Source organism: Podarcis muralis, chromosome 2 (genome assembly GCF_964188315.1).
Source record: "Podarcis muralis chromosome 2, rPodMur119.hap1.1, whole genome shotgun sequence".
Taxonomy (NCBI): domain Eukaryota; kingdom Metazoa; phylum Chordata; class Lepidosauria; order Squamata; family Lacertidae; genus Podarcis; species Podarcis muralis.
This window is the reverse complement of record NC_135656.1, coordinates 61,177,106-61,753,821: the sequence shown is the minus strand read 5'-3', so window position 1 is coordinate 61,753,821 and position 576,716 is coordinate 61,177,106. Positions and strand designations below refer to the sequence as shown.

General features: G+C 42.7%; 14 protein-coding genes and 3 long non-coding RNA genes across 39 annotated transcripts in view; 10 read left to right on the top strand and 7 right to left on the bottom strand.

Moving 5' to 3' along the window:
* Positions 1–1,825: 1,825 nt before the first annotated feature.
* Positions 1,826–96,006, top strand: FLT4 (fms related receptor tyrosine kinase 4). 3 transcript variants are annotated; one of them, XM_028718256.2, is made up of 30 exons: positions 1,828–2,242; positions 32,723–32,819; positions 36,848–37,122; positions 43,978–44,090; positions 45,434–45,596; positions 46,834–46,973; positions 48,853–49,024; positions 49,939–50,056; positions 51,510–51,664; positions 54,231–54,393; positions 60,538–60,679; positions 65,439–65,547; positions 67,476–67,835; positions 68,513–68,659; positions 70,559–70,690; positions 71,003–71,109; positions 72,044–72,179; positions 72,781–72,885; positions 74,743–74,856; positions 76,014–76,102; positions 77,136–77,292; positions 79,966–80,060; positions 81,372–81,494; positions 82,295–82,406; positions 83,163–83,262; positions 83,959–84,064; positions 84,807–84,946; positions 85,865–85,985; positions 86,885–86,970; positions 93,798–96,006. In XM_028718256.2, the coding sequence occupies exons 1-30, from the start codon at positions 2,185–2,187 to the stop codon at positions 94,012–94,014; spliced, it is 4,152 nt and encodes a 1,383-aa protein (XP_028574089.2). In that variant the 5' UTR covers positions 1,828–2,184; the 3' UTR covers positions 94,015–96,006. The 3 variants fall into 3 exon arrangements, with proteins under 3 accessions (XP_077780734.1, XP_028574089.2, XP_028574088.2); XM_028718255.2 differs by having other exon boundaries at positions 1,832–2,242; positions 93,795–96,006; XM_077924608.1 differs by lacking the exon at positions 70,559–70,690 and having other exon boundaries at positions 1,826–2,242; positions 93,795–96,006.
* A 16,772-nt stretch (positions 96,007–112,778) lies between these two features.
* On the top strand, positions 112,779–157,100 carry RNF130 (ring finger protein 130). Of its 3 annotated transcripts, XM_028718259.2 has the most exons (9): positions 112,784–114,181; positions 123,784–123,975; positions 126,189–126,439; positions 135,178–135,249; positions 136,008–136,090; positions 137,539–137,635; positions 138,248–138,452; positions 140,926–141,019; positions 143,170–143,353. In XM_028718259.2, the coding sequence occupies exons 1-9, from the start codon at positions 113,923–113,925 to the stop codon at positions 143,183–143,185; spliced, it is 1,269 nt and encodes a 422-aa protein (XP_028574092.2). In that variant the 5' UTR covers positions 112,784–113,922; the 3' UTR covers positions 143,186–143,353. The 3 variants fall into 3 exon arrangements, with proteins under 3 accessions (XP_028574093.2, XP_077780736.1, XP_028574092.2); XM_028718260.2 differs by lacking the exons at positions 140,926–141,019; positions 143,170–143,353 and adding an exon at positions 147,712–157,100 and having other exon boundaries at positions 112,779–114,181; XM_077924610.1 differs by lacking the exons at positions 140,926–141,019; positions 143,170–143,353 and adding an exon at positions 140,779–140,905 and having other exon boundaries at positions 112,779–114,181.
* A 3,542-nt stretch (positions 157,101–160,642) lies between these two features.
* Positions 160,643–192,919, top strand: TBC1D9B (TBC1 domain family member 9B). 2 transcript variants are annotated; one of them, XM_028718252.2, is made up of 22 exons: positions 160,643–160,863; positions 165,433–165,543; positions 166,705–166,823; positions 167,900–168,128; positions 168,559–168,817; positions 169,918–170,125; positions 170,765–170,977; positions 174,349–174,510; positions 175,435–175,585; positions 176,064–176,278; positions 177,511–177,628; positions 179,541–179,826; positions 181,590–181,719; positions 182,478–182,576; positions 183,527–183,595; positions 184,478–184,715; positions 185,317–185,382; positions 186,368–186,439; positions 186,799–186,849; positions 189,128–189,181; positions 189,549–189,655; positions 190,450–192,919. In XM_028718252.2, the coding sequence occupies exons 1-22, from the start codon at positions 160,746–160,748 to the stop codon at positions 191,140–191,142; spliced, it is 3,768 nt and encodes a 1,255-aa protein (XP_028574085.2). In that variant the 5' UTR covers positions 160,643–160,745; the 3' UTR covers positions 191,143–192,919. The 2 variants fall into 2 exon arrangements, with proteins under 2 accessions (XP_028574085.2, XP_028574086.2); XM_028718253.2 differs by lacking the exon at positions 186,799–186,849 and having other exon boundaries at positions 160,644–160,863.
* A 1,125-nt stretch (positions 192,920–194,044) lies between these two features.
* On the top strand, positions 194,045–287,339 carry MRNIP (MRN complex interacting protein). 3 transcript variants are annotated; one of them, XR_013391918.1, is made up of 9 exons: positions 194,050–194,287; positions 196,500–196,559; positions 203,951–204,048; positions 205,837–205,909; positions 206,581–206,714; positions 206,887–206,974; positions 208,157–208,316; positions 230,572–230,655; positions 287,322–287,339. XR_013391918.1 is itself a non-coding variant. In XM_028718249.2 (8 exons), the coding sequence occupies exons 1-8, from the start codon at positions 194,228–194,230 to the stop codon at positions 218,359–218,361; spliced, it is 732 nt and encodes a 243-aa protein (XP_028574082.2). In that variant the 5' UTR covers positions 194,048–194,227; the 3' UTR covers positions 218,362–218,890. The 3 variants fall into 3 exon arrangements, 2 of the variants coding, with proteins under 2 accessions (XP_028574081.2, XP_028574082.2); XM_028718249.2 differs by lacking the exons at positions 230,572–230,655; positions 287,322–287,339 and adding an exon at positions 218,303–218,890 and having other exon boundaries at positions 194,048–194,287; XM_028718248.2 differs by lacking the exons at positions 230,572–230,655; positions 287,322–287,339 and having other exon boundaries at positions 194,045–194,287; positions 208,157–208,820.
* SQSTM1 (sequestosome 1) lies at positions 210,126–219,287 on the bottom strand. Its single transcript, XM_028718246.2, has 8 exons — positions 218,932–219,287; positions 216,038–216,133; positions 214,040–214,275; positions 213,762–213,915; positions 213,432–213,515; positions 212,345–212,568; positions 211,117–211,324; positions 210,126–210,445 (listed from the first exon to the last, which is right to left on the bottom strand). Exons 1-8 carry the CDS (start codon positions 219,113–219,115, stop codon positions 210,285–210,287), a joined length of 1,347 nt encoding a protein of 448 aa, XP_028574079.2. The 5' UTR covers positions 219,116–219,287; the 3' UTR covers positions 210,126–210,284.
* Positions 244,820–318,546, top strand: MGAT4B (alpha-1,3-mannosyl-glycoprotein 4-beta-N-acetylglucosaminyltransferase B). The gene is made up of 15 exons (XM_077924602.1): positions 244,820–245,264; positions 288,818–288,997; positions 290,352–290,492; positions 291,996–292,129; positions 295,443–295,489; positions 298,332–298,445; positions 299,474–299,549; positions 300,498–300,612; positions 302,499–302,629; positions 307,055–307,162; positions 308,658–308,851; positions 310,258–310,336; positions 310,834–310,921; positions 316,730–316,842; positions 317,633–318,546. Exons 1-15 carry the CDS (start codon positions 245,168–245,170, stop codon positions 317,654–317,656), a joined length of 1,641 nt encoding a protein of 546 aa, XP_077780728.1. The 5' UTR covers positions 244,820–245,167; the 3' UTR covers positions 317,657–318,546.
* A 1,141-nt stretch (positions 318,547–319,687) lies between these two features.
* On the bottom strand, positions 319,688–336,340 carry LTC4S (leukotriene C4 synthase). Its single transcript, XM_077924607.1, is given in 7 exon segments — positions 319,688–319,837; positions 319,839–319,917; positions 320,899–320,980; positions 322,456–322,526; positions 326,333–326,432; positions 332,161–332,232; positions 334,077–336,340. Coding segments are annotated over 6 exon segments (459 nt in total). The 5' UTR covers positions 332,219–332,232; positions 334,077–336,340; the 3' UTR covers positions 319,688–319,768.
* A 4,918-nt stretch (positions 336,341–341,258) lies between these two features.
* Positions 341,259–363,155, bottom strand: MAML1 (mastermind like transcriptional coactivator 1). 2 transcript variants are annotated; one of them, XM_028718243.2, is made up of 5 exons: positions 362,374–363,155; positions 350,644–352,041; positions 348,185–348,448; positions 346,374–346,485; positions 341,259–344,990 (listed from the first exon to the last, which is right to left on the bottom strand). In XM_028718243.2, exons 1-5 carry the CDS (start codon positions 362,797–362,799, stop codon positions 344,011–344,013), a joined length of 3,180 nt encoding a protein of 1,059 aa, XP_028574076.2. In that variant the 5' UTR covers positions 362,800–363,155; the 3' UTR covers positions 341,259–344,010. The 2 variants fall into 2 exon arrangements, with proteins under 2 accessions (XP_028574076.2, XP_028574077.2); XM_028718244.2 differs by having other exon boundaries at positions 350,644–352,038.
* Positions 363,156–365,242: 2,087 nt separating this feature from the next.
* CANX (calnexin) lies at positions 365,243–391,209 on the bottom strand. Of its 2 annotated transcripts, none has more exons than XM_028718232.2 (15): positions 391,064–391,209; positions 383,218–383,409; positions 381,372–381,445; positions 380,524–380,582; positions 379,346–379,487; positions 378,654–378,735; positions 377,471–377,663; positions 377,002–377,191; positions 375,381–375,494; positions 372,765–372,921; positions 371,677–371,892; positions 370,125–370,244; positions 369,890–370,016; positions 369,618–369,724; positions 365,243–368,195 (listed from the first exon to the last, which is right to left on the bottom strand). In XM_028718232.2, exons 2-15 carry the CDS (start codon positions 383,404–383,406, stop codon positions 368,142–368,144), a joined length of 1,824 nt encoding a protein of 607 aa, XP_028574065.2. In that variant the 5' UTR covers positions 383,407–383,409; positions 391,064–391,209; the 3' UTR covers positions 365,243–368,141. The 2 variants fall into 2 exon arrangements, with proteins under 2 accessions (XP_028574065.2, XP_028574064.2); XM_028718231.2 differs by lacking the exon at positions 391,064–391,209 and adding an exon at positions 390,532–390,554.
* A 195-nt stretch (positions 391,210–391,404) lies between these two features.
* On the top strand, positions 391,405–401,975 carry CBY3 (chibby family member 3). Of its 2 annotated transcripts, XM_028718241.2 has the most exons (3): positions 391,405–391,451; positions 398,227–398,301; positions 401,337–401,975. In XM_028718241.2, the coding sequence occupies exon 3, from the start codon at positions 401,391–401,393 to the stop codon at positions 401,880–401,882; it is 492 nt and encodes a 163-aa protein (XP_028574074.1). In that variant the 5' UTR covers positions 391,405–391,451; positions 398,227–398,301; positions 401,337–401,390; the 3' UTR covers positions 401,883–401,975. The 2 variants fall into 2 exon arrangements, with proteins under 2 accessions (XP_028574074.1, XP_077780732.1); XM_077924606.1 differs by lacking the exon at positions 391,405–391,451 and having other exon boundaries at positions 398,184–398,301.
* Positions 398,301–408,016, bottom strand: LOC114591330 (uncharacterized). The gene is made up of 3 exons (XR_003705241.2): positions 406,492–408,016; positions 403,149–403,211; positions 398,301–398,587 (listed from the first exon to the last, which is right to left on the bottom strand). It is a non-coding gene; the product is annotated as an uncharacterized LOC114591330 (long non-coding RNA).
* On the top strand, positions 404,039–406,304 carry LOC144326974 (uncharacterized). Its single transcript, XR_013391919.1, has 2 exons — positions 404,039–404,230; positions 406,096–406,304. It is a non-coding gene; the product is annotated as an uncharacterized LOC144326974 (long non-coding RNA).
* A 154-nt stretch (positions 408,017–408,170) lies between the features above and the next one.
* HNRNPH1 (heterogeneous nuclear ribonucleoprotein H1) lies at positions 408,171–424,044 on the top strand. 8 transcript variants are annotated; one of them, XM_077924603.1, is made up of 14 exons: positions 408,171–408,308; positions 408,522–408,686; positions 416,660–416,794; positions 417,531–417,686; positions 417,864–418,007; positions 419,207–419,345; positions 420,234–420,412; positions 420,496–420,567; positions 420,625–420,755; positions 420,851–420,986; positions 421,553–421,636; positions 421,760–421,810; positions 422,842–422,934; positions 423,297–424,044. In XM_077924603.1, the coding sequence occupies exons 2-14, from the start codon at positions 408,638–408,640 to the stop codon at positions 423,413–423,415; spliced, it is 1,488 nt and encodes a 495-aa protein (XP_077780729.1). In that variant the 5' UTR covers positions 408,171–408,308; positions 408,522–408,637; the 3' UTR covers positions 423,416–424,044. The 8 variants fall into 8 exon arrangements, with proteins under 8 accessions (XP_077780729.1, XP_028574067.1, XP_028574068.1 ...); XM_028718234.2 differs by having other exon boundaries at positions 408,264–408,392; positions 416,666–416,794; XM_028718235.2 differs by having other exon boundaries at positions 408,264–408,392; positions 420,643–420,755.
* Positions 410,247–415,065, bottom strand: LOC114591328 (deoxycytidine kinase 2-like). Its single transcript, XM_028718240.2, has 7 exons — positions 414,911–415,065; positions 413,982–414,097; positions 413,592–413,785; positions 413,248–413,395; positions 411,766–411,881; positions 411,260–411,359; positions 410,247–410,670 (listed from the first exon to the last, which is right to left on the bottom strand). The coding sequence occupies exons 1-7, from the start codon at positions 415,005–415,007 to the stop codon at positions 410,647–410,649; spliced, it is 795 nt and encodes a 264-aa protein (XP_028574073.1). The 5' UTR covers positions 415,008–415,065; the 3' UTR covers positions 410,247–410,646.
* Positions 424,045–424,775: 731 nt separating the features above from the next.
* RUFY1 (RUN and FYVE domain containing 1) lies at positions 424,776–453,023 on the bottom strand. 6 transcript variants are annotated; one of them, XM_028718224.2, is made up of 18 exons: positions 452,732–453,023; positions 443,136–443,309; positions 442,041–442,158; positions 440,477–440,578; positions 438,166–438,289; positions 437,580–437,641; positions 436,237–436,302; positions 435,522–435,591; positions 434,801–434,902; positions 434,255–434,371; positions 433,793–433,960; positions 431,790–431,887; positions 430,495–430,614; positions 428,833–428,962; positions 428,200–428,294; positions 427,031–427,079; positions 426,452–426,529; positions 424,776–425,493 (listed from the first exon to the last, which is right to left on the bottom strand). In XM_028718224.2, exons 1-18 carry the CDS (start codon positions 453,021–453,023, stop codon positions 425,353–425,355), a joined length of 2,106 nt encoding a protein of 701 aa, XP_028574057.2. In that variant the 3' UTR covers positions 424,776–425,352. The 6 variants fall into 6 exon arrangements, with proteins under 6 accessions (XP_028574057.2, XP_028574058.2, XP_028574061.1 ...); XM_028718225.2 differs by having other exon boundaries at positions 443,136–443,306; XM_028718228.2 differs by having other exon boundaries at positions 452,781–452,915.
* A 264-nt stretch (positions 453,024–453,287) lies between these two features.
* LOC144326975 (uncharacterized) lies at positions 453,288–505,658 on the top strand. Its single transcript, XR_013391920.1, has 3 exons — positions 453,288–453,427; positions 454,085–454,169; positions 505,459–505,658. It is a non-coding gene; the product is annotated as an uncharacterized LOC144326975 (long non-coding RNA).
* A 53,586-nt stretch (positions 505,659–559,244) lies between these two features.
* The window catches only part of ADAMTS2 (ADAM metallopeptidase with thrombospondin type 1 motif 2), a 209,139-nt gene continuing 191,667 nt past the window's right edge, over positions 559,245–576,716 (top strand). Inside the window, exons 1-2 of the mRNA XM_028718223.2 lie at positions 559,245–559,836; positions 560,985–561,346. Of these exons, the coding sequence (XP_028574056.2) occupies positions 559,722–559,836; positions 560,985–561,346 (477 nt within the window). The 5' untranslated portion in view covers positions 559,245–559,721. The remainder of the gene's footprint in view (positions 559,837–560,984; positions 561,347–576,716) is intronic.

The following is a 576,716-nucleotide window of genomic DNA, read 5'->3' as shown; positions in this document are numbered from 1 at the left end:
ATTGGTAATAAGCTCCGCTTTTAGAATAAGTTGGTTGTATTCTCCGCCAACTAGAGCAAGAGGCTACTGGACTCATTGTTTTCTAGCATAACTGCTCTTAAGTAATCACAGCAAAAGAGCAGCTTGGCTGCAGATGCCAAGAAGTGGTCCTGATCCTTGGCACAGCTTGGCTGCCTTTGTCCTTACTGTGCTTTGAAAGGTTAGTGATGCACTTATTAAAGCAGACTTCTCTAAATGGGGGGGGGGGCGGGGGGAGAGGAAAGGAAACAAAACAACAAACAGCTGGAGGAGGAAATAGCAGGTCAGGTCCCCGAGGCGCGGGTTTCTGCAGATGGAGAGAGATCTTTCAATGACTCCCATGTGTTTAAAATGCTCTTTTACATGGTGAGAGCTACAGTGTGTGCTTATCTCTGTGTGTTTCAGACACACATATGAATCCATGTGTATGTACCTGGACATGTAGTGGCGAAGTGATACACATATTTATGTCAAGCATTCCATCAGTTTGTCCTGATTTGCACATTTGTATGGCTGGGTGACACACACACCCCTCTACTCATCTATTTCTGCAGCTGGCAATATGCATGGCAAGTGTGTTTGTTAGCATGGAACCAAAGTCAGCTAGTATGGTTTTATAGGATCCCTTAGTGCACCTGTCCACATGTCTATGCATTCCTGTCTGTGCACTTGCTCTGTGTTACTGGGATTGTTGCACTGCATTTTCATGCTTCCCTTTCTCCAAGGAACGAAGGGTAGTGTAGGGTTGATTTTATCTTCACAGTAACCCAGAAAGGCAGGTTAGGCTGAGGGATCATGACTTGCCCAAGGGTCACCCACTAAGATAAAAGGCTGGGCAGAGCTCCACCCACTATTTTTGTTATCTATATGTCTTATGTTGCCTTTGCGTTATCATCACTACTTTTTATATAGCAGGGATGGTGGACCTCAGTCCTCTTCAGGCCTCTCTTCACCATCTACCTGTTGGACATGCCTGCTCTACGGCATAGGCTGCATTGCTTATCCACGTGGAATCACAAGCAGGTGGTGGAGCCCACCCCTCTTCCCACGGTCCCATGGAAGAGACTATTTCTGGTGCTTCTGGCTTTGCACAGAAAGCACAGCAGGAACTGGAAGAGCATGTTCCAGGAGTGAAAAGGGATATAAGCAAGGAAGCACATTATACTATGGATGCCACTGCTTTTCTGGCAGAGCTCCTGCTTCTCTAACACTGGCAGCGTCGGCAATCAAAATAAAATCCAACAGGTGAAGCTTTCCCCTCATCGAATGTCAGTGTCAGGAAATTGCTCATTTATTGTATTGTCCCTCTGTTGTTGTTGTTGATGATGATGATGGTGATGTTGTGGAGCGCACACAGAACGGGCGTCCTCAAAAGAGAAGACTCCAGACGCGCCCCTTTGCCCGAGGAAACCATTTGCCTTTATAAGAATAGCAAGGCGGTGGTGGAGCCTCTCACCTGCTCCTTGCCGCGTTTCCCCCGTCCCACAACGCTGCGTCTGCCCATCGCCTTTCCCAGCAAATTTCTCGGCCCCCCACGCGGAGCCCATCATTCAATCTGACTCGCGACGTGATTCCTTCCGCCGTCCAGTCCCCCCCCCCCCGGACCAATTTTGCTCTAATTGCGCGCGCTCCCCTCACACACCTTAACGCTCCTGCCCACCCCGTCGTCGACGAGCTTTTCTCTCTCCCCACGCCCACCCCCGTCTCCCGCCGCTATCCCTTGGCGGGTGAGGGAGAAACTCCGCTTTCCGACCCAGCAAGCCCCACCCCACACTCGGTGCCCTTCTGGTCGTCGCCCCCCTTCTTCACACTTTCCCCCCTTTGCCCACCAGCCCGCCCGCCACCTTCGCTCCCCGCCCCCGCCGCGCGTTTCCCGCCTTCCTTCCGCCCCTCACACCGGCTCGGCTGCCTCGCGCAAAGACGGAGCAGCCCCCGGCCGAGCTGCTGCGCCGGGGCAAACTTGGCCAAGCCGCTCCAGCGGGATTTGCTCCCGGCAGCGGGAGGAAAAGGAAAGGGAAGCGCGCCCGAGGCATCGAGAGAGCGCGTCCGCCCTGCTTGAGGCGGACGGAGGAGGCACAGCCTTGCGCCGGCCCTCGAGTAGAAGCAACCGCGGAACCCCCGTTGCCAGACGTGGCTTCGCCTGCTGCCGCAGCCCCTTCGCTGGAAATGAAGAGAGTGTGCACGCTCTCCCTCTGGCTCTGGATCGGCATCGTCTCGGAAGCAGGTGAGTGAGCGCAGGCGCGCCTTCGACGGAGCGCACGCCGGCGGCGCCGCGCAGCTGCCGTGGGCTGGCAAGGGATGGGACGGGACGGGGCGGGGGGCGGCGGGCATCGCCTTGCTGCGGGAGACGGAGCGGTCTGCGCCCGGGATGAACCGGAGCGGAAAGCTCCAGCCCAGCAACTCCGCGCTCCCTCCGCCCGCGTGCGCGGAGTTGCCCCAGCGGCTCCCGACCGCCTGGCACCGGCGGGGACGGGCATCCCCTGGCTCCTCTCACCCTTTCGCTGCTCCTTGCACGCTCTCCGTGGCCTCGGCCCCCAACCTTGCCTTTTGCCTCCCTTTCTTCTCTAGATAATATTTGCCACTTTTCAGCTCCCCCCGCTTTTATTGCTTCTTTGGATTCTGAGACCCCCAGCTGCGCGCTCTTCCTCTGTCCCTTCATTCCCTTTCTCATCCCTTTCCCTCTTTTGTTCAACTCCGCCGCTCTCCGGGCAAAGCATATGCCAACTTAGTAGTGCTGTACCCGCTTCCTTCGACTACTTGTTCCATCTTTTTCGACTTCAGCTGGATGACCGAGCGCCATTCAACCACCAGAGGGCACTCTTGGGTGACTAATCTTTTCCTCCAGCTGCAGGCAAAGTTCGGGCAGGAAAGGGGACTTTAGACATCCCTTTGGTTTAACCCCGCAACAGGGATCAAACCTGCGCTGGTTCCTCAGGAAGTGCCTTCTGGTGTGATCCTGCACAGTTTATCCTGCCTTTGTGTTGGTTTTTTTCTTTCTTTTCCTTTTTAATGCATTGCCCGTTGTTTGTGTGCTATGCAGACTGAGACACATAAGTTGGTTCAAGTTACTGCATTTATTGCCAAAACACATTGACTGGCCCAACACTAGGGCTGCAGTCACAAAGTGAACAAAGTGGGACCATAGGAGCCAAGTCCTAGGGGCTGAGGTCCCTTCACCCTCCCCCAATAAAATATCGGAGCCGCCCCCCCCCATTGATCGACATTGCCATTCAAATGGTATGTGCGCGCTGCATCTTGCTATTGATTACGTGGGGTGGGGCTTACCTCCCCCCACCAATATTTTATTCAAGTTAGCACCCCTGAGTGGGACTTTCCTTCTGAGTAGATCTATACTGGCTGAGACTGCATGAGATGCCTGTCAGACTTGGGAGTAGGGAAGTGGTCTGCATGTCAGAGGGCCTGCATGTCAGTGCTACTAATAAAATAAAGCTGTAGGCAACATTTGCTGAGATGCAGAAAATGTTTCTGTGGAGGAGGACTATGACACATGATTTGCTAGCGTTCAGGTGGGAGGCTATAAGGAACCAGAGAGACCACAGCAAAAGTCATAGTGCAGGAAGCTTTGCATGCGGTAAGATCAATTTTTGCAGCATAAGACCATTTTCTATCATCACAGCTCCATGATTCATCACTGTTGTGGTGTATTGTTTATTCCACAAAAAAAGTGATTTAAAAGCAGGGTCTTGAGCATCTGAGAGGTATAGAGTGCAGCACCATGCGCATTGCAAGTCCAGACAGCTGCTGCTCAGCAAAGGTGCTTTTAAGGCATAGTGCTTTGCAGCTGGAATTGGACACTGTGATGAATTATTTGTGGGTGATGTTACCTTTCTCCTACTAACCTAATGGGTCTGAACAAGGCTAATACACACTGGGTTGCTGCCTCTGGGGTGGAGTGCACACAAGCAGCGCACATGCTTGGTTTTTCATGTCCTGATACAAAGAGAACTGAGTTGATATAATGCTTCCTTCATAAGGATCAGAGTTTCTGTGAGGCAGGAGGGCAGTGTGGATTGAGAACACCACCTTTCCTAAACGAATAGCTAGAAAGGAATGAAGAATAAATAGGTGTGAGATAAATCTGGCATAGGGGCTTGAATGTGTTCTGAAAGCTGATGGTGGTGATGTTCAGACCCATGTTCAGCTGTGAAGCTCACCTGGTGACTTTAGAGTACATTAGTTTCAATGGCACACAATTTTTTATAGTAGCTTTAACACTCTTTATCTGTCTCTTATGCCAACATGAATGTCTGATGATCAGGTGCCACTATTGGCATACTTAACTTTGATTTGTAAATATTTCCTTTTACATCCAGACAGTATTGCACCATAGTTCAGGGGTGGGGTAGGTGATTTTAGCCGGTCGCTTTGTCAGCCTGTCCTATCTCCCTGAGTTATTGAGAGGCTAAAGCAGGAGAGATGAGGAGATCCATACATATTCCCTGGAAGAATTGTGTGTGGCGGGGTAATCATCACACATAATGTTAAGAAATGTTAAGTCTTGTGGTTTGGGTGAGGAGGTTTACAGACTCCTGTATTTGGGCTCTTTATAATAGGGATGTCTAAACTGTGGGCTTTCAGATGTTGTTGGACTATACAGATCTCATCAGCCCCTGGCAATAGTGGTGTGTGGGGGCGGAATCACAGGGGTGGTTGCCCCGGGTGCAAAATTCTTAGGGGTGCAACATTTCAACACCCGGTGCTGCCTCAATACAGTGCATGCTTCCATTGCTGAGTTCTGTTGAAAATGGCTTCTCCATGCAAACCAGAAAGTGTCCTCTCCAGGCAGCGGAGTTATTTCTCCTTTCTTAATCTTTGCGGCTGTGATCTCCTGGGTGCCATGGGTGCCATTAGGAATGTGCATGCGTACTCTGTCCTTTTCCCTCCCTCCTTCCCTCCCTTGTCAGCCCCTGGGCACTGGCAACCCACGCCGCGCCAATGCCTACCAGCACGGGACAAGGCCCATTCTTTGTTGCCTCCTTATTTTGTATGATAAGTTGTAAATAAACATGCACAGTCGGTTCTCCTCAGGCCCACCCAGCCACTTGGTTAAGGGTGCACCAATTTCTTTGGCCTGCAGTACATAGCTGGACTGCAGATCATACTGACTCGCCTGGCTTCATGGATCAAGTCTCCATTTACAGTGAGAGTGCTAAAAGCATCCTTTTGGCACGAGGCCAAGTAAAACTCAAACCTACCGCTTCCAGGAATGTAGCTGAGGGAGGCAGACAAATCCTTGTAGCAGACGTAGTGGAGCATGCTGACATGATTGCAGAGGGCATATGGAATATATTATTGCCGCACTTTTCCCCGATAGATCCCCAATTGCCGCAGCACCTGCTGCAAGGACGCTTGACACAATGTGTTAAACAGATACCCCCTGCTCCTTGTAGCCTGGGACTTGGTGCTAGGCATTCCGATGGATTGCAGCACGACCATAATTTCTCCTCTGTGGGCATAGAAATACTTCTGCAGCTGCTCTGATATCCAGTGACTGTTTAAATTAATCCCAGGATTTTTATTGCCTCTGGCTATCTTAAAGCTTTGTTTCTTATTTCAAGCTGCTAATGAGGTGGGTTGTGTTAGTCCCATTGGTGGATTTCTCCTAAGGTCAAAACTGTAATGGTGCTTAATGAATTGCAGTGGTATCATTGCTCCTCCAAAGTGCCTCGTCATTAAAAGGACACAGCCAGGCTCAGTGCCTAGGCTGGCTCTGTGTTTTAAGCCTGGTTCTACCCAGCGGCACAGGAAGCCTTTCGGGCACCTGGGGTGGTGCGCCCAAAGGGGCGGGGCAAACTGCCCATAGGGACGGCATGGGGAGTGCGGCACCCATAGGGACGGGCAGGGCGCACGGCACCCATGGGGGGGACGGGGCGGGGAGTGCAGTGCAGTGCCCTTAGGGAGGGATGGGATGGGGCACACAGCACCCACAGGGACAGGATGGGGCGCGAAGTGCCCTTAGGGAGGGACAGGACGGGCGCCCGGCACCCATAGGGATGGGGCGCACCACAGGGGCCAGGGCCTCAGCCACCCTACAGCTGGGGGGGGAGGCAGTGGGCAAACATCGTGGAGCCTGTGGGTGCCTGAGATGCGTGGCTCAGGCACGCTGCAGGCCCTACAGTGAGTGCCACCCGCCATTTTGTCACCCCCTTCAGTGGGGACACCTGTGGTGGACCACACCTACTGCACCCCCTTGCTACGCCCTGATTTCTACCCCCTCTCAAAAATAGGTCTAGACTCTACATATACTCACATGCTTTGCATCCCACACTTTACCAGTAGGGCTGGTAAAAGTCAGAAAAAGTCAGAAACTCTGGAGAGCCATTATTAGTCAGTGTAGACAATACAGTGTAGGCTGTAATGGTCTGACTCGGTATAAGGCAGGTTCCTATGCTCCCATTGTGAGTACAGACAGCTTACAAAGGGAGATTTCCAGTCCACTGTCCCACCTTATAATTCCTCAGTCCTTTTAGTTTTCTTCTTCTTCTTGCAATAGCCTTCTCATGTTACACTTGACTAAGACATTCAAAGCCAGCTCAGCACAGTTGTGGCTACTTGGCAGTGAGGCCAAACCAAGAGATGATGGAAAATCCAAAACAAGCTAGCAAGTGTCCAAATGGAATTCCAGTTATTGTGCTACAGTCCATTGATGCCCTTCATAAAAAAGAGACAAAGATAATATTGCTGCAAAATCACAAGGATATCATGAATCACCAGTCACTGGAGAGACAAGAAAGAATGCAAAGTTGTGTAATGCAATAAGGGCAGAACCTGGCGAACTAACTTATTGAATCTGCCCCCCTCACATTCTGCAACTGCAGTCATCCACTTGCCCTTCTGACTATTTCCAATATTTTAAACAGTATTGCTTTTCCACAGTTACTCCTCCTATATAAATAATGCCTCTTCACTTCTCTCCATCTGTGTTATGAATTTACAGCAAAGATTTATCCCCCTTTCCTCCATAAAAAAACCCCAAGTTATCTGATCAGACAGGAAAAAGTAATAACCCAATATGTTATTCACAGAAAAGAGAGTGGACCTTCTGGAATTTATCTTTAAACATTAGGAAGTTTCTAAAGGATACAGGGATTACCTTTTCATTGTAGTAAACCTAGAGTTCGCCAGATGTCAGTTTATTCCGTTAATGGTTTCATAATAGGAAATAACCTGTTCAGCATACTGGAAGTGTGTAAGTATAGCTGTCACATAGACAAGCAACTGTAAACCTGTCTATAAGGAGATAAAATAATCACTGAATGCTTTCAAGACATGCATATGCTTAACTTCCTGGCATAAACTTAATAGAGGTACATAGTCAACTGTTTGCTATTACAAATGGGTTAAATTTATACACTGCTGAGACAGGCATGCCCTGAACTGAAGTTGGGTGATACATTATAGAGATCAAACTGTGCCAATATTACACTCTCTGAACTTTATGTAAAACTGAGTCACGCACTATGATTAATCCAGGTATCTGCAGGTCCCTGCCTTTTAACAGGTAGCCTGCAAAGAGTTAAGTGAAGATGCTTAGCTATGATGCCAGGCATGATGTCCAAGCCTCTGCTGGCGGAGGTCAGCAGTGGTTCATGGGAAAGGAAAAATTGGCAGCTGGGCCGGATGTCCTGCGTTTCCCCTCTTCCTGCAGCCGCCTGAACTGCGGTCCTTATTTAGCTTTCCTGATGGGCAGGAGGAATCCGATGGCGGAAACTGTCATAGCCTGATAACAGTTCAGGGACCCCTTTATGATGGGTGTCTAGGTAGGCAATGGGTCAGTTTTCATTTTGGTGAGGATGGGGGAGGAGAACAGCATGCCCGGCCAACTCAGGCATGATTGACACTGGCCATTTAATATACATTTTCCAGGGGGAGAAAGTATCTGCACTTCAGTGTGTTGATCTGCTCACTTACTTGTAAACAAATCACGCTGCATTTCTAGTCTGAAAATAATCCAACTATGAAATAATGACGTCTTTGAAGGAGGTGTTTTTCCCCCCTTTCTGTGGGCGGTTGAGCCAGCTGACTCAGGGAGGAGTTCATGGGGAGAGGGGAAAGGGGGATCCTGGAGTAGAGCCTTCTGGCTGGAGTCCAGGCCCGGGCAGAGTTTTCCACTGACTTATGGTGACAATGTGTCAGCAAGGCCAGCAATAACAATGGCATGGTACATGGTGACGCAGGGCTTGTCAGAAGTGAGAGGCAGTCAAGAAGGAATCTCTGTACAAGCAGCATGAACAAAACATTCGGACGTGTATTTTCATCATACATGGTGCTTTGATATGATCTGTGTACTAGAGTCTACGTTTACAGTTACATACAAAACAAACCCGTATTAGAACTGCTGAAGTAAATATATTTCCAATAAAAGCAACTCCACTATATTTGTATTGACTTCTGCCATTTTTTCATGGAGCAACATGCTCCATGAGAATGGTCATCATATGCACACTTAGCTATTCCTTTACCCCATGTATCAATCTCCATTTGGAGAATGAAACCTCAGCACAGAACAGCTTAAACTGCAGGTCAGAGCTAGGCAAGCACTGATGATTTGGGGGGTAGCTATGGTGAAATTCATTGTGGACATCCTAATGATCACCAGTGTTTGCCCAACTTTGACTTGAAGCTTAAGCATTTCTGTATCCGTGGTTTAATTTTCCATGTGGTGACTGATACATTAAAAATAATAATCCAAGAAAGGCTGCTTGAAATAAGAGATAGGAAACGTGCTCCAATTTCCACTTCACTGAAGAGGGCAAAGTTACTCTGGATTTAAAACAAGACAAGATGGGGCATGCAATTTTGCAAACATATCCAATTAGCATAACTCATGTTGTTCACCAAATGTTGGTTTTTCTGGCTGCAGAATTGTAAACTGCACATTACTAGGCAAACACAGGTTCCCAGTTTGCCTAATACTGTTAATGAATGGATAGGCAGGGCATTAGCAAGGGGGTGTTACTGGGCAAGAGTGAGTGCTTAAACATTTTCAGCACACCAATGTCCCCCATAACCCTTCTCTCCCACCAGTTCCCCACCCCTCTCTTTCTCTCCCAGCTCCCTGCTTTGCCTAGGTGGCTCCAAGGCCATGCATTAGCCCATCAGTCAAGCAACAAGTCCAGGAGAATGGTTGTAGGGAAAGGCTAAGCACTTCCAGCCTCTGATTCTCCTCTGTAAATACCCGCTGCTGCATCACTGTTGACTTTTTTCTTGCTGAGTTAAATTGTACATATACCCCGGGACTTTATGTATTAACAGTGCACAGGATTGAGTTGCTTCAATAAACCTCTAAAAGGGAACATGGAAATAAGGGACTGTTATGTCCAACAATGGCTGCGCGCACATTACCCTGGCTCCAGTGTGCTCTCATTCTGGAGGTACACCTGACATTAGCCACAATCCATATCTATCATGTAGTTCTTGATGCTTGATGTGTTTTCCCTCAAACCAGTTGCCATATGATTTGAAAACATAAGCCACATTCACTTCCCAGTTAAGCTGAGGTGTGTACCTTTGAGACAACCATTGTGCATGTGCAGATGACAGCTTCATGGGGGAATTGCAGGCAAGGGGAAATGTTCATTGGATGAAGATATCCTTGCCAGGCAAATGCAACTTGAAATGCAGCAGGCGGGCATCTCATTGTGTTTTAAGTCACTAATATGTACATAGCCTACGTATTTTGGAAGAGCCTACTGCCTATTCCAAAGAGTAGCCATATTTGCTCCAGCTTGCTGGTTGTTCTGTTTTCCTTGCAGTTTTAAATCTTACCTCATTTCCACCCTAGCAGCATCTGCAGGAAGGAATAAGGGTGATCAACCAGAATAGTCTCAAGAGTTGTAGACAGAGCAGAAAGGAACATAGCAATGCCCTGCAGAGTGTTCCACAGAAAGAAGGAAGGAAGTTTTTATTACTAGGCGAAATCCTAAATTTCTTGTTCTGCACTCAATGACGTCCGAGGGACTGTTGGCTGATTGAAATTGAGAATAAAAATTCCAGGAATCACTGCAAGGGCATGGGGTATGTAAAACGTTTGGCAAACCAGAAGTTTTCAGAAATTGAACTTTAGTAAGTTGAAATTGCACTGTTTCCACAGGTAAAACTGAGATGATGTGGACAGCCAAGGCTCTTATGGAATATAGGCCCTAAATCTAGAGGAGGAAATAGTTGTACTTTAGTCTTGTTGAAATAAGTGGGTCAAGTTTAGTCATGGCTAAGCCTAATAAGCCTGACTGTATTAGGGCCAAAGTATACAAGGATTTAGTTGTCCTTCCTCCACATGTCTATACTGCAAATTATAAAATGTACAATTCAAGTACATATGCGATTTGAGAACCAAATGTTTCAGCCTTGTAATTTGATTTTCTGATCAATCCATCATTTTATTTGCATGCCATCTTTCCATAGTTAAAACTATGCTCAAAGTGGATTACAACATATAAAAAATGCATAACTACAAACATAAGAAAAGTAGTTATAAACAATAAACAAAACATCAAAAAGTACACAACCAAACTGAACAATTTCCACATAAATCATAAGATCCAGTATAAAGATATAAAAAACTAACAGCAGCAACCCCCCACGACAAATTCCCCTAAACAGTTCCCCAGCCTCTGATAATAAAATGATATTTATTTTATAGGTTGGATCATCCTTTATATTTTTATTTATACAGGCAACAACAGATTTATGTGTGCCCGAATGACATGTACACACGCACAGCACCAAACCTGGAAATACCCCAAAATGTCATAAAGACACCACAAAAAGGGGCGGAATGGGGTACGGAGCAGGCTTATGTGTGCTCTGCCGACACATGGGAGGATCTGGGATGTAATCCCCCGCTCAAAAACGAGGATTGCCTGTATACTGGGGACTGCACCACTGTTTAGGTTGCTCACCAACCCCTGCCTGACCACTTCCCCTTTTCAACCCTTCTCACCTTTCACCTGGCACTAAACCCATCCCCATCCCTTTACACCTAACCCAAACCTGCCTTCGCTGTTTGTTATTCTATTTTTACTGCCAGGAAAGGGGAGGCTTGCTTTTGAGATTTTCTGCCTCAGATACCCAATAACTTGTTGGCTTTGGATACTATGCCTCTTGATGTGTGTGTGTGTGTGTGTGTGTGTGTGTGTGTGTGTGTGTGTGTGTGTCCCCATTTATTGCTCCACTTTTGGGCAGCAAAATGTCCTGAGTTGGCTCTGTTTCTGCATAATGTATTAATATTTCAGGTAAAATATCATTGAGATAAGAATACAAATGAAGGAAGCAGGGTAAGATTTACCAAAAGGAGTGAGAGTAGAGATGGTACAGTATTTGAAAGAGGTGCTTTGCCCAAAGTATTGTCCAAAATGTATTTGGGAGGAAACATAGGCGCCGACTCCATGGGGCTTGAGGGGGCCCGAGCCCCCTCAAAAATTTGTTTGGGGGGGCTCCGCCCCCCCAATAATCTCCGGCGCCCCTCCAGCAGAGCGCCATCGCCGCCCCTCCCCCAGCCCAAAATGCACAGGGAGGGGCGGGCTGCATGCCTCCTGCCCTCCCTCCCGAGCAAAAGCTCCACCCAATTTCCTTTGGAGCTGATTAATAGGCGCAGCATGCTCTCCCCTATTCGCTCACGAGGAGGCGGCGCCACTTTATTTGCATATTCATGAGCTTATTTATTATTCATGAGCTTTCCCGGGCCCCCCCAATATTTTTTATAAGTCCGCGTCCCTGGGAGGAAAATGTGTGTGTGTGTGTGTTTTAAAGTTAGTACCTCTCCTTGTGCCTTCCTCATTCTCGAAGAATGAGCATCCGCTGCCTCATGCTGATATGTAGCTTTGGCATTCTGCTTGCTCCTGACTTTGCAGTCCAGTGGCAGAGTCAGACAAGGACTGCGCTCCCAGGGCTTGGCATTTCTCAGTATTTACAGCCCCCTCCCCACCCCTAGCTGGTTAGACAAATAAAATCTAATGCCGACTGAATCCCCAGCTCTCTGTCCTCAACAGCAATAACAAGACCTGGGTGGCATTTCAAAGAATTTATCCGTAGGAGATGGCTTGAAATTAGCTAGCATTGGAATATATTCTTTTAATTTTGGGGGCTGGAAGAGAAATGTAATACTTTCTTTGTAATAGACTGGAGACTCTGGCTTAGCTGCTGTTTAGCTAGTATTGCTATGAATTGGAAAGATTGCTTAGAGCATTGACCTCTCACTAACCCCTTCCCCAATCCCAATGAAAACATGTTTTATTGCAAGAGTAGATAAAAGGAATCATAAATAAATGTGGTCTTGCGCAAGCTCTATGCTACCTGCCCAAGTGCAAAAATATGTGTTAGCACTGACAAGTTTGATTAAAAATCGATGGCTAAAGTTCCTGCTTGCACTAAATTTACAGTTTTATAATGTTTTAAGAGAAGAGAGACTGTATCATCCACTTTAGAATACAAACCACCAAGCTTTGAGAAAAAGATTCAGATCCATCGCTGATACAACAGATTGGTAGAAATGAAAGTTTCTGAATTCCTTTCAGCTGCAGTAGGGGGTACATGGGCCCAGGGGGAGACTAGGCCCATTTTTATAACACTAAACTGTGGTTTAGTGTTATATCCAAACCAGGTGTCCAATTAATTCATCAAGACAACAGAGTTTTTGGAGACCACACTGTTGTGGATTTCGCTATACCTTTCTGCTACATCTTGAATGAATGAGACCAGCTAGTTCATCTGATTTTCAACCCCTTTCAAGCACACTCAGTTATTAAGTACAACATCTTTGTTAGTAATTACCATCCTTAATTGAGTCATTAGCATATATAAACATTTCCCTGCTATTGTATCCTGCTTGTGAGTACCTCTGGGGTTTGAGTTATTGTGTATGGAAACAATTTTAAATAGGAAAACAACAATCAGTAGAATTAGAATTTAAAAAAAAAAAAATTGGCGATTTATGATGGCCTGCAAACCATTTATTAAAAAAAAAATATTTTCAACTTGAAGTTCTAACTATGAAAATATGATTGATTTGAACACAAGTAGCCTGTTGAGAAAGCCACAGCATGGCATTTCAATGGACATCTTTTTTGTTTGACGAAAAAAATGAATTTCATGCCTGCCTGTGATTATTAGTAGTTCTAAGATGCCTGAGTTATCTGTGCAGATTCATTGACTGTCTCTTTGAACTTGTAATCATCAGGATTTGTACTCCGCAAAGGTTGCACTATTTGATTGTTTTATTAAAGGGGGAGGTAACTGAAGTTCTTCAATCCTGGGAGGCTGCAAAATAAAATATTAGATATGCATTCCTTTAAGAATTAATTATATGATCAAAGCATTTTCCATCCATTTCCTGCTCTCTATGCTGCTATGATTATAGCTCATCTCTCCACCAGAGAATTCAAGAAAACTGTAATGCATTTATAAACCTAAATAGGGAATGTTTGCACATTGGGGGGAAATGGTCTGTTTCAAAGGCTATAAATTTAGCCAGTAACTCCAAAGTAATGAAAGTAATCAAGGACCAAACCAGGGATGGCACCTCCTCACCTCTCTGTAAGTGCTCAAGCATTTTTCACACCTTTGTGATGTGAACAAATTCAACAGATGAAGTGTTTCCCAATATGGAGATGATATGAAGTATCTCCTGTTAGGTTTCTCTGTCAGGCAACTGTTAAAAGAAGTCACAGGAACACTGATAGAAAAAGGCCACACCTACATTTAAAGTACTTATTCAGCTTTAATGCTAATCGTTTTCCACAAAGAATCCTGGGAACTGTAGTTTGGTAAAGGCACTGAGCTCACAGACCAAAAGTTCCCAGCACCAGCTCCCAGGATTCTCCATGTGTGGTGCAAAGAGTGCTTTGAAAGTATGGGGTGAATGTAACTAAAGAGAACTGGCAGTCCTAGAGAAAGAGATGGCTAGCCCCCTTGCCATCAGTTGTTGGCAGGCCAGATCCAAAAGGAAACACGTGCTGTCAGATGTGCGACGCGCACCCTGCCCCTCTAACTTAAAAGCAGCACATATTGAGCTCAGCAGAGGGATGGAAAGGCTGCTGACAGCCCAGATCCGAGAGGAGGTCTGCAGGGTGGCCCCAGCTGACCTGGTAGCTCTAGGCCGGACATGTGGCTACCTGACAGGCTAACTTTGGCCCAGGACATCTCCTCTCTGAGAGGATGGAGCCGGGGAGGGAAAGGGCACTGCGGTGGGGCAGGGGGGAGAGAAAGGGAAGCTGACAGGGAGAGAAATACAAACACGGCCTGGCAGTTATGGTGCGGGGGAGGTGTGGAGGAAGATGAAGGGTAAACCTGGCAAGAGAACTCAGGAAGTCAAGCTGAAGCAAAGTAAGGGGAATGATGAGATAGAGTTTCCTGGAGAGGGCTGGAGAGAAAGGCAGACAGATAAACAGCCAGGAGGACCCAAGGAACAGATGCTGTTCCCTGAGCAAAGGCCTAGAGGGCGCTACGCAGCTGGCAACTTGCCAAGGCCTGGTTTCTGTTCTCTCTCTCTTGTCTCCTTATGCCTTTTGATTTTACTTCAAGGACTTCCACATATGGCAAACATATTAGAAAGAAGAGGTGTCACAGCACCCCCCTCCCCACTACTGTTTTCTAAACACTAAATATTGTTCATAACATCTAGCAATGTGCCGGTAATGCTGCATATTTCAAGGGAAGGCCAAGCGTTAGAAAGGTCAGGTTATATTCCTCGGCCACACAGCCATCAGGCTTCCTAAAGGCTACAGCTTGTAGTGCTGCCTCTTATGATATCAGTGCTATATTGTTCTGTCACATCTTGGTTGCCTGTGTACACATTACTGTAGGGCTGCCCCAAGACATTCTGGAACCTGAGGCAAACCACAAAATGGCACCCCCTCTCCCTGCCAGGTGATAAGGGGTAAGTTATAATTACTGTTACGTTATTTTTATGAAGAATGCATAGGTTATATAATAGGCCTGCATGGGGAAGTTTGATGTTTTTATTGTAAATTGAAAATAACAATGGTGGTGGGTTTTTTTTAAAAAGGTACATAAAACTTTTGACAAAATTATACTGACCTATAGTTACACAGCAAATTATCCAGTACAATTATACTTATAGATCTACCTCACGGCGATATTGTGAACATGGGGTTGCCATTTCTCATCTAACCTAGCATTCCTGCCAAAAGGTTTGCTGCAAGGAAGGATATCCAGGATATGTGTTGCCTGTTCTAATGCTGTAGGGCTCAGGATGCAACCTTTTTCTGGGTGTGGTATTGCTGGGTTCAGCTCCATTCTACAGGAAATGAGCAACCAGGAAAGGCAACAAAAACTCTATAGCACTTGGAGCAAGCAAGAAATGCAGGACTACCCATCTCCTTCTTGCAATGTAGTCTTTATAAATGATGAGAAATTTGGTGTATAAATGGGACCTACAACAAAACGTTGCAATATATTTTCTCACACACACATCTAACAGTAGCATTCCTGTTGAGGGAGGGGACCAGCCAGCCAGTTAACCATGTCTTCCTCCAGCTTCCTAAAATCTGCTAAGGGCTCAAGCAAGCCAATTCTTTTCTCACTCTTCCATTCTTGGTTTTCCATTTTTCTTTTCCAATTGACAGTCAACATTCCATGGCTCCTGATGATCATGGAACATGCTTAGTCTGCATTGAGCTGTTTGGGGGCATGTGGTTGCCCCATTTTGGTATTTGTGGACTTTTAAATACTTTGGCAAACTTTGGGGTTGCCCTGAGCATTCTGATACCTCCCTTAGATTTCTTAGTAGCTGCATTTTCTATTGGCATGAGAGCACATAAGTTCACCAGCCAAATTCAGGCTATGAATTTTAATCCTTGTTTTAATTCTGCCTGAGTTTTATAAGAATAAATGAACTGCCTGTGGTGGTGTGTTGGACTGTAACAATTTCCAGAGGAGTAGGGATGTTAGTTTTCTTTAGCAAAAACAGCAAAGTCTTGTGACAACTTTATTATAGCAAAAGCTTTTGAGTTCAGGTGCATGAAGTGTTATCCTGTCAATGCATATGATGAAGTGGACTGTAGTCCACAAAAACTTATGCTATAATAAATTTGTTGTCCTTTAAGGTGCTGTACTGCTTTTTGTTCTTTTTGCACTATTGGCTCTGAATAAAGGGCCTCAGACTCCCCCCCCCCCCCTGGAAATTTGGCATTTGTAAGGTTTTTTCATTCTGTTTATCTCCCAGGAGGGGTGGGTTTTTTGTTGCTGTAGTTTTGAGGAACCTAAACAGGCAAACTGATTCTGGTCTCTTTCTCCAACTATAATAATGTTGTCTCAAGGAACAATTAGAGTTGCCAGATTTCCCGTATTATTATATCATATTTCAAAATATCCCAACTCCATAAAACAGGCACTCCTAGATTCTTGGCATGACCCATTTTGATCTAGTGGTTTCATGACAGTTTCATGTACAGCATTAAAATATCTGCCTCCCCTCCCCATACTCTTGCCCTAAAGTATTAAGAGCTGAAACCAAATTTCACCATGTTGTTCTAGGTAAAAGGTAAAGGTACCCCTGCCCGTACGGGCCAGTCTTGACAGACTCTGGGGTTGTGCGCCCATCTCACTCAAGAGGCCGGGGGCCAGCGCTGTCCGAAGACACTTCCGGGTCACGTGGCCAGCGTGACAAAGCTGCATCTGGCGAGCCAGCGCAGCACACGGAAACGCCGTTTACCTTCCCGCCAGTAAGCGGTCCCTATTTATCTACTTGCACCTGGGGGTGCTTTCGAACTGCTAGGTTGGCAGGCTCTGGGACCGAGCAACGGGAGCGCATCCCGCTGCGGGGATTCGAACCGCCGACCTTTCGATCGGCAAGCCCTAGGCGCTGAGGCTTTTACCCACAGCGCCACCCGCGTCCCAGGTAGCTATATTTAACCAATAGTTTCACAGTTCACATGGGAGATAGGCCTCCCAGGGAATATATGGGGGTAGGTTTGACAAATATGACATCTGCTCACTCAGCCCAGTAACCAATTGCTTTCAGTTGTGTGTTTCATCTTGCCCAGCATGATGTATTGTCATATACAGTATAACTTGGGTGTCTATGCAGTAGTCAGGTGCTGCTTGTGTTTATTGTTAATCTGAAAGGTCAAAGGAGCTGCCATCTCTGCCAGTTATTGATGTGGACTTCTAGCTTCCACAAACCTCATTCTTTGAGACATTAAAGCACTGATACCCAACTGACACCTTCCATTTCCCTTCCTTTATCTGCCCATGCATCCCCAAACTACAGTGACAATTCCAGCTCTGAAGTTGACTGCCATCTGCATCCACCCTTTGTTATTTTAAGGAGGGTCCTTTATGACAAACTTTGAGGAGCCCAGGTTTAGGGTGCTGCATCTGCTCTGTAAGGCCTACATTGCCACAGGAAGCAGCTCTCAAATTTGTTTGGGCTCTCATTTAGGCCACCTAGTTAGTCGCTCCATACACCAAAACAAAGGATAAGTACATGTCCTTGAATTAGGTGAATGGCCTATTCTGGGAGGGGTTGCACTCCACGAAAAGTTTAGGACTCTGGGAGTACTTCTGGATTTCAGTTTGTCACTGCAGTCCCAAGTGGTTTCTGTGACTAGGCCTGCTTATGTCAACCTTACGCTAGTACATCAGCTGTAGTCATTCCTAGGCTGAGAATGTCCTCACTTCTCCATGCTGTAGTGACTTTCTGCTTGGACTCCTGCAATGTGCTATATGGGGAGCTGCCCTTCAAGATGGCTTAGAAGCTGAAGCTAATGCAGAAAGTGAGATGATTAAAACCTGCCCTCTATGCTTTCTGAGCAGGGAAAGTTGTGAATATTGCTGCTTACAACACTGGATGTTCTGAAGTTCCACCTAGAGGTTTTGTGCTTTTCTTTATTTGTATAAATACAGTTTTATTTTTTTTCAGACCACAAATTATTTCTAAGTGTCATTTAGCTTGGAAAAGCTCTAATCTTCATTCCATATCTTCAAAGCATCACTTATATTGAGATCCTTATTTAATTAGTTAACGAGTAGACTTTACAACATTTCAGTGGGGTTTTTTCCCCAGAATTTTAATTTAATGGTGGCCGTTTATCTTAAAACTTCTCTATATTGTCACTGTGGAGTAGATTCCACTTTGGAAAGGAACCGGACATTGCCCGTGTTAGCAACTATCTTAGGATAGGTCTGGGAGCTCACAGTTTAATTAATACCATGTGGAGCAGGTTGGAGGACATTAACTAATCCTTTGCTTATTTTGTTTATCATCACTTGGGATAAACAAAGACTCTGGACTAACTTTCGGCATGATTAACTCTGAATGGGTGGGCAGACTTGACCTTGTTATAATCAACACCTTGTAAATTATGGCAAAAGTGTGACTATTAGCTATACATTAGCTATACATTTCTAAAAGCAAGAGTGTTAGCAATTAATCTTGTATGGGACGGGGGCAAGACAGTGATGGAAGACTTAAAATTAACCCCATGTGGAGCACACGTGGGATACTGTCAGATGCCCTCATGTGAGAAACAAAAAAAAGGATATTGGCACTGATCCTATAAAAATAGTACACAATATAAATTGATTGTGTGCCTCTGGTGTGGATTTATTTTATTTGTTTACATGCGTATTTAGTATACTTGAAAATTTCCCTCGCTTGCTACGACAGTTCACTGTATATCTCCGTATCTATACTTTAAAATAAACTAAAAATGTATGAGTAACATGGTTAGAATAAACCTATCTTCATTCTTATCTGTATTTGTTGAAACTTACAGCACCCCAGAAACATTTTTGTGTGTGGAAGCAAGCTTCAGAGTTGGGGAGTCAACATAGGGTACATCAGACTAGTAGCCCTAAGGGTATCCATCCGACACATGGAGGGCACCATCAAGAAGTCAGCTAGCTTGGCTGACCAATCAAACTGCAGAGAAAAGAGTTGCTCTGGAGTCAGACAAGCATATCAACAAACTGAGCTCTGGTCCAAGCCTGCCAGCCTTGCCTCTTCCCTCTCACTACCATGCCTTCTCCCACTGCCTCTTCCTCCTGATTGCTACAGAAAGCATTGGTATCTGGGTTACTGAAATGGAATGCTGGCTGCAGGATGCTTTGTTAATGGTCTCTAGGTGGAGGCAGTGGTGGACAGGTGAAGGAAGCAACACAGGAGAGGGGAAACAAGAGTGATGGGCTTGAATTAGTACTTGCTGGTGTTGATTGCCTGACAGGAGTTGTGGAAGCAGGCATAGTGAATGGAGCCCTGTTTGTCTTTTATTTCTGCTTAAGGCATTTACAGCCCAAACAATGTACAGTAGATCTTTATAGGTTCACAATGGTATCTAGAACTGTAGCTTGATAGCTATATTTCCTGAAATTGTGATACAATACTGTTTTAGCAAATGTACCTATCAAGTAGCGTCACTATTGCGCTGCTGGTTTTACCTCTTTTTTGCCCCCTAATTATAAATGTAACTCTATTTTGTGAGACCACTTTGGGGCAGCTGTGGCTGTTAAAGCCTGAAATAAATCCTTGGAAGGTGTTTGTCTGTGTGGACCAACTTTGTGTTTATAGAAAAATGATTTGGTGCAAGACAGGGTGGAGGTACAATTCCTGCCACTACATCTGCAAAGGAGAAGCGGAAGAACGCACACACTTTGAACCAGGAAGGCAAAATCTGTGGCCTCGTCCTGACACTTCTGGTGCTGACATCACTAGTCAGCAGTAACCTCTACTCTTGTTGACACAAGGAACAAACCCCAAAGGCCGTCTAGACATTGAGTTGGCTGCCAACTTATTCACTAATATCTGGAAATGCTCAGAGATCCACTTGGAGGCAAACCAGGGGGAGAAGGAGGCTTGAGAAGGGAAATGCCATTTCCCGTGTTATTTTTTAAAAATGGATTCCATTCCCTAGGCCAAAGCTGATTCTTGCACCTCCCATTTCCCCACCATCTGCTGACTGTGAGGTTAGAACAAATGCCAGTTTTAAAACTGTGTTCTCACATCATAGTTGCTGCTGGTCTCTTCTCTATGCCAGAACTTCTCCAAGTTATGCAGTTCCTTCTGCTGATTCTCTTGCCTAATGAAGTGGGGTGGGTGGTCATGAGGAAAAGGGCCTTTTTCAATGATGGCCCCCCAGCTGTTTGTTTTTTTTTAAGTATTTTTATTAAATATTTTTCTTGTTTACAAAAGCACATGCATTGTCTCTTTCTTCAGGTTGTGTTTTCTACAGATCAGTTAGATTTGTTGTGAGACATTGGTGTTACATGCAGTATAGGGTTGGGAAGAAAAGAAGTGGGGGGTGGGAGAGAGGGGGTGGTGTGGTGTTGAATGCCCTCCTCAGAGAGGCTCAGTTGGTACTTGGTAGCATCTTTTGGCACCAGGTGAAGATCTTTTTATTCTCCCAGGCCTTTCAATTAAATGCTCTGGTGGGTTTCTGAATTATTAAACCTGGTTTTATAGTGATGTTATACTACTCTGTGTTGGTTTTATGCTGAATTTTGTAAAATAGCATAGACATTATTAGTTTTAGCTTATTTTTTTATTACATTTTGTTTTGGGGTTTTTTAAAAAAATTATTAAGTTTTGTAAACTTCCCAGAGGATTTGGTCGATGGCAAGTATAGAACTAATGTCTAACTAAAAAAAATAAAAAAAAAATAAATCTTCTGCGGATCATTGGCAGCTTCTAATTCTGCTGGGATTGGCTGCATTCATGAATTCCTAAGTGCTGCTGATCCCTGTTGAAAATCAGGTTTGTATCCAGTGCAGATCAGCTGATGGGCAGTGCCTGCAAGCCCTGTTTTCATTCTGGATCTTCCTTTGCAGCTTGACTTGACTTCAATACCAGACTGCAAAAGAAGAAAGGAAAGAATTGAGATCACACGTAGAGCACTTGCCCAATTCTTTCCTTTGAAGCTGGGTAAGGTGATTGACAAGTGGGAGCTGAAGATGTGGCTGACCAGATCCTGTTCCCTAATGCCGCCTGTGTTATTTCAATCAGAAGGGCCAAGTGGACTTGAAGAATAATTAGGGCTTGCTCTTCTAACCCTGTCACAAAACTAGCCCATGGTTTCAGTTATTATCAGACTGGAAAGGGAGTCAGCACAAAGGGCATAGTGTGGACTAAATACTTCACTGAGAGGAAACTCTGTGAATCAGCAGATCTGCCAAATCCTCCAAGAGGGAGGCAAAGGGAAGTGCAAAAAATGCTGAAGCATTTTGAGACGTAGGGGTGAGGATGCAGGAGAGGATTTCCTGCTGGCAGGAAGGGAAGCTTTTAAAAATGGCTCTGAAAGGTCTTGAGTATTTCATCCTCAGCTTTGAAATTCTACACAGCTCCCATTTGCTTCTGTGATCTTCCCACTTAGCAAAACAAAGAGTCCGTATCCCTCTGGCTCTGACCAAACACCTGTTTTCGAAACTGCAGAGTGCATAAATGGAATTAAGTGTGAAAGTTTCTTAGACTGAGCTGTCATGAGCTGTGACAGCTGAGTGATGATAGGTATGTGGAGCTGGGGACACAGTCATGCAGCCAAGGGTTGACTTTACGGAAATGCCCCCTCCCTGAATAACATGCACATGCAACAACCAGGAGAGCAGTGGGAGCAAACTGGGAACCGGCACATATCATCTGCTGCTCATGGGTAGGAACGTAGTGTTTAGAAGATAAGCACAGAAAGGCAGAAATTGATCATAAAAAAGAAAACCCAAAGGCTCCTATAAGAAAGGGCAGGGGATAACCAGGAAGGACAAAGGAAGAATTCTGTGTAAGCCACTCACACAATATTGCCAACATCCTTGGACCAGTAAGGAACAATTGTTTGACTCACCTGTCAGTTTGCCAAAGGGTGTTTCTGATATGTACTAGTCACTGGCCAATGTTATGCTGTGGGGTAAGGGTTCATAGTCCAGGGGTGCCAACTTGAATAAAATATTGGGAAGTGTGTGTCAGATAAACCCCGCCCCACATAATCAATCACAAGTCATGGCATGCACACACAATTTGAATGGCAATGTCCATCAACTTGGGGGGGCAGCCCCCTCAAATCTTTTATTGGGGGCGAAGGGCTCCTCTGGTTCATACACATAACTAGGTTGCAAAGGGCAAATAGTCACAGATCGTAAAGCGCTATGCAAACTCTTTAAAGTGTTTGCATGAATTTCTGTAGCAGATTCTGCATTACGATGCCAGTGTGGGCACAGCCCTACAATCCATGGCAAATGTATATCAGTTTTTGCTTGCTTATGCATCAAGTGAGACTACCAGAACAATGGCACAGAATAATTGCAAAGAATCTGTGCTGTCACTGAGCAATCTGAATGTTCCACAGTAAGTCCAAGGAATCAAATTAATGGAAAAATGGGTACCACCTAGGGAGGGCAGGAGGAGGCATCCCCCTTCTCTACATAATCATTTATCATGATTATGACTACATAATCATTTATCATCAATATCTCTGTGAAAGTCCAATGCTTCTTTGTAACTTGGTGTTGAATATATTCAATAGCAGGACTTGGAAGTTTGCTATGAACTTTATCCCCACTTCTACCACCAAAATTTGAAATGGTGCCCTTGAGGAAAAACATGATGATCCTCTTCAAAACTTCCAACTACAGCACTAGTAAAAATTTGGCCCCGTTGGAGGATTTCAGATTGATATTCATGGATTTCTCTGCCACCCACATGAAAATTAAAAAATTATATTTGCTTATCATAATAAATATTGCAGCTGTTACATTTTCAGGTGGTTTCTTAAGATCTTCATTTACAACATACAAAAATATTTTTGCGTTCCCTTATGTAGGTTAGAGTAGTAAGGGTTACATGAGGAGCTTGTGAAAAAGTAACTGCATGTTTTAAAAGAGACAGAACCCCAACCACAAGATTGATTCCAGAAAAAAACAAAAAAGTATTGTGGCACCTCAAAGATAGGAATACCGTATTTTTCTCCCTATAGGACACACTTTTCCCCCTCCAAAAATGAAGGGGAAATCTGGGTGCGTCCTATGGGGCGAATGCAGGCTTTCGCTGAAGCTTGGAGAGCGAGAGGGGTCGGTGCGCACCGACCCCTCTCGCTCTCCAGGCTTCAGGAAGACATCCGCAGCCTAGGCAGCCCTGCGGGAGGTCTGTCTAGGCTGTGGATAGCAGCCTGCTTCCCGGAGTGTTGGGCGCCCTGAAAGCAGAGCGCCTGGCGCTTTGGGAACACATCCGCAGCCTAGGCAGCCCTGCGGGAGGTCCCGCAGGGCTGTCTAGGCTGCGGATAGCAGCCTGCTTCCCGGAGCGTCGGGCGCCCTGAAAGCAGAGCGCCCGGCGCTTCGGGAACACATCCGCGGCCTAGGCAGCCCTGCGGGAGGTCCCGCAGGGATGTCTAGGCTGCGGATAGCAGCCTGCCGCCCAGCGGGCGGGGCACCCTGAAGCAGAGCGCCCCTCGCGCCGGGTATACATCCGCAGCGTGGGGAGCCCTGCAGGAGTTCCCCGCAGGGCTCCCCACGCTGTGGATAGCAGCCTGCCGCCTGGCGGGCGGGGCACCCTGAAGCAGAGTGCCCCTCACGCCGGGCAGACATCGGCCAGCCCCACAAGCTCGGGGGACAGCAGGGAGGCGCAGCGCCGCCATCCCGCTGTTTCTCGACCTGGTTCGGTTTCCCCGACCTGCTTTTGGGGGGGAAATAAAGGGATTTTTTCCCCCCTTTATTTCCCCCCCAAAAAACTAGGTGCGTCCTATGGGGCGGAGCATCCTATGGGATGAAAAATACGGTAAATGTGTCATGGCTTAAGCTTTCATGAACTTATGAAGTGATGTGTGGGCCATGAAAGCTTTTGCTAATACTGTAGTTAAAAGTGCTACAAGATTTTTTGCTTTTGATGCACAAACTTAACACAACTACAGGTACCCCCGAAAGAACTCAACTGTGCATTTTCTCTCTCTCTCTCTTTACAACTCATGACCTGTGCATATCTTGGTATTGTTTAGTTCTCAGGAGTGTTTTCTGTAATGTTAAAAATCAACTAAAAACATAGGTGGGGTGTTCAGTCCCCCCTTTACTTTGTTTTAGTAAAAACAAATTTCAGTGAACAAAAAAAAAGTAACTGGACCACTAAATCTTGTTGCTAACCTGTCAGTACACCAAGGACTCTTTCTGATTATGCATGTTGCAGTCATTAACAAATGCTGTTTTAGGGAAATTATCCCCCCTTTCCCAGCAATGAGCTATCCATATCAAGAATAAAGAGGAATGGAAACATGCCAATAATGATATGGTTATGCACAAGATATCTTGAGTCAACAATCTCAATTAATAGAAGACGTTTGGTGACAAGTACATTTAAGCAATGGCAGACAATCAGTCCACTTTGGATAAAGATCCTTGTCTGCAGTTTGCCCCTTTAAAAACCATAAACTGAAAGATCAAGGATAGGAATAGGAAACCCAGTTTTCCAGAAATAGACAAGGTGTCAGCGGCTGCAGAATCCTGCTTCCTTTTTCAATGTCCCATCAATCCAGTTGTGTTTATTTTACTATCCTGCTGCCAGCTCTCTTGGAAACCATCTTGAGAAAACAAATATTACTGGAGTTGCTGCATGCCTTTTTAATTACACTAATTCTTTCTCCATGTTAATAGTATGTGAATATTAGAATAATATATGCACATATGAGACACAATGACTCATACTTTTTACAGCTGCATGGATGCTATATGTTAACTCGTCATCATGTATGCGTGTGAGCTCACTTTGTTTCCTCCATGAGGCTCTGGAGAAAAAACCCAAAGGATGAAGGTCACAGCATATAAATCTTGGAGAGGAAGGGCATTATAGTCTAGCAGGAGTATCTCCTTCACACCTTGGGGTTTTACTTGAGACACAAACCATCTGCATGTCAGTCAGCTGCCATTTCATAGCAGACCTCCCTGCGAAAATCAACTGTCTGGAGGGGCTGGTTGCAGGCACCAGTGAGAATTTCAACCTGGTGGGATCAACTATACAAAGTTTCTATACAAAGTGGTGATTTTGGATTAGAGGGAATAGAGTTGCAAATGAATCTGGAAGAAGGGATTTTTAAATTTGAGGATCAGATCCTGCCTTTGTGTTTACTTCCACAGCTGTGAATGTAACAGCAAAATGACTACCCAAAGATTGCGGTCAACCCTCTGAAATGCGCTCAAGCATCCAGTTGTTGCCAGACAACCATCATTTTAAGGGGCTTCTTGTTTTAGAGCAGAGATGGTCACCTTTTTTTGCCTGAGGGGCACCCTTGGTCAACTCTCGCAGTCCCCTCTCTTGAGCTCATCCAAGTAGCTCAGCTGAGTAGGATGCTGTCTCCCCAGTTATCAAATGATTAATCTGATAACTAGGAAGGGGTGAAAGATCCATCCCATCAGGGTCATGGGATTCTAGTGCAGTGTCAACTTTAGCATTTTTCTTCTTCTCTTTTTGCTGCTGTTGCAACAAAAATGGGTGGGGGGGGGGGAACAACAGAGAAAGTTTGTTTGGAGGGGTGTCATGTGGCTCCTAGGCCCGGTATTAGCCACCCTGGTTTTAAAGAGTTGCTTCTCACTTAAGCAGGGAATTAGCATGGTCCAGTAGATAAAATGTTTGATTGCAGAAGTCATGAGTTCAACTAGAGATCGCCTAAGGGAATCTCTTGAGCCTTCTTTGGCTTTCTATTGTAACTTTTGAATAATTGTTGTGAATATGTATAGGATAAATATTTAAAAGCATCTTCTTCCTTTTTAAGAAAATGCAATGTAACTGATGAATAATTATTATTTCCAAACTATAGGAGTACAAAATACCATACAATGGATATCCCACCACTCACCATTATTTTTTTCACACTTTAGCACACTTTAGACCACAGCATAGCAACCTGTGTTGTTGGTGTGATGAACTGGCAATGTCACACCCTGTCATTGACAGACTTTAGAGAAGAGGTGGAGACACTTGCCCATGAAGTTGGAAATGATAATTAGAACCAATTAAGCATAAACAACAACAGCTGTTAATGTACTAATCATTTACTATTCCTATTTTAACTCTCACACTTCTCTCTTAATGAACTTTACTCACTGCCCCTCAGCTGAATTTAACACAGGCTTCCTCAACCTCGGCCCTCCAGATGTTTTGAAACTACAATTCCCATCATCCCTGACCACTGGTCCTGCTAACTAGGGACCATGGGAGTTGTAGGCCAAAAACTTCTGGAGGGCCGAGGTTGAGGAAGCCTGATTTAACAGATGTTTTAACTCCCTAGAATGCTGCCACCTTAATTCTCAGTATCACAAACACTTTGAATACCTATTGCTCTTGGGACTAAGCCGGATGTACATGTGATTATTGAACATGGGTTTGCCAGGGTAAGGGTTAATTTCTGAGTCTTAAAGAAGCAGTAATTGTTGTTGTTGTTGTTGTTGTTGTTGTTGATAATACCCTGCCCTTCTGGCTGGGTTGGCCCAGCTACTCTGGGCAGCTTCCAACATATATAAAAACATAATAAAACATCAAATAGTAACAATCTGATCTAATATAAAAAGTCACAATAAATTTAAAATAACGTATATCAAATACGTAAAGCAATATTCAGTCATCCTTTAGAATCTAATAGTAAACAGTAAGCACATGGTTGACAGGAACAAAACCTGCCTCTCCTTTACTCCACATGCTTTGCTGCTTTAATGTTCTTTCCCCTCCGGCCGGCTTACTTCTGGTATCAGAACTAGGCTGAAGGTAAAAAAGTTTTAAAGCAGCAGAGCATAGAGAATAAGGCAAGAACAGGCTTGATTCTTATAGGGTTTATCACTTTAGAGCCAAACTGGCAAGCATGAATGCTATAAACACACATGCATCTGGTTTGGTCCTTCCTCCAAGGCAACATTACATCTTTAGTTGCTACTGGTTCAATTTAAAATGTTATATTTACAGCCCAAGAAACCATGATTCACTGATGCAGGAATGAGTGAAAAGCTCCACCACTCCCTGCTCTGAAACCTTCCCTCTTCTTCTTGTATGTTTAGCTGCAGAAGAACTTTCCTGGTTTGTTAAGACATAGTTTCCTGTGATGTCTGAATTCAGAAACTTATCCTGATCTGAAGGGAGCACTTAAATCAGTTTCCCAGGCTGACATCACAGTAAACCATGGCTTAACAAACCAGGAAGTCTTATTTGAAGCCAAGCATGGGAGAGGGGAGAAGATAAAACACGCAAGCTCATTACTTAAGAATGAGATGCCAGGATGCTGAAGAACATGGCCAACCATCCAGATGTGGAATCAGAATAACAAGCCTTACTTATAACATGTGCTTTTCCAGATTATTTCAAAGGCAACGTACCTAGAGCAGCAATTATGATTGTCACTAACTTATTTTGAAAGCTCCTTTTTACTACGGCAAGAGACAGCAGTTAAAAGGGAACAAAAGATGAATCAAGGAACGTAGGACACATTGATAGGAGGGGTGGTTCCAAGATGACTGGTCAATACTACTGTCATCCTATGTTTCCCGCATTCCACCCCCACCCCCCCAGTACAATAAATGCAGTTTATGGTGTATTCCAAAGGATAGTTTGTTCCTTTTCCTGTTGTACTTGTGGAGAGCCTCAGACAGGATACATCTGCAGGAATCCCAGAACCTAAACCTGCACAGACCGTACATTTTCTTTCTCTCCCCCCTCCCACCCCCTGCAACCCTAGTATAGTGCTGTTGCCTAACAGGTCATAAAGCTAAGAGAGGTGTCTTCAGTTTTTGTTATTTTGCATCCTTCCTTGTATCCTCCACCCAGTTCCACGGGACAATATTTGTGCCCAGCCCTCTGATCAGTTCTCATGAGCAGAACAGAGGAGCACCTATCTCTGCCCCAACCATTGTTTGCATGTTTTGCCTTTACCTAAAGGAAGCAACATGGGTTAGTTGCTGGCAGGGACATTGTTTCTAACAATGTGTTAGATAAATAAATAAATCCCAGCATTCGTAAGGAGGAGAGCTGTTTCACAAGAGACCCATGAGTGACACAGTTACATCTGCAGTTTCCCCATCTTCCTGCTGATGTAGCTCCGCTCTTTGAGAGCACCAACAAACAATCCCCAGCAGCAAAATTTGTGGAAGCATAGAGAAGGGTTTAGTGTGCAAAGCAAGGTGGTGTTGTGCCTTAAATATGAGAAAGCAAGACATTTCACATAGGTTTCTAGAGGGTACTTAACCCACGACACTTAGAGCTGTCATCCTTCAGAACCAATTACCTTCCTAATACACAAACACATTGAATGCAATCCTATGCATGTTTACCCAGAAGTAATGAGGCTTGTATCTCAGTAATTTTGTTTAAGATGCAGCTGCAGTGACCCATGTTTTAGAGGCAAGGAGTTCTCTCATTATATAGTGATAATGTCCTGCTTCAATGGGGGGGGGGGTCCTTAAGCCCTTAGTACACTGATTTCAATGCCTGTTATGATTCTCCTCAGGACACCTCTAAACATGTACTGAGAGACAGTGAAATTGTTCCTGTGTCAATAGTGTCTAGCCATCTGGAGCCCAGAATTTATACTGGAGGCAGATATGTCCAGCAGTAAATTGGATATAAAGATTTGTATTCAGGACGGATCGGAATTATTTTTGTTTCAAAATGGTTATATTTTCATGGGATTTCACAAAAATGCTTTCATTTATTTTCATTAACACAGAACACATTTTTTGCACAACATCCAAAAGTTTTCCCCACCCCTTCTGTCTTTTCAGTCTAACTGTTTTGTTAAGTGATAGCTTCAGGGAGAAAAAGGATGCTTAACCCTTTCTAACTGTACCTCTTCCCTTACTCCCACTCAGTCATTCTGTTTTCTTTCATCCTGCACTGCAAGTTTAGAACAGGTTTCCATTGTCCATTTGCAGTTCCATCTTGAACTAGGAATCTTCATGTCCAGGGAAAGGATCTTGTTTTGTGAGCAGCCAAGCATGGATTACATGTGCTCAAGCCACATAGACTTGTTCATGTTCATAAAGATGTTTTGCATGAGCACCCCAGGCTTTCCTATGGAGGGAATTATTTATTTATGTTCACAAGAACTGAATCCCCATTCTGCACCTCAAAATGTACCCTTGGCTGAGAAGAGACTGGGGAGGTGTTTCATGTACACTGCATCATAGCCAACTTCCCACTCCAGCTACTTCTAGATAGATGCATATGTTATTAATATTTATTTTTCATTTCATTTCTATACTGCTTTATATTTTTACAGAAAAATCTCAAAGCGGTTTACAACACATTAAAACATCAAATAAAACCATCCAGAATAAACATTACCAAAGAAAGTCAAATATAAAGTATACATTAAAAGTGACATAATTAACAGGAAACAAAAATATTATTTTAAAGATTTCAAAATAAAACATTGTGAGGGAGGTCAACTACAGAAAACACATTTAGCACAGCAAAGTTCACACAAAAAAACTTAACCATTTCAAAAGAAAACATTACTAAAGGAAGTCAAATATAAAATGTACATTTAAAACATCATAATTAACAAGAGAATAAAATATTATCATAAACATAGAACATATCTTCTGCTGTTGCTGCCAAGTCCTGCCCATAGTAATTCATGGCAGGTGGTGGCTGCAGAAACTCAGGCTCAATGACCTGGGTCTGCACTAAGTTTCTGATGTACGCGGTGTTCTGCATGCACTTCTGTAAGAGAGGGGTAATATTCCATGTACATCCTCATTGCACATGGCCATAATCATCTTCACATTGAAATGAGGTGGGAAATGTGAATGCAGGAGTTGCGTGCACATGTCAGATTGCTCACAAAGCTCAAAGACCTACAATACTGAAAATTAGATGTGTAGCTTGGCAAACAGAACAAAGCCTCCAGATACTAGGAGCCAAGACTACGCTTGCTCAACTGAGCAGTGCGTTCCTCTTGCTTTTAGCTTCAGGGCCTAACAGTTCAGGCCAATAACTCCATTGGAGTGTCAGGGGCTGGATTTGGGTGTGGCTTTAATTGAGGAATGATATGAGGAATGAAAGACAAGTTAACCATTAAAAAAAAATTAAAGTCCTTCCTCTTGACTAACATGGTGAAAATGAAAGCCAGAAGGACTTCAAAAAGCAGAAGGCAATAAAAATTAGTAACCGTGACCCTGAGTCCTTTTAAAGTTAGTGGTGGAAAAATGCATGTATATAGGGACAGACCTCTCAGCCCAGTGCCTTCTACATCTACATTATCTTTCATCTCTCCACCTCACACACTCACATGCAGCCTTGTGCGTGATGTACATGGATGCTCAGTCTTGCTCTGGTTCTCCATCTCATTCTTCTCTTATTACAGTTCATTGGTTGTTGCTGAGTGGCTACGTGCTAAGTGCACCACTGAGGGTCTATTCTTGCTTTACTTTACATGTTTTGCTTTTTCGGAAGCCACCATGAAGGATGCTACCTCGATAGTTTTGCACAGTGAAAGTTTTCCATAGGAGAAAGAACCTCTGAAAACTAGAAGTCAGAAACTCATCCACCTATGACAAGTATTGGCTCCTGCTGCTTAAGGACACTTCCTGAGCTGAATGCACTGACCAAAGCTTTCTCTACTATTTTGACCTCTAAGTAGTCAAATGTTCACCACCTAAGACTAGGCCTCTGTAGTAGCTATGTTACCAGCACAACTGTGTATCTGACAAGTGTCCAGGTACTTGTACGCCAAGGCCAATGGTTGACCTATCAGAGCGCTGACCATGTGCTTTCAGATCATTCATTGGCCCCTCTGGACCTACCTATGCCCACTGTGGGAAATGAACAGTGGAGGTGCTATAATTTCCACTTGTTGCATCTGGGTTCTTGTCAACTGTTGTAAAGTTTTCTAAATGGAAGGAATCTGAGCATGCCCTAAAATTTGTCTAAAATATAGCCCAAGAGTTTTGGACCATAGCAATAAGGTGATACGTGTTCCCTCCACCGCCACCCTTCCTTCTAGAAGTTTCTTCACACTTTAGAAATCATGATTCTAAATTTTGTCAGCAAAGTGGGGCAAGGGGGAAGCCACAATAAGAAACTTGAGAGTGGGATGTGAGGGATCCACCCCCATCCTGCCATTCTGTATTTCTGCTGTGGCTCCTGTCGCTCCCATTATTACTCCTGTTACTCCGGCCGCTACTACAGGAAAAGCATGGTTGGGAGACAAGCATGTCCGGCAGAGATAGAAGCTCGAGACTGCTGATGCAAGCCCAGTTTCTAAAGATATACCTAGTCAAATGACCACAGTCTGTGTGGCTTCTTGGCAGGAAGGAAGTGTAAAACAATTAAAAGGAGCAAGGATGTCTACACAAAACTAGGTTTTGGACAGGTCATTCTTATGACCTGGGTGCTGCCCTGCACGTTTCTCAGCCGCCTGTGGGAAATTGCTCCCCAAATGCCTTCTCTTTTCTGATTCCTTGGTATTCCTCTTACCTGCTTCCCCAGATTCTAATTTAGCCTGGGGGAACATGCCCTTTCTCTTCCTGATTGCCCTCCCCCTCAGCCTCCCACTGTAGTTGTAAGCATATAGGATGCAGCAGCCAAGGAATGCAAATATTTTAAGTTCCTCTGGCCATGGTGTATCTGAAAAAACAAATACTGTTTTACTTATAAAGCACCATGTACATAGATGTTCGAAGTGTAATTTATTTCTTACCATTTATTAATACTGTAAGGGGATACTGCACTGCTTAACTCGTTCATTAAAGTAGCAGTCAACAGTGTTACTGGGATATGAATCAACATAAGTTCAAGTGCTTACAGATATTTTCTCCTTTTGTAAAAGAGAATGTGTGAATTTAAGGTGACAGCTCTTTCCTGCTTTTGCAGGATGCCCATAACCAGTAGACTGAAACTCGTGAAGCAAATCTTGATATACTACTACTAAGTGTTTCCTCCAATGTTAATTTATTTTCTATTTATAAAACACTTTTTAAAAAACCACCTCTTTAAGTTTTGTGCAGCCTAAGGGCTTATCCACACTTACCTTTCCGCTGCTCTTTCCAAACACAATCTGCACTTTAAAGCTCCGTGGGTTTTTTTTTGCTCTGCAGTTTCCCCCTCCAGCTCTTAAAAGCTCAGTCAGAGCAAATGGCAATCCAAATGGACATTTGCTCCAGTTGAGCACTAAAGAATAGGTTTGGGGTAGAGATGGAAAGGCCTGGGGGGGGAGAAAAATGGGGGGGGAGGGGACCAGTCCCCCCCCCTTTTCCCCCCAAAGCCGTTTTTTTCAGTTTGGAAAAAAACAGGGGGGAAACCTGGTTTTCCAGGTTTTTTCCAGGCCATCCCTTCTCTAGTTTGGGGCAAAAAACAAAAACAAAACACGCAGACACTGAGCTTTTAAGTGTGGACCTGTGTCTGGAAATAGCAGGGCCAAAGGTAAGTGTGTTGTTGTTGTTTAGTCATTTAGTCATGTCCGACTCTTCGTGACCCCATGGACCAGAGCATGCCAGGCACTCCTGTCTTCCACTGCCTCCCGCAGTTTGGCCAAAGGTAAGTGTGGATAAGCCCTAAAAAATAACAATGTATAATTACAACACTGAAACAAAAACCCAACCTAAAACCTATAAAACAACAATATAAAAACACATATAAAAGTGAATAAAAAAAATTAGACAAACCTGAAATATCAAACGTAGTTAGCTCATGATGGATGATTGATAGAACTACTAGAGTAGATAATAATGAGTGACTGTTGTTCTTTACTATGAACTTGTTTCTTTTTCTCCCTAGATCTAGTGAGTGGCTATTCTATGACCCCACCCACACTCAGCATCACAGAAGAAGAATACGTGATCAACGCTAAGGACACACTGAATATTACTTGCAGGTAAGATTAAAAGAACAGTGCTTTTCACAGTTGCCAGCTGTTGTGCCAAAGATTCTGAAAGACCTTTCAAAGACACTCAGTGGGAAACCTCTTACTGGTTTCTGGACTGGTGGAAAAGCTGGACTTAAGTTGACTGGTTATGAATACTTGGGATAGAATTGTGGCTCTCCATTTACGATGGGGGAATACTGGGTCAGTGCAGCCAAGAACTGTCAATCATAGCCTATTATAAAATCAGGGGGAACACTATACATTATGATCACAACCTCCACATTTACTGATTACAGACACTTGAGGGCTTATAGTAATATTTGACCAATGGATTTTAGTACGCTTTCAAGAAAATGCATGGAAGTAGTATTATTTTCACCTGAGCTCCAAAATTCAAAAAAGCAACAATAAAAGCAAGTTCAAGGGCATATATTATCAATGGCTGAGTGCCAGAGAACATTGCAACTCACTCTGCATGCTGAAAGAGTCTTGAACAGCCCACATAGCAATTCACTTTGGAAATGAAAAGGGCTTTCAAAAGCGTGTAATCATGACAAAGAGCAATCCCATCTTAGTACTGCATGCTTTCCACCGGTTTACTTGGAAGGAACAGGAATTAGGTTTGTAGGTCTTTGCTGTGGCAGGCAACCATGCAGCCAGGACCTAAAAATTAGTGCCCATTCCAGCATGCACAGGCAATTTGGTCATGTAGCTGCACTTTCCACAGATTCCTTCTACCTAAAGCCTGTGTTGCCTGTTCTTTTCTTCCCCAGCAAACCCTGATCTGCACCTTGAAAAATGTAGCATAGTTTAGTATGGTTGAGTGCACATCTCCAACCTGCTATGTACCCACTTACCTTTTTGCACATATGCCCTTATCCTAAGCCTGTTGGATAAAACCCTTCCTTCATTGTCTCCTCCCAAGGACAGAGCAGCAACTATGCTAATGTTATATCTCTATTTATCTGACAGAGGCTTACAGGGAGCAGGAAAGTGTCTTATTTCCAGTCTGAGCACTTATGTGCAAAGCTGCCCTTGCCAAAGCAAAGAGGCTGATCTGTTCTTTGAGTTATCCAAGGGAATCTTCCCAAATAGCAGTTAACTCTGTTTTGAGCCAGCTCATCTTTAAATCTCAAGGGGGATATGACCAGAAACCCGCCTCATGCTAGGATGAAAACAGCAGGAAGGAAGTATTCCTATCTCCTGCTTCCAGACCACATATTCAGTGCAACTTAAAGTTGGTCAAAGATCACTGGAAAAGAATGGGGCCCATATCCTTCATCAGTAGCATGGCTATCCTCCCCACCAACACTTACCTCCCCCAAAGTTCGGCTCCCACATTTTTCATTAACTTTTAGTGATGTGGAAGAGCCATAGCTCAGTGGTAGAGCTCATGCATTGCATGTAGAAGTTCAGTCTCTGGTGCCTCAACCCCACAGACCAAGATCCCTGCAAACCCTGCTTGTTCTGTCTGGGTGATTTGAAAGCAAACAGCGAGGACAATGGCTCAGGGGTGTGTGGACACAGTTGACCAGTGCTGCCTGCAAACAGTGCTTTCAGTAGGGAGCTGCATCTCTTTACTTGCTCCACATCTAAATGTTGTCTATGATGTCAAGCTGTAGGGCACATGGGGAGAATAGCCTTGTGGGCGAAATGCTTGCACCAAGAAGGAGATTTACCATATCATTCTTACTTACCTAGTACCATCATCTCCACTACCTTCTTCCTGCAACAGCTGCTTAATTTGAATCAAATTCCTACTTGTTCAGACGTCTTTAATCTTGCCCAGCTGTGCCTCAGAGTCTCTCCTCTGGAGAAGAGACCATCCTGAATGGACATGGTTCACATTAGTGAGAGCCGGGGGAGTTGAAATGCAGAAATATGCAACATCTCGGCCGTGGGGGGAAACATGGTTGGGAGGATGCTCGGAGGAGATTTCTGAAATAAAACATAATTATTTCAAATGAGTATGAAGCAAACGCTCTCCTCAGATTTCACTGGAGAATTGGAGATAGATTTGTTTGTCCATGTTGTAACTCAAAGAAGAATGTTCTGGCTGCTGCTTGTGAGCAGCATTTAAATTTACCTTAACCATCCCAACTTTCTCTGCAAACATCTGAAGTTTTTGCCTGTTTGCACGTGTAATATGATACTGGTTTTCGTTTGCTAAGTAGCAGTAGAATATGCACAGTGCACCAACTGCTTGTTCCTGTCCAAACGTTGAATCCAGAATGACTGGATATTCCCCATTCTATTTTGTTATCATCCTGACCTTGATTCCACTCCACATGCCTCACACTTTTACTTGGAGAATTTATACAAATTAGTTTCATAACTTGAGCATGTTCAGTTTTCTGTGATCTTTGGGGTACCGTATATCTCCAACCTGTCCTGTGCTAGTTATTGATGTGAAGAAACTTACATGTGCATTGATTACACTACAGCACGAAAAGGAGTCTTGATGCGATTGTATACTTGCATCAGGCTTTTTGTTCTGAAGTTTCAACTATGAATATATAGGCACATGAGCATTGATAAAACCACAGTGCAAAAAGGAATCTGGATGTGTTCAAGTAGTCACATCAGGATTCCTTTTTGTGGTATGATTTCATCAGTGTCTGCACATTGGCAACTAATAAATGGGGCAGGGGGTTATGTTGAAGTGAAAACTGTAACAATGCCCAGCTATTGAAAGTCCAGGGGAAAAACCCAGGAAATTAATCACTAACTCATCAGTGCAGCTCTGCCAACATGATTAGGTAATTTGGAACCCTGGAGAAAAATCTCTGGAGAAATTCATATGAGGATAACTTCACAAGCATCCCTAGATTAAACAAAAAGATTTAAAACAAATTCCTACATAAACATGCCTTGGGCAGCTTCATTATAGAGAGGATATAAAAGATGCATGCAATTCTTATTCAAGAACTGAGAAGTAGAGCATATGGAAACTGACAGCTGAGCTCCAATAAGAGATGCATAAGAAGCTGGTACTACCAGGCCTTACTTTGTACAACATGGATAAAGCAAGTACCTAATCAGTCAGCATTCAGACAGAAGTGTGAACTTCTGCTATCTGCAGTTTGATAATGTGACTGTACAGTGGAGTCTTGTAATTGCCACAATAGAAAAGAGGGAATATGAACACACACACAGAGAGAGTCCAGCAAAGATAAGCAGTAGCCAAATATAATTAGTGGCATGAAATAACAGGATGGGCCTGCCTTGCAAAAGTGCCTGGAGGAATTTTGCTGTTGTGGATTGTCAGTTTTCCAAACTATCAGCATCTCTAGAAGCTGGGAGCCTTTAACTGGGATACTTCTGTGAATTGGATGACAGTCAGCCTTCGTAATCAGACGAATGTAGTGACCACCACTTTCCCTCTTCCTCTCAGATGATGAGTGAGCCTTGCCTGTGACATCTCACTGTACTTTGGGAATGCTCACCCACCTTCAGGGTCCAGTACAGCTGCAGGGGCAGGCCCATTCTCCTTCTCCAGCTCTAAGTTGGGAGACAGGCTTAACCCTGGAAGTGCTGGACTGTGGAGAAGCTTGCAAAGCAATGAGACATCTTGCAGCTCTGCAATTCTCTCCATGGTGGCATTACATTTGTGACACTTTTTGGAAAAAACAACAACCATATATGCTGTTTTTATAGTAATAAATAATAATTAATGCTGAGAATCATACACTAAATATTTCTCACTTCTACATGCTTAGTGTGCTAGATAGAAAGGGTCAAGCTTTCTTCACAGGTGAGAAGTTAGGCTGCGTACACACTCCCATTTACTCTTCATCCACTGTGTTCCTACTGCTGATTTGGAAAGCAGGGTATATACGACATGTTAGCCACAATCCACATCTATCTTGTGGATTCTATGATTCTGTATTAGAGGAGGAATGCAGCTGAATCCCTAAATTTGCAATGCGGACATTAGAAATGGAGTAGTAAATGAATTTTAGAATTCCATACCTATTATAGAAGGCCATAGTAACACATCTAATTCTGCTTCTGTTATTCCTTTTGTTCTGGTGAAGAGGGCAGCACCCCCTGGAGTGGTCGTGGCCTGGAGGCCAAGAGGACACCGTCCAGATTGGGAAGGAGAGCGATTCAGTGGTGTTGGTGAGTCTCGACGGTGTCCAAACAGTCAAGGAAGAGGATTGTGAGGGCACTGACACAAAGCCCTACTGCAAGGTCTTGACACTGACAGGGACTCAGGCTAACGACACGGGCTACTACCGCTGTTACTACAAGTACATCAATGCCAAAATCGAGGGCACCACTGCAGTCAGCACCTATGTATTTGTGAGAGGTAAGAGGGTAAAAGACCTGCACAGCCAAAACAGATTGAACTCCAGGTGGAAGAACGTATTGGCCAAACTGCATTACAGCCTTTAAAATAATATTATTTTTTTAAAATTGAAACTCTGTATTACATAGCAGGTTGCTTAAGGAAAAGCTACTTGGAGTTAAAATCATTGTGAAGAGACAGAGGTTACACTGTCCTCTGAAAGGGGAAAGTTATTGCAGTTTCAAATGATGTAAGATTGAAGTGCCCATGTGCAATTTTGCCTGCCTGCCTCTATCCTAACTTAGTCTATCATGGCATGGCAGTCAATTTGCAGTGTTGATACTGAGTTCCTACATCATGCTGTTAAGGCTTCTCTGTTATCTAGGTCAGTAGTTTCAGACCCAGGGAGCCCACTTTTAACCTAAACATGCATTTGGAGACCAATTCTTTCCCCCCCCCTTTTTTTTTCTTGTGCCATATATTTGCATGGCGGTATTGCTGCTGTTTCAGCCCACATTGGATCAGGCCACAACCCAGTCGTGGTCCCCAACCACCAATTGAAACCAAGGATTTAGGTGGCTTGGAATTCCATTAAATATACATAGTTGCATATGTTGTTCTGGAAGGGCACCACCTGTACCTTTGTGCATCAGATAGAAGGGCAGTGTTAAGAGAGGCTGCAATTGCAGCTATCCAACCTATTTGCAGCAAAACTGTGTGTATGTTTACCTGAAAACTGTGTGTATGTGTATGTTTACCTGAAAGAGCAGGAATTCTACATCATGACTGAAACTCCATGCTGCCTATGCAGACACACCATGTTTATTGGTTTATTGTGTAGAAGACACTGAGAGGGCACCCGGTTGGGGAAGACTGCTCTAGACTACTCAGATGTTGCTTGTGCCCTGGGCATAAGGAATGGTGGGGGTGCACAGCACAAAGTGATAGAGGCTGAGGACATACATGAAATAGTTTTTGTTGTTTAGGTTTCTATGGTGAAATCGCTTTTGAGTTGTTCTAGTGATTCATAAATGGAATGAAATAAATAATTGAATAATAAGAAGGGGGAACCCCAGAGTATATAGAGGAATCTGTAAGAGAAATTTGATGTTTCCCCATCCCCACCAGTTCTGAGGTGGCAAAGGTTCCTCCCGCCGCCTATCTCTAGCACCTGGTCATCCTTCACGTCTGCAAATGCTTCTCTGTATTCTGGTTTCCTCTCTCATCTGCATAACGATGATTAAATCCAGGGGAGTTGAAGAGGGGTGTCAAGTCTTCTGCTGAGAACAAATCAGTATTCATCCTCTTGTGTGGGATTTCTGATTATAGGCTCTGACTAGGGGATTCAATTACACTGGTGCCTGGGGTGAATGTTTCTGTCAGGCTGGAATGCAGGAATTTTTAGTTCAATGGCACCCTAGAACCACAGCAGTGGCCTTGTCTAGGTTTTTTTGGTTGTTGTTTTTTTTAAAGAGAGAAATTAAATCAATTGTTTGGAAGGGAAGGGTGAAATGCAGGAGCTGTTTTGAATAAAACTGAAGCAGAGAAGGATGAAAAACTGTAGTGCTGGAGTCAGAGAGGGTGTAGGAGGCAGAGATTCTCTTTTCCCCAATCGCATATTGTTTTGCCTCTGGCACCTGAATCATAATTTGTGTGTGATATAGCTGCATCTTCCAAACTTCCTAGATTTTTGCCAGTTAATGAAGTCATGATGTGATACATTTTCTGCTTTTAAAAGCCTTAAAATTACCCGATGTGTATGTCCTAGCTGTCAGTCAAGCATAATTTTAGATTAAAATTAGGAAAGATTGTGCACTAGGGGTAAAAAATCTAGACTCTCTTGTTCCTATAGAGCTCACTGGTGCTTTGTGATTTTTGTGACTGTGAGGACATATTAATTATCTAGATTTCTTTAAAACACAGATGCCGTAGGATTCTAAGAACACTTTCTAAAGCGTGTTTTCCACTTATCCAAAAAACAAATCCTAACCTTTCGGCCCCATTTACCAACTCTGTGTGTATGATCAAAAGTAATGTAACTTGAAGGAGCAATCCTAATAACCAGATGGGTTTTGTTGTGCTAGCTCTTGACTGGTTCAGCAGAGAGGTCCAGATTAGACCCCTCACCCCTTCCCCACACAGGAATATCCCTTTCTAAGGGTTTACACTGACTACCACCCACTGCTTTTAGTGAGTGCAGTGGGGAACCAGTGGGTGGACTAGAGTTTCCTCTTCCCATAACCCACGCCAAACGAAGAGGCACATCTTCCACTCTAGGGCAGTGGATTGCATGTTTGGATTGTTCTGCCATCTACCTAGTAAACTTGGGATGAGTTACAAAATGAGATATAATAATTCTAAAGCACAAAAATGCAGTCATCTGGTTTGTGGTGGCTAAGTGAAGAGCAAGCATGTGCTGTGCAGAGTGCTGTGGTGAGCCGGTCATATCTATCTGTTTTAACACAGATTGGCAAGCACCAGAAAAAAAATGACAATGCAGTATTACGATTACATCTCGGTGCCAAAAATCTGCCTGTACAAGCAGTAATGAGAAATTAAAGGCCACTTCTAGTTCTATAGTTGTGGTGGTTACAGTTATCAACAAGAAGATGCACGTCATCTGTGATGTCACTAGGCAGGGTGGGGGAACTTGTTGGACTCCAACTCCCATCAGATTCAGCCAGCGTGGCTAGTGATTTTGGGAGTTGTGGTCCAACAACATTCAGAGGACCAGCAGTTTGCCCAGCTTTGTTATAAGGGGAACCTGTGCATTCTCTGTCACTTCTCTACTCCAAATCATTCTCCTAACTTCTTTCCCCCTGCACACTTCCAATTGCCTGTTCCTCCTGGCAAACTTGCATTTGGAACGGCAAAGGGAAGGAGACAGAAAGTGCCTGCATGGGCAATTTGGAACAAAGAAGGAACGAGCGAGAAGGAAAAAAAACCCTAAGCCTTGCCTGGTCTCTTCTCCAAATTCCCCACCCTCAATGCTGCTTTTCTTTATAAAGTAAACAACAGTATATTAATACAGCTTATTGACACTTGTTTGGTTTTACTTTTGCACAACAATCCATTCATGGGTGGTCTTAATTTTTGCTATAGTTTGGGATCAGAATATCTGACCAAAATGTGCTGGGAATCACAACCACATGGTAGGCTCCCATGCTGCTCAGACCAACTTTCCTGGCCAGCGTCACTGACCTCAGAGGAAGGCAATGGTGTTGGTACCCAGGTGACCCCCTCTGTATGAATGTTAAAACATGGAGTACCACGGGAACCAGGAATGCAGAAGTGGTCCTGATGCCATTCCAGCAGTAGGTGAATTGGCCCTCAGATGTTTGAAATTATAAGATGCGATAAGCTGATGGACAGGGTCTTCATGCTGCACTGGCCCCCAGTCCTTGCCCCACACCTCAGCCCCCAAACTCAAAGCCACACTTTAGCTTTCTCCTCCATAATAACGTTCATCATTGCTTCTTCTCACGTGCATAAATGCATGCATACATCATTTCTTTCTCCTAAGCACAAAGTTACATGTGTCCCGTCCCCCCATAACTGTCCACCCTTCAAATACTTAGAAAACAGGGAGTCAGTGTTCAAAGAGAAATTGCAATTGCTTTTGGGTTATGTGGATATTAGTGTAGATTATGGACTTTGGCTATTCAGAATCCAGTCTAAATATAATATGGGCAATTAATAGTGAGCCCCTGTGGTTTGCCAGCTGAGCAACTGTTGCTGGTATTTTAAAATAAATCATTCTCCGATAACAAACTCAAAATAACAATAGCCAGAGGCATTAGAAGTTTGGCAGGAATTTCCCCTCATGAATGTTAGTTCTCTCTTAATCTAATCTGCCCTTGGTCTTTGCTATGAACATCTGTGGCTGCTCTTCAAATACATCCTGGAGGAATATTTATATAAAAACACAGAGATGGAATAAAATCCAAAACCTCTAGTCAGGAGCACTTAGCAGCAAAGAAGCTGATGTACAACACTGCCCATGAAAATATGTCTCAATCATGACCTCGTGCTGCAATTGTAGGATGGTGAAATTGGTTTCTTCTCTCAGTTTAGAGCTAACTTGCTCTTTGCTAGCATAACGGGGGCCTAGTTGGAGATTTGTGTATACGTTACAAACTTCTGAAGAACAGCAGGAGGCAGCGTGGTTAGAATGTCAGACTAGGATCAGGAAGACCTGAGTTCAAAACCTTATTCATTATACTTGGATCAGCTGCTATCTCTCAACCTAACCTTCCTCACAGGGTTGTTGTGAGGATAAGAAGCAGGGCAGGAAGACCAGCGTGTGCTGGCCTGAGCTTCTTAGTTGAAGGTTATAAATGTAATAAGTACATAAACTGTGGTCTGATATCTGAGTTGTCAAAGGGATGGGGAATGGTGCATTTATTGTCACTGACCTCCTAGGATAGCTTCCGCAATTTGCATCATGTCTCTAACCCTAACCCTAACCTTAAATTTCCCTTCCTTTCTCCAACTTCTCAAGGATGTCATTGTTACAAAGGCAAGAAGTGCCTTCCTCCAAGTGCTTGCTACCAAGTTTATACTTGTTTTATCTCTGCATTTAAGGGTTGTGGCTCAGGGGGCAGAAGATCAGCTTATTGAGCTAGGTAGACCAATGGTCTGACTTGTTATATAAGGCAGTTTCCTATGTTCCTACATACTGAACAGCCATTTAAAAAATATTCAGACAAATGACAATTTTTCCTGTGTTTGTGTTTTTGTGTGTGTGTGTGTGTGTGTGTGTATGAGAGAGAGAGAGAGGATGTAATCAACCACTACAGCAAGTTTTATTATACTATGACAGACTCAGTACAATCGAATTAAAACACCAAAATCATACAGTTTCTAATATTCACTGATTTAAAATACTGTATATGGTACAATGAAAACAAATCAAGATACCAATTAAACTGAAACAATCCCTTTATGGTTCTCTGCAGCAGAAAAGAGAGATCTTCCATTCCAAATTGTTCCATTACATTATTTTGTTTGTGTTAGCCAATAAATAGGTAGCCCAAATACCATTCACAGGTACTTCCTGGGTATTTTAGTAGGATGGGAGTAGATAATTAATTCTCCTCATCTCTGTGAGAATATAATGATGATAGCAGCTAGGACCTTAAAAGAGTCTGAGGCCTGAGTTCAGCACTCTCTCTGCCTTTAGGGGCAATGCTAGAGCACCTCATGGGCACCCACACAATTGTCATGCATAGGTGGGGAGCTTCACTGTAGCCCGTGAGTGACAGACATTTTTTAAAAAACCACCGTCCATTTTTTCTTCTGCCTTTTAAAGCCAGAGTTTGAATCTGGAGTCCACATTGACACTGGGTATGACTGTGTGGGTTAAAGAAGATTGCCAGCCTCTCCACGCATGTGGAGAAGCTTCTCTGAAGCTTTCTTTGTGTCTTCGTTTTAGCATTTGAATTTGTGGTTTTTTAAATTGGAATTTGGGGAATAGGGGTTTTGTTGTTTCTACTTATGCTAAGCTCATGGCCACAACAAAGCCACTTCCGGGCCTGCCCAGGAGGTGGGGTTGCGGGCTTCACGCCCACCCCACATGAGCGGGGGCTGGTCCCAGCCCCCGCGAGAGCAGGGGAATCCCGGTTGGGTCTGCCCCCCCCCCAGCCAGCCAATCAGCTGGCTGGCTGGGGGGCGTGGGCTGCCCTATTTAGGGCCGGCACAGAGGGGGCTTGCCCTCTTTTCGCCGGCTCATCCCCACGTTTTGAACTCGCCACGCAATGGATTTGTATAGATCAGCCTTAACTACAGGAATTCTGAAAGGAAATCTGGCCGCATGAAATCCAAGTTGCCATTGAGCTATCATATGGCTTGCTCCCCCCGCCCCCTTATTTGCTTTTCTAAAATTCTACACTGCAGGATAATCTATTAATTCCAAATATGCTGAAAAAGAAAGGAGCAATAAAAATTTCTTGAATGGTTCTGTGGGGAAAACAGTTTTCTCTTAATGTCAAGAAAGACAATAAGCAGGAGCATTCTAAGCTTGGCTGCTGATAAATTGGATTGACAAAACAGACATGAAAGGCAGTTGGCCTACTTTCCTGACTCATGTTATTGTTCTGCAAGTCAGGGCATGAAAATTGCTGAGTTATGAAGCTAAAAAGATTGGGGAAAGGCATTATTCATGCTAAAGAGATTAGCAGTAGTATCCATATTCAGACTTGTGCTTAACTAATTTCCATCCCGTCCTTTATCTGAGGGGCTCAGAAAGGTATATATGGGGCTGTCCTATTCTGTCCTCTCAAAAACCCTATATAGGTTATTCTGTGACAGACACTTCGGTTGAGCAGAGGTTTGAATCCAGATCTCCCCCTTTCAAATCAAGCACTCTGTCCATTATAACTCACATCTGAAGTGATTACTAGAACATACTAGCACAGAGCACTGAATTCAAAATAAGAATTAAGCAGACAACCTAAATTAACAAAAACAGCTAAACATATTATAGCTATACACAGGTTTGCTGCCTGAGTTAATGGAAACATAGGCAGTTTCCTAAAGTTTACTATGATTCCCTTTGCTTTCTGGGTGCCCTTTTGTTGTTGTTGTTGATGGTGGTGGTGGTGGTTAAATGAACTGGTAACCTAAGGTTGTAATCCTATACCCTTTTTGCCTGGGAGTAACTACCACTGAAGTAAGTGGTACTTATTTTTGAGTAGGCATGTATAGATTTGCACAATAAGACTGTTCATACATTTCCCATCTCATATTTGTACCCGACTCAGTACAATGTCCTGCAGAGTTTAGCTAACTTTATTTTTAAAAAAAAAGCAGCAAGGGGGGGGAATAACTATATTTTCCTTGTTTTCTCCAATTCTGCGGCTCTTCTTTCATTCTCAGATTATGAGCGGCCATTTATCAATAAACCAGAGGCTCTTCTTATCTACAAGAAGGAGAATATCTGGGTCCCATGCCTGGTATCTATTCCAGACCTTAACATCACTTTGCTCTCGGTAAGAAATCTCCCTGTGGGATGACTCAGGAATCTGCCTTATTTCAGTCTGAAGGGGAACAGAGAAAATACCTGGGGGGGGGGGTGTATGTGTGAAAGAAAAACAGAAAAGAAAGAAACCCACTAAAGGTGTTGTCCTTGCAAATCTGGATGAAATCCCTGGATGTAACCCCTGTGGATGTTTCCCAGTAACAGTTGTGGTTCCCCCATTTTGGACTCCCTTGCACAGTTGATTTCAGAGTCCCTTCAGATTGCTCTGAAACAGGGATGGGAAACCTGCCGCCCTCCAACTCTCATCAGCTCCAGCCAGTATGGCGAATGGTCAGGGGGAGGATGGGAACTGCAGTCCCAACAACATTACAGATTACCCATTCCCACTCTGCAGTGTTATTGATCTTCTCTGAAGAGATACTCCAGCATTATAATATATTATAATCTGGAGAAGGAAGTGGAACTCCTAGGGAGGGGAGGAAAACGTTTCATATACATATTCAGTTCTCTCTAAGGCTTCATTTTCTGGCACACCAGCATCAATTTATGCAGTTCCCCTTTTCTGGGGGTCGTACTCCACTTTCTGCAGGCTGTGAGAACCATTTCACATGCCTTGTTCCACCAAGTATATACTTTTCTGGGAGATGCATCCAATCATAGCCCCTCATGTTTGTACCTGTATGGTGCATGTTTTTGAAAATACATCTTTGCTTACATTTTATAGTTTTAAAACCTATCTGGTGCACACCCAAATATAGTATGTGAAGCAGCCCTTTGCTAAAATGCATAAGCTGCAATCTTTTAAAGGGTTTCCCAGTTCTTAACAATGCTTGAAATCCTACAGGAGTCCTGGGAAACTATGGAAAGGACCACCACACTGTTTCATTTGCTGCTGTATTTGCACCTCTCATGAAATGCAAAAAGAAACGTTAGTCCTGGAAGGCCAGAACCAATTTCCATTACCTGAGGGAAATGGCAGCCTGTGCACAATGTAACCTCACCAGTGTCGTAAATTCACTCTTTGGTTCACTCCTTCACTCTTTGGGCAAGCTGTCCTCTCAGCCATTTTTCTTGCCTCTTCCTCTCCTGGAATCACAATAGTCTCATGACCAAAGCTTCATTGGAAGTGCATTTGGATTTATGTTGGGGGTGTCAGTAGACACCCCCCCCTCAAAATAACCCACAGGGTCACATACTGTAACAGAAAGCTGTCTATAAGTTTGGAGGGATTTCCCCACCCCGTCAGGTGTGAAATATTGGAACTGGTCTTGAATAGCTCTTCAAAGAAATGGAGGATGCAGCAGTAATGATATCACCCTGCACGTCTCTTAAAAACATTTTATCTGTTTCTAGACAACCTCTCCCATATATCCAGACGGGAAGAACATTCTTTGGGACAACAAAAAAGGAATGCTGGTCCCCACTCACCTGATCAAGGACTCCTTGTTTGTTGAGTGTGAAACTTTCATTGATATGAAGCCCCGCAAATCAAGTTTCTTCCTTGTCCACATTGCAGGTGAATTTTGGAACAGAGTCAGTCACTGTGACAATCGACCTCTTAAAAGTGCTCAGGCAGTACGACAGCCATTATTCACACATGAGACTTCCAGCCATTCTTGCTGCAGTCCCTTTGTAACGTGGTTATGAAACCTGCTATGACCAGAAGGCTTGTTTTGTATTATAAATGCCTCTGGTTTGCCTGCTACATCATCAATAAACAGCTTCAATTGTCATGCCCATGGCTTCAAGCCATGATTGAGGGATTGATTCAGAAGGTGAGGAAGGCTCCAGGCACTGGTTCTGGACCTAATCACCCAGACAATCGCCTCCAGTTCCCTCTGAGCCATAGGACCCAATGGCAGCACAACTGCCCTTACTCTTAAGGGCTTATTAGTCTCCATGCCTGGTCAAGATGCCACTAGATGCGGATAGGGATTGGCTGAGTAGTGTATCACTCCAGGCACAGGGACTGCCCCTTTAAACTTCTCCATCCATCTCAGTGAGGGCAGAAGCTGGCAACCAAGCCAAAGGTAGGAGACTTGGATGGGTTTCAGGCATCATCAGAACAAGTAGTCACTGCGGAGCTGTCTGAGGTGCTGCCACTCCAACATGACCTCGCCCTGCCCCTAATTCTGATAGATGCATGTTTGTGCCTAAGTACAATGGTGAAAATGCTAAATCTTACATATTAAAAACCAAAACACACATGCATTCACAATCATGGGAACAGGCAGCTGGTGGCATCAGAGAACATTTCAGAATAAGGTAGGATGACGTGAAATGAAATTAAAGTTTAAAAATAAGGAAGCAAAATAAGCAATGTCTGGGTGCAAATAAACCCTCACATTCTATCTGTTCTGTCTACAATGGCAGTCATCGTTACCCCTTCAAATGGGCACGTATTCCTTGTTCAAAATGCACTTTTTGATATGGCACACCCTCATTCCTATTCCCTGCATATATCTTGCTATATTCTGTAGGATGTCAATTGACAGTTGAATAAGGAAGTAATCAACAAAATTTAAGGTAGGGGGTTTGACCATCCAGAACCACAGTAGTTTGATAACACAGGCAAATGGCTACAGAATTAAGCAAATATATGGTGGGGGGCATCTTAGACCAATGAGTCTGTGTTGTGTAGTTTGATTTTATTTTTTTATAAATTTGTTACAATTTTGTAGCAAGAGTTCCGTCCCCCCCCCCCCCAAGGAAAAACTGTATTTGTTTAAGTAGTTGCCTTACTTTTACACCAGGGAATGAACTTTATGACATCCAGTTGTTTCCAAGGAAGGCCATGGAACTTCTAGTGGGAGAAAAACTATATCTCAACTGTACAGTATGGGCTGAGTTTAATTCGGGAGTTGATTTCCAGTGGGATTACCCTGCGAAACAGGTAGGAGTTGACATTATCTTATTCAGTTTTGGCTTCTATGGGTGGTTTGTGTGCACTACTTTTAATTTTGGATCCATGGAGTGGAAGCGGAACACCCCCCCCCCCCCAATTCATGCATACTTGACAAACCTAATTACGCTTGTATAGTCACATCTGATGTTCCTTGTACTCTCTGCCTTGTTACTTGCAGCCTTCCTTTCCCCCTAAATTTACTCCCTGCAGAGAAAAAATGAAATAGCAATGCCTTCCCGAGTACATGCCAATTCAATCCAGTTTGGGGCATGTTTGCATTCACAGTATATCTGACACCTCCATCACTGCTGGGATGGGCTGCAGCTCTCTGGCACAGCATCTGCTGTGCATGCAGAAGATCCATGGCATCTCTAGGTAGGGCTGTGAATTGCCCCCTGCCTGAAACCCTGGAGAGATGCTGTCCGTCACTGTAGACAGTACTGAGCTGGAGGAAGCAATGGTTCTAACTCGGTGAAAGGCAGCTTTCTGTGTCACCACAGCCCTATTCATATATGTTTAATAGAATGGGCGTAGAGAAAGACGTGTATGCCAGCCCTGCCCCAAAGGTCGCTGTCCCTGTAGGCTCCATCCCCAACATTTCTGGGACATTTTGCTGAGCAGGCTAAATGAGATCAAAGGTTTACCAAGGAAGATGTAGAGGGAGGCTCCCGTGCAGGAGTTTCTTTGGGGAAGCAAGCTAGGGTGATAGAAAAAAGAGACTTGCCTTCTCCAAGTCACAGTGAGAGTCTTTGCTCCCGTATTGACCCACCCTGTAGACTTGCCTATGCTCGTCTTCATCGCTCCTTTTTCTTCTTGACTCCTTATCTGGGAGTAATAATAATAATAATAATAATAATAATAATAATAATAATAATAATAATTTATTTGTACCCCGCCCATCTGGCTGGATTTCCCCAGCCACTCTGGGCAGCTTCCAACAAAGACCAAAAATAAAATAAAATGTCACACATTAAAAACTTCCCTAAACAAGTCTGCCTTCAGATGTCTTCTGAATGTCAGGTAGTTGTTTATCTCTTTGACATCTGATGGCAGGGTGTTCCACAGGGCAGGCGCCACTACCAAGAAGGCCCTCTGCCTGGTTCCCTGTAACTTGGCTTCTCGCAGCGAGGGAACTGCCAGAAGGCCCTCGGCGCTGGACCTCAGTGTCCGGGCAGAATGATGGGGGTGGAGACGCTCCTTCAGGTCTACTGGGCCGAGGCCGTTTAGGGCTTTAAAGGTCAACACCAACACTTTGAATTGTGCTTGGAAACGTACTGGGAGCCAATGTAGGTCTTTCAAGACCGTTGTTATGTGGTCTCGGTGGCCGCCCCCAGTCACCATATGTGTTTGCAGAGGTGTTCGCACTTCACATCCACACAGTTGTGCAACACCTCATATGTCTGGAAGTTCTTCTATGCATGCACAAAATATCCCTCCACACAGCAAGCTAACATGTCAGGGAAAAACTTTTTAGCTTAAAACTCTCCTTGAAATGGTGGTTTTCCTATACACAAAGAATTCTCTTGTATGAAGGAACATCCAGTCATCTGAGCTCCGCCTGCAAGCTGATGTGGTTTAGCCCAGATACAAGTTTACTTTACCAGCTGGGATTAGGCTTTTGACTACTCTGTCATTCCCCTTTTAAATCAGCCTTCTCCAACATGGTGCCCTCTGGGTATTGTTTGACTACAATTTCCAACATCCCTGGCTGTTTGTCTTCCAGCTGGGGTTGATGTGAGTAGTCCAAAGTACCAGGAGGGCACCAGGTTGGGGAAGCCTGCTGCGGTGGGGAGGGCGTCCTCCAAGCTTTATATTTACTCATATCTTATATGTTTATTTGTTTCCTTCTGTTGCCTTCTTCTGGCAGATGAACCGGAAGGTCACAGAACTGCCTGAGAGGCGCTCCCAACAGACACACACTGAACTTTCCAGCATCTTGATCATCCAAAATGTGAGCCTACAAGACCTGGGAAAATATACATGCAAGGCTAGCAATGGGGAGCAAGACTTGAAGGAGAGCATAGATGTCATCGTACATGGTAAAAACCATTAACTCAGGATAAGAAAACCTTGTAGGTGCTTCTGGTGTGTTAGCATGGTGGCAAACAGTTTAAAGGCAGCTGATGTCTTTGTGAAACAGTGGAGAAGATCAGATAAGATAAAGGAAGCAGTGGAGAACTTCCTGTGAAGACTGACCTTTTGTCCTCTGTTCCCTGCCATATGAAAACACGTGTGTGTGTGTGTGTAAGTGTGTGTGTAAGTGTGTAAGAAAGAGAGAGATTATTATGTGACACACCATGTTCTCTAGGATTATGGCATGGCAGAGCAAAGATCCAATGCTCCTGCTAGACAACAGCAAAGGATATGTTCCCAGGATGACATGATTCTGAGTTAAGTCATGGTGGTAACCAGTACGGATACCAAACTCCATATTATTACTGAGATGTCAGAACAGATGTTCCCTTTCTCTCTCTCTAAGGACTGCCGTTTTTATAGCAGCTGAAACTGTCCACTTGCCCTCCCTATGCCTATGTCATTCTATAGGTAGTAACTATAAACTAACCACCACCCATACAAAGAAAACTTTTACTTGAGCTGAAAAGTTCTGGCAAAAGTAGTGGTAAGTGTTAGTTAAAATCTCCATCCAATGCAAGGTTATTTGCAGGATAAGGCATGGTAGCATTGTCAACGTTTCAGAAAGACAGGTCCCTGTGCCTTCACGGAGCAAACTGTGAATCAGTGTGAACAACTGTTCTCATGTCTGCACAAATGCATGGATACACAGATTCAGTATCTAATGGCCATCTGTGCATACGTGATGTTTATTTCCAAGCAGTGCATACTTCTACTATGTGTATGGATTAATGCTATCTAATCTCTGCTGTAGCTCCAGCATGTTCCTCTCACAGCTTTCACCCTGCTTTCTTCTCTCTTATCTGTCTGGTTTTCACAGAGAAACCCTTCATCAATGTGGAGTGGAGGAAGGGTCCAGTGATTGAAGCAACAGCAGGAGATGAAATGGCGAAGCTGCCGGTGAAAGTGGTTGCCTACCCCCAGCCTGAGTTCCAGTGGTAATGCACTCCCCCTCTTTGCATATGGGCTTAGCAGGCTTCAGGGCTGACCTTTGTAGAGAAGGGAAAAAGAGGAGGAGAAAGGCCCCTGTCTTACTGAAATCGATTTTGTGAGAGGAGTGACACTGCCCTCCCACATGGCTTGAGGGTTCTGATTTGGAGCCATTCTTCTTGACTTCTGTGATCCTTAAGCGTGATTCATTACCCAGCATTTTAACATTGTATAGCAAAGCAGGCTATTCTTTTCACCGGAGACATAAAAATTCTTCCTCGTCTTGTCTCCAGAGTTCTGGCAGACGTTAGAGGCAGGGAGAAACAATCTTTCTCATCATTCGCTTTGTTGGCAAATGCACGCCACACAAACACACAAATGTTCTCCACCCACACACAAGTGCTGTCTCACATTCCCTGTGGCTATGTAAACACCTGTTAACACTTTCAGAAAGCTGAGGCCCTCCTGACTAAGGGAAAGTCTCGGAATCTGGTACTGAGGTGGCAAGTGTTTGGGTCTAAACTTGCACCTCAGTCCCAGTCACAGGGGATAATAGCTGAGCTCCCTGGGGGTGCCACATATATCCTGATCTCATTCTGATCAGCCAGCTGGTGACACCATAGCAAGGGAAGTGGAGTTCGGGAAGTGGATTCCATCTCTCACAAACTCTCTTCATTCTGTCATATCAGCTTGTGCTGTGTGTAAAATTATAAGTAGTATAAGCCCTTCAGCCCCTTGCTCAGCAGTGTAGCAATGACTTGCCATAAATGGCACTTTTGCAAGATACCACAAGGCAGTGAAGAGTCATTTCATAAGGGCAGGACACACCTGTCATTTTAAATTTCTCTCCCCCCCCCCCCTTTTTCCAATCTCACAGTCAGTTCTCCATACTTCCATTTCAGTTTACAATTAAAAAAAAAATCTCATGAAAATTTATCAGAATTTTAGTACCCACTTCTCATATGTACATTTTTTGTATGCAATTTTACCTATTAAACATGATTTTGCAAGTGATTTTCTGTAACATTTTTGGATGTTATCTTCACTAACGTATGTATTTTTAAATGCACATATTTACCCTTGCATATACATTTTTTAAAAACATTCTTTGGTTTGATAATGTATTGCAAAATTTAGAGAAGTGTGGATTTTGAGGAAAAGCTGTGTTTTGGGATCTTGTATTGTTTTGAGAAATGCAAATTAAGTAATTTGACATTACATTGCAAACCTAATTTCCCCTGCATTTTATACATCTGAATTTTGCCTTAGGTGGTTGTCAGTGTTTTCCCTTTGGCCAGAAAATGCAGCAAGCTTTTCCTGGAAGGGGAGAAATTTGTGAGAGGTCTCCCTTTGAGGAAGTGCCTCCTGCCATGGACTGAAGCCCTGTGACTGCCTTTTGGGAGGAACGTGCTAATCCACATACGCATACACCTCTCTCTTTCTCTCTCTTCTTCTGCCCAGGTTTAAGGATGGAAGGTTAATTTCCAACAGGCAGTCTCAATATTCCCTGCAGATCAAGGATGTGGCAGAGCAGAACTCTGGCTCCTACACGTTGGTTCTGAAGAACGGGCCGGCTGGACTGGAGAAGAGCATTAGTCTCCAGCTGGTGGTCAATGGTAAGGAGGTTGGACTAATGGGAGAGGAATGTCCTGAAACCCTTTGCAGTTCGACAGATGTTTGTACCTGATGTCATCTGGCCTTGTGTGGTTGTTTATTTTAGCAAGTCCGTGCTATAGAGGATGAAGGCCATAGTCCTTTGCCCCTCCCCCCCTGGCCCCAGTCCAAATTGGCCCCATGTGCATCCTACTCACAATGGGAGGGGAGCTGAGACTTCTCTGTCCTTTCAGATCAGAAAGTTATAAAATGAATGCCACTGGGTCAATTTTTTAAAATAAAAAAATATAATATGATGAGTAGGGCAAGGAAAGAGTGTCAGGTTTGGAATGGGGGGACCCTCTGTTCAAATACCATTTCCGACTGCACATAATGGCAGCAGATCCATGTATCAGGATTTGATTGTCATCAAAGTCCCTATATAAAAAGGTTTGGTGCAGGCAGGTGGGAGAAACTGAAATCTTCTCCCACCCCCATGTTCCCACCCCCACTGACACTGCATTCTAAACAAAGTTCTCTTTCATTGGGGCTTTGTTACCATTGCCAAAGCTAAAAGATAATTTGGAGGTGGGGAAAACAATTTCACTCCCCCCCCCCATCCTGCACATTAAATCCCCCCTCCCTGCCCTTCTCTGCTTTGTAGGGATTCAGCACCACCAGTCTGGGGCACATTGTATTTGGCCAGGGGTAGGCAACCTAAGGCCTGGGGGCCGAATGCGGCACAATTGCCTTCTCAATCCAGCCCGCGGATGGACTGGGAATCAGCGTGTTTTTACATGAGTAGAATGTGTCCTTTTATTTAAAATGTATCTCTGGGTTATTTGTGGGGCATGGGAATTTGTTCATTTTTTAAAATCAAAATATAGTCCGGCCCACCACATGGTCTGAGGGACGGTGGACCAGCCCATGGCTGAAAAAGGTTGCTGACCCCTGTATTTGGCCCTCAATAGCAGCAGACAGAAGAGTGAAATGTGGGAGGGGTATGAGGAGTAAAATTGGGGGGGGGGGTGTCTCATTCAGGCTACCAAAGGATCTGCAGTCTTCTGACTCCATGATGTCAATGCAGAAGAAATAATTGCAATAAGTGAGTTTTCCTGGAGCTAGTCCAGCATCCCTAACACGCCTGGCAGTCACATCACTGTAGTGTTTATAGAGGAAGAAAATAACTTCCCAGTGTTTTAAATTAGGATTGGGCAGAAAGTAGATTGGGATCTAATGGCAGACCTTTGGGTGATTTTGCAGTAGATCAGCAAGGGCTTCTGATTCCCAGCTGTCTAACAATAGCAACAGTTTAAACTCTGCACACCCTCACCCCCATGCACCAAATTAAGTGAAAAAGAACACCAGGAGCAGGATTCTCCTAACAATCCCTGTCAGCAGAAGCCCTGAACAAGGACTTTTGCCTGTGCAATGGGACTTCCCCACCTCTCCTCCCACCCTCCCATGAACTTGGTTCAGAGGGGGCTGGAGAACTCCAAGAACAGCACATTAAGGGAGAAGAGGGGGTCATTCGGCAAGCTGAAATGCTTGCACATTTGGAAGTCTATAATAGTGCAGTATTGAGTTCCACCCAATGAATGGGTGTTTTGTGTGAAGGACTTGTGAGCTTGGTTATGGGAACTGCTCATGCATTCCTAGACTGAGCATGTGCTCAGAGGCTCCTTGTTCCTTAATTCTGAACTTACACCCACCTACCTGATCCACTAATTTGCACCTGGTTCTGGTTGGTGGTCCTTGAAGTTGTAGTAGAAAACAAAGTACCGTAGATCTCGCAAGCCTGACGCCCACCCAGCCATACTCTAAATGCACCCATAACTTAAGCTCAGGTTATTTTATCCATTGCATTTAGTAGATAATTTCTTAAATGAGAGGTGTGCCAGGTAATTGTACATTACCTGCTGGTAGTTCAGCATTTGCTTGCTGTCCTGTAACAGTTGCCCTCAAGCAATGATGTGTCTTTCTATTCTTCAAAACAATGACTTCCAACAGGGGCAGGGAAAGACCAATGTACACTGCCTCCATAGTGCTATCCTGCTTAATAGAAGGCAGCACCAACATTGGCCTGTGGGGTGGAGCCACAGATCCACCCTCACAATGCCAGCATCACTTACATTGCACCTTACCTGTATGGAACCTCCCCACCCCTTCCCCACTCTCACCTGGTAAGCAGCAACAACCTTGCTGCTGGGAAGCTAGTGTTGCAGCTCCACGCCACTGGGTGAGGCATTTTTGGACAGAACATGGCACTGGTGAGGTTGAGGCTGTACAGGAGCACCAGCTGAGCCAATCAGGTGATTCCCACCCTGACATTGCTGCCCCACTCCAGCCCTGCCCAGGTAAGCTGCAGTGACATCAGTGCTGCTGGGACCTAGAGCAATTCTAAGGGAGAGGAAGGAGTATAACTACTACTACTACACAGCAGCAGCAACGTGAGGTTGGGAGGGGAGGGAGACAATTGAGGGAGATAGTGTGGGTGATTAGAGGATTGGCAGAGAGAGCAGCAGAGGCAACCATCCCAGAACAGTTATTATTTACAAGGCTGATACATCAACGTTCTTCTTATTTCAGTTCCTCCACAAATCCATGAGAAAGAAGCAACTTCACCCAACATCTATTCCCGTAAAAGCCGACAGGTGCTCACCTGCACTGTGTATGGCATCCCAGCACCAGAGAAGATCCAGTGGCAGTGGAGGCCTTGGACACCCTGCCCAATGTTCTCCCGTCACAATCTGTAAGTGACTGGCCTCCTTTGATCTTTGTCGTGTTCTTAATGCTGCAGCAAGGGAGGAAGACCTTGGCATGCTTCTTCATGCAAATGCATTTGAGATGGTCACCGCAAGAGGGTCACTGGGGATGTGCATTGGATGAATGCCAAAGCAGGCTACTTTGGACAGATTCCAGGCGTCTCCGAGCTAAAGTAGTATCTCTTCAGTATGCCCCAAACCAAAGTGGGATTTGGGGCACTTCAGATATTTGGATATTTAAAATGTTGCTGGTTATGTTGTAGAGGTGTCGCTAGGAAAGTATGCCATTTTCATAATAAAATAGTTGCCCACAAAACCAGAGGGAGAGAAGCAAATCCCTTTTAGTTCTCCCCATCCTCAAAAAGCACCCAGCACAAAAAACATTTTGTATTTTGGCAGGTTTCTTACAAAGAGGGTGCTGTCTGGTGTATGCTATTTGCATACAGATTGCATACAAAATAAGAGGGGAGCTTAAGTGATTTCTTTTTTGACCATCCTAAAATGGAAAAGCCTGCCCTTGCAGGAAAACCACTATGGCTAGATAAAAAGTGCCAGAGTGCATCCTCTCAGAAAAGGCAAACAAGAGAGCAAATTTCATACACTTCTGCCAAAAGGTAAAAGAATTGTGGACAATTCTGTTTTTGTTTTTAAAGGTGCCTAGTACAAAAACTAATGGAACTATTTCTCTGTAATTTGGCAGGCTTTATCCACTAAGCCTTGAAATTCAATGCAAGTCCATTAAAAATGAAACTGTTTTTTGTTTTCCTATTTGTTCCTTGCAAATTTGGATTTGGACCCAAACCAAAATGGGTAGCCTCCGTGTTGGTGTTGCTAACTGTTGCTGTTGCTGTTGCTGCTGCTGCTGCTGTTGCTGTTGCTGTTGCTGTTGCTGTTGCTGCTGCTGCTGCTGCTGTTACTTGCCTGCCCTTCACTTTAAGGTGCCAGGACAGGCTACAACAATTAAAACACAATGTTAAAAATGGATTAAAACAACTTACAGTAACAGAAACGAAGCCATTTGTGTGCAGTGGCTTCTTGCACTTACAGGACAATATTTCTCCACACTGCCTTTTGGAGAACATTTGTAGTGGCATGGAGAGTGGTGTGAGTACCTGTCCATTTGAAGGAAATGCCATAATGTTGGCCAGGAGCTAAATGCAGACTGTTCCTTCACTTTAAAACCTATGACTAAGACCTAATTCAAATGTCATAATAAGCTGGTATTATCACCTTGATCTCAGAGAGGTAGTGTTGTCCAACATCTGTAGGTAAAAGTATAAATGGTGGTCCTTGTGCAAGAGCATCAGTTTTTTATTCATATGAGTGGAGTAGACAATGAGGTTTACCCTCCTGCCTGCATCTTCTATTCCCAAGAGAGGGGGCTATTCATTTGGCCCACAAAATGCTCCCTCCTTATGGGTATGACTGGAGTGGCATGAAACCTCACTACTGGAAAAGAGATGCCATGCTTCTCTAGCAACTAATTGTGCCATGGGCTGCATTTTAGATTTCTCATGGAGCAACACAAAGGAGCAGGGTTAAGAGCAGGGGTTTAGACAGGTTTTTCAGCTGGTGTTGAATATGTAAAAATGTTGCTGATTACTCCTGCATAGAAGTATCCTGCTAGTGCTTTTTCTTTGATTTCTTTGGCCACTGAGGACTGAACTATTGGCTTAGGTCCAAACTAGGCATGCCATGGGAGATTCAAAAACTGGATGTCTCATTTTTCCAAAGAAAGACAAGCAGCTACAGAGGGCTCATATTTGGATTGAAACTGCTGTGTTTGGGAAGGGAGAACATAGCAATGGGTAGATGTACATTTTTGCCCTCAGAGTTGATTTAAATCAGGGAAATGTAATGCAGGCATAGGGGTGTTAAAAAGCAAAACAAATAATTCCCCCACAACATGGCAGTGACAATCTGAATGAGGGACCCTGTGGCTACTTTTAAATATTTTTAAAAGCTGGGGAACCTGATCCCATAACTCCTGCATCAATTTCAAGTTTGGCCCTTGGTGTCTGAAAACTGGTTAGGATCTAGGCCCAGTTTAAAGTGGAGCTGAGAAGCAATCATTCACAAACATGAACAGGCCAGCAGCTGCATGAAAAGGCAATTTGTAAAGTGGACTCAACTCAGCCATTTGACAGAAAAAGAACAAGAAATGCAGTGGTCTAACATGAAGAATCGCCTATAAATAAGTGGCTCTTCAGTCTTCACAGACATCTATCAAACCAAATGCTGCTTTGCCTGGTTTGCACCATCTTAGGAAGCTGTAGAGATTTGTTACCCTCTTCAAGAGATTTGTTTCTGAGCATGCTAGTGGCAGAACTCAAAACTTGCCTGCTGCTTGTCTGCAGGGACAATGGAGGCAGAAATTATTACAATGGCAGAGTTGTGAGGTTTTCAATGTGTGTGGGTTTTTCCTGCAGAAAATTTATGTAGCTGCCAGAAAATGTCTAGGTAGGAAGTGGCATCTAAGGCGTTTAATACTCTATTTAACAGAAACAGACTTAGAAAGATCGATGGGAGTCTGATACAAAGTTTTACAAAGATGTGTTTCAATGCCCTTGTTGCTTACCAGAACAATATCTCATAAAAACAAATCTATATGAGTACCGCTGTATAATTCTTGCACCTCAGAAGGTTCTAGCAGTGCTAATAAATAAAGGGGGTTTTTTAATAGCCAGAATGCAGAGTGAGATGATCCAGTGGTTGTTGAAAATAAAACTAGATAAGAATATGTTTGGACCCCAAAGTGTTGGTGCAATGAAAAAATGGGTAGACTGTATAAAGAATTCCCTAGATGCCAAAATCCAGGTTTGGGCCAAGTACAGAAAAAGTTGCACAGGCAGTAAAACCTGGATTAGTTACAGTAGTGAAAGTTCCCAAATTATTGGTATAGGAACTCAAGAGTGGCTTGTTAGAGCCATGTGGCTAAGTTGGAGCAACCAGCTTAGCCTCTTCACATGCTGAGCTTCTCCCACAGACTAGGAAGAAACAATAGGCTTGATTACCTAGTTCCTCCCAAGGTGAGGGGAAGTGGGCATAACTAAGCCTGGCAAAACAGCTTACTCTGTGGTATTAACCCCTTCATGTCTTAATTAGACTTAAGCAAGTTGGTTAGATGAGGCTGGTTATCCCACACAAAGAACTTATGTTACTTCAGTAAATTCACAAAGACCTTGGCAGAAGCTTGAAATAGCAAATCTGTGAAAGCCTGCAAAAGTGACTGAACAGTATGTTACCCCAGCAGTGGAACGTATGCTCATGCCACCTAAATTGGGTGGGTGCATAGGGCATGCCCTAAGGGGGCAGGGGTGGAGGTAGCCTGCTGTGCCCAGCCAGGCACAAGAATGCTGCCTTGGCGGCACCCTCACACAGCACTGCCCAGCCAAGGAGAGGAGCAGCAACACTGCTGCTGTGACTATCCTCCTCCTCTCTGCCTCCCAGGTCAGACCTGGCCCAGGAGTCGGAACCAGGCCCAATGAGGGAGTCTGGGAGGGGCGCCTAGTCATGCCCCTCTCAAAACTGTGCCCATGGCCATGCTCCCCACACACTACACCTCTGTGTGACCCCAAGATCATATTTGAGTCAAAGTGACAGCGAAGCTTTAGTAAAAGCTGAGTGAATGTAGAAGTAGCAGATACAAGCAAGTTAAAGTCATAAGGCAGAATGTATGGAGCTGTTGTAATACATAGTGATAGGAAGACTCATAAAAGGTTTTGGACTCCAAGATGCCTGTGACTACATCAAGAAGCAGAGAGATAAAAAGAGCCCATTAGATTGGGAGAAGAAGAATGTGTGAGAGAAAGAGAGAACAAGAATACGAAACAAAGTGGTCCACTTTGTTTCCACTGTGTGGAGGGAAACAGTTTTTGGAAACATTAACACAGAATTGAAACATAGGGGGGCAGCCATTTAAAAAATGAGAATTTTACTGGCCTTCAGCATTTTAACTCCAAAACAAATCCCTTAGTGCAACGGTTCTGAGAATGTGAAGTAGGCCTGTCTCCAAGGAAGCTTGGGCAGCTTGCTAAGAAAGGCTTGAACTGCTTGTTTTCTCCCAGACTGTTTAGTATCTGTGCTTCAACTGGGTGATAAGCAGGGTGCTTATTTTCCCTGTCCCAAGCAATGTAGCTCAAAGAGCTGTGGAGGCTGCTAAAAAGGTAAAGGACCCCTGACAGTTAAGTCCAGTTGCGAACGATTCTGGGGTTGCGGCGCTCATCTCGCTTTACTGGCCAAGGGAGCCGACGTTTGTCCACAGACAGTTTTTCTGGGTCATGTGGCCAGAGCAGCACATGGAAACGCCATTTACCTTCCCACTGGAGCGGTACCTATTTATCTACTTGCACTTTGACACGCTTTTGAACTGCTAGGTTGGCAGGAGCTGGGACTGAGCAACAGGTGCTCACCCCGTCACGGGGATTTGAACCGCCGACCTTCCAATCAGCAAGCCCTAGGCTCTGTGGTTTAGACCACAGCGCCACCTGCATCCCTTGTGGGTGCCCCATAATTTTCCTTTTTCTCTTGCTGGTTGACTGGAGAAGCTTATGGCGATTTGCAGTGGCATTCAGTATGCACCAGTTTGGAAGAGGCAGTAGTGCTAGAGGTTCTTTTCCTCATGGAGGCCCTGTTTGACCAGGTGTGACAGGCTCTGGATGTGGTGAAAGTAGTTGTGGAACTGCCCTTAGAAACAAGGACAATTTATATGACCTCTGTCTCTGTCTGAATGGTTATTGTGCAGGAGACAAGCTGCCTCCTGTTCCTTTGGGTTCTGCTGGCAGGACATTTTACAGCAAAGGTCTATTATTATTGAGAAAGAAAGATAGAAAGAGGCCTCTAAGATAGACAGGAATTTGACAGGGAAGCATTATTGACCCAGGAGGAAGTGGGGCATCTATAAAAATACTGATGCCGTAAATGTACTGTTTGACTGTCTGAGGAAACAAGGGCATTTCCAGTCCCATCAGAATGCTTTGTGGCCTTGTCAGGAAGGAGAGGAGTTGTTGAATTATTAGCACTGTCTCCCAAGGCCACAGTCTTTATGCTTATCCCAGCTTCAGAGGATGCATCATGATTTCCTGTTGTTTAAACAGATTCTCACTCTTGTTATGGTACACTAAGTGTGCTAAACATCTGTCCCCTCATCTTCTCTAATGAAGGCATGTTGTTTGGGCGGAGGAGCACACTATCTGCCAGATGAATTTGGGCGCCAGAACTGTCCAACACTCTCAGAAATGTTTTGGGCCACCAGTTGTCCATACTTGGTCTACTGCATACACAGCAGTGCAGACACTTTATCCAGGTACCCACATTGCATTACATTTGAACCCGACTTTCCAGCAGACACCTTCTGACACATGTTGCAGGATACCACACCCTGTAGCATACTCTCTCTCAACTCTCAGTCAACGTCCCTTAGATGCATATCAATCCCCTGACCTCCCACATTAAAAACTCTTTCAGGTTGTGTGCACACCATATATTTAACACGCACATCCACACAGCACGGCATGAAGGCTATATTCTTCTCCTGCTTTTGCTCCCCAGACACTGGCACCCCATATGGTCAGGGTTCCAGGCAGAGGGAGGGGCAAGGTGCAGGGAGTTTAACTGTGCAGGCATGGCAAAGGAGCTCTTGCCACACCATCACCCTGCCTGCACCACCTTGAGCTTTCGGCACCTTACCACCCCACCAACTGCTGCTGGCTCCATATAACAATCTGATAGTTGTGGGTATATGAAATATCCTTGCATTTTTTACCCCTTTTTAAAGCAATCTAAGCTAGTGGTTATCACCACATGAAATGGAGCGAATTGTTTACTACATGAAGAGAAGTGCTTATAATATTCCATCTCTTCTGACTCTCTTGCTATCACTGGCGATCCTTGATTTCTCATACTGTAGGAGAGGGAGAACATTTTCTCTTTATCCGTTTTCTCTGTACCATGCAAAGTTTTATAAGGCCATCTCGTGCTCCCCCTTAGCCATTTTCCCTCTCCTCCTAATTATATTATAGGCAGCATTGTATGTTAATGCCCTCTAATCTTCCCAATAACTTCTTTTATTGGCTAACCAAATCTCCTGTTTCTCTCTGTCTCTTCTTCTTTCATGGCTTCTGGATAAATAGGAGCAGGAGGAGGACTGTCCGGCGCCATCAGCGAGACCGGATGCCCGAGTGTAAGGACTGGAAGGATGTGTCGCAGCTGGATGCTGTGAATGCCATTGAAAGCATTGACACCTGGACAGAGTTTGTGGAAGGAAGGAACAAGGTGAGGCCACATGTTTCTCTTTATCCTTTCTGCGTTGGAAAGAGGTAGAAGCACCTCGAGCTCATGAGACGGAGCCTTCTCAGGCAAAACTGTTTTAGCTGATTTTGCAACATGAAGCCAAACTGTGAGTTGACTTCCATCATGTGGTCAGTTAGTTATGCAGCTAAATGATTACACATTTAGTAATCAGTTTTTGTCTTATCTATACGTTTGTATGAAAAACCAAAGCCAATTTTGGATAACCCGTTAAGATCCTTACTACCAATTATGATACTAGAGAGAAAAATGAGGTATAAAATGTGAAGACTGACATTTCTGAAGACATTCACATGAAATAAAAAATAGTTCACAATCTGGGGGCGGGGGGGGGGGGGGGAGGACTCTGAAGAAATGAAGGCTGCAGTGTGTGAAACTTCCATAGCTGTCATGTACTCCTAATATAGCTGACATTACTCAAAGGTTAAGAATGCACCAGATTTATGTGAATGGCACTGGCAAATTTGGGGACAAACGTTGTATGAGTGTGCAAAGGAAGGAATACTAGAGACAATGATAATATTGATCTAAATTTGCATTGCTTTCAGTGAATTCAGTACTGAATGTATGCTTATTCAATAGAGTGATTTAAAAGGTGAACATTAAATTAGAAGGTATTGTCCACTGTGAGCCAGAGCATGGCTTTCTTCATAGAGGAATGAGATCATCTATGAGCAAGCTGAATGGAAGGCAGAGTGCAGTGGAATATTCTAATGCAATGAATATATATGTATATGTATATGTAAAATATTTCTAACCTGAACTTAAATACTGAACATAAATACATCAGATTGCAAACTACCATAAAAACAAGCAGGAACCATGTTTATTTGGTGTTAGTGATATAGTAAATAACAGCAATCTTCATTCTTCAAAATAAATTCACTGCTGACATCCTATAAATGGCTAAGGAAATACATGAATTTTGAGTTAGTGCCAAAAAGACAAAAGACATTCTATAGCTGGGGTGCCACCACAAAAGATGCCCTACACTATTCATTCCCAACTCCATTCCATAAGAATATATATCACAACTGTTTTTAAGACTCAGGTCAGCATTCTGATTATTAAACTACACTTTGTCCTACGTTAAGCTATATTCAGTGAAACTGCTGGAAATTTAATTTGATGTCGCGGTGGAAGAACCACCTTGGTACTGCTAAATATAAGGGGTGGGTGGGAATTGGAATTGAGAACTTGAGGTGGAATGGCAGGGAGAACCCTTTTCCTATCCTTATTTTTTGCCCCCAAACTACTGTGCTTCAGCCATTTTTCTCCTGGTGGGAATTTCATAATGCCATTCTGATATGGTGGGACAGTTGAGGTAGGACATTTAAGGGGTAAAAAACATAGGCAACAAGAGTCCAACTCTTCCCTCTTGCTCATGCTGTGCTTTTAGTTGCCCCACTCACCTGCCCCCTACTTTCTCGCGATTCAGCTACCAGACTCAATGGGCCATTATGAACAGTTTGGCCCTGTACACTATTCCAGTACAAATGTGTGAATCCAAGTGTACGAAGTGTTGCTTTGAAGTGTGAGAGATTCCATTGGATATTACACTATATTTCCTTTCTGGAATGATTTTTTTTCTTTCTCTCCAGTCCTGATGCATGACTAGCAGGCATTTAAAGGCTGTTTCTTTCCATCCCCCCCTGTATAAATGCCAGAGTCATGTGTGCTTTTCTATGACTAGTTTCCTGTTCTAGGTGACAATGTCAGTTACCAAACACGCGTGCATAATAGTGATGCAGGCTAAAGAACAAACAAATGGTTCCCAGTTTCCTGAAGTCACTTCCTGTTTTCATACACCCCTCCAAAATCACTTCCTGTTCCAATTTCAGTCAGGAGTTGGAAAGCAACAGAAAGGATGATGGGAAGGAGAGAGGCATGTTTTGTGCTCTGATTCAGGCTGTGTTAATGACTTATACCAAGAGACAGTCTGTTTTCTGAACCTATCCAAATAATAGACAAGTCATATTTGGTGATATTATTTGGGATAGTAATTTAACATATATTACATTCACTTCTTTTACTTTCCTTTCTCTCCTTCAACCCATTTCCCCCCTGCTTTGTCCTATATAGGATCCATTGCCGTATATATTTCTTTATTTCCCCTCCCCCCCCCAAGTTACTAGTAGGGAAAGAAGCATGAATAGAAAACATTTGTAAATAACTTGCAATTCTGACTCATCCAGTCAGCCCCTTAAATGGTTGGGTTCTGGAAAAGAGAGCCGTAACGCTCCTGGAGTGGTGTCTCTAAAAGCTGTCTCGTATTTCCATTATGTGATGGCTTTTTGCGTTTGTTTATTTTATTGTTGTTAGCTACCTGAATCATATTCGGTGGAAAGGTGGGCTATATGTTTCATAATATGAGTATGCCATTATAGGAAAATAGCTAGTCTTTTGGCCTTCAAAACTTTTGCTAATGGAATTAATATAATTTCCCAGAACATTAGGAAAGTCTCCTGTCTATGAAGAGGTCACTAGATGCAGCTCTAGGTCCCACTATTTAAATTTCTTTGTTTCACTTGATACCAGTTCAAGTAGAGGAAGAACCAAAAGTTGCTGGTTTTTCCACTGAGCGACAGAGTGGCTCTGCTTCCTTTCTTCTTCCTCTGTGACAGTCTGATGGAATGGCTGCTACTAAATGACCGCTGATGCGGGGAGAAACCTGGTGGAGCTGGTTTCTCAGCAGAGCTCATGGAATGGCCCTGCTTCCCTCCTTCATTGCAACCTGATGGAATGTCTGTTACAAGACAACAAACGAGGAATAAACTTCCCAGGGTTAATTGATTTCATTTGATGAATGAATTTCTAACCAGCCTTTCAGTTTACAAAAAGGATTCCCTAGAGCACAGACTGAAAGCCACTGCTATGTAGTTTCTGAAATAGAAGAAAGCAGGACTATGTGAATAGGTGGAATAGGCTTATAGCACCAGACTAGTTAATTTCCGATCATAGGTTAGAAGACCAATTGAAGGCAATAGAAATTAAATCTAGATGATGGACGTTGTGCATACCCTGCATGGTTTTGTACTGCAGAATTTGTTAAATATTATATTGGTTTAATTGCACTAGCCAGCAGCTGTGTTGACATTTTGTGGACCACTGCATATATCATTAAAGGAACTGGAGCTACCCTTCCACAGATGATCTGCAAAGGTCAGCAGAACAGATCCATATTAGAGTGGGCTTGTCCATGTTGGAGCATTACTTAGCTCTTAATCCACCCCCCACCAATTCAAATTAGACTGGAGTAGTCTTTCCCATTCATACTAGCAGGCATTCTCTTTTGCATTTGTTGTAGCCTTCTAATTTCTTGATTCTATTATGCCAGTTAAGCACTGACAGGACACGCATGCAGGTAGCTATATGTGCACCTTGTTGTTGTTTTTTGTTTCTTAACATCTTTGCCCAAGAAGTGTGCAAAAACACACTGTCAGGCAATCATAAATTTGCTTGGGCAATTTTCTAGTTCTGTGCAAATCTGAGGGATCAAAAGAATATCAAAAGAATAAAATATCAAAAGAATATATATATATATGCACACACACACACACATATACATATACATATACATATACATATACATATACATATACATATACATGTGAATGACTAGGCTCCTGACTCACTACTACTAGGATGCTGGAAAAGAAATGAAATCAATTGTAAAATTTCAGCACCCGCTTTTCAGACGGCTGCCCAATTTAATTGGTGTAGAAATTTTTCATGAGCTTTCTTTGTGCAATTTTCTGGTTTAGTGCAAATCTGTGGGATCAAAGGCTGGGGGTGGGGTGGGGTGGGGAATCCTGCATTCAGGAGTGCACCAAAAACAGTTACGGGCACAGCTGGAAAAGCAATGAAAGCACCGAGGAAGTAGCAGGCATGGAAAGGGCAGTGGCAGAAAGTGAAAATTGATTTACCCATCCAAAACACACCAAAACAAATGATCTGAAACCCTGAGTGAAGTGGTTTGCAGCCAAATTTTCCCCAGTTTATCAAAGTATCCCCGTATTGCATAAACCTAAATTTACAGGGGGAAAGCACTGAGATTGGTGTTGTTTGAGGGTGACATCATGTGGACTAAGCAGATTAAATGGGAATGCAAACAGCTGCAAACACACTGAACTGTAGTGTGGACAAGCCTAGTGGTCCCACCCATACATTTCTCATCTGTTGCTTTTCCTATAGTTTGCACTACATCTGCAATCCTCTCTTTAAACCGGGACAAAAGATGGCATTTGTCTGGTGTACACCTCTTTGTTCCTGTCCTTGGCTTCCCCAAAATTCTGTGTCAGGTCATTATGCACCATCTGTTTGTGTATGGCTACTAACCCCCTTTCAACCTACTTCCCTGTAAGCAGAATGGCAGCACATAAATAAAGTTAGCTGCCCCTGATTTAACCCTTTTTATTGAGGGGAGTGTCTCAGTGCAACAGCAACATTTCAGTAGGGGGAGTGGTGAATGGAGATCACAGGACAATGCTGAATGATAAAGCAAACTATCAGTGGAAACAAAATGAAGAGATAGGAGAAACTGGACAAAAATTGAATGGATGGTGGAAACATACCCTTAAATATTTCATCATGCAATTCCCCAGAGCATAAGAATGAAGCTAGAGCATCTTCTTCCTTCCTGGAAGGTTGGTAAGAAGCTGAGAAGTCTTGCGTTTCCACATTTTAAATGTCATTCATGTTGCCCATTCTGTTTCTTTACCAGACGGTCAGCAAACTTATCATCCAAGAAGCCAACGTTTCTGTCATGTACAAGTGTGCAGCCTCTAACAAAGTTGGCCGTGATGAACGGCTCATCTATTTCTATGTAACTAGTGAGTATCATAAAGCATGTATGTGTGTGTGGGGGGGGTGTCAGTCCTTTGTCTTTGCATCTGACCTTCACTCACAGACCCTTTGAATGGTTCATGAGTGTTTTTAAAAGCATTACTGCCATGATTTGCTGACAATCAGACAGCACTCTGTGTGTGCCTGCGTGTGTGTGTGTGTGTGTGTGTGTGTGTGTGTTTCTATGGCCTCCTCAGGGACCGAAGATACAGATCACTGGAAGACATGGACCTTTTAATAAGGGCTAGTGGAGAATTTTTTTCTCAGATTACAAAATCTGTACAGTTTCAGATTATCAGATTCTTAATAATATAGGAGTTCCCTCAAACTTTGTCAAAACATTGAGTTTGAGGGTAAATCTCTAACTTTGGTTCTTATAGTTTAGTCAGCAGAGCCACACATTTGCCACCTCAATTTGTCTTTCATTATCGTGATCAAAATTTGAGCTTTGTAGCTGAAAGATGAGTTTTCAAATTGGGATTTCACAGAATCATAGAATTGTAGAGTTGGAAGGGACTTCAGGGGTCATCTAGTCCAACCCCCTGCAGTGCAGGAATCTCAACTAAAGCATCCATCACAGCTAGCCATCCAACCTCTGCTTAAAAACCACCAAGGAAGGAGAATCCACCGTCTGTAGAAGGAGACTGTTCCACTGTCAAGCAGCTCTTACTGTCATAAAGTTCTTCCAGACGCTTAGTTGGAATCTCCTTTCTTGTAACGTGAAGCCATTGCTTTGGGTCCTAACCTGGAGCAGGGTAAAACAATCTTGCTCCATCTTCCAAGTGACAGCCCTTTAGATGTTTGAAGATGGCTATCATATCTCCTCTCACTGTCATCTTTTCAAAGCTAAGCATACCCAACTCCCTCAACTGTTCCTCATAAGGCTTGGTTTCCAGGCCCTTTTGAAAAATTCACTTTGCAGATGTTTATATTTGAGCATTCATCGTTTGATTTGCGATTTCATTTTTTCAAACTGGCTTCATCTTTAACAAAAACATGGGCCTCCACCTCCTTAGTAAAGTCTGCATCCAGAATAAAACATATCCACTATGAGATGTTAAAAAGCCAGGCTGGTTTCCACTGCAAATAAGAGTATGCAAGAGATGTCCTGGAGCTAGAAAAGAGAAAATACAAACTCAGTTCCTCTCTCATGCTTCCTGTGAGCAGATATTTGCTAGTGATGAGATCAAAGCTCTCTTCCACGAAAATGCTGCAGCATGCATTTCCCAAGTGTTCCTGGTGCAGTAGCACCCCCTAGTGCCCTGTCGCTGAATAGACTCTCTGTGGTGTCCCAATTTCATTACATATTTAGAAAGTTGGGTTTTTGTCTCTAACAGATTTCTTCAACCAAGTTTGGGACTACAGCTCCCAAGTTTGGGACTACAACTCCCAGAAGCACCCGGTGGACTGTGCTATGGAGTCAGCCTCCTGACACTGGTGTCACTTTCACTTACCAGAGTAGAGCAGCACAGTGGCAAGGTTGGGGCTGCATGATTGCACCGCTGGGAGCTCCAGAGTGGCTCTGCTGGTGTGCCAACACACAGCCCTGACCTTGCCACTCATAGTATAATAGTAAATCATAGTATAATAGTAAATTATAAATCATATTATACTAAGTCATAGTATAATAGTAGTGATTTCCTCTTATCAGTGTTTGGATTGTAGCTTTATTCATTGGTGGCTTTTTTTCATTCTTCTCTGTGTGTGGACAAAGCCAAACCTTTCATTCAGCATATTTGAAGCGACCATTGTGCATGCATTTAAATAAACACATCCAAGTAAGTGGTTTCTCCCATTCCTTAACCATACAGCCTTGAGCACATAGAATAGAATTCCATAAGCATAGCCTGAGACTGGTATTTCAGCTTTTGCAATTCCCTCACACATCTGTTTCCTTGTCTTGTTTTCCTGGCAGCCATCCCAAATGGGTTTGAAATTGAATCGCAGCCTTCAGAAGAGCCCATTGAGGGGCAAGACCTGAGGCTAAGCTGCAATGCTGACAATTACACCTATGAGAACCTGCAGTGGTACCGACTCAACCTTTCGACACTGCATGATGAAGAGGGCAACCCGCTGGTCCTGGACTGCAAGAATGTCCACCACTATGCGACAAAGATGCAAGGAGAGCTGCATTTCAAACCCAACTCCAATTATGCTGCTTTGACACTCACCATTCCAAGTATCTCACTAGAGGACGAAGGGGACTATGTGTGCGAAGTGCAAAACAGGGAGAACAGCGAAAAGCACTGCCACAAAAGATACATCTCTGTGCATGGTAAGGACCACTCGGAAAGTACTCATCAGGTTAGTTGGCAGGACTTCATGATGCTGAAAGATGTCTGGAAAAGAGAATGTTTGGCCATGACAAAGCAGTGGTAGCACTGGCTATAGGGAATTGCAGCCCCTAGGCTGCAGCCTAGATTGAGATATAATCTTTGGGCCACAGATTGATCCAGAAGGCACTTCTTTTTTGGATCATATATTCTTGTTAGAATCCTGAGACAACATAGTTTGCACCAAAAGAAATAACAAGGGTAGGTGCTAGCCCTAATAGCTGGAGAAACATCAAGAAAAGGAGAAACTTAGACTAGGCGAAAGTAATAATTCCAATGCCAAATAAAATTATGTCCATTCATATGTCTGGTTTATTATTTCTGTATTTTTATGAGGCTGACTCATGGTTTAAAATACCCAGTTTTACAATAATAAGGTTCATAGTGGTCCTGAACACGCCAGGAGTCTCATACTGGCAACAGCAGGAATCTTGTTAAACTTCTTACTAAAATTTCAAGTATTGTTTCATGATTAACAAAATGCCCCCTGTCACAGCTGTAGTCCAGCTATATCAGAAGGACCAAATGTTTCCCACTCCTGCTATAGAGTGTTTCTTCTTTACTGTTCTGCCAAATTGTTGGTTGATCACCTTCATTTACCATAACGTCCCTCTTTTAGCTCTAGAGGTCCCCAGGTTGAAGCAGAACCTGTCAAACATCTTGGTGAACGTGAGTGATTCCATAGAGATGCGCTGTAAAGTGGACGGCACACACATTCCAAACATCAGCTGGTATAAGGATGAGAAGCTTGTAGAAGAGGTCTCAGGTATGGCTGGTTGAAGATATTCATGGGGGAGGGAATGAGTGGCACATGAATTTTCCTGCTTCCTAGTGGAGCCTTGCAAGGCTCTGGGTTGGGATATTCAAATTCAAATTCAGGCTGGGTTGTATGCCCAGGCAACGGTGTGTTGGTGCATCCAGTTCAATAACATTCCAGGTGCCATACCAACACAAGTACATTGGCGTAGCCAATGTGATGTTGTGAACAGAGTGTTAGATTTGTACAAGGAAATCCCACCCAGCTATCAAGCTCTTAGGAAGATTTTGGATCAGTTGCTTTCTCTCATCTTACCCTTCCTCACAGGGTTGTTTTGATGATAAAATGAGAGTGGAGAACAACTCATGTGTGCCTGCACAAGCCTACTAGAGCAAGGGTGTAATTAATTAATAAAGACTTTCCATACTTCTTGCTTTGCTTCCTCTGTGTACATATATCTGCAAACCTATACCAAGAGGCATTATCAGTTAGCTGTAATTAATGCACAGGAGCAGAGCAATTATAAAAGTTTATGCTACTGTAAAGATTGTGAAGATGCTTCCGAAGAACAAGCAGGCAACACAGATGTTATTCCTGCAGTTTGATTTAAGCCTCCTCTTCCCCACAAAATAATTACTTGCATCTTCATTTTAAACTTAAATTGAATTACATTTATATGAATTACATTTATATCCTACCTTTCTTCTGTTGTGGAACCCCAGGCACCATACATGTGGAATCCTTGTGGTCACCCATCCAGGTACTGACCATACCCAGACCTGCTTAGCTTCAGCGTCATGTGGCCTCATGTACCTTCAGCCCATCCCTTGGGAAATATGGGCAGCAATCCCAAGGAACTACTTGCATGCATGTAAAGGAACCACAGGCAATGCTTGAGCAGTCACTTCTGTTTTTGCTACTGAAATTCTGATAACTATGGGGTAGGATAAGATTAAACAGCTTACCTCATCAGTTATAGAATCATAGAGTTGGAAGAGACCACAAGGGCCATCGAGTCCAACCCCCTGCCAAGCAGGAAACACCATCAGAGCACTCCTGACATATGGTTGTCAAGCCTCTGCTTAAAGACCTCCAAAGAAGGAGACTCCACCACATTCCTTGGCAGCAAATTCCACTGTCGAACAGCTCTTACTGTCAGGAAGTTCTTCCTAATGTTTAGGTGGAATCTTCTTTCTTGTAGTTGTGTGCTTAAAAGCTACAGGAAAATATTTGACTACATGGGCAGTTCCCATTCACCAAAGTAAATGGTGCATTTGGACCCCAGTTTCATTCTACTGACCTTCAGTGGCAAACCAATCAATTTTAAAATCTTTCTTAGAGAAGATTTATGCCATAAAGATCATGGAGAAAACAATTTGTTCTATGGTTTGTTACTTTACCATTGTGTGTCAGGTTATACTCTTTGACCACTGAAAACCTCCACAAGCTTTTTCTATCTGTATAGCCTTCAGGAGCTATCTAACTAGTTTCTGACTTTTATCCATAATGAGGTGGGCTAAAATAAATTCCAAAAGAAAATTGGGAATTATAAGAGCTGCAAAAATTAAAGAGTTGCAGAACTGTGAATTATGAAGCCACAACCTGTGATTTGTTTATATCTCCGTACTGGCACACTGCATTTTGTGAAAACTACGTACTGCATCTGGGGGCTACTCTTTCACAAATATTACTTCATTGCTGGGGGATGAGGCATATGAAAGTGACCAAGTGCTGATTACAACAGCATGTGGCGAGCAGTGGTGAAAAGGACTGGTCCCAGTTTTATTTCCATACACTAATTTTAGTCCAGGCTTCCGCTTTGAACTAGGCCAAAGGCCTGAGGATCCCAGCCCTCCCTAGACACCACTAGTTCACACCTGAAAGCCCTTCCCCTTCTGCCTGTTTCAGGAATTGACCTGGCAGATTCCAATCAGAGGCTGAGTATCCAGAGGGTGAGAGAAGAGGATGCTGGCCTTTACCTGTGCAGTGTCTGCAATGCCAAGGGTTGTGTGAATTCCTCCGCCAGTGTCTCTGTAGAAGGTACTATTACTAACTTCAACCCCCTAAGCCTGTAGAGGGAAATGTTATTTGAAAAGAAAGCAAAAGAAAGAAAGAGGGATCCCATCAGAATAAAGGCCATGCCGAGACAACAGTACAAGATTCATCTTCCTTAACCCAAACTATTAAAAAGAAATCATATTCTCCTATATTTATCCCAACTGGAAGGAAATCTAGAATATTCTCAACAATGTTTCCTTCTGCTGTCTCTTGAAAATGCCCTTGGTTTTGTCATGTGCCTGCTTTAAACTTTATTCTCTTGCTAATTCTTATGTGGTTCTTTCTGACCTGTAGGGTCGGATGACAGGACCAATGTGGAGATTGTGATCTTAATTGGGACAGGTGTCATTGCCATCTTCTTTTGGATTCTCTTAATCCTCATCTTCTGTAACATCAAGCGAGTAAGTATCCTGTGATCCTTCCAACAGAGCCTGATTTGGTGAACAGCAAACAGAATCGCGAGCAAGAGATGATCCCATAGAACCTCAGGCCTGGGGCCCAAATGTGGCCTTCAATGACTCTCTATCTTGCCCTCTCCGCAGGCTACACCTCCTCACTGGCCAGTCTTCATGCTTCAAGTGGTTTTGCTTGGCTGGAAAGTGTCATTGAACTCTAATAGTGCCTTTTGCTAGCCTTAACGGACAAGAGAGAGAGCTGTACAAGTTTATGTAGAAACTAGCCTATTACACAAAGGTCAAAATCCACCCACTACTAGCATGTGGCCCAGAAGGGAATGTGGCCCTTGGGATAAAAAAGGTTCCCCGTCCCTGCCATAGGATGGCTTTGTCTCCCTTCTCTACATTCCCACTGCCTTATGTTTGCAGTTTGCCCCATTCACCTAAGGTAGAGAAGTATCTGGTTTCCAGCAGAATGAGAAATCACCTTGGTAACCACCGCTGAATACAGATTGCATTGCCATGGGAGGGTAACCAAGGAAAGGTGGTATATAAATGTAAAAAATAAATTAGGGCTCTCCTTTTTAAAATAACTGCAGACCCATATAATCATAGAATTGTAGAGTTAGTTTCCTTTGTTTCAACAGTCTGGTTAGTTTAGCTGAAGGATGAACCCTTGTTGTGTACAATTTCTTGTGAAGGAAATGATTTAGAGGGAAATGGATAAAATTGCAATATATCCTGAGCTAATAGTAACAGTTTTCTTTCAACTGGGATGGGGGGACTGAGACATGGATGTTGAAATGTTAGACCATCTACTTCCCCCTTTTGCTTTGTCAAGCAAAGCCCAATGTATAGGTTCAAGACATGAGGAAAATTGCACAGTAATAGGGGCCCGTTGCAAAACAACAGATTTACCAGCATCTCTCCCTCCCCGCAGCCTGCTCATGCAGATATCAAGACGGGCTACCTTTCTATTATCATGGACCCAGGTGAAGTTCCCTTGGATGAGCAATGTGAATACCTGCCCTACGATTCCAGCAAATGGGAATTCCCTCGGGAGCGACTTCGACTCAGTAAGGTTCAGCATGTTGTTTGCTGCTAAGTGAAGAATATGTTTAGTTCTCTCCCCCCCCCCTCCTTTCCAGCTTGCCATTGCAAATCCAATTGCCATTTATGAAAGTTGGTTTGCACCACAAAATAACTAAAGAAGCCATTGTCTATTCAGTCTCAGAACGCAGCACATTCTAGAACAGCCCATGCACCCAGCCTCTGTAGGGCTGCCAGAAATGCAGGCATTGATGGAACGATTAGGAAGTTCTCATACCTATGCAGTATAGCCTCACCTTTCCCATGCGCTCTGGTCAACAGCAACAAAAACGACACCTCATTTTCAGCTATCTGTTTCCTTCCTCTGCTTTGTTGACTCTGCGTCTGTCTCACTTCCTCCCCTCTCTCTAAAAATACAGCCACCTGGAGATGGTGAAAATGCCATTCTTTCCTCTTCATTTTTTCACACCTTTTCTTCTTTTTTGTCCCAGTTTCCTGTTTTGTTTTGATCCCATTCAATGACTGTTACAGTCATTACATGAAATGAGTTCATCTAACTGCACCCTGGCCATTATTTTTTTTTAAAACGTTGTCTCTCTTCTCCCCCCAAAAACTTTCTTTTTTCAGGTAAAGTCCTGGGCCATGGAGCCTTTGGGAAAGTGATGGAAGCCTCTGCATTTGGAATTAATAAGAGTAACAGCTGTGAGACAGTGGCAGTAAAAATGCTCAAAGGTAGGCGTGATCAGTGACATCAAAGTATTACTTGTCTGTCTAGAAACATTCACTTAGTTAATATTTTCTTTCTGGAAGTCCATTTCCCCATGATTCCTCATCATCTCCCAACCCTAACCCCCAATATGTTCTTCTGCCAGCAGGATCCACTAAGCTGATCTTCCTCCGTAGAAGTAATTACCTATAGCCTTTTCTGAATCTTCAGTTTCTTAGCCTTTGACTGTTTGTCAGTCAGTAACTGCTAAACAGTGTCCCATTCCTCCCAATACAGCTGGGCAGGGAGTAAGGGGAAGGTGGCCTTCTTCAAACAGAGCTGACCTACAGAGACTCTAAAAGTCAGATCAACATCAGATCCAATAAAATGAGGGCAGAGAGGATTCTCCATAACCCGTTAATATAGATGACCCAAGTGATAACTTACTATAGCATGCATGGAACCAGTTGGTGAGCCAGCTGTTTATATTGGTAAAAACCATTTTGTTATTGGATTATCAGATGGGTACTCAATACTATGGTAAGTTACCACTAGGTAAATTGTCATCTCTGTTCTCCCAGTGGGCCAATGAGTCTCAGAACAAAATGTTACAGTGCCCAAAGATTAATTACAGGAGAGAAAAAGATCAGCTGAGATAATGTAGATGATAACAAGGAGGAAACAGATGTAAGTGACATACTCTAATGGAACAACAATAGAATAGTTATCTCAGTAGACAAGAATAGCATTGCTCAGATTCTCCAGGTAGGAACCTTCATATAGCAGCTGTTCAGGGAAACCTCTGGGTATACCTTGCGCTGTTTGTCAGAATTAACCACAGTGTTGCAGTCAGCCATTAAGCTGTGGTTCCATCTGTTACAATCAGAACCAAAAAGAATCCAAACCCCTTGAAATTGGAGCTTTCCATAAATGTTTGTAGTCATAATTTCAAATGGCCAAGAGCAATTCAGGTAGGGATTTCTGCAAAGGTCACCCAATGTTCCTGTTCCATCTCCAGGGCTTGTGGACATCCAAACTTGTCTTAGGGGACATGGGGGTGGGGGGTGGGAAGTCTGGCTGCATGAGTAGAACTTAGGACTACACTGAATTCCATCCCATATTTATAATTACTTTTCTCAAGCTTTCTTAAGTTTCACTTATATACTAGCAGAGCATGACACATTTTAATGTACTGTCACTGCCGTACAGGCCCAGTGAATGTATGATGGTGGCTGCATTCTTAAAGTTCAAGCCTATACATGTTTTCTTAGAAGCAAGTCCCATTGAGTTTAGTGTGAGTACATTTACTCCCAATGTACTGAGCTGAAAGAGGCAGATGTTTGAATAACAAAGCCTCTGCTGCACTGGTGTCAACAAACAAAAAAGAACTTACTGTCAAGAGAAGTTGTCCATGCAAAGACTACGCTTTCCTCTCCTCTCTCTTAGAAGATGGGATGCTGAATGAAGAAATTAATATTTTGTTTTGGATGAATCATATCAAGCTTTGCAAAGTAACATTTGCAAACAATTTCTTAAAGCAAGCTATATCTATCTATCATCTATCTATCATCTATCTATCTATCGATCTATCATCTAATCTATCATCTATCTATCATCTATCTATTTATCTATCTATCATCTATCTATCTATCATCTATCTATCTATCTATCATCTATCTATCTATCTATCATCTATCTATCTATCTATCTATCTATCATCTATCATCTATCATCTATCATCTATCTATCTATCTATCTATCTATCATCTATCTATCTATCTATCTATCATCTATCTATCTCAGGAATGGTTTTGGGTGACAGATATGTGCTATCTAGAATGCTAGAAGTGGCAATTAAGGGATAAATTTAACATTGTTTTCAGAGGGAGCTACTGCAAGTGAACACAAAGCGCTTATGTCAGAGCTGAAGATCCTCATCCATATTGGAAACCATTTGAATGTGGTTAACCTGCTGGGTGCCTGCACCAAACCTAACGGTAAATATTGCAGCCAAAGCCGGGGAGGAGGGGATTAACAGTGTGAATGTGGTTAGAAAGACATGGCACCAGCTTGGGATAGAAATAGCCACAACTCTATTGGCACAGGCATTGGGCATGGATCCTGAATCAGCTAACCCAACTGCCGACTGATATCGCCATCAGAGTCGTACAAGGTGAGAGGATAGCCTCCACTGATGCAAATCTAACAAGGAAATCCCACCAGGATGCAATTCAGGATGTTCTGTGGTCCAGGCTTTCGGACAGAACCCTACCCCCTTTACCAGGTTACCTTGAGTTTAGCCTGGTATTGGGGGGGGGGGTGGAACACCTACCCAGCCCAAGCTTTTGACTAAGGAGCCAACCCAATGCCTTTTTTCACAAAAGTGACAATTGCTATGAGGAAGGCAAAAAAACCCAAACTGGCCCGATACATCTGCAGGCAAATTCCTTCCTGCTCATGAATACGATGACTGAGAAATTCAACAGCAGGGTCCTGTACATGTGCTGCCCTTTTCCCATTGTGCAAAGACACAAAATACAGAGAGGGTGGGTGGGATATCCTTTCCAGACTGTGCTGCTGGATAGTAATGCAGTCGACTTTTATGCCTTGCTGACATCAGCTAGATGTGTGGGGTGATGACCTCCCACGCTTGGTCTCCCTAGTTCCGCACCAGGCCACAACTGCTGCCACTGTCTTGTTCACCTTGCATGTAAAAGAAAAATGGTACGAGAGCCATCCCACATTGTCCCTGTACAGCAGGATAGCGAACCTCAAGCACAGAGGTCAAATATGGGCCTCCAGGCCTCTCTGTCTGTCCCTTGAGACACTCCTGACGCCACACTGCCCCTGCTCTGCTTCCTCCTTGAATGCTTTTACCAGGCTATAATGTATATTTGAATTCTGATCATGCTTCTTGCTCACCCTGATGGGGCATGTGTCAATAAATTATCATTTGTTGCTCCACCCACTTTTGCTCCTGGCCCCACCCACCACTCCCTGTGGCCTTCATAAGCTTGTCTAGAGCGAAATGCAGCTAGAAGCACAGGGTATATACCATGTGGATAGTATGGTGTGAAAGACAAAGCAATCCAAATTTCTTATGCATAAGCCTGCCTGAAAGAAACACACTTTCTTCTTGACTTCTCTACTGCAGGTCCCCTCATGGTTATTGTTGAATTCTGTAAATATGGAAACCTCTCCAATTATCTGCGGACCAAACGGGAAGGATTCAGTCCTTATAGGGTATGTGACTGACATTATCTTGGCAATAATTCTAACTCTGTTTTCATAGGATAGGATGAACATCATCATCATCATATCATTGAAGAAAAATCACTTGCTTAAGCATGTTTCAGTCCCTCTGAACACTATGGCTTGGTGTGTAAATAAAAAGGCTGAGGTGCCAGCTAGATGTGATGTTTGGACATAGTTCTGATGTACAACTGTAAAGTGGCAGAAACAATCTAGAGTAGAGGAGGAGGAGCTGGAAACTGCTGCTGCTTCCCCTGCCCTTACCCACAGGTTTTGCCTCCTTTACTGTGTCTCCCAACCATGTTTTTCCTCGCTAGGCCCACATTCAGTCTAGGGGCCTGCGCTGGAGAAAGGAGATGAGGGGCTTGTGGTGTTAAGAGCGACTGGACAAACCAGGATCCAGCATCCTCCTTCACCTGCTCTGCTCTTTCTGCTTCACACTTTCCCCTGCCAGGAGGCCCATAGGCAGCATACCTCCAAATGTCAGTTGCAGGAGAACAGCAGTCGTAGAGGGATGCTGCTCACATGCCCTGTTTTTGCAGCCTTCCCAGGGGCATCTGGTAGGCTGCTGGAATAGATGGACATTTGTTCAGGGCTCTCCTGATGTTCACCATAATACTTTACAGCTCAGTAACAAATGAGCCTTCTGACACCTGGGTCTGCTTCTCCGCTTCTAGTCAGTCGCTCCTAAGTGGAGGATAGAGCTTCTGGGCTGCTTAACCTGAGTTGAGATTGAATCACTGCAGCATAAGCATGAAGACTTTTCCACACTTCCACTTGTGCCATGCCTAAAAAGTACAGATTCAAGCAGTTTTCCCCTGGTCCCGCTCCTTTCCAAAGGAAAACCCAGTGTTTAGCGATAGATCGGAACAAATGGCAATCTGAGGGAAACCCAAATCGCTGTTTGCTCAGATTGAGCACTAAAAAGCGGTTTTCCCTAGGGGAAAGCAGTGGGACAAGGGGAGGTGTGGATAAGCCCACAGTCTGCCTCATGGTAATCCTTGTGATGGGGTGTGCTTCCTAGGAAAAATCTCCCCGACTACGCGTCCAAGTTCGCTCTATCGTGGAAGCTGTCAGAGCAGACAGAAGGAGTCGGTCTGGTACCACTGACAGTGCAATTCTTAATAGACTTCTGATGAACAAGAGCCAGGCAGCACCGCCGCCACCACTCATACAAGAAGGTAAAGAACTCACTGAATCTTCATGGGCGGAGGGGAGCAAGGAATTTAGGGAACTTGAAAGAAACTGTGCAGGATTTCTTTAAGCACACGTGAGGGTTGGGCCAGTGGCAGAGTGGATAATGTTCCCTTTTAGAGACCTGGAAGCAGATGGAAAGGGAGGGAGCCAGACTTTATGGGTATTCATCACAGCTCACATGCAAGGTGGGAAGAACTTGAGGGACCAAAAAGAATGCACTGAAGAGGAAGCTGGGGGCATTGGTCCTTAGCGACCCTAGTCTGTGTAACAAGTGCAGAGGAGTACAGCCTGCACAGCAGCCTACACTGAGTTTATTGAGAGGTGCAAAGGGTAAGATTCCACTCTGTTCCTTGACCATAAAAATCTAGGTTAGAGAGTATGGAGCAAAGTCATGGAGGGCCCTGGACCTTCCCTTGGAGGCCTTATGCTCCCTTCACCAGGCAGTCAGATGACCATATATCATGTGCAACTTAAATGTGTGCCTTGTATAGAAATTTTGAAGGCATTAAAAACATTGAATACCAACAATATTTGTAAAAATTAAAGAGGTTTATACAGCTTTACAACTGCACAAACATAAATAGTAATTGTTCTAAGTACTGCATGAGGACAGCAACAAATTCAATCACAGTCATACAAAATGCATGTGCTTAATGTTGATTAGTAAATATAGATCCAATTCTCAGACCTTTCCTGTTTCTCTGTTAGTCTCCCAAAGATTTTGTAGGAGCAAAGGAATCCCTTCTAAAGAGAATGATTCCTAGGCTTTCCTAGTACAGTAAACCAGTGTTTCCCAACCGGTGTTCCGCGGCACAGTAGTGTGCCGCGAGATGTTGCCTGGTGTGCCGCGAGATGTTGCCTGGAGGGAGGCGGGCGAGGGCGTTTGCTTCCCGGAGGACGGAGCGAGGGCGCCCCCTGCTGGGCCGGGGCTCGCTCTCCCCAGAGGGTAAATCTGGATCAAATGGGGCGAGGGGCGGGCAGAATTCTGGGGGCCACTGATGCCCTACAGACCCCCCCCAAGTCCTCCTGGGCGCGCGCTCTGCTGGGCTCTTTTCGGTCGTCGTGCTTGTGGGAAGCCGCCCCTTCCCTGGGCGACGCGCCGCCTCGCGACTCTGGAGTCAGTCCTGCGGGCTCTCGGAGGGACTCGCGAGCGACGGCGCGGCGGCTCCGGGGCGCGCTCAGCCGGGCTGCCGCGCGCCCCCGCGCAGCCCCTGCTGCAGCTGCCCGGCGTGGAGCGTGACGCGGAGCCGGCCGGGCTTGGAGGCGCCCAGGTAGGGCCGAGCCGGGCGGGGGCGGGGAGGTCTCGGTCTGCTGCGGGCGCAGGAGGGCGAGCGGGAGAGGGGGAGCCGTCGGGTCTCCTGGAAGGAAGCGAGGCGGCGGCTGAGGGGGATGCAGCCCCGTCCCCAGCAACAGGCGCTCCTCGAAGTGAGGCCACAAGTCGGGGCTCGGACAGGGCCTGGAAGCAGCGGCTCCGGCTCTTGGGAGCGGAGAAGGGGACTTCGAAAGCGGCCTGGAGGAGAAAAGCCCCGATGCAGCGAGAGCGGGGAGCGTGCTGCCTTGTCCAGGCCTCCTCGCTTTGTGCCGTCCGCTGCCGGGAGCAGGACACGGGGGCTCCTCGTTCGCATGCTTTCCTGGGTGATCGGTGAGGGTTAGGGTTAGGGTTAGGGTCCCTCAGTCCCTCGCTTTGCTGCCTCCTCCCCCCCCCACCCCCAAAGCTTGGAGGTTCCCCGGCAAGGGGGAGGGAAAAAAATTGAAAGTTACACTTTCGTGCGTCCCTCCCGGCGTGACGCTGCGCGCTGACATCACGGGGCTGTAATGGTGGTGTGCCTCGATATTTTTTTCATCAAACAAGTGTGCCTTTGCCCAAAAAAGGTTGGGAAACACTGCAGTAAACCACTGTTCTTACCCCATGAATATATATAACTTTCCACAATAATCTACAGAACTACCTAAAGATGATTAGCCCCTAGTCAAATGGCAAGTTTATAAATCTACAAAGGTCAGCAATCTGCAATGTCTTAATCAGGCAGTACCTCAGCCAAGTAAAATGATTTTCCTGGAGGCAGGCAGTTTTCCTATCTGTCTGGCACTGAAATACAGTTTTCTTCATCAGGAAGATGTTTTTGTTGTTGTTTAGTCGTTTAGTCGTGTCCGACTCTTCGTGACCCCATGGACCAGAGCACGCCAGGCACTCCTGTCTTCCACTGCCTCCCGCAGTTTGGTCAGGAAGATACTAAGCCCTGTCTTTATTCTCAGCTATAGGCCTCACATCTGCTTGAAGTGTCTCTCATAATGAATATCTCTGTAGGTTTCAGTACCACCTTTCCATTTATGCGGAGACAATGTCCCTAGTGCAGAGTCCTCATCAATTGTATAAAGTCAGGCTGTGCTTTCAGCAACACAAATGGTTAATGATAATCATTTTTAATATTAGGCTTAAGTTCTGTTAAGCTTGAACTTAACCATGCATAGCTTTGTCTTTGATTGTCATCACTGTTCCCAGTTATCTGTCCCTACTTAGCCAGCAAGTCTAAGATTTCTCTAGGACACTCTGAAGAAAATCACTTTAGGCAAAAGCTGGCTGACCTGGAGATAGTTGTCTTTTTGACTGCCACAAACCTTGAGAATGTAACTTCCTTTCTTGCACATTTGTACAGTGGATGATTTGTGGCAGAGCCCTCTGACAATGGAAGATCTGATCTGCTACAGTTTCCAGGTGGCACGTGGTATGGAGTTTTTAGCTTCCAGAAAGGTAAGCACTCCACATACCTATCCTGACTCCCCCCCCCCCCCCCGCCCCGCATTATTATTTTTTTGTCTACTATCTTAACAGAGGGGATATAATAAGAGATTTATAAAACAATGTGTGGTGTGAAGAAAATGGGCAGAGAGAAGCATTTCTCTTTCTCTTGTACTAGAACTTTGAGTCATCCAGTGAAGTGGACTGACAGTAGATTCAGGACAAGTAAAAGACGGTACCACTTCACAAACTGCATAATTTGTGCTGCCACAAGGTGTGCTGATGGCCATGTACACACTTTATACACATTCAAGAAGGAGCAATCTAACCATGTTTTTAAAGCCATGGTGGATGATATTTAGTACATCCAATTTGAGAGACAGTACCCCGTATGCTAAGAGACGCGGGTGGCGCTGTGGGTTAAACCACAGAGCCTAGGACTTGCCAATCAGAAGGTCAGCGGTTTGAATCCCCATGATGGGGTGAGCTCCCATTGTTTGGTCCCAGCTCCTGCCCACCTAGCAATTCAAAAGCACATCAAAGTGCAAGTAGATAAATAGGTACCACTCCGGCGGGAAGGTAAACGGCATTTCCGTGCGCTGTTCTGGTTCGCCAGAAGCTGCTTAGTTATGATGGCCACATGACCCGGAAGCTGTACGCCGGTTCCCTCGGCCAATAAAGCGAGATGAGCGCCGCAACCCCAGAGTCAGTGACGACTGGACCTAATGGTCAGTGGCCCTTTACCTTTACCCTGTATGCTAATTGTGATCTTGCTCTCTGAGTGTGCAGTAAAAACTGCACCATCCACAAACAAGGGGGAGGTAGTGGCATGCTTGGACAGTCACAAGGTTTGCAGAAGTACAAAAAAATCGTTTGAAAAAATCCATAAAGGGAGGGGTGGATCCCAAAACAGTCCAATGAAGACTGAGCATGGTCAGTGGAGACAACAGGATGCAGACAGATTGTTGGGGTAGAGGAACAGAAAATGAAGGGGGTGGAATGGAGTATCCTGGATAAGGGCATGGCTGACTGGAAAATTGATCCACGCTGCCATTGTATTCCAGAGGGCTGTTGCTTTCAAGCCCTGCCTGCTCACATTGGGTGGCTTGTAAGCACTCCCCAAAGGAGCTATTACTTGTCCTGAACACAGGGATTACTAGAATATCTTCATAGGATCAATGATCTGCTTTTGACTTACTTTGAGAGAAAAGGCCTGAATGAAACTTCTATACTTGTTCATAGTTTCTGATACCCCATCATTTCCACACTGGAATCTATATTTCTGATGATGTCTCCCCTTTTTTCCTTTTCCTTTTCCTTTAGTGCATCCATAGAGACTTGGCAGCGCGCAACATCTTGCTATCAGAAAACAATGTGGTGAAGATCTGTGACTTTGGTCTGGCTCGGGACATCTATAAGGATCCTGACTATGTCAGGAAGGGCAGCGTGAGTTGTGGGTCATGGATATGGGGAACTGGAATCGGCTTTAAAAGTTTATAGTCAGTCAGTGCCTTCAGTATATGTTTGCTTATGACCAGTTCTCACTGAAATACAGAGAGGATGTTTATCGTCTGTTCTTATAGTTGATACGAAGAGGAATGGAGTAGAGAAATAAAATGGTTAAGAGGCTTTGTCTAATGCACTTCCTTGGCACAAAATATGCATTTTGTTCCGTGTAAGAGACAGACAGTATAAAGGGTAGCACTTAGCCTTGCCATCTGTAGTGTAGGGCTACTTGATTTCACCTGTCATCTGCAATAAACGTCATGCTTCCCTCACCTGAAAGATGTTCATATGTTTTCTGCTTAGCTGTGCATCCCCAACTGAATTAAAGCCTAGGTCCCTATAACTGCTTTTGCTCACAATTATTTATTGCTACACTTTGTATACAGTATTTTGAAATGTGTGTGTTTCTATCTGTTGTGGAAGTATTCATAACCTCATTGAGTTAGTGAGTGAATGAAGCCCAAGCATCTAAGGATTGCAACTCCCATGATTCCTGACTATTGGCCTGGGGCTGATGGCCAGCAACATCTGGATGGCCACAGATTAACCACCTCTGATCTAGGACAATATCAGACTACATCTTCCTAATCTGCACCTAAATAGATATTCACTTAATTTGGTGCCTGTCTGCATGAGCCACTATAGGATGTTCAGAGATTTTTCTGTGGGTTTTCTTATTTAGTTGCTATTAACCTTTTTCTGAGCTGTAATAGCCATTCACATTTAATTCTCTTCCATAGGCTCGTCTCCCACTAAAGTGGATGGCTCCAGAAAGCATCTTTGACAAAGTCTACACCACCCAGAGTGATGTCTGGTCATTTGGAGTCCTCCTATGGGAGATCTTCTCATTAGGTGAGCACTGATGAATAGTTGAACTCTCCCCTGGGCCACCCATACTTTTACAAGCATGTGACTTTGAAGGTAGGTTGCTGGAAGGGCCCCCTAAGTCTCCTTATTTTACCTACCTTACCACTCCAGTTGCATCTATTCTGCTAATTTTTTTGGGTTGTCATGCTTGTGCAAGGATTTCCACCTAAGCAATAGGACTCTTTCTCTCCGCATGAACCTCTAACCATCCAGAGGAAATTGGGAGGGAGCTTGGGGGGAGGTGGAGAGAGGGAAAAGAGAGGAAGTCCCGTTGAGCAGGTAGATGCAACACTTTGCTACATGTAACCTGTAGCACACCTGCTTCATGCATTACAAAGCCTACTTTTGGATCTTAGCACCCCGAATGCATATCCCAGAAACCTCCTGTCTCAAATTTATCAACTAGGTTTCAATTCTATAGAATTTCTTTACAGAAAGTTAGCCTTTCCTTTTTGTGCATAGATAAAGGCCTAAACCAATATTGACTAGTTCTTGAGCAACATTTTGATTCCAGTACTTGTAGCTTTGGCCCTGTCTAAGTAGGCTACTTCAGATTCCTTAAAGTGAGTGTAAAATAACAGGTGAGACAGAGGAGCACTCACACAATATAAGAAAAATAGGGATATCTCTGTGAGTTCTCTCACAGTGTAAAAGTACAGATGGGGCATTTTTGCAGATGCAAGTTCTCTTTCGTCTTTCCTTCATGCCCCTGCCTGACAAACTGTGGATTATCTTCTTCAGGTGCCTCCCCATACCCTGGAGTCCAGATCAATGAAGAATTTTGCCAGAGACTGAAAGATGGCACCAGGATGAGAGCTCCAGAATATGCCACCGCAGAAATGTGAGTCAGAGCACTTGAAAACATGGCCAGCAGCAAAAAATAATAATACTGTAGTCAACAAAATATAGATCCATAGAGGTTCCCAAGATCTGAAGCCTATTTTCTTCCTCTGCTTTGGCTAGTGTGCTGAAGGCTCAACATGATATAACCATTTAAACTGTTTCATTTGCTTCTGTAGTAACACTGCTGGTGCTCAAGTCCAGCATTTACAACTACAACAACAACAACAACAACAACAATAATAATAATAATAATAATTTATTATTTGTACCCCGCCCATCTGGCTGGGTTTCCCCAGCCACTCTGGGCGGCTTCCATAGAAACCAAAAAACACTAAAATATCATACATTAAAAAAGTCCCTAAACAGGGCTGCCTTAAGATGTCTTCTGAACGTCAGATAGTTGTTTATCGTTTTGACATCTGATGGGAGGGTGCTCCACAGGGCGGGCGCCACTACCGAGAAGGCCCTCTGCCTGGTTCCCTGTAGCTTTGCTTCTCGCAATGAGGGAACCGCCAGAAGGCCCTCGGCAGTGGACCTCAGCATCCTGGCAGAACGATGGGGGTGGAGACGCTCCTTAAGGAGAGGCTTTCCCTTTGCAGCAGTTTCCAAATTCTAGCTTTGTATTTGATTGACAGTTATAGGATGAAGAGATTGATCAGCTTTATGCAAAGGCTTGTTCTGTTTTTCTCTGCAGTTACCGTATAATGCTAAGCTGTTGGTATGGTGATCCCAAGGAAAGACCAACATTCTCGGACTTGGTGGAGATCCTGGGGAACCTTCTTCAGGAGAATGTCCAGCATGTAAGTTCTCATTTGTAATCATAGCTCAGAATCCAGCTGCAAAAGCCAGCTATGTGAAAGGAGTTATTTCTTTGGTGAGCTGCTGAGTAAACATTTAGATACAGTGGAGATGGGGAGCCTTTTTGTCTAGCAGCCCAACTTTGACAGTTGAATGTGATTAAGTTTAGAAGACTAGCATCAAATCTCTTTCCTTCTCTCTCTCTCTCTCTCTCTCTCTCTCTCTCTCTCTCTCTCTCTCTCTCTTCAGAGAGGTTTTCCAACACACATGCTGCCCTCTTTTACCTTAGTGCCTTTCTAATAGTGCTTGGAGGAAAGCTTAAAACCAGATATTGTTTCAGAAATATACATCCTTACTTATCTTGTACCCCTTGCCTGTCTTGTATGCAAGGACATTTGGTACAATTGGACTGTGGAGTTGATGCCACCAGCAAATAGTTAAATGGGTTGGATGACAGAAGTGGGTGTCCTTACCTTTTATTTGCAAGTCAGGAGATGGGGAGATGAAAGCATTGTTTCACTTTCCGATATAAAACAGTTTGATCTATTTGCTTTCCTTATGAAACTCATCTGCCCATTATTCCTCAGAAGTATGTGTCTGCACAGCCATTAACAGCTATCCTCTTTTTTCCTGGAGAAAATGGGAGCAGGGGGAGAACTACCGTTTATTCACTCTCATTGTTGCTGCTTCTGGCAAATTCTTCAATTTTCCTGGCACATAACTACTTATTTAAATTCCCATTAGGAAGGGAAGGATTATATCCCACTTAATGACTCTCAGAGTTCTGAAGATGATGGCTTCTCCCAGGTAGCTTCCTCCATCCAGCAGAATTCTGATGAAGAGGAATTTGACTTGAGGATGCACTGTCACAATATAGCAGCAAGGTAAGTCCCTGCTGAATCCTGAGTCAAGCTGAGAGATGGCCAAACTTAGAACAAAGGCTTTTAGAAAGGCAGTATTATCTCACATCAAACATTTTTATATAATTAGGCTACGAACAATATTTTCAGCCATAACTACTTCTCATGGATGTTACGCATTTGACTTGGACCCCTGCCCTCCCCAAAATACAGTTTATCTGTTGTTTGATAATAAAACAGCAAGATTTGCTCTATACATGTCCAGATAATATACATGTGGGACAATAAATATTTTTTGCTAGACTGGAAAAGGTGGGTACCCCAAGCACTAAAAAATGGAAGGCCATTGATGCACAATATTTGTCTTCATCTTGGAGATGCAAAGTGACAGTAGCTATGGGGGTGGCATAGGAAGAGAGACATGTCATTTCTACCCAAAGCATCAACATCCCCAGTGACAGCTGGTGAATCCTGCTTCATGTTGCTACATTTAAATCACTGCTGTACTTACCAAGGTTATTCTAATCTAAGGGATAAACCAGGCACTCTATGCAATATATGTGTAGCAGTGGAAGAATGGCAGGGGGAGGGGGATTCTTAAAATTTCCCTGCCATCCATATTCCTGTTCAAAACCAGCCCTCAACCAGCTTTTCATCCTTGAGGACTGGGAAAAGTGGCTTCTCCCAGGCTACTTTTCCTTACCTGAAGCTACATAAATCTGTGTGCAATGTCTACTTAGGCCTTAAACATACTTCCTGAGGAGCAAGGGGAAAGGGTACTAACACATTCAGACTATGCTAGTTTTTTTCTGCAGAATTTTATGTTTTAACTGACCCAGTATTGCTGACCAGAAGAGCACAAAGTGAAGATTTCCTTATTTAATGTGTATTAAATAACCAGTATCTTTTCTGATTCACCCTTTGCTTTATGTCCTTTCCCAGATATTATAACTGTGTGTCTTTCCCTGGCTGTTTAACTGGTGGGAATCAGATAAGGTGTCCATCCAGAATAAAGACTTTTGAAGAATTTCCTATGACACAAACCATGTATAAAGCACATCCGGTGAGTGGAGCAAAGTGGTAGTGAGACAGAAGGGAAAATTGAAAAATAAACAGTTCAATGTATATTTGTCCATTACTGCAATCTAAAGACAAGTTAAACTGTGTTTTCTGCCACACTTCAAGATTCACACAAATTGCTAACACCATGATTTACAGTTGGCATGAAAGCTAGATGTGTATTGAGGAAACTCTTCTAAAAATAGAATATAGGGACTACCCATCCTCATTATATTTAGGCAACTACATCCCAGATAAAGGTATTTGCTGTATTAATGGTGGTGGTGGGGTGTGTTAATTCAAATCTGCTATTATTTTTGTGATTGGACAACATTTGGTTTGGTAAGTCTATTTCTGATGAAGAAGCACACACACTGCTTTCAGAAAACTAAAGAATTTAAATTTTACCTTCTGAAAATGTCAGGTAATGCAACATAACAAGAACAAAACAACAACAACTAATAATAACTAATAATAATAAATACTAATATATAATATAAGTACAAGTACTTGGCAATCATTTTTAATGATTTCTATGCAATTTTACACACATTTTACTTACCAAGCAAAACTTAATTATATTAATTTAACCAAAAGATCTTTTGAATTCCGAAGTTGTGTTACAATTTTTTAGCACCCCTCATTTTTTAAAGTTGAAAAATTCAACATGCTCTATAACATGCTTATAAAAATTTGTACAGGCTTCTAAGTTTTACAGGCATATTTACAAGGCTGAGTTAAGCTCCACTCTTCTTGCTCATCATCTGCAGCTGTTCCCTGCCCTACATTTGCTTTTCAGTCTCCATCCATCAGAGGAAAGGTTCCTGGTGAAAAAAATTCAGAATGCTTGCTCAACAAGGCTGGCACTTCTAACACTTTTTTTTTTCTTCTGCTCCCTTGCAGGACAATCAGACAGACAGTGGGATGGTTTTGGCATCTGAGGAGTTTGAGAGGATAGAAAATAGACACAGAAAAGAAAGTGCATTCAGGTACTTGGTTATTTAGTTCTCCTCGCTATATCTCACAGCCCTCAGTAACATACAATACCCAGCAGTGTCCTGTGCAGCAAACCACACTGCAGCCTCCTGTAAATGTGCTGGGAGCACAGAAATGCAAGCACATCCATTCTCCTATAACCTGCTGCTGGCGGCAGCATTCCTGATGGCATTTGTAACAAAAAGGGTTGATTGAGCTTAATGGCTTTTGAGTGGAGTCAGTTGACTCTGCGCAAGGAAATAAAGAGAGGAAGCATATTACACGGGCATGAAATACAGCAAGAAATCAAGGAGCTTTCCAGACAATCAAGCAGCAAAGGTACAGTTCTTTCAAGGAAACACTTTTCTTGTGGAAATGTCACATATTCCCAATGCTCAAACTGCAATATAATGCCATTGGGAAAATGTGATTCTTTCCCCAGCTAGTGTAAAATGTTTCTGTAGTTGTTATGCATTCGACAGTAGATATGACATCAAATGACAACTCTCATGGAACTTTGGAGTGTCAGGCATAGCCCTATTGGCTTTAGCCCAAACGTAGCAGAGTTTTCCTGCACAGCGAAGAAGCTAGTTGCGGCGGTAATGACTAGTCAGCTAGACTCAGAATAACTATTCACAGGATTTATTAAAAAGGAGAAAATAAAACCAGCAGAGTTTCTGCATACAAAAACAAAGCAAAATAAATCCTCTCTTTCTCTCTCTCTCTCTCATAACCATACACAGCACTTCTACTCCCAACAACACCCCACATCAAACTGAGCTAGCAATCCCTTGATAACAGAGTTGAGTGCTGGTCGTTAACCAATCAGAGTGAGTAGTTTCTAGGTCAAGCAGACCTGGGCTTTCTGCCAAGAGTAAATTGACACCAGCTTGAGTTAATTGTGCGAAGCTAGAATCTGCAAGTTTCCCACGAGAACCAATTAACAGAAACTGAACACCCCCTCACAGATTCTGCTGAACAATTAACACCAAATACACCTATGTAGGAGATCATTTTTCCAGCAAACCTAAACCCTTGCACATTCGCTTGTTCTTTATCTTTGCCAATGGTTTAGTTAACACATCTGCTACATTTTCTTCACTTGATACATAAGTACATGTGATTACATTGTCTTGTACACAGCAACGTACATTTTGGTATTTTACAGAGATATGTTTGGAACGCGATTTGAAACCCTCTGTTTTACTTAAGGTTATACAAGCTTGATTATCAATGTAAACTTGTACTGGTTCTCCACAATTTACATTTAAATCTGCTAACAAATGCTTGAAATAAATCACCTCGTTGCACAATTCACTCAATGCGGCGTACTCTGATTCCGTTGATGACACACTTACAACGTCTTGCTTGCGTGACCGCCAGCTGATTAAAGCTCCACCAACCATTATGACTAGTCCTGTGACAGATTTTCTATCCGGCAAATTTCCCCAGTCACTATCACAGTAGCAACTCAACATTTCATCCTCTGAAGAATTTAATTGTAACATATAGCCAATTGTCTGTTTGAGATATCTCAGAACTTGTTTTACCCCTTTCCAGGCATTTAGTGTGGGTTTTGAGACCAATCTACTTAATATGCCTACTGCATAGCTAATATCAGGTCTGGACCACTGTGCTAGATACAATAAACTTCCAATTACAGAGTGATATACATCAGGATGTTCAAATTCAGGACCCTCATCTATATGAAGTGTTTTTATGAAACCTGGATCCATAGGCACCACTGCCCCTTTGCAATCCTGCATCCTGTATGTAGTCAGTAGTTGTTTAACTTTGTTCTGCTGACTAATTAGACAGCTGCCATCTTGGGCCCAGCACACTTCCAACCCTAGATATGTCCTAACCGGGCCTAAGTCTTTCACTTTGAACTTACTGGACAATTGCTTGGCAAATCTTTTAGTTTGTTTATCTGTTTTGCAGGCATACAAAACATCATCTACATAAATCAGACAAAACTCTTGATCACTGCCTGTACCACGTACATAAACACAATTGTCAGCTGTACTCTGCTTGAAACCAAATGACACTAAGGCCTCATGGAAACATTTGTTCCAAGATCTTGCAGCCTGTTTGAGACCATATAGAGCTTTGTTTAATTTCAACACTCTATTGGAACCTGTCTCATAACCAGGCGGTTCGGCTAGATACAGGTCTTCTGATATTGACGCATGTAAATATGCAGTCTGAATGTCAAAATGGTTTAACAGGAGTTTTCTCTTTGCTCCAAGCGTTAAAATCAGCCTTACACTGTCTCCCTTAGCAGTAGGGGAAAAAGTCTCGTCATAATCTTTTCCAGGCCTTTGAGAGTATCCTTGAGCCACTAAACGAGCTTTGTATTTGTACTCTCCTGTCACCAGAGGTTTAAGTTTGTACACCCACCTGCAGCCTACAATCTTTGCCCCCTCAGGCGCTGCTACTGGTGTAAAAACCTTGTGCTCATTCAGAGAGGACATCTCTTCCTCCATTGCCTGTTTCCAGAGCTCTGCCTCCTCTTTTGGTAACTTTAACACCTCCTGAAAACTCTTGGGTTCTGCAATCACACTAAACACATTTGCAGTATCTGGAGAAAAACGCACCGGAGGCACTCCTTTGTTTTGTCTTTTAGATCTTCTGGGAGAAAATTTTTCTTCTGACCCACTTTCCTCCTCAGAACTACGACCTCTCTTTTGTTGCTTAGCAACTGGTCTTTGGCTAACTCCACTTTCTTGAGAGCTCTTATCTGAACTTTCCTCCCCCTCAGACTCTGACTCCCTGTGTCTACCTTCAGAGTCATGAAGCTCCTGGGAAGGTTCAAACCAAACCTCAGTATTGGCATGTAGTCTCTCCCAGCCACTATGTTCACAAAAACTGGCATTCCTGGAGATTACAATGCCATTTGTCCCTTCAGCAAAGCGGAAACCTTTTCCCAGCTCCTGGTAACCCACAAACACTAACTGTTTGGTCTTAGGATCTCCCTTCTTCCTCATTTGTTTCGGAATTAATACCCAGGCTTTCGATCCAAACACATGCAAATGGTCAATTTTGGGTTTTTTCTGAAACAATTTAAAGTACGGAGTTGTACCTATTGTTTGATGAAAGAGCCTGTTTTGGAGATAACACGCGGTGAGCATGCTCTCCCCCCAATAAGACATGGGCAAATCAGCATCATCAAGCATGGCAAACATCATATCTTGTAAAGATCTGTTTTTTCGCTCTGCAACGCCATTCTCCTCTGGGGAAAAAGCATTCGTTTTTCTATGCCCAATGCCATGCTTTTGTAACCAATCTTTAAAGGCATTTGACATAAATTCGCCACCTCTGTCCGTCTGAATCCTTTTGAGTTTAATGGACAGAAATCTTTCCACAGATGCCACCCAGCCTTTAAACTTAGTGAACACATCACCCTTATTCTTCATGGGAAAAACCCAAGAATAACGTGTGGCGTCATCCACAATTGTTAATGAAAAGCGCGATCCACCCCTGCTTACAGCAAATGGACCAATTACGTCCATGTGAACCAGCTGTAGCGGTGCCTCACTAACTCTGTCACTTCTGGGGTAAGAGACTCTGTGGGTTTTAACCTTTTTACAAACATTACAATCAAGGTACTTGTTACAACTCTTTAAATTACCCCCATCAGCCAATTCAGACATTTTTAGTACACTTTTCCAGCAAGCATGCCCCATTTTCCTATGCAATAAGTGCACACAGTTGTCATGTATAGCTTTGTTATTCACTGCAGGCTGAGATTTACTGACTACTGCTGCAACTTGAGATCCTGCTTTAAGCCAAAACAAGCCTCCCTCTGACTTAGCAGTGCCTAAAATCTCACCAGCCTTCTTAATAATGCAACTGTCTCCTTCAAAATGCACTTTAAACCCAGCTTTTAGCAAACAATCTACAGACATCAGATTGCTCCTTAATGAAGGCACACAAAGTACATTTTGCAGGCATTCACGAAGACAAGGAACAAAAACTGCACCCCCCGAAATCACTTCGGAAGTACTTCCATCTGCTAGAGCCACCTGGCTGCACTGTGCTGAGTTCTTGGAAACAAACAATTCATCTGAATTTACGATGTGGCGAGATGCTCCTGAATCGACCACCCAGACCGCTTGTTTCTCATCAGCAATCTTGACCTCGCCGGTCACCAGCTGAGCCGACTGTTTTCGTTTGAAGAACTTCTTTTCACGCTGCTGCTGCTGCTGATCTCGTCTCTGCTCCTGCACCGGCAACTGAGACTTGACCAACTCCGGACACTGTCGTTTTAGATGCGCTGAGGACCCACATCGGAAACAACGCCTAACAGCAAACGCTGACTCCTCACCGGTACGCTGCTTTTGCTTCACCTCTGGCACGGCATGAGAACTCCTTCCAAACCGCCCGCCTGTAGAAGCCTCTGCAGCCAACGACCTTTCTTGCCGCTTCTGCCATTCTTCAATCAAACGCCCAGTAACGTAACTGACTGATAAATCATGCTCCTGCATGCCTTCTAGAGACAAAACTAAATTATCCCAGCATTCCGGGAGAGAACTCAAAATAATAGCTACCTTCTCCTGCTGGTCTAATGCACAGTCTCTTTCCTGTAGCGCAGTAAACTTTAACTGTAAACTGTGTAGGTGTTCCTGCATTGTAACCCCAGGCTGTAACATTGCCTTGTACAATGCCTTGCGAATGAACAGCTTGGAAACCGCTGTCTCACGCACATGGAGTTCTTTAAGTGCTTGCCACACACCTCTAGCTGTCTTGATTCCCCTCACATACGGCAACTGGGAATCTTCCAGCCCCAAGACAATTGTGGCCCTTGCTCTTTGGTCTTTATCGAGGTCTTCATCATCAGGCTTCGCAGGAAACTTACTCACCACTTGCCAGAGACGATCCCTCTGCAGCACTGCCTGCATGCGTTCCGACCACAGCAAGTAATTGGAGTCATTCAGACGCTCAAAAGCCATCTGAACTGGTTGTGAGGCCATCTTGAGAGCGATGTCCCTGGAACCTGGAACCAGCTACTCACGACCACCGAGAGAGAAAACAGGAACCACAGCACCCAGCACTCACACACTGCAGCTGTTGTCCTTGTGTCCGCTGCGTCACCAGCTCACCACGGTCAGGAACCAGCCAGAGAACAACAACTTCTGGAACTACTGGAACCAACGCCGTTGATGCTGACACCACCGCAACTCAGGCTGGCAGCACAATACCCATAACCTCATGGAACTTTGGAGTGTCAGGCATAGCCCTATTGGCTTTAGCCCAAACGTAGCAGAGTTTTCCTGCACAGCAAAGAAGCTAGTTGCGGCGGTAATGACTAGTCAGCTAGACTCAGAATAACTATTCACAGGATTTATTAAAAAGGAGAAAATAAAACCAGCAGAGTTTCTGCATACAAAAACAAAGCAAAATAAATCCTCTCTTTCTCTCTCTCTCTCTCATAACCATACACAGCACTTCTACTCCCAACAACACCCCACATCAAACTGAGCTAGCAATCCCTTGATAACAGAGTTGAGTGCTGGTCGTTAACCAATCAGAGTGAGTAGTTTCTAGGTCAAGCAGACCTGGGCTTTCTGCCAAGAGTAAATTGACACCAGCTTGAGTTAATTGTGCGAAGCTAGAATCTGCAAGTTTCCCACGAGAACCAATTAACAGAAACTGAACAAACTCAAACCATCAAGGCACTATTTTATGGCTACTTTTAGAACATACAGAACAAAACTAGGCTAGGTTCCATTGATTTCAGGAAGAGAATTAATCTGCTTCTCCCACTGAAATAATTGAGACTTAGTCTGCTGCCAGATGGGGAGCTCCTAAGCTACAAGGGGAAGTCCAATTGACTTTCCATACTATCAGGAGTATTGCATTTGTTCTATGTATACATCCTGTTATGTTTCATTAACCATAAGATTGACTGAAATAAACAAAAAATAGGGACAAACATGATGTTCACTGTAAAAATTATAATTAATATGTGCTGAGTTGCAATAGGTTCACTTTTCTGATATGTCACTGCCCATGTCAATACTCTACTCTTTTTAAAAAGATGTAAGAGTAGCACTAAAGACATCTGTACCTGTGGAAATAGAACCTCTGACAAAGGAAGGAAGAATCACAGGGAAAATACAAGATTTATTAAAGCTCAAAGCGTAACTCAACTGATACTCAAAACCATTGGTGATACTTAACTGGCTTATATAGTTCCTGGCTTCGTTCAAATCCTCCCATAGAAATGGTGGATAAGAACGATGAAATCCTTGGTGGTAAGCATGAGGTACATCGCTGGTAGGTCTAAAAGCAATAAGAAAATCAGTATACATAGATACATGTTATTTGGTTGTTTTTTTAAATGAAACTTCCTGCTTTGAAGAAGTGATATTACAGTGCAATCCTATAAACTCTATGGGGATTACTCTCTAGTAAGTCTGTTTAGGGATAATCTGCCAGTAGCTGAATCCAGTTTTCCTATATGAAATCAAGTTCCTGACAGCAGTAAGGTTTACAAAAAAACTACATGCTTGCATCTCATTTCTGGTGCACCACCTTCACTTTTTTATTGGAAAGATGCTCTCTGCATTTATTTGTTTGTTTGTTTGTTTATGAATTTTATATACTGCCCTATACCCGGAGGTCTGAGGGTGGTTCACATAAGTCTTCTATCATGTAACTTCACACATCTTGTAGAATTACCAACCTGCTAAATGGCTAGCTGTGCTTGCCCTGAGCTTTCTGATGCTAAGAAGCTTTTTTTTTTCCCCTGGACAGTCAATTAGAATACTATCTCTTACTCAGAAGAACTGACTTCCTGTCTCTTGCTCTTTCTTTCTTCCCCCACCCCCAACAGCAGTAAAGGATCCAGTCGAAATGCAGAATCAATAGTGGATCAATCAGACCTGAGGGGTAGGTGTCGGCCATCGTACCAGTCCCAGCTCAGAGGCCAGACTTTTTACAACAGTGAATATGGGGAACTGTCAGAACAGTCGGAGGAAGGCAGCTGCACTCCACCCACTGAGGGAGCCAGTCCCTCCCTCCTCCATGCTTCATTCTTTTCAGACCAGTACTGAAGGGAAGAACAGATTGTGGAGACACTCTGCTGAGAGACTACACTCCGCCCCTTATGCAGCACTACATTTGTTCAGTGGAGCCCACTTTCCCTTCATCCTTGAGGAATCCACAGTAGGGAACCCCTGTGGAACAGATGGCGAACTCCTTGGATGTGAAGATAGATGCCAAGCATTTTGATGCGGGATATAGTCCTTGCATTTGGCACTAGCACACTTCCTTGATCTGATTCTGTATTTGCCCCCCACCGCCCTGCCACCCTCAGTTAGATATTGGATGCAGTTCCCTGGGTGAAACAGGACTGTTCTGCCACCAGATGGATGTGTGTAGAGAGCTGCAGCCTCCGCTCAGTATTCAGCCGCCATTCAAATACTTTGCCGTAATAAGCTTCATTTCAGGTCAGATAAAAATAGATGTGTCTTAGCTGAGTTTCTTCCTGATATGCAGCCTTGTTTGCTTCTGCTCTTGTTTCAACTCAGCTATCATGGGAGGGGGAAGAAGCAAATGAATGAATTTGGGCAATGGAGGAGCAGCAGTATTTCCAGACTTGGAGAGTCCTGGTTCACTAGATATAGACATTCCCTATAGACACATCAGTACAGAACTATATATTACATACTTAATTCTTGTATGGTGTTACATATTTCATTTATGTTAGACACTAAGCCTATTATAGATTTTATCACATCACCATTCCCATGTCTGTGGTGGCATTATTGGCTGCTCTAGTACAAGCAGACCACTTTATCTCTGCGCAGTGGGGGATTTGGTGTTAACTAGTTCAAGGTGGAAATTAATTTCCGTCACTCTCTACTGACATATACAGACTTGGAACCCATTTATGTATTCAGTCATCTCCCACCCCACCCCTGAATCCACGGTCAGCTATAAAATGTTCTTTATTGGCAGCCATCATTTTCAAAAATTTAGTATCCCTTATGATCCCACAGCAAAGTATGGAACTTTGTCTTTGTGGAACTGAATGCAACCTTATAATAATAGAGAATCTGATGAAACCCTTAACTGGTGTTTTTAGCTCTGTCCTTCTACTTATTCTCCTCTAGCTCCCAATTCCTACATCCTTACTTCCTCTTCCCAAGATATCATATGTTAGAATAAATAGTACAAAGTAAATTTCTGCAAATGTATCTAATTTGCATTATTTATAATGGGAGGAATACAATGCAGGTCATTTTGTTAGTGCAAGCTGTTCTGCTTTCCTAATTAAATAATCTACCCTATCCTCTTGCTGTCCATGGTTCCAGGGGTTCTCCTGACACCTCATCCCTGAGCCAGTGGGGGAGGATATGGGGCACTGAAGGGAAGAAAGCCCCATTGCGCTAGCAGAAGTCCTTGTGTGGGCTTCCACTGGCGCAACTGGTTAGCTGAGCCCAGCCCTGAGTCTGGAATTTGAGGATATTACTAAACATATACACACATTTGCATTCTTCCCTGACACAGTCCTTAGCATAGTTTTCCATCTTCTAATTGTAAACCATTGCATCAATGAGGTTTTGTTTTTTACATAAATGAGGAATAAGTATAGAGTCAACCTGAACTTGTTGGTGTAGTTGTTCCCTTGCATAGCCTACGAACCTTTCCCTCCCAGCTCTAATTCTGAAGGACGCTGCCATAGGAAAATGTCTGTGAAAGCCTTATGAAATGGCTTTTGACCAGCTTGTGAACTTCACTTTGTAATTCTGTACAGTGTCAGAGGCTCTCACTCTCAATTGTGTCTCCATGTAAAAGAATTTCTGCTTGCAGGCCAGGCTTCTGTTTATAGAACTGATAGTTTTGGTTTAGCTTATTTTATTTTTTTCATATTGGGCATATGTTTCCTCCCCCTCCAGATTATATATATTCCTCCATAAGAGGGCTTTATGCATTTACACATTTGTAATTATCATTGTTCATGCCTTTTCTACATTCATTTGTATCTTTATGAGTGCACTCAATGTCTTGTCCCTTTTTTATTACATTTCCTATCTACTTAAGTATACAGTTGTGGTTTAGTTATTATCAGGTGTGGAAGGGATGAAAGTTCTCTTGCCTCTGTGTGTGTATTACATATTCTGTAGAAAGGGGGTGGGGGACTCAAAGAGGCATATAACTGGTGTACAAATGGAAAACACAATTCTACATGGAAGATTTCCTTCCTTCTTTCTGTTAGCAGAATCCCATTGACCTGAACAGCTGAGAACTTCACAAACTGGACCCATTTCAGATGTACTTTTAGTGCACTGAATCACTACCCAGATGCAGGTGAAGTCCCCCTGCCCTGAGCAACGTAGATACACATGCAAAGCTGTAAATCTAATCTAATCAAGTGTTCCAGATTACAGGAAAGCTGAAAGATCATGTTGCAGCTGCCTTAGGACCAAACAACCTGTTCATTGAGCATTCATTCTCATTTCTTTGCAGGAAGGTTAGATGACCTTGCATCAAAGCAAGTGTTATCCCACACTTCCTGGCACTTCCCTTACTGCAAAAAATCTGTGGGGGAGCAGGTTGTTGCACAGTACTTCATAATCAGCTGTAATTCTGCAACCTGAATTTTCCAGTATGTGATTGAATTCTACTCAAAAACAGTGACAATCTGGAAGTGCCCTTAGTCTTAATACCTAGTTAAAAAAGATAAGGGACAGTGTGGAACCATAACAAGTTCTATGAGCATCAATATGTGACTTGCTCATCCTGTAGTATTGTTATAGGCATTGGTTGATCTTTAATGGGGGATGAACTCTCAATTAAGTCATTTTGGGGTGCAGCTACACAGCATCCAGGAATTGGAGCGTTTTGAAACGTGACATTGTTCCTGCAGTGTTTACATCAGAAAAACCCTGCTAGGTGATGCCAAAGGCCCATCTAGTCCAGCATCCTCCTCTCACAGTGGCCAATCATAGAGTGTATCTGGAGGGGTGTGTGCATCCACCTCTCACAGGATTAAAATGTCACAAGGAAAGCAGCCCTCAGTGTTAATGTGTGAAGAAGCCACATTCTAGATTCCACTTCCAGTTTTATTCTCTTGCAATACTAAACTAGCAGTAGTACTTCCATTTCATTAAAATAACTTATTTTAAAAACTATCATCTTTTTTCTCTTTTCTATTTGGTCATATATATTCCTGTTTACCCAGAGGTGTTATTAGAGGTTTGTGAAATCAGGGGCCCAGGTCAGGGGTAGGGGCCAAAAACCAGCTACCAAGCTATGGAGTGTATGACATATATATATATACATGGCAACACGACACTGCTATTGCGGCGAGCTCAAACGCAGGAGAAGCTTCCCGTTCTTCTCACACCGCAACAGAAAGGCATGCATTTTTTCCCACCTTTCCTCTTCTCTTCACCTCACTCTCACTCCGGATGCTTTGGGTACTTGGTTGTGTAAAATGTAGGAATTTCTAATATGGTATTGTGGTAAAGGTATTGGGGGGGGGCACCAATACAGCTTCCTTGCCAAGGGTGCAAGGGACCCTTGATATGCCTCTGTGTTTATCTGCTGAATTTCTAGTTTTCACTAAGTGGAAGCATTAAAAGTCTGGGTAGTATTCATCTGATTCCCATTTCCCTTGAATAGATTTGCAGTGTTTTGAGAAACTCTGAGAAAGAATCAGTTTGCCCTCGGTATGGGCAAGTGTCTAATTTTAATGCAGACTCTAGATCTTAAATAGCATGAATATATAGAAAGGCACTTCAAAAATTACAGGACTATCGTAGGACAAAACCGCAGAAAAGTAACCTCTTTTCTGCTGGATCTTCTGCCACTGCTGTAACCTCTTAAAGGCACTGTGGAAATGCATCTGTTGTCTGTATGGAGTAATATACATTTTTAATCAATTAAGATGTATGAAAAGTCCCCTGTGTGGAAAAAATACTTCTGGAGTTAATTGAAATTGGCTGGTAAGAATCAAGAATTGTTTCTTAGGCTCCAAATTCACATTTGAGAGGGAGAAGGATGAGCTATTTATAGAGTGGTTATCTATAACTTGCAAGATCTTTGTTGGGCCTCTTTGGTGTCAAAGATACCCTGTGTGATTTGGGATTCTTCTCCAGTCTCATTTTCCAGTCTGAAAAATGGACAGGATGCACTTCCCCATATCATACATAATGTAACCAGATGTATGTGAATTTAAAGAAAATCCATATTTCCATAGCACTTAATAGAATTCCAAGCACAGTTCCAGAATGTACTTTCTTTTACTGCTGCTGTGTTAATTTTGATACAGCAATTCTACACTGTTATAAACAGGAAGTATTGCAGTAAGAGGAAGCCTTATGACAGTCATGGGTTTGTGGGCAAAAGTTGCCAAGCATTCTCCAGAATGTTGTTGGGTCCTTTACCACTTGCATTCCTTGGCAAATTCGTTATTGCCTTCTGAAGTGCACGTTCAGCTCAAACTAGGCTAAGGAAGCAGGACAGGTTTTGCTGAGGATCCCCTCATAATGCCACACCTTTAATATTAATTTAGTAACTATATATATTCACAAGGTTTTTAAGAATGTTTTCATACTCAGCAGGGGGGGGGGGGAGGAAGCTTCTCATTAAATTGGACCTGAATTAGAAAGATGAAATGAGATTTCTTTTCCATTGTCTGAATGTAGAAATAAATTAGTCATACACTCACCAGGATGATCTCAAAACAGCTTCAAAATAAGCCAGAAAGTCCTTTCTCCAGCTTCATATTGAAGCTATTTTGATCTTCCCTGGTGAGTATATGACTTTAATTTTCTCTAGAACACTCATCAGTCTAACTCTGGCTTAACTAATTGTCTACAAACACTGAAAGGTGGGAGAAGGCTCATTTCTCACAATGGAATTGATTAGAACAGTATCTACAGGATTTGCTTCAGAACACTCCTTAAAAGGGCTGGAGGCTTATTTTAAAAAAAATCATGACAGCTAGGAGTCTCGGCCCCCTGTGTCTCATCAGTTCGCTGATGACAGTCAGCTTTACTTCTCTGTAATCAGGAATGGCTGTGCAAGCCCTGGCCCAGTGTCTGGATGTATTAGTGGGTTGATGGGGGCTAATAAACTGAGTCTGAATCATGGCAAGATGGAGGCTCTGTGTGTGAATGACTTCTGGATCCAGGAGGTCAGTCAATTGCCTGCCCTAGATGGGACTATACCATGAAGGAGCAGCTACATTGGATGTGCTCCTGAATCTTGCTTTGTCACTGGAAGGTCAGGTGGCCTGTGTGGCTAAGAGTGCCTTCAACCAGCTGTGGTTGGTGTCACAACTGCAACTGTTTCTAGACCACAGCAGCCCAGGCATTGGTAATAACAAGATGGAAATACTGCAATGCACTCTAGGTAGGTCTCCCCTTGTGATCTGGAAGTTGCAGCTAGTGTAGAATGTGAATGTTAGACTGCTTGTGAATTCTAAACACTGATTGATTACCTGCAATGGGCTAAAACCAACCAACCAAACATATTAATACTAATGATTTACTGTTAGCACACTTAAAGCTGGTGAAAGAGTAGCATTTATTACCATTCTTTGACTGGTTTGATTAGGGCTATAAAACCCTGGTTATTGTACTCCCAATCAGACCTGTTAAACAGTATGGATGCCTTCTATCCTCTCAAAGCATATTGTTGATAATCCATTTGTAGTGTAATCCTGCATGTGTCTACTGAGAAGTAGCCGCGCAATCCTAACTAATTCAGTGGGGTTTACCTCCAGATACATGGGGTTAGTATTACAGCCATACCTTGTTTCTCGAACGGAATCCATTCCAGAAGTCCGTTTAACTTCTGAAAATGTTCGGAAACCAAGGTGCAGCTTCCGATTGGCTGCAGGAGCTTCCTGCACTCAATCAGAAGCTACGGAAGCCGTGCTGGACATTTGGGTTCCAAAGAATGTTCGCAAACTGGAACACTCACTTCTGGGTTTGCGGTGTCCAGGAGCCAAAATGTTCGAGTTGCAAGGTGTTCGCAAACCAAGGTACGACTGTACGTCCTTCATAGCTTTGAACATAATGGGCAGTGCTTATTCCAAATTAATTTATGAAGAGTACAAGGATGTGCTATTGTGTGTGACACAAGATGGCTTTAGTGACTGATCAGTATTACAATCAGCAAAACACTCTGAAACTTGCAAATCAGTTGTTGTTTTTACTAGACACACATCTGGACCAGTAACTGTCCCACACTAAACTTTACTGACTTAACTCATGTACTTATCAGCTTAAACAAATCAGCCGTAAAACATACCCCAGAATATGCCTGTTCTTGTTCAGAAAACTTAAGCGATGATGAAGTAAGTATTTTGCTACACACACCTGTGCTGAAAATGTTTGTGCACACACAAACAACTGACATAGATGTATTCAGTGTAGTGATGTTGGTGGGGGTGAGCAAACTACTTCTGGACTGGGTCACCTGCATATGCAAAAGGGTAATATGAGACCTTTAATCCAACACACAGTTCTGAATGCTAGAGTCATTTGCACTCTGTCACTTTTGACTGCAACATCCACCAGTTTGGGATGGGATAATTCAATCCAACACACACCATTTCTCCTTCCAGCAGGTGAGCTAAGGTAGCAAAGCTTTCCTGGGCATGGGTAATGTGGTCACTGTGGCATATATATAGGTAAACTGTCTGGACTATTGTAATGCAAGCTTTGTTGGGCTTCCCTTGCAGCTGGTCCAGAGTAGGGATGGAAGAATCTGTCTATTTCACATCTCGGATTCTCATTTTTCCAATCTTAAACCCCGTTCTCCACTTTTTGCAGCAATTTGTTGAAAATTTTGAAAATTCATCAGCATTTTAGTGTGAATTTCTCCTAATAAACAATTGTATACAGTTTTCAGTAATGTACACATTTGTGCAAGTAATTTCCCCTAATACATGCCTTTTTGTAAATATTGGTTGGCAAAATACAATGCTAAATTTGGATGAGTGAATTTTGAAGCTGTGCTTTGGTTTGCATATTGTTTCAGAAAGTGTCAATTTGATAGCTACTTACATACAAAATCTAAATAAGCTGACCAGGTTAACTGAAAAAAGTATTCTTATTCACTGCCTAGCAAGGGCACTAAGATCAGCTAAAGGAACTAATTTAGTTTTGCAATAATTACAGGCTTGTGGTAACATGGGCTTTTTCACTGGCAGCAGCAATGTTGTGGAATGCCCTCCCTGCTGATATATAAAAGACCCCATCAGTATTGGCATTCTGCCAGCTCCTGAAGATACATCTGTTTAGGCAAGCATTCCCCTGAACTGAACTTCTGGTTTGATGGTTTCAACTGTTTCTGTTTTTAAAACTGCTTTAAAAACAGTTTTTTAATTGTTTGTTTTATTGCATATTTTAATTAAGGATGTTTTGGTGCACAATTGAATTGTTAGTGTGTTTTAATGATGTATTGATTTTATTGTTGTAAACTGCTTAGGAACCATTTTGGCATATACACAGTATATATATATTAATAAGAATCATAGCTGTCTATTTAGCAGCTATTTCTACACAGAGCCTCATGCACAGCACACTTGCTTGTCAACAAGTGTCAGATATGTGGATTTCTTAGTAAAAAAAAATTCTTAAAGCTATCTGTTAGATTGTCAGTAAATGGAAAGCACATGAGGCACGCTTGGTTTATTTTTTTTATTTTACATTTACTGTATTCCCAAACAAATCTTTAAATTCTATAGACCTCATTTTCTCTTTATCCTTAGCATCAAGGAAAACCTATTATGGCCTATATACCTTTCTACTTTTCATTAAGAACTATCCACTAATCATATCTGTTCATAAAGTTTAGAGGAATTATAATGCTTCTTCAAAAGAAAATATTGTGGAGTCATTTAATTTCTGCCGAATGTCCTAGTGTTCTGATGTCTGGGCATTTAGGCGCACTCATGTTCCTCTAGTGAAAACGATACTAGAGATGAGGCATAGAGAATCTGAGCTCATGCAAGCTAGAGAAAAGATGATTACAGAGAGAATCTTGGATGACAAGGTCTTAATGGAAATAAAAGCTGTACCTGGGGAAAAGAAGAGAGGCAGGTGGAAGAAGACAACATAGAAGAAACTGGATCCAAGAGACTGGGGTCTGCCCTAGTATAAAGAGAGAAGGGGTCTAAGAATAAAGTATGTGTAGTGGAATTTAAGAAATTAAAGGACGGAAGGGTGAAGAAGAGTTCAGCTCCTTTTATTCTGTCAATAGATCTGCCACTGATTTGTGTGTTTTGTTTCCTAAGGACTTTAGTTTGTTCACCAATTAAAGTACGTAATGTAATAAACACTAATGAATGCTGCCTTGCCTGATTAGAAAGACAGTACAATTGTGTATGGGGGGGGGTATGTTCCAAGGATGGTGAATATACGCAAACTCATGTAGTTCTGAACTACTTCCAGGCAACCACCTGTACCTTCCAAGCTTAAAAGCTCTCTGCCTTATTTAGTGGGCTCTAGGATGCTCTTGTGCCAGCTCTGAGATGTTCCAAGTTCCAGGAAGTACATCCCAGAACCTAGTATGCATGCTTAAAAGCTCTTTCCACCAGGAAAACTCAACACAAAAGGAGCTTTTAAGCTCTTCACCTTGTGTGCAATTAATTTGTGGGATTTCAACCGGACAGTTTTCAACCATACAAGGTTGAGATCGCACAAGTTAATTGCACACAAGATGCTATTGTACTGTATATGAAAATATTTCCCATTGGAAGATTTACTTTCATTTCTCTTTGCCCATGCAGGAGTGTTTGTGCTTTTGTATATAGCTGTGCTGCAGAGTTACTTCTGAATAATAGCAGTACGTCAAGTTGTCTGGTTTGTTGTATGAATGCACCCAGTGTTTTTGTACCTAGAATCATAGAGTTGGAATAGACCACAAGGGCCATCGAGTCCAACCCCCTGCCAAGCAGGAAACACCATCAGAGCACTCCTGACATATGGTTGTCAAGCCTCTGCTTAAAGACCTCCAAAGAAGGAGACTCCACCACACTCCTTGGCAGCAAATTCCACTGTCGAACAGCTCTTACTGTCAGGAAGTTCTTCCTAATGTTTAGGTGGAATCTTCTTTCTTGTAGTTTGTTTCTCATTTTGATTTCTTAATGAATGGCTGGACTGACTTGATAAGGTGCTTTGACTCATTTGAAACAAAATAGTCGTAGAATTATTTACTTCATACAAATATAGCACCATCTGTGTACATAAGCACATTGAAGAATTATATTAAAAAGCTGTGAGTGCCATTAGGATTGTAGCCAACACAGAGCCGCTGGAAAGCAAGAGGGAGGGAGAACCAACAGGATTGCAAAGGAACAAAAAGAAAATAAACTATTGAGACCAACCAACCCCAAACCCCAAGGGGTTGAGATCATGCTCAATGGTCACAGCAAAGGACTGTAGCTCAGTGGCTGAGTATCTGTTTTGCATATGGATGGTCCCAGTTTTATTCACTGGCATCTCCAGGTAGGGCTGGGAATGTCCCCTGCTTGAAACCCTAGCCAGCTGCTTCCAGTCAGTGTAAACAATACTGAGCTAAACAGACCAATGGTCTGACTTGGTAGAAGGCAACTTCCTATGCTCCACAGAATACTGTTATTATTTAGTGCATTTAAAATCACTCTTCATTCCAAATTTTTGTGTACGTTGGCTTTTTTGTTGGGGGGGGGGGGGGTTGGTAGGGTTGGTAAAAGACCAGGGAGAGTGTATGGAATGGAGTATGCTGGAAGGAAGCATAAGTGACTAACTGGCTGGAGCACTGGAGAGCAACATTTTGTTGCAGCTTCCACTTGCTTTAAATAATAGTGTTACAGCTATGTTGTGCTGTTGGGCTAAGCAAAGAGCTAGAGCTTTCTTTCTAGGTTCTAATTGTTTGATAGTAGATAGTGAACAATATGTACTGTATTTATGCGAATCTAATGTGCCATTGAATCTAATGCGCACCTCAATTTTCAAAACCTTGAAACCAAAAAAGTATTTGCTACCAAAGGTAATATGCGCCATCAAATCTAATGTGCACCCTAATTTTCACAATGTTAATTTGGCCAAAAAAGATGTGCATTACATTCAAGTAAATACAGTATTTCCTTACTGGCTAGTTGCTGCTATCAGTCTTGCTGCCCTTTATTTAGTCTATTGTAGGTAGACACACCTTCTTGGAGGGAGGCTGTAATTTGCTCAATCTGTGAGAAAAATGGATTTGCCAAGAGAGCTAAAATCTTCTGACTCTGACCCAATCCATGGATAATGCAAATTGGTTACAAAAGGTTACAAAATAGTGCCAACCAGTAGAACTGATCTTTAATAGTGTGCTGGGATGAGGCTAGAATTTTGTCCACTTGCTTGGGTTTCCCGCCTGCTCAGCTTGTACATTTGTAAATAGGCAGTTTATTACAAATGCCACACTAAGTCTCTAGTGTTACTTTAGCCAAAGGAAAACTGCTCTATAGAATATGATTTCCCTGGAACATCCCACTATTCAGAGATTTACGTAGCACAAAACAAAATCTACATCTCCAAAACATTTCTAAAACTTTAGATGTCACCCAGCAGAACCAAATGCAGTGAGAATTGTTATATAAACTGTTGTGATATTTGTTACATCCCTGCTCTAGATATTCATAAGCTCTATATTCACCTCTGATGCTATTCTATCCTCTGTTGCTGATATTATAGACAGATTTTATAAATTCTGCATAGGAAGGAATTTCAAGGAGACAAGCAGGCAGCTTTTGCTGCTGATTTTAGTTCTGGTGTTACTGCTTGCATGAGGGACACAAGGTGCTACCATGACATTTACACATTTAGAAAAGCAGCATTCTTCCCAAGTATTTTCTGCTTTGCATAAAAGTAAACACTATCAACTCCACTGATGTGGTGACACTTTACAGTACAGCTGAGCTGTCAATAAAGTTGCACTAGATTTGGAGATATTATTCACTGTAGAACTGTGAATTTTCTCTATAGCAATGAAAGCACAAGACCAGTTCTGAGCAATCATAGTGGAACAGCAAGGCATTTTCTGTATAACTAGTACTTTTGTTCTGGTGCCTGAGGCATAGGTGATATTTTGCAATTTCCCCTTCTGGATTGTCGTTTTGTAACCCTTTTTTATTTGCACAGTTTGATTGAGCCTTTCCAGCGTCATAAGCCATGGTTTATGAAGCCAGGAACAAGCATCAGGAATGAATGCTTCTCCTCTGCTTCTCCACTCCTCCAACTGTGCACTGGGTTCTTTGGTATGAAGTCAAAGTTTCCTGCTATGTCCAAACCAGTGAACTTTGTCTAAATGTCAGCAAACCAAGAAAACAAGTGAGGATGTGATCCTGGCTTTATTTTCCTGGTTTGCTGATAGGTATTGGAGTACAGTATCCTGGAAAAAAAGGGACGCGGGTGGCGCTGTGGGTAAAACCTCAGCGCCTAGGACTTGCCGATCGCATGGTCGGCGGTTTGAATCCCCGCAGCGGGGTGCGCTCCAGTCGTTCGGTCCCAGCGCCTGCCAACCTAGCAGTTCGAAAGCACCCTCGGGTGCAAGTAGATAAATAGGGACCGCTTACCAGCGGGAAGGTAAACGGCGTTCCGTGTGCTGCGCTGGCTCGCCAGATGCAGCTTGTCACACTGGCCACGTGACCCGGAAGTGTCTGCGGACAGCGCTGGCTCCCGGCCTATAGAGTGAGATGAGCGCACAACCCTAGAGTCTGGCAAGACTGGCTCGTACGGGCAGGGGTACCTTTACCTTATCCTGGAAAAAAAGCATGCCTGCATACTGAAAAGGGGTGTAAAGGCAATGAAAAATCAGAAAAGACTGGTAGGAGAGATTTCACGTGCTTATTTAATTATTGTTAATGGTACGTTTCTTAACACAAATGTGCAGATAGCTCAGCCAAGTCTACATTATCTTCACATCAAACATCATGGGTGCCCATCTATATGCAGAACAAATGTGGAGCTAAGGAATCAAACTGTGCCATGTGCACAGGACTGATTCCAAAGAGCAGAATAATTTTAGCTAGGCCTGTTTCTGTGCCTTTCTGCTACTGGGTGGCACCACACATCAGTTATAAAACACATGATTTGCATGTGGAAGAGCCTAGGTTTAACCCCTGGCACCTCCAGATGAAAAATAAATAAATAATGTGATGGGGAAAATCTCTTTCTGGGATCTGAAATAACTTTTCCCAGACAGAATTCTCAGCAATAGGCTAGATGGACCAAGAGTCTGACCACCTATAGTAACAGTTACAGATAGGTAGCCGTGTTGGTCTGCCATAGTCAAAACAAAAAAAATTCCTTCCAGTAGCACCTTAAAGACCAACTAAGTTAGTTCTTGGTATGATGGTATGCATGCAACACGGCTACCTATCTGTAACTGGAACTATGGAAGGCACCACATTGAGCCGCATGAAATGGGTATCTGAAGAAGTGTGCATGCACACGAAAGCTCATACCAAGAACTAACTTAGTTGGTCTTTAAGGTGCTACTGGAAGGAATTTTTTTTGTTTCACCTATAGTATGTAACAGGTATAAAAATCTTCATTGTAGTCAGAAGGATCTAGCAAGATCTGCTAGGCATTGCAGCTGGTCACAGTCACCTGTGTGAATTCAGATACAAGATGGAATGTACAGTAACAAACACTCCTTATAGAATATATTACAACGATAGAAAATGGATCGGTCCATTATTGCTCTATTATTTTCTTATAGCTTCAAGTAAAAGCAAATGCAAGTGGGCTAGACGTGAACTAATAAGGTTCTAATTTTGCTATAAAATGCAAGCTGTTTTCCCACAGAGCTGTCTCCTGATTCCTGTGACAGAACAAATACAGGAACCCATTTTTCCTGTTAAAATAATAAGTGTATTATTTTCAATAGCAAAGAGGCATGGAAAACATTGTCAAGCAATCTGCCCATGGTCAGACACAGTAACTATTTCTTGTGAAGGACACTAGTGAAATGTGAATATTTGTCATTTTTGTTGCTGCATAGTCCCCTGAGTACAGGATGAAGAGTTTTTGCAGAATGCTTAAAAGGCCATTAGTGGACCCACTGTGGTTCATCACCTTGCATTTCCCAAGCACGGGGGTGGGGGATGGGGGAGATGTGATGTGAAAGCAGAACATTCAGCTACCACTTCAAAAACATTTCCTGTATTATATTGACATTTCTATAGAGCTTTTCATAAATGACATCTCTGAGGATTTTACAGATCCACAAGTTATCTGCCTTTAGTGGGTTTTGTGGGTCAATGTTTGCTCTCACAAGCACGCACAATGCGTACTGCATTTGTTGAAAGCCACCCAAGAAGAGGAGGGAAACTTGGCCCTCATTAAAGGAAAAATTAAACTAGCACAATGCAATTTTCTTCTAGATTCCTCACACTGGTGATCAAGTGTATCATTCACAACAAACACATTAGCTCTCCAAAAGGAAACATTTAACCACACTGCTAAAGATTAATAATTGCTCTCAATGTGGGGCTTTCCATTGCTGCTAACAAAATAACTAGGCAGGACATGCAGAGCAGACAGGTGGTTATTTGCTTCAAAACACAAATATTTCTGCAACAAATACTAAAAATAAAAAATAAAACAGTGCATTTAACCACCATAAATGTTAGATCAGTGTTTCCCAACCTTTTTTGGGCAAAGGCACACTTGTTTGATGAAAAAAATCTCGAGGCACACCACCATTACAGCCCCGTGACGTCAGCGCGCAGCGTCACGCCGGGAGGGACGCACGAAAGTGTAACTTTCAATTTTTTTTCCTCCCCCTTGCCGGGGAACCTCCAAGCTTTGGGGGTGGGGGGGGGAGGAGGCAGCAAAGCGAGGGACTGAGGGACTCCTCCAACGACAAGGGTTGGGGAAGAAGAGAAAGGGCTATTCCGCTCCAGTCACGGGAGGGGAATATGTACTGGCCCAACTGGTGTGCGGTCTTCGGAAAGCGGGGTGCGGGAAGGAAGCCTAGGCTCGGGGTCCACCAACCTCGGCGGAGAAAGGCAACAACCGGAGCCGATGATGAGCCGGCGCGTGCGTGCAGCGGCTGGCCTCGAGCTCGGGAAGCTGCGCGCGGCGATGTTGACGCGGGGCGCGCGAGAGCTTGGGGGCGGGGCGGGAGAGAGAGAGAAAGAGTTGGCAGCACCAGGCGCTGTTACTTATTGCGCTGCGGACGCTGCCAGCAACTGCGGTGGTTGTGCGGCGGCCGCCGCCGCAGAACATCCTCATCAGTCAGCTGAGCTGCCTGGCGGCGTAGGGAGCCGAGGGGCGGGGCTTCCTTTCTGAAGGAGCTGAGGGTGGGGGTCCTCCGGCGCCTTCGGCGAAACGGCGCCGGCCCAGAGCGCTTCTAGGAGGCTGCCTTTGTGCGCGACGTAAAGCCCTCTTTCCCTCCCTCCAGCCCCGTGTCACATGTGGAAAAGGGGGCTGGATCCAGTGACGCAACTCGGAAAACTGTTAGGGAAGCCAGAGCAGGAAAGTGAGTGGGAGGCGGCGTCGCTGCTTTAACCCACGTTTCCTTTTTGAAAGAGAAACCAGTGTTTCCCAACCTTTTTTGGACTCGCTCGCGGCACACCAGGCAACATCTCGCGGCACACTAGTGTGCCGCGGAACACCGGTTGGGAAACACTGTGTTAGATGGAAGGTTGCTTCTGAGTTTTCTTTTTGGATTTTTTGTGGCATCCATTTCTGAGGACATAAAAAGTGATCCGGAGTGGTTTCATGCATATTTATTTTATTTATCTGTGTACCCACTTTTCAGAGCAAAAAGCCTTCAGAAAGCAATTTAAAAGGATAAATTGGAATAAATACAAGTTAAAATCAATTAAATATAGCAAACAAAACAAAGAAAACCCTAAACAGCTATATAAAACAGGAGTCCAATAAGACAGTTAAAAGGCCTTCAGACTCAGGCTGGTCTTTAGCACACACCTAAAGTCTGTGAGTGAGGGGGCTGGCAAATCTCACTAGGTAGTGAGATACACAGTCAGGGAGCCACCCCTGAGAGGACATTGTTTCTAGTATTTCTGATAATGGCAGGGCCAAGGCAAGACTTTAGATACTACATAATCTCAAGGGTCAGATAGATTCACATGAATGGGATGTTCCATATTAAATCTGAACAAAATTACAACTACTTTACCATTGTTACATGTGGTGGTATTATTTATATATATATGGTACATCTGCTGGTGTACCAACTGCAGCCTTCTCTGGAAAGTTCAGACAGTAACCCATGCCCTTCTCATGGGCAAGCTAGGCTTAACTACTGAAATGGGGGGGGGGGTTTGGGGGGGCTGCCTTTAACATGACTCAGAAACTTTTAACTAGTTCAGAATGTAGCCACATGAATCCTGATGGGTGCTAGTATTTGCATCATAGGACACCATTATTGTGCCACTTGCACTGGTTGCTGGTGTGCTTTCCAAGCCCAATCTGCCAATTTTAACTTGTAAAACCTTAGAGCATTACTTGGATCCAAGTAATTTGAAGGACCATGTTCACTAATACCAATCTTTTCACATGTTATGGCCAACAACTGAGGCCATTCTCACTTGCATGCCACCAAGATGGTGGGCACAATGTGGAGGGCTTTCTCTGTGATAGCCCATGACTCCAGAATTCACTGCTAGCTGGCTGCCATACAGTTAGTACTGTTTATAAATAAAATTATTATTATTATTATTATTATTATTATTATTATTATTATTATTATTATTATTATGTCTTCAGAAAGGCCTTGACAACCTGCTTAGTCTCAGTGGCTTATTTATGAGTGATACCTTATGCTGCCATTGCACTTCTGCAAATTATGTTTTATTCCTGGGATGCATGTGTATTTATTATTATGGCTTTTATTAATGTTGTGAGCTTTATTGGAAGTTTTAGTATTGTATTCTGTTTTAATATTTTCAGGAAGTGTTTTTATGTGTTATTGTGTAAGCCACTTGGAGAGGATTTTAGTCATAAAGGCAGCCTATAAATATTTTTAAATAAGTTGTAGAAGGCTGATTAAAACTCCAACAAAAACTGTGCTACAGCATGGACAAATTCTGTAGCCTCTCCCCCTTTATTGCCAGCACAGGTAACAGCCACAAGTCTTCCCCCACCCCAGTGATACCCTGACCTTCATCTATGAAATATTGATCGGTGTATGACCAAGATGGAGATGAATATTTAACCCCAACATTTAAAAATGTGCACCCATAATAGCCATGAGTCTTCTGTATGTATGAAATGTGTGGATGTATGTAGATGAAACACATGCTAAGCCCATTATTCTGCTATGAAGTAAATGTGCTCATTCTCCACATTCTCAATAGTCACAATGAAGGACTAATAAGCACCAAAAGAGGAAAAGCTGGTTGATGATACAAGGTATAACAAGAATGGGATGTTTATATTTAGTAAAATGAATCAGTGCAATTCTAAGTGCATTTACTCATAAGTAAATTATGCTGTGTTTAATTGTATTACTCCTAAGTAACTAGATAAGAGTCCCTTCTAAACAAAATACATGGGATTGCACTACATAATATTAACTTATTTATGTACTGCTTTTCAGCCAGGATTGGCTCTCACACCAGGTTCCAGTTAAAACCCACATAAAGGTACAATATAATTAAGGATATATTTGGCATATGTTAGGAAGTCTCTTCTGGTTTTGGCAGCTGGTGATACAGTCCAGGCTCTTCCCTTTGAATCAAGAGGGACAGATCATAGAATCATAGAGTTGGAATAGACCACAAAGGCCATCGAGTCCAACCCCCTGCCAAGCAGGAAACACCATCAGAGCACTCCTGACATATGGTCATCAAGCCTCTGCTTAAAGACCTCCAAAGAAGGAGACTCCACCACACTCCTTGGCAGCAAATTCCACTGTCGAACAGCTCTTACTGTCAGGAAGTTCTTCCTAATGTTTAGGTGGAATCTTCTTTCTTGTAGTTTGGATCCATTGCTCCGTGTCCGCTTCTCTGGAGCAGCAGAAAACAACCTTTCTCCCTCCTCTATATGACATCCTTTTATATATTTGAACATGGCTATCATATCACCCCTTAACCTCCTCTTCTCCAGGCAGTGGCGTAGCGTGGGTTGTCAGCACCCGGGGCAAGGCAAGTAATTTGCGCCCCCTAACCCGTGGATTTGCGCCCCCTAACCCGTGGATTTGCACCCCCTAACCCGTGGATTTGCCCTAACCCCAGATGTTGCGCCCGGTGCGGCCGGCCCCCCCTGCACCCCCCACGCTACGCCACTGTCTCCAGGCTAAACATGCCCAGCTCCCTTAGCCGTTCCTCATAAGGCATCGTTTCCAGGCCTTTGGCCATTTTGGTTGCCCTCCTCTGGACACGTTCCAGTTTGTCAGTGTCCTTCTTGAACTGTGGTGCCCAGAACTGGACACAGTACTCCAGGTGAGGTCTGACCAGAGCAGAATACAATAACTATTATGTCAACGTGTGGAAGGCACAGCATAATGCAGAAAGGAAAAGGGGGCTTATGGCTGGGAAATGGAATGGATCAGAAGGTGCTATATAGATAGACTAGCAGAGGGTAAATAGGCAGCTTCTGTAGCTTGATATTTCTGTGAATCCACTGTCTGGCCAGCATATTGCCAGTGGGACAAAAAGTTTCTCTTCTATCAGGATATGGTTTAAGCCACATTTAACCCCAATGAAATGTAATTTGGCATATGAGGTTTAACTTATTAAAAAGGAGCCAGAAGAGACATGCTTACACTATGCACTCACCAACAACTTAATACATAGGCAGGAGGGAAGAAATCTAGACGCCCAGGCAAATGACCCTCATAAGACCCCAACACACACACACACTGCTTAGCCCGTGCGTGAGAAAGAGGGATTGGGGGAAAGCTGTGTGTGTCTGTGTAAGAGGGATCTCAGGCTTCACCGACCTCTGGCATGTATTCCTGGTCTACACCAACCGGCAAAATCTTTGCAGAGGTTCAGAAAGGAATATTTCCCAGCCTTACCTGGAGATGAAAGACGCTGGACCCAGGACCTTCTGAATGTGCAGCTTTAGCCCTGATTTTGGCCCTTCCACCGGAGCAAGGCAAGGTGAATTATGCTGACTTGAGGGGACTTGGGTCCTAGAGAAATGTGGGTTGCGCGAAGCCTGAGGGGATTTCTAGCTCTCATCAGAGAAGTGAATTTGTGAGGCAATTTCCTCCTAAAATGATGGGGAGGAGTGGAGTGTCGTTAACTATTATGTCAACGTGTGGAAGGCACAGCATAATGCGGAAAGGAAAAGGGGGCTTATGGCTGGGAAATGGAATGGCCGGTGTGAGGTAAACGGACTGAGCGAAGGAGTGATTTGCTTGACGGGTGTTGCTGCCCTGCTTTTGCTCCCTCGGAAGAGGGCATAATAATAACACTGAGCTTCGATCGACTGGTAACGGCGGAGGAGAAAGGGTCAGTTTCTGTTGGGAGCACACACACACACACCAGTCCTGCCTCAGTGTCCAATGAGTGTGTGGAGGGGGGAGGGGTTGCAGTAAAGCAATGTAAGGAAGATACATATAGATGTGTGGAGCTGGTTCGCAGGCACAGCTGTCCCTAAGCCTGGCTGCCTTTTCCCTTTTCGACGGTTCAGCTCCCCAAGAACAGCGACCGCGCTGCCGCCTCTCCCTCAGAATCCAGCGCAACCCAACTATTTTTAAACTAGCCCCGCCTCCGCTGCCTCAGTCCCTGACTGTAACGCTCGCGCACCCTCCCCTAGGAGTGGGTGTGACTTTTCACTCGAGTTCCCTCCCACCTCCTCGTGGCGGTGCGTGGGGGCAGGAGGGAGAGAGGACGAGGGCGAGCAATGGGTTGGCGCAGTGCGCCTGCGCACGCGGCGCGAGAATCTACCCGGCAGGTTGCAGTTGGTGGTTCCGCCGTAAGAACCCGCCCGGGCGCTGCCGGCTGCCGTTGTTTCCAAGCTGAGGGGGGAAAGGGAAAGGCTTGACGGTTGCTCGGTGGGTGGGGCTGCTGGCGCCGCGAGCTCCCCTTCGGCTGTTGGTCGCGCGGCCGGACTGAGCGAGGGGGGTGGGGGTGGGAAGAGGAAGAGGAGGGACCCACGAAGCGGCCGGAGCCGAGTCGGCCTCCATGGAGCTTCCGCGGCTCCTGACTCCGCCGCAGTCGACCGCCTGGGGCTGGGGAGGGTCTGTGGAGGCTGCGCGCGAAACTGGGCTCCGCCTCGGGACCCGACAGCAAGCCTGAGGAGGGCCGAAGGCTCCGGGGCGGCCGAAGCAGCGGCGCCGAAGCGCTCTCCTTGCCGAGCCGCAGGCTGTCCTGGAAGCGGCGGCGGCACCGTTCGCCTTCTCTGTCTCTCTCTGCCCCTCGGGTGGAGCGGCGACGCTGAGTGATTGCTTCCCCCCCTCGGACGAGACTGTCGGCCGCTCCTTCTCCGCGGCCGCCCCCGGAGATACGAAGCCCCGCCGGAGCGAGCGACCGCCGCCACCTGCGCTTCTCTGCCTACCTTCATCCATCTCCTTGGCAGAAAGCGAAGCCCCAGGAGGCGAGCGGGCAGGCCCAGAGCTGCCCCTCTCTTCGGGAATCGAGTGACGGACAGCTCGGCCTCTGGAGCCCCATCCTCTGCTTTTAAAGCATTTGGATCCCAGTGCCCCCCCCTTCCTCGTCTCCTTCGAATAAGATTTTTGTGTGTCGTCTTCCTTGCAGCTGCTGTAGAGCTTAGGTTATTATCCCGGCTTCTTCGTTCGGATTCGTTTCCACCTTTTAAAACCCGACATATATATTTTTTTAATCTCCTTTCCCCCACCATCCATATCATTTTAAGCTTCCTCTAGTGGCTGAATGTATGGAAAGGACTAGGCACCCAGGGTGGCACTCTTGCTTCTTGTAGCGATTCTAATTCCTTTTTATTGTGATATGGAATAACATGCATTTATGCACACAATAATCTTTTGTTCAAGAGACGTTTTGAAGATAAAATTTACATTTTTTAGGGCTGAAAATGTTCCTAAAGTGGGTTTTGCCTTATTGGAGCTATTTATCCTCTGTGCCCATTTTGGTCCTGTTTAATTGTTACACTCTTCCAGCTAGTGCAGATAATGCTAGTCAAGCATATTATACAGCCCTCATAAATGTGACTGTACTGAGTCCTGATCGTTCAACACCTACTTTGCTGATACTTGAGCGTGGGCGCTATGGACAAGATTCTCCCAAAGTAGCTGTCAGAGGCCAACTTTTGGCACCTCTGCCAATCAATGGAGGTAAGGATTTCCTTTGGTTCTTTCTCTTTAGTTTAAATGAGGCTTTGGTTTGTTAAGCTTTCCTTACAGTGCACATTAAAATTTTCACAAAAACTATCAAACCCTCTGCCTCCTCCCTTGCCCATTGGTTCTGGTTGGGTTTCAGTAATTCCTTATTTAAGCAATTGGTAACTGAAACGCAGTTCATGGACTGACCTGTGAAGTACATTTGGGTGAATGTAGTACAATTTTACACATTTTTGTAGGTGTACACCTAAAATACATACACACATGTTGAAAACACATGTATCATAGGCACTCCTTTTCAGCCTGCTGGGAGCTGCCTGTCAAGTTGCCCTTCTGAAGTAAATCTGAGTTTGCTGCTGTGAATGTGTGAAATGGCTCTTTGTGAGTATTCAAGGGCATTGAACACAAGATTGATTCTAAGCCTCCCACATAAGAATCTAGTATGGTATCACACTAGTTTCAGCCAACAGGCAAGAATGATGGTTTCTGCATTTGCTGCAAATTTCTACAGCCTTCCAGGTTTGAATGATAATAGTGGCAAGGTTCTTCCCTCTAAGGAGGTAAGCAACATATCAGGGAACTAATTGCAAGCAATCTGACTGTGGATGCCATCTGGCCCTCAAAAACAAAGCTGAGACTAAGGCCGGTCAGTCTTAGCTTTAGTGTTTAACTTGCTTTAAAGTGAAGTTCCATCTAGAACAGGCAGTCCCGCCAATAGCAGCTCTCTATAAAAAGAATATTTTTCCTAGTCCTTTGAAAGTTAATCCATTAATTACTGTTACATTAATTTAGACACATGGGTAAGTCTTTTTAAAAAATCTCAACCCGACAGTCTCTTGGGTACCTTTTTAGTTCTGAAAGACCTTGGAGCAATAAAGTTCTATTCTACCTAATATCATAAATTGATGCTTAAGATTTGTTTAAAGTTGTGTAAGAGTGCTTTGTATATATTTAACAGATTCTTATACACAGTAGCTTGATTTTTTGGCACAGTTGAAAACTTGCTTAGAAAAAATGGTTGCTCTGGAATGTAAGCATAAGACATACATTAAGTATGCAGTGTTATAGCTATTGTAAAGTGGAAAGTGCTATGTAACTAATTTTTTTAAATTGCAATTAGGACATACATGTAAGCGTTAAGTGGTGAATAGGTTCTAATTTAGTACTTCTATGCAGTTAATTGTCAGTACTCTGAGTTATGTGATCTTATGCATGTCTGCTCATAAGCAAGTCTCATCGTAGGACTTACTCCTAGGTTTATGTGTATAGTATTGCAGCCTTAGGCCTGTATCATTTTCTACTTCCTATTTTTTCTTCATACCTCAACTTCTGTTTAATTTTCTTCTTCTTTTGTGCTCTTTGCATGTTAACAGTTTGCTTAAAACCTTGCGTAATTCATCTAAATACTGCAGGTTTTTCCTTTTTCGTCCTGTGAAACTAACATTACATGCATGCTGAGAATGACATGCCCTAAACATTTAAAAAGATTATTTGGAACAAATTTAATAGAAAACAATACATAGTTGTTTGAGGTTATAGATGTTCTTCGTTTTATGCTGTCTTGACTGTTAAGGACCTATTGATAGTACAATTTAGGTTCAGGTATATCTGAATGTCCAAGGAATAGACATGGGCACAAAGCATTTTCAGCCATAATTATTTATCTGGATTCAGCTTTAGTTAGCTTGTCTGCATCCAGTCTCCAACTCTAGCCAGACAGAGTGAACATTTGCAGGACAAGAACTGAGTGACATAAACGTATTGATAACTCTAAAGTCTGTATAAATATACAGTAGTTCTCCAAACCGAAAGGTGGGGGACCATGGTGAATAGCATCTTGTACATGGACAGCAATTCAGAAATAATAAGAAGTAGGAAACAGAGTGCTCCTGCATTGTACCATTTGGGAAGAGTGGGGTGTAAGTATGAGGTCCACAAATTAGTGACATTTCATACCTCTCATATGGACAGTTTGTGCTTCTGAAGGACAGTTTACGTCTCTGAAATTATCTATTTTGACTCTTCTTTCCATCACACTTTCCATCACTTCCTCTTTCCATCACAGGAATAGGTTTCTCCTTATTTGGGGGAGGGGTGGAATAAAAAAGGCAGAACTTGAATAATTTTTAGGGGCACTTTTTTTACTGAACCCCTATTCCAGTTGGCTTTATTTTATTTAAAGAATTTTAAAACTGTTTTGAAACAATTCTTTCATCTGTTGTTTGTATGCTACTTTTCTGATACTGAATGGAAAATAGTGTGGCTAAACAGCTTATAGACTGCTAGCAAAGTTGTTTTATTTTAAAATAGAAAACGACTACTTTCAGTTAGTCAGCATTATAGGTTATGAAATTTCACCCCTCCAAATTACTGCAGCCATTAACTACCACCTTTTTTTTCTTGTGTGTTGCTCTATTTAGGCTGTTCTATATCAGATGCATTGTCTTTAAGCAGTTAATATGAGAGTGAAATTGAAGTCACACATTTTAGAATAGGCATGTAAGCTGCTGTATGTAGCTTATTTTTAGTATTTTGAGTGTCAGTTAACCTGAATATGTCTGATCTCAATAGTTGTACCAGGTGACCCTTTTACTGCTGTGAGTCAACTGTGAAAATGAATACACTCTTAACACATCTGATTGGGTGCTTCATAGCAAGATACATAGTAAGAGTAGGAAAGGCACTTGAAATTGTTTGCCAGTGTGTTGTGTACATCTGCTAAATGCAAGGTTCAACCTTCTACATCCACAGTAAATATTCAAGTGACATTTTTTGGTGGTAAAGCAAAAGTTGGGCCCTGGGCATAGGAGCAGATGCATAGCGCCAGGTGCAGATGGGCTGGTGCTTGCACGTTTCTTGATCTATTACTATGCCTGTGTGAATAATCTCAGAGAAGAATGGATCTTTAGTATTTATTTATAGCATTTATATACCATGTTCTCCAAGTAGCTGAAGATGGTGTACATGCTTCTCTCCTTCCTTATTTAATTCACACAACAACCATGTGAAGTTAGGTTGAGAGGTTGAGACTGGGCCACTTAGTTTAATGGCCGAGTGAAGTTTTGAACACTGGTCTCAGAGGTCCTAGTTTAACCATGATACCACGTTCATTGTGATTAAGGATGGATACCATCTAGATCATTTTTATTTCCATAAGAAGTCCAAGTTCTTGAGGTAAATGACATTGTCATCAAATTTACTGTCCCTGAACTTTGGTGTAGGTAGTAAAGATTGTGGATATGTGTTGTAGTGCACTGAAATTATTGCACTTATTAAGTAAAGTGACTGAATTGAATTTCATGAATAAACTCTAGTTGTGAAGGCATTTGCAATTTGTCAGAGTATTAAGATTATTTGCATGTTTCCATTTACAGGTAAACTCCTAAATCTTTTTACTGCTGTTTTATTGTAATAATGTTATATAGTGTTCTTGTTTGTATTTCCCATTCTACCTGGAGGGTACCAAGTTGGGAAAGGCTGTTAAGTGTGATGCAGATCTCTACTTCTTGTTCTTTGAAATACTGTAGAGGGTTTTTTTGTGTTTTGTGAAAACATTAGATATTCCCTGACATAGTTTTCCTTTGGAAAAGTATTTCAGACAATATCTAATGTTTGCTCTGGAAAAAATAATTTGAATAATATGTGATGTGATGAATCCTAATCCATAAATGGTTATGTATCAGGAAAATCTTTAAAATGTTGTCAGATAGTTTTTGTTTAATAATTCAAATTTAAGGAAAACTTTATTCAAATTGAAGGAAATCATTATCTTCAAGATTAGATAACAGAGATACTCTAATTTTAAGCAAAAGAAAATTATAAAGGCCCCAAACATACTGGTATTTGTGAAGATTTTTTTCTGGAATAGAACAGGAGTGGGTTATCTGGCAAAAATTACAGCTAAAGCTAGTTCTGGGTTGGCCTGGGTGTAACTGGTGTTTTTGTCAGAAGTAAGTAGTATTGTAGTAGAACCATCACAGTGAAGCTTTAGTTGTTTTTCGTGGATGTGTGGATTTTTAGAGAGCAGCTATTTGTGTAGACCAATGTTTCCTCTCTGGGAGCCAGATGGCCCCCTGGGAGGCCCCAGGATATTCCAAGGAGGCTACAGGTGAAAATCACACAACTGGGGGCCACAGCACCAGGCTAGGGGGCTACAGAGGGAAGTGAGAAGTGAAGATAAAAGGAACATAAGAGATGACAGAACACAGCTGGTGAATATGTTATACTTCTTATGCGATGTCATGAATGGAGTAACTGGTTTGAGGGTGATATGAAGGTTGTTAAAATGTTGGTCATGTTGATCTGATCCCATATTTACATATAATATAGTTCAGAAGCAGAAATATTTGCACTCGCATGCACATGCTGGCAACAAAAAGCGATGCTAAAAGTATTTACCGGTATGTATCATAGATTTTAACTATGTTAAGTAAATTCTATTATCTTTTCTTGATCCTCTTCTTCCTCTTACTATTTATTGAATTTGTTAGTCACTTTATCTTGCCCAGGGCAACCCAGAGCGACTTAAAACCAGACAGACAGATAAAAAACCCACATAAGATACTTTAAAACTTAGAGGAAAAATAAAATACATCACAAATGTCATTTCTACTTTTGTTTTATTCCCAAAGTAGCCTGGGGCAAACTTGTGTTTGTGGGAAAAGGTGCCTGGGGAGACCTCTTAACTGCTTTCCCTTCCCCTCTGGTCATTTTGCTCACAACTGCCTTCCCTAAGCTACTTTCCTTCCATAGTGGGAAAACATATGGGAACCCTACATCTTTTCTCTCGCAACTTAAAAAAGGAGCTGAGCGTGTATGATATTGAGCTAAAACAACTACTAAATGAGAAAGAGTTAAGCCGGTCCCCACCCCTGCCACCTTGTCCCAGACTGCTTTGTGTTTAACCATCACAAGGATGAAAGAATTCTAGAACTCCTCATAACAAGTACTTTGAGCCTCAGGTGACTAAATGTTCTGATATTGCCAATCCAAAGTAGCCTAATTTTAAACTGTTTCAATTTATAAATGTGTGTTCTAGTTCTAAGCTTTTTAGGACATATTTTCTCCACAGTGCTGTGAAAACTACCACAAGTACTGTAGTCATATTGCTTGATACTTTGGGCAAGGTTTTTGATATTAGCAGGTGGATATTATAAGCATTTATTTAAGTTCAAGCACTTTGGAGAAGAAAAGAGTAAGATGTTGCACAATGCTAATTTGTCAACTATAACTGCTGAGCAGTCACTGCTGCTTCCTCTTTGAATTAAGCAAATTGTACTTCTGTATTCTTCAGTAAATTTCAGTTGTAGGCAGAACTTGGGTGACTGCTTAAACTGATAACTGAGGGGAAAGGCCATAATCTGTGTTGCATCTGTCGGAAGAATTTCAGTCAAGATGCGGAGTCTATTGGACTCCCAGCTCTTTTATTTCCTTTATTACCTGATGATTGGTCATACTGGCTAGTGCTGATGGGAGTCCAAGAACATCAGTAGAGGCACAGGTTCCCTATCCTTGGCTTAGAATCACAACAATCAACATTTTTGAGACATTCCTGTAAAATAGGAATGAGTTCTCAAAAACATTTTTTCCCAGAGAACACACATTCCGTTAAATCTAATACATGTCCCCAGTTTTGTGGTAAAACTGAGAATGAGAGGAAACAAAATATGTTCATCAGGGAATTAACCTGAATGTTTACATGAAATTGTTAATTTGATATTGTAATTGTGAGGGGAATGCAATGTATGCTGCTAGGTGTTAGTGCTGCTTCTGTCTTTTCTCTTTATACTGATACAACATTTTTGCAACACAAGTGGACCTGCAACAAAATATTACCTTTTAAATCCACTGTGATAGTGGGATGTTTGCACATTTATGGTCCACCTGGTTTCTCTTTTTCGAAAGATAGTGAGTAAACTAATATTTCCATGCAATAAAACCAACTCTGAAATAAGTTCCATTGCAACAGTTTTACAGTACTGTACTTCCAAATAAGCTTAAAATTGAACAACATTGCTGTGTTAAGGAAATGCCTACATTGAATCTATTATATCAGGAGTTTACTTCTTTTGGTGTACAGCATCTGTCTGTCTTAGGGGACAGTGGAGGAGTGTACTTTTGGGGTTGAAGTCAAATTGTTGAAGAGTTACAGCACCTGCTGTGGCTGTAGAGACACTGGTATGGATGAGATGTGTTTTGTTGCAGCTGAGGCAGATGAAGGCACCCAGTTGTGCTGAGGCTGATGCCCCATGGCGTTTCTTCTCTCTGTGCTCCTCTCAGCGGTCCTATTCCTCCTCTGGTCACTGCTGTGGATACACAACCTGATTGACTGTCTCCAGGCACTGCTGTCATATGCAGGGTTGATGTTACCAGCCTTTATGTCACATTTCAGTCATCTTTGTAATGCAGAGTTGGTTCTGTCAACAGGCCTGGTACTTGAAGCCAGCTCACCATAGAGCACGTCCTTGGGATCCTGCCATCTTCCATTCTGTGGACATGACCAAACCAGTGTTTACTAGCTTGTTTATTTTTTAAAAAATATCTGTACCAAACTTCAGTTATATCAACTCAGATTAGATGTTTATTTTATTTGTTTATTGCATTTATATCCCACCTTTCCTCCAAGAAGCTCATAGTGATGTATATGGTTCTTCCTCTCCCCTTTTTATCCTCACAACCCTGTGAGATAGGGTTGAGAAACAGTGACTGGTGCAAGGTCACCCAGTGAGCTCCATGGATGATTAGAACTCCAGAAGGAATCTGCTAGCAGAATGAGGAAGGGAGGCAATGGAGGGGGGCAATTCACCCTCTCATAGCTCTCTGCCCCCCCCAATCTGCTTCAGGGGATTAGGGATCCTCAAACAGATGATGGCATGGGCCTGTAGTGGGGAAGGGAATTGTCATCTTCCTTCATTTCACTGACAGATTCCTTTCATTGGTGACCAACATTCTTTACCAACCCATTTGTGCAGTTTTGTAATATGTGAGCATTCACCATTTCATCCATCCATTTGTAATCTGAAGTGATACAGATTGTCACATGGGCTGGATGATTCTGTATTTAAGTAGTCAAGAAAAGGTGTTTCAGGGAAACTTGTTTACAGAAAAGTGCACCTGCAATTCAGTTAGAGGCATGTTTGATTCCCTCCACCCCTGAAATTTATATAATGTGTACATCTCAGGTGTGGATATTTCCAGAGCTGTAAAAGTCAAGAGAGCCATCTGTAACAAGAAGCATCTGATCAGCACTGTCTGCTAGCTGGTAACTACTGTGAGATTTAGATTCTCCTTTGGAGTGGATTATGCTCCAAAATTCTGTGGACTGAAATTATTCGCCCCCCCAAAAAAAATAAATTGCAACTGTCTGAGCACAGTTTTGCTTCAGCTTACATGCTTTTCTGCCCAGTCTCTATTTCCTGTAGCTCAAAAGATGACACATGGGGATTTCTATTTTTCTCTAATTAGCACAACTATGCAAGTTTGCCAGGTGTAACCTCAGACGTTTCTCACACATAACACATAGAAAATGCAGAAGATTTTGCTTTAGCAGGTACAATAGCTACCAGAAAATAAGCAGTTGCATACTTCATTGCAAGCTCTTGGAAGGACTAGGAAGGATACTTAATAGGATGGTGAAATCCCATTTTCTGCATGTTTTGTGGGACAGACCAGTTTCTCCAAATAATCCACTACTTGTTGAGTATTAGAGCATTACAGCAACTTGTTAAGTAGTTGAGTATTACAGCATCACCTGTGCTGTAGGCATTGAACACCACCACTGAATAAAAAAAGAATTAACCAACTTGAAAGGCAAGACCTTAGATAGCAGTTTTGTATGCAATGTTAGATCAGATACTAAATAATATTAAGTTTAAGTGGCTTAGCTCTAGATGTTCTGAGCCAGATGATCTTTGAATGTGGCAGCTTGAAAAACTGGAAAGCATAGCAAATTCACTGCACCCAAGAAGTTCAGAATTCATTGTGAGTGAGCTAAGGTAGAGGGTGGTTCTCAGTACAGAGAAGGTACTTGAATTTGAAATAGACTAGGTTGATGGAATTTGGCACTTTATTGAAAAAAAAAAACCTTTTATATAGTAACCTTTTGTACGATTGTGAAATGACATAAATGACTTCAGATCACATATTTTTAAATAAGTGATTTGTATAAGCTTGAAATTACTCTTAAATTGCTTTTCATTATGCCATGGAGACTTTCCAGCATATATATTCAGAGTCCTCAGCTTGAGAAAAATATACATTAGAAATGGATTCTAAATAACTGATCATAGATGACAGATGATAATGGACAACTATTGACAATTAAACTTGCTGACATGGTTGTCTGTGTCCTTTACAATGCTGATTGATGTGTCTGGCACTCAAGGTGTATGGTAGTATCCCTTAGTTCCAGTAAATATTGGAAGATTCTATGAGAAGCTATGAAGACGACAGAGATTGCCAGCCTGTTTGCCTTTCTGATACATGTAGAGGCACAATTAGACATTGTACTGATTCAAAGCTACCATAAAGATTGACCATTACATCTTACTAAATTTGCCATATCAAGTTGTATACATTTTTTTTTGGGGGGGGGGGTCTTTCTCAGTTTTTTTAATCATTGATATAGTTAATAAAATCATACCAAACTATGGCAAATAAAATATTTTTTTGCTCTGTTCTCTATACTGCATATTCTTAGTTTATAAGACAAGTCCTTTTACAATAGGACTTTTACAAGACAGTCCTTTTACAATAGGACTGTCTCCCAAGTATCAAGCAATTGGTAAAAGGTAAAGGTAAAGGACCCCTGACAGTTAAATCCAGTCACAAACGACTCTGGGGTTGCGGCGCTCATCTCGCTTTACTGGCCAAGGGAGCTGACATCTGTCCACAGACAGTTTTTCCAGGTCATGTGGCCAGCATGACTAAGCCGCTTCTGGCGAAACCAGAGCAGCACACAGAAATGCCATTTACCTTCCCGCCGGAGCGGTACCTATTTATCTACTTGCACTTTGACGTGCTTTTGGCAGGAGCTGGGACCGAGCAACGGGCGCTCACCCTGTTGCGGGGATTCAAACTGCCGACCTGCCAATCGGCAAGCCCCAGGCTCAGTGGTTTAGACCACAGTGCCACCCGTGTCCCTATACCAAGCAATTGGAGTACCAAGCAATTAGAGATTTTTAAATAGAGGTTGGATGGCCATCTGTGATTCCGATATTCCAGGTAGGGGTTGGACAAGATGGCCTTTTGAGTCGCTTCCAAATCTGCATTCAAAATTCTAAATATATACATAAATTTTGGGCAACTTAAGATGACAGCAGTACATGAACAAATTTATCCTAACGTTTTGCCATTCCTCTGACCAGGTATTGAAAATATTCACTAGTAAGTATTCTGGAACTGAAAAAAATCCTTAAGTGTAATGATCATAATGATCAAATATGGTTAACACTTACAGATTATTATTTAGCTGAAAAATTGCTTTGGGTTGTGCAAATTGTTCTGGTCTCATAACTAGAGAATAATTTTAGCCAGTGATCTGCTTTTTTGATATTTTTATCAACAAACTTTAACTGACATCTCTTTCCTTTTTTTAGTTTCAGATCGTTTAGGCTGTGATCCACGAACTCGGTTTCCAGTTCCTACAAACAAGCAGTGGGTTGCCCTACTGCAGCGAGGAAATTGCACCTTTAAACAAAAAATCCTGCGGGCAGCTTTACATAATGCTTCAGCTGTGGTAATTTACAATAATATGTCAAGTGAGGAGCCTGTCACCATGACTCATCCAGGTAAAAGCTAAGATACCAGATATTCTTTTCTCCTCATTTCTTTCTTATTTCCCTTATGTTGTAAGACTTTTTAAAGGTATTTGTGATTTGTTTTTAGACATGTTCAGATACATCATGGTGGATAGTTAACAGCATTTTGTCTTTTTTGTGATTATCAAGCATGGAAGTTGGTCATTCATTCTTTGATTTATAAAAGTGCTGGATAAAGTGCTGAGACTGGCAGTCTCCACTAGCTGCATGACCATAGCATATTACCATGTCTACTTTATTTGTGACAGAGAAGGAAATAATGTGCTTAGTTCAATGCCTGTAACAGAAACTAGATGGGAAGAAGGATAGGTATACGGAGTATGGTTTGTGCAACAATCCCTTCCAACGCATATTTGCATGATTGTATTAGCTGTGCTCAAACATTCTACAAAACATACATGATCTATAGAAACCCTTCATGACAGCTTTCCATTAGCATAGTATCTGAAAATACAAGATTTGGAGCCCATATTGCGCTGTTGAACTATGATAGAATACTATTTCTCTGACAAAGGGAAATCTTCAGTTGCATTCTTCCTAGACATAGGTTAATGCTGGAAATCTTGCTCAGCCAAGTATTAGTTGCATATACTTTTAATCTAATTTTTAGTTAGTCCTCTCCTGTTGTTCCCTGGGAGCTGGCATTGAGGTAGCTATTGGATTTGCTGTAACCTTCAGCCCTGGCCTGCTTCTTTCTAAACCTGCTTGTTTGCCCCTCACTGGCTGATCTTAGCTGCCTTAATGTAATAGGGGTAGTCGAGTAGGCAATAAATGCTAGAAGCTTTTCCACTGCAAAATGCAATAAAATATAGAATACTTGGCGTCTAGTAGTGGACAACATTCAAGTAGGCTATTTGCTTCTGGTGATATGTTTTTAGCTCTGGGCAAACCTTCAGATTCAGAGCCAGCATGTACCTGATCACCAATTGCTGGTGGTGTAATAATGGGAGAGGGCTGTTGTCTTTGTACTCTGTGGGCTTCTCAAAAAGCATGAATGCATAAAATAGACATTACTGGCTAGATGGACCTGTGACCAGATGCATTATATTCAAGTTCATAGTCTCTGAATGCTACATTAAAGCATCTACAGAAAGGTATCAAATACTTATTAGTTCCCATGTTGGCCTTCTAAATTATTGTTACCTGGACTCGTGTAAGGGAGAAAAATATAGTTGCTAGGTTATTTGTGGCAATTGTTAAAAAATTAAGATTAGAGTAGATAAGCAGCAAGAGAACTGTGACAGACCAATTGTTTGAGTACATCATTCTGTCTCCAGCATCAGAGAAAATGCTTCTATAGCTCACAATCGGGTGTGGCAGAGTTGTCCAGTGTTTTCACCCAGTATCTGTTAGGCAGAGATATGCTGTACACAGGAGATATATATACAACATTATTTTAAGTTTCCTTTCTCAATTTGCCCAATAAGCTCTACCATTAAAATTGCATTTTTTTTATTGCTGCTGAATGGTTTCATTGAATTTTACTCTGGGACCGTCAGTTTTGTTTCTTGGATTGAGTGAAAACCAAAAACCATCACTAAATCTTTAGCTAGCTAGTGATTGTGTATTATATCCAATGTTGGTTATGTTTGGAGTTCATTCATTTATATCAGTGGAAAATTGTTGACCATTAATTTCATAAGATTAACTCTGAGTATGACTTAGTTGCTTAGTTGGATATTATCCTGTATACTTGGCCCAGTGGAGCATTCATTACTTTCTAGGTCACTCAAGAAGAAATATTATTATCTTTTCATTTACTCAAGGGTGAAGGTATAGCTTGGCCAATTCTTTTCAATGTTTTTGAGTTTCCTTTAGCCTCAGAACTAAACTGCTATATTTAGGAGGAATATAGGTTTTTTTTGTCTCACTGCTTTGTACTTGGTAGATATCAGTATGAATAGTTCATATTTGTGTTGTTTTGAAATTAAATCATTTTGAACAGATGTTGGTTAAGAGATGTGCATGTAAAAAAGTGCTTGTAAAATAATGTTGCTTTCATAATTTTCTAAAATTTGAGGCTGCTAATCTCATACTGTTTTTCACAATTCGGGATCAGCTTTTTGATACCTAACAGTTTGTTTAAATGTATATATGTACAGCCAAATGATTTGCTTCTTAAGAAACATACATGTTATGTTACATGTTGATTCATTGTTTTCTTCTGCTTATTCTTTTGATAGGAACTGGAGACATTGTCACTGTCATGATCACAGAATTGAAGGTTAAGGAGATTCTGAATTACTTGGAGAAAAATATGTCTGTCATTATTGCAATAGCAGTTGGAACCCGCTATCCAAACAAAAACTTTAGCCGTGGTTCTCTTGTCTTTGTATCAATATCGTTCATAGTTTTGATGATAATTTCTTCAGCATGGTTAATATTTTACTTCATCCAGAAGATCAGATATACAAGTGCACGTGATCGGAACCAGGTAACTATCTTTTGATTCTTCATATCAAATGTGTAGGGTTTTTCTGTTGTGTTGATAGATTTTTATTAAATGTTTTTGTAACTGCTTTTAACTACTATACACCATCCTGAGTGCTATGACTACAATGGAAGTTAGCCAAACTACAATGGAATACAATGGGATATTAATTTTCCCTTGTAATTAAATTGTAAAGTTAATACATGCAACATGTGAGCTGTTTCATACTGTGATAAAAATATATTTCGGTATTTTGCAGAAAGTCTTTATCATATGCAATTATACAGTATTAAAGGGAATATAAATGGGCCTGCACTAAATGTTGACCCATATATATTTTTAAGACAAAAGTAATACTTTCTGGAGTAGGGGAGAAAGGGGATATTTCCTGTAAAACCCTTAAACTTAGGTGAATGTTCAACTTGTTTTGAACTACTTTCCTGATCTGTTACTTTTTGCCTTCTTTTTTTAATGAAGTATTCTGGTGTTACCTAAAAAGAAGGTACCTACAAATAAAAACACAGATTCTTCTCACCAAAAGAAGACAAATACAGCGCTTGGAAAGAGTTCAGATTTATTGCATGCTACAGTGTGAATAAAGAGACCCAGTTGGATAACTGCCAAAAGAAACTGGGCCCTCAAATGAAGGGTTCAAAGAGCTTTTATAGCGTTTTAGAAAAACATGCAATTATGGCAAAAGCTTAAACTATCCTAACTGGCTATCTTTATGTGTGTTCAAAATATGCTCTTATCCCCATATACGGTAGCTTGGCAACAATTTGTGGTTGTGCCTGTGAGAACCTGTTTATGCAGACTCGGCACTTAGCAGGCTGTGGTCAGTTGTGTAAGCATAGTGACAGAGGATTTGAGCAAAAGTGCATGCTGTGCTGTGCTATGGTGTGCTGTGCTGACTTGAGGGTCTTGACATCTGCCTTAGGTCATGACATTCACCTGGGTCCCAAGTTATGACACACAGGTATCACTGGGAATGGTCATAAGTGTTATCCCAGGCAGGTGGGATTCAGTTAATGAGAATTATGTTACAGTTTTGGGGTTAGCCAAACTAAGTTGCTTGAGAAGTGTGCATGCACACGAAAGCTCATACCAAGAACTAACTTAGTTGGTCTTTAAGGTGCTACTGGAAGGAATTTTTTTTGTCTTGTTTCTAATATCATTGAGGGCAGCCTTCAAGAATTACTTTGCTCTCTCTGTTGGTGAACACAATCACTACCTCTAGTTTTAGTTTGTAAGCTAAGCTATTTAAGTTTCCTCTGGATTCCAGAAATCTCTTGAGCAGCATTCCTCTTCAACCAGGCCTTTGGCTTATCAATATTCTATAGCCTTTTAAATGTGTCTGTGGAAAGGGGTGTGTTCTTGTTTTGCTGGGTTTTTTAAATAATTAGTAGTTACTTGTTTTTCTACTGTATTTTATTTTGTGAACTGTCCTGAGATCTATTGAGGGTGGTATACAAATCAAATCAAATCAAATAAATAAATAAACATGGCATAACTAAACTGCTGCTGCTTGTAACCTTCATTTTCATTCATTTTATTTGTATGCCACTTTCCACAAAAAAGCATGCTCAAAGCAGCTTACAAAATAATACCAGGAGTACATTTCAAACAAGTACAGTGGTGCCTCGCAAGACGAAATTAATTCGTTCCGCAAGTCTCTTCGTCTTGCGGTTTTTTCGTCTTGCGATGCACGGTTTCCCATAGGAATGCATTGAAAATCAATTAATGCGTTCCTAGGGAAACCGCCTTCAGACCAGGTCCGGGGACAGTCTGTCCCCGGACCTCTTCTGAAGGCTGGGGGGGGGGGAACAAGGGCTTTTCTTCCCACCCCCAGCATTTTAAAAAACCCCGGGACAGCGGAGGACTTCTCCGCTCTCCGAGGCGATTTAAAAGCCCCTGGGAAGGCAGGCAGGGGGGACAAAGACTTTCGCCCCCCGCCCGCCTTCAGAAGGTGTTCCCGCCCCCGCCCCGCTTCGGAACAGCTTTCCGAAGTGGGGCGGCTGGGGCAGGTGTCCCCGCCCCCCCTCCCCACTTCGGAACAGCTTTCCAAAGTGGGGCGGCTGGGGCAGATGTCCCCGCCCCCCCTCCCCACTTCGGAACAGCTTTCCGAAGTGGGGCGGCTGGGGCAGATGTCCCCGCCCCCCCTCCCCGCTTCGGAACAGCTTTCCGAAGTGGGGCGGCTGGGGCAGATGTCCCCGCCCCCCCTCCCCGCTTCGGAACAGCTTTCCGAAGTGGGGCGGCTGGGGCAGATGTCCCCGCCCCCCCTCCCCGCTTCGGAACAGCTTTCCGAAGTGGGGCGGCTGGGGCAGATGTCCCCGCCCCCCCTCCCCGCTTCGGAACAGCTTTCCGAAGTGGGGCGGCTGGGGCAGGTGTCCCCGCCCCCCCTCCCCGCTTCGGAACAGCTTTCCGAAGTGGGGCGGCTGGGGCAGGTGTCCCCGCCCCCCCTCCCCGCTTCGGAACAGCTTTCCGAAGTGGGGCGGCTGGGGCAGGTGTCCCCGCCCCCCCTCCCCGCTTCGGAACAGCTTTCCGAAGTGGGGCGGCTGGGGCAGATGTCCCCGCCCCCCCTCCCCGCTTCGGAACAGCTTTCCGAAGTGGGGCGGCTGGGGCAGGTGTCCCCGCCCCCCCTCCCCGCTTCGGAACAGCTTTCCGAAGTGGGGCGGCTGGGGCAGGTGTCCCCGCCCCCCCTCCCCGCTTCGGAACAGCTTTCTGAAGTGGGGCGGCTGGGGCAGATGTCCCCGCCCCCCCTCCCCGCTTCGGAACAGCTTTCCGAAGTGGGGCGGCTGGGGCAGGTGTCCCCGCCCCCCCTCCCGGCTTCGGAACAGCTTTCCGAAGTGGGGCGGCTGGGGCAGGTGTCCCCGCCCCCCCTCCCGGCTTCGGAACAGCTTTCCGAAGTGGGGCGGCTGGGGCAGATGTCCCCGCCCTCCCTCCCCGCTTCGGAACAGCTTTCCGAAGTGGGGCGGCTGGGGCAGGTGTCCCCGCCCCCCCTCCCCACTTCGGAACAGCTTTCCGAAGTGGGGCGGCTGGGGCAGATGTCCCCGCCCTCCCTCCCCGCTTCGGAACAGCTTTCCGAAGTGGGGCGGCTGGGGCAGGTGTCCCCACCCCCCCCCTTCGGAACAGCGTTTTAAAATGCTGGGGGTCGGGAGCGAAGCGCTGCCGACCCCCAGCATTTTAAAATCTCCCCGTGTCCCGGGAAGATTTTAAAATGCTGGGGATCGGGAGCGAAGCGCTGCCGACCCCCAGCATTTTAAAACCTTCCCGGGACACGGGGAGATTTTAAAATGCAGGGGGTCGGCAGCGCTTCGCTCCCGACCCCCAGCATTTTAAAACCTTCCCGGGACACGGGGAGATTTTAAAATGCAGGGGGTCGGCAGCGCTTCGCTCCCGACCCCCAGCATTTTAAAACCTCCCCGGGACACGGGGAGATTTTAAAATGCTGGGGGTCGGCAGCGAACGCTTCGCTCCCGCCCGCCAGCATTTTAAGATCGCCCCCGGCAGGCGGGGGGAAGGCAGGCGGGGGGGAGCAAAGACTTTTGCCCCCCGCCGGCCTTCAGAAGAGGTCCTCTTCTGAAGGCCGGCTGTGGGCGAAAGTCTTTGCTCCCGACCGCCAGCATTTCCCTATGGGCTTTCGTCTTGCGATGCAAGCCCATAGGGAAATTCGTCTTGCGAAGCGCCTCCAAAACAGAAAACCCTTTCGTCTTGCGGGTTTTCCGTCTTGCGAGGCATTCGTCTTGCGGGGTACCACTGTACTGCAAAAATAATTTCATAATAACATGAGAATCCAATAGCAAATATAGTAACATACAAAAAACCACTTTTCAAAAATATAACAAGATTACTTAAACAACATGAATCATCCAGTAGCAAAAATAACAAGGGAGCTTCACTGTTTCACCTTAGTCCTAGAAACACTATTGCCATAATGCGCTGGTTTTAAAAAATACGGACAATCTTCATATGTCTGAGAGTCTTAAGTAATGGAAGACTAGATCTTCAACATCTTTCTGAAATGCAGTGTGTCATTTGTTAGGAATTAATTCCAGTGTAATATGCTATAAACCATTCGGGAGTTGAAATGCAGACATTTTCCTCCAGTTGGGAGCATTGTAAATTGCCAAATATTATTAACAAGATTCTGTTCTAATATAAATTGTTGAGTGACTGCTTGTTTATGGTGTGTATGTGTGTAGCTATCCAGTGTTTCTCATTCATTGTAGGTAAACTGCATTGGGGGGAATATAGGTGTGCCTTTATTTGGGGGTTCTGAAAACAAGGTCAACAGAGCTATGGAAAAGAAGAATTTTTTGGATTGAACGGTAGCTCACTGTTTCCTATTGCAAGGCAGGGCAAAGATTTTTCTCAGCCTGGATTTTGAAATGAAGCCTTCATTTTAACGTCTCATTTGCCCCAGTGGAACAAAAGGGTAGTGCCCAAACAGGACCTGAGAAGCTAGACATAGTTTCAAAATATTGGTTTTAAATACATCAGCAGAAGGCCAGTGAATACATTTCAGCTTATGAAAGTTACAATCTTAATAATATCCAGAAGAAATTAACAGCACATTATACATATTGGGGAAATAAGGAACAGTATGTGAAAATAATAATTTCATGGGAAAACAAAATGAATATGAATATGCAATTTTAGTTTAATATTTAACTTTAGTCAGAGGAACAAAATTCAAATTAACTTTACAAAGAATCATGATGGCATGCAAAACGAATAATTTTTAATTGTTATGCAACTTTATTGTTTGTTCCTCTAAAACATTCACTAGTCCAAATGACCTAAAAGCTGTGCTATGTTTTAGCCATATAGACACTAGTTCTAAATACTAAGAAAAGAGAAGATATAGCAAATAGCTACCAATCCAAACAGGGTAGTAGTCAACTAAGTTTTACCCAGAGTAGAACTGTTGAAATTAATGAACATGACTAAGCCAGGTACATTTCAGTATGTCTGCTCTGGGTAAAATTTCACTGAATACAACCCAGCAATTTCTGTGGGTTCAGGGAAGAACAGAGAGATGACTGCAGGGTCCTGTTGGCAGGATCCACATGATGGAGAGAAGCTTGGGGGGGGGGAGGTGAAGTATATCTCAGCTTGCAACAAGCAAAATATATATATATTCAAAGATGTCCAAATGCTGGAGCTCAGGAAAACCCCAGTTCTGTGTAGTAATTACAAGGAACAATTCTAGTAAGGGCTTCTAGTAAAAGCTTCCCAAAACAAGTACCGGTAATTAAGATTAATTGGAGCTGTACAAAAAGTATTTGGAAAACTGGTATGAATAAAGAAAAAAATCCCAGTGTAAAATTAACATAAACTGTAAGAATGGAATCTAAAAGGAAAGTTCTCTTCTGCATTCTAGAGAAAAGTTACAGCAGAGAAAGAAAAACTGCTTTTGTGAAATAGAGATGAAGCTAAGATGGGGTTCAGAGAAGAATCTGTCATTTCTCTGTTTCCCAACATCCCCAAATCTTTTCCTGCTCACTGGTTTATTTCTTTATTTTCTTTCCTCACATCTTTAATTTGTTTTGTACTAGTAAATGACAGGTCATGGGGCAAACACTTGCAGAAACAGAAAATCTGCTCCAGCAAGTCCCCCAACTCTCCAAGGAGTTGTAGGGGGAGGAAAGGAAGGGTGGAATGGTTCTCCATTCAGTTTGAATTCCATCCTCTGTACCAGGGGTCAGCAAACCCCTGTAGTGGGTTTCTGTAGGGGGCCGGTCCACTGTCCTTCAGACCTTGTGGGGAGCCGGACTATATTGGGGAAAAGACCCCCCCCCAACTCTCACCTCTCTTCTCCACAGCACCGGACGAGCCCTGGTGGCTGCTTACCTGTGCCTTGTGAGTGGCAGGGGCTGGCAGCAGCAGTGGAGGGACAATGAGCGGCGTGATACGGCTGGCTCCAGAAAGGGGCTGCTTAAAATGGTACTCACGGTTCAACAAAGCCCAGCCCCCTTCCTCCTCTAGGCAGGGCGGGGAGAAGCCAGGAGGAGGGAGGGAGGAGGCGCCACTGGGGGGGGGGAATGGCGCAGCCCAAATGTTCAGAATCCCCACGCCGATCCACGCGGCGATTCCCAGACCATCCGCAGGCTGGATCCAGAAGGCAATTGGGTCGGATCCAGCCCCCGGGCCTTAGTTTGCCAACCCATGCTCTGTGCAGTCGTACCTCGGAAGTCGAACGGAATCCGTTCTGGAAGTCTGTTCGACTTCCAAAACGTTTGGAAACCAAGACATGGCTTCAATCGGAAGCCGCATCAGATGTTCGGGTTCCAAAGAACATTTGCAAACCGGAACACTCACTTCTGGGTTTGCAGCGTTCGAGAGCCAAAACGTCCTTTTATCAGATAAGCATAGTCACTTTGCCCTGTTCTACTTGAAACACCCAGAAAAGAGGAGGTTGTGAGATACTTTCTGTTCTACTTCATAACCTGTGTGTTTATGCAGCTTCGTTACTTTTGTATTCCAGACTTTTAACAATGTTACAATTCTCTTTTTTACCTATCTTGTATTTGGCAGTTAAAAAGCATAACAGGTAGGCAACTGATTGGACAAAGTAGCAATCCTATACATTAGCAATTTCTGGATTTCAGAAATCCACACCTGAACAGTTGCTCTTTAAGTAAAATTCTTTAGACCTTTTTCCTTCAGAATTTTACAAAGGTCAGGAGAAACTTGATAAAACTTTTATGTGGTTTAAAAGGCTTGTCTTATTAAAATTTTATGAAGAGGTAGCAACAGCTAGAGCACAATTGGAAAAGCTTAGCTATTTTATATAGGGGGGGAACAGCTGCTAAGTGATAGGATAACTGTGCATTTTAAGTCTGTTGCTGACTTCACACAATAGTTTGGAAGTAAACTACTGCTTCTGAAAAAAGGTTAAATATGAAGCTTGCTTTGATATGCCAATAATGCATTTTACAACTCACATGTATTCTGGAATCAAAGAAAGCATTTAGCAATAGACTGGGCTTGGTCTGTACTCACAGCCAGTAGTTGGCAAAGTATATATTCTACATCGCTGCCTTGAGTGAGCAGAACTATTGAACTTTTTGGTCATTATTGAACCAAATATGTAGTTAAAACAGCCAGCTTTGAAATTTTACCGTGTCTTCGGTTAGGGAAAACGTAATGGAAATTAATAAACAATACCTACTTCTCTTTGCCATTTTGGGTTGACCATTACCCCATTATGAGACTGACTGAAATATTTAAAACCTTTTCAAATGATACCTGTGATGTTTACTACTGGGGCAGGTTCTGCTGCTGTTGATCTTTTGGTTTTACTATTTTAAATTGGGCTTTCAGCTGTTCTGTTTTTTAGTGTACTTCTAATTTTGTAAGCAACTTTGCATTAAAATGAGTTGGAGTGTAAATGGTTCTCTCCACAGTACCATCCATATAATATTGGATTAGTAAGAGACTGTTTGGCTTGTTTGCTGTATTGATTGAAGCATACAAAGGGCAGTCTTACTTAGCTTTTTGTTGCAGGAGACCTGCAATTGGCTTATGGAAGGGCTGGCTGGATTTTAATGTGTTGAAATTATATGGCAATGTTTAGGAGTGGAAATATGCTGAAAACACTTGATTTTGGGACCTTTTTGCTTTTCTCTTTATAGCCTATGTGACTTTATAGTGCTGATGAGCTTCCTATTTTTCTCATATTTGATGGACAATGAGAAAAATAAATGATACATACTTGAATAATGTAGGAGACATCCAGAGGCACAAACAAGCAGAAGCAGGCCAAAGTATTTAGCACAATGGATTAATATGTTCTCCATTTCATCATCCTAAGCGTCCAGTTGAATGTAAACATTGGAATGGCCTCTGATTTGGGCCTTTCCATATGTTACTTTGAAATAAGATTCTTTTGATTGCTGATTCCTCCTTCCATTGTGCCCCCTGAAAGGCTGATCTGGAGGGTTTGGGCACCCTTTGGAACAGAATGGGAGATGCTGCAAAGGGCTAGAGGGGAAATTGGTGCAAGGCCCCCCTCCCCATTCTAATAGGTAGCTTTATCGTATCTGGAGCCTTTCCATAGATGGAAGGTGCCTTTTTGTTTGCTGAAAGGGCACTCAGGATCTAGCCCCCTATAAAGCAAAGAAATACATCTAGCAAAGATTAACACAAAATTGAATCTCTCTTTACATATTATTGACAAACTTGAGAAATTAAAAAAAACGGAGATTTCTGGTTTCAGATGTTTCTAGAATAGCTACAAGATGATATCAGGAAACATCTCTGTAACAGCATACTCTTCTAAATAACAACATAATTACAGTAGCTTAAAGAGCAAAAACGCTAACACATTGCTTGATCCTCACTGTATAAACCTAATCCTCCTCCTGTTGGGAGTCCTGGTTACTGAAGCAAGGAAATGTGAGCTTGTTCTATTCAAAGTGACCTGTCTCAGAAATCTATTGAATTACTTGGCAGCTGGCCATTCTCAATTGCCTTGGATAATATTGTTGAAGGTGAATCTGCACTTTAAGCGTAGACGTTCTTGCTTGCAACTAAAAGGGATTCCCATAAAATATGAGCTTGATGTTTATGGCCCAAAGAGACTTTAGTTTTGAAAGTGCCATGAACTGTGCACCTGGTACTCTTCAGAGTATAGTGAACAAGCTGTAATCACCATTTTAGTATATAACCAAAGGAGATTTAAGAGGAAGAAGCACAGTTTTTCCAACACCTAATAACTCTCTCTGTGTTTTATTCAGCGTCGACTTGGAGATGCAGCAAAAAAAGCTGTTGGTAAATTGACAACAAGAACAGTGAAGAAAGGGGATAAGGTATAGTCACACAAATGAAATGTTAGTCACATTTTTTCTGGAGAAAAGTATTAACGCTTATCTGTGCAAGTCTGTTTCCCCCCTCGATTTATCCCAATCCTTTTGGTTTGTGGAGTCCTCCTCTTTTTTTTTGGGGGGGGGGAGGCCAAAGTTGTTGAGGGGAGCAGAGAGTTCTTTCCCTTCCAACGATAGGGATCCAGCGATCAACTGCGAACATCCGGGGATTTACCTGTTGATTGTGGTCAACCGGTTGGACATCCCTGATGTAGATAATGTTTTTTTGTTTGTACCCGGCCCATCTGACTGGGTTGCCCCAGCCACTCTGGGCGGCTTCCAGCATATATAAAAACATAGTAAAACATTAAACCCTATACAGGTAAAAGTGCTGTCGCTTAGGGAGCTGAATGCCAACACCTTACCCATATGGCACTTTTTCGTTTTCATTGGTATATATGTAGAAAAGGGAAGAGTATAATACCATGAGGAAAAATGAGAAAGGGTGGGCGGGTCCCCTCTAGTCTTCTAGAATAGTGGTTCCCAATTAGCTAAGTACTGCAGAACCCCTGTTTCTCAAATCCCAAACCATGGACCCCTGACTTTTGAAAATGTTGATATCTCTGTTTTAGTTTTTGTTATGTGAATGGTACCACCATACCTCCAACATGTCCCAGCACAAAACCAGGTCATGTGTCTTACTACAGGATTTCTGTGACTGTCTGCTCTAGAGATTGGTTGAATAGTCACTTTGTTCATTTTAGGAAACGGATCCAGACTTCGATCATTGTGCTGTTTGCATTGAAAGTTACAAGCAGAATGATGTTGTCCGCATTCTTCCATGCAAGTAAGCCAGTAATTCCTCTTTCCCTTTTGAGAGTGCTTTACCCTTGAAAATATATGTCTTAGCTTCATTATCCTGTTTGTCACTCTTGGGTTCACTCAACACATTAGAACTTGTGTATTAATTTTATGCACTTTTGTGTGCACACAATTTCCTAGAGTAGTGTGGGAGAACTATGCAAAAAGGCCTGGGTGGTGAAAGATACTTAGTATAGTCTGAAAAGAAAGTGGTTTGTGAATTAGGAGAATAGATGTGGTGGTGGTAGTCAAATAAGACAATCATGGTACCCTTGAAGAATTTTCTTGCTGACTCCCAAGGCGCTCAAACTGATCTCTGAATGAAGATGGGACCTGTGTGTGGCCTTCATATTGCAGAGTACTTCCTGTAGCTGGAAAGGCCCACCCCCTTTTACTCTAACTGGTTGTGAAGGCAACCCCTCCTCTTTGAAGGAAATCTTGAAAGTGCCATGGAGGATGTTTGAACTAGTTTGTGCAGTGGCCTGGAAAGGGGGAGGTAGGGTGGTGACCACCACTTCTTTTATTGCCCAGAAAGGCATTTTATTTTGGGAGGCAGGAGACAGAAGCAATGGGGATGTATGTGGTATCTATGTGAGAAGAAAAGGGGCTTTCTTTTTCACTACAGCACATAAGAAATGCTGGAATCTGTAAAGACTTAGACTAAAATGTATTTAGTGTATTTAAATATTAATACATGATGAAATTAACAGTGACAAGACATGTTACATAATTACAATGAGCTTGGATCTCAAATTATTACAAATCTGACATCCGTTCACTTCCCTTATTAAGTCCATTTGGTATTACTGTATTTAGTTTATAAAACTACCTGACTTCTTCCCTTCAAAATTATTTAAGTATTTTTCTGATCCATATACTTTCTCAGTATACCAAAACTTACAAGGATTTTACACCATGCTGTTCTATAAAAATTTTTAACAAATGCACCTGAAGTTTTTTATTCTTCCTTCTCCCCTATGTCCTCCTGTCTTTATCTGCATCTTTTGAGTGGTCATCTTAATATATAGCAAAGGACACAGGCATTGAACTGCATAAATAACTCAGTTCAGTTCCCATGTTCCTTGTTATATGCACACACACTAAAATGGAAGAAGAACTAAATAACGTTTTGGTATGTGTGTGGCTGTTACTTAAAACCCCTGAAATTGGTATGTTCTGTACAAAAATGTAACACAAGCAGAAGTTATAAGTGAAATATGCAATCCATACATTCTCAGAAGATCTAAATGTAGCTTTCCTATTAAGGAGTTAGTTGTACATTAAACCCAACTCAAGGATGATTGCCATTTTATTCGAATTCCCAAAATAAATTGTTCAAAATTCCTAATATTTTTTCTTATTATGACCTCTCCAGTATGTCTGGTGTTATTAATAGTTTTGCAACTAGCATTTGTTGTGCTGCTCTGTTTTCAGACATGTTTTCCACAAAACCTGTGTGGATCCATGGCTCAGTGAACACTGCACTTGTCCTATGTGTAAACTGAACATTTTGAAGGCTCTGGGAATTGTGGTGAGTCAAGTCTTATTTAAACAGTAAGGAATGTAGAGCTTTCCTTTCCAAAATGATCATAAATCAGTAAAGTCAGGTACGAGAGGACCAGAATTCCAGGGTGTTAGCCATTCTTCCTTTCTTGCATGAAATTGCAGTGTTCCAATTCTAAATATTGGAAGCATCCTTGGTAGTGGGTGTAAAAGGACTGTGGCAGAGGCACAGAAGGATTGGTGTCAGCATTGTGCAAGCCCTGGGTGTCTGCCTTCCCATTAGTATATTGCGTTTGGACCTACCTACTATCCCCTCTCAAGTATATTTGCCTCTCACTATTACTTTTGGAATTGGCTCTTTGTACAATTTATCCTCTGGACACTATCAGAACATCTTATGATGGGATTACTGAATCCTTTGATTTGGATGTGTGGCTGACTGCTTGACAGTCCCTGCTCCAACTGGTTGCTGCTCAGCAGTAACTGCTTCTTCCTGTGAATCACATTTCATCATTGGTCACTATTGGATGCTTGTGCATCCCTCAGATAGCCTTTTGCAGACATTTTACAATATCTCTTAAGATTTTGCCAGAAGCTTACAAAAAGGAAATATATTAACTTGCCAACACTGTGTTTTCAGACAAATGTGCCATGTGCTGACAATATGGCCTTTGACATGGAAAGGCTCACCAGAGGCCAACTAGGCAACAGGAGATCAGTTCTTGGTGACCTTACCAGTGACACCTCACTCACTCTTGAGCCCCTGCGTACTTCTGGAATATCACAGTTTCCACAGGATGGGGAGCTGACTCCAAGAACAGGAGAGATCAATATTGCTGTAACTAGTAAGTGAAGTTTGGTTTTAATTTGAGCATTGTAGGTTTCATGTTGCTTTCAGATTTATGCTCTATTACTATAACTTGCATGGAAGTTTTCTATTAGTTTTAAGTGACAGTGAAAAAGACTCATATTGAACATCAATACAATGAACTTGGAAACAGCTTTGGCAAAATCTTTTTCAAAATTAATTACCAAGTAAGAAAATAGATTATACAAGTCAATTATTTAAATGGCTAACAGTTAAGATGGTTAAGTATTTTAACAATTTTCCCCGTCAGTGAATTATGTTTGCAAATCATAATGGCTGGATCTAGAAATTCAGTAGATTGCTCCAATTATATTTGCCATCTTTTTAGAATTATTTTTGGGCTTGATGCAGTCTTCAAACAGTTTATAGTTTGAGTGCCATCAGAAAATCACATATGCCAATTGTTTATGAAAATCACATATGCCAATTCAACAATCTACCCGTGAACACAACTTTGCATTAAATGAGCTCTGGAACAGTGATCTGTGTTGAGCTAACTGTTTGGGGTATGATTTAGGCAAAAAAGAAGACATAGTACCAGGTCCTAAAAGCTAAAGAACCCTTACTGGATATAAAAATAAGAATTTTGCTTCTGATTCTGTTGCACAGTCTAAGCCCCAGGCAAATGGTGTAGTCCTTTGTTCAATTCAGCTGCAGCTCATCAAGGGTAGAACTTTCATATTTCCTGGTGCTAAGCATTGTTTGGTCTGCCTCATGATCAGTAGCAACACATGGCTTTTCTTTCTTTCTGCCTAGCAGGCCTGTGCAGAGCTTGTCTGAGGCCTGGGGTGGAAGTCTTGTTAGAATAAACTCAAATAAAAAAGCAGTCGGTCCCTGGCTAGGGCCCCTGGCCAGCTTACTCCTCTGAGGCCTAGGGCAAGTGTATCTGGTTGCCCCCGCCCCGCCCTGCATGGGTCTGCTGCCTAACAGACCAGGTAAAACTATTTTATGGGGGAAATGCAGTATGCACTCCGACAAATAAGGATGAAAGTTTCTTTTAGTCTTCTATTTGCAAACTTGATTGTTATGTGAAGTTATACTAACTAAATGTCTTTCATACACTATAAATGAATTGGTGGAACCTGGAGATATGTGGGAACACCTGAGCAGAAGCACTTGCATATTATTTGACCAGTAACTAAGAGAAATGTTTGGGCCAATGTGACATATACTACCACTCTGTAGTTTGGGAGAGTGCCAATTTTGACAAAAGAGCTGGGTTTCCCCCTAACGTTCCCCATACGTCCCACACATTTATTTAAAAACTTCAGGCATGGAATTAGTGCTGGCAGGTTTTGCTTTGTTATATTCCCTCAGAAGTTGGGTTTGCAGTGTTATCATATTGCTATGTGTGAAGAATTTCATTTGTCAGTAAAATATCCTCATGAAAATTGAGACTTACCATTGAATACTTTCTACAGTCCTGGTTCTATAATCTTCAAGTGGGATATATATCTTATAGTGACTTTGACCATCTTGAGAATGAGCAGTGGTAATGTACCCACCCTGTTGTTGTTGGTTTTGATTATTGCTTGCAGGCCCAGAACATGTCTAAGAATGGATTGACAACTCTTTTTCATTGACCGGAAAGACTTATTTAATATTCATAACCACATAACTGTGCATTTAACATAGGTTAAATCTCAGTGTACAAATACTGCTGGTTGCGAGAAATACACATGTACAGCTATACATACATCTTCAAAAACAAGCATATTAATTTGGCTTGAGTCCTGTTGCTTTTCCAGTCATTTAAAATGGAGATCATGATAAAAGAGAAGAAATTGATGCAACATTTCAAGCACTGTCATCTGAAAACTTTTCTGATTTATTTTGGTTTGTGTACATTGCACATATTCCTATGCCACAAAAAGATAAAATCAAAGAATGCACCTAGTTAGAAATGATGTCCAAAACAATCACATTCCTTTTAAAAAAATTAAGATGTACTTTTGTGTGATAATTTTAGACTAAAATTATAATTCATTTTTTATTATTGATGACTCCCTGCTGAATTCTACCTTTTAAAAGTGCTAGAGCACTTTATTTGCAGATAAAGGAGTGGAAGAGATGATACAGGGTCTGTGTGTGTGCTGTCATATTTCTTTTAATACAGGTCTCATTTGGAGATAGTCTTATTCCTTAACTGCAGGTAAAAAGTTTGCTTATGCTTTCCTTATTTTGCATTTTACTTTGATCAGTCATTTATCATTAATGTCTGCACTCTGTGATCAATATTATTGTATCATTCCTCTTTTTCTCACTTCTCCCCATAACCTTGTTTGCTGGCCTTCTCCATTTAGTACCTTCTTTGCCTTCTGCTTTCCTCTGGAGCTTCTACTTCCTGAGTAGAATTATTGTCTTCTGCTTCTGATCTTTGAGGGCAGTTGCCATCGATTTGACATAAGCCTTCTTCCACGAGTGATTTCCTCCCTTTCCTTTGTCAACAGAAGAATGGTTTATTATTGCCAGCTTTGGCCTCCTGAGTGCCCTTACACTTTGCTACATGATCATCAAAGCCACAGCTAGCTTAAATGCTAATGAGTAAGTAAATGTTCAGATTGTGAGTGTGCCTACACATACGGCAGCATTGTAAAGAAATGATGAGTTGAAGAATTAGAAGGAAGGAGATTGGGAAACATCCAGAATACAGCATTCTTTTACTAAGTTGCAATATCAGATTGTTAGAACATCTGAGGATAGGTTTTCCAAAGGGAGGGTACATTTTTTTATTTTTTAAGGGGAAGATGCATTATCATTCAATTTTAGTTTGTATTCTGGCACTCCTGCTTTTTATTCATTTTGTGTGTGGATATGCGTGCATGCACTCCTTGTTTGGTTAAGTTTATATTAGCAAGCCTACCATTAAGGGAGAATTGTAAAGATCATTGCCTATATGGACTTGAGTGAACAAGCCTAGATAGTGCCTGTTCAGATTTAGATAACTGAATGTTATTTATTTGTCTAGGAATTATATTCAGGAAGTATATTCCAATAGGGAAGCTTAAGGGAAGTGCCATAGAGAGTAGTAAGGATGCTATTTTTTATTTAATATTTTTCTTCTGCTCCCAGAGAACCAAGAGCAGCTTACAATGAAAAATACAATAAAACAAATAATTTTTATCACTAAAACACAAATTTAAAAACAATTCCTGATAACAATTTAAAAGCAGCAATCAATGAAGAATCAAGTTAAGGCTTAGTGCTGTATGTTTTTAAATAGTTGTTGAAAGGAAAACTTTTTTTAGCTTATGTTTAGAGGAGAGTCTCTTGAATTCCTGATTCCAGCGCAGTGTTATCACCAAGCAAGTGCTAGCTTGTGTAGTATGATGTGCACGAGTTTCCTGCATTTGTGCACAGCCTCTTTGCTCCCGCTTCATTTATTTCTTTGTGCAAGCTGGGAAACAAATCAGGAAACCAGAGTTAGCCATAGTTTCCTGTTACCTGCAAACTGGAGAAGTTATGGTTAACTGTAGATTCTTTGTTTCCTTACTCACATGAAGAGACAAGTGACCTGAAGCAAAGGGGCTGTGTATAAGTGCATGAAACAGATTAAGCCTGAATTTGTGCAAACACAGCCACTGAATCTTGTGTCCGCCGACCTAATGGCCTGAGGTAATGGCACAGAGAGCAGGGCTTCCAAGGCACATCTCAAAGGTTTATATGGAAACTATCCTTGAGATAGCCTGGTCTAAGATTGTTTAGGGAGATAAAGATCCAACAATGATGTACATCCTACAAGAAGTGCAGTACAGGAGAGAGCTTACGGACGAGAATTTAGAGTGAACTAGGGGTGCACCAACATATGTGTACTTAGTAACTCCTGGTCCTGTGATCAGTCTGCTGCAAGTAAGGAGGACAAATTATGCAGCAAACATATATTTGCAAGCAAATGTACATTAATAAATTATGGTTCTTGCTACATGTGGTGAGCAGCATGAACACAGAGCTTGCTCTCGCACACTGCCCCATGAAGGAGGTATATAGGCTACATATTTTACAGTAATTGACTAGTTCACCAGCACCCTGGTGTGGAATAATCTTACAACTTACTCATGTAGCATTTTGGCTGGCTACTTTCATATTTCCAAAAAGAGACTGGAATATTTTTTAGGGATTTCACACAATATTTCCTATTGGTGATAGCTGCATTAAACTAGAAGGTTCCTCCTAGATTTTTGTATCTAAAAGTAAAAATGATGCTTGCATAAATGGATACTACAGATATCCAAAACCACTTTCAGTCATTACTTTGCCATGCTGGAACAAGATGTGCAAGTTTCCCACATAGCGCCCCATCTCTGATCTTTTGGGTGGAGGAGATGCAGAGATTGTATTTTGGACATGACACAGTATAATAGGAAGCCGGGAGAATTTGTATATTGTGTTCACGTACAGTATTTTTCTTTATTTCACACCCCCCCAAAAGGTGTAGTAAATAAATTAAACCTAGTGTGGAGGTCAAGGTGGTAGCTAGAATTCATAATTTATTTCCCATTTTTATGAACCATCTATTTTAACTGTAATATCTACTGATTTGCCACTTGTAAAAAAGGAATAGCTGTATGCCTTCCTTCCCATTGACTGAAAGCACTAGCAAGTTGTTTTTATTCTGCTCATAATTTATTTTGAACATTTGTGCATTAAACAACAACAATAAAACATTACTGATAATCTCTTTTACTTTCCCACAGAACTGAATGGTATTGAAGAAACACTTTGACTATTCGCTTTGGAGAGAGAGCGGCTTATTTTTATGTATCATTTCTTGATCATGTAACACAAGCATATGTTTTGTACATTCTATTTTCATAATTTGCTAATGCTGAAGCTTTGTATTACAAAAGACTCAATAAAAGGTCAATCATAAAAAAATTATTCTGAGATTGAATTTTATTATACGCTTATCAGTGGAAAGTGGTCCCCCCCCCCCCATCCAGTGAATGTTTCCACCTCGTTCTGTTCAATGTATGGACATGTATCAGATTTTGATCTTATACTTCTCCTGTAAATCCAAGGCTTAGTTCCTTGAACTAAAAGTTAACACAGAAGTTTGCAGGAGGAAAGTTTTAGGTCCCTTCCTTTTGCCAGCATGCCTGCTCTTCCGCAGAAAGCTACTCTGAAAAGTCAAGAAGGCCCTCTTAAACAACATGAGATGTAGACCCTCCAAGTGTCCCTATTTTCCAGGGACAGTCCTGGATTTGCAGAAGCCATCCCAGTTTCTGATTTGATCCTGGAATGTCCTGCTTTTCCTTAGGATGTCCCTATTTTCATCAGATAAATGTTGGAGGGTATGGAATAGGATATCCCTATTTTCATCGGAGAAATGTTGGAAATAGAGTGCAGGCCTGGTGCTGCTGCAGAGAGGACGAACTGCCTAAAATTGAGGTTGGATCCTAAGATAAGTTAACTTATCCTAGGAGTAAAGTATCCCATTCTTTCTCTCCTCTAGTAGCCCACCATGCTCCATTTTATATTATTCAGGAGGGCCCTTTGATCTTCTACAGCAGGCATCCCCAAACTCGACCCTCCAGGTGTTTTGGGACTACAACTCCCATCATCCCTAGCTAACAGGACCAGTGGTCAGGGATGATGTGAATTGTAGTCCCAAAACATCTGGAGGGTCGAGTTTGGGGATGCCTGTTCTACAGAGTCTTTTCAGAAGTCTGAGGGTAGCAAACATTCCTTCTGTGAACTTGCTTAGCTTAGTATACAAGCCAAAGCTAACCTATAAATTAGAAAAAGGCACTCACTTTATGGATTTCCACGAAACACTAACACAAATGGGAAGCAGTTCTTGCTAAAGGAAGGAGGGCTTGATTTCTGCTAATCCTCCCTTGTTCCAGCTCCCTGTATCGTATCTTGAGAAGGTATCTCAGTCCTCAAGGGTAGCTTTTTGGGGGTTGTAGTGGAAAAGAAGAGGTGAGCAATCGCCTTTCCATAAGTGAAACTCCTCTTGCAATATTTGGGACTTAAATAATTATGACTCCAAATTTGTTCAGAGGTTACAACTGGAAATACCAGGTGTAGGATATATACTGTTTTATAGCTACATAAACATTTAGCTTGTGTTATTTCATTTTTATTATGATTATTATTCTCATACAAGCTTCAACAACATGGCATCCTCATGGTTTTGTCTTCCGTTTCTCATTCCTTAATACTTCTGCATATAAAGAATGGCAATTGTGGTCTGTTTTTAGATAAGTTATTACAAAATCTAACGCTTGAACAACCTAAATTACCTCAGCTCTCTGCTGTTCGAAAAAATATTCAGGAAAAGAAGAAATTGTCTGGTTAGATAGCTTTCATTGTTGTTGGGGTTAAATAGAGTTTTGGCAAAAACATGATGTATCAATAAAGAAATAGGTGTATAATGTATATAGGTATACATGCATGTTCTTTTCTCTCTTGACTCTTCTCCTGTGGCGTTGGGGGAAATGGATTGGGTGGGTGTTGCGAGCAGGCCAGGAATTTGGGCAGCTGATTTGGGGCAAGAATATCCAGATCCAGTGGCCCTTTAGAATCACTGGCTGCATCGCGATCAACTGGGCAGGATTCTGCTCCTCCTGCAGGGAGACCTCAGTTTCAGGGTGTGGCACAGCTGCCCTTGACAATTCTAAATTTAACTTTATCAAAGATTGGAAAAGAAATTTATTTAAATAAAATTGACTCCTTGCAAACCACCTGATTGTCCCTTCTCTGCTACTTCTACATCACAAATTATTCTCTAAGGGAATCAACACTGAACACTAATGTGAAAGTGTGTTCAGCTATTGTGATTGGAAATGAATGGTGTATAGGATTGCTTCCACAGCAAGCTCTTCCATTTCAAATCGGGTCAGTGACACAAAATCTCATGTCCCTGCTGCTTTTTTCAGTAGTGGTGCTTGCTTGCACTTCCAAGCCATTGAACACAGCACATTCTTCTTCTTCTTTTCTCATAGAGTAAGAATCATTCAGCTCTTTATAAAGAAAATCCACAGTGGCCTTGTTAGTGAATGTAGAGCTGTTGGGCTCTTGATTTCCAGCCAAAAGCTAATGTCAGACTTAATGAGATTGACTATTGAATCAGGCAGACAAAAAGGCATAAGCTGGCCAAAGCCAGAACCTTTTGTGTTTTTGTTCAATCAAAGTTTAACCTACTTTTGAATTTAGTACTGTGTTTAATTAAAATAAGCCAGTTTGCATTTCTAGCTATCAAAAAGGGAGCTGGCGTTCCTTTTTTATGATGCTTTTTAAGAAATATTGGGGCTGGGGATTTAAAAGTACTTCTTGAACTTGGGAAAGCAGCCAACATCTATATTAAAATAGTAGCTTAATTTGTAGCTGTCAGGAAACGTCAGCTGAGAAAGCAGCTTTTATTAATTAGAAATGAAGTGTGTTAAAGTTTCCATAATAGAATCTTTCAAAATGTCTTTGAAACATTCAGAGAAATGTCACAAATAAGGAAGTGACTTTGCTTTAGAAAATGTGAAAAAGTCAAATTGAGGAGGAAGGAAGTACCACGTGAATTTTCAAAACATTGTTTTGCCTTTTTTTTGTTTTGAAAAGCTGAAAAAATGGGTTCTTTGTATGTTGAATGCCTGCATGTAGATTTTATTAGCCAGTTTTGTAACATTTGAAACAGACCTCATGAGCATAGTGAACCTGGTCAGTTCTTTCTAGATTTCTGTTTTGTTCATTACATGTAGCGAAGTTGCTGTGCTAGCAAACAAATAAGCTAAGAATTTTTAAATGAACGGGAGGAGGGGGAAATGTATGTAGGTCAGTCCTTTTCTTGTCTCTTGATATGGGCTTGTCTTGTGAAACCCAATCAAAAGGCAAGAGAACCTTCAATCTTCAAGGCAACATGTCCTTTACTAGGCTCCATTTCCGGCACTTGGAGTTGCAGGGAGAGGCTATAGTTATAAGCAAGCTTCAGATTGCTTTAAGGCAACAGAATAAGCACATAACACATGTGTTTGCCTTCCTCATGCTAGTAACAGCAAGATTTGATGACAGCTTTTTCTTAGTGCACTCTGAGAGTAGGCATATAGTCTTCATCACAGAGATCAGGAAAATTGAACCAATTTGTAGTCAGAAAGCCCATGGCTGTGTTTAAATTTAGCCCATACTGCTGCTTTCACAGCAGTGAGAAGCAAACCTCTGATCGAAATCAATTTAGACTGTCAGTCAACTAACTGTAGCAGAAATCTGTTTTTTCCAGCATCTTACTACAGTGATGTAAGCAGCTTCTTTGCTGGGTCTTGGGTGGGTGAGGGGAATACTAAGGTAAAAGTTTGGATGAGAGGGATGGTAGAAATGTCTTGGAAGCTTACAACGAATTGATGAATACAGAGCGATGTGGGTCAAATGACCCAAATAAAAAAGAGGAAAGTGTCAAGGATTTCCTAACAAAAATGGACAGTCTGTGTTGAAGAAAACGAATGGAGAGAGAACTTGATAGACAAATGTGACACGAGGCAGATCTGTAACCAGATTATTGAACAGATGTAAAAGGATAGAATGGTATTAATATTTAACACTTAGAAAACACCTAAACTTTTTAAGTGTTATACATATGTTTAAAGATAAGACTGTCATTGCCTGCCTTGTGAGCATAGGCTATCTGCCTGGTGTCGGGGAAGGGGCAAAGTGTGCTTCTGCAGTCCCAAGTAACAGGCAGTTGGAGCAAAATATTCTTTCATGCCGGGTTGTGGGGAGCATTCCCTCTGCAGTTGTTCATACTGTGACCGATGAAAGAGATCTGGATACATTGCAGAAGTTCTATTTTCCAGGTGTCTAATATGTAACAGCACTGACTGCTTGCTTCACAAAACACAAGTGGCACGCTTCTGCACACAAGCCTTGCAGCCCTTCTTGGCAACTGTTTCATACACAGGCTACCTTGAATTTTATTTTATTTTATTAAAATTGTATACTGCCCTTCATCCAAAGATCACACCTACATGTCATCAGCCGAGAGTTTATTAAACCTGTAGTATTACAATGTCCATACAGAAGTATGCAATGGGTTTATTACTGGAAAAAGAGAGGTCTTTCTAATTTTCCAATAATTCACATATCCCAGATTACGATGGTTAATTTTTTTAAAAAACTGATGTTTCTTTTGCATTTCTGTGACCTTGGTATAAAAGTAGATTGAAATGCGTAAACTTTGTTGTTAGCAGAGTCGCTTCGTTTTTTCTGCCTCGTTTCTAATAGGATTCTTTTTATTGTTGCTTCTTTCCTAGGTGGCCACTTCTTTCACCGTAATTCCCTCTCTCCTCGGAGCCTGGTTTATGAGAATGACTTCTCTTCCATTGAACCTGTCTTGGACATGTATGATGAGAACAAGACCTGAAGGGGATCTGCATTCTTCTTGCTTTGCTCTCTTTCCCCTTTCCTTTTCCGTTTCTCATTCCTATTGTTGTGTACTCCTTCCATGGGTGTCCTTTGTCTGAAGAAGAGCTGCCTTTTCCAGAACATGTGCCTGGCTGCCAGGCTGCAAAGGTGAAGCTCAGCTGAGGCAATATCCAAGGATGGCATCTGTAAACGGATGAAGTGTGTGCACAAAGTCGGCTGTTGGAGGTTGCCGAGTGACCAAGTTGTCATTAGCAGTGCCAGCGGGATGGTGTTGGTATGCTAGAGGTTTTGCCCTACTCTCAGTTTTAATTTTGTACAACAGTCACCTCTCGAGTAGGCACATGATATTTCTCTTCTTTTTTTAAAAAAAAAAAGTTGCAGTGTTTGCCAGCTTAGTTGCCTGATGGAGGAGGTGGTAGGCTACATGCCCAAAGCGCTCCAATTATTCTTCATTCTAACCTTGATCTTACACTGAACATCCCCATTCCAAAGGGATCTATGAGAAATGTATTAATGTTCCAGCTTTCCATTTAACAAGCTGATGGCAGAACAAGCCAATGTTACAGCAGCATTACAGCCTGCAATATTCGTACAGGATTTTTCAGGGGTGGGGGATAAGGGTTCCTACTTCATTGCTGCGGTTAAATATGAACAAAAGCTGCTTAGAAAGAATGCAAAAAAACAAACAAACAAAAACAGCCATTTTTACAGCCTTCCTGCTGAAGGAATCTCAGACTGATGCTGCTGCTGAAATTTATAAAACCAATATTTGATCTTTAGATGATTAAGACTTCTTAAGAAGAACCCAGGAATCAGAAATAGGTTATTGCTTGTTTTTTTAAAAGGTGTGTACTTTTTCACTCTGATTTTTAAAAAGCCACTTACGTTGGTGTTACATACTGAAAGAACTGGAAGCATCCTTCATACATTTTTACCTGAGATAACTAATCATAAAGCAACAAACACTTTTCTGAAGCTACACCTGTTCCAGAGGACATCAACAGTATGAATCCAGTATGGAGGAAATGCAGTTGCTACTTTGACATCCAGGAGTAAATCCATATTTACTAGAATGGGACAGTGGCTGTAGGAAATAAACTTTCCAACTGATGCAAAAATGGACAGCTAAAAGAACAAAGACTATAGGGTGTGTGTTTTTTAAGTAGTTGGCAGTGTTGCTTAAGCAAAAAATAGCAATTCAGAACAAAATTATGCGATGGTGCATCTAAAGTAGCTTTTCCTACTGTGGGTGCTGCATAAAATGTAACAATTGAGAATAGTCGTTCCCCCCATTGCAAATCTGAGCTGCTGTAGAGATAGAAGTGGTATGCTTGTAGTGTGGACACTTAATGCTCTTATGAATCTTGATTGTTGAAGAAATTGAAAACCAAAAGAAAAGGTAAGGAATGTTGCGTGGGTGTCTCGTTCCATTCAGGCAGCTTACAGATGAAAAATGTCTTGTTTTTCTCCTGCAGAAAGCGGGCTTTCACAAGATCTCCTGCCCTGAAATGTTGTGATGCTGAAAGTTTTATGCAAAGACTTGAAATTAGCTCTGTGAAGCTAAGTGTTTCTTCGTTAGCAGGAATGCCCTTTCTGTGTTGCTGAGATGGCCATATTGTGTGTCTGATCATTCTTAACTGGGTGATACAGAGCTTAGGGACTTAGCACTGGCAGCCGTTTCGTTTGTTATATGTGCCAGGTAAGTTTTAATGTACTCCACTGAACTGTGAGAGATTCTTTACAAAATCTATTTAAAAGCACAGTCTTGAAGTATTGTGAATGAAAGTTTGATGATTTAGTGGAGAAGATCAGTAATACTGATTACAATGATATTATTTAAATGGACACACAAAGTCTAGCATTCATTTTTCCTTTTACAAACTGCCAATACCATACACTTCTCTGATGGCAAGAAAGCATCTTATGAAAGAAGTGTATGTAAAGTGCTCTCGTATTGCAGAGTTTTTAGTGCATAGCTAGAATCTTGGTTAAAAAACGCCTAAAACAGGTTCTGCCCCTGCCCAATCCCTTTTATTAACTATACATCTGCAATTACTCACATATAATAAATCACAGTAGTTTACCTGATTTTAAAATTTTAACTAGCTGAAGTTAATTTTAAAACTGAACTGTTACTGAACTTTACTGAATTCTTACAGCCATAACATTGAAGTATTTAAGACTGGGTGTTTGGCAGGATGTTGTGGAATGTTCAAAGGTCACTGTGTAGGCCCATAACCTGAAAGGCAATAAAATATATTAACTGGATAAACTTTTAGAAAATGGTAATTGGAAGCAAAAATACCAATAATTCTTTGTCCACAGAGAAAATGTAGTTCAATCAGTGGTTGATTTCAATGAGATTTAAGTGTAATTACATTCCTTTGTATTTGCATTTTAACGGGTGAATGGTAATATCATAGTCATGTTTTTAACAGATTCAGGCCACTATTTTAACCAAACTTATACTGTTTTTAGCAAGATCCAGGCTTCTCCTCCTCCTCCTAACTTAATGGATTTTCAAGCTGGAATCATTCTATACAGATGAATAAGGCAACTTATGATTTAGGGCATTGTTTGCTAGATATAAACAATGTTTGCTCTCCAAATCAAGGAGAGAGCTATTGTTTGAACATATACAGCTGCTGCTATAGAGTCAGATCATTGGCTCCTCTAGCATCATATTGCCTGTTCTGGCTGCCGGCTGCCCCAAATCCCAGGCCTGCTGCCCCAAATGCTTTAAAATAGAGGCACTACCATGGATGAGTTTGGTATCTTCTGCATGCGAAACCTATGTTTTCTCACTGAGCTATGCTCTGCCCTCTCTCGTTTCTAGAACATGAGGCAGGGCAATCAGAATTCAGTGAACTACAGCTGGCCACTTTACTAATATTTCTTTTTGGTATCTGAGGCATTGGTGGCAGTGCCTGAAGCTAAGAAAATAGAGCAATGAAAGGGAAACATGGAAGCCTTAAACAAACTGTAGTTACTATTGAGTTATCTGTCTGACTCAGAATGTTGCGCCCTACTGCGGCCGTTCAACATCTCTTGGCTCATGAAGAACCTTGACAGTTGCCACTGGAGCATATTCTGTGTCCTGATAACTTGGGAATGGGCAGCAATCAAGAAAAGCCTTCAATTGTAGCTTTTCAAATGTGGCTTTTGTCTGAGCTGTAAATTGTAGTATCCCTCTGAACAATAAAAGCAAACAAACAAGCCCCCAGAATTCACAAGAAAGCACCCTTCGGAAAAGCCTAGTGCTGCTTAAACTTCAATGATTCCTTAAGTAGATGTCATCAAGATTGGGCCTCCTTCCCCGATAGATCTTCCCAAACATAAAATATTTTGCTATCTTGAGAGAGAATGCAGTAGGGGATGAGCTCTAATTTAAGTATTATGTATTGCCCTTTAAGAACAATGGTGGCTTACGTTCAGGGGCATATATTTTATCTTGACAGTATCATTCACTCTTTTATTTACCGTAGCCCATGATGGGTTTTAAAAAATAATAATAATAATCAAGATTTCTGAACACAGGTCAGACCATGATGTGAGCACACATTGATTCATTCTCAAGACTAGAATGTTTGTACATAATCAGCCCAAATTTGGGGTGGGCAGGGTGGGGTTGAGATGGATTTGGTCTTGTGAACCTACTATTTTGCCATTGACACTGTTGTGAAAAACAGTATTTTTAAAATAAAAAGACAACTGGGGAAATCGGCTTGTACATAAACACAAGTTTTGAAACTCCCATCCTGCTTATATTTGGCTACACTCCAAGCAAAAAAACAGCTTGCATAGTTTTTAAAGATGTTTATATTACATGTGAAATGGCTGTTCAGTCTTCTCACTTAAAAAGTGCAGCAAATACTTAGCCCAATATAAGAATTGTGCTATACATGTTTTTTTTCTTCAGAGTTTATCACATGTAAGGAAAAAATGTGAGGAAGTGGCTCTTCCAAAAGGGATTCTTCATGTGCCTTGCCATCCAGCATTGCACAAGTACCCCTAGCCAACTACAGAGACTGGGTCCTGCTCTGCAACTTTCTAGAGAGCATGCATTTTATTAATATCTGGGTGTGGCTACTTATAGGTAACACAAAAACAGGTAATGCAGGCACGGGGGTGGGGCATGTCTGTTTCTAAATTTATTACACTCCCAAAGATTTCAGGCAGTTCATTTGAAAGATTAGTTAATTGCACACATCCTTGTTCGATGTTTTCTCCCTATATGTGTATGATAACTAATTTACCTAGTTAAGAATGCATTTTAGCAGATGTAGTACTTAAGACTTATATTGTTTTTATTATCTAATTCCCTAACTGTCACTTTGTTCAAGAACTGCACAGGTATGTAGAGGCTATACTATTACAAGTAAAGTAAACTGTGGCTCAGTTGATAGAAGCTATGTCCTCTCCTTTTCCTGTTACTTTTCTGGGGTTTATTATTGCAGCTGGAGGAAATTGTAGCAATGATAGACTGTGGTCTGGTCCACACACTTAACAGGCATTTTCGCATTGTGGAGCAGACATGTACTCTTTTCACCCACCACGCATCACATACAGCGAACAGTTCACGAAAAGGCCCAAATTTCACAACTTGATTTCACAAGCCAGTTTCACATGATTTCCCCTTGCCTCTGCATGAGACACTGTCTCATCTTATGTTCATGGGGCAGGGGTGGGAGGGAGAGGAGGGATAGTTATAGGGCATGTCAAGTCATAGAATCATAGAGTTGGAAGGGACCCTGAGGATCATCTAGTCCAACACCCTGCAATGCAGGAATAGGCAGCTGTCCCAGATGGGGATCAAACCTGCAACCTTGGCGTTATCAGCACCACATAACCAACTGAGCTAACTGACATGCACCTTCTTCTCCAGCGTATTCACAGGATTGAGGGCTAATACATGAACAAGACCATTATCCACAAACTATTTTTAAAAGGTGTGCGTATATTAAAAGCCTGTTTCACTTGTAAATTCCTAGGAGATAGGCACGCACAATTAAGACTAACAGCCCTAAGAAAATGTGATTTTAAAAAATGTGAATAGGAATAGGAACCATACATATACAAATTGACTGTTGCAGTGAGGGCAAAAATGTGGGTAAAACAGTAACTTTGGATAAATGGTTTCTGCAAATACTTTAGTTAGGCAGAATAGTAACCCATGGACATATCCACCCTACAAATAAATGAAAGTCTGTTTTATACCACTATTGCCACCTTTGTGCCAGAAAGAGAAGGGTGTATTCAATCTAGCCTGGACTAAAAATAATCATTGACTAATGCAATCAGCAAAGTGTGTGAGCATGGAAAAGGATAGTAAAAGTTGGTGCCTTCCCACTTTTAAAGATGAGCATTTTTTTCCATTCCTGGACTTTAGACAGCTAGTGTTCTTCCTTCCATAGGAGGCAAACCACTTTACCTTGGCATCTGTGTTTTTATTGGTTGTGATAAAGGAAGCTGGTAGGCTTGTTTTGCACAATTTTAGAGCTGGAAGGTCATAAGGCATCTAATCTATCTACTCCTGAATAAGTGTATTTACATATAAACCACTGTTAATAGTATTTTTCTAACCTTGTTTAAAAATGCCCAGTGACAGAGACTCCCTTAATAACTTGTTCCATTCATTGTTGCTTCCTAATTATTCCTCCTACTTAATAATTTCCCTTGCTCATTTTCTGATTCATGTTCTAACTTGTGTGCCACACCCTCCCACACCCAATAATACTGTTTTTCACAGCAGTTATGAGTCCATCTCTATCCAGAGGGCATATCAACATATTTAAAACATGTAGTCCTATACAAAGACTCTGTTTTCGCAGCAAGACTTCATTGATGTGCCCTATGTGAATTTACAGAGATTATACAAAGTAACTAAGAAGCATCTGCATCATGGTTCCATGACGTTCAGTTGTTTACAGTGACATCTAGTGGGGAAGAAGGTGGTAAATCAGCTCTCCAGGCATTCATCTGATGTTTAAACAATGAAAACTTGTTGAGTCCTATTGTTTGGCCTACATAGGAAAGAAAAACAGATATATAGCAACTTTTCAAGCAGACATTGCTGTATCCCCTACTTTAACCTTTTCTTCAACTGACCTATTATTTGGTGAAATCAGCGTATTATGGATGGCCTTCTATTAGGTGCTATTGGGGTAAATGAAGTAGGCATAATCCTTTCTGTACAAAACTTAGCAGCTAACAAGAGAGTTTGGTTTTATTGTTCCTTTTTCAAGCTGTACTTCGCCTGTAAAACATTTGCAGTTAGAAGGCTTGTCTACCCTCCTGTCACTCCCATACGTGTGGAAAGGGCTTCACACCCTCTTAGATTGTATTTATTTATTTGCAGTTGATTGGTGCAGTCAAAACTGTATTATAGTTGTACTGAAGCAGCACAACTGCACTAATGGGTCGTGCAGTTGTACCAAGGATCGCTGCTTCTCTTCAAAACAGTGCCACTTGAACCACACAGCCTGTTTTTGGCAGTGCTCCGTTTGTAAAGCTTATCCTAGTATACAGTTGCAGTGATGGGGGGGGGGGGAGCTGCACCTCTTGAGTTCCCTTCTGTCACATGGCTACTTAAAGCATAGGTTCCCTGATATTTCAGCTTAGACTGCAGAGGGATGACATCAGTTGAAACTGACCTGCAGTAAACTAGCAGTATGTAAACTCAGATTTTACTGTGTTCTGAAACTGGCACAATTAGCAGAATGTACATGGTGTATTGCTATTAGCACACCTGTGCATTTGCTATAGGAGGGGCTTAGCTCCCTTTCCTATCAGTTCAGTAAAAAGATGATGATCTGGTGTAGGATTCACATGCACCAGGCAGGAAACAAGTGAGTTTTTGAACAGGAAATATCTAGTTCCATCCAAGCGCTAAACAAGCAAGTTATGTTCAATGCTTCTGTTTCCTCATATATAATACGGTAATAATACCTACCTCACAGGAATAGTGTGAGACTTCATTCATTAATATTTATTAAGAATGGCAAGCTTCTTGCATGGATGGTGCTATGTAAATGCTTACATGTTTGTTCGCTTGTTTGCTTATATATCTTCCCAGTTTTCCCTATAGATGTCAGGCCCTCTGGGGTGCTAGACCATGTTGGCTAAAGCATTGTGATCTGTTACTGTATCTGTACTCTGATTGTCTGCCTCTCTTTTTATTATTTAGTGTTTGTTCACTTATGCTTGATGGGCCATGCTTGTAACTCTCCTAAATGTTATTTCTTTTGATGTATCCAGACAATAGAATACAGTGGAATGGCATTTTAAAGGGATGATCTGCTGACTCATTAAATTGGCATACTCCCAATGAGTTCAGAATGTCTACGCTAGTATAAAGGGTCAATGATTCTCCCGTTAGAATTGCCAGTCATGTCAATGATGGGATTTTAGCAAATGCCAGCTATTGATGTTGTGTTCCATCAAGCACCTAGATTGCTAAAACCATGTTCTTATTATGTTGAGATCTGCTCAAATTATGGGGGGAAAGAAGATAGTGGTCCTTTATAAAACCCACAAGCCTCAACTCCTGAGACTGCCCAATTTTAGTCAGATTATGGGCCCCCTGCACTCTCCCAAAAACAGTAGTGAAGGGGATCAGGCCCTCTCCGAGCTCCCTGTAATTTGAGCACTTCTGACAATCCCTGTAAGAGGGTATAAGAACCTAAAAAACACACACCAGCTATCACATTTGTTAACACGCTGATGAGGTTGATCTGCATTAACGAAAAGCACATGTCAAATAACTGTCACTCAGCTCTGTAGCTTGGAGAAAAGAGTTGCCATTTTTCTAGCATATAATCTAATCCTTTGGAATGGCTCTGGCTGCCCCACTTCCAAGGTCAGTGAAGTTTCCTTCAGTTCTGGGAAGTGAAGAGAAGAGGCACTTGCTATGTGGTAGTTAGGCTGTGCTGTCTTAGAGATGATGGTGGTGGTTATAATTAACAGGAGCGTGATGAATAACCCTCATACCTGGGCTTTATCCAGACTCTCCAAATATTGTTGGAATCCAGCTCCCATCAGTCTCAGACAGTATGGCTAATGGTCAGGGGTAGGTACACCACCTCTGCTGTATATGAAGGCTTTGCCAGCTTTTTCTGAAAGAGTTCCTGTGCCTTTCACAGCTGCATGCCAGGCTAAAATGCAACTTGTACAACTTCTCTTGGCATAAAGTTGCAGTCATTTTTGGGTGGGGGGAGCTGCAGTTGCTAAGTTCCTTCTTGTCATGCAGCAACTGAAACCACAGGAGCCCAGCCAAGAAAAAGAGGGGGAGGAGAAAATCTGTGGATATTTGGAAATCAACACTTGTGGGTTTAAGAGGAAATGCTGCCACCAGAATTAAACATTTGACCTGCTTTCCTCTCTTCTCTACATCTGCACATTGCTCACTCTGGTGATTAAAATTGCTGCACTAAGCCTTATATGTTAGGAGAAAATAAATAACTCTTCTGAAGTGCACAAAGCTAGCGGTATCCCAGTTGTTTGGTCAACTTAGCAGCAAAATAAATGGATATCTGCTAGATGCCCTTCTTGTGCCACTTAAGGGCTATGCATGCAATCATTAGGTTTGTGGTTATCCATAGAAGCTATTTGTATGGATATTTAGTTACACTGAACCAACAGTTTGCATTTGTATCAGCACACAGTTCAGTGGATGTGCTTAATCATGATTTGAGCTCATGTAACTACAACCAGCAGTCTTGAATCCAGACGGTTAGCCCAGATAGAAAATTTAAGTGGATAACTCTGTACGTAAGGCTCATGTGTCTGCTCAGGATCCCCAGGTACAGGCCAAGATTAACTATGCACAAAATGCAGTGAGAATAACTTTTAGCAGGTCTTTTGCAATGTGATGAGTGAAAGTGATTAAACTATCAAACAGCGTGTATGTAAAATACAATGGCAGGGCCTATGTATTTGAATTCCTCATTGCCATATTGTGAATTATACCAGTATGAACAACAGAGAGCCGAAAAATACAAACAAGCTACTAGAGGTCTGGCAAAGTGAAAAGGATTATTTGCCTTGTTTCTAATCTAGGCATGTGCAGGCAGTATGCCACCCTCTTGACAATCTAAACTTTAAAATCTGTGTGATGAGCTGTAGCTTGGCAGCCACAAAAATTCTTAGTCTACATATTTTGATGTAAGTATACTACTATATTGTAGCTATGTGGTATATGCTGATATGTTAATAGTGTATACCTTTAAGTTAGGATTTGCTAATGTAATACATTTCAATAAAAAGCTATTTAAAAACAGCCTGTGCCTGCTTAATGGTGTTCCATTGCTCTGTATACGTGAGAATTTCACTGCCTGGCAAATCCCAGTGCACAACTGGTGAGACAATCTGAAATACCTGTTCTCCAGTGTTTCAAGAAAATGGATGAAATCTTCGGCACACAGAAAATTATCTTCTAGGTATCTCAGATGGCTCTTCGTGCATTTTATTTCCTGTTTTACTTAGATATCATGTGACCACATGGCAGATAAGGAACCAGTGGACAAATTAAAAGTAAGCTCATCTGCCTGATTCTCATCTCATGATACTTCACAAACTGTACTTTCACATAGTCAATTTTGTGTTCTGTGGTGTTCAGCAATTTTACAGCAGGCAGTTAAGAAGAATAGTAAGGCAAGATAATATAGGAAGAAGGTGCAATCCCTAAATCTTAAGGTCTAACTCTTGTCTATAGACCACTAGTGGTCTATGAGCCTCATTCAGGCATGTCTGTGGATTTGTGGCTGAAGACTGGAGATGGCACAGCCATTAATTTGATTTTAATATTTATTGTAAATATTTTAATTCTATGGAATTAAAATGGTAATACACTAAAAATAAAAGCAATGAAATTTAGCACATCTAGTACATTGCATTACAGTTGTTACAATAGAATTATTAAATGGTCCGCTAAGACCCTATTTAGCAATATTTTAAGTGTTCCATGGAGGGTGGGGTGAGTTGGGAACCTCTGACCTAAGGTATCTCATACCTAAGCAGTTTAGGACTTTAACGGGAATCACCAACACTTTGAATTGAGCTCAGAAGCAAATTGGAACCAGTGCATTTATGTCATGCAGTCATTGTCTCAGTAGGCTTAAAACAAATGGCAGCTAATATTTATTCAGGAAAAGGGCAGAGGGCAGAAAGAGACCAATTCTGGTACTGCATAGCTAGAGATAGGAACAGGACTGCATATTAAGCCCAAGATTTGTGGCTTTTGCCAATATGCAACATAGAATATAATTTAAATGTTTTCTCCTATTTTATCAGGGATAGTGAATAGCTTTAGTTTAGTGCATCCCATGGGAGTTGTTTAATCCATCTACTGCTTTGTTTTGTGAATTGCCCTGACAAATGCAGTCATTCTGGCAGAGAGACATTTAAGTGAACACTAGGCATTTCAGAAGATTTATCCATGCCTTTTGTAAGTTAGCTTCAGAAAAACAAGGTGAGCAATCCTTTGTGCTTCAAGAATTGTAATAAGCACTAAAATAAAATGGGTTGTTGCAGCTCAGGAATGTTGTGGAGAAGTAACTGTGTAGGTGCCACTACATTCAGAAGAATGAGAACTTATTAATAGAAATTGCAGTGCTCTAAAACAGGTAATGTGGTAAAATAATCTCGTCTCAGTTGTTCAGCAGGGAATTGCTTCTCCTATGGCATCAGACATTGACTCTAATTCAGCACAAACCATGCTAACCCTTTATTGTTGTTGTTTAGTCGTTTAGTCGTGTCCAACTCTTCATGACCCCATGGACCAGAGCACTCCAGGCACCTCTATCCTCCACCGCCTCCTGCAGTTCGGTCAAACTCATGCTAGTAGCTTCGAGAACACTATCCAACCATCTTGTCCTCTGTCGTCCCCTTCTCCTTGTGCCCTCTATCTTTCCCAACATCAGGGTCTTTTCCAGGGAGTCTTCTCTTCTCATGAGGTGGCCAAAGTATTGGAGCCTTTATTATTATTATTGAACCCTTTATTATTATTACTATTTATTATTATTTAGCTGCCCATGCTACTGATGGGGATGATTGCAACAACAGCTTCTTGCTGTCAGAGCAGCAGTGGTGGTAAGGGAAAAGGTACCTTCCTGTTCCATGAGTGTTTCCTATATAATATTTATTTATTTAGTTATGCAGTGGTGGGAGGGGTGCTGGCACATCAAAGATGGTCACAGTCACAGACAGGTCATTGGATGGAATCAACTTTCATTTCAGTCCTGTCTTCATTGCTAAATGAAACCTGGTGGTTTCCAGTTCTCAAGCCAGTCATGTGGTTAGTTTTGGGCAGTGCCAAACTAGCACACCACCACACAGTGCTTTTTGTAGTAGTGTGCCAAAACCTTAATGCTGCCTGCGGCAGTGAATGAGCTCAAGTGGCAATGGTGCTGTATTTGTGGTCAAGAAGGAATTTTCCCTCAGATCAGATTGCCTTGTGCCTCTGGGAATATTTATTCATTTTGCCTTCCCAGGTTTTGAACACATGAAGCTCAGGTGTATGAGACATTATTCTAGAGCAGCATTGTCTCTGTTGTTTGCTGGGCCTTTAATTCCTATTATTACTGTTAAAGAAGCAAGGGCCCAGGCAAAGAGGTGATGGCCCTATTCTACAACTATTTCCTGTGCCCTTTCCAGCTCCTCTGACAGATGATTTGAGATTATTTTTAGCCTGATTATGGAAAGATGACTGCTTTCCTTCCACTTGTGACTCCATATGCTCTAATTGCCTCTATTTAACCAAGGATGGTTCTGATTTTCTGATACCAGTTCCTTATAAACCACTTATTTCTGCCTTTCAGATATTCACAACATCTTTTTAAAATATTTTTGTTAGCATGAGTTGATAGCTCTCTTCAGATGCTCAACTCCATGTCCAGGATTTCTAGAAGTTCCATCCACCACCACCCTTGATGGCACAATCTGACATACCTACTCAGAATTAAGTCCCATTGAGTTCAGTGCCACTTACTACTAAGTACGTGCATTTGGTCTCCTGTTTTTATCCTTGTAAATGCATGCCCACAAGCAGTGAGGTTCTACACATGCATTACCTACTATTTCAGATGGCTGAGGCCCATGTTGAGCTCCTTGTGGAATGACAGTATGTTTTCTAAAATACCTTTAACCCAAAGAACCACCATCTTCCTGTCCTTTAAAAAACAGTGCAGCACAAGCCTGTTGGACAACAAATGGATTTGGCATGCACTGCTGGAGTGGGACCTTCAGCCGTGTGAAATGGGGTGGGACATTCTCAGGTGTCAGAAGACTGGTTTAAAAGTGGGCTCCTATTATCATGTGAAGAAATGACTGGGGTTGCGTATGATACTCAGCGCTGGTCCTGCCATTAGCAGAGTGAGGCGGAGACCCCAAATAGCGGTAGGGAGAAACAGCAGGGTATTTGCCTTTCTCTGCGGGGTCACACAGCTTTGCTCACCGCATGACACACTCGCCAGGTGCAACGGGGATTGACGGTGCCACTCTAGACAGGTCTCCTCATGAGAAGGCCCCACTGACTTCAGAGGGGAGGGGGTGTTACTCCCAGGTCGAAGGGGTATAGCAGCAATGCAGCCCCACTTCCCCAATGTGTGCGTTGGACCGTGTAGCCACAGGGCGACGACCGACGTGGTTTTGGGCGGCTTGGGAAGAGGCTGGACTCGGCTCAGCCTCGCACTGAGCGGGACGACGACGACGACAAAAAAATATGGCCGCTTTCCCTGCGCCGCGGTGCGCCAGCCACGCCGCTAGAGGGCGCAGTAGGCAGGCAACAGCTCCTCCGGGCTCGGTCCGCGACGTGCGTAGCCCCCGTGACCCACCTGTGACTGTCGGGCCGGCCCCGGTTCGGAGACGGTGGAGTGTGCCCGGGTGGTGGCGGCGGCAGTGGCGCCGCAGCGGCAACGGCCCCGCTATGTGGCTGGGCCCGGAGGAGGTGCTGCTGGCCAACGCGCTGTGGGTGACGGAGCGGGCCAACCCCTTCTTCCTCCTGCAGCGGCGGCGGGGCCACGGCAAGGGGGGCGGCCTGACGGGTGAGTGCTGGAGCCGCCGGTCGCCAGCTGGGCGAGGAGGAGTTGGAAGAGGGGAGTCCATCGGCCGCCGCCGCCGCCGCCGCCCAGGGCCTCGCGGGCAGCAGAGGCGCTGCTGGGAAGGCCTCTCGGGGAGAGAATGGGCCCAATCAGGGCAGCGCCCCAAAGCGCCTTCGCAGCCGCAAGCTGCCCCTCATCCCTCGCTTTAAAACGCACAGCGAGCCGGGCCTCTTCGCCCAGGGCCGCTGCGGCTTGCGGGTGTCAGGTCCAGTGCCCCCCCCCTCCATCCAGCCAAGTAGTTGGCTAGTGGCATCGCCCGTTGCCCTGGGTGTCTCTACCTCCCCACCCTTTCTCCAGGTGGACCAGAGAGGATGCTTCTGGGGCTGAACGGGTTTGGTCCTGCCCTGGGTGAAGGTGCCTGTGCGCAAAAGCACCGACACTGGTTTCCCCTTTCTCCCAAGGCTTTCAAATCAGCAGGCTCTTCTTGACTTGTGATCCCGCCCCGCCCCAACCACCAGCACAGGTGAAATTTGGGGGATGCGTGCCATGTAAATATGTATATTTGAAGGTGCCCCTCCCGTGTGTGCCAGTAAAATACAGAGGAGGGGCTCTGTGGAGTTTCGCAACGTCTGACGTGGGGAAGAAACAAAACAAACGAAAAACATGGTTGAAAGGCTTTTTTTTATTAATACATCACTTGTATATTTTCATTTGGTAAATAATATGTCGGTATTGAAACATTTTTCTTTAGAGCTTTGTAGAATGTGTGCACAGTTTTAAAGGATTTCAGTGTAAACAAGGGAGCTAATTATTTTGCTTTTTAGAGGCTGACACGCTAATCCACATTATTTCAGCAGCTTAGTATTACACTTGTAACATTTGTGGTAGTTTTAAACAATAAAAGCTAATTTCAAGTAAAATTCCCGTATGCCAGTAGCATACCCACTCATTCGCTTGGCTCCCAGAGACAAGCTGAATTTATTCACACTATATGCAGTACATCTGCACTGCAGATTCTCGAAGGCCCAATGCAGAGCAGCTCTGTGAATTGCTGCATATCTGTTTAGCATATATTTGTATTATAGATAAATTTGGTTCCAATACAGTAAGTGTTGCCTATGTAAACACAGGAATGGCATTGCTGTGGTGTTGTTTTCTGTCACAGTCTTCCTGCAAAAGTATACTTTCTTGTGTTAACAAAAGTTAATCTCCATAGGACAGTGCAGACAATAGATTGGGTCCAGACTAAGACTGCAGTCCTATATCCACTTACCTAACAGTAAGTCCCATTAAACTCAGTGTGACTTACTTCTGAGTAATACATAGGTTTGCACTGTGTTGGTTGTTGAATCAATAAGTCACAACTAATTTATCCCACAGATTTCAGTGGTACCTAAGTTCATGCCTAAGTGTGAATTTTGCTTGTTGAATATGCTTGGATCTGGTAATTTGTTTGATATGGGCAGAAGAAGCTAGTGATCTTACAGACATGATATGTGATATGTATGTGGTAGAGGTAGCTGTATCTTTGCGGCTGCAAATCTTGCGAAAGTCTGCAAAATGCTTATATATAGTGGCATTTCAGGTATTTCAGCTGCTATCTCCCTAGCGTGAAGCTGGTTAGTCCTAACAGTACTTTGCATAAGAAGGGATATTTCATCAGGTTCTTTCCCTCATGTCATAAGTGCTTCAAGCATTGCAAATTCCCACATATATGCGTACAGGCCGCATACAGGCCTCTTAATATAGAAATAGAGATTAAACCAAAAACATTCAGTTGGTAATGTGGCAATAAAATGCTAACATTTCTCTTATCAGGAGAAAATGTTTATATACATGTGTGTGTTGTTTTTTCAAACAGTGTTTTAAAAGATCCCAGTTTATCTCACCACACAGACTATCTATCCATTTAGAAAAGTAGTGCATGTATAATGAATATTTGTTATAAAAAGATTTATTAAAATAAAGTTGCCATTCAGGAAATACAATTTGCCTAGCACTCAAAATAGTTTTGCTCCTGAGAACATGTGATTTCCCTCCCTCCTCTGGTTTCATTTCACTAGTTAGTTACAGAAGTGTCCATAACACATTTTAAACAGAGTCTGTGACATCACTGATAATGTGCTGTGAACCGCCCTGAGATCTATGGGCATAGGGAGGTATAATAGTAATAATAATAATAATAGGTAATGAACAACAAAAGTCTTCCCTCCCCAGTGTCTACGTCATTTTGTTAAAGTTTTAATATATTCTGGAAAGAAAGAAAGAAAGCTTGTGGAATTCCTTGAATCTCTTAACCATAGTTAAGAAATTGAAGAGTATTCCGTATGCAGTCAGCATCTACAGTGTAAAGGGACTTTGATAGCATTTTCTTTTTCTTTGTAAAATTGCAAACACATTAAAAACAACAACACCCTGCTCTTCAGGAGCTCGTTCTTGGAGCTTGCGGCAGGGACTGGCCCTACTTAGGAAGTCCTAAGGGGAGTTTATCACAGCCACGCTTGTATTTGTTGCCAAATTTAAATCACTGGTTTATGCATTGGAATTCTTTGTTTATTTTACAAGCAAATGAAACTTGCTTTCCATAAGTTTATGTACATATTCTCGCTGTTACTGAAAGTTGACCCTCCCCAAGCTGGACAACACAACAGAACTCCTGTAGCTCAGCATTCTGCCACAGGTATACCTTGGCTTGCTCTGTGCTGGAATGCACAGAGAATGGCCTCTATTATGAAGTAAACATCATGTCCAGAGTTTGGACAAGCTATCTAGGAAGAATTGTATCTTGGGCTACACATGCACCAGATTTCAGCTTTGTGGGTGGTCTAGCAATACTGTGAACATTTTGAAATACAAATATAAGGTTGTCATGTTCCAGTAAAAGCATAAAAGTCTATTGTTGCATCTGTATGTGATTTCTTGTGGCATAAGCTTTTGTGTACTTAACCAGATGCATGGTATCATTTGGGTAGGGTGTGTGAGAGAGACTGAAAGAGAAAATTGGAACAGAAATGGCCTTGAAGTGCAAACTACTCAAATTTTTTAGATTGTTTGTGTCAAGTTTAAACTTTTGGGGTGGCCTGAGCATCTTTATAAATTAATAAACAAATCTTAATTATATATATAAAAAAATCATAGATTAAATATACAGATCTTGCATACTTTGTAAAAACTTAGTTTTATCATCTTGGAAAAACAAGCAGTTATTTGTTGTCTTGCCCCTCCCCACAACTAAATGACACAAATAGGAATGCCCTGCATCATTTATGGAAGATACTCAGGATATGGAATTATTAAATCCCTAAAGGAAGAGAGTTCTAGTTCTAAAGGGATGCATCACTGAGAGTGCCTCCCTACATGCACGTCTCTGTTGTTTGGACGTGGTATATACAAAGTATATTTAAGAGGACATTCTCAGCTGCTCTTGGAGACTACAACTTCTTTTCAGGTACACAGTGCCAATTGGAAAGCTAATGCATTAGCTTAACTTCCTTCAATATTTCATTGGCAATGATATACTGTCAGTATAATTCTGCACCCACTCACTATCACATAATTCTTTCTAGTCTTTCTCCACTCAGAAAATGTGCAACAGGCCTAATACTGTGTAAAATAGTAAATAACATTACTGCTTACAGCATTCTGAAGGCATTTGCGAAGAAGCTTCAAGTATGCTATTCTAACACTGCATTAAACCCAGTTTTGATGCTGTATAAATTTCAGTTCTCCTTCAGCTGTTGCGCCTCAGTGTTCCTTTCCCTGTTAAGAATTCATTGTTTTAGTGACTCTGCTTTTCAAATGTTTGTGAAACCTCAGTCTCTCCTTAATGTGCAAAGTGTGGTTTGTGCTTGCTCTTCAGATCAGGATTGGAAACTATGGATTGACCTTTGTTATTCCCAATTTTGGTTTGAAGGGAAAGCACAAACCATAGTTTGGACAAGTAGGAAACTATGATTTGTCACAACCCCAAAAAGAAAGTGGAATTTCCCCATGCACAAGGGGCATGGTTTAGCATTGTGTCTGAACCACGCATTCCAGACAGTTGCTTTATCTGTGTGTTTTTTAAAAAGTGGGGTGGCTTAACCTAAGATGACCATGGGGATGATAGAACAACTCCCCTAAGAGGAAAGGTTACAACATTTGGGACTTCAGTTCAGAGAAAAGGCAGCATGATAGGGGTGTATAAAATTATGCATGGTGTGGAGAAGGTGAACACAGAGGGTTTTTTTTATTCCTCCCTCATAATACTGGAACTCAGAGATATCCAGTGAAACTGTTGGAGACAGTATGCCCTGAATACCAGTTGCCGTTCATGGCAGGTGGGATGAATGCTGTAGTGCTTAGGTCCTGTTTGCGGGCTTCCCTTGGGCATCTGCTTAGGCACTCTTAAGAAGAATGTTGGACTAGATGGACCTTTGGCCTGATTCAGTAGACCCTTCTTGGGATCTCACATCCTTTATAAACTTTTGTATCAATAAACACTTTATTTTAAATCATCCCACCATTTATTTCACTCTCTCATTTGTTCAGATCATATTGATTATGTTTCTCTCTGCATCTTGGTCTTCTTAGGGCTGCTTGTGGGAACCTTGGATGTGGTTTTGGACTCAAGCGCTAGGGTTGCTCCTTACAGAATTTTACATCAGACACAGGATTCTCAAATCTATTGGGCAGTGGCATGTGGTGAGTAAATACCATTCTATAACAAATAAATTCTGCCAGTGTATGATTGCTGTCCCCCACAGCCAGCTTTTAAATGCTCTTTAACTACAATATCCTCAAAAGGATTTTTGAGCAGTTCAAGTGTCCTTCAGAGGCACATTCTGAAAAGTTTAGAAAAATCTGGGTGTACATGTGGACCATGGTTGCACATCTGGATTATGGCCATTTTACTCAAAGTTTTAATCCATTATTCTATAATTGTATCAGGTGGAGTAGAAAAAAACCCTGATTGTCCAGGATCTGTTCAAAACCAATTGGCTGATAGCCAGCAAATTTGTGTGAAGTAGAGGGTGGGCTGGCGGGGAGCTAGCAGAGGTATATTAAGTAAATACTGGCTATCTAATTTAACCAGTAGTAGAAAGTATTTAACCTTCTATTCCTTATATTAAATTTTAAGTGGCGAAGTTACAGTTAAACCATAAAAGAACATCATCTCCCACCCCACCCCAAAAATTCAGATAGAGAAACAGCAGGAAGCATGATTACCACAATCCTTCAAAAAACCTGGGAGAAGAGTACATCTGATCCTGGTGCTAAAAGGATATTGATGCTGGTGCCAGGCAGGCTTTACAGAAGAGAGTATTCAATAAATTGGAGGGAGGGTAATTGAAATGCTCACTGAACCTTTCTCGTAGAGAGCTCGGCTGCAGTATGCATGTTCCAGTCAGGAGATGTGTTCCGTTAGATATTGGTGTCTTGACCTGTATGTGGCTTTGTATGTTAAAACCAGCACTTTGAATTGAGCTTCAAAAAATATACATAGCCACTGTCATTTTGCCAGAACTGGTGATGTGATCAGATAGCTACATGTCCATCAGCAGCCTCGCTGCTGCATTATGCACCAGCTGCAGTTTCCTAGCCATCGTCAGAGGCAGCCCCACATACACCACATTGCAGTAATCTAATCTAGAGGTTTCTAGATTACAGATTACTGACAGTGGATTATCCCTTTCCATGGAAGGAACATAGCTAGACCGCCAAGCCAAAAGCTGGTAGAAGGCACTCCATGCTACTGGAGCCACTTCTGCCCCCAGTGATAGTAGTGGATCCAAGAGAACCCACAAACTATTGACCTGCTCCTTATAGTAGCTGTTATCTGATTGTTTCTGAATTTCTCCTTAGGTTCATCGCGTAAGGAAATAACAAAACACTGGGAATGGCTAGAAAATAATCTGCTTCAGACACTTTCTATCTTTGACAATGAAGAAGATATCACTACCTTTGTCAAGGGCAAGATACATGTAAGTGGCACCTATTCGTCATGGAACTTTTCCAGTTTTTTAGCAACAGAATGGCAATCCATAAGAACTGCAGGCTGTGAATTGTTACATAAAGCTGGATGTAGGACAAATATTTGCCATATGCTATGAGGAAGGGATGAAAGAGCCACCTATCTAGAGTGTTTTCGTTTCACCTGGAACAATAAAATAGGCTGGCTAGTTTAACGTTCTACCATATAGTTAAAGATCAACACTGTGATTGTGCTTGAGCCAAGGTTCAGTTTGAACAGACTTCCATATATTTTCATCTATCCTTGCTTGGGCAAGGATATATACGCTGTTGCTACTTTCCGTGTGGAAGTATTTTTTCTGCCTTCCATTGCAGTTGTACTCCTTCACTGCCTGCATGATTTTCTTTACAGTAGGTTTGGCACTTGAGGCTTAAACCAGTGCTCTCATTAGACATGGTGAGCCCTTTCTCTTAGTGAGACATTGCGGCCCCAGAGGGTGCTACTTTAAAAGTGTTAAACTTTACTGCACAATGACTTTAGTGCACAATGACAGCACAGGCACTCGCTAGGTCACACATGGGGAGCCTTTGGCAGCAATGGGGCTCAACGTGCTGGTGGAAGAGGCAGTGTCTCAAAAGAGCACCATGCTTTTAGCCAGCCTTGATTTAAAACTTTGCATGCAGTCAGTGTAAAACAAATAAACATAAACAACTTTGGAAGGAAGTTCACACAACATTGGGTGCCTTGTCACAAATGTTACTGGCAGTATTCAATATGCATATGTGCATTGGCACAACCACTCAACAAGCACAGTAGTCGTGGATGAGCTATCACATATTTCAGAGTACAGTGCAGATATATATATATTTTCAGTCTTTCGATCAGGTGTGAGGAACCCCTGGCCCTCCAGATGCCGCCTAACGACAGACATTGAACTTTGAGTGTTTGGAAATTATAGTATATCCACCCAGAAGCATAACCTCAAGTGGTACACTTGTCAGCTGTGCATAGCAAATAAATAATGCAACAAAGAATTGTAGAGGCCATTATGTTTTCATCTGCTACTTTTGCTACTCCTTCCTGCAGGGCATTATTGCTGAAGAAAATAAGAATCAGCAGCCTCAGGGGGAAGAAGATCCTGGTAAATTTAAAGAAGCTGAACTGAAGATGCGTAAACAGTTTGGAATGCCTGAAGTAGAGAAACTAGTGAATTACTATTCCTGCAGCTATTGGAAAGGGCGTGTCCCTAGGCAAGGCTGGCTGTATCTGACTGTTAATCACCTTTGTTTCTATTCTTTCCTTTTAGGCAAAGAAGGTAAGTGGTCAGCTGCTTAATGTTTTTTTGTCCAACACTTCTAACTGCCCTTTTTAAAGGTGGTTTCATATCTGGTTGTACATCCATATTGTCTTAATAGTGAGGCCCAGTTGGGGCAGTGGAAGAAATTGGTACTCCAGAAGGGAGGGGAGGTTGCACTCCTGTTGTTGTTGTTTTAGTGATATTTAAGCAATCAGCAGCCCTACATCCATGCTGCAGCCCCCAAATATTATTTGAACAACATTTGTAAAATATTTTGCAGGGCTTCCTTCCCAATCTGTTTTCTTTCTGCTTAAGTACTTCGCTGAGTCAAGCAATAATTAAAAAACGAAAAACAGATAGGCTTCAAATCTGTTGTGTTCCAATTTGTTTAAAATGTCTGTTAGAAATCAGATAGTAATTGTTGCTTTGCGTTTGCATGTTTCCCTAGTGACCTTAATAGTCCAGTGGGTAGATGTAACCCAGCTGGAGAAGAATGCCACCCTTCTATTCCCTGAATGCATCAAAGTGAGTACCAGGGACAGTGAGCTCTACTTCTCTATGTTCCTCAACATCAACGAGACCTTCAAGTTAATGGAACAGCTGGCTAACATTGCCATGCGGCAACTATTTGATAATAAAGGGTATGTGGAGGACATGTTGCTTCCTAAGCCCAGCAAGCCTCTCAAAAATATTTCAGCACTCAAAAGGTATGTCTGTCTGTCTTTCTGTCCATCTCCCTCCCTCTCCTGCTACACTCACACACCCCTTGGCACAAGGAATCATTTTAAGAATAGTTAAATATGTTCCTGGACTGGATTGTATCATTGTGTCTGGAAATCACAGAAACATAAACCATGTGGATTAAGTTTTCCAGAAATCAGGGTTTATGTTTTATATTGGACAGCTCTCAGCCCCTTCCTGTGCATCCTTTTTACATTTCTTGAACCTACTAAGTGATTCAGGAACCTTTGACTTGGATGTTGTACTGGACATGGAAAATGGACTGTAGAAAAATTAATATTTGTGAAGTTGTTCTCTTGGTGTCATTCCAATGGAAGGATATTAGTTTTCTGATTGTATCCTATGGGCTTGCACTAATCCATCATAGGGCTGTGTTCCTCCTTATCTCAACCACTCTAGTATGTAATTTCATAAGATCTCGGTAGACCAGGCCATTATGGAGAATGGGTGTTTTTGTGCATCTCCCCATCCATTCCTCTGTTCAGGTAGTGCTGGGAGGGCTGGATGGGATGTTAGAGGCATGAATAGATCTCCCATTCTCTATAGCAGTTTGGAGTGCTGAGTGTCTCTATGTACACAGAAGTAGAGGAGAAAAAGGTTCTATTATACCCTATGGGGATCCCTTGTGGGTACTGAACTTTTGTTGGACTAGATCCACCATCCTTGACACTGAAGTTGACAAAATGTATTTTCCTTTGATTTGAGCATTATTTTTGTCAACACCTGCATCTTTTCACAATTTATGTCTTAATTTATATATAGAAATAGTTGTATACCACCATCTCATAAAATGTCAGGGTGTTGTACAGCAATGCACTGGTTCTTCTCACCACAAAAGATATTATAGAGCTGGAAAAGGTTAAGAAAAGGGCAACCAAATGATTATGGGGGTGAAAAGTATTTATCATCACTAGGAATTTTTGCCTTTCAATACTCAGGCCTAACTTTGTGTTTGATGGAATCTTGAGTAAGCTGCATTGAAAAGGGGCATTTCCTGTAATGGTTGGATAGTGGAATGTATTATTTTCCCACTTAGTTTCTCGTGTGTATTATCATTTTTCTTCAGAGATTTGGATGCTCGAGCCAAAAATGAATGGTACCGTGCTTCATTTCGACTTCCTAAGGATGAACGTCTTGATGGGCATACAGATTGTACTTTGTGGACCCCATTCAACAAAATTCACATTCCTGGACAGATGTTTGTTTCCAACAACTATATTTGTTTTGCTAGCAAGGCAGAGGAGGCTTGCCATCTCATAATACCACTCAGGGAGGTGAGACACTGTTTCTTAAGGATGAATTGTCTTAGTATCTCATTGTTACTCAGTTACATTCTTATTCAGTTTTTTCAGAAAATATTTGAAGGTTTGTTTTTGAGTGTTAGTAGATTGGCCTATTGGTTAAATAATTTTCTAGGCTAGTGGCGACAAGATCCAGTTATATTTTTCAGTTGCGGCTATATTTTGAGATGGGAGCTGATAGGAATTCTGTGGCCACTGTTTGAAGAAGCAGTTTTATATACAAAACAGAGAGTCAAACACATCCAAGGGCTCCCTCTCCACTTTTGTCAGAGCAGCTTCCAAACCATTTTTTGGTTTAGCATGAGAACCGTCTGAAATAAAGCAGGTGTTTCAGAAATGTGGAACTTAAGTAGAATAGCCTTTCTTTATCACACTTCTTGCAGCATTTCGGTTTTCTGTGTTTCACATGCACTGTGGCATCTACCTGTACAGAAAAAAACTCAGTGTCTTCAGGAATATCTTGACTGCATTCACCTCCATATGTATCAATTATGGAGTTGCTAGTAAGATAACTGACATAGTTGTGAATAATCTATTAAAAGTTAAATTTAGAAGTTATGTTAATACAGAGGAACCTGATACACCCAAATGATCCCCATGTATATTCTCTAGGTCACAATTGTTGAAAAAGCTGACAGTTCCAGTGTATTGCCTAGCCCACTGTCCATCAGCACCAAAAGCAAAATGACCTTCCTTTTTGCTAACCTGAAAGACCGTGATTTCCTGGTGCAGAGAATCTCTGACTTCCTGCAGAAAACTCCGTCCAAGCAATCGTGTAACAATGGAGGAGGACGGAAGAAGAGCTGTGGTGACAATGCACACGAGGTATGAGAACTGAGCATTGAAAAGCCCCTGCTATTATTGCATCATGGTTATGACAAATTTCAAATATGTTTTGACATGTGGTTTCTTCAGATAGCCCCTCTTTCTAAAGCTAGATGCTTGAACCCTGGTGTTTCATTTGCTTACAGTGGCCATGTTTAGGTGCATTACTAAACCATAGCCCATAGTTTAGCAAATTAGTTTTTGCATGCAACTTGAGCTCTTCCACTAAACTCCTACCTTTATCGACAGGGAATCAAACCACAAAGTAGATGGTTTAGTGTTACTTCTGAACCAGTACTTGTAGTCTGTTTGGAGAAAACAAACAAACAATGAGTACTGATTTGGACATAAGGCTAAGTCATCTGCTTCATTTCCATTTGGTGGAAAGGGGAAATGGCTTAGAGTTGTGGCCAGTGACCCACAATGGAAAGGACACTGGGTGTGTTTTTTAACTTTATCCAAAAGATTTGGGAAATTATCTACTTATTCAGTCAGATATGACCTATATTCTCAATATTGAGATGAAATAGAGTCTAATTTTTATCCTGTGAGGAGTTCTTGTTAGAGAGAAAGCATTTTCTTAATGATACAAGGTTATTACTATTAGTCTAAGGGAAAATGGATGAGGCAGCACTGACTGCCTCAGATGTGAGAATGAGGAAGAAAGTGGTTGGGAACTCTGACTAAGGGAAGCTGAGATCATAGCTTAGTGATAGAGCAGATGTTTGCATGCTGAAGGTTTTCCCGAAGTGCCCTGCCTCACTGTTAGTTTAATATACCCCTCATGTCTTGACGTATAAAGTTTCACTCTTCATGTGACTGTGCCATGTAAGGGCATGTGCAAGTCCAACAGAGGGGGTCAGCAGTAGCATACCCTAGCTGTCCTCCTTTCTTCTCTTGAGAGATAGACTTATATCAAAATACTTACCTATCATAGGCAATGAAGATAAGCAGATGCTTAACTACCTTTGACCCCTTTTGCACACAACTAACAGAGATGCCTCTGTTTGGCCAGCAGGTAGTTCTGGGGAAAATGGAAGCAGTTTCCCCCAAAGCACGATGCCTACCAAAGATCATCAAGAGATGCTAGCATTATTAAAGTAAAACGGGCTAGAAGGACAGATAATCTGAGCTGGTATAAAGTGACTTATTGTGTTTGCCCTTAATGATTTTCTTACCTGAGATAATCTCCCTGTAGGGGAGGGAAATGTACAGCATAGCTTGTGTGGCATATGTGTTGATTTGGCTGTGAATGCACAAGTTAGGTGGCCAGTTCATCCTGTCGATCCTGGATGTGTCTGGTGGTGTAGGTGTGTATAAATTATTGGTCGTCTGTTCCATTTTGTTTAATGGTTCCACCCTTCCTCATATACTTGGTTCATGAGATGGTATGCTTAATGGTTGCGTCTTAGCTCAGTTCAGTGCTGTTTGCTCAGAGCTACACACTGAGTGAGCTACCTAAGTGCCCTGGATTCTATCCAGCATGTTCTGCTTTTATCAGAGAAAAATGATGCGTCATACCATGCTAGTCTTAAGGGAAAGCAGATTAGGCAGCACTTGACTGCCTCAGATGCTGAGCAAAGGGGAAAGTGGCTGAGAACTCTGGCTAAATTCTCTAGGAGCAATGTCATCAATGATGGTTTTCCACATGGGATAATGGGCTCATAATTCACTGTCATTCCACTTCATAGCAGTGAACCAAATGACAGGGATGAGGACTCAGTTAATGAACAGTGTTGTGTGATGGCTTCGGTGTCGGGAGACATAAAGAAAGATGAACTTCAGAAGCAAGTGGGTAGAGGAACACATATGAGGGGTGCAAATCTCTGTATATTGGTGAAAGCTGGATGAACGTGTTTTTTTTTTTAAGCATCCAGGACCAACAGGCTAGAGACAATGTAAAACAAGCTGGTCACTGTTCCCACTGTCACTGATTGGTAGACTTACTCAGTGACATTTCATATTGTTTGAGACGGTGGAACGACACTTTATATTCATAATGCTGATCAATAATTTGGGAATCTCATGGAGTGTTGCTAAGCCTGTTGGTCAGTATCATCAGGCTCCATCTGACTGTTGTTGTAGTGGTAAGCTTATTGGTCATTACCACTCAGTGCTGCTTCACATACTGCCTTTTTGAGGCATATGCATAATAATGTGCTGTATACTGAGACATAAACATTTGCAAACACATCTATATATTTGGGAAAGTGGTTTGTCCATTTGTTCTCTTAACATTTGGTCACTTCTTGAGAAGTCACCAAATTTGGCACCAGGTTTCCAGGGTGGGGGTGCCATTCATCATTGTTTGTATGCTGGCTGCCACTTTGAATCAACATGTGAACCAAAACGTGACTTGAGCGTGACTTTGTTTTTTGGCATAGGTTTGGCTGCCTTTCAATATATCATCAACAAAGTTGGCACAAGGGTTCCAAAGGTGGGGCAGCAGACTTCATCGCCATTTGGACACTGGCTGCCATTTTGAAACAAGATGGCAGACTGAAATGTCACTTTGGTGTGGCTTCATCCATTTTTTGACATAGTTTCACCCGCCTCTTGAGATACGGTCACTAAGCTCTGCAATAGGGTTTTTGGGGTGGGGTTCTATGTTGATGTTTGGGTGCCAGGTGCCATTTTGAATCAAGATGGTGGACCAAAACCTGACTTTTGATTTCACTTCACCTGATATTTGCCGTAACAGATCCAAATTCACAAATTGCACTATCCATTTTAAAATCACAGTATTTTTTGGTTTCTAAAAAATTAGCTGGGCACTTCCCACTAATGATTTAGACAGGGGCCATAGCCACCTAACAGGTAAAGGTAAAGGGACCCCTGACCATTAGGTCCAATCGTGACCGACTCTGGGGTTGCGGCGCTCATCTCGCTTTATTGGCCGAGGGAGCCGGCATACAGCTTCCGGGTCATGTGGCCAGCATGACTAAGCCACTTCTGGCAAACCAGAGCAGCGCACGGAAACGCCATTTACCTTCCCGCCGGAGCGGTACCTATTTATTTACTTGCACTTTGACGTGATTTCAAACTGCTAGATTGGCATGAGCAGGGACCGAGCAACGGGAGCTCACCCCATTGCAGAGATTTGAACCGCTGACCTGATCGGCAAGTCCTAGGCTCTGTGGTTTAACCCACAGTGCCACCCACATCCCTTGTTGTTAGTGACCTTCCTGTACATCATAGATGGCCACCTCAGTGAAGAATTAAAAAAAGATGAATTGGAATGCACTAACAGTGGTCTCTAATGTACCTATATTATAAAGCCTTGGAACACCTTTTAGTCACACTAAATGCCATTTAAATTGCAATGGAAGCCTGTTTGTTCCTTTATAATTTTCAGTTTGTACATTTTAAAGGAAATTTCAGAGCTGTCTCCCAGCAGCCCACTTGCAGCCAGCCCTGTCTCACCTCTCAACAATCAGCTGGCCAATTTTTGCACAGATGAAGTACCAACAGCATCCCAGGGACTGCTTAAACTGTTTGGGAGCAACACTGAGGAGCTCATTGGACCAAAAGGGGTAAGCCACCAACTCTTTTATTGGGGGAGGGGGGTGTCAATAGTTCTAAAACTAGTACAATAAAATCCTCTATAAAACCATATGTATTGAGGGGGGGTCAGTCAGATTTAATTTGCAAAAAAGAATTCAAAAGATGTTCATCTATGCATTAAAGACATGGGTAATATTTTTTAACAATAGCTGTACCTATTTTTTGGATGGCTCAACCTTAAGGCCTTTGGCAATAAATTTGAAAGAAGAAAGACCAGGCACAAAAAAACTAAGGCATGTCCCCCAAGGAAGGAAATCTTAAGCAAGACCCATTTAGTGACCTTCAGGATTCACATGGATAGGTTTTTAAATACTTTTTAACTTAAGACCAACATCTTGCATTGGGCCTGGAAGCCAATGGCAAAAGTTGGTTCCTAGTGCTTGTGTTCCATAAAAGTCTGTTGGGGCACTACATTGGGGAGATGATGCCTTGCCTTGTATTATAAAAGTAGATATGTGAGAAAGTAATTGGGTTGATCATATTATTTTGTCTTGTGAATGCTAATCCATTCAGGCATGCCTGTACTAATCCTTATGTATCCCAAAATGCTACTCTCTGAACACAGCAATAATATACCATATAACTATGCTAGAGATTGAGTCCCAACTTAATTTTGCTGAGTGTATATTAAAGCAGATAGTCCGTGAGATGTGCTGCCTTGGTGCCTATTCTGTTTTTAAAACAAAACAAAACTGCCCGTTGAGAGGGGAGCTATTTGATATCTTGTTTCATCTTGCACATTTCTATTACAATATCTTTGCCAGTTACTATAAGAGATCGATGTTAATAGATTATTTATAGAGCAAAGTGTGCTGTGTAAGAGTGGAAAGAAAATCCCAGGGTTTGGTCATCTGAAGTTTCCAGTATTGTGATCACAGTAATGGTTTCTTTAGGCAAAGGAGACAATGAAAGAGGAGTCATGGAACATTCATTTTTTTGAGTATGGGAGAGGAATGTGTATGTATCGCACAGCCAAGACCCGTGAACTGGTGCTAAAAGGGATTCCAGAGAATCTTCGTGGAGAGCTATGGCTCCTATTTTCAGGTGAGACATTATATGCTCAACAGGTTTCCCTTTTAATGGGAATAGAAGTTTTTCAGTTAATCTTTGTGGGCTACTTCCACTGTTACAATGTAGGGGTTCCCAAAGCTGGAAGTGACCTCACAAATCATCTATAATTCCTTCCAATGGGAAACACTTCACCCTCCTGATGTTGCTGGACTGCAGTTCCCACCATTGCTGACCAATGACAATATTGGCTGAAGCTGAAGGGAGCTGGAGTCTGACAGCACCTGCTGTTCCCCATCCCTGCATTTATCCTGACCAGTGGTGGCCCATGTTGAGTTTTCTTCTCTTGAAAGATTAATGGAGAGATCACATGCATGCATTGCAGGATAGCTGACATGAGTTTATAAATGATATCTAAATACACATATAACAGCATTATGTCATGCATTTAGTCCATGGTCTAGGACAGCCACAAGGGATTGACACTGACTAGTTTTTGTGTGCGTCACTGCAGGAGCCTGGAACGAGATGGCTACTCACCCTGGGTATTATGCAGACATGGTGGAACAGTCACTGGGAAAGTATAGCCTTGCTACAGAGGAAATAGAACGAGACTTACATCGATCAATGCCAGAGCACCCTGCCTTCCAGAATGAGCTGGGGATTGCTGCACTTCGAAGAGTACTGACAGCATATGCTTTTCGGAATCCCACAATTGGCTACTGCCAGGTAAGAGAGTGGTAAGGATTAGCTTGCAGTTTGGCACATCACATCCAAGTCCAATTAAATTTCATATTGGAGCTCCAGCTACCTATTGGTACTAATGCTGCCAGTAGTGTGAGAGACTCCCTGGTCCTGAATGGAGTAACTGTGTCCCTGAAGAACCAGGTGCACATCCTGGGAATCATTTTGGACTCACAGCTGTCTGTGGAGGCGCAGGTCAATTCTGTGTCCAGGGCAGCTGTCTACCAGCTCCATCTGGTACGCAGGCTGAGACCCTATCTGCCCACAGACTGTCTTGCCAGAGCGGTGCATGCTGTAGTTATCTCCCACTTGGACCACTGTAATGCGCTCTACGTGGGGCTACCTTTGAAGGAGACCTGGAAACTACAGCTCATCCAGAATGCGGCAGCTAGACTGGTAACCGGGAGTGGCCACTGGGACCATATAACCTAAAGGATCTTTATTGGCTCCCAGTGCATTTCCAAGCACAATTCAAAGTTTAAAGCCCTAAACAGCCTCTGTCCAGTATACTTGAAGAAGCGTCTCCACTCCCATCATTCAGCCCAGACACTGAGATCCAGCACTGAGGGTATTCTGTTGGTTCCCTCACTGCGAGAAGCGAATTTACAGTGAACCAGGCAGAGGGCCTTCTTGATAGTGGCGCCAAGAAGGACCCTCCCTTCAGATGTCTAGGAGATAAAGAAGTGTATACCTTTTAGAAGCCATCTGAAGGCAGCCCTATATTGGGAAGTTTTTATTTTTTATTTTTGATGCTTTATTATGTTTTATGTAGTCTGTAAGCCACCCAGAGTGGCTGGGGAAACCCAGCCAGATGGTGGGGTATAAATAATAAAATTATCATACATGGTCCTAAGCACCACTCTAGGTTGAGCGCAACCAGGGCTGATGGCTCTGCCCAGTCTGATGGAATGCCCCCGTCTTCCCTCTGTAGAATTTCCTGGAGCTTTTACGGGGGGGGGGGCGGGGGGGGATGAAGCATCCTCCCTTCCCACTCCACCTGCTAAATGTCATTATTTCTAATAAAAGCACTAATACTAGTTAATTGAAGCAAAGATGTGGTTCTGAGCTGTAAAATCTTTTATTCGAGGTATCTCATTTATCATTTGTGTCTTATGCTCTGACAAACTAAAATATAATAAATGATTGCTGCCCTAAATGAGCTTCTCACCTAGTGTGGATTCTTCTTCTTCTCCTTTTGCATGCCCCCTTCCTCTCAGGCCATGAACATTGTGACATCAGTACTGCTTCTGTACTGTAATGAAGAAGAAGCTTTCTGGCTCCTTGTGGCCCTGTGTGAGAGGATGCTGCCCGATTATTATAACACCAGAGTGGTTGGTAAGTCTTCCAGTTAACCTTAAGAGCTAGAATTTGTTTTTAAAGAGCAATTCATTGGATAGGTAAGTTATTTTTTCCTTAGAACAGGAGGTGTGCGTTGGAAGCCTTGGCCTCATAAAACCAGGTTTTGAATATATTCTTACAATTATAGGGTGATATCTGAGCATACAGGAGGGCAGAGAGAAAGAGGAAGCCTGCTCCACTGTTGATGGCTGTTACTAAATATCCATACAGTTGGAAAAAAGCTGAACGAGTCAGTTCAATCACCTGTCATAATACAAGATACCTTGAAAAAGACAAATCACTTGCCTCTCTAGTCTTTGATTAAAAATCTTCAAGGACAGAAGTTCTGGTATCTTCCCAACCACTATGTTTGATTCCTAATTTCTCTTGTGTGGATTTTTTTTTAAAAAAAGTTTAATCTGCTATTGACTTTATGTAATTTTATATCCGCTACATCCCCTACATCCAATTCTTAGCGGATAGAATAAATAAATATACTTCCTTAAAGGTAAAGGTACCCCTGCCCGTACAGGCCAGTCGTGTCTGACTCTAGGGTTGTGCGCCCATCTCACTTAAGAGGCCGGGAGCCAGCGCTGTCCGAAGACACTTCCGGGTCACGTGGCCAGCGTGACGAAGCTGCTCTGGCGAGCCAGCACCAGCGCAGCACACGGAAACGCCGTTTACCTTCCCGCTATAAAGCAGTACCTATTTATCTACTTGCACTTAAGGTGCTTTCGAACTGCTAGGTGGGCAGGAACTGGGACCGAAAGATGGGAGCTCACCCCGCCGCGGGGATTCGAACCGCTGACCATGCGATCGGCAAGCCCTAGGCACTGAGGTTTTACCCACAGCGCCACCCGCGTCCCTTAAATCCTTAAATCAATTTACTTCCTTAAATCAATTCAAATATTCTAAAACTGTCAATATATTAGCATCTCCTCTCTAGCTCCTCCCCAGTTTCTTTAGCTTTTGACTGCTTGAGCAAAATGTGCTCTTCCACTGAACTGAGCAATACCATTGCTTCACAAGTCTGAAATTGATATCATCTTCTCACAATAATTCAGAAACTAGAGTTATTAATAATTAAATGCCCAAAATGATTGAGGTTGGTAGGTACTTCCATGGAATATCAGCAGGACTGGTGAAGTATAGAAAATTGATTGAAGGTTTTCTGAAATGTTAAAATACATATTTGACTGAGTGAGACAATATAATAGGTACTGGGCTGCAGTGAGACCTTTACTAAGGCTTCAGAAATTTAAACTAAATATAGATTCCTTATATTTAATTTATATATGGAATTGTTTTATTGTATATGAGCATATTGCTGAGTCTCCCAACAGGTTGTGTTTTGCTCTGAAAGGCATGAAAGGTTCAGTCATTTCAGTAAAGACACATAACATTCATTTTAAATTTAGTATTGTGCTTATCCTTTAAAGAAGCTAATAAGGGATATTTCACACATTAATACTTAAAACTCAGTGATTGCTACATGAGATAATGATGTCCCATGAGTAAAACAGCCATTGTAACCTAAATATTGCAGTCAGAAGGTTGTATCCAGTGGACTTCCACTTGCACAGTGAGACTTCCTCATTCTCTCCTTCCCATTTCAGGCCCCATGCACCCTACAGAACCGTTCTGTTGGGCTTTCAGATTTCATTTCATCACTTCCTCAAGCACAATAATTTTTAGTGGACGGCTGCTCACTCACAATATTCCTTTGCAAGCCAAAGTGGTAAATGTACAGGTGGCTTCACCCTAAGGCAAATCAGTTATTCTCTGCACTTTTGTTTTACTCTAGCCCCTTGTCTGTAATGTTGAGCCTATGCTACATTTCCAGTTCCATGTTGCAGATAACTAACTCTCTCTCTCTCTCTCTTTCTTTCTCTCTCTCTTTCCTGTTCAGGTGCCTTGGTAGACCAGGGCATCTTTGAGGAGCTCACACGGGACTGTCTTCCCCAGCTGTCTGAGAAGATGCAAGACCTAGGAGTCATTTCTAGCATATCGCTTTCTTGGTTCCTCACACTCTTTCTCAGTGTCATGCCTTTTGAAAGTGCTGTGGTCATTGTTGACTGTTTCTTCTATGAAGGCATCAAGGTCATCTTGCAAGTATCTCTGGCCATCCTGGATGCCAACATGGAGAAGCTGCTAAACTGCTGTGATGAAGGCGAGGCCATGACTGTCTTGGGCAGGTAGCCTCATTTTTCTGTTTCACAATGAAATGAATGGTAATGGATATGGTAATAGCTACCATTAATTCTTCCTTCTTATCCCTGACTAGTGACTGAAGCTTCTTGCTTTTCACTTGGAAGGGACCAGTTATTACAAGGATAATAATAAAAAGCCATTTGCTCAAAGCCAGCCACCATGTTTCAGTGTGTTGTGAGATATGTCCACCGTAGGTAGTGAAGCCCAGAAATATTTATTGTAACTGCAATATCCGTTTAGCCAAAAAAGATAATTTGGGGCTAAATTTATAAGTACAGTGGTACCTCGCAAGACGAATGCCTCGCAAGACAAAAAAGTCGCTAGACGAAAGGGTTTTTTGTTTTTTGAGCTGCTTCGCAAGATGATTTTCCCTATGGGCTTGCTTCGCAAGACGGAAACGTCTTGCAAGTTTGTTTCCTTTTTCTTAACACCGTTAATACAGTTGCGACTTGACTTCGAGGAGCAACTCATAGAACGCGGTGTGGTAGCCTTTTTTGAGGTTTATAAAGACTTTGGTGATTTTTGAAGCTTTTCCAAAACTTTTCCGACACCGTGCTACTCAAGACGAAAAAAATCGCAAGACGACAAAACTCGCGGAACGAATTAATTTCGTCTTGCGAGGCACCACTGTACCGTATTTTTCCGTGTATAAGACGCCCCCATGTATAAGACCCCCCCTATTTTGGGGGACTTCAAATTAAGAAAACACCCCTCAGCACTATTTGTGTATAAGATGAGCCCCAATTTTAAACCTAATTTTTGGTTTAAAAACCCTAGCCTTATACACGGAAAAATATGTTAATTTATGGATAAATTAATAGAAATGTAACTAGGAAATCTGGTTTCCATGAAAGAGGCTAGTGAAATCTCTTTCAGCCAGGAGCATGTGGGCTAGCAGGGGTCAGAAATGAACAATCAAAGTGCTACTTTGATCATCGTAATGAAGTCTTTCAAGAAGGGTTTGCTTCAGATAGCAATTCAGTTCTGCTGGAACCAGCTGTTACCCAGCCTATCCTGTCTTAGAGTAGATTCCAATAGCAACCAGTCATCTTATGAGACAGGTGCGGGGAACATTTTGGCCCTCCAGAAGCTGCTAAAATACAATTCCCATCAGCCTCAGCAAACATGACAAGCTTGACCAAAGGCCAAGGAAAAAGGGATTTGTAGTTCAGCAACATCTGGAGGGCCAAAGGTTCCTCACACATGTTAAAAGATAAACGGTGAGTCAGTGGGTTTACTTGTACAGGGGTCAGCTGCCTTCCTGCCCTTCCCCTCCTTTGAATGAGTGACCAGCTACTCCCCAGCTAACAGGAGGAGAGGGTTGAGACAGTGAAGACTGCTGCTGAGCAGAAGCCATTTGCAACTGCCAGAAGAAAGAGGGGAGGTTGTGAGGACTTCCTGCTTTGATCATTCATATTTTGTTCTAGTTTTTGCATGTTGCCTTGAGTTTTTCTGCTGAAAAAGGAAAACTGTAGATAGATATGATACATATGACACATACATAAACAAAATACATTTTCCTGTTAATGGCTGTTATTCAACCTTTCACCAATATAGTATGTTCATTTGGTTTCTTGTAGCATAATTGATTTGTACAGAGATTGAATCAGAAGTAATGAGAATTAATCATCAGTGGAATTATGAAGGCTAGGTAGAACTACCTATATAAACTATTCAGAATGGTAACCCTAAATTTGGGTTATGCATTAATCCCAAGTTCTGTCTTTTACTTTTGGTTTTCCTGTAGGTACCTGGACAACGTAGTTAATCGACAAAATGTTTTCCCACGTATTCCCCACCTCCATGCCTTATTGACAAGTGGGGATGATCCACCAGTTGAAATTGATATCTTTGAACTTATAAAAACAGCCTATGAGGTCAAGTGCTGTCTTATTTTTTCACTCCTTTTTATTTAAATACCTTACTAGACTTGTATTCCTTGTTGAACTCCACACCCACACACCCCTCCCCCCCGCTTCATGCTGCTTTTAATCTTGGGTTGTTCAGGGTAATTATTTAAAAGATGGGATTACTATTATTTTTATCTTTGTGTTTGTTTTTATATTTTGGAAGCCACTTTGACTCCTTTGAAGGGGGAAAGTGGGATATAAAATTTTGTATTAATCAGTCAAACTTCTTTGTGATACATGCACAATTTCTGGATATGGGCTTGATGTTACTTCTCTCCCTCTGCCCCACCTTTCATATAAACCTTATTAAATCTGAGTCTAGTCTTCCGAAATGTTACATGCATGGTTAATGCAATAGAAGGGAAGCAAAACCGTAGTGTTTTACTTCCCATGTTTAGACAGTAACTTGTTGCTGCTTGCTAATGTATCTTTCCCTTCCTCTGCCATCAGTATTTCTATCCATGGCTTTCAAACATTGCTAGAGGCAGCTGTTTGGGACTACAACTCCCATCATCCCTACCTAACAGGATCAGTGGTCAGGGATGGTGGGAATTGTAGTCCCAAAACAGCTGGAGGGCCGAGTTTGACCATGCCTGCTTTAGACAGAGATTTGCTTTCTCCGCAGTGAAATCATTGCTTAGGAAATTATCTTCAAATGCTTCATTGAATACGTGGTATTCCCCTGTGGCTCTAAAGATGAATCTTGTTTATTTTTATTACTACAGAAATTCGGCTATTTGAAAGCAGATGACATTGAGCAGATGCGCTTTAAGCAGAGATTGAAAGTGATCCATTCTTTAGAGGACACAGCTAAGAGAAGTGTGGTATGTTGCACCCAGTTTTGTGTTATAGGTGTTGGGTATGTTGATGCTTTTCTAATTTTTACCTTTGTGGATAGGATGAGTTTTTAAAAAAGTAAATCAGGTAATCAAATTATTAGCATGCACTGAAGGGCACTTTGCTTAAAGTTATTCTACAGAGAGTTGTTTTGTATCACATTTGAATTAAGGAATTGTGAGTGATGATCTTGGGGGTGCATCTGCTGCATCTGAGAAATTGCCATATATTTCTCTGAAGACATGAGAGGTTGGCCTGAAAAATTTGTGAGAAAAAATTGGCAGGCTTTAAAAAAACCCCTTCTACTGAGCTCTCCTCTTTTCCTCCACTGAGGGTGTGGCAACAGGAGATACTGACCTTTCTCATCCTCAGAACTCCTGTGCCATAGAATCTCAAGGGAAGAATAGCTTTCACGTCTTCTTGCTTCTGTTTTCCCCCCCTGTTGTTTGTGCCATTGTGGTGTTCATTCCCTCCAGATAGGATCAGATGTCTCCAAGTGAATGTCTCTAATGCCCTTGTAGATGTTTGACAGTGAGTGGATCAAATAGATAAAAGCTGAAAGGATGAAGGAGTTGACACATTTCCTGTTCCCACTTCCAATTACAGTGCACTGAGAGCAGGAAATGCATTTAATGTTTTTGACCACTTTTTTTGCTGTGTTTACCCCCTGAGTTCAAGGGAATAGAGCTACTCTTCTCTAGCTGTTGTTGAGGTTTTTGCATCTTCCTGTCTCAGATCAATAGCTCCCAAATGCAGACTTTAGTATTCTGCTCAAAATCATTACATGTTCCTTCCTTTCTCCGGTCAAGTCCCCAGACTTTGAAAGTCATTTTGTCATGCTTTGTTTGAAGTAACCTTCCTGGTGTGTTTTAATTTAACTTTTCCAAGTTCACAGCAAAAATAATTAAAATATATCTGTTTCTTTGTGTTTCTGTAGGTCCGAGCTATATCTGGTGACATTGGTTTTTCTATGCAAGAATTAGAAGACCTCTATGTAGTATTTAAGGTAGGAACCCTGCATAAAAGCTTATTTAACAATATACAGCATAATCATAAGCATGTTTGCTCAGAAGTAAATTTCACTGGGACTTGCTCCATAATAATCCTTAGTGTATTTTATTTACCAACGTACAGTGTAATCTTGGCATGTTTTCTCATATATAACGCCCACTGATTTCAGTGGGATTTATTCCCTACTGAGCATCCTTGCGACTGCAGCATGAGAGCAGAACCAGAATTATTGGTAACAGTATTATCTGTTAACTTGTACTCTGCTGTTCCAAGCTTAATGAATACATTCAGTTTCTTTGGCTGAACCCACCATAGCCTCTGCCATTGCAGTTGAGAAGTAAGAATCTAATTTCACTTATCTACTTGTTGAACAGATTTAAGTGGAATTCTTCCAACTGATGCAAGCATCCATTGAAAGTTTAAAGGACTATACAACTGCAGAAGGAAATGCCATTTATTTCTATACCTTTCATTCACATTAACATTTCTACCTGAATCTGCATCTCAAGTTGGTGGTGTTGCTTATTGCAGAGGCAGTCAATGTGGCACTCTCCAAATGTGCTTGGACTCCCACCAGCCCCAGCCAGGATGGCCAATCCTCAGGGACAATAGGAGCTGTAGCTCAGCCACATCTGCTGAGAACCACTACCTCCATCTTACTGTTATGATTAACCTTTAGATGTACTGTAGTATCTTTTCTGCCTGTTGCAGTTGATTAAAAGTTACTTCCAAGCCTGTAAATGTAAAATGATGTTGGTGTTCAGCTCACAGGTTTCCCCACCATCACCTATGGGTTTGGGTTGGCTTCAAGACTGAAGTTTTGAAAATGTAATTATTGTCTGACCACAATAATTGTACTACCACCTTCCCTTCACAGGCAAAACACCTAATGAGCTGTTATTGGGGAAATCACACTGTATCTGCCCAGCGAGACCAGAGCCTGCCCTACTTAGAGCAGTACCGCATTAACATGGAGCAGTTCAAGGAGTTGTTTGCATCTCTTACTCCTTGGTCTTGTGGCCTCCACACACCAGTGCTAGCAGAAAGAATGTTCCGACTGTTGGATGAGAACAAAGATGCACTAATTAACTTCAAGGAGTTTGCAACAGGGATGAGTGAGTGGCTTATGTAAAAGATTCAATGTACTGCTGAAGCATAAATTCTTGCCTCCTCCCCTCTTCTCCTATCTGCTGGTCAATTGTGAGCGAATGATGCAATTGCATATTTGAATGATTTCCTCATAGTATGTTTGTGGTTGAAATATTTTCTCATTATTAGGCCAATTCATTCCCCCACCCTGTGATGTAGGGTGAGAAATATAAATGGTAGTTCTCCTAGTGCCACATTCTACTCCAAATTAGCAGATAAAGCTTCTATTGGCTTGTGTAGGATCTATAGATAGATGTTCGAACCAGTGTGGTTTGGTTGTGAAGCCTGGCCTGAATCGTCACTGTTTGACGTTGACCAAGTCAATAGCTATGAGCTTCAGCTCTCCATCTCTAAATTAGAATAGTGTGACCTACCTCACAAGGCTGTTGGGAGCGGAAACATAAACAAGCTCTGTGACAGCATACAAAAATTTCAGTGTGGATATGGGAAAGCTTCATTTGCTAAATGTCTGTGTATCGGGCAGATATCAAGCATAATAACTTTTCAGACTTTTTTGAAGTGTCTCCTAATGCTAAATTTCTTTTCCCTTCCTCCCTATTCTAATAGGTGGAATGTATCATGGTGATCTGACTGAGAAGCTAAAACTTCTTTACAAACTACACCTACCTCCAGGTGAACCACTTATTTCTTTCAAATGTACATTGGTGGTACCTGAATGCTGCAAACTGTTAAAGTTGGTAATAGGTTCTTTCAAATACATTATGTCTTGGTAAGCGTTCAGTATTCTGTGTTCACTGAGGTTTCATTTTCCTAAGGTGTCAGTCTATACCAATTGGAAATGTAATTCTGGTTTATCATGTATGTAGCTCCTTCAGCTACATTGAGAAATGATTTTAAAATAACTTACAAGAGCTAAAGGTTTTAATTCACTTCACTGGTGTGGTTTAATCAATAAAATTAATATCTGGCCCAAGAGTTTGGGGGTCATGCGGAGTACACCTCTGTATGAGGTCCCTTCTCCCTGTGCTAGTTCAGTGGCTTATCTGAGTAGCCTTTTAAGTTTTGGCCAGTGCTTTGGGAGATTCTCTCTGTGATTCTTGATTGCAGCCCTTCCTGTATGTGTCATCTCTTCTCCTGTCTTTAAGAAACTTGGGTTGGGCTTACTGACGTGAGAAGAGCAGAAAAGGTGACCTGAATATTATTTAGAAATTGCTATCATGTTAATCTGCCTATTGAAGAACTTGAATACTTGTGTCCATATATAGCACAAGTCAGATTTTAATTTAACGATAAACAATGGTCTGTCGTTGCATACATGAGCTTCTCAAGCATTAAATCACATTTTGCTGTTAAGTTCAAACCTTAGACTGTGATTAATCTTAAGGGGAAAGCTTTTTTCATAAAACATGGCTTGAAAATGGCTTGTTAATACAACCACAGTTTTAGGTTCAGACATACGGCTAACTGTAGTTTGTGAAAAATGGATGTAAAAGCTTTGAGTCTCCTCATTGTGGCCACGCTGGAGTGGAGTGGGGAAGCACACAAGCCCAAGGCTAGCTTAGGCTTTTTATTGTTTGTAAGCTACCTTCAAATAAAGCCGGGAATAAATAAAATAAATAAAAAGGCCATGGCTTTATACTTTTCTTTCTTTGTACAGCTCTGAGCCCAGAGGAAGCAGAGTCTGCTCTGGAGGCCGCGCGTTACTTCACAGAAGATAATGCTACAGAAGGTAACAGGGATTGGTCACATCTGATTGTCAGAATGAATACTCAACGGTGGCTTTCTTAGCTATTCCTCTAAGCAGGATTGTGTCAATGAAATGCTTTAGCCTCTGTTGTGGACTGTGAAGAGATGTTCTCCTTTTATATGAAGCACTGACTGGCTGCTACTAAGGAAGACTAAAACCACCTATCAGATGGCTTTTTCTGCCCAGGCTGTTGCTCAAATCTTGTTTCCATTTTTGTTTTCCCCACTTGTTTCTGTTGCTCTGTATTTTAACTCTCTCTCGTTCTATCTTGAATTTATTCCCTGACCTCAACCCCCCTTCCTCTTTTTTCCTCTCTCTCTCTCTTCTCTTTGCTTCTCTAGTATCTCCCTTTGTCTCAGAACTGGATCTCTTCCTGCATTGTGATTCTCAAGGTTAGTCTGCCCACCCTTGCAAAGGTGGGGCACTATTGATGTACTAAAATTTACCTGCCTACTATGTGAGTGAAAGCTCATTTAAAATGGAATTGCTTTAGTGCTGCTCTTCAATGCGTGGCAGCAGAGTGGATGCTCTATGGGTGAGTCGTTTGTGTGTCCAAGAAATCAACCAGTTGCCTGTGCTGCACGGTGTTAGACTCCACATCTGGGGGGTCCTTCTGAGTCAAGCTTTGTCAGTGGTTGTTTAGCCATTCTTAACTTCAAGATTGGATTACTGCAGTGCACTTTGTGTGGAGCTCCCCTTCCAGCTGATCTAGAAGCTGCAATTAGTGCAGAATACTGCAGCATAATTGCTGACAGAGTGAGATCATCTGTTCAAAGATCAGCAGTGGCCGTCAACTTGCTACCAGACCAAAATCAAGGTCTTAATTTTATTGGCATACAAAGGCCTTAAGAGCATTGGCAACCCTTTATTTTAGAGATCTCCTTGTGCTTTCCTTACATGTTTGACCACTTGGCTGTGGTCTGTGCTAGAGAACTCACCCCCTGTCAACATTAGGCAGGCACCCACATATTGTTTCAGATGCCTTAAAAAAATAGTTTAGGAAGCCTATCCAGACATACGATTTAGTTATGCATAAAAGGTAAAGGTAAAGGTACCCCTGCCCGTACGGGCCAGTCTTGCCAGACTCTGGGGTTGTGCGCCCATCTCACTCAAGAGGCCGGGGGCCAGCGCTGTCCGGAGACACTTCCGGGTCACGTGGCCAGCGTGACATACTTAGTTATGCATACTTGTTTTTAAATTTTGCTGCTTTTATTTGTATATTGATGATTGTTTTATGTATACTGCTTAAGGATTTTTTGATTAATAGTTTATAATTTCAAATAGATAGATGATAGATAGATAGATAGATAGATAGATAGATAGATAGATAGATAGATAGCTATCATAGATTAAGCTACCTAGCTGTCACCATAACAAGTGTGCTTTATTTTCTTAATCTATTATCAGTTCCTCTAACTCCATATATACCACATTCACTGCACAGATTTTTGACCTAGAAAAGGCACAATGTCTGATAATTAAGATTCATTCCACAAATGAAGTTGTTTATCTATAGCACTGGTTATCTTTTTCCTGTTTTTTCTAACACTTTAAGCAGTGAGTATTGTCCTATGGCCATGAATCTCATGTTACTGTGTTTTATGTGCAGAAATATTAACTTTATTTGCCCTTAGCAAGTTATCAACCAATTTCATTTAACCTTTAGTTCCAGTAGTTTGAGGAACAGAGAAACAAATTTCTCTTAATTCACACTCACTCCACATATTTTATAACTTTACAATCCAGTAGTCTGTTGTGTCTCACTGTAGTCATTTTTTTCTAAAGTAAAAAACCATGTTGCTGCTAGCTCCAAATAACTGATATATTCTTATGACATTTTATGTCAGATTTCTACCATTGCAGATGAGTTAAACTGAAATATTTTAAAATAAAATAAAATATTTTGTTTGTTTGTTTGAGTGTATGTTTTTACCATGAATTGCTCCCCTCCCACCCCCCACCACCAGCAGTATAGGATCAAAGGTGTTTGGGTGTGTACATGTAAATTAGAATTCATTGGGAGGTTTTCCCCCAGCTGGCAGACATATTGGTCAATAATTTGAAAGCTTATTCAAATGCCTCAGTCATACTGTTTACCTTATTTAAAATTTTATTTTTAAAACACTAGTTTGACATTTATTCAATTTAATGTATGTTCATCTCCACTTTTCATTTTGTTTTGTTATTGTTGTTGTTTTTTAAAGTAGGATTGGTTTTTAAACTTGAAAAATTGCTTTGAGGACTAAGGAAAATGACTTCACAATTTTCTGGCCGATCAGCACTTTGTGCATCTTGGTTCTGTAATAAACATGCTGCTGGTTTCTTCTGAGGTTGATCTATAAGAAAAGGCTGTACATCTATATAAAACACAATGAGTGTCCAATGTCTGCACACAACAGAGCCATTGCTCAAATTATGGATGCACCCTTAGCTTTGTTATATATTATTCAGTGTGCTTGGTATCCTGCTAGGATATCTTAGTCAGTAGTGCATGAGACTCTTAATCTCAAGGTTGTGGGTTCGAGCCCCATGTTGGGCCAAAGATTCCTGCAGGGGTTGCACTAGATCACCATTGTGGTTCCTTACAACTCTACAGTTCTATGATTTTGCTATCTTTTGTTTCATGTACTTCTCTTAAAGTAGTTACTACTTTATTGTCTGTTTTATTAGAAGCAGCTATGCAGGAAGAGAAAGCACCAAGAGATGGGAACCCCAAAGACCAAGGTAATTATTATTTGTAATGGCTGACGTATCCCAACATTTCCTTACTGTGACTCATAAATTATCTCTCCCCAGAACCTCAACCTGGTTCGTTTCCTAGTTTTAACATTTCCCTTTAACATAGAATAAAATGCCTTTTTTAGAGCAACAAGTCTTAATAGTCCTCTGAACAGTTTTGTTATGTTTGGTGTGTGTTCCAGGCCTCAGCAGAACTTTTACTTATTGCTGCCAGTTTGAAGCAGCATATTATGGCAGAAAGTTTAAAAATAAATAAAATAAATCTCAAAATCTATGTCAAGGTCACCAAAGTCAATAAAATGCATCTTCATACAGTTTTGCATTGGTTATGCTGATTTGGTTTTCCTTTCAGAGGAAAAGGGCACCAGTCCCCAAGATTACAGATACCACCTGCGAATTTGGGCCAAGGAAAAAGATTCCAAAAAAGAAACTATCAAAGATCTTCCTAAAATGAGTCAGGTAGGAATTTATTTTAAGATCTGTTATGCTTTTTAAGATGAATTTCTGAAATAGTATTTGCCTAGATTTAAGATACTGAATGAGCCAGAAGGGTTGGTGGTTTTATCATTGTACCGTATTTTACCAGGCAATAAAGGAGAGCTCTTCTAAGACTGGCATGGGTGACATCCTCATGAAGGGTTGTGTTCTCTGATTTAGCCAAGCCAGTGATATGTGGCTGATTGCTGGAGGAGGATAAAATGCAAAGAAACAGAGAAGAAGACCATGTCTGCTTTGGCCAAGACAGGGAGCTCCTGGTACCCCATTGCCATCCTCTTTTGCTGAGAGAAATGCCTCTGGGTGGTGCAGCTCAGGGACATTCTAGGGAAAGAAAGCGGGTGGGGTGGCTGGGGGCCTGTATTTCATTTTCTGCCTACCTCAGCACCACCCAAGGAGGAATTGTCTGCTACTGTCATTACACATCTTCATGAGCAGACAAGTGGAAATGGGATTTTCCCAACCCTTAGAAATGTGGAGTTTAGCCAAATTAACTTGGTAACATTTAAAAGACAGCTAATTTTGGTTCTTTGCATTCAGTTTTCATATATGAAACATTAGTGCACATCTCAAGTGGAAATGCATTACATTTTGGAACATTTTCTGTGTTGTCAGCATGATTGTTAGCTTGATGATGTTAAAAAATGTTTCTTTGAATTTGTGACTGGTCAGCTTGTTGTTTTGCAGCATTGTCAGTTTGAATATTTTGCACCTAAACTCTAATCAGTTGTTATAATGTGCATCTGTCTCTTTTCAAGGAGCAATTTATAGAGCTCTGCAAGACACTTTACAATATGTTCAGTGAAGACCCCGTGGAGCAAGAGCTGTACCATGCCATTGCCACCGTTGCCAGCCTTCTCCTGCGCATTGGGGAGGTAGGCAAAAAGTTCTCCCACCAGCCTGCTAAGAAAGGTGATGACTTAAAAGCAAACAGCGTTCAGGACCCAGTAAGTGAAGAAGAGTCTCCAACATCTGACCAGAGTCAGAATTCAACTGTGGAGCAGTATTCCCAAGCTACTCCAGAAGAAAAGGCTTCTGGAGACATTCAGGTTGAAAAACAGCAACAGGAAAACCAGATTTTGGTAGATGGAGGTGGTGAGGGTCCAGGATCTCCAATACAGCTGTTTTCAGATGATGAAACTAAAGACGATATGTCCATGTCTTCATACTCCATGGTCAGCACAGGCTCTCTGCAGTGCGAAGATATTGCAGACGATACAGTGCTGGTCGGTTGTGAGGCTGGCAGTTCAGCTGCGCGATATGGCAGTACCATTGACACAGACTGGTCCATTTCCTTTGAACAGATCTTGGCCTCCATGCTTACAGAGACAGTACTGGTAAACTACTTTGAGAAGAAAGTTGACGTTGCACAGAAGATCAAGGAACAAAAGAAAGTGGAGAGGCAGTTCAGTACATCCAGTGATTATGAACTTACCTCAGTATCAGGCTGAACTCAAGAGAGAGGTGTAAATAATAGAGGCAGGAGAACTAGAAACCTGACAGATAGCTGGACACTTGTTTTTTGTTTTTTACCAACACCTACAACTACCCAACAATTAAAGTCACTTCAGCTGAGTAAGGGACTTATCACAATGACTCTTTGGTATAGATACCTCCCTGGAGGACACCTTGCTTGCTGTGCTTACATTACATTCTCAAAAGCATGAAAGCCATTAGAACCTAATAGCCTCTGTGGCCTAGAATTACTATGGTAAATTATGCATGTGTGCCTCTGCCTATCTTTCTTTAATGAAGCTTGATTTCAGTCACACTATTGCTTTAGGTTCCTTGGTAGTTGCTCACAAGAAATGCAGCCTAGCTTGAATTCCTTCCTCTGTATCTTTGGCTGCCTCCCTGTGACCTTAACGCCATGTATCAAAATGCTGTAGAGATCCCCAGCCTGCCTGAGAGAGCCTTGCTAGGAACCTAGAAGCTACGCAGTAACTAGTCAGAGGTAAAGGATGTTATGCTCTGTTACGCCTGGCATCCTGCTGCTAGAATGTACCAGTGTCTTGGGACAGCTGGTTTCTATCCCAGATGATATACCATCACAGTAGCATGTGGTTTTCAACACTGCCCAAGAAAGATGCATCCTAGTATGTTATAGCCCAGTTTTAACTCTTCAGTGCCATGTAATTTTTTTTGTTTTTTGTTGTTTTAATTTCCCTGACGGGGGGAAAAGCAGCACTGAGAATTGCAAAAGCTATGGAGACTGGAGAGGGCAAAGTGAATGCAAAAATCCTGAGAATTGCAAGACACTGATAAGAACGGAATTCTTGGTGCTTTGGGGCATTAGAGTGTTTACTTCATAATTTTTGATGGTACAAGGGTTCAGAAATGTGGGGTTTAAAGAAGCTAATAATAACGTGGAAGATCTAAGCCCCTACACCAGTAAGCTAGTTATCATAAAAGACTTGCATCACTGTACAGGCTGCTTATCTGATCTGTTTCTCACCATGGTGGAAAGTGGATCTATTGCTTTTGTGTGTGTGCTGGGCTCAAGTAATGCAAGTGTGTACACAGTTTAGGACTAAGCAGAAAGCAGAGATTAGTCCAGTTTATCTGAACCAACTAACCTACTGGCTACATGCTGGTCCAGAAGTTCCACACCATAGGAATCCTGCTGGTTGTACCCTCCAAACAGTGTCTGTTACCTACTTTATAATGTTGTGTGGTGTTTAGACAACCTTCTTTTCCAGCGGCATAAAGTGCGGTTATGAGATCTGTGCTCTGAGAATCAGTTGTAGGCCTGAGGAAAACTGGAGCTCCATTTTGGGATTGATAACTTCCCTATGGGAAGGCATTCACTCTAAAGAAGCACTATTATATTTGTTTATATTTGTATACCTGCTCATCTCATTGCATAATTATTTTACTCAATCATATGAGCACCATTGAAACAGTGTGAATGCTAGTGTGTGGCTGTTGTTGGACCAGTGATGAATATGGAACATACTGGCAGTTCAGAAAGAGCAGGAGTGAACTTGGAATATACAAGGAACACACCACATGGTGCAATACCCAGTGTTACTACAATTTTGTGGCGTACTCTGTATGTATTCACAACCAGTATTTGTTTTAAGACTGTCTTCTTAGCCATGCACCTGGAGAGCTTTTACTAATTCAGTAATTTATTGTAATTTTTTAAAAAAAACAAATTAATGTGATTTTACATTGGTTTTTGTCTGATCAATCATGTATTCAATAAATGAACAGAATCACACATAAGACTTCTTTTTCCTTTATTTCAACTTCAGGACCATTTTTTAAAAATGCCTGTTCTCTTCCACAGTTCCTCATTTTTTCATATGCATTACAATGGCCTTTGGGAAAAATACGTGAAATGAATAGCCATGTGATCGGGGGACACAAGCAATTTTGAAGTTTTCTTGTGTGCGTAGAAATAAAACTTGCAAGTTATTGAAGCAGGACTTTTTTTCAACTGGAACTCAGTTCCGGCACCTCTCAATTGGGTGCCATTGCCATTATAAGAGAATGAGGGAGGTTTTCATGTTGAGTTTTGGCACCTCTTTTTCTAGAAAAATAGCATTGTAATGAAGACCTTGAGTATGTTTAATGGCATTGAATCATCTTGACTGTAGGAATTGCTTGTAACTGGCTACTACACAAGCATCCCTTCACTTGATGACTGCAGCATCAAGTGATGAGTTTACTGCAGAAATGGGCCACTAGACATAACATTTTGATACCGTCTCAAATGCAAATGGTTTCAGCAGAACCAGCTGATACATGCAGCTACCATTCATCAAATGTACAGAAAAGAACATATGTATGTAAGCCTATAAAGCAAAGATCTTACAAAAATAGTGCCAGCCTCACAAACTGGGATGTAAAGAAATGTCAAATCTTCACTCTGCCCACTAGATGGCATATAAACAAAGTAAAAAGGATGCATGAAATCAGTTGCTCTGATAAACTGGAGGGGAATGGGGAAAACCTGGGACCCTGCTACCTGGGTATAAAGTCTACATAAGCCACTTATGAGAGTGTCATAAGCCACTCTTAGTCTTCTGACCCACCCCATCTCTCAGCCTCGTCCCTTCCACCCGTAAAATGGGGATAATAATACTCATTTTTGTTCAGTCGATTAGTCGTGTCTGACTCGTCACTACTACTTAATTAATCCTGGATTTCTCGCTGCACACAGCTGTTTTGCTTTTTATCACCCCCCGCCAAACGCCGCCGGAGGGTTCAAAGGTAACCAGGAAATCACTCCGCGGCCAATACAACTCTGCCTCTCGAGGGGAGCCCTTAGTTAATGGAGGAACCTCGTCCCCGCCCATCCCAATTACGTAGATCCTGCACGAGGCCAATGAAAAGCCGTAGGAAATGGGGGGGGGAGGAACCTATTTGCGCGTCGCGCGCCATTTCCCGCCAAATGTTTGGGCTTAGCGGGAAGTGTGCTGCTGCTGAGGCGCTTGTCAGTCCCTCTCGCCCCCTGGGAGAGATGGAAGGTGTGTGTTTTTCTTTCCCATGCGAGTGAAGAAGCTGCGCTGACTGAGAGCAGTGTCCCTGATGGCTCAGCAGTTTCAGGTGCTGAGGTGCTGCTTCTGCAACGTCTTCCAAGTCCAGCAGGTGAGGCCACGCGGGAGCGGGACCTGCCGGCTGGAGCGCGCGGGCTACTTGAACCCGAGCTCTGTCCTCCTCCGGCTCACAGAACAGATGAGTTGTAGAATTGGAAGGGACCCCCAAGAGTCATCTAGTCCCATACAAGACGCTAAAAGTAATTCAAAAGGTGGTCAATCTACACACATTAAACATAATAGAAACACCGCCACCCGACCCCACCCCATCCATCTTCCCTCTCTCCACCCCCCCTTTTCTTCTCTCTTTCTTTTTTCTTCTCCCCCTAATGCCTCAACAAATGAAATGGATTTGTAAAAATGTTACATGAAAAAAAAAAACAAAAAACGAGGCACTACACTTTTGTAAAACAAGAAAATCCTTAATAAAATATTTAATAAAAAAAAACAGACACAAGTTGAGGTTTTGCAAGCTGGCTTTGCCTTCAGGGCAAACTTGGGCATTTCCATCCCTACAGTCAGTGCTTTTTTTTCCCTTCAAAAAAAACCACAACAAACACGTTTAGGGGTACTCTCACTTTGACTCAAGAAAATCACCATTTTATAGTTCAAATCGGGAAAAATAAATACAGTAAATGGACAAAAGTACAAAGATTTTCAACATGTTTAGGGGTATGTGTACCCCTGCACCCCCCCCCCCAAAGCATTGACCACAGTTACACAAAGGTTGTTGCTACACGTCTGAAAGTCTGAAGTGGACCAAAATGTATTACAGGGCGGGGGGAGGTGTTACCCTTTCTTAGAGACCAGTGGTCTCTAAGTAAATATAAATATAGTACTAAATATAAATATAGTACTAAAAATCAGCATCTTGTGTTATTGGGGTACTATCAAATCATTGTGCATCATTCACTGGCTGCAGCAAGTGTTCCCAAACTGGTCAACAGGCCACCTGTGGTCCATGAGCTTCATTTAGGTGGTCTGTGGTGTCTCTGGATTTGTGTTTGAAGATGAGAAATGGCACATCCATTGCATGTTAGATACTCACATTGCTTTTTAATTGTATTTATCTTGCTTCTGTATATTTTATTGTATTATAATTTGAATTCTATGGTGATACAGTAACACATGAAATAGGAAATAAAAGAAGCAATAAAAATAGAATTAAAAATCATAACAGCATTTAGCACGGCACATTACCAATTGCTGCAACAGGCAGAAACATTAATTGGCCTGCCAATTTTCTACAATTTTCAATTGGTCCACGTGGAAGAAAGCTTGGCAGCCACTGGGCTAGAAACTCCTTTTATTTTATTTGCCTTCCATGTACTTTGACTTGAACCAGCTGCAGCTATTTATTCTGCCACTGTGCCATTCTGCAGTGCTCCTGCTCCCTGGTCAAAGGATGAGTGGGGCAACTTTTCTTCTGTCAAAGGCCACATTACCTTGGACGGAATCCGCCAGGGGCCACATGTTAGCAGTGGATTAGGCAAAAAGAGACAATATTATTCTGGATGTGTTTTCCAGAATAAAGATAGTCTTGCTTCAGTTTTAACTGTGGCCAAAATTAAGGAGGAAACAAGCAGGAAGGAACAAATGCTGATTGGATGGAAGAATGGAACAGCTTTGGGAGGGACTTGGGGCTGCATAAAATGTAATGAGTGCAAGGCAGTCAGATGTGGCTTATAGCAGACTATAGCCTGCATTGCACATGCCCCAATTTGTAGAATGGTCACTGTTGCATTTCGTCTTTAAAAGTTGTTATTCCCTCGGCCATTAAATCTATGGATTATGATTGAATTATGGCCAGGTGTTCTGTGATACCATGATTTTGCCACACAAATGTGGTATTTAGTACTTACTGGATGGAAAAGTAAGCATTCTTCTCAGTGAGAAGACAGTAAATTAGGCAAGCTAAGCAAGTCAATAACAATTAACTTTGTTGACATAATTCAGGCAAGGTGAAGAGTTCAAATGATGGTGCACAATTCTGATATACTTTTTAAAAAATTAGGTAATACAAAAGAATACTAAGGGGGAAAAGGAACAGAAAACCTACCATAAACAATTCTGATATACGTATAAGTGCACAGTACACACAACACTCTGATCATAGACCTGTTCTTGAGCCCCTTAAAATACGCACTTGGCTTTTTTTGAAAATTGATGAATAGTTACAGAAACATGCACAGTGGCGAATGTTTCACCCATGTAATATGAATTGTGTGGGTTATTAAAGAATTATATCTGCAATTCTGTCTTAGATCAAAAAGAGCCAAAAATGGAATTGCAAAGTATGTGATGAAAAGCAGTCAGTTCTAAAGGTGAGTACCCACAGTTCCTTTATTTAAGTCCTGCTGTTAATGAACTGGCTTTTTAGTAGGTGGATTCTTTTTCCTCAGATTCTCAAACTGCAATCCTACACATGCTTAACTGGGAACAAGTCTCATTGGATTCAGTGGGGCTTACTGCTGCGTGGACATGAATAGGATTTTGCTGTATTAGTATTAGAAATCTATGTTACCCACATTAATCTCTTTTCAAAAAAAAATCTCCTTATCTTGCAATAGGAATCTGTTCACATAATCTGCTGTTAAAAATAGCAGTGGAGTGTTTCTGTTTTTTCTGGTACCTCCTCAGCTAGAAGAAATTTTAATACGTTATCACGTTGATGATAAAAAATGTGATCCAAATATAGTACTATAGGAGAGCTGCTATAAAACATGTATTGGAAGAAGGGAGTCGTAGTAATTATTCTGATTATATAAACTATGTGGAGGTTATAGTACACAAAGAAGAGTATACAGTACTGCATTCTTTGCTAAAGTGTGGAGTGATAAGATGTACAGTGCAAGTTTGTTAAAGCAATAGGTTGTATTAAAGGGAGATGGGAAAGGTTTCTCTCAATATTTTCTAAGCTCTGTACTTTGTGAATACTATCTGCAGTAAATTCCTAAGTAAATCTCTGAGCTAATCTTACTTCTGCAAATTTCGGCCAGACAGTTAGCAAAGACAGCAGTTTCTTGCTATTTCTAATCAGACAGGTCAGGAGGTCGTTTCCTGCCTAGTCAGCTAGCAAGAAACCGCTGCTGTTAGCAGTAACTAACCAGACCTACTAAATTTGGCTGGCAGGTCAAAAGTTCATTTCCTACCCAGCTGCTTAAAGAGGCCCCCTTGTCCTGCCTTATGCTTACTAATGCAAAGATGAAGACACGTGTACGAAGGAAAGGGGAGGAAATGCTTAGCCAGCAGAAAGATGGAATGTTTAGCAAGCAATAAAATGTGTTTAGCAAGCAATATAGATGTGCTATGTAAGGGAATAATTTGAGAAGGTATGGGAGGGGGAAGAGTGTTCAGAAGAGTATAAGAAGTCTGTAGATGCGTATTTCTTTACAGCCAGTTTATTTTCAGGAGCTATCTAGCTGGCTGTCTCTGTGTACAGAATGTCTCTGTACACAGATTTCAATAAACTTTTTCTCCAAAGAAGATTTTGCTTTCCTGGTACTTTTGTTCCCTCCAAGGTCCGGGGATGGCGTGGCTGATGGATCCCTAGGTAAATAAGGCTTCATTTCTTTGGGGGCTCGTGCCGGGATAAGCCCCCTCCCCAATACGGACCGGAGGGCCAGGCTCAACCAAGGTGAACAGCTCAGCAGCGTTTGCAGGCTCCCGTGCGCACCCCGCCTGTTTCGTGGGGGGAGCCAGCCACACTGTCCTGCAGTGGAGACATCTTGTTGAGGGAGAAAAACAAAGAGGACGGCGCCAAGGGGACAGGTCCGCAGTGGAAAACGGTAAGCCCAAGGGAAAGGGCGTGGGCCCCCAAGGAAAAGGGGGGCGAGGTCTGATCAGCCTCACCTGGTCATGCAGTAGCGTGCAGCCAGGAAGGGAAAAAAGGGCGTGGCAGTGTTATGCCACCAGTAAGGTTTGGTAAAAAGGGGACTGGTTGTGCAGGAGAGTGCCACCAGCAAAAATTTGGAACAGAAGAGGGAGGGATATATATATATTGTGATTTTTTTGGTGTGTTTTGAGTATTGCATGCTGAAGTTATTTTGGTGTGTTTTGTGTATTGCATGCTGAAGTTATTTTGGTGTGTTTAGTGTGTTACATGTTGAAATTATATTGGTGTGTTTTGTATGTTGTATGTTGCATGTCAAGATACTCCAGTGGCTGAATTGTCAAGTGTGGGCCAGGGCTTAGCGTTCCCCTTGGGTGATTGCAGGGTTGTGCATTTTCTGGCAGGTCTGTTGTGTGAGAGAATTTTTACTGTGAATAGTAGCGAAGTATCTGGAAGAAATGGGTTCTGGCCAAAGTAAAAGTACCCCTTTTAAATGCTTTTGGGGATTCAAGCTGATGAGAGGGGAAGATGAGGACATTGTGAATTAGATTGGCCCACCCAAAAGAACAAATTGGCCGTCCATTAGGACCCTTGATTTGCAACTCATTAATCCATTATATCAGAACATTTTGAATGTCCACCCTGATCAAATCCCCTACATTTCCACATGGAAGACCAATGTGGAAAAGAACCCCCCCCCTGGCTGAAGTCATGCTGCAAAAAGTCTCAGGCAGCCGTATCTGCTCAGTCAGGAAGACAGGAGGACAACCCCCCAGTCCTCCAGGATTCAGAGATGGAAGAAGATAAAGTTTTGATGCCCCACCGCCTTATGCCCTGGCAACAGCCCTGGCACCACCCCCGCCACAGGGAGCAGATGGCCCAGCCCCAATCCCGTGGACAATGCATTGTTAAGACCTGGGCGAAGATGGAGAAAGGGAGGAACGAGAAGAGGATGATGAGGATGAGGCATTTGTAGGAAGATTGATTAAGTTGACAAGTGATGGAAAGATATGAACAGAGGAACAGGCAAAACGTTTGAAAAAGTATGTGGAACTTTATGAGAAGTGGACGTCAGTCCCCATATGTTAAAAACAGCGGGATGTATAGGGGAACAGAGAAGAAAGTGGTAGAAAGAGTGGGGAAGGCAGTGAAAAGAGTGACCCTCCATAGGGCACATAAAGCACAGGAGAAGGGCGCGGCCAGAGTGATGCCTCTCCATAGAGTGTATGACCCTCCGACCCCCGCGGGACCTAATGGGGTGGTGCCCAATAGAACTCATACAGTTCAACATGTCCCCTTCTTTAGTGCAGATGTTTGTAATTGGAAGAACCAAAACCCTTCATTTGAAGAAAACCCTGCCAAAACAATTAAGCTGTTTGAGGGAATTTTTTTTAAAACATACAACCCCACTTTTTATGATGTGTAATATTTGATGGATGCCCTGCTAACTACAGAAGAGGCTAGGCGAATTCATGCTGAAGCCCGAGCACACATGAGAGCGCAGGGGGCAGGAGATCAAGCTGTTGCAACAGGATATCCTGGAACTACACCGAATTGGGATTATCAGACCATTGAAGGGCAAAATACCCTCACCACTTATCGCCAGAATGTCTTAAATGGCATGAGGAGGGCAGCCAGAAAACTCACCAACTTCGTGGAGGCCAGAGAAATAGTACAAGGGACAGAGGAGGCCCCTGGAGCCTACTTAAAGAGGCTGAAGGAAGCCTACCGCCAGTATATCCCTGTGGACCCAGATGAGGCTGCCAATGCCCCTATCATAAAAACTGCCTTTTGTAGCCCAGGCAGCGCCCGATATCCACCAAGAAAAATGAAGGTTTTTTTATGGGCCACACCCTTGAATGGATGTTGGAATTAGCCCAGACCATTTATAATCAGAGGGAAAAAGAGACCCAGAAGAAAAAAGGAGAAGTACCAGGCAGAGAAGTTGATGGCCCTGAAGACGGGAAGTCCACCGTTAGGAGAAGAAGAGGAGGGCGAGGCCGCTTAGAAAAGAGCAACAGCATGCCTTCAAGGATTTGAAAAAGGCATTGCAGCAAGCACCAGCGCTGGGCATCCCAAATCCTGAGAAGCCTTTCTCCCTGTTTGTGGATGAAGACCAGGGAACAGCAAAGGGAGTGCTATGCCAAAAATTGGGAAGCTGGCAGCAGCCCGTGGCATACCTATCTGAGCGCCTGACGCCTACAGAACAAGGTTTACCGCCATGCATGAGAGCAGTTGTGGCAGTAGCTACCCTACTGAACAAAGCAGACAAATTTACTTTTGGCCAAGACACTGTTTGTGTGACTCCGCATGCAGTCCCAGCACTGCTTGACATGAAGGGTACCTATTTCCTCTCCCAAGCGAAGATGAGGAAGTGTCAGATGTTATTGTTGCACCCACGTTTGAAGTTCCAGGTTACCACCGCCCTCAACCCAGCTGCCCTATTACCGGTAGGAGTAGGTGAGGAGCCCACGCATGACTGCATTGAAGTAATGGATGAGGTGTACTCTAGCAGACCTGACCTTAAAGATGAAGCAGACCCCTAGTGGCCATCATGGTTTATGGATGGAAGCAGCTTCATTGAGGTTGGACACCGGAAAGCAGGCTATGCAGTGGTAGCCCTGGAAGACCAGGTGGTCGAAGCAAAGTCACTCCCGCCTGGAACATCGGCCCAGCTGGCAGAGCTAACTGCGCTTACCAGAGCCCTGAGCCTGGCAAAGGGACAGAAGATAAACATTTATACAGATTCTAAGTATGCATTCCTGACTTTACATGCCCATGGAGCCTTATGGAAAGAAAGAGGTTTGCTTACCTCCAGAGGAAGCCAGGTGGCCCACCCACAAGCCTTATTGAACCTTCTGGATGCTGTATGGGAGCCCGAGGCAGTGGCAGTTATCCATTGTTATGGACACAAGACTGGACCAGGAGAAGTGGCCAGAGGAAATCGATTGGCAGACAAAGTGACCAAAGAAGCAGCCCGGGAACTGGCCCCCGCCTCGGTTATTGGAGCACTGGTCCCAGAAGAGATCTTAAGCACCACTGACAAGCCAGCTTATACAAAGCAGGAAAGGGACACTGCAGATGCCCAGGAGCTGACATCGTCCAAAGAAGGATGGTACCTTACCCCTGATGACAGGATATGGATTCCAGAGTCCCTTTCTCGGCAGGTTACTCAGAGATACCATGATTCAACCCACATAGGACCAGATGCTACAACCAAGCAGCTGGAGAAGTGCTTCTATATAGCCCACCTCTATCAACCGGCAGCCCAGATCTCCAGGAAATGCCTGCTGTGTCAAAAGAATAATCCCAGAGCCGGACCACTGGCTCCCCCAGGGATTCAGCATAGTGGAACTGCACCTATGGAAGATCTTGTCGTGGACTTTACTGAATTACCCCGTTGTGGACTACACCGCTACCTGCTGGTGGCAGTGTGCACCTACACCGGAGGGCCGAAGCATGGCCAACAAAGACTGAAAAGGCATTTGAAGTAACCAGGTGCCTGCTTAGGGAAATCATCCCTCGCTATGGATTGCCAAGGTCCATAGGATCTGACAATGGACCAGCATTTGTTCATGCAGTCCTACAGGGACTGACAAAAGCGCTCCAGATCAACTGGAAGCTGCATACTGCTTATAGACCCCAGAGTTCTGGAAAGGTAGAGAGAATGAACAGGACTCTAAAGAATCAGCTGTCCAAGCTGACACAGGAGACCAGGTCTAATTGGGTGACCATGTTGCCCTTGGCATTACTCAGGGTCCGCAGTCTCCCGTCAAAACGGACCCATTTGTCACCCTTTGAAGTTATGTTTGGAAGACCAGTTCCATATGTTAGAATGTTAACTCCATATGCTAGCCAAGATGTGCAATTGAATAACTATGTACAGTCACTCTCCCAAGTTTTCTTTTGTCTCGACAGGTGGACCCAGGCTCGCAACCCCTGTGTGTTGGCTGCATCAGTTCGAGCCAGGTGATGAAGTGTGGGTAAACGATTGGGCACGGACGCAGCTACAACCGTGCTGGAACCTTATATCGTCCTGCTCTCCACACCCACCGCCGTGAAATTCGCCGGCAACACCCCTTGGGTCCACCACACCAGAGTGACCACTACAGATTGGACTGTGCAGTTAAATCCTGATTAACCCCTTCGGCTGACCATCTCCAGACCCTCCGCTGACGACCGCTCTGCTGATATCACACCGGAAGCTGATATCTCTATGCACAGCTGGAGAATTGGATGGGAGGGGCGCCCGCGGGCAGCGCTCCCAACGTACCTGTTCTACGAACTCACCCACCTGAGAATATCCTACCACAATATAGGGACAGAGCGAGACTTACAATAATTTGGGAAGGGGACCACCCCATTGGGCATTTGACTCCTCACCAGGCTAGAGTTTTAGCAGCAGTCTATTCTTGTGGGTGTGTTGCTTTTTATTTCTCACCAAACCCCCCTCCAGGAGGTGCTTCTCTTTCTCCCACTCATCGAAGTACCATACACCCAGTGGGCCTTAGAGGTAGTTACACACATACTCTTGAGTGACTGACACGATACCCACCATGACTGAATATTGGTGGGAGGAACCATGGAGATATTGGGGATGGTGGGTAGGAGTGATATGTACCGGCCTGCTTGTTTGGATGCTCCTGTATTTTTGTTGGCATGAACGGTACCGTATTTGTGGGAGGAAACGTAATCCATCTATACCTTTGATGATTCTCCTTTTCTTTTTAGTTGGAGAGCCCACATGTGTATTGGCACAGGAAGGTAAAAGTCCCCCGACTTCCCTTGCCGACATTTCCCGTTTGATGACTGAGTGGGGTGCCCATAACTCCTACAATAGGTGGTTACAAATGGCTGAAATGGAGCATGTTGCTTCAACATTTCAGACCATGGCGAGACTATCCGTGATCTGGCGGCTAGCATTGAAAAGGTGGCACATGTCCCTGTACAAACCTGGGAGGGCTGGGATATGTCTTGGTTGGACGGCATCTTCCCAGGTGGATGGATGGGGAGGATATTTACTATGGTGATAGGCCCAATAATGCTTCTATTGCTTTTCTGCTTCTGTATACCCTGCTTAATGCAATGCTTGCAACATATGATGGAAAAGATGATGTCTCGCACAATGGATCTGTGTGTGATTGTTTTTATGAGAGAATATAGACCCCTACCCCAGAACGAATCTAAGTAATAGATTGTTCAAAAGAAGAGGAGGGAGTAAAGGGAGATGGGAAAGGTTTCTCTCAATATTTTCTAAGCTCTGTACTTTGTGAATACTATCTGCAGTAAATTCCTAAGTAAATCTCTGAGCTAATCTTACTTCTGCAAATTTCGGCCAGACAGTTAGCAAAGACAGCAGTTTCTTGCTATTTCTAATCAGACAGGTCAGGAGGTCGTTTCCTGCCTAGTCAGCTAGCAAGAAACCGCTGCTGTTAGCAGTAACTAACCAGACCTACTAAATTTGGCTGGCAGGTCAAAAGTTCATTTCCTACCCAGCTGCTTAAAGAGGCCCCCTTGTCCTGCCTTATGCTTACTAATGCAAAGATGAAGACACGTGTACGAAGGAAAGGGGAGGAAATGCTTAGCCAGCAGAAAGATGGAATGTTTAGCAAGCAATAAAATGTGTTTAGCAAGCAATATAGATGTGCTATGTAAGGGAATAATTTGAGAAGGTATGGGAGGGGGAAGAGTGTTCAGAAGAGTATAAGAAGTCTGTAGATGCGTATTTCTTTACAGCCAGTTTATTTTCAGGAGGAAATGCCCATTATTAAGTAATGTCCCTGGGACTAGGGCCTCTCAGATATAGCTATGATGCTATTTCCTTGCCAATATAACGTTAAAGAACTGTGAAAATAAGTATTAACAAAACTTTTGTTACTTTAGATTTTTGGTCAGGGTTCTGGATCTGATTGCAGGCGCCATGTACAAAAACTCAATTTGCTACAAGGACAGGTAGAGCAGGGACCTACGGAAATGCTTAGGTATGGTATTAACTTATTATTTGCTGTTTTGTGTCTGTATACATTTGCATTATAATTTTCATTCTAAATTACATATAATGGGTGGTATCGAGCAAAGTCATACTCGGAGTAGACCCATTGGAATTAGTGGATTTAAGATTACTTAAGTCCATTGATTTCAATGGGTGTCTTCTGAGTACATCTATCACCTAATGGATTTTAATTAGAAATGTTCAGCAATTCTACAATAGTCAACTGCAGTGCAAAGATTATGTGATTAAAATAATGCTTCTGCTCCCACTTAGTTAATTCCAATCTGGACTAGCAAGCTTCCAAATTCAGAAAGGTGACACGATGTCCATTAAACTTGGCTTCTGTGGAAATAGGTTCAATAACTGCTTAAAATGCTATGATTACTATGATCAAGGAGTGGAACTGTTGACAACACTTCAATTTAACTCTGAAACAATCCTTTAGACCAGCTGCCTAAATTTATTTGTTGCAGTAATTGAGGTTTTGTTGAGACCATAGGTACTGATTTGGCTAGCGGGATTTATGCACACCATCTTAACATTTTTCATTGCATGTTGTATCAGATTTCCTTTGTTCCATTATTAACAATTAAAGTGGTACCTCGGGTTAAGTACTTAATTCGTTCCGGAGGTCCGTTCTTAACCTGAAACTGTTCTTAACCTGAAGCGCTACTTTAGCTAATGGGGCCTCCTGCTGCCGCTGCGCCACCGCTGCACGATTTCCGTTCTTATCCTGAAGCAAAGTTCTTAACCTGAAGCACTATTTCTGGGTTGGCGGAGTCTTTAACCTGAAGCGTATGTAACCCAAGGTACCACTGTATTAATTACCACGGTTGCATTTTCTAAAGGTGTGGATGTGGGTGAGAGTCAGGTCAATTTTTATTGTATATAGCCAAAAGTCTTTACAATGAATGACAGAAAATAAAAGGAAAACTTTCCTCTAAAATTGTAAAACGTAGCCTGCAGCAATTTACAACATAAAAAGAAATTTACTACATTAAATTTTAAAATTGGAGTGCATCCACATAGCTGGAACTGTGCAAATTTGGTTACCGCTCTGGCCCAATGGTTGCCATTGGTTTGATTTGAATTAATTTTATAATGAATTGATTTTAGAGTGTTGTGTTGTGTTGTACTGTTGTACTGTTTTATTGTTGTTAGCCGCCCTGAGCCCGGCTTCGGCTGGGGAGGGCGGGATATAAATAAAATGTATTATTATTTATTATTATTATTACCGCTTGTGTAATATATGCAGTCATACCTTGGGTTAAAGACGCTTCGGGTTAAATCTTTTCAGGTTGCATCCCACGGCGACCCGGAAGTAACGGAACGGGTTACTTCCAGGTTTCGCTGCTCGCACATGCGCAGACGCTCCAAATGACATCATGCGCAGAAGCGGTGAATCGGGGCATGCGCAGACGCAGGTTGCGTTCTGTTCAGGTTGCAAAGGACGGATCCCGTTCGCAACCAGAGGTACCACTGTAGATGTTTATCCTCTAGGAGTTCAACTGTCACTTTTTGTGCAGATTGACCAGGAAGCCAATTAAGAATTGGAGATATAAATTTTCCTCAGGGCGTTGTATACAAGGGGAAAATCAGCAGATAGTGTGTGATGTCTTCTACCTCTATACTTACCTGTCAGGGGAGACACCTTGATCATGTGGGTGAGAGAGAGACCTGATGCTTTGCAGTTTGTGCTCACATTTCAGTACATATGAACTCTAAAACACACACATTTATATAGTGATATAACATTAAGTGCATTGATTATTTTCAGATCTATGGAAGAACCAATAAAGAGAGATGGTGAGAACACAATAGATAAACTGGAAGAGAATTCGGGTGGGCAGGTAAACCCCTTTGGATTAAATAAAGTGTATCTTCAAAGCCAAAATTGAAGGACAACCAGTCACAAGTCCTTAAAATACAAATCAAGGAAAGGAGATGACAGTTTAGCTGACTCCACCCCCCACCCCCACCCCGATACTCTCAGGATTTATTTTTGTGTAAATGTTTATAACAGTAATTTATCAATTTGTTTAGTTAAGTAAGGATTCATTTCTCCATGTGACATTGGGCAACCTTTGTTTTTACTGCATATTAGCAGGATTGTGTAAAGGTCATGGTTCATCAGAACCCAGAAAAATGTGTGGAAAAAATGGTTCATCAGAACACAGAAAAATGAGGATGGGCTTGAATAAACACAGGCAGATCCTATTGAAATCTTAGAAACCTGGGGTACTAATTAGAAACAATCTACAGAAGTGCCCTGCATAGCTCTTGTCCTTCTCCATGACAAGCAAAACCAGAATAAATGCATCTGAGTTTGCATAATTCACCAAATTCAGCTTTTCTTGGTACTTGAGATGGCTGGACAGTAGTAGTAGCAGTGGTATTAATAAAAATAATCATTATCAGGTTTCTTGCTATGATTAAAACAGATCACTAAAGCAACAGAGCATTTAGTCTGAGATGGATAGTGAGTTAGGACTCTCAATAAGACATTCTGTAATTTTTCTAGGACGAAAAGGTAAAGTTGGTCAGCCGCTGGACTAAATATCTCGATGGAAGATGTGAAGAGCAAGCGAAGGAAGATGAGGAGGAGATAATGGTGCATACAGAAAAACAGAGCTACTCTTCCAAGAACACACTAAGGTGGATATGTAGTAGTTTCTTATTTTTACATTGTAAGTAATGGTGCCTTGTTTGAACATGCCAGAATGCTATAAATGAATCACAAGTTTCATCTAAGAGGTACTTGCTTTTTCTCTCCATGGTGCTTTGTGTGAATTCATTGGACCACTTTTAATCTTGTTGCACCTGCTAGGAAGTGTCAGAAGACCAGCTTGCACGATTCCCAGGGGTCTAGAAAAAGGAGAGCTTCTGGATTTGCAAAGGATGACCTACGTTTTGAGGTATCACTCTTTCTCCAAGATAGCAAATACTTAATCTTTTATAGTGTGACAGGACCCTCTTTTAAATTTCATAAAAGTTTCACTCGTGTTGTATTCCCTGCCTTGTTGCTTCATTGGGTAGAACTCAAATCTGCCTAACTACCATAGCTCTTCACAAAGCAGCCTACCAAATGAGTAGAGCTTACATTAGTGAGCACTTTCAGTATAATCAAAATCTCATCGAAAGTGCAAGGTGGTGTTCGTATACACATCCTAACCAACTCTTTTATCCGACAAATCAAGTTTACAGTATTCGTTGCCAGTGAATTGGCTTTTTACTTATCATGCAGTGGGCCTGTCAAGGTTATTGCAGCCATTATATGAGGTCCTACTCTAAATATTTTTCCACCATGCAACAAGTGTACATCTATACAGGATGCAATGTTAACCTTGCTATGGAAGAGCTGGATTGTCAATGAGTATCAACTTAAAGAATGCATGGAATGCCTGCAGGATCAGCCAGTGGCCTAAGTCCAGCATTCTGTTCTCACAATTTAATATCATCAGGAAACTTGGCAACCTCACTGCTCACTCCTAACTCTAGATCCCTTATGAACCAGTTAAAAAGTACAGGTCCCAATACCAGTCCTTTAAGGACTCTGCTTTCTACATGTCCATTCAGAGAACTGTCCATTGATTTCTATTCTCTACTTCCTGCTACTCAGCCAATTATTGATCCACAAGAGAGTCTCTCATCGCTTTACCATTAAGCTTACTCAGGAGTCTTTGGTGAGGTACTTTGTCAAAAGTGTTTTGAAAGCCCAAGTACATTATATCAACCAGATCACTTCTATATGCTTGGTGAAACTCTCAAATAACTCTTTATAGGTTTGTAAAACTGGACTTGCCCTTGCAGAAGCCAATGCTGGTTCTGCTTCAGCAAGGCTTCTTAGCAAGTTGTGCAGTTGCTTTCTGAATCAGAGAATGCTCTGTCTTAATAACAGAACCACCACCTGTGGTGCCTGGTACTTCCCTGCAGATAGGTTGACCACCTACTTACCCACCTTAGAACAGACCAACCCATGTAGTCTAGCTGAGTGTGCAACAGAGCAGAAGAGCTACACATGCATCAGATAAAGAGTAACGTTACTTATTTGCAATCTGGCATTTCTGATTATTTCAGTCTCTTGCTTTTTATTATAGAACAGAAAAGATTCAGCCACAGTAGCTAAAAAACCCTGTGGAGATGATACATCTGGAAATGTGATTCCTGCTGTCAAAGAGCATCTGGTGTGCCAGAAGAATAAAGATTCAGAGTCAAGAGCTGCTGGACTTTCAAAGTGGGAGAAATTCCTTTTATCTGGTAAGAGTTGTAATAGTGGCAATGAAACTGCCATGATGCAAGAGAGGCAGGGAACGCTAGTCCAAACGTTTGCTGCAGGGACAAGTGCTGAAAGGCCAGCAACCTTCAGCCCCTGTAATTGGAATCATGCATCCATTCCACTAGCTGAAGTGCAAAAGTTCTCCAACACTGAACATGTTCCCCTAGCTGACATGCCTGTGGGAAGAGGGAAACACTTTCCTCCTTTGACTAATGTTCATCTTCAAGAAAAACTGCTTAATAGGCTGCCTGAACAGCAACCTGCTCCTTTTTTAAATACTCTTATTAGTGTCTCAGATTCAAAGAATCTGCATAGAAACCTCTTTTCTACAGGAGATGACTTTGATGATGATATTTAAATGCCCTTTTTTCTTCCCAACACTTTTTTTATCATCATTAGTCTATGTGAGATGACTTAGAAGAATAAACTGTAGCCTGACCTAAGTCACAGAGCTATGTTGTATAATAAAGAAGATTGTACTCAAATACTGTCAATATCTTTGGCATGTAGGGCTTCTATGATGTTGTTTGTCATTTGTGGTGAAAAATGTGGTGTCGCGACAAGACTTTAAAACAAGTAAAGCAGTATTCATTGTATACTATGTATAGGCAGAAATTTCTAAAAAGGCGTTTTTCTGCATTGGGGCTAGCTTTGTTTTCTCTTGCATACAAGGAGGGAATTTTCTTGTATCTGGTTCTGTAGTGGGAGTAGGAGGAGGAATGCTGGCTCAGGTGGTGCTGAAACTTGTATGTAGCTGTAGTTCAGGCATCATCCCTAGCTAACAGGACCAGTGGTCAGGGATGATGGGAATTGTAGTCCCAAACATCTGGAGGGCTGGAGTTTGCCTATGCCTGCTGTAGTTAACAAATCAGCGTCACTGTTGATTAACTTGTCTCAGAATGTGACAGAATTCTCAGGTCATGGGCTAAACCGCAACAATGGTATGCCTATGTATTTAAAACTTTGCTTCATCACACCATAGTACACTTTTGTCAGCTGCCTTCATTTCTCATGACTCAGGTAGACAAGCTGCAGCCACTCAATGCAAGGCCTCAGCAACCCCACTTGCAGATTTTTGCTATTTGTCCTTGACATGTTCACCATGATTAGGAGAATTTCCTCTTTAAAGATACAGTGGTACCTCGCAAGACGAATGCCTCGCAAGACAAAAAACCCGCAAGACGAAAGGGTTTTTTGTTTTTTGAGCTGCTTCGCAAGACGATTTTCCCTATGGGCTTGCTTCGCAAGACGGAAACGTCTTGCAAGTTTGTTTCCTTTTTCTTAACACCGTTAATACAGTTGCGACTTGACTTCGAGGAGCAACTCATAGCACGCGGTGTGGTAGCCTTTTTTGAGGTTTTTGAAGACTTTGGTGATTTTTGAAGCTTTTCCGAAACTTTTCCGACACCGTGCTTCGCAAGACGAAAAAAAACGCAAGACGACAAAACTCGCAGAACAAATTAATTTCGTCTTGCGAGGCACCACTGTATAAGAGCTGCTGCTTAGCTTGTGCAGCTGTGGAATACAAGGTCCCGAGTACAGTAACCGATTACAGAAAGTGCCACAAATGTAATGTGAAATGCAAAACGGCCTTTCAGCCAAGTTTCCAAAACCATTCCTTTCCGTAAAAGCAAGGCTTGCAGTTGATTCACCACCTGAGGGTAAAAAAACCAGAAACCAGACGAGCTATCAGAACTTGTGCCTGATAGCATCCATTGTTTTGAGTACTGGCACCTACCAAGTATCTTCTGCAATATGAAGTATTACCACAAATTAGACACACTACTGAATTAAGCGGGGAAAGTTAATGCGAATCTTTATTGATAGTATGAACTTAGAATATGGAAAGACAGTCAGAGCCTTGCAGGGGCCAAAAGATATAAAAAGGTAGGCTACTCAGTTGCAGCAGCCTTAACAATTTGCTTTAAGATTTATGAGTTACACAGGTGCTATTTGGAAGCTTTTGCTTGCTTGGCATACTGGATGGTATCCAGAGCTGCCCCAATGTCGTAGTTCTTGGAATGCAGCAGGTGAGTGAGCCAGCCTCCTTCATCAGAAAACCCCATTGACAACATCTGGGACAAGGATTCAATGAGACGGGGGTCTGCTTCTGTAAATAAGTAGAAATAGGATTAGTTGACCCAGCTATCCTACAACCTTGCCTACATCCCATCCCCAATCTGCAAATCCACAGCTGGCTGTTTTAAGATGGGGTGGGCAATTGACTATGCCTAGGTTGTGTTCTCTAAAAACTGGACCCTTACAAACTTTATCACAAAAAGTTACCAATAGGAAGACCAGCTGAGGCTGATCTTGATTAGGTAACAATCTTTCTAGTTATCCTGGCAACCCGTGATGGTTATAAAGCCCTGAACAGCTCAAGACCTGCAGACAGGACTTTCTGGTATCAGGCAAAGACATTTGCTTGGGAATTCAAGCAGCTCATATAAACTAGTTTTGGGGCTATTGTTTTATTGTATTTTACTTGTATGTTGTCATGGAAGCTTATACTGAAATGCAGCTAACGAACTTTCTACACACTTGAGTTCAAGTGACCAATTTGTCTTCTAAATACTACTACTGAAGAGATGTGACTCAAATACAATCCTATGCATGTCTACTCCAGACATAAGCTCACCGAGTTCAGTGGCACTTACTCTTGGGTAAGGGGATGCAGGTTTCAGCAAGTAACATGTAATATTAGTCTGTACCCAAGGCGAACAGGATTTGATTTCCTAACATGCCAGAGCTGTATATAGCCTTCCAATCTCTTTTTTTTACCTGGTGGAAGATGAGGATAGAGCGCGGCCTCTCGCAGTCCTGTTGGTCCTGTGTTAGTGGGAGCTTCAGCTGGATTCAGAGAGCTTGGGTTGTCACTCTCTGGCATTTGTAAGGACTGCAGTTCACCAGTTGAAGGGTCTACTTCCTTTGGAGACAAATGGGTCCAGTCCTCATCTGCCCCTGAACTGCTGCTGGATTCAGCTGGTTCCTGGGATAAAAAAGACACAATGTGGAGAGCCTGCTTTAGAATAACACAAAGTACTCCTTAAAAGACCTGCGCCTAATGAAGTTACTTACCAATAGCACATACATTTTGCTCACTGGCTATAACTAACTTATAATTCCCCAACACTAAAGTTCTCTGCCTCCCTCACCTTAAGGAATATTGCGGGTTATACTTTCTCTAGGATTTTCCATGACTGCTAAACAGACATTTGATGCCCAAGAAAACACATCAAATGCAACATTGCTAACCACAACCTTCCACGAAAATTTTAGCCACTTCAGTGTGTATTACAGATCTAGCTTCACATCTAAAACTTCTATACATGCTGATGTTACTAATCTGTGGCTTTAAACATATACCAGAAAAATGGATTTCCACATGTACAATAGTACTTCCTCCTCCCTCTCCAGCACCTCCACACTCAACACTGGAAGACCCTCAAGAACAAGTGTAAGTGAGGAGCTGCAGTGGGAAGTCCTCTTGTGCAAGTGGAAGTCCACATGTGATAATGAATTTCACCCTGTCTTACCAAACATCTCTTGCTCAATTATATACTCTTGATTATTTTCAGGATATCTAGCATGGGTTTTTTCCCCCCAGTCCTGAAGCTAGAAATATACAATATGTTGCCTTTTCAGAGCCTAATGTCCACCAGGAAAACCGAACAAAGAATGCCCTGCCGAGTAACCATGCATACTCAGAATTCAGTTGGGCCGACTCCCACCTAAGCGGGGTTAGGATTGCAGCTTTAGTTTCTTTGGAAATAATACATTTTTTCTGTTGTATGTTATTGTACAGAGGCTAGAAGATTACCACTACTCATGACCATCTCTAAATAAATTTAGTACTCTCTTGCATAGGAAAACGAAAGATCGATTTAAGTTCCTAATATAAAAAGCATCAGTGCTGATCTTAGTGACAAGCATACAGTGAACAGTGTGTATATCTTTACCCTACTGACTGCACATTTCGGAAGTGACAGTTTAATCTTCATACTCGTACCTCTGACAAGAGGTTCTCCTCTTCCATCTGTGTAGCAGGAGAATGTACTGCCATTTCCTGCAGCTGGTCTGTAAGAGTATCTGCATCTGCAGCTGGTTTGCTGCTGGTACTTGCTTCTGGTCCGGTCTGGTCACTGGAACCTCTCTTCTCAGAACTAGGTTCTGTACTAGGTGACACTTTGCTCCTCTGTCCCTCATGTTCCACATCAATATCAACATCAATACCTAGAAAAACAATTTAAACGTTGGAAGCTGGTGATAATCTGCAATCAGTTTATGTTTCTACATCTACATCTCTAGGGATTTGAATACAGTCTTCTCGGATGGATTCCCCCTCCCCCTTAGAATGGCAACGGTTTGCTATTCTGAAGGTCAGACAAAAGTAGCTCTCCAATAACCTTATCCAGGAATTGTGGATAGAAGTTTCATGTTCCCACTGAGCAATCACTGGGGAGAATGTGAAGACTGATAGCTGGTTGATATGAGAGAAGATGGACAATGTGCCAGCTATTCTGTAACATTCACCTACTGCTGACTGACCTGCAGTGCCAACTTTCTCCTCGGACTACATTGCTCTACAACAGCTTAAAGTATTTATAGTCTGCCTTTGCACAGTGCAGTCATACATCTGAAGGACAATCACCTTCAACAAACTCAAAAATCAGAGCACAGGTCCAGGAGATGCCCACTTTTGCCTTTATGTTTTTCCTATGTAATGGCAATCAGTATTTGAGAAGACAAACACAAATGAAACACTATTGCTAGGACCACTCCCCCCCCCAAAAAAAAAGCTTAACCATAGTATTAGAAGACTTTGACAAAACTATTTGGGAGGAAAGTGTAAGGCAAAATAGCCAACTAAACAGAAGGCCCACATGTCCTGTATAGGTGACAGATACCGTAATGGCACAGTACTGTAACACATATCCTTTTGATAGTGGCAGAAAGCAGCTAGTAAGAGACCCAATTGATCAAACCAAAGAAGGCTACTTAAACCATTTGATATTTCTGAAAGCTCACATGCAGAATATGAAGGCAAATCATAGGTGAAAGCAGGCAATAATAGCCAGATGAAAGCAACTGCTTACCAAGTGGACCCAGAAATGCAGCAACACTTTCTCCAACATTCTTCAAAAAGGTGACATTGGGATCTTGAGATTGACTGCTAGAAGCTGTTTTTAATAAGGGGGGGAAAGTTACTAATAGATCTTGTAAGAGAAAAGTTGGATTCACAAACTCAGTTCCTTTTAGCTCCTAATTATGATTTGATTTATAACTCAATGTAGCATTCTTAAAGGAGATCCTGAACACATCTATTCAAAAGTAAGTTCCTGAAAGCAGTGACTTTGGGACAGAGTGTGCCTTTTTATTTTGCATTTACAAACACCATTAAGGTCATCAGAAAGCTAAATGCATACCTTGCTCAGGAGCAGCACTCTGAGAAGTGCTACCTTGTGCCTGGCCAGGGTTTTGACACTTGCGGGCAGGACAAGGGTGACCACAGCCTTGCATCCATGCAAAAGGTGAAACACCATGTTTCATCTTACGAAGCCAGCGACCTCTGGGAAGCCACTAAAGGGTAAAAGAACATGCTGTTAGGGGTAACTCTCGCGTTAGAAAATAGCTGCAATTCGTCTTAGGCAAGATGATCTTTACAGCCCCCTCTGGGCAACTGCTTTTTCCTCATGTTACTTACCTCAAATGGATGGAGCAATGGACTCTGAAACATGATCATGTTATGTTCCTTATGGATACCTTTTCCCTCACAAGTACTGCACAGGTCATAGTCAGGACAAACAGTGCATTTGAATCTTGCACCCGCAACTGGGCCATCACAACCATCACAGATCACGTTGGGATGCACCATGTTTGGTGGGCGCTCCTGGCTGCAGGATTGGCGGTGCAGGTGGTCACGCTTCAGCTCCTTTTTCTCTGAAGGACACAAACACAGGGTGTTGCTGAAATATGCCCAAGATAAATGAACCAATACCCATCAAGCTGCAGAATTAGACAGTTGTAAAAGGACAGAAATGGAAGCGTGCATACTTTATTCACCCCTGCACCTCCAACTTTGTTTTGCCCAGAAGTGAACTAAACAATTTCTCAGAAAAGCCTTTAGTGTCTGCCACTACCTCTCTCCAGTGTGTTTGTGGTGTGGATAACCATGAACATAGAGAGTGTCAAATCAGTATTTGTATACAGAGGATGACAATAGATGTAAAAGTCACATTCTGCAAAAAGTGACTGAAGCATCGTTTTCAGAAATGTTGACAACCCAGCTCATCGAGGACTTGTTTGTTATGAGTGATCGTAACTTTGTTTACCTATCAAGTTGCACCACAGACTACTGTAGCCAACTCTGATTTTTTTAAATCTTCAAATATGTTATTCATGGCACAGTTTGTACCAGCAGACAAGATATCCATGAGTTCCAATTACCAGAGATACATATGACTTACTTTTTTTCTATTTCCAAAGGAGAGTAGCCACTGAGTCTTTTTCTCAGCATGGCTCTTGCTGTAACCCGAGATTATTGTTATTGATATACTTTGCTCACCAGCAGTCTCTGCTATCCAAGTCTGCAAAATGCCTTCTCTATTATATCCTAAAACTTTTTTAAAAAACCAGACTCGTTTTCCATCAGGGCTACCAATAACTTTTCCTATTCTAACCTTCCCAATTTTGGGGGTTTCAACATCTGCTCTGCAGGTAGGAATGGGCAGGGAACAATGATAAGCAGAGGGTTATACAATATATACCCATTCTGCATATTTAAGAGTGTTCTAAATATGGGTTCTCATAGGTTATGAATATAAATGCTCATTCTTATTTCAGGCCTTTAAAACCACCAATTCCAATATTGGGGAAAGTTAGAGAAGGCAAATTCTAGATCTCTTAGCCTATCACCACTCCTCTCTTAGCATGCTGTTCTGGTGGATACTCACCCTTTCCCATGTGTCTGGCAATGTCTCATTTCTTGCAGAAATCTAGCATGAAACTGCCAATTTCTGTCCAACTGAGCTTTCTTTTAGTGTGTGGCTTGTGCCCAATTGGTACGCAACAGCTTTGTTAGGAGGAATTTCAAGCCTCTTGGAGCACAACAAAGAAGCCTGGTCATGTAAACTTTGGATCAGCTATACACTTCTTGTTACAATTCTTCAACAAATCTCCTTTACTAGAGTTTCTATGGGAAAGGCATAATCTCCTATTGGCCTAGTTTATGGGCTCTACCACCTCAGACTGCTGCTGCATTCCAACTATACATTGGTATTAGTTGAAAAACAAAATTACACATGTCAAAAACAGCTTGGAACAATGGTCATTGAAAGAATAAGGGTAGAATGAGAAATGGGGAAAGTCTACTTCAAGGGATTTAAATGCAGTGGCCAACAAACCACCCTTGTACTGGCTCTGGGTGAATTTCTAGTTTAAGACTGGTTTTGCCAATGGAGTTTAAATTCCCATTAAGTCACTGGGGTTCATAGATTCTCACCTTACTCTCAAGTGATATTTCCTGTAGCACCCATTCTCATGAAACACTAGCTTGTTAAAAGCTGTGTCTTAAGTTGTGTAGTGCAAAAGCTGTGAAATGCAGGGATGTTTTCCCCTCTTGAACGAATTATAACTACTAGAATACATTACAAGATAGCTGCCAAAAGCAGTTAAGAGAGAATACTAAACTGGCTAAGATTACCTTTAACATAAATGCGAAAAATCCCATCTTTCACACAAGGCAGGGCCAGCTTCAGTTCTTCATCACTGGAAAAAGCAATCATATCTCCATCTTCATCTGAAATAAGAACACAGTTAACTCACTTTGACAGCAGATACTCAGCCTTATCCTGAAATTTCTGACTAGGGCAGCAGAAAACACTGTTGGACTCGATATGTACTCTGCCTTCCTCTTGTTGGGCTGTATGCAAGTCTGTTGTTAAGAAAGTTGCCTAGCGCCATCTGCATGGGTGGCGAAGTATCCTTTGGTTACACATTTATTTCACATAGCAAAGTAGTGCTTTCAGAAGACAGATTTACAGCTTTTATTCAGTTACTTGAATTAAAATCTAAAGGCAAATAAGCTTCAGATTGCAGGCTATGTAATGCAAGCTAGCTCTGATGAAAGAAATGTAACCTTCCACTGAAAAAGCTATGCAGTTCTCAGCTACCAACTGAATTACTGTTTCAGCAGCTGATCTCTAGTAAAGATGCACTGATGCTTTAGGCAGCGATTTATACAAAGCTATTAAAAAGAGCAACCTTCCCAGACCTGGTGGCCTCCAGCTGTTTTTTGGACTACAATTCCCATCGTGCCAGACCAGGACAAGTTTTATTGGAGGTTTTATTGTTAATGAAAGCAGCAACAGACAATAACCTCCTAGCACCTGATTCTTGAGATAAGAAAAACCTTCATTTATGTTTCCTTTAATGGGAATCGGCATTCCTTTCAAGGGGACATTAAAAGCAGCATGCACTGTCAGTAGTACAAAAAAATAAGGGATTGCTAATCAGTTCTGACCTTCAGGCAGGACTGAAACCAACGCACAACATGCATGCAGGTACAAAAGCCATTTGCTACCTTTCCTCATAATTGGGAAGCCCAGGCATTACCAAGTTGCCTTCTGGAAGTAATACTTAATGGAATGACAGAGCATCTGTGTTGCATGCAGAAATGCTGCTGTAAAGGCTAGGAGACCTGTCTGAAATCCTGGCGAGCCTCTGCCAGTAAGTTTTAGAAATACTGAGCCAGATGGACCAACAGTCTGATAGTTTTCTACGCTCTTGTGTACTCAGACATCACTCTCTGAAAACTACAATACACAGTGTAGTTCTCTCTCACACATTATACTCTTATATACCAATAGTCATGAGTGGTTTAAAAAACACTTATTTTGAAAAGTGTACAAGACTTTCAGGACTGACAGAGCTCCCTAGAAGAAATTCTGGTTGCTACAGGAATATCCCAGTATGACGTAACTGCCCAAGTGTACAAACATGTTTAAACAAATATTTACAGCTGGGTTGCAGTTGGATCACTGTGCAGCGTTACGCAATGGCACTTATTTTAAATGAATTTATGAGAAGTATCAGTGAGCTCCATATCCTATCGTGTCATATCTTACTACTTAGGGGATCCCACCACCCTCAGGAAACACATTGACAATTCCCAAGCATAAATTTGGACACCAGTAGCTAGTACCATATTAACGCCTGCAGTGGCAGTCCCTTCTTCGCAGTGGAGACTCTGCTGCTTATGTCACTCCTCTGTGTGCCATACTTTTTGCCCAGATTGTTGCAGAGCATATTCAAGATAACTTAGCTTCATGCCATGGGTCCCTTGATACATATCAGAGCAAAATTCCACACCACTGCACTGTGTGTATGAGTATCAATAATGCAACCACACGGAACCTTCCTATTTGATTAATGTCTACCCTCCCAGGCACTGATTAGTTGGGAAGAACTGGGTCACCCACACATTTTTGGTTATTTGTATGTATGAGACAAGAACTATGTTAATTGCATGGTGGGACTAGAAATGAGCAACTGAAACCAGATTTAGAGTTGGAGCACTTAAAGAGTAGCCACACACTATAGAGTCTTTCCTCTCCCCACCCAACCTCAACAGGTGAATTCAGGTTGTTACCTGTAGTGAGGTTTAGTGAGACATAGCTAGTAGCAGTTTTAGTGCTCAGGCCTCAACACTGGAGGAATAAACTGTGTGGGAAAGACTGCCTCTGAACTAGTACAGAGTTCCTTTTCTTATACATTATCAGAGACAGCTTCCATTAGCAAGTAAGGCTTCTAGACTAGGGAGTGTTGCTTCCTAACAGACCTGAACTCCAAATCTTATTTCGTTTAGAGATTAAGAGCTGGTTTGAGCAAGTATAGCAGAAGGGTGTGACAACTATGATAGGTTAATGAGCAAAGAATATATTGTTAGCTTTGCCTTTTATGCACACAGGCACTGGACAAAACCTCCAACTGCTTCTCCATTGCACAACGGAGTCTGGGAAACCTTGACCTGTTGATTTCAGCCCGACAGGCAGCAATAACGGCTACACAGAGCCCTGCCTCCCAGATCTAGCATGAAAAGCCTTAGGACTATCAATTCACTAAAGCAGAGGCGCCTTTTAAAGGTAAACACCTTTTTCCTGGCCTTGTTGTGGTACCTTGAACCACAGCGAAGCTTTTTCCAGACCCGGCGATCAAGTGACTGAAAAAAGTTCCCCAGGCCGGATTTCATGGAATCATAGAATTGGAAGAGAATTATAGAGCTGGGTCATCTAGCCCAACCCCTGCGATGCAGGATTCTCAAATCCATGACAGGTGGCCACCCAACCTCTGCTTAAAAACCTCCATTGAGGGAGGCTCTGCCACCTCTCGTGGGAGTCCGTTCCGCGGTCGAGCAGCTTACTGTCAGAAACGGACATAACTGTCTGAAGACGTACTGTCTTCCCGACGCTTAGTCGGAATCTCTTTTCTGCGTGCAAGGCTACTGCAGCGATCCTGTCGCACAAATAAATAAAAAACCGGAGATGGAAGTAAAACACCACGGTGGCCTGTTGTTAATGGTCCCCCGCCCCCACTCACCCTTATAGTACATCTGAAAGGCGCCCGTGGCGGCTGCGGAATTGCGAAGCAGCCCCTGGAAAAGATCGGCGATCTTGTCCCGTATCGGCAGGTAGCGGGCAGGCGAGTCGAGGGCGAAGCGGCGGATCTCGCGAGTCACCTCCTCCTTGCCCAGCAGGTAGGCCTTCACCGTCATCGGAGCCATGGCGGCAGCAGCTGGATCTAGTGGCGCAGCAAGAATTGGTTCACGCAGGAAGGCGGGAGGGAGGTCGGACCTGATCGCGACGACACCGCTCCGCGTGGCAGCCTCCTTTAACTCTGTCCTCGAGCCTGCTTTGCCTGCTGCTTGGCAGCTCGTCCCCGGGCTTCTTATAGGCGCTTTTGCAAAGAGGGCGGGCTTGAGCTGGGAAAGTCCCCACCCAGGGAGACAAGCAGGGGAGGAGCGGCAACAACAACCATAATAATAATAGCGGGGGCGTGCACGACCCTTGCGCTAAAAAGCTGCTTCTAGAATGAAAGGAGGCGGGGGGCAAAAGGGAGCGGGGTTGCAGCTCAGGAAGGAGAACACCAAGGACAGGGGAAGTGCCATTGTCAGTCGTATGATTTTTAAAGCGGGGAGGGGGAAGGCAAGTCAATTATCCTTTGTGCTCCTGGAGGTGGCGTCTCGTTTGCCTCCTCGTGAGCTAGGAGGAGGAGGTTTGATCTCCCCAACGCGGTTTAGCTCCCTTTGCAAACCCCGCGTGTAAGCATTACTCAGCACTTTCTTGCTCCGCGGCCTACAGAGAGAAAGGTGGGCGGAGGAAAGCAGGCAACAAGGCGAGGTTGTATTTTGAAGCGGGAGGTGGCAAAGGCGAGCAAAACAAACACGCGAGACGTGGAACCTCCTCCTGCTGCCTCGCCCGCTCTGGTTCCTGCGCCCGGTGTGGTTTCGGATTGCTGACTCACTGTGTGCTGGATCTAATACATACGAGGCTGGGCGAGAGGAGGTAGGCCTCGGACAGCTTCCCGTCTCTCGTGCCCAGCCGGGGCTTAAAACGTTTGGCTGAAGTGTGGTAGGAGGTTGCTCAAGGTCGCTAACAAAAAGCCCCCTCAAGACTTGGTTTCTTTCTGAAGTGAAAGTGACGTTGAACCATATTAATTAAGGGTTATTGATTGCTCTTGTCACTGCAACACAAGGAAAGAACTGATCCCTCTTTAATGTCGCAGTTATGGCTCAGTATGAGTGCTTTAAAGCAAAAACACTATTCTTCACACACGCTGTCCGGATATGCTCCTTACATTTTTGTGCCATGTTAATTTAGGTATGTCTCCCATAACCTCAACCCGCGCATAGTGCCAATTTAAGCAACAAGAAGGTCCCTGCTGAAGGGAGCCACGGATCAACCGACCTACCTGCTTCCAGAAGCGGCCATTCAGTATATTTCTAGATGACATGAATGCAACACTTAGGATGCCCCACTAGTAGCCTCCCACCATGGGCATAGCCAGGATTTATTGGGCAGCAGGCATGATATTAGGGGGGGCAGAACCGAGTTATCTGCAACAACACAATTGGTTAGTTTTTTATTTATTTGCTTGCTGGGGGGATACCCTTTAGGTAACCTGGCCCAAAAGCTCATGAGGGCTTTAAAGTTTAAATACCAACACTTTAAATTGGGGTTGGAAACAGGCTGGCAGCGAAGCAAGTGGCAAAGTACTGGCATAATATATTGACCAGTTCCAGTTAAGTATCTTACTGTTGTGTTTCGGAATTGCTGACATTTCTGGGCCATTTTCAAATGCCGCTGTATAATACTGTATAATACTGCAGCAATTGAAAAAGGAGCATGGATAACTAGCAAGGCTGTCTTAATCCCAATAGAGTCACATTTAGTATAACACCTGTGTGTCCAGAGACAGTAACCTGGTATTTTAGGGCAGCGGCAGGGAATATTAGACCCTGGGGCCAAATGTTGTTATTCACTCTTCTGTTTTTGGCCTTTGTGACTTTCTCCTGGTCACACCTCTCGCCTCTGTGAGCGCTTTTCCCTAGCTGGTCTGGACCGTGTCCTTTATCTTTGATTGTGGTTTTTTGCTTGCATGGATGGAGGACAGAGAGTTGTCTGTAGAAACCTTACTATAATGTTGCCTATTATACAAAGAAATGTAGAAATTATTCTGCCCACTTTTATTTCTAGCCACCCCCAGAAGGCTGCCCTGTTAAGAATGTAAACTGTTGGTCTGTAAAAGATTCCCTGGCCCTGCTTTAAAGGGGCTGCAACTCTCCAAACTATGTTGGGTCAGAACCATTTACTAACAGTATCTCTTGGAGTGGGGCAAGCTGGGGTAGGGTGCGCTGCGCGAAACCGGTGCCTGCATCGAGTCCGCTCCACCTGCCGCCTCCTTCCCCTCAGTTGCAGGTACTGTGCCACCTGAAAAGGCAGCATGGGACTCACATCCACCCACTGCACCACTGGTCTCAACCCCTCAGCTATGCTAGTGACCAGACCACATCTCTAGATAACTTGTCCCAGTGGTTTCATACAGATATTAAACAGTAAGTGGGATAAAATGGAACCCTGTGGAATTTTATACAGCCAAGAGGTATAGCAGTAATGCCCCAGCACCACTTCTTGGAATCTACCATCCAAGTAGGAGTGGAACCATTGCAACACAGTGTCTTCAGCACACAACCCAGACAGCTTCAGAGGTCCCTGGGAGGTCCAAGAAAACTAATAAGGTTGCATGAACCTGCCCTGCTCCTCTCTGGGCCAAGGTTGTGCTTCTAGGAAACCAAAGCAGTTGCCATTCCAAAACCAGGCCTAAAGCCTGACTGAACATGCAACAGTTAAACTGAATGTTGGAGGGGAAACAAAACCCCCCACATACAGCAGTACTATCAAATTAACAGATTAATGCAGATGTTTTAATGTTGAAGTTGGTGGTAGTATTGAAATATAATTTTGTTCACCTGGGAGTGATTTACTCAGTCTTCTGTACTATCCAACAGCTTGATGGTTGGTTTTGATATTGGGGCTTGTCAGAACCGTTAAACCTATTTGCTGAAATAAAACAACATGATAACAATAGCAACATATGTTAACAGCTAAGAAAAAAATATTTATGCATTCTGGTCCTTCCCTTTAGGTAACTGACCCTCTTTTCCCCCTCACACGTTTGGAGCACGTGCAGTTCTGGAGCCTGAATCAGATAGCAGTGCAAATATTACTCACATCAGAGGTCACATTTTAGACTTCCCAAGGCTCTCGGCTGCAAAATATGTTGTTCAGATAATGGCTGGCATGCTTTTCAAGTTGGTTAGATAATGTGCAGTTTACAGAAGATGCCATCTGAATCTTCTAAGTAGCTGATGGTAGATAATTTTGAACAGGACTCCTTTTCAGTGTTAATAACCTTTCTCCTTAAGGGTCCACCGCTCAAATTTCTTCGCATTACAGAGTAGTAAAGTGATACATTGAGTGACAGGCAGCCCATTTCTAAGCCAATTGAAATGGCCAAATATATGCTTACCTAACTATGCATAAACTTTTAATTGTATTTACAGTGGTACCTCGCAAGACGAATGCATCGCAAGACGGAAAACTCGCAAGACGAAAGGGTTTTTTGTTTTTTGAGCTGCTTTGCAAGACGATTTTCCCTATGGGCTTGCTTCACAAGACGGAAACGTCTTGCAAGTTTGTTTCCTTTTTCTTAACACCGTTAATACAGTTGCGACTTGACTTCGAGGAGCAACTCATAGCACGCGGTGTAGTAGCCTTTTTTGAGGTTTTTGAAGACTTTGGTGATTTTTGAAGCTTTTCCAAAACTTTTCCGACACCGTGCTTCGCAAGACGAAAAAAATCGCAAGACGACAAAACTCGCGGAACGAATTAATTTCGTCTTGCGAGGCACCACTGTACTGCTTGGTTGTTTGCCACCCTGGGCTCCTTTAGGAAGGATAGAAATAATAATAATCAAGAAGGAGAAGAAGAGGGAGAAGGAGAAGAAGTAGTAGTAGTAGTAGTTGCGGTTAATGGAATTAGTAACGTATTAGATCTAGGTTTCTCTATATTACACATTTCTCTGGCCTCCAGGGTTTGCTGTTTGTGTGCTTTGAAAAGATTGGTCACAATCCACTGTATTGATGGATTTTGTTTGGTACATTGTTGCTCCTGAACACCTCCTGCGTAGAGGAGTGGTACATTCAGGGGATTATGGAGGAAGAAGACAGTAGCCTGGATCTGCCTTCCCTTTAGGAGTAATACACCATTGGGATGGAGAGAATCAGACAAACCATTGATTTCTTGTGAATTTTTGAAGGTTTGCTATGTTTCATACAGTGTAAGGCTTTAGTTTGAGGCTGCGATAGGGACTTTGGATTTTCAAGTTATCGCAGCTGCCCCCCTTTGGTTTTAACAGAAAGAAGCCCTAAATTACAGGGAGCATTGCAGTAAGGTGAAGGTATTGTCTATTTAAACGATTAGATGAGCACTCCAGTGCTTCATTTATGCCACAAAAGGTGAGGAAGTGTCAGCAAGCGGAGAGACTGAACCAACTGTGAAGGTGGAGAATGTTTACCAGAAAATGTTATAGGAAACTGTTTTTTATTTCTTAGTCACATCACACTTTCATCAAGTGGCAGCAATATTTCTTTATTAGCAACTTGAATATTATTTAGAACAGTAACACTGGAGTCAGTGTTTATTATCCTGCCCCAATTGAGGTCTGGGCATCTTTTCTCAGATGTATTGAATTTTACTATCCACATTTAAATGAGCAACTGCTCACTTAGATGACACTCACAAACATTTTTAATCCTATGTTAGGGGATTTGGGGGTGAAAGTTCCTTCTTTTATCAGTGAATTCATGTTTGGTTTTCTCATTACATCATGCTTTTTCTAGAGGTTTCTAAAGTGAAGAAAACAGTTACATCAGCACTTGCCATTCCACTCCAGCAGCTCTGTTGCGGCCCTTATTATCTAAAAGGAAACTAGCTCAGCTGCTAATGACTCACCTGAGTCCCATGACCATTCTCTTTCTAATTCATCTACTTCTCTCTTGCTGGCCTAGTAAGAAAATGAAACCTGTACCTGTTGTGCATAGTCATTTTGCCTCTCTGTGCCTCTGCAGCAGTGGGAAATCACAGAGCAGAAAAATGCATAAATGTCTCAAGTACAGTATACTATTTACTTAGGGATCCTACATAGCATTCTTCCTGGGGGACAGAATAAATTCTTCTTAATTTTTTTTAAGCTTTCATTCAATCTGTACGGCCTTTCCTTCTAGCACTGTTTGTTATTGTGGATACAGTTGTTACGTCTTCTCAACTGTGCCCTGCCACAGGAATTTAGCTGCTGGGATTTTTCCCATCACTTATTTCAGTGTTGGGAGAAGTGTCATCTCTCAGTATCTGCTTATTGGACTGCTGTTCAGGACATAGGAGCAGCGTCAGTAAAAAAAAATATGGCAATAGGACTGATCCAAGACATTTTGTTGCCTGAAAGAGAGCAGCAAATAATTATTTTGACAGAAGATCCAACAAGTGCTTTTCCCTCTCACTGGCAGTAAAAATACCATAATAATAAATAGCTAGTTATTTGCTGGCCCAAATCAGCTGCCTGGGGCAACCATCTCACTCTTTAATGGTAGGGCCTTGCCTTGCCTTCCTGTGCTGTGTTACTTGAGACATTTTCTCCCAGTCCTTCTGTTATTGGGGCTGAACTGAATGAAAAGTGTCAACAGCAACTGGCAGTGCGGGGTTCTGTTCCCTTAGCCCCCTCATCCATTACCCAAAACCTAGCTCAGGGGTCAGCAAACTTTTTTAGCAGGGAGCCGGTCCACTGTCCCTCAGACCTTCTGGGGGGCCAGACTATATTTTGGGGAGAGGGGAATGAACAAATTCCTATGCCCCACAAATAACCCAGAGATGCATTTTAAATAAAAGCACACATTCTACTCATGTAAAAACACGCTGATTCCTGGACCGTCCGCGGACCGGATTTAGAAGGCGATTGGGCCACATCCGGCCCCTGGGCCTTAGTTTGCCTAACCATGTCCTAGCTTTTTATGTGAATGGAGATAGGAATAAACAAATTTGCCTTCCCTATTGCATGTAGTTTGACCCTAATAAATTAAGTGGGGGGAAGTAAAGGTTAATTTATATATGTGATACCGTTGTCAAAGGTATAGGATCATGCCCAGTAGGAAAAAATGTCAACTACGTTCCAGTTGAATGTACTGAAGGTGGGCTTGTAGTGACTGTACACCATGAGGGTAAGCGAGTTAACAGGAATCTTTTTGACTAGGCAGTCTAAATGTCATCACATCCTGTGGTGTACTTTTAGTTTCTTGACTGACCATTTTGTTCACAGACCAAAAGATTCACAACAAACTGTTGGCCCTCTGGAAACCCTTTTGCTGGTCCCTTGAAGGAACTTGCATCAGATTGCTATGATGACTATGACTCAGCTGAGTCTCATGATCATTTTCTTCCCCCCAAATCCTAAAGAGGGAGCTCTAGGCTGTGTTTCCTTGGATCTACAGTACATGCTTGCTCTGTCATAGTGATTCAAGCCCTGCTGAGGCAGTCAAGGGCATTCCAGAATCTACTGGAATGTTTCCATTTTATGCTGATATTTTGAAGGGGAAAAAACCATTATGCTTTGCCTATTCCTTACTATTATCCTGAAGAATTATATGGATAGTTGGAGGAAAGAAAAGCACAGATTACCGGTTTGCAAGATGTTTCTTTTATGTTAGTCCGGCCTGCAACACAGGATTTCAATCCTCCACTTATTCTCAATCAGAATGTTTTCAACTACCGGTAGTCAGTCTTCTTATACAGAGAAAGCATCTCTGTATCAAGAAAAATTCTCTCTCAGGCTGAAATATTATTATAATTCTCTTGTAAAATAGCAAGGAGAGAGAGAAAGCCCCAAACTGGTTTTTAAGACAAGATGTGTTGAATTTTTATTTCCAAAAGTGACACTGCAGTACTTCCTCCAGGTGTATCTGAAAAGTATCCTAGTGGGTATTTTAGATAGTATTTTAGAGCACCCTGGCAACAACATATAGGGATACTAGGGAGTGGTGCCTATGCTTGCTTTGCTTGCCAATTCCTACATCCCACCTCTTTAAAGCCTCCTACGCCCATAAGAAAAAGGGCTATTGTAAATAGGAGAAGGTGAATGTAAAAAGACCAGGTAGGAGGAGGATAAAACAACGTGCATAGAATTAGGATGTTGAACTGAGTTGGAGTCATGACTGAAAGTGTAAGCTGAAGGCAGATAATAGAAGGAGATGCTAGGCCTATTACTATAAATATAAACAGGATGGCTTTGTTTATTCAGAAGACAACAAATCTGCATCGGTGTAGGACACAGAATCTCTAGTTTAGAATTTGGGAATAAAAGAAGGAAACTTGCAGGCCACATCGCTGTTTATTTGTACAGGTATTAACATGTTATTAATGTATATAGGTATTAAAATCTTGAAGCTGCAGCAGTGCTCAGTATTTAATCAATTTGGTACTAAACACCACATCCCATCGCTATTTCAGAAAATGATTGCAACCTAGAGAGAAGTCTGAAAGAGGATTATAATGTGCCTCTGAATTCTCCTTCCATTATTAGAATGCTCTGTCACGTATTTTGTCCTGTTGATACTGCTTTGCTTCATTGTTATGACACAAGGAATGGCATTTTCTGTGCTGCTAGACTGCCTCTGTTTGCATCAATCATTTTCATAGAAAAAGATTCCTCTGCACAATTATACCTTGAGACAGATAATTCCCAGTGCTGAAGGAGCTATGGAGATAGATAATATCTCAGCACAGATGTTACATGCAGAAGGTCTCAGATTTGTTTATTTTATTTAAATATTTTAAATTTACACTTTCATATAAAATATCTGTCGTGGGCCCTATGTCGCTAGGCGGCATGGGACAGGAATGGCAGGCTCTGACAGAGAAGGAGGAGAACCCTGAGATAGGGGTAGGGAGCAGAGACAGCTCCACAGTGATACGGATGAGGGTCCTGCTCAGGGGCTAATGGCCATCCCAGTAGGGGAAGGAGAGCTGGCTAGATTGGAAGCAGAGAGAGTCAGGGCTGGGCATGAGTTCTGTTGCCAAGATGTGCTACCATCAGTGCAGGTGTGAAGAGACAGCCCACCCCACCCTACCATGCTTGCAAACTCAGTCCTCCAGCTTGATGTCAACTATAATCAGCAGGGTTCCAGAGGACATGTGGTTGGACGATTCACTTCCTGGCATCTCCGGTTAGTAGAATCTTGGGTTATAGGGCTGAAAAAAGGCATTACTCTGCATGACACCCTGGAGAACTGCCAAGCCAGAGGAATAATAATAATATAATAATTTATTATTTGTACCCCGCCCATCTGGCTGGGTCTCCCCAGCCACTCTGGGCGGCTTCCACAAAGACCAAAAATACACTAATATGTCATACATTAAAAACTTCCCTGAACAGGGCTGCCTTAAGATGTCTTCTGAATGTCAGGTAGTTGTTTATCTCTTTGACATCCGATGGGAGGGCGTTCCACAGGGCGGGTGCCACTACCGAGAAGGCCCTCTGCCTGGTTCCCTGTAGCTTTGCTTCTCGCAATTAGGCAACCGCCAGAAGGCCCAAGGCGCTGGACCTCAGCGTCTGGGCAGAACGATGGGGGTGGAAACGCTCCTTCAGATATATTGGACCAAGGCCGTTTAGGGCTTTAAAGGTCAACACCAACACTTTGAATTGTGCTCGGAAACTTACTGGGAGCCAATGTAGGTCTTTCAAGACCGGTGTTATGTGGTCTCGGCGGCTGCCCCCAGTCACCTGTCTAGCTGCCGCATCCTGGATTAGTTGTAGTTTCCGGGTCACCTTCAAAGGTAGCCCGGAAGCACATTGCAGTAGTCCAAGCGGGAGATAACTAGATGAAGTGATACTGGGCTAGATGGACCTGGAAGCATAAGGCTGCTTCATATGTGGTGTGTCAGAGGCAAATCGTCTGGGGTGTTTACACCAGCTTTCCCCCAACCCAGTGCCCTACAGATGTCAATTTGTAGCACAAGACGGAGCACCGCTGACCATTGGCTTTGCTAGCTGGGTCTGATGGAATTGTCTTGTGTTTCTATTCTATCGTAATCCTAGCCTCTCATCCACAGGACTGCCCAGGTCTATTTGTGCTTAGCTGCAGCAGTTCTACATCATCAGTTGTTCTGAGGCCACCTGCTGGACTAGTTCTATCAAATTGTTGACATAATAATTTGTATAGCTTTATTTTTGAGTGTTAGCACTCTTCAGGTGCAGTATCTTCTTACGATGCATTATCCTGCTTACAATGACTGTAAGAGCTGCAGGGAAGTCAGCTTAAATATACTTCCTATGGTAGCCAGTTGGGGCATTTATTAGACAACAATATCAGAGAGCAAGGAAGCAGAGCTTTCACATATTTTAAGTAAAATACTAATGGAGGTAGAAGGCAGTGAAAATAGATTAGTTTCAAAGCTTTATGAAATGCTCCTTTGGCAAGGTGTGAGATAGTCCCCACACAATTTTAAAAGGCTGTGGAGAAAATGGACTGAGAATTAAATGAGGAGGGTGAAGAGTAGTCTTTATGGAACATCAGCTCAATTCAGAAAAGCCTTGATAAAAATATCTTAACCATTGAGAATATCACACATCCACAAAAGAAGCTCGCAAATGTGCCAGACAAGATGCGCAGCTAAAGGCTTGTATAAGCTTATGTAGTGGGAGTGTGGGAAGGTATCTGTATTGCTAGTCGTGGGGCTCAGGCTGACAGACAGACAGTCGCTTGCTTGCCTAAGGCACCCTAGTTATAAGAACTGCTTTCCCGGAGAATCTCACTTGGCACCATTCTTGTGGGTCTTTTCAGTGCCTGATGAAGATCTTTCTGTTTACCTTTAAAATAACTTTCTTAATTTATTTATTTTTTACTGAGTTTCAGAACAAACATAAATATAAAGAATAAAACCATACTCTAAAACGTCAGTCTCCCTTTCCCCTCAGCATCCACTGAGGCTCCTCTGCCCCTTCCTCAGAGAACCTAATGCCTTGGGCACAACTACAGCATGTACATAAAGGTAAAGGTAAAGGTACCCCTGCCCGTACAGGCCAGTCTTGACAGACTCTAGGGTTGTGCACCCATCTCACTCAAGAGGCCGGGGGCCAGCGCTGTCCGGAGACACTTCCGGGTCACGTGGCCAGCATGACATCGCTGCTCTGGCGAGCCAGAGCTGCACACGGAAACGCTGTTTACCTTCCCGCTAGTAAGCGGTCCCTATTTATCTACTTGCACCCGGGGGTGCTTTCGAACTGCTAGGTTGGCAGGCGCTGGGACCAAACAACGGGAGTGCACCCCGCCGTGGGGATTCGAACCGCTGACCTTTCGATCGGCAAGCCCTAGGCGCTGAGGCTTTTAACCACAGCGCCACCCGCGTCCCCACAGCATGTACATAGTACTTGGTTAAATAGCATGTGTGGTCTGGTCCTTTCAGTTTTAAAATTGGTGTTTCAACTTTGTGGTTGTGGTAAGTTTTGCCTTCCTACTGTATACATGTTGCTTCCTAATTTACTGCATTGTGGTTTATTTTGTATTTAAATTGCTTTTATATTTTATTGTAAGCCACCCAGAAAACTTTGTTATATGGGGCTGCATGCAAATATTATTTATTTATGAATGAATGAATGTCTTCGTATACTGCTCTCCTGCAAAGCATATAGGTGTACAGCGACGCATCATTACTGAATAAATAAGTAGTGAGCTCATGGCAAAGGCAAGATTTGAACTGGGGACTTTCTGGTTTGGAGTTTACTCTTTTAGCTACTTCATTACACCAGCTCTCATGGACATTTAGTGTAAAAAATTGGCTTTCAGTTATGGCCTGCAGTTATGGCCTTTTTGAAAGCTACCTTTTTGAATCTGTTGAATGGCAGAGTATATAAATAAATGTATCTGAATGCACATAACTATACTCAGATTGGAACCTTAGCTGCAGTTAGAATGCCACTGGTGATCTTGACATTTCAAATGGATTGGTGGTGTGGCGGGAGCAGTTTTGCCAGAAGGTCTTAAATCTATTCATTAGCCCTCTCATTACCTGTCTTCTGCCACTACCTGCTCTGCTTACATCACCTTCCTATAATTCTCTGAAATAAATCCGATTGAGTTCAATAGGGTTTGCTCTCAGGTAAGTGGGTATAGGATTGCAGCCAGGGCTGGCAGAAGAAATTGCACCACCTGAATCGTTATTACCAAGGTTTTCTCAAAGAATGCTGGGAAGTATAGTTTGTTAAGCATGATTAGAATTGTCAGGAAACCCCTATTCCCCTCACACAGAGCTACAACTTCCAGAAGTGGTTTAACAATCAGCCCCTCTTCCCAGGGCACTCTGGGAATTGTAGCTCTTTGGGAGAAAATTGGTCTCCTAACAATTCTAATCACGCTTAACAAACTACAGGGCCAGATTCAACTAACTCAGTGTGCTAGTGGAAGCCAAAACAAGGACTCCCACTAGCACAATGGGCCACTAGCGCAAGGGGATTAGAATAACATTTAATAATATTAAAATAAATCAAACTCTAGTGCTACTTTGTGTACTATTTAGCAATTCTGTGGTGCAGCTGTGTGACATCTGATTATGACAACTGTTTCTATCCCTGCAGCATTGCTCCGGGACTGAAATCCTGCTTCCCTTAGCAACGCTGGTCATACTAAAGTCGTGTGATTGCAGAGTCTTCTTCTACGAGGTACTTCCTCTTACATTTCCTAGTTTTGCACTGCAGACTTGGGGGGGGGGGGGGGTTGCCAATGTCTAGAAATGCAAATCCAGCATCGCATGAGCTTTGTGATTGCAGCTTTCTCCCAACTGAAGTGCAGAGTGTTTGAGGACTGGGACATTCACAGGGAAACCAAAATGCTTGTTTACAAAGTTACTGTACTACCAACCTTACTGTATGCTTGTGAAACATGGACCACTTATAAACGCCATCTCCAACTCCTTGAAATGTTCCATCAACAGTGCCTCTGAGAATGTTTGCATATCACTTGGGAAGACAGGTGAACTAATGCCAGTTTACTGGAAGAAGCAAAAATCACCAGTGTTGAAGCAATGATTCTTCAACATCAGCTTCTTTGGACTGGTCATGTTGTTTGGATGCCTGATTATTGTCTTCCAAAGCAGCTACTCTATTCCAAACTTTAAAATGGAAAGCGTAATGCTGGTGGTCAACAAAAGAGGTTTAAAGAGTCTCTCAAGGCAAATCTTTTAAAAAATGTAGTATGAACATCGACAATTGGGAAACACTGGCCTGCGAGCGCTCCAGTTGGAGCACAGCCTTTACCAAAGGTGTCATGGGCTTTGAAGACACACTCAAGACGCAAGGGATAAACATGCTAAGAGGAAGGCACACCTCACCATGAACAACTCCCACCTGGAAACCTACGTCCCCACTGTGGAAGGATGTGTGGATCCAGAATTGGCCTCCACAGTCACCTACAGACTCACTGTTAAGACCATGTTCATGGAAGATCTTACTTGGTTATGAGTGATTGCCAAAGGAGGAGGAGGAAGTAGGAAGAAAGAAATGCTATAAACAGAGTTAACATGACAACAAATGCTAACTGCCTGGCCATAATGATCAGGATAGCTTTAGATGCAGCAGAAATCTGTATCCCATCTTGGATCATCTTACAAACCACAGCCACCTTACCTTACAAACTGCAGCAACATTACGCTACCTTCTAAACATTAATTTGCCTGCATAGTGGTTAAGTTGAGCTATAGTGTCACAATTAGAAATGACTTGGTTTGGAATGATGCTTCTAATTTCCACAAGAATTCCCATGAAGCGCCATTGCTAGTCAGTGTGGACAGTGCTGAGCTAGATAGACCAGTGGTCCAGCTCAATAGAAGGCTATTTCCTATCTTCCATCGACAATCCAGGTGGCCTTGGAGGCTTATGCCCAGCTCTGGCTGCTTTGCCAGTTTACGGCCTTTCTTAGATTGAATGGTTGTTGTCAAACAGAATTATAGACCAACACACTTCATAAAGCTGTTGAAGCACTATACATGATTATAAGAAGAATAAGAAAGCACAAACACCAACAACAATAAAAGCAATTCAACCAAATGTATAAACAATAAAAACCATCCCTACAAACTCCAAAAACAGCAAAACAATTCCATCAGATATAAAATAGTCCATAAATGACTGAGTTAACACCTCAGGAAAAGCCTGCTTACTCCCACCCCCCCAAATGTCTTAAAGTAGGTGCTTAAGCACCATGACACTAGGCACCTGTCTGATTTGGGCTGCTAACTGATTCCAGAGAAGTGGAGTTGTAGCACTGCCTGATTTCTAGTACAGGCTAAGCACACTGTTAGTGCAGATGGTACTGTCAGAAGTGCCCCATCTGAAGAATACAATTGCTGGAGAGGAATCTAGTGGGAGAGGCAGCCCCTTAAACAGTTCAAGATGTTTGGGATTTTAAATACTGAAAGCAAAACCTTGAACCCAGACAACAACCTAGCTGTTGCATTTTGCACCAGCTGCAGCTTCCAGGTAAAGCCTATATGGTATATTTATATTCCAGGTAAAGCCTATATGGTATATTTATATTCCAGGTAAAGCCTATATGGTATATATATTTTTGTATATAATTTTTATTAATTTTCCAATAAAAACAAATTTATAACACAATTAAACATTAAAAATTCATCACACATCTTTTTTCTTTTAGACTTCCATCAACATGTCTGATAATTTTCCGTAGCTATTACATATCATCACATTTCTTCATTTATATTGCACTATGTATATCTTATCTTACCATATTATTTAAACAATATTTCTACCAAACCTTCTTACAGAGCTTCTTGGAAACTTACAAACGTTATATCATTATCACAAATATTTTTAATATGTTCTGTAAATGTATTCCAGTCCTCAGTGAATCTTTGGTATATTAACAACCAGCTGATGTGGTCTAAACCACAGAGCCTAGGGCTTGCCAATCAGAAGGTCGGCGGTTTGAATCCCCGTGACGGGGTGAGCTCCCTTTGTTCAGTCCCAGCTCCTGCCCACCTAGCAGTTCGAAAGCACGTCAAAGTGCAAGTAGATAAATAGGTACCGCTCCAGTGGGAAGGTAAATGGTGTTTCAATGCGCTGCTCTGGTTCGCCAGAAGCGGCTTAGTCATGCTCGCCACATGACCCAGAAGCCGCCTGTGGACAAACGCTGGCTCCCTTGGCCTGGAGAGCGAGATGAGCGCGCAGCCCCAGAGTCATCTGTGACTGGACCTAACGGTCAGGGGTACCTTTACCTTTGAACAACCAGTTGATAGCTATCACTGACTAGGGGATCCAGGGTGGACATTATTTTTTAGGAATGGACACACTGCCACATCTTTCAAAATAGCGGGCACCACCCCCATCAATGCATAACAATGCATTTATGCCCTGCCAGCTATTTTTAATTAACCATGAGTCCTCCATCCTCTGATAACCTCCATGTTAAGCTGTTGAAATGCACTCTGCTTGGGGCTGCGCTTGAAAACAGTCCAGAGGTTACAACTGGTGCAGAATGTGATGACAAGGGTGCTAATGGGAACTTCTGGTCGCAGGCTGCCAGTGACGTTTCAGGCCTGATTTAAAGGGGTTATTATGACATGAAGTCCTAAAGCTTCCAAATATGTGAAAGAATGCCTCCTCCAGTACCAGCTTGCTTGTTTAAGACCTGCAGAGGAAGCCCTCTTGATGGTTCCTCCATGGAGTGAGGTTCACATTGTAGGGGCCTAGAGGTGTACTTTATTTATTATGGGCCTGCAGCTTGGAAATAGTCTTCCTTATGAGGTGTGGATGGCAGGTAAAATATCCCCTTCATCTCTCCTCAAACACCTGGATAAAGAAGTGCATAGTGCATGGGCAGGCAAACTAAGGCCCGGGGGCCGGATCTGGCTCAGTCGCCTTCTAAATCTGGCCCAGGGACAATCTGGGAATCAGCGTGTTTTTACATGAGTAGAATGCATCTCTGGGTTATTTGTGGGGCCTGCCTGGTGTTTTTACATGAGTAGGATGTGTGTTTTTATTTAAAATGTATCTCTGGGTTATTTGTGGGGCATAGGAATTCGTTCATTCCCCCCCCCCCAAATACTGTCCGGCCCCCGACAAGGTCTGAGGGACAGTGGACCGGCCCCATGCTGAAATGGGTTGCTGACCCCTGGCATAGTGTTTTGTTTTCACTTCTGCTGCCTGTTTTATTTGGTGGTGGTTATAAATAGTATGATGCTGATTGATTTTGGTTTTTTTTTTATTATTGTTAGTTGTGATTCTTTTTTAATGGTATTGATGTCCTGGGACGTTTGAGTAAAGGGATGGGCTACCTCAAATAAATAAATACAATCAAATGTTTTGACTTTGGTTGCATTGCATCATGCAAGACAGCAGAATGCTGTAATTAGTTGTTGTTGTTTTTAATGCTCTTCTACTATCAGGCTCTCTGCTTATTATGTATGATCTCACGTTATTCGCTGGCTCTCAGGGAAGCCATAAGAATACTTTCTCTGAGGGCGCTTGCAGATGTCTTTTCAGTTGTAAGCTTGAGGACAGGGATTGTTTTACTCTTGATCTATGCAAGTCGCCCTTTTCAGCTGGAGAGGGGGGTACAAATGCTTTAAATAAAATAAATGCATATATTTCCAGGTGTACTTAAAAAAAACCCCAGTAACCTATAGGGCACTTCAAGACCAGAATGCTGGTTCAGAATGTTGAACTACTCCCAATCAGGTGTCTATACTGTTACATTTCCCATACTGATCACTTCAGGCATACCTGCATTGTAGACAAACCAGTTTAACAATCACCAGGTGATGCACAGAACTATAGCAAAGGAGAGCTCCTTACCTATCCAGGCAGTTTCCACCATTGCTGAGCAATTCTTGCCATTGGGATGTACCCACCCCTCCATGTTAAGCTGAAATCTGCCTCTCAGAAATTTTCACCGTTTCCAGTCCCACTCTCTGAAGCAACAGACAGCTAAACTCTACCCCCAGTATTTTTCGCCCTATAGGGCGCACTGGCCCATAGGGCGCACCTCGTTTTTTGGGGGGGAAATAAATAATTTAAAAAAAATATATTTCCCCGACCCCAGCCCCCAGAACAGGCTGCTATCCACAAGAGTTGCGAGCCCGGCGGGAACTCCCGCCGGGCTTGCAACGCTTGCGGACATCTGCGCGAAGCACGGTGCGCGCTCCAGAACTCTCCCTGTACTTTGGGCTGCAGGCTGCTGCCCGCAAGCCTTGCAAGCCCACGGGAACTCCCACTGGGCTCACAAGGCTTGTGGACATCTGCGCGAAGCACGGGGCGCGCTCCAGAACGCACCCCGTGCTTTGGGCTGCAGGCTGCTCCCTGCAAGCCTTGCAAGCCTGCGGGAACTCCCACTGGGCTCGCAAGGCTTGCGGATAGCTTCCTGAAGCCTGGAGAGCGAGAGGGGTCGGTGCGCACCGACGCCTCTCACTCTCCAGGCTTCAGCGAAAGCCTGCATTCGCCCCATAGGATGCACACACATTTCACCTTCATTTTTGGAGGGGGAAAGTGCGTCCCATAGGGCAAAAAATACGGTACCTGCTGTAATGTTGTGTATCAGAGAATCAGTGTTAGAAGCAGAGATATGAAAGCTAGGAGCTAAATGGCACCTTAAACTAGGTTATGGGCACAACAACAGAATGTCTAGGCGCACTTTTTAAATAACAAGGATACAAAGCTGAAAATGAGTAAACTGCAGCTAAAATATTATGTTCATTTTTCACATGGCCTAGTCCTTCCCCTGCCCACCCCCTTAATATTCTTAAGAGGGTCTCTTATCCAGTCTTCAGAGAGTAGCTGGAAGTGGGGAGGCAGAGAAAGGTCCTCCTTTCCTTCTACTCTGCTATTTCAGTTATAATCTCAAATCCTAGGTGTAGTACTGCGCCCGGAGCTCAGAAACTGCTCACGTTAATGAAATTCCCTGTTGCAAAATGCGCCTAGAACAATGGGAGTTTCGAACACTGCAGAGATTGAATTTCACTGCTTTTCCTAACAGTAGCAGACAGAGCCATCTGTCATGAGTTAGTCTACTCTTTTCAAGCACCTAAGGTAGCAGCTAAGTTATTTATGCATTATTTGAAGAATGTCTTCCTGTTGCTTGTCCTGAACTGACTGTTGATAAATTTAATCAGATTTTTACCCTTAGTATCATGAAATATACTATCTTTTTCATTCCTTCCACAACATATACCTCTTTGTACACCTCAGTTATGTCTTCCCATCTCCCCCTGGGGGTTGTCCACACACTCATGTTCATATACACGCTTGATTATTCAATATTTGATGACTTACAGCTGAATATATTATCATGTGATTATTATATTTTTCTTTATTTTATTCAAACGCATTTCTAAACTCTTTAATATTTTAAAAATATCTTTATATATATAATGCAATTCAGATTATTTCTGTTTTGTTTGCAGGCCTGTAGCAAGTAATTATTTACACTGGATTTGCCCCTTTTCACTTCTGAGAGGTGCTGCACAATGGTTCAAGAATATTTTTTTTTTAATTATGTAGTTAGTGACAGTGGAACGGGAAATATAGTCGCAAATTCTTGATCAATATTCAAGGCTAGCTGCCCTAGTGGTTCCATCAGGACAAAACATGGAAGCAGGACATGGACACCACATGCACACATGAACGCATGTGAGCGCGCGCGCGCGCACACACACACACACAGAATGAACAGGAAGTCCTCCAAACACAGCAAAGCTAGTTTACCACATTTTGAAGCAAGTGAAGTGATGCACATTGTCATCTAAAGAAGAGCACCCCGGTAAGACAATTAAGTCTAGAGTCTTAAACTACCCAACAGTACCACTAAGCAATTCCGCCGCTGGTATTAGGAAAAGACAGCTATTTCAGGGGCCAAAGTAAGCATCAGGCATAGGTATTTGCATTGGGGTCAGGGTGCTAGAGGGCCGCGGGTGGCGCTGTGGGTAAAACCTCAGCGCCTAGGACTTGCCAATCGCATGGTCGGCGGTTCGAATCCCCGCGGCGGGGTGAGCTCCCGTCTTTCGGTCCCAGCTCCTGCCCACCTAGCAGTTCGAAAGCACTCTTAAGTGCAAGTAGATAAATAGGGACCGCTTTCTAGCGGGAAGGTAAACGGCGTTTCCGTGTGCTGTGCTGGTGCCGGCTCGCCAGAGCAGCTTCGTCACGCTGGCCACGTGACCCAGAATTATCTCCGGACAACGCTGGCCCCCGGCCTCTTAAGTGAGATGGGCGCACAACCCTAGAGTCGGACACAACTGGCCCGTACGGGCAGGGGTACCTTTACAGGGTGCTGGGGAGGGAGAGACAGCTTTCCTTCCAGACAGCTTTCCTGATTAAAATTACCCCACCTCCCAGAAGCTGTAGTTTCCCCCTGTAGGCTGAAACATGAAAGGTTTGTGTTACCTGAAGGCTGCAAATTTATACACATAGTACTAGGATTAAGCCCGTTTAAAATCAGTGGGATTTTATTTCTGAGTAAACATACTTGGATCCAAGCTGATTGTTGGGTCCCTTTGGAGCCATTGCTGCCTCTGAGACTTGAGTGCCGGCTCCAATTAGAATTCCAGTGTTTGCTGCAGAACGCTGAGCACCTAGCAAGTGCCTGTCGTGCTTCACTGACAAATTAAGCAGCAGTGCCATTCTACTCCCCTCCCTTCCTATCAAACAATTATTTTTGTTTGTTCGTAAGCATGTTTCCTTGAAATATTTTGTCACTCTTTGTGCTATAAACCGCATTTGTGGTTACACAAAGCCTTTGCCAGCAACAGCCTGTTCTGTTGTGCACCACTGCAGTTTATTTCCAATTTGATGCCAGGAGCAATGAACTATTAAGAGGGTTAGAGAAAGCCCTAAGAAATGTGCTCTGGGTGATAAGGGTGATGTATTGTATTCACAGAAGGAGTGATGAATTGTGCAATGGCACAGCCTGCGCTCCTGTGTGCAGGGCTTAGTTCTGAGTAACAGAGAACACAACAGAGGCAGCAAAACTGAAAGGCGGCACTCATACTTCACAGCCGAGAGAAACATAATACCCCATTGCTTGTGTGTGTGTGTGTATACTTTGGAGGGTATGGTTCAGTGCTAGAATTACATACAGGTCTTAATCACTTTAGAAGGTTTGGAGTAGGGGTCTCCAATGTGGCGTTTATGACCACACATGTAGTAGTATTTTATTATTATTATTATTATTACTACTACTACTACTACTACTACTACTACTACTACTATTTGTACCCTACCTATCTGACGCAGGTGGTGCTGTGGGTTAAACCACAGAGCCTAGGGCTTGCTGATCAGAAGGTCAATGGTTTGAATCCCCGTGACGGAGTAAGCTCCCGTTGCTCGGTCCCTGCTCCTGCCAACCTAGCAGTTCAAAAGCACGTCAAAGTGCAAGTAGATAAATAGGTACTGCTCCAGCGGGAAGGTAAATGGCATTTCCGTGCGCTGCTCTGGTTCACCAGAAGTGGCTTAGTCATGCTGGCCACATGACCCGGAAGCTGTACGCCAGCTCCCTCGGCCAGTAAAGCGAGATGAGCACCGGAACCTAATGGTCAGGGGTACCTTTACCTTTACCTTACCTATCTGACTGGGTTGCCTCAACCACTCTGGGTAGCTTCCTGCATATAAAAAAAGAAATAATAAAACATTAAAAACTTTCCTATACAGGGTGTCTTCTAAAGGTGGTCCGTTCTTAACCTGAAACTGTTCTTAACCTGAGGTACCACTTTAGCTAATGAGGCCTCCTACTGCCGTGCAATTTCTGTTCTCATTCTGAAGCAAAGTTCTTAACCTGAGGTACTCTTTCTGGGTTAGCGGAATCTGTAACCTAAAGCGTCTGTAACCCGAGGTACCACTGTATTTGTCTCCTTGACATCTGATGGAAGGGTGTTCCACAGGGTGGGCGCCACTACCGATAAGGCCCTCTGCCTACCCTCTCCCTGCAACTTCGCTTCTCACAGTGAAGGAACCACCAGAAGGCCCTTGGAGCTAGATCTCAAGTGTCCAGGCTGAATGATGGGGGTGGAGATGCTCCTTCCACTTTCCTCCATCCCTGCTGCAGCAGCAAGTCTGGTTTGGCCTCATAGCAGTCAGACCAGCCCCCTGTCTCTTTTCAGGATGTGGAGTCGGAGATATTACTACTATTCCTCTGCTGCAGAGATGGGGAACCTCTGGCTCTCCAGCTGGTGTTAAGATTACAACTCCCATCATCCCTGACCATTTGTCATAGATTAAAAGGATCATAGAGCTGTAGAGCTGGAAGGGACTCGAAGGGTTGTCTTATTCAACTCCCTGCAGTGCAAGAATTGTAACTAAAGGATCCTTGACAGATGACTATCCAACCTCCAATGAAGGGGATTCCACCACCTTCCATGGTAGTCCATTCCACTAGTGGTAAGCACTGATGGGAGTTGGAGTCCAGCGATGTCTGGAAGATCCCCAATCCCTGTTCTCTTTATTAGTGCTTGGTGGAATAAATGTTTGAGAGGTTAGGATGGACTGGATAAACCCAAGGACATATGCGGTCTCAATCTCTCCTTTGCAAAATTCGCAGTAAGAACAGCAGGTGGTGCTGCTGGCTTAGCTGGAGTTCACATATGACAGGCGTGAGTATTTTCTCTTGTATTCTGCACCCACAGAGTACAAACAAGAAAGGACAGAGAGAAGCCCTTCCTAGCTTCTTTTTGTTTTGCATCATCACAAAACCTGGCTTTTTCTGACTAGCTTCTAGCATTTGTATCTGCCTGAAGCCTATAAAAAGATACAGTTATCTTCTGCCACTGTAACGATATATCTTGCTAGGAATACTGTATTTCAGTGTTTTCTGAGCTTTGCTATTAAATGTCCTCCTTGGGGATAGCTGAGCAATTTGTAGGCAAAACTCATCATAGTTTGCAATAGCCTCCCTTTGCTCAAAAACTTCTACAGGCATCTCTGTGTCCCCTCCCCACAATAGACCGTATTGGGAGGGTTGCACTGGCTGTGTGGCAGCTGTTCACTGCCTCTTCCAGTTGGGATATTTAAGACCAGGGATTGCTGCAATGATTGACTGACAGCTGTAGGAGTAGATAGAGAGGAACAGTTGGAAGAGAGACATGGAGGGATTAAGGCTAGTTCGTATGCTGCTGCAGTTGAGGGGGGCATATGTGTGTCTGGGGCAATTAATCCTAGCTGGTGCTTGTAATAAATATCTGTGTTTGGGTACTGTTGGGACTACTAGAGAGTTGGGATCATGGGCATACTTGTGTGGGTTTATGAATAAGCATTAGAATTTTTGCACAGTGGTGCAGTCTGAAACCAGCTACAGCCAGTGCTGAACTATAAAAGGAGGAGAAAAATCAGTTTTCAACCTTGCTTGCATACTGATTCAACCTTGAGTGTATGCTGGCACACAGCATGTTCTAGTGCTGATCCTTTAGTTTAAGACTCTTGACAGAAAAGGGATTCCCACCCCCCAACACCTTGCCAAACTCTCAGAAAATTTCACTGCAAATGTTTCAGGTTTTAGAACTAGACTGAGATTATGCCTATCTTTGGCACCATGTGTTTTATCCACATTTTATTTTTCACTCTTGATATATATGTGCTGCTGCTGTGTGGTGCTGCCTGCAATTATCCAAAGCCAATTTTTATTCTGGGCTCTCCTGATCTCCCACCACCATCACACTGGCCACATTAGGGGGTTGTTTCTAATTGTCTTCTCCTTTGCAAAACATCATTTTAAAAAATCTGCACATGACATGTATGACCCTGTGTACAAGCAAATGTGTGCAGCCTTATGACCTCTCAAACTCCTTTAATTATCCAGATAGCTGTGCTACTCACTGGGGGCAAGAAGACGAGGGAGCTGTGTGTAAAACGTAGTTTTGAAATAACAAAAACCAACAATTGGCACATAGACCATATCTGATAACAATAGTTAATAAAGTGGTAGAACCTAGCAAAACTTGTTGATTTAGTGTGAGAGGGTAGGAAAGGGGATAGATGGAGAAGTTCGTGTCCTGCTTCCCATAGACATTTGGTTGGCCATTGTCTTTGGTCTATTACACTCGTAAGTGGGGATGAAGAACACCCTCATTGAACAAAGCTATTAAAAATGCACAAATCAGGGCCACAGTGTGAACCCATTCTCTGGAACAGTACCTGTTTTTAATTCAGCAGAATGGTGATGAGGGCAAGCATGATAATCTACTATCAAACCACACAACAGAGGCAGTAATATGAGTAGAGAACCATACTATTTTCACTACCCACTTGACAGGAGCAAGCCCACAATAAATTGCACCTAGCAAGTTGGAGTCAACTCTTTATTACCAAAAACAGAATCTGCACAGGAGTGTCTGGCCTAATGAACACAGCAACTCTTTTCTGGCCGGTCTTGCCCCCATGAAGCAGTTGCCGAGACTGAAAGCCCCTGCCTCCCACAGCTGCTTAAGTCTTCTCTTTCCCAGGGTTTTCCCTAAGCAATCCAAGACTGCGCCTGTGTAAAGCTAACTTCTCCTCTGCCCTCTTCATGCCTCTCCTGGTTCTAGGAGACTTGGGGGAGGGGAGTTTGTTGCAGCAGCAGCAGGAGGAGACACCCATGCCTCTTGGCCTCCCTCCTGTCCTGCTTCAGCTTCTGCCTCTGAGTATGGACCTCTCTCTGCCCCAGACTCCTCCCGCTCACTAAGCCCTGTTACATTTTCAGCTTCCAACACTTCCTCCCAGTCTTCTCCCTCTGACCACTCATCGTCGTCCCACCACCAGTCTCTTGGCTCTGAGCCTTCATCTCTTGTAGGTTCCCCAGCTGGTTCCTCCTTCCATTCCTCTGCATCCAACCAATCCATGACATCACTCATAAACCCAACCCATCCTTAAAATTGATTTACTCTCTGCAAGACACAAATGCATAAATAGTCTTTGCACTTGCCTCAAGATTCAGGTTTCTTTCGCTTTAAAAAAAATATGAAAACCACACACAATATTTTTATTCAAATAGATCAGATACAGAATAAAATCAAAAGGCATCAGAATAAAAATAAGTGAAACACAAATTAAGAACTGTGCCCATCAATTCTCATATAAGGAAAGGTAGATGTGCAAGACAGTTATTTTTTGCTTCAGTGGTTTCTATAAATGTATTTGTGATTGAAGTTGAAGAAAAGAGTATTATGCAAGACGAACACCTACACAAATCCATTCTTTCTGGTATTGGCAGTGTTTGTTTCAATCCATAGCAAAGGTTTGCAAAACTATTGTTTTGGCTTCCTCCCTTGTAAGCATGCAAAGGATTACAGCCTTGGTTACATGTAATGCACACAGTGTGCTCAGTTACAAATGAGTAAAGGCTGGTTGACAATTGCCCGATTGCGCAATCAAATCTCCAAATGGTAGTGACAATGGTGCATGATGTTATCTGTAACTAATTGTTTAGTAGTGTCTGTTACAGAAAGTTATTTTCAGTTTATTAGTTCCATTCCTTCTTGCGCACTCTGTCTTCTTTCTGAAGTCCTGTTTATCTTTTGCTTGTTTGTTTATTATGCCATTTATATTCCACCTTTCCTCCAAGGAGCTTCATATGGCGTACATGGTCCTATCATTTTATCCTCACAAGAAGCCTATCTATGAGAGTCAGGCTGAGACAGTGACTGGCTCAAGGTCACCTAATGGGGAAATGAACCTTTCTCTCAAAGGTCCTAGTCTGACACTAACCACTCACTATTACACACTGGCTTTCTTGTCTTCTTTTTCTTCCACTCTTCAGCTTCCCCCTTCTCCAGCTGCCACCAACTAACAGTGCCATAGCTACAGGAAGGCTAGCCGTGTTTTTTTTTTGCCCTGGGTGAAGGCTCCAGAGGGGTGCCATTGAAGCTCCCAGCCTGTGTGTGTGCCAAACTGGGTCTTTGACCCATGTGAAATAAAGCCTAGTTTTGCCTGTGCTAACTTTACCTCCCTTACAGTTTCTCAGCATCCTCTATTCCTCTTTTTACTGGCTCCATATTTCATAATAAGCACACAGGAGTAGGCATTGCAGAATGCTCCATAACCTCAAGACACAGTCCAAAGGTTTAATGCAGTTTCTTGAGATAGAAGGCAATTGCAAATAACACTTAGATTCGCCTACACTCCTCTCCTCCTCCTCTTCCTATGCCGTTGATGTTTAGAAGTACTGTATGTGGTTTCATGGATTTCCTTCACACTTTCTGTGTTGGGAGATACTATAAGGAAACTTATGTCTTCCTCTTGAGTCCTGTAAAGCCATTTAGTATTTTAGAATGGAATTAAGACTTTCTCTCACAATGTCCCTTTGGAGTCAAGAGGGACAGCATGCATGCATTAGGGTAGTTCACACATATATGCACCCTTGTACTGCAGTCATATACATAGCCACTCAACTGAGGCTTGCAGCCTTAATGTTTGCCTCATTTGTTAGGCTGGGCCATGGGCAGTGGTTTTTGAGGTGAGTCAGAAGCTGTGGGACAATGCCAGTAGAAAGGACCGACAGAGGAAGTCAGGACTGAAAGACAAACTAGGAGCAAGCCATGAATCAGGAATGAGGGACAAGATAGGAATCAGAACCAAACAATCCACGAACACACCAGAATTCATCACAAAGAGTTTGTTGCACAGGAACAGGAAACCCTCACATAGACCTTCCTGTCCAGGAGGGTCCAGTGGCAGACCTGGGATGCCACGATGCTCAATCAGATGCTGCCATATGGGGCTCACCCTAGATGCTCCCTGCTGAAGCTCCCAGCAGCTTCTGACACTCATGACTTGATTACTCAATGCTGCATGACTCAAGCTAAATATGAGAACTGCCTCTGCTGAAGAGTATTGAGCTTTAGGCTGTATCAGTAATTAAGCAATGAACTGCATGTGTGAATTCAGCCTCATAGAGCCAGCTCACGTGTTCTGCCATCAAATGACCAGACAAATGTTACTGAAGGATATGCATCTACAGCCATAACTTTGGAGAGACTCCCCACTGGGTGCGATATGAAAGTCCATAGTCGGTTGAAAGATTATGGTCCCTGCAGTGATGCTCCCATGTGGTAGCTAACATTTGTAAATAATTCACTACAAGGCTGGTGCTGTCATGTGGAGCATCTCTATGCCAGTGCCAACAACCTCCACATAAATATATATTGGGCAGGCTAAGGAAAAGAAGCAGAAGAATTGAACCTGTCTTCAGTCTTCCTTGGAACTGAACCCACTAATGAGCTTGAATGACAAATGCCTCCTCTTTATTTTCGGTGCATCATAGTTGCAGAAAAGGACTACTTGGTGGACCATTTACTGAGCACCCATTCACACATGGATCTGCATTTGATGACTAGAAACTTAATGGATGCACTGGCTCCTCTTAAAAAAAAAAAAAGGATTCTTCTGAGAGGATGGGAAAGCAGTGGTGTTGAACCTGTGATTACAAAGCGTCATAAATTGCACCTGTGAACCCGACTGTGCCTGTAATGGTGGACTGAGTTTGCTGCAGGTTTCTCCATCGTGTTCGAGGACCGTGTAACTGGTGTCACTAGGCTTTCCGGAGGTAGGACAAGGTTTCCTCCTCTCCATTATAAGACAGTCCCCTCTCCTTTCGACTGGGGTGGGGTCCTGCCCACTAACCCAACTATAAGCTCGAACACGAGGGCGTGGGAGCGTGTCCTGCTCTACAGGTCGCCCCTACAGTCCAGCGGCTTTCGGCAGCCGCTCTTCCTCACGCCCTCGTCGACCCCGGTTTTCAACACGCGCCCGCCTGCACGTGTCTGTCGCTAGGCACCCCCTTGCCCGCTTGCGGACTGCTGCCGGCGGCGCCCAGGCGCGCGCGCGCGCACGGCTCCTTTAACACGGTGCTGCCATCATCTCCGCCCCTTCTCTTCCCTCGGCGGCACGGCAGCCCCCCTCTCTCCTCCAGGCCCGGGGAAAGGCAAACGGCGGCGAGAGCAGCCCCTGCTGCCTGCTGGAGCCGGCGGCCCGGTGGGGCGCGGCCAGTGCATGAGGGCAGCGGGCGGAGGCGCCGAAGAAGAAGGAGGAGGGGGAGGAGGAGGCGGGGGCGGCGAGTCCCGCCCGCCTGCCCGCCCGGGCACTGGCAGCCCCTGCCGCCGCCGCCGCCTCTCCTTGCCGGGCCCGGGAGGCTGAGGCCGCCGCGTAGCGCCCGGGACATGCGGCCTCTCCAGCCGCAGCCATCGCCGAGGAGACGGGGGACATGAGGCTCCGCAATGGCACCTTCCTCACGCTGCTGCTCGGCTGCCTCTGCGCGCTCTTCTCGCTCTCCTGGTACGGGGCCTTCGGCGGGCACAAAGGTAAGGACGGGACTCGCTCGGAGCCGGGCGGCGGGGAGGGAGCCAGGGAGGGTTCCCGCCTTACGCACTGCGCCTGGCCCGGAGGAGAGGGGAGAGGGAGCCCCCACCCAAGGCAGAACCCGAGGGGGAGAGGCAGCATCCCCCCCCGCCCCAGGGGACCCCAAAAGGCCGCCGCCACCTGCTGAGAATGTCCCCTCCTCGTGCTGGATGAGGCCAGGAGTCCCTGACATGCAACTTAAATGTTTTTCTGGGTGCCTCTGGCAACTGAACCGCATTTCGAGTTTTGTTGGGGTTGGAGAGGCGAGCCGTCCCCCGAAAACCTCCCAGATTCCTTGACACCTAGCACTGCCTCCTCTTCAGGTCTTTCCCACATCCCAGATTGCTGTCTGGTCATTTGTTTTTCCCTCAATTCCTCTTTTCCTGCTTCTGACACAAAAGGCTCCCTTTTTCTGAGAAAGTGGTAGTTAAGGATTCCCACCTACCCACCACCATTTTTCTCTGTGCCCTCACAGAGAGTGTGACAAAATCTGTTCTGTGGTTGCCTCCTTGGAACAGGTAGTTGTCTCTCACCCTAGCTCCCTTTGTTTTTTTACCCTTGTTTTGTTTAGGCTGCTCTTTGATAGAACATCTAAGACTCCCAGCATTGCCTATTTACACAGGATGTTTTTATGTGTGCAGGTCTTTGACTCTGGGCTGTAGCCAAAGTGGCCAGGCAGGGCATGCAACCCTTGTGTTCAAAATGGCCCTGAACTTTATACTGCTCAAAGTGAACTGAAGGGGAGGAAATTGAGTTCTCCAGTCTTGACCTGTGTTCTTGAAGACTTTTTGTGTGATATCTGTTAGCTTGCCTGTTGAGGGAAGGCGAGTGGGTTAGCTTGACATTGCATCACTGCTGTCAGTGATTGTTGTATTTATTTAAGGGCAGCCAAGCAGTTATCCAATAAAGCAGTTTGTTCTTATGCCACTAGTTTTCTTTCCTTTTTTTTACACATTTAGTGCCTCTTTGCACCCCTCTCTCCACATCCTGCATTTTATCTGAATATTAAGCATTTCCCCCATATCTTCCTCAGTTGGTGTTTTAAATAAAATAAATATAGTTGTAATCGTGAACCTCCCTAAAAGCAATTTACCTCTTACGACCTGGAAGCTGTTCGCCGGCTCCCTCGGCCACTAATGTGAGATGAGCGCCGCAACCCCAGAGTCGGTCACGACTGGACCTAATGGTCAGGGATCCCTTTACCTTTACCTTTATGTTTTAGTAAAGTGGTGGCTATGGCATATTAAGGCATGTAAGTAGAATGAGGGACCACATTTGATGCAGGTAGAGCAAGAGACCATGTTGGAGGCATGTTATAAGGTATTCGAGAACTGCTTCACATGCCACTTTTTGAGACTTGTAGCTTCATGTTGGAAAGAACACAATAATGTGTTGAATGGTGGCTCGAGTGTTGTTTTTTCACTCTAAAGTGCATATGCTGGGAAGGTGATAGACTATCTGGCAGCTAACTTCATAATGTGGGAGGATGAAAAATATTTGCATCACCACTCACTTGTTTAGTTTTCTTGAGGCCACTTCATACATTACTTTTTCATAAACAGAAATTGGATCTCTGTATTGGAAAAGATATTTTCTATATTAAGAAAAAGTGTTTTGTAAATTATGAAGGACAGTGGCTGACCAGTCAGTTAAACCAGTGTTTCCCAACCTTGGGCCTCCAGCTGTTTTTGAACTACAATTCCCATCACCCCTGACCACTGGTCTTGCTAGCTAGGGATGATGGGAGTTGTAGTCCAAAAACAGCTGGAGGCCCAAGGTTGGGAAACACTGAGTTAAACCCCTGTAAAGGAATTTAATTGGTCAGAGTTAATGTATTGCAAATAAAAGTCTTCCCCTATAATCTCAGTGGAACAATCTAACCCTTGCTCCTTATGCACAATAGGAACATATCTTGGAAATGTTGTGCATTGTTGGGGCAAGATGTGAATAAATAAAATAAAACTTATACTTGTCTCTCCCAGACCTTCTTTCTGGGCACTTTGATGTATGTATGGTATGTATGATAGTGGCAGTGTTAAGGATGACTTGCATGGATAATTACATGAAGAACTTGGGCAAGAATTTATACCTACGATTCTTATCAAGGACTATTGCTGGGGTCCTTGATAACAGGGAGTTAAGAATCGCAACAGTGAACAAAAATAATAAAGGTAGTGCTAGCAATTTTTGTTCTGGGGTAGTAAAAATGGACTTTATGTTGTTGTCTGAGATGTGACCATTTCAGGCACAGTTCATTCTGGCACATCTTCTCATGTTCTTTTCTGTTTCACTTTATGACCTTATATTACACCACATCTGGCAGTAGTGGTTATTTCCAGTGTAACAGCATTAAGAATCGGGGTTGCTATACTGTTGTAAACCCAGTCCCAATCCTCATCAGAGTTGCAGTGCCATAGTTCTGCAATATTACAGTTGAACAACAATCCTTGTCCTCAGTTATATGCACCACATTGCTGGCACAGTAGTTCAGACGAGTAGACCCTTGACTGCTGAGATGTAAGTTTAATGACTGAGGAGCATCAGTTGTCTGTCAAGATGAAAGTTTAGTTACTGAGTTATACCTGCATCCTGATCCCATTATTAACTACTTATGCTATTGGAATAACAGAACAACATGTTTAAAGAGGTCTGTTCCGAAAGGAGCTTTGGATTTTAGGATTGGGCTATAACATTATCAGATACCTCACTTTTGCTTTTGTAGAAATATCTAGTTATCTACTTGTCAAAAGGCCTAAGGAATATTCTATTTATGGTCACAAGTATCCCCTTTCTTCTAGTGATCACACAGTTATAATTTTGCAACTTGTCTTATTTTCTTCACCACAGAAAACTATTTAAGTGCAGCATAAATCAAATCAACTTTCCTATCAAGTTACAGAGGGAATATCATGCTGGTTGTGCAGTTCACTCCCTTAGTCTTGTTAGCACCACCACCCACAAGCTAATATATACACCTAGCTCCCATCAGTTATGCTGGAAGAGCAGCAAAACCCTGTCAATGGTTGTAGGACAAGTTTGCATTGTGAAAGCAATAATTTCTAAAGTAGGTTCTCTCAAGACTAGTACATTTTTATCTATTTGAGAAAAATTGAGAGAGTTTTGTCTTCTTCCTTCATCTAATAATTGTTATGATGGTACAGAATATTAACAGAGAGGTAAAAAAAAAAAGCCCCTGAAATTAATACATGCATGGAATGCATAAACCAGTGTCAAACAAAGAGGGCCATGATACATTAAAAGGGGGGGGCACCTCATGAAAAAGAGAGGATTGCCATTGGATCTCTTTACTTGTCAATAACTCACAGCTACTCTCCTGAAGTAGTTTTGGTTGTAAAGAATCCATTGTATATATGGATTGATCAGTGCTTGGAATAGAAAGGTTTTCCTTTAGATGCTGCTTAACTGAATAAAAGGCAACTGTTGCCTCTGTCTAGCTGTTTTGTTTTTTACTGTTAGGAATGTAGGCAACTGCCTTTTATGGAGTTAGACCACTGGTCCATTTAGCTCAAGATTTGTCTACATTGATAGGCAGTGGCTCTCCAGGGTTTAAGGCAGGGGACATTGACAGCCCTATCTGGACATGCCTGGGATTGAACCTGGAACCTTCGGCATGCAAGGCAGAAGCTCTGCCACTGAGCTATAGCCCTTCCCTAGTTGTGTGGAATGTGTTTTGTAGAGCTCTGCCAAACCTCACCATCTTCAATCATCTTACCTGGACACAGGGTTTCTTTCTCTTTGCCACTTTACCCAGCTGTTTATACAACTTCTATTAGCTGGTTTCTCAGCTCTTCATCTCTCAGTAAGCTGAGTGCCCAAAGTATTTTGTTTTCATGAATTGTTCATAATATGGTTAACATTATTATTATTATTATTATTATTATTATTATTATTATTATTATTATTATTATACTCGCCTACTGAGGATTAGATTTGGCTATCGTGTTGCACCTTATATCTTATAACAGCATAAGAGTATCAGTTCCCATCACATCACTCATGTTTTCCTTTTTAATAGAATGAAGTATGAATGAAGTATAACTAGGAAGAGGAACAAATGTGTTTAAAAGTGGATCTAGATGTGCAGAGGCTACAGTAGTGCAGTTAGGCAATTTTAGATTATGTTCTTATGGGGACTGTTTTGATAGTAATGGGTGCTCCTACTCATTCTGCTGAAGAGTGCTGTGGAATTTTGCCCCAGGGCCTGCCTAATGGCATCACTGGTGGTGGTATATGCTTAACATTTTAACCTGGTGAAACTTGTTGCTCCTCTTCTTAACCAGGGTGATTGATGTACACAGCAGAGTACAAGTGCCAGTAAAATACTATGTTATTCCCTTTCTGCATTGATCACATTTGCACTGGGAATACATGTAAGGAAAGGGCATCTGCAAAATCGTTGCCAACAATAATGGGAGCCGCTGATTACGAGGCAGAGCGAATCCATCATGCAGTCGACATCATGTTATCTTTGTGACAGGGGTAGACTGGAAAAGGTGAGGGAAGGACACTGTGCATAATGATTTTCTTTAGCTTTGCCTCCTTTATGGAGTACTCTGTTTTCACAATGCCCCAAAACAAAAGGTGCATACTGTTAATGGACGGTTACAGGCATGGGCTCTTAGTGCTGCTTTGAGGGTAAAGGATGGGGGCAGCTTTGCTAAGCCTGGCCTCTGTCAAACTGCACTTGAAAGCAACCGCTTAAAGGAATAGCCATTCATGGCTCTTGGTGTTAGTCTGGCAAAGCTAATGGATATTGTGCGTTGCACACTGCTTAGCTTCTTTATTAACTTAGTGTCTCTACTTTTGCTGCTAGTTTCTGCACTTTAAAAGTCATTAGGGCCACATCATCCATCTGTCTCAAGGCTACTTTACTTCCCCTTACCCATTTAAACAATGCGTCTTTGTTACTGCTGTATAATGGGTTTTGGCTTTGTGATGCTTCTGTTACTTGCTTCCTTTGCATTACTCATCAGCTAAAAGGTTCTTTCAGCTGTGGTTTAAATCTCATTAAAACCATTTCCCTACAGAGCTTCAGTTAAAGAGATTTGGGGACTGATATCAGTGAAGAAATTCTTTATGGCCGCTATTGCTGTTTGGATCTTTTTCTTGAAAATATTACATATGATCTGTTTTGGCATTCCGCTCTTTTGGACACTTGAAAACATGGTCATGTGACTGTGTGTATGATGACTACAAAAGATAAAGGAATGTGATTTTCTATTTAAAAAAGAAATGGCACATAGGTAAGCATACCTACTGTACTGAGATGATCCTCCAGATTAAAGGGAGAGTCTTTTCTGCGGTTTATTTTTGTTGTTCACACTATTAATCATCTCCTCTTAACTTCATGTATCAAAATAACAGCATTTTCTCACTGCCTCATTATCTAAGGGGGTTAATCTTCCAAGTTTTTCTTTCTTCAAAATATGTGTCTATGGACTATGCTCATACTGACAATTTGCAAATAACAAGCAGTGTCTTATATAGGATTGTGTCTAATGCTGCCTGTACGTGAGCAGAATGGATTTCCACCCTCACAACAGAGACTTCACTTTCCTCTCTTCTCCCCTAAGCACCCTCAAAATATGCTATGGAGAGTTGGGGGACTCTAGAGCAGATTTAGGGGATGCGGGAAGGAGAAAGCCTTGACTTTATAGAAGAATGTAGGAAGTGCCTGCTGGATCAAGCCAATGGCCCATCTCGTCCAGCATCCTGTTCTCACAGTGGCCAACCAGATTACTGTGGGAAACACACAAGGGTTTGAGTAAAAGAGCACTCTCCTCTCCTGTGGTTTCAAGCAACTGGTATTCAGAAACTTCGCCACCTGCAACTAGTAGCCGTTATTAGCTCTCTCCTCCATGAATTTAAACACTATCTTGGTTGCACTCCATAGTTTATCTATGTGTTGTAGAGTACTGTCTTTGTGCTTGAATCTTCCAGCCTTTAGCTTCATTGGATGCCATGAGTTCTAGCATTATGAGAGAGTGAGAAAACTTTTCTCTTGTCACTTTTCGCCATGCCATGCATAATTTTATAAAATTCTATCATGTCACCTCTTGCCTTTTCTCTAGGCTAAAAAGACCCAAATGCCGCAACCTTTCTTCACAGGCAGGAGTTGCTCCATTCCCTTGATTGTTTTGGTTGCCTTTTTCAACTATATAATATCCTTTTTGAGGCGAGGCAACCAGAAATGTGTACAGTGGTACCTCGGGTTAAGAACTTAATTCGTTCCGGAGGTCTGTACTTAACCTGAAACTGTTCTTAACCTGAAGCACCACTTCAGCTAATGGGGCATCCTGCTGCTGCCGCGCCACCAGAACACGATTTCTGTTCTCATCCTGAAGCAAAGTTCTTAACCCGAGGTACTATTTCTGGGTTAGCGGAGTCTGTAACCTGAAGCGTATGTAACCTGAAGCGTATGTAACCTGAGGTACCACTGTACAGTATTCCAAATACTGCCTTGCCATAGATTTGTATAACAGCATGATGATATTGGCAGTTTTATTTTAAAACCCTTTCCTAATGATCCCTAGCATGGAATTTCCTCTTTCACAGTCACCACACACTTGGTTGGCATCTGCATTGAGCTATCATCTACTATGACCCCAAGGTCTTGTCCCTAGTCTGTCACTACCAGTTCAGACCCCATGAGCACATATGTGAAATTAATATATTTTGCCCCAACATGCCTCACTTTACACTTGTATATATTGAACTGCATTTGCCATTTAACCATTCACTTGGTTTGAAGACATCCTTTTGGAGCTATTCACTATTTTTGTATTAATGACTGAAGAATTTAATATCATCAGCAAACTTGGCCACCTCACTTCTCACTCCTAATTCTCATGGGGAAGCCCATCCTGATGGACAGGATATAAATGATGATGATGAAAAAGAAGTTAAAATGTACTGTTTCAAATACCGAACCTTGGGTGAGTCCACTTCTGCTCTCCATTCAGAGAACTGTCCATTCATCCCTACTCTTTGTTTTGAGCAACTTAACCAACTCCTGAGCCATATAACAATATAAAGAGCTCCTTGTCTTGACATCTTATGTCTCAATGTTTTTAGCAATGTGTTCCTCAAATTATTTTTTTAGCATCCTTTTATGTCTGCTTAAGGGCAGATGGGACTCATCAACCTGGGAAGATAGCCCATCTAAGAGAAGGAAAACTTACCCTAAACCTTCACTGCCTTGCAGGATATTTTCAGAAGAAGAAAAGGCTAAGGAGTAAACCCTACACAAATCCGGAGTAGAGCCCCTAAGACGGTTGGATGGCACCTTGTACGCTTCCTTCCAGCAACTCCTGCAGCCAAGCTGCTGCCAAACATATTGCTCTGCTTTCCTTTGGACCACATCAGCAAACCTGAGAAAGGGGGCCTTGTTGTCTGGGCAGCCCAGGACCTCCATACACACTGCCCAGGCTCATGTTGCTAATGTAGTGCTACTAATGTAGTGGTTTGCCTTCACCCCTGGAAGCTCTCTCTCTCTCTCTCTCTCTCTCTCTCTCTCTCTCTCTCCACACTGAATCTGTGAAGGAAGCAGAGTTGTGGGTTTTTTCAGCTGAAACCTGCTCATTAGGAAGTTGACGGAAGCCATTTATTTAATAGGCTACCAGGTAGCCTTGACTTCTTCCTGCTGATTGTAGTGACGGGTTTGACTGATGATCTGGAGGTGGGGAAATGCTCTGGTGGCCAAGTAGCAATTAAACCTTTGAACCATTATGTTCCAATGTGGCAGCTGCATTCCACAAAGGAGTGACTCCTTGTCACACATTCTGAAATTTTTTCAGCAAATTATTTATCTGAATTAGCACCAAGTTCAAACAGAATGTGATCCACTTACCCAATGCAGGCTTATTACCAGCTGGTGATAACTTATACGGATGTCTGTGGCTATATCTGCTTTTTGGCTACCTGTTGTACAGGATAGCAGATTACCCTCCTACCCCAAGTATCCAATAAAAGAAGGATTGACACAATGACGCACAAAATTTAATGTGAAGTTGTTCAGTAAGGATGGTGAAATGTTAACAAATGATGAAGAGAAGGCAAAAATTCCTATTTTGCCCCTGTTTTATTTCCAAAAAGGGGTGCAACCTTACATAAGTAGCATAACTGGTATGGGGGTAGGACTTCATTTTAAGATTGAAAAGGAGCTGGCCAGGAAGTACCTAGCTTCTTTAAATGAGTGCATATCTTTATAGCCAGATGACTTGCATTTTAAGGAACTTGCTTGTGTACTATCAGGGTCTCTTTTTATAATCTTTTAAGAAATCCTGGAGAACAGGTACCATGGGCAAGTGTCCCAACTTTCAAAGAGCTAAGAAACTAACAGACAGGTCAGCCTGACTTCGATATCTAAAAAGGTAATAGAACAGATTATAGAGGAGTCAATTTGTAAGAAATATATAAGCAACTATAGTGATTAGTAGGAGCCAGCATAACTTTTCCTTCCTTCCTTCCTCCCTCCCTCCCTCCCTCCTCCTCCTCCTCCTCCTCTTCTTGCCAGCATTCAAGAATAAAGTCTGTCAGACTAATCTCTTTTTATCATGCAGGTTGTAGGAATGCCATGATTGTAATTTAACTTGATTTCAACATGGCAATTTGACAAAGCCCCTTTTGGCTTGCAAACTGACTGCATGTGGGCCACATGCTAGTACCATCAGGTAGATTCACAACTGGCTGGAAAACCATATTCAAGAGTGCTCATTAATGGTTCCTCATCAAACAGGAGGGAGGTTGGGTCTAGTAATCTTTAATCCTTTTACTAATAGGTTAGAAGGCAGGTAGGAATCCTCATCAGATTTACAGATGACACAAAACTGGGATGGATAGCTAACACCTCAGAAGAAAGTAATACAATGATCTTGATAGAATGGAAGGCTGGGCTGCAACTAACAAGTTCTGCATCTAGGCAAATTCACCTGGCTAGGTTGGGGTATACGTGACTTTCCAGTAGTATATGATCTCAGGATTGTAGCAGATGACAAAGTGACCATGAGCCAGCAGTGTGATGCAGCTACAAAAACAACTAATGTGATTTTAGGCTTCATTAGTAGAACCTTAGTTTTCACACTAAGAAGGATATAGACAAATTGGAATGGGTTCAGAGATGAGCATAAAAGGTGATCAATAGTATGAAAAACAATCCTGTGAGATGGTTGAAGGAACTAGGCATATTCAACGTGGAGAAGAGAAGACTGACGGGGAAGACAGGATAGCGCTCTCCAAATATCTGAGAGGCAGTTGGTTAGAATAAGGTAAATACTCTTTCTCTGAGTATTGGCTGAAATTATGGAAAGATAGATTTTGGTTGAACAATGGGATAAATGTCTTCATGGCAAGAGCAGTTCAACCAATTACCTAGTTGGGTGGTAAGATCTCTTGCTGAAAGCATTCAGGCAGAAGCTGAACAGCCATCTGTTGGGGAAGAGGAGGCCAGAATAGATACCCCCTCAATTCTGTGATTCTAATAATTGGTGTTGGCCAGCTAGTTTTGTGCTTTCTTGGTATGTTAAGCAACTTCATAACTTGAAAACACACTTTAATTTAAACCCATGGGAAATTAGGATAATTTAATGATGGCAGTATCTGCCGGGCATTTCTCCTTTTATTTCTTACCTCATATACCAAAAATATGAAGAAGGTTTGCTTTGTTTTAAGATTTTAATTCAGCATCATTTCAAAGGTGTGTGTCTGCTATTTGGTTCCCTGTACTTTTGGAGTGGCAGATTGAGTGACAGAGGTGTTGCCTACTCTTCTGCAGTAAAATTAGAGTTGCTGTATGCATAGAACTTGAGATTTCCTGTGGTCCATCATCACTGCAGGGAATACCTGTTGAATGATTTTTTTAAAAAGTGTCTTACTGTTTCCATATTGCATTAACACCCCCCTTTTCTTTTTTTGCTAAGAATAAAAGTATTTGCTTCTTTTTCTTTCATCTTTAGGTTAGCTAAGCCTTGAGTAATCAGTCTTTTGGGGTTTTAAGAGAGATTATGCTGAAGTCACTTGTTCCTTTTAAAAAGTAAAGTTTGAAAACTTCTGATTTTCTAATAATAATATAAAATTTTATCAAATCTCTCTTTTCCCTGTGAAATTTTTGCTTTGATTCCCTCTTAACTGTTACAAAACTATTAAGGAGGTCAGGGGAACTGAAAGAACAGAACAAAAGCAGTAATGAAAAAATTATTGAAACCACTTCAAGGTGGCATTTCTTATATGTAGTTAATTTTATCCTGCCCACACATATTTCATTGACATGCTGTTTTTCTAATAGAAGATAAATGTTAGTTATGAGATCTCAGCAAATGCTGTTGACTAGTGGTGCTCATCTAACCAAAATAAGGTGTGGGAGATTGTATCCTGGCTTGAAAAATAATCAAGTGTAAGACGTAGGGACGCGGGTGGCGCTGTGGGTAAAAGCCTCAGCGCCTAGGGCTTCCCGATCGTCAGGTCGGCGGTACGAATCCCTGCAGCGGGGTGCGCTCCCGTTGTTCGGTCCCAGCGCCTGCCAACCTAGCAGTTCGAAAGCACCCCCAAGTGCAAGTAGATAAATAGGGACCGCTTACTAGCGGGAAGGTAAACGGCGTTTCCGTGTGTGGCTCTGGCTCGCCAGAGCAGCGATGTCACGCTGGCCACGTGACCCGGAAGTGTCTCCGGACAGCGCTGGCCCCCGGCCTATAGAGTGAGATGAGTGCACAACCCTAGAGTCTGTCAAGACTGGCCTGTACGGGCAGGGGTACCTTTACCTTTACCTTTAAGACGTAGTACCTAAGGAGAAAGGCACATTTTCCCCTTGTAGCAACAGGCATCTCTTGTTGTGATTCTGTTTTTAATTAAAGATCACAGGACATTTCCTTATAATAAGCATTTCAAGGTCCTCTGTTGCAAAATAGGTGTTCTGTTCTTCATCTTGACTATCCAGGAACAATTGCGGCACCCTTTCTTTTCTAGTTACTGTAGAGCCTTGTCTGGAGAGTTTAAAGCGAAATGGTTCTCCTGGGGCTAGCAGTTAACCAGATACCTTTTGGTATTTGTTACACTTTGACTCAGCATTTGCCAGTATCACAAACATTGCAACTTGTCCAACTACAGCTTTCTAAGGAACTTGTAGACTTGGAAGGTTCAGAGGTGATGTTTTCTCAACCAAACCTCATCGTGTGCTTTGAAGTGCCAACTTAATAAGTGAGTATGTTCTGTGTCTCTTGCAAGCACAGGCAGCTGCACAAAAAAACACAAACCCGACAAGCTTAAGTCCCCTGCACACATTAAAGACAATCTCTATCCACCTTCAAGAGGCATGCCTTAAGGTCCTTCTCCGCTGCCATTGGTTCCCAGTGCAACTGTCTAATATAAGTAAGACTTTGTCCCCATTATGTTGGAAAGGCTGTTGGAATTATGGTTCTTTTTGCATGCATGGTGGGCCTCCAGCACAGTGTAAAACTCTGGGAAAAGATTTGTTTGCATAATAAGCTTGGAATTAAAGCCCAACCAATCCATAGCCCTATTAGTGCTGGAAATTGACACAAACCCAGTGATCAAGCACGAGGACCTACTGTTCTTATTGTTGACAGCAGCATGACTGGCTGAATCAGAACCACCAGTGGAGACCTGGATTAATTACCGTATTTTTCACTCTATAAGATACACTTTTCCCCTCCTAAAAAGTAAGGAGAAATGTGTGTGCGTCTTATGGAGTGAATGCAGGCTGCACAGCTTTCGCTGAAGCCAGGAGACCAAGAGGGATTGGTGCGCTCCCGCTGTGCTCAGGAGGCTTCGCGTTGCTTTCGCAGAGAGAGGGAGCTGCGCAGCGCCCCTTCTGCAAAGCAGGAGGAGAAATGGAAGGGGCTCCACTTCTCCTGCTGCTTTGCTGAAGGGGAACTGCGCAGAGAGGGAGAGAACATTTTTTTTCTTGTTCTCCTCTTCTAGAACTAGGTGCGTCTTATGGTTGGGTGCGTCTTATAGAGCGAAAAATACGGTATGTCTGAAGCATGAATTTCAGGCTAATCTTGGAGCCTCTTGCTCCTTAATTGGCTGTGAATCAATTTTGATATGGCAAAAGTGGTCATCTGTACCCATCTATTCTTTGGTTGCTACATCTTCCAGGTTAACTGGACAGCATGGTATCTGAAAAGCTAGGCTTTCCAAAATATGACATTGACCAAGGGTTGATCTACAAACATCCACCAAAATTAGGTTGGAAAGTCTTTTTGGAACTGTGCAATTTTGCAGTTTTAAATGGGGTGCATGTGTTTGTGTCACATTTTGAACATTCCTCCATGTAAAATAAACATTAGCTTTCTCCTTAATGTGCTAGTTTGTGCTGAGTGGGTGGTTTGATTGTTGTTGTTTCACATGGGTAAGCTTAAAAATTGCTGTCTCTCGACTGCAGCAGTTTAGTCCTAGAATTACTTATTTTGCCGGGTGTGTAGCTTAACTGTTTGGTATGAAGACTTGCGGTAAACGTTTTCACCATGGTGTTGGCTTACCAAAACCTGCATGTGAATGTTGACTTACGACATGTGCCAGATTGTTTTAGAGTCATGTTTCACTAATCCCGGCTTAAAATCAGCCCTTTTATAACTCATTTTCCCACATCTCAGATGGAACTATCCCTTTCAGAAACAGGGGTGGGGAGCAACTAATGTTGTTTGCTCAGCCTGTTTGGCAGTTGTACTTTGGTATTTGGTATTATTTGTATAGCTTTTTGAACCGACAGCAACTACATACAGGATTACAAAAGATGTAGCCAAACGGTTGTCCTGAATGATAATAATAATAATAAACCTCATGGCGTTTACAAAGGAGGCAAAGAAATAGCTGAGTATATGTATTATCTCCTTTTGGAATAATGGTATGACTTTCATGGTGAAATGTTTAATGTCCAGTAGAAGAGACCATTGATTTCTGTGCCCATGAGGAAGAAATATTATAAATGACCCTGCATAAATAATAAGCTAACAGCCTGTGATTTTAGCCCTATTAAAGCATTCACCTGAAAATGTGTTGAGGGAGGAGCAGAGCAGCAAGCACTAGCCCTGCCGCCAACATCCCTATCCCTTCAGGCTAAAGAATCAGACCTTCCTGCTCATTGGGTGGAAGAACTGAAACGGGATTCTTTGTGTGCTCAGCTGAATGCGTTTAGAATCCTCCGTGCTCTTCGGAACTCCAACCATGCAATGTTCCTGATTGCAGGAAGGCTTCTAATAGCATTACACCAAATGTGCTTAGAATACCCTTTCAGACCTTCCCGCTCAGCGTGGGAAGGTCCAGTGGAGCTGGCAGGGCAGGTACACGCAGGGATGTTGGGGGTGGAGGCCATTCATGCTCACTGCATGCTTTATTCCACCCCCACCCCCAATCTCCAAATAGGGCTTTTGCTTTGTGAAAAGTGCTAGTACAGTGGTGCCCCGCAAGACGAATGCCTCGCAAGATGAAAAACTCGCTAGACGAAAGGGTTTTCCGTTTTTTGAGTCGTTCCGCAAGACGAATTTCCCTTTGGGCTTGCTTCGCAAGACGAAACGTCTTGCGAGTTCTTGCGAGTTTGTTTCCTTTTTCTTAAAGCCGCTAAGCCGTTAATAGCTGCTAAGCTGTTAATAGCCGCTAATAGCCGCTAAGCCGCTAATAGCCGTGCTTCGCAAGACGAAAAAACCGCAAGACGAAGAGACTCGCGGAACGGATTAATTTTGTCTTATCACTGTATGTGATAAGCGTGCCTAAGGAAAGAACAGTGCAAAAACATAGTCTGATTCAAAATAAGACAGCTTCCTGTTGGTCTGTCTGGGTTAGTATTGTCCGCGTTGACTGGCCACAGCTCTCTAGAGTTTTAGGCAGACAACATTTCCAGCCCTACTTGGAGATGCTGGGTATTGAACCAGGGACTTTCTGCATGCAAAGCAGATGCTCTTTCACTGAGCTATGGCTCTTCTCCATGAGCATTAATATGTGTGGCCAAGGTGATGCACAGTGAGCACATATGTATATGTGAAAGGAAAAACAACAACTCTGAAGGTCAGCTTTGAAGGGAAGCAGCTTTTGGTATTTTCTAAATTGCAGGTCATTGTCTACAAGTTTTGAAATTTGGGTGGCTGTTAATTAATGCACAGATGAATGTGTTCTCCCAGAATACTGAGCTTTGTAGCCACCGTGCATTGAGCACCAAGTGGAACAAGTTTAAAGAGGCTGAGTGGAAAAATGAATTTGTAACCACAGTCCTTTGGACAAGCTGCAAAAATGTACAATGAGCATGATGTATTGAACCCTTTAGATGAATTAATTCCACTTTGTTCTCAATGCATACCAACTGCAAAAGTCAGACAAATGGCCTTTTCTCCAAATTCCCATGGAAACATGCTTGGCATGACATTGCACTGTTTACCCTCACCCCCAAAAGGAGCTGTGGGGCGCCATGCCCAATTCCTTTTATTTTGGGCCTTTGAATATGCTGCAATGGTACATTATATATCTATCCATTGTGCCAAGCCCAGAATTCTTTAGGTGATGTTGAATACTTGACATTATTAATTCTTATTTACAGAGGAGCTGGTTCTATAGCATAAGCATGAATACAATACCAGATTGATGTTCCTGACCGACATACAATTCCTGTGTAAAAGGAACTCGGCAAAATGGAGAATTCTTGCTTCAATATTCTGTGTGACATTATCAGTGCAGCAAATTGATAGAAAAGAGGAGGAGAAACAGTGATAAGCAATATTCACTTCTTCCTACAGTATTCTTATAGATTTCTTCTTGACACTCAGACAGCAATTGAGAAAGAAGAATAACTCATCATCTGTTGTATCCTGCCATTCCAAAGATATTATTTTGGGCTGCGTCCAAAGGATCAGTGCAATCACTGGAAGGATTTCTTCTTGCACAGTGAGGTATGCACAGTGGAGCATACAGGAAGGGGTTAACTCCTTTTCAGAAGGCAGGGTCATATGATAAGAAAAGGATTCCCCCCCCCCCTCAGTTTCTAGGTGGAAGAGAGAACCTCCCGCTCCTGTACTCTCCATTATTGGGTACAGGGACTCTTCTCTTTTGAGAAGCATAGTTATTTTTTCTTATTTTCTCCCTCAGGGAAGCCACAGACCCCCTTCCATAAGCTCTTAGTTAGAATTAGGTGGGGGAAACTCGCTTTCCCTCACATACTGAGAGGCAGGGAAGGTAGGCCCTGCAATAGATTGTATACAACAGCTGCGGTAGCTGGGACTCTCTTGGGTCTCCCAGGTGTTGTGCCTCTGTTTTCAGCTTCCTGTTCCTCTTACTGCTTGGAAAGCAGCCTGAACGTCCTATAGGTTTCAACTGGGGATCATTGGATTCCTGCCTGGACCCTCACCCAACACACAAAGCATTGGGACACAGACCAGCAAGCCAAGGCTTATCCATCCACAATCTCTTTCACAGAATATAAACCGTAGATCTAACAGAGGCTCTACATCTCTATTTGCCCACTCTTCAAGTTGAACCTGCCCTGGGTTAGCTTTTTATTCTGTACATAGGGTGTATTGAATTTGTGTGGTTTACTCCAGTAATACAGTCAGGACTTCCTACTACTTTCTGCAGCCTTTTCTCATCTTTTCCCTTACGTTCTATTCTGTTGCTTAGGATTTATCAATTTCCTCATTGCAAATAGGCATGGGTTTTTCCCCCAGTTATGTAGATACTGTATAGATATTCCTTACTGCTATTGAAGAGGCCAAGTCTGGTGACTGGAGGGAGTTTCCTGTCTCTTCCTGCCAGACAGGGGGAAATACTCCTCTTCTTCTTTTTGTTTGGTCATCTGACACTATGTCTGCTGAAGAGGCGTTCACTCTTTCCTGTATGCTGCTCTCTCCACTGACCAGAAGAACATTTCCATCCCCCCACTCTCCTACCCCAGCATGCCCCCTAAATCTGTTCTAGGGGGTTTATCCAACTCTTCAAAGCAGATATGCAGACGGTACAGGGCATATGTGGGAGGGGGGGGAGTCCAGTTATACAAGTGGAGATCTTTGTGCTGATGGGACATACTACCCATTTACCTTTTACCTTACTACTTGGGTACCACCCTCTGGAATAAAACATTTCCTGTGTTTTCTAATCGCTTGTTCCTTATTTTGCTGTAATCTCTATTACTGTAGTTAACATGTAGTTCAAGGGAATGTTGCTCTCAGGCAGAGGTCGTCTCAGGCTCCCATTTGCTAAGTCAGACAAGCCTGTCCCCTTCGTGGCATCTTATTTGATCACCTGATAGCCTATTAACATATATTTTCAGGTGTCGTTCCCCCCCTTGTTTGAATTTTCACATGCTCTCTTCTTTACTATCCAGAATTCCCAGGCAGATTCTGTGTTTTCCTGTACAGTGGTACCTTGGGTTAAGTACTTAATTCGTTCCGGAGGTCCATACTTAACCTGAAACTGTTCTTAACCTGAAGCACCACTTTAGCTAATGGGGCCTCCTGCTGCTGCCGTGCTGCCGGAGCACGATTTCTGTTTTCATCCTGAAGCAAAGTTCTTAACCTGAAGCACTATCTCTGGGTTAGCAGAGTCTGTAACCTGAAGCGTATGTAACCTGAAGCGTATGTAACCCGAGGTACCACTGTAGATTCTTTCTCTTACAGAGTAGATCTCTACACTTTAATGCAGTCATACATCTTCCATCGATGCCAGTCTGCATGAATCGAGATGCTGGAAAGCATCTAATTTTCAGCAGGCTATTGGAATGGGATGCATTATGGGTATAAACTTCCAAAATGTCCTCCCTATGCAACACAGCCTGACAATGAAGTCATAGCCTGTAGCTATTCTCACTTGTTCAGATGTGCTCCCCACCTCACTCTGCTAAAGGAAAGGTCCTGCAGTCTCACCTCTTCTCTCCCTTCACAGGAAGAAACTGATTAAAGAATCCCCACAAGCAGCGTTGCAATGTAATAGAAACTGCACTGGTCAGAGATTAGATTCCTGCAGCACTTTTTTTTCCTTGAAGGGGAAAAAATGTGAATTTGCAACCAAAAGACCCACAACAAAAAGGAGAATGTAAGCTCCATGGGACAGGGCCTGTCTCTCTTGCTTATGCTACTTGGTAAAGTGCCATGTGTATTGAAGGCACTAGAGTAAAATGCATTTAATTTCATAACTATGAATTATATAAATTTATTGTGTGTAAGACAAATTCTTGGGTATTTCAGAGTGTATTTAAATTGCAAAGCCACACTCTTGTCGTATCTGAGTGAATTTTATGGAAGGACATTATACTGTGTAAGTTCCTTCATATTCCCTATTTCTTTCATACAATGCAGCCATTTCATAACCTTGCAGTTAAGATACTTTGTGTGTGTGGTATAGCATGTTCTGTGTTGGAGATTAGATCTTTTGCTTTCTCCGATGCCTCCCCAAGGAGGCAAATTGCTTACTTTTCTTGGTAACTTTGCTCTATGGTCTTTGACCGCAATAAAGATTGGTTGATACATTTATATATCATTTTTATCTTCCAAGGATCTCAAGGTGTGGTGTACATGATTCTCCTCCCCATTTTATCCTCACAACAACTCTGTGGCTAGGTTAGGCTAAGAGACGGTGACTGGCCCAAGGTCACCCAATGAGCTTGTTAGGAACTGTAATTCTGTGACAGGTCTCTTAACAACTCTTAGCACCCTTAACAATTTGCTTATTTGCAAATTGCTTACCTTTCTTGGTAACTTTGCTCTCTGGTCTTTGACCGCAATAAAGATTGGTTGATACATTTATATACCATTTTTATCTTCCAAAGCAGTATTCTTTGACTGCTTTAAATGCGTGGTGGAGATGTGAGCTGAAACTTTATCTGTGATCCCTGCTGGATCCTGTGTCTTGGCCACACATTATGATAACACTCTCTCCGCCAGTTTTACCTATGGTGTTTATTATTTCTTTATTTGAATTTTTTTTTTTTGTTCTGCCCTGCTTTTAAGCATCTCAGGGAGGTATTCATACAGTTTCACCCATCCGTTTTATTTGCACAGCAATCCTGTGAGGATAGGCCAAGAGATCTTGAGTGGCTCAAGATCAGCCAGTGGGTGAGCTTAATAGTGAAGAAGAAATTTGAACCCGAGTATCCCTGTTCTCGACACGGGTGGCGCTGTGGGTAAAAGCCTCAGCGCCTAGGGCTTGCCGATCGAAAGGTTGGCGGTTCGAATCCCCGCGGCGGGGTGCGCTCCCGTTGTTCGGTCCCAGCGCCTGCCAACCTAGCAGTTCGAAAGCACTCCCGGGTGCAAGTAGATAAATAGGGACCACTTACTAGCAGGAAGGTAAACGGCGTTTCTGTGTGCGGCTCTGGCTCGCCAGAGCAGCGATGTCACGCTGGCCACGTGACCCGGAAGTGTCTCCGGACAGCGCTGGCCCCTGGCCTCTTGAGTGAGATGGGCGCACAACCCTAGAGTCTGTCAAGACTGGCCCGTATGGGCAGGGGTACCTTTACCTTTATCCCTGTTCTCAGTCTGACGCTGTAACTACTACACTGGTTCTCCCCCTTCCCTCTTATTTGACAGCAGTAAGCCTATTTCCCGATCTTCTGCCTTACATAAGCCTGATTTTAAAATAATACGTAACTGTGTAATCTACTGCAATCTTATGTGCTATTAAAACAGTTGTTGTAACAGAAATTAATTGAAGATATTAATGTCTTTAAAACCAGGGTTGGTATCTGCAGATTGATAAAGCCTGCCTTGTTATGTGCCGTTCTGTTATGTACCTACTTCTTAGACCACCCACTTTTTGTTTTTTGTCTGGCATCATCTGAATGCAGGTCACTTGACTAAAAAAAGAAAAGAAAATAGTGATAGCAAAGCCAATTTTAGCAAAAAGCTTGAGGTTTGTTGAATGAGGAAAATGAAGCCAGTTTAGTAGGTGAATAACTTCTGTATAAGATATTTTTTGTGCCACTTAAATAAGACCTCTGAGGGATGTGCTTCCTATAATTAAATACTAAATTGTGTCATCACCAGGTTCCCCTCCACAAAGCCCTGCAGTTAAAATGAAACCCAGGGCATTTGCTGACAGTTTTGTTAATAGGGATATCTAGGTTCTCTACCTTTCAATATAGTGTAAGATTTAAGTGCCTGTTGAATTACTAACACACCTTGAAGGTTATATTGATTTCAAGTTGACTTGTGGGCTGTTGTAGAGAAATCTATGGGAGGACTTGCTTACATGGTGTCCATAGGAATTTTAGTGCTTATTTCAGGAGTGTCTAAAGAAACATTCACTGCTTGTGTGGGAGGGGGGAGGAAAAGCTGTGCTAACAGTTTTACAAGTAATATTGCAGCTTTCTTTAGTGAAAGGTGAAAGGAACCCCTACTGGAGGATTTAAGGATAATTGGCACCTGTTATCACTCTCACTCTTTCCTTTCTTTATAGGCTAGCGTAAATCCCGCTATGTAAGACAACTCTCCCACGGCTACAATTACAGCGTTGTAATGTATACTTGTTAAATGGCTTGCACATATTAATGTGAGATATCTTAGATGCACAATATACATGAAAAACAAATGTGTGTGGTGTTTTTTTGTAATGGAAAGTACCCTTGAAAGGTTGTGGTGATGGGTGGAAAAGTGTTTGTGGATAATCCTAGATAAATGGCAAAGTTGCAGCCAAAACCTCCCCACTTCCAAAACAGCAGCAGCAGCAGCAACAACAACAACAAAAACCACCCCTGTGTTTTCCTTGTGAAGAAGTTCCAAAAGCATGTTTATAAGAATCCCAGAATTCTGGAATCCCGTGGGGGGGGGACATGAAGGTACATTTAGGATTAAAAGGATTAGTAGGAGAAAGCAAACAAACATCCTTACCAGTCTTCCACTCAAAACCTTTTACTGTATGTGCTTTTCATTTTGGAAAAAAACAACACCTTTTGGGGTTTCATCACCAGCATCTGTGTGTAACATATAACTTGGTCCTTAAATATATAACTTCTCTCCTTGCATGAGAGGCTCAGCCAAGTATATTCTCCCTTTGGCAGTGTTCCTGTCCAAGCCCCACTTACGTGAGCAGAGGTTGTATGGCAGCGTATCTGGTGGGCTGCTTTCCTTGTCAGTTGCTACATATTTGATAGGTTTGCAGGATTAAGCAAATAAAACGAGATTTGTTTTGCAGTTAATTAATAGATCATGTTACACGTTCCATGTAACAGGAGAGTGCAGTGGAATAAGCTTCTGATAAAATTCCTAGATGGGAAAAGAGAGGCATTCTCTTACTCTAGCCCCACTTTCCCGCTTAAGGGGCTTTAATTTGAATTTGAATTAAAATGAGCTAAACATTGCAAACATGACTATAGAACACCTGTGATAGGGTCAGATGGTATGGCAAAATGTATTTCTGACCCCAAATCATTGTCTGGAAAAATAATTCAGAGGTTGGCCATCCCAGATTTATACCGTAGTCCTTGCCTTTAAGTTTCACCATTTTTTTCTCCTCCCTCTTGTATATGATGATGCTTGTAAATATTAGGGAGCATTTGTTAGGCCCATTTTAATCATGGGTATACATTGAAGACTGTAACTGGCCACTGTTTTATCTGCCTTTTCTAAATTCAGCTGTAGAGTCCTTTTCTTATTTATTGATAATAAATAAATACAGCGCTTTTCTCTGTCATGTGATAGGGAAGCTTTTGAGCAGAAGGCATTACAGCTAGCCCTAGAAAGTGTGTAATCTTCATTTGATACAACGGTATAGAGATAATTCCAATCGGGATTGAAGCTACAAAGACAAATAATGCTTGCGCAATCCGCTTATGGTATTCCCAGACATGGATGAAAACTACTAATGGAATAAAGAAGGATCCAGATAATTATCTCAGCTGCATTAACTATCCATCCTTTCAGTAGGTTACTCTTGCTTTTGACACAGTTTCCACAGTCTGGAGTGCTAAACCTGCCTAGATACTTTCAAAATGTAACTGGTTATCTCTTTTTTGAATCATGGAATGGTATTTCAGGAATTGTATTTCTCTTTTGCGTGTTCAGAAACCTCCACGACTATCTGACCCCTCTGCTGCTGTCACCTACAAGCCACCCTGTCTCCTGCTGCAGGGGGGTTTTCTACTTCTGTGTGCTTATGATGTTTGCCCCCTTTCGCTCTTATAGAATCATAGACCATAGACTTGGAAGAGACGCTGAGGCACATATAGTCCAACCCCCTGCAATGCAGGAATGTGCAAGTGTCCCTTACTGGGATTTAACCTGCAATCTTGGCATTATCAGCAGCATGCTCTAACCAACTGAGCTATCTTACTAGTTATGTCTCAGTTTGTAAGGAAGGGTAAAAGAGTAGGAAGTAGGAACTGCATGGTATTTTCTAAAGAGTGGCAGTTTCAAGTTTACTAAATATATGGGTTCAAACCTCCCACTCAACAATTAGCTCAGTTCAGTTAACATGAACTTGGCCTGCTCCAATCTTTTAGCCTAACCTACCTCACAAGCTAGGCTGTACACCATACAAGGAGTACACCATCCATGCCACCCTGTGTTCCTTTAGGGAAAGTTTAGTATAAAAATCAATAATAATAATAATAATAATAATAATAATAATAGTAATAATAATAATAATATCTTTAAAACTGTGTACTAAGGGAATTGTCATGCATCTAATCATAGACTTGCTAGCTAAGATTATAGTTTCTTGCTTTTCACCTAAGGTTCAAGTGCCCTGGTATTGGGATACACAAAGAGAGAAGCTGATAATGGCCTAGTTTGCATGGCATAGTAAACCAAACTATAACTTAGTGGGATTTTGTGTATGTATGGGCTCTCAGAGAGGAGCTGCTGGCCACTTTGCTCCTCCCTTCTCCTTTCTGCTGCCATCCTGTGCTGAGACATGGAGGTTTGTTTTTGGCTACAGCTCATAGTTACTGAAGAGAGAGCTTAGCAGCAAGTCCTGGTGTGCATAGCACACTAAGCCAAACCTTGGCTCAGTGCATTGCATTGTGGGAGCAAAAGGACCAGGGTTGCACACTTCTCTCCGGGAGTATGTGCAGTCCAGGAGTAAGTTGTAGTTTGGTTTACCGTGTGATATGAGCCAGGCCAATGTGACCCACAAATCATTTGACTATGCAGACAAAAGCTGATTTACACCCTTTAGCAATTTAAGGTTGCAGTCCTTTGAAAAGGTACATGAGAATAAGTCCCTTTGGAGAATACGTGCATAGAATAGGCTGCATGGTGACTGGAATTCACAACTGCTGAGAGTCTGTCTAATAATATGCCATTTCTGGCTTCTCTAGAGACTCAGCATCCCACAATCAATCCGTGCACATTTACTCTTAAAAACCCTTTTTGTAGATAACTTTGGGTGCAGAAACCCATATTGGGCATCTCTAATTAAAATGTGACCTGGGAGAGATCTAAATACAAATGCTGCATTAGAACTGCACACAGCAGAACCGTCATAAACCTTTATGAATGTGACTTAATCTACAACTGTCCTTTAGGTTTGGAGACCTAGCATTCAGAAAAGAACAAATGATGGTGAATGCATCAAAGGGAGTCGTTTTAATAGGCAAAATCTGTATCTTGTCCCACTTTGCAATGGGAAGCAAAGTTACAGCTGAGTTATGCTGGGCATGTATAGCCAGAAGTGACTCATGGTTGTAAGGGAAACGGAAGTCTGGCCTCCTTCCATGTGGCTCTGCTTCCCTATTCATGCTGGTGGGTTTGGGGGAGGTGGGTTTTTCTATGTGGAGGCAGAATTTCTACCCAGAACCACACATTACTGGCAGTGAGATCATTACAGAATATAAAACAGAGGGAAGGAATCGTTTCAACCCACCAGTATGATATAATGGAAATAACGTTGGAGTTCAGATCCTGTGTTCACCCATGAAGCAGACACCTTTCTCTCCCTCCCCTGCCACTCTGGTTGCTCTGCTCCCTGTTCTGCCCCAAGCTTACCAAATGGTGTTGGGAAGGGTTTCCTTTTTACTGTTTGTGTTGCTTTTCAGTGCAGTACATTTGCTGCCATGTTACTTACAAGGAAGAGTAATAAACCCATTCCTGACACTGCTTGGTGAGTGCGGAGGAGAGAACGGTGGGCAGATGCTGAGCTTACTCCGTTCTCTCCTCACCGACCCACCCAACCAACCTGGTGATGTTGGGAAGAGCAGGGGCTCTGTTTTGTTCCTCTGATTTCTTGGAAACGGTCAGTCCAGGAGTGGGAGCAGAGTAGCTGAGAGCCAGCTCCAGTCATGAGTTCTCACTCCCACCTTCGTTTTCCAGAGCATTGGTGGGCCCCAGATGGGAGCCCAGAGGCACCTTGGGCAAACACAGACGGTTGTGGCATCTATGTCCTGGCTTCCTGCAACAAAGTAATTTCTCTCACATTTTTAAATGGGATGTTGCCACCTGCCTTTCCTACTCATTTGGGTGATGCTTGAGCTGGCATGGCCCTAGACCTCTGCCACAAAGCCCAGGGCTAACAGTATCACTGCTCTTCCCTCTTCCAACCCACCCCCACCCCCATGTACTGGATTTATGAATCTAATTGTTTCGTTTCTCTTTTGCTGCAACCAACACATGATTTTGACCTGAGGGTCAATCTCTGCATCCTCCTTACATGAGCAAAGAATGAACAAATATTTCCCTAACAAAAGCTATTTATCAAAAAGTGAGAGCATGGCACAAACATACTGGAGGACTGTGCCAATGTCCAAAATATTTCTGCTTAACAATTAATCTGAATGAGCTCTTGTATAAAACCAGAGAAAGCAATATAAAATACATCCAGATGGGATGAATAAAAAGGCTGGCAGAATTATGATTGTGAATTCGTACAAGACAGCTTCCAGCAGAGATCCTATTTGTACTCGGTAAATCTCAGAAATATAGTAGTAGACATACTAGCAGGGATAAAAAGACAAGGTACCTGGAATTTGGTATTAGTGGGATAGATATAGAAATGGTAGCGATGTCATTTACCTGGAGTGGCTTGTCAAAACCAACATGTAATTTTATTTCAGGCCTAGCTTCATTGGTTTCCTTGGCTATATTCCTGAGCTCATTTATGCATCCATGGTTCCATTTCCAGAGAAGCAGCCGTTTTAGTCAGTTGCAACAAGGACAAAAAACCCCATCTTGTGTCATCTTACAAATGCAATGAGTCTATCATGGCATTAGCATTTGTGGACCAGTGCCCCCTTTATCAGGCATACAAAGTGAAATTCTAAATTGGCCAGTTTATATTCACGGTGGGATGCAGTGGATTGTTAATCTTTAAGATGCTGCAGGACTTTTGTCATTCTAATAGAAGACAATAGAACACAAGAGTTTATAGTTGGACTGGAATACTTGTTTTAAATAAATGCTGAGCGATCTTACACACTTGGTTGCGTGAAACACTTACCTTAAGCTTTTTTTTTTTTTTTTTTTTTACTAGAAACTGCTCATATTTTGTATGCTATTTTTCAGGCTAAGAAAAGTAGGATTTTAGAAATGTTGGGGAGATTTTTCAAGCTATAGGAAAGTTCTCATAAGGGTTGTCATAAAACTGTGCAAAACACAGAGTACCAGCATCTATACATGCTACCTGTTCACCTTTTTTTTTAATAGTGCTGAGCTTAAACATTTTAAACATCTTATTATATAACATCTCTAGATGCAGCTAATCTGGATATACAGTTTGAGGCATTTGGGGATATGTATCATAGTCTGAAAGTGCTAATTTTAGTGTTCTATAAAAGTGCTTCCTAATCTGTGGCAATGAAACATTTGGCCTGACCACTTCCATGTGAGAATGGGAAGTATCAGTTTCTTTTCTAGTCAGGCGGTTGGAATCGCATGCATGAAATCACGTGAATTCCTGCAGGACTTCATAATTGGATGAAGTCTTAAGATACCTAAGATTCAAAGGGAATGGATTGCATGGCTATGAGCTGGGAGATGGGTGGGTTATTGTTCCTGTTGTTGCTTTTGCTTCTAGGTCTGTCATAGGTTTGGCCTTGCTCTCTCACTTTATCTGCAGAACAAAGCAAAACCTTTTAATGTATCTTATCCAAATAGATGTGACCCTTATAAAGGAGCTGTGGGTTGTATCCAGTGATAACCCTACTCAGAGCAGACTCATTGAAATGGATGGATATGATTAACTTAGGTCCATTAATTTTAATGGCTTTACTTTGTTGAACTTAATTGGAAACAGCCCATTGTGCTAAACTTGACACCTGTTTTGAGACCCAGAATCCATCTTCTGTTTTAGGCAACCTTTAATAAAAACCCTCTTTCTAATGCATTGTTTTGATTACCTTATGCAATTTGGCAGCATCAGGGTGGTTTGTTTGTTTGTTTGTTTGCTTGCTTGCTTGCTTTTCTTGTATTTACTGAAAGCAGGGATGGGGAAATGCACCTAATTGTGGTACCCTGAAATCACCACAACACCTGCATAGGCTGGTCAGTTGCAGCACCCAGATGTCTGTGCCTTTTAGACATATTTTTAGTGCGCTGTTTGATTAGGATTCATTCTGTATCTGAAATAGAGATGACATTTACTGGATTAGAAGAAGCTGTGTGCTGAATATCATGGTCAGCAGAAACAACACAAGGCCTCTGGGGAAAGCAAATGGGGGGCTATCCTCAGAGGAATGATAAAAGCTTATAGGACTCCCTAGAGGGAGGCATTAGTGTCTGGTTGTGGCAAGGTTTTGCTGAGGCACTTTGACAGCAAGGACTCTTTATAGCCAACTAGATCTCCTGCAACAAGGCTATTGATTTTAGATGCAGCCCGCTTTGTGGTAGCTGTCCTGTTGGACAGCTGTTATTTGAAAGCCTCTGTTAACTTTCAGTTCACTCCAAGGTTATGGTAAACAAGCTTATTATTGTGGCTTTGTAAAACATAGAGGGATTAAGGTACATAAAGAGATAGTTATAGGTTGCAGAAAAACCTTCAGTTGGCAGAGGTACAGCATGTGAATTTCAGGTGTTTTGCAGGATTTATTTGTTGTTTCTGTTTACAACCTTGCCTTTTCACTACTCACAAATACAACCTTGCAGATGTTTGTGGCCTGGCACTGTGAATGGACACCTCTTGTAGGGACTTACCAGTGAACTGGCACCATGCATCTGATACATGGAAGACAACACTATCGGCTTCATGCTCAATGAGGGCTCTTCCCATCTCTGTAATTCTAACAGCATTTTTTGTCTGCCACTCCCCTTTTCTTTATGACATTGTTTTTGGTTGCTTTTCTGTATGTGTATGAAGAAGGCCTACAGAAACTATTAATTCAAAAGAGTAAAACAGATTCATTCCAGGCAGTGCTGTCAGATTTGCAGGGGAAACTAATTGGGAACACAAATAACTAGTTTTGCCTAGATTTAGTTTTTATAATAACAAGGCGGTGGGAGCTAAAAGTTGCAGGGCAAAAACCTCTATACTGGGGTTGTTATTGTTAAAAGTAAAGAAGACTATTTGTTCTTCTAGAATCATAGAATCTTAGGGTTGGAAGGGACACCAGATTCATCTAGTCCAACCCCCTGCAATGCAACTAAAGCATCGATGACAGAAGCTGCTTGTGCATAATTCTTTGACTTGCCATGCTGCTTTCTGTAACCTTGACTGCAAATTATAGTACCTTTACCTTTATAGAGTGGTGGACTCGTAATCTGGGGAACCGGGTTCGCGTCTCCACTCCTCCACATGCAGCTGCTGGGTGACCTTGGGCCAGTCACACTTCTCTGAAGTCTCTCAGCCTCACTCACCTCACAGAGTGTTTGTTGTAGGGGAGGAAGGGAAAGGAGAATGTTAGCTGCTTTGAGACTCCTTAGGGTAGTGATAAAGCGGGATATCAAATCCAAACCACTCTTTATACTAGTGAACTACCTTCCCCAATATTGACTTGGGTTTTATTCTAGGTGATTGGCAAACATTGTGGCACAGCAGCATATAATCCACTAGCAGATACTATATTGAATCTGCATGTAATCAATGTAGAGAGCCAAGCTTGCAGGGAAGTACCACTGTTTTCCACTTGATTTAAAACAAAGATACAACTGGTTCTTCCACCCCTAGGATGATGCATATCCTGCCAGGTTTAGAGGAGGTTTATCCATTCCTGAAAGAGCATCACCAGCCAGTTGCCTCTGTGGCAACATATCTGTTCTTCACCAACTCTTTAGACATAATACCTAAGAGACGTGGCCAGGCCTATTACCTCTATTACCATAGAGAATGATTTGACAAGTTCCGTGGTTCCTTCTACTACAGATGACAGTCTTCCAGATACAATAACACAGATTTGTTGGGTATTCACAGGCATAATCCACCCCAGCTCCCAAATCCTATAACATGTCTGAAGAGGTCTAAAAGAGACTGGACATCTGTGATTAATATTTTCTATGATTTTGCTTGTTTTTGCTAATTACTAGCTTCCTGGGCTGTTTTGAAGATCAGAAAAGTATTGCTATGGGATGAAAGGCTTAAAGAACTTCACCAGAACAGCACTTTCTGCAGGCTTCAAAAAACCCCCAATATGAATAAATTATATTTACTTATCTGCTGACGCACATTTAGCTTGACTCAGTGTTGGGCTCCATCCTGACGAAACACAATTTCCCCAATCTGCATTTGCTGAAATGTAGGGACTCATTTTCACAGGAGGGTTAGCAGAGATAGTGGTGCTTAACCTTTTCTATTCCTGTCAATTATCTATTGTAAATCCACCCATTAGACATTTCCCCAGCTGGACTTAATTCTGGTATTGGAGCCTAGCTATTGATCAATACAGAAACCCAGGGTGCATTTGCAGGGAAGCATTGGTGAGTAAGGAAAAGTAAGGAAACACCATCCTTTCATCTTTTGACTCTCCTTTATGAGGGAAACGAGTCTGGCTCCAGCATCAGGTTCATTGTGAGAGACACATAGAGATGCCCATCCCTTTGATGTCCTTGCTCTAAAGTCTCTGACTTGCAAGTAGCAAATTGTAAGGAAGAGGACAGGGTTGGGGTTCACATAGCTGAGCTGATCACAATGCTGAAATGAGCACATACTGCCATCCTAGGCTATGGAAAGGTAGCACAGTGTCTCAGTATTTTGGATGGCACAGAAATGCAAATCCATGACTAAATGGGAGCAATATCATACATATGTTACCTGAGCTGTTAGCATCTGTCTACAGCTGTCTGCACTCTGATTTGGGCATTGAAGCTCATAATTGCAAGTTTAGGAAGCTGCCTTTTCGTCTCTTCTCCCCCAATCCTGGAATGCCTTTGGTCTCCAAATTCCTCAGCCATTCCGATTTGCCAAGTGGATGGACAGGAAAGAAGGGAAGGCTTAAGTGCATGGAGTGTGAGCATCAGATGTGCTGCAGAAGCTTCCTTAGTTCCCAAAATGAATGCCACATTAATGCCCCACTCCACCCAGAAACACTTTCATGCTGTCTTTGGTTTCTAAACATACAACACTTAGGCCAAAGAATTTAAAATAGTTCTCTCTACTTAAAAACTTTAAATACTGACACACTGGCTCTTCCATTTAATGCCTCCTCCCTTAGGTTTTGTGGTCTGATTTGAGGTTGGGGTGGAGGCAGTGGCCATTAAAACTCTGATGGCGGTGTTTTGTTTTAAAGACCGTATTTTGAGACATCATGTTCTTGTTTGGCTGGAGGCTGAAGTACCAGTTGAGGTTTTCGGTTTGTGAAGCAGGTTTGCATTTTGGAAGTTAGTGTTCACAGCAGGCGGGCAAGAAGCAATTGGGCGGGGGGGGGGGGGCTGACACTGCTTTGGTGCTAGTGCAACCTATTTATATAGTGCATATAAGTCCTGCAAGTTTTCAGTGATTTACTCCCATGAGGAAACAGGCGTTCTCTTGAAAGTGGGGAGATGAAACATTCCTTGCAGCTTCAGACTGCTTTTGGGACTCTCCTGCTGGTTTTGCTTAGGTAGTTGTTCCCTTCCAAACAATCTCTTGCTGCACTGCCTCCGACACTACCTGTTAACATACCCCCAAGGCTCCTTGCAGCCTTCTATATTTATTGGAAATCCTTATTATAGCATGTGGGTTACAGTAGTTACCCCACTGTAGTGCTGCCAAGAAGCTTTCCTTTGCTGCAAAGGAATCTTATTGCACAATGACTTCAACACATTTTCCTATCTATGATTAATCTGTAAGTGGAAAGTTTCCCTCTCATGAAACTAATAGCAAATGTTCACAGAAATTCTGTGAGTTGGCCTATTTGAGTTGACCTATTAACGAAAGCAAAGTGAAGAAGAGGCAGAAATGCATTCAGCTCCTCTAGGTTTGATTGGTAATAAGAGCCCGCATTTACTGCACCCATGCCATTATTTCCTCTTGCTCTTGTTAATTTCCATAGAGTTCGTTTTTATTAGAAGGCCTGCTTTCATGCTTGTTTATAATCCCTTCCAACTGTTCTTCTCTCTTGTCTTCCCCCACCCCTTGTAAAATCCATTTCCATAATGCTACTGGGTATTACACAGATTTGCAGAAGCTCTTAATGCTGATGATGTGGGTGAGAATTTGCATGCCCACTTGGTACATATTTAGACTCGGAATTAACGCAAATGGCTATATTTCTTACTCTTGCCAATAAAATATCCCGAACAAAGGAAAAATCTGAAATCATAATGGAGCTCATTTATTGATTTGCAAACTCTAAGCACCACAGAGACATTATGTCCCTGGACTTATTGGTGCAGAAAAGTTAATCACTCCAAATTGCTAAGACTTTTATTATCTTGGCCACGTTCCAGGGAGCTGCTTCTTTTAGGTGTGTCCTTGTGTACAACTAGAGGGGTTTTTTATTCTGTTTTATTTGGACAGCAAATATTCATGTGCTTTTAAGGCTTTCCTGAGTTTCAAAAGCAGCTTGCTACACTAACAGAGCTGCTTTTTAAGGAATCCAGATAAAAGTCCTGTTTTTTCTGATTTTAAGAAATACAGATTCAAAGCCACGTGGGCATGTGTAGCTAATTTTGTGGTTCTCTATGTGTGGGGTTTTTTTTTCTTCTTATTCTGTAACATAAAGTTACTCTTGCAAACTATTTCACAGATTTGGTTGGCTCAGACAGCTACAGCTTAAAAGGTGTTGGCATCTATCAGCTTGAACAGTTTTTTTGTTTTGCTATATAACTTCAGTTATTTGTCCTGATGAAATATGTAAAGTGGGGTAAAGGAAGAGCAGGGTCAACCCTTCCTGTTGTGCAGTACCCTCTATCCCCCCAAACCCCTCAAGTTTGACCTTCGGAGCATTTGAACTTGGATTCCTCTAATCTTGTTATTGAGCTTTTGAAGAAGCTTTTTCAAATGCTTCTCCAAATGCCCAAGGACTAAAAATGACTCATTTATTGAAACCTTAACATTGCATAACTTTAGTGAGTTCTTTTTGGGGAGCAGAAAGTGCCAAATATTTGAGAAAAAGAAAAGTGTTATCTTAATTCTACCCTCGGTGTTACCTTAATTCTACTTCCATATGAAAGTTTATTTCATTTTTAACCTGGAATCTGAAAGCACAAATGATATGAGAAATGTTATTTAAAAGTTTAGGGTTTTTTAAAATGTGTTTTATAAACACACACAGCTGCAGTCAATATTGATGCAAATTTTGAAAAGACTATTGTAATCAGTTAGGAGTGCTCTTTGTTCAGATGAAGGAGTGCTTCACCTAATGAGACTGTCTGATTTCCTACATGACTTTTGCTGTTATATAGAAAATTTATGTGCATGCTGTCAGTATAATGAGCACACGTCTCTCTCACTTCAGTGCAAACAGCAGAAAACCCTTTGTGTGCTAATTGTATGTGACAGGGAATGTATAACTTCCTACACAAAAGCAATATCAGCATGCATATATGTGCGTGTTTGTGTACACACACACACACACACACACAATCTTATCTCTTGCCCTTCTACTGCCTATGTACTACAGAGGGGGCTATCAACAATTAAAAATCACAATATCATGTTTAAAATATACATTTAGATAAAAAATACAATAAAAATACAACAAAGGCAGGGACTGCCGATAAAACACAACCTCTGAATAAAACACCAGGCATTTAGCTGGCAAAAGCCTTCCAGAATAGAAGTGTCTTCACCAATCAGAAAGTATAACAACTTCCGCCTTGTGCGCAATGGCCCTGAGATGGTGGCTCTGCAGTTACTTGCGCTACTGAATTCTAGCCAGAGGCATATGTGTCTGATGAGACAGATGTTCCCATAGAATAAATCCATAGTTGTACAAGAAACTTGGTTATATCAAGGCTCTGTGGTTTCTTTCCTCCTTGGATATATTCAGATTCTGGCAAAACAATCTTTTAAAGTTGGCTGTGGCATCTACTGATCTTATTGGTGAAAAATTATATTGGTGAGTTTCATTCATTTTCCGTGCTTCAGTCGCACATTTGTACATGATAAAACCTAGCTAGCTTGCTAGCTTAAAACCTGTAAATTGTAAAATAATTTGTATTTGTATAGATGGGATTATTTGTCAATATTGCTGACCTTTATATATTGCAGTTATTTATTTATTTTTACAGAATTAAACTGGTCTTACTGTCAGAAAGTTCTTCCGAATGTTTCGTCAGAATCTCATTTTCCTGTAATTTGGATCCATGGGTTCAAGTTCCTACTCTGTGGAGCAGTAGAAAAGCTTGCTTCATTTTTCACATGACAGCCCTTCAGATATTTGAAGGTGGCTATCATGCCACCTCCCAGTCTTTTTCTTCTCCAGATATCCAGCTCCCTCAACAGTTCCTCATATGGCTTGGTTTCCACACCCTTCACCATCTTGGTCACCCTCCTCTGAGCATGTTCCAGCTTCTTTTCAAATTGTGGTGCCCAGAGCTGGCCACAGAACTCCAGGTGGGGGTCTGACCCAAGGTACTATTACTTCCACTGATATGGGCACTATACTCATGTTGACTCATGTTGCAAGTTCACCGGAGTTTAAACAGGATTTGTGTAAGCAAGGAAAGCTCCTCTTGTAGCCATTCTTCAGTGAAGCAGGGCAATATGAGGACTTGTTTTGAGACAAGCTTCTAATAGTTCACCATCTTATACTGGGACATGGAAACAGGACTTTTTTGCATGATTCTCACAGACGACAAAATACAGTGAAAGCAGGATTTATGGGCTTAACAAAACAGAACACAAAGTACAGGATACTGTTCATAGAGGAACAAAGGGGGAAATACAATTACGTGCTGGTGATGGTAACGTAACTAACAGATGCTTGCCAGCTGGAAACTAAAAGCTACCAGTCAATTATGCATGCAGTGCATGGTTGCCCACAAAGACCATCTGAAGCTGGGGGGGAAAGTAGCTGCACCTAGTGGATTGGCCAAATCTCAGTGAAGCATAGAAAACACGGTTCTTTTCTATCTCAAGCCCTTTAGGGATTTTAGCACCTTCTTATGACGGTACTGGGTCGACTGTTGGGCCAAATGTTTTTCTGTGCTAGCAAATTTTAAGATTTTTGGGTATTGTAAAATGTAAAAATTTAAACTGTGTTTTGTATCCCAAATATCATTTCTTGATCATGCATCAATTGTAGTCTTCCAGCTGGCTTCAAGAGCAGTTTATACCAAGCAGGTTTGCAAAGTCCATGCTTAAAGCATGGAAGGAGAAAGTAGGCAAACTGTCCCCAACCCCATCCCCACAGACCCCCCTGGCTCATCACCCACTGTTCCATCACGCAGCCCAAAACTTCCAAATAAAAACTTGGCAAGCCATAGGCCTATACCGCCTAACACACTTCTATGAAAATAACAAACCCATATCAACACAAGAAATACAAGACACCCAAATACCCTAGCTAACACACCACCAACTACACGTCTTCCTTAACAACCCAGCAGTAAAAACAGCAGTCACTAGGCTCTTGACCACCTTTGAAAACCTTCTCCTGGCAGCAGAGGGACACAGCAAGGGGATGGTATCCACAATATACAAAACGCTGCTTCACAATCCCACAACCCCCCTCAACACATTCAAAAAAACAATGGGAGCATGACATAGGCTACGAAATAAATCCTACCCAATGGACTAAAATGTGGTCTAAACCTCCCTTTAAATCCATCTCAGCCAAATGTAGGGAACTCTCTTTGAATCTTACTTATAGATAGCACCTAACACCATGGAAATTGGCACTGACTGGTGTTGGTGTTCCTCATTTTGGTGAGGAACCTCACCAAAATCCTGGAGAGGCTGCACCTCCACAGGCATGTAGCTCCACATGTGGTGGAATTGCCCCCAAATCCAACCCTTTTGGACGGCAGTCCTACAAGAAATAACAAAATAACAAGGCACCCCAGAACTGGCCCTATTGAATATTTTCTAAGTCACTCACACTATAAAGAGCTTATAACCCACCTGCTCTCAGCAACCAGAAGCACTGTAGCTAGACACTGGAGAGACCTGTCAGTAGTGAACCTGGACCACTGGTACCAAATTGTACGTGAAACAGCATCACTAGAAATGCTAACCAACTGAAACTGACACAGAGACAAATAAAGGAGGAAGCCTTCACCCTGGTGTGGCTCCCCTTTCTTACACATGAAGCCAGACAAGACAACAACAAGAATCCACTGACAGCATACGAATCAATATGGCTAGCTTGGCCCAACAACCCCTCCCCCTCCTCACACACAAAAACACATCTCACTGCAGTCAACTAAAGGCAACCAAGCATGCCCTGAGCTCCCCGCTCAACATTCTCTCACTGCCCATGAAAACTAATAAATGAATAGAAAGAGAACCTACCCAAGTGACACTGACACAAAAAACCTCACACATGCCCTAAGTAAAAGAATGCAAGTTTATCACCCCTTCTCTCTCCGCACCACTCTTCTACCCCAACCTTATGCTGCATGCAACATTTATGTTTCACATCGAATGAAACTGATCTGTGGAAACCTGAAAATAGAGACCACACGTACTTTTGTAACCTAAGAAAATCCTTAATAAAAAATTATTGATTGATTGATTGATTGATTGATTGGGTTTATTTAACAAGAATAATATTATACAAACAAGTATCCCAAGTTTTCTCAGGTCATTTGTATATCACAAAATAGCATAATAAATATGGAAAAATATATACAACATATATTTTGTTATTAGTGGTCAGTGTACAGATATACGGGATCTGATATCATCCTTTATGACTTCCTGACACCACTGGTGGAGGAAGGGGTGTGTGGTGGGTGCGGTCCACCCCGGGTGCCATCCCTGAGGGGGGTGACATCGCCAGGCCGCCCCCCTGGGATGCTCGCAGATCAGATGGCTAGCCCTGTTCCTGGGTGCACTGCATGTGCGCCACTCTGGGTGCCAGAGTAGCTAGCTCCGCCTCTGTCTGACACTGGCCAACTTTGCTTTGTTGTGGAATAATTATGGTGTTTTGCTACAGAAGCATTTCCATATTGTGTGCAAGTTGCTTCTAGCATCACTTATAAACTCAGAATAAGGCATAATTTACTGCCCATCAAGATTGGAATAGTTATGGAAAAAGAAAATATAAACTTGCAAACTTGTCTATGAATTTTGTCGGTTATGATTGTACTTGTATGCCAAAGAATGCTAATTTCAAATCTTTATGTTTTCTCTTTCTGCCTAATTTGAAACTGCTCGGAAGACTCAAGTATCTTAGATGCTGTAGCTGATTGGTAGGATCAGTATAATTACTGAACTTTTAAATTTACCTCTGCATTACCAAGAATTCAGATGGCACTGAATTATTAATCTGAGAGTATATACAAGTACTGAAATATTTTTTGTGTGAGGGGGAATTATATCTGTTTAATACTTTCTAGTGTATGTTGATTAAGAGATTTTTTGAAATGATTGAATTGCACTTTTTGCTCGTGGGAAATCGCAATTATAGATAAGTTGCAAAGGGAAGAGTTTTTGCTTCTTTGAAAACCTTCCTTCTATTTTTAATGGTTGTCTGGTGAATTCATTAGTCTGCAGGATGCCAAGTGGTGTGCAGTAGTTTGCAAAAATAAAAATGCTTTCTGATCTGTACAGTAGCTTTTAAATAGAAGATTAGCAAGAATTTTAATTTTACATTAGTTAAGGAGCAGCTGAGAAGTGAGACTTTTAAACAAGTCACAAATGTCAGCTCCTCATTTTAAAACTTGGCTCTAATTTGAAATTTGTGTAGAAAGTGGGATTTAAACCTTGCTGTTTCTCATATGTCTTTATGAAAAGACTTTTCCTATGGTGTTGGTTAACTATAGTTCATTGGGTTTAACCATCTCTTACATATCTCTGGAATGCTTAATTAGATCCTACACACCTTCCTTCACCTCCAGCCCGAAGTAGCACTGGGTCCTCATCAGATTCACAACTCCACTCTTTTAGCAATTGCAGTGAGTCATGCTGAACACTTACTGTTTAAAATAGGACTATTACCATTGCACCATGCAGAATTGCTTATGTTCTCCTTTTTGGTAACCAACAGGCATTCATTAACTTAGGAATCCATCCTTTCTATTACGTTATTTTTAGATGTTGATTATCTGCCCCCCCTTCCCCCATAATATGTTCTGTTGTTTATTCCCAGCATGTTTTATTCCCCAATCAAATGAGAACACAGAAACAAAAACAAAACTCCTGTTTTGTACAGAACAGAGAAAATGCTTAGAAAGCTTTTATTTGTGCTGCACGCCTTGAATAATTAGTCTGTTAATGAAGTAGCACTGCCGATGGGGGTGGGTGGGGGCTTAGAGCAAAAATCCACAGTAAAAGGGAGGAGAGCCTTAAACTGTGTGGATCTGCTTTCCTAATATTGGCCTAGTGAAGGCCTAAAGCTGTCAGGCAATTGCTTAGGCTGGTGGTTGCCAAACTTCCCCCAACCCCACAGACGACTTGAAATTGCTAAGGGTCTTGGTGGAGCAGTTAATGGTTTCCCTGACTGTTGTAGCAATTGTAGTGTGCTGTGCTAGATGCTGTAGGATTTTTCATTGCTTTTTCCACACATGCTGTGGACCACCTGTATGAAGCTCATGGACCACAATTTGGGAACCCCTGGCTTAGGTTAGCCTTCTCCAGCCTGGTATTGTTGGACTACAACTCCCATCAGCTCCAGCAAGCATAGCCAATGGTCAGGTATGGTGGGAGTATTTATTTTATTTATTTCACAAAAAATTTATACCACTTGATTGCAAGAAAAACCCTTAGCGGTTTATGAAAGTAGATAAACTAATCACCCAAAACATCTGGGTGACACCAGGTTGGGAAAAGCTGAATAGGCATCTCTGAGCTTGAACCGACTCCTTGCCGTCTCTCCCCGCCCCCTTGCATCGTCATTTCCCCCACCCTTCCAGTTTTGGAGTGCACTGTGGTTGATCTTACAACTGTGCTAGCGTTTCGCTAATCATAGTTAGCACCAAATGACAGTTTGCAAACCAGGTTAGAAGTAGGGTGCTACAAAAGCACTTGTGCAGGCACGATACTAGCCATCATTAGCTCCAAGACTGAAAAGGAGTGGGGAACAGCTCATAAACCGGTGTGGTGCTGTGGATCACCTCTTGAGGGTTAGGCTGGCATCACATCTGTACTAAACTTCTTTGAATATAAGCCGTAATCGGTTTAAATACTGGTTATGGGGGGTTGGGGGTTGGCAGGTCCATTCTGCTATTCTAACATGGGTTCAATGGATTATTTTACATTAGTGCAGAAGCAATAAAATGTCAGCTTGCAGTCTTTAGGGCAGGAGAGGTCTACATCAGAAGTGGGACACGGGTCTAAACCACTGAGCATCTTGGGCTTGCTGATCGGAAGGTTGGCGGTTTGAATCCCCGCGATGGGGTGAGCTCCCATTGCTCTGTCCCAGCTCCTGCCAACCTAGCACTTCGAAAGCACACCAGTGCAAGTATATAAACAGGTACCACTGTGGTGAGAAGGTAAACACTGTTTTTGTGTGCTCTGGTTTCTGTCACAGTGTCCTGTTGTGCCAGAAGCGGTTTAGTCATGCTGGCCACACGACCTGGAAAGCTGTCTGTGGACAAACACCGGCTCCCTTGGCCTAAAAGAGAGATGAGCAACGCAATCCAATTGTTGTCTTTGACTGGACTTAACCATAACATCAGAACCAGCTGTAAAGGCCTCAGACATACTCTGACATTAGCTCAGGCATACTCCACTCTTTTTCGTTTACTCTTAAAAAGTAAAAAATAAACTGCCTTGTGAAGGCTTGCTTCACAAAAAGGCAGCGTGGAAACAACATATTCTCAGAGAAGAAGTCACGTTCATCTTCCTACGTAAGGGCTTTCTCCCCCCCCCCCCCATCCCCTTGTCTGAAAACTGGAAGGCACTTGTGATAAGATCGCCCCCTTATTTCTGTAAACAGCAGGTCAGAGATGGTACAGATTATTATCCATCACAATGTTGCATCTGTCAGCTGTGTGCTCCAGCAAGCCTCTTCCTCCTGGCAACTGCCTTGGGCCCCAGACACAGGATGTTTCACTGCAGGAAGATTCCTGTTCCTCCCTTACCATATGGTATGGTGCTTTAGTGTTGGTCTTATGAGCGTTTCAAGAGACTGAGCTATGTGGATCATCTGGTCTCTGAATGATCATGTGCAAAATAATAATAATTATTATTATGTTTTCTCAATTTTTAAAAAAATCTGACGTGCCGCATTTACTTTTTAACTGTGAGCTTTGGGTGAACATGGTGTGTAATGGGGAGGGGTGTCTCATGGCTAAGCTTGAATTTAGATATATGTGAGAACTTTTAAAGGTGCGTACTGAGCCACATGTTAAGTGCCATTTGGATTATGAATGACATTGCAGCCTCATGGAATTATTTGGACACGGATTGCATTTTTTCTAAGTTCAGAAGGATTATGTCATCATAATTCAGGTTGCAGATGATTCAGGTAAATCATTGTGTGTTCAAGTTGCAAGAAATGAGATTCCTACTAAGATCTTTCTGGCGGTGAGGAGTTTGAAAGCAGAACAGACTCCCTCGAGGGGTGGCGGACTCTCCTTCCTTGGAGGTTTTTAAGCAGAGATTGGATGGCCGCCTGTCATGTATGAGCTAGCTGAGATTCCTGCATTTCAGGGGATTGGACTAGATTAGGGGTCAGCAACCTTTTTCAGCATGGGCCGGTCCACCGTCCCTCAGATCGTGTTGGGGGCCGGACTATATTTTGAAGGGGGGAAAATGAACAAATTCCTATGCCCCACAAATAACCCAGAGATGCATTTTAAATAAAAGGACACATTCTACTCATGTAAAAACACGCCGATTCCCGATTGGGCCGCATCTGGCCCCCGGGCCTTAGGTTGCCTACCCCTGGACTAGATGATGCTCATGGTCCTGTCTACAATTCTATGATTCTAAATATAACATGTCCAAGAGAACTAGCTATTCAGCCAGCAGCATGGTTGCCCAGTGCAGTGTGAGCAGCCTCCTGACTCAGCTGCGTCCAACAGACACTTGCTGGTAACTCTCATTTGTTGCTCAGCAACTGCTTATTGCTTTCCATCTCACCTCACTAGTCACTGCTACCTTAAGGTGTGAACCTATTGAGTGGACTTTGGAGAGATACTGTCAGCCTCAGGTCCCTTTCCCAAGTGATACATACCGTGACAGTAATGATGATACCAATTCATAGAGTAGCATAAATATTATTTAGATGCCGTGTGAGTAAATCTATATAGCTATAGTGGCTGCAGTCCCTATGCACATTTAAATATTATCCAAGGTCAAAACTTATTTTCAAATCCTAATTGTAAGGGAGCTTTTTTAAAACAAAAAGCTGGCTGGAGAAGAGTGCAAAAAAATCGCAGCAAGAAGGGGAGAGTCCAGGAGAGAAAAGAAAAAAATGAAGGGGTGCCTGCTGTTATAGTCAGCTCCTGATATCTTAAACACATGTGCTAACCCTTGGCCTCTTTCTGTTAAAAAAAAAATCAACATGCAGTAGGTTTGGTAAATATGGTCATCCCTTGTAAGTCACTGCTTTTGTCTCTTATTAAATGTTTCCCAGATATGTATTCCTATTTCATTTCAAGTTTTCAATATATTTATACTAGTCTGGAAAGTTTTTAATAATTAGCTGAAATTCTTAGTATTTTCACAGGAGCCATTTCTTGATGGTAGCCATTAAGCTGCACCTGAACTAGCTAATTATTGGGATCTCTTCAGGTTGTTACATGAAGTGGAAAGGCACATTTATTGGATTTCAGGACCCTAAAGCACTTATTTCAAGGGCATTTCTGTCATCTTTGGCAGGTTCTCTCCTTGATCCCACTGAAGTGCTATCCATCTAGGCTCCGCCGGATTGTTTTGTAAATGGTTCAGTGCAGTAATACATTTGCCAAGTGGTGCTGTGGCTGTAGATATTTTGGTCAGTGTTTGCTTTGAAATTCAAGGCAGTAAAAGCTGAGTAGCAAATGTGCCAGGTTGCAAAACTTGGCACAGACCCCAAAGTGTAGGTTTTCAAGTCAGTACAGTTTGTTCATTAGCTGGCAAAATACTTTGCCTGATGTGTTCCAGCATAGAGCTGGCATGTATGAACTATTTCTCAAACTAGTTTATTTGATGGTTGTAGCATTGTATTCTGGCATATCATTTACAGCATCAGGTTGGAAACTATTCCTGAAATCCTGCTCAACAACACATTTCCTCAAACTTTCTCCACATTTGGCCTCAGAACAATCCCATTCTGAGTCACACTGAGACTGATTTTCTGTTATTTACATTATGTTTCCTAGGAAACATGCTTCCTGCCCCATATATTTGGTTAGTATTGTCATCTTACCTTAAACAAACAAAAGATAAATATTTGTATGTATTAACTAAACAGACAGGCATCAATATGGTGAGTGTGTGGTTAAATGTGGGAGACTGTCTTTCATGCATCTATCACTGCTATGAATGGTATATGTAGCAAACAACTGAACCCCAAATGATTCAGTCTTGATCTCTTAATGTGTCTCTATAGTCTGCTTCCTGTGTACAGCATGGGGTGTTGGTACTTCTTTCATCTCCCAACCTGGAGATTCCAGATATTGAATTTGGGACCCTTCCACTGATCTATGGCCCTTCACCAAAGTACTTGCATGCTTTTAATATCCTCATAGGGAGAGACCTAAGGAAGGCTAAGGATTGCTCCACATTTCAAAATCAGATTAGGGGAAACTAAGAGTATTTCATAAGAAGGCCTGCCTCTGACTTTTAGAATGATGATTTTAGCCATTTCTTTGTTTCTTTCTGACTTTTGTAGGTGGGGGAGACATTGTCTGAATCATATTTTTACAGCCTTTGTAAAACTGATTTTTACAGCCGTTGAGAACTGATTGCGTTTAATGAAAGGGCTGGTGCCGTGCTGTTTCATTATTTAACAGGTTTTATTTATGTATCTGGTTTTAATTCTATTAATGTTTAATTGTTTTTAATGATGGCTTTCTCTATGTTTTAAGCAATTCTTGATTTTATCTGTAAGCGACCTTGACTCCCATCAGGGGAAAAGGTGGGGTATGCATAAATATAATGATCATCATCATCATCTTTCACAACTAGGGGACTACTTATAAATTGCCTGTTCTGTCTTTACAGGCTAAAATTGTTTGGGGCTTGGGGAGAGACAGAGACAGGAAATTGGGAGCAAAGTAGCTCTGAGCCTTACAAATCAGAAGCATTAAAACCAGATACAGTTTCACATTTGAAATTTCCAGCTAATGAAAGGGAATCTCTCCAATGTTGCCTCATCTTTCCAGGTTAATGAGCAGTGCCACTCTCTGATGAAACAGGCAGATCATTAATGACCAATAATCAGTGACATTTCTCTTCCTACTGTACCTGTGATGGGGGAATTGGCTTCTTTTTAAACTACTGAATAGAGAATTCTATTCATCTTCCAGGTTTTATGTAAAATATTTTTGAAGCAAAAGTTAAGTTGCACCTTGCTTTCCTTAACTGCACTGGGCTGATCCAGAATTATAACATGGGTATGTTTAGACAATGCTTAAAGGCTGGACTTGCCACAGTTTTTCCTCCCTTGCTCTGAGCTGAGCACATCCACAGGAGAGCCATCAATAACATAAGCATTCAAGGAACCATTTCTTGTTGCACTCTGTTGAATCCTACTCGTGTGTCTGGGTGTAGGTTCCTGCCCCCTACTTTGTGTTCTGGGTCTCTGCATCATATTGTGTCTTTGGCCTTCATTTTGGTAGTCGGCTTAAAAGTACTCTGGTTCTCTGAACAGGTTGAATCCATGTTCATTCTTGCAACTAGTGTGGAGTTCAGTTTCACATCTTGCTCCTGGAAAGGCCTGTTCTCTTAAGCCTTGCCCTTGGCACTTCTGAACAGTTGTTATCTGTTGCAGCTTGTGGGGTCCAAAGGAGGAAAGGGCTTGGCTTTACAGAGAGATTGTTGGATCATGTAAAGGCTGCCCTTTAGACCGCGCAAGAATGGTGCTTTAAGAGATTTTCTGCAGAATATAAAATGCCATTTGATGGTTCTGTAGCTGTACTGTTGCACTCAGGTAACAAATACCTTGGAAATATGACTCTGTTGGTGAGTTTGTGAGTTGGCAATGGGCAAGCCAAGCATACATCTGCCGTGAAAAATCGCAACCTTTGCTACAGCTTTATTTCTGCCCAAGTGCCTTCTTGTGCTCCATCAGTGTAAATTCTGTGGAGGAGCAATATCTCTGATTTCTGTGCCAGCAGGATCTGAGCAGGGTCATCTTGCAGTCTTCACTCATCGCTGATTTTAAGACAGGGAGGGAGGGACTGAGCCAGAAGCCTTTGGTAGATAAAAGTCAGGGCTGGGGGAGCAGCTGCTTGTCCATCACTGCCTTCTGGGTATGTCCTGCTGAAAATAATATGAATTTGACTTTGCCTGCAGTGTACTTCTAGCTAATCAGAAGCATGGTTTACATATAGGACACTCAGGGAATTGCCTAACAGCCTGCTAATTAAATACTCGCTCCATCCATTGATTTTGTTTTCCCAAGAGCTGCCTTGTGCCATCTGTCTAAGGGGGCAGTCTGAGGTCCTGTATCCTTCCCTTAATTATTCATGCAGGTCTGTTCGGAAGCAGCTGGCAGTTCGGATGCAGCTGGAGAAAGGTGCCTTGCAGATCTGACTTTTGAGCCTCTCCTGACCTGGCCATGAGGTGATGGTGGCAAGAATCCTGGTTCTGTAGTCTTCATGCATTTTTTTTTCATTACAGAGCCTTTGGCCTGGAATTTTAATTTAGCCCTTTTATTACTTTTCCATTCTCTTTAAATTGGTCGCTGCTGGAATTCCAGCTTGTACACAATGCATCAGGAGTGTGGGAAACAATTCAGAGAGGGTTTTTTTTTTTCATGTTTTGTGTATGTGTGGAGAGGCTATTTTTGTGTCTTTCTGGTGGCTGGTCTCGGGAACACTGGTTGCTATAGTAATATTAATAATAACATCACTTAGCATTGTGAAATACCCATTTGAATGTTTGAGATGAGGTTAAATTTAAGATTGGTTTATCATTCCTGGTTTCAAATATAGTCCTGAGGCGTGCACACACACACCCCCACACAACCCCCCCCCCTTTGGTTTTTCAAAGTGACGTTTCCTGTAATTGCTGGGTCTGAAAGGGCAAGCTAGAACAGTATTTCCATGACACAGTAGGTTCTCCCTGTTTCCTTAAATGGCATGTTTTAAAATGGCGTTCACTTCCTCAGGATAGTTAAAACATGAACTTAACACCTGGGAAATTAGGAATATCAAATTAGTTAGCATTGGTTATTTTCTGAAATGTTTTTTGAAGTCTTATTCAAAATGCCAGGATGTGCTTGGCAGGGCACAGATCCACTAATGTAACCTTACTCCAAGTTCAGTGGATTAGCCCACACATGAAAACTCATAAGCAAACAAAACTCAGAGGATGGGGAGGGGGATGTAGATCTCTGTGGTATTATCCACTTACTTGGAATGGTAAAAAATGACATGCTCATCCTGTTGTTTTCACTTGCAAATCCTCAGTGGACATGCCAGTAGGCTAACCTCCCCCTCCCACCTTACAATGTGTGTGTATGAGCCAATTTCTGACATACTACTTCAAACAAATTACTCCCTTAGCTGTTCTACATATATGATCACAGTGAAGCAGAAGAAACTAGTCACTGCTTCCCTCTGTTTTCCTTAGTAGGTATTCTAACAAAACGGGCAATTCTATGTATTGCATAGCAAGCTTCCAGCTCAAGGTGACTTTTGAAGGAATCCAGTTTATATATAAACCATTTAACAGTGACTTTGCTCTCGGCTACTTCTAAATTTATCTGTACTCCTGCCCAAAGGCATTAACCATGAATGCAGGTGCGAATGTTTAGAGGTGTGTAGGACCCAAATGAGCATATTGAACTGAGTAATATACTTCTAGTTGAATCAAAAGTGTGCCCCCCCTTCCAAACCAGTAAGAGGAGGAGGGTGCTCCCTCTTCCCTGCCTCCCCCTCTCCACATGGAACCAATTTGTCTGCACTACAGAAATCCTTCCTTTTTCAGCAAAATAATAATAATCAGCATTTTCTCTTTTGTGCAGGTGATGTTGTGGATATCTATCAGCGAGAGTTCCTAGCGTTAAGAGACCGCTTGCATGCTGCAGAACAGGAGAGCCTCAAGCGATCGAAGGAGCTGAATCTAGTCCTGGATGAGATAAAGCGAGCCATCTCTGAGAAGCAGGCCCTGAGGGATATAAACCGGACGTGGAGCAGCTTATCTGGTAAATCTGGCTTTAACAAGGATGAGCTCATGATACACTGAAGCTGCAGAGAAGAAGCTTCTCCACAGAAGTGTGTGCATTCACACAGATCATCAGATAGACAGGCATGCCTTTCCACAGGGAGCAGGTCATTTGGATGTTTTGTTGAGCATATAAAGACTGAAAATAATATTGGTAGGTCGGGTGTGAGTGGCATTAAGACATTTCCCTTCACCTATATCACATCCTCACTATGTATGTGATGTGAATATGATGAAAAAAAGGTTGGAAATCCAGTGAAAGCATAGTCATCTTCAACTTGCCAGCTACTGTCACATGGTATGTGAAATCTCTGTGAAAGTTATACTTCTATGCGCTTAAACTTTGACAACCGAGTTACTTGTCTCCGCCTGCTTATGAGTCTGGTCCCTTATGAATTGCCGCAAATATCATTCCTCTCACCCACTTGCGCAGTTGTGTTTTCAAATGGCCTGACTGCCTGCTTCTTTCTTTTGCAATTATCCTAGCTTCCCATAGGCCAAGGATGGGGAACCTGAGACTCTCCAAGTATGTTGAATTACAGTTCCCACCTTCCCTGACCATTGGATGTGGTAGCTGGAGCAGAAGCCTGACAACATCTGGAGAGCCAAAGGTTCATCATTCCTGCTTTGGGCAGCCTTGTAAATGTTGCTTCCTTCTGCAGTGAAAGCCCATTCTTGCCTTCATAGGCTACACTGGTAGCAGAGGCAGCCTGCAGAAGATGGCCTTCAGTGCTCCCTAGTGGTGATTGAATAAGCACTTCAGAGGGGCAGAATGTGGATTCCCCCCCCCCTTTTCATTATTTATAAAAAATCATGAATTTAATCAAGATGGATGTATAATATAAATACCATTTTTAAAATAAAAGTTTCAATACAGTTTCTTTTAAACAACACTTTACTACCCTGAACAAAGTGATTTTTTAATGACTTGTTGGAACTTCTGATCGCTAGTGTGTTCAGTCTCCACAAATAGCACAGATTTAGTACATAGTAATGAGGCAAAATTAGGTCCTTGAGATTTGGTAAAAGCACAATAATACCAGGTGCAAATTTAGGCCTTTTTGCCAAAGGTTTGGTTTAAGTTTTATTCTTCTCTCAAATGACTTGGGTATGTGCTTATCTGTCTTGAGCCTTAAATAATTCCTGCTAAACTTAATGGGATTATAGGGTACAAGTGAAAAAGACTGGACTGATTAACCCAAGTTAAGTGATCATCTCAGCTGGCCAGATGGTGCTATGAAGTGGGCATGCCCTCAAGCTTAACAGTTTCCCTCCTTCCTCATTATAACATTGGGGGAAATGTCAGAACGTTCCTCTTTTCTTTTCTCCAACAGATGAAACAAAACTGAAACTTTGGAATATCACTAACAAGAATGTGTTGCATCTCCCCACCATCTTCCATCATTTGCCTCATTTGCTGTCCAAGGAGAACAGCCTGCAGCCGGCTGTGCATGTTGGACAGGGACGCACCGGAGGTAAGCGGATGCCGTGGGCTTCTTGTTGCTCTTTAGGCCACTTTCCTTCCAACTCTTCCCCCATGCCTACCCTGTCCCAGACCTAACTGGGAATTATCAAATGACAAGCTAAGGATGCATAAGTTGGGTCTGATTTACATGTTACAGCTGCTGCCATACCTAGGCCGCTTCCTGTGGTGGCCATTTTTGAGAAGCCGGCCAGTTGTGTGGCCAGCTTCTGATACAGTTGAGATGGTGCTTCCATGGAAAATAGCTTCCCTATACCTGCCAAGGGCATGTATGGACATGAACTTCCCGTCCTTCTCTTTCTGTTTCTGTGCACAAGGCAGCAGAGACAGAAGGAAGCTCCTGGAAATGGTCTGGCAGGCAGTTTGCTTTGCTAGAGTCTCTCCTTTCAGTTATGTGAACTGTTCCTTCTGCACTTATCTCATTATACACCACTTTGTGGCACAGATGGGCAAGATGACCTGCCCAGGCTGAGCACGAGTGCTGTGTACCTTCCATTCAGAAACTGTCTCAGGGGTATATTGCCTGTGCTATATTATTTTAAGAGACAATGCTTTACTGCATAAAGGAGGGATCCCCACACTGCACCTTCAGGTACCCCTGCTGGTGTCTGCAAAGCCCCTTCAATTTTCAAAATGTTTTTAATTTAGTTGTTTTATTTTAGGATGAGGTTGTCTGATCAGGAGTTACCTTTCTTTTGGAAGGAGGGTAATGCCTGCCTTTATGTTGTTGTTGTTTTGAGGTTTGTGTATGTGCATCACCAGGTTTTCTTCTGTGAAATGGGTATTTTATGGTACCCACAACAGTTTCTTAGATTTGCAAGTGTGCCCACTGGCCTAAAAAGATTGTGGGGTCCCTGGTATAGAGTGTCTTTTGGGGATCTGGCTAAGCCTTTGTTAGAACAAACCCAATCCTCCAGAAGGTAAAGTACTCAAGTTAAATCTCTACTTTTGATCCCCTCAAGTCTTGATCTAGCAATGTAGGGCAGATTCTGCTTCCTCAGTCAAAGCAATATGGTGTACGAGGACTCTCTGCCAGCTTACAATCCCAGGACAGCCATGGTGGCGACTGCTACACATCCATCTACATTTCGTTTGAGGGTATTAGTTCATTCTCCAGCAGAAGCAGCTACTGGGTGGTGCAGAACTGCTTTGCTAGCTTTCTGGAATGTGGGTGACTGTTGCTTACCAGGAGTGGGAGGGACAAGGTGGCTGGGAGGTTGGTTTGGTGCAAACATAGTGGCAGGATTGCCATATTTGGCCCACTGGTGCATTTGCACTATGCCCATCTTCCTGCTGTCTTGCCCTTGACCTGCCATGAAGCTCTTGATGTCCTTCTTGACAAGCCACCTTCATTATCCAGAATATATGGAGAACTTTGCCAAAAACAAGTAGAAAAGGAGATTGTGCTCCTTTGAGATGTAAAGTATGACGTGAGAAACTGTGGGTTTTTTTAGCAAGCTAACTCTAACTATATTTTTGTTCTGCTCATTTACAGTATCGATAGTGATGGGGATCCCTAGTGTCAAGCGGGAGGTGCATTCCTATCTTACAGATACCCTAAACTCTCTGATCTCAGAGCTCAACCAGCAGGAAAAGGAAGACTCTGTCATTGTTGTCATGATTGCGGAGGTAAAGTTATCATCTCACCTCCGAATCCAGCTTTGATAACTCTGTATCCCTTTATTGTCCGTCTGACAGGGACTTGATGCTGATCCAGGAGCCTGCATGTAGCCATGAAACAGCAGGATGTCTCTCTCCACATGGCTGCGGGCCAACTTCTCCTTTGGCACAGGGAGATAAGTCTAACCTCAGGCTGCTGTCCGACAAGGATCATCGGGCACATCCCGCCAATGGGGCCCAGCGGGCTGTTTCCAGTGTGAAACAATGCTTGGATGCACTCAGCTGTAGAGGGTCAATATGTTAGCAGAAGGCTGCATGGCTCTTGCCAAGAAGGCACTTGTGTATGTCCCTTTAATTTAAATTGCACTCGGCTTGTTGACCTTTGCTCCAGCAGAATGCTAGGCAGCTGTTCTAAAAAAGGGGCCTGGTACAAAATTGCCTTCAGGGTGTTCTTTCAGGATCCTGGGCATTTGCTGCCACCCCCTGCTAGAGATCCCAAAAAGAACCTTAACTGAAAAAAATGCCTATGCATTTTGCTGTACTAAATGCCTCACATCATAACCAGCTTCTGGATTTGAGAGTTAGGATGACCTTTGCACATTAATCCGCTGTGGCCACTTTTTGTCTCAGGGTTTGTGTGTGTATATATTTTTTTTCATGTAGCAGTCCCATTGGGATTATTTGTCTCAAGCTTGAAACAAATTAGTTTTTCTTGCTTTCCAGAAATCCTTTCTGCAAAAATAGCCTTCAGTAGCAAATTATTTCAAAGAGAACAGCAGCCCTTAATGACCCCTTTACTGATTCCTTTTTTCAGCATTTATTGATGGTATTTTTGTATGTGGAATTCCTTCCCACTTTGCAATTAAGCAGAAGAAAATGGCTGCACTTGAGCAAATGGCTTCTTATCCTAAAACGGGAGATACTTTGCTTAGCAGAAAGGAGAACTCAGGGCTGCTTCACATCAGGCCCAGTACAGAATATACTCCAGCAAATGGCGAAGCTCTGGAGCCCAGGAGGAGGCACTGCTGATGTTGTTGCCACCATACCTTATGTGGCTCAGCTATGTGGCAACAGGAACAGTGCAGGGGCAAATACACTAAATGGAGTGCCAGATCTGTGCAGCATGCTTTAACTCATTGACTGCTGCAGACATGGGCAGGCAGTCTACCCTCAAGCTACTAAGTTGTCCACGGTGGGGGAAGGACAGCCACCAGTAGGGGACCACTGAGACCATCTTGCCCAAATTTCCCCCCAAGACTGGAAATTGGGCCTGCTTCACATATTTTTTTTCCTTTACACTTAAGTTGATCTGTAGTGTATCAAGGGCTGTCTGAGTCTCTCTTGCATTTCATGCATGCACTGGAAAGCCTCTGTGTGCCTTTGTTTCTTGTTTTGGATAAGATACTCATGCTGTCCTTTTCTTACTGCCTGGATACATGTTGTTTTTTGTTTTTTTACAAATTATTCAATGAAAAAATGGCATGTCAAGTAATTTTAAGGCGCTTGATTGGCATGCTTTGCCTGCAGACAACACATTTTAATGTCTCCGCCTTAGCTTTTAGCCAGTGTGTGTGCATCTTGTGAGAATTTTAAGGAGATAGTGAACTTGAAATAGCTTGGATTTCAGGTTGCCCAGAGTGGAACTCCACTAACTGCTCCCTTGGGCATAAGAGGGGGGTGCAATTTTTGCTGACTTCCCCATGCCTCTGCAGCCCCCTTTTTCTCCCCCAGTTCTTCTGTGGACAGTTAGAGAACCCTTTGGAAAAGCATGGAAAGTGGCACTAGGGGCTGCCAGGGGGAAATTAAATTGGTGAACATCACCTCTTCTTTCCCCGCCCCCGTTTTCTGCAGGAGGCTCTGCTAAAACCAAGTCACTTCCACAAATGAAAGAAGAATATCATTATATATGTCTTTTGAATGTGTGAGGAAATTTGAAGATCTGTTGCTCACCAAGAGACTACGGTCACATCCACACCCTACACTCACAGAGCTAACATTCCCAGCATTCTTGACAATCTAGGATTATTTTGGGGGGGAACCTATGGCTGCTAAAGTGGTGTTGGGGTGCTTTAAGGCACAACTGAAATGGAACGCGGCAGCTAAAAAAGCCAATGCAATTCTGGGCTGCATCAATAGGAGTATAGCATCTAGATCAAGGGAAGTAATAGTGCCACTGTATTCTGCTCTGGTCAGACCTCACCTGGAGTACTGTGTCCAGTTCTGGGCACCACAGTTCAAGAAGGACACTGACAAACTGGAACGTGTCCAGAGGAGGGCAACCAAAATGGTCAAAGGCCTGGAAACGATGCCTTATGAGGAACGGCTAAGGGAGCTGGGCATGTTTAACCTGGAGAAGAGGTTAAGGGGTGATATGATAGCCATGTTCAAATATATAAAAGGATGTCATATAGAGGAGGGAGAAAGGTTGTTTTCTGCTGCTCCAGAGAAGCGGACACGGAGCAATGGATCCAAACTACAAGAAAGAAGATTCCACCTAAACATTAGGAAGAACTTCCTGACAGTAAGAGCTGTTCGACAGTGGAATTTGCTGCCAAGAAGTGTGGTGGAGTCTCCGTCTTTGGAGGTCTTTAAGCAGAGGCTTGACAACCATATGTCAGGAGTGCTCTGATGGCGTTTCCTGCTTGGCAGGGGGTTGGACTCGATGGCCCTTGTGGTCTCTTCCAACTCTATGATTCTATGACTTCCTCTAAACTGGGTGTCTGATGAGGAAGTGCCTTACAGAGCAAGGCAAGGTGGCATTTCCTGAAGGCACATGTGTACTTCTCATTTTCTGGTGCCAAGTTCTGAGGCAGTTATTGGAGCAGATGCGTGCTGCATCCATTTACGAAGAACATAAAGCACCTTGTCTTCATTTTGCTGTCTGTTTTCTTAGATCAGAAACCACTCCTTGTTTGGGAAACTGAAAGCATCCTTAGATTCTTCCCTCCTCCCCTCCAAATGCACTTTTATTGTTCCCTTAACATTGTTTCCAAGATGGTTCTGATTTTGGGCATAAAATCCTGACCTTTCATTCATTCATTATGTTGTTTTGTTGCCAGATCTCACTTTTCAAATTGCCTTATCTTGCTATTAGGAGTCCGCTGAGAATGTAAACGCATACTGCATCTTCTGAAGTAGGAAATTTAAAAATAAAGTGTATCTGGCAGCCCTTGGCAAGACTAGCAGCACTTGGCAACAGGACAAGCATGTTGGCATAAGTAGGGCTAGTAAGCATGATCTCTGAGGTGCAGAATATGAATATTGACAACTTCTTAAATCTGCCTGTTCTTATTGACTTGTACTCTTCAATTTTCCTTTGCAGACAGATCCACAGTATACAACAGGAGTGGCAGAAAATATCAAAAGCCTGTAAGCAGCATTCTTTCATTCTTTATTACTATTGCATTCTTCTTAGGAAAAATACCAATTTTTACCTTTAATTAAAAAATGAGAACAAAAGTATTTTGGGGTGTTTTTTTGCATGTTATGTTTTCTTCCTGAGGAAGGTTTTTCTTTCTTTCTTTACTAAGCCTATGCATTGAGTTTTCAAGCTGATTAACCTTTAATTTCCCCTCCCCTGTTAAAATAAGTTGTGAGTCTGCATCAGTCATGCCATCCATTTATTTCCCCTTTGTTTCTTAGATTATCAGGAGAGTCATTATTTTGGAACAGCAGCATGTGCTATGCTGCCTTTGGCCAGTATTTACGTTACTTGTGGGCTCCATGTCAGTTAACTGCTGCCTTAAGAGTTACAGTGGTTCTGGGCAGACAGTTCTTGTTATCTTCATTCTACAGCCTGTTCACAGCAGGAGAAGCGGCTGCTTGCCAGCAACACAGACCTCAAACCAAAATAAGGCTTAGTTCCAACATCAATATCCCTGCCATGATGTCCTTTGCTGCATTAGGGTTATATTCTGTCTCCCTGCTGCTCCTACCAGGTCTGCATCTGATTTCTCCAGAGCTCTATGTCAACCTAATAGTTAATTTCCGTCTCAAAGCATTATGTGAGTTTCCTTTTGCAGTGTCAGGGTTCTGTCATCAATAAGTTGCTCAGGGCGTTTTCTGGGGGGGTTAAGGATTTGGATGGGAGGCTCTGGTGGGCTTGGTTTTTTTTTAAATGATTAGCGAGCTTGTAGAAGACACTGGGCAGGAATTAGTAGCATCAGTGCTCAGAGGACAGAAGATTTAGAAGATAATGGTAATGGAAGAGTCCCCGACTTCATTACCGCTTCTGCATTCTGCATGTTGCCTATTAATAACAGCAGCTAAGATCAAGACCTGGAAAAAAGGATGTGACCTACTAACTAAAGTTTTGCTCCCTGAGCTGTACAGGTGATGAGAGAAGGCTCTTGTAATAGCTAAGGTGGGAGTCATTGTGTTTCCAGTGCTGATGAAGAGTCTGTGGCTTATGTGGAGCCTGGCAAACTCCTTTTGGCTCTGGATGAGACCACACAATTATCAAGTCATTATAGGGCTGACTGTGTAATGGACCCCGATGAAATGGATGGACATTGTCTTGGAAAGCAGTTCTCTATCAGATGCCTCAAATGTTTCCCTTTTATCAGTTTAGCAATTTGATTTCCGAACACACATGCACGCACGCGCATGCATGCACACAAATGGCTTGTTTTAGCTCCCTTAAACTGAACAGGAAGAATCATGTGGGGAGGGGAAACACAGTGGTGGCAAATGCCATCTTTAGTTTAGATGCCTTAGAGGCAAAGCAATTGCTTCTGTATCAAGAGAACAGCTTTCCCAATTAGAAGCCACTGTTCAAATATTGCAGAAAGATGATTAATTGAAAGGAACACAAAGTTGTCAACAGGAAATAGCCACACACACACCCCACACCCCACACCCCACAATGAGGCAGTGCGTAGACAGAAAGGCTACTTTTTTATTCCTTAATCCCACTGCTGGTTCCTGTCGCCTTGCAATCACTTGATTAAGAAAAAGACGTACTACAGGGCACATGCTGAGACTGATTATCTACAGGCAAACACTGTCAAAACATGTATTATTTAAGGGCTGCCAAAAACACAGATGCTTTTTGGAATTTGAGTGTGTACTGGTATATTGATGTAACCCTGTGAAAAGACATTTAAACAAAGTGAAAAGTGAACGAGTCATTAATTGACCCTTGGAATAGTAGTAGTAGTAGTAGTAGTAGTAGTAGTAATAATACTAATAATAATAATAATAATAATGCAGTAGCTCTGCCATGATAGGAAAAACATCAAAGTATTTGACTTTTCTAAAGAACAGAGAGACAAAATGCAGTGATGTAATCTTTGTAACAGAATATTGTATGTTGCTTTGGCCTGCCTGGGGAAATGACTAACAAATTTAATAATTAAATATTGACTTAATGAAGATTCATATAACACAGATAACATATATAACACAGATAACATATGAAATAAAATGAATTGGGAACCTGTCTATTTTAAACTGCCTTGGGCTCCTTTGGGAGAAAGGAAAGGACACACATTTAACAAATTATTTTATTTACATCCTATTTACATCCTGCCCTTCCTCCTGAAGGAGCCCAGCCAGCAGACACAGTAATAACAACACATTAGAAATAAAAACTAAATGCAGTTTTAAAAGGGACAAACACTCTCAGCCAGGTCCTACTCCAACACTCTTCATCATACAGACACACATGGCTAGTGGTCAGGGGTGAGGGCAGCTGGGAGTCCCAACAACATCAAGAGGGCTACAGGCCCCACATCCATGAACTAGGGGGAGGAGCTAGTACCCAGTTGCCTTTTGTAACAATCAGGACATTTAGCATGTAATACGTAAAAAATCACAATAAACAAACAAGTAGGCAGACAAGTCCTCATACTGAGCAGCATTCAAAAGTAATGTTCATGTAAGAATGGGGCACAAGTGTGGTAGGAAAATCTAACTTCACCTTCCACAAGCTGCTAAGAGGTATTTGAGAAATCCAAGGCAGGGGGTGAGCTTTTCAAAATGGCAACAATTCCCCCTGCTGCTGTTTCTTCTGTTTTAAAATAGGACCTGAAAGCACAGTAGCTCCTGTGGAGGTTTTCTTCCCCAGAGCTTTTAATGTCGTCCTGCCCTGTGGTGTGCCATGATTTTCAGGCTATTAATCGCTAGTGTTGGGTTGCATTCTCCTCTTTGCAGAAAGTGACAGCTTCTTCCTTACCTTTTTTTTTTTTTTTTTTTTGTTGTTCCTTCTCAGGTTCCCCAATGAAATACATTCTGGCCTTCTAGAAGTTATTTCCCCTTCTCCACACTTCTACCCAGACTTCTCTCGTCTCCGGGAATCCTTTGGCGACCCCAAGGAAAGGGTCAGGTAAGAGAGAGCCTGCTGACTGGATACCTACTGGCACTCTGTGTTCGTCTGCCCCGCCCCCCCCCCCCACCACCATGGCTTTGTAAGAGAAGAAACAGGCATTTAAAGGGAGAAAGTAGAGGTTGTTGGCTGTTGAATGGCCTGTACTTCTTTTCCAAAATGTATTTGCCTGAGCAAGCTGCTCAAATTGTGAACAGCGCTGTTTCTTTTTTTCTTGTGACTCCAATGGAATGTGTGCCTTAGAGCTAGTGCCATTATTCACACAATTGCTAATCATGTGACAGCTCTTTTAATTTAACATAAGCAGCCCCCGCAGCAAAGGGTGGGGGGGGACACACACAACCCTTTGCTCCCACTACAGTTCTGATCCAAATGTTGGCCCCTCCCATGGCAATTTGCATCAGAAAGGAAACTCCCACTGGCACCCACAAGGGGAAAAATTCTTAATGCAAATAGAAGCCAGAAGGGGGCTGGATAGAAAGCTACCTTATGCAGAGTCAAGACTGTTGTTGGTCCATATTGCTTACACTGAGCGGCAGCAGCTCTCTGGGAATTCAGACCAAGGACATTCCAAGCCCTGCCTGGCTCCAGGGATTGAACCTGGAGCTTTTTGCATGTAAAACAGGTGCTCTGTCAATGAGCTATGGCCCTTCCCCACGAAAGTAAGGACTGTGGCAGGGACAAAGGGTTAAATCTCTTACTCCCCCCCCCCCATGCTGCAGTTACAATCTGGACTGAACCGCCTCCCATGACTGTTCCGTTACTTAGATTTTAAAAACTACACGTTGCTAATCCCATGAATAACAACAGATGTCATTTGGTCCTAAAATCACCTAGAGTCCAAGCTAGAATGATAGCTATGTACTCAGAATAGATCTGGAACTCATTATGGTCTCAGAATGAGAGTGTACCGGATTCTGAATTCCCTGCTGAACTTGTGTTTTTCTCCATTGAAAGCACCTGCTGCGTGCCAGCAATGGAACAACTTTCTGCCTTGTGTGCCATTATAGCCTTTCTCTATTTTATAGGTGGAGGACTAAACAGAACCTAGATTATTGCTTTCTAATGATGTATGCACAGTCCAAAGGCATCTATTATGTCCAGGTAAGTTAAACATTGGCTAAAGTATAGATTCTGTTGCTCCCAGCAAGGAACATTTTGTCTGGGTCCTTGATCAAAACACAAAAGTATGTGTGGGAAGCCTGTGTTTTAGAAGGGGGGAGGGTACATACAGTAGACCATGTTGTTCATTATTTTGATCTGGCTGTTATGTGTTTCATTAAAACTGTTACTTTTAACTCTGTCTCTTTCTTGGGTAAGACCTTGGTGTTCTAATAGCAGTTGGCCAAATGAATTTTGCTAAGATTTGGATGGGGAAATAATCACTTTAACTTTCACAAGGTTTGAGGGAGAGCCATAGATAAGGGGCAAAGCATTTGCTTTGAATGCAGAAGGTCCTAGATTCAGTTCCTGGCAGGGACAGGCTCCTGGCTGCCGGTCTGTGTTGACAGCATTGAGCCAGAAGGATCAATGGTCTGACTCGGTATAAGATAGCTTCATATGTTCCTATATCCTGAGTTAGCTGGAGTGGTAGAATGGGACGTTTTGGGGGGGGGGGGGTTAAGCATTTCAGCTTTGACATTATGTGGTCTTGACTTGGTAGCCTAACTGTGGAATCAACATATTGCTGCTGGTACCTTATTATGTAACATGACTTTTGACAGCAGGGTCTATTTCTAATGTTTGCCTGCTTCCAATGGCTAGAAAAACAAGATCCGTGTTTGATTATGGGAATAGATCTTTTCTTGTATAATGCTGGCATGCCTGGAGCTAATTGACCATTACTGATTGCGTATTATTCATTATTTTAGTTCATTTAACAAAAACAGGAAACTGCTGGAAGGTTTTGTCTTCCTTATTAAAACCCTGTCCCTGGCTAGAGGTTTCTTCCTCCCATTTTTGCTTGTTGGACATGTTGTAGGGTAGAGTTTTTCTTCAGCAGAGTGCATGATCTGTCACGAGTACTGGCATCTCCCACTGTTTGTTTTGTAGCTGGAAGATGATATTGTAGCCAAGCCAAACTATCTCAGCACAATGAAGAACTTTGCTCTGCAGCAGCCATCAGAGGAATGGATGATCCTGGAGTTCTCGCAGCTTGGGTTTATTGGTAAGGCTGCCTTCAACATTGCACCAACAGCACCTTCAGGTGCATTCTGCTTAGAGGAGAAACCTCTCCCAGTGGCATGTGCTTCAGTGCTGTGCCTAACTCTGCCTGCAGGAGAAAGGAAAGCACCATCCATGTTCTCAGTTGTGCTTCTTTTGGCACCAATGGAACACAAAAGTTGTGACAGTTGCACTCTGGCTTCCTCGAAACTCAACGCAGAACACAAAGAACATACAGCAAAGCCAGCCATCTCTAGTTTCACTTTGCTTTTTTGTGTGACACAAATGTTTTATTGATGTGGCTTGTTAAACAGGCCAAGCGTCTTAAGAGGCTCTAGTTACTAGTTGGGAGGAGCAGCTGGTTCATGTGCATGCTTGTCTTGTGGAGATGGAAAGAGAGAGGTGTTAAGCAGCCCTGTACAGGGAAGTTTTTAATGTTTGATGTCTTACTGTGTTTTAATTTGTTGAAGCCACCCAGAGTGGCTGGGGCAACCGAGTCAGATGGGCGGCATATAAATTTATTACTACCACTACTATGATGTTAAAACAGCAGAGATCCTTCACTGATTACAGGTGGGGAAAAACCAGTCTTTCATACCACTCCTATTTGGGCGGCAACAGTATTGGAAGGGATATGGGGGCACTGAATGCAACTGAATCAGGAACTGGACAGGTGGCCTTGAATGAAGCCTAACAGGAAAGGTTGCTTCAAACCTCCATTCCATTTAAGGAGCAGAGCAGAAATGGCTCATGGACTGACTGACTGACTGACTGACTGAATAAATAAATAAATTGCATTAGTAGTCTACCTTCCTTCAATAAGCTCAAGGTGGCTTATATAGTTGTCTTTCCCAATTTTTTTCTCACAACAACTCTGTGAAGTTGGTTGGACTGTGAGAGTAAGTGGCCCAAGGTCACCCAGTAGGCTTCATGGCTGAGTAGGTATTTGAAACCTGGTCTCCCAGGTTCTACTTCAACACTCCAGCTGGTATGCCACACTGGTTCTCTATAATTTAATCAAGGTTGGGTTAAGAAGTTTCCTCCTCATTCATTCATTTGCAGTGTTTCTGTACCGCTTTTCAATATCACCTGGGCCAGGGAGAGGGCTTGTCACTCTACTGATGCAGCAAGTGAGAAGGCCCTGCTCTGAGTGGGTGCTTATCTTGAAACAACAAATGGTACCCCAAGCAGGATCTCATTGGCAGGCCATTAAAGCATAAGGTGTGTGTTCGTTAGGTTCATTTGTAAGGAAAAATAAATGTTTCCAAAAGTTGTAGGAGACAGACCTAGTGCATTCTTCAAATGCAGGGATGGCTGGCTGACTGACCTCTGGCCCTGCAGATGTTGCTGAGCTACATCTCCAGCCCCAGGCAGTGAGCGTGGCCAGTCATCAGGGATGATGGATGTCATAGTTCAGCAACATCTGCAGGGCCACAAGTTAGCCACCACTGCTTCGATACTACATTTCTCCCTAGAATAGCACATATTGATTTTAGGCTGTGCCGGAGCAAATACAGTCCACTCTTATAAAGCCCTCACTGATATGAGGCATTAACTTTATTTACAGTGTCTGACCTCCTGCAAGGAGGTCAGAACATGTAGCAAAATGTACTTCTGGCCCGCAGACCACTGTTTGGAGAATAGACTGGCCCCTGAGAACCTAGAAGTTGGCCTAAAGTCTTGGTCAAGAGTTGTCTGTAAGAGCACGGCCATATGCAAGGGGTTAGCAGTGTGCCAGTATTAGATTCTGCTAATTGGCTCAGCATCAGCAGGCTGAATGCCTTTTTTAAAAGAAGTTCACATCTGTAGAGAATACTCCAGGGCAAGGAAAGGGTTGTTTCTCTGATCCAACATGCCTTTCTAATTTTTCTCTCTTGTCCACACTTTCAGGGAAGATGTTCAAGTCTTTGGATCTCAGTCTTATTGTGGAATTCATACTCATGTTCTATAAGGACAAGCCCATAGACTGGCTCCTGGATCATATCCTCTGGGTAAAAGTCTGCAACCCAGAGAAAGATGCAGTAAGTTAACCCCAAATTAGTTGAAATGGTCTCCTTCTAACTTATGCAGATGTGCCTTTTAACGAAATGATACTGAAATTATGCAGGGATTCTGCAGTGGGTCTTTTTTAAGGTATATTGAGTCTCTTTTAAATTAAAAACTGAATTCTGTAAAGGATGGAATCACTTGTGGAGATGTTAAGGAATTCTGGGTGCTGGCTGGAGGGGATACAATTTGTGGTTCCTAAAAGCTATTACAAGCCACAGAACTCCCTCTGGCATGCTGTTAGATGCTGCCCCAAACAAGAGTGTTCCTGGCACTGGAGAGAGATGGGCTGGTTTGCATTGCTTTGATGCAAAATGCTCTCCAATAAAAACACATCAAATAGTTGGGTGATGAAGTAATTCTTGCAACTGGATGCAAGGTAGTCAGAAGATAATCATTTGTGATATCATACTTAATGTTTGCTTATTTTTAAGAGACAACATTTAGTACCCAGAGTAAGACTCAGCTACTGCCTATCCCCTTGCCTGGTTCCAATCTACCTTTAGCACCCACACGTAGCCTTTTCTGGAACAAACAAAGCTTTTTCACTCACTCCATAGCACTTAACGCTCGGGGAAGACCAGCAGTTGCCACAGAAAGAAATATCTACTTTCCCAAAAGAGACACTTTGCTTCTGCTCAGCTGAGGCTGACTAATACCTGGTTTGCTGGGTGGACAGTGATTTTCCCTGGGCTGGGATCTGCCTTGTGGTTTGCTCTGTGTCAATATAATGAGGTGTTGCTGGTGTTTATCTTGTTTACAAGGCCTTGAACTAGAACATAGTTTCAATGTCACTGTGCATCCACCTTCGCTTGCCTTCCCCTTCCAAATTCCCCCCTCCTGCCCCCTGGCCTGCTTTCCAGGGGATCCTGAGAGCATCTAAATCATTGTCTATTTTAAAATGTAACCTAGTTCCAGCATAGATTTCTGGCTCCCACTCCTGCTGCTTGCCTGATTAACTCTGCACAACAGTCTTTTAAACCAGACTTGCTCTTGTAAATCCTGCTGTGTAGAATCAAATTGGTAACTTGTAGGATTTGTCTCCTTGATTGAAAGTTTGCCTGACCTGAGGTTTAGTGGTGAAATGCTTTGCCTGATCTGAATATCTCTTCCTTTTGTCTGAAAACCAACTTTTAGAGTTCACCCGCTGTAGCTGCTTTCATTAGCTGCATCGGTAACAACAATAAGAAGGCACAAGGCAGAGAGTGGAACCGCTCTTGACTGCTGTGTCCCACTTAACATCAGGCGGGAAGGAGCCCTTTGCTAGCTGCATTCAGGAATTCTCTCATGAGTGGAGCCAGGTTTTTAATTTTCTAAAGTAATGAGAGCTGGATTAGGGGATTATCTTGGAGCAGGGCTTCAGGGAATATGTCTGCAATACCAAGTGTTGCAGGTAGTACAAATGGTTTTGCGAAGCAACCTGTGTCTGTGAGAGAGGGCTGTCTCAAGGGGCTCCTTCTTACACATATTAGGTAGACAGCTATATTGGCAGTGGAACCACAGGTGACTGCCATTCCTAAAATGTGCGAGTTCTTGGTCTTAAAAAGGCCTACCCAGCAGGATTTGTGAGTTCTATTGTTATTGTTTTCTGTTATATTTGTTTAATAATTTCCTAGCTAAAGATTAATTTAGCACCTCACATTGATAAGAATGTACATCCAGACCACCACTTCTTGGGACCAGCCATAAAGTAGGTCACACCTCAAGAAACGAGGTGTGAATGCAAACGTGTGGCAGACAGAATTTTTGTAGGGGACAAAAATGGGGCAGGGGTAGGTGATGCCTTAAAAAATGGTCAGAGAGTGACATGGTGGTTTGGGCAGATTTCATTTTGCTTTGTCTTTTGCTGCCCTAGTCCTCCTAATGGTTGCATGTTCTCCTTCACATAAAATTGCAGGCTAAGATTTTAAATATGTTTTCCTTAATAAATGCTGGCATCAGGCAACCATACCTTTTATACACCCGTTTGCCATTTGCCTCATGAAAGGGAGGCAGGGCAAGGCAGTGGGGAATGACCTTGGGAAAAGATAACAAAATAGTATTCTTAAGTAGGCAGCTTTAGCTTATTCTAAAAGAAATTACCAAGTGAAATGAACAAGATGAATTGGCGCAAGGGTTCAGCGGCATACACCTACAGACTTTTAAAAGAGAAAAAAGCCTCTAGTGATGGAGGAGGAAGGGTTGATAATGAGTAGACGAGAAACAGCTTCAGACTTGCATCTAGACAAATTTTGTACTTTAGGAAGGTGGTGGTAGAAGTGAAAGTGGTATTAGGTGCAGATTATACCTCCTTTTCACAGTACTATAAGTAAAATAATAGTCTGCGCATGTGCCAACGTCAAAAGCTTATTTGCTCAGCGCTTAGTTTCTCCTTCATGCCTATGTGTCTCTATTCTTCATAAGTCTCCTACGTGCAGCATATTTTCATTCACAAATGTATTCTCAAACTCTCCCAGGTGACAGAGTTGGGCAGAGGATTTTTTTGTTTTTAAGAAAAAGTGCCGCAGACTTGCTTGGTACCACTCTAGAGTTGATCAAAATTTTCTCTTTTACAAACTGGTGGTAGAAACAGAAGGTGGCTCAGTTTCCTCTTAGCTGTGTAGAGACAAAATGAGACAGTTGCAATGAACATCAGCAAAATAGTATTTTATGAACAAAGAATGCAAACATATGAAGTTGGGAGGAAGGCCCATGATTTATCCCGACAGCTAGTTAATTAATTTAACAGTAATGACACATTCATGAGACTACACCAACCAGAAGGTCATAGCGTCCTGCTGCCCAAGGCTGCCTCTTTCCCGCCTCCTTCCCATTCCCTGACTCTAGCAGGTTGCTAGAGATCAACAATACATTGCTACTCAGGCTCCATATAAACAGCCAAGCATGTATCAACAAAACGAAGGGCAAACATGCGTGCACAAGTTTATATGTTTATACTAATCATTATGTTCCTAGTGAGATCCTAACCCGTCTAGCAACCTGGCTCAGTTGAAATCCAGGTAAAGAACACATTCCTGAGCTGTACTTCATTCTGACTCACTAGTGGTGACACCAGAATTGAGCTGGACAGCTGATCTCAATCCATATCCATCATCTTTTAAACATTTTTAAGAAGTTGCAATACCAGTCAAGGGAAGATAGTGGTCCACTTGGAACTAGACCTTCATACCAACTTTGATGTAGATGAAAGCATACCTGTTTTAAGTGTGGCAGAAACATTTTATACACACATTTGCTGCATTCTGAGGTATTTGTTTTCAGGGTAGTAAATATGTATTCAAAATACTTTCACAACACTTAGGCTGTGTACACACTATACCTTTAAAGCATATTCAAAGCACATTCTATCTCTCAAATAATTCTGGGCATGGTCGTTTGTAATTCTGTGTAGGGTAAACTACAGGGCCAAGAATTCTTTGAGGGATAGAATGTGTTTTAATGTGCTTTAAATGTAATAGGAAGGATTCAAATTACAGTCATACCTCGGAAGTCAAACAGAATCCGTTCCGGAAGTCCTTTCGACTTCCAAAACATTCAGAAACTTAGTTGCGGCTTCTAATTGGCTGCAGGAAGCTCCTGCAGCCATTTGAAACCACAGAAACCCTGCCGGACATTCGGCTTCCAAAAATAGTTTGCAAACCAGAACAATCACTTCCGGGTTTGTGGTGTTCAGGAGCCAAAATATTTGAGAACTAAGCTGTTTGAAAACCAAGGTGCGACTGTAGTGCAGTGGCAGTTTTTTAGTCAGTGCAAGCATTTCAGCTTGCCCCATGGAACAATACTCTCTCTCTCCCTCTGCTCCACTCTTCTGGGGTTGTCTCAACACTCCCCAGAGCCCATTTCTGGAGGTTTACAGGAGAGAAGCCCTGTTGTGCTAGCAGGAGCACTGGTGCTGGCTTCTTCTAGTGCAGGGGCAGGGGCCAGCAACCTTTTTCAGCCGTGGGCCGGTCAGGACCACATGGTGGGCCGGACTATATTTTTTTGGGGGAAAGGAATGAATTCCTATGCCCCACAAATAACGCAGAGATGCATTTTAAATAAAAGGACACATTCTACTCGTGTAAAAACACTCCGCAGGCCGGATTTAGAAGGCGATTGGGCCGGATCTGGCCCCCGGGCCTTAGGTTGCCTACCCCTGCTCAAGTGGGACTCATTAGCTGAATCCCACCCATTGTGTGTACACAGCCTTAGGGCGAGGAAGGAAACAGCACCTTAAGTGTGGTTTGGACATGCCTTCTTTGAAGTCACTTCTTTCACACTTACAGTTAAAAAGTCACTAATGGCAAACTTGACTGAAAGTGGTTAACCAACCTATTTCCTACTTTGTGCTTCCTCCTAAGCAGGAAGCACAAATCTTGATTTTTATATATATTGTTATTGTTATTATTATTTTATTTTAGAAACATTGTGACAGACAGAAGGCAAACCTGAGGATACGCTTCAAGCCCTCACTCTTCCAGCACGTAGGAACCCACTCCTCCCTCGCTGGTAAAATACAGAAGCTGAAAGTGAGTATGTGACGTCATAGCACTGGGAAAGTGCATCCCTATGCGTTGGGCAAATTTATATGTAAAATGTGATAAGTTTTCAAATATGTGTAGCAGTTTAGGCAGGGAAAGCAGGTGCTTTCAAATGCAGGTGCCTTCCCTAGGGAAGAGAGGTCAGTTGTGCTGCTTCTGCAGAGAAGGAGTGGATGCTTCACTGACAGAGTATGAAAGAAATTGTTAATGGCTTGGAAGCAAAGGCGAGGCATCGGGGTCAGGAGCCAAGGGAACTGGAGCATGGCAGGTATCAACTCTGATTAATAGCTGCTAGCCAGCGTTCAGCAGCTATGTGTTGCAGCAGCTTTAAAAGCCTCATATCAGCAGTGTTCTTTGGGAAGTGAGTCTGGGCAGAGGACAGGAACGCCATGCAAACATTCAAGAGTTGTACTAGTTTCAGTGAGCTCTACCAAAACTACAATCTAAAGATCTAGTTCTGGGATTCTTAAGTTTCTCTCTCTCTCTCTCTCTCTCTCTCTCTCTCTCTTTCTTTCTTTCTTTCTTTCTTTCTTTTCCACCCTTTCCCAAGGAGAGGACTCAGGAGAGAGGGGTATTGCCAGAGGCATCACAGAAATAGGGAGTTTTGAGGATAGATTTGAAGACAGCGTGAGAAGGGCAATGTTGCATGTGTTCTTGGAAGGGAGTTCCAGGCATGTGGGGCAATGTGAGAGAAAGGGCAGACAGAAGTTGGGGTGGGGTGGGAGGGAGGGAGTTTGAAGAGCAACAGTTATGCAAACTAATATTTGCTTATTTGTCTGTTTCTCTTTGCTTTATGTATACCCCTTAAAGATTTATTTATTTATGATTAAGAGGATTATATATCTTTTTCTAAACAAAACTAATAATAAACAGTCTTAGTCAGGGATATATTGACATACAAGCGTGGAAAGAAAAGGGGAGCCAAGGCCATGGCGTGCTTTTGAAGATAAGAGTGAGGGGTTTGTGCTGGATCCCAGGGTGGACAGGAGGCCAGTGCTGATATTTAAAGAGAGGCATCACATTGTCTGAGAGACTGGAGTGATGAGAGAGGTGAATGATAGAAATGAGGGGCCTGAGCAGTGACAACTGAAGCCCAGCAAGGAAAAGATACAAAGGCAGGAGATGACTGGATTGTGAACCAGAGTTTCTTGCTGGGGTGTATTTTCACCATGTGCAGGCAGAAGTGACATGACTTTGGTGATGGACTGAATATACAGAGGGAGCAAAGCGGAGGGAGAGAACAGAGATAAAGCTAAGGTTTTTTGAAGCCCAAACAGCAGCCTGGATGGTGATGATGTTCATTGGCTCAGGGGATACAGAAGGAGAGTGAGGCTAGGGAGGAAAGATTTAAAGCCCCCTTAATTAAAGCAGCCCCACCACTGCCCATGCATCAGAATAGCAGTATTTCCATAGAAGTGCAATGGGAGTAGGAAACACAGTTTTATATAGTTTGAATTGTTTTGCTTTTACCTTGCATGTTGAGGACAAAGATTTTGGAAAGCAAGCGCTTCGAAAAGAACACGTCAACCCTCCTGCAGAAGTTAGCACCAGTCTGAAAACCTACCAGCACTTCTCCTTAGAGAAAGCGTATCTGAGGGAAGATTTCTTTTGGGCATTTACCCCCACGGCGGGTGACTTCATACGCTTCCGCTTCTTTAAGCCCCTACGCATTGAACGGTGAGTATATGGAGATTTGTGGAGGAAGATTAGCTTGACATTTAAAAGTCACTCATCCCCTCTCCCCTGTGGTAGAACAAGAGTTCATCTGAAAGGCAGGTTGCATCTCATCCACTCATCGCCCTGCTTCTCCCACATACGGCCTTTTAGCTTTCAGTTCTGCCTGCACAGCCTTACAGATAGTAAACTAAAGCACAGATGAAATTAATTGGCTTTTTCAGTTACAAAGGGAATTCTACCCAAGTCTCAGTGGTGCCCAAGTCACCTAGACCCCATCCTGCTTTCTAACAGGGTATGCTTAATTAGGTTTTGTTTGTTTTTGGTTCCGATACCATTGTCAATCATGTGTAGCGCTTTCATGAAAGTTCAGCCAGTCTGTGTGTGTTTCCTCCCTTTAGTGGCTCTATGACTGAGGTTTTGCCTCATTTTGATACCACTAAGAAATATTCATCTACAATAGGAATGAGGAACCTGTGGCTCTCCAGATGTAACTAGACTCCAAATCCCATCAGTCCCAGCCATTGATATGAGGCTCGTGAGCGGGAGAATTCTATTGCACTCATGTCTTGCTTGTGAGCTTCCCATAGGCATTGGGCTGGCCCCTCTGAGAGCATAATGATAGGCCAAGCAGGGCTTTTGTGGTCCAGCGGTCTCTGGAGGGCCACAAGTTGCCATTCCAGGGGAGGAATTAAATGTAGTGCTGAGTTTATTGCATCAGCTTGCCAGACAGAATGATCTCCCTTCTCCGTCCCCCATGTGCTGGTCTAGGGGTTCCCCTAACACACACACTCCAGACAATTTAGGAAGGTGGTGGGAGGTGAGAGGGCAAAAAGTCCTATTGTGCTAGCAGAAGAATCTTGCACTGGCTTCTACTAGCAGAACTCATGAACTGAATCTGGCCCCTGGTCTACAACTTAAATCATGTGCAGGAATTATGGGGGAAATTGAATGCGGTATGTAGAAGTCCATTGGTTTGTCTGTTAAATTTCCCTGAGCATTTCATGTCCAGGGTGGGTGGGTGTTCTCCCTCTCCCTCTCGATTTGTTAACACGGGAATGTCTTGTGTGTGTGGCTTTATCCTTCCAAGAATCCGTTCAGGAAGCACAAGGAGTCACTTCTTACTTTTCCAGCTTGGTATCACTGAATAGTGAACTGTTCTCATCACAGGAGTAGATAATTGCACTTCTTACTGATATTCATTCATATGCGATGGAGTGCTTAATTTGCAAGTGCAATCAAACAATCAACCCATAATTCGTTGTTTGTGCACTTAGAGCCATCTTTCTCGCAAATGCGGCTTTCTGTGGGAAGAGAGGCCCCTCTTGGGTGAGCTTATGCCTGGTGGGGTCCTTCTGTGTTATACCCCCCATGAAGCTGTGCATTCATTGCTGGTTCCTGCCCCACAGGTTTTTCTTTCGCAGTGGCAATATTGAACACCCTGAAGACAAGCTCTTCAACACAACTGTGGAAGTGTTACCTTTTGACGTAAGTTTACTGAGCTTACCATAGGAGTTCAGGTGAGGGGGGAGACCAAGGTTTAGGAGATTATAACCCAGATTTTTGTTGCTTTGTGGTTGGATACCATGAGAAGAATATGTATGGGGTCAATGGGCTTAGCAATGGAAGCTTCTGAGAAGCCTGTGCCACCTAATCTGAATTCAAATTCTAATTCCTGAGGCATTTTTCCAAAGCCTAGGAACAAGCCTGCTTATTCATTCTCTATTTAAAGTACACTACCTATGGCAGGAAGAAGGTAGTCCTTACAAGGTATATTTTAATAGACTTTTTTTTTGGGGGGGGGGGTCCTTGAAAGCATAGAGAAGGTCTTCCAGCAACCAAGTATGCTAGAGTAATTCTGTGTCTCTGAAAAAGTAAACATTGCCTGATGTTTTATGACCATAGTGGTTTAAAGTGTACCCGCAGCAGGCTGCCTAAATCCTTCTTGCTGGCTTTTTGCAAAGATTGCCTCTTTTCCTGCACAGAGTCTCCAGTCAGATAAGGAAGCCCTGCAGGAGGGAAGAGCAACAGCATTCAAGTACCACAGGACACCTGACGGCTACATACAGATAGGTAAATTGCTGGTTCAAGGCAAACAGCAGCCTGCTGGTTGTGGATAATGCACTGTGGTATGTTGCTGTTCAGATAACACAATTAGGCAGAGAGTGATTGCATGGAAGGTTTCAGGGGTGGGAGACAAGCTTATCTTGAATTCATTAGCATCCCCCACTCCACCCTTGACCTGGAATTTAGAGTGAAAGTCATTCACTCAGAACACACATGACATTTTTGTCATTTTCCCAAGGGTTAGAATTTGCATATGTCTTCATTTTAAAGACTTTGCTGAGGTGGATTTTCTTGGCTAACACTGTGCAAATGCAAATGTTGACAACACTGCAGAGGTCAAGAAATACGGATAAACCTGAAGGACGGAAAGAACAGCTTGATTATACAGTTAATCTCAAATTGTTCTTTGGGGCAGTAAAAAAAGAAAAGAAATGAAATGAAAAGTGTTTTCTCTTTAGTTCTCTTCTTAAGCACATTGATGTGTGGAATCAGTGAAGCCTGTTCTCATGTGGCGTCTTTTTATGATTGGAGTTTTGGCGCTCAGTGGCAGAAACCATTTACTGATCCTGCTGCTCTTTCTGGGCAGCTTCCAGCATCATCTCCTCTGCCTACTTGCTTTCTGAAAACAATTGCAGGAACTAGGGGAGCAAATGGTGACAGGTTTACATCTTCCTGCCTGTAGGAATGGTATCTTCTTGTGGGTCTGAAACCCTACTCTGAGCACTTTCCACATGTGCCAGCCAGTGGCTGTGTCATGGTTGCTTTGTTACCGGTTGTTTCTGTTTTTTTAACAAGTCGAAAACCATGCTAGGGGTTGGACTTAGATTATGTACTTCTGGGCCCAGTAACTTTCAGGTCTCACTGAGCATCTGTGTGTCTGGGATTGGGGGAAGGAGGACATGGAAGAGGGATGTTTTGGATTTGAAAAGTTACAATACCTCCAGGGAATAAGCAAAAGCAAAAGGAAGCAGGAGCTGTAACATCAGAAGCGGTCCTCAGCTTATGCAGTTATTTTGTGTGAATCAGAGAATTCCTTGATTGTTGAGAGGCACAAGCTATAGCTGAGCAAGTATCATAGCTGCACCTTGTAAGCAATCTGTGCATTCTTGTTGCTAGAATGGCTTAAGCCTCATTTAGCACCAAGTCTGAGGCTGCGTACACATTAGTGGCTTAAAATGAAGCAAAGTCATTCTTCCCTGCCACTTTTCCAAGTCATATTTGCACATTTCTGTACCAGAGGTATGTCTTCACCCAAAGTGCATTAGCTGTTTGGTTTTGCTGTGCCTTCAAACCCCATTTACGAAGCTGTGATCTGCACATGCCCAGCCCAGAGGGTTTGCAGTCCTCTTGAAAACAGGCTGTTTTGGAATTTGAATATGATTTATGAGCACAAAATACATGTGAACTAAGTCCATATGTATATTTAGTTGTCTGTCTCTTTAAAATGCCCTTGAGTAGGTATCCAGTCCTTTCCTGGCCACTGCTCACGTGTAATTTAAAGTCTCATTGAAGTGGCCTTTGGGGAACGTTAAGAGAAATAAGTTGAGAGTGGGAAGAGTTTTAAGTGGTGGCAGGAAAAATGGAGACTCTAGCAGCGCAGGAAAGGCTTTGCAGAATTTGGTGGACTTTTGAAGGCAGAGGAGGTGACTAGCTGGATAAGACAGGAAGTGCTTTTCCAGGCCTAGGAAACTCCATGATAGCTGCAGCAGGAGAGGGCAGCCAAAGTGGGATGATGTCACAATGTCCTTGTGCAAAACAGGGAAAGCAAGGAGAGAAGCAGAGGCAAATAAGAGAGTCTGCATTCCATGCCAGAGCTAGAAGCTTGGATTTGAAGTACAAAACAGCAGGGTACCAGCGTTCACTTGAGGAGAGAGGTGACAGGATTGCACAGGGTGTGACAGGTGGGTGGAGAAATTTTACCAAAGCTGTTTCTAGTTGACACGAGAAAGGAAAGACTGCAGGCATATTGATCAGGACAAGACGTTACAGTAGACTTGGAGAGACAGGAACTGGTCGCAAATGATAATTTTAGCAGAGAGAAAATAATTGATTTGGGAGATGTTGAAGAGGAAAAAGAGGCAATGCATGGTAATGGCTGGGTAGCAGAAAGAGAGAGGCAAGAATATTATTCCCTGCTGCTTTTAAGATGGCTACTCATTTAATGCAGGCATAGATTTCAAGAGTACATCATATCCATACATATCTTCAGTTAGCAAGGGCAAATCTGTGGATCAAGAGCTGTTTCCCCTTCAAATGTGCAGAAGTGGGAATAGTCCTTTACCAGAAGCCAGGGGCGTAGGAAGGGGGGGGCGATGCGGACGGGCTGCCCTGGGTGCCCTCACTGAGGGGGGTGACATTTGGCATGCCACCCACCCGTGACTCCCAATTCTACCCCGAGCTGTCGGGGGAAGGGGGGAGCTGCGCCGCTTTGCCGGAGGCATTCCCCCCTTCCCCCTTTGTTTTGACAGCTTGGGGGAGGCTTGGGAGTCGTGGGCAGGTGGCGCGCCAAATGTCTGCCATGGGCGGCTTGCTCCGCCACTGGCTGCAGGGCACCTGAGTGGCTATCCTGCACCTGGGAGGTCACCCTCTGTGCCACGCCCCCCTCAGGAGTGCACCTGCCCTGGGCAGCACAGCCATATGCTCCGCCGCTGCCAGATGCCACTTCTATGCATAGTGCTAAGAACAATTTGTTTATTTAATAGTTTTGTACAGTTACAGGAACATATGCAACTACAAAAATGCCTGGAAGCAATAAAATAACATGCAGATGAAACTAACAAATTGTTTGCATGAAAGTTTGTGTCCTTCACAACTGTGTTGTATGTATATACAAGCTTATGCCTTGCATGTAAAAGGCACCAGGTTCAGTCCTTGCATCACCAGTTAGCAGGGATCAGGTAGCAGGTAAAAGGCCTGTGATTTTGTGTGTGTGTCAGAAGATTCACATGTATTTTTTATTCTGGTTTTTGTGCCAAAGTACAAGATGCCAGGAATAAAGTGGCTCTTACATTATGAACTGCAGGTAGCAGTAACTATGAGGATTTGTTGTTATTGTTTAGTCATGTCCGACTCTTCGTGACCCCATGGACCAGAGCACGCCAGGCACTCCTGTCTTCCACTGCCTCTCACAGTTTGGTCAAACTCATGCTGGTGGCTTCGAGAACACTGTCCAACCATCTCGCCCTCTGCCGTCCCCTTCTCCTTGTGCCCTCCATCTTTCCCAACATCAGGGTCTTTTCTAGGGAGTCTTCTCTTCTCATGAGGTGACCAAAGTATTGGAGCCTCAGCTTCACGATCTGTCCTTCCAGTGAGCACTCAGGGCTGATTCCTTCAGAATGGATAGGTTTGATCTTCTTGCTGTCCATGGGACTCTCAAGAGTCTCCTCCAGCACCATAATTCAAAAGCATCAATTCTTCGGCAATCAGCCTTCTTTATGGTCCAGCTCTTACTTCCATACATCACTACTGGAAAAACCATAGCTTTAAAGAAAACCATAGCTTTAACTATGAAGATTAGAGCCCTGCAAATAAAGCCTAGCAACTAGGAGATTGTGCTACAAATTGAGAAATCACTCCTTCAAGCATCACCCCTGTCATTTTGGCAAACTGCTCTTCTCTCAGCCTCAGCCATATGGCACAATACTAACTCTGATTTGCAGGCTTGTGGCAAGTACGGCAATAGAGTATACACAAAGAACACGGAGTGTTAGAAAGTGAAAGGGGACATGGTAGAAGTTTGTAAAATTATGCATGGCATGGAGAAAGTGGATATAGAAGTGTTTCTCCCTCTTTCGTAACACCAGAACTCATGGACATTTGATGAAGCTGGATGTTGGAAGAGTTGGGACAGATGAAAGAAAGTCCTTGTTCACACAGTGCCTAGTGAACTATGGAACTCACTGCCACAGGAGGCAGTGATGGCCATCAACTTGGATGTCTTTAAAAGATTAGACAAATTAATGGAGGGCAAGGCTATTGGTGGCTAATAGACATGATGGTTATATTCTACCTTCACTGTTGGGGGCAGTGTGTCTCTGATTACCACTTTCTGGGTAATACAGACAGGCAGAGTGGTGTTGCTCTCATGTCCAGCTTGCAAGTTTCACACAGGTATGTGATTGGCCCCTGTGAGAACAGGATGTTGGACTAGATGGGTCCTGGGTCCAGCAGGCTCTTCTTATTTTCCTAGGATTCCTAATGCCCTTTGAGGACACTCCTTTCCTTTCCTTTCCTTCTCCCTCCAGATTTCCATTTACATCAACAACAAGCAATGCTTTTTTTAGCAGTAACTCGCCAGAACTCAGTTCTGGCACCTCTTTTTCTAGAAAAAATAGCACTGACAACTGGCACTCTCCATGTGCCATCTTACGTGGGATGTTGCATGTGTGTGTAGGGGCACCCCCTTTATGTTACGGATAGTGCCGTTTTCATTACATAAGGATCAGTACACAGAGAATGAATACACTATTTGTGTGTGAGAAAGAGAATGAGAGTGAGAGATTATAATACACGATAAAGCAGTGCCACCTACTGGACAGCTGCAGCTTTGCAAAGCATAAAAACATGGAACTAAATACAGTGGCACCTCGTCTTGTGTCCGCCTCGTCGAGCACCCATTCCGTCGAACGTCCGCAGCAAACCCAGAAGTACCGGAACGGGCTACTTCTGGGTTTGCCACATGCACAGATGTGCAAACTGCTCCGCACGCAGATGTGGCACTTTCGCTAGCATCCTTTTGGCCAGCGACTGGGGCTCCAGAATGGATCCCGGTCACAAAACGAGGTACTACTGTAGTCCTTTAAGTTTCTTCAGGGGAGGGAAGATTTGACATTTGCAGCCATTCACACTACAACTTAGTGTAGTGATATTGTTTGGTGGTCTGTAACTGTCATGTTTATGTCTTGTTTGGATGTTGCTTCCACCTCCAGAAAGCTACTATTTGGGGACTGCTAGTATGGAGGTCAGACATTGTGCTCCCTCATCATGTAATGTATTAAGAATAAGAGTTCTCAAGAACTCTTTTTAAAACAGATGTCAATAGCCACATCCTTCCTCTCGGGCAATATGGTATTTTCTTTCAGAAAAAAACCTTTGTGTGTCTACAGGGCATAACTCATTCACAAAGTCATTCTTACTACTACATATTTGTTAGCTCTGTTAAAAAGGGAAGAGGTCAGTGTGTAAAAATTAGGCAGGAGGGGAAGCCAAACCCAGGAGGCTGTCTGCATTTGAAACATCTACACTGAGCTAGCATCTACACAGGTTCATCACTGTGGCATTTTAATGTTAACATGACCACGCCAGGCTTGCCGTACATATTTTGGGTGATAAGTGGCCCATGACAGAGAATAACCCTACAGGAAGTAGGGCAATAATATTGTGTGACATGCTCATCACTTGAAAATCCAGTCATGCGATTTCACACAAGGCGTGGTTTTTATAAACCAGGTCAGCTTGTAGAACAGTGGGTAGGAAACGTTTCCTCATGAGCACGCTCCCCTACAGCCAGTCACGCAAACTGAAAAGAGGCGTCCGTTTTACATAGCTCCATTGACTTCTTTGAAAGAGGGAGATGGTGGCTTAGGAGCCACAGCAGTTACCATGACTGACTGTATCTCACATTGCAAGCAGCGCCCCTTTGTTTGAGCACAGAGGCTCCAGTGCATGCCATGACATTTCTAGGCATGACTGCATATGCTGGAGCCAGCCTGCAGAAATGACTCTCACCATGGAGAGCTGAGCGTGCAGTGGTGTTGCTGCCACTAAGAGGAACTGAGAGTTGTCCTGAAGTTTTTTTCTTCGTCCATTGTGCAGGCTCTTTTTCAAAGGGCATTGCTGAAGGAGAAGTGGACCCTTCCTTTGGGCCTCTAGAAGCAATACGGCTAACCATCCAGACTGACTCTCCCGTATGGATCATCTTGAGCGAGGTAATATGTTTTCCTGGGGAAAGCCCCTTTATAAGGGTGGTGATTACAGCAGCTCCCACTTAACCTTTCCGCCAACTGATCTGTCTAGGCGGGACAGGGAAAGAAAGTTCTTGAAAGATACAGTGCCCGTTTAGGGCCATTGCCTGCAATGCCCCAGACAATTCTATCTGGGGCACAGTGGGGAATTTTAAAATTGTGGCTTGTAACTGCCAGGGGCTGAGCACAGATGCCAGTTGGCAATGCAACCTGCCGGGGATTCTCTGGGTCTTTCCCCAGGCATGCATTCGGTAAGTAACCACAGTAATTGACCACAGCCCTCCACAGAGACAGGCTTAGCTTCCTGACAACCACCTTCGCAGGAGCTGTCCCCCACCCCCCACAACTCAAGAGACCTATCTCCCAAAGCCAGAAAGGAGAATGTATGTTGCTTAGGAAATAAAACACACTTTGGTGCTCAGGTGAACAGGAGTGGTTTGCTTATTTGGTGGTTGCATGGGGCTTGTGAGGTGATGCAAACAGATTTGGTGAAATAGAAGCTGGGTAGTCAGATCCTCTGGGCAGCAGTTGCATCCGCCTACAGCTGTGATTTTAAGTCTCAACTGTGAAATCCCTCCCATTTCCGACAGAGGTTTCATGCTGTGATTTGCTTCAGGTGCGGTTGTCCAGAAGAGACAAAACTCTTTTCTCTTGCACTTGGCATTAATTAATAGGGCAATATTCTAGAAGAGAAAAACAGATTTGCCAAGCTCTGACCTTTTTCTGTTGTTTTGCTAATCCCATGTACTTCCAGATATTCCTGAAGAAAGCTGATTGAACTTCAAGACACAGGGATAATGCACAACGTGGCTGTCAGCTCTTCCCCTCTTCTTCCTCTTGTCTATGAAACTGCAGACAGCAGAATAGGAGCAGCCTAGTCAAAGGTGCCTGCTGAAGGGCACCTGCTGCTCCCAGAACAGGAAGAAAATGTTGGTGGTGAAACTTGGCAGGGCCTTAAGGGTTTCTGGACCACATTTACCGGGAGAAGAGAAGCATTTTTCATGCACAGGTGCTGGACTGTATTTTAAAAAATGAAGCACTAGTGCTGGCCTATCTTGGATCCAGCTGCTTCTGCAGCTACAAAAAGAAGACCTTGGAGACTAACTTTCCGTGTAAAAGATTTGTTCTCCCCCCTTCCTTTGAGCAAGGACCACACACTATTCCCATGCCTCTTCCTCTTCCCCCCACCCCCATCCCTGGCCCCTTGGGTGTTGATTCCTGAATGTATCACTAAAGGGTGCATTTAGAAATACGGGTTTAAGGACTATGAAGGCTAACTGCGAGGGCAGCTCCACTGTCAAGCGAAGCACTGATGCATCTTGGGAGCAAAGCAGACTGCACCTCCGGCCCCACGTGTGTAAGTAAAAGCAGTTGCTCCAGACTAAAGCTGAGGATTAAATATGAGGGGTAACTGGTCTGGGGTGGGAGGGAAGGGATGTATGGAGGGAACAGAATGGCAGGGAAATGGAAAACCACACTGTGCCTGCCAGGGTTGTACATGTGCCCTTCATACAATAAGAGTTCCTGTCGAAGTCTCCAGTGTCTTCATGCCTTGAGAATGAGTGCTAAAGTCCATCCTTTTAAATCCATATCTGTTATTTACTGGTTGGTGTGAATTTTGGAGAAAAATAAACCATGTAGGCCAGTCCTCAAATGGTAGGGATTAGAGTAATTTAAAACAAAAAACCCCCAATGTCTCTAGCTATACACTGGAATGCGTTATACTACTTTAATGTGCTGTATTTTTTATTATTGGATACATTTGATTTTTAAGTATATCTATATAAAATATATATATTAAAATGTGCACTGTAAAATTTTAATTCAACTTAAAGTTGCATGTTTTATTTTACTGGCTCTTTCATTAATTAGGAAAGTCAAAGGCAAAGCGTGATTTTATAGGGCTATTAAAGTAAGACATGCTTTCTGTACAGACACAGCTAAGACAGATTTTGCAATGGGGAGGATTTCTATTTAAACCAAAACCTACGGATACTTCCTCTACACAGTAACCTATTTAACACACTGGCCCTTAACGTCGTCAAACTTGCATGTTCTCCTCCTTTATCACAGGTATTCTCCATGCGATCCATTAGTGAACTCACAATGGTAGTAGGTTCCCTTTGATGGATAGCGCTGTGCACAAATGCAAGCAAAAGGGTGCAAAATAGTTCTGACCAAATCCAAGGCTGCCTTCCCACAGGCACTGAAGCTCACCACTGAGGCATAAATAAAAGCAGCATTGTGGTTTCCAACTGGAGCACAAAGTACAGCCATTTTGCATGGAGGAAGGTCCTGCGATATTGGAGAGTTGCAGCCACACAGAAGACATTACTGAGTTAAATGTATTGTATAAGGCAGCCACATGTAAGCAAAGGTTCAAGCAAAGGAAAAGGTTGATAGAAAACCTTAAGGGGGGGGGGGGGAGAAAAGCTCCAAAACAAACTGAAATTCAACAACATCCAAAAGACCACAGGTTAGCCCTCACCCTTACCAGAGATAGTAAGTTCTTGCTTCAGACAGGAATTCACTATGAGTTGACAGCTTGGTTATGACAGATACTGTTTAGAAACCATCATGTTGGAGCAGAGTTTCTGAGAAGCAAACTTGGCTGGCCATGTCAGAGCTCACTGATGACTCCCAAAACTTGCTGGCACATACAAATAATTGTTACTCTAAATCTCTTGCTCACTCTCTCCTACCAGTTGAAGTTGACCCAATGTCACTTTTAATGTAAAAGCTGTTGTAACCACAACACAGCTAAGAAAATGTAGAAGCCGTCACAAAATTGCTTTTTTAAAAAAGGAAGAAAGATGTACAATCATTTTAATTTAAAGAAATGAAATGAATGTTGGAAAGTTGAAACCTATGGTGTCATAAGCAGGATAATTTACCAGCAGAAGGGCAGTAGACGCTGACTCAGAAGCTCACTTCGGGAATAGAAAACGTGGGAGTGGCACAAAATAGACAAGGAGCCCTGTCACAGACAAGCCAATAAGAATGCAAAGAACTCCAGCACTGAGGTACAAGGGGGCGAGTCTGTGGGGAGGAACAAGAACACAAGATGCTAGTTACTATTAGGATCGGGTGGTCAGTTGGGACACTTATTAAAAGCTTCTCTTGGGTGATGATTTCCATAGTAATATGATAAATAGACTTTGAGACAACTGCAATTAGTTTGAAAGTATAGAAAAGTTTTAGCTCTCACAACCTCATGTGTACCATTTGTTAAATCTGGTTTAAAATCTTATTCTAATTTTTATTTGGACATTTCTGATGACAACACCAAACAGAATTTCAACAAATAGGAAGTTTTCCATATAACACAGGATCCTGTTGGAACTGGGAACCTGTTGGAACAGGCCCTGTATGGGATGTAACCATACAGTTACTTACTTATGAAGCTCCTTGTCCAGTGACCCCCATCCTGTTCTCTTTCCTAAGAAAGTCATCAGTCAAGTCCAAGCCCCACCCCTCTGATTGCAGGGCAATTATCTCCTGACATGGGACATCCTTAAGCAGGGCTGCCAGTACTAGGCCACATGCAATGATACACCTGAGGAACAGCAGGATTGTGGGGTTTTCCAAAGAGGTTTTGTAAAAAGGAGATCAAGAATGTGAGCCACCTGTGGTTGCTGGAGGAAGGTATTGCTCTCAGTAAAGTGGTCAGTCTTTGTGGGGTGTATCATTTCAGGCTGCAGTCGGAGCTCACAGGTTTAAATGCACCTCTGCATCAAGAAAATACAACACATGCCTACACATAGAAATCTAGATGCCAGGAAAACAGTAATGCCCCCCGATACTTAGTTTTCTATAAGTAAGGAATGTGTTTGGTATGAAAGAGCCCTCGACTTTGTATGCCCGCCCCCCATCAGTAGCCTGAAGGGATACAAGGTTAGGCTGCCATCAAGACTGCAGATGCCAGCTAATATCCAGAGGCGGCAGACAGGCACTTGCCTATTTGAGAGAGAAGTTAACTGGCACACTGAAAAACACAGCATTGTGCTTAGAACAACTCACCTTCCTTGAGCACATCGTGCATATCCACTAAAGTACTGGTAGCGAGCAATCAGATAAAGAACCCCACAGCATGCAGCCAAAACTAGAGGAGGAGACAATCAAAGTAGTTATTATGGAGACCCGGGAAGATTGACCCTATTTTCAAACAAAAAACCCATCAAAAGCTTACACTTACAGTTCCTGCTCTTAAGCACTATGCTACAGCAACTCACAAGATACACCCAAGCACACAAAGTTCTGCAGAAGTCCACATCCATCAGTTATTTGGAGAAGGGAACCAAAGCAAAGCAGGAGGTCTTTAGTCTGAGGTCACAACAGCCCCTGCATTAGCTTTGCCTTAATAGTGAAAACAACTATTTACCACACCATCACTACTTGAAGGCATCCTGTGCTATTGTGCCACATTAAATTTTGTCAGTGTTTAAGTTGCCTCAGGATTCTTGTTTTTGCTGTGACTAAAGCATTAAAATAAGCCTTTGAGGTCTTCCAAATCAATCAACACCAACTTGGAAGGTCATAGCACCTCCCAGCTAGAGGTCAGAGGAGAAGGATTTTACTTAGCCCTCCCCCTGACAGCAGTGACTTTCCTGGAACTTTAAAGATTTCCCCCCTAGGCTCTGGAATTACCATGCTACCACAACCAAAGGGAATTTGGGGAGTAAAGGACTTGCTATGTGGATTGGGCCATTATGTCACATGCTACACAAAACATTTTCAAGAAGTGGCTCAAATGAGCATTTGTTTTCACCCTTTCACAAACTTGCAAGCAAAACTGAGGGTAAAAACATGTTAGAGTGGCTTCACACATTACATGTGGCAGAAACAACTGCTGTAGGTTCACCACTGCAGCAAGCAAGTCAACTACAGACGGGATACTGACATCTTAAACCCCCTGTGTGCCTGTATCTCTGATTGGACCATGACTTACAGGTTATATTAGTCACACTTTGCAGTGAAAGACACTTGCAGCAATCATGTTTACCATGAATGTGTGCAAGCGACAGAGTGTGCATGTGTGTGTGAGTGAGTGAGAGAGTGCATGTGTCTGCAGATGAGAGACATAAAGCATCTATGCACAGGCAATGGCCAAGATCAGCCCGGTGGAATGAGGCCCCTGAGTGGCCACCCATCACATCATGTGATCTTCAGAAGCAAAATAAGTTGCCCACTTCTAACCTGAAGCATGAAGCCACCTCATTTAAAGAGCAGAAGACTTGAACCCTTCGCTCAAAATATGCAATAATGTTAGCATAGGGTGAAATCCAACAGAACACTTAAGTGTCTTGTTCCACCAGCACGGTGATTTCTACTTGCCCAAGAGAAAGTTCTCCCTCTCTCCTACTCCCACACCAGACAGGGAAGAGGGGTGGGGGGAAGTCCCATTGCACAAGCAGAACTCTTGCACTGACATGACACGGCAGCTGAGTGCCACCCTTTATGTAGCAACAAACATCATTTTGCAGCTGCGTAAGTAGTGCAGCGGCAGCAGCTTAGCTGACAAAAACGTTTTATGCTTTTCACATTAAGAGTTTTATGAATTAAGGTTTGCTTTTTTACCTTGATGGGAAAAGACTCCAGCCACCCACAAGAGTGAAAGAAATATTGGGAAGTATTCGGTGCAATTTGCTCTAAACAAAACAAAGAAGAAAATTAATTAATCTGTAGTTTGGGGATGAGGAGATGACACACAACGATCACAGAGGCTTAGACCCTGGATAATATCCCACCTAAGCAGCTTTTTTAATGACTGGATTTATCATGAAGCACCCCACACTGAGCACACTATCCTTATCTCCACCCACAACACTATGGTCTAGTTCACACTGCAGAGAATGGACCCGTGTCTGGGCTATACCACTTTTAGACATTTTACATGACTGAATGTCCCTGCAAAGAAAACTCTTCCCTGAGATGAGGAGGTCAGAGAGAAGGCTCGAATAGAACCTTTCTCCCCTGACCTCTAGCAAGAAGGTGAAAGTTGGTACCAATTCATTTGGAATATCTTAATGCTTCCTTGACATTTCATGAGGCAAATGCAAGGTACTATCTGATTGTGGCCATACTACTCTGGTACTTGGCGGGTGAGGAACGGCAGCAAGGAACTCATGTTGAATGCAGAGAATCTAAGATTTTCGTTAAAAAGTCACAAAGAAGTTGCTTCTATCGCTGAGAGATACTGAAAATACAGGGAAAATTTTGTGCTATGTAATTCACTATGCTTATATACTGCCATCAATGCACCTTGTGTTACGATTAAGGAAAAAAACATCAGTGGGCTCGCATTCAAAAATTCAACAAACCGGAGACAAGGGAGGAACTGGGTGGGGGTAGCAAAGGAGACAGATAACAAGGGACACAGGCAACTCTATACAGTGATACACATACTTAGGCTTAGATGCAGTTTGGTCAAAGGAGGTTGTGCCAAAGCATTCATGGAAAAGGAGAGGTGAAATTTGAAGGAACAGCTGGGACCCTACAAGTGTTCTAAGAGGCAGTTTGAAGCACACACAGGGCAGCAAGGGGGAAAGAGTAGAGTCATTTGAGACAAGAGCTTCAGAGGTAAGAAGAGTGGAGGTTGTGAACGGAGAACTTCAGAGCAGCCAAGAAAAAGCATAGACCCCAATGCCGGGGGGGGGGGGGCTCTACTTCCTCCATTCCCAGAAGTGTGTACTGATGCATACTCTCTCTGCTCTCTGTTCTGTAACCAGTTACTGATCCAAAAGAGGAACTTGCTTATTGTTCTGCGACTGCTAAGCTGAATGGGGGAGTCTTTTTGAAAGTCTTATGTATGCTGTGTTGACTGGATCACTTCTGCCTGTATGCTTGCCACTCTCAAGGAACTCTGAAAGGTTAGCGTGATGGGATGAAAGAAAAGAGGCGGGGGCAAGGACTGCTTGAAGGTTTTCAAGAGAAAGGATGAAGAGGTCACGCTGGATGTAAGAGCAGACAGGAAGCCAAGAGGGAAGAGAGCTAAGCAGTGGTATCACGGAACTGCAGTTTTAACAGAGGTGGACATATTTGCCATTGGAGAGCTGAATAAAGAATAAGGGGACTGCGATGGGAGAACAACACAAGGTTTATTTAATCATTTTAAATCTCACACTGTGGCTCAACGGACCCCATGGGACAAGTCACTGCAGAAATATGAGACAGTCCCAACAAAAAATATATAAAATAGAACATATAATAAAATGAAATAGCTATTAAAATCCATTAGAAACCATTCAAAACAGCAGGACAATAAAACAAAATCTGATTAGCCACCATCTCCAAACAGTGCTCTTAAGGTACATTACAGAGCAGAAATCTCAGAGTATAGGTGCCACCACTCACAAGGCCCTGCAGGCCCTGCCCCTTATTTCAGTCAGCCAGATCTTGGATAAGGTTGGCATGTGGGAATGGGCACTTGTTTCCCCAATGTATTCTAGAGTTTAGGTCATTTCAGGTTTGAAATTGCCCAGAAAAAAAGATATTGTGCCAATGAACTTATCTTGGCCCAGGTAGTATCTGCTTCCTCTGCACTGTATCCATCAGAGAGACATACAAGCACACTTTGAACTGACTGAAGTTTCAATTCAGTCTTCAGAAAGACAGGCCGATGTAAAGTTATGTTACAGTAGTGCAATCTGGTGATTACCAGTACACACATCAATCATTTAAAGTCTGAATAGGATACAGCTGGACACAGTAGAACCCATTTAATTTTAAATGACACACATGTGTGTCTGTTTATGAACAGATGCGGGTGGACTGATGCTTATTTTTAGAATGGTAAAGTCTGCAGGCGGCTACATTCAGCTGAGAGGCAAATTACATATTATACTGCAGCTGTGTACAATAAAGGCCCATGGTCCTCTTTGCTCTCATAAAACTCCCACTGGAGAGAAAATTTGCATTGGAGAGGTGAAAGCTACTTTGCTTTTCCTCTCAAAATTGCGGGTAGCAGGTTTTGCCCACAACTGTGTTCCAGGTACATGTTTACTTCACAAGAATGGGTCTGGAACCCGGAGGGTGGGTTTAGAGTGAAAGGGAAACACCCAATAAGAGAAAGGTGAAGCTCTCCATTTCTCCCTGTCCTTTGTTCGAAGCAAATGGTCCCCTCCTACCTTGAACTTTGAAGATACAGGGCTGTCAGTGTGAAGTACAGATTGCTCTTAAGCAGTTATCATTTCAGTGTAAAAACAGCAGCATCTTCTCTGATAGAACTTTCCTGCCCCCCCATATATTTTGTGACTTCCCATGTGGACACAAGGGTATATGACCATCACTGTTAGTCTATGGCAAGCTTTACAACCTTTAAAATGAATGTGTTAATTGGAACCCACGACAAGGTGTTCACATTTCTGCCGAATTTAAAAGCTCTACTCCTGCAGTTGGAGCATCTCCCAAATAAAAAGCTATGGGGTGGGAGTGAGGAGAAGAGAGAGAGAAAATGCAAAATAATAATAATCCCTTTCTTCATACATTGAATGCAGACTGTCACGATGTCTTTGCGGAATTCTAAAAGCAATTTTTAGCATCTCCTTTGAAAGTGTCAGTTAGAAACCAGAGTAGGTGGTCAAGTGAGCTGTGAAGATGAGTGGGTAGGAATTCTTTGCTAAGCAGTGCCTCCCAGTCACAGCTTGCTCTTCCCTGCCATCAGAATTCAGCTGCATGCTGGCCAAAATGCTACCCAAGGGACAAAATCACAAGGGCCATAAAATCACTTCAATGCCAAACATTCACTGAACTGCTGAAAACTCAAGACTATTTGTTTCACAAATGTTGCAATGTATGGAAGGTTTGGTGTTCAAACTCAGTGATCTTGTAGTCACATCACACAGACATGAAGCCAGTGAGTATAATACACAGTTGTTACACAACTACGGCAAGAAGTAGTATATGAAGAATCTGAAGAGCAAAGTGTATGCGGTTGCACCTCATCTGTGCCAACCAGCATGTCAGTGTCTCTTAAACTGGTCAAAGGTTTCATCAAAATGTCTTTGCCTGTTCTCACATTGGGCAACCACATGCCTGTGGGAAACCCCCAAACAAGACCACAGCATCTCCTGTTGCTGCAACTCTCTTCTAAGAATTTTTCGAGCGCAACGTTTGGAGATGATGCATTGCCATTCTATGCAGCCCGTTGGAGAGACTGAAATGGGGGCGGAGGAAATATGTGGTTGGTTAACACCCTGATCACATAAAATGTGTACACAGAATTACAGCTGCTGATGCCAATAGAAGTTGGTTCTAAGTATGGTTTAGGAACTAAGTAGATGACTGTATGGTAACCAATGTCACCACATGACGGGAAGAATGCCATTGGGAGATATGTCTACTTGGAATAATCTAGATTCACATCTCCAGGGGTGGGAAGCGGAGATAAAATTAAATTATAGAGAGGGATGGCATGGAAGGGAAAGGAAGGGAAGGAGGAAGCAGGTTAACTTACTGAGCTCTGAAGATCCTTTCAAATTCTGGTGGACCTGAAGTCACAGGAGGAGAGACTTTGCACTTCCGCCGAACGTAGATCACCTGCATGGCAAAATAGGCTGGATGGGAAGTAAAACGAGGAGGAAAGAGAAGCCAGTTATTTCACCCAATGAAGTACAATGGGTTCTCTATTGTTTTTTAAATTATGTTTATTACACTAAATAACAACCAAGAGCAGCTAGTTGCACAGTGGATGATGAGCAGTATGCCCATAGTTTGCTCATCTGCACTAGAAAGCACCATTCACGTTTCACTTGCAAGAGTAATAAACAAAAGTCTCATTCATTACAGAATCATCCATTTGCAAACTAACCTTTAGTTCCTCTCAACAGCAATAAAGGTGCCTGAAAAATTCTAAAATTGTGCAGCCAAAAACCCACAATTCTCAGTGAGAGGCTTAAACTGTGCAATCTGAGCAGATTTATGTTGTTGATTAGTGTGCATACTTCATTTTGGGTTCACAGTTTTGCTTTGGGTTGCTTTGAAACACTTGATATCAAGGGAATAAGTGTAAAGGCGCTAAAGCAGAAATGGGTATAGATCCTGCATGAAGACCCATAACTCAGAGGAGGAGCCATTAGAGTCTGTGGCAGCAAACAAACAAGAGGGACAGACACCTTGTGGTACCTAAAAAAAGATTCCTTTCTTTAATGTACTTGTATACCACTTTTTATCACAAGTGATGGCAAAGCGGGGTTGCATTAAAAAAAAAAGTATAATTACAAGACACAATTAAGATAGCAATAAAATAACAACAACCTCATTATCAATAGTAAAACCACAAAATCAGAACTATAAAACAAAAACAGACTTAAGGCTCAAAAACAGGCTAACCAGTGCCACCAAAAACTAGGAAAAGAAACAAGTAAAATTTCCATTGAACAGGGAGGTCCACTTCTTCAGATGCATGCAGTTGTAAAAGGGGAAAACAGGTAAAGGTTGGAGTTCAGTGGCAGTGAAATGCAAAAAGATAGCCTGCCAACTGAAGATTATGTATCATGTACCTGACAAAGTGGATTCTAGGCTAGAAAAGGGTTATCCCAGGGATTGGGAACTTGCGGCCCTCCAGATGTTGCTGAACTACAACACCCATCATTCCAGACCACTGGCCATGCCAAGTGAAGATGATGGGAGATGGAGTCCAAGAACATCTTGGGCCACAGCTTCTCCATCCCAAGCTTGTGCAACAATTAATCTGTTAGACTTCAAGGGGCCACAAAACTCTGTTGTTTTGGTCCCTAATACCCAAACCATTTTCACATTTTTAAACATTTAATTGAAACAGCCTGTACATTTTCTTTCCCAGCAGTGAAAGACCATTGAATTAAGCAGAGAATCAAGCCAATGAGGCCATCACTTCTTAGAAACACAACTGCACAGATTTGCTCCCAACTGCCCTTAGCCTAGCATTGTGGCTTATCTTAACACGAGAAGGCCAATAAAATCAAGACCTGAGTCCTGCACTGTGAAGTGACAACCAGCCATGCTCTCCCAAGATACCCATTCCATCTCCTGCCCACCCACTCCCTGCATTTTCCATTTCTCTACCAACATAGACAAATAATTGTATGGTCTCTGGGATTGCTCAGTCCGCATTGCACTGTCAAGTGACAACCATGGAGGGCAGTCAAGTTATAATGACTGAAGAACTAGGGGGCTAAAGGGCTGAATGTATATAATAGTGAAAACTTTAACAGCAATTGCTATACACCCTGGTACTTCACTTTTGGAAAAAGAGATGCGAGAGCTCAACCCTGGCCAGGGAAAGGGAACACGGACCGACGGACCGACGGACACACACCCTACTCTGAATTGGAAGGTTTTCTTTTTTTATTTGAATATTTAATTGGGTATGTGTACTACCTAGCAGTTCGAAAGCACCCTTAAGTGCAAGTAGATAAATAAAGGTAAAGGTACCCCTGCCCGTACGGGCCAGTCTTGACAGACTCTAGGGTTGTGCGCCCATCTCACTCTATAGGCCGGGGGCCAGCGCTGTCCGGAGACACTTCCGGGTCACGTGGCCAGCGTGACGAAGCCGCATCTGGCGAGCCAGCGCAGCACACGGAAACGCCGTTTACCTTCCCGCTGGAGAGCGGTCCCTATTTATCTACTTGCACCCGGAGGTGCTTTCGAACTGCTAGGTTGGCAGGCGCTGGGACCAAGCAACGGGAGCGCACCCCGCTGCGGGGATTCGAACCGCCGACCTTTCGATCAGCAAGCCCTAGGCGCTGAGGCTTTTACCCACAGCGCCACCCGCGTCCCCAAGTAGATAAATAGGAACCACTTTATAGCGGGAAGGTAAACGGCGTTTCCGTGTGCTGCGCTGGTGCTGGCTCGCCAGAGCAGCTTCGTCACGCTGGCCACGTGACCCGGAAGTGTCTGCGGACAGCGCTGGCCCCCGGCCTCTTAAGTGAGATGAGCGCACAACCCTAGAGTCGGACATGACTGGCCCGTACGGGCAGGGGTACCTTTACCTTTACCTTTATGGCCTGCACCAGAACCTCTAAGCAGCTTACGAAAACACAGAATCACAAATACAAAAGTTAATACACATGATTATAACTCAAAAACAACCACCAAGCCCCTCTGTTAAACAAAATCCCCCAGTGATTTTGCTCCATTCTCCATGACCTCCATCTCAGTGCTGACTGCTTTCTTTTAAGTGCTTAGGAACTGTGCCCTTGCAGCACAACATCTTGACAGCGGGGTGGGTACTGAATCCATTTTTCCTAGATTATATTAATTTTATGTCCTCTTTTTACTCCAGCACTCTGCCTCTTATATTCAGATTCAGTCTTCCTCTCCAAAACATCTCTTGGTAATACTTAGCTCATTTCTCTGGCCACTTTCATCTCTTCCATCATAATCTCCTCAGGCTTTTAGTGTGACTTTTATTAATGTGCCTGCTCCAGCCTTTTTATCTTACTGCATGCTCTAGACATTGTTTACAAATTACTTCTTCACTTTGTGCCTACTCTCGCTCCTTTTTCTCCACTGTGTCTTTCAGCTCCCCTTTCCCAATTTGACCCCTCGATCTCTCAGCTCTCTTATTTTTCCACATAACTTGCATGTCTCATTCATATCGCTGCATGCCGCCCTAATCTCTAAGCGGTGTGAAATTCAAGGGGTTAAAGGTGCTTACCTTTGTGTTTCCTTTGAAATGAGGGACTCTGGAGACTGTGGTGTCTTTTCGATAGAAGGCTTATTTACACATATATACAACCTGAGCCTACGATGGAGGGGTTCACAGCATTATCACCCCAAGAGAGGACCTTGCTTCCCTCAAAGCCACAGCCTTGGATTCCAACAGAAATCAGGCATGGCTATGTCTCCCAGATGCACCACCTGCCAGCATCTAGCTTCTAGCTCACATAATTCAACTCTCAACTCTGGCCTTTGTCTTTCTAACTATGACTTCCTTTGTCACCTTAATGGCCCATGCTTAGAGGACCATTACCTTACCAGGAAAGTAGCCTAGCTGTTTCAGGAACTGAATAAACCAGTATTTATTAACTGTGAGTGCCTTTAAGGAATACTTTAGTTGCTGCAGAAAGCACTCTATAAGACCTGCATTCCTCAGCTGACTTTCATGTTTCTCTGCCTCCACCCCCACTGACTTATTCCAGAAAAGAAAGGGAGAGATTTATTAATTGACTAAGGATGTCAGGCTTTAACAGGAAAGCCAAAAGATAGAAAATATGACTCATATTAGCCTGGGTACTGCCTTTCCAAGGTAAAGATAGGATCGCTCTGGCTTCCTGCACAAGCACTTAATTATTTTTGTTTTTGTGGGGAGGGAGCGCTGTGGTCTAAACCACAGAGCCTAGGGCTTGCTGATCAGAAGGTCGGTGGTTCGAATCCCCGCGATGGGTTGAGTTCCTGTTGCTCGGCCCCAGCTCCTGCCCACCTAGCAGTTCGAAAGCACGTCAAAGTGCAAGTAGATAAAAAGGTACCGCTCTGACGGGAAGGTAAACGTTTCCGTGAGCTGCTCTGGTTTGCCAGAAGCGGCTTAGTCAAGCTGGCCACATGACCCGGAAGCTGTATGCTGGCTCCCTTGGCCAATAAAGCGAGATGAGCGCCGCAACCCCAGAGCTGTTCGCGACTGGATCTAACCATCAGGGGTCCCTTTACCTTTTAGGCATGTGTACAGTTCCTTAAGATGCCAAAACAGTCATAGCCATGCATAAATTGGAGGTATCGGCAAATGCAGAGGAACCCCAAAGTTTGCAGAAGTACCACAAAAGGAAAAAAAAAATATTGAGGGAAGAAACCCAGGAGCAGCCCAGTGAGGTACTGACTCGACTGTTTGGGGGGGGGGGATGGAAAACCCGAGTAGCACAGGGGAGACATGCCTGATGGACTGGAACAAGGAATGGCAGGGCCTCCACAAATTCTGTTAGTTGAGGCTGGCCCACCCCTAAGGCAAGGTGAGGCAACCACCTCAAGTGGCAGGATCCACAGGGGCAGCTGATCCCTATGCTGATTATTGCTGATGTACATACTCAGTCACCCCTTCTTTCCTAGCTGGGAGGTGGGGCACCACTTTGTGGTTTGCCTGAGGTGCCAAAATATCTTGGGCCAGCCCTGATTACAAGTCCCACTTACTACAATTAGGATCAGTCTTAAATGACACACACTGTTGATTTGCCATCAGGTTTCCATCAAGTCGATTATTTTCTACAATTCTATTTTTAATACTCAAACCTGGTTCCTAAAAATATGCTAGGACAACTGAAAAAAACAAAAAACAAAAAACAGGCAGTTTGCTCACATGAACTGCATGATATTGGGCTCATCAGCTCCTGTGAGATTATAGTCTCCTCTTTGGGGGGGGGGGGAACCCTACAACCTACAGTTTTACTTTTGTTGTAAGGAGAATCATAAACTCATGAAAGTTTGCTCTGCGTATTATCCCCTCATATGAAGACCCCACTTGTATGAACAGGTTTTTTTAAAAAAGAGTAAGACAGTTCCCAGCATATCACCAGAACAGACTTTCAGATATTATACATCAGCACACAATAAACACACCACTCTAGCTGACATATTTAATTGGCCAAGCTGTCAATTTAGGAATTAAAAACAAATCTCACTGTCAGTTTATACCACAACTAAAGGGTTGGGTTTTTGGGTTTTTTGGGGGGGAATAGGCTGCTATCTATCAAGTCCGCATTAAAGTCTCTTTATATTGTTGCCAGATTTGAACAGTCTTGATCATTATTCTTTCCCCTGCTCATTATGCAAAAAGAATAAAGTTGATTTGAGTGCCTTTTTATGTATTAATCTGCCATTGCATATGAAATTGCTAGGATGCAATAGGGACACTTTACATTCCATGTACCTCACTTTATGCAGTATTTTGCTCTAAATCCTGGAGACAGAGATTTAAATCATCTTGTTACTACTCAAGGTTTCCCATGAGAGAAGCCTAAATTCCCTAGCAAATTATGCCTCTGATTTAGTTCAGTTAATCTTGACCCTTCTTACCATTTTGTTTCTTCAGGCAATTGTTGGCATTCTAATGAACAAATGTTTTAAGAAGTTGTTTACACCATTATCAACATTACAAGTATGGCTTTACAATCCAGTTTCCATTCCCTGCTGCTCTAAAATATAAGGAAAGAGTTGCAAGTCAATTATCTTTTTAGACTTTAAAGTTCATCTTTTTCTCCCAACAGCTACATCAATGGTACATATTTCCTATTTAACTTGAGAGATCTTATTTGGCTTATATTGCCTAAAAAGAGATATTAAACTTGTCTCTAATAGTAGTGGCATGTTCCTTACCTTGTTCCAAGACTCCCAGGACAGTAACAGTGGCCAGCAAGGCTATCTGATGCAGCATGCTGGATCTTGAAACTGCGAGACAAAAGCGAGACAGCTACAGAGCTACACAGACTTTGAAGCTATGACTTTTCTGCTCCTTAATATATGCCCACAGTGGCTGTCAATATAATCAGACAGCACAACCCTCTATTTCCTCTTCCAAAGGGCTGGTTAGTTAACTCACTGCTTGCTGGATGGTTTTGACTGGATCCCGTCAACAGTGGTACTATTGAAACAGTCTGAGCTTCATTTACCTATTCAATAGTCTATTGTTAAGATGTGGGCACTTCACAATGGCTGAATACCTAGCCTTTTACAATAAGCACTATATGCACCACTTCAGCCATGGTATGATAGGAATTAGTGATATTTTCTTTTCTTTTCTTTTCTCTGTTATTCAGTTGTGAGGCCAAAGATTTCTTTTTGGACATTTACTTGCTCACTAGTGAAATACTGAACCAATGTGAACAGCAGATGACCACTTCAATGACCAACTTTTGTTTTCTTGCTAGCTAAAGCAATGAAAATTAGAAACCGTGTGCTTTTGGAGTAAAGCAAAAACACAGCATATACACATTTGATTAAGCAGATATAGTCACACTGCTTCCTTCCTATGAGTGACTTGCGAACAGATGAGAATGAGTGACATTTTGTGAGCACAGGTGCATTTACACAGTTTAATCCAATTTGCCCTCTGGACAGTCATCTCGGATTGACTCACATCCCAAAGTTGGTTAGGTCTTCCTTTTCCAATTATACTGGCTGTGCCTGTACATGCAAGGTTTTTAGGTATGCAAGGTTTTTCTTAAAAAGTCAAGAAAACTTATTTCCTGGTCCAGGCCATCATGGGCCTATTTCTTTTCCCTTCCTGATCACTTTGTCTGAAAGGCAGCATTGGCTGCTGGGCCCATTCATGTCTTATGGGGCCTTGGGCAGGACCTTCTGGTGGCAATGACAGGCAGAAGCAACAGTGCCCCAACTACTGCTCTGGGCAGTATTAGGCAGTCACCATCATAAATGCCCCACAACTGAGAATCCTGTGGCCCTCCAAATATTCTTGGACTCCAACTCCTATTTGCCCTAGAGCCAGCATCCCCGCTCTGCCCACCAGTGAAACACTGGGTTCCCTTCAAAGTGTTAGCATCAGTGTATCAAGTCCTAATTGACTTGGAACCAGAGTGCTTAAAAAAGCCCCTCCATCAATATCAACAATCTTGGGACCTAGAATCAACAGGAGAAGCCCTGTTGGTGCTGCCTGCTTTGTGGAGGAAACAGTGGATCAGCAGGTTTGCTCGCTGCCACTTTGGGCCATCTTCCTTATCATTGCTCTGCTCCTCCTGCATCCTAATTTGGGCGGTGGCAGAAGCAGCAGGAGTGGATTTCCAGGCTAGACAGGAGGAGGAAGGCGGTGAGCAGTGGTCCCAACCAGCCAGATTGGAGATATGGCCTTCTACTGCACATGGGGTACTTCAATCAGTGCTTCATTGGCTAGAGCCTCAATGCACTTATTCAGCTTGATGTTGACAGTTTCACCAAAAAGGTGCTTGTGCTCCTTTGAACTTTGCGGTCCTGGACTGTTTACATGGATCTTGTTTTATGAGTTGTTGTGAATTATCCAGAAACGGGCATCTTTCCTGTCTGTTTATTTGAGGAACATAACTTGTGAAGCCTGATCTGCCCTGAGGCTCAAATGTAAAGGCAGTAGAATTGCATTGGATGTGAAATGTAGCACATCTTTTTGCTTGAGGGAGGAAAAATCTGAAAGCTGTAAGCTTCCTGGAACCTAGAGCCCAAGATCAGTATGATAAGAAACAGCTTTGTACGCCTGGGAGAAAGGCAAACAAAGTGCTGCTACTCAAGAGGAAGCTTCTTCTTACCCGTCACATGCTCTCTCGATTTTATTTCCAGAGGACCATCTCCCCACACCTAGTTGCCAGAGGTGTCGTGGAAATGTGGGTCCATCCAGGTGATCAGGAATCAATACCTTCCACAGCCTCGATATGTCTGTTTTGTAGTTGCACAAGCAGGTACCCATTCTCCTGTATGGCCTTCCTCAACTACTCCTTGAATGTCACCCAGGACTGTACCTTGTGAAGCATGTTGTTTCCACCATGTAGGGTGATTGGGCTGTCAGGTTTGCTTCCTAGCGGTTCTTCTGTTTATTTAAAATATTTATAAACCATCCTTCCTCCAAAGGAATTCAGGGCAATGTACATCAAACAAAAAATCATAATACTAAAAAGAAATAGCAGCAACTCATTAAAACACCAATTCAAATATTCTTGCTGAGGATTAAATGTCCCACCGTCAATCTACGAAACTATGGAAAAATAGAAATGTATTCAGTTGACACCTTTAGGCCAACAATAATGGCATACATTTGTAGGAGGATCGTTCCAAAGTTTCAGTCCTACCAAGGAGGCCTTTCTATATACAACCACCCTCCCCAAAATCCAAGTGGGGACTACAAGAAGAACTGCTGCCACCTGATTTTAAGGAGCAGGTTAGCTGGTAATGGAAGAGGCACTCCTGCAGGTATTTGGGTCCCAAGCTATTTAGGGCTTTGTAAGCCATTGTTAATACCTTAATGCAAACTCAACTGCACATCTCCTACCTGATCAATGGACATGGAGATTGCCCTGGGGAGGGGAACCTGGAAGAATGTGTAGATGCTGTTGATGTGTTCTGCTCCTCTTATTTTGCAGCAGTCCCCTGTAGTGCAGACAGATGATAGTGCATGGAATGTTGTAGCAACCTTTGAACATCCTCCATCTCTCCCCAACCAATCACTTTGCATTACTTGCTGTTGATAAGGTATTTGCCATTGTCATTTAAGTTGGGCTCTCATACAAAGGAGGACACTTGCCAGCCATGCTTGCTGTGCTCCCTAATTTGTCAGCATCTAGCATGGCCGCAGCAGTAGGTGCCACCTAGATGTGAAGAAATGGATGTGACATTACTTTATTATCGCCAGAAGAAAAGGAAGTGGCCTTCATAGTTGTGGCAGTGGTGGTTTGCGGCTGCTTCAGAAGGAAATTGTTTTCCAGAACAAGGTGCTGGAGCCAGTGTGGTGTAGTGGTTAAGAGCGGTAGACTCATAATCTGGGGAACCGGGTTCACATCTCCACTCCTCCACATGCAGCTGCTGGGTGACCTTGGGCCAGTCACACTTCTTTGAAGTCTCTCAGCCCCAGTCACCTCACAGAGTGTTTGTTGTGGGGGAGGAAGGGAAAGGAGAATGTTAGCCGCTTTGAGACTCCTTCAGGTAGTGATAAAGCAGGATATCAAATCCAAACTCTTCTGCTGTAGAAGATACTGTTCTGTTGTTTTCTGAGTTTTAGATACAACTGGATGTAGAATAGCAGCAGACATTATCTCAATCAGGGACACTTCAACCATGGCTGACGCCACATCCACATCAAGTGGCTCTTCTAGATCCTCACCTCAAATTTAGTGGAGACTGATTAGAATGCTTCAACTATTCATATACTGCCCTTACAGCCCTCCTTTTATTGCAGAACACTGCACAGGTTCAGATGCTGTGCTTGATGCCAGTGGAGTATGGCTGCTGTGGTCTTCTTATTCAGGAGGACACCACTAGTGTAGAAGGGGAGGAGACGCTTAATGCACCTGCACTTCTCCAATGATGCCCTTATATGCTTCATTGAGATTCTCACTGCGTCAGCAAAAAAGGACAATGAATGATCCAAAAGTTTAACGGATATATTTTCAGTATAAACACACTTCTGTTGTGATTCCTGCACTGCTGGGCTTGACCATGTCATCTTGGTGGCTGAGTAATAGTGCAAATATCACCACCCATGACTTCAAAAATGACTGGATGCAATTACCTGGGAAATAATGTGTGGTTCTTTTTGAAAATTTGGGATAACTCCCATTGAACATGCTGGAACTTAATGGTGTGACTGAGTTGGGCAGGCATAGAGGGCATCACTACTGTCGATCCCTGAAGATAAAGGACTGTTCATACATCTCCATTTCTCTGCCATCTATAACTTACTTTTTCATATGTCCAAGCAGCCAACAAGGTCTCTACCCTTTTCCTGCCATCCCAGGCTGTGCCCTCCTGCTGTTCCTCTCTGCCTCCTATCACACTGTCGGGGGGGGGGGGAATCATTTCCTTTCTCTCTCTCTCTCTCTCTCTCTCTCTCTCTCTCTCTCTCTCCCCCATTCTGTGTCTTACACACACACACTCCTCTGACCAATGCATAAACATTCTGGATAGTTAAAGACATTGACCTATCAGTACAGCAGCATACATGGTTAAATGAGTCCACCTTGCTGCTGCTGCTGCTCCCCCAAAATAAACATTCCTATCTGGATTCTGGGCTCCAGAATTGCTCTGCCTTGACCTCCAAAATAAAACTTGTGCAACTCTTGCTATTCTCTGCACTACCCCAGACCACCCTCAGTCCTTCCTTTTCTATATCTGCTCCAGCAGCCAAGATTTCCCCCTCACTTCCACCAGCTGTCCCGGGCCACACATCAATAGTCATAAGCAAGCTGTTCACAATGCATTTTTCAGGTATTATGAATGCCTTGATAGATTATCACAGTAAGAAAATACTGCACACAGATTGGCAAAATGAGTGCCAAGCACAAGTCAAGCATTAAAACAAAATCCAGGGAATGCAAATCGCAATTCTTATTTGAAAAGGCTTTTTCAAGAGTGGTCTTTGTTTGTGTGCTCTCATGCATGTGCGGAGGAAGGAAATGTAAAAACAAATCATCAGATGGTATTGATGATGCAGGGATAGATTTTCAAATAGCAAATCTGCAGCAGTAAAAAAAACTGTATTGAAGATTATACTTGAACACAAATCTTCCTTTTTTGAAATGTCTAATGTACTTTCTTAAAGCACTTCTTGAAGCTTATAGCAATGTCAAAACTTTAGATATCTCATAGAAATAGGAGGCAATATCAAAATCAGAGTAAACCTATTGATTTAAATAAGTCTGCTCTAAGTATGACTAATACCGGATGTCACCCACTATATAGCTTAACTGGAGGCAAGTGAAGAACACAAGACTTATTTGAAATATATTTTCATATTAAAATCCTCCTGCTCCGTTTCACTTTTTCCCACTAAAGGAGCTGATAAAAAATGGAATTTGCAGATGTATTCAAATTACATTTGCTTAGAAATCCCACAGGATTCAATAATGCAGCTCAGCAAGGTGTGCAGATGACTACAGTATTTTTCTGCAAGCCGTGTGCACTGAGGGATGGAAGTGAAACAAGAACTTGGGTCTTGCTTGCTGATCCCTGAACCATCTAGGGTGCAGGTCTGATATCAGAATACTATCAAAAATCTGTGGTAACTAAGGTAATATTTTCCAAGGTGTTTATAATGCGTTCTCCCTAGGAAATACAAAAGGAATTAAAAAATGTGTGTGTGAAAAACTGACCCAGTATCCTCCTGAGTTTTAAATCTACTTTAGATTTTTTTTCCACCTATGTTGAAACACATTCCAAAATAATTCTAAAAGTCATGACACCTGCAAGGATTATTCCATTTTTCATAGCTCAATAACTTAAGATGGCAGAAGAGACTAGAGTCAGGCTCTCTGTCCAACACCCTGCAGCCAACTATACAGCCATGAACTCTAGAGAAACCTGCACGTGTGCTTTTTAGCAAGTGGATCCATGGCAAATGGGGCTATAAAGTCTCTTCTGAATGCCAAAGGACAAGTTGCTACTCCACAACTTCATGGTGTGATTCTCATGAGGGTCCTTAAGGCATCGCAGCCCAACCTTTCTTAAGATCCTTGCCATCTCTGTCAGTTTGTGGCCAGTATGTTGCACCGCTCTTCCACCACCAGAAAAAGCAGCTCTTTTTAGCATCTTGCACTGCAGTGTTTAAAACCGTAAGAGAAACACACAGCTAAAATTTGCATCTCTACTGGCCTCCTAATTTAATATACAACAGATGGCTGAACAAAGTTTGGAAAATCATTTGGCAAGACCCGAAGTGAGAAACTGATGCAAAGGTTATTGATACAGTAGAGAAGCGATGGGAAACCTAATGCCTATGGGCCAAAGTCCAGGCTCCCTATCTAATCCTTAAAGACTCTCCACAGACCACAAGACTCTCTGCTCAGACCATGCTCTTCGCCAGCCCTATTCCACCCCACCCCAAAGTGGCTTTGCCTGTTCGGAATGTGGCTGGATGGAGAGATGGATGCACAGATGTAGAGAAACACCTGACTTCTGAACGGCTAGGATGCAGCTTAGAGCAGCTTACATTTGTTGCTCTGCTCACTTTGGTCTCTGGCCCTTCCCACCAATTGCATACAGCCCCTGGCTGCCCAGGATGGAAGGGGAAATGCCCTATGAATGAAAAAGATTCCCAAGACCCTGACGCAACCCCAAGATCCCTCTGATTTAGCAGCAGCAAAAAGTGGGGGGAAGTAGACCCTGTTTAAACATCTCCATCCAGCCCAGAACCCTGATGGGAATGGGAATTGCCACTTCCCCAGTCAGATTAATCATTTGATGAGCATAGAAGGGGCAATAACCACGCCTCTTCAGCTGGTCTGCACAGATCAGCTGAGGAGTGGGAGCTCTGTGTGGCTGGGTCCATTCCATGTGTGTACATGCAGGTGATGGCATCCATCACTGGCATACAGACCCAGGCGAGTTAACCAAGGGTGAAAGTGGCCCTAAAGCCAAAGGAGGTTAGCAACCCCTTATCTAATAATTGCACATGTCTTTGTAGAGTGACTACAAAGCACACAAGTAAGTATCTTAAACGGAACAGTCTATTTCCCCCCCCCCCCGAGTGATACTGCATCAATTAGGGGTTCAGACTAGAATATGAATATTCTGTAACCACAAAAAAGATTAAAATAGACTCTCAAGCTAAAAGCACAATTGATTTCTGCAAAAGATCTGCACTAGAACTGTGAAAATCGCTGATTCAGCTTGGATAGACTGATAGAAGTCAGAAATACTTTATTTTTGTTCTGATGCAAAACATGATTCTTCAGTTTGAAAGGGGAAACAGATAAAAGTTACTTACCATGCAAAGCGCTGGCTGCTATCATTCTGTGGTCTGTGCATTTGTCATGCGAACCAGTAGCCTGCAAAGTAAGTTTTCTTGGAAAGGAGCAGAAGAACATTTTATGCAAAAGAAAAACACACAATTGTACATGGGATTTTACTCTAACCTATACACAATAGCACATTAACACCTATACCCTCCTCAGACATTAACATTTTAGGTGTATAGTAATCCCTCGTTTTATGTGCAGACTATCTGGAAGCTTCAGCTGATTAAAAATGCATCTGTCCAGTTGCTTGGAATATTTAATTGTGATTCTGTACTGCTACTGTTATTACTTTTAAAGCTCTAAATGGCTTGGGACCAGGGAGACCCATATGAATTTTCCTGACCTTGAAGACCCAGGGTGAGGGACCACTAGCATGGTCTATTAGGCTGGCAGGTACAAACGTTTTACTTTAAGGTGGTCAAGTAAATAAAAAGAGGTGGCCCAATTGTTATGGCACTCCCTCCTGTGGGAAGTGTGCTTATTGCTGTTTGTGAAATTACTTTTTCCCATTATTTTATGATGTGAACTGCCTTGAAAGGGCTATATAGCCCTGAAAGGCATTACATAAATGCCTACATAAATAAAACAAGAAGAATGTAAACAAATATACATCATACAGGTTAACTCTGTAGCAATCCCGGAGTTTGCCTTTTCAAAATGAATGAAATGGCCCTTAAAGAGCTTAGAGCAACATACCACCTTCTTTCCAGTGTGTTAATGTTTTTTTATAATGTTTTCTAGAATGTAACTTGCATGTCTCCCTAGTGAAAAATGATGTTAAGAAAATGCCTGTTTTGCAATTTCCTGTTAAGGTAAGTGAAGCCTATATACACATACATATACACATACACAGGGGACGCGGGTGGCGCTGTGGGTAAAACCTCATCGCCTAGGACTTGCCGATCGCATGGTCGGTGGTTTGAATCCCCGCGGCGGGGTGCGCTCCCGTCGTTTGGTCCCAGCGCCTGCCAACCTAGCAGTTCGAAAGCACCCCCGGGTGCAAGTAGATAAATAGGGACCGCTTACCAGCAGGAAGGTAAACGGCGTTTCGTGGGCTGCGCTGGCTCGCCAGATGCAGCTTGTCACGCTGGCCACATGACCCGGAAGTGTCTGCGGACAGCGCTGGCTCCCGGCCTATAGAGTGAGATGAGCGCACAACCCTAGAGTCTGGCAAGACTGGCCCGAATGGGCAGGGGTACCTTTACCTTTTATACACATACACATTCCTATAGACAGATAGATATATCATTTTGGATGTTTTCCAATATACAAATCTGTTGAACATTTTCATTTCCTCTGTGATTAACAAAACCTAACATTGTATGCTGAATGTCTACAAGTGTCAAAAAGGTCAACAATTCAAAATGGTGAAAAATAGCTTGTTTCCTATATAACAACTCTTCATGTTAAAGGGTACCAAAATGTGATCAGAAATAAATGGGTAACATTAGTAAAAGCTTTTTCAACCTATTGTTGAAATACTAAACAACAACAACAGCGGTCCTGACTTTCAAACATATTTTAGTTCTGTCTTTCAATATTAGGGTTAGTTCAAGAAAAAGGAGAGAGTTAAGTTTGTTTTCTGCCAGATAAAAGGAACGAGAATTTTTAAAATCAGTCTCCACAGCAAAGCTAAACTATATGTAGTTCAGGTGATGCTTCAGAAAACACGACTATTTGTTTAATACACTAGCAAAATATTTATTTTTTATAATGACGTAACAGAAGTGAAATATTTCTTTTTGGTGTGCCACAGTAATTGTAGTTAAAAGAAAATAAATGGATTAATGGGCTCTTTATACATTTCAATGACAAAAAAGGTTAGCATCAAATTTGAACTGTTCATTTAAACAAATGTAAAATTTATCATAACCACCCCCGACACACACACACACACGCACGCACATATTATATATATATATATATATATATTTAAAGAATTATAGTTTTAAAATCTATAAAAAGTAAAAAATATACACTCAGATCTAACTCTTATTCAATCTTTAATATAAAACTGTAAACATTTATTTACACACAAAAAATGTGTAGTATAGAAAACTGAGCACCCTTTTCGATTCAGTTGTAGGGGGTTTGGAAGGCAGTGGATGTTGAACACCTTTTCACCTGTCCATGACCACAGTATATAAATAAAGCTGAGGCAGCAGGCTAGGTAAAGCTCAGGGGAGCCACATCTTATTGCTCTAAAGCTGCAGCAAATGCAAAGCTCAAGTGCATATTCATTTATGAACTGCTACAAGTGGCTGAAGGGCAGCACTTAGCCCTTCCCCACCCAGCCTCCATACTCAATTATAACTGCCAAAAATATTCTAGGCCATTCTGCTTAAATCTGTATCTGAAGAAAGTTAAACAACGTATGCCCACAGCTGAAAAAGACATTAGCATTTTACTGGACATCAAAATCTGATTGCAGCATTAGAAACACAAGGGGTTTCATTTTCTTTTGACCTAAATTATATTTAGGAGATCCAACTAGAATTTAGTATTATTTAATTCCTTAAAACCTGCTATTTTTCAGTGTGCCTGAGGGAGAGGAAAAAATCAGCAGAACCCAGACAATTAAAAAACTATGAGGCTCCAAACACCTCCAATAAGAAAAGGAAGGCACGCTGGTGCAAAATTTAAAACTGTTTATAAGCCAAGTTCAATTATTTCCATACCTAACCCCTCTCCCTGCCCCTGCATGTGTTCCCTGGCCAAAAAAATCTATAGAGATTAAAAGATATTCTGGTGACATTTTGGACCAATTTTTTTTAAATAAACCGAGCTCACAAACAATTTCACTCACTCGCTGACTTGTCGAAAATATTAGTAAATTTAACTCTAATCTAATTTACTTATAGTATCAGTCATACCAAGGTTTCATTCATTAAAATGAGCCGCCTCTTAGAAAATGGTGTTTTAAAAATATACAAATAATGTGATTTGCTTCAGTTTGGACATTCAGCAGTAAAACCATTCATCAACATGCAGCTTCCACAATTTAACCCCCATCAACAGTCCATCAAGATACAATACAAAAATCTGTTTAGCATGGCATACATAACTACTCATGGGTGGCAAGCATATAAAACAGAACTAATATCCATGTGTAATTTGGGAAAAGATTAAATAAAAGTAGTGTTAAAGCGGATTTTTTTTCCAAAGTGCACATCTGAGAAAAACACTGCAGATACAGTAAAATATTTCCTTCCTATGGTTCAACTGTTGTATCCCTTATCCGTTTCCCTGTCTAAAATATCCCAAACTCAAATCTTCACACTTTTCTTGTGTAGAGATGCTCCTGAATAGGCCTGAAGAAAATTCTTTGATTCTCAGTGACAGGTGTGATGAATTAAGGAGGTAAAAAGTCCTGTTCATTAAAGAACAAAACCAGACCCAGAGTAGGGAACAGAGGTATCTGTGCATCTAAAACAACTTTCAAATTTATTACCTTTATAAACGAAAGGTTAAGGCAAAAGGTGGTTTGTTGGCAAGTAGAAGAATTTTTGGTAACCTGTTAAGAACAATTCTCTCTTTTCCTTGCCCTGCATGGGACCGTCCCTACATATGTATGAAGGGGTCTCCATGAACCGTGATGAAATAGCAGCATCTGCTTCACTGGAGATTAGTCTACATATTTCTAAAGAGATTAAATCACTAAAAAAAAATTCCCCCAAATATGGGGGCTCTCAGAATGGAAGAACCTTTAATAAAGTATTACGCTTCCCCGGGCTCTCTGTGCCATTATTGCAAAGTTTTTCAGGTTAGTAACAGTTTCCAAGGCACAAAACTTCCTTCACTTGCTTGACCAAAAGTAACAGATCCTGTTCTCATTGGTACAGCCTATGTGTGGCAACAAGAGATTGCTAATTATAAATGCCCTCTGAATCCAAGAGAAGAAATAAGCTGTGATCAACCCAATGTTCTCATTTAATGGATGCTAAAAAGGAGATAGAAAAAGTGCACACTTGATTTTAAGCTGATTCTCCGATTAAAAAAAATAATCATCAAAAAACCAAGAGCTCAGTCTTCCCCCACAGCAGAGTGCAAATTGCTTAGCTTAGTAAGCCATAAGCTATTTAAGGATGAGGTCCCCAGTTTAGGGCTCTAGCAACCTACTGCTGGACAAGTTTTAACACTCAAAAGATCTTCAGCACAGAAAGCCATCAGCTATTATTATTGTGAACTCTCATATCTTGCTTGCCAAGTATCACTAGAGACTAGAAGAACGACTTCTCAAACTAGAGTAGATTTTGCAAAGAAAGTGTTGCACAATCTTTCCTCAGAAAAAGGTCGCAGAGTGTTAACTTTCACTAGTTTGCAGGTCAAGTTAGAATCAAGAAACCTGTCAAGTACTAGTTGTAGAAACGATTGCCTTAACACTGAGTATTTTGAGTCTTCCTTGCTGGCTTACTTTCTGAATCACCACAGCATGGTTCGCATTTAAACCTTCAACTGAAAAACACTGTTAAAATTGAAACTTCTGAAGGGCTGGCTGGGATGCACACCAAACTGACCAGGACTGTTTCCATGAGCAGTGTTCCAGGCCCACTACAAAAATGAGAATGTTATATCCTATCAAATTGGGGCATACTTCTCATGCTGTTAGACCCAGAAGGGAGCAGCTCCAATACATTCCCACTAGTGCCTGTGAATTTTCTCAATTCCACAGGTATTTGGTCCAAAGATAGTTGTAATTAAAAATAAAAGATTGGGGGGGGGGTCCCCAAACCTCTTTTTAATGATTCCCTAACAACTCATCCAAGTCATTCATCCATTCTTCTGAAGTCCTGTTTTTCAACAAAGTGTCTATAAGATCTGTATCCCCAGTTAAGTTCGGCAGTCCATTACTACCAGGTGGGTTGCTGTAGGCAAAGGGCAGCTCCTGACTGGGTGTCCTCACTGGATAACCTTGACTACAATGCAGATTGGCTCTGTTAGGCAGTTGCTGATTTTGATTCTGGCTGAAAGAAGTCATATCTGGGACACCTTGATTCATGCCTGGCAAGACCTGCTGTGATGGGACTGCCTGCTGGGTAGGAGGGTTTGTCCTCTGCTGGGCACTTATAGATGACAACATCTGTCCAGAGACAGCAGAGTTCATGGACGTCATCGGCCTGCTGGTGTTGAGGCTTACCTGAGGCATTCCTTGCGCAAACTGCTGATTGGTCAACTTTAGGTGAGTCTGCTGCATATGGAAAGTGGAGTTGGCAGTAAATGTCCCTAAACCACCGTTCCCTTGTGCCTGGTTGTTCATATTTGACATACCTTGATGCTGCCATGATTGATTTTGGACCCCAATAGATGTTGGCATCCTTGCCATTTGTGGCTTGGATAGGTTGGGATTCAGTGCTCCTTTACTGTGCTGCTGAGAAATGCTGGCAGTTCCTAGGGTGCTCTGTCCATATCCAGCAGGAAGAGCAGTGCCCTGTGCCAAACTGGGTTGTCTTTGCATTTGTGGCTGTCCATTGGCACTTGGATTTGCATGCTGTGGAACCATCTGTGTCATACCAGACGCCATGTTGTACAAGGTACCTCGCTGAATGCTCTGCAAACTAGGATACTGAGTTACTCCTCGATCTTGCTGATTGCTGCTTGAGGAGACAGAACTGTGTCCTGTGCCAATCTGGATCATATTCTGAGTCTGAGAAAACATGCGTGGACTACTGGAGTTAGACTGGCCTAAATTATTTACCCCTGCCATCGCTGGAGATGAGCCTATAACACAAAACGAGAGTTTCAACATTTATAAAAACTAAGCAGAACATACCCTCAGTTTAGGTGCAACATTACACATATACTGCAGCATGCAACATTTTGTAGCTGTATTTAGGACTCAGTGTCTTGAACCTTGAGAAGTGCCAGCAGAAGGTGACTTTCCTGCCACTGCTACCTCCCCCCAGCAGCCCCATGAAAAACCTCTCTTAAGAGTTAGGGGATCCTCTTGAATAGGGTGGTATTTGCAGGGGGATGAGGACAATCACTAAAATTGGGTGGTGGCACCTTTCACACATCACAAAGCTAGCAGCTAAGAACAGGAATAAGGACTGTTAATTAAACAGAATATTATGGTGCAAGGGCAGAATCACGACTGCCACCTATTTACTGTTCCAAATAAACCAAACTGAGCTGGCTACTTAAATTTAATGCAAACATAGGGTTGCTTGACACCGTCACATTCCTTCACACATGAGCCAAGCCACGCCTGACCGTGCATGTGCCCAAACAAGACAGTGTAATTGTAAACTGGATGATACATGGATAAAATCACAACAGCAGCTATTTTCTCAGCTGCTGCAATAACAGTAATTAGGCAAAATTACTAGAACACTGGGAGCACAACTTTGGCCGTATCAGAGAATGAAGCAGCTCTGAGACCAGGACAACCTGTACCATTATCTATGTGTCTACTTCATTAGTGCTGCTATAAAGACTATAGCGAGGAAGAGGTTGTAGGGCAGAACAGGAGCACTATGCAAGTCTTGTTAACTGCCTAACAAGGGCAAGGAAAAAGAAAACAACAATGCATGAGGGTGAATTCAAATGAACCACTGATGTGGAAACCTCTGTCCTCATTCACAGCTGTCACTTGCACATATTGAAAAGCTAGCCAATCTGTGTTGGAAATTCAGAGTGAATATGCACTAACATGAAAATTACCATCACCACATGCAAAAATATGCCAATCCAGTTTGTCTCATCTGCCACTATCCTAGTACTGAGCCCTCCCAAAATTAACATACTTGATTTAATTGATAGATAGCAAGTAAAGAAGATTATCAGCTTACGTTTCTCTTTAGCAGTTCTACCAGTACTGAGAAAAAATTAATTCATCATTTGCACACTTCACAGTAGAAGTGATTCCTCTGTAACTTGTATGGATGCAATAGTTTGTTTGTTTGTTTGTTTGTTTGTTTGTTTGTTTTAAAAAAGGCCAAGCACTTAAATCCAGAGCATAAGATTATGAATTATGGCAGTAAAAGAACATTTTAAAGTTAACTAATGACCAAATCTATAGAGGCTGAAGACACTTTGCTTCTGCATACACCTCTCCTGCTTTCCAGCTAGTCTTCCACAAATAAATCCCACAGTCCTATTTACCTGTGAACTGTTGTTGATATGGATTCTGTGTCTGGTCTTGGTATTGAGGGGGCGGTCGTGTTAGATGCCTCTGGAGCTGTTGCTGTTGTTCCTGATGATGCCTTTGCTTTTCCTAAAACAGGGCAGATCCAAGACTGTAAGAACACACAGCCTAAACTTTGTCATAAACAATGCCTTAATGTAAACAGCAATGTTGTATATAGGTTGATTGCTGTCTGAAGCAGTCTACAATCACGTTAATAACATCATAAAAACAATTAAAGAAAAAAATGCTACTGCTTAGTATGTAAGAAAATCAAGGCTGATGTATACACTAAAATAAAACATAGCAGAATATATCACAGAAGGTGCTAGAAAGGGAGTCATATCTATAAAACAATGAGCTCCACTCAATAATAAACTGACATTCCACTAGGCAAACTGCCTAGAAGAATTTGAGAACAGTTAAGCCTTTTTATCTAAAACAGAAGGGAATGTAGAATAACAGATTTTGCCTTTCACTGAAGTTCACAGATTTTTGTGCTGTAGTTCCTCTCTAGTAAAGGAAATGCGGTATTTTGAGGGACTCAACATCCACATTGCAATGCCTCCTCTCAAATAAATTTATTCAAGGGGAAGAATAGTGTGACATTTTAATCCTGAGGAGGTTCGTTCATCATGTTCAAGTACAATGAAAACACTCCTTTGGCATTCCAGCAATACATTGCTGTACAGTGGTACCTTGGGTTACAGATGGTTCAGGTTACGTTTTTTCAGGTTACGGACGTGCCAAAACCCGGAAGTACCGGAACGAGTTACTTCTGGGTTTCGGCGCTTGCGCAGAAGCACTAAATCACGCTTTGCGCATTCGCAGAAGCGCTAAATGATGTCACGAGGTTCCACTGTACCTTCATTTTAAATAAATATGGTAGTACAGTATACCAGAACCATTTTTACACTGCACTGTGGGGGCTAGAGAACAGAATCTGGCCAGATCTCCCCCCACCTCTCACAGGAACAATTTAACAAGTGGGCAGCACTGCCCTCTGGCTCATTATTTGATGTCACAATGTCATCAGGAGAACATTTTTTGTCCGTAAGGTCTGAAATCAAACTGCAACAAAGTGCCTTTCAAAACACTTCACAAGATGCGACAATCTGCTCATCAATGGATTTTGCAAAGCACTTTGCAAGAGGCTTATCAAGCCCTAACAATCAGCTGATAGGCGGGTCTTGCCAAGTGCTTTGTAGAGCTACTAAATACTTTTTTGTTTAGGCAAGCTTATCCAGACATGTAGAAGCTGCTGAGTGTTTTAATTTCATTTTAGTTTATTTATTTTATTTTTGAATGTTTTGGATACTTGTTTTTAACTGATCTTACTAATATTTATTGTTTTATTCTTTTTGTAAACCAGTTTGAGGTGTTATTACAATCCTTTTTTTCTAACAATTTTTTTTATTTTTGCAAACCTTGGGGATCCATTCAAGTCTGCTGTGTGTGCGGGGGAGGAGTTACCATTTTGGTTGCATAAGAATTTATATTTACCTCTGTGCTTTGTCAGGAGCTAATGAAAGATATCAGTGAGAGGAGAAAGGTGGTATGTGACTTTTTCTCTGTAATACGTGACAATAATCCCCTCCATTTTTGTCTGTTTGCTTCTGGAGCAGGAAGAGTCTGAGCTGCTCTTATACAATCAGCATAACATGCACCTTGGCTTCAGCAAAACCTTATTTAATATACAGTAATCAGGTAACAGGAAGGAGTTCAAGTCCATCAAAATAATAAGACAAATACAAAAAGGAAAAGTTACACTTATTCTGATGTCCCCTACCTGTTCAGCAATTAGTTGCCTCTGCCCCATTATAAACTGTTTTTGTTGTTCCATTAACAGTTGTTTTTGTTGCTGTTCCCTCTGTTTCTGCTGATCTAGTAGCATTTGGTGCTGCTGCTTCATTACAGCTGCTTGCTGCTGGCTGTTGAGATAGGCTGGATTGCCATGGTTACCTGCCATGGAAACATTGGGTGACTGTGCATTCACACCAGAGCCGGGAACAGAAACAGGAATGCGAGGAACACCAGCAGAAGGATTTTGATCCTACAAAAGCAAACACATAAATTGGATAGGAAGCCTGGAATTCAGTTTGGGAACACAGGATTAAATCTATGATTCTGCTTCTGATGGAGGACTTGTCATATATTCATAGCTATCTACCAAGAAGTGATGCTCAATGTAATTTTAGTTTCGACTGAATTTTACTTTTAGTTTTGATTGAAACCCGCTCTCTTATTATGATGCCACCTTTGTGCAAAAGCACAAACCAGACTGGAGAAACAGAGACATATTTCCATACATTATAAAGTGGGTGAGGAAGTACAGGTCACAGTCCCTCTTCACCACCTGTGGGGGCCACTTACCAAAGAAAAATAGGTGTGGCTTTCACTGCACAAACACACACCACAGACTTACAAACACACTGCACAAACACACATTTGATGTTGTTTAGTCGTTTAGTCGTGTCCGACTCTTCGTGACCCCATGGACCAGAGCACGCCAGGCACTCCTGTCTTCCACTGCCTCCCGCAGTTTGGTCAGACTCATGTTTGTCACTTCAAGAACACTACCCAACCATCTCGTCTTCTGTTGTCCCCTTCTCCTTGTGCCCTCCATCTTTCCCAACATCAGGGTCTTTTCCACATACACACATACAACCACGTATCTCACACAGGGTCTTTTCCACATACACACATACAACCACATATCTCACACATGTGCGTGTGTGCGTGCGCACACACATACACACTCTCTCTCTCCCCCCCCCCATTCTTCCCTCTCCTAGCAATTAAGCTTTTTCAAGCCCAACTGCTAGAGGAGGACTGCAGCAGCAGCAGCAGAAGGCAGCACAAAGATCACCCTTTCAAAAAGTCTTTAAAAGTGACTACTGTACTGCTTTCAGCAACTATTACAATGTAGCAAAGAAGATAAATGAAAGTACAGCAAGCCTGTCTAATAAAAATCTTCATTAAATTAAAAGCCACTTCTGAAGATGCAGCAATCATGCATACTAACAGTGATATTGAAACAAAACCACACAATGAAGTCTGAGTCTGTTAATGTCTAGTGAGTGGTAAGCCAAGATCCATGAAATGGCCGCATGGGGCAGCAACCATCCAGTGACAGGATTCAAGGAACCTCATTGTGAGAAGAAGCCCAAAGGGCATTTATAACCAAGAGGATTCATTAAATACAGCACAGATACTTTCCAATAATAAGGAAAAGAAATTGATTTCCTCTATCGGTTTGCACTCTCACTGGGGGAAAACCCCAACATTCTGATGCAGTTTAACAGTACCCACTATATATGTGATCTGGTACTCCTGAAGTAAGCCACTTTTGCAATATGACTTACATTACACTGTAATAACAGTCGTATTATTCATTAAGGAGGTGGAAGCATTCTTTAAGTAAATTTCTGGTTGGCTTTTTAGACAACTTACACCAGAGATAGAATGTATCTCCTCATTGGTCAAAACAGTTATCCATCTTCATTAAGAGGCATGTTTTTTCTGACTCTAGGTTCCCATAAATACGCTGTGTGAGGTTCAATCTTTACCCTTGGATGATTTCAAGGAAATGAAGACTAATAAAGCCCTATATGCAGTGTTAGAAACTGAGATATGAACGCTAAGAGCTAAATGGCATCTTAAACCTAGATTATGGGCACCGCCGCAATGGAGTGTCTAGGCATGCTGTTTTATAACAAGAATACAAAGCTGAAAATGAATGAACTGCAGCTAAAATCTTATGTTCATTTTTCACATGGTCTAGTCCTCATCTTAAGACTGCATAAAACAAAACCACACTTCCCCTGATATTCTTATGAGGGTCCCTTCTCCAGTCTTCAGAGTAACTAGTAATATCTCATAAGAAACTTCAATCCTAGTCACACCTATTCAAACAAAATAATCAGAGCAATGAAAAGATCTCCTAAAATTTAATTAGATCCTATTTAGCAGATCTTGAAGAACTGTACCCCTGTCTTTATAAAGATCATTGCAGTGACTATTTTGGAACAGAAATAGTATATTATCATGGTATTTATCTTTACAGAGATTATGAAAAACAGTATGTTTCTTTCTCAATTGAGACTGTTGCTAATTGTCATGTCCATTGTACTATTTTACATTAAGCTCTAAAATATGCACCTTACAATGGAACTACTTTGCATGGCTGCTCTACTTATTCAGCCCTCCTCATTTACTATTATCAAACCTTCTACTTCAAGCACTTACCTGGCTGTGTGGCCCTAGAGGTCTATAAGCCGTATTTCCAGACTTCTTCATTACAAACATCCCATTCTGCTCATCGCTCATATGAGGCAGAGTGGGTTGCTGACGCTGCTGCATGTATGCCAACATTGGAGACTTGTTCTGTCCAGATACTGTAACTCCTTGACCGCATTCTTTGTAATGTGAAAGAGGTTTCGTATTCCCATAGTCTAGCACAGAGTTTTGACTAGATACAGAGTTCTGGTTTAAGCTGTTTGGCTGATGGCTTAACATATTTCCACCATGATAATTAACTCCAGCCCTCGGAGAACTCTTGTTTGGCATACTAGACATCATGAGTTTCTGGTTATTGAAGTCCTGTTGGTAAACTGAAGGGCTAGTGGGATTTTCCATAGTGTATGAAACAGCTAATGGACTGTGTGAAGGTCCAGACTGCTGCCAGCTAGGAATCTGGTTGGGTTGATGGACTTGCTGTTGGTTCTGCAATAGCTGATCTCTCTTCTGCTTAGCAGCTATCTGTTGAAGCTGTTTAGCAGATGACATCTCTTTGGCACCCCCTGTACTTTGACCAGATAACAATGAACTAGGAAGAGGCCTCTGAATATTCTGAGACTGGCTTGATGGCTGCATCATGGACTGGTTGGAATTTTCAGTTACTGACTGACTGGAAGGCTGAATCATAGTTTGAGAATTACTAACTGATGGAGAAGCAGCACTAACAGAAGAGGTACCAATGAACGTTGTGCCAGCAGAAGTAGATCTGACTTGTGGGGATCCCATCTGCTCTTGTTCAAAGTCTGCTGGGGAAAATTCAGTCTTGATAATGATGTCCTGTGGTAATGGAGTTTGTGCAGCTGAATTTGAAGCATCAACATCCTTCTTTTCCTCAAAGTCTTCTGTAAATAGATCTTTCATATCCTCATCAGGCACGGATCTGTTAAGTTCATCAATGAGCTCCTTCCACTCTTGCTCATTAAGGTTAAGATCAGACATCAAATTATTCTGAGATATTGAACTTCCTGGTCCCGTAATCATACAAGGAAGGTCATCTGGTTCTTGTTTAAGCTCCTTGTTAATAACCATAGCAAAGGGGTCATCAGCATCACTGTTTCCATTCAGCTGAAGGTTAGAGTCTGGCAGACACTTTTTGTTGATGCCATCTAGACCCATGGAATGTTTTCCATTAAGCTGTAAGGTGTCTCCACCAGAAGATTTGCTGTCAAGCTGGTGCAGAGGTGATGCAGGAGGGATTCCATTAGAGGAGCCACTCAATCCAACAAGACCATCATCATGACGCAATTTCTTGGGAACAGAAAACATGTCCCCATAGCCATTCTGCTGGTCGCCATTCTGCGGTGAAACGGAACTATCAAGTTTCCTTTTGACTGTTTCATGAAGCTGCTGAAAGAGAGACAGTTCTAAATTAGTTTTATGCCTCACACCAAGTGCCATTTTGGTTTTTTAGTCTAGAAATCATTCTTTTAGCCACCAAGCACCATTGTTTTCACTGCAGTTGAAAAATTGCAGGGGAGTAAAATCCCCTTTTCTTTAACTACTTAAAACCATGTAATTTAAAAACCTGTTTGCTTTGGAGCTACAAAAATGCAACAAGACTTGCCTCTTTCAAGGTAACACCTAAGGCAACCTTGGATATCTTTCCCCTACATCCCCCCAACAATGCTTTGTTTGCCTGGGCTAAGCCTCCAACACCATTATGAAGTATAACTTGGGAACTCAGGGAAAAGTCTGAAAGCATATGCGGTTACAGAAATGCTGAAGCAGCTTTAGACCTGATCAATCCCTTGGATGGGAGAGCACTGGAAGCCCCATATAATAAAATAATTATACATAAATGTTTTTAGAATTTACAAACAATGTACCTGTTAACTCTAAAGGGCTAACGCTGCAAAAGAGCACTGTACATGCAACTCCCACAGGGCTGGCCTGCATTGCAACACAAGGCAGCCATGCAAGAGCTGTCCAACAATTCACAGCTCTCTTTGCCCTTCTACTCAAACAATTACTCAGGCTTTTACAGTAGAATATACAGTTGTAATAGCACTTCACCAGCACAGCAGGTCATGGCAGCACAAAGCTCATCACGGAGCCTGAAGGTATCTGAAGAAGTGTGCATGCACACGAAAGCTCATACCAAGAACTAACTTAGCTGGTCTTTAAGGTGCTACTGGAAGGAATTTTTTTTGTTTTGATATTACTACCTTGTAATTTTCCAAACCCATGCAACAGTATTTTCAGTGAAACGCATATAAGAACATGTAAACCTGCATTACTTTCAGTTACTATTAGATTTTCAGAGGCAGACCACATTGCTGACCTCCTCCACACAATTTGTAAAATCAACTTTTGCTATGTATTTTTATTTCCTTAGTCTTATCTGGCTACAAACTAACTGGTCTATGTTCCTATAGCACAAGATGATAAATTTACTAGTGAAGATTTTCTTCCCACAGCAATTGCATTTGACGATCCATGCTCTGTTCATGAGCTATGATGCAATTTCTTATTTTGTAGTGCCCTCTAGATGTAGCTAAAGGAAACAGCAATTTGTTTAGCCCTTCAAGTCCACAATGTCTTATTTGTTCCCTGGTACTATCCTCAAACTACAATATTAATAAGTAATCTCTTCTCCCATGAATCAGTTGCAAAAAAAGATTTTCTACCAATTTTTAAGGTAACAGACTCTTACCTACTACAATCTTACCTTGGCAAAAGAACAAGAGTTGTGACATCTAATATATTAACAGATTGTTTCTATTATAAGCTTTTGTGGACTACTGCCCACTACACACACAAACACAAAGGAAAAAAACAGTGAGGCTAAATGGCCACAAATTCAGTCTGTAGCAGGACTGTTGTTTTCTCTGCAGCAAGCTAACATGGCTACTCCTCTAGAAGATGTTATGTCTATACAGTCCGAGTTGCATTCAACACTGCGCAAGGGGATTTGCACTTGCACAGTGAGACTTCCCCCTCTTCTCACTGTGCGCTCCCAAAATCTGATCTGGAGGGTGCTCCAACCTTCTGGGGCAGATTTTGAGGGGGCATGGGGGGCTGGAGGGAGGAGGGAAGTTCCACTGTGCAGGTCTGCTGGGTGAGCAGAACAGCAGAATTGGATACAATCTACATACTGCTAAAGAGCTGTAGCACACAAAATACTGTAGAAAAATGCTGTACTGTATACATATTAGAAGAGAAAATGAAAACCTCTGCCTATCCTAAGTAAACCTGCCCTAAGAAGATAAAAACTATTTTAAAGTATAGCCTGTGTATAAGTAGTAGGGGGAAAGTCTTATCATCAGAGTCCTCTAAAAAAGAAGCAAAGTCTGTCAATATTTAAGACTGAGGCAACTACATCCATTTTTCTAACTCTGCTTTGTAAAGAGCCTTCATTTTTGTGGTTATACAAAACTACAGTGAGTCAGTGAAATATTGGAGATTTGTACTGATATAAGTTTTTTGTGAGCAGCCTGCACTAATTTGAAATGCAACCATTGATCTAAAAGGACATGTTATACAAAATCATTTTTCTACTAGAATATGACTTTAGTGTAATGAAGTAATATTGCACTTTAACATTGGGACAAATGCATATTATCTGTTTTGCCAGGTGCAAAAAGCTTACAAAGCTTCTACATGTGCCCATATGTAGAAAAAACAGATACATGTGCCCTTGTCACAACTTATACTTTATTGTTCCTACTTGATACTGCCATCTGGATGTGAAAACCATCTTGTGTTAAGTGGCTTTGAGGAAGCATCTTAGGTCAAACTTCTTAACTGTGATTTTCAAGCCAGTTCAGGTGGTGCATTTTCCAGCTTATTTGCAAAAACAATTGTATATTCACTCTAGTTCTAGTGGCTGCTTTTGTGAGCTGCGATTTTTCTGCCACATTACTAACTTTTCAGACCTTCACAACTTGTCACCTGCCAGGTGCTCACCAATCCCACTATACTGCAGTCCCAGTCAGACAGCCAAAAACAAGAACTTGATGCTCCTGGCACACTTCCAAACATATCCACATTTAGCTTTGTGGCTTGTAGAAGCCTCATTTAAACATCATAGTACGATAGTAATAAAATAAACTGTGCTTGCCAAGTTTCCCCTTCACTATAACTCTTGAAAGGAATTCTATTTTAAATCATACAGCTACAAGTATAGAGTGAACTCACCTGCAATAATTTCACTTAAGAATGAGCTACTGTATAATAATAAATAAATCTTATACTACTAGTAACAAACTCATTCTCTAGGGCTGATCTGTATGCAGCAAAAAAATATATACCATTCACCCACAAGAGGGTGCTATCAGCTTACTTGAGGGGACCCCCCTAAGGGAGCCAAAAACACTCTCCAAAAACACACAATAAGGACTGAGCATCCTCTGTGGCTACAAAGTGCTACAAGCTGGATGCGGGTCAGCAGCAGAAAGGAGAATTCTGGGAAAAGAAATGGCTGCCTGGTACTCTACATGGGAGCACTCCACACTGTTGTGGTTCTCATTTGTTTTTCAGTGTTACAAAACTATTTCACTGCAAACTTAACACAAACAAAGAAAGAATGCAACAGTGTGTCACTCTTAATTAGTCTCAGTTTAACCAGAATACTGTGAACATCACGATAGTGTTCTATGACTTTGCACATGCATGAACTTTGTATTCCATTCTTTAAGAATCGTGTATTTGGCAGTCTACAAAAAATGGGCAAAATCTACACTACCATGTACAGCTCTCTCCAAAGAGCAGTTTACAACAGTTTGGCAAGTGAGTCAGATAGCAGCCCTACCAAAGTATGTCAAGGCGAGAAAAACCTGTTCCAAGATGAAAATTCAAAGGAGAGGAAACAACTGGAAAATAATTCAATACTATCTGCCGAGATACTACATCCTGTTGATCAGTTTAATTGATGCCAGACAATTACACTGAATTAAAAATTAATTAAATTATTGTTCTAGCAATATGTGTATATTTAACACCCTGATAAGTTTTTCTAAAAAATATTATATTCTCTGCTTTCTGACCAGAATAAAAAGGGAAATACTGGACAATTTGTCTGAAGAGCAATAAAAATGTATTCATCTGCTAAGAACAGTGTTGATAACTCCTTTATTTCCTACAAAAGTACAATTATTATTGTTGTTGTTGTTGTTATTATTTATTGAATTTATATACCACCATATACCCAGGGGTCTCAGGGCAGTTCACAATATGAATTATCTCCCCTAATCAAATGTTATTTGATCTACAATAGAGATCAACAGTTTTCTAAAATATTGTAAATATATAATATTTTAAAATACTTATTTCTATATTCTACATATTTCAGTTAGCAGCACTGAAATATAAGCAGATTCAGAACCATGTTAACAATTTGTTCCCAATGCACAAACACACAATGGCCTATCTGAAGGAAAAAAACAAATCTGAACGGACTTTAATGATAGAGCCTTTATTCCTGAGCTGAACCTATTAGTGAAGTACCGTATTTTCCCGTGTATAAGACTAGGTTTTCCCCCCTTAAAAATAATGTCAAAAATTAGGGGGTGTCTTATACTCTGGACCATCTCCCCCCATTTTCTTAAATCTGAGTCCCCAAAAACAGGGGGCATCTTATACATGGAGTCATCTAATAGACAGAAAAATACGTTAATTCACAGCTACAGTAGAAACTTTTTTTCTAAATCAGAACTTCTGTGACTTGTGAAACAAAATGCTAGTGGGTCCACCTCTTTTAAAGTTGAACAGCATTACTAGTTGCTCTGAGTGCTTTATATCACAGAAAACACCATTACAGTAGAATGAAATGAGACTTGCGAGAAGACAGCTTTTAAACTGCCAATAGCATACAGACCAGTAAACAACACCCTACCTCAACTTGTTGTGCAACAAGTTAATCAGCTTGTTAACAGAAACTTCTATCCAAGCACTGAAAGCAATTGTGTGTGTAATCCCACAAAATGGTCTGCAGTCATTCCAACTCCACACCTTGCATTACTTCAGGCAGCCAACGCAGATCTTAGGCATGCCTGGAAGGCAACTATCACAGGCTTACATTGCCATGTAACTGTTATCAGTACTGTCCTGTCTCTAATCAATCACAAAATCTCCCAATCAGGATGGATACAACTGCTTGGGGCAGTGGCACTGCCTACAAAATTTCTGGGTCCCAAGTTCACCTATGTATACCAAACCATGGCTCCCTGAACTACAGAAGTGAGTAAGGTCAATGACAGACCTCTGATGAGAGAATACTACAGAAACATGTAGATACCACTATTTTGTTGGTAAGTGCCTACATGTAAAAGGGAGAACATTAGTTTCAGAACACACAACAGGATCATCGTCATTGCAAGAGTACTTTAATTAAAACTTGTTTATGTTTCAGTACACTAATAAGCAATAAAAAGCAAACAGTGTTCTTGTTGACAACATACAGCACTTGCCTGCAAGTGATGCAAGTTGTCAGTACCAACAGCAGTACGAGGAAAGTATACTGGCTAAATTTTTAAAAGGTGCTCACCATCTTAATAAACACAGAACATAATTTCCACAGAGTTCCCTAATGTGCTCACTGGAGCTCTGCTGGTGCTTGCAGCCACTTGTGGGCCTTGAAAAGCTGTTTCAGAGTGGGGAGGGAGGGCCTCCAGAAAAGCAAGGGAGGTGCTAATGGGAGATGCTGGGGCAATGAGGAATCACTGCAATTGCTGCTCCTCTCTCTTCCCACAGGAAAGAACCTCTGCTGGATCTGTTCCTTGCCTCAACATAAACAAGGGAGGGACTTAGATTCTAAGTTCCTATGAGTGCAAGTCCACACCTGGGGTACTGCCACTACCTGACTACCAGAAGTGGGGAAAGGTGATATTTGCCAATTTCCTCTTCCCATGCACTCCCTGTGCCCCAGTAAAATCTCTTCCAGAAGGCTGGCGGATCCTCTGAAACAGCATGGGAGTGGATGGATTCATGTCACTTTCATGAACAGAAGAAGCCATTCCATTTGTGGAAAGGCAACTAAGGATGTAGGGTTTGACATAATTTTCAGTTGTGGTGTTATTTTATTCATTGATAAAATGTCCCCAACTTCTGCTCATTACCACACTTAATGGTAAAGCAATTTGGAGTTTGACTGCTCAAAAATAGGGGCAGATCCATCCACATCTCTTCCAGCAGTGCTTAAGAATATTGTTTGGTTTGAAAGAAAAACCTTGATGGTGAGAAATACCATCAAGCATATAGTCTGCACATTAGTTCCTTGATGCTAAACAAGAAAGGGCAGATAACCAGATTGTACGGTACTTATATCCATACAAGTGCTTTTTTCTGTTAAAATATAGATTGTAGATCATCTAAAAATTAGAAGTTTAACCCATACTATATGGTCACATTCTGTATGGTCACACTGTTCAAAAGTAAGCAAAAAGTTGTTATTATCTGCCCTTCACCCTAATGTCTCAGGGCGAGTTACAAAAATTAAAACACCATGTTAAAAACAGTTAGTCATTAGAAGGTCATTAAGAGGTCTAATCAGGCTTTTCTTACCCTTTTGCTTTCCTTTTGGCAAGAGGGTTACATAGATATCAACACCTGAAAATAATCAGGTGATGTGGAAATTCAAAACCAAAAGGCTTAAGGGAAAATACTAGAGCAGGGTGGTCCAATGCATGGCCCTCGAAGCCTTTTTTGGTGGCCCTCAGCAACATTTTATGCCCCCCCCAGCCCTCATGCAGGTATGCTGTCTTTGTGGGTACGCAAGGCACTGAACTTTGGGAAGGAGATGTGAGGGCTATAGGACCCTGCCAGACACTTGCAACTTGCTTAGCCAGCTTTGGAAAGGCAGCATCAGGGCTACGGGGCGTATGTGAAATATTGGCATAGTGTACAGGAATTAGAAGATCCTCAGGGTCCCTTCTAACTCTATGGAAGATTCAATTGCTCTGCTTAACACTTACTTTTCTGACAATAAAGGGTGGAACCTAACATTGCTACTCAACAACTTCAATAATCCTAAAAAAAGCTCAACAACTCTGGCCGGCCCTCATGCATGTTCACTTCATCAACTGGCCCGCTTTGAAAAAAGTTTGGGCACCCCTGTACTAGAGCAACAAAGAATCACCTTCTTCTACCCTCTGCAACTCCACACCCCAAAATGTTTTCTGGCGGTCTCCCAAACCTACAAAGCAGTTTTTTAGCGTGTGTGAGGACTACAGGGTTAAAAGAGGGAAGTGAGCTCCAGTTGTGTGAGTGGAAATCTGTTCTGTTCATGCACTGACAGCATTGGATACAATGCAAAATATGTATAAAACAGAAAGTTATAGAGTTATGTTTTATGTTCTTAGCCATTTTCCTTTCTGAAGTGTGTATTTTAAAGCGTACACTTTGAAATGCAACATAAAGTTTAAAGTATCAAGGAATTTACCAAGCTCTTCTTACAAAGTTTTAAACAACCTTCTATCTGGGACACATACCATTTAAGACATTGTCAGATCACAGGGCCTTCTTACAACCTCACTGCCAGAAAAAGATTAAAGTGACCCATCCTTCTGACTATGTCCTAGCTCTGTCCAGCCAAATTCTAAAACAGACAAATGACTAATAGGGCAGGCAACTCCTGACTCTACCAGATGCAAAGATCATAACCTAAAATGTCATAGAAAGGGTTACCTGGTTTGTTCCTTTTAGCTTACTAAGGGTATTAGTATCATTTTGGATGCATCTTTCTGATGTGTTGTTAACCATACTGACCTAAACAGCTTGGCAATTCACTTTAACTTTACCAACATAGTTAACTTTCTTTGTTTTCAGTATTTAAAAATCACTATGAGCTCAGGCACAGAAGAAATTCAAGATTAGATATGTCAATCTCTTGTATCAAGAATAAATCGCAATATATTACAAGGAATGTGAGAGATTTTAATTTTTAGTTTCATTTTTCTAGCCAAATATTCAGTGACCAATAAAGAGAATACTTCTTCCTTCCCACTTAATCTTACCCACTGGAGACTTGCCAATAGCCACTGGTGATAAAACTGAAGCATAGATTAGTAACATTTTATCTACCCTAAAGGATGAAGGCACAGTTTTTAAAATGTTCATTTTGTAGGAAAAAAATAACATGTTTCAGTGTCAGAGGCAGTATATCTATAAATACCAGCTTCTGGGATTCACAAGTAGGGAGCTCACTGCTGCACTCAGATCCTGCCTGCAGGCTTCCCATAGGCTTGGACACTGAAGAGAGGAGGTTGGATTTAATGGGCCTTGCTTATGAAAAAGTGCTACAGCTCTATTATTAATGCATTTGTACAAACGCACTCAGGAGATAGCTTAGATGATTATTTGAAAAGAACTAGAAGAGGGACCAAGTCCAGTGCTTTGCTAGAAAACTAATGTATCGTACATTGGGGGTGGGGAATCACTGGATAATACCCAACCATATTGTTCCTGCTGTAATTAATTTGGTTTTGGTATTTAAATGATAAAATATTACACCTAAAGAAAGGAGCAATGCTGGAAAAAATATGCCCTTTGGATATAATCTGATATATGGTTGCTTATTTTGACTTAGGGACTATCTACAACTAATAACATAAGTAAGCAACTTTCCCCAAGGCATGTCCTTCTCTTCAAGGCTGCTAAAATGCAACTCAGATTACAATGTTTATTAATAAATTCTAAGAATCCATTAGAAATACACATTGCCTTACTTAAGACAATGAAAATATGCTTATGTGATGTTTCTGAGTCTTTACCCATCCTTTCACAGAGCTATAATATAAAGCACAAGTAAGGGTACATGAGGAAAAATTTGGAGAACTAAAATCCCAACAAATTTATAGTATTCTACCTCTCCAGTGTATCTGGAATTATGCTTCACTATTTCAACACAAAAGTTACCGTCAGAAAGTATATCTTCCAATTCCAATAGGAGTCCAAAATTTTGATACTTATTTGGGAGAGGCCACAGCACAGTGACTTGCCTGTCTAAAAGTCCCAGGTTTAAATCCTGGTGAAATAATCACAGAAGTTAATACTAGGAAAGGCCTCTACTTCAGACCTTGAAGCACTGGTGCTAGGCTGAATAGACAGTTGCAGCTTCATTTTATTTTTCAGTTGTGATCAAAGCAGCGTTCAAAATTTGCCAGGCATATTTTGCACCTGGCTATCGGGCACTTGTGACCAAGTGAAGATGCCCAGGTGCCAGGATGGCACCTGATGTCTCCACCATCTGGAGTGCATGCTTGGGCATCCTTGGATCTTGACTGTTTTTACACACTAGCAATTCAATCCACTATATTTTATCTGCACAATCAGAATGAATTTCAGGAGCCAGAAAGTCATATTGAAAATTATTACTTTTGAGCTGTCTACCCCCAAAATGGCAACTAGGCATTCTGTTTTGGCAAATGTAGCCCTGGTTTAAGGAACCATTTGGCGCCTAGCTTATATATCTAAGTTTCTAACACTGGCTCAAAGGCAAGCAAACCTAAACTCAAAGGCATCATCTCAAAGTGAACATGAAACATAGTCACCTACAGCTGTTTGGGATTACCCACAACAGCTTTACTGTTTCTTATTTGTGGCTTTCTTAACACACCATCTAACTTTGTGTGATTTTTCTACACCTTGCTTCAGCCCTAAAGCACTGACCTGATTCTATAGGGAAAGTTAGCAAAACCTACCCTTTTACAGGGAAGACAGGTATTGTCTTTACATTTTTAAACCCACAGTAGGAAAAGGCATAAGCAGACTTCTTCATTTTCCACAAACTCATACACATGATGTGGTGGATTGAGTCATTGGACCAATATGCTTAGAAAACCAGAACAAGCAGGCTCCACTATATGGAGTAAAATTCTCAATTTCTGTGTATGCAGACATTCCATACCAGTCTCCAAGTTGGTCCCTAAACCCCCTCTTCATACTGAAGCTCCCCCTCTGTTGCATAGCCAGTATGGCAGGGACTAGGCCAGTTGCTCACATACAGTAACCTATCAGGCAATGTTGCTGTGAAAATAAAAACAGTGTCTCCCATGTGAACCACCCTAAGATCCTTGAAGAAAAAACAATACATATATAAATGGGAGAAATAGAGTCCTTATTTTTCCTGCCAAACGACTATCTGCACATGCTTGTTACACTGGGCATGAGCAGAGTTTCAAGAGCATTTCACCAACTTGCCTGCCTGGATCATTCTCATGCCACATTTCGCTGTAAAGCCAAGATATAGCAACGCTAAAGGAAGTAAAGAATCGCATTCACCTTTATTTTGCTCATAACAGAACTGGAAGCCTACCATTTATTACTTTTCCTACATACTTTGCTGGAGATCCCCGCTTTTTCTTTAATCACTATTTACATATGTACGCTGCCTTAATAAGCTGGAAGAGACGAGACTATATGTATTTTTATATATGCCGGGGAATGGGGTAGATAGAATCGGGAGAGCAAACAATCAAGTTTCTCTTTCATGCACAGCTGGAGCGGCCCGGGGGAGGTCGAAACAAACATCCTCTTATCTTGTTCCCAATATGAGGAACTCGAGCTCTGAGGGAGGCCTCAAACCTCTCCAGCCTTATTAAAGGAAAGTTCCCTCCAAGCCACGACTCCTTTCTGACCACCGGCCTCAGCCTTCACGGCCCTACAGGTCCTTTTCAAGGGGTGGCGCGGATTCCCCCGGGCAAAGCCCCAACCAACCCCGGGGCCCGCCAGCTGGGACCTTACCGCGATGAGGGCGCTGCTCCGGCCGTGCTGGTGCTGCTGCTCACCGCCCGCGGTGTCGGCGTCCAGGCCGTTGACTCCAGGCCTGTCGGGAGGAGCGGAGGTAGAGGCAGAGGAGCCCCCGGAGCCCGGGGCCGGAGCAGGGGGAGGCGGCTGGGACGGGGCGGCCGGCGGAGCGGCTGCCGGGGGAGGCAGAGGCGGCTGGCGGTGCTTCCCGGCCCGCTTGGCCTTGGCCTGCAAGCAGCGCTGGTGGAGGGCGAAGGTCTGCTGGCGCTCCAGCTCCAGCCGCTCCGGGGACACGGCCTGGTAGCGGGACTCGCAGGCGCTGTGATGCCGCCGGCACAGCTCGATACGCCGGCGGAGCCGCTCCATCACCGCGCTGTGTCGCGGAACCACGAACTCCGCCATGGGGCAGGGGGGCAGGACCATGAGCCGAGGGCGAGAAAGGCAACGAGAGAGACCAGGCGGCCGCTTCACTCCGCCATGGCTGGCGGCCAGAGACACCGGGCAGCCCTCACAGCCTCGGCTCTCTTCCCCTGTAGTCGTCGTCGTCGTCCTTCTCCTCCTCCTTCGCTGCCGCTGCCGCCACCCTTTACAGGCCGGGCCCGCCCCGCCTCCTGCCGGGAGCCTGGCGACGCGCCGCCGACTTTCCCTCACTCCTGCCCCGACCCCAGCTCAGGCCCGGAGCCACCCAAGCCTCCCGCTTTCCATTGTTATCCGCGCCTCAGTCGCCGCCATCTTGAAATTGTTTCACCCCTTTTCCTCCCTCCCCTCCCCCGCCGAGAGCCAGCCCCAGCGAAGAAGGCGGAGGAGTTTCCTATGTGGTGCCTGACGTCACGGCCCCGCACTCATTGCTCACGGGGTTTAACAGACAGCAGGGCAAGCCTATCGGACGCGAGATCGGAAGAGGGGTGGGTGGGCGGAAAGACGAGGCAGAGCTCCCTTCCCCCTCCCCTCCGCCTCTGATCTCTTCTTTTCCCCTCCCCCACGCCACCCCGCCCTTTCCGGAAGTGGGTAAAGGGCGGGGCTTTAGGTGTGATTAAAAGGTGATAGAAGCTGGAACTTCGCGGCTGCTCCGCCTACCAAAGAAGGGAGAGATGGTGAAGTACTTGAAAGAGTGACTTAGTGGTAGTCTCCTTGGCCTGAAAAAAAGAAGCAACAACTCGTGACTTAATGGAGTATTATACAAAGCTTAAGGCCAAGATTAAAGATGTAGAATTCTCGCCCACAATTTATTTAAAGCAAAATGCCTACCATTTTAGGGTTGAGGCTTTTGATGCATAGCAAAAGCAGCACACAAAATCTGTAGGCTTTATGCCTCTGTCGATACAGCAGGACACGACAATTTAATCAACTCCCCCCCCTCCCATTATTCTTGAGAACATAAGAATCCTGCTGGATCAGCCCAGTGGTCCATCAAGTCCAGCACAGCCGATTGGATGCCCGTGTGGGAAAACCACGCACAGCAACTGATACTTCTTTCTGCTCCCTGCTGTGAAGCAAGGCCACAATCCAAAGATTAAATACTTTTGTGCAGCTGTATGGGTCTGATACGTTTTACTGTCGAAATACTTCATTAATTGAGCAATATAGTGTGGTTCAACACAGGAATGAAAACACAGAGGCCAGCAGCAAAAAACATTTCTTTTGTAGGCTCTGGAAATTTGGAAGCTCTAGCCACAGAAGCAAACAAACAAGAAATTCTGACTTCTTTTATGAAGTAGACAACAGGTTTACCACACCTATCAGCCAATCACCCATTCTCACCACCCTTCTGAGTAATACCCCTCCCCACCCTCTCACTCTATGTAAGGGTCTGGTGACTTCGGTTTCAGTGTATCTGAAGAAGTGTGCATGCACAGGAAAGCTCATACCAATGACGAACTTAGTTGGTCTCTAAGGTGCTACTGGAAGGAAATTTTTATTCTGTTTTGATGTTTTATCAAGACATTTTACCATTTAGGCAACACTACCCCACCTCACGCCCCACCCCCACCCCGCTAAAACCAAAGAATGTTTAAGATTGAACTAGTCTCATGCAATTCACTTGAACAAGGTACTAGACTAGAGAGAAGAAACAGCAAACTTTTTGGAGTGAAAATACACGAATGTTTTAAAGATCTGGTCAGATTTTCAGTTAAGCATTGGAAGCCACCAATTCTGGAACACTACACAAAATAATGCCCTAGAAGTGTTGAGCTTTAATTAAACCTGTAAGATAATAATTGGACAAAATAAGACAACTTACTCTCAGACTAGTCAGTTACCTTGGGGGGGGGGGGGAGACACGTCACATTAACATCTCAAATGTCTTTGAAGGTGTGGTGTGATTGCTTTGATGTGACCAAGCAATGAAACCTTGCAAATACGGATTAGAGTTTAGTTAGTTTTCAGGCAATTTTATCTGTAGCCAGTTCTACAAAGGTTATGGGAGATTAAAATCCTGCCATGTCCACAACTGCTAATGCTAAAACAAATCAATCTTTAAAAACCTATAGGAACAAGCCAAGCCACTGCATTTTGATGACCAGGGTTGAAAGCAAGGTGCAACTCACTTGAACTATTCCATTTTTGTAACTTAACAGTTCAGCTTTCTTAATCCAAACAAGAGGATGTTATTCATGAAATGTTGCAATTCAGAGATTTTAAGACAGTTAAGCTTGGACTCAAGGTATTTCAGTAGCACATAAGAGAATGGAGAACATTTTACTGTTGTGCCTTTTGTATGACGGTAATGTCTTCCAGTACTTATTTTGTCTCTGGAAATCTTTGCCCCAAGCCTAGATTTTTCTTTAGCATTTGCTGAATCCTCTGCCCTTAGATCAGCTGAACTTTAAAAGATAAAAATATACCAAACTAGACAGTAGAAAAATGGTGATTTAAGTTTCTTTATTAATCAGAGCAAGCTTACATTTGTTTATAACTTAACCAATATATTTATATGCATACCGCATCTTTAGATTTTTTAATAACAGTCAGGACTTTTTAAAGAAAGTCACAGTCTTGTTTACCAACACTTAAGGGGTTTGCATCTGAAACTTGTATGGAGGCAATACTGGCATTTAGAAAAACTATAGTGAAGAGAAGGCAGCAAGGTGCCAAGAAATTAGTCTAGCACCATATTTACTGCCACAGATTAAGTGGAACCAAGCACTGAAGATCCAAGATACCTTTCCCCATTCATGGCTAATTGCACAAGACTCCAGGCATCTGTAACATCCACATCTCAGTGGATTTTAACATCAGCATTTTAAAATTTAAGCAAGTTTGCAGTGTAAATATCCTATGAAAAACCACTTTTTCATTGTATAGCATTACCTTGCTTAAAATCATCTACCTTTTACTCAACACACTAATACAGATAGATCTGAAATTGCTTGAATGCAGTTTTATCTTTTACATAAAATAAAAAGCCAAATAGGTAGTCTAACATCCCATTAACCTTGAAGTCATCCTCTTTGAAAGGGAACCTTTTCCTTTAGAAGTCTTATCAAGGTACCAATGCAGTTTTAGGATTCAGCTTCTTCCCCACTATAAATTCATCTGTGTTGGCAATAAAAGATTTCCTACAGCTGAATGTTGTCTTCAAGCAAACAAAAATAATCATCTTCAAGTCAGATAGAATAAGAACCTCAAATTATTTGGAAACTTCAACTTACTCCATAATATGCAAATTCGTGCTTTAATCTGAAATTGTTGATGGGGCAACCTTCTCGTGTGGAATATTTCTTAATATGGGTTCACAATTACACACCAGGCTCAAAGTCTTTAAGTAGTACATTTAAAACAATTGATAAAAATGACGTAGTGCTTTGCAAATTTCACTGATATAAAAAAAGCCAAAAGATGCATACAGGCATATTCTGAAGAGGTCCTACAAATTCCAAAAATATATTACTTTTAGCTTCAAATTAAGGATTGCCTTATGACTTTCATCAGAAAAGGAAATTAAAAATTAACTTCCCTCACAGTCTGGAGAAAGAGGAACACACCAGAAATAAAGAATAACATAAGATTGTTCACATGACACACAGCATTAAATAAAGTACGTTACAATTAGCACAAACTGAGGTGTTGAATGGGGCGCTGCAAGTCTACCATGTGAGGGGGAAAAGACAGAAGAGGCAGCTATGGAAGCAATTTCTTTTTCTGAGCTGCCTAAACAACTAAAAGGAGTTAATTAAGCCTGTGAACTCTGGAGCCTCCAATGAGAACAGCAACACTATTGTGGAAAAACAAACAAACCAGGTGCCAGGAAGCATACCTGAAAAGCATATAGGGAAATTTGAATGTGAAAATCATACCTTAAAGAAGCAAAACTTCTGTGACTTTGAGAACCTCTTATCCACACATAAAAATCTGGAGTGTTTCTAATCAGTGCACATACAGTAGTTTTGCCCACAAGCTTATTTACTTTTTTCCCAACCCCCTAGTCTTCCAATACAACAGCACAGAATTACATTTTATCTTTAGAGGCAGAGTGTGTATTCCACAAAAAAGGGATTACAATTGCTAGATACAAAATGCAACACATTTTTAAAAAATTTATTCAGCTGGAATTGGAACCCCCTACATTAACAATATAGTTTGATACATGAAGAGCAGATTGAGTCTCAAAATGGTACATATACCCGGGAAGCTTTCACATGCTCCTTCCTTAGCCGCAAAATACTGACATCTGCTTTTGGTGCAAATCTTTAGATTGGCTTGCCTTTGCTTCATCTCTGCGCATGAATGTACATACAATGGCAATAATGAGAATGTTAGCAACACTGTACTATCCACAGTGTTTGGACCCCAGAAAGTAGTTCTACCTTTGAGATTAAAAACACACATCACAAACAGATTTAATGAACTGAGCATATGCATTCTATAGCAGCTAAGCTGCATTCTGAACAAACTGCATAGCAGCAGCAGAAGCTAGAACAGGAGGAATTAGTTTTAAAACCATTGGAGGGGGGGAATTGTTTAAAAAAGAACAAAACAAAAAAACAAAAAAACACCATGAAAATAAATTCTATACTGAAAAGAATTCCAAGGGCTAAATCCAGTCTCAGTCTTAGTAACCTAAACCAGAACTTACTCTCAAATTCAAGTTGATTATGAATACTGTTTTCACTGGGCAGTACCCATGACCAATATATGTATTCCATGGCCTCATTATGCCCTTCCTCCAATAAGAAGGAAAGTTATTTAAGCACTTGATAATAGTTTCTTGAAATGGATTTGAGCTCTCTCTCTCTCCTATCTGACTGAAGTACAAGTTTTAACATAACTGACCAGCATACTTTGACATGATCAAACTAAGGGAACTGTGATGTATAAGTATGTTCATTTTGGTAAAAGAAAAATAAGAAAAATAAACATATAAAAATTGTATACCAAGCAATTTTCTAAGGATTGCTGTTCATTTCCGTTGATAGATTAATACATTAAGTTGAGTCAAGGTTTTGAGACTGGCAATTCTATCATTCTATTCAAAAACAAAATTTTTCAAACAAAAAAATGTTAGTTATTGTAACATTCCAGAAATTCTTAGCTGGGTTGTGTTAAATGCATTCTTTTTCTACAGGAATACTCTATGTAAAAACACAATTGCGAATATTTTACTGCTAACACTCATTTACACTGGAGAGCATTTGACAGGAACCTGTGGATGGTGAAGTCTGAGGTTGGTTTTTTTTTTTATTTGAGTTTCAGCAAAAGGTATCCAAGGTCCTCTCCCAAAACCATGTTGGGGAAAATTAATCAGAGCAAGTTTTTAGGATATTTCAATCTCTTCTTGGTTTTCTGTTTCTGGGGGATCTATTCACAGTTTCTTCCTCCTGTAAAGGTAAAAGAACACAACTCTTACATAAATATGAAGCCACTTCCTGTGTTCAATTTCCTCTTAGCTTTAGAAAGCAATGAGAAAGTATCTTTGAAGTTATTCACTGGGATTTGAACAAAACATTAGGAAGAACTTCCGGACGATATGAACTGTTCAACAGTGGGAAAGCCCATCTCAAAAGGTACTAGATTCTTGGTTTGAGGTTTTTTAAAACAGGTTAGATAGTCATCTATTATTATTTATTGAATTTGTCAGTCCCTTTTATCTTGCCCAGGACATTCCAACACACATACAGACAACACTTCCACATAAAAACATTAGAACCAAAAAGAAAAAGAACAACATTTAAAGCTTATGTTCTTCAATTGAATTGTAATGCCTCCCCCCCCCCCAAAAAAAATATTGAGCAGCTGTGATTGGTTGGCATAATGTCTAAGATAGTGGATTATCCAACAGAAAGCAGCCATAGAAGAAAGTTGTCTGATCACCTTAAAATAGTGGTTCTCCATCTTTCTTTCTTTTTTGATGCTGTAGTGCTGGATTTCCTGTACAAGCGAGCAGGCTGCACTAGATAAAGGATGCAGAATCTGTGGCCCTCTAGATATTGATGGCCTACAGCTCCTATGACCATTGGGGCTGATGGCAGTGGCAGAGCTTCATGCTCCAGCACCGGGGGGGGGGGGGGCAGAGAGCAAGTGGGGGCGGGGCTGGCACGCCCACAGGGGCGTAATGCGCATCCTGGGGGCGGGGCACGCCGACTGCAGGGGCAGGGCACCCAGCGTGGGCGGGAGGGCAGCCACAATGGCACCCCAATGGGATCGCGCTGCCAGGGGCGGTGCGCTCCCCCCGCACTCCTCTTCCTCCGCCAGCTGCTGATAGGTGTTGAGTCCAACAACATCTAGAGGGCCATGAATTCTTCAATCCTGGACTAGGACCCACTTATTTAAACTACAATACTCATATCAACAGAACTGTGTTTATCCCATTCGCACAAGTTTTTCAAAATTTATTTGAAGGTTACACTGGCTTTTCAGAATTCACAAAACTGATTCCACAGGTTATGAAGTGAAATGATCCCATCAACTGATGGCACTGAGGTTGCAATTCAAAATTCAAAATTGCTGGCTGCTCTTATAAACAGGTTACTACCTCCAGGCTTGCTCTAGTGCAGGGGTCAGCAACCCGCGGCTCCGGAGCCGCATGTGGCTCTTTTACACTTTTGCCGCGGCTCCGGGGCAGATACTAGCGAGGGGAGGAGGCGCATTGTGTGCCCCAAAACTCCCCACTGTTTTAAATGTCGCAATGGTTTTGCGGCTCCCAGTTGTTTTTTCCTTCGGTCCAAGTGGCTCTTTTTGTCTTAAAGGTTGCAGACCCCTGCTCTAGTGCAACACTTTGCAATTAAAAAAAACCCCCTTACCTCTGTAATAGGTTTGCTATCTTCTTCATCTTCGTCTTCCTCCTCCTCCTCTTCCTCCTCCTCTTGACTAGCACTTCCTGCATCACCATCACCTCTCTGCTTTTCTTCTGAAGTGTGTAAAAAGGTTTTATTACTATTATTTACAGGATACTTGTGTTTTTTGCTGCCTACTCTCCAATTCAAGATTAGGCTTCAAATTTTAAAACATGTAACTTTATCAGGATAAAGCTTTAGTGATTTTGGGACTAGTGAATATCATCAACTTTGCTTACCTGGCTTTTCTTCATGTATTTCTTCTGCTTCTGCTTCTCCCTTGTCTTTTTCCTCCACTTTCTCTTCCTCATTTACATCTGGCTGAGGAGCATCAGTCTTTTTGTACTCGGCAGCACTTGGCTGTTTCTGAAACAGTTGTAGGAATTCCACAAGTAAGTTTCTCAGAAACTATTCACTTCCAATTCCAATCCTACTCAACATACTTTTGAAACCGGTTGTTTCCAAAACACACACCTTTCCAGAGCAGCAGAAGAGGACAACAAGAAACACAGGCAAAGCCACAGTAAGGATGTAGACTACCCAAAGCCAGGGACGCTCTTCAGCAGCTGCCATCATCTGACCCACAACACCGGGCTGGAAGACAAATCAAAATCTATGAAGTTATCTGTACTTAGCAGTGATTATGAGGCAATATAGCTGCCCAAGAGATCTAACAATCACCCAACCATGGAATTTTGTCCTCCCTCCAAGCCTAAAAGCCCAGGGAAACCCAGAAAAGAAGCTATGTGATCTATCCAATCACACCTCCCCATTCTTCAGCCAACCAGCAAAAGGTAAACAAAGAAGTAAAAAATGCTTTCTATTCAAATGTCTGAATCTGCAGTGTGCATAGCAAGGTTTGGGTACTAATTCCTCATGTTTCGATATGAATTTTCGCATAGGGAACATTTGTAAAGTGGGGTCTCTGTGTTTATTAACTCAAAAAAGACATACAAATCTGTTAATGACCAAAGAACAGAAAGAGGTTTGGAGTACATTGTCAGCAGTATGCTGATGACACTCAGCTCTATTTCTCCTTTATATCTGCAGGTGAGGCAGTGGAAGTACTGGACCAGTGTCTTGCCTCAATAATGGACCAGGTGAGAGCCAACAAACCGAAACAAAATCTAGGTAAGACTGAGGCAGTGTTAGTAGGTTGTTCCCTAGGCCGGATGGGTGGGAGATCACCTGTTCTTGATGGGGTTACACTTCCTCTGAAGGAGCAGGTTTATAGTTTGGAGGTACTCTTGGATCCTTTGATGTCACTTGAGGCTCAGGTGGCCTCTGTGGCGCAGAGTGCCTTCCATCAGCTTTGGCTAAACTGGACAGGAATAGCCCAACTACTGTTGTCTATGCTCTGGTAATCTCAGAGTTAGATAACTGCAATGCATTATACGTAGGGCTACCTCTGAAAATAGTTTGGAAACTTCAGCTAGTGCAGAATTCAGCAGCCAGGTTGCTCACCGAAGTAAGATGGTGTGAGCATATTACACCAATCCTGGTCCGACTGCACTGGCTACCAATTAGTTTCTGGGCCCAATTCAAAGTGCTTGTTATGATCTATAAAGCCTTTAAGCGGCTCACGACCGCAATACATCAATGACACCTCTTTCCATATGAACCTACTTAGACCCCGAGATCATATTCTGAGGCCCTTTTTCATGTGCCTCCTCCACAAGAGGTCTGGAGGGTGGCAACACGAGAACGGGCACCGCGTCTGTGGAATGCTCTCCCCAGGGAGGTTCAACTGGCACCTTCATTATACACCTTTAGACGCCAGGCAAAAACGTTTCTCTTTAACCAAGCCTTTGGTTGGTTGACACCCTATGCCCTTTTAAAATGTGTTGGAGGGGTTATTGGGTTGTCCTTGTTTTTATTTTGATTATGTATTTTGTGGTTTTATATTCTGATTTTATCCTGAAACCTGTGGGTATAGGGCAGTATACAAATTTAATTAAATAATAACATTTGGATTCTAGTCTCTGTTATCCTGTCTGTTGTCAGAAACAAAGCTTTTATTTCTCACCTCAGCAGCGCCATCAGCTGCCTTCTTCAGACCCCATCCATCATTACCCCAGTCATCTGCCACTGCCCGATCTGTACAGATGATGAAATTATCAAATAATATGTCAGAGGTCATAGACCATAACTCAAGCCCAAGAGCAGCAAAGGGGGTCATCCTGAAAGGTTCCAAGTCTTCAAAGAAATCTGGGTTTGGAATCTTTCTTGGCTTCCAGATGCCCTGATGAAGAAACAGAACAATTATAACACAATAATTCATTTTAATGACCCTTCAGAGATTCCTGAACAGAATAGAATACTTCATTTTATTATTGGCTTATATTCACAATCTTGTTGAACATCTATATATACAGTGTACTGTTATTTCCCTTTGTTTCTTGTTTTGCTATTTTCCCCACTTCTGCAGCAGCTGTCTGTTCACAGAGCAATGACAGAGCACATGCTGTGTTTGGAGAAAATCCCAGGTTCAGCTTTTCACATCTCCAGGAAGCAGAGTTGTGAAAGACCACTGCCTAGATCCTGTAGATAGAAACTCTCTTATATGGAGATAGATACAGGTCTAAATTCAAATAAGGACTTTGTGTATGTATGTGTGTGTTGTTTTTTAACCCACTTAGCTTCCTTTCCTGGAAAATTCAGACACACATCAGTAAAACGTTGTTGGAAGTATTTTAATTCTATTGTGCTCTTACGCTACAACATGTAACGACTCTATTTGCACATAATGATACCCCAAGCTTGTTTAGCCAAAATGATTTTCAATTGCTCTTTGCCTTATGCCTCTGTATCTTGGCATGTTTTTTGTGTGACATAGCCAAACAATCCATGTGTAAGTGAGGCTCTTTGGTTTGGACAAAACACCAAACCATAGTTTTAAAATGCTATATTTTATTAGCCAATAAACCACCGCACACTGTGGTTTGTTGATGTGCTAGATTCAGAAATCAACTCTGGCTAAACAAACCATGACTCTGTGTTATGTGTTAACCAGATCATAGTTTAGTCTTAAATAGCTGAAAAAAGTAGCAGAATACAAAGAATGTACACTGAAATAGGAGTATGAAATATAATTTGTAATACTAGATAATTTACCTGGTAGTTAGGGTTATCGATCATGGGTGCTTTCCATTTGCCTTTATAGTTGGGATTGTCAATTGTGGGACGTTGCCAAGCACCACAACCAGGGGCAGATTCACATTTGGGATTCGCAATCTGAGGTGCCTCCCACTCTCCATCCATATCTTCATCCCTGAAAAAGGTAACACTGTTTTAGGACTCCATTTACTTTTTAACAAGAAATTTAAAAGGTCTCTGACCTATGGTAGAAATTTTGATCTAGAAATAATTATCAGTGTTGAAAATCAAAATGATTACACCAATTATGCTAGAATTCCTTACCTTAGCATAATCAAATAAATTCAAAATTTAAGCAAATTCATTTTACAATCAACTTGTGTCAACAATTCAGAAAATGCGTAATTTAGCTTATTTCCACTATTTAAAGACCACCTTTTGCCAATCTACACTGTTTAATAAAATGAAAACACAGAAGTGAAAACCTATGTTCATAAAAAAGTACAGCATAAGCACATTAAACTGGAACAGCAACAAACACCTCTGATCCAGAGCAAGCTAATCAAATCCACTGTAAAGCCTGGGTGAACAGAAATCTTTCCCCATGACAATGGGAACTAAACAGCCAACTGTGCCTCCAGGGAATGAGTCCTAAAGGCAGGGAACAACCCTCAAGAAGGCTCAACCATTGAAGGAATGGAAAGTAAAGCCTCCTACGCTGAACTCAATGCCCAAGGAGGCTGGTATGCAAAGAGGTGCTCCATCAGATTTCACCAACTCAGCATTCTGCACTAGCTGCAATTTCCAGAAAGCGTTCATCAAGGATAGCCCTAGAAACAGCACATTAGAGTAGTTGAGATAGGTGGCTGCCAGAGCATGCAAGAATGTGGCGAGGCAATCCCAAACCACGAATGACTGTAGCCAACAAACTAGCTACTCCTCGCCACTGAAGCTACTTGGGCCTCCAATTAGAGAGACGACTCAAGTAGCATTCCCAGGCTATGAACCTACTCTTTCAAGAAGGAGTCAGACTCAATCCAGAACAGGCCATTAATTTCCCAGATCTGGGAGCTACTGCAGAAATAAGTTACAGCAAGAACTTGAGTGGGACTACAACACTTTCAGAGTTACTCTGACTAGATCTACCTGCAGGTTAGCATCTCCCACCACCAAGTTATCAAATGAGCAACCTAGAGTAATTTTTGCCTTTACATGCAGCCAGTAAATTCAGGCAGAAGGCTGTATTCAGCCAACACTCACTACCTCTCATATAACATCCACCAGTAAGGACATGTAAACTCCTACCCCCAAGTTACCACTCAACAACAGGCAAGTCATGTGTCTCACTCTGCCTCACTGGCTGCATCAGGTAACCAAATGCCCAATTCCAATACCACTGCCACCTCTAAACATATATATTCCACCCACCTGGTCTAGCAAACCACCCACTAACAATGCCTCTAAGCTGGTGAGATACAAGTAATGTTACAAAGCTTATAGGTTTTCCTCAACTACTGAATTCCTCTTATACTCTGAGTGTTCTCTCACGCTAGGTAATACAAAATTTGGGAATACATGAAATTTCACAACTTGCTTGCACCTTTCTTTGTGTGAGGAACACAATGCTGATCACACTATCTGTAAAGCCTTTCACAGTTATCTTTCTTTCTTGATTAATCTTATCAACAGCTGCTTAGAGCAATCTCTTCATCAGGCTAAGGCTTAAAGCTGTTATGCAACCTCCAGCTTTGATTGAACAATAGACTTTGATTGCATCAACTTGTGCATTTGAAAGAAAGTCTTTTAAGAAACAAATCCAAGAACTTCTGGCTTCGGCCAGTCAGGGCAAGAAGTCACAAGTCTACTATAATCAAATATTAATTCAGATCCATACTTCTGAACTCCTCATTCTGTTTTCTTTGTGCTGCTCATCTAAAAGAGTTCCAACTGTAACCATGACTAGATGGGCTTGAACTAACTACACATCATGTCTTCCAGGAGTGATCATATATAATATGAGCGTGCCACAGCAACTCCCATGTATGTCATTCATACAAAATGACAAACATCAACCTGCTCGTTTGCTGACTATCTGGGCCAGTAGCTATGGGCTTTCAAGTACCATATTTCAATGATCAAGTTCACTATGACCATTACCCCATTTCATTTCAGTCAAAGAAGGGGTACAGACCAAGGGTTCATGCAATCTAGCCCTCCCCTGTAGTCCAGAAGAGCTGCTGGGCAGCAGTTTGGGGAACGCTGGACTAAGCAGCAGCTTTCCAGAAAGCCCATAGCAGCACATTAAGGCAACAGCTCTCACCTGCTTTTGAAAGTGGCAAACAAGCCAAGTGTCTGTCTTAGACCAGTAACAGAATTGTGTTTTTCAATCAGTGAAAAAAATGAACCTGAACACACAGAATAGGTTGAAGTATATCAGGCTATGTTCCACAGATACAACTAGATGCCAAGTAGACATATTAAACACAAAACAGAACAGAAGTTTAAGTACCACACATCTGGAAGTATTAGTTGTGGTTACTGAAACGCTCACAAAAAACCCCTATTTTAAGGATCACCAGCAGAGTTACTATTTTAGTTTGAAGACATCGCAAAGTGGAATCAGTGTCAACTTACCAATCTTCTGGTTTCTCTGCATCAGGATCAGCAACATATTCTGGTTCATCATCTAGCCAGCCTTCTGGCTTCACAGCATCCTCATCTGGAATCTTAGCAGGAGCATCCTCATCCCTAAAAGATGGAAGAAACCATTAACACTTTCAGGGAGCATGTTGCTCTAGGCCTGTAGATGCTGGGACCTTCTAGGTCATTTCTGGGTGCAACTCAATGAGTGAACCACCTTACTGTCCCCAACAATTTAAAAGAAGAGTATCTTTGATCCTGCCCATCTCTTGTGGTCAGCTGGAGAGGCCCACCTGCATGACCACAGCTGGTAACAAGATAAGGGGCATAAAGACTTCTTTAGGCAAGCTTTGGTTTGCCTTCTGTTTAGTCTTTCATTTCCAAGTTATCTCACTCTGTTATATCTTTTACAGTTGTAATAATTGTGATGTTACTTTATCATTATTATTTTTAGGGTATCATAAGCTATTTGGAGCACTCTGACAGAGCATGAGAAGTATGGTTAACAAAATAAGGCCTTGCTACTAGAGAACACCAGTTGTCCTCCATTTTGTCCCCACTCTCAACTTGTTCCTCAGGTCTCCAGTTCTCTGTAGCTAGCAAGCCAGGAGAGGGTGTGCCTGAAGAACCAGCCACCGCCATCTACTGACAGGGAAAAGAGATCATACTGGCTCTCCTGGCCTGAGGCTAAGGAGCTCTTTTAAAAAGGTAAAGGTAAAGGACCCGTTACCGTTAAGTCCAATCACAAACGACTCTGGGGTTGCGGTGCTCATCTCGCTTTACTGGCCGACGGAGCCGGCGTTTGTCCACAGACACCCCCCCCCCGATCATGTGGCCAGCATGACTAAGCTGCTTCTGGCGAAACCAGAGCAGTGCACAGAAACGCCATTTACCTGCCTACCGGAGCGGTACCTGTTTATCTACTTGCACTCTGACGTGCTTTCGAACTGCTAGGTTGGCAGGAGCTGGGACCGAGCAAAGGGAGCTCACCCTGTCGCAGGGATTCAAACTGCCGACCTTCCGATCGGCAAGCCCTAGGCTCAGTGGTTTAGACCACAGCGCCACCCGCATCCCAAGAAGCTCTTAGAAAACATAAAATGCAACCAGGACATGCTTTAATTAATTGATTGACTATTCAGAGCCATGAGTTTTGGTGTGTCTTTCCAACTTGCATGCAACACCCACATTCAAGTACAATTCACAGTCACTCCCTTCCAAGTTATGTCATCAGCAAGTGAAAGCATAGCAGTGTTACAGGTGGCGACATGAGAGGTAAAATGTGGTGCCATAAACCTGGTTCTTCCAGTCTCTAGCAACTGCTTCCAATTCATCCCCCTCTCAGGTGCTAGGTTGGGCTACATGCTGGCATCCCCTGAGCCAGAAAAGCAGAGGGATCAACAGCAGCTAGCTCAAGGCCTTTCAAACAGCACAGTCTCTGCCCAATGCTCATGCAGATATATGGGAATGTAATTAAGGATTACCTAGAAAACCAGAGAATACGCTAGAAAAACTACACTCCAGTTACTTCCCTTTATGCTTCTTTTCATGCCACTCTCAGAAAAAGCTGTTGTAGCAAGCTTCTCCCAAGGTTCCTTAAATTTCAACAGCTACTCACCAATCATCTGGTTTAACAGCATCTGGGTCTGGAATCTTAGCTCTCTCATCCCAATCCTCTGGCTTCTGGTCATTTGGGTCCTCTATCTCTCGTGGCGGATTCACGGCAGGGGTCATATCAGAAAGAAGATTCCCACTGTTTACAACAGTTTGATCAACCAGGATTTCAAAGCTGTTGTCTGGGTTTAGAACTAGGATGACCAAGGAAAATAAAGTTAACTTGAATACTTTTGAGAAGAACCTATAAAAATATAGGTTCAAGAAGGTCCATTTCCCTGCTTTATAGTCTACTCTTCTCCTGCAGGAAGTTGTTCTATCATTAAAGGTTTCTTACACAGGAAATAAAATAAAAAACTCTTCACTTCCTGCTTTACAATACATTCCATTGTTGCAAACAGCCTCTCCCACATTCCATAAAAGCCGTCTGCACTAGACTTTCACATAGAAATCCAAATATGTGGTTGCTTTACCCAGTGTATAAAGATGAGTCTTCTTATCAGTAAAGTAATTCTTCAAATCAGCATCAGGACGCTTTGCATGCTTCTCCTCATACATGCCCGTTTTGGGGCTCTTGTGCCGGAAGATGAAGTGCAATTTATAGTCTTCTCCACATTTGTCGGGGCCAAACATAATGGTATAGGGAGTCTTGTCATGGAATTGATCCTTAAAAATATAAATATGGCCCAAGCTTCAAACACACAGCATAAGTTAACTTTCAGGACAAGCTCCTAAGCTACATCTTATGAACACTTTGATTCTACAAATCTAGAAATCAATAACCTCTGTATAAGCAGACTTACATCAACCAAAATTGTAAAAGTCTAAAAAATAAGGCTTTCCTTGTTAGGAGTATTAATAGTGCAATTCAGGAACCTGAAGTTTCAAAAACTGCTGTTAACACTGCACCGACCAACTTATAAGTCATGGATGCTTAATCAAAAAGTGAAATTCATGCTACCGATTCAAGGGCATTTTTCATGGTATTAGCATACGAGATGTATGAAATGTGCCATCTAGAGTAATCCAAAAGGCAAGGAATTAATAATTTTTCGGCAAACACATACTTGGTAGACTACAGAAATCATGAGAATAATGATAGACCCACAAACTGCTCTAACTGTAGATAAGTAGGCCAGCAGACTATACTTACAGCCACAACTAGTCCTTGAACATACTCAGTTTGGAAGTGAAGTACAAAGGTGTGCTCACATTACTGCCTTAGAGTGCAGTGACATTCTCCCTCCCCTGCCCATGCACTTCTTAGCTCCCCCCAGATGTTCACATCAGTGTGGCTTCATTACTGTCAGGTTCTCTGTTTGTGTACGCACCAGGGGACATTGAGGGTGGGAATGTGGAGATGTATTTACTCTATGCAAAGAAAGGTGCGCACACCTTAACTACAGACAAATTAGGAGTGACTTAAGGATTCCAAACAGTCTGAAGCTGGTTGGAGAAACAATGCATCAAATAGTAGTATTTTATCAAAAAAGTACAGGATATGTATTTTGGATAAAAATCATAACCCAGCACTGGAAACACAGTAAGTGCACAGTAAACATAGCTGTGGATACAGCCCAACACACATTAGGAGCTAAAACTCAGAAGGCAACAGCTTTATGAAAGAAAGTGGAAGACAGTCCGAACATCACTTACCAGGTTCAGCTCACGAGTTTTCGAAAGCAGCTTTACATAAGCACCACCACACTCAATTCCATTCTGGAAGTTGACTTCATACCTAAGTTAGTTTGGAATATAAAATAATACTCTCATTTTAAAAAGAAAACCCACCTCATTTTTTCCTGAAGACAATGACTCATTTCAAACAACAACCACATCCTCCTTTCACAACTGAGATGGCATTTTCCTCGTCTCACCTCATATGCTTCAATTCTTTCTTTGGTGCGACTCAATTCAGAAATGGAACCCCACTTTTAAGCCGTGTTTTTCAATTCTGGCTTGCAACAAATCATAATTTTCCCAATTCATGTATCACAGCACATACTGGTTTGCCCAAAGCACCAAATGAAAGACAGATCTAGAGTGGAAATCCGAAGCAAGTCCCCAACTGCCAAACCATGGTCTGAACATTACAAGTGAAGCAAGCTTATAGTCCAGATTATGAGGAAGGCAAGACATTTTGACTTTGGTTATGAAAAAAAGCCCATGGCAGTTTCTATCCATTATACAGAATTGTCGGATTTTGCTGTGAACTGGCAAAACCTGCTTCCACAGAGCTCAGTCCTTATAGGCCTATATACAATACAGTGAGTGCATTTCCACCGAACTTAACTGCTCAGTGTACACACCCATTCATTGCTAAATAGAAAATAAAAAGGGTCACTTACTGCACAATGAGAGGCTTGGTGTCAAAGACAAAGGGTTTGGTGAGTTTGGCAGAGATTGCATGATGCTTAGCTCGAGAAACCAGCACAAGTCCTTTATCCCCTGGTAGTTTAGTATCCTTCATTTCCTGCACTTCCCATTTGCCTATTAAGAAACAGGACAACGCATCAGGAAGCCCATTGCTGATTTAATACTCTATTCATAAGAAATCACACACACACACCCCGTGTCATTTCTACTCACCGTATTTACATAAGCAGCCAAAATTTCATTGCACAAAATATCTACCACTTTTAGAACCCATATGCACAATTCAGCTACCACTGACTGCATTAAACTACAGCTCTAGTTTATGAGAAAATACAACCTTCCACAACACACAAGGAACTTTGCTCAGGACAGCCACTCATCCACAACACTGCCTAACTGCAACCTAACAATAAACAAGATCTATACACATGAAAATGAAATTGTTAGAATCAGGTATGTGCGAAGTTATAAATGCCAGCTTTATGCAGTGTGTTTTTCACATGAGTGCTGTTGAATAGTTCACAGAAATGTTTAAATGCTCTCCCAGGACTCTGCCCCAGATCTCACTGATGCAGTCAATCTGTATCAGGTCTGTACAGTTTTGCAAGTGGGGGCTGATTTGACGGAGTGTTCTTCCATACAAAAAAACCATTTCTTCCACACACAAAAAACATTTTAGGAATAAGGCTAGATGGTTTCTATGTGGAAAATATTTTTTTATTATTTTTGTATCGGGATGCATGCAATCACAGTTCAGATGTAGGTTTATCATCTCTGTGAGAACTAGGCCACTAGTGCCACAGCAAGACAAAGGTTTAATTGAGATTTAGTCAGATTTGAATCTTAGAATTGTAGAGATGGAAGGGACCACAATGATCATCTAGTTGAACCTCCTGCACTGCAGGAATTTTTCTCCCAACGTGGGACTCGAACCCACAACCCTGAGATTAAGATCTATTACCCACCCTTCACCATAAGGTCCCATGCATATGATAACAATATAAACAATTGTTATAAAAACAAATAAAACAGTCCTAAACAAAAATACCATCCAGTACTGGGAGGAGGCTGGGCCAGTTAAAGTAGTTGTGCTTAGCTACTAACCCCAGTCATTGCATACAGTGAAGACCAAGCAAAGCATTATACTCACCATCGTATTTGGCTATTTCATCATCTATATCGTCCTTTTTAGCTTTAGATAGAAACCACCTAAAATTTAAAAACAGTTGTTTTTTGTTTAAAGCATTCTCCCCCCCCCCCCCCCCACACACTCTTCAGCCAAAAAAGTTCCCAGAGTGGCTAACAAGCGATCATTAACAAGCAAGCCAGTCCCTGCCCTCAGGTTTACAATCTAAAAAACATAGCAAAAAAGGAGAAGGGGGAAAAGAAGGGTAAAGGAAGAGAAGCAAACTGAGGCACCAGATATGAGAGCGTTGCATAGCTTAAATGTGTTTAAACACCTTTTTATCTTCTGTAATTACATAATTTAGTGAATTAGTATGTCTTGCAACAAATTCAATAAATATGCATATTACCACATGTCCATCATTTGAAATATTTAAGTCTAAGAACTTGCAACTGAATGGCTCACTGGTAACAAATTGCTGGCTCTGTGATTGGTGCACTATAACTAAGATATACTTTGGCAGAGATGTAAGGCAGGGCCTTCTGTTTCAACACCTAGGCTTTGAAATGCCATGCCCTAAGACACACATCTTCAACCTTTTCAGACCCAGGACCCGCTTTTAATCCCCACATGCATCTGAGGACCCGCTTCTTAATCTTTTACCATGTATCTGCATGGTAGTGCACTGTGATTATTGGTTGCTGCCAAGTACCTGTGTACATTTTGCTTTGACTTTGTTTAGAATTGCTTTTTTGTTATGTGAGCCCCACTGAATTACTCATACTGAGGCAAAAAGTATATAAATGCTTTTAATGCACACAACAGAAACATCTCTCTGTAAATCTACTAACACCTCTTGGGCTTAAACTTACCCTTCTAAAGTTCCTTTATCGAAGTTCTCGGCAAAATAAACGTCTCCTGTTGGGACTGGGGCCTTATAGGTAACCTGATTGAGAAAGATGTCCGATATACCTTGATAAGTGATATCTTGAACAATATTATAAACCAATTCATATTATTTGTGATCAAGTAGAATTGACAAATATGCTTTTGGGTACACAATGCACTTGTTCTGACAGCACAAGTATTTCCGTTAGTGCAATAAAACTTCCCCTCCCTCTCCAAATTGGCTCTGAAGGGCTGGGGTAACCTCCTGAACAGATTTGGGGTTGGGGAAAAGGAGAGGCAGGAAAAGTTCTGTGGCATGGGCAAAAGTCCTTGTGCTAATGGAACATCTTGGATACTGCCCATAGTTTGTATGTTAATATCCCAAACTATTCCACTTCTTATTGAACAGCAGAATTACTGAAACAGCTCTTCACTGGAAAGAACACTACAAATAATAGTTTAGAAATTTGAACTCATTGCGTTACTCTACTTCCTATTGCAGATTCCAACCTTAGGGTGTAGTGTAGCACTACACTAGCAATTCATAGGATAGTAGTGAAAGAAATATTAGAACTACCACAAAGGGATGTCCTTCTCCCCTTGCACCATCCCCAAAACTGCTCTGGAGTTTTGGTGGAATTTAGGGGGCATGCGGGAGGATAAATCCTTGTGCTGATGAAATGTTGTCTTCAGCACTATGATGAACGCAACCCATGGCTCAATTTTCATGTTCCTTCTGCCTTAAAGATCTAGGAGCCCAGAAGGCAAACATGAGAGCGAGCTAGGCATACAGTCATACCTCGTGTTGCGTTAGGTTCATGTTGCGTCTTTTCAGCTTGCAAATGCGGCAAACCCGGGTTTCGCCGCGCGTGCACATGCAGAAGCGTTTTGCACACTTTGCGCATGCGCAGAAGCACCGCTCTAGTTGCGGACTATTCGGGGTGCAAACGGCACCCCAGAACGGATCATGTCCGCAACCAGAGGTACCACTGTACAACACAAAGCTATGTTGCATTGCTATAATGTCTTGGTATAGTTCTATGATGGCGACATAAACTGCTAATATAATTGTATTACTGTTTCCAAGCATAGCTAATTCCAATGTACATGATGCTACTTTCCCACTGATATCATCTGTATCACATTCACATGTCGACAAAGCCTGCTCTGTCCAATTTCCACATTAATCTGCACAGAACCAGATTTAAACAGATGTTTTTGAATGTGTTCTCACTAAGTAAGCATTTCTAAGCATATATGCATTTTTATATGCAGTCTGGTTTGTCTACATCACACAAGGAAAACTATCTTCTGATCCACACAGTCATCCAGAAGACATTGAATGGATCAGTTCAAACTAGAACTCAGAAGAATAAGTTCCCCAAGCATCCCTATTTACTAACACCACAGCAGTCAATGTAGCGCCCGCCAGATACAGCAGACTACAACTCCCATAATTCCTTACCTTTGGCTATTTTGGCTGGGGCTGTTGGGAGATGCAGTCCAAAACATATGGATAGCACCACATGGGCTTTCCTTACACTACACCCATGCAAACAGCACAAAGCTTTAAACAACAGGAGAAGCCTCTCTGGACAGTGCAGCAACTTAAATTGGGATGCAGGAATTTTCCACATCTTTTCAAGAAGCAAGTTCTAGCAGCCAAAGGAAAGCAACAACTTGGAAGAGTGCACCCCACTCAGATAATGGGCCGGTTAAAATTAGAATTATAGCTAGAAAGCTGCAGACCTGGTCCAATCATCAGAATGAAGGAACTTGCTAATAATTTCTATCTGGAGATCTACACTTGAATTAAGTATTCAAACAAACCTTAGGGAGTGGGGGTGGAGTGCTCGCTTCATGCTTCAACTCTTCTACCTCTTCAACGCCATCATCAAGGTCATCTTCAATATCTATTACGTCGTCGTCATCATGATCATGATCGTGAGTTTCATGTGCCAGGATAGCAGAGGCTCCAGCTAACAGCAATGCTGCACACAGCAACCACTTCTGCTTCATGGTCTATGCATAAGGGTAAAAAATGAGCATGAAATATCACTACGCCTACCAGCAAAGGAAAGAGCTAATCAACATAAATCAACATATATGCACACTATTAGGCATATGCTACCAAAATGGTTCTCTGTTCATCACTAGGTCCCAGCCAATACATGCACAAAAATGCTATTTAATGGTGTAGACCTGTGGTTTTCAACCTTTATGAGTCCCCAGTTCCCTTAACCGATTACTCCCCTGTGGGATACCTGGTAAAATCCCGTGTTGTTTTGTAAAATAGCCATTCTGCCTATCATTTTTTTAAGGCTTAAAAATTGAACAGTAGAGCTTTGGAAAGACTTTTTAAAAAAATTGAGTCATTCATTGCCCTGCTAAATGTTGTTTTTTGTAAGGTGGCACCCAGTAAAATAAAACTGAAACAGGATTATTAGACAGCCCCAACTGGCAGAAATTTAGGGCATGAAAATGAAAAGGCACTCTGCACATACTCTGAGACACCCTTCCCCTTTCATTACAACATCAGGTGTCCCAAGGGTGGACCACAAATATCAGGAAGGAGAGGCTACTGTATCCAAACAACACACACACACCCCGCCCAAGTAAGGGGCTGTTGCCATGGGACAGCACACAGAACCCCCACCCAAGAGGAAACAGGAAGCAGTCCCCATAGCAACCACCCCCTTCCTTATTTGGCTTTGAAGATCCCTCAGGAACTCCGCCTTGCCATGTTCTAACTCCTGACTGGCTTCTTCACTAGCTCAAGCTTCTCGCCACGGCTCCCATGCTGAAAACACACGCTTCCAGTATGAAATGGTTACTTCTGGCTTGTAATATTGACATAGACAAGCACAGGAGGAGGAAAAAGGTAAAGTTTCAGTGCTGGTTCCATGGAGACGCAACTTCCTGGTTCCTTTGAATACTACTACAGGAGCTCCTCCCCATCCCTTCACTTCAAATAATGAAGAGATTTATCACAACCAAACAAGTAAAACTTGTAGAGAGGCTTGCAAAAGCTAATGCAGTATGAATGAGTCAGAACTAGCAGCAAGAACGCCATACTAGAAACAAGCATATCAATTTCTCTAAGTTTCATAACTGAAAGCCTTTAAAAAAACAAACAGCTTTTGGTGGCTGTTCCAGTCTTATGAGCAAACCTGCATTTTATACAAAGTTCCGTTCTGTCCCCTTTTCATGCTTTGTTTTCATGCTATTATTGTCATAGATGTAGACACAAGTGCAAAATGCACACATTGATATTCTGTGAGCAGAAACAAAGGGAGACACTGGTCAGATGGTCTTACCTCTGGGCCAATGAAAATCTCTGCCTACTGATTCATAAACATTTCTTTCCAACCTTCAGGGGTGACTAGTTTCTTTTTTTGCCCAAAGACAGTATTCGATGATGGCCAACCTCAGTGGACCACCACAAGCCAGGTGCACATGGCCAAACAGAAAGCAGACACCCACCGACACACTCCCATATATACAATACACATTGCCGCACTAGCGTCATCAATAGCTGAAAGGAATTGCCCCAGCACTTGTTTCCATCATGCTCCCTTGCTCTACTGAGAGTACCAACAGCAGTTATGGTGAAAAGCACAGATAGCAGAGCAGTGGTGAGTCTCTCTTCCTCCAGCTTCCCTGTGGTGGCGCAGAACAGCCTGCTACCATTGAGAGCAGATTGGAGTGCTCAGAAAAAAGGAAGTAGTATACCAGAGTACTAGTGAAACACTGGAATAGATCAGAGTGCCTCTTCCTGTTCCCAGAGGGATCCTGATTGTTTCTCATGGTGGCAGATTGTTCTACACCACCACTGCTGAAGCTACCACTGAAAATACCACCACCAGTCTATTTCGGCATAGGCTGATGTGTCTTTTGAAAATGGCTTGGTGAGCCAAATCAGGCCAACCAATTCGCTACCCTTGCATTACAAGAACTATGAAAAGTAACCTTTTACTAAATAAAAGCACTAAGCAAGACAAATGTTTACAGCATATGTCTGCATGCATCACCTAGAGGGGCTTTTTGGAATATAAAAAGGATTGCACACTGCCAGTGTGGTGCAAAGAGCGCTGGATTCATTCTGGGAGATGAGTATTCAAATCCCCCCTCAGCCATGAAATTCAGTGGGTGACCTCGAACAGGCACAGCCTTTCAGTCCAACTTCTAACTCATGGGGTTGTGTGAGCATAAAATAAGTTGGGGGAAGAACCATGAGCACCACTTTGACCTCCTTGGAGGAAAGATGGGATATAAACTAATTCTTCAGTCATATCTCTAGGATTCCAGAAAAGAGGGCCATTTAAAAGCATGACAAATATCATACATAGGAGAGAATGGGACATTAGTACACCTCTCCCCCCCAAAACCAGAGCTTTGAAGTTCACCCCTACATGGTTATTTCTGAAAAAACAAGGAAGCTAATACAGTGGACGCTCGGGTTGCGAACGTGATCCGTGCGGGATGCACATTCGCAACCAACGTCTGTGCGTGCACGGGTTGCAATTCGGCACTTCTGCGCAAAGCGCGATTTAGCGCTTCTGCGTATGCGTGACCGCTGAAACCCGGAAGCAAACTGTTCCGGTACTTCCAGGTTTTGGCGGTCCGCAATCTGAAGTGGCTGTAACCCGAGGTATGACTGTATTTGGTGCACATTTATTAGCCCACCATATATTAGAAGATTTTAAAATGAAACATTTTTGCACTCAGCCCAAATTTGGAAGTGATGGGTAAGACACAGGGGTTGGCATCTTTCCCATTAGCCAGTCCATGTCCAGCAACAAACAGCTCCTTCCAACTCCACATTCTGGAGGGAACAGCCTGGATGTTGATCATTTCACCAAGTGCCAGGGAACAGAAGAGACTGCCATGCACTCTCATGTATCTTATATCATACATTTGTTAAGATTTCTAGTGTTTAAACTGTTTCCAGAGCCTATTATTGAATTAAATTTGTATACCACCCTATACCCACAGGTCTCAGCTGAAAAGGGGGGTGGGATTCCAGTACTTCCTAAGGGGTCCAAAATCAAGCGCAAAGGAAGCTACAGACATATGCTTGCAGACCGGTTCACTGGAATGACAACATTTTTGTTTCTATAATAAATACAAAGATGCTTGGGACACAGTCTTATCCCAAAATGTTTAGCCTACTCCCACATTAGGGAGAATTCTGCTACAGAGAAAGCTTTAATACACAAAATCCAAGACCTTAGTACATGGAAGTCTGAGTCTTTCTTAGGTCTTGCAGTCAAAACTTGGACATGACCCCAACATTCTAGCACAGAGCAAGCCAAATTGTAGAGGTGATATAATCCTAGGGATGTACAACTTTTGTTGCCTCTTCACTCAGACTATGTCTTATATGGAGGGGGGAGAACATCCAAAAATGGATAGCTGAGATGCACATTTGCTTCCAGAATGCAAGTACTTAGCTCAAGTACATCTACAGGACAGTGATGCTTAGCTAAAGTCAACACCTCAGCTGAAACTGAATACAGGAAAACCTGGAGATTTCTGTCTTTTAAATGTATTCTGCTACACTCCCTTCATATTCTGATTTGTGGATATTACTACCAAGTGTTTGTTTTCCTATCTACGACAGTCCTGCTGATTAATTTGGCTTTCCAGCAAATTCTGCTTTGTAAACAGATTGTTTCTACTGTGATGAGCATTTGTCGCCTGCAGAAGAAAAGCAAATTAGTCTGCTCAAGTGGTAACCAACACTTCTGTCCTTCTGCCATTAGAAAAATAGCCTTATAAGCAAAAAGAACCAAGGCCTACACAGCAAGCAGGTTAATTTGCTTTTAGCATTTAATTTAGGGTACTAACTACAAAGTGGATCAGGGTATGTGTAGCTCCTACAGAACTAGAGGTAACTGACAGTTTTAATTTGAGTGATAGAACCTTTCTCTTCGGAATCAATATGCATCTGAATATCCAACACTGAGGATAAATAGGAAAGGGGTAGTCTTCATGTTCTGATTCTAAGCATGCCATAGGCACATGGTTGGCTGTTGCGAGGGGGGGGGGAATAAACCAATTCTTATGAGACCTTTTAGAGGATCGAGTTTCCAAGAAGAATTCTTGACTTTTTTTAATCTCCTTATAACTTGGCAAACACTGGAAGTTTTTAAAATACACACATGAATATTTAGCATACAAGTTGCCCCTTTTCTATATATCTTCTATAACTTGTCTTGAAGTAATTAAAGCAAATACTATTATGTTGTGCACACCAAGCACTAATTGTTAAAGGTTATTAAGAGTACATGGGAAAGTGTTTGCAGATTGTTTTATCTGTTCTTTTGAGAAAAGCTGCATGTTTGCAAATACATTACAAATGGGATTTGTAACAAGTTATGAGCTACCATGTAGTGCCTTTTCAGGTTTAGCTGAAACAGTTTACAGCTACTAAAGAGAGTACAGTTGTTGGTATCTGAATGTGTGTATTACTGCTCACAGAAATAGAATGTGAAGTTAGTAACACACTGGGAAGTTCTGTGCTGAGAACAGTGTGATAAAATAGAGCAGCATAAAGTACTTTGGCATAATATGAAACCAGGAGGCAGAAGAAAACAGCTGGACAAATTTATCTTCTTCGAATCTAAATTTTTCTATTCTAAATGCAAGCCAACATACAAAATCACATTCCCCCCCCCCAAATATACAGTTTAATACAGTATTTCATGGGGGTGTAGTTTTTTAGTCTTTATTTCTGAACCAGGTTTTCCAACAAACAATGGTCAAAATGCATGCTTTTCTACTCAACTATTTTATGCTGTGAACCTCCCTGAGATCTATGGATGGAGAGTGGTATACAAATTTAATAAATAAAATATCAAGGGGCTATTGCCTCGTCGTCCTAGTGAAAAAAATGAGAACACTTCTGACATTATTATTATTAAACCCATATAAATTCTCTCATGTAACTCTCACCTTTATTTAAATTTGGTGCAGCAGTAGTGAGTCGTAAAATTGTTTTACAGGCCAGATTTTACCCAGTACAGTGGTACCTCGGGTTACATACACTTCAGGTTACATACTCCGCTAACCCAGAAATAGTACCTCAGGTTAAGAACTTTGCTTCAGGATGAGAACAGAAATCGTGCTCTGGCGGTGCAGGGGCAGCAGGAGGCCCCATTAGCTAAAGTGGTACTTCAGGTCAAGAATGGACCTCCGGAACGAATTAAGTACTTAGGTACCACTGTACTAATAATGCCTAACCCCTTACCCAGGGTTACAGAGGATATTAGGTTCCACATTAAGTGTATTTCTTAGATCAAACTAGAATGACTAGCAGGGAGAGATTTCATTCAAGTTTGCACTCCACTGAACTAGCAAGTCATCAATATTTTAAATCCATGGTTCACTAACTGTGACCTGAGCCTCCATAAATAACAATAAACAGTTGTTAAGGGAGGTACAGTTCAGCTATATCTGTGGACAGCATTCGAAATTCACTATGCGCCAGATACATTTTGCACCTGGCTATCGGCCACTTGTGCCCAAGTTGCCTCAGGATGTTGCCTGAGATCTCCACCATCTGGAGGTGCATATCTGGGGATCGTTGGATCAGGACTCTTTTTACACACTAGCAATGCATCCTGTACAATTCTATCCATTGAATTTTATCTGCACAATCAGAATGAATTTCAGGAACCAAAAAGTCATATTGAAAAATGACTTCTGTCTGGCACAAAAATGGCAACTAGGCATTGCATTTTGGCGACTGTAACCCTGGTTTAGGAAGCCATTTGGCACTGAGTTTATATATCTGAGTTTCTTTGGGGACAAAAGGGGGGGGGGAGAGATACACATAATCTATTTTAAGACGGGGCTTCATGCATGAGGTGCCACAGAGGGCCTCCAAAATGCAAATTCCAAGCTACTGTTCTTCCTTCCAGCTTTGGAGCCTGCAGTCCTGAAGGAGAGCAGCAGCCCTTAGAACTACATCACAGAAGATTAGAAGGGTGCCAATAGCAGCTGCCCCTTGATGTCTCCTAAGAGGGAGGGCAAGAAGGAAAAATTAGTTTGAGTATGAACAGTGGGGCAGCAATGTAGGAAGGCAATGGAGTCAGACTCACCCACTGTATGTCCCTTTACATACAAATCAGCTTTTTAGTTATTTTAGGACACCACACCCACCAGTTAACTTAACTCCATACCAAATAAAGGCAGTGAATCGTGTTTAAGGCAACACCTAAACCTCTCAACATATATAGGAAATTTCTGTCAATTTCAGTTCAACATAACTGCAACATAACAGAAACAAGAAATTGTTACTACTTGTGCCAATATAATACCCCAATACTTCCCCCCTTAGTATTGTGTGAACTGCAATAAGTTACTACACTATCCATTTGAAGTTCAAGGCCTCTATAGTTTAGAGAATTCCTTACCCTCCCTTTGCAGTTCACCTTTGTCCTCTTTCTGCTTTCACTTGGCACATTGCAAAATTATCACTTCCTTCTTCACACCAGACAGGACTTTTGCCCTTATCTTCTTTGACTACCCAATTCCAGTAAAAAAGAAAAAAATCACATTCACGCAACTGTTGCCAGTAATCTATATTAAGTACAAGCCAGTCTTAAGACTTAATTTTAACTTCAATTATTTTATGTTGCACATTTCCCTGCCCACACAATTATTTCCAGAATATGTGTCCTGGGAGCCCTGGTACTCTGCATAAGTAGTTCAGCACTAAAATAGCTTAAATTCCAGTTTTGAGAATGCCCACTAGAAAACATGCAGCAACAAAATGTGCAAAACCGTTCCCAAGTCATCAATCCATTCAAACGTCACCATACCTGACTTATACTCCATTTTATTAAACTGGCCTGTGCCAAATCCACTCCCATGCCCCATGTTCTTTCCTCATGTGAAAAAGCGCCACAAAATAGTCACAAAGTCACGCATACTCTTTAAACCCAACAGGGGGCAGGGAGGGCTCCTGCGGTGAGGCCTCTCCCACAACCGCCACATTTCTCCCTTCTTCCTTTTCTGATATTCAAGAATACGCGACGTGAGAAACTGCGGGCTCCTTCGACGCCCCGTGTCCCCAGCCCAGTCGGAGGAGGCGCCCCCCCCAAAAAAAACTCCCAAGGCATGACCGCGCAGACCTACCAAGTGATTAGTCATACCGCGCATGTGCTACTCGCGAGCAGGTCTCACGGCGTTGCCACAGCATGACCTAACGGGGAAGGCCCGACTTCCCCACTCGCGGTGCGCCTGCGACGCCTCTCCTTCCTCTGTACCCCCCCCAAAAAAAGGAGAGAAAACCCCAGCAGGCCAGGCCTGGCTGCTCCTGGCGGGCCCTTGCCCCCCCCCCAAAGACTCAACCGCCCAGACTTTGCGGACCCACCGCATCAATACCCACCCCACAACCTGGCCTGACACTTTAGGCCTTACTGGCCCCCTCCACCGTCACTCTCATCTCCCCTCTTTTAAGCACCGTGGCCCAATCTCCCCTACATGCAATGGTACAACCCACCCCTCACCGCCCTCCCTGGGATCAAAATGCCCCCCTCCAGAGTCCCGGCATTCTCTCCGCGGGCGAGTGAGGGGCTGCCCACCAAAAGGCTTCTTCTATTCCACCCTGTCAGATTCAAAGGATGGTTTCATTTTTTGAGAGGGGGGGACAGACTGGAACGCTCACCTCTCGGCGCACCCCACCCGCCGAAGCACTCGGTTGTAGTAGCCCCAGCGGCTCCTGTCACGTGCCCCTCAGGAGAGTGAGTGAGTGAGAGAGAGAAAGAGAGAGAGTCGGCGCCGCCAGCCGCCCACCCACTCCGCCGCCTCTCTTCTCAGCCCGAGCTCCGCCTCCGACGCTCGGGTGCTTCCCTACCCCATTGATTCCGGCGGGTACTAACTTCCCGCCCTTGGATTCACGCCTGGATCCGATTGGCCGGGAGGGCATGTCACTTACCGAGGCTCTCGCCTTCAGCCACGTCCCTACGGCGCTGCCCTTCGTGGAGTGTCCCCATTGGCTCCCCCGTCTCGGCACGAAGACCCCGCGGATTGGGCGGCAGAGGCGGGGAAGGCGGGTACGTAGCGTGAATCGGATCCCGATTCATTCTTTAAAGAGACAGCGGGCTTGGAGGGAAGCGCTTTTTGCGTTCGGGGCGGAATGTAGTCTCGCGCATTGTCCCGAGAGGTCCGAAGCGAGGCGTAGTTTCGGGCGCCTTTTTAAAACGGGCACCGAGCGTTTCCGTAGGCAGTGACAGGGAGGTGTTCTTTGAATGAAGTGGAAAGACTGTGAGGGAGGGAGGCAGCAGTGGTCTGTATTTCTACACCTGTTCAGCCTGCAGCATGTAAGGCAGGCATAGGCAAACTCCGGCCCTCCAGATGTTTGGGACTACAATTCCCATCATCCCTAACCACTGGTCCTGTTAGCTAGGGATAATGGGAATTGTAGTCCCAAAACCTGGAGGGCCGGAGTTTGCCTATGCCTGATGTAGGGCCTCGCTCATGCCACAAAATACCCGCATTTGTAAGAACTCTGACCTTTGGCAGCGCCTGCACTTTAGAACTCCCTGCCTATTGAGCTCAAGCAGGCACCTTCCCTGCACTTTTTTTTGGCGCCTGCTAAAAACATTCTTGTTTAGACAGGCCTACCCAGATGCATAAAAAGTTGAGGTAATTTTAATTGCATTAGTATTAAAGGAGATGTGTGATTTTTTTTCTTGATTTTACTGTTTTTTCTTTTGAGAACTGCTTTGAGGGATTCCCCCCCACACACACACACACAATCAAGCGGAGTATAAATCTTCTATAAATAAATCCATATAACGGTGTACAAAAAGCACACATACAAATTATTGTGTACCTTTGGGGCAGTTTTATCCACCACCTGTCTTTTGATTATTTGTTTTTTTATATTTTATTTTCAGAAATGAACAAGCATCTAACAGTATTAATGTATAGGTTTCATGGATTACTAAGAATGATGCTTCTGGTGAACCGGACTCTAGCCCAAGAAAGCTTATTCCATAAGAAACTGGTTAATCTTTAAGCATACATATAGATATGGCTCCAAGGAAAGTTACTAGTATAGCTTTACAATTTTTCTGTTGGTATCTGCTCAGTTTTGAAGGAAGGATAAGTCAAACATAATCCATTTCAAGTGGGCAAACCAAGGAGAGCTCTTTTGGGGATACCTGAATACCCCACCTTCACGCCAGATGGCACTGTTCACAAAGGCACTGTCCTTGAACACTGCACATTGAACCAGTCCTTGAACCAAGTATCATTGGCACAGTTGAACTTTTTTGTTTTGTAATTTGGGTGTATCCAGATTTGGCATGATAAGCTGATAATCACATGAGGAGCTAAGACAGTCTCTTACCTGCTCTTCTTGTTTAGCACCCACATTGTTTTTTTATGCACTTCAACAAATCAGATTTTCTTAACTGAAGTACTGTATCCTGCTGTTTGTGTCAAAACTAAAACACAGACTACGCACGTCACCCAGCTTCCTGTTGGAATTTTCATTGGAAGCTTTGTTGGGGGCAAATACATAATGTCTCTGATTGGAAGTCAAAAAAAGCAGGAGCCTTCTGAAGCCAGTCAAGTTCTAGACTTGGACTGGGTAGGAGGTCTTGAATTATGGAATTTGGGCTGGAAAACCAAAAGCAGCTGCTGACAGAAAGTGGATAATAATTTAAATCACAGCATTTTTAAAGCACTTTTAATAAGCCTGAAGCTCAAAGAAACTTATGGTTTGTTATACAAATCTATTTACTATGGAGCTTATTAAATAAATAAAGGGACATGGGTGGCGCTGTGGTCTAAACCACAGAGCCTAGGACTTGCCAATCAGAAGGTCGGCAGTTCGAATCCCCACGACGGGGTGAGCTCCTGTTGCTCGATCCCTGCTCCTGCCAACCTAGCAGTTCGAAAGCACGCCAAGTAGTGCAAGTAGATAAATAGGTACCACTCCAGCGGGAAGGTAAATGGCGTTTCCGTGAGCTGCTCTGGTTCGCCAGAAGCAGCTTAGTCATGCTGGCCACATGACCCAGAAGCTGTCTATGGACAAACGCCGGTTCCCTCGGCCTGTACAGCGAGATGAGCACCGCAACCCCAGAGTCCGTGACTGGACTTAACGGTCGGGTCCCTTTACCTAAATAAATACTGTGCCTTATCTATAATAACCAATATTATTCCACCATTTCAATAGTCCTGCAATGGCAAAGTAGTTACTACAATTTTTTCTTCGGGGCTGGGGGATATTTTAGCAGTGCTTCCAGAATACTGTGATAAGGATAAGGTGGGTAGCAGCAGGCATACTGTTTCAGTGTGCTCAGTATGTGTGCAAGATATAAGGTAAAGGTAAAGGTACCCCTGCCCGTACGGGCCAGTCTTGACAGACTCTAGGGTTGTGCGCCCATCTCACTCAAGAGGCCGGGGGCCAGCGCTGTCCGGAGACACTTCCGGGTCACGTGGCCAGCGTGACATCGCTGCTCTGGCGAGCCAGAGCCGCACATGGAAACGCCGTTTACCTTCCCGCTAGTAAGCGGTCCCTATTTATCTACTTGCACCCGGAGGTGCTTTCGAACTGCTAGGTTGGCAGGCGCTGGGACCGAGCAATGGGAGCGCACCCTGCCGCGGGGATTCGAACCTCCGACCTTTCGATCGGCAAGCCCTAGGCGCTGAGGCTTTTACCCACAGTGCCACCCGCGTCCCTGTGCAAGATATAGACCTTTGCTAATTCTCATGGTGGTCACTATTAGATCAAAACACAGACACAAAGATTTAAGGCATTAGGAATATGTGGTGTAGTCAAAACAAGGAGTTACCTAGAACTTGTTTTGCAAAACCTTGAATAAATCTGAAAGTTTATTGTGTAATGTTTAGCTAAACGTTGTGCAACCAACCATGGGCGTAGCCAAGATATTTGGGGGTGGGCACAGCTTGAGAATACTCACATGACCCATCAACAGACATTCAAACCCTATACTTCTCATGCTAATACTTGCCACTGGTACTAACGTATGTTTGTTCGGATTAAATCTGCAGGCTTCAATTAATCAACCAAAGCTTTGAATGGATAATGTTTATTGAATATTTTATAAACAAATACATAGCTTAGCAGGTCTTGAGTAAATCTAGCAGAGTTGAAATAGATAAAGAGTTTTTAATAGATAACAAACTGGATGATTAAAAAGTTGTGGATTATGCAGAGTAGTGGAAAAGCAAAGGAACCAGGAAAAGGGTGGAAGGGAAGTCATATGGTATATGTATATATGCTGTATTTGGTACGAAGTTGTAAGTGGGATGGGGGAGGCGGAGGGGGGTTAAGTATGCTCTCTGTTTCTCTTTTTGAAAATGCAAACAAACAAAAAACAGACATTCCAACCCTATCCCTCTCATGTGAATACTTGCCGCTGGTATACTAATGTGCGGATTAAATCTGCAGCCTTTAATTAATCAACCAAAACTTTAAGCACAGATTCAACCCTGCTTGATTGTTAGGTGCGGCTGAAAACAAGCAAAACTTAAGTCATTTTACATACCTGAAGGACTTGCCATTCTACAGGCTGTACAGATATCCTAGACTGAAGCTCCCTGCATCTCAACTAATCCTGAAGGGATAGCTTCTTTGGTAGATCATGAGACTGTTGATCTCAGGGTCCTGGGTTCCACATTGGGCAAAAAGATTTCTGTATTGCAGGGGATTGAACTGGATGACCCTAGTGGCCCCTTCTAATTGTCCCTGTCTTGTGGACCCTACAATTCTATTATTCTAATGTGTTGAAAACCTTCTCGGTAGAAAAATGCCAGGTATCATATTTTTTAAAAAATAAGTTCGTGTATGCACAATTCATATGTATATACATTCCTTCATTTTAGACATTTTTCCTTCCTATTGTTTTCTTTTACTAACGTATGTATTAAAAATCCATTTAATAAACTTTTAAAGAGATAATTGGTGAACAGCCCCAGCATATAGGAGTCATGTGAGTCATCTCTTACTTTAACAGTCCTTTTGGCATTAAACATTAAATATTATGTAAACAAAGTAATTTTAACAAAAATGTATATTTTAATTCACCCCACATCATGAAACTTTTGATTCCCCCCCCCTTAAAACAATAGTCCCTATGGGATTGTATCCATCTAAGCCATATTCAGAATAGAGCCACTCAAATCAATTGAGTTATGGAGTCCATTGATTTTAATGGATCTACCTTTTAGTATGATTTAGCTGGTTACAGCCTATCACTTTTAAGTTTCAGCTTTAACGGGCAAAATTTGTTTGCCTCCAGAGTCACTATACCTTTATAAGCACAAAGCAGGTAATATATTCACAAATTAACATTTAGTAAGCATCCAGTTTACAGACAGTAGCAATTTACACTCAACTATCAAGAATGTTGAAGGCCTAATGAAATATCCTGAATCCTAGAGCTGTAATTTCAAAAGAATACAGGTCAGTATCTTGGATGCAGTGCATCTCATACTGAGCATCAATGTATTTCCCAGCATGTGAACAAATAGCCTGCCACAAGTGTGTGAAAAAAGCCTGCCGTGAAACCCCAAAGTAGCAATGGAAATGAGTCTACTTGAAGCTACTCTTTGTGATGCAGATGTGTTACACAGGTTGCCATAGTAGCTGCATCCATAACAAAAGGGAGCCAGCTGCAGGGCAGAAGTAGGTCAGACTGGTCTAAATAATACTCACTTTGATCAGAAAAAGCACATCCAGATCAGTGAGGGAAAGAAGAGGAGAAATGGGAAGGCTAGAGACAAGAGTTAAGGATGGAAAACTATGATGTTAAAAAAAAAGAGAGAGAAAGAGAAAAGGTTTCTTGTTCTTTTCAGGCCAAGAAACAAATTCAGAGGCAACCTTTTAACTGGACATTTATATTAAGTTTGTCTTAAGACAGATCTAAAGCGGTGTGCAATTAGGTAGTAAACGGCCCAACTCCATTTTGTTTCTAGAGGGGCCTAAATCCTCTCATAGTTAACAGCCCAATCCAATGCGCAGTTTACTTGAAGCATATCTGACTAAATTTAATGGGACTTCCTCCCAGGTGAGTGTGCACAGGTTTGCACTCCAATTCTCTTCTGACCCACTTTCGTCTGTGACCAAAAGATTTAAGCTCTAACAGTGATTTGACTTCTAAGCATTCCCAAATAAATATAAAGTGCGCGTTGTACGTGATCTAAAGCAGAGAAGTATCAGTCAGGAGGTGGGTGCTGAATATTTTCCCCAGCTATGGTTTTGTCCAAAAGCTGCTTTGCCGTGACCAGTTTTCTCCAAACAGGGCTTGCTTGTAAGGAAGGGGATCCTAGGGCTCCTTCAGGCAACCTGTTTATCCAGCATTCATCCTGATTTGGTTGCACAAAGCTTTCACAATGCTTAGACAATGTCTGGTCTTTGGTGTGCATTTTATTCTGATTTGCTTGTGGGGTGTTTACACATCTTCACATTAATAATTTGTTCATCGACACTTTCCCCATTTCTTTCCAAACTGAAAAGTATGGATTTTTTAAAATGGATTTGTCATGCTAGGGTGACTTCAGTCCACTTTGATTATCCAAAACTAAAGCTCCCACAAAATACTGAGATTGGTATTCAACTGAGGCCCAACCTCCACTATACAGTACATTAAAAGTACACTTATTGCCATGCCATTTTAATCAGTCATTACTTCCTCCAAAGAATCCTTGGAAGTGTAGTTTGTTAAGGGTGCTGAGAGTTATTAGGGGATCCCTAATTTTCTCAAAGAGCTACAGTTCCCAAAGTGGTTTAACAATCTCTCTTCCCAGAGAGATCTAAGAACTTTAGTAATGAGAAGCACATAGGGAGTCTCCTAATAACTCTCAGCATCCTTAGCAAATTACAGTTTCCAGGATTCTTTGGGGGAAGACATGACTGCTCAAGGTGCCATGATACCACAGATGAGTTTTACTCAGAGTATACTTCTTAAATTAATTTGCCTGATTTAATAATGTTAATTAATTTCAATGGGTCTACTCTACTCCATTCTGGTCTAACACTAAAGAAGATCCTTAAAGCCATGTGGGCAGCTGGAGTGACCAGCTCAGAGCTCTCTGCATACTGAAATCCACATAGAGAGATAACAAAGGTTATGTGACCCATTTCATCTCAAGGTAGGGAATGATGACATGGGCTTAGCCTGATAGAACAGCTTTCTCTATTGTTTAACCTCTTCGTGCGCTAATTAGATTCAAACATGCTGGAATCCTACAGATTGTTCTCTGACTTACTCCATACATTTCCTAATAATGACCTTTGAAGTCCATACACCTTGAAGTAGTTGCATGAAAGTTACTATATAGTATGAAGTTGATTTTCAAAATGAATGTAGCATCAGAGAGTTGGGACCTTATAACATGCTTTAAGCCTTCCAACTAAGTATCTTAGGGAATATTCAGAAAGATAAAAATATATGCAGGAAATATACTCAAAGAACATATTAATTGCTACATTTGCACAATACATCCTTGTGTCAAATATGTACCAGCAGCCATTTAATTTTTTAAAATTGAATACTTAATTTTGCATTTTCAAAAATACATCTAACAGGAAACCCCCCTCCCTCCAGACAATCCAATAATGTTATTTTTTCCCCAGTTAGGTAAGTAACAGGTAAGTTTGTAAATACGTCAGCCATTCATTTTGATCTCTGTTCAGATCAAGAGTATCTTGCATGTCTTCCTAACAGGTTATTCCAACATGAACCATTTGTTGATGGTGACGAGTGGCAATACAGCAACCCTGTCTTTTCTAGCATGTTGAATAAACATATGCCAAACTGTTCCAAAGTCCTCCATGCCTTTTATATTCTGCAGTGCTCCAAGCTGTTTTGTCAGTTTCTCCATTCGGGCTACATTCCATACTCGACCCCACCATGTCTCTAAATTCAGGTTGGTAGCCGTCTTCCAATGTTGGGTAGTTAGCTACTAGCCACAATCATCAAGAAGGTTAGGAAGTCTTTGAACATTGAATCTATACTGTCACCAGTAATGAACAGGTTATTGTGCAAATGTCCAATATATTGATTTATTCATTAATTCTGAGTACTTTGCCCAGTACAGGTGCCATATATGTAAATAGTTAACTTACCTGTTTGTTTTAATCAGCTCAAGCTAAACACCGAGCTGATTGCTGACAGCAGTGAAGCACAGATACGCACATCAGGATGTCTACTGCCTACAAAAATATGATTGGCCAAAGTAAGAAAAGTAATTGTGAGACACTGCAAACTCAATGATGACATGAGGCAATCAACATGATGTCAGGCACAATTTTTGCATGTGTTACTGAAAAGCAACAAACAGATTATTTCCCATGCCCAACTTGTTCATTTCTGAGGTTTCAACAGAAGCAAAAAATTAAGTGACTGCAACAAAGTACAGTCTGGTGAGCAGAGTATTTTGAGAAACGGAAGAAAATGGTTTTTTAATGGCTGGTGGGTGACCTGCCTCCATATGTTTGTTAGAAAGCCTTTTAATAGGTGTGGCAAGGTTGTGACGGGTTAAATTAGGAGAAGTGCCTCAGATAAAACAATGCATCCTTATTAAACTGAGATCCAAATTGCAGGCTGTAGCCAATGTTAGCCCTACTCAGAGTAGACCCATTGAAACATTGGCTAACCTAAGTGAATAGAAGATAGTTGACTTCAACCCAGCATTTCTTTAATATTTCCCTTAATCTTATTCCACTGGTGCGTACGTGTGCTAACTTCAGCAGCTCCTATGGCTGCACTGAGTTCCACAGAATACTGTACAGTGGGAAGACGGAATCTCTTCACACCCACCAGAGTAGCTCACTGGTCCTATTGCCATGAAATGACATGCTCTTTTACTAGCATAAGGGAATGAGTCATACGTTGACATTTGTGTCAAGCTCACCAAGGTCTTGGCCCTAGAGCCAGTTGGCTTTCTTAGGACTAGGGGGAGGCAAGTTAAGGGGAAAATGCATTTGTATGACTTTCTTAATTGGGGAAATGATCCAGGTCAGACTCATTTAACTATTTTTAAAAAATTATCCAATGGGGTAAATGGTCTTCCCATGGTGCTACTAGGATCCATGTTCCAAATTCTATCGAGTTGTTGCATGGAGGTGCTGGTGATTTGAGCAACGGCAATCCCTCAAGTCAATGTTCTATTTTACATCAATCCCTTGCTGTTATTTACCTGGAATAGGACTTAGGCAAAGAAAATAAAAGGCGGGGGGGGGGGGAGGGAATGGGAAGGTGTTGGTGATGTGACAATGGCACTGCCATGCAGTCTGAAGCTGGGTTATTATATGACTGCTATCTGTACTCATTAATAATATCATCCACTGATACTGCAGAGGAGATAGGTCAATGGCAGGGATGAGGAATCTTATTTATAATACTTCGATACCTGCCTCTCATCATAAGGTCCCAGGGCAGGTTACAATATAATTACATAATTAAAAACAAGTAAAACAGTTTATTCAATGAGAAAAACAAGCAAAAAAAAAAAAATCAAAACAGAAGCAGCACTGTATAGACACTGTGAGTCACACAGAAATACTTGGAGTACAACATCTATTATCCCTATTGTGTTTCTGGACTAGTTTCCATTATCCCTGACCATTGGGCATTCTGGCTGGAGCTGATACGGGCTAGAATCCAACAAAACCTGGAAGGCCACAGGTTACCCATCTTCCCATTGTAATACACTGGATAATAGTAATTCTTTTCCCCCTGATAGTTCTGTAAGGGAAGGAGCTGGAGGGTCCTCTAAACAGATATTTCTCAGCATCCTTACTAAACTACAATTCCCAGAATTATTAGGAGGAAGCCATGCATGCTAAACTGGTATGAAACCAAAGTAACAGATATACTTATGCCCGCCCACCCCCGGTAATGTTGGTGGCAGGCACTAGTTGAATAAAATGTAATCCCATTGTATTATGCTGGAGATAAAATTTACACAACCCGAATACCAAATAGTGTTGTTGTGTTTACTCAGTTTGTCCAAAATGAAATGGGGGCCACCACAAGGAAAATATGTCGTTCACAAGCAATTGCTAATTTGGGGATCTGCCTCTTTCCACATGCTTATGCTTATGATCCTCAATGAAGGGATTTCTGTGGGTCTCTCTACTCCCTGATGCTAGACGAGACATGATATGACTTGGTCCTCTTTCATTGTGGTGCTCCACATTTAGAACTTGATTCCCAAAGGAAGTATTAAATTTTTGGCTGAAGACTTTTTAAAATGTGCCCAGACTTTTAAATAAGTTGACTTATGGGTCAATCTGTCTCCCCCCCCCTTTTTTAAGGATTATATTAATCATTATCAATAATGCATCCCTTGGGAGGTTGTATATCAGAAAGACAATATATAAATTATTCAGATAAACAAGTAAAAACTACTCTGAAAATTTATTATTCCAAAAATGAAACCAGCTGTTGTAAAAATTAGGATCATACCAGCAAGAATAAGTCTTCCTGTAAAAAAAAAATTATTTAAATCAAGCCTTACTGACTAGTGATTTAAATTGTGATTTAAATTGTGATTTAAATCAATTTGATTTAATCCACCCTGGGTGTAATTATATCCCCTTCTGCTTGGAGTGGCAACATGTTATTTCTTTAAAATTCCCAATGGCAAATAATAAATAACACACACACACACACACACACACACACACACACACACACACACACCCTTCTGCCCTTGTGTGCATCAACCAGAAGGGCTTAGGAAGTGGCAGTTTCTCCACCAAGGAAGCTCCTCACTATCACCTTAGGATTGCACTGTTTTGCAATAGTTACCCTGACAGTTTATCTCCCTGTCATTCCTCCCCTCAATGTCATAGTGTAGTTATTGATTTTCGGCTTCTTGTTGTTTTTTCATTTTAGCAATGCCATATAATGTCTCTGCTCCTCTGTAACACTGCACATGTTGGCTTTCTGTTCCAGAACTTTCTTCTGTAGGACTCTTATTGACATCCTCCATCCCTAGCTCTTCTCAGCATGGAAACCATTTCTCAAATTCTGCAGGATGTGCGTGATTACTGGGCTGACCATTTTTCTCAAAGATTTCTACCCAGGCGGCCAACACTTCGCCAAACAACCTCTTTGTCCACTTACTATCTGTTGGACTACAAAACCCGGCAAGCTGAACTAGGGATGGATTACGGCCCTCCAAGTACTCAGCTGAACAAAGCCAAGTTTGTCTTCCAGGGGGGTGCGTGGCAGGGTGATGGTGTCCCTCCACAGATGCCCTTACTACAGTTATATTCCTCCTCCTCTCATCATGATAAGGAATCACCTAACAAGGCCCTGAAGAAAGCAAACAAAGCTCTACTGGAAGAGAACAATTACTTGAAGCTGCAGCTTGAGCTGCTAATGGACATGCTGACAGAGACCACAGCACGACTACACTCAGTAGAGAAAAAGCTGGACATGACTTCATGGCACCCAAAGATTAAGAAGCCAAGCAAGGTGCTCATGCTCCGGTCTTAATAAACATCTTGGACCCAAGACCAGAGAGAATTGTATTTCTGAAGAAGTTTGCCTTCCCATGTCCAGACATTAAATAAAATCTTGAAGAAAATGTTTGCGTTTGATGGATCAATATTTTTTTATTGCTCCATTCCCTGGAATAGCACATGGCTTTTATATTTTGATCTAAGGATCATAACTGAAACAAGTCACAAATATACCTGATCTCTTTTTTCTACTTACAATATCCTCGATAGAGCCTGCCTCTTAAAAGCCAACTTACACCTGTGATTCAAAATATCCTAGCCCATTATATGTTATCCCAACTGACAGGCTATATTTCACGGCTATCACTGAAATAATTCTACTGCTGAATTATAATATTCTCTCCCATCCATCTCACACTTCATTTCTATGTACTGCAGTGTGTAATCACAGAAGTCCAGAGCTATCAGAAACAATACATGAACTGCATTATAATGAACTGCATGATACTGTTTTTGACTGATTACTTGGATGAGATAGAATTGTTTGCAAAACTCCTTGAGCTGCTGGAAGACAATGCTACACCAATTTGGGCAGGGTGGGGGGAGAGAGAAATCACACTGTCACTTCCCCGGTGCAAAGGGAGAAATAATGTGGGGCTTGGGGCATGGTAGGGAATAAATGGAAGCTAGCTGGAATCTTATGCTTACTTGTGGCTGGTGTTCAAGAATGAAATGTTACACATGCAAAAGAGGCAATGTAATTTAAATTGTCTGAATGGAGAGCCACATACAACTAAATCTGACCTTTGCCCTCCCTTTCCACCAACACCAGAGGACAGGACTCCTAGTTACAGCACAGCAGCATGGATCCAGCAGGGGAACATCTTAATGTATCAAAATGTGCAGTGTGGGTAGAGAACTGGGAGTAAGAAGTGGGAATGATTTTTGGCCGGGCCTTTTGCAAAAAGGTAGCTTGCACAACTAACAAGCACACATAACATGATAATCATTATAATCGTGGGCATAGCCGGGGGGGGGGGGGGGCTGCCCTCCAAGTCAAGTAAATCAATAAAAAAACTTAACTGAGGTTCTAACATGAAGCCTCAACCCCCCCAACATAAATCCTGGCTACATCAATGATGATAGGCAGATAGCGCCCTAACCTAAAACACTTACGTACTTGCCAGCAACAATAAATCACAGAGCAGGCACACAAACACTGGACTAGTTATCTACTTAGGCAACACTATTACAAAACACCATGTCAGTCCCAACATCAAGGGTTCAATCATCTGCTCACCTTCCAATGTGATATCAGTCAGCAATGCCTTTCTGCATTCTCTATGGAACGAACAGGCCGGTACTGAAGTAAAATAAATTATTTCAGATCAGAAAGAGTGGACGGGGGGGGGGGGGGGGGAGAGCATTTCAGCGTCTGTGGAAATTCTGAGTTTAAAGGGGCCATTCTTGAACAGAATAATTTCAGAGGGAGTGGGCTACAATTTCTTAATAAATCTAATCCTAATGCCTGTAGCCTGAATCAAGATAATGGGTTCCCCCCCTCACTACATGTGTTAATTAGTTTATCAGTGCTGGAATGGCCATGTTACAATGAATGCTGCTTTGAACAACTTGGTCATGCCTCTAGCAGCCCCACCAAGTCCAATGGGCACCAGCCACCACTGACTAGGGGCCTCAGAAACTGAAAGTGGCCCAGGTCTCCTTGAGAGGGCCTAGCTACAGCATGTGTGGTAAACCCAGTAGTTGGGCTGCTCCATTTCTAAACCTCATAGCATTCCGTATAAAGGCAGGCAGATACAGCTGTTGAGTTGGCCCAGGAGAAAAGAACGTGCTGTCAAACCCACTTTTCTTGGCAGAATTGCTACAGAAGAAACTTTCACAAATACATAAATCCAAATCTAATCAGTAACACTACAGTGCACATCAATATTTTATTATAATTTACTCAAAAGCTCTTCCCCCACTTTGGTCTTTATGACAACTGCTTCTCTTTTTTTACCTTCATCCCTGGGGTTATACAACATTTCACTGGAAACGTTCTTACTCGGAAAATTATATGTTGATACTTTAAACTTATCTTTTGCTGACTTGGCTCCGAGCAGTGGCTTCTGCCTCTTTGCCATTTCAGATAAGTAGCAGCTCTTATCAAATCATCTGCAGCTGTTTTAAATGGTATTAGGGTTGCTCTTTGCAATGAACGGAATGGGCATATGGCAAAGTTGCTGAAAGCCAGAAGGTGAAGCTGGAAGGACAGTGCCAGTTCCCTCAACATTCAAGGCTGTATTTCAGATAGATTTTCCAGTTTGTGGTTCTGTTACTGTACTTCAGAAACTGGTAACATTCCCCCCCTCTCTCAGACTGGTACAGTATACAACATTCAATATGCTTTGTTTTATATTTTCTTCATTATTTCTAGTGCATTGCATACCTTGTTGATACAAATGGATAAACAGATTGTTGCTTATTTAGAAGAAAAACTGGCAAAAGATAAGTAGAAATCCAGTTTATCTTTCAACTAATCAGACAGCTTCTAATATAATTCACCACTGTATGCCGTTAGTGCCTTTGGATTTTTTAAAAAAGAAAAATAGTGGGGATTATACAGCCAAAATTAAGCACTCTTTAGATTGGAAGTAAGTCTAATTGAAGTCTAATTATTCAGCCTTATGTGCAGGCAAATCAACAGCTAGAAGTATGCATCATAAGCAGGGAGTTCCAGAATGTAGGAGCTGTCATGCTAATGGATCCAATATTTTAGCCTACTTCACTTTGCTATAATATTCAGCTTGATAAAAAGTTATGGAGACTCAAAATTATTTGTTACATTTTGGTTCATCATAATACTTCAAAATAACCCCTAGCTACGAAAGCAAATGTATATTACCGGTACCTCTTCCCCTCCTTAGCTGATTTAGTGGGTTTTTTCTTTAATAAAATGTTTTTTATGTGGCTCACAGAAAATTGGTAAATAGCACCATAGGAGTCATCATCAAAACCACCACCACCACCACCACCACCTCTGCTGTTAAATAAGCTTTGTTTCTGCACATCTCCACTGCCCTATATACAGCTCTCTGCCCTATATAGCAGTTTAATTAGAGACTCACACTTCACGTGAGGGATACTAAGAAGCAAAGTAGAACTCATACTAGACCAGGCTTCCTCAACCTTGGCCCTCCAGATGTTTTTGGCCTACAACTCCGATGATCCCTAGCTAGCAGGACCAGCGGTCAGGGATGATGGGAATTGTAGTCTCAAAACATCTGGAGGGCCAAGGTTGAGGAAGCCTGTACTAGACTAATAATTTACCTCTTATGCCTTAAAATGCTTTCCTTTTCTAATCTTCTGTGACTCGCATGGAGCCAAATTTTGTAAAAATAAGGAATAAGAATACAAATTTATTATTTATACCCTGCCCATCTGGCTGGGTTTTCTCAGCCATTCTGGGCGGCTCCCAGAAAAATATTAAACAGAATAAAACTTCAAACATTAAAAACTTCCCTAAACAGATGTCTTCTAAAGATCAGATAGTTGTTTATTTCCTTGACATCTGGTGGGAGGGTGTTCCACAGGGTGGGTGCCACCACCGAGAAGGCCCTCTGCCTCGTTCCCTGTAACCTCATGTCGCAGTGATGGACCTGCCAGAAGGCCCTCAATGCTGTACCTCAGTGTCTGGGCTGAACGATAGGGGTAGAGATGCTCCTTCAGCCGAGGCCGTTTAGGGCTTTAAAGGTCAGCACCAACACTTTGAATTGTGCTTTGAAACATACTGGGAGCCAATGTAGGTCTTTCAGGACCAGTGTTATGTGGTCTTGGTGGCCGCCCCCAGTCACCAGTCTAGCTGCCACATTCTGGATTAGTTGCAGTTTCCGGGTTACCTTCAAAGGTAGCCCCATGTAGAGTGCACTGCAGTAGTCCAAATGGGAGATAACTAGAGCATCGGGGAGAAGACGGAACCCTGAGGCACCCCACACCCAGGGGTCCGAACACTCATCCCCCAACATCACTTTCTGAACACTTTCTGAATGTTTTTAAAAGGAGTATCTGCTATCAAACTCTGCTTGGATAGAATATTTTGCACCTAATATGTCTGACAAGTGCTCTAATGGGGCAGCCTTTTAAAATATTAAACTAAGGGACAGGTTTTTTATATATAAAAAAAGCAAAACAATAAAACATCAGCCTGAGTACAATGAATTCAACCTCTGACTTCTCATACTTGCTAGGAATCATGGCTATATCATATACCATCTGAGCCTCTCCAGAATGAGCTCTGCATGATCAGAGGAGAGAGACATCCTACCCTGTTTGATGCATAAGAAAAAGAGGAACCAGATCTTCACAAAGTTATCCTATTTCCCCCACTATGTCTTTCTCCCTGATGATAATGCTACCTGCCACATGAATAAAACCTGCATGGTATACTTTCCTACCATCTTCCAATGCTTTGCTCTCTTCATATGTGCGGCTACTAGGAGGTGCAGCCACCAGGTCTTTGCAAAGAATTGACCCCCCCCCCTTACATTATTTTACCTGCTGAATTCTTTAAGAGATAACCCAAAGATTGCAATCCCATACAAACTTACTTAGCAATAAGGCCCACTGAAATTCATGTAACTTACTGCCAAACATACACCAGGTGATGTCAGTGGAAGTCTTTAAAAGCAGATAGACAAACTTTTTGTTGGTTTAACCTTTGGATGATACATTCACTTGTTAAAGTAGGACTGGTAAGAGAAACCAGAGACATTTCTGCAAGTGGACAAACTTGGACTTTAGACTTTAGTGCTCTACTATGCCAGTTCAGAGCTAGAATCAAGAGATAATTGGCTGTATGTAACAGAGATGGGGGAAGGGGGATAAGGCCCACAGTTGAGGAACAGCCATACTTGCATTTTCTGCTTCTCTTTCTCTCTCTCTCTCTCACACACAGCCTTAAATTATGGAAGATATGCACTTGAGTATAGGAGAGGTCAGCACAGTGTTTTAAGAGCTTTAAAAAACAAAAGCAAAAGGTTGCCAAAATTGTTGGCGGCTGCTGGTGTGTCTTGGTGTTTTGCTCTACACACTTTAGACACTTTTTCACTGTGGTGATGCAGCAGACATTCTTTTTCATGGGCTTAGCGAGGATTTGATGGGGGCAGGCCTTTTGTTAGGGGGCGCAGAACCACAGTTAGCTATGTATTTTTATTGATTTTGGGGGCAGCTGCCCCTCCCTGTCTACACCCATGTTCGTTTTAGAAGTTCACAAAGTAGCATGAGGGGAAAGAGTCACTTGTCACCAGTCTTAAAATGACATACATGCTAGCAGCTGCAATCAATGTGCTAGCAAACAGATTGTGTGTCAGGTGTGGAATGTTGGGAAAAAGAGAAATTTATTTGCCACATTTCTATCCCACTTGTCTCCAATGAGCTCAAGGTGGCACACATGGTTCTCCTCTGTTTTTTATCTTCACAAAAACACTGGGAGGTAGTTTAGGCTGAGAGGCTTTGACTGGCCCCAGTGAGCCTCATGGCTGAGCAGGGATTTTAACCCTAGTCTCCTAGCCCAACACTGTGGAAGCTAAATTGAGGGGGAAATACCTGGCTCCCCTGCACCAAGGACATACCCTCCAACATTTCTCAGATGAAAATAGGGACATCCCATTCCATAATGACAATTTTACTAGTTTTAACCCACACATCTTACAGGGTTGCCCCAGCCACTCTGGGCAGCTTCCAACATAGATAAAAACATAGTTAAAACATTAACCATTTTAAAAAACCACTTCCCTTTACAGGGCTGCCTTCAGATGGCTGGGGTGGGGGGTTGGATAATGCCATATGCTCCAATATTTCTCCAATGAAAATAAGGACAACCTAAGGAAAAGTGGGACATTCCGGGATCAAATCAGAAACCTGGACATCAGAAAATAGGGACACTTGGAGGGTCTGAAAGGATACGACTGACTGCCCTTCCTTGGCCCCTCTCTATTTAAGTATGGAAAGGCTCTTCAGAGGAGCAGAACCACCAGCGAAGAAAAGGATGCAGAGTTATTATGTGACGGAGTAAGAACGTCCATAGGATTCCAGCTGCTCCAAGATAGGGGGCTCGATCCGCAGCTCCAGCGTGTTCACTTTAGCCCTAGCGCATTCCGCGGCGTTCGCTTCTTTCTCGGGAGGATCAGGGACTGCAGCCTTGGGGTGGTCGATGCAGTAGGTCTCCTTCCACCCCACCTGCCCCACAGATCCCCTATCCTGAAGGTACAAAAGAGCCTTGGCGCTTTAACGGAGAGCAAGGCATGGGGGAGACGCTGCCCCTCCGGCTCCTCTGTAGCCAAGCGATTGGTTGGTTCCGCTGGACGGGAATGGGGAGGGGTTACTTAATCTGATGTCACAAGCCTACAAGTGGGGGGAAGGAGTTATTTATAGAGGCGGAGAGCAACTGCGAGGAAGCCTGGTGAGTCTGAGGGAGGAAGCGGGAGGTGCGCGCGCGCCATCGGATTCGGCCTTTTCTCAAAAATACAATCTTCCTTAATTTGAGGTGCGCCATGGGGGAAGCGCGGGGGGGGGGGGGGGAGAAGGAAGCGACGCCAGTTCCGGCTGGGGAAGCTGGACGACGAGGGCTTTTTTTTTTTTAACCACCTCTCGTGTTCTTCTTTCATTGTTTTAGCGCCACGCTCGGTTGATCGACTCCGCCAGCCGCCTTGATCGTCGCCGGGGGAAAGACAGACTTGCGCGCGAGCACGCACACACAAAAAGAACAGCGGGGAAAAAAGGCCCGACGCGATGGATCCGTGCCACACTGAAGAAACCGGCCCAGAGATCCCCGGCCTGGGTGAGTGGGCGCCGCCAACTGGCAAGGAGGCGGCGGCGGAAGGAATCCGCGGCCGTTAAGGCCGTTGCTGCTGCTGCTGCTGCGGCTTTCGAGCGCTGGCGCAGATGGGGGGAGGGGGAGAGGAGGGGCTTCGGCGCAGACGCCTCGGTCCTCCGCTCTGCCTGCCTGTGTAAGTCCAACGAGGCTCTCTCTCATCCCTCCCTTTCTAGGCCTCTCGCCGCCACCAGCCTCCCCAGTGGGGAAAGCGGCGGGAGCGCGCCCTTAGCTCTTCCGGCCCTCTCCCTTTATATGCTCTCTGCCTTCCTCCTTTTCTCTTCCCTTTCTTCTCTCTCATCCCCCCCCCCTTCTCTCCTTTGACCACGTCCTGCCTCCGCCATTGTGGTGGGTGTTGCCCAATCTGCGCGCTTGGCGGCCATTCCGGGGCCTAGGCGGCAGTTGAGGCGGTAGAGCCGCGCTTGGAGGCCGCCGCGGTAGGAAACGGCTGGAATCGGCCCGGCCGTTGGCCGCCTTTCTCCCGCCTCTCTTCCTCTCCCCCCCCCCCCCACGTCGGATCCTTATTTGCTTATAGTGAGGCGACGGCAGGGAAAAGAATAACGTGACTAGCTCTAGGACTGCGGGTGGGATCACGCTGTAAATAGTGGGTGGGTGGGGGGAAGAAAAGCTGTTTCGATAAGTGGAAATCCCCGAAATGGAGGGTAGCGCGACACGTGACCGACGGCGGTTCGGAGACTGGTTGCGCGACGCGGGTCGAACTTGTCCCAGTCCTCCGCCCCCTCACACCGCGTGTCTTCTTGCACAAAGCACCGCGCTGTTTGCTCCGCGGCGTGGCTGCTGAAGACGGCCCTGCCATGTGTTGCTGGCACGCTTGGAAAATAAAAATAATAGCCTCCCCGACATCTTAATCGAGCCATAAAGAATTGGCTGTGCTGGGTTCCGGGTTTCAGGGCGCACGTGGCAGTGGCTCTTAAGCAAGATGCCCGATTCCTTCCTCTCTTCAATTATGGAACTAGCAATAGGCTCAACTAGCCAAGCAGTCCTTTACTTAGAAGTATTTTAATTGCTCTGCTTCATCTACCTAAGCAAAGGTGAGGAGTAAGACCTTTAGAAGGGAAAAACCAATCAAACTTAAAGGAAAACTTGTCTTTCTGTATAAATAAAAAAGTTCATCTGTATTGTATATAGTCTCACTCCAGAGCACTGTTGAACTTTGACTTGCTTCTAAGGTAAAGATTATACATTTCATGGTTCTAAACTATTTTAGTTTTCCTCCATAATCTCATACAACCCCCACCCCACAAAAAACCCTGCTAGTCTTAAATCTTGACATTTCTCAACCTGCCAGTTCTTACGTTATGAACCCCTGTGACTAAGAAATGGGTGTATTGATAAGAATATGGCTTTAAATGCACCAAAGAGTGGACACATGCTGGTGAGATATCTGATCTGTCTCAATTTAGTTCCTGAAAGCACATGGCCAGTAGTACTTGTGAATGTAGTGGCCTTGTTCTCTTGGAGAAAACATTTGCTGCAGTCAAGTTCTGATGAAGGCATTCACAGAGGTTTTATTTACAAAATGTTTATTGTACCTAAAACATATCTGATTTACACAAAACAAGGTATCTGAACAAAACAGCTTTGTAACAACTTTCAAGTAAGCTTTTTTAGACACTTCCAGTAATGAGTAGAATTTCTTCTAAGTTGTATATTTGTGCAAGATGCACAAATTCTCTCATTTTACCTCAGAGAAACTCAGAACACAAGATGAGTTGGTTCTGAAAATGATCCCAGTGTCTTGAATAGCTTTTTACATCTATGTATTAAAGCTTTTCTTTTCTGCTGGGTAGCAACCTTTCACCTTATGTCCATACAAAGAAAGGAGGGACTTGTTTACTGTGCAAAGTTATACACTAGATAAAATGACACTTCTCCAAATATCCTCCTAGACTGGTATTTTTAGTTGCTAAGTTGTCAAAAAAGCCTTGACCTGTAAAAACAAGATACGTGAATGAGGTATTGAAAACAATTCTGATCAAAACCCTAGGGCCAAACCAGGTATTAAACATTTGCATGTGGGTTTGTCTATAATATGTCCATGTAGGAGGTCACATAAGGTAGCTAATAATGTTTAGCATTCTGCACATTAATCTAACCTGTAGCAGACAACTTTCATAGCAACAGTCTGATAAACTGAGTTGGAAATTTGACCTTAATTTAATGGCATTTGATTCATGTGTATAAAACACTAGTCAAGCTTTAGTGCAAGAGATCCCCCAGACCTTGTGAGGGGCCGGACTATAATTTGAAAATAAATAAATAAAAATGAATGAATTTCTATGCCCCACAAATAACCCAGAGATGCATTTTAAATAAAAGTACATATTCTACTCATGTAAAAACATGCTGATTCCCAGACTGTCAGCATGCTGGATTTAGAAAGTGATTGGGCCGGATCCCGCCCCTGGGCCTTAGTTTGCCTGCCCATGGCTTAAACAATAAAGTTGTAAACAACAAAAGGTAGATTGAGCTAAATCAAGCACGTGGGCTTTAAAAAACATAGGATGGAAGATACTTACTTTTTCCAATAAGTATTCTTGTTTTATTTCATCATTTTTGAAATCATCATTAACATCTAAAACCAAAACTGGTATGTCTCTAAGATTGTCAAAATCCACCCTACAAAACAAAATCCACAAAGTTCAGTGTTTACTTGGAAGAAATATCAATTAACTTAAAAATAAGGAATCTCAATGACATCCCATTTGTTAACCTGTCAGTTTCTAAACTGTTATGTTTATGAAATTTGTGGCTTAAACTTCGAGTCAAGTTAGGGTTGCATCTCCTAAAGACAACAAGCACCAGCAGCACCTAAAACCCCTTTAGAAGTATGTAGCCACTGTGTTGCAAGATAACACTTTCTGCCATTTCAGTATAGCATTCTTAAGAAAAAGTAGTAATATAATGAGCTAAACATAATAATCTAGTAACAACTGTGATTGCAGTGATGATAAAAATGGCAGGCTTTTTGTTGTTGGGGGCAGAACTAGCATAATGAAAGTGTCAAAGCTATGAGAGTTCTTACTTCATTGTCTTCTCATAAAGCCAGGTTTCATGTTTATAGTGAAGGTTTTCTAGATATTCCAGTGGAATTCCTTGTTCTTCTTCTCTGCCTCTATGGCGTAGCCTCTCCATGCATTTCTGTAATTTTTAATGTCACAATATAACATTTAGCACGCTGAATTGTTATTATGAAAAGTTCTCACATGTATCTAACTAATCTTTACCTTCAGTGAATTGCTGTAAATTTATATCTACTTAAACTTGTATACTTTACATATATCTAAAATGAGTGCTACCTAATCATCAGTGTTGGACTTTGAAACATTCTTGAAGTGGAACTACTTAGGTATACTAGCTTCTTAAACTTTAATATCAGAACTTTTCAATTAGCTTTAAACACAGCCTAATACTTTGTTTCAAAGCATGCTGACTTGGAAGCAAGTGTGATGAACTGAATTTGCTCCCAACTACATAGGCTTAGGACTCCAGCCTTCTTAATGCTTAGTAAACTTAAGAAAATGGATTGCAGTCTCCTGACAATGCAAGTAAAACACTGTTATTGAGAGAAGGATACAGAAGATTTTAACAATGCTTTAGTTTAGATGGAGATCCTACAAATAAGAATGTTTAAAAGGACTACATAAGTCCATTGTTGTCTCTTGGCAACAGTGTTTAAGTAGATTCCGTTGACATCAGAATGTCTTGTTAAAAGGTTTGAGATCTAGGTTTACAGTACTCTAACTGAGCCAGGACTGTTTCTGCGTAAAATCAAGCATCAAGTTGCTGTTCATGAATATTGGACTAAAAGGTAAGATTGTGATTTGCCCATGTTTAGTGTCTAGGACGGGACGCGGGTGGCACTGTGGGTTAAACTACAGAGCCTAGGACTTGCCGATCAGAAGGTCGGCGGTTCGAATCCCCGCGACGGAGTGAGCTCCTGTTGCTCGGTCCCGGTTCCTGCCAACCTAGCAGTTTGAAAGCACGTCAAAGGGCAAGTAGATGCTCCGGTGGGAAGGTAAACGGCGTTTCCGTGCGCTGCTCTGGTTCGCCAGAAGCGGCTTAGTCATGCTGGCCACATGACCCGGAAGCTGTCTGCGGACAAACGCCGGCTCCCTTGGCCAAAAAAGCGAGATGAGCGCCGCAACCCCAGAGTCAGTCACGACTGGACCTAATGGTCAGGGGTCCCTTTAACTTTACTGTCTAGGACAAAAGTTACTTTTTAGGGGCCATCAAAGACATATTCAAATTTGATTAAGTAAAAGCTTAACACAATACAGGCAACTCCCCATTTGCACACCGTCATGGCACATGTGACCCACTGGCACATGCGCCATCTTTGACTGCGGAACAGTGGGCTTGTGTTCATCCTGCTGTGTATGGTGTTTCAGAACACAACCCCTGTGCAAATGAGGAGTTGCCTGTACTCTATTCAGTACCAAGAGCTCCTAGTTCTGGTACTAGTATTGCATCTAAAACTAGTCAGTTTGGGGAGAAGGAAGCATACCTCAGGGGTAGTCCTGAGGTAGATAATACCATCTAGCTCTAGGCTGGAGTCAAACTGGTTCAGAAGCCATGCATGCCAATCCTGATAAATTGCCCACTCTGTTTCATTGATGTCTCCTGATTCGAATAAGTTGGAGGCAAACACATACCTGTAATAGAAAAGGCTTTTAAATGCAAATTGATACTGTGTATCTGAAGAGATTCAGAATGCAACTATTGATCACAGCTGCTATATACCAGAAATAGGTGTTTTTTGGACAACATCATTCCTGACAATTAGGTGTATGTAAAGTAGCCCCTTAATTCTACGAATATCTATTTATGTAAATGTATGTATGCTCTTACCTATCACTGTAGACTGATCTCTCAAAAAACTGTACAGGATGTTCTGCTTCAAGTAACTTGGCAGAAATTGGTTTTAATTGTGCTTTAACTCTACTCAAACAGGCGTAGGTCTGGAATGTATAAGCCCATCTTGTAGGTTTGCTGTACAACATCTGAAGGAGATTTCCACCACTCTTTTGAGATGTTGAAAGTTCCTGATAATGATAAAAAAGAAAGTCTGTCAGTAATCTTGTCACTTGGTTGTTAGACATACCAAACATCTGCTGTGGAAAGTAAAACAAAGCATCTAGTGTAACCTAAGCAGCATAAAGTATTGCTAAGTTACATTGACTATTGCAACATTTGTGGTATTGCAACATTTAGCACTACAGGGCCAGCATGCTTACTTACTTCAGACTCATTTTCAGTTGTCTGGATGTTGCACCACTTGGCAATTGGTTCAGGAATTATTTCCCACTCATCACTGTTCCTTGCTAGTAGTTGGACAAATGTGGACTTCCCTGCAGCTGTTAAGAAAATTCAGCTAGTATTGGGATAAGACATTGGTAGTATAATACAGAGAGACACACTGGCCTTTCCAGAAGCTGGGGTATTAAAACACTTGCAAGGCTAGGCTCTTCTTTCTCCTATGAATCCTATTTACCCCTTCTTCCTCAAGCTCCTGATTTGGAATGCATTTATAACGTGTAACTTGGCTTTCTATCCCCAAATGACAAAACATTGTGTTGTGTGGAAGGTATGAGGGCAGAAAATAACTGTACTTGGAGAAGTATTGGAGCATGTAGTATTGGAGAAGCTCCAGGTTTTTATGGCTTTCTTACCCTTGCACCCTTTTCATTGAAGCCTTCTGTATGACTTAGCTGTTTCAATCCAGACCTTTGCAGTGACTTGTCTGAAAAACTGTTTTTGTTACCATTGCTTTATTAAGGCCTAATATTATATAAGCGGATGTTCCATAAGCATATACTGTGAATCTATTCGGTAAATAGATAAGGACAGCCTTGAGCCGTGTTTTTAGCAGAGGTAACAGGCGAGCACAGCACTGTCCTTATCAATGTTTAGGCGCCAGCGCCTTAAATCCCGCCATATCAACGTCCGTCTTCCTAGCTGTAATTTGGCGCCGGAAGACGTGCTACTGGGACAGAGGGGGAAAGAGCACTCCACTGCCGTCCCAATAGCTCTGTCTTTATAAATAGGAAGCCCTCCTTTGAAGCTAAGACTTCATTTTTGCCACCGTTAATTTACAGGAGTTAGTTTTTAAAAAGGCAGACACCAAAGTGAAGACATTCCTATCAAGCAAACATAGGCCAGGCACTTACCGATATTCCCTTCAATGGTGATTTTCTTCAGGCGTTTTTGGAAGCTGCGGTCCAACGCACTGGGTCCGACGCAGGGGCGCTTGGCGGGGGGATACATGGCGAGCGGTCTTTGTTTGCCTGGCTTCAGGAAGGAACTGGGGCGAGCTCTTCCCGCGCCTTCGCGTCTCTTCAAGAATCCCGCCTGTGCTCAGCCAATCCATAGCGGCGACCCGCCTCTGCCTTTTCTCCTGTCCCGCCCTCTTGGCTCTGCTGCCAAGGAGAGCTCGACCCTTCACTCCCGCGCTCTGGAAACCGACGCCCGCCCTCCTTGTGGGGAGACGCGGTTGAAGTTGCTTCTTGCAGTCCTAGCCCCTTGCCGCGTGTCTCCCCTTTCACAAAGTGCCTCTGGCACTCGCAATTCCAGGTTGGATTTTTGTTTCGGCTGTATTATTGGGGGCTTTGCAATTGGCGCCTATGTTGTTGTGGTAAAATTGCAATTTCTATCAGTTATGGAACCAGAATGTTCCATAAGCAGAATTGGGCGCACGAGGTCGTGTAGAATCGGGTTAAAGTGGAAAGAGGTGGAATAATTAGTTGGGGCTTAATTCCCCGATCATCAAGGGAGTGGCATTAAAGTATAAAGCATGTAAGGAATCGTTAGGTCTGTGTAGCCCCCAACATATTTCATAAGGTACTTGGAGCGCCATTTGTGTTCCTGTGCCATTTTGAGTTGGAAGAGGCTAATTATACCGACATTGTACATTAGTCTAATACTGGTACAGCTTGCGGTGCTATTGGTGCTGTCTTTGAGCGAAATTTGTCGGTGCTGCCATGTTTGATGGCCATTTCCGTATGCGTTGAAAGCACGTACAACATGGATGACTCCGCCGCTTGATTATGCAATGAAGGGTATAGGCCTCGTAGTCTTGCTTGTAAGGGCAAATCAAAAGAGCCAACTTGGGGGAGAGGGTTGGCTTTGTTCTTCGGCGCATGCGTAGGATGAGAGGGGATTGAGTTGGGCAGGCTGAGGAGGACGAGAGCAGGATCGGTTGTTGCGGGAGGGGGCGGCGGAATCCTACCAACTTTGTTTTACTCGGAAGTAAATGCCATTAAGTTCACTGGGGTGTACTCCCAAATAAAAGCGCACAGCGATTGGTAGCCTTGGACTCGCAGCGGGGAGGGGGAGGGGGGAGTTTTGTCTGCCACAAGTCATGCGCAAGTGGCGCTTGTATTTTCGGTGCGGGGGAGGGGTGGGCAGACAGCGCAGCGCATGCGCCGGGTGGGGGTGTGCGCGCACGCGCCGTGAGCTGCCTTTTCGGCCACGCCGCGCAAGAAGCAGGTGAGCCCCCTCGTAGTTTTGTAGCCGTTGGTCCTGTCCCAGTTCGGGTTCCGCGAGTATTTTTTGCTTCGACTAGCGAGGGGCCTCTCTGCGCAGCCGGTTCTTCGGGCTGCTGTCGACGACCGAGGCCTGTTTTTTCTGAGGCGGCGCCAGGGCTCGGCCGAGCGGAAACGCAAGTCCTCCGTCGGCGCCATTTCATAAGTGAACCTAGAGCGCGTCGCCGCCGCCCGGCCCACTGGGTTCGCAGAGGCGAAGCGACCCTAAAACCCGCCCGCGGGGGACCAGCATTTCGGTTTGCCATGTGTACGTGGGGAAGATACTTGAGGAGTGGGGAAGAGGGAGGGCGGGCGGCGAGTTTGGGCGGGAGAGTCGCTCCGTTGTGCCGATCTTCTGCCCCACTCAGTGTGGCGACGTCTTTGTTTGCCCCGTAGCAACAGAAGGCGAAACGGAGACTACGCTCACTTCCAGCATGATGTTAAACACCGAAGGCGGCGAGGGGTATGTCGTGAAAGTGCGAGGGCTGCCTTGGTCCTGCTCCGCGGATGAGGTGCAGAGGTTTTTCTCCGGTAAGAGCCGTTCGCGTGTCTGCTTCTTCTCCCCCCCCCCCCCCCGTCTCCATGGAGCAGGCTCCTTCCCTTACTCAGTTACTGTAGTGAAAGGTAAACAACTGTAGATTTGTTTTTTTTCTCCATACCCTTTCCTCCGTAAGAACTTCCGTGTTGCAGGATAGATTAAATCTAGAACTCTGAATTAGAAAAAGAGTAAAATGGACAATTAAGTACTTTCCCCTCTGGTAATAGGGGAAGCTGCCTTCAAGGATATAACAGTTCACAAATTAGGCTCCAATCCTAACCCCACTTACCTGGGAGTAAACCTCATTGGATTCAGTAGGACTTACTTTTGAGTAGACATGGTTAGATTTGTGCTGTTTACTTCAGATAGTATTAAGGACTACAATGCTTAAAACTGCAAAGAAATGAGAATGACAGCTCATGGTAATGAGAACAGAAATAAAGATCATAAGGTTATGTCTCTTTTGTCACTTTCCACCCCCATAATAATATTATGGCTAAGTTAATTTTGCTTTTGTTCTTTTTTGAAGTTAAACATATAATTACATAAATTCTGTACTGCAGGACGAAACTGTTTACTTGAAAGAACCTTATTGACTTCTATTGAGATTTCAAGGACACACATCAGATTGTAGCCGTACAAGCCAAGCCTTTGCACAGTTAGAAGTCCTTGATGAAGTTAGTGGTGCTTCTGACAGTGTGTTCAACTTGTTCTTCCGCTCTTTCTTAGAATGCAAAATACTAAATGGATCTTCAGGGGTCCGTTTTATCTACACAAGGGAAGGAAGACCAAGCGGAGAAGCATTTGTTGAACTGGAGACCGAAGAAGATGTGAAGCTGGCATTGAAAAAAGACAGAGAAACAATGGGACACAGATATGTTGAAGGTTTGGATTGAATTGACATAGTAACTGACTTAAGTAGCTCTTCAGTTGGGTGGAGCTTAGATGCATGGTTATTCTTCTGTGTGTATGTAAATGTGAACCTGTTCTCCAAATGAATGTCGTGCATTGACCTTTTTGTGCCATGTTCCAAAATTCATTAATTCTAAGTGCCTCTTGCAGTCTTCAAGTCAAACAACGTTGAAATGGATTGGGTTCTGAAGCATACTGGTCCTAACAGCCCTGATACGGCTAATGATGGTTTTGTACGTCTTAGAGGACTTCCATTTGGTTGTAGCAAGGAAGAAATTGTTCAGTTTTTCTCAGGTATGTGGGGTATAAGTTCTAGCTATAGCTGTATTGGTAAAGATTAGAATTGCAATGGCACTGAAGTAATGCCTAGCCAACTAATAATAAATAATCCTTGAATGGCCAATTCTGTATGGTTATGCTTTAGGTGTTTTTAAAGACAAACACAGTAGTTTAAATTATTTGATAATTTGAGAACTGCCTCTAAAACGTGATATAGCGAGTAAAACTTTATTCCAGTCTAACCCTGCAAAGCTTTAAGGATTAACTAATTGTTAAACCATATTGGAAGCAAAGTTGCCATTTTAACTCTTCCACTCCACTCAGCCAAACATTTAGAATGCTTTTTTAAATTTGAGTGTCTAGAATAAGGTTATTGAATAAATGTTATAACTTTAGCTTGGTTGAATGGATGGAAGGAAATGCTCACATGTGTAGTAGAACCTCTTTATGACATGTAAAAGGAATACAGAAAATAAGTGTTTGTCCGATAGGTTTAAAAATATTTGCTTTAAGGTTTGGTATGTCATAAAGTAATTTGCTTTTAAAAACTCTATTGAAACTGAAATGTTAAAGCAAATGGAAGTGAGCGTTACATCAGAATGTTTGGAATATATTGCAGTAGTCCAGATAAGTGTGAATGTACTCTGATGAATTGTGATGAACAGATCAACTTGCACAGTATTAGATTTCTGTTGAAATAATTTTCCCCAAGTTGTTTTTTCTTCATAAAAATTAATATGTATATACAGTGTCTTGAAATGAAGTGTTTATGAAAATGCAAATCTTTGATTTTGTTATTAGATCTGTTAAATATTTTGCATGAAATTATCCTTGAGTTTAATTTGATTCTTGTTAAGATCTAGAATTGACATATTTTTAGAGGAATTTTAATTGTTCGATTGAATTTATTTATTAGTAAATTGCTGCTTTAATGTTTTTCTTAACACATCCTGCACTAATTGGAAATAATATTAATAGAAATGTTACAGAAATGTCTTTTATGCAAGCAGGCTGAGTTAAGAATCTTTTAAATAGTATGTAATAAGTGTTTCTTGTTGACATGTTTCTTTTATAGTGTTTAATACTATGGTTTACTGATTCTGAAATTTATAAAGTATAACTTCTGGTGTATTTTAAAGCTATAAGAAAATCATGATTGGGCTTGTGATGTTAATATTACCCCCCTACTGGGGTTATTTGTCCTTGGGTTGAAGGGTTGGAAATCGTGCCAAATGGGATAACATTGCCGGTGGACTTCCAGGGGAGGAGTACGGGGGAGGCCTTCGTGCAGTTTGCTTCACAGGAAATAGCTGAAAAGGCTCTAAAGAAACACAAGGAAAGAATAGGGCACAGGTGGGGATGGATGGTTGGTTGGATATGTCGCTCTTCTTATGGTAAACTGTTATTAAATCCATATTCTCTCTTCTTAAGTGCTCACCTCACAACATGTAATTTCATGCCCTACTAACACCCCCAATTTTATAATGAAGCATTAATTTTTGTTATGTTTGTGCAAACTGGCTGTGAAAGGCTAGTTCATCCTCCCTTCCCTAGACCTCTCAAAACTGTTCATTCTGAACAAGTTTAAATAATTAAGGAAGTTGAGAGATTATGGCTTTAAATTTTTCTAATAGCACCAATTATGCCTCTAGCTCTAAAGACACTTAGCATTTTATTACCATAAGAAAATGTGATTACTAAACTTGTTCTATATATTGATGTAACATTTTCTTGTATAATTTTTCACATAAACACATAATTTCCGAAAATGTCACAAAGGGATTTATTCTAAGTTTTGTGACGTATTAATTGAAGCATGCACTTTTTTGCATTTGCTGATTTGCTATGCAAACGCATAGGATGGGCTCATGAGCACATAGTGCTTTTTGGAGTGTATTGATGGATTAGAATTCTGGCGGAGGCTGGATTTCTAACCCTCTTGCATATTGCCATATGAGCAAAATATGGGTGCTGTTGAGTGGACATTAGTCCCTCCAAGTTCTGATTCTTCAGAAGCTTAAACTAGTTTGCTCTCCCTAACCCTTAAGGTTGGGATATCTTAATGAGCAACCTCAAACTGATTTACTGAATTAGCCTTGGATTATTTTCTATGACTAAACGTAAAAATTCTGGCTTAAAATTGCCAGTTCCAAGGCCGTGGTATTGTAATGTATTATATTGTATAACCTAATATGCAAATTAAAAAAAAATTAACTAGTTTTATGTGTGTGAACCTTTTAGGTACATTGAAATCTTCAAGAGTAGCAGAGCAGAAGTGCGCACTCATTATGATCCTCCTCGCAAGCTTATGGCCATGCAGAGGCCAGGTCCTTATGACCGGCCGGGCGTGGGAAGAGGCTACAACAGCCTTGGTAGAGGAAGTGGTTTTGAAAGAATGAGACGTGGTGCATATGGAGGAGGTAAATATATAGAGCTTTCTTATTCAAAAACATAGTTCTGTTGGAAGATCATTTTCAACATAACTCTAAATTGTGGGTTGCAGGTTATGGTGGTTATGATGACTATAATGGATATAATGATGGCTATGGCTTTGGATCGGATCGATTTGGAAGAGGTAAGAATTCTTGATTAGGGCGATTGAGGAAACTTGTCCTACATACAAAAGATTTAGAATGGACTGTTTCCACAGGGATGTCAGACCACAGGTACGGGGATGGATCCTCTACTTTCCAAAGCACAACTGGTCACTGTGTGCACATGAGAGGATTACCTTACAGAGCTACAGAGAACGACATTTACAATGTAAGTGACTGTCTTGACATTTTTATTTGGATTTGTTGCTGCAGAACATTGCCTGAGAAATTTTCATTGAGTTAATGACTCTCTTTTCTACCTAGTTCTTCTCGCCTCTTAATCCTGTAAGAGTACACATTGAAATTGGGCCTGATGGTCGAGTAACAGGAGAGGCAGATGTTGAGTTCGCTACTCATGAGGATGCTGTTGCTGCAATGTCCAAAGACAAAGCAAATATGCGTAAGTTAAAGCTCCCCTGAAGATGTATGCACTTAAAAAAAACTGTAGAGTAGAATGAATCCGTTTACTATACAGTGGTGCCCCGCAAGACGAATGCCTCGCAAGACGAAAAGCCCGCTAGACGAAAGGGTTATCCGTTTTTGAGTTGCTTCGCAAGACGATTTTCCCTGTGGGCTTGCTTCGTAAGACGAAAACGTCTTGCGAGTATTGCGATTTTTTTTTTTGCTCCCCCCCCTTTTTCTAAGCCACTAAGCCTTTAATAGCCGCTGAACCGCTAATAGCGCTAAGCCGCTAAGCCGCTAATAGGGTTGCTTCGCAAGACGAAGAAACCGCTAGACGAAGAGACTCGCGGAACGGATTATTTTCGTCTTGCGAGGCACCACTGTACTGGCTTTGCTTGTTAACATTGTGGTAACTTGGTGAGAGAGTAATGTTCACTACTGCTCATGATTCTCAGAATTGAACAGCCTTCAAGTTTTGCATCAAGGTGGCTAAGTTCTTTGTACTGTATATGAGGTAAGTTGAACTGTTTGTGTTCAGAGCATGGCTATTTTTTGTTTCCTTAGAACACCGATATGTAGAACTCTTCTTGAATTCCACAGCTGGAGGAAGTGGTGGTGCATATGGCAGTCAAATGATGGGAGCAATGGGTATGTGTAAGCAATTCAGTTTCATGTTGTCCCGCTGATGTTTAACAAAACTGGCTAATTTTTACAGTTCTGCTTATTCTCGGTGGCTTAAAACTAATATTCAACATTCTGTCTTAATCACAGTCAAGGAAACGGAAGGGGTAGTTCAAGATTGGAACACGAACACATTGGCAGGTATATAAACCTTTTGGGTCTACATTTTGACAATTAGACCGTTAAATAAAAACTGCATGAGTGAATGGTAGTATGAGTGATTTTCAGGGTGCAGAGTGGTAACATTGGGTGTTTGGGGGAAAGAGATGCTTGTTGTCTGTAATGTTGCTACAGTTTTCTACCTACAGCAGTCACTTCCGGGAGGGTGAGGGTAGTAATGTTGAATAGAAGGTAGAATTAAACTGGCAAAGATTATACCACAATGGTGGTTCCTCTTATTGGATATCCTGTTAACTTAAATATTTGAATACTTGAATATTCAGTAAAACCAAATTATTAAACTTCAGAAGCTTGGTTTGCTTGTATTAAAAAGTTTTATTCTGAAGTGGTGGTTCGTTTTATTTGTATGGGGTGCATATGCTGTTTTAGTAGCACTTTGCAGAATGGCTTCGTGCTTTACAAGGTACAACTAAGTTAGAAAAGCAAACTTCATATCCTCAAATGCAAAAGAGTTTTGCAGAGATGTGAAATGGGTTACCAGCTGTATTTTGCATTTAGTTTGTACAAAAATGTAGAAAGTTGTGTGTCAGGTGCAGGTTTCCTAGTCACAGCTTGGAAAGGCAAACTTCTTTTGGCATCTCCCCTGAGCTGTTTAAAGCTACATATACAAAAGGATTTGTGTTGTCTGTTAGCCACATAATGAAGGCTATGCTCCATATTGCCAAATGCTACTTCAGATTAGGTCAATAGGTTTGAAATGAATGATGGCCAAGAAATAAAAGAGCAGTTTCAGGGGGAGAACACCCTCCTCTGCTTCTAATTCAATTGTTCATATAATTTGAAAGCTCAGGTGCTATAAGAATCTATAAATTGCTTATCTGCAAATAAATTCATGAGTGAAGAGCAAATTAGGAAGAATCTTCTCAAATTAGAGTTCAGGTACACAGTGAACTAGGAGCAGACTTGCATTTTTAAGGTAGCATGTAGGCATATGCTTTTTGTAGAAGGTGACTGTAGCCAAGTTCTTAACATGTGTGTCCTTAACTTGAAAGGAAGCCAATCCAGTTACGGTGGTCCAGCTAACCAGCAGTTGAGTGGTGGTTATGGAGGAGGCTATGGTGGTCAAAGCAGCATGAGCGGATATGGTGAGATGTTTTTATTATTAGTCTTGGATGTGTTACGCAGTTAGCTATCCACCTAATGCAAGGATCAACTTGTCTTGAAAAAGTTAAAATATATTGTCCAAATACTTTGTTTCAGCTAGAAAATCAGTCTAGATGAGCGAGCAGGAAAAGCTTTCAGTGACTAGTTAAAAAAAACCACATTTAAAAGATGATGTTGGGTGGTGCAGAGTTGGATCCAGTCTATATGAAGCTAGCCTGCCACTTCCATTGTGTGATAGTACAGGATCTAAAGCAAGGTTATAAGGATAACTTGGGGTGGGGGAAATGTGGTGCCATGTATGTAAGTGACTGCACTGAATTGTCTTATTTGTTATCTGTCTTAGGTAACCAGAGTGCAATGAACAGCAGCTACTACAGCAGTGGGAATCGTGCATCCATGGGAGTGAATGGCATGGCTGGAATGTCGAACATGTCCAACATGAGTGGGGGCTGGGGAATGTAACTGGTCTCCTAATTTTTGGTCAACTTTTTTTAAGAAAACAAAACAAACTAAGTTTAACAGTTTTGCAATACAAGCTTGTGATTTATGCTTTACTTGTAAGTGAAATCAGGATCATTTTAAAACATTCAGGTTCAGTATTTTTGAATATGCTGAAACATTCATCTAGGATATAAGTCAAGTAAAGAAGTTTCTGTTAAACAATTTTCAGCTTTTTTCCAGTTTTTGTTGTAGGAGTGTATTTGAGCAGTAAGCGTATTTAGGTTAAAGCTGTTTCAATTATGTTAAATGTTGCTCTTATACCATATAACACCAGACGCTGTTTTCAGAGCATGTTCAAGAACATGCCTTTTTGTACAAACAAGATATAGGAGCTGTGTTGGAATCTCAAAAGTGAACATTTGGCATGTTAGTTCTAGTTTTTTCTTTTTAATATCTTGTAAGGCACATTTAAGCTTTTTAAGTTAATGGGGAAATGTGAGACGCAATACGGCTACCTTTAGGATTTTGGTCTTGGTGTTCGTATGAAATCTGAGGCCTTGATTTAATCTTTCATTGTATTGTGATTTACTTTTAGGTGTTTGCGCTTAAGTGAAAATTGTTAAAATAAAACTTCCTTTTAAAAACTGGAACTTCTCTTGATTTGAAATGAGCACTGTGTTGCCAGCAGCAATTGATACACTAATTACTGCCACCAGTTTAGTAGTTTCATCCAGCAGCAGAAAGACTCAAGAGTTGTCAATAACCACTGAAACGGAACTTGACAAAGAATGTAAACGCTAATGCTGAAGAAGAGCAGTCATAACCCACCACTATTCTCTATTTACCTATTACTTAAAATAGTTGGATGTTCTGGTTAGCTTGTGTAGATTTAGGGAACAGGGAACTACTTGGGGTGCCTTTTCATTCCCACATGTGCCTGTGTCACATGACTGCTGTTACCTATAAGGACTGGTGTAGACCAACTTAAACCTGCATGGAAACCAGGAGGCTTAAGGGTTGTCTCCAATGAAGTCATCCTGTTACAAGAGGATCTTGTGCTAACAGGAGGGTCCCATCTCCCCATAACAGCCCTAACCAGTCTGCTCTGAAGGTTGGGAAAAACCCCAGAAGAGATGTTTACAGGTGGAAGTCCTGCTAATGGACATCATCACTGCATTACACCACTGTTTCACATTTCTTTGAACTTTCACAAATGTAAAGAAAAAGATCCTCACTTTGCATTGACATGTTTGTTAACTTCTGCCTCCATTGCAGTTCTTATCACCACCTTGTAAGCAAGTTTTGCCATATGAATTTTTTTGCACATGGTTGAAGTCACTGTTAAATCTGAATTGCAAGAAACTTGCAAATATTGATGAACTTGTTTAATTGCATTTAAGTCTTTATTGCGTAATCACTATTTTGCAGGTGCTTTAGAAACACTATATACTCTATTTACTTTTGAAGTAAAGGCACATTCTTTATACATTACGTAAAAAATTATTCCATAGGGACTAAGATTGACATTTTTTTCTTTAACATATAAATCTAGAGGAATTTTTGAGTGGAACTGTTACAATAGGTAGAGGGGATTAAAGTGTTGAGAAAAGTAATGTATTTTAGAGGTCAAATGTACAAATGTCGAAGTACAAAGTTAAATACAAACAATAGCTTTTTACATCTTAAAAACAAAATCAGAAGTATGACCGCATCTCAAGATTGCAGCACAATGAGCACATTTAGGGTTATCTCTGGCACTTCATTCTATGCATTATCAGTTTTTATTATTTTGGTAAGCCCAATTTGTATAAATGAAACCTCATGTCCCATTCTATCATGGGAAACTAGTACCATAAGAAAGTGATACATACTGGTGGCATTTAGATTCCCAATAAAGCCTATTAAACATTTGGTTCATTCTCAGTTTTAAATGATTTTCCTGTGGACAAGCCAATGTCTTAGGAAGAAGATGAACATCTCTGAAGCAGTAAAGTGTGGCAAGTATCACAAACTCGTACAGGCTTTGGATAGGATGGAAGTGCAAGTTCATTGCTGGAACAAGTGTTGCAAAAGATGTCACCGCAGTTTCGACAGTGGTGCTGCAAAGGTAGTGAAAACACAGTATTAGGACTATAAGCAAAAGCAATTCTTAAATATAGGCTCCAAAACAAAGGAAACTGCAAGTCTCACTAAGATAAATGGAAATAAAGTCAGCCCTCCTGAAGTGCTACGATAAAAGAGTTTGGACTGAAATCAAAGGAGAGTTGTAAACAACATAAAGCCTATGGTCTCAATCAACAGAATGCATTTCAGATAATTTTCATATTTGTTATCTAGGGTAAAAGTATGGTTTCCTGGCTTTGTAAAATGATTCTAAATTTGCAAACTTAACATAGCCCCAAAGGAGCTGCTCCTTTAAAAAAGTATTAAAGATTTCTCAGTTTACAAAAGTACCACATTGCCTCTTTTTTCACATTTTCTACAGAACAGTTTCATTTGTTGTGAGACCTTAAGTGTTGTGGGATTTTGGAGCAGTATTTTGTATATTATGGATACCATCCCCTTGCCGTGTCCCTTTGCTGTTAGGAGGTTTTTCAAAAGTGGTAAAGTTGCTGCTGATTTTACTACTGGATTGTTTTGAGGAGGAGCTGTTCATTTTGTACAGGTCTGTACATTAAGATAATTCAACTGAGGAAATAATTCCTCAGCGGTGGCACTCCAATTTTGATATACTTTCCCCAGAAGCTCACTTAGTATCAGGTCTTTGATACCAAAACATAATAGTATCCACCAAGTACTTGTTTGCTGATGCATGTCTCGGGACTGAACTGGGTGGGATGTTACAAATCTAAATTCCACAGGGTGTAAAAAACAACCATTAGTAGATGTGCTTCAAGGCTCAAATTTACTTTTTCTGCACTTTCATCCCTGATCCTCCTTGTTGCTGTTCTATAAAGGGAGGTCGTGCTTTAGAAATTGCTCTCTCCCAGGCAAGTCTCCCAGATACATGGAATAATTCAGAATTTTACCAGGAGGCTTGTTAGCCCTTTATATTACCTTTCTTCTTGAAATAGAAAATTCCTTCTCACATTGTTTACAGTGGGTTGCTTCGTCATCTTTTAGCCACGTATGACCCTAAAACAAAATGAATTATTTCAATATACAGCTTCTCATGTAAGGCATCAGTGAACTGTAGGCTTCAAAGAGGCTGAATGGTTGTCTAGGTAACGTTGGCCTAGCCATAGCATCAAGTATTTCTAGCATTCCCCCCTCCCTGCCTACCAAAAGGGGGAAAAAAAGATTTAAGCTGGTACCCTATCCACACTTAACTGGGTGTAAGTGCCAATCAAACATAATGGAATTTGTTTCTGAATAAGCATCCAAAGGACTATATGTAACTGGTAGTGTCCATTCAGACTAGAGCATGCCATGTTTAGAGAACAAAAGCAAAAATTAAAAATTAAGGTATTTAAAAGCTGCTACTACAAGTTTGAAAATGACACACTCCTGATAACTGAGGCAAAGTATCCCATGCTAGCAGGGGCAGAGATGCAAATAATGAAGCAGCAGCAGCAGCAGCAGCAATCACCAACCAGCTTGCTAATGAATGCCAGAATGCTGTTAAAGCTGCAATACCTTTAATGCTTTATTCACTTCTTTAATATCTTCCATCTTAAGCTTGGATCTAGAAAAAATAATAAAATTAATAGCAGCATTTTACATTTGTATTGTGCTTTACAGTATTCAGAGGACACCACATACACTGTATGGTGATCCTTACAATAACCCCCGCAAGGTCCATTATTATTATTATTATCATCATCATCATCATCTCCACACTGCAGATGGAGTGGGGCTAGCGAAGGGCAAAATAGTGGTTAGTCGAAGGCAACTTGGTGAGTTCATGGCAGAGGAGTGTTTCAGACCAGTGACTTCCAATTTGTAGCTCATCCTACTGATATGCAAGCTCTCAGACTGGAGAAATGGTTCTAGAAGGAAACACATTCCAAATTGAAGGGACCAAAAAGTTGCCTTGAACCACCCATATTTCCATCCCAGTAGCATGTTTTTGAATCACTTGCTCCTTATGCAGCTAACTTACTAACTTTTAACAGCAGCATCCTCTATTGTTTCGCGCTGTGCAATAGCAAGGTTTTCTCCCCCTCTCGTAATAATAGGAACCTGGGGCCATCCAATGAAACAATACTGTTAAGATTTAGGAAGACAAAATGAGGTGCTGCTTATTCAGAGCTAAAATCATGGAATTTGCTCCCACAAAGGAGCAACTTTGATGACCGAAAGACAGATTCATGGCTAAAGCTATCAAAAGCTGCAAACCATGATGGCTATGCTCTACCTCCAACCCGAAGGATCGTATGCCTCTGAATGCCAGTTGCCAGGAACTACAAGCAGGGAGAGAGTGTTCACACTCAGATCCTGCTTGTGGGCTTCCCATAGGCATCTGGTTGGCCACTGAGAACAGGCAGCTGGACCAGATGGGCCTTTGATCCAGCAGGTCTGTAAATTATGTTTAAAATTGGAGTCACATGGTGTGCTTCCTCCTGTTTACAGCTGTGCTTCTGCCATTTGCTGCAGGAAACACTGGTGTAGCCATGACAAACAATTGCCATATAAAACATGCTTTAGTTGAGATTCCTGCATTGCAGGGAGTTGGACTAGATGACCCTTGGCATCCCTACCAACTCTACAATTCTATTCTTATCTTACACAAGTTAACTCAATAATGCATCTTCTCTGGGAATGAGAGATGAACAGAAAGGGGCCCAATATCAGAACATGCTTACTGGCTAAGGTGAAGCCCCATTTCTTGAAGGGCTTGCTCCTGTTCTTCGCAGACCTTTTCCAATTGCTGCTTCTCTTCCTGCAGTTTTCGCAACTCCTACAAAACAAAACACAAAAAAGGCTATATAGTTTTCATTAGGAAATTCCTCCTCCTGCTGCTATTTTGAACTTGACTGATAAGATCTCAACCATATCACTTTTGGGTGAAGGAGAGAAAAACTGACTACCTGCCGTTTGTAAAAATGTATTACCTTGCTATTAAGCCAATGAATGGTTGACTTCGCCTTAACCATCCAATATGTTGAAAAAACCTGTGTGTGGAAAGGCTCCTAGTCTTAGCCATGGCGATGTTGCCAAAAGACTGGCTTTATTCAGCCTAAGGAGGATGCTCACTTGATCATTTGCTGATCAGAGAAAGAACAGTTCTTCCCTGGTGGCTAAGTGTTCTTGAACCAGTAGCTTACAACAACCCCTGTACCCTTAAAGGAGAGAATCTGCCACGTTACATACTAGTAGAAAGGCACCCGAGTTACTTCCCCACGTTTCCTGTCCTGCATTCTTCAAGTTGATGCCCTACAGAGGTTCTGGACTACAGCATTTGGTCTGGCTGCGATTTGGATTTCCAGCTCACTTACCTTTTTTAACCCTTCCACTTGCTGCAGTTCTGTTTTTAGCAAAGCTGTAGTGTCCTTCTCTTGATGCAGCTGATGTTGCAGAGTCTGCCGCTGCTCTTTCTCGGATTTTAATTCTCTCTCAAGAGTTAAACTGTTTTAAATTCAGAGACCAAATAAACAAATGCCAAGTTAGAAACAAAGCTTGTTGAACAGCAGTATTTACTTCGCTAGAAATTCTTGAAATAATTATGGGGGTGGGGTAAGGTAGCATGCTCCTGAAGCCACAAGGGAGGAGTTTTGAATTTCTGTGTAGATAGTGGATATCACTTGGGAAGACAGGTGTACTGGAAGAAGCAAAGATCACCAGTGTCAAAGCAATGATTCTTCAACATCAACTTCGTCGGACTGGTCATGTTGTGCGGATGCCTGATTATAGTCTTTGAAAGCAACTACTCTATTCTGAACTTAAAAATGGACAGTGTAATGCTGGTGGTCAACAAAAGAAGTTTAAAGACTCTCTCAAGGCAAATCTAAAAAAATGTAGTATAAACACTGACAATTGGGAAACACTGGCCTGCAAGCACTCCAATTGGAGAACAACCTTTGCCAAAAGTGTCATGGACTTTGAAGACACTCAAACTCAGAACAAAAGGGAGAAATGAGCTAAGAGGAAGGCAGGTTTGGCAAACCCTCACCATGATAAACTCCTGCCCGGAAATCTATGTCCCCACTGTGGAAGGATGTGCGGATCCAGAACTGGCCTCCACAGTCACCTACAGAAACCGTTAAGACCGTGTTCATGGAAGACAATCTTACTCAACGACGAGTGATCACCAAAAAAGGTGATGTAGAGAAAAGCTTATGGAAAGGGGTGGACACTGACGTTCCTGCTTTTGCCTCTCCTTAGCAGCCCCAGAGATGTCTATGAAGATTGGGGCCCTCTGAAAATGAGGCGGGCTGTGGCATGGGACACTTTTTTCCCCTGCAAAATTTAGCAGAGGCACTTTCCACAAGCAAAATTCCAACTCACGGAAGGCCTCTATGTCCACTTTTAATGAATTGCTCCCTTACCCCCCAACCCCCTCCCCCACCACATATAGCAAGGGGAATCCAACCTGCAAAAGCTTATCTGGGGCTGCCAGGGGGATAAGGAGATGGGAGTGCCTGCTTCTGCCCACCCCTTTCGCTGGATCCAACTGAGTGGCTGGGATCCAGAGAGCTACTTTAGGCATGTGAGTTTCTGGGTGATGTTTTCTTTTAACAGCACACCCTCATTTTGGAACGTCTCTGTTTCACGAGTCATTTGCCATGTTTCTTGAGCTGAGTGCTGCTAAGAAATCCAAATTCATAGGCTCCTTTGGGACATGCACGAAAAGAGATATGCAGTTCTTCATTTCTTTAGTCCCAGCCAATAAGAGTGGCAACAAGTTAAACCAGGCCCTGCCTTTAGAAACTACAGGCACAATCAATCTGAAGCAATATATGGAAGAATGCATAAGAAATGGCAGTTCAAAACGATCACAGCTCCCATATCATATTAGAAAGTTTAGTGTCAACTAATTTGCTGTGCTGATGCATCTTGTTAGCTTTGTGGCTAGATGGTTTTGTGAGGCATTTAAGCTGTGAATTAAACGCTCTGTTTCCAGGAAAACCAAGGATAAACAATACGTAATACAAGGTTACCACTTGTTATCCAGCTGGATTAGCTGCTGTTTCAAGGTCACAATTTTGCCACCCAGTTCTTGTTTCAGTTTGACATTTTTTTCTTCTGCAACCTGCCTGGCCTTTTCTGCATGCTGCAATCTAAAAAAGAAGAAAAAAGACACACACACAAGTTACATAGAACTATAGTAGGCTTTCCCTCTTGCCAAAGCTACCACCTTTGAACACACCCTTATCATGCATTAACATGTTATATTAGAAGAAGAGTTTGGATTTGATATCCCGCTTTATCACTACCCGAAGGAGTCTCAAAGTGGCTAACATTCTCCTTTCCCTTCTTCCCCCACAACAAACACTCTGTGAGGTGAGTGGAGCTGAGAGACTTCAAAGAGGTGTGACTGGCCCAAGGTCACCCAGCAGCTGCATGTGGAGGAGCGGGGACGCGAACCCGGTTCCCCAGATTACGAGTCTATCGCTCTTAACCACTACACCACACTGGTCAGTAGCTACTGCAGGGTAGGTAGGTCAGCCTTCAGCACTCTGGCCCACAAGGGTCTGTCTAAGTTACCCTGTCTAGCAAGGAGACAGATGTTCACCAGTCCTAGCCTGAGCTTGGGGAAGTTGGGCCAATCAGCTTATGTCTTCAGCTCCTAAGGAGACCACCAGTGAACAGTGCTTCAGTGAACGGCCCTAACAGCTATTTAAGCCCCATGTGCCCTGATGGAGGGCATTAGAAAAGGCAGCCAGGCAGCTCATGCCATCAGCTCCTGAAGGGACCATCGAATGGCCTGAGAGAATCCTGTTCTATGCTTTTAAACTGTTGTTTTAGTATGTTAAAAGCATAAATCACCTTAGGGTGCACTGGCAGAAACGCGGCATATAAATGAACAATTCTCTTAAAAGTACAACTTGCCGTTCCCTCTTGCAAATTCATCAGTTTTCCATTCCGCCCAAGGGCATCCCAAGCCTCCCCTGCATGGCTCTTTTCCTTTTCCTCCCCTGATTTTTCCACCACATTGAACTTTCTCACATGTCTGCCTTATCCTTCTTCAGCATCTAGCACAGGGGTGAGGAACCTCAGGTTCAGGGGCCAAATTAAGCCCTCCAGGGCTTTCTACATGGCCCTTGGGAGTCTGGCCATGCCACTCCTGATCACAGAAAGGTAAAGGGGATTACAGGAAATAGGTCAGTGGGTCATCCATGCCTTCCCTAGAAACATGTTGTGCCCATGAAAGGAAACTAATGTTGACTTTGGAAACATTAAAAATTGGGGAACTAGGCAGGTCACAGCTAATCAGGCTTATGGAAGGGATTACCTGCCCTCCATCTGCTTGACAGAAGACATCATTTGATCCGTTTTGCCTTCAAAGGATGATATTGCTTCACTTTTCTGCTGCAACGAACCTTCTGCATTCTGGAGGGAAAGAATCAAACTGCTCACTGCAAAATTGTTCTGAGACTACAAAACCCAAACCATTCCAGGTCCATATATGATTAGCTTAGTAATGAAACAGGTCAGTAAGTTACTTCATCATGTCTCCCTCTTCATACTGAAATAGGTTTTTCCCCCCACTTCAAAAGGCAGAGAATAAAGTTGCCTCACTACCGTAATGCTAGAACAGGCAACGTGGAGGCAAGAATCAAGGAACTGGCTTAACATTGGGATCTGAGAAAAGATGAATTAGACATTTGAAAATAAGTTTAATACTCCACAGCTAAAAGCCAAATTAATACAAGGAAACCACTATTGTGCAAGCCCCATCCTATGTCTATATACAAACCACGTGAGTCTCTCACATACTTTTAAGGCATCTCAGAGGGGAAAAAAAGATTTATGGGATTCTCTCACTGACCCTTAATACTATCTATCATCCAGACAATAAGCAGAGATGTACACAGGCATTGCAATCTTCAGACCTCCTGGCCAAAACAAGTGACTGAAAAACTAAGCTGATTAGAGAGAAATCAAGAGCCGTGTTTCCCCGGCTGTCATGGCTAAAGAATGTTTAGCTAAGCAATCTCCTCCTTTCAACTGTATCATGTGAAGAGGCCCTTACTCGTAAGCAGGAAGTTTTCTTTTTCTTCCAGCCACTAAGAATGTGAATGAATGTTGTGCTCACTATACATCACTGAGTACATGAAAAGGGCAGGATTCATCTTACCAGCCCTGTCAGTGGAAGCCCTGCGCAAGGACTTCTGCTTGGGCAATGGGGATCCCTCTAAACACACGCCCTAATTGAGTCAAGGCGTGTCATGAGAATCCCCACTCCAAACAGAGTGCAGGGGGAGAAAAAGGGGGATTGTTCCAACTACTAAGATGAAATGCTTATTGGAAGAGTGCAATGTTAAATTCCACCCAAAATGCATATTCATGCAAGGTTGGTTGTGTCTACTCATAATCCTAACAGGGTGACAAATCCCCACAATAAAAATTAATGTAAGAAACTTCTATATAACTGAACCAGAAGGCATATGCAGTTGAGACAGAGGGCCGTGGTTTATGAAGCTAGGAATGAGCATCAGGTCTGTATGCACTCTTCCTGCCATGCTCACTTTGGTTCATTTGGATGCAATGGCATAGGCGCCGACTCCATGGGGCTTGAGGGGGCCCGAGCCCCCTCAAAAATTCGTTTGGGGGGGCTCTGCCCCCCCAATAATCTCCGGCGCCCCTCCAGCAGAGCGCCATCGCCGCCCCTCCCCCAGCCCAAAATGCACAGGGAGGGGCGGGCTGCATGCCTCCTGCCCTCCCTCCTGAGCAAAAGCTCCACCCAATTTCCTTTGGAGCTGATTAATAGGCACAGCACGCTCTCCCCTATTCGCTCACGAGGAGGCGGCGCCACTTTATTTGCATATTCATGAGCTTATTTATTATTCATGAGCTTTCCCGGGCCCCCCCAATATTTTTTATAAGTCCGCGTCCCTGTGCAATGGGGAACTCTAGTTTAAACAAACCAGGATCTCTCCACTGAAGCCAATGTATAAGGGGAAGGAAGAATGTGTGGGCTTGGGCAGGCCACTCTCCTTTTCAGTTCTCCATTTATAAACCTGAGCTCAACAGTGATCCTACATCAAGGGTAGCCAGTGTGGTGACCTCCTGTGTTGGGGACCATAACTCCATCACGTCAGCATGGCCAGCAGTCGGGAATGATGGGAGTTAAAGTCCAAACATATCTGGAGGGCTGCACACAGGCCACCCCTGTGCTACAACACAGGGCTTTTGCAAGGACGAAGCTAATGATCAGAACGCACTGTACACATTTAAAGTGTTATGCTCATACCTAGCGAATAGGTTGCTTCTCCATTTACTTAACAAATTTACCTGAGATTTATTAAACATCTGCAAATTGATAGCTTTAACTTCCTCCAGCTGCTGGCGAAGGGCCACCAAAGTGTCCTGTTTTTCATGAGTATCTTTCTCCAGGAGCTTCATAGCAATTTCCATTTCTGTTTTCATTCCAATCTGCAGCTCCAGCTCTTTTTCCAGCTCCTTTAAAAATAAAATTCAAATCTGCATAAAGTAACAAATATTTTCTGTTGAGCTGTGTAAAACCTGACCCGTGTGAACTTGTGTTTTTATAGATTGTGTGACAATGGCTGGAATCAAAAGAAGCTGAAGGTTGCTTCTGAAAGCATGCTGACACTATTCAGCGCCCCCCCCCCATAGTCGCAAAGAGGGATCAGGGGACCCCTGGCACAGCATCCAAGCAAGCTTGCTATGATGGTGCATACAGAAACCGAACAAACAATGATTCGCTCCAGTTAATGAATTATGGTGTTTCACCGTTCGGATTCTTTTCTCCTCTTTCAGTTGCTTCCAGACATCACTGTACATTTCATCCAGGCCTTGCCGTGACTGCTTGTATGTTTCCAGTTCAACTTTGGTGTCCTGTTTTGTTACCTAGAATAAAAGGTTATTTGAGAAATCAACCTGTTGGTAGAGTAGGTAAGATTCTCACAAGAGAAATTATGTTTATTTAGAAGTGATTTTATATCTACAGACAGTATTAACTACAGGAAGATATGTATTATTGTTGTTTTATTAATTTATGAATATATAAAATAATCTACCTGGAAAAGCTTGTTGCAACAAAAATGTTTTCAATTGTGTCTAAAAGCTACAAATGCAGAGTGCCTGTTGTATGTCAACGAAGATGTTCCCTAAAACAGAGGCAGCCACACTGAAAGTCCTTCTGCAGGCTCCTGATATTTTAGGGACTTAAAGAAGACTCTCCTGCACAAAGTGTCCTACAGAGGTATGCTAATGTTTAAATGGAAAACAAGTTCCTAGGTGGACCTCCACACACACCAGCTACATACTGTATCTGACCTCGACATGCTTTTCGCTTCGTTCACGGATTAGTTCATTTTCTTGCTTCAGCTCCTGCTGCTCTTCCTGAAGTGCCCTGATCCGATCAGTTGCTGCTGCCAGCTGACAAACAGAGGTGGGTGTGAGAAGAGAGAAGACAAATCACCATGCATCATCTGGATTAATATTTAAAAACATCCCATTCAACTGCAGCCTGAAAGATCAGGCAAGCTCATATTTCATAATTCAGCCACTAAGGTGGATACACACAACTGTTTTATTATTCCAAGACAGAAACTGGCAAGTTTTTCTGTTGATGAACATTCCTTTCAGAAAGGACGCATGAGAGGGAAAACTTCTCAGTCTTAAAATGGTTAAGTCCTTCTTAGTCCAGACACTGTGTAAGTGCTGTAGTTCAATGGCAGAGCACTTGCCTCTCCCCTCTGAAACAGTGATGACTTGCTACTAGTCAGCGTCAGCAACACTAAGCTAGATGGAGCAATGGTCTAACTTGGTATAGAAGCAGCTTCCTATGTTTCATGTACCTTTAGGTTGTATACGAGAGGAAATGAACTATCTGGCTCTCCTCACCATGACCTTTCCAGCTTCCCAATTCCTATCAGTTTTGCTCTGCTCAGGAAACCCATTTGATAAGATTCGCAGTTTCAAGAAGGAAGTCACTTCAAAATTTTCAAAAAGGAGCAGGCACCAGTAGCAATTGAAAAGCTTGAGCACCACAAACCTCTTCTTGGAGCTTTGAATTGGTCTTCTCTAGGCACTCTATCTTGGTCTGCAGATCTCCAACAGTGCAACTGTGACAAAAAGATTACCAAGACCCGCTTAACATTAGCCACTCAAAAAAATGCCAAGTGTTGAAGGGAAGTCTAAGTAACCAAGATTTATTCTGTTTTTTGTTTCCCGCCCCCCCCCCAAAGAAACACTTAGCCCTCACAGTTTAAGAAAATTAATGAAAAATATAATGGTATGCAAAACACTATTATTGGATTGTAAATATGGGGGTTTAAAGTGGGGGAGTTACAAGGCTAGCAGAACTAGGTGCTAGAAGAGCAAGATAGTACAGTGGTACCTTGGTTTGCAACCGTCTTGGATTACAACCGTTTTGGATTACAACCATGTCAAACCTGGAAGTCTGTGTCCCATTTTTTGGATTACAACCAATTTATTTTTGGATGACAACCAATTTTTTTGGGAGGCCCCATTGGCGAAAGCGTGCCTTGGGTTACAACCTGTTCGAACCTCCGGAACGAATTATGGTTGTAAACCAAGGTACCGCTGTACGAAGAAAAGGGGCAGATCCCTCTGAAGGAATAAGCATGAAACCCGTTTTTCAATAGTATAGCATTCCTTAAACTGCTGCCGTAGCTAAAGCTGTGATTTTAAACATGGGGGAGGGGAAGAGGACAGGGGGAAATCAAGTTTTCACCAAGGAAGCCTACCTTAGATGGCGGTTAAGTTCTTCTACATAATGTTTCTGATCAAGCACCGCAGTAATGCCTCCATCTCTGATATTGAAATAAAGATGGTATTTTAAAGAATGGCTCATTCTCTCAAGTGCAACATTTATATTAGAGACATTCCAGAATGGCAGCCATATAGGTTCTCTTGCAGCAAAAACAACAGGAGCTTTGTGGCATCTTAAAGACTAATAAATGCATTATGGAATAAGTTTTTTTGTGGACTATAGTCAGTTTGCCACAAGACTTGTCATGTTATATTAGATGAAAGTTATCATACAAAAAGCTACATATGCATTATATATGCCAATGCTCTTCCTTTATTAGGACCAGTTTGGTGTCAACAAGATGTGCAGCTGGATTTTTAAAAAAATGATAGGGGATAAATGACTCCAAGGGGTTAAAACCAGCCCCACATTCTGACCAGCAAGGTCAAATTGCAGCTACAGTGGTGCCCCGCAAGATGAATGCCTTGCAAGACGAAAAACTCGCCAGACGAAAGGGTTTTCCGTTTTTTGAGTCGTTCCGCAAGATGAATTTCCCTATGGGCTTGCTTCACAAGACAAAACGTCTTGCGAGTTCTTGCGAGTTTGTTTCCTTTTTCTTAAAGCCGCTAAGCCGTTAATAGCCGCTAAGCCGCTAATAGCCGCTAATAGCCGTGTTTCGCAAGACGAAAAAACCGCAAGACGAAGAGACTCGCGGAACGGATTAATTTCGTCTTGCGAGGCACCACTGTACACCCAAAATAGAGATGCTGAGAAAAACCATTATCAATATGAAAAGATAGTTAGGACACCAATGTGTAAAGACACAAAGAAACTGGGTTTTTAAAAATTAATTCTCCACACAGTTAAGAGCAGGTAAAAAACACAGTTTTAAAAGCTCTGTCAGAAAAGCACCCAGGACTGCAATGGATGCATTGTTATGAATTATACATGTTATACAAATATAAAATGTACATGTTTTCTATGCAGCTTGTCCAGGTTCCCCAGTTAGTAGAGCATAGCTCCTTCAGTCCCCATTAGTTCAACAAGACAGGTGTATAGGACCTGTGTGTAGAAACAGGGGATGGGTAGAGGATGCTTGCCCTTAAAACCAAATTTGAGTGGAACTGGAGGGAAGGCCGCTGAAGCCAGAATTAGCATGTTTGAGCCTCTATATATTTCCTCTGCCCTATTTTTTTGTCAATAGCCTTTCTATATTCCATTTCTCCCACTCCTCTCTTTCTCAGAAAGAACTAAAGAAATCCCTAAATATAGGTTCATCTACTTTAATTAAAAATTCTATTAAACAAAGATTAGGAACATAAATTCAACCTTACATACTCTTTGCTATTGTCACTGTTTTGTGTATCTTTAAGGTACAGGGAAAAATCAATCACTGCAACCTGAAAAGACAAATAAGATTCATTTACAATTGAATTAAGTGCCTCAACAGGATTAGCTATGCTTTACTTATTTTCATACCTTTCCTTCACATTCTAATAAATTGAGTTTTAAGGGAATAAAGCACAGGAGGCCAACTTTTTTCAGCCTGGGGGATGCATTCATCCTTGACCAACCCTCCATGGGGTGCACCAGCCAGTGCTGGGTGTGGTCACCCCACAAAATGGAAAGGAAGGAAACACTACGGCTCATAGTACAAAAAGTGCTTTTGGAAATGCTACTCATAGGGACTCAATTCACACACAAAGACACACACTGGCCTTAGCACAGTACGAGGGTCTCCCATACGGCAGTGAGTAGGGACAAGTGGCAGAATTGCTTCTGCTTGTTTAATGCCCCCATATGACCCCCCTGGCTTCAAGACAGATTTAGACTACTAGGATAATATAGGCCTGAACTACCAAAACACAAGTTATTCCTATCTACAGGGTTGTTTATGAATGTTAAATATCACTCCTAGGTTTACCTGGGTGTCCAAATCTTCTCCTTTTAAGCAGAGATTTGCATCAATGACATTCAGTCCCACAAGCAGACCTATGATCACAGCTCCTTCCTCTTCCATCATCAAGGCATCAGGCTCATAAAATTCACTAGGAAAGAAAACAGATAATTTAATAACTATTGTGTGTGTGTGTGTGTGGGGGGGTACTGTATTATCGCTCAGATTCAGAAGGAGGTAGACTCCACCGTGGGAGCAGGGCCAGGGCGGGAGAGTGCTAGAGTTCTGTCTGGTCCTGTTACATGGGATCAATTCCAGTCTGTTACCTCCGAGGATGTGGACAGGCTGCTTGGAAAAGTGAAACCGACCACCTGTCTCCTTGATCCTTGCCCATCCTGGCTGATAAAAGCGAGCCGGGAAGGGCTGGGCGATGGGCTCTGCGGGGTGGTGAATGCTTCCCTCTGTGAGGGAGCCTTCCCAGACCCGCTGAAAGAGGCGGTCATTAAACCGCTTCTTAAAAAAACATCTTTAGACCCGGCCAATTTGGCCAACTATCGCCCAGTCTCAAATCTACCATTCTTGGGCAAGGTGATTGAGCGGGTGGTTGCTGAACAACTCCAAGCACGCCTGGAGGAAACGGACCATTTGGATCCCTTCCAATCGGGATTCAGGTCTCACCATGGGACTGAAACTGCCTTGGTCGCGCTGGTTGATGATCTCCGGCGGGCTAGGGACAAAGGTGAGAGCTGTTTCCTAGTTCTGCTGGATCTCTCAGCGGCCTTTGACACCATCGACCATAACATCCTTCTGGACCGTCTAGAGGGGCTGGGAGCTGGGGGCACTGTCATACAGTGGTTCCGCTCCTTCCTCCTGGGTCGTGTCCAGAAAGTGGTGGTGGGGGATGAGTGCTCAGACCCCTGGGCTCTCACTTGTGGGGTGCCTCAGGGTTCTGTCCTCTCCCCCATGCTTTTTAATATCTATATGAAGCCGCTGGGAGAGATCATCAGGGGGTTTGGACTGGGTGTTCATCAGTACGCAGATGACACCCAGCTCTACCTCTCCTTTAAATCAGAACCAGTGAGGGCGGTGAAGGTCCTGTGTGAGTGCCTGGAGGCGGTTGGAGGATGGATGGCGGCTAACAGACTGAGGTTGAATCCTGACAAGACAGAAGTACTGTTTTTGGGGGACAGGGAGCGGGTTGGTGTGGGGGATTCCCTGGTCTTGAATGGGGTAACTGTGCCCCTAAAGGACCAGGTGCGTAGCCTGGGAGTCATTTTGGACTCACAGCTGTCCATGGAGGCGCAGGTTAACTCTGTGTCCAGGGCAGCTGTCTACCAGCTCCACCTGGTACGCAGGCTAAGACCCTACCTGCCCGCGAACTGTCTCGCCAGAGTGGTGCATGCTCTAGTTATCTCACGCTTGGACTACTGCAACGCGCTCTACGTGGGGCTACCTTTGAAGGTGACCCGGAAACTGCAATTAATCCAGAATGCGGCAGCTAGACTGGTGACTGGGAGTGGCCGCCGGGACCATATAACACCGGTTCTGAGAGACCTGCATTGGCTCCCAGTACGTTTCCGAGCACGATTCAAAGTGTTGGTGCTGACCTTTAAAGCCCTAAACGGCCTCGGTCCTGTATACCTGAAGGAGCGTCTCCACCCCCATCATTCAGCCCGGACACTGAGATCCAGCGCCGAGGGCCTTCTGGCGGTTCCCTCATTGCGAGAAGTGAGGCTACAGGGAACCAGACAGAGGGCCTTCTCGGTAGTGGCGCCCGCCCTGTGGAACGCCCTCCCATTAGATGTCAAAGAGATAAATAATTACCTGATATTCAGAAGACATCTTAAGGCAGCCCTGTTCAGGGAAGTTTTTAATATGTAATGCTGTACTGTTTTTAACACTGATTGGGAGCCGCCCAGAGTGGCTGGGGAAACTCAGCCAGATGGGCGGGGTATAAATAATAAATTATTATTATTATTATTATTATTATCCACCCAATTAAGACCAATTCAGTAAAGATTATACTGAGCTCAGTCCTTCCTATCAAGTTTATGGCCAGAATACAAGCATTAGTCTGAATCCAGATTAAAAAATAATAGTAACAGAAAGGAGATAATGCAAGCTGGTTTTCTCCCTCACCCCATTCCCTGCACCCTACCCTGTGCAACAGCAGCCTCTGAAAATCTTCTCTCAAGGGTTGGGAGACACTGGGGTGGGCTGAGGACTGCCAGCCCCCTTTCCATAGGCTTTTCTCTGGATCAAACTCATTTACGTTAGATGCTTCCCTGTGTGGCAAGAAGTGTTATTCCAGAATAATAATAAAAAGTTCAAAAGATACCTCAATAGATTCTTGTGGTCCAGGAGTACTTTCAGGTAGTCTGCCAGTTTCTTTTGCATCACAGCAAGATAAAGCCAAGCTCTGCCTCTTCCAATTGGGGTCCTACAATTCCACAAGGACACCAGGTGTCAAACATGCTATCCACTTGGTATATAAAAATGCATCAGATAAATGTTTCTGCAGTTTACCATGAGTACATATTTCCTGCAGCAGATAACTGTTTATTATACGAGCCAGATAAAAAACATTTAGGCCTACACATTTATTCATTGCCTTTCCTTTAACTGATTAATTAGTGAATTACCAATTAATATAAGTACTGTAATACCCAGTGCTTTTTTTCTGGGGGTACGCATACCCCTAAACATTTTGTGAATCTAAGTTTGGTCTCATTGATGGGCAGTATTTCAATATGAATAGGAAAATGAGAGTACCCCTAAACATATTTTTTTTAGAAAAAAGCACTGGAAATACCTTATTACAGAAGATTTGGAAAGAACATTTAAGTAAAGGAAATATTGTCATGAAATTCTACCCTTATTGATCCACAGCAGATTCCAACGTATAGTTAGCAGAGTAAAATCTTAAACACTTTGCAGGATTCCAAAAAAAATAGACCAGAGGCAATTAATATTTCATCCAGTAGAGCTTTACTGCTACTGAAGGCAAATGAGCATAATGGTCACAAATCCAATACATTCAGGATTGGCCCTGTCCATAAGAAATCCAGTTGCAGCAGACTTAACTTAAACTTACAATAACCTGTAATAAGTCTAAACCTTAACACTAAGCATACTATGTACAGAACACCACACCAGTAGGAAAAGAGATAGGAAGAGAAAAAGTGAACCCCAGGCTCCTTCTGGCCTATTTTTATAGTCAGCATGACCTTGCCAGAAGAGATAAGAGAACCAGTTTAAGCCAGCTGTACTCGGCTTCTCTGAAGGAATAACCAAAACATCATGAACCTTCTGCTTGTTTCTTTCACACAGAGAGGCTTCTGGAACCCTCTTGAATTAATTAGAATAGGAAAGATCTCTACATATCAGATCAATACTTTCTGTACTAAGAACTGCAAACTGGGAAAGTTTGACTACTGGGAAAGTCATATGGGCAGGTCTAAATAGTTAATATTGAAGCAGGTCCTACTGAGATCAATATGACTTTTTCCCAGTACCCACTTTAACGTTTCCCTCTGGCATCTGACACCTGTTGAAAACCCATTGCTCTGAATTAGCCCAACAATTCTTATAAAGAAAGAAAAAAGAAACCTGTAATAATTTTGACAGTCTTAAATGTAAAACGGTATTGGTAAAAGCATTAAATGACAGGAAAATGTAGCTAAACTGTCACTGTATACAACAACAGCATTAGCACTGGAAACCCCTGTCAATAAAGGATAATTTCAGTGAAATTTTCCCCATCTTTTAACTTGAAATTAGCCCATCATCTTGTTAACAAATCAACCCATAAAATATTATGAAGGTACATGAATACTATTAGCAACCTCATTCCTTATAACAATTTGTTTCCTTAACCTCAACTTGAATCTTTTAAAACTCACTTTAACTCTGGCAGATTTCTGACACTTGTTGCTAAATCTGATGCTTCTGGACAAAGTTTCTCCACCATCTCTAGAGGTCCAAAAAACGATTTGTTCTGCCCAATGAAACTCTTCTTAGCTAGATAAAAGGGAGGCAATGGAAAGGAAATAATGTTGCATTATTTCAGTTTAATGTGTGCAAAGTAAAAAGGTTCACAACAGTTCAATGAACATAAAGCAAATGTAAAACACAGAAGGCACACTTAACAAGGGAAGGAGTAAGCATCATTAAACATAGTGGAACTTCTAAGTAAACATGGATATGCTTGCATAATTAAGGTATTTTCACACCTCACATTCAGGCTACAATTCTGCATACACATACCTGGAAGTAAAACCAACTGAACACAGTATGATAATACTTTCAAGTAATATATGATTGTGCTATGAAGTTCTTTTTAGGAAAACAACCCCCCAACTTTGCATTCTGCAATTTTATTGTAAAACTTCTGTGGCTAGATTGAACATTTAGTTTAAAATGGCAGTCCATCTCTGTCACGCATTTATTCCATTTACATTTTCAGACAAGTAGCAGGAGGAAGGGTTCAGAGTCATCTTTAGTGCCACACACAACAATGCTCTCAATGCTATTAAACTTGTTCCATTTCTCATCCTACAGAGTTCTAGAACAAGGTCTGTAAGTGGTCCAGCAGATGGGCATTACCTTGCTTTAATGCCACTTCTGTTTCCTTAGTAAGAGGTAAATTGATGAATTAATCAGGCTATGAATTCCACTTCGAACATGTAATTCCTTTTTGCTTTGTCTATTACTCCTTCCAAGAATTTTCTCATGGCACAAACCACACATTTTTTAATGACTTCTAGAAATATCTGGTGGTTAGCCTGCTTATGTGCACAGTTAAAGCTAAGATCCACATCAATTAAAATACTCTTACAATGCAATCCTATATATGCCTATTCAGAATTCAGTGGGGGATAGTCCCAGATAAACTGGTTAAAGCTGCAAGCCTATAATCAACGGCACATACATACAAGGATAAGAAAAATATACTATTTGAAACCATAAGGCAAAACCAGTACTGGAAGAAAGCTTACCTTTAAGTCCATGCTTGAGACAGTGTTCCATCACAACAAAGAACTGTTGCAGGGGAGGGAAGTCTGAATCAAGGGTCCGACCCAAACTCAGAGCTGACTGGATTAAGACTTTAACACTCAGTTTCATCATGTTCATGAGATTTGAACGTTCTTCCATCATGTGGAATTTGGCTGCTGAACAAATGTAGATACACATACATATCAGAAAAGAAACTGACGTAAGATTGATAGACTTATTCTCAAAACATCAAACCCCACAAAACACCCTCTTGCTTCATAGTTTAGCACAACAGAAATATGCCAGAGGTGGTGGAGGAGGAGAAAAGAGGCAATAGAAAAACCAAAACAATCCAAGATTTTTTCCGTTCATATATCAGGAACTATATATACACCTCTCTTGTTAAGACAGTGAATGTTCATGAAACAGATGCACTCTAGAAAGGGTTGAAATGGTGCAGTTAGGTGGTGTGTGTGTGAGAGAGAGAGAGAGAAAGAAAGAGAGACATTTAACAACCCAAGGAGCAATCACAGACCTTTAAGATCTAAAATACCCACAAGCATTAAAACACCCCGCTTATTCCCATCTCAATTTCTGTTAAAAAGAAAGCAGCGAAAACATTTTTGGGTGCAATGTTTTAATTCTATTTTGTGTCTCGTATGAGAATGACAGTCCTAGTTATGCCCGAATACAAACAGAAGAGCTCATAAGGATGGTGACACAGAGGAACAAACATCTGCCAGTCAGACTAAAAGGGAAGCCCCCGCGGATTCTGCCTTGGTACGACCCGCATTCTGCAGTGAAAAGGAAAGCATCTTAACTTCACAGGGAGAAGGATCAGAGCAGCGAGATCAACGCTGGAAGGAGGGGAGCAGAGCAATAGCCGCTTCCGAGCATGTTTTGCCTTCTGCTCTCCTCTGTAGTCTCTTTCTGGCTCACACAAACACACCTGCATTTTGGCAGCTCAGTGCTAATAAGCTTCCCGCAATGTGGGTTCCCCAGGGAGGCTCCCACCCACCACCATCACTTCTACGACCCCTAAGCAGAGGCCTCGATAACCCCCCCTCCCCCCGCTTAATTCCCCATTGGTATCTCACCTTCACCTGGCGTTACCAGAGCAACACCTCCCTCCCCCTCAAAATCCAAAGAGAGGCCCTTCATTGGTTAAAGGCACCCAAGCCGCTGATCGCCTTCCTGCAAGCCAATCGGAACGCCCGGTGCACAAGCCGGTGTCTCGGATTGGCCACAGCCGGCGACCTGCCCTCCCATGTTCCGACCGGCCAGGAAATGGTTTTAAGGCCCAGCCGCTACCGCAGCCCTCATTGGGCAAACAGGGAAAAGAGGCTTTGGGCAGAGGCAGCGCGACACTGTAAACAAGGGAGGGGTGGCGCCATTTTAGTTGTCTGGTCGCTGTTACTTTCTTAAAGGCCTCTTCCTCTCGTTGTGGAAAACCAAACGCGAGGATAATAGTACTGTACTGTGTTTTTACACTTGCGTGTATTTTTCCTCTGTAGCAAATGCTGATTTTTTTCCCACCTTCCCCCACTCACCTCAACGTCATTCAAAAAGCTTTGGTGGCTGACAAATACAACCTCCTTTTTCAAGACGCTGCTAGACAATTTCATGTGTTTCAACTATATGGGGAAAATGCTTTCCCAGTTTGAAATAAAATTTGAATTGTTGTCAACAAGGTAACACTAGAATTCAAATAAAAATCAAGACCTCAAGAATAATTAACAGTACAGTACAATTTCAGCCACAAGTGGAGTTTTTTTTAATTTAAACGAACCACTTCGTTTCTGTTAGGCACTTGGCAAAGCTCTATGGTTATTTCAGTGTCAGCACCTGGGACTATAAGGGATATATAATACTTGATGTTTTGTAATTATATTGCAGCCTTGTACAGTATTAGCTCTGTGTTCCTAATGACACACGAGTATATGGCCAAATTTTTGGTGGATGAAGTGAACACAAGTTATGTGAAGTTGAAAGAATTCCTACTGAATTTACTATGTTACGGTTATGGTATTAAGGTGCTTAGGTACTTTGCCTGCAGTGTGGCTAGACAGAAGCAAAGCATTCTGAACTTAATATGGTTTTTGCAAGCTTTAGGAGTTGTAAAAATGGATCATTCACTATTTTTAGGCTTAAAATTAAAAATGTCAAGAGTTCTGGTTTGCAAAACTGCAGCAGGCAAACCAATGAATTGATAGTCACCAACGGATTGATACTATAAAACTATGCATGTCTACCCAGAAACAGGTTCCACTGAGTGCAATGGGGGCTTTCTTTCAGATGTGAGCATAAAACTGCAAACTTAGAAGTAAAGGCCTTGCAATGGCTGGGGTGATTTGTTTTATGCGAGAGACAATTTCTTAAATGAAGAATATTTTAGAGCATTTGAGATAATTTGAGTTGCATTTAATTTAAAACAGAATCATAGCCAGCTTTAAGCATAAAGGCAATTTATGTACACAAACTGAAACATTTAATGGTAGTAGTTCATATAGAACTGTATAGAATTGATAACTGTTACAAGTTTAAGACACTTTTGAAATTGATAAAAGTATACACATATTGCTTTCTCAAACATGAATAGTCTGATTTTAAGTGTGTATTCATACACAACTCCCTCTTGAGTCCACTGTAGCTTCCTTCAAAATAAGTGTGGGTAGCTTTGCAGACTTGTTTGTTTATTAGAGTATTTACAAACCACCAACTCATTAAAAATATTATGGTGGTGTATAATAAAATCATTAAAACATCAAAAGAAATCTAAAACCATAAAATACAGAACAAAGGACCAACAACCTTAGTCAGAATCAACTTGAGTTGCTTTCATTGGAGCTTTTTTCTAAGTAAGCATGCCCAACAGCCTGAAACTCACAATAAAACATTTCACAGATACAGTGGTGCCTCGCAAGACGAAATTAATTCGTTCCGCAAGTCTCTTCGTCTTGCGAGTTTTTCGTCTTGCGATGCACCGTTTCCCATAGGAATGCATTGAAAATCAATTAATGCGTTCCTATGGAAACCGCCTTCAGACCAGGTCCGGGGACAGTCTGTCCCCCGACCTCTTCTGAAGGCTGGGGGGGGGGGGGACAAGGGCTTTTCTTCCCACCCCCAGCATTTTAAAAAACCCTGGGACAGCGGAGGACTTCTCCGCTGTCCGGGGCGATCTTAAAATGCTGGCGGGCGGCATTTTAAAATCGCCCCGGGACAGCGGAGGACTTCTCCGCTGTCCGGGGCAATTTAAAAGCCCCTGGGAAGGCAGGCAGGGGGGACAAAGACTTTTGCCCCCCGCTGGCCTTCAGAAGGTGTTCCCGCCCCGCCGCCCGGCTTTGGAAGGCTCCTCTGAGCATCGTTCCGAAGCCGGGCGGCGGGGGGAAGTCTTTGCTCCCCCCCCCGCCTGCCTTCAAAAGCCGTCCGCTCTCCCGGGAAGGCAGGCAGGGGGGAACAAAGACTTTTGCCCCCCGCCGGCCTTCAGAAGGTGTTCCCGCCCCGCCGCCCGGCTTCGGAGCATCGTTCCGAAGCCGGGCGGCGGGGGAGGCGTTCCCGCCCCGCCGCCCGGCTTCGGAGCATCGTTCCGAAGCCGGGCGGCGGGGGGAGGCGTTCCCGCTCCGCCGCCCGGCTTCGGAGCATCGTTCCGAAGCCGGGCGGCGGGGGGAGGAGTTCCCTCCCCGACGCCCGGCTTCGGAGCATCGTTCCGAAGCCCGGCTGCGGCGGGAGGAGGTGTTCCCGCCCCGCCGCCAGGCTTCGGAGGAGGTCCGAGGACAGTGGGGAAGACGCACTGCGCTTCCCCGCTGTCCCGGAGATTTCCCTATGGGCTGTCGTCTTGCGAAGCAAGCCCATAGGGAAATTCGTTTTGCGAAGCGCCTCCAAAACGGAAAACCCTTTCGTCTAGCGGGTTTTCCGTCTTGCGAGGCGTTCGTCTTGCGGGGCACCACTGTACAATAATCTGCCAGCAGTTATCCTTCAGCAGTTTACAGTGGCAGAACAGATCAATTATAAAAAGTGTGAATGTACAAGCAACGATGAGAGGTTTTTATCTTTTATTTTTTGATGGTAATTCTGAAACACTCAGGTAACTGTGATTGTGCAGAAATCAGTGAGGGAATATTTCGGTTGCATTGTCACTTTTTATTGTCATAAATTCCAGTTGTGTTAGTTTAAGGTAAAGGTACCGCTGACTGTTAGGTCCAGTCGTGGGCGACTCTGGGGTTGCACGCTCATCTCGCTCTATAGGCCAAGGGAGCCAGCATTTGTCTGCAGACAGCTTCCGGGTCATGTGGCCAGCATGACTAAGCCGCTTCTGGCGAACTAGAACAGTGCATGGAAATGCTGTTTACTTTCCCGCCGGAGCAGTACCTATTTATCTACTTGCACTTTGACGTGCTTTCGAATTGCTAGGTGGGCAGCGGCTGGGACTGAACAATGGGAGCTCACCCCATTGCGGGGATTCGAACCACCGACCTTCTGATTGGCAAGCCCTAGGCTCAGTGGTTTAGACTACAATGCCACCTGCGTCCCTTTTTGTGTTAGTTTATTGCAGCAAAAATCCATCTGCTTAAGTCGACCATAGTCCACGAAAGCTTATGTCATAAAAAATTGAGCCACAATACTCTTGTCATGGCACTTTAACTGAATCATATAAATTTTAAGAATTCCTACGTAAATCAGAATTCATAAAAAGTTTGTAGCACCTGGATTTCTCAAAAGCCTGATAAGGCTATTTTCTTACTTGCTACAAAAAAGTGCATTGCCTGCCCATTTGGCAGTGCATCATATGGTTTAATGCAGGAGTAGGCAACCTAAGGCCTGGGGTCCGGATGCGGCCCAATCGCCTTCTCAATCTGGGCTGCGGACGGTCCAGGAATCAGCATGTTTTTACATGAATAGAATGTGTCCTTTTATTTAAAATGCATCTCTGGGTTATTTGTGGGGCCTGCCTGGTGTTTTTACATGAGTAGAATGTGTGCTTTTATTTAAAATGCATCTCTGGGTTATTTGTGGGGCATAGGAATTCATTCATATTTCCCCCCCTCCAAAATATAGTCTGGCCCACCACATGGTCTGAGGGACGGTAAACCGGCCCACAGCTGAAAAAGGTTGCTGACCCCTGATTTAATGCTCCAGTAATCAAGATGTGCTTGTTAGCTTAGGTGGGGTGGTACACACATGCCTCTAAAGTGGCACAATAACCCAGTTAGTCTTTGTCTGTAAGAATATAAAGAACAGCCTTGCTGGATCACACCAAAGTCTTATCTAGTCCAGCATCCTATTCTCATAGTGGTCAACCAAATACCTATGGAAAACCTAAATGATTTAAGAGTACTGGAATGGCATACTATTCTATTTTTCAGGTTTCCGTATATTTGTAGGTATTTATATTTGGTTGTAGTGAATTTATCCATGCCCTTATTGCCTTCTATTTCTCCAACATATTTTACACCATGGATAAAAAATACAGTGTCTTAAAAAACCCTGAAGGTTGTAACTAATGTTTGTCATACTCAGAGTAGAACCATTAAAAATGATGGCCATGACTAACTTGGGTCCCTTCATTTCAGTGGGTTTACTCCAAGTTGAACTTCAATCGATACAACCCTAACAAGATTATTTTTATTCTTTCAGTACCACAATATTCTGTTTTTGCCATAACACAGATTAATACAACTATTCATACAAATCCTGCATCCCAGTGTTGGAAAATTGTTTTAAGTTCCAGGACTAACTGTTTAATCAGCTTTGCAGTCCTTTGCAGGAATAGAAGAATGATAAAACAGCCCAATGGGACTTATTCTCAAGTGGTGGACATACAGTGCACAGTTGTTTGGGAGTAAGCCCCAAATAACGCAATGGGGCTTGCCATTGAGTAAAAATGCACAGAAAGGAACTGGTAATTTGCAACACATTTGGGTCTCCTAATTTTCCTACATAACTGGCTTGATAGTAACAGCTCTCTCTCCCATCTTGTTCCCTTCCAATTAACTTAAGAGTTACATTTCTACACTAGGATATCCCTTTTTCTTTACCCTTAGAGTGATTTTTTTCCTACTGGAATTTGATAATACTCCAAATATTATATATAAGACTAGTAAAGGTAAAAAAGATAAAGGACCCCTGGAGTAAGCTACAATTGACATCCATCAGCCTTTATTTATAAATTTATGGACTTTTAATAATTGAAGAAAACATTTTGATTGCCTAGATTTAGTAGTTACAACTTTATGCTCTATTTCTACACAATTATGTTTTTATATATTCATCTAAGTCATTGTCACCTGATACAGGCAATCGGTGCAAGTCATTTTTCAACTGAACTAAACTCTCCAGGAGAAAACAACCATTCTTAAATACACAGAATTATAGGACTGTAGAGTTGGAAGGTACCCCAAGGGTCATTTAGTTCAACCCCCTGCAATGCAAAAATTAAAATACTAAAACAGATTAAAATTACCTCAGTTTTCTAGACATCTATACATCAATGTAATAGGTGGATGAAAGAAATGTTAATGAACTTCAGAATAAAATGCAGTCTGCTACTACTGTTTTATCTTTTGCAAACCTCTTTGTGATTTTCTACAATCAAATGGTGTATAAATTTTAACAAAGAGTTTGCTAGAGTTTAGTTCTTGAATCTATTTTCAGTTCCACACCTCAACACTAGAACATGTGAAGGAGATGAACTCTGAGCATGCTGTTTGCATCTGTCTGCTTCGAGAGGCAATGGAAGCATGCACCATCAAACCATTGGGAGAGTTACAGTGCTTGCTGTGACTGTAGAAACCAATATGAGAGAGACATGTTTTATTGCAGCAGGGAGAGATGAAGGTGCCTGGTTTTGCTGTTACAGGTGTGCCATGGCATTTCTTTTCTCTGCACTCCTCATAGCAGCCACTTCTCCTCTGGTTGCTGCTGTGGATACATGACCTGAATGCCTGTCTCCAGGCATTATGGTAGTCTGCAAGAGATTCCCACACGGCAGGGTTTAATGTTGCCAGCCTTCACGTCACACTTGCAGACATCTTTGTAACACAGAGTTGGTCTGCCAACAGGCCTAGTGCCTGAAGCCAGCTTCCTGTAAAGCACATCCTTGGGGATCCTGACATCTTTCATTCTGTGTATGTGACCAAGCCAGCATAGACCTCGTTGAGAAACTGTGAAAAAACTTGGAATGTGGGCTTAGAAGAGCACATTTTTGTTTGAGACTGTCCTGCTATGGGATGCCCCAAATCATCTTGACACAGTGCATATGGAAGGCATTGAAGTGTTGCTCCAGGCAGGTGTTAAGTTGGCCATCACTCATTTCCATAAAGCAGCATACTCAGCATTCAAGCCTGGTCATTAGTATCACATTTTCCCATACCCTTTTGGGGAGACAAGCCATTGCTGTAGCTGCTGTACCAATACACTTGTCTAGCTCTGCATCAATGGACAGGTTGCTGGTTATGGTGGAGTCCAGGTAGACAAAATTGTCTACCACCTCAAGTGTGCGGTCACCAATGCTGATGTGTGGAGTGCTGGCGATGTTTTGACCCAAGATGTTGGTCTTCGTAAGGCTGATGGTAAGTCCTAACTCCATGCAGGCTTGGACAAAATGGTTGATGAGTCTCTGTAGAGTTTTCTTGCAGCGGACTGTCAAGGCTGCTTCATCTGCAAACAAAATTTAGCGGATGATAACCCATCACACTTTTTGGGGGCATGGAGACGTGACAGGTTGAACAGACACCCTGTCACTCCTTGAATGGAAGTGCACACCATCTTCAGTCAAACAGAAGGCATGGGAGACCAACAGGGAGAAGAATATGCCAAAGAGAGTTGGAGTGAGAGCACAGCCCTGTTTCACACCAGTATTAATAGGGAAGGTATCCGAGGATGAACTGTCATACTGAACGGTGCCACACATGTTCGCATGGAAGGACATGGTAATCTTGTAGAGCTTAGATGGGCACCCTATCTTATTGAGCAGTGTGAGGAGTCCTTTCTGGCTGACAGAGTCAAAGGCCTTCATCAGGTCTATGAAGGCAATGTACATGGGGCATTCCTGCTCTCTGCATTTTTCTGGCGCAGTGAGAAAATCATGTTGACTGTTGACCTCTGAGCTCTAAAGCCTCATTGTGACTCAAGATAGACCCTGTCAGCAAGTGACTGTAATCTGTTGAGAACTACATGCGTGAAAGTACTCAGCAAGCTACTGTAATTGTTACAGTCATGGCAGTCACGTTTGTTCTTGTAGAAGGTCACACATGTCTTGTGGCACAGATCCCGTTCCCCAACACTGCAAGAGAAGTCCGTGGAGGTGAGTCATGAGCAAATTGAGGCATGCTTTCAGCACCTCTGTTGGAATTCCATCCTGTCCTAGGGCTTCCCCACATACCTGAGACTGACAGAGCCTGGATGCTATCAACAGCTGTGTTGAAGACTATGTTTTCCTGTGAGTACAGTTTTTGATAGTTCTCTGCCCATCACTTCATCTGCTTGCTATGGTCTGTGATGGTCTCTCCAGACAAGGTTTTTAGTGGTGCAGTTTTTTCTACTGTTGGTTCAAAGGCTTTCTTCATGCCTTTGTATATTTTGTGAGTACTGCCACTGTCAGCAGCAAGCCAAATGCTCTGACACAGCTTTAGCCAGTAGTCACTGGCACATCGCCAGGCAATCTTCTGGGCGTTGTTCCTTGCACTTCTCAGTGCAGCAAGCATCTTCTTGCAGGGGGCACACTTTTAGTTCACAACAGCCTTGTGCTTTGCAGTGGTAACAGGCTCCATGTTCTAAACACTGGCCTCAAACCAGTCAGGGAGCTGCTGCTCTCTGCTGTGCAGAGTGGCTTTTCTGTATCTGTGACACCAAGTACAAAGCCTCAGTCTGGAATTTGGGGGGAGTGTTTCTAGGTCAATCAAACAAAAGTACATACAAAGAGCCCTGCTGGATAAGAACAAAGCCTATCTGCCTCCTATACTGGAGGCAATAAATAGCTATCATGACTAGCAGCCGTTGGTAGTGCTTTACAGGACGGGGGGACGGTAGCAGAATAATGGATGGAAGGTAACACTATCTAAGTCTGTGACCATCACCAGCTCTTGCGGTAGCAAATCCCAGAATAGAAGGTGTGTGAAGAGGTACTTCCTTTTGCCTGCCCTGAATCTTTGTTGAACGTGGCCCATGGTTCTAACATCATGACAGACTGGGGGGGGGGGGGAATTTCTCACTCTGCTTCTGGAGTGGAGAACCGCAGCTCCCATCAGCACAAGCGGCCAGGGATGATGGGAGTTGTAGTTTAGCAACATCTGGGAAGCGGCAGGTTTCCCCACACCACGTGCGTTTTATACGCTTTCTATCATGTCCCCCCCCCCCAAATAAAAGGGGAAAAAACATAAAGGTATCCATCGTATGCAGGCAGCCTTGACTTAAGCCTAGCCACCTCCTTATGTTTATATTGGCTCACACTGTAAGAAAGTATTCCCTCCGCCGGGCGACCAACGCTACCGCCCCCACCGGCAGTTTAGGAAATAAAACCACTTGCTGCTTCTTCGCACTCCTCCCGCCGCCCCCCTAAAAAAAATAAATTCAATACCACAAGCAATAAGCATGGCCCTACTTGGGTTGGCTGGGCTGTCATTGCTGAGCGGTTTGGGCACGAGTCCTACCAAGGCTGCGGACTTCAGGGCGCTCCCATAGCCGGCTGCTAAGTTTTCCGAGGCTTTCTTGGCCAGCGAGAGGATGGGAGCCGGCCACCGCGAGTCCTCGGCCGGCCTCTCTTTGCCGCCGCCGCCGCCCCTCAGCTCAGGCGCGCTGCCGGGGGTCCGGGCGGCGGCGGCTTCGCAGCCCTCGCTCTCTCCCGCGGCGGGAGCAGCAGGTACTACTTCGCAACTCTGCCCTCCTTCAGCCATCTTTGCTGGGTCATATGACGCGAGTCAGGAGCCCTCGGGCCTCGGCAACTTCTTCCTGTCCCTCTCGGGTCCCTCTCGCTGGCTTCCTCGCCCACAGCCCTGGTGTGGCTGCTCTGCACTGGCGTCGAGGGAGGAACTTGGGCGGGCTTACTCCTAAGGAAGCGCCTCTTTCGCGCGCGCAAGGCGAAGCCGACTTTTGCCTCAGGAACTTTGCCCTCTTGGGCTCGTTTAACATGGGATTCCCGCGCTGTCAGGCCGCAACCCTCCACTCACCTGGGACTGAGGGAAACTTGCTTTTCCCAGTCGACTCGCGGAAGAGCAGGGTCTGGGGTTGCTGCTTTTGCTTAGGGGAAGGAAAGCCAGGAGTCCCACCGACCTGATTTTAAAAGCTTGCAGGCTTCCAGGTGGGTAGCTTCTGAGCAAAGGGCGGGGTGGACAAAAGTTGTTTTTCGAGAGATAAGAACTACCTTGAGGACTGACCAGGTCAAGGTCCATCCAGTGTAACACCGTCTCCAAAGGCCCAGACCCAAGAAAGGCTGGGTGAAATATCTTCTGCCCTTTGCCCCCAGCATGCATCTAGTAAGAAAAGCTTCCCAAGTTGGAAGCTTTCCGTTTGGGATGGATCTCTCCCTCTGATGCTCTTTAAAAAGCATCAGAACGAAAGGCCATAATCAGTCTTGAAATGATTTATTTTGCGGGACGGATTCAAGCACATACCAGAAAGTTTGTACAATTAAAGCGGACACTTCCAGACGCTTGCTGTTTTTGGACAGGATTCATTCACACACTGGCAAATTCAGGCTGCACAGTTAACACTGATTTGGAGATCTTGCACAATAAACCCCCTTCCCCCCAAGTTCGAACTTGATGAAATAAGGAAAATGGAATGGGAAGTGTGGGTTAAGAATTGCTTGGCATACATTTTTTTGCAAACAAATCAGAAGGATCACTCAATAAATAGTCAAATGTCATTTATTCTCCATGCATGTTGAATGAATGTTCAATAAACAAGGCATCTGGAAGTGACCACTACCATAACAAAACTGCTTTTTTCTTTAAAGGGACTTTAAAGAAAGTGCAATTAGGAAAGTGATAGGAAAATGCACTGAAAAGTGTAGGATGAATGAATGATTAACAGGAAGACATGTAAGTACTGTACCCTGCAAACAAATCAGGATAAATGCTCAGTAAAGACTAGAGGTAGTCTAATCACTGGGTACGCTTCGTGCAAGCAAATCAGGATGAAGGCTGAATAAATTGCTGGCATGGGAGCTTAGCTTGGACTTCAGTGCTGTTCCAAAGGTATCATGAACCATGAGCTTTCACTGCCACCTAGTGGGTTGATCTGGTAAATTATACTGTCTAGGAACTACTGTACTCATTTTGGAAACAAGAACAAAGAGTGGAGGGGTTTGCAATAAAATATTGCAATGGATTCTGTGGTTGAACCCTTAATGACTCGCAGGCCACCAAGCAATAAAGCTGTGAAGCATTAGATTTCAATGCCTTCCATGTGTCCTCTGCTGAAACCTAAACAAAAAGGCACTGAGGTTTCTATGTAATTGACTCTGTGGGTGGACCATACTCATGCCACTACAATGATCTCATCTACCTGGATGAAGGGGCTAGTCCAGGACAGTCTAACATTTCATACCAAGTGGGCTGCAAGAGTACTTCAATACAGAACATGCAGGCTGCACACTGCCTAGTCACAGGGAGGGGGGAGTGTTGAGGCCCAAATCTGAGGCACCCCAGCCCTTAATTCTGCTTTCCCAAAGCCTGGTAAGTGAGGCACAGGGCTTTGGGAAGGAGGCACAAGGTTTTGACAGGGTCCTAGAGCTCCCCATTGTTTCCCAAAGCTGGGAAGGTGCTAACTAGGCTTTGGGAAGGATAGAGAGGACTCTAGGACCCTGTCAGAGCCCTCACACCTCCTTTCCAAAGACCAGCACCTTGGTTACCCAGCTTTGGGAAGGCAGCATGGGAGCTGGGTAGGGTGTCAAATGTTGCTGAAGATCACCAGAAAAAGCCTCAAGGGCAGTCCTCGGACACATGTTGAGGCACTCGTCAGTCGCATCTCAGCCTTCAGAAATGCAATAAAGAAAAGCTCTAACCATTTGGATGCATTTAGCCAGAGGTTTATATGAAAAAAGCATTTCCCCCCCCAAATGAGGTTGTCCCATGAGAAAATAGAGAGGTCCCCCCCCAATAAACTGCTACCACATTTGCAAAGCTAAGCAGGTTTGCAAACTGGTTTTAAATTGGGTGGGGGACTGTGTTGAGATTCCCTTGTTGCAGGGGGCTGGGCGAGATGACCCTTGGGGTACCCTCCAATTCTATAATTCCATGATTCTATGTGTTTTAATTCACATCTAATTTATTTTTAACTGCTTGCCTTTAGAAAAAAACAACTTTTAAGTTTCTTAAATCTTTCTATTGTTCTCTTATACTGTTCTATGTTATGCAGATTTATCATTTTTATGGTGGATTTTATTGTCATTGGGCAGTATGTATATATATTGTTTAGAGACATATTTTGTATGGTCACAAAACACACCAATGTGTAGTAAGAGCATATGAAGAGTCCTGCCAGATGAGACCAAAGAACTACAGTATCTCAGCCAGGTTCTTGTTCTCACAGTGGCTTACCAGATACCTATGGAAGTGCAAAATGCCCCTCCTCACTTGCAATTCCCAGCAGATAGTATTCAAAGGCATTCTGCCTCTCACAACAAAGGTATCCCATAACCACCACTCCTAGTATCCATGGATAACCTTAAACTCCATTAAGTTGTTGAATCCTCTTTTAAAGCTATTCAGCTAACTACAATTTATGATGTGGGAGCAAATTCCATAGTTTAATTATGCATTGTGTAAAGAAATGTTTCCTTCCATCAGTCCTCAGTCAACCAACATTGCCTGGATAGTCCTGAGTTATTGTATTAGGAGAGAGAGGCAGAGTTTGGCAGCTGGTCCTTACTGACACCATTTTATTAATAACCATTGTTATTAATAACAAATACATTTCATTAATAACAAATCTTTTCTCTTTCAAATTTCATTCAATGCCTTCTCTGACCCTTTCTCCTCAGAGGAGGGAGACCTACCTTTCTTCTTCTTGCCCCCACAAACTTCTCTATCTCTGCCAACATTTATTCAGCATTCAAGGAGTTGCTGGTGCTGGCGTCAGTCCAACCCAAAGGCTATGGCATGGCCAGGGGAAGGAGCAGGCAAGTGAAGGAGGGCATGGGGCGGGCACCTGACCCAAGACCCACCAGGAGCTCCCAGTCCACTGCTTGCTCTAGGTGGGAAAGCCCCAAATCTTGCAACCATAGAGGAGTTTTCATAATAATTGCTATTCCACTGGAAACTGATGGACAAGTGCAAACCATCACTCTCATTGGTAATTTTTGGCTGTAAAGGTAATTTTATTTAAAGGAAAGTTATAAAAGTCTAATATTTTTAAAAAGCTGGGTCCTGAGTTTCACTGCATTCAAGCATGACCAAGAAGTACTGTGTTCCTCGTGCCAGAGAGTGGGATTACTATGGTGAGTACAGGGTCAGATTTAGCTCCCTCCACCCTAATGTATCTACTTACCTTCTCTGATATATGTGAATGGCTGCCATTCATTCCTATAGGAAGGTTTCTATGGGCTGCACATGGAGGCAACACTGCAGTGTGGTCCCAAAAATGAATAAACCACAGGCTCAGCTGGCTTCCACCCAGGCATTCCGTGGCCAGTCAGTGTATATTAACTTTTATTTACAGATCTGATATCTTTAAGTCTTCTCTTCTTACTGAACCTATTGTTAGCCCAATAAAAGTTCCCTAGATTCCCTCCCTCTCTCAATGATTGGTTCAAAAATGTGACAACTGCTTGTACTTAACTGTTTTTGCTCACCATAACTTCAAAGTGTCAAAAGTATCTCTTCAGATAAATTTCAATTTGGCTACTCTTTCATCTTTAAGGCTTGGTTCTGGTTTCCTAGAGATTTTGCTTTCTCTCTATTTTTATACAACTTTTCCAGATATTAAAATTTGCACACGAAAGGCGTTTAATCATCTAAATGCTGAGAGACAGACTATGACACAACCAACTTACTTCCCACAGACTTAGACTTCCACCACAAAAATCAGACACCTGAGATTCTGGCTTGTTGAAGTGAAAGATTCAGAGTTTCAGATTAGAAGAGAAAAGTTTATATATCTTACAGGATTCCCCTCCAAGCTTCAAAAGGATGGGGAATTTGTTGCTGCACAAAGATGCCTTCCATTCACATGGAATGTCCTTTTCGAAGTGCTCATTTATGTATTTATTTGTTCTGCTCAGGGGATGGTTATCTTCTATACTACAGTGGTACCTTGAGTTAAGAAATTAATTTATTCTGGAGGTCCGTTCTTAACCTGAAACTGTTCTTAACCTGAGGTACCACTTTAGCTAATGGGGTCTCCTGCTGCTGCTGCGCCGCCACCACACGATTTCTGTTCTCATCCTGAAGCAAAGTTCTTAACCCGAGGTACCATTTCTGGGTTAGCGGAGTCTGTAACCTGAAGAGTATGTACGTAACCTGAAGCGTCTGTAACCCGAGGTACCACTGTTATAAGGAACAGCCAAGGAACTGTAGGGTTGCGATAAGATACTTCCTTGGGTCACACCAATTTGTTTCAGGGCTTAAATGAAACTGCACACATTATAGTCATGCAGAAAAATAAGAACTGGGGCAAATTCCTTCCTTCCTGAGGTCCACAAGAAGCTCTTATGAAAAGTTCTCCTTTAAAGCTGGACAACAGCTGTGACTGATGTCTTGAGTGGCTGTGGGTGAGGCAAACTGTTGGGGAAGGAAAATGAGTTTGGACCAAACTATACATTACATTGGAAATCTGTGATCAGACTTCCCTGACCCCCCCCCATTTCATTTATAAGCTGTTTTCTGAGTGGAGCGGGGGCTCCAAATTAGAACAGTTGGGGGGGGGAGAATTCAGATTTTCTCTTCATTATTTTCCCAATCTACATCTTCTCACCCTTACCCCATCATTGGTTGTTGATTGCTCTGGTAAAAAGGATCTGTATCCCAGGATCTCACCTTTTATCCTTCTGCTTTGTGTATTTCTTTCAAACTTTACCATTCTGTGAATCTTAGGTCTCATGGATAATTTTATCACACATCTGGAGCAGATGTATTAGTGGCCAGTGTGGAGAGGGTGGCGTTGCTTACCTGGTTTCCCAACAGCACACATCACTGCCTGTGCCAGCCACTATTGGCAAAATGTATCGTCAATATAGTCATTCTATAATTCACTGAATTGGGATGCCATGCTTGATTCCTGTCTAAAGTTTGGCATCAGGTCTCTGGATAGCATTACTTCATCTCAGAAGAACTTTTTGTGCAGACAACCGGGATTTAGTGTTACCGTGGTGAAAGATTAGCCCAATGAAAAGTATCATGAAGTAGAAAGTGATTTCCTAACTACCACTCACAAAGCACTGGTTTTCATGGCAAACCAAGAAACATATTAATAATTTTTTAAAAACTGTTCTATGTACACTGCTTAGGGATTCTTTGATTAAGTGGCTTGTACATTCTTCCAGACAAACAAAACAGATTATTGGATTAATCTGTTTCCTGTAATGATGGATCATAGTGCTTTCCAATAGATGTCACTGTAGCACTTCCTTACTCATATTGGAAATCTGCACTTCACAGAATAGGCTTTACTTGCTCAGACCTCTAGCAAATCCACTATACAGCTGCTTAGTAAAACTACACCATTTTCAAAGGCTAATTCCCCTGACCTATCTCAGGAGATTACTAAAAACAACCCTAGTTTATTAAGGCACATTCTTAGTTCACAGGGAGACAATGGAGTAAAATAATGCTCACCATTAACTCCCCACCATATAGTACATGGGATGCACTTCCTTCTAATTTTCCTCATAAATAATACTTAACAGAAGAAGAAGAGTAAAAAAAAAAAGTATTTATTTTTAAAAGGGGAGGCGGAATACTAAATGAAGCCAATAGAATCTTAACGCTATGAAGATATACAGTATATCCCCCTACATTTTCAGATGCTTGCTCCAAATTGCAAGTATCAAGAAACTCACATATTTGGTACGTTATCTTGCCATATAGTAGCAGTTCAAGAATATGTCCTCTCAAAGCATTTGCTTGGCTAATGCAAAATAAGCGGATGGATACCGAATCCTTTTAAAGCTCATCTCATTCATTGAAACCCTGCTGAATGTGCTGTGCTGTTGTGATAAGTCCCAACTCTATAGGAAGCCACAACAGAGAAGTTTGACTCAGAGGGAAAACATGGATACATTTGTCTAAGGGGAGCTGCTTTACTCAAGACTCCTGTGCTGATCACTGGGAAGCTAAAACATTAAGAAAACACTGCTTAATGAGATTTGGGAAGGGATACTATATTCGGGAGTGAAGTGATATTATAAAGCACACAGGAAAACCTGGAATTTCCACACACCCCAATTCCCCCCCCCCCCAGTGATTTTATTTGGAAGTAGTTAATGTCTCATGTTTTGTTAGAGAATGGCCAACATGCTTTTCTGTCTTTCTTCTGCCACTGAAGTGGTGTGGGCACACATTCACTCCAAAAAGGCCTCTCTTCATTTGCCCAATAATGGGGTCACAAATGCTTGTAGGGTTGCTATTTGTCCTCTTTTTCATCGGCAGAGTAATCAAAGCGATCCATAGTTAAAAGTAGATGTTGGCAAATGTGTCCTCTTTTTTGCTCTTCAAAATATGGCAACCTTATTTATGCTTCCACCTTCTACTACTCTGCGGCTGGAGCAACGGATGCTATAAATTCTGCTACTTCTCTTAAATTCTCACTTTTAAAAAAGCCTCCTGATGATTTATGGGAGAATCTTGCTTTTTGACCTTAAAAGAAACACTAGTCATCGCTTACCTAAGGAGCCTTTAAAGTCATTATCTCCAGAGACATTGGCCGTACGAGAGGAAGCCATTTTAGGAAATGAATCAGCAGCCTGTCTGACATTTATAGAACTGCCAGAGATGTAATGATTGATACTGGGGTACCTAAACCTTCTCTCCTGTACAAAGTTTATCGCTAATCAGAGAGATGTTCCACTGAAAGTTGCTGAGAACTTCAATCTGCCAGCTGCCGCCGATCAGTTTTGCTTTTGGTGATTCAGCTCTTTTTGTAAACCAGGCCACTAACTGTAGGATGCACAAGATTTGCTTTTAACAGTGCAATCCCACGTCTAGCTGTTCAGAATCAAGTCCTGTTCAATTCAACGGGGTGTTCTCCCAGGTAAGCGTGTAGAGCAGCCTTCCTCAACCTGTGCTCTCCAGATGTTGGATTCCAGTTCTCATCAGCCTCAGACAGCACGGCCAATGGTGAGGGATGGTGGGAGCTGTAGCCTGAAATGTCTAGACAGGGTTCCAGCCCTATTTATAAAGAGAGAGTTAAGTGGTTTTGGCAACAGTTTGTAATCAATAAGTCATAATTACAGTTGCCAAATGCCCTTAAAATAAAGCATCCTGAGGGAGCACCCCAAATTAGGGAAGGAGCGCATATTACATGTCTTACTTACAGGTAACAACAAGGCTATAAACAGTAAAGATTTGTGGGCTTTTACTAGGGTTGCCAGGCCAAGCTCTGGGAGATCTTTTACTATGCTTTGAAGTGATTGTGTGGATACAGAATTGTCACCTTTGAAACAGTCCCTGGGTCTTTCCAACACAGAAATATAACAGGTGAAGCTTTTTCTTGCCTGGATATAAGTCTTGAGAGATGCACACTCCCACCGCTTCAGCTGTGATGCAATCCATGTTTCCATGCTGCTTCATCAGTCTGTAGGTAACGGAGCCAATGCTGCTCCTTTCATTTGTTTATTTTATTGCTCCCTCTGGGATCACAAATAAGAATATCCAGGCCAGGGAGGGAGAATCTGTGTTCCTTCATATGTTGAACTACAGCTCCCATTGCCCCTGATCATTGGCTGCGGCAGAAACCAACACTATGCAGAGGGCCACAGTTCCCTGTGCCTGTAGTAGGCAACAGTCTTCCCCCCAGTGCTCTTTTTTCTGTCTGAGTAAGAGCCTCATCTGCTAAATGCCTGCGTGTGAGCCTGCCTGTTGAAGGCACACAAAGAAGAGTGGTTATTTTATTTTTTAAAAAATATTTTATTAAGGATTTTCTTGTTTTACAGAAGTGTAATGCCTCGTATTCCCCCCCCCCCCATGTAACATTTTTACAAATCCGTTTCATTTGTTGAGGCATTAGGGGGAGAAGAAAAAAGAAAGAAAAAAGAAAGGGGGGTGGAGAGAGGGAAGATGGATGGGGGTGGGGTCGGGTGGCGGTGTTTCTATTATGTTTAATGTATGTAGAGTTTGGTGTCAGCGTTGCTTGTGTTGTTCACTTGTGTTCCTTTGGTGGTGAGAGAGGTTGGGGTTGGCCTAGGGTGTGATTGTTTGCTTGTGATTGGCTGTGGTGATCTTTGTTTTCGTGTGTGAGTGAGGTGGGTGGGTGTTTTGGATCAGGTTAGCCATATTGATTTGTATGCTGTTGGTGGATTATTGTCTTTGTCCTGTCGGCCTGTGTATGTGATAAAGGGGAGCGTCTACTTCTGTTTGTCCCCGTGTCAGTTTCAGTTTATTAGTTAATTTTTCTTGTAGGGCTGTTTCCCATACTATTTGGTACCATTGGGGTGGTTATAAGGCTTAGGAGCCCTAGTCTGGGCTGGAGAAGCTGCTTGTCAATTCACAATGGCAGTGAGTCCAGAATAACAGGCAGATTCCAGCCATGTTTACTTGTTGGAAAGTCCTACTGGATCAAGTGGGACTTTCTTCTAAAAATAAACAAGTGTATACATCTGGTCAAAGTATGTAACGTGTGAAGTTTTCAGAGGTCTACTAGAAAATGGAAGAAATGGCTAACTATTTACAGCTGGGGTGGGGAGCCTCAGGCCTAAAGGCTAAAGTGGCCCTCCAGGCCTCTCTTTCTGGCCCCTGGGGACTGTTCCTAGGCCCTCCTTGAGTGCTGCTGTCTGGCTAGAATGTATGCTTGCTCTGTAACAATTCCTCTTGGGCTGGATGGATAAATGCATGGGTGGGGCATGGGTGAATGTAAAGACCTCTGGCTTTCATTGTACAAAGGTCAGAGTCACACTTTCTGCTGCACCCACTTTTGCCTCTGGACCTCCCCACCACTGACTTGTGGCCCCCAGAAGGTTGCCTATGAGGGAATGTGGCCCTTGATCTGAAAAAAAGCTTCCCCACCTCTGGGTGAGATAATTCCCCTTCAGGGAAGAAGAACTGTTATCAATTATAATTGTTTTTGCATACTTTGGACTAGTTTTTGCTGATGTGGTTGTTTCTTTTTTTTTTGTTTCACTCCTTGTGTTTTACTTTGCTTGTTTATTTGTTTTAGCTCTTACTGCGTTTCCCTCTCTCCCCAATTCATTGAACTTTGCTTCTATTGTACAGAGGAACATGAGGTATTCTTTGTTTTGGCTTCCTAAAAGGTAGTAACAGTTAATAAAGCCCTGAAGTATTTGATAAGAAAGGGGTATAAATATAGATTAAACACACAAATTGAATGCAATAGTTTTAAAAATATGACACATCTTTGGTTAGCAGCCATGAAAATGTCTAAATAGGACATAAATAGCCCTCATAAGGAACTCAGCATGATTCCGTTGATGCAAAAATAAACATGTTGTGAATTACGGGAGAAAATTAAATATTTTTGTTAACCCAAGAAAATGCAAAGCACATTCCTAAAATGATTTCAAACACCACAAAGATGGAAAATAAATAAAGATGAAACTGTACGGACACAATCCAAATTTCAGCACCTTTCAGTCCCATTGATTTTAACTGGATTTAAGGACTCTGCTGAGATCTGGGTTCCTATGCTATGGAGCCCACAGGGGCCCTGCTAGGATGAGAACATTGGCAACCCATCCCTATTCCTCTGCTTGGCTTCCAGAATACCAACTCCAGCTCTGATGCTGGCCACCATAGCCTACAGCTGTTGTTTATTGGTGCTGTTGATGAGCAGATAGGGATCCCATCTCCACCCTGCTTCTCATTCTTAGACGGCTTTAGGACAGGGCTTGGAATGGAGATCATTGTAAAAGTCAGTGTGGTTTAGTGGTTAGAAGTGGGCCCCATAAGACAAAACAAAAAAACTTAACCACCAAAGTCCAAGGTAAAGAGGTGCACGATAACACCAAGGTTGCAGGTTTGAGCCCTGTAAGGGACAGCTGCATAGTCCTGAATTGCAGGGGGTTGGACTAGATGATCATCAGGGTCCCTTCCAACTCTATGAATCTGTGGCTGCTAAAAAGCGCCCATTGCCTATCAGAGGCTCATGAGTCCTCCCTTCTCCACCAGATAAATAGGTATCTGTACCTCAAAATGCATGAATTTGTAGCATCAGAACATACTTTTACTTTTGTTGCAAAGAGAAGGTGTATCAGCTTTGGAATGATTTCTAGGTTCTTATTCCAAATGCACCCCCCACCTCTCCCCTGTCTCAAGTCGATTATAAATTCACCATTAGATTTTATGCCTCTGCTTGAGTCATTTGTGCAGCTCAGTGCTTGCAAAACATGAATTTCAACAGCTTGCCAGAGGTTCTCGTGTATAGTTTTGCTTGACAGACAGTGATTTTCAATAACACACCAGGCCAGTGCCTCCACATCCTGATGTTCCTGGCATAATGAGGTCTTCCACAATAACTGATGGTCTGGATCAGTTCTGCTTATTTTATTATATTTGACCAGCGTATAAGCTGGAACAATAAGTGAACAATACAGAAGCTTTTGATTTCTCATCCTCAAAACTTTTTTTAAAGCAGCAGATAAACCCTGATTTTTTTAAAAAAATCTATTTTATAAAGTACAACAATATAAATGGCATTATTTTTTATTTACAAATTCAGTTCACATAAAGCAAAGGCTTAGTCAGATGAGTACCTTCAACCCTGAGATTTTTATGTTTTCTGGAAAAACAAATAAAAATGATTTTCAGTGTCCTGTGTTAGTTTTATGGTCTTGTGTTCTTTCTTACACACTTCAGTGAGCCAAACCACCTTCAAGTGAAGTTTTTTTTTGGGGGGGGGGGATGTGTGTTATTCATACGCACTGCAAGAAAATATTGTTACAGTGACTAGGCAGATATTTCCAGAAACCAAGAAATGGAATGTATAAAATGTTCTGGAATTAATAGGATGAAGAGAAAATGAAAAGATGACACGACATTGAATCTCAACAGCTGGATACCAATTACTATTCTCACTCTCAAGCAAACAGCAACTCGATGGAGGTATCCTTCTTGGCCCACTTCAGGCAGGCAATTTAATTAGTGATCTTTTCTCACTTTCAAATAGCAGAATAATTTTTTTTTAAAAAAAGAAGTTTCACCTGAGATAGGAAAATCTCAGCCTTCATTTCAGAGAGGGCATTGCCACTCTTCATTATTTTCCACCTTCATTTTTATAAAATTACACCTGTCTCACCCTTTGATAAATCCAATGGCTTTTATCTTTTTTTATATGCCCCTAAGAGGAACCTCAAACATAAAAGGGATTCTCTTGACTATGGAAATAGCCTTAAAGAGCCTAGATTAGAAGCAGCAAAGTGAAAATAGACATTATGGAACCAATTACCCTTTGTTTCTTGCTACTTGGGTGGTAAGGTCACAAGCTGGCGTCTGTGTCGGCTTCTTTGACAGAACGGTGGTTGTGAACTAGGATGCAGCTACAGCTTCTTCCATGTAAGTCTTCTCGTTATCCTGACACCAATCCTTCCTCCTTACCTACAGGAGGTTTGTTTGTTTTTGCTTGCGTGTTTGAGGAGATAATGATGGGTGATGTCTGGGGAAGAAGCAGGACAAGAGAGGCTTAGGCTACATTTTTACTGGATATCTATTTTAAAAACCGACAATCAGATGCAATCTCTGGGTTGTCACCATCAACCCATAAGGAAAGGAACCAGTCTGCCTTTTCCACTAGTTGTTGCTGAGGGCATGCTCACAGTATTCCTATGATTTTGTGAGTGCCAGACTCCTCTAAATCCCTTGAACCAGTAAGTGCTAGAATTTAATCAAGGCTTGCTTCTTCCGTAACTACAGAGTTGGATTCAAGAAGACATCAGCCATAGCTCTCTTAACGTTGTCCCTCTCTCTTGAGCTTGCCGCTTTCCATCTTGGTGACATCACTCCTAACCTTTCAACTCTAAACTGTGGCAGTATCTGTTGTGGTGGGAGGGTCTACCCATTCACCATCTCTCACAAGCCCTTTGGTGCTTTGTTCTTATAATGGCCCACCTGCGATCCATGTATGCATTTGCTCCCTGCTGTGGACACAGCCAAGGAAATCTCCAAACAGCCAGGCAATGCACTGCCAGTAGGGGAGTGGTAGAGGCTTTCTCCATGCCTGAAAGATGGAGTGGGAAGGCAGGCCTTGAAGGAGGATTGTGAAGTAGTTTGGGAGCCATTGGCCACTACAGTAGCTGGTAGGCTTCCTTCTCTGTGATTCTTCATTAAGACGCAAGTTATGAACTGGGGCTAAGCGGATTTAAGTTTAAATGTTGAGTTACGATGCTCACTGCTTCTCTTCTTAGTTCTTGCTTTAGCTCCTTATGTAAAAGGTTTTGTTCAAAAGCAACCCAGACAGCCAGGAAGCTCTACAAAGAAAAAAGAGTGTGAGAAGCACGGCCAGTGGGAAGGAGAAATAAATGAGAAATGCACAGAGTGGAAATACTAAAGGGTTTAGATGCCATTGTACAAGTCAGCCTTTTATTATTTGCTTTGGAAAAAGTATAATTAAACAAAGAAAAGAAAGAACTGAACAAAAAAATCTGTTTCAGTGGCTTGGCTCGGATGTTCCATTTGATTGTGGAGACTTAGGCTGCTAATTTGCTACAGAGATTCTTTGTGATCTTTTTTGTCAAAAAAGGGTGGTTGTTGAAAGACTAGTATTTCCTTTGCCTATAAAGATGAAAGGCATATTTATTTATGTATTTTAATTCCCAGAACTGTTGCTTTAAAGTGGGATAGCACTTAACATACCGCAGCATAAGCTGTGGCATAGCACCAGCCACCGCCACCACATTTCTCCTTAAGTTCTGATGGCATTGGCTCACTTTGTTACAAACCTTTATTTTCTACTTTGCTATTAAATAAGAGCAGGTTCTTTGTGCCTCGAGCATGCCAGAGATAAATTCTGGTGCAGCTTTCTCTAGCACCTAATGTTAAAGACGCAGGAGTCCTGCCAGAAAAAAGGTTGGTCATTGCACCACACCATGAATAGTATCCTCAGCATATTTCTATTGCTAACTCTATTGCTAACACTTTAATTAATGTGTGTTACCACGTCTGCAAATTATGCTTTCCCCTCCTTTCAATGCAATAATATATAATCTCCAGCGGAGAGAAACAACCTGCCTTCTCATCTCTGGCTTGCCTACTTTAGATGGTGGCCTGTCACAGGACTCTGATGCAACCCCGATATTATATGACTGGTAATGGTGCAAAAGTATGTTAGTTTCCTTTAATGGACCCCCACCCCCATTTCCTTCACTATCTCTGTTCTCTGGTAGGTGGACAGATTCAAGAGAGGACAGAGCTCCTGCACCTTTAGCTGTGTAGTGCTTTTAAAAATCTGGACACACTACTCTCTAGCCACCAACTTGTATGGCTTTAAAAGAGGATTAGACAAATTCAAGGAGGACAAGGCTATCAATAGCTACTAGTGACAATCGTTTTGCTCTACCTCCACTTTGAAGCCAGTGTGCCTCCGAATGCCAATTGCTGGGAATCGCAGATAGAAAGGGTTCTGTTATGCTCAGGTCCCGCTTGTGGATTTACCGTAGGCTTCTGGTTGGGCATTTTGAGTACAGGTTGGGGGAACTAGGTGGTCCATTGGCTGATCCGGCAAGCTCTTATGTTCGCCACCCTCCAGCTTCTGCTGCCTGAGGGAGGTGCCTCACTCTGCCAGATGTTAGAGCTGGCTCTGCACTCCTGTGGTTTTACTGTCTGTGAATCAGAAATCCTCCCCTCGCCCCCCAGCAACTGAATTTGTTGTCTGTGACTCTGGCAACTTTGCTTTCTTGCTTTGGAGTCGAGTGGTTGCCAAGTAACTTAGCTGACCCAGAGGTTGTTAGGAGGAGTAGCTTAGCGATTGCAGCACCTGTGCAAATGGACATGACAGTGACACAGTTATTGCTGGTTGAGCGCTATGGGTTAATAATGGTTTTAAATCTTTCCATGTATTTTTTTCTTTTTTAAATGTTAGGTTGCTTTTGAGTTGTTTTTTAAAAACTATGCCACAAACAAACAAACAAACAAACAAACAAACAAATAATAGAGAATGGAGGATGGAGCCAAAATTGCAGGGAGGAGGCAAGAAGCGAGTTTTGGGATGAGGGTGTGTGTGCATGCCACAATACCTCTGACCTAGCAGGAGACTTCCATAGTAGGGTGGATGTTATCCTTTTCACTTGCTGTCTTGGAGTTACTAAAAGCAAATTGATTGTAAATGGAATAAACTATAGATGAAACTCATCTGTCAAAGAAACAAGAGGAATATTTTCTGCTGTCATCAGAATTTCTTAGTAATCTGTAATACATTGGGTTGTATCCAGAGCAATCATCCTGTTAGCACAAAGACTTCCTCTCCTTCTGCCCCCCACCCTGCATAGGCCCAAATCTGTTTTTGTTTCCCACAACCCTCTGGAGCAGATTGTAGGAGAACACTAGGAAAGGGAGACGAAGTCCTATTGCACAGGCAGAAGTCCTTGCACCTACAAGACAACTTAGCTGGTTAAGGCCTAAAGAGTGTGTGTGTGTGTGTGCGCGCTTGTCAAAGATTTTTGAAAAACAAAAGCTATATTTCCTTTTTATTATTAATGCAAGCCAGCCAGAAGAGCACCTTTTTATTTCCACAAGAAAATTAATGTTACGTTGCCACCTCTTTATCTATTTATACCCTACCTTTCTGCTTATCAGCTCTCAATGTCATCTGCATAATAAGGACAAAGTACAATGAGCAACAAACCCCAGCAAAAACAATAAGCCAAACTCTACAATTGTAAAAACAACAAAAACATAAACCTAAAGGTTTAAAAATGGCAGTAAAAAAATTAAAACAAAAACCAACACCCATTACAATGAAGGTCTTTAAGGAAGTTGTTAAAGTTAACAGGAATTGGACCAAGTAGGCTTCCATAGAAAAGGAGTTCCACTGGTGCTGTGTCACTACAGAGAAGGCCTTGTTGTGCGTGCGTGCGTGCGCGCGCGCGCACACACACACACACACACACAGCGAGCACAGTGCTATTTTTCTAGAAGAAGAGATGCCAGAACTAACCATGAATGCATGAATCCCGTGTTCTCTTATAATTGCAATGGTGCCCACCTGACAGGTGCTGGAAATGAGTTTCAGTGAGTTCTGGCTGAAAAAAAAAAGTCCTGCTTTTCACCAAAGCTTTAAATCTGAAACATAGATTTAGATTTGATTCAGTAGGCCTGAGGGTGAAATTTGACAAGGCACATGACTATCCTCCCAGTTTTGTTGTTTTGTTAAATTGAAATGCAGCTGCAATTTTTGTATGTTTGTGTCTGTGCAAATCCGATCAGAGATGCATTGGGGTGGTGGTGGGGTGGAAACCCTTCCCTGTGGCCCATCTTTCTGAATAAAATTGCCTTGTTGCTTTTCTCAGGAGAAATACAAGGAAGTATATTTTCTTCTATGGATTTTTTTAAGGGAAGGGGTGAGGATAGTGATGGCAGCCCACAGGAAACAGCAAATCACTGCCTACTCCTGTGTACTGCTACTCCAGCCACATCTCAGCCCTTTCCAGCTGTACTTCAGCTTTTTAAAAAATCAGGAGGCTCCTCACACATTTCCTGTGTCTTGTCTGGTTTGGCTCTGACAATGAAGTTTGGTTTGGGATGTGATCAGAATGCATTATGTATTTGAAAAGCTGCTCACAGCATCTCACCCCAGTACCAATCTCTCCATGCTCACACAGCATTGTTTAAATATCTTATCAATGTGTTGAACCAGCATGATCTTGCTTGCTTTTAAGATTTAGTGTGAACAGGGATATGCATTCTGGACCACGACCTGGGTTGCCAAGTGCTGGGGGCAATAGGCAATACCTTGCGGTGGCTCACCTCCTTCTAAGAGGGCATGCTACAGAAAGTTCTGTTGAGGGACTATTTTCCCTCCCTATCCTTGTGGGAATTATCCTGTGCCTCTGAATACCAGTTGCCACAACTGGAGGGGAGAGTGCTCTTGTGCTTGTGTCCTGTTTGCAGGCTTTTGGCTGGCTACTGTGAGAATAGGATGCTGGACTAGATGGGCCATTGGCTTAATCCAGCAGGCTCTGCATGTGTTTTGTATTACCATAGGGTTCCTAGCTATTTGAATTTATTTCCCATACTCTTAAGCATTTACTTTGAAGCCTTTGGAAACTGTAATCTGTGGATGTGGAGTGAGTTGTCTGCAGTATACGGATGAGGTGAAGCAGTTAGTTGCTTCCATTAATTTATTGGTGCATTTTCAAACATTTCTAAAGAGCCATGGAATCCAGGGCAGTGTAGAATAGAGAGAAATTAAAATTATCCACACCAAAATACAAAAACCCCACCAAAAATAATATACAGTATGAAGAAAATAAAAGACAGAGTTATACTGTGTAAAGTTTTGGTTACCTTCACCTTAAAATGATATTATAGAGCTGGAAAAGGTTCAGAAAAAGGCAAATAAAAGGATCAAGAGGCTGGAGCATCTCTATGAAAAGAAGTTATAACATTTGGGCTTTTTAGTTTAGAAAAAAAGAAGAAGGGTATGGTGGGGGGCATTATAGAGGTGCATAATATGTATGTTTTGGAAAAAGTGGGTAGGGTAGAAACCTCTGGGTTGTTTTTTTAAACATGTTGTAACACTAGAACCAAGAGCCATTCAATTTGCTGATTGTTGGAAGCTTCAGGACAGAAAAAAAAAATTCTTACAGAGCATAGTTCAGCTATGGAATTCACTTCTTCAGGAGGCAGTGATTGTCACAAACTTGAATAGTTTTAAAAGAAGACTGGAAAAGTTCATGGAGGATAAGCCTATCAGTGTCTACTAACCATGATGGCTCTGCTCTACCTGCACTGTCAGAGGCAACATACCTCTGACTACCAGTTGCTAGGAATCAGGGGCACCATCTCCTAGGGGCTGAGCCCTTTTGCTCTACCCCCCCCCCCATATTTTTGGGAGGGAGCCAGGCCCCCACCATGTCCAAATGGCCAAGCATAGAGCTGAGTGTGGCACAGCTTCAGTGGCCAGCTCCTTCTTTTCTTCCTCCTGCAGTGGAGGGGAAGGAGCGGGGAAGGAGCTGGTGGCAGCAGCAGCAGCAGCCGGAGGAGCCATGGCCATTGGAGCCGCACTGAGGCTGCACAGATGCTGTGCTGCCGCTGCTTTTGGCTCCTCCTAGTGCCGTCTTGACGTCATGCGGAGCACGTTCATTGGTCATTGTGACAATAGGCTGCTTTTCTGGATGGGCCTTTGACCTGATCCAGCAAGGCAATTTTCATGTTGTTGTTGTTATTGTTGCTTAGTTATTCTGAAGTATATTTTAGGCATTCTTCTGCTGAAATGGGGTTTATAATATTGTTAATAAATAAATTCAGACCAGCAGTTATTGCTAACTAGGAAAGGTGGCTTGGGGAATGGATCAGAGCGGTATGAAGCTCAGTCCTGTGAATTAGTACAGTCGTAACCAACCATTGCTGCTATTTACACAAACCTTTGCTGCCTAGATTTACATAAGTCTGGCTAGTCTCCGTAGCCAATCAATATGGTATGGAGCCTAGCAAGTCAGTAAAGCTAACTAGAGTGAAGAGGCAAACTTCCACTAAGCAAACTGTATCTAATGCAATGTAGGAGGAAGGAAATGGAGCAAAATTCTCAATGAGGATGAAAGGAATTTCTACAACTCGCAGCATATCTTTCCCCCTCTTGAGCAATCTTGAGAAAAAGGAAAAGTGAAGAAATGCAGGCCATGGTGGGGTAGGGGCAGCCAAATCCACCCTCATTCTGCAGCAGGCTTCCTCAACCTTGATCCTCCAGATGTTTTGAGACTACAGTTCCCATCATCCCAGACCACTGGTCCTGCTAGCTAGGGATCATTTCAACTGAAGGTTTATATATCCTGGCCCCCGACATCCTGCCCCAAACCAGCTGCAGATGCTTAAAGCTGCTTGCTGGGATCCCTATTCTGTTGAGTGCAGTTATTCCTAAGGTGCCCTTTACTCTTGAGGAGTGTGGTGATACTGAGCTCTCAGGAACCAGCCAGCTGCTTGAGCCTAAACCTTCCGGTACTCATACACATGGGGGCTGTGTGGTGTGTTGCTCCTGTGAATAAGGGTTCTTTGCTCATAGGATCTGGGTGCTGGGAATAGTTCCTTTAGTAGAATAAAAGCCAATAAACATCTTGATAGCAACCCACTTTTAGACGTGGATAGGGGAATCTCTAACTGAGCATCCACGTGCAATTTGAAAATAATCATTTGTAGCTTTGAAGATTCCCCAAAGCTGAGCAGTGTAAAGCCATGTGGTGGAGTGGGTAGGCTGGAGAGTGGAAATTAAGCCCCTGGACACAACAATCTCTGATAAAAGAGGTTTTTAAGGAATTTAGTAAGGAGATCAGAATTTAAATGATGGAAAAATAAAATATTTCAAAGAGCACACAGCAAAATTCATTCATACTAGCTTGGTGTTCTAGCCTATAGTCACTGGTTACAGACCATTTAGTAAACATAAAATAAAATTCCAAGCTGTCTTGAAGCCATGCTGGATGGTGGCCCACTTTATTCTTTAAGAACAAAAGGGGATATTGATGAAGGAATAAGGAGGGCTCAAAATTTGCTCTTCCCCTAAGCATTGCAAAAATATTTGAGCTCTTGTTCCTCCAAAGAGCAGGAACTGACTAGCTGAGAAACTTCACACTCCAGATTATAGCAAAACGAGAAAGGGGCAGAAAATTGGCTTATTTTGCCGTGAAGCACTGAACCATCACATCTCCAGTTACAGAATGTCAGGCTTGATGGTGCTGAACCTTCACAAGGAAATCAGCAATGTTTCTCAGCCATGATGAAAATACTTTACTTAGTTGAGAACAAAGCTACAGGTGTTTGAAAGGTATGAAGCTCAACACCACGCCAGAAAAAGAGACCTGTATTTGCATGTCAGTATTCAAGCAAGGGCTGCTAGAAAGAAGGCTAGAAAAAGCTTCTCTTGACCTGTTTTTGTATAGAATGGATGGTGTAGATGGCGGTAGCAGTAGCAGCAGGTATGATAGTGGTGGGAGTGGCGGCAGGGCAAGGCGGCACTTCCTGTTTTAACTATAGCAGCAAAACGACACGGCGCCCCTGCTACAGTGTACTCTAGTCTTTGTTGACTCTTTGGCTGAGGGAGAAGGTGAAGGAGGGCTCAGTCCCTCTGGAAGATTGCAAAGGCCTCATTCCATAACTTTCTTGTGGCTGTGTGGTTAGAAAGATGTTCAGTTGAATGGAAAGCCTGCCTTGTATTCTGCTGAAAAGTACTGTTGTTCTCAAGTAAGGATAGGTGAATTGGTCTATTCCAGACTTTCTTGGTTTCTCATTTTTCCCAGTTTTAAGGCCAGTTCTTCACATTTCCACATCATTTTTTTTTAAGGCTTCATGAAAATTCACCAGCATTTTAGTGCAAAAGTATCCGAAAATGGGCATGCTTGTATGCCTAGATTTTGCCTAATATACACATTTTTACAAAACATAAGCTTAATAACATAATGCATTTGTGTTACCATTTTCATTCCTTATGCACATTTTACCTTTGCATGTGGGTTTTTGTACACATTACTTGGCTGGAGAACGGCACTGCAAAACTGAGAGAAGTGCGAATTTTGGAGGATGGTTGTGATTCAGTCCACATATTGTTTCACCTTTAAATGTGTGCTGAGCCAAATTTCTCCCCCAACCTCTTCTTCTTGAGTTCAGACTCCCATTTGTCAGAGGTGGAAATGAACCTTCCACCTCTTGCCTGTGGCATCACTATTTCCCACTAAGCTGCTGCTGGCTACCTCACAGTGCTCCTTCCTCTGAGCTTTTCGGTGGAGTCTACACACTCACTCACATGACTCTGCCCCTGCCTATCCCTTGCAGTAGGCTCACATGGACACCCCCAACCTAAACATGTGTATGCAACAGTTTTCTTTCTTGTTGATGTGGTTTTTCAGATACAAGCAATCTCTCAAAGTCACTTACAGCTTAAAACAAAACATCGATAAAAAATTACAGCTAGGGCAGAGGTGAAACCAGGGTTGAGGAATCTGTGTTCTTCCAGATGTTGCTGGACTACAGCTCTCAGCAGCCCTGACCACTGGCTACACTGGCTGAGGCTGATTAATTTGGAATCTAACAATATTTGGAGCACCAGAGCATCTCGACGCCCTTTCAGTATTCCCACATGGTAAGAAAAGGCAATTGCTCTTCCATGTTATCTCATTTCATTGTTTTGCATTTTTTAAATTTGTTCTTAGCTGTTACTAAGGTGGAGAGGAAAACAAACAAACAAATTACCGTATTTTTTGCACCATGACACTCACTTTTTTCCTCCTAGAAAGTAAGGGGAAATGTCTGTGCGTGTTATGGAGCAAATGCCTGCGGGTGGCGGGGGGGATCTGCTGCAGTCGTGAGCAGAGGATCCATGGTTCCCCTTCCATCCCTCCTCCGTGGTTACAAAGCATGGATCCACATGGATCCTCAGGATTTTTGCATTGGGCTACTCCAAACTCACTGTCAGATCACATGTCTGTGGCCATAGCATGAACCACAAAAATCATATATCCACTATTTCGTTTAAAATATTTTTTTTCTTGTTTTCCTCCTCTAAAAACTACGTGCATGTTATGGTCTGGTGTGTGTTATAGAGCGAAAAATACGGTAATTCACTGATATACGGTCACACACACACACTGCCTCCCTAGTGACGTCTGTTTTGAACCAGCCAGGAGATAACCTGCTAGGATCACATAAGTGGATACCTTGACTATGTCTCAAGAATTGTACTGGGGCAGGAGCTTAAATTTATCCCTCAGAACTACTCGCTAGCATGGAAAGTTCCTGAAGTCTATAATTTAGAGAGGAAATAGGCGAGGCACAAAGTATATGGGGACACTTTAAAAAATGTGTTGCAGAGAAGAGTTTACGTGGCAAGTGCAACATTGGGCAAAAGGCCAGAGAATCACAGTCCTGTTAAGGTCTTAGTTATTGGATGAATTTTTGCATTCATTTTATAAGTGATGCTTGAAAACAATTAATTTCAGACACTTGACACAGATATTTGCTTTAAATTTCACAAACACATACTTCAAATTTTGTAAATGCATGCAAGTACTGGTGCGCTTCCAAACTGTTTTTTAAAAGCACTTTAAGAACTACGTCTCTCTTTCCTCTGCAAATTTATAGGCTTTCTCTGGATAACGCTTTCATCTGCTCTTCAAGCCAGATGTTAGAAACAAAATGTACCAGATAGTTGACCTTTATTCCCCTCCTCACTTCACCTATTTAAATAAATATTTTGAGAGAAAGGGGGGGGGGGATGTTATAAGCCAGAGTAATCAGAGGACCAAAAAATACCATAAAGAGTGTTTATGACCCTAAGATTATACATTTACTACTTCAGAATTTAAAAAGTGCTTCTCAAATTGTAGTTTTATCTTTGGTTGTAGTAAATTACCGTTCAGGCATTGGAAAGGCATATCTGCATATTTCACAGTCAATAAAAAGCCAATAGCTGAGGATTAAGTACAGAGGGTGCAATCTAGAGTCCCATATGCTGTAGATTGTAGGCTGTCCACGTACACAGTCATGTACTCATGAAAGACTGCAGGAAGAGAGAAACAGTTAGTATATTTCTCCAGCAGGAGGCTCATGGCATAAGCCGAAAGACTAACACCAGTACCCCTCCACTCCACTCAAAGCACTCTTAGGTGGGAAACATGGGGCTATTCCTGTCCCAACAGGTGACACTCATTAGCTACTTAACATGAGGTCTAAACTGCATCAAGTAACTTCATTAATGTAAAACCCTGGGATAGTGAGAAGGCTTTGTAGACGTCCGTAATAACCACAAAAGAAATCCAGCCTTAGGTATCTTAGTGTGTGTTTGTGTGTGTAGCAGTTCACATCACACTTATTTATTTATTTACTTATTTATTTATCTGAGAACATGGTAAGGTAAGGTAAAGGACCCCTGGACAGTTAAGCCCAGTTGAATTCAAATATAGGGTGCAGTGCTCATCTCTGCTTTCAGGCCAAGAGAATTCAAATATAGGGTGCAGTGCCCATCTCCGCTTTCAGGCCAAGAGAGCCAGGGTTTGTCCACAGACAGCTTTCCGGGTCATGTGGCCTGCATGATATACCGCTTCTGGAAGCCAGAGCACACGGAAACTCTGTTTACCTTTCCACTGCAGCGGTACCTATTTATCTACTTGCACTGGTATGCTTTTGAACTGCTAGGTTGGCAGAAGCTGGGGCAGAGCAATGGGAACTCACTCCACCAGGCGGATTTGAACCTTGGACCTTCCGACCTTTGACCTTTACCTGAGAACATAAATCAGTTCAAAAAACTACAATATGCAAACCTTTATATTCACAACAGGAGGGAAAGGGGAAAGGGAGAGAGAAAGAAACCAATTAGCAAACCCAGCCAATTTCAGCATTAGAATAACAGCAAAGTGTCACTGAAATAAGATGTAAAAATAAGCCGTTTGCTTGCACAGACAAGCGGAAACCCCACTTTCCCCTCTCTACTTGAAGTCAAACACAGTTGACAAGACACAAACAAAACATCACACAAAAGACACACCCTTTATATGACTGAGGCCGAACCACGTCTTTATTAGTATTCCAATACAAATCTAGAATCTCTGCTTTTCAGTGATCTCTGATATTTCTACTGGTTTTCATCTGTTTCTGCAGATAAAAAACAACAAGCATATATGTAGATATATTTAAAGATGCAGTCATGACCCTGCAAAGTCAGTTGAACTCCCCTCCACCAGCTAATGTCACTGGAGATTAGGGTGGTCAGGCGAAATACTTTACAGAGGGCAGACCTCCATCTGGAGGGCTGTCTGAGCCAAGTCCAGTTCATAGGCACTAGTATACAAAGCTCTATGCAGATTGGGACCAGGATACCTAAAAGAAGATTTTATCCATTAAATATGCAAGTGATCGCTGCCTTCTGCAACAGAGGGACTCTGGAAGATACCATGTCGTGAAGAGGTCAGTTCCATAGGATATTGGAATTGGACCTTCAGTGTTGCAACCCCTTCATTGAGAACTCCCTCCCATCATGTCTGCTGTCTTTTCAGCACTTGTTGAAGATGCCTGTTAAATGGAATGGAAGCAGAAGCTCATGATGACAAGCAGGAATGAAGGAAGAAGCCCTTGAATTTTGAGGATGACCATGCTGCTTATAAACATTTAGCTCCTCTGAATAATTTTTGCTGGTTCTGAACTTCAATTTCATTTGATACTGTTACAGTAAAGTGGCAATTAAATAAGAAGGTTTAGGCCACTACCCAAATCTCCTTCATGGTGGGTTGTGGGTTGAGCAGCAGTATCCCTCTGCTCACTTCTGCCATTTCAGCTGGGCTCCTTCTGGCCACCAGAATGAGCATGCAGCTGGCCACTGGTTATATCCCCACCAGCTGAGCACCAAAATAGAGCACTCTGAGGGTGGCAAGGAGACAGAGCTGAGCCGAGATCCATTGGATCCAGAGTTGTTCTCATAGCTGCTGCCAATTAGCAATGGAATTGTTTTGACCGCTTCCCATCTTCTGCTGCTTGTAAGCAGCCAGGCTGCAGAGGTTGCAGTGGCCCTGCCACTCTGCAGTGCCCCAGCGATGGCAGCAGGGAGTTAGAATTGTTCTGTTAATTGTTCTGATGGTTGAGGCCATCCAAAATGTTGAGGTCCTCCCTTGATTTTCTGCCTACCCTTCTTCAGATGACCAGCTACAGAAATATTTCACACATCTGGATGGGAAAATATTTCCATGAAATGCTATTGAACGACACCCACCAAGACTGGAGTGCCCGCTCAAGGCCCACACTCATTTAATTAAGCAAATGAAGTAAACAATCTGTTCTCAAAATGTCTAGAGTCAATGGTGCTTCATTGTTGGCAAAGCAGAGAACAAATTGTTCTGCCTTCAGGGTTTTGGCTTTGAGGTTGTTGTTTTTGGCAAGCTTATTCTAACATGTGGAGTTTTTTTCTTTTTTTAAAATTACCCTTCCCTGACCATGTCTCAAGTGTATTTGATTTTAGTTCTCTTGGTTATTTTTAAAACAGCTTTAGAATAAGATGACAAAAGCTGTGAAAATTAATGGGAGAAAAGAAAGAACTTCATTACACAGCACATGGAATTCACTCCCACAAGATGCAGTGATGATCACCTACTTTAAAAGGCGCTAAGACCAGAACATGGGAGGTTTAGGCAATTGATGCCTACTAGTCATACTCGCTATATACTAGCCAGTAGTGGTTGGCAGGACAGCATGGGCAAAGCTACATTGCTATTCTCTAAGTGGGGCTGCATTTCTGATCTGGCTTCCCAATACCGCCTATTGCTGCCAGTTACTGAGGGTGTCGGAAGAGGGGATTACCGTGCAGGAGGCTTCATTTGGAGCAGCAGGTTGGCTCTGCTGCTGCTCCCGCTCCAGCACTGAAAGTGGAAATGCATGTGATCGCCCGATATCACTAGCACAAATCATCATGAATGTGCAATACTGTTGGGGCCCAGTGTTGCCTAATATTTAGAGCACTTTGCTCTCTTTTGATTACTCTAATAATGGGGACTGACGTGCATCCTTAGTCTCCAAGGTTTCGGACAGGGGTCTTTTTGGACTACCTTTTGTAGTCTCAAAGCATATGGTCTGTCACTGTAATATGTTCCCTTCCCAATTTACTTGGGAGGGACAGGCATTCTGCATGTGCTCTGCAGCACTTTCCAAACCTATTGTCAGTGCCAGAGGCTGAGATCTGGTGAGGCCTGGCTAAAATTTAATTCTGTAGAGTCAGATCTCTGCCAACAGGTGAGTTATTTAATTGTTGAATGGAGCCAACAGGTCAAACTAGAATGCTAAATACATCTCTGTATTTAACGTGCATGATTTTATAATGCAAATACCGGTAGCTTTGGGAGGCGACACTTATCATGATCAGGATCTCAGCAGATTTTGGGAGATGTGCACACATCCTCTAAATGCTCATGCACACATGCACAAAAAGCCATATGGTGTTCATTAGACCTTTTCCTTCTTGAGGTCAAGGATTCAAAGGACCTAATAATGAGAAAAAGAGAAGCCAATCAATATATTGCTAAAAGCCTGATGGAGACTTGAATGGTTTCTTGTGTGCCATTATATTTCTACGTAACATTTGCTGAGTAAAAGTCATTGCCCAAGAGGCACCAAATTTATTGACACACACTAAGATGAAAATTAGCTGAAAAGATTCTGGCATAAAGAGAATAAAGTCACATTGGAACAGACTGTGTTGAAGGGGGCTGAACCTTGTCAAAGGAATTAATACTCTTCAAAGATATTGCATGCAAGAGCTGAGCCAGGCAGGGATCACATCAAAGCGTTATCCACTAAATCCTAAGTCAGAACCTCAAATTTCCCCCTGTATGAGATATTGTAGGAAACATACTGGGAATTAGTTGAGGTCCTCCTGGGGAAATGTGTAGGATTTCTGAAACAACCCCTTAGGACAGGGATGGGGAACCAGTGCGCCCCCCCTAGTTGTTGCTGGACCACATCTCCCATCATCCCTGACTATTGACCATGCTGGCTGATGGGAATTGGCATCCAACATCTTGAAGGCCATAGGGTTACCCACTGCTGCATGTTTTCTCAGAACTACAGTATTTTTCACTCTATAAGATGCACCAGACCACAAGATGCACCTAGTTTTTGGAGGAGGAAAACAAGAAAAAAAAATTTCTGAATCTCAGAAGCCAGAACAGCAAGAGGGATCGCTGCGCAGTGAAAGCAGCAATCCCTCTTGCTGTTCTCGCTTCTGCACAGCCTGCATTCACTCCATAAGACGCACACGCACTTCTCCTTACTTTTTAGGAGGGAAAAAGTGAGTCTTATAGAGCAAAAAATATGGTAAGTCACATTGAGTGTATAGGACTGCAGTATTAGCGAGCTCTATGGCTGAGCAGGGATTTGAACCCATGTAATTGTGTCTGGTCCTGGCCTCACAATTACACCACACCAGAGATGGCTGAATGTGTCAGTTTCAGTTAACTCATTTTCTATTTTTTCCAGTCTTAAATTTGGTTCTCCACATTTCTGCAGCAATTTCATTTTTTTAAAAAAATCCTTATGGACATTCATTAGCATTTTAGTGCTAATTTCTCCGAATAAGCACATTGTTTGTATTGAGTTTTGACTAACAGACACATTTTTAAAAGCAATTTCTCCTAATGCAACACATTTTTGCATGCTGATTTCAGGGATACGTTCATTTTTATGTACAGTTTCCCCCTGATACCTGCATTTTTATAAACATTATTTGGTTCGAAAACTGCATCACCAGGTTTGGCTAAGTGTGAATTTTGAAGGACAGCTTTATTATGATTTGTGTATTATTTTGGAAAGTTTGAAGTTTAAAGGCAAAGGTAGATTTGCCTTTAAACACACATGGAGTCAAATGTCTCCTCCATCCCTCCTCCACAGTTGGTCTCACCTTCTTGTATGGGATCTTTCTGGAATTATTACATTTTGCCTGTTAAGTGATAGGATCAACCTGACAACTGTGCTTGTCAGAACTAATTTTGCCTTTTAAGTGATATGATCAACCTTACCACTGTGCTTGTTAGAACTAATTCCACTATCCCTTCTCATATCTAGTTGTGTTTACAAATGAAATGAGTTTTGCTGTTTGCACATGGAGGCTTTGTTTCTTTTGTTTTTTGTTTTTGCCTTTGATATTCTGGGTTGCTCTTGCATTGCTGTCTCACATGGGTACTGTATTAAAAGTCTGACTGGTGGCACACAAATGCCCATATAATACGTTTTCCTGTAGGGATGGAATACTAACTTTACAACATGTTGCACCACAGGCACCATCTAACCTCTGCCCCCAGACCAGTAACCTTGTGGTGTAGTGGTTAGAGTGTCGGACTAGGACTGTGGGAGACCAGGGTTCAAATCCTCACTTGGCCATGAAGCAAATTGGGTGAACTTGGGCCTGTCACTGCCTCTTATCGTAATCTACCTTACAGAGTTGCTGTGAGGATTCAATGAGGAGGGGAGAACCATGTACCCCATCTTGAGCTGCATGGGAGAAAAAGGTGGGACATAAATAAACACAATAACTAAATAAATGTAAATTGTCCCTTAAAGGAAGCATGAACCACAAAAAGCAAAAGCCAATCATATTCTACGTAAAAAATAAGGGGAGGGACTTCACATATTGCACCAAAGAAATCCAAATTCTGTACTCACAAACTTCCTCGTTACCTCTCCATTCCTATTCTTGTAATCTTTGTTCTATAGAAGAGCTTATTATTATGCATTATCACTCTTTCCCCTGCCTTGTTGTTCTGCTTACTTCCTTTGAATCACTGATGAGGTTTTGTTGGCTTTTCCCTTCTTTTTGTTTGTTATCTTCTGTTTAGGAATAAACTGCTACAAGCCTATTGAAGAACACCCTACATGGGAAACTCTCATAGCTCAAGAAAAGCATATGTGCCTGCTATCTGTACTTTCCAGAAACAACTGAAGACAAGCTTCAGTTAAGTGAAGCTGGGTGAAAAAGTCCCTGCCTTAGCTGTTCATTTTGTATCATTTAAAAACCTATTTTCAGTTTGGCTTTTGTACTGTATAAACAGCTCTCTTAGCTGTTTTGATTACACTGCTGTAAATCACCTTGGGACATACAGTATATATAAAAGGCAGTTTTCAGTTTCTTCATCATCATCTACAGATGAGAGGAAAGAAAACTTATGAAAGACAATCATCATCACTATGGCATCCAGGCTAGGGAAGGGTCTGTAGCTCTGTGTCAATATAGAAAGTACCATGTTCAGTCCCGGGAAACACCCCTGGGCCCTCTCTGAAACGCTGGAGAGATACTGCCCATAGCAATATTGAGCTAAAGCCTTTGCATGTCATTTACACATAATCAAAGTGATGTGCAAGACCCACAGCAGCAAAGCTTGCACAGTTGCCTTGTATAGCAATGGAAGGGAGGAAAACAACATATAGTTTTTACCTTTCCTGTCCTATATCTAAACAGCGCTGTCAGTGAGCAAGAACCAACTAATTGCTTCTATAACAAGTTATTGATCAAACTGTTTACTTGCTGAGAGTAATGCACTAACACGTAGACAAAACAGGGAAGGGAAAGATGACCCCAAAGCCTGTGTACAGCAAAGGATTCCTTCCTTTTCACACTCCACACAACTAGTGATTCTGTCTCATTGTTCTAAAACTGCATGGTTATTTTTTAACTGTGTATGTACAGTAAGTTGCCTAGAGATGTAACAAATGATTGATAATAAAATTATTACTACTGATAACAATGATAAATGGCAAAGGCTGCTCCTTTCTGAAAGACTTCATATATTTTGCATAATGGAGATGAAAGTGCACATAGTTTTTTAAAAAGTGATTCCTTAATTATTTCATTATTTCTAAAAGTAGCGGGAAGTGAGACTCCTAACCTGCAATAATAGGGTTTCCCACAAGGGGGTGTTATAAGAACTTGAACATACTGCACTGATTGCTGCAGTTAATACATAATGTGTGAATGGGCACCGTAATGCAAGTAGACAGCCACGTGTCATAAGAATTATGTGAAATGTCATTCACCTTTTTCAGTCTAGCTGCTTTGCACCGTTCTGTGGACACCATTTGAAGCTGCGTGGAAGCTTATGTATGCTTCCTTTTACAGAGGGGTAACTGTAAAGTCTTTTGCAGCAAAAACAACAAAGCACTATGTGACATCTTAAAGACTCACAAATGCATTGTGGCATAAGGTTTTGTGAATTGCAGTCTATTTCATTGGATGTATGAAGTGTTATCCTGGGTTGCAGATACATTTATACATTGGGGGTAGATTGCAAATACAGTACAGTGGTACCTTGGGTTACAAACACTTTGGGTTACAAACTTTGAGAACAGAAATTGTGTGGCAGTAGCCTGGCGGCAGTGGGAAGGCCCCATTAGCGAAAGCGAGCCTCAGGTTAAGAACGATTTCAGGTTAAGAACGGACCTCCAGAACGAATTAAGTTTGTAACCCTAGGTACCACTGTAGTGAGGTCAGAAGGAAATGAGATGCAGAAAAGTATGGACAGTTATAACTATGTATTTAAGAGTGGCCATTGCAAAAACACTGCTGTCCTGTGAGTGCTGCATATGTTAGGGTTACTAGACGTCCCCGTTTCCCGGGGACAGTCCCCAGATTTTCAAATAAGTCCCCAGACAAATTCCATCCCTGGAATGTCCCCAGATTTCATCTAATATCCCTGGGAAATGCAGCAGCGGCAGTCTCAGCAACCCAGAGCAGTTGGCTCTGGCTGGCTTCAGGAGCTGCTCAGAAGTCCCCATATTGATGGTGGTGCAGGGGCTCTAAGATGCAGCTTCTGGGCTGCCTCCACCTTCCCTGACCCCAGCAACTAAGCTGTGAAGGGAGGCTTCATGCTGCCTATTGGAGGCCCTCCCAATGTGTGCAAGCAGGAGGGGGCAGGGATCTCTCAGTTAGGCAATGGGAAGCCTCCCTTCCCAGCTGAGGGATCCCTGCTCCCTCCTACTTGCACGCAAGTAGGAATGGGATTGGAGCTGCTCCAATGGGAAGGGAGGCATCGTGCTGCCCGAGCCGAATTCATTGAAAAAAATCTGGTAACCTTAGCATATGTAGCCATGACCTGCACTTTTATAAAATCCGTAGCTAGAGTATTGTACCTGTGCCATGCAGGAGTGGTCTGGAATGTACTGATGGCTGTTGCGCCATCACAGGTGCAAATGGATGTGTTCAGTTGTGTTGGTGCTGAGATGTACCAAGGGTCTGATTCAGTATAATGCAGTTCTTATGTTCTTTCCCATACCAACCTGCCTGCACCTTAAAAGCTGTAGGGGAAGCTCTATGATGGTTCACACATGCAGTTGGACTGTGGTTTGGGGATCCAGTGCAGGGCTTTCCCTGTAGTGGCCCCATGCCTATGGAATGGCCTCCCCTCACAGGTGTATCACACCTCAACTTGGCTCTCCTTCCACACGAAACTCTTTTTCTAGGTCTTTTTGGATAGGTGGTGTGTATGGGGGCCTGAGGGACGCGGGTGGCGCTGTGGGTTAAACCACAGAGCCTAGGACTTGCTGATCGGAAGGTTGGCGGTTCAAATCCCTGCGAGGGGGTGAGCTCCCGTTGCTTGGTCCCAGCTCCTGCCCACCTAGCAGTTCATAAGCACATCAAAGTCAAGTACATAAATAGGTACCGCTCCGGCGGGAAGGTAAACGGCGTTTCCGTGCGCTGCTCTGGTTCACCAGAAGCGGCTTAGTCATGCTGGCCACATGACCCAGAAGCTGTATGCTGGCTCCCTCGCCCAATAAAGTGAGATAGGCACCGCAACCCCAGAGTCGGCCATGACTGGACCCAGTGGTCAGGGGTCCCTTTACCTTTACCTTTACGGGGGCCTGAGACTGTTCTGTTTCACTCCTGCCTTGTGGTTTTTGAGATTTATTGTAATTTTAATGAGACATTGCTCTATTTTCTTTTGGTTTTCAAATATTGCTGATGCTTATTTTTGAATATTCATGGACCTTCCAGCCTGGGATCTTCAGCCGAAGGGCAGATCATAAATGCTTTTAATAAATAAATCAGCATATAAATAAAATGTTTGAAATATACACTAAACTGAAGAGATCAAATGCAATCAAAGTTCTGGGGTGTGAAAGAGAAAGCAGAACCAAATTCCAGAAAAAGTTGGAAAGATTGAGAGTATTTACGTGCATTGTTATAAGAAACACATGAAATTTAATTATTTGGTTTCAAGCAAGTTTTGAAGTACTGATTGGGTCTTATTTTCAAATGGAAATGATTAAATACATTTTTTCCCAGGACTTTTACATGATTAATGTAATGGGCTGATCTTTTCCGCGAATGCATAATAAATACCAACCACGGTTGCTGCACAGTATATGGAGAGCCTTATTGCTGCAGTGCTTTATGAAATTATTCTTTGGGAAATTATAGCAGCTCGATGAATAATTCAGAGGGAAGAATAAAACAAAATCTAATAAACTCTGTTTATGATTGAACTTTGACATTAATTCAGTAACGTGTATATATAACTTCCATGTTATTTTAAAATATGGTTTTTCTAATCTAAATATAATTGTTGTAAAGTCACTTGTTTATGGTGAATGGCAATGCTGATAAGAATATGTACCAAACAAAATGGAATAAAGTATTATTAGGAAAGAAATGCATGGCTGCCACACAAAAGATTCCCGCATGTCTCACAAGAGTCTGATTCCCCTTTCCCTTGAACAGCGGTCCTCACGAATGACTGGTGGTCAGACTCTATGTTGAAATGACCCTTGTGTGCCTTGGTTGGTGTCACAGATATTGCTTTGGGCAACCACAGTGGGGTTGGCAGCATCTGAAACACAGAAGCCCTTCACAGACAGGTAGAGGGCTTCTTTTACATGTAGGCAGAGTAAATGGTTCCCACCCTAGTTAGAGCCTTCCATTAACCAGAGCCGTGTTAGAAATCGAGATATGAAAGCTAGGAGCTAAATGGCACCTTAAACCTAGCTTATGGGTGAAACAACAAAATCTCTAGGCATGCTTTCTTTTATAACCAGAATAAAAAAAGTAAAGGTAAAGGACCCCTGACAGTCCAGTTACAGATGACTCTGAGGTTGCAGCGCTCATCTTGCTTTACAGGCCGAGGGAGCAGACGTTTGTCCGCAGACAGTTTTTCTGGGTCATGTGGCCAGCATGACTAAGCCACTTCTGGCGAACCAGAGCAGCGCACGGAAACGCCATTTACCTTCCCGCCAGAGCGGTACCTATTTATCTACTTGCCCTTTTTTTGGTGTACTTTCAAACTGCTAGTGTTAGGTTTAGCACTTCCCTCACACAAGACACAGAACGCTGGCAGTTAAATAGCTGAGGTTTACTTCTCAATAACAGGCTTACAGCAGTCCAAGCTTCCACAACTCATCCTTCGCCATCGGAGTCAGATGACTTGAGTGGCTTCTGACCCCTCCCAAGGCCAGATATACGCCATGTCTTCCCGCCCCCCCGCTGGCCCGCCTCTGCTCTAATCGCTTGCTCCTCCTCCTACTTCTTGGCGACTCAGGTGCAGCCAATTCCTCCTCCTCTGACATTTGAGACTCAGATGCAGCCAATTCCTCTTCCTCTGGAGATTCCTCTCTGCTGGGCGTGCCCCTGACAGTTAGGTTGGCAGGAGCTGGCACTGAGAAACTGGAGCTCACCCCATCGCGGGGATTCTAACTGCCGACCTTCTGATCGGCAAGCCCAAGAGGCTCAATGGTTTAGACTACAGTGCCACCCAAGCTGAAAATGAATGAACTGCAGCTAAAATATGATGTTCATTTTTCACATGGTCTAGTCCTTCCCCTGCCCACCCCTCCAATATCCTCAAGAGGGTCTCTTCTCCAGTCTTTAGAGAGTAGCTGGAAGTGGGGAGGCAGAAAAAAGGTCCTCTTTTCCTTCCACTATGCAGTTTTAATCTAAAATCTTTGGCTCAGTACTGCACCCAAAACTCGGAAACTGCTCACGCTAATGAAATTCCCTGTCGCACAGTGCGCCTAGAACAATGGGAGTTTCCAACACTGAATCAGGCAGTACTTCTTCACACAGTGCGCAGTGATTGCACTATGGAATTTGCCAGCATAAGATGTAGTGATGGCTTGGATGGCTTTAAAAAAAGGATTCATGTGCTACCTCCAGCATTGGAGGCAATGTGGGGAGAATACTGTTGTGCTCATGATCTGAGCTCCCCATAGGCATCTGGTGGGTCACGATGAGAACAGGATGATGGACTACACGGCCTTTGGTCTGATCCAGCAAGGATCTTCTTATGTTCCCAAATAACTATCAAGCTAACCTTGATGGTCCAGTGATTCCATCATTGTAGGAGATGACACTGACCTGCTCATCCTGCAATGCAAGACATTGCCTTTTTCACCAGAGCCAAAGAAAGGACAGGTCCCAAAGTCTTGGAACATTAGTAGGTCAACAGCAATTCAGTGAAAAAGATATGGAGACTCTTGTACTAATTGCAGATGGCATCCTCCCAGGGTTTATGTACTTGGAGATGACTTCAGTGTACTGTACTGACATTGATAGCCACTCAGTAGTGCAAATTAAAATCAAATATTGCTCTTTCATCACCAAGACCTTTTTTTGGATACAAATCTATGGTACGATTGTATCTGGAGTGCTGTGTGCAGTTCTGGTCATCTCACTCAAAAAAGGATATTGTAGAGTTGGAAATGTTCAGAAAGGGGCAACCAAAATTATGAAGGGGATGGAGCAACTCCCTAGGAAGAAAGGTTGCAGTGTCTGGGACTTTTTAGTTTAGAGAAAAGGTGAGTAAGAGGTGGCATTATATCAGTATATAAAATTATGCTTGCCATGGAGAAAGTGGATAGAGAAAAGTTTTTCCTCCGTCTCTCATAACGTTAGAAGTCATGGACATCCAATGAAGCTGAATGTTGGAAGATTTAGGACAGATAAGAGAAAGTACTTTGCCACACAGTGCATAATCATTGCTGCAGCTGTTGAAAGAGCTCTCTGAAGCCTCTCCGGTGCTTCACCTAAAATAGCAATGGATGGACAGTCTTGCCAGGTATTTTCTGAGAAAGTGGCTAGCTCTCCACCATCTGTGCACCCTGAGCAAGTGCCCCCAACACCTGCTGCTATGAAATACCGCAGTTTGAGGGTGTATTATCAGGTATAGGCTTGGATTGGGAAGGAGGTTTCAAGCATGAATGGTAGCGAATGGGGATGATGTCATGTTGAACCTGATCATGACATATCTTCTACCTGCACAACTCCTGAAAGTAGTCACCTGCTGCTGCAGAAAAAAAGGACCCGAGTGCATAATATTATGCAAAGTGTGTAAAGCCAGAGACTATTTGAATACTAACAATGGTGTTGTCATGGAGCAAGAAGATTATGACAGTGATTGTTAACATCAACAGGTGCTAATGCAAGATTAGCTTTAGAAGCATTAGAGATTTATATTTTGTTTTTCATAATTGCGCTGATAATAAAGAGACGCAAATGATCCCATTAAATGTTTAAAATGTTTATCAAAAACAAGGGACTAATTTGACCCCATAGAAGCAGACATATTAAATGCCAAGGGAAGGCTACTTGTCAGCCATTTTTGATAACGAGGATGAAAAATACCCATTTTGCATCAGGTGGAATATTGCAACTTTTTGAATATAGTTCCTTATATTTGTCTGATTCTTCTCTCAAAAACTCATTTCTTTTGCAATTATTTTGAAGTTCAGACTGTTTTGACTGGTCTAAGTCTACACAAGAGGCACTTTTAGCATCAAGGTTGAAAAAGTCCTAAGTCAAAGACAATGCTGTGCAGGTAGAATTAGTCATACTGTGCTCTGGATTATGATAATTTTGAAAATTGCATTCAATATATTTTACATAAATTTTTGGTGGCTTGAGAACTGGATGATAGAAAAGATAAATGCAAGAAAAGAAACCTGCCTTTGGGGAATGAAATTTAAGGTCTTGTTCACACAATTATTTTTTGTCTTAATCCTTTCTGTGACCTTGTTTTTCACAAAACAGATGAGAGTCTGTGAAGATTAATTAGTCAATATCACAGTTTCAGTCACTGCTCAATTTTGCTGTAGCCACAAAGTTTTGATTGGCTTTGACACTTTCTAGGGACAGCACTATACATTTAGAGGAAGCAAGTGCACAAATGATGTAATAATTCTAAAAAGGCACAGTAGCAGGCCTGGTTGGGGATTTCGAGGAAAGTTGGCATGCCTAGCCTATAAAGATTGCAACAGAAAAAGAGGAAATTCAGCAGATAAAGCATACATCGCCACGGCCCCCTTAAACTGCTTCTTCCTGTTCTCTTCTCAGAAAATCCAGAAATGTACACCTCAGAAATATTCCTACCCCCATGCCAACTTCTATAATTTCTTCTCTCTGTCACCTGTCACACCTAGCTTCTAATCCAGGCATAGGCAAACTCCAGCCCTCCAGATGTTTGGGACTACAATTCCCATCATCCCTAGCTAACAGGACCAGTGGTCAGGGATGATGTGAATTGTAGTCCCAAACATCTGGAGGGCTGGAGTTTGCCTATGCCTGTTCTAATCTGTGGGCCTATTTGAAATGTTAACTCTTCAAGGCTGAGGCCTGTTCTGCAAAATGCCAGTCTCTTCTCAAACATTTAACTCATTCAGAATAAGACTTTTCTTATCCTTTCTACCTCAAATTTGGCATTGTCTTCAAACCTTCCTCTCCTACACTGCCAAGTTCCAAATCAATCCAGTGACCCACTTGCAAACTAGAGACTGTAGAACCCTTAATTTCTCATTATAATGGTGGGGTGAGTTTCAGCTGACTCACACTTCTCTTAACAACAGGGCCACACATGTGGCCCCATAATAAATAAACAAAACTCCATACATTCCTCTTTGCCTTTCCCACCACCTGCACCATCCTTTTTCTGTCCTACTGCCTTCAATTTGTCATTATAATGGTGGGATGTGATTCAGTTGACTCAGCCATGACTGCAATATCATAGACTCATAATTGGAAGGGACCACAGGGGTCATCTAGTCCGACCCCCTGCAATGCAGGAATCTCAGCTTAAAGCTTCCATGACAGATGGCCATCTAACCTCTGCTTTAAAACCACCAAGGAAGGAGAGTCCACCATCTCTCGTGGGAGTCTGTTCCACTGCTGAACAGCTCTTACTGTCAGAAAGTTTTTCCGAATGTTTAGTTGGAATCTCCTTTCTTGCAGCTTGAAGCCATTGGTTCGAGTCCTACCCTCCAGAGCAGGAGAAAACAAGCATGCTTCCTCTTCCATATGACACCTATCTGAAGATATTTGAAGACGGCTATCATATCTCCTCTCAGTCTCCTCTTTTCCAGGCTAAACATACCCAGCTCCTTCAAGCACTTCTCATAAGGCTTCCAGACCCTTGATCATCTTGGTTGCCCCCCTCTGCACACGTTCCAAATTGTCAACATCCTTCTTAAATTGTGGTGCCCAGAACTGGACACATTATTCCAAGTGTGGTCTGATGAAGGCAGAATAGAGTGGTACTATTACTTCCCTTGATCTGGACACTATACTTCTTTTGATGCAGCCTAGAATAACATTAGCTTTTTTTTGCTGCTGCATCACACTGTTGATTCATGTTAAGCTTGTGGTCCACCAAGACCCCTAGATCCTTTTCACATGTACTACTAGTAAGCCAGATGTCCCCCATCCTATATTTGTGCATCTGGTTCTTCCTGCCTAGGTGCAGAACCTTACATTTGTCCCTATTGAAATTCATTTTGTTAGCTTGGGCCCAGTTCTCCAATCTGTTAAGGTCATTTTGAATTCTGATTCTGTCTTCATTAGCTACCCGTCCCAGTTTGGTGTCATCTGCAAATTGGATGAGCATCCCCTCAGTTCCTTGATCCAAGTCATTTATAAAGACTTCATACAACAATGGGCTCAGGACAGAACCTTGCGGCACCCCACTTGTCGCTTAATGAGGAGGAACCATTAATGAGTACTCTTTGGGTTCGGTCAGTCAACCAGCTACAAATCCACCTAACAGTTACCTTCTTCAACCCACATTTTACCAGCTTCCTCACAAGAATATAATGGGGGACTTTGTCAAAAGCCTTACTGAAATCAAGATACACTATGTCCACAGCATTTCCCTGATCCACCAAGTTTGTAATTCCATCAAAAAAAGAAATCAAATTGGTTTGTCATGACTTATTTTTGAGAAACCCATGCTGGGTCTTAGTAATCACAGCTGTCTTTGTGGCAGCTGTGTTATGTCATGGGAATGTAAGAAGTTCTCACAGTGGCCAACCAAAACCTGTTGGCATCAGCACTCTCCAAACCTGCTATTCCCAGCAACTGGTATTCAGAGGCAAATCCAGGTTTCATTATAAGAATGATTACCAGACTCCATGCACTGTAACTTTATATCTTAGCTCTCTAATTCTTTACATCAATCTAAAATTCTGAATGATGACCAACTCCCCCGCCCCACCCCGCTACACAAATATGGAAATTTGAAAATGCCTGCAAATATATCCAAACCTAATTTCATTCTGTTTTCCCATCTTACTTTGGGGCTTTGCACATTTAATTTCTTTCACTCTGCTGGAGAATTAATGTTTATTTCACTGAGCTGAGGGAATAAGCTTGGTTATTAGAGAAGGACCTGACATAAATGAAAATGCAGCATAATGCTGGGGAGGAACTGGTTGACTTTCTGAAATTGGAATTAGAGAACCCAGCCCAAGCTGGTAGAGAAATGTTATCTGCTCTAAACTTTTATTTCCTTCTCTTTAAAGGAAAGGTTGGCTTTGTTGAAGTTCTAGCCAGTTCTTTTTATTGAAAGAGAGAGAAAGAAAGTAATAGATTAGAAATCACATCATGTTGGTTTTCTTTTGGTCTTCCTGTGGGTTAACCAATAGCAAATAATAGGCTCATTCTGTTTTAAAAGAATCCAGGAAATAAAATGGCTTTTCTTGGAAAATACATAGTTTTAATTGTCTGAAGGCTCATTTTGTGCCTGTGTAAAAGTACTGGATTGGCTATTCACTATCTTATCACACCTAGGAACCTGATGTTCCTCTTGCGGCAGAATTGTTGTTGTTGTTGTTGTTGTATAGAGCTCTCCATCCCCAGCAGGAGGAAGACATTGCAATACAAATCCTGGTCATCCTACTCTTGTATCGTTCAGCATTGTGCCAGTCTCCTAAGAATCGTAGCATTTCTATGAGAGCTTCACAGTGCTTGTGGGATTTGCACCATATCATATCAACACTGAATCCTTCTCTGTGCTGAAGAGTACAGACACATTTCATGAAGGATTTGGAAAGCAGATAGCAAATCTTGATAGGCTACTGCAGTATTTGGTGATAATGTGTGACAACTGACTAGTTGGATGCTGTGGTTATACTCACTGGGCAAATCAGATGCACCACTGGATAAAACATTGCTTGATGTTTCAGGGCTTGCATTGGAAGATCACAAAGACCATTGTTATTTTGTTTTTTTTTAAATAAATTTTTATTGATTTTCCAAACACATAATAAAAACAAACAACACACAAAACAAAAACATACAAACATATAAACATGTATAATTTCATAATCTTATTTTCATACACCTTACTTCCCGGACTTCCCCATACCTCCCCTTTTCTGCATCCTTGTTTTACATTTCTTCAGCAACTCCTCCAATTAACTAATTATTTAATTCTCTTTCATTAGATTCTTTTTTCTTTAACTTATTGATTACAGCTGCAAGTCTCTATTTCTTAGTTCCTTAACATCTTAACACTCCTCAATTTTACAGCAATTTTTAAGATATATTTTAAATTTCTTCCAGTCTTCTTCCACTGTCTCTTTCCCCTGGTCACGGATTCTGCCGGTCATCTCTGCCAGTCTCATATAGTCAATCACCTTCGTCTGCCATTCTTCCAGAGTGGGTAGTTCTTGTGTCTTCCAATACTTTGCCAGAAGAATTCTTGCTGCTGTAGTGGCATACATGAAAAACGTCCTATCCTTCTTTGACACCAATTGGCCAACCATGCCCAGGAGAAAAGCCTCAGGTTTCTTAGGAAAGGTCCACTTAAGGACTTTCTTGATTTCATTATAGATCATTTCCCAAAAGGCTTTAATCTTCGGGCAGGTCCACCAAAGGTGATAAAAGGTACCTTCAGTCTCATTACATTTCCAGCATTTATTATTGGGCGAATGGTAAATTTTTGCAAGCTTGACTGGGGTCATGTACCACCTGTAAATCATGTTCATTATGTTTTCTCTTAAGGCATTACATGCCGTAAACTTAACACCGGTGGTCCATAACTGTTCCCAGTCAGCAAACATAATGTCATGACCAATGTCTTGTGCCCATTTAATCATAGCTGATTTCACCGTTTCATCCTGTGTATTCCATTTCAACAGCAAATTATACATTCTTGACAAGTTCTTAGTATTGGGTTCTAACAGTTCTGTTTCTAATTTTGACCTCTCCATCTGGAAGCCTATTTTCCTGTCCTGTTTAAATATCTCATTTATCTGAAGGTAATGCAACCAGTCTCCTACTTTGGACTTTAATTTCTCATAACTCTGTAATTTAACTTTTTCACCATCTTGTTCTAAAATTTCATAGTATTTTGGCCATTTAGACTCCATGTTAAGTTTTTTCACCTCTTTAGCTTCCATTGGTGACAACCACCTGGGAGTTTTACTTTCCAATAAATCTTTATACCGCATCGAAACATTGTATAATGCTTTCCTAACAATATGGTTTTTGAAACCTTTATGCAGTTTTGCCTTGTCATACCATATATATGCATGCCAACCAAATCTATTATCAAACCCTTCCAGATCCAAAATGTCTGTATTCTCAAGAAGCAGCCAATGTTTCAACCAGCAGAAAGCTGCCGATTCATAGTAGAGTCTTAAGTCCGGCAGGGCAAACCCCCCTCTATCTTTTGCATCAGTTAAAATCTTAAATTTTATTCTGGGCTTTTTGCCCTGCCAGACAAATTTAGATATGTCTTTCTGCCACTTCTTGAAACAGTCCATCTTGTCCAAAATCTGCAACGTCTGGAATAAAAACAACATTCTAGGCAATACAATCATCTTGATGACAGCAATTTGGCCTAACAAGGAAAGTCTCAACCTTGACCATATTTCTAGATCTTTCTTTACTTCTGTCCAACATTTGTCATAATTGTCCTTAAATAAGTTCACATTCTTAGATGTTAAGTTTACCCCCAGGTACTTCACTTTTTCGTTATCACTAAGCCTGTTTCACTCTGAAACTTCTCTTTTTCAGCCAATGTTAGATTTTTCTCCAACACTTTCGTTTTCTGTTTGTTCAGTTTAAATCCTGCTACTTGACCAAATGTCTCAATTAGTTCTAATACTCTTTTAGTACTAGTATCTGGCTGTTGCAAGGTCAATACTAGGTCATCTACAAATGCCCTTAGCTTGTAATGTCTGGCTCCGACCTGAACTCCTTTAACCAACTGGTCCCCTCTGATCATGTTTAACAAAACCTCCAGGACTGATATAAAGAGTAAAGGGGATATTGGGCATCCCTGTCGTGTACCTTTTTCTATGGGTATTTCTTCCGTAACCACATTATTTACAATTAACTTTGCTTTTTGTTTAGAATATATTGCACCTATACTGTTTTCAAAACCTTGGCCTACCCCCATCCCTTGGAGATTCTTCTTCATAAAGCTCCAGCAAATATTATCAAAGGCTTTCTCCGCGTCCACAAAAATTAAAACAGCTTTCCTATTAATGTCCACTTCTAACAGTTCCAAAATGTCTATAATGTTCCTCACATTATCTGACATATGTCTCCCTGGAAGAAAGCCAGTTTGGTCCTTATGAATCTCCCCTACCAACACTCTCTTCAGTCTTTTTGCCAAAATGTCTGCAAAAATATTGTAATCCACATTAAGTAGTGATATAGGGCGGTAGTGTTTAACCTGGTTCTTTTCAGTCTCAGTTTTCGGTATAAGTGAAATAAAAGCTTCTTTCCACGATTCAGGTGCCTTTTTCCCCTCCAAAATTTCGATACAAACTTCCTTCAGTGGTTGTATTAGCCATTCCTTCAACGCTTTGTAATATCTAGCGGTCAAACCATCTGGTCCTGGAGATTTTCCCAGTTGCATATTCTGAATGGCACCCTCTATTTCTTGTCCTGTTATTTTCTCATTCAAAATCATTTTGCTTTGCTCTGAAATTTTTGGTAATCCATATTTCTTAATAAACTCTTCTATTTCCTGTTCGTTGACTGGCCCTTGTGCATATAATTTCCTGAAGAAACTTTGAAAACAATTACTTATTGTTATTTTGAGTCCTATGGGCCCCTTAAGAGATTAATTCTGCCTATTCTGCTTTCTCACAGCAAGTTACCGTATATGCTGAGATGGTACTGTATGGGAATTTTAATCTTTAAACTGCTTTAAGCAGGAACCCATGGTGACTGCTGTAGGGATCGTCTGCTAGTGTTGGCGCTATCCATGTTGCTTGCTTGCCACATATAGATGAGGAAATGTCAAGGCCACAGCTGTATCAAGGCCAATGATCCAGTAGGGATCTTCATTTGTTTTTAATGAATTAAAATGTCCATCTGAGTGGCTGCAAAACCTTGTATCATTTTATTGTGCATTTCTACAGTGGTTCCCTTCTCCCTCTTCCTCGCTGTCTTGCTATCACAAACTGTAACGGCTATTGTTTAGTTGGCATTTTGGGAAGATCACTGGAGCAATGCAGATATAATTATTTGTGGATGATATGACTCTGAATACACAATCGACTTCAAAGAATCAAAGAATTGTAGAATTGGAAGGGATCCTAATGGTCATCTAGTCCAAACCCCTTTCTTTGACACTCTGTTTTTCTCATGGAAGTCCACTTCTCATCAGCACAATAAATAATAGTATTGAACTTCTGAATAAGAGCCTCATTTTTGTAAGACTGATTCTGGCTGCCTTGGCAGTTGACAAAAAGCTCCCTTTTTGTAGCTTCACTAGGAATTTGCAACATCTATATGGTACACATGGGACCAGTTAGCTGCAAAAGAGGCTTCTTAATGTAAGATAAAGGGTGAAATGATGGGTCCACATCTGTTTCCTAGGCACAAGCTTGGGTGACATTATAAACTGAAAAGGGCACCAAGCTTTTGTTGATTGCGCTCCTCTCTCTGGAAATACTGCTCTATACAGAACCAAAGTTAAAATGTATGTAAATCACACTTAGAGGATCTTAAAAAATGCATTTTACCTTATTATAATGCCACATGCTGTCTTTGCCAGATGCCTTTGGGATATGTGTACCAGGACACATATCTATTCTAGAACTTAACAGCATTTTATAAAGTATTTCCAGCACCCTTGAAAAAGGCCACTTAAAAAAGCAATACAAAAAACATAACACTGCCCGCTAAAGATACAATAAGTAGTAGCACATAGATGTGGGTGTCTAATGACAAAATCCTAAACATTTTGCTTGGAATAATATCCCACTTTTCATGGCTTTTCCTGGTGTCTTTGGCCATAGGGATAAGGTCTTCTTGACAGTGACACCAAACTGTAGAGCTCCTTTGACCAAGAGGCATATTGGACCTTTTCTCTTGCCTTTCTCTAGCAGATGGCAAAAACCCCACCTTTTTCTGAGTTGTTTGTGAAAACTGGAATTGTTCCAGCCCCTAATGTTTGTCAGTCTCCTGTTCTGTTTGAAATGCTTGTACTTCAGCCTGTTCTCCTGATGTTATGGGCTGTATTTTTATTCTGTAGTATGCATATGTCTTTTAAGCTATTTGTACACTGCTTTGGCAGCCTCTGGCCCAAGCCGCAGTACAGTATTAAAATACATTTGCCAATTCTCACCGTTGCTCTGCGCCTGGCTTCCTCTGGAACTTTTCACCCTCCATCTCTCAGCAGCTTTTCCTGGCTGATGTGTGGTGTCAGGCCCACACATTTTCTGCTTCCTTTCATTCTTGAAGTCAGGAAGAAAACACTACCGCTTCAGCAGGCAACGTTTTCAACACATGAAATCTGTTTTCCCAGGTGCTTGGCTACATGGAGGTTCTCATCACTGTGCCATTTGAATGTGCATGATTAAAACCTTTTAAGTTATAGGTGATCTTCCAAACTCCTCAATATCTTATCCTCCCAGAGCCTGATATTTATATAATCTCTTCCGAGCACTAATAGAGAGGCAGAGTAAGCTCAGCATGTTTATTTGTCTTGTGGCTTATGCAATCTGTATTCACTCCCTCCCTTTCCAACCACCTCAAAAGAAGGTTCTCTCTCTTTCTCCCCTTTGACAAAAGGTGCTGTTCATAGCAGCCAGAGATAGACTTCTAACAGCTAAAAATTAGCAGTATAGCATCTGAAGGGAAAATTCACATAGAATACAACAGCTTGAGACCCGACTGTGAACCTAGAGAAACACAGGTCAATAAAATAAAATAAAATACTGCAGGTCATAAAGGAAGCTGTGTGGTACAATGGTACCTCGGGTTACAGACGCTTCAGGTTACAGACGCTTCAGGTTACAGACTCTGCTAACCCAGAAATATTACCTCGGGTTAAGAACTTTGCTTCAGGATAAGAACAGAAATTGTGCAGCGGTGGCACAGCAGCAGCAGCAGGAGGCCCCATTAGCTAAAGTGGTGCTTCAGGTTAAGAACAGTTTCAGGTTAAGAACAGACCTCCAGAACGAATTAAGTTCTTAACCCGAGGTACCACTGTAATGTTTTCCCTAAACAAGTTAGATAAGAGCTGCTGCATGAAGCGGCAGAATGGATAGGATGAGTACAGCAAAGTTTCAGGCACAGAGGGAAGGAAAAGCAGTGCTTTAATGGCAAAGAGGTAAACGTCTCTCAGGACCCTTTGCAGTTTCCTCTCCCAAGGGCCTCACAGGGCACAGGGCTCCCCCTAGCAATTGGCAGACTGCCTGGTTATTGAGATGAAATTTTGTCTGCAGCTAATAATTGCAGTCACGGGCAGGACTTTCACTCAGTGCCATTGTCTCAATCTACAATATATCTCCTGTGAACTAAGCTCTCAGACTAACAGCCTACATCTGGTCTGAAAGATGGCACAGAGAGCTACCCTTGCTAATTGGCACCCTGGACAAGTTTTATGGTCAAAACTTTCATATTGCTGTAAAACTGTTCTTTGATTGTACCACTTCTGATTGTTGTAGAGGGAGAAGGCATGAGAGAATAGCCACTAAGAGCAGATTTCTGTGTTCATTGAAGTATTTCCCCACGTCAGCCATGTAATTCCCCATTTGCAAAATGGTAGACTCTGGGAGCAGTTTTACTATGCAATAAGCTGGTTTTTGAGGGAACTTAAGCTGTACATATGTGCATGAATCTGACTCTTAGTTGTAGAATTGTTGATATGTGCATGACTTTAGGGGATACTTGACACAAAGGGCCATTCCAGACTGCTGTTTTGCTGCAGGTGTAGTCTGCAGTATATTCTTGACACAGAGGCAGGTTTAGGGGAGTGTTAACGGAAAAATCTGAGGGCTCCCTTGGACAAAAACAAAGACACCAACCAGGATAACTTGGAGCAAAACAGCAGCCTGTAGGCTTGGCCTTTATTGAACTGTTGCAACAGGGTGCTCCCCTCACTTGCAGGAGAAAGGAAGGACACAGAAAAAATGGTGTGCAAGGTCTTATAAAGACTTTTGAAATTCCCATCCTGTAGATCAAGACCACCCCCAGAAACATCATACATACATCACAGAAAGGAGGGGTTGAGGGAGGAGTTGTGGTGGTAACCTGAGTGTCCTGTCACCTGGCTGGTTCCCCCTTTCCCCCTCCCCATGAGTACTCTCCAGGTGACAGAGGGGAGTTTGCAGTTTCCTGCCCCCAGAGGGAAGAGCTGATTATTGTCCTTTATTCCAGTCCGTGCTGAATCCACTCCCATATGCAAGTTCTTTGTGATCTTGATGGTCTTCTGTCTAGGACCATCAGGGTTGGCATAGCAACTGGGCTGGGCTCCTGTGAATGTGCTGGTATGCTGAAGTGATTATGGCTGCCCTGTATCAAACCTCCCCCATTTTGTAGTCCTTCCTTCATGGAGTAAAATAAAAGTGGAACAGTGCAAATCCAATGTATGGTTGATTTTCTATGAATTTATAACAGAAGTGTAGCATATGTAGTGTGTGAGTGTGAGTGTGTGTGAAGTTTGTACAAACTGAATGATGGGGGGGGGGGTGTTTTTCCTGCGACAGGAGCATGTTCGGTTCGGTCACACTGGAAACGGAGCCTCAAGGGCACTGCAGGAGATGCTACAACTATGATATAGAATGGAGTGCAAGAGACAGGGGACAGTGTTAGAAACTGAGATATGAAAGCTAGGAGCTAAATGGCACCTTAAACCTAGGTTATGGGTGCAACAGTGAAATGTCTAGGCATGTTTTTTTTTTTAATATAACAATAATACAAAGCTGAAAATGAATGAACTGCAGCTAAAATATTATGATCATTTGTCGCATGGTCTAATCTTTCCCCTTCCCACCCCCCTAATAATCTTAAGAGGGTCTCTTCTCCAGTCTTCAGAGAGTAGTGGAAGTGGGGAGGCAGAAAAAGGTCCTCCTTTCCTTCCACTCTACAGTTTTAGTCTTAGGCTCAGTACTGCACCCAGAGCTCAGAAACTGCTCGCACTAATGATATTCTCTGTCACAAAATGCGCCTAGAACAATGGGAGTTCCGAACACTGGTGGGGGGCACCAAAATTTGGCATCGCCCAGGGTGCCACTGAAATTTGAGATCTCAAGGTTCGTCACTGCTTGACATAATAATAGTGTGTTAGCGGTGGACTTACTCTGTTTTATCAGTAGTTCTGTGAGGGTGCTCCAAAGCTAGCATATTATTGCTGTCCAGAGGAGCTATAGTGTAACAAAAGTGGAAGAAAAATATACCTTAACATTTGTGGTATAAAAAGTCACAGGAGTTTAGCAGGGAGTTACATCTGGTTGGCCAATGTGGAATGAAAGATGTTGAACGAGATGGACACTTGGTCTGATCCTGCCACAGCACTTGTGTTCTTAAGATAGGCAGCAGGTAAACAATGTTACTTCTGGATTCTTAGAATAAGACAGATTTTGGTGACCTCAGATTTCCTCTGAACTCCATTCCTCTGATTGTTTTTGATGACCTAGTCCTATTAGATAAATAGGACTGCACTTTATATCGATCTGACCTTTAAAGTATAGTAATGTAGGGTTCGCCAAAATAGCATTTGTCTTTAGAAAACATGATTGAGATCCTCCACCAGGTTACTCTGAGAGAAATTACACCTTCTGGTAGAAGCAGTGCCTTCCAAATAAATAATATGATGTTTATGGGGGTTGTCCTTCTACAACAGTGTTTCCCATTGTGGGCGATATTGCCCCCTGGGGGGTGCTGGAACGATTCAGGGGGGCGGTAGTAGCCTCGGGTGCAATTGGGGGAGGTTGAATAAAAATAAGGGGGCAGTGGAAGCATAAAGAAAGCAGAGAAGAAAATAAAATTTTGAAAAACTGTTCATGCATGTTTCATCTGTTGTGTGATGCCACTTACTGGCAGGTCGAGTGCTGTTGTGGGACGGTGACAACGCCTCCCCTGGATCTGGCAGTTGTGCTGGAGATGAGGGGTTTTCCCAGGCCTGGGAAGTGAATTGCAGCTTGCCTGCCTATTTGGCCAATAGCAGGCGGGCTGCAGCTTCAAGGTGTCTTATTTGCAACATCTTTCTTTACTACGTTGTAGGATGTAGGTAGAAATTTAGATACATAAAAGAATGCAAATTTGTTACTGCATCTTCCTGTTTGTTCACTGAGTATCCCCCCCCCCCCGAAATGGGGGTGGTAGGCCAAATAAGTTTGGAAACTTCTGTCCTAGAGGCTTGCAGATTCCCCATCCCTGTTTTGAGGATAGAAATATATCTTTTTCTACTTAAGGATTAAATCAGGAGGCTCAACATCTTTTAGGATGAAGCTTTAGGTTTGTATCTGAAATGCATATTGAAATTGGGTTCTAAAGAAAAATGCTACTTGTTAGGTCTTTTCTGAAATGCGTTTCCTTCTTCTCTGTTGCTTCATGCATTTCCAGTATTGGTTAGCTCTCAGTGTTAACTTTAAACAACAACTTAGTTCTGTTACACAAAGATTAATACTACCATGATTGCTCCATCCGATTTAAAAATAAAATAAAATCTCTCTTTCCATTGTACTGAGCTTGTCTGACTAGATTGAATTGGTTCTTTATTTTTCCCCTTTGCAATCACAATTCCCAAATATTAAGTCCTCCAATATCCTGCATCCTTTATATCAGTGTGTGCTGTTGCTCAGCAACAGAAGATTTGCTCTTTAAGAATTACCCAGGGTTTCTACAGTCAGTTTTCCAAGCTGTGCAGTGAGGAAGCAGCAATGCCCTCAGTATTTTGAAACCATGCCCATGCTTAGTTTAAATGCTTTATTAATGGCTTCTGCAATTGGGATCCACTAAATAGTGAGCTGTCTGTTAAGCACTTTACTATCGTTATTCTTCATTGTAATTTTTGTCTCATTTGGTAGATTTGATAACATTTGCTGCATTTTTATCCAATTATAATTTTTCTAATTGGATTGAAGCTGCTATGGGAATCCCTTTCAAATCAGCAAATATTCAATTTTCCAGTGTTTGCAGTGCGATCCTATGCATAACTTCATTGTTGTTGGCATCTGTCTGTCTCAGACAATGGAGTACACCTTCAGGGATGAAGTCAAACTGCTGTGTTAGCAGCACCGAAGTGACTTCCCTGGGGTGCAAGCCTGGGCAGTGTATATGGAGGTCCTGGGCTGCCCGGGCAACAAGGCTGCCCTCTTGGCCTCACTGATATGGTTATAAGTATCATAAGTGCTGCTTGGCCAACAGGGATTGAAGTACACCTGTGAGTAACACTTTCACCACTGGAAGTTCCCCCACCCACATGCACTGTGAGAAAGATCTGCCATTGTAGTTGTTCCGCTGGTGATGTTATGCTAGCAGAGTGGAGGAGAACAGGACATGTCAGGGATTTGCTGCAGGTTACATGCCCTGTACTAAACCCTTTCATTTCCCCACTGTGTCCCCAGAAAAGGCACAACTCTAGTTAATTAGTAAATAATTCACTCCCAGTGGAAGGGACAACCTCTCAGTCTGCCAGCAGGTAAATGGCAGGGCAATGGATGTGACGACTCGTTGCAAATAAAAATCTTATGAAACCAAGATTGCTCAATAAAGTAATTTCCATTGTAGTAACTCCCAAGTCTACCACTAGTTCATCACCTGTGACCCATAATATAACTGCTTTGAAACTCCAAAAATATTTTCACTACATTGTAACTTGATAGCAGGCAATAATACTAACTTAACCAAGTTCCTTCTTCAGAAGACTTCTTAAGTCTTCTTTACTCTTCCAGAGATATGAATGCAAAAGTGAACAAATATCCCCCTGGGTGGGTCCCTTCCAACTCTATAGTTTTATGATTCTGTGTTGGCAATTACTGATGAGAAAATGCTGTGCTGAAAGGAAATAACAAGGACAAGGTGAAAAAGTCAGACAAGAGGTCAGCTATATTATGTCAAGCTTAGTATGAGATTGACTACAATTCATATTTTGATCATTTCTGCATGATCATAGGCAACAATCCAATAATGAAGGAAAGATTGTTTACTAGGGATTACCAGGCAGCAATAATTCACAAAGTACATTTTAAACTAGGTGAAATGTGTTAAGCACTAGAGCAGAAACTTCTGGGATTACTAATGGACCAACTTTTCTCTAATATCTATGGCACTGTAAAAAGGGGGTATCTGCTCCATTCTGTCTGCAGTTCTTCTTTTTTGCCTTTTCCTCCTGTGGTGTTTTAATATATGAAAGCAAATATTTACAGCATTGTTAGCTGCTTGATGTAACATCTGCTGGTTTGTGAATTACATGTTTTAAAGTGGGTAATAGCTTCACACTGAGTGCTATGTAGGGTAGTAGCAAGTATCTGGAACACATATGCATCTGAACATTTGCGCATAACTATTAAACATAAGAAGAGTTGGACACGACTAAACAACAACAACAACAAATTAAACATTAGAGTTATTGTTAAATGGAAAACTATGTTGTGATGACTGTCTAATCATTGATAGTAAAATGAAAGACACTTCCTTCCCACAGATTCACTCCCACCTTCATCAGGTTGAAAGTTGAAGATGGGGCAGGGGGAGAAAGGTGAGGTAAAAGAGTACTAAGAAGCCACTCCGACTCATAATAATAATTGCACACAGATGCACAGTGCAAGAACACCAGGGCTTTTTCCTAGAAAGTTGTTGAGCTTTTGGGGGGAGGGGGGAGCCATTATTTGCATTATACACATTATTGCATTCACACAATAGTTAGATTCACATCTTGTTTGACTCTTGGAATACTCTGCTGATTATGTAAACTGGCCCTTACATGCTGAAACTTGCTTTCTGAAGAAGTCTAACAATACATGGTCTTGCACCTGGAATCTGCAGCAAATCATTACCAGATCTAACAGGATGTTCCAGGAGAAGGGACTTCCTTAAGGGGGAAGCACAGAGTGGCATAATTGTGTGCCAGTCTTACAGGAACAAATCTCTTTGGGAAGATTCAAGGGACTCAGATTATGCTCATTTTAAATTTTGGAAGCTTGGCTATTTCCTCCCTTTTATGTAAATTGTGTTGCTAGTTTGTTTGATGTTTTCTTCAAGGCCTAAAGCACTTATAAAATATGCCTTGGGATTGAGGCAGAATAAACCGTTAAATCTGGAAACTTTACTTTAGCGTGTTACAAAAACAACAGCCCAAATGCAGAAATCAGTTTTGTTAATTGGGCTTTAGGGGCATATTCTAATCAATTTTCAGGACACCAAGCCAGTATCTTGGAATTAATTTTTTAATTAAGTGTTTATCTACTCCCTGGAAACAAATTCCCAACATGTTCTTCCGGTAGCTTCAGTTTTTAAAAACAAACCAAAACAGATTCCTCTTAAAAGTACTGATGCTCCAAATATTTAGGAAACCCTTCGGCAATGTTCCGGAGCATATGAATTAATTCATAATACATCTTGTCTTTAAAACAACATATGTGCCTCACGCTACAGTGTGATCAGGCAGATGCCATTGGGAATAAGCATTAATTTTATGGGAATTTGCGCACTATTTTTTCTTTTCTTTTCCTCAGGTTGCCTTGAGGAGGGGAGTTTTACCAAGCCTTGATATGCTTGGGCTCCGTTGAATAAAGATTATGCCTGCAATAGCAGAGAGTGACATCCGTAATAGTTCTGTAGTTAGTATGAACATTCAGCATTGCCAAATATACTATTCCTTGAAATAAGGACAAAGTGGCAAGCTTAGCAAAAGCCAAGCTGACTCCAGGTTTCAGAGAGCCGTGGAACAAAAAGTCACTACTAGGATGGTCACTTACAGTGGCATAGCACGGGGGGGTGCAAAATTCTGAGGGGGCGCAATTGGGCACCCCCACGCAGGCACCAGCTTCAGTGGGGATCAGGGGACTGCTGCCTGGCACATCCAACCCGACACTCCTCTCCACGGGTGTTGGGGGAATTTGCCCGCCAAGGGCCACGTCAGCCAGCCAGGCTCCCAACTGCGTAGGTGGGTGGGCAATGCAGTGTGGCCTTGCTTGGCTTCAGTGGCATGGTTGCTCTGGCAGTGGCACTGGCAACCCATGCTATGCCACTGGACCTTTATGCAAGTCAATGCAGAACAAATGTTTCTGAGGAGAAACCATATGAAGCCTTGCTAAAAGTTAAGGGATACCTATCATTCGGTTTCCAAGATGAATAGAAACCCAGTTCTTTCTCCATTTAAGTCAGTCAGTATTTTTGTCATATAACTGCATTTTGTTAAATAAGTTCAGAATAGGATCCTTACTAGGCATCAAGAACAGCCTCGTTCCTCCTTTCAGGAACATAGTTGTCTTGGGTCAGGACCTGCTGATCCTCCATTAATTAACAAGGAAAAGGAGTTGACACCTATGTAGGCTGTTGCCAGGCTGTGCATCACCAGGGCCAGAAACAAAACAAAGCAGATGTCACAGTAGTTGCAATCTGAATGAAATCAAACCTCAATATAAGTCCTTGTTTCTCGTTTTGATTGCTGGCCTTTTGTCATGCAGTTGGATTGTTTGGCCTGCTTTGCTGGGGAAACTGCCAAAAAAAATCTGATCCTGGAGAAAGGTGACAATTAATTAAGCCCTGATGACCGTTAGAGAAGGGATTTTCTAACAAAGACAGCTAATAGAAAGAACCAAATATAATGCTCCTGTTTCTCTCATTACTTGGAAAGAGATGCTTGACATACAGGATATATCATTCTTAACAAAACTTACAGCACACACTTTTCTTTCACACAAAATTCTGCTTTCAGCTTCTCTTTCTACATAGTGGGTTGAAATATTTCTGAAGGGAATAATGCCTCTGCCCATATCAGAGGAAGTGAACCTTTGGATCCAAACCAATATATTTGTAACTCAGCAATGTAAAGCAGGGCATTGAAACTGGGCTCAGGAAGAGATGCAAATTGTACCTATAGTTAGAATAATCCTTCTTCAACTGGGTCCTGTAAGAATCAACCAGAACTTGAGCTAGGATCCCATAGTCTACGCACTGATGGTCCTGGTGGTGAACTTCCTGAGGCAGGCAGAAAATACTAAAATTCTGCTGAATCAGTCTCAGTTCCAGATCTAAGGAAACGTTCTATATAAATTCTAAAGCAATTTTCTATTGTTTAAACTGTATAATACCTTCAAATTCCCTATTCCACATCTCTCTAAGTTCCTCAACTTCTACCTTACCAAAGTCCATTAAGTATTTATAAAAAGCAGCTATGTTAAGTGTTCTGTAAGAATGGTTAACGCATGCATACAGAACTGTAAATAGTGTTATATTAAGGAGAAATGTGCATTAAAACTAATATATTAGTGAAAATAATGTACAACAATATTAGGATAATTTGCATGCAAACATATGTATCATAAAAAAACATGCAAAACTGTGTTTACTAGGAGAATTTGCACTATAATAATGAACCAATTTCAAGAGAATTAAAAATAAATAAATTCACAAATTGGTACAGAAATGCGAAGAACTGAATTTCAGATTGGAAAAATGATGAACAGAGCGCCTAAATTTGCAGATCCTTCCATCTCTAGTATCCATATGAGGCAAATGGCTTGATAGTCTACAAGGGACCTCTGACATATTAAGTTTAATTAATTTGAGAAGATTTATCATCTGTGCTGCTTGAAGCACAATGAGTCCCATGAGCCACAAATAACCTAACTGCACAGGACTGCAGTCCACAGGAATGATGCAACAGGGGGTTCCTGTTCTCAACATGTAATGATTTGTAGCATACCACCTGGTCCTTAGGACTGTTCCAAATCACTGCACTTTGTACTTGGCTGGGAAAGTCTGGACCACCCTATTTGCATGCAGCAAGGCAGTGAGCGCTTCATCATGCGAGGACAAGTAAAAGAGATTTGTTCTAGGTAGCAGAATTTGCCCCTTATCGACTAACCTTCTTGTACATTGCAGGGTACAAATTAATGAACAGCCTTAAATTAAAAGGAGAGAACATCAACCCCCAGATGATGCAAAGATGTGCACCTGCAAACTGTATAAAGCTGGGGGAAATGTCATGGCAGCCAACTGAAGAAGAGGCAAGGGAGAGGAACACAGCAAATACAATGGTAGGGAAAATTCTGTTCCTACTATTTCCAGATGGCTAAGTCTGTTTAAAAGTGTTATTATTATTTTTTTTAATATAATTTTAATTGATTTTTACACAATTTTTCCAACAAAACATAACAAATCCTTGGCTGTCATAGCCTAGGGCTTCCATCAACCCCTTCTAATAGTTTTCTGAACTCCTTTCTAATTATGGATTTTATTACTATGCTTATTGTTTTAAATCCAATCTTACACCAGCTAATCTTAATGCTTCTCACAATAAATTGAATAGTCCTCCTTACAAAACTTCTTGCAATCCTACAAGTGATGTTAAGTAGTTACAGTTGTCTTTCAAATTTCTTCCAGTCCTTTAGGAAAGTCTGGTCCCGCTGGTTTCAAATTTTCCCTGTAAGTCTTGCCAGCTCGACGTAGTCCATCAATTTTATTTGCCACTCTTCTTTTGTTGGCATTTCTTCTTGCTTCCATCTTTGGGCTAATAGTATTCTTGCTGCAGTGGTCGCATATTAAAAGTGTTGTTGTTTTTTGTCTTAAGGGAGACAACATTTAATTACTTATAGATAACAAGAAAACAAAAACTGTAGCATAGACAAGAAAGAATTATGGAAGGATGTTGAGTCCAGATGTTTTCATGTAAGTCAGTAGGAAGTAAGCATCACTTTAAAGAGCACACTGGAATGATCTAAGGCAGTGGTTCCCAAACTGCCCCCCCGACCTCTTGAAAATTGCTGAAGGTTTGTGTTATGTACTGAAGTTCTCACCCTGGGCCAGCAGGGGGATACTGTAGATAGCTCAGGTCCACATATGCAAATAAGGGATCGAAAGTGACGTTCAGTGATTGGATAGTTACAGAAAGTTGTTACAGTTACGTTGTACTGGAGCTCTATATAAGCAGGCTGGCTGAACCCTTCAGTTCAGTTCTGTTCTGACCTGTGAATAAACAAGAGCTGTTTGGAGAATCGCTGTGTCGTCTGATATGTTCACCCACAACTTAACAGTTTGGCAGACAACTTAATGATTTTTCTGCCTATTGTTTAGCAGTTGTAATGTGCTGTGCTAGATGCTAAGGGATGGATTGACCATCCACTCCTTTGAGTGCCTTGTCAGCCTCTGTTCTGTGCTCAGGGCCTTCTCTCATCTTGTCACCAACTATAGCTTTATTCCTCTGCATAGGCAATGCCAAAGGAGGTTGACAATGGGGGTAGGGACAGGGCCGACACACAAGTGCCTCTCCTCCTCGTTGTTTGGTGTCTGTGGTTGCCTGAAGGACAGGCACTTTTCTCATAGAAATGATAAATTATAAATAAAAATATGAATGCAAACCCGCAAATAACAATGCATTCTTGATTAATGTTAACTCCATCAAACCCTTCAGAGAAATATGGTTAGAATGAGAATGTTCATCTGAAAAAAATACTGTTATAACTGGGACCAGTAACAAAATGTTTTAGATACTCTATTCCCCTCCAGTTTGGTTTTTTGGGTTCCCTCTCTCCCAACAATAAGACAACATCTCATGTCAATGAACATGCTCAGTGCTCACTAGGCTGTATTGGGTATTCCTTCCCTTAGTTTTCTCCCTAACTTTTTTAATACTTCTGTGAACCTTGGGGTTCCCCTGAACCCCTGATATTTCCTGTGGGGGGTGCTGTTTTGACTTCCTAAGCAATGGCACCAAAAGGTTGAACAGTGGAACTAGAGGGAATGAATGATTCTCTTTCAAAAATCTGACATGTGAAATAGAGCTTGAACCTTCCTCTAAATCCATTTTGCCCCTTCTCTGGTTCTGTCAGTGAAATTCTGAAAATTACTCTTTGAGAAAAGATCCTGAAAGGAATATATCTTTATCAAAGTGGATATTCTCTGTGAGGTATAGTGAGGTATGTTAACATCACTATAGACCTGTGTACATTCCTTTTGTTGTTTCCATTTGGAGGTGGGACCTTCTTACGGACAGAATGAAAAGCCACTAACAACTAGGCAGCAAGCACTTCTTTTCCTGTTTATATATCAGTAAATGCCAGCCTAAGACTGGCAAGTTTGTGTTTTCATTCGCATAAATTGTCACTTCAAGCTCAATGTAAAATCTCACAGAAACATTTCTGGACCAGTTAATTAACAGTTTGAGAACTGGAGCACATAGCTGAGAATGGAGCTTGACAGACCTCACAGCTGCTGACACATATACATGACACAATCCCCAAAGAAATGGTAGGAATAAATTATCATGAAGTTGCTTAATGGTCTGCAGTTGCAACTGGGCAAATGTTTGACCCACTCTAGTAAACAAGCACATGCCTAACCCATCTGGTGGATTTTCAAGGAAATATGTCTAATTTCCTGAATATACACGAATAAGAGAATTGGCAACTTTCCTGACAGACGATGAGTCTAATCTCTAAGAATACTTGATATTTCTGAATCTGCAAGATCAGTGTTTGGAAAGAAACAATGAATGCTACACATTATGTTCACAAATAGACACTCCATCGTTTTGGAAAGAATAAGCGCTTTCTGCATGCTGGGGGAAAATATAAAGTAACAAATAGCAATTATTATTTGCAGTGGAATACTTCCTTGGTCTTCCTTTTAATTGAATTAAACTACAGTTTGGACAGATAGCACTAGAAGGCCATTGCTACAGTGCCGCCAAAGCAGGGACAGCCCAGCTGGTGTTTTCCAGCTGTTCTGGAGTCCCGCTCCCATCAGCCCCACCCAGTATAGCCAAATTTGAGTCCAACAACAATCTTGAGGGAATCATGTTGGTTATCCCTGTGTTGAAGCTAGCCATTACTACAACTGTATGCACCACATATTTCAAGCATATCCCCACAAAGCATCCCAGGAAATGTAGGTTACCCCTCACAGAGCTACAATTCCCAGCACCCCTGACAAACCCCAGTTCCCAGGATTCTATTTCATGTGTGTTTGTGCTTGTGTTGGTGTGTACACAGACCAGGTCCCCTGAAAGCAATGGGATTTTTCTTTGGTCATGACTCATTTGCTGGAATGCTTTATTTATCTGTCGCTTTCAATGGGTCTGTCACAGAAATTATAGAAATAATACAATTAAAAGTCGAAATGTGTGTGAGAAGGGTTGAGCAAGTGAAGGTTGGAATGTGAAGGTTCTGTTTGCAAGAGAACCATGAGAGAAGTACAGAACAACATGTACACAGGAGTTGTTGCTATAACTGTTGAAGACAAAAGAAGGAGGGGAAGATGAGAAAGTTGCTATGCCTTGTAATTAAACCAGTAGAAGCTAGTCAAAGCAAGTACTGCCATACGTATAGAGACATAACTGCCCCTCTGCTTGTAAGTGAATAAATGTTTGTGCCTTTGTTAAATTTGGGTTGCCACCCTTCAACTACCTGCTGGTTCAGGTTGTGTTGCACAGGCTTAAATAAACGTCCTGTTTGACTGACATTTGGAGTCTGGATCTCACTGGCCATCCAGGCTGAACCCAATACCCAAAGGTATTGAACCCCAATATTTCCCCAACATACCCTTGTTCATAGGAGCACATGTATAAACCACAACTGATAGAAGTTGGAATCCCCTATGAAGGGTAAATAATTTTCTAAGAAAAGCATTGAACTGGATCATATTTTTACAAAAATAATGGACTACTAATTTCAGTTAATTAGTTGAATAATATAACTGAAGACCATTACACTGTTTTATAATTAAAGCCAAAATCCTAACCTCACTTACCCAGGAGAAAGACCCACTGAATTCAATAAAACTTCCTTCTGGTTAGGATTGCACTGTTATACACCTTCTCTAGCAATTGCCTGTATCTCCTTATGAAGATCTTCCTCACACTCTTAAGAATTATAGAGCCATATAAGTGAGTTTTAGCTTTGGCCATTAGATAATTTCTTCTTCTGGCAGCTCAAAGAGGAACTGCTGTGGGGTAAAGCTAGAGAACTAATGCTCTTTCAGGATTACACCCTGTGACTTGGTTATGAGGAGAGCAATATTTAATCAGGCAAAGCAGCTGGACAGGAAGAAGGATTTACGGTGCTTTATTAAATACTCAGCAATATTCCATATAAGGAAAAGTGGAGAAGAGAAGAGCTGTCAGTTAAGCCCCCTATGGAGGCTGAAAGATAGTTTAAAAGTATGGAAACTCCTGAGGTATCTATGGACTAAGCTACCCTATGTGACCTTGCTCTTCCAGTATGCTGTGCTGCTTTGACAGGGCTGCCTTTGACAGGCAGCCCCACAACAAAAGAAATGGAATATGAAGAAATGGGCCACTTGACCATAGGCATCTCCAGTTCAAACTGTTACACGTCTTGGGAAAGCAAAGGCCAATAACTGACTTGTCAAACATGGATCTGAACTTCTACTATCAATTATGGGAAGTCTATCTTATCTTTAAATGTTGTGCCAGGTTTATATTCACATCACATCTGTGAAGATGTCTCTGTTGAAGGTCCTTTATCTACCTTTAACAAATAATACTGCTGTAGTCTCCCTTCATTTATGTTGGGAGAAAAATGAGGAGGTGGGCGGAAAGCAGCAGCAGAAGGAAACACTCTGTGACATCTCAGGCCCAGAGACTGATGACACTCAGACAGCTGATATTGTCATTCCTGCTAATTGCTAGGAAAGGGGATTAGGAAAAAAACACAAATTGGTTCCTGACATTGATTCCAACAGCTTCACACAGCATAATATAGGCAAGGGTGCTCCTCCCTGCCACACACCTATAGTTCATATGGAGGCCTGTGTAAGGAGATGCCCCATTCACAGTCTTTAACCTGCCCCCACTCCCCCCTTTTTTTGGAAGGGGAAGACTCACATAGTTTGGGGATCTGCATCCATGGGCTCACTGCATTGAGTGCCTATGCATGGTGGAGGGGTGTAGAATCCATGACAGTCCTTCCCTATGTGAAACCTCTCAGCCAGGAAGAGTTCATAGACAACAAAGATGCCTGCTTCTTGAGAGAAGAGCAATGACAAACCTAGACAGCATCTTAAAAAGTAGAGACCATCACCTTGCTGACAAAGGTCCATATAGTTAAAGCTATGGTTTTCCCAGTAGTGATGTATAGAAGTGAGAGCGGGACCATAAAGAAGGCTGATCGCCGAATAATTGATGCTTTTGAATTATGATGCTGGAGGAGACTCTTGAGAGTCCCATGGACTGCAAGAAGATCAAACCTATCCATTCTTAAGGAAATCAGCCCTGAGTGCTCACTGGAAGGTCAGATCCTGAAGCTGAGGCTCCAATACTTTGGCCACCTCATGAGAAGAGAAGACTCCCTGGAAAAGACCCTGATGTTGGGAAAGATTGAGGGAACAAGGAGAAGGGGACGACAGAGGACGAGATGGTTGGACAGTGTTCTTGAAGCTACCAGCATGAGTTTGACCAAACTGCGGGAGGCAGTGGAAGACAGGAGTGCCTGGAGTGTTCTTGTCCATGGGGTCATGAAGAGTCGGACATGACTAAATGACTAAACAACAGTGACAGTATTACACTGATATTTTCATTTTCATGCAAAGGCAACAATATGACTAGGTAGAAAGTGCACAAAACAGAAAGCTCCATTGAACATCTTCCAAATGAGACCATGAATCTGCAAAGAGCAGCATTATGAGTTTGGTGTGCTACACACCCCAATGTGACGTTCAAGTAGATGTTTATCTGTCTCCCATTTTAGAACATGATGTATTCAGGAACTCATAAGGGTGAACCTGATCAGCCAAAACCCAAACAAACCAATTGTGCACAATAAAAAAGGTTGAAGGGAAGGGTTTATATAGTACAGCTTAGTATACAGAAAGCAAATAGACATCTCATTAGCATTAAAAAGCTAGAATTCTATGAAACAGATTCACTCGTATCCTAAAGGAAATTTTAGTTGATTTTTTATTCCTGCTAGGAAAGAACTTGCATGTCAATCAAATGTGTAGGGCTAGATTGTGTATGTCTTCAGGGTCACTGCCCTGCTGATAAGTGAAGCAGTGGTCAGTTGAGTGGAAAGAGGGAAGGGATCAGAACACCCGGCAACCTCCAGCCTTCTGGTTGCTCTCAGGTATTTCCTAGCAGTTTATGCTCCTTTATTTGGCATTTCATATCCAGAATCAAGATAGTCATTGATACTGAATATGACAGCTAATTGCTGTATAACAGGGATGGGGAACATATGACCTCCAGATGTTACTGAACTACAAATCCCATCAACCCTGATCACTGTCCATGCTGACTGGGGCTGATGGGAGTTGGTGTCCAACAACATCTGGTGGCCACAGGCTCCCCATCCCTGCTATATTGTCTGGCTTTGACCTGGATGTTTGGAAAGTTCTAAGTTGTATTTATTAGACTTCCATTTATGGGCCCACTTGTTGATGGGAAGGTTCCATTTGCTCCAATAACTAGGCCTTGGACATAAGATCTATGTATTATTAACATGAACTGATGCGTACATATTTGTCTTATCTAACGGCTTTAAAACTTATTCAAAACATTTGACTTTTAAATGTTTTCAACTGACATTTGGAATTCCTCCCTGTATGAGTAATAGGGCAGTTGTTTGGCAAGCATTTGCTGCACTACAAAAAAAACATAAACAAAGGGTGCATCCTCCCAAACTCCTGGTTTTCTTTACATGCCTTTCTCGCTAAAACCAAGAACAGATGCAATGGATCATACAGCAGAAAGAAAAGAAAAAGAAAAGAAAAACACCAACCCATTCATTTTTCCAGAACTAGGATTTAATTCATTAATGTTTATTCCTCAGATTGCTACATGAAAATCTCATGAATATTATGCAAATACATCTACATCTTCTTTTTAAAACATCCCTTACCTACAGGGCTACAGAATCTGCTTATCTGCATAAATATTTGAGGAAACATGATCAACACTAGAAAGAAGCCAGCTTGTAAAGAGAGGAAGGGAATTTCATTTCATTTCATTCAGATGTCTTCTCACTGGCACATCAGAGTGAACCAGGGGTTGGGAACATCAGGTCCAGAAACCCAATGTGGTCTTAATTTGGCCATTGGAACTCTCCTCAGACCACATCCCCTCCCACAGGCCACACCCTCCTTGATGGAGAGATGTGGGGTGGGGGAGGTGTACAGAAACCTCTGACTTTTGTATACCTGGAATGTAACCTACTTTGTAAAGGTAAGAGTCATTGCTCTGTCCACTTTTGCATCTGGCCCCATGCAACACAGATATGTGGCTCCCAGAAGGCTGTCCATGATGAAATGTGGACAGAAAGAGGTTTGCCATCCCTGCAGTAAACCATAGGTACTGGTCTACCACGAATGTGCCTATCTGGGCTGCTTGTCTTCTCCCCAGTACCACATGGAGGAAACATACCGCAATCCTCGACTCAGCCTTATGTGATTTGTTTTACTCCAACAATTGTGATATGCTTGTTCCAACAAACCATGAACAGAAAGTTAAGAACAAAGAGAGCTAGTCACATACCTGGTTGGGTGGGATTCTGGTTTGTTTTCCCCCAGTGAACATGGGCAGCAATATAGTTCTTCAAGAATCCTGATTTCTTAAATGGGCTGTGGTGTAGTTTCTTGATTTCTCAACTCATATTCTAGCTTTCCAGATAGTCATAGTACCTGCCTGATGAAAATAGTTACTGGGTTTAATGTCTTCTGAAATATACTATGGAGCACTATGCAGTTTGCAGCACAAAGGTAACAGATTGCAAATGACTGGCAAGGGAAATCCGTTTCTAAAGGTGAATTTATTCATACAGATGAAACATGTTAAGCCAATATATTCCCAGCAGAGCCAATTAAAACTAAGGAATGCAAAAACAACAAAAAAATAATTCCTGCACTGTTAACATATAGGATGCACATTCATGTTTGAATAGATCTAATTAGGAACTCACAATTTCATAGCAAGACCCAAGAGGTAAAAATGAGCATTGTTAGGTGATAAATCTATAGCTGTATATTGTACTGTAGTTGTAAAATGCTGCAGAGGAAAACTACTTGGGACCATTTCATATATCACATGTTCTTAGCATGACATATATATGGTGAAAAGAGAGATCGAAACCTGGTCCCTCTAGCATGTACACCTTGGAGGGGAAAAGGAACCTGTGTTGGACTTAGTCATATCCAATTTATGAGAAAAAAACATTTTACTCAGTTGGGTTTTTTATTAGCTCATGGAATGTAAATAAGGATCACATGATCCTGCGATGAGAGAATGAAATACTAACACATTCCACCCTTATAATGGTTCAAGGAGACAGCTGTCACACACTCATTCAATCAATCACAGAGTTAAGTGGGCAAATAAGTCTAAAGTGAGCTATGTGAAGATATTAATATACCTGCCTTTCCACAGGGGAATGTGAAATTAATTTAAACTGGGGGTTCAGTGTCTAAGTTCATATTGTTGTAGCTGAATTTTTAGCTGCTGAGCAGAAGCTTTTCCAAACTCCACAGGATACAGCAGTATTGCAATTTCTCTGTTCATATGTGGAATTGAGACCTTTTATCCATTTACTGTATGTGCATCTAACAAGATTCACTTGAGTAGATATAGACACCAAAGTCCAGGTACCCTAGTTCATCATAATATGAATACAGCACTTCTATTGATTTAAGGTCTTAAAAAATAAATCAACTTTAAAAATGGCACTAGAGGAATAGTAATCTTAGGCAATAATAACATGGTGAAAAGTTGGGTGTGTCTGAACTGCAAATTGATTTAATTCTGCCTTGTAGAGTTGTTTGTTTATTGCATATTTGTATCTCATATCCCTTTCAGTGGCTCCAGGTTAGAAACAAATCCTTCAGGTTGGCTGCTTCTGAGTCTGTCAGACTATCTCCCCACACCAGCTGCCCAATTAATGGATTAATAATACTTTTCATTTAATATACAACATGTTGCTAAGCACAAATGCCACTGTGCCATAGCATTCAATAAACTAGTCTGGGCTGAACTCTAATATGGAATTATGCTGTCCATAGAAGGAATGTTATGCAGCTGCTATATTATACCCCTTCTTAGCGTTTTGCTTGCCTGTATTCCCTCCCCTTTTATGCTCATCATGCTTCTTCTCTTTCATTGTTGCCATTTCTGCCTGATATCGACCTAATGTTTTTTCTGCTTTTTTTGGTCTAAACACAAACATAGCTTGCAATTCACTTGCTTGAAATGAACTATACCATTAAGCTGTTATTTGTTCAAATGATGCAAGGGTTGGAGCTGGCATCAGACTTTGGGGGCTGCTGCCAGCAAGTCCCTGCTCCCCAATGCAGCCAGGCAGGTTCCCGTCCCCACCCCCCGCTGCTGCTGCTGTGGTGGCCCAAACCAATGTGTTCCAAACCCATGGCTTCAAATTACAAGAAAGGAATTCGAATGATACGGATAATGTTTGGCTCAGCCCAGCTCTGTTCGGCATGTGGTGCACACCCTGCGACCTACTCCCTCCCCCCCTGCAATGCTCTCTAACCCAGAGCTTTCCAAACTGTGTGTCATGACCCATTAGTGTGTCAGCTACAGTGTGTAGGTGTGTTGCACAAATGCTCCCCGTGCTCCTTCCAGGGCTGGAAAGGGGTTAGTTTAAACTCCAGTTTGCTCGTAAAACTGAACCAGGGCCGGATTTAGGTTTGATGAGGCCCTAAGCTACTCAAGGTAATGGGGCCCTTTATATGCCCTGCTGTCCTTTGTCAACAACAAGTTGTCGCTGTTTTTTTGTGTTGAATATATGCTATATGGTAATTTATGGACCCAATAGGTATCTAAAGCCACTTGCCACTGTTGCTGTATGTGGGTTTTATTTTATTTGTTTTTTATATTATATTTTGGAAATGTACATCCAGTTCTTCCCCCTTTACATTTTCTTGGAGGCTCCAAGCTATAGCTTGTTTAGCTTATACGTAAATCTGGCACTGATTTACGTATACTGAAACTACGTTTACATTTAGTTCAGTTTACATTTAGTTCAGTTTACGTAAACTGAACTACTGTGTTGGGAAATGATGCATGTCTAAAAAGTGTGTTACCAACACGGAAAGTTCTGCTCTAATCTGTGGAAATGCGAGGGAAATGTGTGGCTGCAACAGTCTTAAACGATCACATGAACCAGGCCATGTTCAACTTCCTGACTAGCACTTTTCAGGCTTATGGAGTTAATTTTTAAATTAAATTTCTTCTTCCTTTGAATACTTGTTCCATATACAGTTGTGAAATAGGCCCCAGGTCCACTATATTTATTTGGTTAAAATAGGAATTGTTTAGTTTTCATTTTAGTTAAAGATGAGGGGATATGTTGGACTACAACTCCCACCATCCATGAGTGTGTTGGCAAGGGCTTATGGGTGTTTTTTAAATAAAACAATAGTATGTATAAGGAAAAAATGAGTTCAAATATAGGACACCGCTGATAAAGAGTCAAATAGTCCAAAAAGTATGCTGGATACAGTGAAATTCTGCACTGACCCTTAAAACCTGCTACTTCAGAATTAAAGGTTAATCTGACTTATATATCAATCAGCCATGAACAAGCAATACATTATACTGAGCAAAAGAATAGGAGATTTCATCATCATAATGAGTTTGTCTTTCAATCTACCTATCACTGCTGGAGTTGTAATCCTGTAATTCTTTTGTGTTGCAAGCCTATATATATAGTTCATAGTGAATGATCATCAGAGTCCTTCCAGATAGAAGTCCATGGATTCAGGAAGTATATATGGATCAGAAACACAAGTTGTAAACAATTTATGCAATGTCACAAAAACTGTATAGATGATTTTAGTGATAGTTGACATTCACTCTCTCAATATGCCTCAGCAAATCTATCTAAAGCATGTAGAAAATACAGCTAGAGTTTCTGCTTCTGGATCAGGTCAGTGAAATCCAAATATCTAGGGAAACTTAAACAAAAAGTTCATCCTTTTCTAATCTAATCCCTGTTGTGCGTTTCTTTGTGTAGAGCCAATATCTAGCATTTAAATTATTTGTCCTAAGTGATGAATTTAGATGGGACTTCCTCTACAGTAGATTTTGAAACTGTTGGACAAAGCTGGTTCTCCTCGCCATCCAGCCTAGATCCATGGCTTGTTGAACTGTGATGGGGCTGCATTAAGGCTGACAGATTGCTTGCACCACAGACACCTTCCACGCCTTACATTTAGATCTGCTGCTGAATCTGGAGAGGAGGCAGGTGTGGCTTCTCCTGCCTACAAGGGCCACAACCTACTGGCTGAGAAGCAGTCATCTAAATTGGTGTGAGGAAGATGAGCAAACAAGTGCATGTTCACTGTGAATTAACTCACTTGATTAATTTACAGAGGGCTCAATGATATTCTGATCATTTCATATGTATCACCCCCTAGTACGTAGCCCTCTTTTAAAATTAAAACCCAATTGGTCACCTTATGTTTCTGGTTTGGACATTATTCTATCATTTATGAGTGTTTACTAGTATTTTACTTCACTAGCTGTTTAATGACAGAAGGACAAATAGGGTCAGATTCATGAATGAACTCTTGGGAAATACTTGCTCTGATTCAGAGTCTTGTGTTTATTGTGATTCAGGAGAGAGAGAGAGGCCCATGGATAATCTGTGCTCCATGGATGCATTGAATATTCCAATGACATTTACATGAAGGGATGGGATTGACAGGCACGTCTTGAAGAAAGATAGATGTATGTTGGTGTGCAAGCTTAGCAATGGATGGGGGATTTTAAATATTTATAACTCTTTCTCAGCACTTTCTTTTGGAGGTCCAGATTTGCAGAGAGGCTTGGCAGAAGCTGAGCAGTTGTGCTGATCTTTCCACAGGTAAAAATGTAACCCACTTAGAATATATGTATAATTATCCAGCTCCAGTGTGCTCCTGATTTCTGAAGTTCTGAAATTTCTGTTCAGAAGTGGAGCATATGGGGGGGGGGGAGGGACTTAAGGAGCATGCATAATAAATCCCTAGAGTTATATGGAGATTACCTGGAAGGGTGGGCAATGCCTACAGTGACTTCTTTCTGGGGAATATGGCAACAGCAGTAGGCGTTAACAACTGCATACAGGTTATGCCACCAGGAAACAAGCTGCATTCCATTTCCCCTTTTTATCCAGTTAGAATGCACGAGTGGATTAATTATGGGCTCAAGAAATGAGAAGGCCTGAATTGTAATCTTTGTGATGATCTGAGAGTGTCGGTGTCTTTTGTCATCTCTAAACTTTACAACCATGTTGGACACAATCTTTCCACATTAACAGTGGTGGTGTTCATGACTGGTTACATCCCCACCGATGTATTCTGTTCTCTCTCAACATTTACATGCTGTAAATGCAACAAAAAAGAATGGTAAGGAGAGCTTAATTTGCACCAGGAACACAGGAATCTGCTTTATACCAGGCCATCTAGATCACTATTGTCTATTCCAGGTGTGGGGACCATTTGGCCCTCCAGATGTTACTGAACTGCAACTCCTATCAGCCTCAGCAAGCATGGCCAATGGCTAGGGATGATGGGAGGTATAGCTTTCTCACACTTGGTTTATTCCAATTGGCAGAAGCCACTTTGGGTCTCAAACAGAGAGAGGTCTTTCCCATCAATTGCATCCTACCCCATTTAACCAGAAGTGCCAAGGACCTCCCGTGTCCAAAGCATGTGTTATATACTGTTGATCGCATCTGTGAGGCCACACCAGGGTTCCATACAAAGGATTTGTGGTGCATATTATGTGAGAATGGATGTAAGTGGTACTGAGCAAGTGTTTTCCTCATTATGATGCGACTATTGCGTACACACACACACACACACACACACACACACACCGGATTCAGTTGAAAGGCTTCTAGATAAGAGTGGCATTTTTTGGGCAGATTTGTTTCCCACTCTGTATTATTGTCAGGCAAGATATGGAGAGGGACGCAAATGAGGAAAATGCATGCAAATTGCAGTGATATATTACGGCTGCTGCTGCTGCTGCTTGTGTGAGTGTTGGGAAGACTGCTCCCTCCTCTGCCAACTCCATCCGGCCTAGGGGGCAGGACCTGCACTCACTGCCAGGGCCTCCATCAAAGCCTCCGGGACACGGCTGCTGTTACTGCTCGTGTGAGTGTTGGGAGGACCGCTCCCTCTTCTGCCAACTCCATCTGGCCTAGGGGGCAGGACCTGCACTCACTGCCAGGGCCTCCATCAAGGCCTCCGGGACACGGCTGCTGTTGCTGTTTGCGTGAGTGTTGGGAGGACCGCTCCCTCTTCTGCCAACTCCATCTGGCCTAGGGGGCGGGGCCTGCACTCACCGTCACAGCATAAGAGGCCTGAGAGAGGCCTCCGGGACACGGCTGCTGTTGCTGCTTGTGTGAGTGTTGGGAAGACTGCTCCTTCCTCTGCCAACTCCATCCGGCCTAAGGGGCGGGGCCTGCACTACCACTACAGTTTAGAGGCCTGAGCAGCTACCGGCAGCAATGGACAAAATGGTTTTAAATGTTTTAATTGTTTTTAATTTGCAGCACCTTAAATGGTTGTTGTTGTTTTTTTATAATATTATATTATTTTACTATTTTATTTTTTCTTGGGGAGGGATAAGCATTTAGTCAGCGCTATTGTTTCTTGTTTTATTTTGTTCTGTTTTGTTTTATTATTATTATTATTATTCTGTTAAATTATTATATAATTTGTATCTTGCTTTTTAAGGGGTGGGGTCAGGGCTGCCTGGGAGTGGGTCCCAGCAAACAAAATGGCTGGGGCATGTTCCACAGGGGGGGATGCACTGGGACAACCGATCTCAGTGATCATGGGTAGGAGGAGGAGTTACGCTAAGACCAGACCATGTCATTACCGAGGAGGCAGGTTTAGTCGTTGTCTGAGGACTATCCCTGCCTCCAGGTCTGGTCCTGACCGGAAGGATACTGGAATCAGCAAGGGAAACCCACATGACCTGAAAGTGTTGCTGTGCAATGCCAGGTCAATGACGAATAAAACCACTGCCATCCACGACCTGATTGTGGATGGAGGATTTGACCTGGCATGTGTGACAGAGACCTGGTTGGATGAAGCAGATGGGCCTGTCCTTGCCGCTGCTTGCCCACCAGGCTTCTCTTACGCACAGCAACCCAGGTCATGTGGGCGGGGAGGGGGGGTTGCAGTGATTTTTAGGAAGTCATTAGTCTGCACCAGGCGTCCTATTGGGAAGACCCAGTTCTCTGAGTGCATGTTCTGGAAGTTGGGCAATAGGGGCAGTACAGGATTCCTACTGGTGTACCGACCTCCCCGCTGCACCAAGGATTCCCTGCCCGAGCTGCTTCAGGTCGTGGCGGATATGCTCCTGGAGACACCTAGCTTGGTTGTCCTGGGGGATTTTAACATCCATGCCGACGCGACCTTACAAGGGGCCGCTCGGGACTTCGTGGAAAGCATGGCCTCCATGGGGCTGTCCCTGAATAAGTTTGGCCCAACTCATAGCCATGGACATGCCTTAGACTTGGTGTTCACCTCTATGGATGTTGGTGATCTGACACTAACTAAAAGCGAAACAAAAGAAGTGCCATGGTCAGATCACTTCCTGGTGCAACTGGACTTCTCTGCAACCCTTCCCCTCTGCAGGGAGGTGGGACCGATTCGGATGGTCCGCCCCCGCCACTTAATGGATCCAATTGGCTTCCAGAGAGTGGTGGGGGATGCTTTATCCCAAGTTGATGGCCTTTCAGCTGATTCCCTGGTGGCACGCTGGAATGCGGAGTTAACCAGGGCTATTGACTGTCTGGCTCCGAAGCGCCCTCTCCGATTGCATGGAGCCCGGACAGCCCCGTGGTTTTCCCCGGAGCTGAGGGTGATGAAACAATCGTTGAGACGGCTAGAGCGCCGGTGGCGGAAAACTCATTCTGAATCAGACCGGACACGGGTTAGAGCTCAACGTCGAGCCTACCAAGTGGCAATGGCGACGGCGAAGAGGGCCTTCTTCGCCGCCTCCATTGCATCTGCAGAAAACAGCAGCAGGAGACTTTTTCAGGTGGTTCGCAAACTATCGGAACCACCTGTACCACCGGGGCCTGGTAGGGACCCCAAGATCTCCTGCAATGCTTTTGCAAAGTTTTTTGCAGATAAAATCGCTCAGATTCAGAAGGAGGTAGACTCCACCGTGGGAGCAGGGCCAGGGCGGGAGAGTGCTAGAGTTCTGTCTGGTCCTGTTACATGGGATCAATTCCAGTCTGTTACCTCCGAGGATGTGGACAGGCTGCTTGGAAAAGTGAAACCGACCACCTGTCTCCTTGATCCTTGCCCATCCTGGCTGATAAAAGCGAGCCGGGAAGGGCTGGGCGATGGGCTCTGCGGGGTGGTGAATGCTTCCCTCTGTGAGGGAGCCTTCCCAGACCCGCTGAAAGAGGCGGTCATTAAACCGCTTCTTAAAAAAACATCTTTAGACCCGGCCAATTTGGCCAACTATCGCCCAGTCTCAAATCTGCCATTCTTGGGCAAGGTGATTGAGCGGGTGGTTGCTGAACAACTCCAAGCACGCCTGGAAGAAACGGACCATTTGGATCCCTTCCAATCGGGATTCAGGTCTCACCATGGGACTGAAACTGCCTTGGTCGCACTGGTTGATGATCTCCGGCGGGCTAGGGACAAAGGTGAGAGCTGTTTCCTAGTTCTACTGGATCTCTCAGCGGCCTTTGACACCATCGACCATAACATCCTTCTGGACCGTCTAGAGGGGTTGGGAGCTGGGGGCACTGTCATACAGTGGTTCCACTCCTTCCTCCTGGGCCGTGTCCAGAAAGTGGTGGTGGGGGATGAGTGTTCAGACCCCTGGGCTCTCACTTGTGGGGTGCCTCAGGGTTCTGTCCTCTCCCCCATGCTTTTTAATATCTATATGAAGCCGCTGGGAGAGATCATCAGGGGGTTTGGACTGGGTGTTCATCAGTACGCAGATGACACCCAGCTCTACCTCTCCTTTAAATCAGAACCAGTGAAGGCGGTGAAGGCCCTGTGTGAGTGCCTGGAGGCGGTTGGAGGATGGATGGCGGCTAACAGACTGAGGTTGAATCCTGACAAGACAGAAGTACTGTTTTTGGGGGACAGGGAGCGGGTTGGTGTGGGGGATTCCCTGGTCTTGAATGGGGTAACTGTGCCCCTAAAGGACCAGGTGCATAGCCTGGGAGTCATTTTGGACTCACAGCTGTCCATGGAGGCGCAGGTTAACTCTGTGTCCAGGGCAGCTGTCTACCAGCTCCACCTGGTACGCAGGCTAAGACCCTACCTACCCGCGAACTGTCTCGCCAGAGTGGTGCATGCTCTAGTTATCTCACGCTTGGACTACTGCAACACGCTCTACGTGGGGCTACCTTTGAAGGTGACCCGGAAACTGCAATTAATCCAGAATGCGGCAGCTAGACTGGTGACTGGGAGTGGCCGCCGGGACCATATAACACCGGTTCTGAGAGACCTGCATTGGCTCCCAGTACGTTTCCGAGCACGATTCAAAGTGTTGGTGCTGACCTTTAAAGCCCTAAACGGCCTCGGTCCTGTATACCTGAAGGAGCGTCTCCACCCCCATCATTCAGCCCGGACACTGAGATCCAGCGCCGAGGGCGTTCTGGCGGTTCCCTCATTGCGAGAAGTGAGGCTACAGGGAACCAGACAGAGGGCCTTCTCGGTAGTGGCGCCCGCCCTGTGGAACGCCCTCCCAGCAGATGTCAAAGAGATAAATAATTACCTGATATTCAGAAGACATCTTAAGGCAGCCCTGTTCAGGGAAGTTTTTAATATGTAACGCTGTACTGTTTTAACACTGATTGGGAGCCGCCCAGAGTGGCTGGGGAAACTCAGCCAGATGGGCGGGGTATAAATAATAAATTATTATTATTATTATTATTATTATTATTATTATTATTATTATTATTATTATTATTTAACAGCAGGTTGCATATGGTAAGTGGTCCAACATATTTCCCTCTGATTAGCTCTATGTGGTGGCCTATTAGCAATTCCAAAGGGGGAAAATGTGGCAAAATAAACAAAAGGGACAGACCTTCTATGCTGGGACTTCATAAACCGTGAATATCTTTAAATAAACTTAAATCTGCAACTCGTATACAACTTGCTAAGGAACATGATGCATTTTCTTTCCTGTTTGTGTAAGCTCAATTTCATATTGTCTTGTTACTGAAAAGAAGAAACTTTTATATCGACAACCAGATAAAAAACCCCTCCAAAAATAACCCCTTTTCATGATGCTGTGTGTGAAAGTCTCCAAGGGGAGAAGCCGTGTGCAGGTAGAGCTCTGGAACTCCAAATGACTGAGGTTCCACAAAATGGGAAAAGACTATGGGTGTAGAGGTCTATGGGTGTAGGCTTTCCCTTGCAATGTACATTCCTCGGGAGGGGGGTGTCAGAGGGACCCCACAACCTCAGGCGTGTGGCCCGAAGCACAACCCTGCTGCCCCATTCTAATGCGTGATTTTGTTCACCTTGGCCACCACTGGGACTTAAAATTGCCCTGTTTGAACTGCACGCATGCCTAAAACTCATCCAATAATCCCCTGCCATCAGCACCAGGCAGATTGTTTTGCAATGATCTTTTCACAGAGGAACCTCAGTAAGCTTTCAAGGAACCCCCCCCCCCCCCAAAAAAAAGCCTTTTATGAGCAAAGCGAACATATGCATTGGCTCCCAATTAATATTTTGCTACGTGTCTACAGTATACTAATACATACACTTGGTGGCCATTATTTGTTCAGCTAATGTGTTCTCAGTGGATATCCAGGGACTTGTCAAAAGAATGCACTTGAATAGGCTTTCCTGGTAACCTGGAACCTACCTCCAAGCCTTCAGAAATCAACACCCTTGAACTAGGGGTGTGGGCAGCAGAGGAGCAGGTTGCAGGCAGTTTCTCTGTTTAAATTTAGAGCAAGGGGGAGAGAGCTGGCATTAGCTAAAGCTGGAGTGCAGATGTGGGAGTCTGCAACAGTGACCACCTCAGAGTCAGATGAAGGATCCATGGTTTGACTGCCTGTTTCGAGGAGTCTTTAAACAGCCTTATTGTTTCCAATAAGGTCTTTCTGTATATTTGTGAATAATCCACGTGGCTTTAGTACTTTCTCATTAAAATGGAATTAAACTTTGCAGTGCTGCACTGCAGAAAAATGTTTGTGTTTGTTTGTGTGTGTGTGTGTGTGTGTGTGTGCTCCCCCATATTTATGTCTTAATTCAATTCTGCTGAAACGGATTCAAGGTCAATTTTGGTTGCCTGAAAGCATCTTAACACTAAGCGGTAGTTCCTGAGTGGAAAGGAGATGTCACTTTTAATTTTCTTGAATCTATTATGTATCTGTAGACATTAGACTAGGCTGCTGCACTACAGAATGAATCAAAGAGGTACTTACTTTGCTATGCTCTGGTGTGCGGTAAAGGAATGAATGGCTGCTAGAGAGCACTGAGTGGTACTTAAATTTTTACAGCTCAGCCCACGGGCAATTTATATGCCAGAAATAGCTAGGTGGTATCCCCACACCACTCATATACTCTTTTCCTGTATGCCTGTCACTATTTAAAGCCCACTGTGGGCAAATTCCTCAACAGGATATTGTGAGAGATTCCTGGCTGTATAATAAGACGGACTTCTCCTGCTCTGGTTGGTACCTATGCATATTTACAGGGAATACTCATGGTGTTAATCCCTCAAAAATTGCAAATGTAGCACCAGCATCTATCAAGTTTCTGTTCTGAAACACGTGGGCTGAGTATGTAACCAGCATTTCTGAATGTACCATTTTTGGGCTGGTGCCAAATAGACAATAGTTTGATGACTATTTACCACAATCTCAGAAAAAGAACAGGTCATAGTCAGAAAAAGCATTCATCATCATTGTACTTACTGGATAACTTTTGTCTACATGTGCAGATAAATAGTTCGATTCTGTTCTAGTCCAGTATTGCCTCCTCTGGCAGCAATGGCTTTCTGGGGTTTCAGGCAGAATGGCTTTCCCCAGTCCTGCTACCTGATATTGTTTTACCTGGATGTGGCCAAGACCATCTATCAAACAACTCTAGGGAATTATCTTACAATGTTCATCTGTCCAGTATTGTCTGTGCTGACTGACAATGGCACTCTGGAGGCCAATGTTTTTCTCATCTTTCTGTTTTAACTATTTTTAATTCTGATTTTTTGTAATTGTTATAACCTGTCCTGGAACCTGCTGGCAAAGAAAAGGTAATAATTTTACACGCTACTCCCACAGCAGTGTGATATTCCAGGGAGTGCCAGGCACTTACCCAGGGATGGTGTTTCCTTTTGGAAATGAGGCACAGCGGAGACTGTGGTGTCTTTATGACCTATGGTTTATTTACACATTTATACAACCTGAGCCTATGATAGAGGGACTCACAGCATTACACTCCCATAGCCACAGCTTGGATGCCAGCAGAAATCAGCCATGGCCCTCTGTCCTAGCGGACACCTTTCCCTCCCAGCTCACATCAGGCAAACTGCAATCCTAAACTCAACTGCTTTGTCTCTGCTAACTATCTTTCAGTGGAAGGTGGGGCTCCACTCCTTTGCTGTCTCAAGTAACCTATACCTTCTTAACAGCTTTCTTAAAGGCACTTCACCTCTCCCTTTGTCCACTTTTAATGGCCTTCTCCCAGGCAGTTTCCTGCACACGGAAAAACTGGTAGGGTCAGTATTTTTGACACCATTGCATTCGACACCTGGCAGCCCATCTTAGTACAACAAGAAGTAGTAGTGGTAGTAGTATTCTAGTTTAGGAATATTTTCCCCAAATATGGGTTTGTTCGGGTAGGAGTGTTGCAAAGTTCACACACCCACTGAAATCCAGTGCCAAATTAAGAAGATGAATAATAAATTCTTATAAGCAGTCGTGGCTGGTGACCATTGGGACTGGTAATGTGGAAGTCTAGGAGACCAACAGCATATGGAGCCAGAGCCAATGCCAAGCAGAGCCATCCCCTGGTGTTAAGTAAGAAAACAGGTGAAGGGCAGAGTGGAGCAGAGCCCCATTTACCTTAATGGGCTAGCCTCTAATGCTTGTTAGTTTGCTGGGACAGAAACAGCTTCATAGGTTCAGGGAGAAAGCATGGTTCAGTGGGACAATACATGCTTTTCACGCATAAAGTTTCTGGCATCTCTAGTTAACGTTAAAGGATCTCAAGAAGCAGAAGTGGGAAATGCCAAACGAATCCTTAAACCCCTCCTCCCAATTATTTCAAATGAAAGATCAACTTGTCAGATGTTGTACTGTCATTTTCTAGCTGAAAAATAAGGACAATTTTAGCCCTATCTTCATGCTACATTTCCTAGAATAAACAAAGTAGGAATTCATCCCTGGCTACTTCCAAACAAAATTACAACAAAAACAAGAAGGATGCAAATATAGCTACTGTTAACGAAATGTTTAGTTAAATATGACAAAATGGTCACGGCTGTGAAGCACTTGTCATTTTTCACCATGATCCCACAGAGTCTGAATGCATTTTCACCAATGGAAAAGTGTCTCACTTCTTAGACCTGCCCTTCCATCAAATTTCAAGTCATGGGGAAAATACTGGAAAGATTGCAGCTTGAGACACCAAAGAGTTTCTGCTAGTCAAACTAGCAGGATCTATGGCCCGACCTCCCTTCCTATGTTCATTTTCTCTGTAATGACATCAGAGAGACTGAAGTGTGGTTGAAGATGATAGCAATTGCCCAAAGGAGTAAGACATGCAGATACATTCAATTTTACAGCCAGAAATCAAATTAGAAATTACCCTGCTTTAGCTGCACTTGATTTCTGACACAGTTCTGACTTTCTCCAAGTTGATGTGGTTACTCCTTTTGCAAATACAGACATACTGATCTGCCAGGGAATGGATTCCTGAGGCTTCCCTATCGTCTCACAAAGCTGTTTCCAGCTTCACATTCTTCTTCTTTTGATTATGCATATTGATCTTAACATTTCTTTTTCCCTTTGAATTGTGAAATCTGCAGCTCATTAATAATATGAAATCCCATTCATCCGAAGCCAGCTGAAAAAAGTTATCACTGGTTTAAATAAATCACTGAAGGATAATAAAGTGATTGAACTGATGATGTTTGGTTGAGCATGTAAAGCTACTATTCTGCTCAACTTTAAAGGACTTCTGATGGACTGTGGCTCTATACACACTGTACCTTTAAAGCACATTTCCCCCCTCAAAGAATTCTGGGCACTGTAGTTTACAGTTCCCAGGTCTAGTGTGTACACATCCAGCATAGGTCAAGGATGGGGAACCTGCAGACCTTCAGGTGTTATTGGACTTCAACTCTTGTTAGAGATTATGGGAGCTGTACCCCAGCAACACATGGCCCAATATGGAGCTCATCGCTGGTATAGGCCCTGACTGGGCAATTGGGTTCAGATGTCTTAAACAATGCATGCATATGCAGGGAAGAGGTAGTGCAGGGTCCTTAACATATATTTGGTTAAGAAAAAGTTGTGAACCATTTGATTGCATTTTGTAATGATACAGTGAGATTGCATTGCCTCTGATACAATTCTCTCAGCACTCTAGCTTGGACTAGCACAATTTGCATCTCTAAGACTTGATGCCTGGCACTTTGCCCAGTCTAAGCGCATGTTTGAATGTGCAATGGTCAGTCCACTGCTGAGAAACAACAACTGGGACACATCATTATTATGAATTACAGGCTTATAAGGGACCGATGCAGCCACTGAGTCAAACACCCTGTCTGGGGCAAGAAACCCAATACCTAAGACGTTCTAGCCAGATATTTGTCTAATATTGCTTTGAAAACCCCCAAGGAATGAGATTTCTACATCTCCTCTAGACAGTCTGTCCCACAGTTATGCTGATCCTGGCAGTTAGAAGCCATATCCTAATGTGGGACTTAAATCTAGATCCCAGTAAATCAAAACACATTGCCCTTCTTTCAGGGGAAAGAATGTACAGATGTTTTCTCTCCTTTATATTTGTAGCCTATTATCTTATCAGGATAAGCCATTGGATTTCAGGATGATTTTGAGAACTCATTGAGTCACTCAGACCACTTCCTTGTCCAGCTTGGTTACAAACTTTTGTCCTCAATTGGTTCTAAGGCCCAGCTAGTGGTAGAAGAAAACTGAAATGGGAGACAGGGAAATCTTGATGCCTCAGAGAGTTGTGGGTAGGTTGGAAAAGGAATGGTTCTTCATGGGGTACAATGGCAGAAAATAGCTCTAGGCTGAAAAGAGCAAAGGAGGGAGCAAACTGCACTTCACCAGGCAAGTGGGTGCAGCCACTTAGAAGACCCTGTCCCTTGTCCCACTCAATGTGCATCCATCCTAGATAGGATGAAGGGAAGGCATCTCTTTCTGATCCCAGAAATAGACAGGATGGTCTGATCTCTAAGGTATTCTGGACCGAAGCCATGTTGGGAGATAGATAGATAGATGATAGATAGATAGATAGATAGATAGATAGATAGATAGATAGATATAGATAGATATCACTCCTTTTCTTCCCCTCCTTTCAGTTAAAGGATTTAATTCATTTCTTCAGTAATTCAACACTTAAAGCCAAGGAGGCTTCTTCTTGTGACTCGTATATCCCTTGCCTGAGCTTTCTCACAGAGGGTGAGGGGATTTGCTTTTTGTTTTTCTTTTCCATTTGTTGTGTTGTTAAAACCTGGGTAACATTGGTGCAAGAGCCCAACCAGAAAAGGCTATCCTGATTCCGCACTGGGAGCCCAGCAGAGCCTCATGGAGTTGGCCACCCTAAGAAGAAAGAAAGCGGCAAGCTCCAATTTCCATGCTTTGGTGCTCCCTGTGGCATGAGTCTAGAGGGAGCCTGCTACACATGGGCTCTCCTTAAGACAAACAGATGGCTTATGGGTCTCTGAACCTGTTTCTGCAGAAGCATCAACAGGAGCCAAATTGTAAGTGGACGCCTGCAGTCAATATGACTGCAAAAATGACTGCTATATTGCAGTTTCTCAATACAGATAACAGTACAGCACTCAGTTCTTCAGACAATCAGCACCCCAAACCAGTACTTACATAGACTTCTTAAAAGAAGCTACCAAAATTCAAAAGTCTCCGAAGGCACAGTTCAGATAATCTTCAGTTTGGGACCTAATCTGGCCTGCAATCAAAATTTCCTTCTCCTTCTCCCGCCCCCTGATTTTGGCAGCAAAAAATAAAGCACAACACTGAGGACCCTGATGGGGTGTTAACTGTTGCTTCCCTGATCAGATCTTTAATTTGATGAGAAGAGAGGGGGCAATAACTGATACATGTCCTGTGTGTGTGGGAGAGAGAGAGTGGGGTGGCCATACCCACTAATATCAATCACCCCTGGAGGGGGAAGGCAGCTCTTGGGCCAAAACAAGCTTAACTACTCCTGTCCTAAACCCATGGTTTAGATTGTCAAGAATGAGCCATGACAAAACTTGAGCTCACAATGTGGATGCTTCCACTTTCCTGTTCTCATGTGTAAATTAGGAACGGAGGAGTGGACATGTGGTACAGGTGATAACTTGAAATGGGTCCAGAGTCTGTAGTAGAAAAGCTTTTCACAATTGTAAGGGCAATAAGAAGCTCGCTTGAGGAACCAACTGGATTTATTTAGTAGCTCACATTATCTCCTGGTCCAATTTGGCTCTGTGGAAAGGGATACCAGCTCAAACAATCTCCAGTCTCCTTAAAAACTAACTTCAGTCTTTGATTTATGTATATTTGCCTTGGATCTGGTCTGTGCCAGTTCAATCATGTATGCCAGTTTTGATTTCATTAGGGACAATTTATTGAATTGGGAATTTTACAGGGAGAGACTTGTTTTGTACTCTGTGCTCTTTTTTGGATGTAATGAGAGGAAAAATTAGGGATTTTTTGTTCATTATTATGTCTATGATAAACTGTTCTCCCTCATTTACTGTGCACTTACTGAAAACATCTATGGTTACGGTTAAACATAAAAAGACACATGCAAAATGATTATCTAAATCTGGAATTAAAAGGACTTATATAGGCTATAACAAGATTCAAAGCATTGATCTCAGTAAGTCTAACCTGTTTTCTCAAGCTTCTCATGCAGTTTGGGGTTGGTCTTCCTGTTAGTTTTGCAGATGCTGATTTATTTTGATGGCCTCATATGCAGGTACAAAATAAGCTGGGGTGGCGGGAGAGGAAACCATCTATGGATGCAGGAGAAACAAGATGTATTGCCTTTTCAAAAATCCCACTGTGTGTGCACATTTTGAGCTATGCTCTTCTTATTTATTTATTTATTTATTTATTTATTTAAGTATTTGTCTACCTCTAAGTCATAAAGTATCAGGGCAGTGTCTAATTTTAAAACGTAAGACACCATTAAAAAATACAGATAGTCATTAAAGTGGGCAGCTAATCAAAAAATTAAAAAATAAACAGCTTCAAAGACTTTCAGCATGAAAAGGTCTTCAAGAGGTTCCTGAAAGTTGAAAGTGAAGGGCGTCAGACACATCTCTGATGTAAGAGTGTTCTGCAGCATGGGAACAGCAACACAGTATACAAGTGAAGCAATGTTTTAGGCCAAAAATAGAATTTCAATATGCTTATGTATTTCAATATGCTTATGTATTTCAATATGCTTATGTATTCAATATGCTTATGTACTGGTCTTAATCTGTTTCTTTAAGATAGAAAAAAATGGCAAAATACCACACTGATGACAAAGAATATTATGAAACGTGGGCTGTATCCAAGAAAGTTCACACCCACCCACACCCACCCACATACCACACACACGGGGGGTGGGGGGGTGGGAATAACACAGAGAGAGGAGAGGGGGAGGAAGTCCCATTGCACAGGAGGAAGCGCCTGTGTTAACAAGAGAACTTCATTGGATATAACCTTCTCACATAATGATATTTTCCCACCTTCTTCCCCCATACACCCCCTAAACTTGTTTTAAGTTCCCCCCAATCCACACAGCACATTTAGAGGGTACAGAGGACGCATGGGGGGGGGCAGAAGGTGGAAAGGCCTCTTGCATAAGTGGACCTTGTTGAATACTGCCATATATATGTGCCAGTTAGGAGGAAGCACAACAAAGTTAAACAATTAAAAATTAAACAATTTGAAAATCCTTTGCTTTGAACTGGGACAAAATATCTTTCGACTGTCCAGAGAAGCAATGTTTTACCTAAAACATGGAATCAGCTTTCTTAATTTTAATAATGAACTGTTATGAAGAATTTTTTTTAAAGAACACCAACATCCATTGTATACACAGGCAGCTTAAGGATGAGCTGTGAACATATGCCTTCTCTTTCCTAAATCCTCCTAGGTCTCCTGTAAGATTACTTGTTCTCTACCTTGAGAAGAAACGGGATTAACAAGCCTTGCAACAGAAAATTCACATTGCTTCTTAGAGAATTACTTTCAGAAATTTAATATATAATTGACTTTTTAGCCAGCTCATCAGAAAATTAAACTTAGAACTTTAATGAGTCTGCGGGCAATAATTAAATGTACAGCTAGGGAAGCCCCCCACCCTGTTCCCCCAATGTATCCTTCCTATGCAACAATGATGACTGGTTTTTAGCTGCTTTGTTATGGGGATGGAGCAGGAAATTTATCAGAAATTTTCACAACTGATTGTGCTTACTTTACTGGGTCTCACAAGGAATTGTGGCTGGCAGAAGCTGTGAAAAGAGCATCCCCTGACCCTACAAAGGCAGTTTTTGGAGGTGCAAAATTAGAGAAATATGTGACTTCCCTTTACATGAATATAAATGTTTTCCATTTGCACAGTGGGGTACTTGAATCCAAGCCAGATTAAGCAAATTGCTAGATTCTATTCACTTTATGTAAGAATTAGAGACAATTTTTCATCTATGACTCCAATAAAATAATGGAGCCAGACATGTCATGTTCATTTTAAGAGTGCTGAGCAAAATGTAAATGATGCAAAATACAATTTTTTTTTCAGAGGGGAAATAAATCATCTCTTCTGGATGCTGGTTTGCGTCAGTAAGGGCCCAGCCCAGCCAAAGTTTAAAAACTTGCAGTTTCCATGGACTTAGATGGGAGAAGAAAGCAGATACTTAAATAATTTCCCTCTGAAATCAACAGGGATTAAAAATAAGTTTAGCAGAATTGTGTCCTAAGGCTACAGTCCATACCCACTTTCATGGGACTAAGTCTCAGTGGATCAAGTAGGAATGACTTCTGTGCATATACAGTGGTAGCTTGGGTTAAGTACTTAATTCGTTCCGAAGGTCCGTTCTTAACCTGAAACTGTTCTTAACCTCAAGCACCACTTTAGCTAATGGGGCCTCCTGCTGCTGCTGCGCTGCCGGAGCACAATTTCTGTTCTCATCCTGAAGCAAAGTTCTTAACCTGAAGCACTCTTTCTGGGTTAGCGGAGTCTGTAACCTGAAGCATATGTAACCTGAAGCGTATGTAACCCGAGGTACCACTGTATGCACGTTTGGCTCTTTTCTAACTGGTTAGGCATATACTCTTTACGTTCTCTGTGCCTTTTCTGCTCACAGCATTTCCCCTGTAGGGGTTGTTTGGGTTCTCAGATGCAAACACTTCAATGGCAGAACTGACAATGGACTTTTAGGTTGGCTTGGATTTCCCTCTGTTGGTTAAAACTCTTCAATTCTAGCAATAGGCTACTGTCCTCCACCATGCCTGAGGACAGCAGGGTAGTTATTTGGTGCTGAGCAGGTCATATGACACTTACAACATTGTCCTTCAAAAAAGGAACCAGCCTGGGGGCTCGGGACAAACAGAGAGGTGGGTGGGCTGCCATCAACTGCCCTACTACCAAATGATAGGTAAAGCAGACATTTCCATTTTATTCCAGAATTCTGGATATGTAACCTGTGAGGGACTTGCTCAGCCAGCCATTTCCCATCTTGGAACTCAGTCTCCAAGCTGACCTCAGGTCACATGTCACATTTCCCAGGCTACAGTCCCATTCATCCGTAGCTGGGAGCAGGGCCCACTGAAGACAGTGGGACTGGTGTCCAAGTAAATGTGCATCGGAAAGTGTTCTCTTGACATTTTAAAATGTAATGTGTGCTTGAAGTCGCCTCTCTCAAAGCTGATCTTTGAAGGAACACTCCAGGGAGGGGATGACAGTAGAAAATGAGAAAAGAAGAGCAGATGTGAAGGCCAACATGGAACGATTGGGAAAGTGATGGGCAATAAGGCCTTGATTGACAACATTTTTCAGTACAGAAAAATACTTCACTTCCAATAGCTTTTGTTACCTTGGAGTAAAGGGCTGTGGTGTGTTTTTCTGTCTAATGCATAACCACCACCCCCGGATAAGTAAATGACAGCTTTTTATCATTGAATCTCGCCTTCACTATCATAGAGATTCCTAGAAAGGTGTTGATCCTACAAAACGCCGAGCCCTTCAGCCTTGATCCGCCAGAGAATCCTACCTTTGTGTTTTGCATTTTTCAAAGCACTTTGGCAGGTGAACCACGTGTTTCTGAAAAGCGAGGACAGCTTTGGTCTTCAAGGCAGTCACTCCATTCAAATGGTTCGAATTTATTACAAGCAGCACATTATATATTTATCACCGAGTACAAAAGTTAGCAGGTGCATTGATGAGGCCAGCCCATTTATATTGTTAAAATGGTTGAGTGTTTTTTTCAGAACCCAGGCCAATGCTTAACCTTGTAGTCACCTGCCCTTCTGTTCCATTTCTTAGGCTTTGGGTTGCAGCATCCAAAGCAATTTCTTGCCGGCTTCGATGCCGTTTGTTGACCTGGGGATTGAGCTTGCATGCCGTTGCTGGGATACAGATCGGGAGGAGGGAAGGAGCATCGCAGGTAGAAGCAGCTCATAAGAAAGGCTGCTTAGTTTTAACAAGGCTTGTAAGTATTAGGGGGTTGTAGCCATACCTGCTTCAGGCTGAAGTCCTATGCTCACTTCCTTGGGGATGGACTGAGTAAGCTCCACCGAGCTCAATGTACATGCATAGGATAAGGCTGTACCCCTCATTTTGATCAAGAGAAGGCTTGACAAATGCAGGTGCATGATTGGACTCAAATGCATTCATTCAGTGCAAATTGCAATGTATTTAAAATGAGAAATCTACCCTCAGTGTTTCCCCCCTTAGTTCTTGAATACTCTTGATTTTCGAAGCTTTGTCGTAGAAGAACAAACCTGTTACTCCCATCCATCTGGCCTATCAGTTACCATTAGCTGGTCAGTTCACTATACTGTAGCCTGCACTGGATATGCCCAAGTGTCCCTCATTTCCAAGGACAGTCCTGGAATTACGAAAGCCACCCTGGCTTCTGATTTGATCCCAGAATGTCCCTGTTTTCCCTGCCAGTACCACTGCCCCTGAGCTTGGTGAGGAGAATGAGCTGGCACTTATCCTGAGCAGCAGTGGCAGCTGTGAGGGAGCTTCCCGTTGCCTCTCCATGGCCACGGGGCTTCACCCTTGGGCAGTTTGTAGCAGCTGCTGGAGACCAGACAAGGAGGAGGAGAGGGTGTTACCACCGAGCCCTTCAGGTGTAGGCAGAGGGCAGGGCTGCCCTAGGTGGGGAGAAAGCAGGAATGGAATAGAGTTCAAGGAGTCTTTTTTATGCTTTGGGCATCCGCGTCAAATCTTGCCCCTTTCCAAAATTTATTTATTGGTGTGTCATTTTCTTTTTGTAAATACACCAAAGAATCAAATCAAATCAAATTGGGATCAAGGTTTTCCCCCAGAACTGTGGAGGGTGTGTGTGCTGTGTCCCATTGCTGTAATGGTGGAGGGAATGCTCTGCGAGAGAGGGACACAAAAAATGGGGGTTTGAGGAGGGTCATTTGGTGAGGAGTGAGAAATGTCCCTATTTTCATCTGAGGAACGTTGGAGGGTATACATTCTGTCTCCCAACTTGCTATTGGTATTAACCCTTGGTTTGGTTAAAGCTCAGCTTCCTTTTCAGGTTTCTTTAATAGGAACAGTGTTTGTTAATGAGAGCTACAACAGCATTGGTTATCATTTCCTTAGTCTGTTGCATGTGTTATTTTCATGGCACAGATACATTGCTCTTGAAGTAAGGCCTGCTGTCTTTTTATGGGACCAGCTGCAGGCCCAAATTCTCCACCCACAGAAACAACTACTATAAAAACTGCTATTAAAATATTCTTTGTTTGTGTTTAAAAAATAAGCAGTGTCACTGCAAAAATTTTAAGGTGCTGAAATATGCCATCAGACAACCCAGCCCTTAGAGGCAAAGCAATAGCACCCTTTCCCCTTTTCTGGTGCCTGAGCCAGTGTCAGGCATGTTGGAAGGTGCAACCCATATAGTTATATGGAGCTGTCACCTTATGGCCAACTCCATTGGGGTTCTGGAAAATTGGCATGCTTTTTGCCATCCTTGGGATAATTTTTCTTTAGATGATAGGAGCATCTTGATTGTCATTGGAGCAAGCGTAACAACTTAGCTGGAGTGACAATAATGTGAGGAAGAACAAAGGCCCAGAATTGGCTAATTGTTGTTGTTGTTGTTTAGTCATTTAGTCGTGTCCGACTCTTCCTGACCCCATGGACCAGAGCACGCCGGGCACTCCTGTCTTCTACTGCCTTCTGCAGTTTGGTCAAACTCATGTTAGTAGCTTTGAGAACACTGTCCAACCATCTCATCCTCTTTCGTCTCCTTCTCCTTGTGCCCTCAATCTTTCCCAACATCAGGGTCTTTTCCAGGGAGTCTTCTCTTCTCATGAGGTGGCCAAAGTATTGGAGCCTCAGCTTCAGGATCTGTCCTTCCAGTAAGCACCCAGGGCTGATTTCCTTAAGAATGGAGAGGTTTGATCTTCTTGCAGTCCATGGGACTCTACAGTATGTACCTGCCCTAAATGCTCTTAGCACAGGGATAGTGGAACTTCTCTGTGACAGGAGAGATTCCTGGAATGAGCAGCCGTGTAATAGGCAGGAGAGGCCAGGGAACTAGCTGGGGAAGGGACCTCTTCTTAGCCCAACAGTATGGCTGGGCAAATGACTGCACCATAGCCAACTTGGCTGAGCATAGAACCTAAAGGACATTGGTGGCATGGAGAATCAGGCCAGTTGCTTGGATGAAATCAACCTGAGAGTTGGAGGGCCTTAACCCCCCCTCCCAATATTACTTACCCCAGTTGATCATTTGTTAGTTGGTCAGTTGGTAAAGCATGAGACTCTTAATCTCAGGGTTATGGGTTTGAGCCCCACATTGGGCAAAAGCAGTGCTTTTTTCCTTAAAAAATTGTTTAGGGGTACTCTTGTTTTCCTACCCATACTGAAATACTGCTCCTCAATGAGGCCAAACTTAGATTCACAAAATGTTTAGGTGTATGCGTCCCCCTGCGTCCCCCCAGAAAAAAAGCACTGGGCAAAGGATTCCTGCATTGCAGGGGATTGGACTAGATGGGCCTTGTAGTTCTTTCCAACTCAACAATTCTATTCCAGCTCTGCAGTTCTGTTCTATTCTATTTCATCAAAACAGATGTGGCCAAATTTTCACTCCCAAACTGGTGCCCGCCTTGTTTTGCCAACTACAAGTGTGAAACTGTGTGAGGGGCATTTTGTGTGCTTGCTTGTTTCTTAGGAGCTGCTTACCATCTAGATGTACAACTCCTAAGGAACAGTAGCCATTTCCCCCAAACCCTTCCTTAGTTTCACACTCCTGCTCTCCAGGTTTTAGTAGTACTGTAAGACTAGTCATCACCACAAACCATATGGGAAGCACTTTCTGGCAACTGTACCTGATTTTTGAAGGAATTTATATTTAGCACTTAGAGGCTTCACATGTTAACCAGGAGAGATCAAAAGAAGATATAAGTTGCATTTCATTTTGTTTGGGGGCGGGGGAAATGTTGAAGAAAGAACTTGTGGGGACAATGCACACATCTCCCTGTAGGTGAGTTGTAAAAGTCCGTCCTTCATGACCATAGAAACACTTTTCCTATTTTAGTACTTCCTGGTATTATGTAAAGCTGCCTTGGGGAAATTCTGGCAAACCAGTCATGAAACTGCTGCTGCAGGGGTCAGAAACCTTGTTCAACCCGATGGCCATATTCCCTTGTGGGCACTCTTCTGGGGACCACATGCCAGTGGTGGGCAAAGCCAGAGGCAAAAGCGGTCAGAGCACAAATTTGAATGTTTTAGCTTGTAGAACAGGCTAGTTTTTACACCCACCCACACCCACACACCTTTCTCTGTCCTTGGTCTAGGCATGCAAGAAACATTTTCAGAGTTCAAGAACACATTCAAACCAAGCAAGAATGCTAAGTGACAATACAAAGCAGGGGTGTTGAGGGGTGTGGCCTGTGACCAGTCCTGAGGGGCAGATAGAACAGCGGGAACGGCTGTATTTTGCCCCTAACCTGGTTTCCCATCTCTGTGCTACAGGATCAAATATGTACTGTCCAGACTTTGTGCTGCATCCAGAACCCATGCTTCTTTAAGGAGTTTGACAAACCAAAATTTATGTATGTTGACTCAGAAATGTCCCCCTGAGCCCGATGGGGAATCCTCCTTCATATGTATGCAACCTAAAGGGTGAAACTGCAGGGAAGCCCTAAATGGTCAGGAAAAATAAAAATGGGTTAAACATGAGTAACAATTACTGCAGAAATGGCAGTGGCTCGATACTTGCAGAGACATGTTGTACCAAGTCGTAAAACTTAAAAAATTGTGCGGCTTTCTGCTTTTGAAAAGTGTGCTAGTGTGTCATGACCCAGACAGTAAATTCAAGGGTGTTTACATTTTATCCTTCGGAGGCTTGCATTTTTGAGAGAAATCATCTTTTTTCTTAATTGTTAGTTGACATAGGAGACGTCCTTTGCGAAAGGAAACAGGAGAAAGGAAACTGTTGGCCAATCCCATTTTTCAGACTCATTGCTAGAAGCCTTTTCAAGGCTGTGCAAGGCATAGGAAGGTGAAACTGGGAATGAAAACCAGATGCCTTGAATTGCACTCCAGTGCCTTAAACATTTCTGCGATTCAGTATTGTATTACAAGAAATTGAGATGTCTGGAGTCTTTACAGGAATAAAGCTTAGTTTATGTGGATACTGGAGTGGGGCTGCAGTATGACAAAATGGAGATGGAGAGTCACAATGTGGTTTGGGCATGAAGGAAACTTAGATATTAGAACTGTTCGTGCTTTAAAGGTGCAATTCTATGATCCACCAGAGGCAGCCTCAAGGGCTATAGGGTAGATTGCATCTACCACTCTGGCATCAGAGGCAGAGCTTTGATATTGGAAAAAGGGGCTGGTCCAGTGTTGGCTCCTCCTCCTTGCCACCAACAGATCCGCGAAAGGAAGGGCAAAAAAAGAGAGAGGAAATGTCAGGGATGTTCTGGAAAGTGACTTGGATACAAAACCATCACAGTCTCCTCACCAGGGAAGCCAACTTGAATAAAATCGGGGGGGGGGGGGGTCAGGTAAGTCCTGCCCTGAATAATCGATCACAAGATGCAGCGTGTTCACACCATTTGAATGGCAATGTCCATCAACCGGGGCGGGGGGAGCCCCTTCAAATATATTATTGTAGTTGGCTCCTATGCTCCCGACAAGCCCCCAAACTGGGGAGATATATCTTTTAAAACTACATATACACATATCAAAGTGATTGTAATTCATTGACTGGGCACTGAATTCCTCTTACCCACAGATTAACACAAGAAATTGTAATTGTATAGCATGAAGAAGAGAGCAAAAATATGTAATCAGGTTAACAATGTAGAGTACTACCCTCCAAGCGGTTAGTTCTTACTACCAGACCTCTGGTGGGCTGCCTCCCTCCTTTGCCTGTTCGTCAAGGTACATGTCAGTGCTCAAAGCACAACTCAGCGTGAGGAATGCAAAGGAGTTTTGTTGGGAGACTAGATGTGGTAGTGAAATGGCTTGTGCTAGTGGAATGGCTTGCGAGAGAGACTGTACAGAAAGCCAGCATAGTTCTCATGGCTGGTTATGCAACAGGTTACTGTAGCTCCGATAGTTCCTGTTGCCCAACAAGTGGCTGCACTTAATTTTGTATTGCACAACCTTTATTCTCACTTGTATGATAGCCCTTGTGCTGGTGGTCAGAGAACGTTGAATCTGGGCCATCATCTTACTGTATGTTCATGAATGGTGGATAGACCTGGGAAAGAGTTATTGAAAAAGCCACCACCGGCTGCCACAGCTGCCACAGGAAAAGTCATGGCCAGCTTGTATGCCGAGCAGCAGAACGCCAAAGGGGCAGTGGGATGATGGATAATTTTTTTAAAATTGAAAAGCAGTCAGATCCCATGTGGAAAGCTGCAATTTAAAGTGCATCTCAGTTCTGTAGCAGCAGATCGCTCCTGCTCTACACGTCAAGGATGTCTTTATTTTCCAGGTTTTTGGCAGAATTTGCTCTTTTTCTTTACCAGCAGGTGTAACATACATTAATTACCGTAGGTGATTTCAGCTTTGTACTTAATCAGGTAATTTATATATAAAGCTGTTACAAAAATTGCAAGGAGTGAAATACACATGAATATTCTGAGCCTTTGAGGAATTCTTCAAATCCCCCATGCTTAAGCAATGCATAGGCGATTAAAAGGAAAATGTACAGTGGTAGCCTTGTGTGACCCACACCATGTACAGACTATTTTCTAGAAAGGGTCTTTGCAGTTCCTTAGCACCTTGGGGCACACAGACTTGGACTTAAGTTATCAGCTATTTCAGAATTGTATTAATCCCTGCTTATGGAATAAGGCATGACAAGGCACGGTGGCCGTGAAGACCATGTATACGAGAACAGGCCAAAACAGACTTTGGAATGTTTAACAGGCATTTTTGGTGTTGCTTGGGAAGTATATTTAATATCTAATCTCTCGTTCCCCATGGCTTGCACGTCCTCACCTAAAGGAATTGGGAGGTGAACCACTTAATTGTTCCTAAACTCTGTATGAATATTATTACTGATAGAAGAGTTCTTAACTGAATTCCCGCCCCCCGCTCCTGCCCCAGATCTTTCCAGAATTACTAGGAGTCATAAAAAGGTGCTCTGGCTCTGCATAAAAATCAAATAAGAGCTACTTGTTCTGAGTGGGATTAGAAGCCTGCATGTGACATTATCGATTGATCTGGCATTTCTTCTTATGTCCTTCATTTTAAGGAATGAATGAGATGGCTGCAGCTGGTGTGTTCAAGCTCAAAGCTGAACAGGCCCGTCATTTGTTGATTCTGTTTTTAGAAAGCATCTGATGCAGAAGGTAACTTACCTTTTGCACATGTAGCTATGTTTTGATCTTGGTGAACTTTGGAGTTTTCTTCAAGGGTACTTCCATATAGGGGAACTCTAACATTGTAAATGTTTCAGAACTCATGAGCAATAGGTTTTTCTTACCTTTTCTGGTTTCCCCCAGAAATGATAAATCTGGATTAAGTGGGGGGTTGCAGGGTTGAGGAATTAGGCTGACATTTTGATGCCAATGACATCATGCGAACACTGTGAAAAATGTACATCGGGAATGGAGAACCTGTGGACCTCAAGATCTTGTTGTACTCCAACTCCCTTCATCCATGGGCATTGGTCATGCTGGCTGGGATTGATGGGCACTGGGCTCCAACAACATTTGGAGGGCCACAGACTCCCCAATCCTGATTTAAATGGATTAGTAGAACCCACCCCACAATAAACATATGCGTGGAAGCACCCCCAAGAACAACTTTTACACAGTTTGTCTGTATTCAGGGAAAGTAGGCCTGGCCAGTAGCCACGGTTTTAATATTTTTCTACATGGTGTGGCCTTATTGCTTAATTTATTGTGGTGGAGAAGAGGGTTAAAAATTATCTTCTTCAATGTTTGTTTCAAAATAATTTGGACACTGTCAGAAAATTGATTTGCAGAGCCATTTGTTATGACATCACCACCCTGAACTTTGTCTGGAGTTGGAGCCTGTAAGAGTTCAGGAAGTGTTAAGAGAGTGTCAGCATCTCCTATCAGAGGTTCTCCTGCAGTCCTTTCCTGAGCTTTCTCCCGGAGTCTTCTCTATTGCAGGACATGAAAACCTCTCCCTACACCTTGTAATTCACTCTTCCTATTTCATATTGAGCTTAGCTGGCCCCCTGTCTTTCATCTCGTGACACCTCTGCTTGTCCCTCATAGACTTTCAACTTGGATTGCATGCTGTAGGAAGGTCAGGCACTGTCAAGACTAGAAAGGGCATGACAGCTTTGAGAGAAATTTTTTAACGATGGATCAGGAGGGCAGAAGGCATGACAGAATCAGAGAGGAGGGAACCCTGGAAATCTCACAGACTTGTTAGAGGGAGAACACAAGAAACAAAATCACACGAGTCAGAATTGATTCAGGAGTGGAGGAATAGACAGGAATATCAAAAAGAGCAGTAGTAAGGACCTTCCTGTTGAACAAGCAACCTCAAATTTATCACCCTGCTGCAAGTTTTTATACTGTGTGTAGCAGTTTATACTTAGGGTTGTTGCTTTGAGAATGCTGAAATTTTGTCTTGGACCACACAAAGGACTCATTTTTCTATTAGCTGACAATCTCTTCCTACTGTTTCTTGCAACTGTTGGAAAGGGGAGGAGGCTCATTTGATACTAAACCTCAATGCAGTTGAGGTTGGGCTATGCCCCAATTTGGGGTGGGGGGTGGCAGCGGGGGACCAGATTCCTTTCCTTTAGGAATGGTCCTCTTAGCTACTGTTTTTCAGAAGGCTATAGAGGTCAGGATTTAGATAAAATTGTGGGGCGTCAGAGTGACTTTTTAAAGGACACCTAAATAAGTTCAAAGATGAGATGAAATTTGAATGTACTGATAGGGCTGCTGCACATTAAGTAATGGCTTCTTGTGACAGACAATGTCTTTCCCAATCGTCTATTATTTTTCTGATGTTAGACAAGAGTGTCATCTTGGTAGAACCACCAATATCTTCGCTGTTCAGGCGCTATAATTGTTCTAACCAATTAACACATTAACCATCTTGATTTCAAGAGATTTATCAGCTAAAATACATTTTTATAGACATATCAACTGAACATGAAATAGTCTGTTGTTCTGCAACATATTGTTCTACTCACCAAATGATCACATTCTTTTTCAGCTTGTGAGAGCTTTTGCTAATTTTTAAAAGGATTTGCTTCTCAGTTCGTCCATGACATTTGGAAAAATAACTATTCACTGCATGCCCTGTACTGAAAATCCCATACTGATTAAAACATCATCTTGTCAAATAGCTCTGGAGAGCATTCTTTACAGACTGAGCTCTCTGTACATATGGCCAGACAGGCATTTTGTCTAACTAGCAGTATCAAACTAGAACATGCCTCAGAGTGCACTAAAGAAAGACACAATGAACTCCTAGAGTTCTTGCTGTATCTCTTCATATGAGGGGCCTAAGTATTTATTGTAATTTAATTGCAGAATGGGCATATAACAAATTTAGGCTTTTTTTTTTTTTAGGAATGATATTTAGGGTTGCAAGCTAGAGATTGCTCCACTCCTTCCCCGGTCCCACTGCACACCTGATGGAATAACCCGGGACCTCATTTTATCAGGTGTGTGTGTTGAGGTCACAGGTGGATGAGGAGGGCAACAGAAGCCATGGATGTATCCTCTTTTGTAGCTGTGAATCTGGATGTGATTTCTGGGTTGTGATTTGGCAGCTCTAGACAGAATCTGTTTCTCCTTATCTTGTTATCAAAAACAGAGGTGTAAATTACTGAACATCTCTGCTTTTTCAGATTTGGCTTCCCTTTCCACAGTAGCAAAACTCTGCCTTCATAAAAGAAAAAGATACCTTAGATATTTGCGACTGCCTGTTGCTTATGGTTACAAATGCTCAAAAGGGAGAAGGCATATGTAGCATTTCCCATGACTGCACATGTGGGACCCAGTCATGTCTACTCTGATTGTCAACAGGATTTCAGGCCGGGATCTTTCCCAGACCTGCTACTCAAGTCCTTTAACTAGAGAAGCCAAGACTTAAACTTTGTATGCAAAGTACAGTATGTGTTCTACCATACTTGTGTTCTACCATGTGTTCTCTGAGCTATACTTTTAGCTATAGTCCTATAACCCTTTCCTTGGAATAAGCCCCACTAAACGCAGTGGGACATCTGAACAGACACATATAGGTTTAAGTTAGATATGATTTCAACATGGCTAAAGTGTGATATAACTTCTTTTGGTTCCAACCTAATATTTCACCACTCCTGATAAGGCATGATGAAATAATTGAACTGACAAGCGAAATATAGTAGTGGGCAGGCACCAATTCAGCATATCCTCTGCCTTACCAGCTGAAACTGGGGGGGGGGGGGGGATGAAGCTGTATGTCAGCAGCTCTATTTATAAACCACTTTGGAAGGTTGTTTACATGAAAAGTGATATTTAAATTATTAAATAAATAATAGTTAAAGAGAGAGCAGGTAAGATGAGCTAATTAAGATGTTACCTCTTCAGGTGTGTTTATCACTAGGTTTATTTCCAGCTAACCAATTATCTTTATGTACTGTATTTCATTTCAGTGCTTTCTAAAACTCATATGTAAAGCCATCTGGACTGGGTATTTAGTTAAGCTGTAATGCCTTTACAGCTACTGTCCTCTTGTAGCTCTGTCTGAATCCAATCATATTTATTGTTTTTATACTTAAATTTAGGAATTTTGTCAGAAAATTGTCAGTGTTTTTATATTATGTATTATCATGTAACATGCATATTAAGTTTACAAATATGAATAAGTTCTTGTGCAATATTTTTCAGTTTTAGCTATTTATTCTTCTTCTTTTTGCTTGTCAGTCTCTGTTTCTTTTGTTGTTTTTAGCACTAAGAGGCTCCTTAGTTTCCCACTTCATTCCAAACAGTTTTGTTTGGTGTGGGGGCATGTTCTTGTGGATCCCAAGCATCTAACGTATCCAGTTGCTCAATGTATCCATGTGACCACCATTTGTGGTGCAGCCTCACTGGAAACACCCCTCCTCACACAATACCAGTGGAAATAAATTGAAACCTTGCAGTTCCCTTTCAGTTTGATAAGTCTTGCAGTGGATGGGGTCTTTGATGTTGTTGATGGCACACCCATGGCACAACTAGCACTCTGGCACCACTTTCATCCGGTCAGTGATGCTTCAGTTGCAGGCATTTGGGGTGGAGTATGAGCAGATAGAAGCAGAACATTATAATCACTTTGCATATGTGCTGTAAACCATTTTAATCTGTTAATCGTTCCGTTGCCCATCGTTATCATTTCTAATGCATGTGGCGGGATGTAAATTATGCAGCCTTGCAACAAGAGCTTAAGTGACTAGGAAACTGAACATCTGTTCTGTAGGTGAACAGAATGGAAGCTAATCTTGTACTGCCATGAGGACATGGTGTGTGTGTGTATGTGCACGCGCTCAAACTTTTCATTTTATCTTTTGTGAAATGATGAAAAAGATTGTCTAGTGCACACAAAAGTGTTTGAAGGAGCACAGGAGTGACTCATCTTCAACGTCCCCCTTACCAGCTAGGTATATCAGCTGCAAACGTCAACTGGCACCTATTTGATGTAGAGAAAAGAGATTCATTCTATGGTAATGAAGCAGCAAGGGGAAACATCTAGGCTGCAAATGGAGGAAGACTCAGGATGTGTGCAACAAAACATGGGATTTAGTCCACTTTAAGGGCTATTCTGAAACAGTGCAGGTGGCAAAGAGGACCATTATTCTGTCTACTTCCTTCCACCCAGCAGATCTTTTCCATGTGATAGAAGCTGTTTAAACTCAAGATGGGTGACAGTGGGCGGGTTCTATTTGTGAAGCATTTTGTATATAAAATTGATCACATTTACTCTAGCCTGGATAGCACACTGGGTGCTGTTCAGTTGCTCCTTCAGCTTGTTGCAATTGTTTAGATGAGTTCCGTTCTCTGCAGCCTAAGAATATGGACAGGGAAGCTGTCCTACATGCTCAGTTCTTGCCCATCATGGCTAATAAGGTCTGAGTGGTGGTGGTGGGAGGGTCTGTTTGTCTAGATGAGTCTTACTCCATCAATCAGAGGTAGTGAACCTATGGACCTCCAGATGACTTCCAGCTCTAATCCCAACCAGCGTGACAAGAGGGCCACAGGCACCTTCCACCCACAATTCCAGTGTATGGTTCTCATATCTATAGCCCTTTGCTTCCTTTTAAGGGAAATCTCTGTACATCCCTGCAGGTGGTCAACCACAATAGATTTTTGGAAGGCTCCTTTTCTATTTCCTATTTAAAGTGCAGCTCAAGGCCAACGAAAGATGTGGCATTGTTCACATGGTTTTCTTCCCATTCTTCCCACAGTTAACATGAGGAGCCTGATTCTGACCAGGACCACAGCAAGGGCAAATGGACTAGCACAGGTCCAATCCAGCTTCCTCTTCACTTGTGCTAGCTCTTTGTTTAAAAAATCAACCAATCACACAAGGACAAAAGAAAATGTGAATGGCATCACATGTAGTTTAGCTCTCAAGTGAATCCTAGCACTTTCAATGGGGCTTACTCTATGTAAGTGCACATAAATGTCACTGAACACAGCTGGGCTTTCTTTTAAGGAAATATGCAGGCTTCATGTACTTTCAGATTTCTAACCTATCACTTCCCAGGCCCCACCCCACATTCCAAAAACCAGGAAAGACTTTTTAAAAAACTTAACTGCATTGAGGCTGAAATCCTAGATGCAATTGAATTCACTGGTGGTAGTGCATGGGATTGTACTGTCAAGGTGCCAACTTTATGAACCTGTTTGATTTGGTAAATTGACATAGGTGTGCAACCCATTAACAAGTCACACAAGTTCACAGAAAGGGTATTGCAAAGATTTCTTGCTTCTAACAATGAACTATTGCTACTAGTTAGGAATTGGTTGAAATGCTTTATAGATATGCATGGGATCAGGCTAAGTGGAATTGCTCCCATTAACCTCTGGATGCCATCCAGAATGCTTTAATGCTCCCAGGGGAAAGTGGAATTCTCACATTACTGGAGTGTTGGACTAACCTGCTCATGCCACTTGCTTGGTGAGTTCATTTCCCCCACAGCATCTGGACAAAATCTGTACAGAGGGGAAGGCATGGCAAATAAGCTGTGATTAATACCTTTTTTTAGCCCCTTAACTCCATAAGCTTGGTGTGTGGGCTTGGCCTAACCTAACTGTTAAGCAGCAGAGAAACAAGAATTCCCATACAGCAGATCTCTTTGAAATGTCATTAAGCAACTTTCAGGAGTGAGGCTGGGATGCATGCTTAGAATGTTAGTCCAGAACCCCCACTCTCATTGTTCTAGAAGTATCTGTCTATTTACCCACACTTCTTCCCTTCAACATATGGAAACATTGGCTTTCTCCATTATTGTCGTAAAGATCGTTAGCATTGCTAATAAAACATACTTTCAATACCACTGCTTAATGGTTTTCCTGTGGAATGTTTTAAAACCGTCCAGTGCTCACTGCTTTTCTATTAAAGAAAAGTATTTGCAGAACTACAAGAGCAAGGATACCTTGCCGAGGAAATATGGCTATGATTTTCATTACAATGAAGAAAAGGCTGTAGCCCACAAATTCAGCTGTTTTATGCATATTTTCTCCCTAGACAATAAATTATTATTCCACACTTAACTGTAGTGCTAGGGTCCAGAGCTTAGCACATCAGGTCACCTATGAATGCCAGTTGTAGATGCCTTAGAGGTAGGTTGCCAGACAGCTTGTTACCTGTGTCAGCTTGGCACTTGAGAAGCCTAAAAGCTCCCTAATACTCCAAGACATTTCAACTAACTGGGTTAGCAGCTGCATGACCACCTATAAAGCACATTAGTAAGTTGTGTAACAATAGCCAATTTGGGGTTATGGAAATTGGCCCAGACTCTTTCAACACTTTCTTTTACGTCGAGGTTCCCATCCCACTGCCAAGGTCTACAAGCCTCACCAGCTTCCTGAATTCTTTTACGATTTTCTGGCACCCATCATTTGTGTCTCAGTTGGAAATGTCTGCCCCCGTATCCTGACTTGAAAATAAAGCTTTCATTTTCTTCCATCCTTTTCAGAGAAAGGCATCTCTCAGGAAAGTGCTTACAACAGATAGCAGAACAAAAACTGACAGATGCAGGATCAAGTTGCACAATGAAGGGTGGCTAAGCTTCTTTGAAGATGAATACTTCATATTCAAAATAAAATAGATCATTGGATTTAGTTTGGGGGTTTTTTTTATTTAAAAAATCCCTTGATGTAGGGTTTTAAACAAACAGATGCTGCATATATCCTTTAAAATTGTCTTTGTTTATTATACTGAAGTGAATCTGGCTCTGAAGGCTTAAAACACTTCAAGCTCTATTGTGATTGGCTGGTTTAAATGTTACTTTCCTATCTTGGAACCAAGGCCTGGTGCCAGCTAATTAAAGGAGGCCGTTGTAGAGGCTGGCCACGTGGACCCCACAGCAGCAGCACTGCAGAAACTGGGTTCAGCATTGTAAATGAATATCTGTTGGTAACATGAAAGCACCACTTGTGTCTCCATTTCTTATTCTATGTAACAATAGAATTTCTCAGACGGAAATTATTATTATTTGTTCCTCACAGCCTCTCTTCAAATCTAACACCTCAGGATTTCCACCAGTGTCACATTCTGTTATTAAAACTCCCCTTTTGAGATTGCACAATGCATTTCTCCCCAAGACTTATACATTGGAGAGGCACGTCCTCTGACGGTTATGTGAGCATCTGGTACTGCCCTTACAAAGTCTTATGGTGACACAGTGTATGCAAGCTAGTGGTCATTATTTTGTATCATCCGACTGCATCAACCTTCTCCCACCTGGTGCTCTCCACACATGTTGGACTACATCTCCCATCACTCTCAGCCAGCATAGGTAATGGTCAGGGAAGCTGAGAGTTGTGGTCTAAAACATTTGGAAGACACCAAGTTACAGAAGAGTGCAATATAGCATCCTGTAGTAGTGTTGAATGCAGCTTTGCTAAAATCCAAACACTGCTGGGCATCAGCAACAAGGTGGTTCTACCTTAGTTGAAGAAACTCTCCAGACTCAGTAAAAAGTTGTCACCCACCCACATTCGGTCATTTCAAATAGAGGACTAACAATAAATTCAGAGACAGCTAATGTATTTCAGAGTCGTGCATGTTGAAGGGCTATCTAACCACCATTTTGTCTCGCAAAGCATTGCTTCAGTAGCATTCGCAGAAGCTCTCCCAACTGCACCAGCAATGAGAAAATTCCACAAGGCCCAATAGAAGCCTTCTTCCCGTTTCCTGGAGCGTTAGTTGCTTGCAAGGGCTGGTGCAAAGACAGAGGGGGATGAGGAAGATTTCCCACTTGTTTCCATATTGCCTTGTGCCAGAAGTTCCTCTCACAATGATGGGGACAGAATTCTGTTGAGCCCTGTGTGATTCCTCCTTGCACAGATGTTGTATGGTGCTTGACTGGATTAACCCTTCTTATAATAATACTTAGCATATATTGGGCTTTATGATTGTTCAAAGCGCTTCACATGAATTATCCCTGTGATAACACAGTAGAATACGTCAATATAATTAGCCCCATACCATACACAGATAGGTGGGGCTGACAGATAATTGCTTGCCTAAGGAGTTCACCCAACTTAAGGGCTTATCCACACCTACCTTCAGCTCTGCTCTTTCTAGGTACAGGTCCATGCTTTAAAGTTCTGTGCCTGAGCACTCCTTTTTTCCTCCCTGGAGCTTCCTCCCTGGAGCTTTCCCTGTGAAAACCTGCTCTTTAAAGCTGAAGGGCAACAAATGGAATTTGGATTGTCTATGGATTGCTGTTTGCTCCAATTCAGAAGTAAAGGGTGGGTTTTGTTGGGAAGGCTCCAGACATGGAGTTTTAAAGTGCAGGCCATGCCCAGAAAATGTGGAGGAAAGGTAAGTGTGAATAAGTCATGAGATAATGACAGAGTGAAGGGGACTCTGACCGTTAAAAATGTTATTTGCAGCATGTGAAATGGAGGAAAGAAAGCTCTTGCCTAATGTAGTGCATTACCCAGAGGAAAAAGTGCAACACAGCCACACATGCAGAGCACGATGTGACCTGTCATACTGCAGTGTGGAAAAAGGATCTTATTTTATATGTTCATTATACACACCACTGCCCTACCTTATCCTATGGCACCAGTGCAGCTTGCTGTAATTTTGAAAGTCATCACTAGTCAATGAAGAACTCAAAATGTAAGTGACATATGTATACAGGGTGTGAGGAAACCAGTATGAATCAATGAAATAATATTCATTCTTTTCCATTAACTGAGGTTTTCTTGTCCCCGTAATTCCCCTTTCCCTAATCATGTTCAGTGTGGCGCTGCTATTTAAGTTGGACTTCTTTCAGTCCAGATCTGTGGGAGCAGAGTCACATAAAAATGCATTAAACAGGTCTTGAGCAGCTCAGTTTCCATTTTCATTTTCTCCCGGGTTTGAAAGGATTTCTTAGAGCCTGCCATTTGTTTATCTGTCTTGACATACACTCTCTCTTTTGCTGTATAAATCTCCTCCCTCTGTTCCTCTCTCTCTTGATTCTTGAAATGATGATAAGGCCTGACTACGCAACTGCAGTATATCTGAAAACATGAATCAGCTATAAAACATGGCCAGAGATAATGGCACACAGTGAAACCCCCATCCCATGAAAGTCCCCCCCCCAGCCTTATGAAATAAGTAAATGCATGCAGGAATTGGGTTGTGAAGTGGCTTCAGCTTGAATATAGATTGCCTGTTGTTTTCTGCCTAGTCATTTTGTCCCCATCTTGGCATTAGGTGAAATGCACAATTTTCTATTTGAGCATGCTTACAGAATTAGTGGATGTAAACAAGCCAATTATCCTAGATCTGTCACCAAATGTATCACTTTTTCTTTACAACCTGATAATACAAGATGAAAGTTAGGAAAAGGAGTCAGTGTAGTAGCACACTGCATAAAGTGATGGACGCTGCATGGATTGGAGCTTTCTCGACTGCAAACAGCGGGTAGATAAGTCCCGCAGTTTGGTCAAACTCATGCTGGTAACCTCGAAAACACTATCCAACCATCTTGTCCTCTGTCGCCCCCTTCTCCTTGAGCCCTCCACCTTTCCCAGCATCAGTGTCTTCTCCAGGGAGTCTTCTCTTCTCATGAGGTGGCCAAAGTACTGGAGCCTCAGCTTCACGATCTGTCCTTCCAGTGAGCACTCAGGGCTGATTTCCTTAATAATGGATGCGTTTGATCTTCTTGCAGTCCATGGGACTCTCAAGAGTCTTCTCCAGCACCATAATTCAAAAGCATCAATTCTTTGGCGATCAGCCTTCTTTATGGTCCAGCTCTCACTTCCATACATCACTACTGGGAAAACCATGGCTTTAACTATATGGACCTTTGTTGGCAAGGTGACGTCTCTACTTCTCAAGATGCTGTCTAGGCCTGTCATTGCCCTTCTCCCAAGAAGCAGGCGTCTTTTAATTTCGTGGCTGCTGTCACCATCATATATATATATATATATCTGCCCAAACAAATCATTTCCATATAGAACAAAAACAAGAAATAAAGACTTCGGAGTTTCATTTGTTTATTTGGGTTTTTTTTTTAAAGCTTATCTAATTTTGATGACTGACTTCTCTGTCCACACAATCAAAACATCTTTTCTAACCAGAGCTGGAAGCAAAAAAAAAAAAAAAAAAAAAAGTTCTTTCAGGGGTTGATTTGGAAGATGAAATGCACAAACTGCTCTCCTGAACAGAGATGGATTATAACTTCAAAAAGCGACTTTTGTTCTCAAAGAATGAGTATCTGTTTGATGGAGGAAAGTGCACGGGACATTTTGTTTTTCCTCTGACAGTTGGACATTCCAGAGTTACCACTGCCACTCTTATGAGGAGAGGAATTCACCTTTTCACATTAGTTCAAAAATGACATGATGCTCCAGTGTGGAAACGAAAAGATGATCAGTACCACTTCATTAGTTTAGTGAGCCATTTTGAACCTGAACCCCTATAGCACTAAATGTTGTGACACAGGGGTCCCCGAAGGTATGCCTGTTTCTCTATGGATGTGCCTGACTGCTGAGAGCATCATTAGAGATACTTCTCTGGGTGCCTTAGGCAAAGAGAGTGTGAAAGAGGTCCTTTTCTATGGTTCCGCCCCATTTGTGGGGCATTTGTGGGAGGTTGACTGCAAGAGACCTTCCCAACACCTTCTTCATTTTCTTGTAGGCTCAAAGGCACCAGGCAAAAGCCATCCTTTCTCCCAGAGTTTTGAATATATGAAGTTTTGTTTTATCAAGTTTTAGAAAGAAAGAAAAAACCTGTTTTGGATTGGCAGATAGGCTGCTGGAATTGTCAGTTTGTTTATTTGAACATTTGTGCCATGTTGTTGTTGTCGTCTATGTTTCTTGATGCTTTTCCTTTGTTTTAATTTTGTCCCAGCGACTTCTTGTTGGCTGCCTTAAGTCCCCATTTGTACGAGAAAGGTGCATGAAAACATTCCACTAAATGAAAGCACAATAAACTACCATCATCCCAAAAATTTATGCATAGCACCCAAAAGAAGCAAACAGAAAGTTCATTGTCTGCCCCATGTTTCCACCCCCCCCCAATGCTTACTGCTATTGCTGTTGAAATGCTCTTGTGATTGGCAAGGACTTGATGTAGAAGCAAGGACAACAAGGAGAAGCAGAGAGGAACAGAAGCAAGAACCGTTCACTATCACCTTTGCAGTCCTGTAGAGGCTGCCTACAGTTCCCAGCACAACGTTCATCTCATTGTGCTGAATACAGCCTGACAGCTAAAGTACTGCATTTGCCTGTATTTGCAGTCTCAGGCAGGCAGTGGGAATAGGAAATTTACTGAAGGCCTGGTGAGCTGTGGTTCGGTTCAGTGGCTCCAAAACGGACCCCCAGCTGCATGCTGGAAATGGGGGTTGGTGCTCCTAAGTTTGTCTTGGAGCCAGTAACAGGGCAACAGTTTTTTGCAAATGTGGGCACTGCAATTATTCTGTCCATCTAGTCTAATTGTGACCTTGAAGCTGATTCCCTAAGATGTCTTTCAGAGTGGCAGAAATTCAAGCGTACTGAGTCCAGCAGTAACTCTTCTTCCTGTTTATCATGGTGTAAAGTTAAGGATCCTCAGGCCTCATGGCACACTAATTAGCATCCAGGGCTAAACAGCCAAAGGAGGAGGCTGCTGTCTCCCTGGTCACAAAATGAACTCTGTCCCTGCTTATTAAGGTTATACTTAGAGTCAACATCTGAATTGCTAGAAGTTAAATATCTGCATGCAAGTGGTTTTATTGCATTGTGGAAATGAGTAAAGGTAATTAGAAACATCCAGCAATTTCCCTTCCCTCCCTGCGGGCACCAAACTAACTTCTGCATGAATTTGCATTCTTCAACAAGAATGTGCTTGCACCAGGTTGTTGAGTTTCCAGGTGCAAATTGCTTCTTTGTTATGCATCCCAAATTTGTTTCCTTAATTTTCCATCTTCATCAACTTGTGCCTAACAGAGTGCCCAATCTGACTGCCCTATCCATTGACCACAGCCATCAATCCATGCATCACCTTTTATCATGCCCTTCTCTGGAAAAAGACAAATATATAGCAATTGCACTCTATTCTGCTTTGGTCAGACCAAACCTGGAGTACTACGTCCAGTTTTGGGCACCACAATTTAAAAAGGATATTGACAAGTTGGAACATGTACAGTGAAGGGCAACCAAGATCAAGGGTCTAGAAACCAAGATTTATAAGGAAAGGTTGAGGGAGTTGGTTATGTTTAGCCTGATAAAGAGGAAACTGAGAGGAGATCTGATAGCCATCTTCAAATATCTCCATGGAAGATGGAGCAAGCTTGTTTTCTCCTGCTCTGGAAGTTAGGACTCGAACCAATAGATTGGTTCTCAGTAAAGGAGATTCCAACTGAACATCAGAAAGAACTTTCTGGCAGTAAAAGTTGTTGGAACAGACTCCCATGAGAGGTTGTGGACTCTCCTTGGAGATTTTTAAGTAGAGGTTGGACGGCGTCTGTCATGTATGACCTAGCTGAGATTCCTGCAGTGCAGGGGGGTCAGATTGATGATCTTCAGAGTGCCTTCCAACTCTACCATTCTGTTATTCTAAGACAGGGTTATTCTGATATTGCAGATTCGGAACAGATGAAAGGAAGTAACTTCTTCACAGAGCACATAATTCACTAATGGAATTCAACTATTAGAAAATGGGGTGCGAGCCACTGGCTTAGATAGCTTTAAAGGGGCTTTAAATAGTAGCCAAATTTGTGGAGGATAAATCTATCAGTACCTATTTGCCAAGGTGGATTTCTTCCCCCTCCTCCCCACTTTGTTTACTGCCTTCACCTGGTAGAGCGTTCTGGAGAGCTTGAAGGCTTGCACATTGTTTTGTGACAATTGATACAGCAACAAGAGCTTAAAACGTAAAAACACACACAATAAAACTGGAAACTCTATAGCAACCATTATCTGAAGATGTAAAATGATGGTCGGATTTTAGTGGCTATGAACACTATTTGCTGAGCGTTTTACCTGCTCCCACGAAAATCCAAAGTCACAGTGGCTTCAGTAACACAGGGGCACTATGGTTGCACAATCCAGCAGTTTGAGACAACACCATTTTTTATCATCTCTGCCGCCCTTTTAATGTGAGGAGAGGTCATTCATGGCTCAGTGGTAGAATGCATGCTTTCCACACAGAGGTACCAAGTTCAAGCCCGGGCATCTCCAGCCAACATGATTAGATAGCTCATTGTTATTTGTTATCTATATCCTGCTCTTCTACAGATTACAATTCAGATGAGGAGATTACAAAGATAGCATAGCACAATAATACACTCGAGAATAAACACAAAATATTACAATCGTAGGACTGGAAATATTTGTAGTTTTAAAGAACTAGGTTAGCCCTCAGACACCTGGAGAGCAGTTGCCTGTCAAAACAGGCATTTCTGTGCTAGATGGACTAATGGTCTGACCCAAAATAAGGCAACCTCTTAGGTCCGAATCCATCCACTCCCCTTTATTGGGTCTAGTTCTGGCTGCGTATGTGCTCCTCCTGTGCATTTCATAGCAGCACAGCATGGAGAAGCTGAGCAGGAATGATGTTTCTCTTTTGGAATGCTGCAGTGACTTATGAAGAGTACAGGGCAGGAGGAACCCATGAAGCTCACCGGGTAACCTTGGGACATTCACACTCTCCCTCAACCATCACTTCTGCATCATACATTTAAATCACCTGGCTTCTGCCAAAGAATCATTGGAACTGTAGTTTGTTAAGAGCACTTGGAGTTAAGCTCCATGTGGAGTAAATTACAGTTCCCGAGATTCTTTGGTAGAAGTCACATGCCTTCTATGTGCTTTAAAATAATGTTTCTTAAATGGGTGGTATGGATGTAATCTACCTCACAGGCTTGTTGTGAGGATAAACTGGAAGAGGCAACCATGTAGCCCACCCTGAACTTCTTGAAGGAAGGACAGGACAAAAATAGAGGAAGCAAATAAAATGATGATCCTCATTTAAAGAAAGCAAGAATTCAAATGCCTATTAAATAATAACTTATTTAAACAAATAACATGATGAACGTACTCTCCTGTCATGCTCCTACTAACAATTCTGGAGCCATTTTGGGGTCAAGAAGTGGCCACTCTCCCAAAAATATAACATTCTGACCTCATTGATAGCCTACAAGACAACAGAAAGGCAGAAAGCCAGCAGCACAGTAAGGACAAATTCCAGGTCTGACTAGACAGAAGAGGCTGTTTTGTAGCACTTTGATTCAACAGCTGTGCTAGACAGCTAGGTGTGAGAATGGCCATGTGTGAATGTGGTGGCCATTGTTCTGGTGCTACTAGAAGCATTGCATTATGAGGCAGCCCAAAGGACCACAGAAATAATGTCTCCCTTCATGACAAAACAAAAAACCCACTCAGCCTTTGTTATGTGCTCTGGGGCACCATAGCCTAATTTTTAAGGACTTATTTTGGAGTCGGCCCCTGCTGCTGTCATATACCAGTAAATGGCTGCTTTCTGAAGGTGCCAAAAGCCACATTTGGTCAAGCTCCTTTTTTGTCAAGCTCCCCCTCCCCAGATGCTGTCTTCCCAACAAAGCCAAACCAAAACCACACAATTGTACCTGGGTCTCCAGGCAGAAAATGCAAGTAATGAGGAAATGGCCCAAAACTTTAAAAGAAATAAGAGGAAAGCTAATGCAGATGTCACTTTTAGGAGAGTGCTTATTATTTAAGAAATGGTTGGCTTGGTGAGGTCAGTTATTTTATTTATACAGTATTATTGCCTTTCTCCTGCCATGGAACCCAAGGCAAACCTATTCAATGAGAAGATCTCCCGCTTTTCTTTCTTTCTTTTTGCTTTATCAGACATTTTCGTAGAGCTGAACTATAGCTCATCAGCACAATTATTCTGTATAACACACACACAAGCATGAAAGCAAGTGGGGTGGAGGCAAGGGCAAGACACAAGATTCAAGCATGAAAGTACGGGAGAATAGCTAAGACTTTAAAAGACCCACCAAAGAGATTCTGGCCCTTCATCCATAGGACACAGCAATCTGTGGGCCCCACTGATGGGAAGAAGGCAGCCACTGTAGCAGGAGAAGCAGGAACTGTTTATGGCCCTCCTAGGAACAACAGGAGTCAGGCAGTGTAACCACTGTGCAACTGGAAGTTGAGTCTGCAGAGCTGGGCTGGGAGGCTGGAACCACAGCTTGATGCTGCTGAGTCTGGTGTACCTCGTAGCTGTTGTGCTATGATCAAAATACCAGGATTGAGAAAGACTAGCATTGGCAGCATTGGTTCCCACACACAAAGCAGCTTGCAGTGAGTGGTTGGCTGGCCCTTCAGCAAGTCATCATAGGGACATAGGAAGATGCCTTGTTCCATGTCAGACCATTGGTCCATCCAGCTCAGGGGTGTCTACACTGACTGGTGATGGACCCACCAGGTTTTCAGGCAAGGAACATTCCCAGACCTACATGGAGATGCTGGGGATTGAACCTGGGACCTTCCGCATGCAAAGCAGATGCTCTACCACTAAGCTAGATCCTGTCCCCAGTGGCTAGCATCCTTTCAGTAGTGTGTCATTGGACCTGGTTGCCTAGGAAGTGACTACAGTGGTGCCTATGCCCTCCAGCTGGCAGTGCACCTTTGTCTGTTGTTTTGTGAATTGGGGTCTTGCTATGTAAAACAGAAGTCTTAGAATTCTAGCTCTACTGCCGTTCCCTTTTCTCATCCAAAATTAGGGTTGCTAGCAGGACCAGGCCTGGCATCACCTTGTCTGAAACCCTGGTGAGCTGTTCTCAGTCAGTGTAGACAGTACTGAACTAAATGGACCAATGGTTTGACTTAATATAAGGCACTGTTCCTGAGATGGACCAAGGAATTCTTTCTATGTAAAATCTTCACTGAATATTTTTTTTTTGTAACACCCCCCCAAAAAAACCCTTTGTCTTGTTATCTGTCTCTCATTGACTAAATAAAGATATAATCAAGAAGGCAGCAGCAGCAAATAGCAACATTTCCTAGGAGGATAATCAAATGCTCCACTGATAATTAGCTAAATTAATCCAAATATTTATACAAGGGAAGCAGATATTTCTAAAACATCCTGAGATACATCACAGGGCTGGAATATTAATACCAAGGCAGTAAATCAGCAGCACATGAGGAACTGAGTGGTGTAGGGAGTTGTACCAGTCATCAAAAAACAATTATACCCATCATTAAATACAGATGGCTGATGAAAGATAAGGTAACAATGATATTTTATGAACGATGATGGGAGATGAAACATAGAGGGACAATTCAGATTAAGCATTTGCTATGGGCCATTAAACTGGGTCCAGGCAAGTGAGCCAAATGCTACAGAAGATGAAAAGTTACAAGGATGTAGCTCATCCTGTAACTCGGGAATGTATCCGTTTCAGATAGGAGACAGACCACTACAAGAGAAACTCTTCACAAATTAGGGATATTGACTAGAGGAAAAGTGATTGAAGGATTGTAAGTGACAGGCCAGAAGGGCAGAAGCAGAAATTTACCAGCTAAATTGAGAGTAACATAGTTATCTTGCATGGACAGAGCACCAGAGCAGAGCTGGCAGCACCTGTCGTTTAATTGGTGAGATTCAGAATTTCAGGGGTTTCTAAGAGGCTGGGAGTATGATTGACAGAATCTTATAATTATTATGTTTAAAGCATCTAGCCTTTGTGGCTTTGCAGGGTCCTCAGAAGGCTTAGAAAGAAACATGAATACAAAGCACCCATTGTAAAAAAAAAAAAAAGTACAGTGCTTTTGGGTGATTTAATACATCGTTTCTGAACACTTTGAATTAGCAGCCTTAGAGCTGATTTTGTGGTGCCAAAAAGCACAGGTTTCTGAGACTTTATCCAACCTCTGAAAGTCAAACTAAGTAACTTCTTGGCTACTCTTATAATAGTAAACTTGGGGTGGTGCTGGTGGTCTCTTGTGAATCAGGACCACAATGTGCAGGGAGGGAAGGTTCAACCTTTGATCCCATACTGGATTACTGCAATGTGCTGTATGTGGGACTGCCCTTGGACTTGGTCTGGAAGCTCCAGCTGGGGCTGCTGATGTAGGCAAATGGCTGGCTATGTTGGAGTAACTAAACATAAGGGTTAATTCCCTACATGAGCATAAATCACCCAATGGATGAGTTAATTGCAGGTGTAAGGCCAGTTGGTAATGATCCAATGCCCTGACTATATCTATGATTAATGTATGTCAGCTCAGTTGGTTAGTCTGTGAGTTAGTTAGTCTCTTGGTGTAATTTGTCCAGTGTTACATCTTGAATTGCTGGAGTTTATTTGGAACAACAGAGATACTTTGTACTTGTATGTATCTGTATCTACAAAAGCCTATGAGCTGTATATATCTACGTTTGGAAATGTTTTACTGAGCCTTAGCTTCTGCAACAGTAAACTATTTGGAACTAAAGCTGCTTCCATGTGGTGACTGGTACTGGGAGCAACTTCTACTGCAATTTCTCATATCAGATTCCTGACATTATAACTAGATAATGCACATGCAGCCCTGTGAATACATTAAAGCACTGTTAATATCTTAAGTATTATTAAGTTGGACTTGGGCAATTTCTATCAAATGGTTGAGTTTTCAGGGTATTTTTAAGGAATAAAAATCCTGTTTCTCTGACAATATTCTGCCAAACTTTATGTAGATGTGTGTTAAGAGAGAGCTCAGAACAATGATGCATGGACACAATTTTGTTTGGTGGAGGGGACTAAAACTGGAGCAGGCAGAGAAGAGGGCAAGAGAAGAAACTACTGCCTCTTCTGAGGAAAACCCATTCCAGGTGCCTTATAAAACCTAAGTTTAGAAAGAATCACTACTAAAGTTACCAGACGTCCCCGTTTCTGGGGACAGTACCCAGATTTACAAATCAGTCCCTATACAAAATCCACTGAAGTTGAAAAGCGTCCCCGGATTCATTGAAAAACCCCCGGTAACCTTATACTAAACCAAAGGCAACTGGTTGTTGTTAAATGAAGGGCTATGAACCCACATAAGTTAAGTAACCTAAATGAAATTATTCCAGGAAGAAGTCCCATAAAACTCAACGAGACTTCCTTCCAAGTTAATGTGCTTAGGATGCTAGGCTGTTTGAAGTGCCCTGGGCTTCAGTGACAATAATATAAGCATGTTCTTTAAAACCAGTGGGGCTCAAAAGTATTTCACTTTGGTTGGATCACACTCAAAGAATGTATAGCAATGGGGAAGAGAATTAAGCATGTGCCACTATAGTTAATGCAGGCATTTCAAGGTGAAGAAAAATCTTAGGCTACAAATGAACAGTATTGAGATTCTGCAGGATCCCTGCTGCAGACTGAAGTAATTAATTCAGTGCCACAGCAATGATCTGGGTGTGATTCCATTTGTTTTTAAATGCAAATTTGATCGGTAGAAGACTGTGAAATGAGGAAGAGTGAATTAAGTTGAACCCACCTTATAAGATCTGTGCCCGCTCCCTCTCTCCCCGTTTGCCTCCAGCTCTTTATTCTTCCAAGGTGTTTACCGAGAACTGCCCCACTGAATTCTGCAGGACTTACTCCTCTAAGTAAAGTGTAGGAAAGATCACTGTTGAAAGTTTGGTTTTGTGTGAAACTAGGATAGGGCAGGCGGATTCTCCATGCAGAACAAGGAAACCTATTAAGTTATGAAATATAGGGGGGTGGGCTGATAAACCTTCAGGAGGGGGTAGGGTTTTCCCTGCTGTAGGCTGGGATCCCCAAAACCAAGATCTTAGGGGTCCCAGAATATTTGGTGCAACGTGCAGTCAGATGCAAAGCCCAGGGGAATCTAATAACTTGAAGTAATCACCACGATCCACAGAACATAACAGGGGTTCTTGGGGGCACAATATTGCCAAAGTTTTATTCTGTGGGGGTGGTCATGAGAGCAAACACATCTCTGAGTTTGGGGAAAACCCCCGTTCGATACTATAGATCCCAGGAAAGGGATGCTAGATCAGGAGCTTCCTTTCAGCAGCAGCCGCTCCAGAACAACTTCATAGATTCCTAGGTGTGTTTTTCTCTCTCCCCCTTTTTTTTTTGGTGCAATCCCTCCTGTGCGTTCTCTCCTCCGAGCAGCAGAGCCAGGGTTTTGTTGGCTTGGGCGGGGAATGGTCAGGATCCGGCAGGAACCGCCTCTAAGCCGTGGCGGAGAAAAGTGTCCCGTAACGGGAAGCGGCTGCAGACTTTGGTCCCAGCGGGCGCCGGGAGCCACGAGGCTCCAAGCAAAGGGCAGAGCTGCTGCGCCCGACGCCGACGTCGCCACCACCGCCTCCCCGGAGCCAGGCCAGGCGAGGCTGGGCTGTGCAGCAGAAGCGGCGGCGGCGGCGGCGGCGGCGGCGGCAGCAGCGCCTCTGTCAATCAGGCGGACTTCCCTCCCGCACGCCGCGCGCTTCCCAGCCAGCCGCCTGCTGGTGTCTCTGCTGCCTTCGCCGGGGAGAGCGGCCGCTCAGCGAGCGCTGGAGAGGAGCAGCAGGAGGAGGGCGGATGCGCCAGGGCGAGCGCCGGCGGGGCTGAGGGTTCCCCGCCGCGGGCAAGAGGGCGGCGCCGGCTGCCCTCCAATGTGGCCGGAGCCCCCTGCAGGGCACTTTCGGCAGCCTCCCCAGGCTGCGCGACGCCTGCGATGGGTCCTCCGGGCGGGATCGCCGCGCTCCTCGCCGCCGCCGCCTACTGCTGCTGCTGCTGCTCGTGGGCGCTCCTTCTGGCCCCGGGGGCCCCGCAGAGTCCCGGGCAGGGAGGTAAGTGCTGCGGGGGCCCCTCGCCTGCACCCGCCGCCACCTCCTGGGCCGGGTCTCCCCGGCTGGGGTGCTCTCTCGCTCTCGCTCAACTTCGCCGGCGAAGCACTTTCCCCCCCTTTCCGCCAGCCAGACTTCTCTGCGCCACGCGGACCGAAGGGCTCGGAGGGGGTTCCTCGCGCCGCCACGTGGGGCTGGCTACTTTTGGCGTGCCGTCCCGTGGGGCGCGGGGTGGGATCGGGGGGCGAACGAGGGAGAGCGGGGTGGGGTGGGGGAAGAAATCGCTTGTTGGAAGAAATCGCTTGTTGGATCGCACTAGATCTCTTGAGAGAGGGGCGCGGGACGGGGAGAGTTTCCCGCTGAAGTGGGAACCTCGAATGAACTCTGTTTACAGTCGGGCGCATGTGGCAAGATCCGAGCTGAGCGTGTCAGTTCTTGGAATTCCATATGCGGAATAAAACACCTGGCAGAGCCTTAAGTTTTCTTCCCTGCTGTTGTTTGAATTAAAGTAGGAGAGGGGGAACTGGGTCAAGGGGTTGACATGGATTTTTTAAATAATAATAATAATAATAATAATAATAATAATAATAATAATTTAAAAAACCCTTTCCATCGTGTGACTGCTAACCACAAGCTTTTGAGCTTCGTTCACTTGTCAGCCACATCGGGATTGGGGAGGAAATTAAGCATGTCAAAGTTTTAAAGTTGATGTGACAGTAAACTTTCTGCCTTTGGAAAGCCTCACTCAAGGCATCTCTCTCTTGGCAGCCCTAGCTGAAAAATGGAATTGCTCGAGAGAGACTGTGCTGATCTCTGTTTGGGAGACGTGTCTTCCTCAAGTGAAGGGTGGGAGCATCCTTGATGCCTGACTATCCCTGAATGGGGATGTCTGCAAGATGGGCTCTGTTGCTGAAACAGCTGGAGAGATGATGCCGGGTGCCTGCCTCGCCCTGTTCTCTGAAATTCCCTCTGCTCTGTGTTAACCCCATAGTTGAATGAACATTGATGGTGCCTGACACATTAAGAAAGGGAAGGGATGCCCGCTTCAGGCAATGGTGGGATGCAGCACAGTGATCTCAAGGAGGGGAAACTCAGCGTGACATTAATTATTACTCATTATTTACACATGCTCTCTCTTTCTCTCTCCCTAGATCATCTTCTGGGAGATCTAGAAGAATACAGTCTTGTCATCCCAACTAGCACAGACTCGGAGGGCAGGTTCCTCTCCAATGTCGTATCGGGAGCGGCAAAGAGGCGCTTTCGAAGGGACACAGGGGCTTCTCTGCACGAAGCTGCAAGCGAGCCAATTTTTTACAATGTCACTGTTTTTGGAAGAGAATTTCACTTTAGACTGAGACCAAACTCTAGGCTGGTGGCTCCTGGAGCAACTGTTGAATGGCAGGAGGATTCCAACCTCACTTACGTTGAACCTCTCCATGGGAATTGCTTCTATGTTGGGGATATCACCGACTTGCCTAATGCTTCTGTGGCGATAAGCAATTGTGATGGGCTGGTAAGATGCTTTGTTGTTTATGTAGCTAAGAGGATGAATGACTTTCTTTCTTTCTTATGTGGAAGGTGTGGATCTTCTGCCTTCCAAAAAAATAAAAATAAATCACACCTCAGTTGTTATATTAATTGTGAAATCAAATAAAGGAAATGTTCCCTGACATGAACTAGGGTGTGATGAAGCAGAAAGCTCACTTTATAGGTAGCGGAGGAGCCAGTTCACTCTGAACTGACACGTAACTGCTGTGACAAATCACTAATTATCAACAGGAAACTCTAGATAGCCCTCCTGAAGCTTCTCAGCACATCTAAAACAGTGACCTGATGCCGTCATCTGCACATTTTCCATATTTGCAATATTCTCTGCCATTTTCAATTTAGCAGCGGCCATGGAAGTGTGTGTGTTTAAAAGACAAGATAATAAGGCTGAAAGACAGGCTCTGTGGTAAATTGATTGGGGTTTTTTTTGTATTTGGAAATGAAATTTGTTCAGAGGTTGGGGTCAGGTCTTTATTCTTTTGGAAGGTGTCTTCCTCATGACAGCTCTCCTATCTGTCTACTCAGTCATGGGAAATCCAGAAGGAACAGTTTTTATGGACTTCCTATGCTTATGCACCTTATATGGTGATTCTATGTATTTGAGGAGCTGTTTATTTGTACATATATAGTCAGAAGTAAATTCCAGTTTTCCATTCCTTAGCCAATGCGGCAAGGCCAAACTGTGTATCTTAAGCTATATTTTTAAAAACTCAGTTGTTACGCAGAACAAAGTTTGCTTAGTTTAACTTTGGGGAATGGACTTCTAATTACATCCAGTATCATCTTGTTTATATTGTTTGAGAGAGAAAAGAGGCTTCCTAATGTACAGCTGGTACTACTTATATGATAAATGGATTTAAGCCTCGATCATGACCTTCCTGTGCTGTCTGAGTTCTGTTCAGAATCTGGTTAAAAAGAAAGAGGCATGGGGTGGAGATGTGGTTGTCAACTTTTGTGGGTGTTGTGGATGGGTGTGTGTTCCTGTACTCTTATTAGCAGCTTGGGCCACAAGGCATTTAGCAGATAAAACGTTTGATACCATTTCAACTCCTGCACCATTCCTGCATCCCATGGCAGAAAACTCTTGGCATTGCTGGGTGGAGGTCACCCTAATCGACTTGGGCTCTCCTGGAAGACAAGGTCTATTGGACAAGTTTATCCTCCTACCCATTTAACCTCCTCCATGATGGAATTATGAACCAGTAGTATAAGAACATCTAATCAGTGGTGTTTTCAGAGCAAAAGTCGGGGGGCGGTGGCGGCAGCAAAAGAGAAAGGTATGCTTTTCTTTCTATATCCTAGAATGCACTTGAGCCACTTTCTGTTATTCAGATGATGGTCTGGAGATGGCAAGTGTTTTTCTGGCTCCTCAGACATAGATTCCATAGCAAAGTTGGTGCCACCAACTTGTAAAGACCTACAGTTGTGGAGCACATGCAGCCAGACATCATTCTATACATGCCTGGGTGGCTCACCTGTGCCTTCCCTCATCCCATTAGCTGGAACTGATCGGAGTTGTAGTTCAACAACATTTGGGGTCACAGGTTGAGCACTCCTGATGTACAGGTATGCACTTTTAAAATTATGTATATGTAATTCATAAAATAAAAAAGAGATGTAATACTGAGTAATATGTAATATAGATATATGGTACAGATGATTGAGTAGAATTCAAAATAGCGCTAAGTGAGGTATTTGTGTGCAGAACAAAGTCTCTCATGTGCCAAGACTTTTCTGTCCTTTTCTCCCCCTGTGTACACCGTAACCTGTTCCCCAACTCTCCAGAGCAGATTTAGGGGGCACGGGAGGAGGAAGTTCCATTGCACAAGTGTGCCTCATTTCATGCAAAACTTAGTTGAATCCCACTGATTGTATGCAACTTGAAAACAGCTTTCTCTTTCCTTATGCATGAAATAATTGCATAGTTTTTATGTCTCCTTAAAAATATATATTAAAGGGTTGAAATTGTTGCAGCCATATTCAGTCTGGCTATCCTTGATCTAGGATAGATCCCCCCCCCCAATTTTTTAAAATTAATTTTCAAAATTTATAACAAATAGGACACACAAATAAAGAGAAAAAAATACAACATTACAATACTAAAAAAGAAAGCAACGAAAACAAACATATAAATACCTAATACTTTAAAGCCAATTTCATTATTAACTGACTTCCTTGAATCCCTCCTTACTGAATTTCATTGAAACACTTTTTAACAGCTTTCCAATATCCTCTTTCTAATCAAATTGACGCCTTTAGTTTACATAATTATCCAAATCCATAGTATTTTACAATTAATTCTTACTCTAGTCCTAGGCCCATTTGGTACTTTCAAATAATTTCTACTTAGCGTATGTTACAATATTTAGCTAAATAATCTTTCAATTTCTTCCACTCTTCTTGGTACTCCTCTTCTTTCTGATCGTGGATTCTTCCAGTCAGGTCGGCTAGCTCCAAAAAGTCTAACATTTTCACCTGCCATTCTTCTACTGTTGGTATTTCTTGTGATTTCCAATTTTTAGCCAATAAAAGTCTTGCCGCTGTAGTGGCATACAAAAACAATCTAACATCTTTTTTGGGAAATTCCAATCCTATAACTCCAAGCAGAAGATCTAGGATAGATTTTGACTAAGGGTGTCTAACCCATGGTTTACAGGCTGCATACAGCCCCACAAGACACCTGAAAATGGGTCCTTTATGCGCCTCAGGTACCAAAGTAACTTGGCTGCCACAGATGCTGTGTGCCTAGGCTTGGGCCAGGCGGTTCTCCTGCACTGGGTGCTGAGTCAAGGAAGTGATAATAATAATAATAATAATAATAATAATAATAATAATAATAATAATAACAACAACAACAACAACAACCACTTATCTTTATACGGGTACGTGTAATCAAGTGCCAAAAGGAATTATTGTGAAAATAAGAAATATTTTTTTGGGGTGGAGGGATCATTTTGTTCTCACTCAGGACGCCATATTACCGCTTTAAACGTTACAAGAGTGCAGGGGGATGAAACCGTGGAAAATCACTTCCCGTGGTGCTCCTCTAACGGCGAAAGAACGCCAGAGCCCAAACCACAATTACTTTGAAATATGTTTAGTTTCTTCTTAGTAATGTCAGTTAAAAGCTAGTTGGCTGCCTACTTGCTGAACTTGTTCCTCAAATAGGACTCACTATTTGTCTCAGGTTGTGAGAAAAACCACCTGGTTACTTGCATGCTCCTCTCCAAAGCTGTTTGCAGTCCCGCCAAATCCAAAAGGAGGGAAGTGAGAGGGTGTGGCTAATAAAATCTGCCACTGCAAAGTCTGCCTGGAATTTCCCAGAGATCTCCATTCCCAGCCATTGCACGTTGCAGACTTAACTATTCAGTAGACTTCCTTCCTGCTAATACTTTATGTACGTGCTTCCCTTAAAGTTTCTGTGGCAGCTGTAGCCATCTTCAGGTGTTATGGGAAGAGAGACGTTACTGTGTTAGACGGAGCAGCAGGGACAAGCATGTTAGCTCCTCTGCCACCCTGGTTTCCATCGCCTTCCGTGAGTTGGAAGGTGGCTGACTGTGCTGGGGAGCCTATTGTGTCTGCAGAGGCTCCTTATGCATTTTATAACCTGACTTTCCAGGGTACCAGAATGGGTGAGGAGCTTCCATGGATACAAGAGGTTCCTTGCTGTTGAGAGTCCCCTTTCAGCTCATGGAGGGTGGTGAAAATGTGGACGTTGGGGTGTGTGGAGCTAACATATTCTCCCCCACTGTCCTCCCTTGTGGCAGTTTCCCAATTTCCCTAACATATGAGGAAGTTTTAAGCTCTATGGGATTTCGGATTTGCGTAAGGATGAATTGAGAAACCATAATAGATTTGCAGTGTCAGACACCTGGATTTACCTTTCTCCTGCTTTGTAGCAATATTCTTAGGCTTTGTCTTTGCAATTAGGGCGTATTTGCCAAAGGTCCCATTGTCCCATTTCTAATGCAGTTTTGAAACTGGCCTGTTTCATAATAATGGGATGAAAAAAACCACAAAGCTCTTCCTCTTGTCCCACATCAGGATTCTCCATGATAACCCCTCTCCATGCCATACATTTTAAAGCAGCAGCTGGATGATCACATAAGACTATTTCCTGCATCGGTAGGCAATTGGAATACATGGCTGTGGGAGGTCTCTTCAGGCTCTATGACTGCATGAGAAATGGCAGCCTTTGTGAATTAATTCAAAACCACAACATTATCATCTTACCTGCTTCCACCAGTGAGAAACCAGTAGCAGTATTTCAAATAAATGAATGGATACATAATTCGATCCCAAAAGGTAAAGGGACCCCTGATCGTTAGGTCCAGTCGCGGATGACTCTGGGGTTGCGGCGCTCAGCTCGCTTGGTTGGCCAAGGGAGAATGCTCAATGTGAATTGGAATACTTCAGAGATAGCTTGACAATTCCCAATCGAATTGGCCATCTTTAAAATGTGTGTTGGATTTGGACCTTACCTATGGCAGTACTGAGAGACAAAAGTAAAGCTGATTAAGGTCGTAGCTCTGAAAGCCATTTGCTTAAAAATGATTCCATTGAAATCAATGCAACTTCTTGCAGATGCAGATAGGTAGCCGTGTTGGTCTGCCATAGTCAAAACAAAAAAAATTCCTTCCAGTAGCACTTGCAGATGGTTTGTAATGTAAAGCTAGGCCAAAATCTGTATATGAATTTCAGACTTTTTAATTAGTGAGTTTGGTCATGGTCATTTTATTTCAGCAGTGAGGATTTGCATGTTGGTTGTTCTGAAGCCTTCTGCTCTTAGTTCTGCACCGTCCTGCTTTTTCCGAATTGGTCTTAGGTTTTTAAGCCTCATACCTTGGGCTTGGTCTCTGGTTCTGTCAGCAAAACCTCTAATATGCTTACTCAGAAGTAAGTCCCATTGAGCTTGAATGCTGTGTAATTATTACAACAGACTCTTAGAAGCACATCTGAGTCTCTTGCAGTATTTGTGTTGTGTGGTTGTTATTAATGCAGGAGAGAAGACGTTAGTGCAGTAGGACATTCTAACCAACTTTAGTTTTACAATTATCTTCTAGCCTCTCACCGTGAGATGTTCATAATGGGAGGAAACGGTTCAAATGCCCAAACTGTCCTGATCAGATGCCGTTATCTGACCAATCTAAACCTTGGAAATTATTATTATAAATTTGTATAACTATAACTGCAGGTGTCGGGGAGGTTCACAAGGTAAATGGGTAATTTGGGAGCCATGACTTGACTGAGAAATGTGTTTGCTGGAAATGTGTTTCTGTTACTGGTCTCCTACAGTTAAGTTTTGTTGAGATGAGAATGGGAAAGTGTAAGGTCATCTGTATTTGTGCCCGGTGTCAGTGCCCAGCACACTGGGGCATTTTCCAGGGCGCACGTGCCCTAGCAGGCCCCATCAGGGGTGACACTTTGTCGGGACAGTCCCAGTGCTCTCTGCCCTTTGGGTACCCTGCAGCTGTGAGCCTTCACTGCATGTAAGTGGGCTTGTTCTTGCCCAATAGCAGCTCTGCTGCCTAGTCATCTCACTCACGTATGAGCACAAGAGGGTAGGGGAGGCTTGCAGCTGCAGCAGAGTCACTGCTGGATGGCCCAAGTGGCAGTGGGTGCTGGAACAGGTGCTGGAGGCAGGGGTGGGGCATCCATCAAGGGCAACCTGCCCATCCCCTAGCCCCATCCCAGAATCTGGAGCCGGGCTTGTACCCTCCAGTTATTATTTGTGGGAAATCATTCTTGCTGTGACTGAGATCAAAACTAGATTTTTAAAAAATGCTTGTGATGGTTAGAATTAGTGCTGTAAAAAAATAAATGTTTAGAGGTACTCTTATTTTCCTCCTCATATTGAAATACTGCCCCTGAATGAGGCCAAACTTAGATCTACAAAATGTTTAGGGGTATGCGTACCCCTGTGTCCCCCCAGAAAAAAGCACTGGTTAGAATCATAGGACTGTAAAGTTTTGAGGGACTACAAGGGTCATCTAGCTAGCCCAATCCCCGGCAATGCGAGAATCTTTTGTTCAATACAAACCTGCAAAATCACAGCATGATAGGAGGGCTGGGGAGGGGAGGAAATTCTTCCCAAGCTAGAGGGTTAAAAAATGCCGTCCTGCTCATTTATGGAATAGAAGACTGATAAGACATTGACAGATAATTTCAAAACAAACAAAGCACATTCCAACTGGCTGAATTAAGAGTACTGTAAGTTGCTGTCAAAAGCTGTTCTCTTGTGGGGTTTGTTGAATGTGTCTTTGAAACACATTCTGTGTAACATCTAGTTTGAACCTGATACTCTTAGTGTCACAATGCCACCATCGTGTCTGCCTCACAACTTACCTGGCAGCTGTCTTTGCAGTCTAACTTAATCTCCCTGCAGCAAACATGTAGCAGGTGAAAATGTGACATGTGGGCCTATGCGGGATACTAGCAGCCAGTCAGGAGACTCCTTGGTATGTGTTCTTAGATGTTTAGGGGACAGGAGCCTGCCTTTCATGAGAACATACATATTGGCTGAGAAGGAAAGACTGGCCTAAGGGCTGTAGCTCAGTGGTAGAGCATTTGCCTTGCATGCAGAAGGTCCCAGGTTCAACTCCCAGCATTTCCAGGTACCACTGGGAGAGACTCCCTGTCTGAACCCCTAGAAATCCACTGCTACTCAGGATGCAGATATCCTGAACCCAGGCATACCCGGAGGTTAGTCCTCAGAATGCACACAGTCCCACGGGTAATACTAGAGAGTAGTCAGACAACCCAAATGGCAAAATAGCAGTCCTGGTCTAATACAACGAGCAATGTCCCAAGTCAATCTGCCAGGTCAGGTTCCGCCACTGCAGAAGATCCAGGGTTGGAACACCTGGGGTTAGTTCTGAAGTCACAGTCCGGTGACGTTCCCAAAGCAGCCAAGCTATGGTCCATCAACAGAAAAAAAGGCCTTGTTTCCCTTTCATCCTTCCCAAACTTGATTGATGCACCTGAGTTCGCTCCAGCTGAGCAGCTGTACCTCTCCCCTTGACGAAGCATGTGATCCTCACCTGCCCTGAGCCTAATCTAGCTGAGTGACCACAACCTCCTCCCACACCTAAAAAGTCCCATGATCTCCACCTGTTTCTGTGTTCCCTTGCCTGCCTCAGTCTCCTGAAGGAGTGCACTTCTTGCTGTTTCCAGTGCCTCAGAGCCTGCTGTGTCCTTGGAGACAGGGGCACCTCTGGTGATGTGTCTCTTTCCCCTAGCTCCTGTGAACTGCCTGCAGCTCCCTTGATGTTGTCCAGTGTCCCGTGAGTACCTCCTAAGTCCCTAACCTCCCCTTCCCTGTATTCAGCTTGTCCTGGTGTGTACCAGTTGTGGCTAGGCCCCTCGCCGGGATCCTCCTCCACTTCCTCAGTGTGTTGCCAGCTCATGACAGTAGACAATACTGAGCATAGGAACCAATGCCTAGGATCAAGGGGGTCCAATAGAGGCAGCCAGGTCCCCCCAAAGTTTATGGGCATTGCCACTCAAATGGTGTGCATGCACCATGTCATGTGATCAATTATGGAGGCGGGGCTTGCTCCCCCCCCCCAATGTTTTATTCAAGTTTGCACCCCTGATACTGAGGTATATAAACCAATAGTCTGACTCACAGGCAGCTTCCTAGCTGTGGCAGACAGGATTTCTATACAAAGGTGGCGAGTGAGACCAAGCGAGCTCCTTTTTATAAAAATAGGAAAAAACGCACTCCAAAATAATCCCTAAAAGATATTTGAGGAAAGCCAATTCTCTGGCTGCTTTCCCAGATGCTAATTTGCCTAGGAATGCCTGGTACGGCAGTAGTGCTATTTAAGCTTCCTTAATAGTAGTGACCGCAGTACAAGGCACATCTTGGTGAGTTAATGACCATCAGTGCCTTCCAGCCAGTCATTAATATCGAGGAAGGAGCTTGTGCTCTGACTGCGACTGCTTGAGGCCTGTGTGCCCAGTGACCTAACAAAGCCCTTTGCATGTGCGCTGCGCTTGCATGCATCTTCCCAGGGCAAAGAGAGACACCACAACGGAAAGGTCAAAAGGGAAGGGAAGGAAGCGAAGACTAGATGAGTTTCTGAACAGCATGACTTTGTAGGTAGGTGGGAATAGCAGGGGCTATTAGCCAAGGTCATCAGGGGAGCTATGTTTGCAGTTATCCATAGAGACCTTGGAAGAATCTGCCTTATACCAGGTCAGGCTTGTTTGGTTAGCTCAGTCTTGTTCAGCCTGATTGGCAGCTACTCTTTGGACACTGAGGCAATAAAGAGGATCCTTCACTGGTTACCAGCTGCTTACTGGTTGTTTTTTTTGAATTAAAGAAAATGGCAGATGGCTTGGGATCAAACATGGAACCTACTGCATGCAAAACATTTAGTCTAGACTTAGACTTAGGCTTTAAACTTTCCATTGCCAGAAGATTGGAATGAGTGGCAGGAAACCCCGTGTTACTTCCTTTCACTCTTGAATAATTCCTTTTTCTCTTTGCCACTGGAGACGTGATGTTTTCACAAGTAGAGATCGTTGGGCTGCTTTGATGAGACCTTTCTGAACTTGATTGGAAAATATCCAACAAATCTGTTTTGATGTTTTCCCCAACCCTCCGGAGTAGGTTTGGGGGCAACATGGGGGCACACGTGGAGAGGAGTGGGAGGGAAAGATCTGTTGTACAGCTAGAAGTCCTTGTGTTAGTGGAACTACCACTTAGGATGCTGTGTTCCAGAATAGCTGGGTGACCACTTGATTCTGCACCCTCCGCCACCTTTTCTTTCTCCTGTAAACATGCACCCAGATTCCTGCCTGCATGATACTGGCAGTGGAAGAGGAGACATTTGAATGTGCAACTGGCCATACGAAGGAAGTGAGGCTTGTTACTTGAGAGTTTGCAACACACCAGAAAGGCCAGGCATAGGCAGACTCGGCCCTCCAGATGTTTTGGGACTACAACTCCCATCATCTCTAGCTAACAGGACCAGTGGTCAGCGATGATGGGAGTTGTAGTCCCAAAACATCTGGAGGGCCGAGTTTGCCTATGCCTGAGAAAGGCCATGGGAGTGCCTGCTGTTGGACACAAGCTTCAAGTGCTTGCAAATGCAGTCAGCATTGTAAGATAAACAGCAATGCAGAGAATTCTTAGGAGCATTTTTCCTTTGCAGTTCAAGCAATGTGACTCTTGCTTTTGACTTCTCCCACCTTATAAGTAGTGACCTCAAATCTAATATTGCATATTTCATAGGTTTTGTCATTAATTGTGGGTGGGTGGGTGAGTGAGTGAGGGGAGCATGTCCAATTTAGATAACATTTTTATTGGATCACAAAACATCAATATAAATCAAACATCTTGTTTATCCGTACTACATTTCTTTCAATTTGAGGTGTATTTGGGTGGATTTAAGTGCACATTCCCCGTCTACATTATGGTGCAACTAGTCATGAATAATTCTATGTCTCTAGAACTGGGTTTGGATGTACATATAAGTAACAGCATACATGGCTAACGTGAGTCTTTGGTTGCAAGAAAAGCATTGGGTTAAATATATATGCATTTTAAATAGAGACTGTGAAAATAAAGATACGTTATACACCCTTTCTAAAGTGTTTGAAAGCTCTTGATGAAGACCAGGCAACAGTTTCTGTCTGCACTGTCTTCTTCAGAAATGTCAAGCATCTTCTGCTATCTTGTTTGTTTAATTTTGCTTTTCGGCCTTGCTATCTTGAGTTGCATACAGCAAAATTGTGGTCAGGAGGATAATAGGATATTATCCTAGGCTAGTCATGTTCTCATCGTGGTTTAATAGATGTGCACTACAAATGATTCCATTCGTTTTGTCTGCATCAGTGAATTTTCAGCATCTTCATAGTCAGCGCACACACTTCAAGGCCTTATTATTACAACCCGGCAGCTCACATTTGCATTAAGCTGAAGTTTGCCTTGTACCGCATTACATCTTTCATGGCATTTATTCATGGCAAAAAAAGATGAAGAAGAGGAGGAGGCAGGTTTTCTTTTTAGTTCTGTTGTGTTAGTATGAAAAAGGGCACCACCTCTTTGGTGTTGTAGCAAATTAAACTAGACAATGGGAAACATGTAGACACGGTTTGCAAAAAACTGCATTTCATTGCTTTCTAAACGGCTGTTTGTCATTCTAAATGGGGTCACAGCCTCAGTTTATGTGATCTCCTAGAATACTGAGAAGGACGAAAAATAGACAAACAAAACAACTCAGATCTTCCTGGAGGGTGGGCACGTGCTCTACTTTACAAAGGACAGTCCTCTGCTCGAAAAAGTCCTGTATTGAAGAGCAGCATGGTCTAAGACAGGCATGTCCAAAGTCCGTCTCAGGGGCCTAATCCGGCCAGCCAGTTGGTTTAATCAGGCCCCTGTGGCAGTTTATTTTTTGGGGTAAAATCCTAAAAACTTCGACAACTTCAGTCAGAAGTGCTCAACTTCAACCCTAAAAAAAGCTCAAGAATTTCAATCCGAAAAAAAGGTTAACAACTTTGGTTGGCCCTTTGGTTGGCCCTCATGGACCTTCACTTCATCAAATCTCACCCTCTTTGAAAAGTTTGGACACCACTGGTCTAAGTCTATGCTAAGATAAAGAAGGGCAGCCCAGCCACAGAAGGACTGAACAGACATACCACTGGTGTAGTGATTGTAGTAGCGGCAGTCCCTTTCCCAGGACTTTAGGAGTTTAGAGATGATTCCTGCTGTTAGGGGGCGGCAGGGCCGGCCCAAGGCATTTTGGTCCCTGAGGTGAACCACAAAATAGGGCCTCCTTCTTCATCAAGGAAGAAGGAAAGAAGGGGTGGATAAAAATCTCCATCAGGAACAAGGCAGGGGGAACAAAGATCTGCATCAGGATCTGCTGCTCCCATCGATTTTGCCCCCTGAGATGGTTGCCTCACCTTGCCTCATGAGTAGACCAGACCTGAAGGGGGTGGGGGTGTGGAGCTTGACTGGTTGAAGCAGCTTCAACAGGGAGCTGATTTCCTTTGCAGTGCAGTGCTTGCTAATTAATGAAGTCACTAAGCCAAGTCTTGTGTCAAGGTGTTGAACCCAAACTTATTACACGGCACCAGAAATAGAGACCACAGGGCTTCTGAGGCAATGTGCCACTTTCTTCTGCCTTGGGGCAACTGACTACTATGGGCAAGAAGGGCCCCACCCAAAGACCCATGGCCTCTTCTCAATTTAGCAGCAGACACACCAGCTTCTGTTTAAATTATGGCCACTATTTCTAAATTTGCATCTATATGTATAAATCAACATATGCAATCTGTGTCTTTTTTTGTGGTGGTGGTGGTGGTGATGCACACTTTGTCACCCTGTTCTTATGGCTGCAGAGCCAAATCCTGGAATATAACTCTTAATAGTCTGCCTTTATGCCTCTTAATGTATATGTGTGTGTGCTATTATTTGTTTGTTTCTTGATGGCACTATGCACTTTTTCTTTCCATTCTTATTTTTTAAAATGTTTCAAGCAGCTGACATACCGGTGTCAAATACTAATGGAAAACACAACCAAAGTTCAGATTTCATTATAATGTAGCATTCTGGTTAGATCTCTTTGTGATACTTGAGGGTAATAGGCTTTGCTCCTCTTTGCTGCAGTGGGTGGGCCAGCTGGTAGTGGCACAAAGAAAAGGGAAGCTTAGGTTTGGAGGATGCCAGCTTTATTTTATATAAACAAGCAGTTTTGGAGTCTAGTATGTCTGCAGATTATGAATGGTGGCTATTATCATGCAGCATTTTTTCTTTGCCTGTGAGTTCATAGAATTGTAGAGTCAGAAGGGACCCTAAGTGCCATCCTGCCCACGGCCATCCCTGGGTGGGCTTGAACCACCAACCTTCAGGTTAACATCCAGACGCATTAACTCACTGTGCCACCAGAGGCTCCTCTAGGAGTGGAGTTCTGACACAGACCACCACAGGTTCTGGTCCCAGGCCAGCACTCGGCAGAGGCAACTGCTCTCCCAACACCAGCAATGTTGCAGCTTACCAGGGTAGGGCAGGACTAGGCAGGGCAGCATGGATGCACTGGCATGAGTGCTGGATTGGTTCTGCAGGTACATCCGTACAGCCACAACCTTGCCACCCTGGACTGTCCCATCTGTGTCCAGGGAAGCTGCAGTGATGCGGGTTTTGGGAGGACAGCTCCGTTCCATCTCACCAGATGCTACTGGGTTAGCTGGTATTATTGTGATGGTTGTTATTGTTATTAATTTTATTATTTGTACCCCGCCATCTGACAGGGTTGCCTCAGTCACTCTGGGCGGCTTCCAACAAAAAATAAAAACACAGTGAGATATCAAACGTTTAGAACTTCCCTATACAGGGTTACCTTCAGGTGTCTTCTAAAAGTCGCATAGTTGTTTATCTCCTTGACATCTGATGGTAAATAGCTTCCTTAAAAAAATAAAAATTAAGACCAACGTTCAGGAACTTTCTTGTAGCAAACCTGCTTTGCTCTTCTACAAAATACACAAGAGAGAGGACAAATGACAGCCACACTCAGTGGGGCTACTGCTCTAGGCAAGTATCAGTTGGGAAACCAGTCTGTTTTGTTATAGACCCTTCAGATACAGTCCATATCCCAACACGACTGTAGAGGCACCTGCTTAAAAACGAAGCTGGCCTGTTTCCAGAATCAAGTCTTCAGGCTAGCTGGCCTCCACATTTTGATCCACCAGGTATACTGAACCTGCTACCTTCCCAGCATCTTGATTACATAAGCGCAAGCTGACAAAACAGAGCAGCTATTCAACAGAAGTTCAGACTTTTGCTGGCATACATTATCCTTTGGAGGAAAATATCCTGTTATTGCTGTCAAGTCGTAACTTTTCTTGTTGTGTGCTCTGAATGCATCATATTCCCACTAGCTTTTCATCTGAGAATGGGATGGAATAATTTCCTGCATCAAACAGGTGGACACCATCTGGACGGAATGTTCTAAGGCAATCGTAGCTCATATCTTAGCGTCACACAGTAAAGCCTCTGGATAAAATGGAGGTATTTGCTTCTTCAATGACTTTTCCGTTGTGCCCTATTGCTATGGTGATCACAAACCTGTTTAGCTCCTAAGCCATGCAGGAGGTAATTTTCTGTCCAAAGTTGTTGAAGCTACCAGTATGCCTTATGGCCTCTTGTAACTTTTCTGCATATTACACCAAGTATATGCTCATATCCTCTCTGTACTTTCATTCCCTCTAAGCGCTCACTATAGTAACTCATTTAGACAAAATCATAATTACCTCAGCAGGCAAATAAAACATCTAGTTTGTGAAATGTTGGCTTCAGTCCTCAAACTGCTACTGTTCCAAACAGATTGCTGTTTTTACTGTATGCACATGCTTTTTACCCTTTGTGAGGTAGTGATTTTTTCTGCAATGCTATCATTTCCTTCGTTGTATTCCACCTTTGAGTTCCCTGCTTATTTTTTTCTCTGTGAGCAGCTGCCGTCTGTTCAGTGCCTCAGAGAAATAACAGGATTCTTCTTTGCAGGACTGCACGGAGGTAACTGAGGGGTGTTAGTGACAGCCCTCTGGCTTTCAGACCATGTGCCAGGGGCATTGCTAGGAACTCAAAATGGCTCTCAGGACAAATTTCATAGATTTATTGAGTGCCTGAAGAGGGCGGGTGGGCAGGAAGCTCACCAGTGCCGCACTTTGCTGTGCAAGGTTTTTTTTTTTGTTTGTTTTGTTTTTAAGTTTATTTAGCACCACCTGAGTTTCTGGTGCATCAATGAAGTTATTAGCCCCAACAGTGGTACCTTGGGTTAAGTACTTAATTCGTTCCAGAGGTCCGTTCTTAACCTGAAACTGGTCTAAACCTGAAGCACCACTTTAGCTAATGGGGCCTCCTGCTGCTGCCACGCCGCTGGAGCAGGATTTCTGTTCTCATCCTGAAGTAAAGTTCTTAACCCAAGGTACTATTTCTGGGTTAGCGGAGTCTGTAACCTGAAGCGTATGTAACCTGAGGTACCACTGTATCAGGCAATCCCCTGTCGCCTGTAATGTTGTCTCCCACCCCCTCAGGATTTAGTTTAAAGCTCTCCTGGTCAGGTTCATGAGAACCTAATAGCTACAGCCACCTGCAGTTGATAATACCAGGCCAAAGAAAACCTAGAGTTGACCGGGATTCTTTGGGGGAAACTATGATTGTTTACAGTGGTATGATACTGCTTTAAATATATAGTGCAGATGCGGCCTCAGTTAGAGCCAGAAATACCTGGAGGCTGTGTCATTACTTTGATGCAGAGACCTACTACTTTCCTTTCCAGTATATCTTACCTGACTGCCCCCACCAGACACTGCGTTGTCCTATTTTGATGATTAAAGAATGCCCCTCCTGGAAATGAAAGGTTAAATCTTCGTTTGCATTAAATGGATCTCCTGCCTTAGAAATAAAAACAATGGCCTTTTAAGAGCTGCTTCAGTCAAAAGCTGACAGTTCAAGAGAATTTAGTCTAACATGGATGTATTCAAAAATCCCTTTACTCTTCTCACTAGGAGGGCATGGATTATTCACAACAGTGCTTGTTTCTTAAAAAGATACATGTCAAAGATTTGGCAGCTTCTGCCCAATGCATCTTCTTACAAAGAATATGTGACATTGCCTCCCCTCCATTCTTTTTATCTTTCTCCCTCCTGTATAATGATACTGAGTCTTTCTTGTTCTCACATTGCAGAGCTGTCTCCAGGCTACCCAGGTGCCAAACCAGGCCTGTGAGCCAGACCATGTAGCGTAGCAGAGCAGATCTTGTGGACGGGAAGACAGACAGTTATTCAAATAGACTCAATGTAGTTCACCGAGTAGCCCCATTATTTACACCACTGGCATCAACTCCAGGGGTCCCTGGACACCCACAAATTTTTCACTATGGGTGCCCAGCCTGCGCCCACTGCTGCTGCTGCCCTCTGTCTTACCTCCAGCCTTACTCCAGTGCCAGGGTATCTGCTGTGGGACCTCTGTTGGGACCCACCGCGGCTGCAGACACGCACCCACACTCTGCTGTCCCGTCCCACTGCTGCTGCAGAAGCACTTAAGTCGTGCAGGAGTGCAGTCGCGGTGTGTGTGTGATGTGATGATGTCACATTGTGCACACTGCTGGGCACCTACAGTGGGGCCCAAGCCGGTGCCTCTGATCTATACTACCTGCTAAGTTATATTCTGAGTAGGTCACTGAAATCAATGGACTTGGACACAACTTGCGTCCATTGATTTACTCTGAGTCATAGAATGGACCTCATTCCCTTCTGGGCCATGTTTGAGGGGCCATATGGTTGCGCTGGGCAGAGGCAAAAGTAGGAAGTGAAATGAATGAAAT

Excerpts from the sequence above, each read along its gene's own strand:
- FLT4 (XM_028718255.2), top strand. The coding sequence starts at position 2,185 with ATGAAGAGAGTGTGCACGCTCTCCCTCTGGCTCTGGATCGGCATCGTC. Across the intron at positions 44,091-45,433 it reads TTAACATCACTTTGCTCTCG|ACAACCTCTCCCATATATCC; the intron begins GTAAGAAATCTC and ends ATCTGTTTCTAG. Across the intron at positions 82,407-83,162 it reads ATGGGAGATCTTCTCATTAG|GTGCCTCCCCATACCCTGGA; the intron begins GTGAGCACTGAT and ends TATCTTCTTCAG.
- RNF130 (XM_028718260.2), top strand. The coding sequence starts at position 113,923 with ATGTTCCTAAAGTGGGTTTTGCCTTATTGGAGCTATTTATCCTCTGTG. Across the intron at positions 126,440-135,177 it reads GTGCACGTGATCGGAACCAG|CGTCGACTTGGAGATGCAGC; the intron begins GTAACTATCTTT and ends TGTTTTATTCAG. Across the intron at positions 135,250-136,007 it reads CAGTGAAGAAAGGGGATAAG|GAAACGGATCCAGACTTCGA; the intron begins GTATAGTCACAC and ends TGTTCATTTTAG.
- TBC1D9B (XM_028718252.2), top strand. The coding sequence starts at position 160,746 with ATGTGGCTGGGCCCGGAGGAGGTGCTGCTGGCCAACGCGCTGTGGGTG. Across the intron at positions 165,544-166,704 it reads CTATTGGGCAGTGGCATGTG|GTTCATCGCGTAAGGAAATA; the intron begins GTGAGTAAATAC and ends ATTTCTCCTTAG. Across the intron at positions 185,383-186,367 it reads CAAACTACACCTACCTCCAG|CTCTGAGCCCAGAGGAAGCA; the intron begins GTGAACCACTTA and ends TTCTTTGTACAG.
- MRNIP (XM_028718248.2), top strand. The coding sequence starts at position 194,228 with ATGGCTCAGCAGTTTCAGGTGCTGAGGTGCTGCTTCTGCAACGTCTTC. Across the intron at positions 204,049-205,836 it reads GGACCTACGGAAATGCTTAG|ATCTATGGAAGAACCAATAA; the intron begins GTATGGTATTAA and ends GATTATTTTCAG. Across the intron at positions 206,975-208,156 it reads AGGATGACCTACGTTTTGAG|AACAGAAAAGATTCAGCCAC; the intron begins GTATCACTCTTT and ends TTTTTATTATAG.
- SQSTM1 (XM_028718246.2), bottom strand. The coding sequence starts at position 219,115 with ATGGCTCCGATGACGGTGAAGGCCTACCTGCTGGGCAAGGAGGAGGTG. Across the intron at positions 213,916-214,039 it reads CATTGCTCCATCCATTTGAG|TGGCTTCCCAGAGGTCGCTG; the intron begins GTAAGTAACATG and ends TTTACCCTTTAG. Across the intron at positions 212,569-213,431 it reads TGCATTTCTGGGTCCACTTG|GTATTGATGTTGATATTGAT; the intron begins GTAAGCAGTTGC and ends TTGTTTTTCTAG.
- MGAT4B (XM_077924602.1), top strand. The coding sequence starts at position 245,168 with ATGAGGCTCCGCAATGGCACCTTCCTCACGCTGCTGCTCGGCTGCCTC. Across the intron at positions 245,265-288,817 it reads GGCCTTCGGCGGGCACAAAG|GTGATGTTGTGGATATCTAT; the intron begins GTAAGGACGGGA and ends TCTTTTGTGCAG. Across the intron at positions 288,998-290,351 it reads GACGTGGAGCAGCTTATCTG|ATGAAACAAAACTGAAACTT; the intron begins GTAAATCTGGCT and ends TTTCTCCAACAG.
- MAML1 (XM_028718243.2), bottom strand. The coding sequence starts at position 362,799 with ATGGTCCTGCCCCCCTGCCCCATGGCGGAGTTCGTGGTTCCGCGACAC. Across the intron at positions 352,042-362,373 it reads GGAGCAGCGCCCTCATCGCG|CAGCTTCATGAAACAGTCAA; the intron begins GTAAGGTCCCAG and ends TCTCTCTTTCAG. Across the intron at positions 346,486-348,184 it reads GGCAACTAATTGCTGAACAG|GAAAAGCAAAGGCATCATCA; the intron begins GTAGGGGACATC and ends GCCCTGTTTTAG.
- CANX (XM_028718231.2), bottom strand. Across the intron at positions 381,446-383,217 it reads CTCCACCCCCACTCCCTAAG|GTTACCTATAAGGCCCCAGT; the intron begins GTTTGTTTGAAT and ends TTTCTCAATCAG. Across the intron at positions 372,922-375,380 it reads GCAGAGAAACCAGAAGATTG|GGATGAAGATATGGATGGAG; the intron begins GTAAGTTGACAC and ends TACCTTTTTCAG.
- CBY3 (XM_028718241.2), top strand. The coding sequence starts at position 401,391 with ATGGAAACCATTTCTCAAATTCTGCAGGATGTGCGTGATTACTGGGCT.
- HNRNPH1 (XM_077924603.1), top strand. The coding sequence starts at position 408,638 with ATGGATCCGTGCCACACTGAAGAAACCGGCCCAGAGATCCCCGGCCTG. Across the intron at positions 417,687-417,863 it reads GGGACACAGATATGTTGAAG|TCTTCAAGTCAAACAACGTT; the intron begins GTTTGGATTGAA and ends TGCCTCTTGCAG. Across the intron at positions 420,568-420,624 it reads ATCGGATCGATTTGGAAGAG|AATGGACTGTTTCCACAGGG; the intron begins GTAAGAATTCTT and ends CAAAAGATTTAG.
- LOC114591328 (XM_028718240.2), bottom strand. The coding sequence starts at position 415,007 with ATGTATCCCCCCGCCAAGCGCCCCTGCGTCGGACCCAGTGCGTTGGAC. Across the intron at positions 413,786-413,981 it reads CAACTGAAAATGAGTCTGAA|GAACTTTCAACATCTCAAAA; the intron begins GTAAGTAAGCAT and ends TATCATTATCAG. Across the intron at positions 410,671-411,259 it reads AAGAATACTTATTGGAAAAA|GTCAAGGCTTTTTTGACAAC; the intron begins GTAAGTATCTTC and ends TTGTTTTTACAG.
- RUFY1 (XM_028718224.2), bottom strand. The coding sequence starts at position 453,023 with ATGGCTGAAGGAGGGCAGAGTTGCGAAGTAGTACCTGCTGCTCCCGCC. Across the intron at positions 427,080-428,199 it reads ATGGGGCTTCACCTTAGCCA|ATCCAAGCTTAAGATGGAAG; the intron begins GTAAGCATGTTC and ends TATTTTTTCTAG. Across the intron at positions 426,530-427,030 it reads AAGTGAATAAAGCATTAAAG|GGTCATACGTGGCTAAAAGA; the intron begins GTATTGCAGCTT and ends ATTTTGTTTTAG.